Raw genomic sequence first — 536,642 nt, forward strand, 5'->3', positions numbered from 1 at the left:
AACCAATAAAATATTCCAAAAGGAGTCCATCAGCATGACGAAGGTACTTGTTCTCCCCTGTGCCAGTGCTACAGGGCCACCCCAAGGTTTCCACCATACTAAAAGAAGAGGCTCTCGGTTGTTACTAAATCCTGAAGCAGGTAAGAGGTGCAGAAGCTTGAGTATCTCAGGTGGGCCTCTTGCCAACAGGCACAAGTCAGTGGCAGAGCCCAAAGGTAAAGTGTTAGTGATTGCTTCCAGCATTATCTAGGACAGAGTGGGATCATCATTCCTGAAAGGGCCTGAATAAAACCTCTAGGAAATTATATCCCAACAGCAACCAGAATTTGAAGACCATGTCATTAAAACTATCCAACGAACTCCTTAACTCTAGCTTTGTGCCCACCAACCATTTGTCTGGTTTCAAATTCGTTTCCTATATCATGTGCAACAGGGAGACAGGGTGTTGACAGAAAAGAGGCCAAGTGACTATTTCCCTTGGCAGGCATGTTTTTTTGTTAATATACCAACCTTCCTTTTCTCTCTCTCTGTCTCTCTGTCTCTCTGTCTCTCTCTCTCTCACACACACAGAGAGAGAGAGAGAGAGAGAGAGAGAGAGAGAGAGAGAGACATATTCAGAATGCTTCTCACTGTATTCACTGTGGAGGGAGTGAAGGGGATTATTAATTGTCTTTTGGGTGTGGATTAAACCAAACACCAGGGGATGTCTCTATGATTCCAGTCCCCAAGGTAAATGTTGCTGGCCCACAACAACCTCATCTCCTTTCTCTTCTGTTCCCACTCTGCTCCACCCCTCTTGGTACATCAGAGCTCAACAGTATCAGGTGAAAGCTGCAAGGATCCAAGAGTCCATTGAAAACAATGACTCCTGCTCTGATGTTCACAGAAGTAGCACTGGGTTCTGTGAATTCTTGGCAAAAATTCAGAAAACCTAAGGGAATCCACACATTAGCTGATAATGAGGCCACACAGACTAACTAAAGCATCAGCCACCTCATTAAACTGGGAAGCTTAATACTGTTTTTATTGCACAATCACTTCTAAATGTCTTTTATTAATAAAATTTGGGGAATGAATTTGTTATTCCTTAATAAGTGCAGTGTGTTTAGTTGACAAAATCATTACAAAAATAGGGATCAATGAGTGTTGAGAAGACTAAAAGTTACTCTTGTTTTACAGGGTTGGAAACAACCAGGCCACCACCCCCCTACCAATCATTTTACAAATGAAGAAGCCAGGGGGTGAAAAAACTCATATTTTTACTCAAGCTTCAATTTGTCTTAAACTGTTAGAGTATTCTGTAACCCCATATAGCCAATAGCAGCTTTAGTAATTAGAGTTAATGTCTCTAGAATCTGTTTGCTTTATTCTTTTAATTCACTCAAACCTCAGCAAACAATTGGCCCTTGAAGTCAACTTTACAAATAAGTATAAAATTGTCATCAATTTACCTGCTACTCTTGGTAAGGAGGGAAAGGAGAAGGTTCAATATCTGTTAAAAGTGTGGGAGAGGGGGTGTAAAAAAACACCTCACACTTATTACACCAATAGTTTGTCCACATTATTTAATCTCCACAACAATCTCACAATGCAAGTATAATTTTCCCATTTTACAGATAATAAAATTACCACTGGAGAGGTTAAAATACTTTCCAAGGGAACATATGTTTAGAAGTAAAATCTAGTTCTAATATTTGAGTCCACTCTGTAAACGCCACTGGGTTCAGCACCACGGACAGAGGCAAAGTCCCTAGAGTCTTCACTGCGGAAGAAACAGGGGCCGCGTGGGTGGAGTATGGGTGCTGAATCCTGGGGGAGAGCTCTAACTACAGAAATGTCTGAACTAATAGGAAGGGGATCAGGGCCAAGGAAGGGCTCACCATCATAATCTCTTCACAATAATATCAAACTGCTCTTTTTAGAACGGATTTCTATCCTCCCACCAACTAGTTAAGCTAGGACAAGCATTTTCATCTGTAAAATGCCATTCCCAGACTGCCACCCAGAGTTTTTGTAAAGAAAAGATGAATGAATAGATGGGAAAGTTATCTGGAAATTCATAAAAATTCACTGGTAAAAAAAAACTGTAACAAATAAACCCCAAAATTCCAGTGGTTTAACACAACAGACACTTATTTCTCACTTATGTAGTACTCCCAAGCAGGGACTCCTAATTGTCATGAAGCTCATCTCCAAGAGTGATTCTGGTACCCAGAGTCCTTCCTCCTTGTGGCTCCTCCCACTTCCAACATCCAAAATGGCTTTGAAGGTCCTCATGTTTACCTGCATCAAGCTAGAAGAGTAAAAATCATGAAGAATATCTAAGAAGATTTTTTATAAGCCAAGTCTGGAAGTGGAATATATCCCTTCTGCTCACATTCTATTGGTTAGAACCCAGCTCATGGCCACACCTACCAGAAAGGGTCCAGGAAGTATAGTCTCCCTGTGGGGACAGGAAGATAAGGAAATGTTTTGATGAACACAGATCAGTCTCTTGCTCCTGTACAAAGCTGAGAAGTCACAATTACATGATTCTTAGCCCCATTTGAGAGCTTGAGAGTGGGAATAAACTAAGGACCAACCATGTAAAATGTCTTGACTACTGGGCTTTCACTGGATGCATATGTTGGTAATCTGGAATTCCCCAGCTGAGCATCTTCCATCCTTCCATGGTGCAAAATTGAGTAAGCTTATCACAAGCTAGAGATGTTAGACCATTAGATTACCCAGAAAGATCTACCTACCTACCTACCTACCTACCTACCTATCACCTCCATATTCCTGGAAATTCTAATTCAGTGGACCCAGTAATGTGTTTTTAACACAGGGAAATTAAGATCCTTTCAGTTGCAAGTGACAGAAATCCAATTCACATGGTCTTAAGCACCAAAAGAAATGTACTGGTTCATGTAACTGTGCCAGGGGTAGAACTACTTTGGGGCATAGTTAGATATAGACACAAAAAGTCTCATTGGGTCACCCCCACTCTCCATCTCTCACCTGATCTCCTCAATATAGGATCCATTTTCAGGCCATCTCCCTCATGGGTCAAGGTGGCCACCAGCAGCTCCAGGCATACTCTTTTATGAACAGCCCCATGAGAACTACTCTTTCTCTGTAAAAGTCCCATAATTTGTCCATTTGGCAGTTATTGTTCTGGCTTGGTTCCTATGCCTATCCCTGAACCAATCACTGTGACCAAAAAGATGGTACCCTCTGATTATCTATGTCTGGGTCATGAGACCATCCTGAATCAAGGGGTGAGGTCTAATCCATACCATGAATATACAGCAATGTGCATTAGAGGTGACTCCTCAAGGACAACTAAGGTGCTATTCCCAGGAGAAGGGGTACAGGGAAGGGATGTTAAGCAAGCATCAATAACAGGATTCTCATATACTAGGCTATGGGAGGCTCCAAGAGAGGTAGGAGCTCTGAGCTTGAAACTCCCCACAGGACTGGGAAGGAACATTCCTTCAGACATGCAAAGGGGTCTCTGCTCACCAAGCTGCCTGATGCCTCCCACCCCATCCCAAACCCCAGTGGAGTGCCCCTTGCATTGAACACATGAAGCTGAAGTGACTCTCAGGGCTTTCTTTGTCAGCAGGCCAGGAGTCTACTTGGCCTTTTCACCTAGACCCTCTCAGTGGCTCTACCCCCAGCACGCTTGCACCCTCATCCCCAGCCAAGGCCTAGTGCTTGGCTTCCAATAACATCAAGGACTTAAGCTGATAATGACTTAAAGGTTAGTGACTTGAGGCCCATGAGCAAAAAATGACCTATGAATCCTTAAATCTGAATTCAACATTCTGTGTGTGTACACAATACATGTGAGTGCTTCTCCTCTTCACCAAGGAAAAGAAATCCACAACTTTCATCAAATTACCTAAGGACACTTCACCTAAAAAACACTAAGAACCACAAATGTTGATTGTGGCTTCTCTGGGCACCTGTTTCAAGTATTTAGTGGTGAAATTTCATGTTCTGTAATACTCCTTCTGGAGAAGCAGGAAGCTATGTGCCAAACTGAAATGATACTCTTAGATCAGTGTTTCCTGAGATTGGCTCATTGGAAGATGAGTTGATGTGATCTCATGTCCAGTAGGAGAAACAAAAACATTTCCATGTTCAAATAAGTTGGGGAAATGTTGGGTTAAACAAACTTCTTTTCTTCAGGACTTGTCATAATGTTCTTTAATATTCTAACATGTGGAGTGACTCTCCAGGAGGAGTTGTGGTAGGTAGGTGGAGTTTCCCAAAGTTATTTAACACAAGCACTGTCTTGTATGGGGGTTTGCTTTGTTTTCAGCATCGTGTTCAACATTTTCCTGAACACAGATTCATGGGATTAGCAATTTGGGAACCCCCTTGTCCTCAAGGGATGTATGTTTGTGGTGGCAACTTTGTGTTTACAAGCATGAAAAAGCTTCAAAAGGGGCGGTATTTAAGAGAAATAATTCCCCATTCTTTGCTTGAATTAGAACAAATGAGGTGTCTGTATGTTTGCGAGGCTCCAGGGCATCCCTGGGTGTCTGTGAGCTGTGGCATGTCAGGTAGAAAGAGCAAGGGACCGGGATCAGCATGCCTTGGGGCAGACTCGTGGCTCTGCCACTAACTGGCTATGTAATTAAGGCATGGACTTGACCCCTTTGAGTGTCAGCCAGTTACCTGTAAAGGGGTTTGATGTGAGGATTAAATAAGATTGTGAACTAAATGCACAGTGTCTGGCACTCAGAAATGCTCCTCCATAGCAGCTGAAGCAGAAGACTGTCTTGGTTTGGGGTCTGCAGAGCTTCACCCCTTGTTCTGGCAGCCCCAGGAAATTCTCCTATTGTCCTTACCTGCCTTATCTTCTGGCCTCAACCTTCTCCCACCTGCTCTTGACAGCTCCCCATTCTCTCCTCCTCAAGCTGCTTTGCTGGTGCTCCAAACATGTCCAAACACTGCTGACCCTCTTCCCTGCCCTCTGAGCGGGGAGATGGGTGTTGGCAATAGGACCACAACCTCCAAGGCTGGCTCCCTCCCACCTGCCTCAGCAACTACCCTGGCACCACCTTGGGCCAACAAACCACAAGGGAATGGATGCAAAGGCCTCACTATCTGCTGACGCTGGCAGACTGTCCTTCAGGTCACCCTTTATGGTATGTCACCAAAAGCGAACAAATCTATGCCGCGTCTCTTCTATCAGAGCTTGTTTCTATCTGCATCTGTCATCGCTGATTGCATTTCAATGGGTTTAGTCTCTATTTTAAATAAAAGATTTATGCCTTAGCTGTCAGAGCCTGCTTTTATTTGAAAATTTAATCTTGTTTCTGGGAGTCTAGATTAACTTATTAGATTTAGGCGTCCCTCGTGTGTCTCTGAGAGAAAAGGAGTAGATTCTCCCCTCTCTGCATATGGCCCTGCACATACCACACAGCAGAAGCCAAGAGCTGGATGGACTTCACTGTGAGTAAACCAAGACAGGACAGAGGAACAGAAGCTACCTCTTGGACACCTTTCTTCGGTTACCACATGTCCAGAGAGTGTTTCTCCTGTCTCTAGGCCAGTTTCCAGGCCATTCCCCGGGAGGCCTGTGTTCCCTGCAAGGGCCCTCCACCAAACTTGCCCATTCTCAGGGATTTTGTGGAGGCTCCAGAAAAGGCCCCCATTTGTCAAGCTCAGCTATGCCAAGGAGTTCCCAAGTTTCCTTCATACCTGTACTGTATCTTCTACCCCTCTCAGGTCGCTCACTTGAATGATTAAACCATGGGGTCAGAAGACGGGTTTGAGTCTCAGCAATGACCTCAGCCAAGCCACTTAACTTCCCTGACCCTTGGTCTCTTCATTTGAAAGATGAAGATAATGGTAATGCCCATCTAATAAGGTTGCTGAGTGAGGAAATGGGGGGGTGGGGAAGCTCTTGACAGTCCCCTTTCTGTGAATTTGTTGCTGCTTCAGTGTGTATGGGGGTGTGGGGTATACCACTACCCCCTTTGGAGGTGAAGATGTGGCAGTCCAAAGGGAAGAGTGGCTTGCTCAAGGTCCAATAAGGTGAATGGCAAATCTGGCTCAGAACCAGGAATCTCCACCCAGTGCTACAGGCTCTTCCCTTCTCCCCTCACCCCACCCCACCCCTTGCCTCTCTGTCTCTCCCTTCCTCCTTCCCTCTCTCTCCCCCTTTTCTCCTCTCTCTCTCTCTCTCTCTGCACTGGGCTGAAATGTTTCCCCCTAAAATTCGTATTTTGAAGCCCTAACCTCCAATGTAACTGCATTTGATTTCTGGAGAGAGGGTCTTTAGGAAGTAATTAAGGTTAAATAAGGTCATAAAGATGGGGCCCTAATCCAGGAGGACTGGTGGCTTTACAGGAAGATAAGATCTGTCTGTATGTCTCTCCTCTCTCCTCCTCCCCCTCACCTACATGCTCTGAGGAAAGGTCATGTGAGCACATGGTGAGAAAGCAGCCACCTACAAGCCAAGAGAAGACACCCAAAGTGAAGCCTACCTTGCTGGCACCTTGACCTTGGACTTCCTCCCCTCCAGAATTGTGAGAAAGAAATATGTTGTTGAAGACAGCCAGTCAATGGTATTTTGTTATAAAAGCCCAGTGCTTTTGTATCTGTTTGTCTGTCTCTGTTCCTTTCCCCCTCCGCCCCCAGCGATTCTTGACTTTCCCGTAGCACGCCTGCCATCTGGTGGTCAGTCTAAGGATAGCAGGCAAGTGCAGGCCTCAGAGAGGCGCGGCCTCCTCCAGGGCACCCCCTCCCTGCCTCATCTATGCCTGGGCTCTGCGTGAGCAGCACACGTACACTCAGCAACCAAGGAGGAGAGCTGGGAGAGCTGAGATGGCTTCTCGCTCCCCTTCGTTTGCCCACTCTCCTACACAATAACTTGGTAGTCCTCAACTCTTATGAACACTTCTTTTTAGTTATAAGTTCCTTAGAGTCAGGGCCACAACTGACCCATCTCATTCCCACCTACTAACTGGCTGGCACACAGTAGGTGCTCACTAAATGTTCCCTGAATGACTAAAGGAAGCCACTGTCATTTGGGGATTTCATTGGTTCTCATCTTTGAGGGGCTGGGTCTCAGGAACCTCTCTTGCTCCTGGTGGGGCGCCACTGCACCCAGGCTCGCCTGTGCTGCACCCAAACTCAGGCTCCTGCACACAGCGACAGGTGCCCACCTGGCTGGGCCAACAGGTCACAGATCAAGAGCATCATCTCCTATCTCATTAGAAAGGCTTCAAACCCAGCTCTGTGGGCCAACCCTTAGTGGGGACATGTGTCTCCTGGTTTGTCACTTGGCAAAACAACTCCAAGGGGAGGAAGACAGTGATTGTCTTCATAAGTCAGCTACCTCGGCCTCCAAAAGAACTGTTATCTGAAGGGGCTAATTAAGATGAATCTGTCCAAGGGGACAGGAAGCCCCAGCTCCAGCTCGAGCTTTCCAACCTAGAGGCTCCTCTATCACTCCAGTTCCTAAATCAGCCCAGGGCAACAGGGGGAGAGGAGGCTCCCCAGGGCCCAGTATGCTCAGCCAGGCCCCAGTCACCCTCATCAGGGCTAGGACCCCATGAGGAAGCGAGGCGCTCACCTGCAGTGCACGATTTAAAGGAGCAGCTTGTGCCAGGTAAGAAATGTACCCCCTCTCTTTGGCCTCGGAGTCTCATGTGGCTCAGCACAGTGCTGGTCCCGAGCTTGTCTTTCCTTAACATTTGGGAAGTTTATTCATCATGGACTTTCTTGCATGAGATTTAGTTGCTATAAAATATTGCTCTAGTGAAAGTGAGGGCTTAAACAGTATCTGTGCACCCATGTCCATAATAGCATTATTCACCATAGCCAAAAGGTAGAAAGCAACCACCCCATGTGTCCGTCGATGGATGAGTGGATAAGCAAAATGTGGTATCTCCACAATGGAATATGAGTCAGCCTTAAAAAGGAAGGAAATTCTGGGGCACCTGGGTGGCTCAGTCGGTTAAGCGGCCGACTTCGGCTCAGGTCATGATCTCGTGGTCCGTGAGTTCGAGCCCCGCGTCGGGCTCTGTGCTGACAGCTCAGAGCCTGGAGCCTGCTTCCGATTCTGTGTCTCCCTCTCTCTCTGCCCCTCCCCTACTCATGCTCTGTCTCTCTCTGTCTCAGAAATAAATAAACATTAAAAAAATTTTTTAAAAAAAAGGAAGGAAATTCTGACACCTGCTACATATGCATGAACCTGGAGAACATCACGCTAAATGAAATAAATCAGATGCAAAAAGAGAAATACTGTATGATTCCCTTTATACAAAGTACTTAGAAGAGTCAGAGTCATAGAGATAGAAAGTAGAATGGAGGTTGCCAGGGGCTGGGTGGTGGGAGCAAGGAGTATGGTGTCAACGTTTAATGGGGACAGGGTTTCAGTTGGGGAAGATGAAAAAGTTCTAAAGGTGGAGGGTGGGGATGGTGGCACAACAGGGCCAATGTATTTAACACAACTGAACTGAACACTTAAGAATGGTTAAAATGGTAACTTTTATGGTATGTTTCACCACAACAAAAAATCTGCATGAAAATAGTATTGATCTTAATTGCTGAGTTTTTTGGTGTCCTCTCAAATTTTGTGCCTGGGTCGAGTGTGTCTTACCTCACCCTTGCCTGACCTTGAATTCTTTACATTGTCCCTATCCTACTGACCATGGGACCCAGCCTGGGGGATGTTAGAAGTTAACAGGCCTGCTCAAGGTCACCTAGGAGATTATTGGTGAGCCGGAAAGTCAAAAGCCGAGGCCCTGGCTCCCAGCTGAGGACTTCGTTCCATGCAGCTCTTCCTGCCTACTCATTCCCAAGGTGCTTCCGGGCAGATCTGTGAACACCACTATCCTTTTGGAGGCAGCTGTTCCTCAGTGGACCCAGCCCTAGCCCACCTCTCCTATTATGGGGACCCCCCCCTACAGCTACAACTCTCTGCTCCCCTTTCAGAGAAATTTCTAGGCAGGGGCAGGATCATGGGGCCAATAGGGTAGGCAAAGGGGCCAAATCCATTTTCACACTCCCTAGCTATGACCATGGCTGCTATCTTTCCCCCAACATCCATCCCCCCTCCTGCCCAGGAACAGAACCCAATCTTAGCTGGGCACAGGCTGACTAGAATAAAGCTTGCATTTCCTAGCTTCCCTTGCTAGCTGGGTGTGCCCACAGACTTTAGATGTGGACACACTAAACCCTACACCTGGAAGCCAAAGCCAGTCTATGGTATTTTTGTTATAGCGGCCAGAGCTAAGACAAGGTACTTATTTGTATTATCTGGTGAGTGGCCAATCTGTTAAAACCAAGAGTTCCCCCGAAATCAATGATCATCTCCAAGCTCCAGATATTTATTTCTTTTCCAGCAATTCTGGCTGAGATATTGGGTTCCTCGGACTTTGCTATAGGGAATGTGACCTGAATGTTGTCTATTCAGAGCACAGCTGTGGGAACCAGTCACAGTGGATGAAAACCTGCCCCCATCTTCCCCAACTCTCCCCACGTCACCTCCCCAGGCTCTCTCCCAGTCCCCACCCTGGGGCTTCCTCGCCCAGTCATATACTTCTGCTGACTGCACAGCACATCTCTCCAGGCTGGGGAGAAGGGACCAGGCACTGGGAAAGGCTCTCAAAGTGGCCCCTTTGGCAAGAACACAGACACATGTCTCAGCCCCAAGGGTGGAGGCCGGGAGAAAGCAGAGGAGGAGGCTGGAGGGAGTGCTGATGGTTAGAAGGCCGACAGGCAACTTCCTCCTAAGTCACGACCAGAGATAAAAGTGGTCGTGAATAGCTTCTCCAAGCACTTCCCAGTCTCTAAAGCACTTTTCCTTCCATTATGCTCTTTATTCCCAGTGGGGAAACAGAGGTTCAGAGAAGGCAGAGAGCTTGCCCATGGTCACACAACAGTCAGAGATACTGCGTTGACCCACCTTAAACATTCTCAGAATTTGGAGAACATTCCAGACACTTGGGCCCTTAGCAGTGGGCTTGGGGGCACATGAAGGGACATTCACCTGCTGACTGTTTCTGAGCCTTGGCCTGGCCTTTAGGGAAGGACCTACAGATGTGGGGGTGGAGGGAAGGCATCTTCCTGGGGGTCCGACCTGGCCTCCCCTCACAGGTGTGAACAACAACATGCCTTTCTTAGAAACCTTGGGTTTATTCACTCAGTGCCCCCTCTCCTCTCCTTTTTTTTTTTTTAATTTTTATTTTTGAGAGAGAGAGAGGGAGTGGGACAGGAGCAGAGAGAGAGGGAGTCAGAGAATGTGAAGCAGGCTCCACGCTATCAGCACAGAGCCCAACGTGGGGCTTGAACCCAGGAACCATGGCCTGATTTTGGCCTGAACCAAAATCAGATGCTCAACCAGCTGAGCCACCCAGGAGCCCTCCTCCCCTCTTCTGATACTAGCACCCCAATAGTGCTTTGGAGAGCCATCCCTCCTCACAGGATACACTCTGAGTCCTTAGTCAAGGGTCCCACCCGGCTTCTTGACAGAGGGGTGACTGTATAATGGTGGCCCAGACAGCCAACTCTGTTTCCCCTGGAATCTCAGACACACAGATGGCAAGGCCCCAGCAGGCAGACAGCATGGGGGTCTGCCTCCATCTCGGGCTCCCCAAGACTTAATTTTCCACCTTTTCCTCCTACACCGAGAGCTACTCCGGATCCTTCCACTATATGCCTGCCTCATTCAGGTTAGCCAGAGGCACTTGTTGGGGCTCCCAACTGAGATGCCTGCCTGATTACCCAGCCGGGCCCAGCAAAGGGAGACTCCCAGGGGTCTCTGTCCAGCAGGAACTGCCCCCCTACCTCAGGGCAAGTCTCTCCCTGTGCAGACCACTCCCCAGCCCCTATTGTGTTTTCTGCAATTTCCGATTGATTACTTTCATAGAGTCCTGGATGCAGGTCTATTTCTGGGAACCCGGCCTCCCCTTCACAGGCCTTATGATGTCCGGCCAGGTGGCAGCACAGCAGGCCTGAGGCAGGTGAGGTCTCCCACCTTGCACCAGGGAGAAATGACACCACCTATGAGCCCTCGCTGCCCTGCTGCTGGGCATGTTACTCATGTCAGCTCACTCCAGCCTCCTCCACTTTGTGCCTGCTGCACAGGCTCCCCCAGCCCCTTCCCATCATAGGACCCTTCCCAGAGCCACACAAGACTCGCTGCTCTTGTCCACCCTTTGGGTGTGAGTTCCAGCAACGCCTTCTCAGTGAGGGCCTCCAGGACCCCGGAGAGATGGAACTGTACCGAGCCACCCTTGGGGCTGCTTGAAAACCACCACCAGAGACAGATGCAGGTGGAAGGTGTCACCCTGCAGGCTGTACTCTGGAATCAGAGGGGAAGGAGGAGGACAGTAGAGAAAGCAGCTGTGGGGACCTTGGGCAGCATGGACGTAAGGAGAGAGAAGCTGGAACAGACTGCGGGGGACATGAAAGCCAGGTGAGGATGTGGGAGATGCTCCTGTGGGGTAACTGGGCACCCAGAGACAACATTAAAGAGGGCGAAGTCCCCGGTACTTGCAGTCCCATAGGGTCACCCTAATGGGCAGGGTCAGAATCAAGAGCCAGGGCTGGACCCAGGAGCACGACAGAGAGAGTAAAGTGGCAGCTCCTGGGGTGCCAGCTCAGGGCTCTTCAGGGAGACGCATGGAGCTGTTCTTCAGAGCTCCACTTACACAGAGTGCAATTTCAGTGCAGTTTCGCCTGTCTTTCCATGCCTCCCCCAGCCTCCCACCCCAAGGCCTCCCCAAGCTTCTTCTAGGGGCAGTGGGGGAGAGGGAGTTCCTGCCACAGTGGAGCCAGACTCACTTCTCAGGGTATCGGCCCTTGTATCTTTCCCAGAGGAAACAGCCCTCTTCTTTGTAAGTTAATAATTTAGTATTAATAGTGTTAATATTTTTCATGTGCTAATTGTCTTAGGGAAACTTCACATGGATGAATCCTGGCTGGTAGGAGTGGGGGGGGGGGGGGCGGGTAGGTACGGTTATTAATCCCAGATTTTACAGGGAAGGACACTGGGGCAGAGAGATTGAAATTCATGTCCATGGTCACATGGGCCTTAAAGTGGCAGAGCCATGACTTAACAGCAGTCAGGCTCTACCGTGCACCTAACCAGGCACCACGCTGCCCTGAAATGAAGGGGGCTTGCATCCTGCCCCCTGCCACTGAGGTATCCCAAGCCCCTGCCCAGTCCCTGTGTCTGGCCCCCTCCCTGCCTTCCCAAGGTCCCATCAACCCCCCCACCAAGTGGCTCCCACTCCTGACAGCCTCCCCTCCCTTCCTTCCAGCCCCACCCGACACCCAGGCCCCCCATCCCCCGCCCCACAGTGGTTTCCCCATCTTCACCCTCCCACCCGCGTCCCCTTTCAACTGTTTCTCCTAGAAGCTTCAAGCAGGAGAGACAGCTGGGGATCTGCTCTGCAACCTGCTTGGAATGGCCACACTGGGGCCACCCAGGCTTCCTGCTGCCACCGCCGCCCAAAGGCAGACATTCGGAGCTTCTCAGCTGACTCCAGCAGAGAATTCGCCGCACCATCACCGACTGCCATCATGCTGTGATTAGTTAATCACTAAGTGCATGGGGCTTTTAATTAACTGCCAGCCCTGCGCGGGCGGGCAGCTGTTCCACGAACCACATCAGCTCACGGCTCCCCCAGTCCAAGCTGATGGAGCACTTCAATCATGCACTTGATGCTTGGATATTTGGATGCTGCGGAGATGCGGCTGCTCCTTCTGCAACCAGAGGGGGACAGAGCTGCCAGCCACAGGAAGGAGAAAAGAAGGTGACCGTCAGTTGGGGGTGGGGGTGACCTCAGGTGTGTAAGTGTGAAAGGGGAAGTCTGCACAAGATCTGTGAGTATGCAGATGTAGCTGTGGTGTTTATGTCAAAAGTAACTCAACTCAAATAAGTACAGGGAGCAAAAAACAAAAACCTATAGGTGCCACATAACCAGAGAGTATGAGACTTCAGGGATGGCTGGATCCAGGAGTACGAATGAAGTTGCCAGGGCAGACGGAGCCTGAACTATCAGTACAGGAGCACTTGCATCCCGGGTGAGTCAACTGAATACAGGGAGCTTATGTGAGGCATGAACAAGATAGCAAGGTTGTTGCTCCAAACAGGGATGTCCCCTGCTCCTCTCTGATTCAGTTATTCCCTCTCACCTCTGGGCCTCCAACTAATTCTGGCCCCATTTCGATTACAGCCTTATTACATTTAATTGTAACCATTTGTTCACATGGCTGTGTTGCCCAGTAGACCAAGATTCCCCAACGTTAGCACTAGTGACCGTTGGGGTTGGATAATCCTTCGGGGGCTGTCTTGTGCACTGTAGGACGTTTGGCTGTGCACGTGACAGAGGGTGAGCAGTGTGGATGTGTCCCCATCTCAAGGGGAAAGATGCTTACCTTGTCATACCACATCCTTCATTTATTAAACAGATCAGAAATCTGAATTTTTTTATGACATGGCCTGACTTCTAAAACACTTAGCAGGCTGAATAAAATACATCTGTGGGCCAAATATCACTGGCACTACTTTGCAACCCTTCATTGAGTCCTATTCACTGTAAGACGAAAGAGGTCAAACAGCAAACCCAAGGTCACAGAGCCAAAAGAAGGAGAGCTGCATGGGCCTCGTACCTGGGCCTCTGGCTTCCTGACCAGCCAAGTCTTCCTAGCTCCATGCTGCTCCGTGTTTTACCTCACCCTCAGAGCCATCCAGCCCTGAGGCCTGGCCCCTGGAAGGCCCTGGCAGCCTCCTTGGGGCCCTGCTGAGCAAAGGAAGGACACTCTCAGGACGAAGGAGACTGCAGGGCCGTGAATATGTAAATCACAGCCCACTCCACAGTACATCCATCCTGCAGCCTAATTGAGACATTTGCTTGGAGTGTCCTGGAAAATTAGGGCAGATGTGGTGTTCTGAGAATCAGAGCCACCCTCCTCGGACACCCTGCTGAGACTGGGGACCTATGGCTGTGCTCTGGAACTTGGTTGGGCCAGCCACAGTAAAGCAGTTCTTGCTAATAAGATTATATATATATTTAAAATGGCCCTTGAGTATTGCAATGATACTGGGTATTAAAATGCCAGAAAGGAGGGCAAAGTAAAAAAGGCAGCCCATCACTACATTAACCGTGCAGCACCAGGTGGAAAAATCCACTGATTTCATCCTCATATATCCCACCCCCAGCCTAAGCCAGAGAGGTTGGAGGTATGTTCACACTTTTCTTGACACTGGAGGCTTCCTCAATTTGCAATTCATTTCAATAGGTACCGCTTGGTGGTGGTGGGGAAAACACTGTCCGCAAGGCTTTATTTCTTTCTAGCAATGCAATTCCAGGCCCTACTCTGGACTTGGGATCCCAGCTTGTCAGCAGCCGTGGTCTATTCGATGCTGCCTGTACATATGCATGGTGTCTTCCTGGGTCTCTCTGGCTCAGCGTGCCCACTCTCTACTCCCCACTCGCCCCCATTTCTGCTCACATCACTCAGAGGTACCTGGCTGGTTGGAAGCATTCAAGAGCTGCTTGTTGAATGAATGAATGAATGAACTTTCTAAAGCAGCAAAACATTTCACTGCCTTCATTCTCTGGCTCTGTTCCCTGTCCCCGTGCCTCCCCTCTTTAGACACAGATTATTTCCTCCTCCCTGTACACCTTCATACCTTGGTAGGTGCCGTTACCTCCAAAGAGAATGTAATTCTCCTATTGTCGAAGCCTCTGATTCCTTCAAGACCCAGCTTGACTTCTTTCTCGGTGGAGTCTTCTCTGATGGCCTCCCCACCCACCCCCCCACGGCCAGGAGACGTCACCATGCCTTCCAACACTATTACATGTTACCATCTCCCCTGTATTAGCTATTTGTATCACCTGAAAGATTTTTATTGCAAGTAAGAGGAAACACAACTCCAGCTCATTAAAAGTCTGAAAAGTTCAGGGGCGCCTGAGTGCCTCAGTTGGTTAAGCATCAGACTCTTGATATCGGCTCAGGTCATGAGATTGAGCCCCGAGTTGGGCTCTGCACTGAGTGTGGAGCCTGCTTGGGATTCTCTCTCCCTCTCTGCCCCTCCCCCCCCCCACACTCAATAAATAAATAAATAAATAAATAAATAAATAACTTTTTTAAGTCTGGGGGTGCCCAGGTGGCTCAGTCAGTTAAGTTTCCAACTTCAGCTCAGGTCATGATCTCATGGTGCGTGAGTTCAAGCCCCGCATCAGGCTCTGTGCTGACAGCTCAGAGCCTGGAGCCTGCTGTCTCCTCTCTCTGCCCCTTGCCCATTTGCACTCTGTCTCTTTCTCTCTCAAAAATAAATAAACATAAAAAATAATTTAAGTCTGAAAATCTCAGACACTGGCTCAGTTGTTCAGTGAGACTCTTGACTCTTTGAATGGTGTTTTATCTTCACTGTAGCTTCCCTCCCTCACCAGACCAAAATGACCACCACCATTCCAGGCTTCACATCCATACACCCCACCATTCACAGAGGAGTCTTCTTCACATTCCTAATGAAGCTCCCAATTCTATGCTGATTGGGCCCTTCTTGCATCAATCACTCTAGCCTGGGGAACTCAGGGTATTGATTGGCTTACACCAACCTGATCCCGTCCCTCAAATTGGAGTGGTGTTTGTTCACCCAAACTACAAGGGGGAGCAGTGGAGGGGGCAGTGGGAGACAAAACCATGCTCACAAGGCTTTGCAGCTGTCTCCCCTAGGAAACAATAAGCTCCATGAGAGCAGGAACTGACTATACTTAATTTTTTTTAATGTATATTTATTTTTGAGAGAGAAAGAGCATGAGCAGGGAAGGGACAGAGAGAGAGTGGGACAGAGAATCTGAAGCAGACTCTGCATGGACAGTGGCAAGCCTGATGTGGGGCTCAAACTCACAAACTATGAGATCATGACCTGAGCTGAAGTCAGATGCTCAACTGACTGAGCCACCCAGGTGCCCCAGATTTCTACACCTCCCCCCCTCACTGCCCAGGACAGTGCTTGGCACGAGAGACACATCCATAAATGCTCCTTGATTTGAATTATCTCCTGTCCCATGAGATGATCCTCTGGGTCCTGGGTCTCCTAACCTCTGGTCTCTTTTAAGATGGCTGTAGCCGAAAGAGAATGCTAATACTCATGTTCACAAACATAGAGTTCTGGCAACCCAAATTCACCCCAGAACAGGTCTTCTAGAAACATGTGGACACTGATTTCTACTGCAGATTTGGGGATGAGAAACCTGGGGTGAAGAGGCCCACATGTGTTGTCCTGTCCATTCACTCTCTCACTCATTCACGTACCTACTCACTGTATCAATGCCTATTAATCATTGCCTCCCACCCCACACACACAGCCCCTGCTCAATGGGGACTGTACACGGCCTCCACCCAACTACCCTTGATTGATTACAATCGATTTTTTCATTATTTCATTAGAGAGGTTGCAACATTCCCTGAGAGGCATTTGAAAAACTTGGAGGATTTCCTTCTATTTTACTTATGACCAAGTATTAAAATATTGAGATGTGGCACACCTGGGTGGCTTAGTTGGTTGAGCATCTGACTCCTGGTTTCAGCTCAGGTCACGATCTCACAGTTTGTGAGTTCAAGCCCCGTTTTGGGCTCTGAGCTGATAGCACAGCCATCTCTTTCTGCCCCTCTTCTGCTCCCACTCTCTGTCTCTCAAAATAAATAAATAAACTTTAAAAAATAAAATAAAATATTGACATAGACCCAAAGGGAGACTATACATTTTTAAAAATTTCTCCCTTATATTAGTTTGGAGGACTAGTATGTGTATGCAAATAGGCTAAATTATATATGAGTTTCATGTTAACACAGTAAAGGGGGTCTTACAAAATGTATTATATAAAAGGTGTATTGGCAGGGGACTTCCACCTACGGCTGAGGAGGGACATAGCAAATCCTCTCCCCTAAAAGCAATTACAAAGCTGGACAAAATTGATCAAAACAACCACGTAGCACTCCGGACATCATACCACAATTGGAGCAGTATTTGTGCTTGCAAACCAGAAAGTTGGGCAATAACCGTGAACATCTGTGGCATTCCTGCCCAAAGCTGCTCCCGGCCCCTCCTCCCAGCTACAAGCACAGAGGTCCCACCAGTGTGGGGCAGTTTCTCTGCTTTGGCTAAAAGGGAATCACTGGATTGGGGGCAGTAAGCGGCACCCACCCTTGGCAGCCTTGTAGGCTTCAGGGAAAATCTCCAAGGCAGAAAAGCACAAGAGCCACCAGCTCCACCAGACCGAGGCTGCCGGTTGTGCTTGGGGCAAACATACTCCTGGCTAAAGCTGCGTGCACGCAGTGTGCAAACCACAGAAGGCCCAAGCCAGCCACACACTCCTGGCTAGCCCCTAGGTTGTGCATGTGTGCAAAGATGAGAAAGAGTCCAGCAGAAAGTAAACGACAGAAAACACATGAAAATGGCCTGAGTTTTGAGTGGGTTCCTGTTATCAGCTGCTTCTAAAATGGCTCCCTGTGATCCTCACCTCCTCGGATTAGTACCCTATGTAATCCTCCCTTTGGGTGAGGCCAGCACATAGTGACCTGCTTCTAATAAACAGAACTCAGCAGAAGTGATGGGTGTCACTTCCAAGGCTAGGTTTTAAAAAAATGACTTCTGCCTTGCTCTCATTCTCTCTCTGGTTCTTCTCCCTTGCTGCCCTGATGAAGTGAGCTGCCATGTTGTGAGCTTCCCTATGGAGAGTCACATGTCACAAGAGACTGAAGGAGGCCTTCTGCCAATGGCCAGCAAAGGAAGAACTCAGGTCAATGAGCTGCAAGGAACCCAGTCCTGCCAAGAACCAGATCAGGAACTTGGAGGTAGAGCCTCCCCCAGTTAGTCCTTCAGATGGTCCACCATAACCTGGCTCACACCTGATTTTAGCCTGAGTCAGAGGACCCAACCAAGGTACACCCAGAATCCTGACCCACAGGAGCTCTTCAATAATAAACTGTGCAAAAATAAATAATAATGCAGTCCTAAGAGAGCTGACACAGCCCCCCTGTCCACACACAGATTCCTCAACAGAGGACAGATTGCTTACTGGCTGGAGGTATTTGAACACAATCTCTGTCCAGTCAGATATGCAGACATGCAGACACAGAAGCAATCAGGAAGCTAGGCTTAAATATAAAAACAAAAACACAAAAACTTTAATCAGAAACTTCAGGGACTTCACACCATCAGGAAGACAGGATTCCCAGATTCCCAGACAGGGATTTAGCTAAGTTATTAAACACAGAGCCTAGCTAAGTTATTAAACAGAGCCTAGCTAAGTTATTAAACAGATAAATAAATGGGAAAAAAAGCAACAATAAACTTGGCAGGAATCAGAATCCAAAGTTGCTACAATTTTTCTTAATGTCCAGTTTTCAGTAAAAAATTACAAGATATACAAAGAAACAGGAAAGTGTGACACATACCCAGGAAAACATCTGTCAATAAACACTGTCTCTGAGTGTTTGCAGGTGTTGAATTTAGCAAAGACCTCAAATAGCTACTACAAATACGGCAAAGAATTAAAACAAATCATGTTTAAAATTTTAAATGAAAGTATGACAACAATGAATCAACATAAATTCTAAATAAGGAGACAGAGATTATTTTTTAAAAGATAAGTGAAATTTAATAGAAGAATTTTGCAACAAAGGAATATTATATCAAGAAACTCTTAGAATTTTTAAATGACCCAACTGAAGACAGCTAAGTACATTTCTTATTTTTTATTTTATTTTTTCTAACAAAATAACAGTTACTTTAACTTTGTAGAAATGCTAATTTTATCTGTGCAATTTATACAAGTGTGTTGTTTTGTTTATTTTTTTGTTTTCAACATTTACTTATTTACTTTTTTAATATAATTTATTGTCAAATTGGTTAACATACAGTGTGTAAAGTGTGCTCTTGGTTTTTGGGTTGGTTTTTTGGGGGAGAGGGGAAAATGGGTGATGGGCATTGAGGAGGGCATTGTTGGGATGAGCACTGGGTGTTGTATGTAAGCGATGAACCATGGGAATCTACCCCAAAAGTTATTTATTTAAAAAGGAAAATTCTGGGGTTGAAAGTACAATTGAAATGAAAATATACTATAAAGACTCAACGAAAGATTATATATGGCCAAGGAAAGAATTAGCAAACTTGGAGATAGATTGATAGAAATTATCCAATCTAAGGATCAGGGGGAAAAAATGATGGAAGAAAAATGAACAAAACTTTGGAGCGCAGTGGTACAACATTAAGCATGTCAGCAGATGCGTGATGAGACTCCCAGACATAGAAAGAGAAAGGAACAGAAAAACATTATGGAAAAACTGGCCAAGATATTCCAGAATCTGATGAAAAACATTAAATACATTATCCCAAAAGTTCAAGAAGCTTCAAGGAGGATAAATACAAAGAGATCCACACCCAGACACATCATAGCAAACATTTAAAAGACAAAAACAGGGGCTCCTGGGTGGCTCAGTTGGTTAACGTGTTGGACTTCAGCTCAGGTCATGATCTCACAATTCATGAGTTTGAGCCCCACATTGAGCCCTGTGTAGGGCTCTGTGCTGACAGCTCAGAGCCTGGACCCTGCTTCAGATACTGTGTTTCCCCCTCTCTCTGCCCCTCCCCTGTTCACACTGTCTGTTTCTCTTTCAAAAGTACAGAAACATTAAAAAAAATTTTAAAGACAAAAACAGAGAGAAAAAAATCATCAAAATAATAATAATAATAATAAAAAGACTCATATGTGCAGGGGAGCAATGATGTGATTACCAGATGATTTCCCATATAAAACAGTGGAAAGCAAAAGGCAGTGAAATGGCATATACAAAATCCTGGGGGGAAAACTGTTAACCAAGAATTCTATTATCCAGCAAATGATTCTCCGAAAATGAAAGTAAAATAAAGACATTTCCACATACACAAAGACTAATAGAATTCATTGCTAAAATCCTGCAAATATATTTGTAAAATGAATGAAGCCAGATATGAAAAACTGTATGTAATATGATTCCATTGATATAAAACTCTAACAGACAAAACAAACCTATGAAATTAGAAGTTAGAATAGTGTTTACCCTCAGAGGGAGACCCTGACCAGCAGGAGCTGTAAGGAGGAATTCTGGGGAAATTGTTATACAGATGTCCTCATTTGTGGTTCTGGCACATTTCTTTTCTTTCTTTCTTTCTTTCTTTCTTTCTTTCTTTCTTTCTTTCTTTCTCTTTTAATTAGATTTCTTTTTTTAATGTTCGTTTTTAAGTTTATTTATTTATTTTGAGAGAGAGAGAGAGTAAGCGAGGGAGGGAGGGGGCAGAGAGACAGGGGAAGAGAGAGAATCCCAAGCAAGCTCCACACTGTCAGTGCAGAGCCTGATGCGGGGCTCAAACTTACAAACCGTGAGATCATGACCTGAGCTGAACTCAGAATCAGATGCTTAACCGACTGAGCCACCCGGATGCCCCTGGCACATTTCTTTATACACAGCTTCCTTCAACAAAAGTTTAGTAACACAAAAAAGGAAGCTTGATTGTGTCAGTCCCTCCCCTCTTTTTGAATCACTTGTTTTCCTCTTCCTTGCGAGTCTGAGCAAACCTGTGACTTCTAAGGTCCTGTCTGCTCTGGCCTTAGCCCACCTCTCCAGCATCATTTCTCACTACCTGGTACTCTAGCCTTTGTGCTTCTGTTATACTTCAAGTCTGCTGTGCTTCCATCCTGCCACAGGGCCTTTGTACATGCTCATCCCTCTGGTCCAGAGCCCCATTGAGACCTATTTACCCTTTAGCTCCATGCTTGAGTGAGTCGCGACCCTCCCACGACCCATCCAAATCTAGTTCTTTCACAGCATTGTATTTCTTTCCTTCAGAGCCCTCATTTTTATTCACCCTTATGGACTCATAGAACAATTATTTGCTGCTTTGTCTTTCCCACTGGCCCATATGTTTTAGGAGGTCTGGCTATGTCATTTTGTACTGTATCCCCAGCACCGTGCCTGGCACCTAGTAGGCATCTGATAGCTATCTGTTCAATGAACATAAAAGTAACTGAGGCTATAAAAAATCTTCATTCTAATTAGAGTACATTGTGGAAAGCCTGGATACCAAACTAAGGAATATAGATTTTTTTTGTAGGCTACAGGGAGCCATTGAAGTTTTGTGAGAAAGGGAGGTATGTGAACTGACCTTTGTTTAAGATCTTCATGGCAGTGGAGGAGGAGAGGCTGTGGCAGAGTCCAGATAAGGGACAGTGCCTGTGGAAAGGCAATGGCCGTGTGTGAAAGCCAGTGCTGCACCCCACCCTGACCCCCCAGGCCAGCCTAACAGTGACCTCACAATCACCCCCTAGACCTCCCACTTTTGAAGGCCAATATCCCAGCTGCTGGCCTATGTTCACATCCGAAAGGCCACGCCTTTCCACCTGAAAGGCCTTTCCACTACCAGGCCAGAACCCCACTGGAGACAGGGGGGTTCAACTAAGTGACAGTGCCATCTGCCCACCCCAGGCACAACCAAGACCTCAGAATGACAGAGCCATCTGAGTACTTAAAGGATTCAATGCCCACAGAGAGGAAGTCCGTGTGGAGGACCTCGGAGGAGAGGCGGATGTCCGACCTCACGCGGGTGCTGGAGTGGCTGCAACGCAGGCAGGGGAAGAAAAAGCAAACTTTCCAGGTGTGTACTTGGCAGAAAGACTCTCCGGGGAGCCGGACTCAACACTATTACGATAGGGAGACATGGAACTGATCCTCCCAGGAAACAAAAGGCGGGAGGAGATTTAAGCACTGGGCGAACTAATAGAGAAGCACTCGGGGCAGAGGGGAGGTTGTCCAGGTGGTTAGGCCAGCTGTGCCAACTGTCACGCAGGTAGTTAGCCCCCTACCCTCCCACAGAGACCCGGAGGAGGGGGTGCTATCTTTCCAGATGATTTCATTTCAAAGGGATGGCTTCCAGGTCCTTGAGAAAAATATTCCTGGATTCTGAAACTGGCAAGAGGCTGGGAGAAGAAGATTTACATCTCAAAGGGGCAGGAAAAGAATTTACAAGTGCTGGTTTTCTGAAGGAAAAGGAAAGAGAGGTCCTGGGCCCTGAGCCAGGAAGGAACTTCTCTAGTTTCATCGGGGTGAGGAGGGCGTTAAGGTTGTCATGGTCAGTGTTCTAGAAGAGCTTAGGGACAATAGCTTCTAAGATCTCTAGGGTGGCAGAATGGGCCCTCCCCACTGTCCCCAGAAGCTTGTGTCTTTATGATGGCTCCAGGATCAAAGGGCATTCAGTCTCCACTGTTATCCCACTGGGACTCCTGCTAACATACCTCCTCCTTTCTACCCGGTATCCCAATGAGTTCTAATCTACCCATCTTGGTCCTCTTCAGCTGCTGTGACAGAATACCATAGACTCGACTTATAAACAACAGAAATTAACGTCTCCCAGTTTGACAGTCTGGGACGTCCAAGATCAAGGTGCCTGCAGATTCAGTGTCTGATGAGGGCCCGCTTTCTGCTTCATAGATGGCCACCTTCTCGCTGTGTCCTCACAGGAAGGAAGAGATGGGAGAGCTCTCTGGGGTCTCTTTTACAAGGGCACTAATCCCACTTGTGGAGGCTGCACCCTCATGACCCAATCACCTCCCAAAAGCCTCACCTCCTAACACCCCCATCACACCGGGAGTCAGAATTTCAACATATGAATTGGGGGAGGGGAGGGGAGACACCATTCAGCCTGTAGCACCGCTAGCACCACACTCCCTCTCTCTCCAGCAACTATGGCAACCAGTTTTGCCTCAGTTTCCCCCCAGGCCCACCATCTATGGAAAATCAAGCCATGTCCTTAGAAAGTGGTCTCCTCTGTAGAGGACACCCCCTGATCTTGAATTCTCTGGCCCCCAGAGAAAAACGGGTGGAAAATGGCATTACGTAGGATGATGCTAATGCTTATTAAGCATTTACTGTGTGCCAAGTCCTGTGCTTAGCCTTGCGCATGAGTTATCTTGTCAACTGCCCCCAGCAGGGCCACACGGTGGGCACCATTCTTACCCCTCAGCGGAAGTGACGTAATAAGGAAGCTGAGTGAGGTGCAGGGAAGCAATTTGCTTGAGCTCACAGAATTAACGAAGGGTCAAGCCAGGGCTCAAACTCAGATTAATCCAGTTCTCACGCTCAGGGGCTTTGTCAGGTCAACTCCCCATAACCACCTCCACTTCTCTGCTTCAGCCTCTCTAGCGGCCCCTGCCTTTCCAAAAAGTTCTCGTCCGTGTATGTGCTTGTTCCTCATTCATATGCAGAAAGATCCGGAGTGCCAGTCCCACCAGACATACTAAAACACGTCTGAGAAACATATTTTACGTTAAGGTGCTAATGATTTATGGATGGTCTACCCTCTTGGCCCCCGTTTTTGACTGCTGAGCCGCTCAGAACTCAGTATCAATCACAGAGATTTATATTCGCTTCTGTGATCAACAGAAGAAGTCCCTTCTCATGAAGAGTATATTCCAGTGTTTTCACAGCTTTACCTTTTATGTGGCTTTTTACTGGAAATACTTTTGGACTCAGGGAGGGAACAAATTTAAATTGAAAATACACTGAAATCTTCAAGCATTCTTATCCTTCCCAGAGGCATGCGGATTTTGAAGAAGCTCCTGAGAAAGCGATGCTTCCGTGGCAGGTCCCAGACAGCACAGATTGAGGGTCGGGGGCGGGGAGGCTTTAGTAAAGGCGGTTGGAGGGGGGCTGTCTGTGGCCTCCTCTCCCTTCCCCTGGCACCACACAGTCATTCATTAAGTTCTCAAAATAACCCTAGGAGATAAATCCTACTACTGCCTCCATCTTCAGATGAGGAAACCAAGCTGCCGAGAGAGCAGTCGCTTGCCCCAGATTGCTCAGCCCCCAGCAATAGAGCAGGATTCCCAATGGCGTCTGACCTGGAAGCCAGCCCCAGCTGCCGTGTCCCCACAACCACAAGCAGCACACTGCAGGTGCAGACCCAGCCAATTCAGCTTTCCCTGAGGGGCTCCAGCACCCCTACTCCTTGTAGGCTGGCCTGGATGCCCCTCTGTGGGGCCCTCCCCACTGGACCCCAGAGCTCCCTGTTGTGTCCTCCCCAGTGCCCCAGTGGGGGTAGGAGCCTAGGCATGTGCACAAGGAAGTCCACAGCCACCAAGAGGAGCGCCCAGGGAAGGAGAAAGGCGGGGTGAAGTCATATGACGGAATGGGGAGGGGTTGGGACAGAAGGGAGATCTGCGGACAGAGGGCATGTTCTGGCTGGACTCCAAGACAAGAAGGCCTTCCTGTGGCTTCAGACTGGAGGCCATGGCAGGAAAGTCACAGCTACACAGGTCATTTGAGGGCCCGGAGGAATTCCTACTAGGCTGGAGAGAGGGGCCGTTGTGTAGAGGGTAAGAGGGAGCTAGTGATGGGTTCTGAGGTGGGGGGGACAGCCAGACCTGGTCATTCTCTAGAAGCAGAGTGTCGTGGACAGCAGGGCGTGTCTGGAGGCAGAAGGACAATTGTGGGAGGATCCGGGGGGGGGGGGGGGGCACAGAAGTGCCAGAGTGGGAGCCAGCCAAATCTAGAAGTGGGGAGGGTGCAGCCCGCTCTCCACAGAGCCACCCCTCTGTGGGGGCAGCCACAGTGCAATCCTGTCTTTTCCAAAACAGAAACCCAACTGGGCGGTACCCCCTAAAACAACTGGGAAGGAAGAAAAGAAAGGCCGAAGCATCCCCAAAAAGCAGAAAGGGAACCACCAGGCAGCCTTCTCTGAGAAGGTAACACGGGTTCCCCGGGTTGAGAAGGGGTACGTGCTCCACCCCTGCACAGCACTTGGCTACATTTTTTTTCAGTTTAAGGCTCTAAAATCCACCCCTGCTCCACACTAACACACAAATGAATCCCCTCCCCCTCCCCCCCTCCAGACCCCACCAGCCCCATGGATGCTGGCACTCCTGTGGTAGAGGGTCATTCTTGCCAGGTGCCTTCCTCTCACTGCCGTCCCCAGACCATTCAGGAATGCCATTTGAGAGGCTGAGAGATGAGAACAGCCAGGCTTAAGTGCCCCCCGTCCCCGACGGCTGTGGCTTCTGTGACCCCTCATGGACTCCCTCCGAGGTAGCAGGGACCAAAAGTCACGTGTGGGTGAGCAGGTGCCAACTTACCACCCCAGCCCCTTCACCTGCCTCAGGCCCAGAGCAGTCTCTCCTTTGGCCCCTTTGCCTGCCTTTCTGTGAACCCCTGAAATCACTCATTTTGAGGGTGGAGGAGGCCACGCCAAGCCCTGTTCCTTGTGGAGTGACTTGTCTCCCGCTCCCCTCCAAGACCCCCGAGCAAGGCACCAAGAAGGACAAGGACCATGTCATGTACCAAAAGCTAAAGGGAAAACGCCTCAGCCTGGTTCCTGGCAGCTACTCCAGGGACAACCCCAAGAAATCTGGTAAGGGGAGCATCCTACCCTAAGACAGGAAGATGGGATGCCAGAGTCGTCCCTCATAATTGCCCACCTCTCAGAGTTACAGGAAGCCCACACTGTTGTCAAAGCAGCAGGTTCCATGCCAGCCCAGCAGCCCTGGACCGTTGTGGAGCTCCACGTGGCTCTTTAGGGATCACACCACAAAAGGTGCGACCTGGATGGCAAGCGAGTGGATGTCCAGGCTCTGCCCACACCTGGGGGTTCTCTTCTCAGGGTGCCAGCAAAGTGTACCCCAGGTTCCTAAAAACCAGTTTGATGATGGTAACCTCGTGAGCTCCAGATTATCTCACTGGTTTAGGTACTGTGACAATGTCAGTGTGACATACGAGGCACCACTCCTGCTGGCCCAAAACCCGCCAGGTGTCGCTGACACCCAGGAAGAAGTCGGCTTAGGTAATGCCAGATCTTCAGTTCCCAAGGCTGCCTGGGTTCGAACAGCTCTGTAGTGAACTTGGAGTTGTATAATCCGGGGTGAGTCTCTCCATCTGCAGGGGCCAGTTTTCACATCTAGAATGTGCAACAATAACACGACTTGCCTCACAATAGAGTTTTAGTGAGATGAGGCATATAAAGCATGTAGCCTGATACATAGTAGGTGGTCAATAAATGGTGGCGGCGGCTGTTTCTAAGGGGGAAAAAAATGCTAAAATTCTCAGGTGGGCTGTACCACGGTGTTGGAAAAACAGTTGCATTTATTGTGCCTGGCTTCTTGGAGAGGAGGTGTCTGGCAAAAGAAGTGGGAGGAGTGGCCGAAAGCTTTTGAGTAGGGGCTGGCAGGCCTCCCGTCCAAAATTATTCCCATCGTGCCCAGCAAAATGCCCTCTTTTCCTTTTCATTGAATACACCAAAGCCATCGTAACCCAACTGCGCTCACTTGCCTGTCAGGTTTCAATATGATTGGCTCTAGATGCCGTGCAGAATCCTGGACTGAATTCTAGAACAACACTTTGGTGGAAAAACTGGTGAAATCCAAAGAAGCTGTTATGTGCCAAGGTTAACTTGTTAATTATCTTTTGACAAATATTCCCTGCTGGTGTGAGATGTTAACATGAGGAGAAACTGAGCAAGAGTGTACAGGAACTCTGTGTGCCATCTTTGCAACTAGATTGGCATAGGCCCTAGAGTTTTCTGTGACTCCCAGAGTCAAGTCTGGCTCCCGCTGAGCCCCTGAGCATCTGCAGATCTCCATTCCAGTGGTTGTTCCCTTTTCCCTGCCCCTTGCCAGAGCAGACACAGCCCCGTGTCCTTCATTTCCCCCAAAACCTCTCACAGGAAGCCTTTGTGTGTAAACAGACTTTGCTGAAGTTTAGGGCAACAAAGGAAAAGAATTTCATGGCAGAATTCTACAGAAAACAAAACAGAAGTTGATTACAAAACCCTCTTAAGGGTTCGTCCAAGTCCTTTGTCCCCAGCCACCAGGAGATGTCCCCTGGCTACCTTTCCCTACTTTTCCCAGCTGTTCCACTCACCCCAGGACTGGAGCTAAAGTGAGCCCAAGTCTGGCCCCCAGATACAAGATTTAAGGAGGCACTCACTCTCTGGTATTGACTCTGCACTTGTGGGAGCCTGAGACTGAACACCTCCTTGAATTGCACCCTTGCCCCGGGCACTTTGCTGTCCTCACTCTACTCCTGGGCCTTCCTAGCTCCCCTCTCTTCCTCTGTTTTTCCTCTCCCTCTCCTCCATCCTCTGCTTTCCTCACCCCACAATTCCCATTGGCTTTTTACCTGGAAGGATCACTTAATTTTCTTTGTTTTACTGTCTTACTCCACACTCAAAAGGAGTCTATCAAGATAATTTCCTAAACAAAGGCAGTTTCTTCCTTAAGATAAAACCACTACCAGCTAATAAAACAATCCGTTTCATAACACTGCACAAAAATGCAAGCGGTTTTTTGGTTCTTTGCAGTACCCCCGCCCCAGCAAGACAAAATCCACCCAGTTCAACAGGGGACGTTTTTCTCCCACCTGATGCAATACAACAAGTGGCCACTGGGGGGCAGCAGGTGCTCAGTTGCAGCAGGTGCTCAGAGGCACCCAGGAACCACCTTGGCATCCAGATGTGGCACCCAGGCACTGAATCAGGACTGAGCCTGAGCACAGCAAGGGGAGCTTCCAGAGAAGGCTAGCAAGAGGCCTGAAATGAATGGGCAGGATCTGCTTTTGGAGTCAAGTTCAAGACAAAGCAGCCCCTAGGAAAGACGTGGAGCCAGTTATGGGCTATGGCAGGAGTCCAAGTGGAGAAAAACATGGATGAAGTAAGGACCAGAACTCCTGGTCCTGGCCTCCCCTGGCCCCATGCAGCACCTGGATCATTGGTGTCCTTGTCAAGAGCCAGATCCCCCGGGTGTCCCGGGTTCCCTATCTGCAGAGTGAGGCCTTTGTACTCTCGTTGCCATGTTTCTGTGTGATCTGCTGAGCAAGAGTCTGTGAAGAATGGCCATCAGATGATCCCCACCACCTCCAGAACTAGAATGTGACCACTCTATCTGTACAGATACAACAACTCCCACTCATCCACGTTGTTAGTGTATGGTGGCCACAAAATCAAAATCTGTGACACACAGTGTGTTCTTTATTTATTTTTTTTTTACGTTTATTTATTTTTGAGACAGAGAGAGACAGAGCATGAACGGGGGAGGGGCAGAGAGAGAGGGAGACACAGAATGCAAAGCAGTCTCCAGGCTCTGAGCTGTCAGCACAGAGCCCGATGCGGGGCTTGAACTCACGGACTGCGAGATCATGACCTGAGCCGAAGTCGGATGCCCAACCGACTGAGCTACCCAGGCTCCCCAACACACCATGTGTTCTGAATGAGTGACACAGACCTGCCTCCAGCTCCAGAACCCCACAGACAATAGAAAACATCAGTGATGACCCCCACGGGGAGCACTGTGCTTTTCAACACAGACCACTTCATCTTTGTCCGCCACAATTTCACAAAAGCTCCCATTCACTCCTCCTAACAGCTGAAATGCCACCTCCATCCTGCCAATGACCACCATGCTGTCGCACCCAGGAGGCACTGGCCTGCTGCCACGCTGCTGCTGTGGGCCACGGGCCACTCCCTTCTCCCCACACTTGAACTCCCTGAAAACACTCTCTTCTGTTTCCCCTTTCTCACCAACCCCTTGGCCCGCGTGGAGGGCCACTAAGTTGGTTTTGAATTTGTAAAAGGTCATTCTGGCTATGGTCCCATAAAAGACCCTGGGAAAGAAATTGGAGCCCATTTCCAAAGTAAATCTTGGCAAAGTCTGAGCCGGCTAACCTAAAAAGGGGAATTCACTAGGTTTTCTCTCCCTGGGGCCCAGGGCATTCCGTAGATGCCAGAGCAGGAGGGCATCATCCCTCATGCCGAGGTCTGGAGGGCAATGATACCCTCTGTCTCCATGAGCACAGAGTCAGCCCCTGGAGCCCCAACTACAGCCCAGTAGAAATCTAACTTATCTGTTCAGCCACAGACTCAGGAATGTGGGTCATTTATGCCCAGGTGGTAGCCAGGTCAGATGCCCAGAAAAAGGGACCAACAACCTGTGTTCACATTTTCCTAGATCCATCACTAATTAGCTATGGCGTCTTGGGCACGTGACTTAATCTCTCTGATCCTCAACTTTCTCATTTGTTAAATGGACACGACATGGCAGTGCAACTGTAGTGCCCCCCCCTCTAGAAAGCTCCTTGAACACTGCCTGGCACAGAAGTCACTCAATAAATGCTAGTTCAGATGTTTAATTATCATTACCATTTATATTACTACTCTTCCCTCCTACATGAGACTTACCTTGACCTCGATGATACTCAGATATCTCAGAAAAAGCTCTGCTTCTCTCTCCAAGAGATTTCCCATTTGCGTTGGTGAGGATAAGCAGCTCATGATTCTTCTGGAACATAGTACCAATTTGCACTACGCATGAACAGGGCTGCTAAGGCCACCTGGCCAGGGACCGGCTGTCAGTGCAGAGCACCATACTGGGCATACAGACTCCCAGTTCGGCCACTAACTCATACGAGACCTTGGGTGAATCACAGTGTGCCTCTTTCCAGGCTGCTGTCCCTGAATTTATATACCTATTGGAGGTCTAGACTCATTCCCCCTAGACATAGCCCGGTAAAATTCCCAAACTTTCTTGATGAAATCTTGCAAGCTTACAAGGAAAACAATCTACTTACAAAGGAAAAAAGAAAATGCCCTAAGTGAGCGCAAAGACCCCAAACTAGCAAATAACTGGTTTACAGATCAGAATCTAGATACACTTAAAATTGGGTTTAATATGGAAAGACAACAAAAGAATAGGCCAAGAGATAACAAGAAAGACAAACAAATGAGGTGGAATTAAGGCTAAAAAGAAACATGTCAGGTAAAAGAGGGATATTTTTAAATGTTAAAGAGAATAAGTAATAAACCTAAGCCTACACACACCAAAAAATATAGTAGCTGAATACATAGTTATTGAGAACCGCAAAGAGAATCTAACAAAAATACAAGTATAGTGGGAGATTCTAATATGCCTCTTTGATTTCTTTATATGCCTCTTTTTGAATCAAACAGATCAAACAGACTTAACTTTATATTTGAACAGAGAATGCGTTTTTATGTGGCTAAAAAATATCTACAAAACTCATCTCATTTTCACCTCAAAGAAAACGTTGACATTCACAAAGTAAAGAAAGATCCTAGGGCCATGGCATTATCCTAAAGCAATAATTAGAAATAACATCTAAAAAAGGGGCGCCTGGGTGGCGCAGTCGGTTAAGCGTCCGACTTCAGCCAGGTCACGATCTCGCTGTCCGTGAGTTCGAGCCCCGCGTCGGGCTCTGGGCTGATGGCTCAGAGCCTGGAGCCTGTTTCCGATTCTGTGTCTCCCTCTCTCTCTGCCCCTCCCCCGTTCATGCTGTGTCTCTCTCTGTCCCAAAAATAAATAAACGTTGAAAAAAAAAATTTAAATTAAAAGATACTCCCAACTCAGCAGTCATAAATGAACAAATACACTCCTAAAATACCCTGTATCAGAGGGGGGGAAAAAAACTCATGAAAATAAGCCCGTTTCTAACGAAAACCTATGGGAACAAAGGCGGAATCTAGCCTCAGAAGAAAATTTATTGTAAAAACTAAAACTAATAATTCTTACCTTTATAACACAAAAAAAGTAAGAAAAAAACTAATACTTGTAGCAATCCATTATTTGCAAGAAGATAGAAGAAATAATTTATGTGAAAAAGAGAGCTTTAATACATTAAATAAATACCAGCTGAGATTAATGAAACCCAAGCTAAAAAATAGTTAAAAGCCAATAGTTAAAATCCAAAGCTAGTTTTTTTTTTAAAAATTTTTTTATAATGTTTATTCATTTTGAGGGGGTGGCAAAGGAGGGGCAGAGAGAGTGGGAGACACAGAATCTGAAGCAGGCTCCAAGTTCCGCACTGTCAGCACAAAGCCGGATGCGGGGCTCGAACCCAGGATCCTTGAGATCATGGCCCAAGCTGACGTCGGATGCTTAACTGACTGAGCCACCTAGGCGCCCCCACCAAAGCTAATTTTTTGAAAAAGCAAATGAGAGTAGTATGAACTTTTTGTGACCATCGTTAAAAAGAGTAGGGGTGCCTGGGTGGCTCAGTCAGGTAAGCGTCCAACTACTCTTGGTTTCTGTTCACGTCATGATCTCGCAATCGGTAAGATCGAGCTCCCCATCAGGCTTTGCACTGAGCACGGAGTCTGCTTGGGACTCTCTCTCTCTCCCTCGCTCTGGCCCTTCCCCGCTTGTATGCACACACCTCTCTCTCTTCAAATAAATAAATAAACTTAAAAAAAAAGAGCAAAAATGTCGAAGATTTTGTATGGAGAGAATGTATAAGCAAAGATGAGAAATGCATGAACTGAGCTGTAATAGAACACTATATACACCTCTCTCTGATACATTTGAAAACCTAGAAGAAATAGATCATTTCCTCTCGTACTTTAAATTATTAAAATTGATATCACAGGCGCCTGGGTGGCTCAGTCAGCTGAGTGTCTGACTTCGGCTCAGGTCATGATCTCATGGTCTGTGAGTTCGAGCCCCGCATCAGGCTCTGTGCTGACAGCTCAGAGCCTGGAGCCTGCTTTGGATTCTGTGTCTCCGTTTCTCTCTGCCCCTCCCCAACTCATGTTCTCTCTCTCTCTCTCTCTCTCAAAAATAAATAATAAGCATTAAAAATTTTTTTAATTGATATAATAAAGAAACATTGAGGAGAGCAATTTCTGAAGTAAAAATTGAAAGGTGGTTGACACTTTCCCACTGAAAAAGTCACCAGGACGAAAGGCTTCACATTTGGTTCTATCTAACCTTTTCAAGAACAAATGATCTCGATATCACCTCAACTATTCTGGACCATATAACATACAGATATTCCTGCATTAATCCCACAAGTCACCATAACCACAATATTAAAATATTTGCAAAGAAGTAATATAGATGCAAAAAATTTAAAAATGTTAGCAAAGATGCCAACTGTATGAAAATAGATCAACTGTTTCGATGTGTGAAATTAATAACACACCATGACCAAGTGGAATTTCTTGTAGTGGTTAGGAAAGGTTAGATTATCAATATCAGAATATCGAAGAACATAATTTATTCCATTAGTAAAATAAAGGAAAAACCATGTGAGCACGTCAGTAAGTGACAGAAAAGCAGTAATTAGAGTCAAGCAATGATTACTAATAAAAACTCTATGTAACCTAAGAGTTATTAAGCTGATAAATATTATAAAGCATATCAAAACTAGTGGCAAGTATCATTCTAAATGACAAAGTGCTGATTATTTTAATTAAAAGCAGGAACAAAATGAGGCATGACTGCTCTCATCATTATTGACATTGTGTTAGAACATCTGTCAAATGCAATATGTCGAGAACAGTATATACATTTTCTAAATGTTACAAGGAAGCTATTTTCATTGTTCCCCTGGTATGATTACGTATCTCTAAAACTCAAGAAATTCTTGTAAAGAAAGAATAGAATGTAGTTTTGTTGTTACTGGAGTAGAAAAAAATACATTGTGAAGCAATAGTCGTTTCTCTATACTAGTCATACCAGTCAGAAATGGAAATGGGGAGAATATATTCCCTTCTCGTTAGTAAAAAAAAAAAAAAAAAAAAAAAAAAAAAAAGCTACAAAATACCGAGTGATAAATTTAGCAAGAAGAAAAAAAATTAAATTCTCCAAACACTCGCCCCCACAGTATTTAAATTCAGTCCAAACCACATATTTGGGTAACATCTGACACTCACCATTTAATTTCATACATTTGTGTCTTTGTGCATGCTGTTCCTCCTTCCCATTTCCATTTCATACCTGCACATGCTGTTCCTCCTGCCACACATGTTGTTCCTCCTGCTGCACATGCTGTTCCTCCTGCTGCACATGCTGTTCCTCCTGCTGCACATGCTGTTCCTCCTGCCTGCACATGCTGTTCCTCCTGCTCGCACATGCTGTTTCTCATACCTGCACATGCTGTTCCTTCTGTTGCACATGCTGTTCCTCCTGCTGTACATGCTGTTCCTCCTGCTCGCACATGCTGTTCCTCCTGATGCACATGCTGTTCCTTCTGCCTGCACATGCCGTTTCTCATACCTGCACATGCTGTTCCTTGTGCTCGCACATGCTGTTCCTCCTGCTGCACATGCTGTGCCTCCTGCCTGCAATACTTTTCTCCCCTTTTCATCTAATAATCTGTTTTTCCTTTAAAACCATGTCCGAGTTGATTTCAGATAGCTTCCCCTACCTCCTCTAGGCTAAGTTTCCCTGTAGGTGAGGAGGGAAAGAAGAGAAGGTCTAGAGGGGGACTAAAGACAAGAGGGAAGGGGAGGGAGCTGGGGGAGGCAGGGAGAAAGGAAGGAGGAAAAGACAAGTGCGAATTCAGCCAATGCCAAGAAGAGACTGCAAACCTTGAAGTGACCTCGTATCTCACAACAGGCAATCGTTTGAAGCCCGGGCAGACTCGCCAGCCTCACCCCTTCCTGTCCGCCCTGCCTCTCACCTCTACCAGGCTCTAACTCCCTGCTGTGCCGTCTGTCCAATTTCAGAACTAGACATCAAGGATGCCATCGTCCTGGAGTCCACTCAACGGTCCGTGCCATACCATCGACAAAGCATCATCGACCCCATGCTCCAGGACCCTCTCTTTAGCACTCGGAGGTCGACGCTCTTGAGAGACTGGGTGGTAGGCAGGATGCCCGAGGTCTCCTACGAGCGCAAGCTGAAGAGCCTCATGGAGAAGGGCGCCGAACCCAAGGTGGAGACGGTGAGAATGCTGAAGCCGGAGGAGGTGCTGAGCTGCCGGTGAGTCTCCACAGTCTGGTTCAGACACCGGGGCTAAACCCGGGGGAGGGGGGGGGCGGCGGTGGCAGGACAGGGCTCCGTCTTTGTGACCTGAAGGGCTGACCCAGGGCCGAAGCCTCTGGGTTTCCAGCAGCCCCAGCTGCTGGGGTACCAGCTCTTGGATGAGGCGCAACATTTAGGTGCTGCCATTTTGATGCCACGCCTCTGGACACCTTCACCACCCCTGCAGTATTTCTGTACGTTTCACAGTACAAAGCATGAATTATCCACAATGAAAGAATGAGTTGTCTGTGGCCTGGTTTTAACAGGAAATCCCTCTGAGGGCCTTCACACGGCAGTGTCAAGTTGCTGGTGATAGGAGCCACCCTCCCTCCTCAGTTGGCTACCTACTGTATGTTTGGGGTTTTAGACTCCAGAAGGTACTATGAATAGAGTGTGAGCCATTTGCTGTTTACTGTTCTCACTAAAGGTCTTCTTTCTCACTTGTTCTTTGTCGCATTTATCAGGACCTGCGGGTTTCCGCCCCCAGATTCAAGCACCCCTCCCAAGCCCTTTCCTGTAAAGATGTAACTGATAAGATTCAGAAACTTCAGTAGGGGAAACGGACAACAGAATAATGTGGATGTCCTGTAGACTGAACAGCAGTGAACTCATCTGTAGAGTTAAGATTGGCCTCAGATGCCTGGCACGCAGTGACCCCATTCCAAAGTCCTGCTCTGCTCACTGACTGGCTGAGAGATGGATGGGTAGAATGGCAGCCTCCCCCACTGAAGGGGGCTTCTAGCTTGACCTCTCCACGGATGGGTGACTTTGGCTATGGCTTTCAGTCTGACAGGGTGATTCTAGTGGACTCTGGCCAACAGACAGCCTACCTGGGCTCAATAGTGGGCAGAAAAGAGATTTGGACAGGGCCCCTACCCTCCAAGGAGGGAGAGAGAATATTTGGAGAGATGGCATCCAACAAGCCATCCAAGAAAAAGATGAAATTGTCCATAACGGGATAGTGAGTGCTCACACGTACATTTGTGTGAGATCTTCCAGAGCTGTGCTGGTCACAGACGGAAGGGGCAGACCCTGACTGGTGCTGTCATGGAAAAGTAGTCCCGACATGGGGCTGGAGAGTGGGATCTAAGATGGCTATAAGACCAGGTAAGCTCTGGGCAGATCTTGAAGGAGAGGGAGACCATTCCCAATGGTTATATCAATATCCAGCTCTTCCCCCATCAACTGTAGCAAAGAAACCAGCAGGTGGCCTGAGTAGGGGGACTACCTCCTTTACTAAAGCTGGGAACAACGTCAAGATTGCTGGTAGAATACAGAGCTCTCAGGATATGACGATAGAGATACTCTCTAGACCACACAGCATAGATGGGACCAATTCCACTCTCCAGTGTAAGTTAGAATTGTGGAGCTTTAGCTAAGATTTTAAATCAATGGCCAGACTTTTAAATTGTTCGAATGATATTATAAGAAAATACTCCCCTTTCCCACAATTTACTCAGCTTTTATTGCCACCGTTCTGTATTTGGCCCAGGCTTTGGCATCACTGAGGTTATGCACACCTGGCAGTGATGGAACCCCTGACAATTGGATCTCTCCCCACGTGGCATAATGTATCGTGACCACCATATTGCACCTGCTTTCCTAATGGCATGTTAGCTTTGGCAGAAGAGTCCTTGAAATGGATATTCTGTTATTTGCTTAACCATTCCTCTGCTGATGGAATTTCTTCTTTTCCTGTTGTTGTTAACCCCAGAGTAAACACTTTGATTTATATAGCTTTTTATCCCCTTGGCTTCTCTTCTTCGGATTCGTTGAAGGCCTGAGTGGAGTTCCTGAGTCAAAGATCATGAACTGTTGGCAGGGAGGGACTTGGGGGGACAGGGGCGGAGCTTGGCATCTATGTTGCCAAATCACTTTCCAAGAGTTATACGAATAAAAACTCCCATCAGTTCTGTGGGGTGTCCCACTCTCTCATAAGACCTCTGTCAGCTCCAGAATGTCCACAGAGCCCCTTCCCTTTAGAGATCCCACGCTGCCTAAGTCTAAGCTCTTGTCAATAAAGTTTGAAGCTAGAGTGACTCCACCCTCAACTGACCTCTTTGGCCCTTATCTCGCACAGATACCTGAGGTTGTCCAAGAACAACATTCGAACCTTGCTCAAGCTGTGCAAGGATGCAGGCATGAACGTGGACATCCACCCCCACATGGTCGAAGGGGAGATAGACGCTAAAAAGGTGTTCGCGCAAATCCCCAGCGTGGCCCTTTAGTCAGCTCCTCCCTCAGGCCACTGCAAGCTCCCTCTGCTGTTGGATCCCTGCCCCCCCCCCCAAGGTGACATCTTCTGGTACCCCATGCCATCAGACCTGGTGCATCTCTTTTAGACAGTAGTGATCAGAAAACAAGGCCAGACTGCATGAATCATTGTACTGATGTAGCGTTTGTCCTTGACCCAAATCAAAACTGATTTGGGAGAGACTGGATTTTCTCCCCACCAAAAGAAGACTCTTTAGAAAGGGCTTCTTAGAAAAGGAGTCTTGGAAAAAGTGAGAACTGGAGACCCAGAGTCCCCAGAGGGACATCAGGAGGGACAAAGGGCTGAGGGGCTGGTTGGGGACACACACACATCACAGGTCTTATACACCACCCCCCCAACCCCTGCCCTTGTGGGACTTCATTCTGTGGGGAGCTGAATGCTACATCTTCAAGGGACTGCTTGGTGCTCCCAGACCCTCAAGACAGGGGCTACCCTGGGACCCTCACCTCTCAGACCCCAGGTGCTCCAACAGAGTCAGGTTGCAAGCTTCCCCCTGGGGTTCAGCAGGGACTGGAAAAGAGAGGGGTAAATGAATGCAGAGGAGAGACCTCGCCCCACCCCACAGCTGCTACGGCCACCTGGGTGCTCTTCTGGGGTCCACAGGGCTTTTCTCTGGGAGCTCCACAGTCACAGGGAGTCTCCAGTTCAGCTTCTTGACATTCTAACCAAATGAGCTACAGTGAGCCCCAAGATTCACAGACAACATTGAGAAAAGAACATTTATCAGCAACCCCAAGCCAGGGTCCGTTGGCAGAGAGTGCCATCTGTAGCACAGTGTCTTTTATAAACTGAAGTGGCCTCGCCATTACCTTTTCTAACAGTTATCACCAGATACAGAAACACACACACACCAGCAACAGAGTCACACAGGTACAGCCCCCTGGTTTATGGCAAAGGTGACACTGTGGTGCAGTGGCGAAAAGACAATCTTTTCAATAAATCAGGCTGGTCAATTAAATGTCCATATGGAAAAAAATATCAACCCTCCGCCTCTCACCAAATGCAAAAATAGGTTCCAGATGGATGCAGATTGTGAAAGCTTTTAGAAGAAACATAGAAGACAATTTCCATGACCTTGGGATAGGCAAAAAAAAAAAAAAAAAAAAAAAAAAATTTAAACACAAAAAGCCTCAGTAAGAAAATAAAATATTAATAAATTATATCATATTGAAAGTAGAACTTCCACTCATCAAAAGACATCAGTGAGAGAGTGAGAAGGCAGGTGACCCATGTGGGAAAATACAGATCTGACAGAGGGCTCACACTCAGATGAGCCCGTATTTTAACTCTGATAAGTCAATGTGAAGAAGGCAGGCAACTCGATCAAAAAATGGGCAAAAGTCTTATGTAGGCACCTTGCAAAAGTGTTAGCTGAGTGACCGATAAACATAAGAAATTGTATTAGTTTTCAGAAATGCAAATGAAAAATACAAGGCAATACCACTAACACCACCAGAATGGATGATCCCAATTATAGTGGAAAGTGTAGAGCAAAGAGAACGCCATTGGGATGGGTACAATCGCTTTGGAAAACTGGCAACATCTACAAAATTTGTTTACACACTGATGCTGTGGTCCAGTATTCATTCCTAGATAGCACTTCACAGGATTGTACAGCTATGTGCACCAAAAGACTGTCCTAGAACGTTCACAGTGGCTTTATTCAATGCAGACAAATACTGGATTCAACCCAAACATCCATCAGCAGTAGAAAGATTAACTAGCAGTGTGTTCATACAATGGAATACTGCATAGAAACGAGAATGAGCAAATACGGATGAACGAAGCACGCAATATCACGCAAAAGTAGCAAAACACAGAAAGGAGGACAGCTGTATGATTCCCCGTATACAACAGCACCCCCCACCCCCACCCCACGCCAGGCAAGACGAATCTACCGTGGTAGAAGCCAGGATAGCGGCGGCCCCTGGAGGAGGGTGGGTAGTGCCTGGAGCGGCATCTGCCGTGCTGGTCACACAGGGGTTCTCTTGTGGCATTCATTCACTGTACACTTAGGAGTGCTGCCTTTTAGGCAGGTATATGTACTTTAATTAAAGTACATTTTCAAAAGTATACGAACAAGAGTTCTGGTTTTGTTTGCTAAAAACAACAACAGCCTCAAAAGCGAAGCAGTTTGGGTCCCCTCCACCTGAGAGGCTAAGGTGACCAGGGGATAGAGGCTTCCGGTCCTGGGGATGTAGTGTACATCTTGGTGACCTTGGTTAATAATGGAGTGCTGTATATTTGGGGGTTGCTGTATGTTTGGATCTTGAAAATTCTCACAAGAAAAGCACCAGAAACTAATATGTGATATGTTAATCATGTCTCGATACAAAAATAAAATTAGAAAAATCACTTTTAAAAAACAACAGGAGCCTCAAAACTGAGGTGGTTCAGAGTCCCCCGCGTCCCCCTCGCCCTCCCCCTCCCATCCATAGCGGTAGTTCCCTCTCGGCGCCACCAGGTGGAGCTCCACCACAGCAGAAGACCTGCACCCACAGAGTGGGGCGTCTGCGGGGAGAGCCGTCAAGCCCAGGTGAGGGGCAGCAGAACCCCAGGTGACTGCAGCCTGAGCTCAGAGAGGGTGGGCAAAGCCCAGCATGCATACACCAGCTGAGGACCCCTGGGCACGTCACTTCTCTGAAGCGTCCATTCTTCCCCCAAAATGGGGACAAGAAACGCAATTTAAAACAACAATGAGGTATCACTTTATACCTAATTAGACTGGAAAATATTAGTAAGCTGGGGAATGCCAGTGTTGGCCCAGATACAGAAATAAAGGAGTTTCAAACCTCGCCGGTAGATACTGCAGGCTGTTGTGGCTTTCTTGGTGAAGTCACGCAGACATCAGAGACTGGCAATTCCACTCCTGGGTATATACTCCAAAGAAGTTCCATCACAGGAGATATATTGGAGGGTGTCCCCCCCCCACACACACCATGTTGACAGGTGGTTGGGTGCTGGAGGCCGTCCCATGTGTGGGAAGGTGGACGGCAAAATGTGGTGGATGGAAACGATGGGAAACGGGATGAAATGTTACACGCTAACCTTCATACAAAATAAAAATACATGCATGTAAATAATACATTGCTTGTAAGAACATGTGTAAATGTATTAGGACAGCTGAAATGGGAGAAGGACAGAAGGAAAGGAAGGAGGGAAAGACAGAAGGAGGGAGGGAGGAAAGGGGGGAGGGAGGAAGGGAGGGAGGGAGGAAGGAAGGAAGGGAGGGAGGGAGGGAGGGAGGAAGGAAGGAAGGAAGGAAGGAAAGGAAGGAAAAGAAAATGTGGACAAGAATACCAAGTTTCTAGAGTGGTTGTGAAAGAAGAATCTAAGGGAAGTTTCTATAGCATCTGTAGCATTTTCTGAGCACCCAATTATTTTCTACTTGTGCCTTTATACGTTAATATTTCTTCAATGCCTATTGTGTGTTAGACAATGTACTAGGCTCTGTAATACAACAATAAAACAGACCAAAAAAAAATTCCTGCCACTGAGAGCTCTGAGCCTTATTCCACAAACCTGGGTATAGAGAAATGGCACACCTTCCTAAATCAAATTACTGCCAGTCCGATTTTGTGCCCCAACCATGCTGCACTGGTGAGGAATCCAATTTCAGTCATGGGTGGGGCTCCCTCTGTCAGAGCCCCAGGCTCTGGGATATAGGAGCAGTATGACCAGGGTGTGTAGGATTCCCAGTCCCTCGTGTCAGTCTACACCGGTCACTGCTGAATCACTGTGGGTCACAGCCCACAAGAGCCCAAAGTTCTGGTTCCATTTGGTGAGGCACCAAGCTGGCTCAAGGATTTCTGCAGGGAGGCCCCAAGGCTGTGATCCTGCCTTCTGAGAAGGGCCACATAGCCATGGCTCCCAGGACGGACTGTCATCTCCAGGACGCTGCCAGCATCGGAGATACATCTCCATCACAGCTGTGCTGGCTCCGTTTTCCATGGATTATGCTTCCTCTCCCCGCAGGACCTAGGCTACCAGACCAAGGCAGCTGGTTTGTCCACAGACACCTTCTGCCCCTGGCCTGGCAACAGAAATGTCCTAGGGGTGGTGAGAGAGCTGCTTGCTCTGCGAAGGGAGGGGAGGGAGGGAGAAATTCGGAGAACCAAGCATAAAGAATTCTCAAGCTTTTAAATTCTTCTCCCAGAGTGCAAACAAAACACAAATTTAAATCACAATAAAGAGCCCCGACATCGTTCCTATTTCTGGGTTCTTATGTATTCAACACAGTGGTTGAGTGCTTACTGAATGCTGTGTGTTCTAAGCACTTGGGGGGCCTTCAGTGACTGGTGTGATGGTTGATAGTACAGTGTGGATGGCGATAGGGAAGAGGCTGTCCCAATTCAGTTTATTTGGTTGCCAGAAATAGTCAATAGGCAAAAAAAGAAAACGCATGCCTGTGTGTGTACATGTGTATATAATACCTGTATGTATGTATATGTATATACACATATGTATGTATTTGTTCACACATGCATGCATATTGTGTGTATACATGCATGTGTACAATGTGTGTGTGCACCTGTATAGAATGCATGCACGTGTGCATATGTTTGTGTGTGTGTGCATATGTGTGTACGTATATGTGTGTACGTATATGTGTGTAAATAATGCATGGTGTGTGTGTGTGTGTGTGTGTGTAATATCAAGTAGTTTCCAGAATTAGCCTAACCACTTCCTGGACCGTATCTGTTGGAGACACAAATTGCAGGGAGAGGGTCTGATTGCCGCCTCCGGGTCAGGGCCCCATCCCTTGGCCCAGGGAGGACAGAGTGCCATGAGAGGCAGTTCCACCAAAGCCACACAACGGGAAGCAGGGTAGCCCCCCAAAGGAAACTGAGGTACCTGTTGGTTACCCACCGCCAGGTAAGAATGCTCCCCCATTAACAAGAAACCCTGACCATCTCCCACCGTGTCTGTCGGCCGGGGGTGGAGGGGCAGCTTGGCAGGAGGTTCTGGCTTGGGAGGGCTCATGAGGTGACAGTCACGCTGCCCGTCATCTGCAGGCGTGGCCGGGCCCAGAGGACACACTGGTTCATCACAGGGGCGGCTAGTTGGCTCTGGCTGTCTGGCTTTGGAGAGGCGGCCTCAGTGCCCCACAGACATGGGCCTGTCCTGATGACATGGCTGCTTCCCCTGAGCAGGCCCTCCCAAATTCAGCAAGGCGACACTTCAGGGCCCTCCACGCTCCTGTCTCGAAAGTCCAAGACAAGGTCCCGCCGGTTACACAGCTCAGCCTCATTCAGCGTGACAGGGAATAATGGCACAAAGATCAGGAGTTGACTGTCACTGGGAGCCATCGTGCGGACTGGCCACCACCTGCGCTGGTGGAAAGCGGGTAGGAACCTAAAGATGTAGTGAGCAACCTTGGCTGAAAGAGTCAGGGGAGGCCCCTCTGAGGAGGTGGCATTTGAGTCAGACCTGAGGGGAAGTAGAAGTTCACCAACAGAGATGGGAGGAAGAGCACTCGGGGCAGCTCAGGGGTCAGTTCCGCTGCAAAGACTGGAAGCCCGGGCAGAGAAGGCCTCTGAAGCACCTGAGCACTGCCTGCCTGTGCGGGGCCTGCTCCCAGGCCTGCCCTTGCTTCCTGCCCCCGGACTCCAGTGTCTGGCTGCTAAGGGGGAATGGGCTTGCTGTCTCTGTGGGAAGCACCCACTCCCCCAGCTCACTGGCCTCCTAGGAGGGTGAGTCATGAAGCCTGCCCTTCTAGGAGAAAGGCTGAACTCCTGGAAGACCCTGCCCTGCACCCCCACTGAGGGCCAGGAGGCAGGGTGGAGGGGTGGTGAGCAGGGGCTATCGCTATGGCTTTCCATGTCACTGGGCCCAGGCCAACTTCACCACGCCTTGCCCCTTTCTGGGGTTGGGGACAGCCGGTCAGAGACTGACAGATCCATTTGATCATCCCTGAGGCCCCCACACCCCGGACACACACAAATTCCCACTGGCTCTGGGCCAGCAGGCTAGGAGCTTCAGCAGGGCCAGGGGAGCCGCCTTGCCTAAGGCATCCGCATCCCCTAGGACGCATTAGGCAGGCTTCACTGGCCAGAGCAGGACAAGTCTGCAGAGAAACAGGCTCATGGGGGCTCAGATCCCCAGAGGGGTGGGGGCCGTGTGGCCCCAGCCGTAGAAGCAACAAAGGGTGCACACAGTGCCCTTCTCCCTCCTCTCCCGTGGTGGAAGACGGTGAAGGAGGAGGGGAATAAGATACGGGCAGCAAAGCCACTGCCGCATCCTAAGTAGTCAAGGCCAGAGACAAGTCCACAGCTCCAGCCACAGAACCCAGTGCCACGGAGCCAATGTCCCTGCCCCACGGGCTCCGGGGAGCTACAGAGTCTGTTGCCCAGGACCCAGCTGGGAGGGAGAGTCCTGCAGCTCTGCCCACCATGAGGCCACCAGCTCCAAAGTAAACCACACCTCTCAAGTCCAAAATAAAACTCCCGGTGGCCACCAAGCTCAGAGGTACGGGCTTTGTCCCAGACCTGCTGGGACCTCTGACGTAGGAAGGGAAAAGCCCCACTTAAACAGCTCTGGGCACTGGTGTGAAAAACAGGAGGGGCTTGCCCAGCACACCCAGGTGGAAAAGTGCAGAGCCTGGACTCAACCCAGGTATGTCAACAAGGAGACCTAGGTTCTCTCTTTAACTCATTGACTAAAGCGTTAAGTCCATTTGCAGCAAATATTTACTGAGCTCTTCCTGTGTGACCAAGGCTGCTCAGCCCCAGAGATTCTGTGATGAGCAAAAACAGACATGATCCCACTGCATGGAACTTACAGATTAGTTGGGGAAACAGCTTTTGAAGAAGTCTTTAAAAATACAGAATTACTAAGTATGTCAAGCACTATCAAGAAAAGAATGGATTTAGTCATAGAAAACCTCCTTTAGAGGGTGGCCAGGGAAGATGCTTCTTAAAAGCAAAGGTGCTTTGAAACCCTGCCCAAGCACAGCAGAAATGAGTGCAGGGATTGATTAATAATGTCTGCCATGGCCACTGGATTAGCAAGCAAGTGGTCGTGCTATGCATGCCAGATACTTGCTTCAACTGGTTTATGCACTCATCTAGGATCCTTGCTACCCAAAGAAAAACTACATATGATCCTTTTCTTTAAATTTTTTTAATTGTTATTTATTTTTAGGGAGGGAGAGACAGAGCATGATCAGGGGAGGGGCAGAGAGACAGGGAGACACAGAATCTGAAGCAGGTTCCAGGCTCTGAGCTGTCAGCACAGAGCCTGATGGGGGGGATTGAACCCCGGGACCACGAGATCATGACCTGAGCCAAAGTTGGACACTTAATGACTGAGCCACCCAGGCACCCCGATCTAGATGTGTTTCTAATTCTCCTGGAATTCATCGTGGGATCATGTGGATGAACATTTGCAGAAGCAGCCATGATACATGACAGCTCACTAGCTTTAATTAGTAGAAAAGCCAAGGAAGTGAAATAGAACCTGTAAGGGAATGATTGGTAGCCACTAGGGTGATGTTAGTGAGGTCTTGAAGGACATGGGACTTGGGAGCCTGTTGAAAAGAAGGCCCTCGTTTTAAAGAGCAGAAGGCACTTAGCATCAGAGAACGTTAGACCTTCTCTGGCTATGGCTTCAATGGAGGGACAGCTGATTCCTGCTCTGGTCCCATCCATATTCTTAACAAGTGCATATACAATCCCTGCCTGAAGATACTTCTCACCTATGCTCAGAGAACCAGTCTCACCACAGACCTTCAGTGAGAGCTGACCTTCTATAGGACCTCCTACCCTCAGCTTTCCATCAGGTGGTCCATCCAAGCATCTCAGGGCTCCCCACACCCACTGCAGTGGGGCAGCCTGTTCAGACCCCACCAAATGGGAAACAAATCCTTGAGAGGCAGTGCTTGCATCTCTCCAAATGCTTTTAGAGCAGCCTACACCTACCCTTCACTGCGTTGATCACAACTGCAATCAATCCTGTTCATACTTCTTGATTCGTTGTAAGCCTCAAGAGAATGGGGACAATGTCTGGCATATTCACCACCAAATCCCCCATGCCTGGCACATCACGGGTGCTCAGCGACCATTTAATGATTGACTGAGCTGTTATAGAATAGAAAGATTTGGAACAGCATTGAGAAGCTGAGAAGTTTTGGCCTTTTCCAGGGACCAGTGGTCCTCCAGGTTTTAGAATGGTTCGCAGAGGGCAATGGCAACATGGCGGCCATTCCTTGTAAGTCCTGCTCCCCAGCTTCAGGGAGGCAAGATCCCCAGAAGAAGGTAGTGAATCCATATCATTCTGTCTCTCTGGTCCACAGCCTGGCTACTTCTCATGGTTTGGAAGAGGCCAATGCCTCGTTCACCCTGGGTCATGTGCCAACACCTACAAGACAGGTGCCCTGGGAAGCTGACAGACCTTCGGGGAGAGTAGGCTAGGCTGTCAGTCAGTGAGGTGGGTCAAATGCACATAGAACCAGTGTGTGAGAACCCACAACAGGAGTTCAGTGAGGATGGGCTAGTCTCAGAGGCACCCAGGAGCCAGGTCTGTCAGGACAAGTAGACCTTTGACAAGATGAGGAAAGACTACAGGAGAAGGTGACTTTCAGAGGAGAGGAGAAGAAGAGTACAGCGGAATGAGGAAGGAGATGGCTGTGTTGGAAATAGGTGTGGGGACTTAAGTAGGCCAAGTGGAGCCAACCCATGGTAGACCTCGCTTGATAGCCTAAGAGTTTGGAGTCATAGTCTCAGCCTATGGACAATGGGAAGCCACCACGACTCTTCCAGACAAAGAGCCCAGGGCTGGCTGTCTGGGGCTTCAGAAGTAATGGGCAGAAGACACATCCATGCCCCCTTGGAGGCCAGATTTTGTAGACAAGGGGAGGAAGGCCTCGGGGAGCCAGCAATGGATGACTCCTCCAGAGCTTGGTTTTCAGAACGTGCCTCATCAAAGGGGCCGGTTGCCTTATTAGTTCTCCAAACAGCACGTCTTCCCCAGATCAAGAGTCCAGTGGAAACACAATGGCCACAAAAGTGGTTTTTGTGCCTTGGTTTTCTGGGTCTCCCCTTCCCCCCCCTCCCGCCAATATCTATTCCCCATTATTGGCCAGACAAAGCCCATCCCAAGATGCCCACGACTCTGTTGTCGTGAACATCCGTCTTTCTCACCTGCGCATTTACCCATGTGCGTCTCCACAAAATCTTTCATCGCATCCACACTGTAAGGATTCAAAGTAAGGAGGTTCATGTCGTCAAAGAAGCCTTGAACTGAATGCCTTCCCCCCACTTTCTCCTTAAATGAGTTGTTAGCAGGAACCCAAGTGTCTGTTGAACCTAAAATACTTTTTTTTTTTTTAAATATAACATTTCAAGGTAACTTACGGCGCGCACTTTAAGAAGCGAGGGCTCAGCGTGTCCCCGCAGATTCCTCCTTGAAGCTCTGGTCTTCAGGGCTGTGGGAGGCATCCAATCAGACAGGCCGCCGCTGAGGGCCAGGGGAGGAGGGCTGTGGTGGTTTTATTTCAGATTTGAGCTAAGACCATGAAATGGAAGGCAGGAGGAAACGTGAGCGAGCGAGCAAATGTGTGTGCGTGTGTGTGTGTGTCTGTGTGCGCACGGCCAGAATAATGAGTCGCACTAATTCATAGAATTCCATTTTGGCCATCACACACGGCTCCCTTTTCTCTTGAAGGCCACTTTGAAAAATCCCGTTTTCATAAGTCATTTACTTCCCCTAGGAGGGCAGGCCTTCTAAAAATATTCCCCATTTCTTACACCTCAGAAGCAAATTATTTATGTTAAAGCAGCTTCGTTATCCTGGCCCCACTGGGCCAAGCTTGGAAATGGAGGTGACTTTAAGAAGGCACCATTGTCAACAGCAAAGTCCTAGGAGGGGGCCTTTCCAGCCAGGCGAGGCTTTCTGTGGGGCCGAAAGAGCATTTGTGGGTCAAGAAGAAGTTGTGTCCTATTTTTCCACAAATATTTACGCACCAGACACCGCACTAGGCACTGGGGAGACCTCAGTGGACACACAGGTCTGCTCGTGGGAGCTTGTGTTTCAGCGAGGGGAGACCGACACTTGATAAGTACACCAAGAAATGAAACTGAGACAGTGCCCGCTGAAGGGTGTACTTGGCCTTCTAGAGGGTGGGTCCTCAGGGTCATGGGAAGCAACATCCCGGTGACAGGAAGGAGTGAGTCACGCAAACATCTGGGAGTTGGGGTTTACAGGGAAGGGGAATGGGCAAGAGGGAAGTCCGAGGTGGGGGTGGCTGGGTGTTAGGAGGAGGGCGAGGGGGTGAGCAGGGAGGTGAGTTTGACTGGGAGGCAAGAGAGACCAGCACAGTGAATTTTTGTGCTGCTGTTTACGCTTCACTCTGACCTCACGTGCAAATTTACCAAGAATGCAAACCCTGCAAGATGTACGTGCCCCATTGAGAATGGGGTGCCGGGAAAGTGGCTGAGACAGGTTCCTGGTGCTGAGAAAGTCCCTGGCCCCAGGTGCCTCTTCCTGATTCTCTCCACCCCAGAAAACACAATTAGAAATCACCTCTGAGAAGTCAGCCAGAAGAAGAGTGGAACCAGGGAGGGTGCGAGCTCTCAGTGTTTGTGGAACCTGTCACGGCCCCCAAGAGGGCGCCCGCCTCCCCCTTTTATCACTCACAAGCTCTGTCATTATCCAATGGGGGAGAGAGAGAGGCAAGGAAACCACTCCCTGGAGGCGCCCCTCCATTCTTTCGGTGTCCATAAGGCAATTAAGTCTTAACGTTTCTAAACCTGAAGGCTTTCAGGGGCTGAGCCAATTGGTGTCTCCGTAATGAGGGGAGGTTTCTGCTCAGAGAGACGCATTTCCTTTCTCCAGAGTTTGTCCCAACCCCAGCCTCATAGAGAGGCAGAGGGGCAGTGAGGCCCAAGCAGCCCGGGGGCCCCCAGCACTTACATGGCACAGAACGTGCACAGCCCAGACGCCAGAGGAGGCCAGAAGCAGGGTGGGCCTGGCCAGGATGCAGGTGAGGAGCCAGGCCCCCCATTAGCAAAAGTGGGGACTCTGTCACACAGCTGCCAAGGTAGGGGCTCTGGAGCAGTGGGGCCGGTATAAAGGCCTTCTGTGAACAGTCTCATTACCAATGAGCCTTAGTTTAAGACTCTATTATGGGCCTAATTGGAGAGTTAATTATTAGGTGCCATTGTGTGCTGCTAAGGAGCCAGGATGTTTCACCCAGACACTGGGGCCAGGTTCTACCCTAAAAGCAAGGGATACTGTACCCACCACTCTTGTGAGACCTATAATTTCAGGAGCTGGGAGGATACAGGGGATAAATAACCCCAGGTAACAAAAGATAACACACCAGAGAGGGAATACCTCTGGGCCATGCTGAGGGCAGTGATAAAGACCCCTGCTTCACACTGGGAGCAGGGACAGCCAGGGAAGGATTTGTAGGAAGAGATGTTGAGATAGAAAGGAGACACGGTGATGGGAAAGGTGCTCCAGGTGGAGGGAACAGCATGTGCAAAGGCCCTGGTGCAAAGGACGTGGAAAACGAGGCTGGAAGGGCTACTGTGCTGGGCGTGAGGGTAAGACCCAGAGACTGGTGGGGAGCAGATTCTGCAGGCCTTGAAGACACGGCAGGGATTTTGAAACTCAAATCCATCCCTGCCACCTGCCCCAAGTCCCTTCCAAGGGCCAAGAGAGCCAGACACACTAGCAAGGACAGAGGACCCACGTTCTCTAAAACCCACCTCCACTTGGCTACTTAGGGCTGGCAAAGAGAGAGGCAGAGAGCCTCTATGGAGAGGACAGACCTTAACTTCCACTGTCAGGGACCTACCTGGAGGAGGTGACAATCAACAGGAGAGAGGCACGATAAGATTTTCCTGGAGCCACCCGAAGACCAACCCCCAGCACCCCAAATTTTCAGTATTCACAGGGACTGAACTTTCAGTGGGGCTCAAACCCGTGTGTTCCAAGGCAAGGCTGAGTGACCCCAGGAGTCAGCATTGTCTGGGGGTGTTGAGGGACCCTGAAGATCCCAAGGACGCTCCCAGTCCTGGAGTCTGGAACCGCCCTGAGTCCACGGGTTGAAAGTTCTGAGTGGGAGGCAGGCTTGGGACAGCCACTCCCACGACCGGGGAAGCAGCTCTGTGATTGCTTCCCCTTCACAACAGTGGGGACAGCCCTTGGCAGGGAAGGAGCCAGCTTCCAAGCACCAGCTCACACAGCCTGGCGCCCTGAGCTTTCCTGTGACCATTTCTGTGGCAAAATTGGCCATGTTGTTCTTCTGGGACTCCTGGGGTGGAAGCCTGCTCTTCATTAGTAAGGACATTAGTGGCTAACACAGAGAGGCCAGACGTGCTACTGTTCTCTTCACGGGCATCCTCAACCCCATTTTACAGATGAGAACCAGGAAGGGGAAAGGGGCATGAGCTGACAACAGCTACAGAGTGATGAAGCCATCTGATGCCAAATGCTAAGCTCTTAGCCTCCTCATTATGCCACCGCAGAGAGATGGCATTCAGTATTTGGTGGCACGTGTGGAAAAGTCAGAGGTGTCCTTGACTGGCACACCCCTGAAGCCAGCAAGGAGTGGGGCCCCCCCTCAGGTGGTCTTCGCCTGAGAAGCCCCAGGCCTGGCCTCTCTGCAAATCCCCCCACTACGGACCCGGGCTCTCATCTCTCATCACACCCACCAAACACCCCTAGCAGGCAGAGGGCGGGTCCGGGCTGGTCTGGGCCTCATGTCTCTAACAAGTTCATCGCAATGGTGGAAATGTGTCTCCCCCACTCCCGCCCGGCCCCCCATAAAGCAATCCCATAATGACATGGGACTGTGAAAGGACATTTGCAGGTGGCTAAATGAGGTTTCTTGCCTTTGCAAGGCAGCGGGGAGGGGAAGGGCTGTTTTGTTTAAGGAAAGCTGCGGAAGCTCATTCTCTCACAGAGCAGATGCTTGTGAGGGGAACCAGTGCCAGAATGGGTAGACGCTCCATGGCAGATGGAGGCAACAGGCAGAGAGACAAGGCGGCAGAGCCAAGTCAGGGTGAGTGTGGGCCAGGTTGCTCTCTTGTCTTCCTCGACGTTGTCTGGAGCGAGGTTCGGTGCTTGTCACTCCTCAGCTCCAAAACCTACTGTGGCTCCCCATGGCCCCCCAGATGGGTTTTCAAACTTCCAAGGAGCAGATATGTTAGAGCAGTTAGGAATCCTTTGGTTGCAAGTGACAAAAACCATAACCCAAAGTGGCTAAACTAAAAGGGCACTATGTTAACCTTTCTTAATGGACAAGTCCATGGCCAGTTTGCCTTCAGATACAGCTTGATCCAGGATCTTAATGGTGTCATCAAGACCCAAGTGATCTCTTCCCACCCCTCAGCTCTCGTTCCTTGGTGGGCTTCGTTCTCTGGAGGATTCTTCTCTCAGGATGGCAAAGTGGCTATAGCTGCTCCAAATTAATCCTCCTGGCTTCTTCCTGGCAGGAGGAAGACCGAATGCCACTTCCTGGTCACTCAGGCAAACACTTGTTGATGGGCTCTAACAGGTGTGGCTTGGATGGCACGGACCCTCCAAAGCAATAACGTTGGCCAGGTCAGTGGGGGCTCCTAAGGGCTTCGGAAGCTTCAGAACTGGGAGCTGAGCTTGGAGCTAATAGCTAGCTCTCTCGTGGGAACGTCCTAAGCCACGGCCAGGCCACAAGTGAGACTGCTCTTAGTAGGGCGCCAGGAGGAGACGTCACCTGATGCTAATTGCAAGCCAGTGGATGCTTGCGGCCGGAGCCACTGCACCTGAGGATACCGTGATTTTCCACTGGGTGAGGAGGGGTTCTTTCATGTGTCTTGACTGGTCCTCCTTCCAGCCTCCCAGTGGCGTGGCTCCGGATCTGCAGCAGGCCGGCTTTCATGCTTTTCACCTCTCCAAGCTCCTGGGGGACTGACCCCCACAGGCAGAGTGGCCCCTGCAACTTAGCCCAGAAGAGAGAGGACCAGCAGTCGATGGTTCAGACTCCAGGGTCAAGTCTTGGTTGTAGCAGGAAAAGTCATCTCACCTCCAGAAGCCTCAGTTTCCCCGTTTCTAAACTGAGGGTAATCAAAATATCTATTTTACATCATGGTCAGGAGAACTGAGTAGACTCACCCACAGAAAGTGCTTCGCCCGGCGCTCGCCTGGGTTAAGTTCTCGAAAGCAGTGCCACCGTGGAATACCCTGCCGTGCCTCTCAGCAAAGAGGAGCGGCCGCGGGTCGTGGTAGGGGTGGGCTGGCCAGACAGGGCTGGACGTGGGCTCTCCATGGGACAGTGGGCCACAGGCCAAACAAATGGGAGTGTTTGGCAGATAAGTGTGAAGTCCCCACCCCAAACCAACAGTAATAAGGAACTACTGTCTACCAGGCTCCTGGCATGGGCCAGGCACTGAGCTTGGCATGACGCACACGTTCCCTCACATCTCCCCACCACACCTGCTCAAGTGGGTGTATCACAAATCCCACCTTCCAGGTGAGGAAACAGGTTCAGGGAAGCGGCTTGCCCGAGTCACAGAGCCAACGCGTGGCAGAGCGGCATCCCCACCCAGAGCTGTTGGGCTCGTAACCATCAGTGCTTCACTGCCAAACAGGACATCCACACAGAGGTGGCCCTGAGCCGTGTGTGCTGTGCGACAGCCACCTCGCCCTCTGCCCACCCCCAGGACCATCGTTTCCCCCCCCCCCATGACCCCAGATCACAAATCCTGCCCCTGTGGTTCTGACCTGCAGGGAATTCCAGGTGGCTGGGCCCAGTCCTATTTCACAGGCTTCCTTGGCCCACTGGGGCTCCCTCTGCCCATCTGACCACAGACAAACCTGACGTGCTGGCCTCCCCAGGGTGCCTGGCTCCAGGGCTTGGGATTGCACCAAGCTCCCAGACCTCCTCCACTCAGTGCTGCATGGGCCTCTGCATGCTGCCTCTGGAGCCACCCCTGCCTCCCCTGCCCAGGGCCGGGGCCGTTCCGTGCCCCCCACCCCCAAGCCACCCATAACCGCTGTGCCACGAGTGAGTCCATGTGGCATGGGCTGCTGGACAGGCATTCTAAAAGTTCCCTCGGTTTTCTGCCCTCAAAGCCTGCCTGCTCAGCCCTGCCCGGGGCTCAACCTGGCACCAACAGCGGGGCCAGCACATTCCAAGACCTGTGGAGGGTGATCTGGCCACAGGCACCTGATGCGGTTCCCCTGCCCTGCCCAGGCCCCGGTGTGGAAGGTGGCCAGCAGAGGGCTGCTACCCAAAGGCATCATCACATCTGTAATTCCCCCTCCAAGTTCAGTGTGCTCCCTCATCCAGTTTTATTGATAATTTTCTGAGCTAATAGTACATGTGTACTATGTGCTAGGCTCTGGGCTGAGTGCGTTTTATACACTAGCCGTTCACTCGCCGATGGGGTCAATAAACATGTCTAACCCTTTGTTACAGAAATGTTCAAACCCACCCAAAAAAAAGAGGATAATATGATTACCCCAAATGCAATCATTTTCTGATTTTAACAGTTATCAACGTTTGGCCACTCTTGCTTTATCAACTCCCACTTTTTTCTTAAACTGGAATATTCTTAAATTTTTTTTAATGTTTATTTTTTTGAGAGAGAGAGACAGTGAGTGAGCAGGGGAGGAGCAGAGAGAGAGGGAGACACAGAATCTGAAGCAGGCTCCAGGCTCTGAGCTGTCAGCACAGAGCCCGACACGGGGCTCGAACTCACAAGCCATGAGATTATGACCCGAGCTGAAACCAAGACGCTCAACTGACCGAGCCACCCAGGCACCCCTTAAACTGGAATATTCTAAAGAAAATCCCAGGCGTGCCACTTGATCCACAAATACTTCAGCTCGTGTCTGGTAGTTAAGGCCTCTTGCTTTTCCCCCTAACCTTGGTGCCATTGTCACACTCAACTGAATTAACAGCGGTTCTTCATGTGGTCTAATCCCCAGTTCTCATTCAATTCTTCTTAATTCTTGCCAAAATGCCTTTCACGGTCAAGAAACATTTTCAGGCACCAACACATTATTTACACTAGTGAATAAATAAATACTGTAATTTCAGATAGCAATAAGGACATGGAAGAAAAATAAACAACAGGCAAGGCATGGGACACACAGGGATGTTCCAGGCAAGGGCTACAGCAGCTGCAAAGGTCCTGAGCAGGCAAAGGCTCTGTGAACTCCAGGAAAATGTGGCTGGAGGGACTGTGAAATGGAGCCAGGGAACATGGTAAGTGCGGACAGAGGAACTTGCAAGCTGCTGTGGGGTGCTAAGTGGGACACGAATCACAGAAAGTTCTGGAACAGAGAAGGGATTTGCCTGGGATGGAAGCAGGATGGGGATATTAAGAGTTTCATTTGGGACAGATTACGTTTTTAATGTCCATTAGTCATGGAGGATGAGGCATCAAGTATTTTTCTAATTCACACAGTGGTGTTTGAGGAATATGCATCATGAGCCCATTTCATGGATGAGGAAACAAAGGCTCTGAGTAGTGAAAACCATGGTCGTACAGCAGGTATGCGTTAGAGCCACCCTAACCGTGCTCTGTAAGCTCCCAATAATCTACGAGGCAGGTGGCAGGGTGCCGATGGAACCCTTCTACAGATGGAAAGACAGAAGCTCAGAGGGCTTAGGTGATCACTCAAGCTTACATAGCAAGACAACAGCAGAGACCAGACCAGAACCCGTGCCTGCCGCCTCCTCATCAGCACCTTTGGGAATGGCTGGGATGGCCCACTGCGTGCGTCTACACCAAGAGGTGCTCACAGGTTGGGGCACCGCTTGCTTCCTGGAAAGCCTGATCTGGTCATAGGCGGGCGTGGATGGGCACCTGGGTTTGTTTCTGTCAATTCTTAAATTCCAGGAAGCTGCCCCTCACTCCAGATGGATTTACAAGAGGCATGAAGCATTATCATGAGGACTGGCGAACGTTCTTTTAGGTCCCTGCATGGCTGCGGCGGTGGGTGTCGGTGGCAATGCCCGCCCGTGGTCCAGCAGTGAGCATGGGGACTCAGAGAGCCCCAGTGGGGATGGCCAACCCAGAGAGACCGGGTTCAGAAGGGAGGCAAGGAATCAGACTCGTCTGGGTTATCCCTGATCAGCACTCTTAAGCTGCATCCACCTTTGCATTTTGCACAGATTATGTCAGATCGTCGAGGTGAGACGTTGCATCGGGTTCGTTCTCTAATCTCATAACATCCCTTGAGGTCGGTATCACGACCAGGACCTCAATATCAGGAAACTGAGGATTCGTTTCCTGGAATCTGTGAACGTGGATAGAAAAACAAACGTCTTTATTTTTGCTCACCTCTACCTAAACTCTACCATCCCTTAAATTATAAGTGTGGGCAACAAACCACAGTAGTGTGAGCAGTTCCCGTGGCTGTGTCGCCATGAGGAAGCACGGGTATTCTTCCGGTCACGGATGCCCTGTGGCAGATGCCCCGTGACAGGATGTGTCACTACTGTGGAAGATTTAGTCATTCCACCCACTGTGAGCATTGTGCAGTGTGCTAACAGACAAGCGTGCCACTGAATCACAAATGTAAAGAGAAATTTTAATAATTGCACTTCAACATAACTGGCTTCCTTTGCAATGCTGTATTGTGTATTTTGTGCAATTTTAAAGCGCTATTCTCAGAGTGCCAAGAGGTCCATGGCACCATAGAGGTTAAGACCCCTGCCCCCACCAGGTGGGCACAGGGCCTGATGCCAAATTGGAGAGTTCCAGAAGGAAGGGGGAGGAGGGGGGAGGACATTGGGGTCGGGCAGGCAAAGGCATCTACCCTTCAGTGAAGAGACCAGCGGAGCATCCATGAAGCTGGCACTTGCCAGTCCTTTCGCTCATACATCCCGTAATGTTCATAGTCCTCTGACTAAGCATGTGCAGGCCCCCCTTTCCTCCCCTTCACTCTGGGCTTTCCCTTCTATTTCTGTTCTGTTAAAATTACCCGACACTTCCTGTGCTATTAGTTGACCCATATCCTTTTAGGAAAGTGATGGAATCTTTTTTTTTTTTTTTTTAACCAAACTTGTAAAAGGGAAAGGCATTTTTAACCTGATTTTACTCAGAAAGGAACTGACAGGACGTACGAAGTGACTTGGTGAAGACCTCACATCAAGTACGGGCCCCTGCATCTCAGCGCACCTGCTGCTGCGCCCGCCTGGGAGACAGAGGGTCCCTCTGGAAGCGGAACTCCTGGCCAGGGTCTAACTCAAAATAGCATGCTCCATGTGTTCACCAAGGTTGAGGTCCCCAAGCATCTGGGGTGTGAAGAGCCAGCCACCATTCCCACTGCTAGCACCAAATTCATCCTCCTGGCTAAAGGATCACATATTTCTAAATCATTTTCCACTTCTCACTTGTAAAAGTCATTGAGGAGATCTGACGTTAAATGCCCTACGGTTCTGGGAGTTATTGTACCTTTTGCCGTACTTTCGCCTGGACTGTGAGGGCAGGTGGGGACACAATGTGAGGATCGGGCATTGGACTAGATTAGGCCGACTAGGACACCCCGAATCGCAAGGGGGCAGAGTATCTGCTTACGAGGGGAGGCATCATCTTCACGAGCATGGCCTCCTAAAAGCTTTGACAATCCCCTCTGTCTGAGCTCACATTGGGGAAGTCTTCTATATTACCAAGATAATACTGTATTAAGAGAGATTTTGTATTTGGTGTATTTAATGAGCAAGCAACTCCCAGAAGACCTTTCAATAAAGCCAGTAAATTTAACAGGAGAAATGCGTCAATTGGCTTTGCTGCTCTGGTTAAGAGGGCCGCCACTTTCTGCTTTTACAGACCCTGGCATGTATTATGCAAAGAAAGCCCTGGAATCAATCTTCGAGAAGAGGGCTAAAAGGTGGGTGCAATTAAGCAGCTAACATTCAGCCCCAGCTGCCCCAGCTGAAATGATTATTTTAATGTAAAAGCAATGAACTTGATGAGAAGTCACCCAAGTTAGGAAACGGCCTGCTCCCCATCAGAACGTCCCTGCTCTGAAGGGTCTCAGAGTGAGGCTGCTCATAAAGGCAGGCCAGAAACCAAATAAAGGACTAAGTACATAAAGGCATGCCGCACTCCGAACACACTGCCCAAAGGACATTGACTAATGGAAAGCAATATTGTGGATTTTGACAAGAAGGGAGAGAATATAAAATATTCATATCCAACATCTCTTCAACATGATGGCGTGCCACCTTGGTCCCCCTGCAGAGAGGACTGGACAGACGTTACATGTGGGGATAGAGATGAGGGCTGATAGGGAAGACCCGGGTCTGGTCCGGTCTTTACCCATAAAGAATATGGGAGCTCAGCCAGTCGCATACCCCCACCTGGCCCCCAAAACTCAGCTGGAAGTTCTGGTGGAGCGTGGGTGTATGTGTGTGTGTTGTGTGTGTGTGTGTTGTGTGTGCATATGTGTGTTGTGTGTGTATGTGTGTGTGTGTGCTTGTGTGTGTGTTGTGTGTGTAGGTGTGTGTTGTGTGTATGTCCAATTAATAAACATTTTAAGAGAAGGTTTAGGTTCCCAGCAGAATTGAGCAGAAAATATAGAGACTTTCCAGATACCCCCTGCCCCTACATATGCACAACCTGCCCAACTGTCCATATCTCACACCAAAGTGGTACATTGTTACAATCAATAAACTTACATTGACACAACATTATCACCCAAAGCCCACAGTCTGGTGGTATGTTTGTAAACAATGAATTCACTCCATCTTTCAACACTTACTAAGCACCTACTCCATGCCAAGCCCCAGTTTAGGGGTTAAAGAAACAGAAAGAAATAGTACTTAGTTCCTACCCAAGAGTAGTTATGATCACAGACATCCCAAGAGGAAAATCTCATGAACTCAGGCCTCCAGTACAGACCTGCAGGTAATCTGCTCATTGCTATAAATCTCGTTATATACAGTGTATCACTTAGCTTTTTTTTTTCCCATAACAAACCACCCCAAAACTTAGTGGCTTAAAAAACCATTCATTTAGTTCATGATTCCATAAGTTGGCATTCTGGGCTGGACTCAGCACGGCAGGTCTTCTGATCTTGGCTGGGCTCCCTCGTGCATCTGTGGTCAGCTGCCGATCGGCAGGGTGGTTCTGCTCCTGGAGGTTGTCTGGCCATTGACCGGGGTGATGGGGAAAGAAGGGGGCAGCTGGCTCTTTCATCACCCAGCAGGCCAGCCCAGGCTCGCACACAGGCTGTCCCAGGGTTCCAAGAGCAGGGAAAAGGCCAGTCCTTTTCCGGTTCCTGCGTCAGGTTTGCCCCTATTTCACGGATGAACAAAGTCCAGGGCCAGCCTGATTGGAGAGACAGAGAAAGAGTCTCTGTCTTGTGGAAAGAGCTGCATTTTGGAAGGATGTGGATACAAAACCAGGAAGAATCTATGGCCCCTTTTGTAATCTGCCACACGTATGCGTCCAGTTTAAGAGAAAACACAGAATGGGCAAAATCAGTGAAACTCCTCTCCTTTGTTCCCCATTTCTTTCTGGCTGCCACCCTTCTCCACATTGCAGATTTCTCACAAACACTTGGCACTTGCTGCCTTTGTCCTGGCTGCTTGCCTGTCCCCGCCATGGGGAGGACACTAACCACCAGATCTGGATGGTGCTCTTCGGACCTTATCATCCTGGTTCTCTCATGTTGGTCTCTCCTTTCTTCTGGAATCTCTATAATCTGTGGTCAAGAGCATAATTGTTCAGTATATCTGTGCCTTCTTTCTGGGGAGGATTTTACTGCCCAGCTTGTTGACCTCAGGCTTGTCCTGGGGCAGACTTTGGCCAAGGAAATGTGAGGAGTGGTATCTATCACTGGAGTGAAAGTTTCAAGAGGCGGTGCCTGGTTGCAATGTCCCCTTTTACCTCTGCTATGAGACTGGTAAGGTGGGAGGGACAGGCTTCCCCATCAGCTGGGGTCCTGGCAGAGGGCAGTAGCTGACCGAGATGGTTATGTCGTCTATGCTATAAATCTCTGTTGTGGAAGGCACTGAGACTTGGGGGTTGTTTGTTACTGGAGCATAACATAGCATATCCTGACTGATACACGCTTTCCCTGGCTTCCATAGCACCACACTCTTCTTGCTTCCCACCCACCACTCTTATGCTCCTCCCCCTTAGGCTCCTCCTCCCTTTTCCTCTGCCCCATGGTTCTGCCTTTAGCCAACTGTCTCGCTCACTGTGCCCCTGGTTTCTCTATCTTTGCAAAGACTCCCAGGTCCATATGATCAGCCCAGGTCTGTTACTCAAGCTGCAGTCTCATAAGCTCAGTCACCCACTGGGTATATGCCACTGGATGGTCCACTGGGACCCATAACCTACTCCTTCCCTGCACCCTAGGTGTCCACTGGTGGCTTCTTTGTCCATTAAATCCCCAGGTTGTCCTTAACTTCACACTTTCCCATGATACATCCAACAATTGAGCACCTTAGTCAGTACCTTTCATGTCCCCAGTCGATTCCCTCCTCCCTTCTAGTGATTCTGCTGGCACTTCCTTGGTTTCAGCCACCAACCACTGTTCCCTGGATGGTGGCCACAGCCTCTGATAACCTTAACTGTTCCCTCCAGTCTCATTTCCCCACTCTCACCCGCTGTCACCCAGCCCAGACCATAGCTCATTTTAGCATTTGCGAGCTATCAAAATATACATCTGGCCAGGTGGGTCTGCTCATAGCTGCCAAGGCTTCCCATTGTCCACAACACAGTCCAAACCCCTCACTGAGATTTACAAAGTCCCCTGGTGGGGCCCCTACCAACCCTCAGTCCCCCTCACTTGTGCCACTGCACAGACGTGCACATGCAGGGACCCTTGTCCATTGTCCATGGCCTCAGAGATTCCACTGAGGCTGGGCCCTCTATTTGGTTTTTTGCCAATACCCTTCCTCCTGTGCCCCAGGCAAGTCCTACTTGCTCTTTAGCACTCAGCCTAGATGTCCTCTCCTCCAGGAAGCCCTACCTTGCCTTACACACACACACACACACACACACACACACACACACACACACTGGATTGGACACCCATCCTCCCCAGAGAAATCTCCATATTGCACCCACTCCACTGAAGGCTACTTAGATGCTAAATGCCTTTCTCTCCTTTGAAATGATGAGCTTCCCCTGAGCTCCTGTGGACTTATGATGTGTCTGTCACGTGGTAACTACCATGTAAAGCTTGTTACATGTATGTCTGAGGGAGTGAATAAAACGATAACCATTTGCTACAATGTCTTGTTTTTGGCCAATCTGTGGACCCGTTTCTGTTTCTACTTACCACTCTTTCCATACTTCAGGCTGTTGTTCCTGCGGGGTGGCAATGCTATGCCAGCATCCCCAAATCCTGTCGGAACCACTCTAATCAATACTTCCAAGCATCCTCACCCACATGGCCGCCAGGACCTGTGACCACACGCACAAATGGCTAGAGAGGGCTCAGCACATGTGTGAGTCCTCCTTCCCACGCAAGTGCTGTCCTCTGCAGGCTGCTGCATCCCGCATGCACATCTGGTGCCTGGTCAGAGCCTCATGCATGGAGAGCTTTCTATGGGCAGCATTGTGTGGCTTGTTTCATTGAATCCCAACAATGATCCATTGCACAGGTCCTTTTTACAGGTTAGGAAACTAAAGCACAGGGAAGCTAGTTAAATTTCCCCTGGTCACACAGCTTCTAAATGGTTGAGCCGGGGGGCACCTGAGTGGCTCAGTTGGTTGAGCAACCGACTTTGGCTCAGGTCATGATCTCACAGCTCGTGAGTTCGAGTCCCACGTTGGGCTCTGTGCTGACAGCTTGGAGCCTGGAGCCTGCTTCGGATTCTGTGTCTCCCTCTCTCTCTGTCCCTAAGCAGCTCGCATTCTGTTTCTGTCTCTCTCAAAAATAAATAAACATTAAAAAAATTAAAAAAAAAATAAATAAATGGTTGAGCTGGGATTCCAACCCATGTGGTCAGCCCCCAAAGAATTTGCTCCCCACCACGTCAACGTGCACATGTATAAATGCAGAAAACATCTGAGGACTCAAGTCAGGGACAGATTGATTGGTTATTTAGACTTGTCCCATCATTGTAGCCTAATATCTAAGCAGATCATTCTTCTAAACTTTTGGCCCCCACGACATGGGTTGTGATGGAAGGACCTGGAACTTGGAGTCAGAAGAGGCAACTCAAGGCTCCACTGGACCAAAGGACCTCTCTGATCCTGGGCTCCTGACCTGTAAGGTGGGCTGTTGCTAGAGATACCATAGGGAGAATTTCCAGAAAGATGTCAGGTGCCCTGTCAGGCACCATGCAGCACAACCCCGGTTCTCTTGGGAGAGCCACTCTCCATTTCCACTGAAGAAAAGGTGGTGGCATAATGCACTCACCGCACCTGTGCTGTGTGTGACACCCACAGCTGGAAGGCAGCTGAGGAGAACAGTTGACCCGTTGTTCAAGTCGACAGAGCACTGCCGACAGACTTGGCCATTCTGTTTTCTTCCTAGGCTGAAGTGATTGACTATTTTGGCACCATGAGGACAACCCAGACTGGATGCCAAAATATCTCATCAGTTCCTTCAAACCAGGTGTCAGACTGCCAGCCACCAGCATTCAGATTGTCCCTTTCGTCACGACTGGGTCAGGATATGGTTGAACTGGTTGATCTCAGTAACCAGACACTCAATGGGAATCAGCTCTTTGGTTGTTGTTTTTCATTCATCTTTGCAAGATATTTTATCATCCCACCTCTGTGCCTTGCACTAAGGATTCAATGTCAAAATCAGTTTCTTTCCCCAAGATGCTCACTGTTCAGGGGGAAATTCAGGCAAATAGAAACGTGGCTGATGTGCAGACAATGGAAAGCATGTGGCCCAGCCTTTCCCAGCTCCAGCCTCCTGCTCTGATCAGCCCGGCATTGACGCTGAGCCCGGACACAGACACATAACCCACGACTCTGCTTTCTGCCCACCTGACACTCTCTTCCCACTGCACTCAAAGCCTCCTTCTCCTTCCAAGCCTGCCCTGAGCCCACCCCCAACCCAAACATTCCTGGGCCCCTGCCACCCACCTAAGTTGCCGTTCTCTTGAACCCTTGGTTCACAGCACCCTGGGTTTGGCCAGTCTTTTAGGAGGAGACACACACCGCCCTGGACTGCAGGCTGTGCTGTATTAAAGCAAACAAAACTTGGGGCACCTGGGTGGCTCAGTCAATTATATGTCTGACTCTTGATTTTGGCTCAGGTCATGATCTCACAGTTGGTGAATTCGAGCCCCATCTAGGGCTCTGTGCTGACACTGCAGAGCCTGCTTGGGTTTCTCTCTCTCTCCCTCTCTCTGTCCCTCCCCTACACACTCTCTCTCTCTCTCTCTCTCAAAAAAAAAAAAATTAAAAATATTTAAAAATTTTTTTAAATCTTTTTAATATAACATAAATAATGCATGTTTACATTATAGTATGTAGGTAAGCAAAAAAAAAAAAAAAAAAAGTCACCTGTCACTGTGAACATCTCAGTGTCTATCCCTCCAGTTCATTTTCTTGAAGACACATTGGCCAGTGTGGATATTGTCTTTGTCCTGTTGTTTTGTAACTGCTTCTTGAGGGCAGGAATCCTGCCTTCCCATCTTTACTCTGCACAGGACCTCACCTTGAGCAGGTGTCACAGCCTGCTGGGTGGTTGTTTGCAATGACAAGAGCTCACAAGGCCAAGGACTACCAGATCCCAGGTTCGCTGCCCATTTTGGACTCCAGAACCCTCGTGAAGGAGCTCATTTTAAGTGGGTGGCACAGGTTACTCCAGTGAGGGGCCTGCTGAAGGCCACTGAGAACCAGTGTCCCAGAAGGTCTCCTCCTGGAGAGACCTCTCCAGGTAGCCGGTCAGTGGGACCCTCAGCTCAGACATCCACTCTGCGCCTGAGCCCATACGGTTGGACTAAATGAGTTGTAGCCCTTGATCACCGTCTCTCGTGAGACTCACATCTTACAGGTGATGAGAGAAGCTCAAAGGGGGATGCCAAGTGAAAGAGAGAGACCCTCTGGTTTCCACCCATGAGAGAATGATAGTAAAAATCTACCTGCAGATGCGTCCTGCCTGAGGTCAAGCCCGCTCCCACCTTGCTATCTGACATGGCCTCTTTAGAATCAGATCTTGCTCATTCATTTGTTCTCACTCTACAAATATTCTTGGAAGACCTACTGTGTGCCAGGCATTTTTCTAGGCTCCAGGCATGCAGCAGTGAGCAGCACAGATAGGAGCCTGCCTTCATGGTGCTTATAGTCTCATGGGAGAGAAACAGGCAATGAACAAGTAAATAAGGAAGGAAGTAAATAAACCAAGTTCCAGAGAATAGTATAAACAATAAATGGGGAGACAGGATAGAGGGAGGTTTGGTGGGAATGGGGTAGAGGCTACTCTATTTAGGATGGTCAGAGAAGTGAGATGTGAGCTGAGACCTAAGTAATAAGGAGCATCCAAGCAAAGACCTGGGGCAGAAGGAACAGCAAGTGTAAAGGCCCTGAGGCAGGAACCAGCTTTGTATATTTGAAGAAAAGAAAGCAGACTCCTTTGGCTGGAGTGGCATGGGTGGGGGGCTATAAGAGGGTACCTGGCATATTAAAAGGTGCCCAACATCACTTACCATCAGGGAAATGCAAATCAAAACCACGATGGGCTATCACCTCACACCTCTCAGAATGGCCAAAATCAACAGCACAAGAAACATCAGGTGTTGGCAAGGATGTACAGAAAGGGGATCCCGCAAGCACCATTGGGAATGCAAACTGGTGCAGCCACTGTGGAAAACAGTATGGAGGTGCCTCAAAAAGTTAAAAATAGAACTGTCCTACAATCCAGCGATCGAACTACTAGGTATTTACCCAAAGAACACGAAAATACTCATTCAAAGGGACACATGCACCCCAATGTTTATGGCAGCATTATCTATAATAACCAAATTATGGAAACAGCCCAAGTGTCCATCGATAGATGAATACATAAAGAAGATGTGGCATATATTTACAATGGAATATTATTCTGCCATAAAAAGAATGAAATCTTGCCATTTGCAACAACATGGATGGAGCTAGAGAGTATATTGCTAAGTGAAATAAGTCAGAGAAAGATACCATATGATTTCACTTATATGTGGAATTTAAGAAACAAGACAAATGAGCAAAGGGGGAAAAGAGAGAGAGAGAGAGACAGCAACCGAGGAACAGACTCTTAACTACAGAGAACAAACTGATGGTTACCAGATGGGAGGTGGGAGGGAAAGGGGAAACAGGTGATGGGGATTAAGGAGGGCCCTTGTGATGAGCACCTCGTATTGTATGGAAGTTTTGAATCACTAAATTGTACACCTGGAACTAATATTACACTGTGTGTTAGCTAACTGGAATTTAAATAAAAACTTTAGGGGCGCCTGGGTGGCGCAGTCGGTTAAGCGTCCGACTTCAGCCAGGTCACGATCTCACGGTCCGTGAGTTCGAGCCCCGCGTCGGGCTCTGGGCTGATGGCTCAGAGCCTGGAGCCTGTTTCCGATTCTGTGTCTCCCTCTCTCTCTGCCCCTTCCCTGTTCATGCTCTGTCTCTCTCTGTCCCAAAAATAAATAAACGTTGAAAAAAAAATTTATAAAAAATAAATAAAAACTTTAAAAAAAGAGGGTGTCAGTGGGGTCAGGGACAGTTCTCAGAGGGTTCACAGGCACAGTGAGAACCTGGATTTTACCCTAGGAGACAGAGGACAGGATTGAAGGGTGTCTTTCACCAGGGTCTTTATGAAGCAGAACATCCTAGAGCTGGGCCAGGGTTGAGTGTGGGCCCGGGACAAGACCGAGCTAAGACAGAAGCGGAGACTGAACAGCTACAATTAGTTCACCAAATACCTTTATTTCCTTCCTTAAAAAATGATACCACAACTAGAAATCTGCAACAGCGTCTTTCCAGAACTGTGCTCGCTGTCCCCCGGAGCGTTCTAACACATGGCTCCCCATTTCTTCCTCTCCCCCACCTCTATGCCACCCACCTCCACTCCACAGGTCTGGACAGAGGGACTGTAGCTCATCAAGCCAGTGAGTCCTTACTGAGCATCCACAATGGCCAGACCCTGTACAGGGGTTCCACGGTGAGGACACACCGTGGCCCCTGACCTCACGGGGTCATGCTTTGGCAAGACAGCCAAATACTGAACAAATGATCACACACATATCACTTCACACTCATTAGAGTGTAAAGGGAAAGATCAGGATGATGGGGGAGCTTTTTATGGGGCGTCATGTACATCGGGCCTCAGGAAAGGCAATGAACTTGTTGAGACAAGAGGAGTGGAGGGGGTAGATTCCTACGGAGGACAGGCTGCACCAAGCCCAGAGCCAAAAATGTGTTGAACAAGATACACATTTCCTGCCTTCATGGAGCCCGCATCCTACCAGGAAGAGGAAATGAGCTGAAGTTCGGTCCAAACGCAGCCCGCATACCACCACTGTGGAGACCCACAGCTGGCCATGATTCAGTCAAGATTCTTAAAAATATATTCCTCAAAACAAAACAAAACAAAACACCAACACGGGTTTTTGTTGGGCAGAGAGCTGCTGCAGCACCGAGAAAAACGTCTCCCAGAGGTTTGACACAGAAGTTTCTTTTCAGGCTCAGGCTTTTCCTCCCACTCAGAGGGTAGCCCTTTCTGGGCCTCAGTCTCCCCGTCTTTCAAATGGATTACCCTGACCTCCTCCACAGGCATTTCATGGGGATCAAATAAAGTAATAGCCACGAACACACTTTGAAAAAGCACACTGTTCACAAACAGCCTGCAGCTGGAACCAGGCACACATGAGATTGTGGCTCCCAGATCTTCCTGCCCATATCCACTGAGGAAAGAAACTCCCAATGGAAACAAAAGTCAGAGGTGCCTGGATGGCTCAGTTGGTTAAGCATCTGTCTCTTGATTTCAGCTCAGGTCATGATCTCACATTTGGTGAGTTCAAGCCCCAAGTCAGGCTCTGCACTGACAGCGTGGAGCCTGCTTGGGATTCTCTCTCTCTCTCTCTCTCTCTCTCTCTGCCCCTCCCCTGCTTGTGCTTTCTCTGTCTCAAAAATAAAAATAAACGTAAAAAAAAAAGAAACAAAAATCATTTCAACACAGACCGTTTAGAAGTATAGGTTTTAGAATCAGAGCAAGGTGACTTTGGGCAAATGACCCCACCTTTCTGAACCTCAGCTTCTGCATCTGTAAAATGGGAATAGTAACAGTACCGATCTCATGAGGTCCTAGAGTAAATAAGATGATACACGAGGAGCCCTGTGCATTCAGTGAGGACTCATTCATACTGGCCATCACTATTGTGATCTGATTTCCCCCAGATCTGACATTTCTGAGCCTTGCACAGGGGTCAGCCTGGAGCTAGCAAAGTGCTCGCCACCACCTCCCCCAACACTAACCCCCCTGCATCCCAGTGCCACAGGTGAGGTCATCAGGGGTCAGGGTGGGGGTGAGTAAGGGGTTGCAGAAGGGCCCAGGCAACCCAACCTCAAGAAAGCCAGAGGAAAGAGCACATTCCAAGGTTTGAGCTTATAAAGAGCCTTCATGCACTTCATCTGGCCGAGCCTCATTGTTATACCCCAGGTTCTGGGCTCCCATGGAACCAGCCTCAGGCTAAATCTGCCGCAATAATTCCAGGAGCTGGAACACGGAGAGAAATGGTGGCGGCTGTGGCAGCGGAGCTGGCCCCACGGGCCTGCCTGCGGAGGACCGCCCCAGCCACCCAGTCGCATGCAAACCCAGCCAAGGCCACACAGCAGGGGCAGACAGAAAGACTCCAGGACCCAAGTTCCTGTGTTTGCTGAAATCAAACTAAGAAATGCAAAACTGCATTAAAGAGACTGCACGTGCTCTCCAGACTCTCAGCACATCGGTTTCAAATGCAAATAGCACAAAGGAGGACATGAAGGGAGGGAGGTGAACCTGGGTGTGGGGGACAGGAATGTGACTCAGTGAAGTTGGGGTGCCATGTATATGTGCAAGCACGCTGGCTGGGAGAGCACTAGGTGTGCCCCAGAAGCAGACTGCACTCTTTATTTTATTTCCCCCTTGGCCTCCTCTCCTCAGGTATGTCTCTGTCTAGTTCTTTCCCCAGTCTGTCCCTTTCTGTGTCTCTAGGTCTTATATTCTCAGTTTGTTTCTGTTGGTCTGTCTCTACCTTCCTCTGTCTGCCTCTCTCTTTGTGTCTCCCAGTCTCTGCCCCATCTCTGTCTCTCCATCTGTGTGTGTCCCTGTGTCTCCTGGTTCATCTCTGTCTCTTGTGGACTCTGCTGTCTCTCCCTCCAGGGGCCTCATCTCATCTCTCCCCCTGACGATGAAGTATCTTCCTCCATCCCCATCGGCTGCCTCCTCCCCCTCTATGCTGGGAGAGGAGCTGTTTCCAAAAGAGCAGAGCCCTTGGGAGACGCGGGGTTTCCAGCTCTGAATGCTTCATTTCACATTCAGGATCCACAAGGGCAAAGCTTGCAGCCACGTTGCATTCTGGCTTATCGCACACGCCCCACCAGCCCTGGTTCAGCTGCTCTCCCTTCCTCCCCAAGTAGGGGCTCCGCAGTCCCCTGAGGAAGAGACACATTTCAGTTGTTCTGACCCCCCCACCCCCCTCCCACAAGGGACACTTGGGGCAGGAAGTCAGGAAATTCCAGAGAAGACCTGTACCCTCTCACCATCCAGACAGTGAGTGAGCCTGGGGCTCGGGAAGGGGAGTCAGCTCAGCTTTTCTGAGACTCACATCCTTGCTATATATTCTATTCTATTCTATTCTATTCTATTCTATTCTATTCTATTCTATTCTATTTCATTCCATTCTATTCCATTCCATTCCATTCCATTCCATTCCATTCCATGAACTAGTGCTTACTGGCTTCCAACTGTATTTTGTTCTGTTAAAATTTGAAAAAATGAAAACCTGCATGAAATAGGCAGAAGTTCCTTGACCCTTCAGGTGAATGAATGCACACGTATAAATCCAAACTGGCTTACTCCTTATAATATATCCCCATCTTACAGATGAGGAAAAAGACATGGAGAAGTTAGATGACTTGCCAAAGTCACAGCGTGCCTTCAGGGACACAGGTGCCCCCTGGGCAGAGCCTCCCACCTCAGTATGACACAGAAACACCCCCTGTCGGCTCTTACGTAACAACCTTGCCCTTTCCCTTCCCTGGGAATGTGGACCTGGGCTACATTTCCCTCATGTGTCTGCAGGACTGCTCCTCTCTGATCCTTTTGGTCTCAGCCCAAACCTCATTCTCAGGCATTCCCTGAGCCCCCTCCGTGCAGGAGCCCCCAAGTACTCCAGGACATCACACTATTTTTTTCTTCCAAAGTTTATCGCTTTGGCTATTTCATTGTTGTTTTTTTTTTTTTAATCTGCATGCTTAGTTACTGTCTCTCTTCCTTCCCCAGCTTAATCCCAATATCCAGAACAGAGTCAGAGCTCCAGAAAGATTTCATAAACAAGTAAATGCAAAAAGAGCAAGATTTGGGCTTGTCCAGATACGATGAGCAAGGTGGTCAGGAGTGTTTCGGGAGGAGAGGACAGGTGAGCAAAGGCACAGAGGTATAAAAACATGGTGTACCAAGGCACACAGACGTTCTGCACCCTGTGCTTCTGGGTGGTGTTGGCAGGAAGGACTGGGCTGGCTGGCTGGGCTGGAATTAAGCGCCTTGAATGCCAGGTAAGGAGTTTGAACTTTACCAGCAGGCGATGGGGAGCTAGTAAATGAGCCAAAGAAGTGTCAGGACACCCGCTCTGGTTTTGGGAGATTCACCTGGCCAGATGGGGCTGGGGGAGACAGGGAGAGGCGAGGACAGGAGGCCCCCATAGGGCCTATCTGAGGGCTCATCCTGTCAGGGGAGATCCAGGGACTCTCTCTAAGAGGTAGGGGCAAAGGAGGCCCAGTCTTGATCATTAGCTGGCAGTACATGAGTGCAGGGAAAATGCCAGCTGCTCACGGTGACAGAAGCAAGACTGAGAGAGAAAGAGCCCCCCATGATCTGAAGGAGCCCCCCATGATCTAAAGGAGTAACACATGATCTGAAGGAGACCCCCATAATCTGAAGGACCCCCCACCCCCACCCCATGATCTGAAATGGCTCAGATGCATTTTCTACAAACCAGAGCAGCTCAGGATCTTTGTTTTCTATTTTTCCCTTGCCCACTTCAGGGCAATGCGGAGCAGATTGTGTTTCCAAACACATCACAAGAATCTGCAGTGGAAGTTGGAAGAATAACCCCAGGCTTCTTGGTCTAATTCTCAAGGTCAACTGATATCATTAGAATAACATGAACTCAATTTGAGTTACAGCAGGGAAATCATGTTAGGAAATATGGGTCACTCATCACTGAGTAATGAAGCTGCTACCTCGCGCGATCGCAAACGCGCTCAGAAACCTGTCAACCGTCCTCGTCCCATGGTCGGGCTGCCTCCTGACAATGGAGTCGCCCACGAAAACCAAAGCCCATCTGGAAAGGGAGGGGGACGTGTGAGTGAGCAGGGACCGACTTCCTTACCTGCAGCCTTGGAGCCAGCCAGAAGGGCGGAGATGTCTGGGAACAAAGGGCAGACTTGTTCCACGTTGGTTTGCATGGAGAATCTTTCTCTGTGATTTTTGAGATTTTCCTTAAAAGCCACAGTGGGACACTGGCAGAGGGAAAGGCCCCCAGATCACTGAACAGGCAAAACCCAGGGGTCCATCTGCTAGAGAGGACTGGGTAAGGGGAGAAACAGCCAGCGCTTGCCCAGAAGTTGGCTCCAGCAGTAGCTTGTGTAGAGAGTGAGAATCTTGACACGGACATGTAACCGAGGGTCGTGGGCCACGTGTATAGCCCGGGAGTGGCAAGACCGTCCGCTCTGTGATGGGGACCCCAGCTGCCCGGCGCCAGCCCCGAGCTGCCCAGCAGGAATGTGACCCACCATTGCACGATATCCCAATGTTTTACTGAAAACTAGAGCTTCAGAGCTTTGTATGAAATCTGCGTGTTGCAGAATGGGGACAACTAATCCAAACAGTTTAGTGCCCTAGCGTCTACACAAAACGTGTCCTGGTGTTGCCAGTTTGTGAGTTATGGGGCTGAGAAAAAGCTAACTCACACTCTGCCGGGGGGTTAAGGCCTGGGGTTAGACCCAGGGCTCCATGGACTCCCCATGTCACAATGAGGGAGGCACTGTGGCTCGGCTCTGGAGCCATTCTGGACAAGCGCTCAGGCCCTCTGTGGTGGGTGCCTTGGTGCCCCCTCTAGAGCTGAAGCACTTGGCAGACAGCAGCTAGGAGAGTCGGGCCTCTGCTCTCCATGGAACTGCTACCAATGCTCACCTTCAGCCCAAAGAGACACTTCACACACAGACACCCCCTCCCTGGAGCAGCCCACACCTAATGGTTGACGTTGGGGGTCGGTGGTACAGTGGCCTGGATTCCTCACCCCAGTTGGGAACATCCCTAATAAACTGCACTGGCCCCGGGGTTCCAGGACGATCAACGGAGGCCTTTGTTGTGACTGCATTGTGGCTCAGCTTCTCCCCACCCCCAGTCCTGCTTCTCTCCCTCCCTACAAGTGCCCCTGAATGCTACCTCACAGAAAACCCAACTCGGATGCCCTCTGAAACCCCAGTTTCCTCATCTGTCCCACGGAGAGCATCACTTGCCTTACTGTGTCTTATGAAGATATGCCAGGATGCTGCTGGTGGAGGTGGAGAGGGGGGCCGGCACTGCTCACGCAGCACCATGCGTGAAATTCCATGAGTATGTGCTACCTATCGCAGACTAAGCACTTCGGGAAAGGGGGCCACGTGGAGTTCATGTCCCTGAACCAGGGTTTCTCAACCTCCACACTTGATATTCTGGGCCCGGTGGCTCTCTGTCGTGGAGTAGAAGGGCCTTGTTCCGTGTATTGTAGGATGTTTAACAGCCTCTACCCACTAGATGCCAGTAGCAACCCCCAGTTGTGACAACCAAAAACGGTTTCCAGACATTGCCAAATGTCCCCCGAGAGGCAAAGTTGCTCCCATGTGAGAACCATTGCCCTAAACCATTAAAAGTCCCTTGAGCCACAGCTGGGGGGAGACCCCAGTCTGGATCCAAAAGTTGACTGCATCTGGGCCTCGGTGTCCTCATATGAAAAATACAGATGTCAATTCTGTTCCTACCAACCTCCCAGGGGGGCTGTGAAAACATTTGGATTTGTGGGTGTGAGAGTACTTTGACAAAAGTGTCGTGCAGAAGTACAAGAGAATTGATTCATACTTCAGCTAGCTCTTACCCACATTCAGCTAAGTGAGCTCAGCCAGAAAGAAGGACAGAAAAGCAGGCAGACAGACAGAGGGGCCTTTATTCACACTGTCACGCTTGCTGTGCTCCCCCCCCCCACCCCCGCCACCACCACCCCAGGGAATGGGAAGCCATAGCTAAAGTGCCCGAGAAACAACATGAAATTCTCAGGACCTACTAGATTCTAATAATTGACAGGATTTTCAAGGTGGTAAAATTTACAGGCGATGTTGCCTTATATGGCAACTTTCCTAACCTTGAGTCGAATGTGACGAGGCTTTTTAAAATTTTTTTACTCCAAAAAAGTGAAGAAAAAGCATATCAAAGAAAGTTATGCTAATGTGACAAACGCATTCCACCAGCAGTGGGCAGCAGAAACGGGAGAAGAAAAGTTTGCCTTGGAAACACCTGGTGAAAGCCGACACACTGGCTCCGCCTTCCTCCGCTGCCTGCCCTCCATCCTTCCCTCCCCGGAACAGACGGGAAGCAGCAAGATCCTGAAATAGCCTTACTCCCAGCGGTGAGGCAGGAAGCCACCAGCCCCACGAATGAAAGCCATCATGCAATTGACACAGAGAGCTCGCCACTGCCCGTGTCATTTACCTTCGGGGGACTGGCAGCCTCCCACACGGCCAGGGAGGGGAGGCTGGCAGGGCTCTGCCAGGGGCGTGTTTCCCAGGGGCATCCCAAAGAAGGCAGGACGAAGCGGGATGATCAGTTGTTCGGGGGCAGCTGGCTTCCTCGTACCCACCCTGAAACGCCTCACTCTGGTCCTTTCATCCCAGACCCATGGGCTCAGCTTGGTTTACCCTGTGGTAAGCAGAGGAATCTACAGATTTTTCAGGGGCCATTAAACAATTTTGAGACCCAAAACAAAAAACAAAAGCCCAGGACATTGGACCAAAACATGAAAAGAGAATTATAGAATCAAAATCACCAATAATCTAATCATTTCAAAGATAGATTCTTAAACCCTTCTAACATTGTTAAAGCAAAATAATTCCACAGAATCATTTCATTCAATGTAGGCTGAGTACATTTTAATATATTGATATAATATGGAGGAGGGCATAAAGTGAACCTCAAAACATGCTCCTATCACCTCCTGGGGGAAAAAACTCTCTTACTTTGCTGTATCTAAATGGGACATGAAGGCAGAAAATCTCTGAGTCCATACGGCACCCTTCTTGAATCTGCAAGATAGCCCCAGAGACCACAGGGCACACAGTGAAGCCAGTGTTCTGAAGCTACGGAGGGTGTTAGCACAGATCTGAGTTCCTGGGAGCATCTGCGATCGTGCCCCAACCTCAACTCATCAGGGCCTGTGTAATCACCCGCTTTCACCTCTGCAAATTTGGTGGAAGGTTCTAGGCTAGGAGTTAGGAGCAGGGTTCCAGCCCAAGCCTCACCCTCTGACTTATAGGCAAAAGAAATGCAATACTTTCTGCCTCCGTGTCACTACAAAAATAGAGAAAAACAGGATAGACTGACAGGGCTGTTTTTATTAAGAAAAAAAAAAAAATGGGAAAGGCGCATTTCCTTGTGAAAGAGGCCCAGTTCTTTGTAAAAGAGAAAACTCTTCTCACTGATCCCAGGTGCAAGTAAAGTGTGCCTGAGTCTCCATCCTGACCTCCTGTTTCACTCAGTCCCCTTGCCCTCAGTCCCCAGAGGCACCTGACTCTGCCCTAACCTGGGTGCTTCCCACCTCTGACGCTATGCTTCTCCGTTGTCCCGAGGTCCTCCAGGAAATCACACGTGACCAACGGAGGGCAAATACCGCCAGAACTGAAGGCAGCCCCTGCCACTGCCTGCTGGTTACCCTGGTTGGCAGAAATCTCCTTCCACAGTCGGTGGGCAGGGTTGTGTTTATTTTGCAATTAACAAAGAACAAAGGAAGTGGCAGGGGGGCTTGGGGGGTGGTGCTTGCGACCTGCTTTTGGGGACCAGAATCCCTGTCCTGCCCCTGGTTCTGTTGACTGGAGGTCTGGGGGTGGGAGGAATGTCAATGCCCTCAATCATCTCACAGCCAGCTGCATCTCTTCTGGCCAGGTCACCAGCTGTGGCAGATGGGCATGCTCTCCAAAAGATGCAAGGGACAGGGCACTGCTCAGACAGGCCTCCGGGCCTGCTCAGGTGTGGGGTGACAAGTATAGGTGCCCCTTTACCCGTGGCGGTGCCTTTGGGAGACCAACAGACCGGCCTCCGGTTCGGCAAGTCTCAAAGGTCAGCTGGTTCTTTGTCAAGCAGTCTTCAAAGTGGGCCCGGGTCCCTGTGCCCTACATGAGGATGTGGCAGACCCCTGCTTAACGAAAGCAGGGAGATGTGGGGGGTACGGGCGGTGCTGGTACAGAAGATAGGGCTCCAAATTACCCACAGTAAACAAAGCAAATTATATTTACTTCCACGGGAGCCTGAGATTTTGACAGCAAAGAGAGACTTATGCTGGAGTTGTTGCTGCATTTATATTTAATAAATTTAAGAGAGAGATGAAATAGACTTTAGCAAGGCTAGTGAAATATTTATAAAAGCACACCGAAGCCATGTAAGGGAGAGAGAGGGAAATAAAACAGCTCACATGTGGGATCAAATCGAGCAAGCCAGCTTTTAACCTGACAGCTCCCTAGCACTGCGGGCAAGAAAGCTGCCAACGGGCCACAGATGCACCACACCTGAGCTAGCCGGGAAGCAGAGGGAGGTTCGGGGAGGGGAGGTGGGATGGGACGGTGGTGTGTGCACAAGGCATAGCCAGCTCCATGCGGTCCAGGGCATCTGTCACACCTGCCCGGCTGCTCAGGTGCGCCTGGCACCTTGCGATGCCAGCCCGAGCAGGTTCTCCCGCCTCTGGCCTGTGTCCAGTCAAGCCTATGGCCCGGTAGGAGCATGCAAGGCCCCCGGGAAGCCCTGGACAGATGGAGGCTGGACATCCTGTGGGCTTGCAACTCTCAGGGAGAGCTGGTCTGTCCTCCACCTACTGTCCCAGGAAGGCCTGGTCTTTTCTTAGGGTAAAGGGAAACGGGGTAGGTTTGTTAGTTTGCAGATTCATAACATTTTTGAAATGCACAAGTAATATACACGCGTGGTGGACAAATCACTAGAAAACACATTAACAAGCTTGCAAACCCTAACACCCATAATCTCAACCACTGTTGGCCTTTCCAAACTGGCCGCATACCATTTATCAAGCGGTGGTTTTAATATTATTCAGGACCCTTTGGAAGTGAGTTCTACCAAACACTGACATGATACAGACATCCTGGCCGTTGTCCGTCTCATCCCTTACCTACAGCTCGGGGCCTTTCCCTCTGCCTGGAATATCCTTCTTTCCTGTCCTTATCCAAATCTAAATTCATCTGGTAGGCCCATTTCAATCCTCTTTCCCCAAAAAGACATTCACAGAGACCTTCTCCCTCTGGCCCAGTTTTCCCTCTGCTAACCCCCCATATCATCTTTTATGTTGCTCCACTGTGGTTCATTCTTAGACCATCTTGTTTGCTGACCATATTGAATATTGACTTTTCTTGTCTTCTCAGCCCCATGCAAGATCCTGCCTTGTCCTTTTGCCCCCTCTCTCTGCCTTCATCGGGTACCCCCAGCACAGCCTAGGCCCACAGTGGGCTCCAGATGACACCCCACTCCCAACCCTGTCCAGGGGATCACATGCTTGTCAGCTCCTCCCAGGGGCAGCAGGCTGATTTGCAAAAATCAGGTTGGGGAAGATCAGCCCAGTGAATGATCAACTAACTTAGCTACCGAGGGATGTTCTGGAAGTTTTAATTCTCCTATTCTACTCTTTGCCCTGCTTCAGCCCTTCTCATGCAAATGCATGGCTATCTCAAACTCTGCTTGCTGAGTGCCTCTGCGTCCCCACTCAGCCTTTGCACTTGACAGAGCAGCAGAGAACTCTGCTAGATCCACTAAGATGTGTGTCCGACAATTCATTCAGCAAACCAGACCTGGTTCTGCAAATTCTCTGCACATTGGCTTTTGCAAATTGATGAAGACAGATCCCCATGGGGCTGGGAAGGAGTCTCTGAAGCAACTCTGGAACGTGGTCAGGGGTCCATTTCCCTAACCCCCCCAACTAACCCCCTCCAGCCTCTGAATTCATGATGCTGGGCACCTTCCCCCTTCCCCTTCCAGCTGACAGCCTTCTTCCCTCAAGCCCTGCCTAACCATTCCAAACCCCGACCTTCAGGAACGGGCTCACTTGAACATCTCCATGGAATGGCTGAATGTCATGGGAGCCTGGAAGAAGCAGAAAAAACAGGATCACAGTGGGGCAGGCCTGGGCACTGTCCAAAACTTCCCAGAGACCCTGAAGGAGACACAAAACAAATTATAAGCAGATCACAAGGGACCAATAACCAGCTTCATGTCTCCCCACTCTCAACTTCCTGCCATGTTCTCCAGCCATGCAGAACCTTCTCGCTTCTTAGAACCCCTCCTGTCCTCATCTCTGGGCCTCTGCACAGACTGTTACCTCTGCCTGGAGCATGTTTCTGTCCCTTCTGCCTCACTACCTTCTTTAAAAACACACACACACAACTGCTTTATTGAGGTGTAATTTAGACACAGTAAATCACATACATTTGAAGAGCATATTGTGCTAAGTTTTGACCCACATACACACCTCTGAAACCATCACCACAGTCAAGGTCGTGAGCCCATCCATTGCTCCCAGAAGTTTCCTCCTGACTCTGTACTTCCTCCTACTCACCCCTTGCCCCTGTACCCAGGCAACCACTGATCTGCTTTCTGGCTCCACAGATCAGTTTACAGTTTCTAGAGTTTTGTATACATTGACTCACATGGGTCTTATCACTCACCTTCTCTTTTTATGTCTGGCTTCTTTCACTCAGCATAATTATTCTGAGACTCATCCATATTGCCATGTGTATCAGTAGCTCATTCCTTTCTACTGCTAAGTAATTATCCTGTCCTATGGATATACCACTATGTGTATCCACTCACCCCTCCATGGACATTTGCGTTGTGGTAGGTTGGTTGCTATTCAACATAAAGCTGCTACGAACATGCGAGTACAGGTTTTTTGGATGGACATATGCTTTCATTTCCCTAGGAGTAGAATGGCTGGTTTATACAACAGGTGCATGTTTAAATTTTTAAGAAACCGCTAAACTATTTTTCAAATCAGCAGTGTAACAAGAGTTCTGGTTTTACAACATCCTCACCGACACTTGGTATGGTCAGTCTTGTTCGTTTCGACTATTCTAATGGGTGATTAGTGCTAGCTCGCTGTGGCATTAAGTCCCATTTCCCTAATGACTAATGATGCTGAGCATTTTTTCATGCCCTTATTTGCCATCTGTGTATCTCTTTTGGTGAAATGTCTCTTCAAATTACCTGCATTTTCTATTGGTTGATTTGTGTTTTTATTATTAAAATTTGAAACCTCTATATTCTAGAAACAAAGACTTTATCAGATATGTGATTGAGAGTGCTCTATCATACCCTGTAGTTTGTCTTTTTATTGTTCTAATGGTGTCTCTCAAAGAACAGAAGACTTTAATGCTGATGAAGTCCAATCTATGGGTTGTTTTTGTTTTTTGTTTTTTGTTTTTTTACTTCTAGGGTTTTGATGTCATTTCTAGAATGACATTTTTTATTGCTCTAATGGTGTCTCTCAGAGAACAGAGGTTTTTAATGTTGATGAAGTCCAATTTATGGATTTTTTTGCTTCTAGGGTTTTGATATCATTTCTAGAAATCTTTGCCCAAACCAAGTTCACAACTTCCGCCCCTGTGTTTTCTTTCATGTTTTCTTCAGGAATTTGTATGGCTTCATATTTTGCATTCAAGCATGTGATCCATTCTAGGTTACATTTTGTATATGATGAGGGGGATAAATCAGAGTTTTGGTGTTTTTTGTTTTTTGTTTTTGCTTATGGATATCTGATTAGCAACCCTATTTGTTAAAACAATTTATCTTTCCTCCACCTTTGCCTTTTGCCAAAAGTCAGCTGTCCACATATACGGAGAGAGCCCCATTTTGGGGTTCTCTACTCTGTTTCATTCATCCTTGATCTTTACGCCAGTACCACACTCTCTTCATGACTGTGGCTTTAAGTCTTGAAATCAGGTCATCTTAATCCCTAAATCTGCCTTTTGCGAAGTTGTTTTGGCTGTTCTATTTCCCCCTTTGCACTTCTGAATGAATTTTAGAATGAGTCTGTCAATTTCAACAAAAAAAATCCCGCAGGGATTTTGATTGGGATTGCTTTGGATCTGTAGATAAATTTGGGAAGAGCTAACATCTTAAAAATACTGAGTCTTCTGACCCATGAACAAGGCATAGCTCTCTATTTATTTAGGTCTTCTTTAATTTCTCTCAGCAACATCTTGTAGTTTTCAGCTTTTGTGTGTCTTTGTCAGATTTACCCCTAAGTATTTCACGTTTTCTTGATATTAGTATAAGTGGTATTTTTTAATTTTAGTTTCTTATTGTTCCTTGCCAGTGTATAAAAATATAATTAATTTCTGTATATTGATCTTGTATCCTGCAACCCTGCCAAACAGTCTTATTAAGTCTATTGTGGCTGTTTTATAGATTCCATCAGACTTTCTACATAGACAACCATGTCATCTGCAAATAAAGATATTTTTGCTTCTTTCCCAATATAGATGCCCTTTCTTTTTTCTTTCTTTCTTTCTCTTTCTTTCTTCCTTCCTTCCCTCCTCCTCCCTCCTCCCTTCTCCCTCTTCTTTCCCCTCTCCCTCCTCCTCCTCTGTTCCTTCCAATCTTCTTCTCCCTCTCCTCCTCCTCCTCCTTCTTCTTCCTCTCCTCCTCTCTCTCCTCCTCCTCCTTTTCTTCCATTCTCCTGTTTCTTCTCTCTTCTTTCTCTCTTCTCTCTCTCTCTCTCTCTTTCTCTTTTCCTCCCTCCCTCCTTCTCTCTCTCTCCTTTCCCCACTCTCTTCCCTATTTCACTGGCTGGAACCTCCAGTACAGAATTAAATAGAAGCAGTGAGAATGGACATCCTTGTCTTCTTCTTTATCTTAGGAGGAATGCATTTAGTCTTTCATCATTAAATGTGATATTAGCTGTAGGTTTTTCAAGTTAAAGAAGTCCCCGTCTATGCCTAATTCGTTGAGGATTATTTTTTTTAATCAGGAAATGATATTGAATTTTATTAAGTGCTTTTTCTGTGTCTGTTAAAGTGATCATATAGAGTTTTGTGCCTAGTTCTTGAATATGGTCAATTGCATTGATTAATTTTCAAATGCTAAACCATCTTAATCATGATGTATTATCCTTTGTAAGTGTTATTGGATTCAATTTCCTAAAATTTTGCTTAAAATTTTTACATCTAAACTTGAAGGATATTAGTCAATAGCTTTTGCATGTCTGAAAAAGTCTATTTTGCCTTCATTTTTTAATGTGGTAAAATACATATAATTCATGAAGGAATTGGTCGGTAGCCTCCTTTTATTGCAGTGCTTCTCTCTGGTTTTGATATCAGGGTAATGCTAACCTCATAGGATGAGGTGGTAATGATATTCCCTCCTCTTCAATTTTCTAGAAGAGTTGTGTAGAATTGGTGTTATTTCTTTTTTTAATGTTTGATAGAATTCACTAGTGAAGCACCAGGGCCTGCAGTTTTCTTTGTGGGAATGTTTTTAATTACAAATTCAATTATTTTAAAAGATATGGAGAAATTCAGGTTACCTACTTCTTGGATGAGATTTTGTAGCTTGTGACTTTCAAAGATTTTGTTCATTTCATCTGAAATATTGAATGTAATGACAGAGTTGTTCATAAGACTCTTATTGTCTTTTTAACATCTCCAAAGTCTGTAGTGACATTAACACTCTCATTACTGATATTGGCAATTACTGTCCCCCCCCTCTTTATTTTTATCAGTCTAATTAGAGGTTTACTATTCTTACTGATCTCTTAAAAGAACTAGCTTTTGGCTTCATTCATTTCCTCTATTTCTAGTTCATTGATTTCCACTCTGATGTTTATATTTGCTTTATTCTGCTCACTTTCAGCTTAATTTGCTCTTCTGTTTCTAGTTTTTTAAGGCAAACGAGGAGATCATTGGTTTGGGAAAGCTCTTCCTTTCTGACGGAGGCATCTAGTGCTATCAACGTCCCTGTAACTACAGCTTTGGAGCATCCCACAAGCGGTGATGTAGCATTTCATCATTTTCATTCAAAAAAACACCTTAGTGATTTTTCCCTTTTTGATTTCTTCTGAGGGTTACTTCTAAGTAAGTCATTTTGTTTCCAAATATTTGTGGTCTTTCCAGAGATCTTTCTGTTACTCATTCCTAATTTAATTCCATTGTGAGCTGAAAACATGTAGTATGACTTAAATCCTTTTAAGTTTATCCAGACTCAACCTATGGCTCAGAAGATAGATTAGCATGGTCAGTATTCCATGTGCACTTGCCCTTGAAAAGCATGTGCATTCTGCCCTTGTTGGGTGGAGTCTTCTGTAAATCTCAATGAGGTCAAGTTGGTTAGCAGTGCTGCTCAAGCCTTCTACACTCTCACTAATGTGTATGCCTTTCATTAAGTGCTAACAGAAAGGTATCAGAACCTCTGGCTATAATTGTAGATTTTTCTATTTCTCCTTGTAGTTCTATTAGTTTTTGCTTCATATAATTTGAATCTCAGTTAATAGGTATATAAAAATTTATGATTGTTATGTCCTCTTGATGTATTGAACCCTTTCTTATTATAAAAGAACCTTCTTTATAGTTGTGCTCATTTTGGTGTTTAACCTACTTGTGTCTTTGTATTGAAAATGGAGTCCTTAGGTTTTTGTATGTCTAAAAAAAAGTCTATTTTTGCCTCCATTTTTTTTTATTGTGGTAAAATACCCATAACATGAAATTTACCATCTTAACCATTTTGAGTGTACAGTTCAGTGATATTGAATACATTCATGGGTTGCATAACTGTTTCCACCATCCATCTCCAGAATTCTTCCACCTTGGGAAACTGAAAGTCTACACCATTAAACAATAACCTCCCATCCCCTTCTCCCCGAGGACCTGACAACCCCATTCTACTTTCTGTCTCTGTGATTTTCATTACTCTAAGTACCTCGTATAAGTGGAATCATAGAGTCTTTGTCTTTTTGTGACTGGCTTATTCTACTTAGAATAATGCCCTCAAGGTTCATCCATGTTGTTGTTTATATCAGAATTTCCTTCCTTTTTAAAGCTGAATACTATTCCACTTTATGTATATACCACATTTTGCTTATCTGCTCATCCATTGATAGACCCTTGGATTGCCTCCCTGTTTCAGAGACTGTGAATAACCCTGCACTGAACATGCGTGTGCAGATGTCTCTTTGAGATCTTGCTTTCAATTCTTTTGAATATATACCCAGAAATAGAATTGCTGGATCATATGTAATTATATTCTTAGTTTTTTGAGGAATAACCATACTGTTTTCCACAGTAGCTGAAACACTTTGCATTCCTACCAATATGCCCAAGGGTTACAATTTCTCCACATCCTCACCAACACTAGGTGTTCACTTTCTTTTTTTTACTGTAGCCATCCCAATGGGTGTGAGGTGTATCTCATTGTACTTTCGATTTGCATCCCTCTGATGATTAGTGATGTTGAAACATCTTTTTATGTGCTTATTGGCTATTTGAATACCTTCTTTGGAGAAATAATTATTTAAGCCCTTTGCCCATTTTTTAATTGGGTTCTTTGATTTGGGAGGCTGAGTTCTCTGTTCTGAATATTAATCCCTATCAGACATATGTTTTGAAAATATTTTCTCCCATTCTGTGGGTTGCCTTTTTACACTGTTGACGTTGTCTTTGTGTGTGTGTGTGTGCGTGTGTGTGTGGAATCAACTTCCAAAGAAAAGCATCATTTTATTTATATTGAGTTTTTTTATTTTAAGTTATTTTAATGCCAGTTATGTAACATATAGTGTTCTATTAGTTTCAGGTGTACGATATAGTGATTCAACACTTCCGTATATCATCCAGTGCTCACCATGACAAGCGCACTCCTTAATCCCCTGTTGACTGTGTCTTTCAACGCACAAAAACTTTTTAATTTTCATAAAGTCTAAAAGTATCTATTTTTTCTTGTGTTACTTGTGCCTTTGGTGTTATATCCAAGAAATCATTGCCAAATACAAGGTTGTGAAGATTTTGTTCTGTTTTCTTCTAAGAGTTTTATTGCTTTAGGTCTTACATGTAGGTCCTTCATCCATTTTGAGTTACTTTTTTTTAATATGGTGTTAGGTAGATGTCCAACTTCATTTTTTATGTGTGAATATCCAGTTTTTCGAGCACCATCTGTTGAAAAGACTGTTTTTCCCTATTGAATAGACTTGGCTCCCTTGTCAAAATTTATTTGAGTATACACGTGAAGGTTTATTTCTGAGCTTTTTATTCTATTCCACTGACTATATGCATTTTTATGCCAACATCACACTGTTTTCATTACCATAGCTTTGTAGTAAGTTTTGAAATAAGGAATTGTGAGTCTTCCAGTTTTTTCTTCTTTTTCAAGATTGTTTTGGCTACTCAAGGTCCCTTAAGATTCTATATAAATTTTATGATGAGATTTCTTTTTGTTAAAAATGTCATTTGATGGAGATTGCATTGAATCTGTGGATCATTTTAGTTAGCACTGACATTTTAAGAATATTAAGTCTTCCAACCATGATACAAGATGTTTTTTCAATTTATTTATTCTTTAATTTCTTTCAGCAATGTTTTGTAGTTTTCAGCTATGTTCCTAGCAGTGTTTTGTACCTCTAAGTATTTTATTCTTTTTGATGCTACTATAAATAGAATGATTTTTTTTCATTTCCTTTTTAGATTATAAATAGCTCGTGCATAGAAAAGCAAGTGATTTTTGTGTGTTGACTTTGTATACTGCTACTTTGCTAAATTCATTTCTTAGTTTTAACATTTTTTTGTGGAATCTTTAGAGTTTTCTACATATAAGATTGTATCATCTGTGAACAAAGATCATTTTACTTTTCCCTTTCCAGTTTGAGTGTCTTTTAATTTTTTTTCTTGTCTAATTGCTCTGGTAACTTCCAGTACTATGTAAAATAGAAGTGGCAAAAGTGGACGTATTTGGCTTCTTCCTGATCTTAGAGGAAAAGCTTTCAGTCTTTCACCATGAATTAAGATGTCCACTATGGATTTTTTATATAAGGCTTTGTACTATGTTGAGATAGTCCCCTTCTGTTCCTAGTACAGTATGTTGAATGCTTTTATCCAGAAGCAATGTTGAATTTTGTTAAAGATTTTTTCAGCATCAGTTGAGATGATCACGCAGCTTTTCCTCTTCATTCCGTTAATGTGGTCTATCACATTGCTTAATTGTCCTATGTTGGATCATCCTTGCAATTCCGAAAATAAATTCCATTTGGTCATAGGGTATAATCCTTCTTATTTGTTGTTAGTATTGATTTGCAAGTATTTTGCTGAAGATTTTTGCATCAATGTTCATGAGAGATATTGGCCTATAGTTTTCTTTTCTTGTAGTGTGTGTCTTGTTCTGGTATCAGAGAAGTATTGGTCTCACAGGATAAGTTACGGAAGTGTTCCTCACTTCTTTAATTTTTTGGAACAGTTTGAGAACATTGGTTTTTTTTAAGTATTTGGTGGACTTCACCAGTGAAACCATCAGGTTCAAGCCTCTTATTTGTCAAGAGATTTTTGATTACTGATTCAATGTCCTTACTTGTTATAAGTGTATTCAAAATTTCTTTCTTCATGTTTTAGTCTCGGTAGGTTTGTGTTTCTAAGAGTTTGTCCATTCCACCAAGAGCCAAAAATAAATGAGAATTGAAAAGAAAAAAAGTTTGTCCATTCCATCTAGATTATCCAGTTTGTTAGTATACAATTATTCATAGTTCTCTTATAATCCTTTTTATTTCTGTAAAGTCAATAGTGATGTCCCCATTTTCATTTCTGATTTTAGTAATTTGAGTCTTCTCTCTTTTTTTTCAGTCTATCAGACTAAACTTTTATCAATTTGTTGATCTTTTCCAAGAACTAACTTTTGGTTTAATTTATTTTCTATATTGTTTTTCTGTTTTCTTCTCTATTTATCTCTGCTGTAATCTTTATTGTTTCCTTCTTTCCTAGATTTGGATTCAATTTCTGTTTGTTTGTTTTTTCTAGTTGCTTAAGGTGTAAAGCTAGGTTGTTGATTTGAGATCTTTCTTGGTTTTTAATGTAAACATTTATAGCTACAAATTCCCCCCTTAATGCTGTTTTCCCTGTGTTCCATAAGTTTTGATTTTTGAGTTTTTATTTTCATTCACCTCTGTTTTCTAATTTCACCTGTGATTTCTTTGTTTTTATGTTTATTTATTGTTGAGAGAGAGAGAGAGAGAGAGAAAGAGAGCACAAGCAGGAGAAGAGCAGAAAGAGAAAGAGGGGGACAGAAGATCTGAAGCAGTCTCTGCACTGACAGCAGAAATCCCGATGTGGGGCTTGAATTTATGAACCACAAGATCATGACCTGAGCCAAAGTCAGACACTCAACCGACTGAGACACCCAGGTGCCTCTCCCCTGTAGTTACTTCCTTGGCCCATTGGTTGTTTAAGAGTATGTTGTTTAATTTCCACAAGTTTGTGAATTTTCCAGTTTTACTTCTGTTGTTGATTTATAATTTCATCTTGTTGTGGTCAGAGAAGATGATTCATATAACATCCATCTTTTTAAAATCTACTGGATTCAATTTGTGGCCTAACATATGGTCTATCTTAGAAAATTTCCCATGTACACTTGAGAAGAATGTGTATACTATAGTTATTGGGTAAAGTTATTGGGTAAACATGTCTGTTATACCTCATTGGTTTACTGTGTTTGTTAAGCTCTAAATTTCCTTACTTATCTTTAGTCTGGTTGTTCTGTCCACTATTGAGAGTGGAGTATTGATATCTCCATCTATTATTGTAAAACTATTTTTCCCTTCAATTCTGTCAGTTTTTACTTTGATATTTTGATGGTCTGTTATTAGTTGAACATGTGTTTATAATTGCTTATCTTCCTGATGTATTGAACATTTTATTAATGTATAATATCCTTCTTCCTCCCTGGATCTTTTTTGTTTTGAAGTCTATTTTTTCTGATATTAGTATAGCCACGACTGCTCTCTTTTGCTTACTATTTGCAAGGAATATCTATTTCCAACCTTTTACTTCTATCTATTTCCATCTTTGGATCTAAAGTGTGTCCCTTGTAGAGCATACATCATGTTTTTATCCATTCTCCCAATTTCTGTCTTTGGATTAGAGAGTTTAATCTATTTACATTTATTTTTTTTAATTTTATTTATTTTATTTATTTTTTTTAACATTTATTTATTTTTGAGACAGAGAGAAACACAGCATGAACGGGGGAGGGGCAGAGAGAGAGGGAGACACAGAATCGGAAGTAGGCTCCAGGCTCTGAGCCATCAGCCCAGAGCCCGATGCGGGGCTTGAACTCGCGAACCGCGAGATCGTGACCTGAGCTGAAGTCGGATGCCCAACCGACTGAGCCACCCAGGCGCCCCTACCTTTAAAGCAATTACTGATAAGAACGAACTTCTCTTGGTTTGCTATTTGTTTCCTATATTACTTAAAGTTTGTCTCTCATTTCCTGCCCTACTATCTTCTTTTGTGTTTAGTTGTGTCTTCTTTTTTTGTTTTTTGGGGTTTTTTTGTAGTGAAATGTTTAAGTTCCTTTCCCATTTCCCGGTGTTTATATTCTATAGTTCTTTTCTTTGTGGTTATCATAGGGATTATTTTTAATATCCTCAAGTTCTAACACTCTAATTTTAATTTATACCAGCTTAACTTCAATCATACAAAAACTGCCATTTTGCAACTCTGTCCCCATCCCTTTTCAGTTGTTGATTTCACAAAATTATATCTTTAAATAACATAAATTAATTATTCTTTTAACTACACTAGTGTCTCAAGTTATGTAGAATACAAAATGTGAAGTTACAAACTAAAGTTAAAATAACACTTTTAGACTCTTAGTTGTTTTTAATGTACTGATCTTTTAAATCATGTACCAAACAAACAGCTGAGTTAAAAACCATTGATACAGTAATACTAGCTTTTATAATTTCCCATATATTAACCTTCATTGAGATCTTTATTTCTTCATATGGCTTCAAGTTACTATCTCGGGTCCTTTCATTTCACCTGAGCATTTTTTAGAGGGCAGGTCCCATGGTCACGAACTCACTCAGTTTTTGTTCATCTGAGAATTTCTCCCTCACATTGGAAGAACACTCTTGCCAGATATCAGGTTCTTTGTTGACAGTTTTTCTTTTAGCACTTTGAATATACTGGCCCATTGCCTACTGGCCTCCAAAGCTTCTGATAAGACATATGCTAATATTCTTCTTGAAGATCCCTTGTATCTGATGATTCACTACTTTCTCGCTGCTTTCAAGATTTTCTATTTGTCTTTGGGTTTTTGTAAGTTTGAATACAATATGTCTCTGTGTGGGTTTCTTTGAATTCATTTTACTTGGAGTTTGTTGAGCTTCTTGGTCATTTATATTCATGTATTTCATTAAATTTGGGAAGTTTTCAGCCATTATTTCTTCACCTTTTCTCTCTGCCCCCTTCTCTCTCTCTCTTTCTGGGATTCCCACCCACAATAATTATGCTTCCACTTGATGGTGCTCCACAGGTCCCATAAGCTCTGTTCACTTTCTTGATTCTTTCATCTTTCAGTTCCTCAGATTCAATAATTTCCACTGTCCCATCTTCAAGTTTGTTAATTCTTTCTCCTGCCTGCTCAAATATGCCTTTGAATCCATCCAGTGAATTTTTCATTTCAATTATTGTACTTTTCAGCTCCAGAATTTCTTTTTGGTTTTCTTTTTAGGTTTGTTTTGTTTTGTTTTGTTTTGTTTTAAATATGTGAGATGATGGATGTGTTAATTAACTAGATGAGGGTTGTCCTCATTTCTTTGTGTTTATTTACCTATTTTTGAAAAAAAGAGAGAGAGCATGAGCAGGGAGGGGCAGAGAGAGAGGGAGAGAAAGAGAATCCCAAGCAGGTTTCACATTGCCAGCACAGAGCCTGATGTGGGGCTCAAACTCATGAACTGAGGGACTCAAACTCATGACCTGAGCCAAAACCAAGAGTCAGACACTTAACTGACTGTGCCACCCAGGCACCCCTCTTTTTAGGTTTTCTATCTTTGATATTCCCACTTTCTTCATACATCATTTCCTTGACTTTCTCCACATCTTCTTTTAGTTCTTTGAGCACCTTTATGACAGTTGCTTTAAATTCTTTATTTAGTAAATCTGCCTTTATTCCCTTTTAAGGACAGTTTCTGTTTATTTATTTAATTTTCCCTTTGAATGGACCATACATTCCTGTGGTAATTTTTTTTTTGTATGCTTTGTGATGTTTTTGTTGAAAACTTGGCATTCAAATCTAATAATGTGGTAATACTAAAAACTAGATTCTCTCTCTTCCTTATGGTTTGCTGTTTGTTGCCATTGTTTCTGGTTTTGCTTTTTTATTATTGTAGACTGTCTTTGTACTAAGCATTAGCCTGAAGTGAAAATTTGATGTCTTTCCAGGTTTTCTTCCAAGCTTATGTCTTTCCCTAGGCAAGTGTTGTCATTTTGTAACTTTCCCTGTATATCCAGTTGTTGCTTATGGATGTCCTAGACTCTAATGACTGGCTTCCAAAAGGGGGAAAAGAGAAAAATGAAAAGGTGGGGAAAGTGTGTAAGCTTTTAAATCTCCTGGAAGTAACTTCAGCTAATGGAGGAGGTACTTTTCACAATGAGGAGAGGTGCAACAAAAAATGTTGCCCACTTCTTGTTTGTACCTCTGTGAATAAAAGCTGCAATTAGCAATCAGAGCACAGATTCCAATATTTGGAGGACAGGGTCCTGTCTGCCCACCCTGGCTCCCATAAGCTGAGTTCAAGCTGCATTGAAAAACATGGGTATGACTGCCTGCCACAGGGCTGAGAGTGAGAGATGGATAGCTGCTACCATGCCACAAGCTAAAATTGGCCAAAGTTAACTACAATTTACCATCTGAGCCTTCCCTCGGAAGTGGTAAGGCTTCAATAGACTTCAGAGTTCCAAAATAGTTGTATCAGAAAGATTCTGCCAGTGTAATTATCATCTAGGTGGGGAGACAGATTCCTTGTGCTTCCTACTTCACTGTATTTTCAGGATTCATTCTCTCTTGCCTTCATTTTTGAAGAATATTTTCACTAGGTATAGAATTCTGAGTTGACAGTGCTTTCAGTTTTCTTTCAATATTGGCATACCTTGTTGTATTGCATTTCACTTTACTGCACTATGCAGATGTTGTGTTGTTTTGGTTTGTTTTACAAATTGAAGGTCTGTGACAGCCCTGCATTGAGCACCATTTTTCCAACTGCATTTGCTCACTTTGTGTGTCTGTGTCACATGTCACCATATCTCACACCTTTTCATTGTTATTATATTTGTTATGGCGATCCATGATCAGTGATTATGGCTTGCTTAAATTTCAGATGGTAGTTAACAATTTTTAGCAATAAAGTACTTTTAAACTGAGGTATGTGCATAACGCTATTGCACACTTAATTGACTAAACATAACGCTATTGCACACTTAATAATGCTATTGCACACTTAACAGACTACAGAACAGTACAAACAAACTTCCATACACCCTGGGAAACCACAACCTTCCTTTGACTCACTTTATTGTGATATTCCCTTTATTGTAGTGATCTGTACCTGAACCCACAATATCTCTGACTTGTGCCCATTGTTTTGAAAGATGCTGCTCCACTGTCTTCTCATTTGCATTGATTCTTGTGAGAAATCTGCTGTAATCCTTTGTTTCTCTGTACATAATGTCTTTTTTTTTCTTCTCCTTCTTTAAAACTCTTCTCTTTATGACTGGTTTCGAGCAATTGGGTTATGGTGGTTTTGGAGGTAGTTTTCTTTATGTTTCCTGTGCTTAGAGTTCATTGAGCTTCTTGGATCCATGGGTTTATACCTCTCATAAAGTTTGGGAAAATTTGAGCCATTATTATTTCAAATATGTTCACAGCACACACCCTCTTCTTAAGGCACTCTCATTACAGCTGCATTAGGCCACTGAAGATTGTCCCACAATTCGCTTATGCTATTTACTGTCTTGCTTTCTTTGTATTATTTTTTCCCTCTTTGTTTCATTTTGGATAGTTCCTGCTGCTTTGTCTTCAAGTCCACTGGTCTTTCATCCCACAATGTGTAATGTCCTGTTAACCCCATCCACCATGCTTGTCAGTCTCCATCGCTGGAGCCTTCATTTCTACTAGTTTGATCTGGGTCTTCTTCACGTCTTCAGTGTCTTTAACTTTTTTAACATATGGAATTGGATCGTAAGAACTGGTTTAATGTCCTTGTCTGCTAATTCTAACATCTGCATCAGTTCTAGGTCAGTTCTGACTGAGCCATTTTCCTTCATCCTGGGTCATACTTTTCTGCTTCTTTACACACCTGGTAATTTGTAAATGGATGCCACACATAATGTATTTTACCTCTCTGGGAGCCGATATTTTTCTGTCTCTCTCTCTCTTTTTTTTTTTTTTTTTTTTTTTTGAGAGAGAGAGAGAGAGAATCCCAAGCAGGCTCTGCACCATCAGCACAGAGCCCGATGCAGGGCTCAAACTCACGAAGTGTGAGATCATGACCTGAGCCAAAACCAAAAGTTGGACACTTAACCAATTAAGCCACCCAGGGGCCCCTGGATATTTTTCTACTCCTGTAAATATTCTTGTGATTTATTCTGGATGCAGTTACTCTTCACTCTGACCCTTCAGGTGGTTCATTCCTGGGTGTCACTTATTTTCCCCACACATGTGGGCTGGCTGATATTCTCTGAATACTTGAGAAGGGTATCCCTTTGCATATCTCCAGAGTTTTCTCGGTGTTGAACTTTCTCCTGTCAGATCCCCTCCCCTGCAAACTCTAGCCACCTAGGTCTCCAGCTTCTCAGCTCTGTCACCTCAACACAGGGGGTCTGCCAGTCTCCCCCTACATTCTCCTCCCCATGCTGTGGCCTGGAAACTCACTTAAAGCAGTGAGCTGGAGCAGTCATAAGGCTCATTCCATCAGATTTCCATTTCTCAGGGAACACTGCCATTCATGTCTTGATGTCCAATGTCTCCCAAACAATTGTTTCATATTTTTTTATTGTTTTGGGCAAGAAGGTAGGTCTGGTCCATGCAACTGCATCTTGGTTGGAAGTAAAATCCCCCTCCTTAGCAGCTAATGACTCTTCCCAACTCAACTCCAGCGTCCCCTCCTCGGGTAGGTTTCTTTGATGGTCCATAGACCAGGTTAAACAGCCCCCACAGCCACCAGGCTTCCTCTGCCATAGTTCTTCTCAGTCTGAATGGTTTTTGCTTATTTTCTCGCCTTCCCATCTAGACTTCAGGTTCCTAAACGCAGGGATCTAGGTCTCGCTTACTAGACTTTATCTGGCACATAATAGGTGCTTGATTAATGTTGACAATTATGAACATGTTTCAGTTCCAGGAGATGTTGTCAGGGATGTTCCTCTGTGTCCAGTCAGATAGTGGGAACGAGGAAGTTTCATCTGGAAAGGTGTGGGTGTAAGATGCACCTGTTAGCATAGGATGCTAACTTACCTGTACTTATCTCTAGGACCGCAGAAATCACAGTTGGTAGCAAGGAGGACAGGCAGAACCAGCCAGGAGGTTGAACAGAGACCATGCTTCCCTAGGAAGCAGGGAACCTGTCTCAGAATGAAACACCTGTGCAGATGCAGCCATGTGGTCCCTCCAAAAGCCCCAGCTCCCCCAGCCTCCAAGGTGCTAGAGAGGACTCCCAACCCTGGGGAAGTTAGGGAGTGAAGCAAGTTTGCAAATAGAAGAGATTTCACATGACATTCAAGTCTGCACTTAGTGAGTGGAAAAAAAAAAAAAACTCACTCTTTTCAAAGAATGAAAAGGCTTCCCCCACCCTCCTCTTCCTTTCTCTTCAATGATGGCATTTCCATAAGAGAAACTGCTTGATAAGCCTGTTCCCTTTAAATTATTTTCTAACGATCCAGGCAGTCACACACGCCGGCTGCCTCTCCTTGCCTCACCTTTCCTTTCAATTACTTTCCTTCTTCAGCCGAACAATGGGAGCGTCACAGCCTCTCCTTGCTGGGACCGCTGCAGCCGGGTGCCTCTGCGGCCAGGTGCCCGGGCTGGGCTCCGGCTTTGTTCCCCTGGCCAGACGGCCGTTGTTTCATCTTCCCGTCTCCCCTTTCTGTGCCATTTAAACTTTAACCTGGTAGTAACTTTGCCCGCCTTGATTCCCGATTCAAAGGCTGGCAGATGAAAAGCCCTCCCCTTGGATGTGGCTTGAAACCTTCATCCCCAGTCTCTCTCTTCTTTGAACTGCCTTGGAGCCTTTTGCCCAGACTCTTTTATTCTCCCTGGTCCTCTAGCTTTCAGGCCTGGGGGCTTGGGAAAGGCAACAATGGAGGCTTCTCAGTTGGGGCCGGAGAGGACCCCAAGTGCCCAGGGTGGGCAACTCTCATGCTCCCCGACATCGGGGAGACTGTCTCTGGCCCTCGGGGCCAGTCTGCTGCCTTCCCCCAGCCCTCCCCCATCCCAGCTTTCCTTCACAAGCCCCAGACCCACAGCACTTCAAGGCTTCTGGCTCCAGGTGCGTCCTCCAGAAACTTTTTCCTTTTCAATGCCAGGCAGGCCACTTGCTGTTTCGGATGTCGGCAAGGCACAATGAGAGAATTCTGTGATCGCAGAAAAATTCAGGTAATCAAGACCAAATGGGACAGTGGGGAAATGAAGCAGATAGAGGTTAGAAGTAAACCCAAAAGCAGACCCCACTTTTCCTCCTCCTCCAGGCAGGTCCTGCACAGCCGGTCATGCAGCCTCCTCACCCGCCAAAGCCTCATAGGGACCCCGTTTTGTTAGATGCTCAGTGTCTTGCCTGTTTACCAAGATGAGTTCCCCCACCACCCTCATCTCTGCTGACAGGAGTAAAAAATATTAAAGTGGGTTGAATGTGTCCCTCAAAAAGGTATGTCCACATCCCAACCCCTGGAATCTGTTAATCCACCTTATTTAGAAAAGGGCCATTTATACACATAACTATGTTAAGGAGCTTGAGATGAGATCATCCTGAATTAAATGCAATGACTAGTGTCCTTACCAGAGACACAGAGGAGAGGTGGAGGCCATGTGACCACATGGGCAGAGTGGAGGGATGTGGCCACAAGCCAAGGAACACTTGGAGCCACTAGAAGCTGGAGGAAGCCAAACTAGATTGTCCCTCAGAGCCTTTGGTGGAAGTATGGTCCTGCTGACACCTTGATTCCGGATTTCTGGCCTCCAGAACTGTGCAAGAACACATTTCTGTTGTTGTAAGTCATAAAGTTGGCAGTAATTTGTGACAGCAGCCTCAGGAAACTCATACTAGTATGCGGAGGTGTGGGGGTGTGTGGAATTTTCGGGGGTATTCACCCTGGTGCTGGGGGGCAGCTCAGTCCATCCTCCGCCTCAGAGGATGGGTCACCATAGGTGTCAGCTGATCGCGATTGTCCCATGACTCTCACCAGTGACTTAAAGGCGGGCATGTGACCTTATACTGGCCAGTGAGGTGGGAGGGGAAGTCATGCCACACCATTCATCAGCAGCATTAATTCAGGTTGAAGCTCCTCCCTTTAACCACCCTGTGTAACCACTTGGTGGTTCTCAACCTTGGTGCATATCGGCGTCACCTGGAGGCCTGTAAAAGATGCCCGTGCATGGGCCCCACCCAGATCAGTGACGTTGGGATCACTGGACAGGGCCCAGGCTCACCTTTGTTCAAGGCTGCCCAGGAGAGGCTCATGTGCAGCTGGGGTTGAGAACCACACTCCATCCAGGTACTCTGTGCCCACCCAGCCAGGAAGCAGGACAGAACCCTGACCTTCTCCCAAACCAGGAAGCCTCCGCTTCCCCAGCTCTAATGTGCGAGGTTGGACTCAGCGGCTTCCCAGGACGTTCTCAGCTCAGCTTTACTGTGGAGCAAAGGGCTGCAGAGCATGAGGTGCGCCCCCACCCCCAGCTGAGCTAGAGAGAGAGGAAGAAGGCCAGGGAGGCAGGGGAAGGCAGGGGGAGGCAGGGGGAGGAAGGGACTGCAAAAGCCCTTCCTCCCAGGCCCTATGGCAGTCACTCCCCATGTCTTCTGAAGCGAAGGTTGAACCTCCGTCAGTGTCCCGGCCCTGGGTGGGTGTGGGGAAAAAACATCCCCACCAGGAGGAAGAGTCACCCTGGAGCACGCCTGTGCACCAGCCCAGGAACGGCTAATGGATTTGCACAGTCGTTAGGCAGAGGACAGACCTAGTGGTGCCATCTAAACCCCATTTAACTCATCATTTAAATTTACTAACAGATGTAAACTACCCTCAATGAGAGAGGGATGGGCCATAAGCACCCTTCCTCTGACCCACTCTAAGGAGGCTAGGTTTTCATTTCAGGGTGGATGGCCTTCTGGAAAGCTCTGGGCTCTGTAACAGCCATTGGTAAGTGATAATGACAGGCAAAATGGAGGGCAGGTGGCCCCATGCTCTCCTCGTGGGAGGCATCCACCATCCAAAGGCTCCCTTGTCCCCTACACAGGTCCCAGTGCCCTTCACCACCCCATGTTCGTGCCTCCTCATGAATCACAGCAACCCCAGGTTCAACAGCTCAGAAAGTTCTTTGGTCCCAAGGCAGAGAGGGTGGCATTCAGCCCTCTGGAGCAGACGCTGAACCATACCTGATGGGAGAAGTGAAGGCTCAAGGGAGGCCCAGGGAGGCGGCCTATCAGCTGTGTCCTCAAGAGGCCTGCTCACTCAGAGACTTGGCCTGTAGCCCCAGGGCCTGATCAGGCAGAACTTTAAGAAGAAGCTCTTTGCAAGCTGCTGAGATGCTTCTCTGTCAAGGTGGAGCCACTAGCCATCTTACAGCCTTCCCTGTTCACAAAAGGGCTTTTTAAGAGGCTTCCTTGAGTGGGCAAATAATCAGCAAGCGGGCACCCATGGCTAGGGAAAGAATATGGCCACACTTCTGGGGACCTGACCAAGTCTGCCTCTCCACAGCCCTCACCCTCACCCCCCTACCTCCCATGCTGTGGACACATTTGTCCTGAAGCCCCGGAACCTCATGGGAGGAAAATTCACACTTGTCCCCTTGCTTACTAAAGCACAGCACTTTGTGAATTGGTAGAGTCTTGACCACAAGTCCTGGGTGGAAGGGACCCTGAAGGCCCCAAGTGGGCTCACCCTAAGGAAAGGGGAAATCTGGACTGGGGAAGAGACTTCCTTGTCTGGATGGTCAGGAGGGGAGTTGGCTCTGACACAGCCTGGGCCCACTTCTGGCCCAGCCACGTGGCTTAGGGGGAGGCCTTTGGGAAGCACGACTGGCCTTGTGCTGGAACCAGAAGAGGCCAAACATAGGCAAAGGGTAAGTACGAACCCTTCTTTGAAGAGCCCTGTCCACCTGCTGGAGCTGAGAACATTTCTACAGCACTCAAGTGGCACAGAAGCCCAGGGAACCTGTTCCCACCAGATTTATTTGTCCTTCTTGCTGGTCCTTTCCCTCCATGGGGGTCCTGTAAAAACAGGTACCTGGTCCTGTTTGCCAACACCTAGCACATAACTGATAATTCATAACTGTGGATTAAGGAAATGAATAAATAATACATCTAAACCCCATTTCATGTGTGGACACACCTTGTTACCCATGTGCTTCCCCACTCTATGCATTTTCCACAGCAAACACCTCCTCCTGGCTCCTAGCCCTCTTCAGAGCCATCCCACCCTCACTTTCTGTGAGCTCAAGGATTACGAACTAATCCTAATATATTTGCCTGAGCAAAACCTAATTAGGAAGGTAAATCTGAAAAAAATAAAAGGTAATACAATATAAAAACCCAAGGAGTGTGCCCCCTACCCCTCAGAGCAGAAGAAAAGGTGGTTTGTACTCCCTCATTCTGCAGTGTCTCTCCCTCAGCTTACAGAGAAGACAGGTCTCCTCTCTCCACAAGGCAAGGTCAAAGGAGGATAATTTGTTTAAAAAGGCAGCTGGGTCTGGGATCCCGCTGTGGAAGGGGCCTTGGGTGGGGGAGGGGGGAGCACTTGACCTGTCTTCCTGCTTCCAGGGCTGGGAATTTCGGATCCACGGGAGGCTCTAACGAATGGTTAGATATTTTTATTGCAAGAGGTGAAAATCCAATTCCAAGTGACTTTTAAAAAAAGAAAGGTAGGGGTGTGTGTGTGTGTGTGTGTGTGTGTGCATGCGCGCGCGTGCACGCACGCACATGCACACACACGCAGCATTCATTGGCTCATGTCACTGAAAGTCCAGAAGTAAGTAGGACTGGCAGAATACAGTGACTTAAAGATCTCTCCATTACCCCTCTGTCCTTCTTACTGCAAACAGGCTGTCCCCAAACAGTGACGCCACCCCCTGACACCCAGTTTCTAATCTCCTCTCTCTGGAGCCAATAGCGGGCAGCGGCTCTTTTCTAGTCTATGGAGTGGCAGTTATTGGACCTGATTGGCCTCTCTTTGGCCACATGGACATTCATGAGCCAATCACATGGTCAGAAGGGTTTGATACTCTGATTGGTCAGCTGTGAGTCACATGTTCCATGGCTTCAGGGGTATCTTCCGTGCCACTTAACGTCCAAGACCTAACCTGAGGGAAGATGTTGTTCCCCAGAGAAAGGTGAGCAGAGTGTGCTTGATCCCATTAAGGAGAATGGAGGCTGCACAAGCAATGGGAGACGTCCACTATTAATTTGAATAATGAAGAGGAGAGGGAGGGTTTTAAGTTCTCTGGGCAGGGCGGATAAGGACTGGAGAGTGAAAGAAGCAACTTGTGCTGGAATGGAACCTAGGAGCTGGGTTGAGTACAGAAAGGACTTTCCAAATGCAGACCCATCGGTATCAGGGGTTAGGCTCCATGGACACATGCTCAGGTGCTCCTGGAGGCCCCAGATGGTGTTGAAGGGCCTGAGCTGGCTGTTGAAAGAAGCACCTGAAAATCCTCACTTTGGGGACACCAAAGTGATGTATTATTAGCCTTATGTTCCGCTTTGTAGGGGGAATAACATTATGCAAAAGGGGAAAAGAGAAGAGGAAGCAGCAGACAGACCATCTGATGGCCAGGAGCTGAGAAGTTGTTACTGTGCATCCCCCCAAAACCCAAACCAACTTTGGGTCTCCTGGGGCAGCTGAGCTTATTTTAAAAAAGCATCATGGTAGAGCAGAGAGCTGCCCTAGGCCTCCAGGAACTGGGATTGGCTAAGTTGAGCAGTAGCCCAACCTGGGGCAGCTTTCAAGGGTTGGTCTTCTAAGGATCACTTTTAATTCAGTTCAGGGCGTTCACCAGGCATCTAGTGTGTGCAGGACATGGGCTGTGTCTTGCAGAATCAATGGACAAGAAAAACTTCGAATGGCCTCTGAACCTCCGGTCTGGCCAGTTGCTGCCACGGCATCATCACTCTGTCTCCCGATCCGTCTCCACAGCGAGAGCCCCTGCAAGAGCAGAGATCTCACCCATTCCTCTGGAGGCCTCGTGCCTGACCCAGGGTCCTGCATATAGGACCACTCCATTCATTGTAATGGATGAGCAAATGAATGTTTCTCGATAATAATGGACATAATAAAGAGGATTGCCATCTATCGAGCACATTTATATGCCAAGTAGTTAAGAATCCTATCAACCCAGGGGCACCTGGGTGGCTCAGTTGGTTAAGCGTCTGACTCTTGGTTTCAGCTCAGATTATGGTCTCAGGGTTGTGAGGTCGAGCTCCACACTCAGCGTGGAGCTTGTTTGAGATTCTCTCTCTTCCTTTCTCTCTGCCCCTCCCCCACTTGCGTAAGCCTTTGCTCTCTCCTTAAAAATAAATAAGTAAATAAATAAATAAATCTCCATTCTAAAAAACTTTTTTAAAAAAGAATCCTTATCAACCCAGTGGTCACCCTTCCTACTAACTTATTTGTTGAGCACCTACTGTGTTCTTCCGCTGGAAATACAGCAGAATGTAAGAAACAGACATCCACTCTCTCATGGAGCTCACACTATGGAGGACCTAGCCATCCGCATCTACAGATGAGGAAACTGAGGCTCCCAGGGATTGAGGAGTATGGTCATGGCAGCACAGACAGGAAATGGAAACCCTAACTTCCCCTGCTTCTAAAGCCAGACCAAAGTCAGCACTTGCTACATCGCTAAATAAAATAAAAAACCAAATTCAATCATACTCGCACGGAAGAAGGTGTGACTAATTTTTATTGGGTTGAGGGAAGTGAAGAAAGATGTCCCAAAGTAGGTGGCAGTGAGCTGACCCTTGAAGGATGCAGGAGACTTTCAGCCTGAGGAGGAGGCTGAAAGAGGGAACAGGGTCAAGAAAGATTCAGAATTGGGAAGGTGCAGGGTGAGTCTTACCAGCGGGCAGGTGCTTTGTGGACAGCAGGTGTTTCAAGTAGCTGATGAAGCTGCCTGAGAGATAAGTGCCACCTCTCGGATGTCAGGGAGACCAAGCGTTTGCCCTCTTATAATAGGTGCCATTTGTGAGTCCTTCACTCTGTGCCCGGCACTGAGCTAGGCACTTTTCATGTACCGTCTTACAGTATTACTTATACTATCTCTTTGTAAGTACTTATTGCTAATATCTTAGAATACAAGCAGTGTTCCCAATGTACAGATGGGGCAGCTGAGGCCCAGAGAGTGCAAGTGCCTGCCCAAGGCTGGAACACAGGCAGCCTGCCTCCCACCTCAAGGTCTCCTGCTGTGTGGAGAATGGGGAGTCCTAGGGAGGCAGGCGGCTGGGGCCAGGGCCCTGGTCTTCCTTCATCCGTGGTGGCCCAGCCAGAGGGGGGCTGAAAAGGCCGCTGCTCCAAGGCCCCAACCCATTCCAAGCCCACGAGCAGAGCAAGGAGCAGATGGGAAGTCGCCCACCCAGGGACCGGCTCCAAACCTTCCAGAAACCTGCAAACATGAAACAATCACAGATGAGAGGAGGCTTGAAAGCCACCGTTTTTAAAATAAAAGGAAATCGCATTGTAAAAGCCCTGGCAAAGATGACAAAAAAAAAAAAAAAAAAAGAAAAAGAAAAAACTTGTTAAGATCAAAACTGCAGCCGAGCCTCAAAAAAGAGGCTTGGGATAAAGGAAGGGAGCGGGGGTTTACCTGGGGGCTTCCAAGGGGCTTCTGAAGCGGGTGAGGGCGGGGCTGTCCCCAGCCTGAGCTGGGGCAGGGCTGCCCCTCCGCCTCCCCTCCGAGGGCCCCTTTCATGTACCCCCCGACCAGGCCTTCGAGGCTGGACAGCAGCGCTGACACATCGGACACCCATCAACTTTTCCAACTTGAAACTCATTTCTTTCCCTTTAAACTGAGGAGACTTGGAGTCCTTTCAAGACACAGAGAATGGCAGGGATTCCAGTATGCCTGAGTCCCAGCCTTCCCACCACACCTCCCCTGATGGGGGTGGAGGGGCTCTTCGGGCCCCCCTGGGAGAAAGTTAACTCTTCACCCAGGTGACAAAGGGCAGGCCTGGTGGGACGGTCTATGGCCGGGGTCAGTTATCTGCCCCTCAGAACGTTCCTTCTTGTCCTCAGGCCCCTGAGGAACAGATGATCAGACAAGCCCCCAGCACAACTGTGACTTAGAGCAGGTAGTCTATGGGGATTTATGGAAAAACATTTCTCAAAACTAATTTTGTCCTGCCACACAGCAAAAGGGGAGCAGGGAAGGAAGAAAGCAGGCAGCAGCCTCAAGGCTCCCCAAGACTCGGCTCAGCCTTTCAGTGTCCTCTCAGCCCTGCCTGAGAGCCAGAGGGGTGGGCAGGGGTCCCTGTGGCCTCTGGCTTTGATGGCGGACAGGCTCGCTAAGTCTTGCGTGTCTGTCAGCGCGGAGAGGAGCTTCTGCAACACCCACTCTGGGCCAGGCCCCATGGAGCTATCTGGAGGGGTCCCAGAGGACACAGGCAGAGTGGGGTTGGAGCCTCCGCTGTGTGTCTGGCTGTAGGAAAGCTGGGGTTCAGTGGCATAGGAGGGGCTAGGAAGGTGTGGCAGGATCCCCCACCTCAGGGCACACTTGGCCACAAAAACAGGGACCTAGGCACCCACACTCACACAGACCACACGGGCTGGGGTCCTTCCCAGGCTCCTCCTCCTGCCAGCTGGTGACAGCCTGCACGTTAAGGCACACCTCTGGGCCTCAGACTTCCCAGCTGGGACGGGGACCAGGCCCTGGTCCTGCCTGCTGCACACAAGGCTGTGAGGGTCACACAGGGCCAAGTCTGCCAAAGCGTGCTGGGCTTCCTGACCACAGACGATACGTACTCTGACAGGGCTGGAGGGACAGAGATGGATTAGAAAAGGAGAAACAGAACTGAAAGAACCTCAGAGAAAGAAAAGGAGGGGGGCAGACAAAGAGAGACAGGGTTAGTGAGAAATAGTAAAACAGGCACACCCTGAAGCAGAGAGAGAGAGAGGAGCTGAGACCAATGTAGAAGACAAAGGGAGGGTGGGAGAGAGAGAGAGAGAGAGAGAGAGAACTCCAGCAAGAAGTAAGGACAGAGACACACAGTAAAACAAGAGACAGAGAGAGAAACCGAGGTAAAGGCAGAGAAAGGGAGAGATACAGTCAGAGGGAGGCCCACAAAGACAGAAAGACAGAGAGAGAGAGGCAGAGCTAGACAGAGATTAAAAAATGAGAGACAGCTGAGAGAGAAGGAAATCTAAAGAGACAAAGGAAAACAGAGACAAAAAGACATGGACAGAATGAGCTAGAAATAAAAAAAAAAATGGAGAGAGAAAAAGGGATGAGACAGCTAGCCCCAGAGACCCAGAGAGAGAGACAGACAGACCAACTGGCAGGAGCAGAGAGAAGGATCCAGACGGCAGGCCTCCCACCCCCAGACACACACTCATGGAGACAAAGGCCCAGGAACACACAACACAGGCATGTGCTCAGTGCCCGTCCGTCCAACCATCCGCATCCCTGGTCAGGGCGTCCTGGCACAACCTCGCGCCTTCAGGAAGACAGTACTGGTCTGACAGGCCTTTGCTCAGTGAGGTTAGATGCAGAAGCAGCTGCAGGTAAGAGCCCAGGCCCTGGGGTCGGAATGCCCTCGTGGAAAACTAGCTGTGAGCCTTGGTTTCCTCACCTGTGAAATGGGAATTATAATACAACCCACTTCATGGGGTCACCATGAGCTTCCAGGTGACACTGAAAACCCCTCAACACTGGCCAGTCCCCTATGAACACAGCCTCCTTCCTCAGTGGCCTTTGGCTTCTGTCCCTCCCCATCAAGGCTTCCCTTTCTCCATCTCTTCTCTTCACTAGGTTGCCTTCCAGCTCTGGGACCCCTCTGCCTACTCAAGGGGCACGTTAACACCCAGATTAGCAGCAGTTTCACGGGGACCTGGGCCCTCCCAGCGAGGGACCTTAGGACCTTATTCCCAGGAGAGATACTGGCCCAGGCCGTGACATGCTCCACAGTTCCAGCCTGTCAAAGTCCAAGGAAATAAATGCCAAGATTCATATTTCTTCCCTTTAAAAAAATTCCTACATTAACCGCCAGGAAGTGGGGGGTGAAGTGGGGCGGGGGACGTGTGGAGCAGGTGGGTCTCACTAAAGCTGACAAGCTGCTTTTGCACAGGGATTTCGATGCTCCAGTTACTGGACAGTTGTCAACCTCAGGACTAAAACCTCCCTGGACCCGCGGCCAAGGAAAGGGCCAAGAGGTCAGCCTGGCACAAGAGCACAGATTCAAAAAGGTAAGGTCAGTAGCGAGGGCCCTGCAGGAGGTCGCAGCTTAAATGTCACCCCCGCAGAGAGGCCATCCCTGTCCACTCTCCCCGAGGAGGCACCATTCCCATCCTTCTCAGAATCGCACTGTTGGAAGTGCATACATTTAGTTACCTACTTGGTAAGTGGACAAGACCCTGACCAGACCGTGGCTGGGACCGCTCTCTACTGTGTTCAGGCTTGATGCTCTGTGCCTGGCACGGCACAGGTACTCTTGTGATACTCTTTGTAAGAAAATGTGAGTTACTTCCAGTTAACAAAGGAGCTCAGCTGGCAGCAGAGGTGGAGATGGGGTTCTGGGAAGGGAGAAGAATTTGGAAGCTGGGAAGGTAGGTTACTCCCCCCCCCTACCAAAAAAAAAGGGCTGGGGTCGCAGCCCTCTGTCACTGCCCATGCAGCCTGGGAAGGTCCCCTCCCTACCTTGTGCCTGTGTCTCCCCACCTGTAGAATAGGGGGGTGACACATAAGTAGCCGTGAGTCACTGGTCACGTTCTGGAAGCTCTGGGGTTGGAGGGACTGTCACAGGTACTATATAATTAAAAAGTAACATTGCATTGACCCAACTAAAATGGACTTTCTTGTAGATCAGAAATGGCCGAAAATTGGCAATTTCATATGGTTTGGCCTAAAAATAGTAAGAACCACAATAATAATAATAATAATAATAATCAAGTTGTACAGGGACCATGATAACAGAGTGGATCTGAGGTCCATGTAGGACAAAGAAATCAGGGGTTGGGGGAAAGGATCCTCGAGTTCCCTGCTAGCCCGCCTGGTCCATTTCGAACCAGGCGTGTGTGACATTAAACAACTCCTCTCCCTCTAGGAGATGGTCTGCACACCCATCTTGGTCCAATGGGCTGTTCCCTGGTGACAAAGGGAGAAGCGCCTAGAAATTAGAAGAGGGGTCCAAATGTAAGGCAAAGCCACCTTTGTTAAAGGTGAACGCCACTAACTCCACCTCAGGGGCAAGCAAAAATTTGGGGGTGCAGCTTAAAGAATTGAGAAACGTGTATCGTACAGGAGAAGAAAGTGAAGGCTCCACCAGCTACCCCAGGCCAGTGCTACCAAACTCCAACTGTGCTTGCCAAACAGCACCAATTATTACGAAACACACACACACACACACACACCACTAATAAATGAATAAAGAAAAAAAGGACGAATGTGAACAGACTTTTAATGGAAAGAGCACTGGTGTGACTTCGGGGAACTTATTAACCTCTCTGACCCCCGGTTCCCTTACCTGTGAAATAAGAATGAGACCATCCCTTTGGCAGGATTGCACAATGCCTTCCAGCCAAAGACCACCAAGAACACACCTGTAGTCCAACAAAGCTGGATTTACTGACAGGTTGCAGTGGTGGAGAATACACACCCATGGGCTATATGTTAGGACAAGGACATTAGAAACATAATTCTCAGAATTTGACTTGTGTTAAGTGATTCTTCAGGCTTTTTCTCTGGGTCGGATGCTGTCCAGAAGCAGGAGTAATTCTATGAGTGGACACCTTGATGATTCTTATCTAGAAGGCAGGGAGAACAAAGCAAAACTACAACTACAGTTGGTGAAGAAACAAGTTAGCCAGGATGCAGGATGTTTGGGCAGTTTGTGATTTGGACAAAGTTCACATTCTGTCTGTGTTCAGACACAATTGTGGAGTGGCCTTATCTTTGGGTGCTTTGTGGTGTTGCATGATGTTGGTGTTCTGTGGAACTGTTTATGGCCAACGGACCCAGCTGACCATCAGGCGGCTCTTTTCTTAGGCTAACGTGCCTTGCCCATACTCAGGAAACCTGAGGCGTGGTTTCAGCTCCACTGGAGCAGTAATGATCCGGAGGTTGATGCATTATGCGGCGCAGACTGCCTATAGCACAGAGGCTCAAAGGAGGAGGACGCAGGTGTTCACTGGGACACTTCGAGCCACAGTTAGGGCTTGAGCTAGGTTTTTAAGGGTGGGTAGAAGATGCAGGGGGGAGGAGGGATGACTCCAAAAGTCAGAGAGCAAGGGCTGGATTAGTCCAGTGTGGTGCCCAGAGATAGGAGCACCCCTCCCCCATAGTCATCTCCCCTGTAGCCATCTGGGATCAACCCCTCCCCTGCCTCAGACCACCAAATCTGCTACACCTGGCTCTGGGAGGAGCACATGACCTGTACTGGCCAATCAGCACATCATATCTGGTGGCCACATGACTGTTTGAGGCAGGCCTTGTGAAGGAGCTGGTCCAATCAGAGAGCATCTCAGAGCTTTGCTGGGGATATGGAGCCAGCCCTCTGTCCTTTTCTGTTTGGGAGCCAGAGCTGCTGGTGGTTATTCGGTGAACTTGAGGGGAACACTTGCAAAAACCAGGCTCCAGCCCAGGGCAGAGGTCTGAAAAGAGCCAAGGAAGAGAAAGAAGCAGAGCCTTTGTGGCCATCTGACTCCTGTGTTGAGCTGCTTCTGAAGTGACTGGCTGAGAGTCAGGAAGAGTAACGGTTCCCTTTCCCCTGGGCCATTCATCCCCCTTCAGCCCTATCCCAGCACCCTCTACGGCATTAACCTTCCAGTGGCTGGTACCTAATCCTGTAGGAGGCCTTTGGTGGCTACTTCCCCCGCCTTCAGCCCCACTGGACCGACCCAGTAGGACTTTAGGTGCCGAATGGATGGGGCAGGAACCCAAGGCAAGGCAGCTGGTACTCTGGGGACTGACCATGCAGGCGCTGCACCCCACGAGCCTCCCTCTGCCTGCCCAGGACCCACTGGAATGCAAGTGCCAGGAGGGTGGGGCTTCTTGACCGTTTGGCTCATAGACCCATCCCAGCACTTGGGGCAGGGTCTGACAAAGAGCAGATGCTCCATATAGATGTGCTGCATGAATGAAGGAATGACCCTCCCCTCTGGTGGGAAGAGGGCTGTTTAGTAAGATCAAGAGACAGAAATGTTGTTAGCATAGCTAGCTGCACACCAGAGTTTTCCCGTGAGAGGCCATCACAAGGTTTGTTTTGCATGTAGAAGACTCTGTGAAGAACTTGAAGTTGCTAAAGCAAAGAGCTCCAAAGCAAATGCCTTCCAGGTAGTGGAAGGGGGCGGGGGTGGGGGGCAGGTGTTCACCGAGAGGGATGGGTGGGGACTATGAGCAAACACAAAAGGGCTATCACACTTACGGGCATTCAGACCACAAAAGCTCACCACCACTTATGCACACCAGAGAGAGGCCACCTGAAGGCCACATACAGCTCAGGGCCTCCAGTGTGTGGTTCTTGAATCCTGTCTACATCGAAGCCTACAGGGAGGCCTTCTGGGATGATAGTGCCTTTCAAGTGCAAGCCAACCTTTCCAATGACATCGTGCTCTGTCCATATTCCCTAAAACCCCCTCCACCTTCCTTTTTTATGTTTATTTTTTTTTAATTTTTTTAAAGTTTGTTTATTTATTTTGGGAGAGAGAGCAAGCAGGGTAGGGGCAGACAGAGAGAATCCCAAGCAGGGATCCCCAGTGCAGGGCTCAAACCCACAAACTGTGAGATCATGACCTGAGCCGAAATCAAGAGTCAGATGTTTAACTGACTGAGCCACCCAGGCACCCCCATGTTTATTTGTTTTTGAGAGAGTGTAAGTGGGGAAGGAACAGAGAAAGGGAGACAGAGGATCCAAAGCGGGCTCTGCACTGACAGCAGTGAGCCCGATGTGGGGCTTGAACTCATGAACTGTGAGATCATGACATAGGCCGAACTCGGACGCTCAACACACTGAGCCACCCAGGTGCCCCCAAACCCTCCATCTTCTGACAAAGGACAGTCCCCTCTTTACTCCTCTTGGTGCCTTCCGCGCCTCAGCTGGGTCCTTGGGGCATCTGGTAACATTGTGTCCATGAGACCTGCTTCCAGGTCCACACAAGTGCACTAACTCTTGGGACCGACTGTGCACCTACATGTACAGGTATGAGTATCCAGGCACCTGCCCCTAAACACATGCAAAGGGACTCCTGGGCACCTGCTACTCTATTCAGAGATCCCCTACTCCAGGAAGTCCTTCCTGACTGACCACTGCCCGTCATCCTGCAGGCCAAGTCTGCCCTCCCTTCTCCAGACCAGCATCCCACCTGCTCTGACTTGTGGCATCCCCTCCTCTTACGGCAGTTACCCTGGAGGGAGGAATTACATACGACAACATAAGCACAGGCCCTGGGTTCAAATTGCAGCACTGCTACGGCCCGGCTGCGTGACCTGACTTGAGCACGTTTGCAAACCTCTGTGTCCTCAGTTTCCCCATGTGTGAACTGGAGGTGATCATCATGTCTGTGTTGCCAGTCTGGTGAAAATAACCTGCAGGGGAGCTTCTACAGCGTGTTCGGAACTTGGTGGTATGTATGAGTGTTTGCCATTCTTGCTGTACCGGCTCCAGCTGGCCAAGGTAAGACTGAGTAAAGACATGGAATTCTCCTTGTGTTCTTTTCGGAGAGATGCTCCAGCTGTGGGGCAAGACAGCCACCTCCCAAGTGTGCTGGCCCGGCCGGCCAGGCTCCTCCAGACTCAGTATTGACCCGCCTGTCCTGGGGCATGTGACCTCTTCTCTGATCAGCGCGTGTGGTGGGGATGGGCAGGCCCCACAGGCCGGATTGATTTTGAAAACTTGTCTCTTACACAGGAAAAGGTCATGTTTGCAGGTGGGCATCCCAAGGCCTCTTTCCAGCGGGTTGCCCTGGCCGAGCAACAGGACTTCCATTAGCATTAACGGGGGGCTTTCGGCAGAGGACTCTGAAGGCTGGACCAAGTGTATGTCAATGTGGAATCACTCCAGAGGAAGTTGCCCAGAGAGCCGGTCTCCAGGACAGGCCGGACCATGGGGGCAGTCCCAGCCTGTCGTGCCTGAGCTTGCCAAGAGAAAGTGGGGCTCTGATGGGGGAGGGGGGGTCTCAGGCAGCAGCAGGGGCCACAAAAGAGCTGGAGCAAAAGGCCCTCCATCGTCACATTCTCAGGAAGGGCTGCATCTGGCTGACTGGTGGACCCTGTCAGATGCCAGAAAAAGAGGTCCCCCCCTCCTTGGAGCGAAACGTAGTTCCTGCCCCTCTCCGCCAGCCTCTCTCCCACCCTGGGCAGGCCTGGGAGAGGAGTCCCTGAAGACAGGTATTTGGACTGGCTCTCCATGCCCCTTAGGCTCTTGCATCAGAACCAGAGGACCCCCTGGCCCTGCCCAGACCCTCACCCCTGAGCACCTCAGGGCCCCTTCCGGCTGTCCACTGGGGCTGGGATCCATGATTCAAACTCATGCCCAGTTGAAACCCCACAGATAACTGAATCCAAAGCTGCCAACCAGTTGCTCACAGGCTGGATCTGGCCTGTTTTGTTTGGTGTGAGCAGGGCTTTAAAAAATATTTTCACATCAGCTTCCAACACTTCAAAGTTGGAAGATTTCACATTTTAAAAGACCAAGATTTTAGCTTTGCTCGAAACACTAGACGCTCTGGCTGCTCCAGGTCTGCCTTGCCATGTCACTGGCTGGCTGCCTGCTGTAGACCTGCCTTATCTTCCACAGACCTCACCACTCCCTGTGACTTCAGTGACACCGACCTAGTGTCACTTGCATTTGCCATCACACTTGTGCCTGGCTCACCTCTCCTGTGATCATTGCCTGGAGCCGCGGGCCGCAGGCACTGAAAGTCATGAGCCCTGTTTGTTTCAGTGACTGAGATCTAGAAAGGCCAACCCATTCCTGTCTCAGAGGCTTTGCATGTGCTGTTCCTTCCATCTAGAATGTTCTTCTCCAGGATGGCCACACAGTCACACTCATTTTCATTCAGATCTCTGCTCCAATGTCAGAGAAGCCATTGCTGTCCACTCCCATCTCTCCCTGTGCCATGCCTGGCTTTGCCCTTCTTCATAGCTCTGCTCCTTCCACACATATAACACATCCACCTGTACATTTGCCCTTTGTTTCCACTCAATCCACCAATAGAGGGTCAGTTCCATGAGAACAGTAGCTTTGTATTTTATTCATTATCTTGTCCTCAGCCCCTGGATAGGACTTGGCATCTGATAGGAGCTCAATAAATATTTTTAAATGAATGAAAAGCAAAAAATGGTAGAGTGCAAGACAAGACTGCAAAAAGCTTTGCATGGAGGACTGAGGAGTAGGAAGGGAGGCCCTCTGGGGGCTGCAGGCAACAAAGTAACGGGGTTGGGTTTGCATTCCTGAAGATCTTCTCTGGGAACTGCTCTCTGGGAGTGTTTATGTGACCTTTGAGGGAACCACATTTGCATACTAGCCACGTGATGGATATAACAAGAGCCACTATGTGGCCGCCATCTTAGGAAGACAAAGGGTATGGCCCCTGCCTTCTGGGGGGGGGGGTGCTTCATGAAATTGGGAAACAAAGTACTGCAAAGTACACAAAAACAAGGGTGGGAGGGAGCACGAGGGAGAGAATTACCACGAGATTGTAATATCTGTGAGGACAGGTTCCCCTAAGTCACTTAACAAAGATTTATGGAGCACCTACTACATGCCAGGACCCCACCCTAGAGGAGCTCAGTCTGGCAATGGACATAGGCATTTGTCCAACAACCATACAAAGGCTGATGAGGGCTTTGAAGGAAAGCAAAGAGGCTTTGAGGGCCTCTGTCTTCCTCCTCACTGTTTGGCACATAGTAGGTGCTCACATCTATCTTCCAAATGAATGCAGGACTCTCCTGTGGACCCCTTCAGAGGGGGGAGACAGACCTTGGAGAGCTGCAGGAAGGGTGCCTGAAGGGAGCAGAGGAAAGAGGTGGAGGAGCAGAGAGGGTGGCCCTCCCACAATCAGGTTTTGCTGTTACTTGCATCAGGCACCATGCTGGGTACTGGGTGCCGGTCGCTGGGCAGGACACTTCTTCTCCTTTTTCGGGAATGTGCACTGCCCCTTCCCCCACCCCGGGTGGGCCAGGCGCCACTTGGTCTGCCATTTTGATGCTCTCGGCGGGACCAGGATGCTGTAAACACCCATACGCGACTCTCCTGCAGGGTCTCCGGGTTGCCAACAATCACGGCCATCTGCTCGCATGGCATCGGGCCCAAGCCCAGCGCCCGGGGAACCGTGCCAGGCAGCGATTGGTTCTGAGGCGTGCCCCTTAAACCGGGCGGGGGGCCTCCTCTTCTGAGGGGCCCCTGGGGGAGCAGGAGAACAAAAGACAGATTTCTCTTTCCTTTAAAAAAAAAAAAAAAAAAGATCAATTTCACTTAAGACTCAGCACAAAACGAGGAGCAGGAGAAGAAACAGAGAACAGAGTCTATGGGGTCCTGAATATTCACGAGCTGGCTTTGCACAGCTCAGAGTCCTGGGTGATGAGGGAGGAACGAGGGCACGCTCCATATTTAAAACATCCTTCAAAAGTCACCCCCTTCTCCTGCAGGCACCCCCTTCTCTAGCCTGAGGGTTAGGGCAGCAGGGGGAGGGAGGCCAGGAGGCCTCCTGGAGAAAAGCCATAGCTCTGGCCTGGGAGTCAGGGCTGAGATCCCCACCCACTGGGGCTATTCAGGAGCTATGTGGCTTTCGGCAGTCCAGTTGGCTTCTCTGAGACCTCATAAAACAGAGGCAAAGGATAGCTGTGCATATTAGATAGCATGGGGGGCACAGGAGCAGGTGTCTCCGGAGCAAGAAAATGTCCCAGCAGTGGGTGGTCACTAGGTGCTGTGTGTCTCTTGCACATATGCACACAGTTGTGTGAGTCTAGTGAGCTCAGATCTCTCTGTGTCTCTGGGCATGCGTGCGGTTGACCGTGTCCTCATGTGGGGCCATCTGGGTTTGCACATGAGACTCCACGAAATTATGTGGGCTAGTCTTGGCTCTTGTGTCAGGCGCATTTGTGCCTGTGGGTACAAGGTTTGAGTGGGCACCGGTGTGTGTGTGTGTGTGTGTGTGTGTGCGTGCGCAGACAGAGTCAGCCCTGCCCTGGCCTCACCACCTCTGGGAGCCAGGCTCCCAGTGAAGATCGGACTGAGAGCTCTTTTCCAGCCACTCTCCCCTCCGCACCTCCTTGGTGGCTTATCCTCAGCCCACCCCGCCCACTGTCCAGCTGGCCCACACCAGGGGCTGGCACTCACTTCAGCGTCCACACCGGAAAGGGTCTGTGCATGGTGAAGTCATTCTGGACACCCCAGCACCAACTAAGCCTAGGTCAAGGGCTCTGGGATTCTCTACGCCAGGTCCTCCCTCCTGCTTTGAGCCGAGTGGCAGCCCCATCCCTGTGCTCCCTGGAGCTTTGGAAAGGAGGGGGCTATGGCTCAGGATCCCAAAGGGAGGTCTCAGTAAGATGAGTGGGGAAGGGGCCGAGCTGCCCTTGTGCACAGCACCCAGCACTTTGTCACATTCTTTCCCGTGCAGGAGCCCATTCCATTCCCGCCCCCCTGCCAGGCCAGAGTGACTGGCAGCCCCATTCTACAGATGAAAGAATTTGGGGTCAGAGGAGGGTACTGAGATTGCAGTGCGATGTCACCGGCGCTGGATCCACAACTTCACCTTCAGCACGTGTGTAGACATGGCCCGGGTCACCTTTGTGGGACAGAACCTCACATGCAAGGGGTGGTTAAGTGCTGGCCAGGTAGCTAATGTTTTTGAGCAGGTACTGTTTTAAGGGCCTATTTAATCCCCATAACAGTCCCATGAGACGAGGACACCTATGAGCCCTGGTTCACCCGCAAGGACACTGACACACAGAGGTCACTGACACACTCTGGGTCCCGTAGCTAGCAAGTAGGACCCATGTGGGTGGTCTATAGTCACCATACCAGGCTGCCTTCCACAGAGGCCAGAGGAAGTCACAGACCCATTTAAAGGAACAGAGAAAGGGCAAAGTGGAAGCACTTCTTGCCTCCCTTGCCCAGAAGAGGTGAGTACTGTGGCCATTCTGTTGGACAGAAGGCCTCTCCAGCACCCAGAGGCCCTCCTCAGCACCTGAGGCCTCCCAGATGGGAATTTCATCCCCACAGGAGCGGGGGATACATGACTCCTAAGCCACAGGACAGCACAGGGGTCTCCCCAGACCACCTTCCAACCCCCATCCTCCCTCAAGGTCTGACCAAGGGACTCTGTGGCCAAGGGTTCCTCTGCTCCGGAGCCCTAGGCAAGGGGGTGGCTGGAGAATGGCGGGCAGGGAGGGTGCAGGACTAAGAAAGACATCCAGGGCCCTCTTCCCCCAGCCCACCACAGCCACCACTGAGCCAGCGCTGGATTATTCAATGTAACATTTAATTACACTGAGAGTCTAACGAACACAAGGAAAGTCAGATGTGGAACTCGCACCCCCCACTGAGCCTCCTGGAAACCATGGGGGAAGGCAGGGTTGCTCCATATGCTGCTGTGTGGGTGTGCGTGGTTCATGCACGTGTGTGCATGTGTGTCTTGGCGGGGATGGGAGTGGGGGTGGGGCTGGCTCCATGTGTGCACGTGCATCCGAACGGGCAGTCTCTGTGTAGCTGCCTGGTGCGTGCCTCTGTGTGTGTGCTTGTGTGCGTGCATGCACATCTGGCTGCGTCTGGGCTGTGCGTCTCTGTATGCCTGCCTGTCTTTGTCGTGGCTGCTAAAAGCAGTTTGCTTCCAATAATAAGTAATGTTTTCAGGCCCCCAGTAAGAGTGGGCTGGTCAGATATCCTTCTCCAACATCGACCACCCCCCTTGGAACTGCCAGGATCCCGAGTAATTCCTTCCAGCCCCAACTTTCTGTGTCAGCCTCTGCAGGTGACAGGCATGTGCACGTGCTTCCCCTCGTCCCCTCTTCATCACTGCCCTTCCTTCAGGGCTTCCCTGAGACTTAGGTGGCCCACTTTCTGGTCATTTTCCCCTATATGTACTCATTCCAGAATGTTACTTTGGACCTGAACTCCTCCACTGACTTCAGGCTTCAGAGCCAGACGCCCAGTGACCGAGCTCTGTGTCTGTCCCTCCCTGGTGTGTGACCTTAGATGAGTCACTTCACCTTGCTGAGCCTGCCTTCCCACATGGTGGAGAGTGCCAAAGCAGATGTGTATTAAGTGTGCTGTGTGCAGCATGGTGCAGTTGGGAGCTCCATCACAATGGGAAGGAAGCACCATGAAGGAAGATACTCTTCAGCCCTTCCCAGAGCCATCCCTCTGTGGGCAAGAAGGGGAGAAGGTGGCAGAGTCCCCAGAACTGACCTCAGGGAAAGATGGCAGTCAGAGGGTGGTGCCTCCTGGACAGCAGGACCAGGCTGGGCCAGGGTCAGCTAAGAGTTTTTCTGAGACCTGGGCAACACCTCTGATATAAACTGGGGCGGTGCTCTCTCTGGTCACCCTACCCCACTCCCCCCTCCCCACTCACCGACCATTTATTTCCCCACCCAAATCTTCCACCCTGAGAGCCAACTTTCCAGTGAAATCCAATCTGCTCAGTCATCAAATTCCAGAATTGTTATATACTCCTAGATAGGCACAAAGACCTGTGTATAAAAGTGTTCACAGTAGACCTGTTTATAACACAAAGGCTCTAAACAGCATAAATGCCCGACAACAAAAGGGGGTCAGTTCATTCAATTATCAGTCATTTTTCTAGTGGAATCCTTTGTGGTCATGATAAAAGCAATAGAACTGGGGGACCTCCAGCAAGATGAAGACATATTTTCTCTATTTCTCCTAAGTACTACAACACCACCATCCACAAAAACCCAGATATTGTATATTTTTAAAATAGGAAGACTCAGAAAGGTGACCAAGGCAGAGTGGCTAGGGACCTTAGGACCCAGTTCACTGGGTTTTCTTTCTGCTTCATATATCCCAGACTTGGAGCTGAAAAAAGCCACTAACAGGAAACACTAATGGGCAGGAAACACTAATGGGCACAGACCAAAAGAAATAAATAAATAAAAGTCCCCCAATAGCCAAAGAATCAGTAAAGGGGCAGCTTGTTAAGGCAGAAAGCTTTTAGACAAATCGCCACTCTACTGCAGCCAAACACCATGGAAAAAACTGTGGCCTCACCCCCACAGTTTAAGGTCCCTAAACTTCCACTCTCCCCAGTCGATGATGACATTCCCTGGTGCTCCTGACAAGGATAAGGAGCTGGAGAAGGCTGCATAGGAAGACAGATTTTCATCCTTACTGTTCAGTACAAGGCCTCCTCCACAGTGCTGGGGGAGCTTGGACTTCCATTGGCCAGCCAGCATTACCGAGGCACTCCACTACCTCCCTTCCCACTGGGGTGGTATCAGAGGAGGCCTAGTGGGGAGGCAGGACTTGTGCCCCTGCCCAATGGTAACGAAGCCACCCACTCTTCTGTGTTATCAGTGGACACTGTACCGGAAGCAGTAACTAGGCATTCCTACCCTTTCCACTCAAGGTATCATTGTACACCTAGTGGGAAGCCAGAACTCCCACCCTCACCCACTGTAATAATCCCCTCAAGCATCAATAAAGGGGAAGTGGGGAACTTGGCATTCCAATCCCACCTGGCATTAATGAGGCAGTGACATGCACTTCCACTTTCCCCTCCAGGGGCAGTATCAAAGGAAGGTAGCTAAGAGAGAAGGCTTAAATGAGATCCAGAGTTTCATTCCTTAATATGCAAAACGTAGAAGTTTCAATAAAGAATCAGTTGTCATACCAAGAACTAGGAAGATATCAAACAGAATGAAAAAAGTCAATCAATAGATGGAAAGTTAAAATGTCAGAGATATTAGAATTATCTGCCTTAATGAGCACTTACAACCTGCTTAAAATAAATGAAAAAAGTAGAATGTCTCAGCAAAGAAATCAAAGCTATAAAGAACCAAGTGGAAATTTTAGAACCAAGAAATACAATAAGTGAAATAAAACATACAATCAATGGGTTCAATAGCAGAATGGAAATGACAGGGGGAAAAATTAGTGAAGTGGAAGTCCAACAATAAAAATTACTGAATCTGAACAAAAAAAAATTGGAAAAAAAAAAAAGAAAAGAACAGAACCATAGAGACCTGTGAGACCATAACAATAGATCTAACACTGGTGTCATCAGAATCCTGGAAAAAGAGGAGAGAGTAGAGTCAAAAAATACTTGGCTGAAAAAAATCTGAAATTTAGCAAAATATATGAATGTACAGATTCAAGAGGCTGAGCAAATCTAAAATAGGATACACCCAAGGAAATCCATACCAAGAGACATTATAGTCAAATTTTTAAAAATTAAGGGCAAAGGAAAATTCTTGAATGCAGTAAGAGAGGAACAACATCTTACCTATGGGGAGAAGGGGGAGAATTTGAATAAAACTGAACTTCTCGTCAGAAATCATAGAGGTCAGAAGGAAGTGGCACAACATTTTTCAAGTACTGAAAGAAAACTGTCACCCCAGAATCCTATATCTAGTGAAAATATTCTCCAAGGATGAAGAGGAGATCCAGATATTCTTAGATAAAGAAAATCTAAAAGAATTTGTAGCCAGCCAACCTACCCTGAAAAATGGCCAAAGGAAACTCTCTAAACAGATAAGAAGTGACTTAAAAAAAAAAAAAAAAAAGGAGTCCTGGAAAATGAGGAAAGAAGTGCAACACATAAGCAAAAATATAAATAAAAATATGTTTTCCTTATCATCTTGAATGATAAGGAAATCATCTGGTTGAAGCAAATTTTAACACTGTCTGATGTGGTACTAAATGTATGTAAAAAGATTTAAGACCATTATAAACAGGAGAGGACAAAGGGGCATAAAGAGAAGTAAGTTTTTTATGCTTCACTAGAACTGGTAAAATGATGACACCAGTTGATTTAACAAACTTTGTATTAATGTTATTTCCAGAGTCACCACTTTAAAAAGTATGTAAGGAGATATACATAAAATTACCATATATAAACCAGAATGAAATTCTAAAAAAAAATGTTCAAGGTAGGAAGACAAAGAAAAGAAATCAGAGAAATGAAAAACAGAGCAAATATGAAAACAAAAAAACCCAAAATGGCCAACACAAACCCTAACACATCAATATTTACATTAAATGTAAATGATATAATACTCCAATTAAAAGGGAAACATTGGCAGAGAGGATGATTCAACATATGTTGTCTACAAGAAATTCATTTCAAGTATGACATAAACCAATTGAAAGTAAAAATGGAAAAAGATATATGATGCAAATATTAATCAAAAGAAAACGGAAGTGGCTCTATTAGTATTAGATTAGTATTAGATAAAGTGGACTTCAGAACAAAGAAAATTACCAGAAATAGAGAAAGAGTTTGCATAATAATTTGAGGATCAATCCATTCCATTGTTAAGACACAGAATCCTAAATGTGTGTATGTGCCAAACAACAGAGCTGCAAATTATGTGAAGCAGAAACTAAAAGAAATAGACACATCCACACTTATGTTTGGATACTTCAACAGCATTTTCTCAATAATTGATAGAACAACTAGACTGAAAGTCAGCATAAAAAGAACTCAACAACACCATCAATCAACAGGCATTTATAAAACACTCCATAAAACGATAGTAGAATACACATTATTTTCAAATCCCACAGAACAAGATACTGGGATAAGCCATATTATGGGCCATAAAACACATTTTAACAAATTAAAAATAAATTTAAATTACAGAGTGTGTTCTCCAACCACAATGAATCCAAACCAGAAATCAATCACAGAAAGATAACAGGGAAATCACCAAACACTTGGAATGTAAACAACATCTCTAAATAATCCTTGGTTAAAAAGGAAGTCTCAAGAGAAATTTTAAATATACATTGAACTGAAAGAAAATGAAAAAACTAAAAATTTGGGAACATAGCCAAAGCAGTAGTGAGAAGGAAATGTATAGCCCTGAGGGTATATATCAGAAAAGAGGAAAAGTCTCAAATCAGTACTCTAAGCTTCCATCTCAATAACCACGAAAAACAAGAGCAAAACAAATCTAAAGCAAGCAGAAGGGTGGAAATAATAAAGAGCAGAAATTAATGAAAGTGAAAACAAAAAACAACAAAGAAAAATAATGAAATAAAGACTTGGTTCTTTGAAATGATCAAAAAAATTGATGAACCTGTAACCAGACTGACAAAGTTGGGGGGGAGGGGGGAAAGAGAGAAGACCCAAAGGACTAATATCAGGAATAAAATATCTCTACAGATCCTACAGCCATCAAAAGTATAATAAAGAAATACAGTGAAAAACTCTGCACACACAAATTTTACAAATTAGATGAAATGAACAAATTCCTTGAAAAGCACAGATTACCACAACTCACCCAATATAAAATAGACCATTTGAATAATCTTATATGTAATTTATAACTAGGAAATTGAACTTGTAATTGAAAAATTCTTCCCCCAAAAGAATGAGAACTGTGTATGTTAACACAAAGAGAAAGGATTAGTATATTAGTAAAGGAATGAAAAATATGTCAGAAGACAATGTACCCAATTAACATATTTTTGTGAAAGAAAAATAGGGGTATATACAAATGTGTAATTTCATGTGTACAAACCATCTGTAGAAGGAATGAGGCTGGTATACAAAAATAAATTCAAAATGGATGAAAGACTTCAACGTAAGACAGAAAATCATCAAAATCCTGGAGGAGAAAATAGGCAACAACCTCTTTGACCTTGGCCACAGCAACTTCTTACCAGACACGTCTCCTGAGGCAAGGGAAATATAAGCAAAAAATGAACTATTGGGACTACATCAAGATAAAAAGCTCTGCACAGTGAAGGAAAGAATCAACAAAGCTAAAAGGCAACCAACGGAATGGGAGCAGATATTTGCAAATGACATATCCGGTAAAGGGTTAGTATCCAAATGTATAAAGAACTTATCAAACTGAACACCCAAAAAACAAATAATCCAGTGAAGAAATGGGCAGAAGATATGAATAGGCACTTTTCCAAAGAAGACATCCAGATGGCTAACAGACACATGAAAAGATGCTCAACATCACTCATCATCAGGGAAATACAAATCAAAACCACAATGAGATACCACCTCACACTTGTCAGAATGGCTAAAATTAACAACTCAGGCAACAACAGATGTTGAGGATGTGGAGAAAAAGAAATGATCTTGCACTGTTGGTAGGAATGCAAACTGGTGCAGCCACTGAAAAAACAGTATGGAGGTTCCTCAAAAAGTTAAAAATAGAACTTACCTTATGATCCAGTAATCACATTATTGGGCACTTACCCAAAGGATATAAAACTACAGATTTGAAGGGGTACATGCACCCTGATATTTATAGCAGCACTATCAACAATAGCAAAACTATGGAGAGGGATCAAGTGTCCATGGACTGATGAATGGATAAAGACGTGATATATATAAAATGGAATATAACTTGGCAATCAAAAAGAATGAAGTCTTGCCATTTGCAACAACGTGGATGGAGGTAGAGTGTATTATGCTAAGTGAAATAAGGCAGCCAGAGAAAGACAAATATCATATGACTTCAGGCATATGTAGAATTTAAGAAACAAAACAGAAGAACATAGGGGAAGGGAAGGAAAAATAAGATAAAGACAGGGAGGCAAACCATAAGAGACTCTTAAATACAGGTAACAAACTGAGGGTTGATGGAGGGGAGGTGGGTGGGGGATGGGCTAAATGGGTGATGGGGGCACCTGGGTGGCTTAGTTAAGCGGTGGAGTCTTGATCTCAGCTCAGGTCATGGTCTCACGGTTCATGGGATGGAGCCTTGTGTCAGGCTCTGTGCTGGCAGTGCGGAGCCTGCTTGGGATTCTCTTTCTCTCGCTCTCTGCCCCTCCCCCTCTCAAAATAAATAAATAAAATATACTTAAAAAAATAAACAAATAAATAAACCAATGGGTGGTGGGCATTAAGGAGGGCACTTGTTGGGATGAGCACCAGTTGTTATATGTAAGTGATGAATCACTAAATTCTAGTCCTGAAACCAACACTACGCTATATATTAACTACCTTGAATTTAAATAAAATTAAAAAAAAAATAGCAGGAATGAGGCTGGAAAATATGAGTATATGTAGGAAGAATAGTTTATATTTTTTAGTGATGTTCATTTCCTACCCTTTTGAATACTTTAAACTTTTTTCTATTATTATTTAATCACTACGTTTTAAAAAAATCATTTTATTTTAAACATCCACATGGTTTGTCTGGCTGGAGCCGAGCCTTACAGACAGATCACCTGGCTTCGTGTCTTGACTTCACCACCCACCAGCTGATACAGCCGAGCCCCAGCTTCCCTCGCTGTAAAACGAGAATGAAGAAAATGAGAAATAACCATCAGGACTGTGAATTCAGCAAGCAGCCCCCGTGTGCCTTCCACTGTGCTAGATGTTGTGGGGATTGAGGAGCGAGGGCAAATCCAGGCTGGTGCCTGAGGAGTGTCAGTGGTGGCATTTGAGCTAAGCTCCAAAGAAGCCTGTAGGCTCTGTTTGGGCCCAGGAGAAGGAAGAATGAGATTCCGGAGATGCCAGGAGGGAGCACAAACCCACGATTCCTAAGGTACAGGGTGCAGGGCAGAGCCAGGAGCCCAGCCAGGAGCCCCCGGGGTGCCAAGGAAGAGGTTCTCCTGGGGCGCCTGAGTGGCTCAGTTGGTTAAGCGTCCGACTCTTGGTTTCGGCTCAGGTCAGGATTTCACACTTAGTGAGTTTGAGCCCTGCATTTGGCTTTACGCTGACAGCACGGCTCTGTGCTGTCCTTTGGTGCAGAGTACCGCCAAGTGCAGCATGTCCCCAGATCCTCTCTTTGGCCTCGGGTAGACTTGTTTTTGTCCCCATTTATGGCTTCAGAAGCCATCCTTGAGCTCTGCTCCAGGCCCCAGCCTTCCCAAGGAAGTTCATAAGCACAGAGGGCTCTAAAAGCAAGATGAACTCATAGAGCTTCTGATTCAACAGATGGGAATGTCACAGATGGGAAAACTGAGACCCAGAGTAGGCAAGGAATGGACCCAAAGTCACACACAGAGATGGTGACAGGAGCTCGTGGACTCGAAGCCCAGTGCTTGCTGCCCTGCACGAGAAGCACACAGCAAGGCCTCAATCCATGTGTGCTGTTATGATGCAGGCAGTATCATCCCAGAGCTCTGAAACTCCCTCTATTTCTGGGGTTGTCTGTTCCACATCTGTAGCCCGGTCACCGCTCAGAAATTCAGGGACAAACACTCATTTCCACATGGCCCCTCTCTTTCTATGAGAGTCCTTTTGGTGCCTCTGGAGCCCTCAGCCTGCCTGTAGGGATGAGGTTACCATCCCTTTTTATGCTCACCTTGCACACAACCAGCCAGGAACTGTGCTAAGTGCCTACTGGGTCACCCCATCAAATTCTCACAGCTCCAGAAGAGTTTCTTTATCCCTGTTCTACAGATGAGGAAACTGAGGCGGAGAGAGGCCCTAGAATCCAGCTCTGACTGCCTAGGCCCTGACGTGGGAAAGGAAAATAGACAAATCATCTGAGGACGAGAGAAGCAGGGTGTGTTCTCCGAGTTCCACCTCTCGCCCACGACCCAGGACAGGGGCTAAATCCCCCAGCCTTCGAACCAAGTGCTTAGTTCCTCTCCAGCCGATCCGTCTCTCTGTGACCTAAGATGGAGTTGATCATACGTTCCCCTCTCTCTTATTTGGTGCCCAAAGATTCAGCCCCTGTGGCATTGTCTCAGTGCTCTCATGAGGCCTCAAACTTGTGGCCCCATGACCAAATGTATCCCCCGGAAGTGTTTTCCTTGGCACACATGGATTTTGTGGGGATTTTTGTGTGTGTTTCTATTTTTATTTTGAAAATTTTTAATGTTTATTTTTCAGAAAGAGGGACACAGAGTGCAAGTGGGGGAGAGGCAGAGAGAGAAAGAGAGACAAAGAATCTGAAGCAGGCTCCAGGCTCCGAGCTGTCAGCAGAGAGCCCAATGCAGGGTTTGAACTCACGAACCGTGAGATCATGACATGAGCCAAAGTCAAATGCTTAACAGACTGAGCCACCCAGGTGCCCCATTTTGTGTGTGTTTTTAAATTTCACTCTGAGGTAATTACCAACAGGAATAAATTGAGATGTTTTCACAATAAAAGCTGGATTTCTTCCTCCTGAAAAATCAGAAAATCTAGCAACTTGTATCTGCATTCTTGGCCACAAGCAGCTGGACCTCCTTGAGAAGGACATTTACCGCCCTGCCGTCCTACTGGCCCCTCTGCCCCATTCCGCTCATTCACCTGGCCTGCTTGGTCCTTTTGGCCCTGCTGCAGGCCGCAGCCAGTCACTCGATAAATATGCATTGAGCACTTACAAGATGCAAGATAGTGATTTTAAAGGGAGTGGGGGGAGGGGAATTCTCTCCAACTGATCTATCAGAATCTTCTGGGTGTGAGGATAGCTAACGGGCAAATGCAGTTTGAAAAACAATTTTCTTTATTCTGACCGAATTTTACGTTTGGGAAATTAAAAAAAAAAAAAAATCCTACTGCAATACCACTACTAGTAATAATAATGAAACAATGAAAGTTGCGTCCCCCCCATGCACAGTTCTGATTTCTGTGGTTTTAGTCACCTGAAGTCAGCCAGTCAACTGCGTCTGGAAGCAAAGGGTCCTCCTTCTAAGTACTGTCAGGTCAGGTAGCCTAACGCTGGGTCCCGATGCCTGTCATTCACCTTACCTCATATTTTTCCTCACACAGGCATTTTATCGCCTCATATCATCACAAGAAGAAGCGTGAGTACATGGGTACAATAAGATATTTTGAGAGTGCGCGAGAGAAACTATATTCACATACCTTTTATTACCATTATATTATTACAATCATTCTATTTTTATTATTGTTGTTCATCTCTTACTGTGCTTAATTTATAAATTAAACTTTATCATAGGTATGTATGTATAGGGAAAAACCTAGAATATATCTGGTTCATGGGATCTGTGGTTTCAGGCATCCCCCCTGCCCAGCGGATAAGGTGGGCCTGCTGCTGTACTGCATTCAGCACTTTTAATCCATTCATTAAATCAATAAATATGTATTGCGCATCAGCTATGTTCAGGCACTGTTCTAGGTGCTGGGGCTACAGCAGAGGCGGACAAAACACTGCTCTCTCCGGGGCAGACCCCCAGGATCCACATCCACATTCCATCTTCACAGCTGCTTGGGGGGGGGGGGGGGGGCAAGAGGAACACAATCTCCACCTTCAGACGAGGGCACCCAAGTCCAGAGAGTCTGAATGGCCTGCCAAAACTCACACTGCCACTAAAGGCGGGCAGGGATACAGACCAAGGGCCCCTGTTCCCGCCTCTAAGCCCCATACTCCAGGCAGACCACGTGGGACCACCCCCCGCGCAAGCGCATTAGAGGTCTGGGGTGTAGGGCAGGGAATTGGACTACAACACTGGCTCAGCTGAATGTTCTGGAGCCTGCCTTGCTGGGAATCCCTCCAGAGTGAAGTGGGTGGTAGAGAGCGATAAGCAGGCACCGGCAGGTCAGGTGCCTCAGAAGGGAGCCTGAAGGCTGGGCGAAAATGTTATCTGCTGGAGACCCTTCCTAGGTCTCCCAAGAATTCCCAGGCCCTCCCACTAGGGAGCTGTCCCTCTCCTTCCAGTGACCTTGACCGTGGCTGGGCAGGCCCCTCAGGAACTACCTTGCCCGCTACCCTCAGGGCCGTTTCCCAAGGTCGTGGAAAGGCTGGGCTGAGGAGAAGACATGGGCAGACAAGGCCTTTGCAAGGATCTGTTTTCCTTCTTTCTGGGCCTGGGGCTGGGTAGGGCCCGTGACTGGGCTTGGCGTTAAACTAGGAGCGGCCAGGGCAGGTGTAAATTATGCATAGCTATTTCTGGAAACTTCTCAGATTTCTCAAGAGAGAGAAATTAATTTGCCTGTTTGGGCAAATAACACCAATTTTTTTTTCCCCTGCTTAAGGTCATTTTGTTAAGATAAAATTGATTAACGTTCTCTTTAAAGTTTAAGTAGAAACTGCTCAAACATATTTTTATGCACAGAAGCACGGTTTGCGCCCTTCAGTAATTAATAACTCTACAAATAAGTTCACAGCGCGCGGCTCGCGCTCAGCCCGCTGCCCGAGGCGGAAGCCGGGTGGGCGGGGCCGGCACCCAGTCTGGCCAATCAGGGATCAGGGAAGGGAGGGGCGGGCCGAGCCGCCTTGTCTCAACCTCGGGTCCTAGAGCTGGCTCTTGCAGAACCCACGCGCGCGGACCTGCCGGGTCCCGACTCCGCCTGACCCGACCCACACCTAGAATCAGCTCCAGGAACGAGAGTTTTAGGTGCCACCATTCCTGTGCGCTCTGCCGAAGTGCATCTGGGGCTGAAAACAGGGCTCTGGAGCCTGACTGCCTGGATTAGAATCGGAGCTAGCAAGTTAACTAACGCTCTCTCAGTACGGAGGGGATCACAGTACCCACGTGATAATGTTGTGTGGACTGAAAGAATTAATACCTGTGCGGGCTGCTTAGAATGCTGTCAGGCACATAATGAATGCTCAAGTGATAGTATTTAATGTCATGGTCATTCTTATCTCATTTCAACTTCACATTAATTTGCGAGGTAAGACTATTTGTTCTCTGTCCCATTTTGTCAATGAAAACACCGAGTCTCAAAGAAGTTAAGTGCCTTGCTTGGGATCACACAGCGAATAAGTAGTAAAGCTGAGGGTTGATCCAGGTGACTTACTCTGCAGCTTTAGGCTGTACTATGTCTTCATATGCATGCTTATTTTCCTCTAGGCCCTTTAAAGTGTCATTTATCCACTTTCACAATTTCTGCATACGTTCAGTGAATACTTGTCTGCTGAAGATCCTGTGCAGGCTGCTGGATATACCCAGATGTACTAAGAGTAAGCCTCTCCCCTCAGAGAGGTTGTATAGTAAAGGATAGGTGGAGAGGAAGACAGTCTGTGGTAGTCATTAGTGTAATTTGCCAAACGTTGCCTGTTCTTAGTTCTGGGCACGTGGCAGGGTTGCACTTCCTGGTTCCTTGTGATGGGGTAGGACCATATGACAACTACTGGCCAGTGAGTTGTGAGTTGAAGGGCTCTGTGTGTGTGTGTGTGTGTGTGTGTGTGTCTGTGTGTGGTGTGTGTGCACATGTGTGTGACTCCCAGGGCAGAGTATTGAATTGGCACTGTGAGACCCTTCCAAGTTCTCTTTCTCTGGCTTGGTTACAACCACATTTATGGTGGTGGCTGCTCCCAGAGCAGCACTTACTGAGTGATGAGGATAAAGAAAACTCCTGCAAGATCCAAGATGGCCATGTAATATGAGTGAGAAACAAATCTTTGTTGTGTTCAACCATTATAATTTGGGTCCTTTTTGTTACTGTGTCATAACCTCACTTATACTGACTGATACACAGTCCAGAGACAGTGGCAAAAGTGTGTAGGTGCCCAGTGATAGGCCTATGCATTGGGTATTATCAAGATTCTTATATCAGAATATTTTACCTGATTGTGGGGGTCAGACTAGGTTGCCTGGAGGATGGATACATATCCAGACCAGGGTACAATGAGTGAAGCAGTTTCCTTGGGCACAAAACTGCAATGAATGCCAAATAACTCAGAATAATCCTTCAATGCAATGTTTTTCAAAAAATCAAAATCAATGCAAAAAGAAGTCCACAAGGAACAAACTAGCAACATTTTAAAGACAGGATCTAATGCTGCATTTGCATGACCCTACCTCAGTGGCTTCACCCTAACCTAGCCCTGGTTCCTATAAATCTTTTTCAAAAACAGGCAGCTAGCCTGCAGGTCACAGTTTGACAATTTGATTTTTAAAATATTGCATTAACATATTGTTTATCTTGATTACTGAGCTTTTTGGTTCTCCCTGAAATTTTGCACTCAAGGTGGATGCTTCCCTCACCTCACCTCACCTCACCCAGGTCAGCCCTGGGAATTAGACACCTAAATTTAATGAGCTTAATGAGTTCAATGAGCTGAGTTTAAAACTTGGGAGCTAACCAGGCAAAACAGAAGGGAGGGGCATTCTAGGAAGAGGTGGCAGCATGGGGAAAAGCATGGAGGAAGGGAACAGCTGGGATGTACGTGGCAAACCATAAGCCATTTGATGCTTCTGGAAGGAGATTGCACAAGACTGTGTTGCAAATGTTCAGCTTCTGTTAAGTGTGAGTTTTCTCTCATTCCCTGAAATTGAGAGTGCTGTGCAGAGTGTATAATCCTTGGTCAGTCTACTAGGAAGCCTCGGTGAACCAAATTCAGCCATAAATCATAACAATAGTGGTCCTGTGAACTTGCCTTGATGGATAACAAGCTTTGGGAGACAAATCTTTTTAGGGTGCCTCTCTTCTCCAAAAACAAGGTCCAACAAATCAAGGCTAAGCTGGACAACCTCAATTTGCCCACTTCCAAAACTGTGGTCACAGATGGTACCTATTAATTACCAGGTTTCACTTTGGTAATTAATAGGAAGAGAAGGGGGCCCTTCAACTCCGTGGTAGATTAGCTATATTAATGACCCTAATTCTCCATCCTTCCCCGAGTCCAGCCCCTTTGTTCTGAGATTTTACAGCTCCTCCCATCAGAAGGTGAAGTGTATTTCCCTGCCCTTGAGTATAAGTTTCACCATGTGATATCCTTTGGTCAATGGCACATGAACAAGCATGATACACAAGCAGAAGCTGGAAAACCACTCCTTATTCTGCTCTTGCCCTTGGCCAATGCCATGAGAAGAAGTGCTTGGCTACCCTGTGAGAGGATAATGAAGAGCAAAGTTGCCCCAGTCATCCCAGCCAAGGCCATCCTACATTAACCAATAGCCAACAACCCAGTGCAGATCAGCCAAGTTAAGCCTCCAGCCCAGATCAGCCCAACCCAATGTATTTATTGGCCAAATTGATTATAGTATATCATTGAGGTATATCTCTTAACCTTTAGACATTTTTAACCATCTCATGTCCTTAAATCTTCTAAATTTGCTCTTGCTTGGAAGCTATATGTGTATATATTTTAATTTGTAGTAGTTAAGAATTGATTCAACTGCAATAGAAAAACACACATAATAATGGCTTAAGCAAGAAAGAAGTTTATTTCTCTCTCAAGTTCAAGAAACCTATTGGGAAGCAGGACAGAGTTAGTAGGCATTTGGCACAGTTGGAGCCCAGGCTCCTTCTATATTGTTGCTCAACCCGTGTATGTCTTCCATTTCCAGGTTACCTCATGGTTCAAAATGGCTTCTGGAACTCCAGCTGTTACATCTACATTCCAGCCATCAGGAAGAGAAAGGGATGAGCTCATTTCATTTAGAATGTACATATACCACCTTCATTTACATCCCATCATCGAAGCGGTATAGCTTTCAATAGTAATATGGCTATGCCTAACTTCTAGGAAGGATAGGATGTATAATCTGACCCTCTCCAAAGTAACATTTGCTCAGATAAAAATCACAGTTAATTTATTAAGGAAAAGGAGGAGAGCTAGCAGTCTCTCCTACACAATATGCCATTTTATTCATAATAATAATAGTTATTCAATTTGCCCTTCAACAAATAAAAGGTGGCCACAGAAGGAAATCAGACACCAAGGCTAGAAGGCAGGACACCCAAATTAGAGTCTCAATTCTATCCTGAACCATGTGGCCTTGGACAAGACTGACATCCTCTGGGCTTGTTTCAAACCATCTGAAGTTGAAACCCAATATAACTAGAGACCCCTGAGGATAACTTCTGGTTTCCCAATTGAGGCTTCTCATTGCCTGGGTCCCTTCCTTCTTCAGGTGTCATCTGACTTCACTTCCTCAGCACAGCCTTCCTCCCTGCATCCCTGCCTCTGACGTCGTCCCCACTCATCTCACACAGTTCCAGTCCTTGTCCATCACAGCACTTGTGACTGTGTGTGGCTAGGTATTTACTGACAGGCTTGCTTGCTAGGTGGCTGTCACGTGACTGTGAGCTCTGTGAGGGCAGGGGCCACATTGCCTGTCCATCTCTGTACCCCCAGCAATCCCCAGTAAATACCTGCTGGCTGGATGGCTGATGGCTTAAAGTTTGGTTTTACCTACTAAATGCTTGTAGGTGCAGAACACACCCCCACGAATGCACGTTTTAGCAGGGAATTAAAAAAAAACAGGTGAAAAACTAAATATTAAACATGCTGTGAGTTTAGGAGAGCATCGTCTGTGGCTGGGGGAACTTCAGAAGTTTTTTTCCTACAGCAGCTTCTCCACTGAGACAAAAACCCTTATCCACCTGCTTCCAGAAGCTCTAGGCAGGTACCCAATGACAGGAATCTGTGGCCCAGGTGTCCTAGTCCATTTCTTAGCCTGGGCAGAATTCCTGCACCTACAGAGCCCCGAGAAACCGGTAATTTGTACATGCAAATGCAGCAACAATGAACCTTAGGTTTCCAGTCACCTTGCCCACTCAAGCATCCAAACTGCCAGTGACTGATTCCATCACACCCTCCAGGCTGAAAGGGGGCCCCTCCTGTGTGAGAGGCCTGGCTTCATCATTTTCCTAACAACCACCATTCCACTTCCGAGTCTTCAGCCCTTCAACAGGCATCATGGCATTTAAGCCTCCCAGTGACCCCGCAAGGTCCGCCAGAACTGAGAGGTAAACTGGCTTGTCCCAGCTTCAAATCCTTTGGAGAGAGGTGGGGGCTGGTCTCCAAAGCACAGGCTTATAGCCCTGCACAACCCCCACCCCAGTAGTGTCTGATGGTGATGAATACCAATCCCAGTAAAGGCCCCCGTGTCCCCCTTTGAGCCCCCTCCCCTCAAGAAGTCACGAGGGGCTCTCAGCAGAAGGGCGGGGGCAGAGCCAGCCAGAGAACAATGGGCCCAGGCGAGGGGGGAGTCGGTGGGGTTCCCTGGCTGCCTTGTCATCGCCATAAACCTCATTACCTCCCGGTCCCCTAGGCCGCCTCTCTCCTTACCCAAGGCATCCGCCAGCTTCGCTGCTGATTCCCACATGGCGTGAAAAGCTCTTAAACCCCCCGCTGTATTTTTAATGGGGGCAGTGACTAATTTAGCCCTACGCCACCAACCGTCAAATCAAATCTTCTGTTGGTACTTACTGAGGACTCACCTGGGCTCCATGGGGTTCAGGATAAATCTGGAGCTGGAGAGGGCCCAGAGACGGTGATCTGGCAAGCCCTGGGACATGCTGGTCCTGCCCACAGCCTTTGGTGCTGTCTCCAAGGCAGGCCTGGCTGTGGATGCAGGGCAGACTGTGGCTGGCCACACTTTGGGGAACACTGATACCTATCCTGAGGTCTCCCCACTAAAATGGCCGTCTCTAGGGTACTGAAAATTGAAGTTTGCTGCCTTGGACTTCCAGGAGGCAAGGACCCCGAATTCTAGGGGCGACTGCTCCATTTTGCCCAGCACTGGCGGGAGTCTGTGTGTCCGTGCAGGTGTGATGTGCATTTTGTAAAACTAAACGTCCCACCCCCTTACATGGGGATGCTTTTTAAAGGGGAACTCTTACAGGTCACCAGAAGCCCCTCGATATGGGAGTCAGAAGATGCTGGGTATAATTGCTACAAATTCCATGCCCGGACTTAGTATTACGTTGTAATTAGGTGCAATCTGTCTGCCTGTTTCATTTCCGCTCTGCAGAGGGTAATAACCAATTTTCTTGCCCCTTGTGAAAAGTTAACAAGGAAGGGCTTCCCCGCGCAGGTTCTGAAGCCCTGGCCTCTGATTGGCAAGTCAGCCAGGAACCAGCATGACGGAGGTGTGGGAGCCTGAGGTTGCTGGGTGGGCCCTGGGGTGCCAGCAGGGCCGGGGGAGGTGAGGAAAGCAAAGCAACCAGGGTGTAGAGTGTCAGGAAACACCCCTTCTTGGGGTTTGCAAGTGCAGGGGGGGGGCCCTGAGATTTTGTGCTGTAGGCACCTCGCTTGCCTCACTAGAGTCCTGGCCCCGGCCACGGGTCTCAGCACTTCCACGTCTCACTGATGTCTGTGATTGGGAACCTGCTGCTCCCACCCAGCTCCACTCTGCAGCCCCCAGCCCTGTTATCTCATGGGGTTGGGGAGTCACCCCTAGATCCTGTCACATCCTCATGCCGTGGCCACAACTAGAATCCAAGTCCTGCCTGAAGTCCTGGGGAGGTAAGGGTTAACCGTTTGACCACCTGCATCCAGCATGTGGGAGAGCCATCCCCAGGGGGAGAAACAAGGGCCCATCATGGATAAGCCCACTTACGCCTGAGCTTCTCCCATCCACAAATGGAAAGATCAGAGTATTTCATCTTTAAGGATCCCTTCTGTTCTGACTTCTATGACCACTGCCACCTGATCCAGACCGCATGTGTCAGGTTACTATGTGTCCTTCTTCCTGAGGGAAGCTGGGTCTATTGTGCGCAGGTCCCCACAGGCACGTGTGATCCCAAGGGGACTCTCGTAGGGACACACCCTATGGGTGACGACAGCCCCCCCTCCCCCCCAGAGCCCCAAGCTGGGGAGGAGAGAACCAGGCAGCAGATGCTAATCGCATGGATTCCCTTTATTGAACTGTACTAGTTACTGCAGTCAGATTAAGTCACATTTAAAAGCAGACCATCCAGTTGCACTGAAACCGATTATATTCATTACATAGTTTTAATCACTGTCCGGTGAACTGGCAAATCCAATCAAAGCATTAGTCTTTAATTAAAAAATTAAAAGGAAATATTCAGACAATAGCCAAGCAATCACATCACGATGCACAATTACCTAGAATTGCAATTAAAAAGTAGTTAACCGAAGGGGGGGGGGGGGGGGAGGAGGAAAGAAAAACAAGAAAGAAAAAAAAGAAGCAAAGGAAAAAAAAATCACACTAATCCTTTTTTAAAAACTATCAATATAATACATGAAGGAACAAAGGACAATAGCCTCAAAAAGCGGGTTTCTCTAACTCTAGAAATGTAGTCTTCGGCGGAAACTCTAAAAGCACACTAGCTGTAGCAGGACAATAAAAAATACTGAGCATGGAATACTTTTAATCTCTGCCATTAATATTCATTTCCAGCTGCTTATAATAGCAGCGCCTCATGGCCAAATCATTAGAGTTTTACATCTGGGTTGCAAATGACACTTTGATTGGATGTAATGTTCAAATGGCCCTCCCCACGGCGTCTCCGGCAAGCCTTCTGCGGAGAGGCGTCCTGTCGAGCGGTCCCTCACTGTGCGTGCTGGCTCATCGTGTGGTTCTGCAAAGGCGAAGAAAGGAGACACGCATGAGGGCAGAAGAATGGAGAGCAGGCCCGTCCCCTCCCACTCAGTGCATTTACGCCGGGAGCCACAGAAAAGCGTCTCGATTATTACAAAACAAAATGCAACAAGGAAAAAGTGCTCGGGGGACACAGCTGCCAAGACGCCACGTTGCTCTGGGGCTCGGGGATGAGTTCCTGTTGCTGCCAACCTGGGCTCTCTATAAATTGTTTTTTTAAAGACCGTTCAGGCCTTAACCACGGGGGCTGGCTATAGGGAGGGCGAGGGGACATGCCAGGAGGAGACTGGCAGGAATTAAAACCTTCCTTGCTCACCTCTCTCCGTCTCCCTTTTGCTCTGATGAGGAGGAGCACACTCTTATCTGATTGCCTGCAGGCTTTCCCCAGAACCCCCTGTCGGTCCTCCCTGGGAGCTGCTCCGAGCCTCGCGGAGGGAGACAGCAGATGTGCCGTGCGGCTCTCCGGCCAAGAAACACCCGAGTGGCACAGACGTGCTGAGGCAGTGGGCGGCAGTGGTGCCTGCGGCGGAGGACGGGTCACCCAGCGGGAGGGCGCCGGAGGAGGCAGCCTGCCAGTCGGGTCACGTGACAGCGCTGCGGCCAGAAGAGTGTGCGGTTTGCCCGGATTGCCCGAATTGCCCGAAACCGCCTGGGCGTCCAGGGTCCAGGTGGGACCCTCTGGCCAAACGCTTCCCTCTCACCATAGCCCGTGGCATTTCTTCCCTGATGCCAGACGGAGCAGGCCAGCGGCGCTGATCTGTTTTCAGAGGAGCCATTGGCCTGGGGCCGGGGGTGGCATTTGGCCTCCAAGTGTGATTTTCTTTTCAATGGTCCCTGTTCTAAATCCAGACCCATCTTATCAAAGCCTCAAGTAGTGTCCAACCTCATGCCACCTGGAGAAAGGAAGCAATATCCACCAGAGGCAGAGGAGCCCCTGCTTGGGGGCAGCACTGGACCTCCAGTCATGAGGAGCAAGGTCTCAGGGGTGCCCCTGCCTCCCCAACAGCTGGGCGTCCCAGCCCGCTCAGGGACTCCTCTGGGGCTGGGAGCCGCCGGCCTGCAGCTCTGCAGATGACCACCAGAGGTCAGACGCGGCGCTGCGTCTCTCTCCCGGGCTCCAGGTCTGAGCTGTGAGGGCCACCAGAGAATGTCGGACGCCCACAGCTTTGCCGGGGGGCCTGGAGCCACCTCCGCTCCCTGGCCCAGGGCCCCCGTGGCAGCCCCCTTCCCACAGTCGGCACTGCTGCTGCCTTGGTGGTGATGTCACCAACCCCTGCGGCAAGCTCACCGCCAGGGAGGGGCAGTGCCCTGTCCGCTCGCAGCAGATGCCTGCTGATGCCCGCAGCACAGAGCGCCAACCACTGCTGTCCTCTTTCCTTGGGCTCCTGGGTACAGGCCACATGGCTGGTGCTTGGCAAGCACACGTGCTCTGTGCTGTTAGAGGTACATTTCTTTCAATCCCCACAATAGCCTTACAAGGTAGGACGTGGTTAAGATGAGGATATGAGGCTCAGAGAGTCTCAGTTACCGGTTCAAGGTCATCCAGCTAGGAATCAGGCAGGGTTGATCCAGGCAACTGGAATCCAAGAAAGCAAGGGCCTTGGGTGGGAAGGCAGGCTTCCCAGCACCCCACAACTCACGGGCATCCCAGTCCACAGATCATCCACACTCCACACCAGGCATGAGGACAGACTCTGCCAGCGAGGCCTGGCACCTCGGTGGGGGTGCCACGGACCCAGAGGCACAAGGCAGGTTGTCTGAGGCCACAGATGGGATGCGGCAGTTTCCATGGGAACGCCCACCCTCCAGCCCAGGCACCTCTCCCTGCACTTGTGCACGGACAGGCAGCCAGTCCTGCAGGGAGCCAAACCCACCCTACAGCAAAACATCCTCCTGGCTTCCAAGCCTTTGCTGATTCACTTCTCACTTCCTCTCTCTTTCCTCCCAACCAGACCATGCTTGAGGTCCTCCGGGCACCTAGTCACTTGTCATCCCTCCCTGCAGCGCCCCCAGGCCTTCCGACCCACCTCCCACACATCTATGTGCTTCCCAAGCGCAAGACTAGCCTCCTCTGTTGAACTGCCTCACCTCCTCTCCTAGCCCCACAGTGCTTGGCCCAGGGCTGGGCATGCAGTGCCCAGTGGTGACATGACAGGCACAGCTGCCCAGGAACGATCGGGGGTCTCACTCTGCCACCCTGCCAACAGCCAATTAACAGTGCCACGTGGCCAGGGTACCTGGGTGTGGTCAGTCCTTTATTTGTGGGGGGATGGGGAGGAGAGAGGGGAGGAGGGAGGTTAGGAGGATAAACATATACAGTTCTTTTTCTGTCCTCAAATTATGGTTCCTGGCACCAAGTAGACACTAAGTAAATATTTTTGAATGAATCAATGGAAGGATAAATAAACGGCTAAGTGTACGGGTAGGATGTTGAAACATGGAAAGGGGAGAGGGCGCTCCGAGTGGAAGACACAGCACAACACAACACAAAGGTGTGGAGGCTGGAATAAGCCTGGCAAATGCAGGCACCAGAGGGATGATCCCAGCACAGAGGAACATGGAGGACCGGGAGGGATTTAGGCCCTGAATGTCCCTGAATGTAGACTCTGTTCCATAAGCAACAGAAAACCAGACATGATATTTGATCTCTACAAAATCCTCAAGGACCACCCACCACTACCAATGGGGGAAAGGGGGGTGTCCAGGGATCTCTGGATAATGAAACAGCCTCTTGTCAGGAGGCAAGCACAGGGCCAAGAACAGGGCCAGTATAACACACGTGGTCCACACTGGCTCATCCACAGGCTGCTGGCACAGAAATCCAGGAGGCAGGAGCCTATGCTTAGGACCACTGGTCAGGAAAATAAGAGAATAAATGCCACCTGTCAGACGAAAACCACAGTGGGCCTTTTCTCTTAAGGAGCAGTAGCAGGCAGTTCTTGAGTGAGACTCAAGAAAGAACTTCCTCAGAGAGAGTTCTGAGACCGAAGGGTAAAACTTCCTTCCTTAAAGTTCTACAAGAACAAAAGCCCAGGATGTCATAGCAGATGGAAATGTCGAAACTTGATGCCCCAAGGGGACCGGGCACCAGAATTCATGAGGCACTGCGTTATTAAGTACCTGCTGGATACTCTGCTCTGGGTCAGGCACAGAGCAGGGTAGGGGAAAACTCCAGCTGGGCCCACCTCTCTCAAGGGGCTTGCTGGGGGGGTGGGGATGCTCAAGAACACAGACACCCAAACGTTTGTGCGGGATGAATGGTGCAGATGGTGGCTCAGCGAGGGAGAACAGTCCATGCCACCCAACAAGGGTGTGTGTGCTGGGGGGGGGGGTGCTGAGGAGGCCAGGTGTTTGGCTGGGGAGGGCATGGGCTCCTCCACAGCCTGAGGGCACAGTCTCTGGAAGGGCAGAGGGGGTGGCGGGGACCCGTCACCAGGACTCACCAATCACCCAACACACCTGTGCGCTGAGCGGCTCCTGGCAGAGCCACGGCCGATCGGCACAGGTGAATACCGAAAAGCCTCGGCTCCTTCCCCGCGGCTAGCTGCTGTGGTTCGAGGGGCGGGGGCTTCATCAAGCCGTCTTAAAGAGCCCCTTCCACCCGGCATGGCTCTCACAAGGGCATTTGGCTTAATGTCTATTTCTCTATTTATGCCTGTGCTATATTTAGCCCCTTCAGAGAAGGAAGAAAATAGTTTTTTAAAGATACTACCAACCCTGCAGATAAACACTTCCCAGCACCATAAAGGCCGGGGGTGGGGTGGGGGTGGGAGCCAGGAAGGACTGGAAGGCACCCAGAGGGGAGGCCTGGCATCCACAAGGGCCTTTCTGCCTGCCAGGGAGACGCAGGTGTGGGCTGAGAAGCAGGTGAAAAAAATAAAATGGGGTGGGGGAAGGGAGGGAGGGGATAGGGGCACTGGTTTGCAGCTGAGATGCATTCACTCTGCAGACGCATGCAGCTCTCAAGGAGAGAGGTTTCTGCTAGGACCTGTTTTGGGTGCCTATGCCTGGAGCACTGGGTCACCTGCCCCGGGCACATAAGTTCCTGATGGGTGAGGGTGTGGCAGGCCGGTGGGTGCTATAGGTGTCGTGTCTGGGGTCCTGCTGAGACCTCTATCTGCGCAAGTTGTCAACAGAGCGCTTGGGGCCAAGGAACCTTTTGTTACACCCTTGCCTTCATTTGTATGGCCATTCATTCATTCATTCGTTCAACAAGCCTTCATTGAATCTGCTGGGTGATAGTCACCTTGCTTGTTGCTGGGATTCAGCAGCCAAATGATCCCAACCTAGAGCCCAAGCCAGGGTGTGTGCGGAGCACAGAGGACAGTGCTAGGAGCACAGAGCCTGTTGCTGGACCTTCCTCCCTAAAGCACTGACACACACCTAAGTGGTCCAGTCAGAGGTTCTGTCATGGGCCCCTTCTGGTCTCCCCAAAACCAGGAGGCATCCCTGGCCCAACACACACTGTGCACCTCAACAATCACACACACACACGGACACAGTGTGCCCCTCCCTAATCTGCAACAGGGGTTCCTTCTCAAGGTCTTGGCTCTGCTTTCTGTCCCTTTCTCTGGGACCCTTATTGGTCTCCTTATGGCACCCACCCCCAACAGTGTCAAGTGGGGGAGACCACAGGCACTGGCTACCTGCTGGCCTGGACAGTAGTGTCTGTGAAGTAACAAGGGACTTCTCCGCACACCCCAAGATGCACAGGCACAGGCTGGAGAGGAGTTCTCTGCACTGCATGTCCCTCTTGGACTGCATTATTAGCTGCAATTCCTGTGCTCCAGCTACTTTGAGGACAAAACCTAAAGTCCTAGCACCTCACCTGGCCCTTAGCAAGTGCCCTGTTCTCAGTCACCACTGCCCGGGGGATCGCAAGTAGCCTTAGTGGGCTGAGACAGGCTGAGTCCTGGCTTTGAATTCTGACTCTGCCACTTGATAGCCATGTGGCCTTGAGCAAGGTCCTTGACCTCTGGACTAGGGGGAGGGGCAGTAATAACAAAACCCTGTTCCCAAGCGGCCCTGAGGACTCCGGAAATTAATGTGCACGCACAGCTCCCAGGCTTGGCCAAGAGAAAGTGCTCCATAAATGGTGTCCAGGAGAGTCTTCCTGAGCAGACAAGGATCTCTGTGAGAGAAGGGCTGTTTGTTCCCTCCTTGGATCCTTGGACCCCCTTGGCACCAAGGGGTTCAGGGCTTGCAGTGTGGGTCACACGGAGTCTGATGATCCGAACAACGATGCCTCTCCCAGCTCCTCCTCCAAGGGCTGGCAGGATCTGAGGAGTGCTCCAGAGATGTCAGAGTGTTGGAGGCTCCCGTCTCTGGAGCAGCAGAAGGAGCAGCAGAAGTCGGCTAAAGGTACTGTCTCCTCCCCATAATCCCCTGGGTATAGACTCAGTCCCACAATTCACTGCTCTCCCTCCCGCCCCCCTCCCCCTGGGGGCAGAGTGAGGTATCTGGTGAGGAGGGGAGGCTCAGGGAGACTCTGTGGGGGAGAGAGGTATGCACTCATCCATTCATTCAGCCACTCATTTACTCATTTCTTCCACAGCTGTTCACGGACTCCCTGTGTGTCAGGCCCCCAGCCAGGCACTGGCACACGGAGTTGAAGGCTGGGCCCTCTCTCTTGAGGAGCTCACAGTTCCGTGGGGGCGGGGGAGCCAGACTCACACACCCTCACTCTTAAGGGCCACCAGAGAAGGACTGGTCCCAGGGCTTTGGCCCTCACATCCCTGTGGCAAATTAAGGGTGCAGGAACACTTATCCCCCTAACACCTAGAACGTCTTACCTGCCCTCACCTGCAGAACCCACCTGGCTTCACCTTGACCCCACATCACCTCTCTCTGGCTCTAGGTTGGGAAAGAGGCTGTGGTGGATGGCCTTTCTCCCCACTGCCCACCGCTAGGCTACTCCCTGGCAGGCTGCAGCCACGGTGGCTCTCACAGGCCTGGTCCAAAAATCTGCCTTAACCATGGGAAGATGTTCCCTCTGCTTCCAGGGGAAAAGGTAGACACTTCAGGTTAACATTGAAGCCATGTTTCAGCTAAGTGAGATTCTGATGTTTGTTCACTGAACAAACATCGAGCCTGGCCCTGTGCAGTGCAGTAGGCATAAGACAGAGAGAGAATAAGGTACATCTTAGCCATTTACAAGCTCACGGCCAAAGGAGGGGACGAGATTTTGCAAAAAGGGACTAGGGAAAGAGGACTTCTGAGAGGCAGGTGCTTAAGGAAGAAGGCAGCCTTCCAGCTGCCCACTTGAGGATGGCCTGGTTAGGGTTTGCACTGTGTGTGTGTGTACGTGTGTGGGTGCATGAGCACAGTTTTCCAAGGAGAATGATCCCCCCGGAGAATGGTACAGAGGTGCCAATAAAACTGATAATGATCACAGCTAACATTTATCATGTGCTCACTGTGTGCCAGGCACTATTCTCAACCCTTGATTATACTAACTCATTTAAACCTCACAACCCTGGGAGTTAAATATGATTGTTATCCCTATTTTACAGATGAGAAAACTGAGGCACGAACACAGAGAGCATGGAGATCCTGCAGCTGGTGACAGCCAAGCCAGATCCGCACCCATGCAGTCTGTGTGCAGAGCACACTCTTACCCACGGCGCCGTTCTGCTTGTGAAATGTGGAAAGCACAGCATATGCTGAGGGAACAATGAATAATTCAGCTTGGCAGAAGCACAGGGTATGTGCCACGGAGACAAGCCTGGAAAGGAAGGTGGGGGCCTTATTGATGAGGCTCCGTGATGCGAGACGAGGCAGTTCGCCCTTAAATCTGGGCCATGGGGAGCCATCGAAGGTATTTGAGCTGTGGAGTTACATGAAAGGGACGGAACAGGGAAAAGCTCACACCTCCAGCCAAAAAGGGGTACCAGCAGGGCCTTCATGCCCCCCACCTCCCTCTGCTCCCTTCCTGGGTTCCACCTCCCCCCCTACCCCCAACACTCAAGTTATACTTCTCCCTTTGGTGAGGGTACAGACACAGACAGCCCTGCTTCCCTCTCTGCTGTGTATCACCTGGGCAGCCCCTCTCTGCTAGTGAGCACTTATTTTTAGAAGCGTTTGACAATCGTCCAAAGGTCTAAGACGAACAGATGGCCTGTCTTAAAGGCTCGTATGTTCGCTAGTTTGCACTTCTGACAAACGGTAAGCGCACTCGAGAGCACGCCATAAACAGCACTGAATGAATACTCAGAACACAATTTAGCTAATGCACGTCATTAAAATTAGGAGTGAGTGATGGCCAAGGTTCCCTCTAAATGCCTGCCCGGTGATGCAGCCGCTTCCCCGGGGGGCCCAGGCTGTGACGTGCATGCACCCCGCGTCCCCCCGTGGCCCCCACCCAGCGAGCCACCATTTACACAGACAGCAGATCAATGTTTGCCGTATGAAGTGATACCCCTCCTTGGCATCAGGGTCTGGGGTGAGGCTAGGGACCCACTGGCCTGGGACAAAGCCCTGGAACATCCTCTGAGGCAAAAGCAAGCCCCCCCCCCCCCACCCCGGCCCCATGCTCGGGATGTGTGCAAGGCTTTCCCAGTCCCGTCTCCCAGACAGCGAGACAGGCTGTCGTCTGCCACTCTAGAGCAGCAGGAAGTGAGCGTCGCACCCGCTTAGCCGGGGAAGTCTGTCTCTCGGGTGAGAGCCTCAATCCATCCGGAACTCCTGGCCTGCAGGGAGATTCCAGCTTCCAAGGAGCAGCACGGTTGGCTTTGGCAGGGGGATTTGCCACTTTCTTTCAGAGCCAAGAGCAGGAGCAGATTCAGGGCCCTAAGTGTCACCTGAAAGCTTTTGTTGGAGGTGTGACTGTTGGGTTTCCGGAGCCCAGGCGGGGAGGCAAGGGGCCCTCTCTAATGCCCCTCTCGCCAGTGCCCTGCAGCACCCAGAACACAAAAGAGCCCAGCGGGTGGCCTGGCCAACCGCCGGTTCCATGAGGTGGGAAAACATCTTTCTTTGAGTGAAAATGGAGAGAAAAGATTGTTGTAGGGGGAAAAAAAAAAAAAAAAGCCCAACGAACTCCCAAAGGGGCAGGTTCTGTACTGCTGTGCTTTGGAAATAAAACCCACCAGAGAATAGATTATAAGGAGGGAAACTGCAGCCTTCTATTAGGAGTCTGGGCCGTAAACAGGCTCCCATTTGGAGGCACCCAACAAAACAGGGAAACTAATAATACCCGTCTGGAGGGACAGTAGAGTCAGGGGAAGCACACTTCAGAATGCAGTGCTTTCTGCCTGCAGGGTGTCACAGGCCAGCAACCAGGTGACTTCAGGTAGTGGCTGCGTGAAAGGCAGCGGGAGTTCTGTGGTTGGCTGCTTAGAGATTTGCCCCACCTTAGCAACAGAGGTCACCCTGACCCCGAGTCCTGCAATAATTGGGCTGAGGCCAATGTTGCTATTTCTCCAAAGGGAGGAGGGGTCCCCCGTGGTTGGGCCCCTTTGGGTTGGGGTTCCTAGCAGACTCGGGACTAAGGAGTGAGAATCAAGGGTTCTGGCAGTGGTGCACCAAGTGACCATAAATCCATCTATGGACCTTGGCTCCCTCCTGGTGAGGACAGTGAACTGGCCGGTGTCACCTGCAAGTCCATTCCAACGGCATCAGCCAAGAACCTGCTTGGAACCAGGCCCCTGGGCTATATAGGTCATCTCAAATAGGGATTAAAACACACCCTCAGGGGCGCCTGGGTGGCTCAGTCAGTTAAGTGTCTGACTCTTGATCTCGGCTCAGGTCATGATCTCACGGTCCGAGAGACGGAGCCCCGCATCAGTCTGTGCTGACAGCCTGGAGCCTGTTTGCGATTCTCTCTCTCCCCCTCTCTCTGCCCCTTCCCTACTCGTGCTCTCAAAATAAAAAAATAAAAAATGAATAAAACATGCCCTCAAAGAGCCTGAGTGTTTGAGACTCAAAGAACCAGACCCCTAAAAGATAGGATTGCAGCCTGATGGGCTCAGGGCAGGGCAGGGCAGGAATCCAAGCACGCACCTCAGAGCCTGGGGAGAGATCAGCCAGACCCCCTGAAACTCCGGTAGAATGGCACTGGGTGGATAGGTTCCCAAGGCCAGAGAGGGGTTTTTCTCCCCACCTCAAAGTGCATCTGTGGTTCAAAGAGCACACACAGAATACTCTGGGGAGACTGAGGCATCCTATCAGTGTGGGCACCAAACTCACAGTAAATGTAGATGTACTGGACAAGAACAGCTGAGATCCAGTAGACCCAACTGTGGTGAGCAGGGCTCCTCTGACTGGGAGCAGCAGGGCCTGGACAGGGGCCTCCAGCTCCGGGACCCAGTGCTGTTGAGTCCACCCTGCAAGAGAGTGTAGCCCAGGCCAAGTGCGAGGCAGTCAGGTGTGGTGGGGACTGTGTCATCCCAAGAACCCAAGCCTTGTTGGAAAGGGGTAGTCCTCCTCAGATCCAGGCTAGTTTTTATTTATTTATTTCGAGAGACAGAGAGAGCACGAGTGAGGGAGGGGCAGAGAGAGGGGGAGAGAGAGAATCCCAAGCAGGCTCCAAGCTGTCAGCGCAGAGCCTGATGTGAGGCTCGAACTCACAAGCTGTGAGATCGTGACCTGAGCGGAAACCAAGAGTTGGATGCTTAACCTACTGGGCAACCCAGGCGCCCTCAACCTAGTTTTATAATGAAAACTGAAACGTACATTTAAAAAAAATATATATATATATAATGTCTTGATGTTTAAAGCACCATGCAGGCCAATCAAACAATGTTTGCCAGAGCCACACAGGAGCTCCAAAATGGCCATGTCAGACAGAAGGGCCAGCGAGCCCTCCCTCAACCACTTGGAGAGGCCAGACCACGTGTGTCCTATCCATCCTCTGAAGGGTCTAGATAATCATCCCTTCATACCTTCTTTCTCCCAAAGAACTTAGGAACCCTCCTACCCATCACCCACTGACTGTGTCTCAGGCATTGTGGGGTGGCTGCACCTCGGGGTGCTTGTGAGTGCAACATGGTACACAGAGCTCCTCCTACTTCCCACACCCACCTCCGAACACAGACACACACACACACACACTTCACAGAACCCCCGGTCACACTCACGCACACTCACGCTCACTCACAGATACCCCACAATCCCATGCACACATATACACACACACTCATGGATAACTCCCAGTTACATACGCACACTCATAGCTATCCCATGCGCACGCTCACAGATCCCCCACAATGACTTATACACACATGTACATGCACTCATGGAAAATTCACAATTACACACACACACATCCATGAATATCCCATGTACAGACTCACTCATGGATGCCCCATAATCACATGCACACACACATATACACACTCACGGATACTCTACAATTGCACACACATACACAGAGTCACATATATTCTATATGCATGCATATACGCACACATGCACATACACTCACAGATATCCCACAATCCTTAGCACACACATGTACATACACACTCATAGGCACACACACACACACACATAGACATTACACTGACAACGTGCCACAGAGTGATTGAGGGGTTGTCACATTTGGCATTTCGTCTTCCCTCAGTGTGCAACTAACCTGTCCACACTCACACCACCACTAGGACCCTCTGGAAGCCCCCATCTGCCGATGACCCAGGTTCCCTCCAGGGCTCCCTCTTCCTGGCAATGGAAGCTGAGAAAATAAAGTGCCCATGAGAGGCACAGCCTGCATTCTGTCCTAGAGGGGCAGGGATCGGCAAACTCTCTGATTAATCTCCCAGCGGGTTCCAAACACACCTAGAAATCCAGCCCCCTGGACACTGTCCTGACAGGCCTGCCAGGGCGCCCCAGACCTCCTTTCAGCTCCCCAAATGGGCCAGGCGCTTTCTCAGCCTTTTGTGGCTATTCCCGCCGCCCAGCCTGCTCCCCCAGTTTCTCAGGCCCCCTTCTTATCCGATCTGAGTCCCCTCAGAAAGGCCTTCCCGCCCACTCAACGAGGGGCCGCCCATCCGGCACAATGATGCATCTGCACAGCTGTCCTTCTGGCACTTTCCTCAGGCTGCAGACCTGCCTGTCTCCCTGTCATGGCAATACCTTCACCAGGCCGAGCGCGGCAGGCACGGCCCCATCTCTCAGTTCGCTGCCGTTCCCCCCACGTCGGCTCAGAGCCTGCACTTGCTACAAACTCGGCGAGCATTTCTGAAATGACAGCCAGCAAGCAACGGTGGCGGAGCAAAGCCTCCACTGACAGGGTCAGGGAGACAAGAGGAAGCAGAGCTGCCCTGCTCCTCCGCGTCCCTTGCCCCGCCCTGCCCAGGGCATGTTACGCTTTTTTCTTAAAAGCGGACGGATCCTTTGAAGACATTATGCTAAGTGCACCCAGGCAGTCACAGAAGCACTAATACTGTGTAATTCCACTTCTGTGAGGTTCCTGGAGTAGTCAAATCCAGAGAGACAGAAAGGAGACTGCTGGTTTCCAGGAGCTGAGGCGGGGGGGGGGGGGGGGGGGGGGGGGCAGTGTTCAGTGGGGACCGACTTTCCGCGCTGCAGAAAAGTTTCCTGGATGGTGGAGATGGTTGCACAACAAAGCAAATGGACTTAATGCCCCTGAAGTGTTCACTCTGAAATGGTTAAGATCGTAAATTGTACGTTACGTGTATTTTGCCACAATTAGAGAAAACAACAACTGCTTTTACCACCTACAGGCTAGGTGGGCAGGTGGGAAGGAGCGAGGTCCCATTCCACACACACAGCCAAGGTGTCCAGAGCCGTTCCTGAGCTGTTGCCCTCGCACCTCTGGCTTGAGGGTTGGAAGCTGGAGTTTGCACAGGCTGTGGTAGTGAGACACAGCCTGTGGAGGCCTCGGCTGGATGGTGGGGCGGGGAGAGGACGGGGTGGTGAGTTGCAGCACCATCCAGGGAGCACGTCACCTGCCAAGCACTGGCTGGCATTGGACGCCAGACCTTCTGTGCCTCCGTGCTGTAGGAGGCTTCCCCTGCCGTGACTGAGTCTAGGCTATCGTCAATGGCCTGGTTTCCAGGGCCAGGCCACGGAAGAACACAGGACCTCAGGGGGCTATATAAGCGGGGGCTCTTTACCCCGAGCAGAAGGGGATGAGGCCTGCTGCGGAAAGGCCTCCCCAGAAATCTTGTCAAGAGGATTGGGGCTCTGACAGCTTTCAAACCTTGCTGGATGGAAATGACCATGCTCCCCTGGCTGGGGAGGTGGGAGGGTCAGCGTGAGGCACACTTATGGGCATTAAATATTTTGCCACGTTGGGAAAAAAAAAAGTAGGAGAGAATCGTTCCCTTTAATTTTTCCAAAATCTTTCCAGGCCTTTACAACTTAAATTTTTATTCATTAAAATTTGATGAGAGGGGCGCCTGGGTGGCTCAGTGGGTTAACCCTCCAACTCCGGCTCAGGGCTTGGGTTCACCATTCATGAGTTCGAGCCCGGCATCAGGCTCTGTGCTGACAGCTCAGAGCCTGGAGCCTGCTCTGGATTCTGTGTCTCCCTCTCTCTCTCAAAAATAAATAAATGTTAAAAAAATTTAAATTTGATGAGAAAACCCAGCTCTAGATATAGTCACATTTCACAAGCCAAAAATCAGGACAAATAGCCAATGACTGGGATGGAATACTTGAAATCCAAGCTGTCCTGGAAAATCTAGGTCACACGGTCACTAATTATACAGAACACATATGTCCAGGTCCCTAAACTAAGCCAGTGCTTGTAGGTTTTATAAATAATATTTTAAGACTTTGATCATGTCCATTTCTACTTTCCTCCAAATTTTTGCTAAATAGGAAACTTTCCTGTGTCATTGAAATTTCTAGAAAATTAACTCCTGTGGATGGAGAGCTGTTCTGGCAGATACTCTGAGAAATATGGCCTATCACCCTGCAAAATGACTTCCGGAGCCCACAGAGCCCAGCTCCCCTCACTGACAGACCCCCCAGGCTGCAGGGCCAGCAATTCTGAAGGTGGACCTAATTTGCTGTGATGAATTGTAGGCATGCCCCAGCAATCAAAACTGCAGCTGAGACCGATTATATTTAATGATTGCGATGGTTCTTGTGGAAACACGTGGGTGTATACCTTTGCCCATTTGAAAAAGTCCAGCCTGGCACAAAGGAAAGGGCAAATGTGATCCCTGCTACCCGGAATGTCAGGGGCTGCCCACTACTCAGGAGCCGCTCCCCCTGATGGGGCTGACGAACGTGGTGGCCCAGCCTGCAATACCTTGTCTGCCCTTCTTGTCTATACTCAGCTTCCAACTAAACTGTGGGCACATCATCACTGCCCACACACCTGCCCCACCATGATCAAGTAGGTCCGCGTTATACTTTCGCTCCCACTACCAGGCAGAACTAACTCGCTGGTTTCCATGAGGCAAACCAAGAATCATCTGTATCCCCAATCTGTGTGTGTGTGTGTGTGTGTGTGTGTGTGTGTAAGTAAGTCCATTTGCAATTTTAGGGCAGAGGGAGAGGTGGGTAGCAGGTAAATATGGAATTCAGAGCATATCAGGAAGGTGTCATGAAAGCAGTGTAGTTCCTGGCACTTTCTTAGCACTCGATACTAATGGATGTATAGCTAGCTGGTTCGCTGGCTGGTTGAATGAATGGATGGATGGATGGATGGATGGTTGGTTAGATGATGGATGGATGGATGGATGGACAGTTAGAAGATGGATGGCTGACTGGTGGATGGATAGATGGATGGATGAATAGGTAGATGGATGGATGATTGGTTGGTTGGTTGGTTGGCTGGATGATGGCTGGAAGATGGATGGATGGATGGATGGATAGATGAGGAATGGATGGATGGATGAAAAGATGGATGGATGGGTGGATTAGGAATGGATGGACAGATGGATGGATGGTGAATGGATGGACAAATGAATGTATAGATAAGTAGAAGGGTGGCAGATGGATGACTAGTAGGAGAAAGAAGAGAGCATGAATACAGAAGTAGGTAGTTGGGTGGATGGGTTGGTGGAAAGACAATGGGCTTTCAAGTCCAAATCCCACTTTAGTCACTTACTACATATATGACAAGTCACTTCACTTCTCTAAGTTCCTATTTCCTTGCCTAAAAAGTGGGATAAATGATACCTACCTCATAGACTTGGTATGAGCTCCAAATTAGATAACACATGTAAAAGGTTTTACAGCATGTAAAATGATATACAGATGTTCAATATTATCATAATGAATACTAACCATGAAGTTCTGCCATCACTGTCAACTCGAAAGCATGGATGACCCTACATTTTTGATGTGGCACCTTCAGCAGGAAGGATGGGGGAGACTAAGGTAGTGCCCCAGGTCAGGGATGCAGCTGTTGGACTGTGCATCTAGGTCTGGCTTAGGTGGGGACTGGTCCCTGAGCCACATGTGCCTCCCCTGCTCAAACACACAAACCATATAGGTGGAACACACTTCCCATTTCCCCCTGGGCTCCACTTCTTCCTGAGTATTATCCTTTCCCAGCCTCAGCTATCAGGTCTGTAAAATGGCGAGAGTAAAGGGCGCTTCTAGTGGTCCCAAGTTGTTGAGGCACCAGTGGAATACCATTTGCAAAGTGTGATGTGTTGCAGCAGAGGACTCAAACTCGGAGCTCAGAGGGTGAACCAGGTGGGGCAGGCCAGGTGTGGTTGTGTGAGCCAGGGAGCACATCCTTGTGTCTAAAGGGGGTAGCTGATTGCTGTCACCAGAACTATGGTCCAGGGGTTACTGGGTCTGGTTTGTAGAAAAATCAAGAACTCTAGTGTAGTGGTAAAGAGGACAGAACCTGGGGCCGGTAGCCTGGCTCCAGCATTGACCAGCTCTGTGGTCTGGGGAGTTTGTTAGACTCTTTGTGCCTCAGTTTCTTTATTTTAATAATAGAGGCATTATGAGAATTGAATATTTAATGCTTAAAAGTGCTAAGAACACTGTCTGACACTTAATAAGCACTGCCTATATTTAGCCACTATAATTATAGGAAATCTCCATTTTGAAACATAGACCACCATTTAAAGACCCCGATGTCCCTGGCCATGGGCTGTAAGTTTTCACCCTTCACACTATAAAAATGGTCAATGTTACTACGTAATAACTTTTACTTGTGTGTATCTCCTCCCCTTCACATGACAGGAGACTGGTGGGGTCCTTCTCCATCATTCTGGAGCACCCGATGGGAAGGAAGGAGATGGTATACTCCTGTATCCCACTGGGAAGCCCAAACCCTACCCCAAACAGTTTCAGCATCTGGGGGCCTCCTTACCTTCTACCATACCTCCGGTCAATGCTATATTTTATCCGAGACCCACAGAATACAAGATGCTCCAGTATTTGATGTATCACAGCAAACAAACAAATTAAAAAAAGACCAATTAAAGCGTAACACACGTGAACTATTCCAATTTAAGAGATGTTATCATGAGAAGTTGTGTATCTAAAACATGTCAGTGAAATACGGTAATACCTAACAATATATTGAGCTCCTACTGTGTGCCCAAACTGGGCCGGCTCTTCTTCATACATACACTACCTTTACATCTCTGATTGTCCCCCATCTTACTGATGAAGAAACGGAGGTTCAGCAAGGAGAAGCAGCTTGCTACCTCATGCAATGGGTAAGAAGTGGTGCTTGGATTGGTGCCCAAATGGTCCAGTCTTCAGGCGGCTTCCTCCCCTCTTGCTGTCCCCGGCCCACCCCTCTGCCTCCTGGTGCCACCGAAAGGAGACACCAAACCAAAGCTGTCACCTGCCTCCATGCAGAACCTAGTACACAGGGGATCTCACCGCAGCCCTGGACCGGCCCCAGCCAGTCCATGTTTGATTTTGTCTAAACTCCAGAAGCAAAGCGAGTGGGGCCATGTTCATTATTGACACAGCAAAATTAATTTCTGCCATCTCCTCCCTCTCCCCTCCGCGCCCGCCCCCCTCCATCCCTGCCTCTCCTGTGAGTGCGGACGCGCGGCTGCTGCCTGGCGCTCCTGAAATGCCAACTTGCATTTCTCATCATTAATTTCTTTCTAAATGTCATTAGTAATTGTTCCTGCTCGACCAAAGAGTGCAATCCAGGCTCCCGCCAAGAGCACCCGGTTCTTGTCTCTCAGCTGGTGGGGGCCAAGCCTCCCCAGCCATGCCTGGCCCCGGTACCTTTGCAGGAGGCAGCCGGCCTGGCTCCCAACGAGTTGGGAAGACAGACTGCTGCATCAAAGGACAAAGCAGGCCTCGTTTTTAACATGGGCGGACTCAACAACAGGAAAAAGCCTGCCCGTGGTATTCAGTGGAGTGGTTCAGTGCTCAGCCTCTGCAGCCAGGCTGTCTGGGTTCAAGCCCCATCTCTGCCATTGCCTAGCTGTGCCTCAGTCTCTTTATCTGCAAAATGGGGAGAACAGCATTGGTTTCATGTAACTGTCCTGAGAACTAAATAGGATAATCGATGCAGAGGGCTCCCCACAGTACCTGGGGGCTGTTTCTGTCACTGCTGTTCCATACCAGGGTTAGGTCAGCTCTTACTAGACGTGTGACATGACATGATATTGTGTCTCTGTCTGTCAAGGTGGGACAACACCACATCAGTTCTATGTCAACACCATCCCCTCCGTTAGGCCCCCCTTGGCTGGGCACTATGTGCCTTGTTTCATAAACACTATGCTGCACCCCCATAACGAGCCTCCAGGAGAGACAGCACTAGCCCAATGTCCATGGGAGGATGGTGAGTCTCAGGAGAGTCACATGCCCAGGGTCTCAGTTACAGCAAGAAGCAACTCTGAGATTCACACCCTCCAGACCCCAAGGCCCGTGTCTTTCCTGTAAGTCGGGCTGCCTCTTTGTCTAAGTCAGTGGGAGGTGGGGAGGCAGGGCTTTGTAAGGGGTCAACCTCTGGGAGCCCTGGACCAACCCGACACCCCATTATGAGTATTACTATTGTTTCTAAGAAACTGAAGGCATTTGGTCCGGGCTGGGACAGCTCTGGCAAGGGGCTGGGCTCCCGGCACACACAATGGCCGCTGGCTGGAGGCTCCTGGCAGCTCCCCCGTGCCCATCTGTCATGATGGCACGGTGCCCCTCTTAAGTTGGTTGGCCCCCCGCCCTAGGGCATGAATGACAGGCTCTGATGGGCAGACAGGCAGCCTGAGGCCGATTCCAAGCGCCATCTCTGCCCGGAGCTGGGCCTCGGGGGGAGCCCCCCCAGTCCCCACCTGGGCCTCCACACACTTCATTGCCCAAGCAGGCAGAGCCCCGGGTCTCACGAGGGCATCTTCGCGTATCCCGGCACAGGCTCCTCCCAGGGCCTGTTTCTCTTTTGCCCCTTGTACGATGACCACGGTAGCCACTGCTCACCCACCCTGCCCAGAGAGGGACAGTCACTTGCCCTGGACCCACACCACCTATAAGTCATGTTCTAGAACTCTTACTCTCCTGGGAAGGAAGACTTGCCTGCCTCCAGCACCTGGCCCCTGGCACCCAGCTCCTAGAGGCCTGTGCTTGGCTCCTAAGGGGTGGATAGTCACCTTCAAGCCCACTGCCTCAGCCTTGGAGCTAAGAACACAGATATTAGTGTCAGCCTGCCTCGTTCACAGCTCTGCAACTCTAGCAGCTGTGTGACCCTGGGAAGCCTCAGTTTACCCATCTGTGACATGGAGATCATAGGATCCCACACTTGGGGGTCACTGCGAGGTCTCAAAAGACTACATGTCTGAAGGGAGGGATTCAGGCTCCAGTAAGCACTCACGAAACGTTGTCTCATTTTTACTATGTTGGGGTGAGGGGCTCAGGCCTGCGCTCCAGGCTCGGGAGGACAAGGAGCCATCTGTGACCACTCCTCAGTCTTCTCCAGATGCAGACCCTGAACTGCCACACACAGTCCCTCAGGAGGCTCAGCCGCCCCAAGTGGTAGCAGTGGTAAGAGATGATGATGATGCGGATACACTTTACTGTGAGCAGGGAAGGCTGTGCCCCCAGAAGGGTAAATAGATCAAGAGACCCAGTGTCTGGAGGCACAGTGAGAAAGGGGGAGATCCCGGGCCCCCACACCTCCTGTGACATCACAGGGACCCAGTTGGCACAGCAGTCCTGTTAGGTTATGTTTAGCTTACGATAAGATTGAACGACACACGACATGTTACACTATCTTATGCCGCAAACATATAACAGACATTCTTTCTGTTTGTCCTCATCAGTTCTCTGTTCCTCTCCCCACAACAGGTGAGGGACTTAGACCTCTGTGTGTCTTCGACACCTGCACATACCTGGCACATAGAAGGGGCTCAGTAAACACTCATGGGCTACACTGAGCACATCCATGCACGACGCACTGAACGAACGAGCGAATGAAGGGGTGAACCAAAAGCCCACGTAGTGCTGATGCTTTTACCAAACCTCAAGCTGGTTCTGGAGGCTTTTCAGGCACCACTGCCTGCGCTCTCCCTAACACCCATGGGAAGGGGCTGTCATTACCCCCCATTTACTGAGGCCCAAAAAGGATTAGTGACTCGCTCAAGATCACACAGCTGCTCCCAGGCTGCCTGTCCACAGGTGTGGGCTGCATAGAATTCACATTGAATAGAACTCAAGCTGCGGAGGGCTCTGGTGTCCTGCCCTCGTGGGGAAGGCAGGACACACAAAGTGATCATACCCTGTGGTTCCTGCAGGAAGCCTTATATTCTAAACGCTTTTCACACATGAGGTCCCATCTTCACACCCACCCGAGGCAGTGGGTCTTACCCCACTTTACAGATGAGGAAACTGAGGCTGGAGAGGTACAAATGTCGGCAATGGAAAATAATGGAACCAACTGGGGGCTACTCCAAGGCAAGCAACAGGTTCTCACTCCCCAGAACTACTGTCACCAGGCACCTCCCTCTCGCTCCCCCAGGCCGAGCCCAGCTCAGCCCTGCTCTCCCAGCAGCAGTGGGTGGCAGGGACTGGGCTGTCTTTAAAGTGGGACAGAGGTAGATGCTGCTACTCACAGAAAATTCAGCCAAAGAGTCAAATGCTAAGTATGTGCCTAGAGCACTTTTAATTTTTAATTATTATTAGTTATAATTATCTGGCTGGATCTGACGGCACGAGCACGCAGGCAAGGAAACTGGCTCGTCGGTTACCCATCTTATAAGGACCAGGAATTTAAGAACTCAGCTCCTAGACTCTGCAACCCAAATTGCAACCCTCCTGCTTTTTCTTCCTTCCTTGTTTGTGTTCTCTTTATTTTCCTACTTCCCAGGGGCTCAAAAAATATGGTAAAACATGTGGGGATGGATGGATGGATGGATGGATGGTTGGATGGTTGGACGGATGGCAAGCAGAGGGAGTTTTCACGTGCCTGAAACTCACATTTGGGTGGGGATTCAGGTGTAGAGCTAGTTATTATAATCTGCATTGGCAAAGGGATCAAGGGGTTAAACCCAGGGCCAGAGAAGACAAATGAGGGGGAATCAGGGAGGGCTTCTCAGAGAAGGGACCACTTAAGTTGGACCCTGAAGCCCAAGAAGAGGAGAAGGGAGTCGAGATTCTTCTTGAACAGAAGGATCAGCAGGCACAGCACAGCCAGGAAACATCCAACTCACTGAACAGGCTGGATAGGAACAGTCCAGAGAATGAAGCAAGAAGGTGTTCCCCCACCTCCAGCCCCACTGTCCTTTTCTCTGCTCCTTGGACACCCCAAATCTGTCCATGCTTCTGAGTCCTTACACTGGCTGTTTACACCACCTTTCCTGGAAGGTCCCCAGCCCTTCCCCGCACTGGCTCCTTCTCAACCTTCAGGACTCAGGTGAAATGCCAGCCTTCCTTGGCCACCCAGTCCAATTTCTCATCCTCAGCATTTTCTCACCCTTGCCCGGACACACACACGTGTGAGCACATGCGCGCGTGCACACACACACACACACACACTCATTTTCCACCACCATACAGTGCTTTACTGTTCTCAAAATTCTACAGTCTAAAATGACCTAGTTCATGTGTTTATTGACTTATCATTGTTGTCTCCCATAGACTGTCAGTTGGGGGAGAACAGGGACCACGTCTAGGTGTTCACAGTCGCACCCTGGGCCCTGGCGGTGGTGCCTACCTATGGTTGGTACTCCATAAATATTCTTAAATGAAAATGGAATGAGGGTGGGGCACCTGGGTGGCTCAGTCGGCTAAGTGTCTGACCTCAGCTCAGGTTATGATCTCACAATTCGCAGGTATGAGCCCCGCATCAGACTCTGTGCTGACAGCTCAGAGCCCGGAACCTGCTTCAGATTCTGTGTCTCCCTCTCTCTCTCTTCCCCTCCCCACTTGTGCTCTGTCTCTCTCTCTCTTTTTCTGAAAACTAAATACACATTAAAAAAAGAAAAAGAAAATGGAATGAGGGGAAGGGTCAACTCAAATGTTCTCAAGAGCGAAGGAGGAAGGGTTGCAACGGAGCTCAGACCATACCCCTGGCTCACAGACACCTCCCCCTGGCCGGGTACCAGGATTCAGCCTGGCAGGGCCCAGCTCACCCCCATTGGAAGGGCTCCAGGTTGCTTGTTAGAATACCTAGCTCTGCTTTTAATCAATTGTAATCATTTAGCTGGAAGCGGCATGATTAGGCACACACAAGCAAACAGCGTGAACTAATCCTTTAAATGCACCCGCTCGACACAGGCCTGGCCGCTTTGCCGCTGCAGGCCCCGGCTCAGGAAGCGCTTCCTGCGGCCCCTCGCTTTGTCAGTAAGGGAGTCTAGATTCCAGGGCGCAGGGCAGGCCCTCCGCTCCCCCGCAGCCCAGCCCAGCCCAGCCCCGTCACAGAGGCCTGAGGAATGCCAGACCTTCCTTCACTGAACAGACCCTTTCTCTGGTGCGAGGCTCCCCGTGACAGCACCCGTCAAGGCTGCCGTAAGGGGAGAAAGTGGTGACACCAGGAGGCTTGAGGTCTCCTGAGGTCCCTGTCTCCACAACCAGATCTCGTCCTGCCTGTCCCCAAGCCTAGCCTGAGCTGAACGCACCTCCTTGCTTGTCCCAAGGTCGGCAGGCCCCTGGCCCCAAGCTCCAACCTCGAGAACACCGCGTAGAACAGGCCCGGCCCCACGGCACCACACGGGCCCACCTGTGAGCAGGTTCCCTTGAATCCCCTGTTACTGCTACTTGTGCTACCTGCTTGGCCCAACTACTAAAATAGTTTCTGGGTCCCCTGACATGAAGGCTTTTTATAGTTCAGCACTGCAGGCCTCATTTAAATCTATTAGCTCATATAAATGGCAATTCATTTAAACTTTGGAGGGTTTCTGTTTGCCTTGGTGGCAAAGACAATTTGGCTTTGCATGTGTCTCTGCCGTTTGCTAGTGACCTTGGACAAACCACTTAAGCTCTTGGAGTCTCGGTTTCCACATCTGTAAACGAGCAGAAGAGTACCTATGTCATGGGGTTGTGTTGAGACAAGCCATGCAGAATACTTAGGTCATAGAGTGGCCCACAGGAGGGAGCCACCCAGGGGAGGGGGCTGTTAAAACTATTTCCTGGGCAGTCTCATGGGGAGCTTGCCCTCCATGTCCAAGGCCAGTCCTACACAGCTAGTCATTCATACATTCCCTCATGCATTCTCTCGGTGACAGTGAAGAACAGGACGCGGTGAGCCTCAGGAAGGACACGAGGAGGTGCATCCCTGCCCGGTGTCTGTGGGCACAGAGGTGTCCACAGGGATTCAGAGACAGCTGGGCTGGGCAGCTGAGCCTGCCCCCTCCACTCGGGTCCACTAACACTGGCAAGGGGCCCACAGGGCCCCAGGCCCTCATCTGCTGAGGCCTGAGGCTGGAAATGCCAGGCCAGCAGGTCTGACAGTTTTGGGGTCTGTGGCTTACAGAGCTGTCTCACAGCCCCCCCACCAAATGTTCACATTGCCCTCATGGGGCTAAGGGCAAGGCTGAGGGGAAACCATCCAGAGGAAAGGCCTGGAAAGGCAGTGAAAGGCGGGAAGGGGACTTGAAGCCCTGGCCTCTGTGGCCTTTCCACCTTGCCTCACTGCTCTGCATACCCAGCGCCTCCCGGTGCCCCAGTGTGGGTGTCCTGTGCCCGTGGCCTTCGCACTTGGCTGGCCACCACAGATGGAGGGACCCAGCATCTCACTATGTTCAGACTCAGGCCAGAAATCATGAAATCACAGCAAATCCCTAGTGGAGGAGACCCTGAAAAGTCATCTGACCCTTAAATGCCTAATAATATGCCAATAATAATGCTAAAAATAATGGTAACTGCTAATAATAACAACAGGTAGCACAGACTAAGCTTTTCCTATGTGCCAGTCACGGTGCCCAGGGCCTTTCACAATACAACTATGAGGTACAAACTATTAATACTCCCATTTTACAGACAAGAAAGCTGAGGTCTACAGCTGGTAAACGACAAGGCTTCAAATACAGAGCTGCTTCACAAAGACTGTGCTCCCTGCCTCCTGCTCTGCAGCGTTTCAGACCCCTCTACTGACAGGGACCTCACTACCTTTCCTTTTTTTCCATCTGGACAGCGTTTTCCCACATAGTGGACATATGCAGTGCCTACCAGCCTATGCTCCCTTCCCCACCACAGTTCAGTGGAGCAGGGTGGGGCAGCTGACCATCAACCATCAGAGCTCAACCATCAGATTCCCTCTCCAGGGATCTAGAACCTGTTGCCTGCATGCCCTCTGTTTTCTGCAGTCACTATTTCTGGGTTGGCTGGGTGTTCCATCTGGCTACTTGTGTAACCAAATCCCCACACTAAATCCCCTCTGTTGAAATACCCAGTTGTGTCTGTCTCAGCAGAAATGATAGAAGCCACGACAACACTGGCCACCTTTTTCCTTGTATGGACAAGCCCAGATAGTCAGGCTTCAGAAAGAAAAAGAACACAGTATGAACCAGGAAGAGGCAGAAGGCACAATGTCACCGCCTTGAGACAGGAGTACTTGATTCATAAGAACAGGGCCACTGAAAACCCAACAACACTGCCTGCTCTTGGTAACCAAAAGCAACTCCTGTGTCCTTACAACTTAATTCCCCACCCTGCGTGAGCTAACCCCAGAGAGCGATGCCTGAGCCATGGTTCTCAGAGAGCAACATGCCTGTCCCGAGTTTCTGCCCACTTCCAGAAGTCTTGGGTCCACTGGAATCATGAGAGCAGAGCTTAAAATGCTTGAAGACAACTGTCCCCTCTTTCCACATCTTCTCCTGGCAAATGGTCCCCTGAAAGCTACTTGGAGTCAGGCTGGATCCCCACAGCCTAGCATGCTGCCTGAGCTCCCTGGGTACGTGTGTGTGTGTGTACACAAACCTTATATTGTCTCCCCCGTCTCTTCCCCCACCTCCAGCCCCTGGCAACCATTGGTGTTTTCCGTTCCAATAGTCTTGCCTTTTTCTGGGACGCCAGGTAATAGAGCCATGTTGTATGGAGCCTTTTTTGAATCTGGCTTCTTTCACTTGGCATTTGTGATTCATCCAAGTTGCTGTGTGAATCAGCGGCTGCTTTTTATTGCCAAGTAGTGTACCACTGCATGAATGTACCACATCTGTCCACCCGCTCCCAGGTAAGGGACAATTAAGGGGTTTCCAGTGGGGGGCCACCATCCACAGACGTTTTTGTGGAAGCATGCTTTTAGTGCTCTGGGGTAAACATGGCAACATGTGGGGGTTTCAGCCGCCCCTCCACACCCTGGCCAGCACTCACATTGCTGGCTTTTTGCTTCTGTTTCAATCATCCTGATAGGTGTGCGGTGGCATTGCATTGTGGTTTACGTTTGTGCTTCCCTGGCTATAACCGTGTTGAGCACCCCCACATCTTCGGTGAAGCGTTGATATGTTGTGCTTGTTTTATAGTGGATTTCCCCTCGTTGTTAAGTTCTGAAGGGGTTTTTTTTTTTTTTTTTTACATGCCCTGGATACAAGTTATTCATCAGATATGTGATTTGTACATATTTTCTCCCAGTCTGTGACTTCTTGTTTTAACAGTCTTTTTTTAATTTTGATTTTTTTTAACGTTTATTCATTTTTGAGAGACAGAGAGAGACAAAGTGCAAGCAGGGAAGGGGCAGAGAGAGAGGGAGACACGGAATCTGAAGCAGGCTCCAGCACAGAGCCCAACACGGGGCTCGAACTCACAAACTGCAAGATAATGACCTGAGCTGAAGTCGGTTGCTTAACCGACTGAGCCACCCAGGCGCCCTTTAATAGTGTCTTTCAAAGACCAGATTTCTTAAATTTTGATTGAGGGTGGAAATCAGATAATACCTCTTCCCTGCTTGGATTCCCATCACAATGGGGATAAAATCCAAACTCCTCTGCTGCCCTACAAACCCTGCCATGACCTGGCCTCCACCTGCCGGCCCTCTCCACACCACCCCTCCCCACTCACTGTGCTTTAGCCACCTTCCACTCCCAGCAACACACCCGGGTCAAACAGCCACAGGGCCTTTGCACTCATGGCTCTCTTCCACATACTCTCTCCTTCTCACCAGGCAGGTCTCAGCTCAAATGCCACCTCCTCAGGAAGGCCCTCCCTGACCACACTCACCAAGGATTATCCAACCTCACCCCCATCACACCCCCACCTACTACCTGGTTTTATTTTCTTTGTGGTGACCACTACAGGACACTGTCTATCGATCCCTTCTGAATGCAGGCCCTGTGGGTGTTTCTCTGTCTCACTGACCACAGTCTTGTCAGTTCCTGGGTCTCGTGCCTGGCACACAGTGGGACCTCCATACACATACTCTGAACAAATGGATAACAAAGCTGAGTTCCCTCTTCTGCTCCTAATCACTCTGTTATGAATGTGTTCCCGTCTGTCTGAAGTTCTTAAAATTAATGTCGGTCTTGGCAAAGCCACTTGAACTCAGAACTAAACAGGACTTGCACCTCATCCTGGCAACAGTGCTCCTGTCAATGCACCCTAAAAGAACATTCTCTTTGGAGGTAGACACGTCACTGTGACACAGACCAAGCCTGCCAGGGCCAGACCCCATCTCTGTCACCTCTGGCATTCCGGTCCTACAATGAAAACAATCCTAGGTCTTCTATCTTAAGCCCTCTCTGCCCAGTCACTTGTCCCTACAAACAGTAGTTTCCCTGAGCCTTCCCAGCAGGACCCAAATGACAAATGGCCAGCAGAGCCAGTCAAGGCTCCAAAAATGACCCTGTCTCCTGCTGTAGACACGAACCCCCACATGTCACCCCTGAGAAACAACATACCTGCCCACTGGCCCCAGATTCTGTGTAATGACCATGAAAACTTCGATGCCTGAAAAACCCTCCTCTTAAAAAAACCCAGATAATTGCTCTTCAAGTTACTTAAGGAGAGCCATTATTTGCATACATTTGGTGTTGCTACAACACTTCCACATTTAAATGGGCTGTAATTAAAATCGTTAATTGCAGAAAATAGTCACTGGTTAAGGCTATAATGTAGCGAGGTTCTCAGCATTTGAGGATCTGCCTTAAAGGTTGACGGGATGACCCAGCTCATGTGAACCATTCTTGATGCCCGGGACAGTCTGCAGCCCTGGGTGAGTGTAGCCAAAGCGAGATCCAGCTTGAAGCCACAGCTCCCTGTGCCTCTGTGTCACGAGGTGGGCCTGTGGCACAGTGACACCGATGAAGTTCAAAAAAGGCAGGACTGGGCAACTTCTCTGGGGAAACCTTCAGGCCAATAAGGGAGGAGAGCATCCGTTTCTTGGCACCCAGGACAATGTGGGAGGACCAGAGGGCCAAGCACGTCCCAAGTTCAAGTAAATCAGAGTGTACAGGAGCTAGTGGGTTTAAAAGAAGCCTGCCGTGTTGAGCCATAAAAAGCTTCAGTTGTCTGGGGACTCGGGGTCTATTTTGGTAGCTGTGCCAGGCAGGTAAGGCAGGTGGGAGGTAGAGTATGGCGACACACAGGCTGCACACGGAAGGACGCGTGGCCAGCGGACGGGCAAGGGTACTTCCTGGACAGCCCATTGGTCAGGTGCTGGCACTAATGTCCCTCGGTCAGCGGGGAGAGGGGCAGCCAGCCGTCCTTAGCACAGAGGCTCATGCTCAGTTTGTGGGTCAAGGTGGGGACATCGGTGGGCCCTGGGCAGGGTCATCACCTTGCTGGTGGCCCTCGGAAGTGGAAACCCCTCTCGGGTCCTTAACTTTGCCCCACACCGTGACAGGGTGAAGTCAGCTCTGCCCACCTTGGCACGGGGCCAGCCCACAGGAAGGGACCCTGACTGCCTGATGATGAGTCCTTACTATGTCCTCCATGGCCCCTTTTTAATTTCCTCTGGATGACGGTTGTCACCACCTGTGCAGACAGGATGGGCCCAGGCCCGGCTGTGTGGATGGGCTGCAGCACAGTGAGAGGCGGTCTGCCCTGCAAAGGCTATCGCTGTGTTCCTTCAACCCAGAAAAGGGGGACCCCAGTGCTGCCCCGTGACTTTATGACTCAGCCCTGTTGCAGTGGCTTCAGCCTCATCCCCAAGGAAGGGTGTGACTACTGAGGGCAGGGTCCACCTTTGCATGGCTGTGCAGGCAACGCGTGTTTCCAGTGGGCAGATGCACCCTGTGGGTCATGGTGTGCACAGTGCTTGAGGGTGTGGCAAACACCAGCTCTCTTTTCCTTCTGGGCACAGGGCAGATTACCTTCCTTTGTCCCCTTTGAAACTGGGCACGGCCACATGACTGTATCTGGCCAAGACAACATGAGAGGAGATGTGTGTCACTGCCCAGTGGAAGCTTCAAGAGCTGGTGTGTGAGTTCCTCATGCTGTTTATTGAAAATGGTGCTGTTTCAATATATGGTGTCTCAGCATGTCTGCGTGTACTACGTGTGGTGTTTCTGGGGATGTCCGTGTGGTACTTTTTCTGGGGTGTGGTATTGTGTGTGTGTGTGTGTGTGTGCATGGTATTTCTGGGTGGACATGTGACCAATCTAGTGTAACAAAAGCCAGCTGGCAAGAAGGCGGCTTCACCTGGACACACAGATCTGTGTCCTCAGAAACCAGTAACAGGTGGGACAAGAGGAGTGGCTGCAGGGGCCTACGGAGGACAGCCGCCCCTCATGAGGTCCCTCTCAGCCACTGCAGGCCCCGGATGGGGATTTGAGGAAGCTGGTCAAGGCCACCATACAGCACCTGAGGGCTACATCAGCCTCGGGGCCCGTGGGGGGTATCCCATCCTCTGAGTTGGGGCCCAGCCCGACTGCTGTCACTTTTCTGGCTTTCCTAGGCAGAGCTGGAAGCTCCAAGACCCCAGACCCAGTTTCTGGTCGCATACAGCCCCAGGATTCAGCCCTGCGAGCCACAGGGGCCACCAGCCTCAGATCCAAAGCTCAGTCGAACGCCATCGTGTAAGATAGGTGGAGAAACAGAATCCCCAAGAGGCAAAGGAGCTTGCACAGAAACACCGCAAGTGAGAGCCTTCTGACTCCTCTCTGGGCTCAGCTGCTACAGCCCGGCTCATCTGAGAATGCTATCAATGGAGGCCAGGAGACCACCCCCACTCCAGCCTGCAGGAGGGCCGCCACCGGCCCCTGTTGCTTTTTTGGTTGGGGTGATGCTAAGTATAAGACCCCACCATCGTGGCTTCACCCCAAGACCCTTGGTGCTGATGGAGGCCCCGAAGAGCAGCAGGAGTGGGGGGTGTGGCGGACAAGCACTCACCTGCAGCTCGGTCTGGAAGAAGAACTTCTGTGGGCACTGTGAGCAGTCATAGATCTTGTCTTCCTGCCCATGCACAGCAAAGATGTGCTGCTGCAACTTGTTGGCCTGGACAAAGACTGGACACAGACACGGCTGTCAGGGGCCAGACTCCGGGGACACCAGCCCAGCTGCCCGGAGCAGCCACCCCCACACCATTCAAAAGCAGGGATCACCCAACCATGGACACAGCCAGCCCAAAGCAGGCTGTTGGGAGCATCGCCGGGAGCTCCTAGAGGGGGCTCAAGCCAGTGGAGCTGAGCTCTGCCACTTACGGACTGTGCAACATTGGACAAATCACTTAACCTCTCTGGGCTTTATTTTCTCCTCTGAAAAACGAGGGTCATTAAAGTCTGTAGCTTACTGGATGGCGGGGAGGATCACATGGACTAATACTTGCAAAATGCTTAAAAGATAGCCTGGCACATAATTAGTCCAGGGAATGTCATTGCCACCACCGCCACCACCACCACCGTCATCATCATCATCAATCATCATTACTTGCCAGATATCGTCTGTGGGCTCCTGACTCTAGCACAGGCCTGTAAGGCAGGACAACTGTTACCCCCGTTTTACAGAAGAGAAAACTGAGGCACCGGAAATGTTAAATGACTTGTCCTAAGTCCCACTGCTAGCAAGTGGCAGAGCTCAGATTTGAATTAAATAAACTCAACACATTGTCTGGTACAAGAAGGTGCTCAATAAACACAAATTGCTATTCTTGTTGGGGTTGTTAGCAGCATCCTCACATCTCCACACAGGGGTCCCCGTGTCCTGGATCAGCAGACCTGGCAGCTGAGGCCCCTCGATGCCAGCCTCCACCCAGACTGCAGAGTGTGATGGTAACAGACGGGTGGGGGCTCCCAAGACTGAGGGGGAAGAGGCACCAGGGTGTTCTAAGACTTTCATGCACCCCAGAGAGGTGTGAGTGTGCGGGGACTTTCCCCATAGCAGAGCCCCTTCCTTAGGCCTGTCATGGAGCAGGTCACAGCTCCCGGTGACAACGGTCCGAGGCAGCCCTGACCCTGGGCACACACAGGAGGTGGTCCTGAGGCAGCTGTGTGTCTGGGAGGTGAGCACTTCAGAAATCCCCTCCCGCCAGGCACCCTCCCCGGGGTGGGCTTCCTGCTGTGGCAGACAACAGATGTCGGGGGAGACAGGGGAAGGCCAGGGCTCCCCCACGCACACCGGCTGCCATCTGGGCAACAGGAGGGGGGATGGCCAAGCCCTTGAGACTTGCCTCAGGCTGGGACAGCCGCTCGCCCGGGCGGGTAGCCAGGCTGGGGGCTGGGGGCCAGGGGCTGGGGACTTGGCCAGCAGAGCTGCCCTTGACCCCTCTAGCCTGGAACACGAATGGAGCATGGACTGGGGCAGACCCAGGAGGAGGGGAAGCCAGGAGGTGTGTACAGAGAGAGCCCACTGTTCTGGACACGGGAGCCCACCGAGGGCAACACAGGGGTGAGGCTGAGCTGGAAAAAGCAGTTGTGCACAGAGGTGAGGGGTAGGCTAGGAAAGGGGGCCACTCAACCTGCCTAAGAGGAGGGGCCAGAGAGTAAAGCCTAGGAGGAGTGCCAGGGGGTGGGGTCAGCTCTGCATGGGGCAGGCAGGGTGATGGGCTGTGGGTCCCTTGGGGACTAAGTCCATGTCAAGGCAGGAGGATACGCTGAGGTCCAGCAATTAAAGGGCTACGCCCCTGGATCCCTCCCCCTCCCCCACTGGGCACACTTACCTGTGAAGCACACGGGACATTTAAAGGTGCCGCCCATGCCCTCGAAGCTGTGCTCAATGAGGTGACAGAGGAGCTTGGCTGGGGAGTCGAACATCTGGTTGCACAGCTTACACTCATGGTTGATGCCTTCCTCTGCAAGGAAAACCATGGCCAGTCAGTGACCCTACAAACCACATCCTCTGGGCAGGAGCCCAAGGGCATCCACTAGACCACAGGCCAGCCTCTCCCTGGTCCCCAGAACCAGGGCTGGTGTGGGGGCCATAGATTCCGAGACCCATCCCAGCTCCAGATGGTTCAACCCGGGAGGCTTATAGACCCCAGGGGCCAGCACCAAATATCTGGCTCTGGAAGGTATCGTGTGCTGTGATTTCTCTTGCTGGTCAGGCAAGAATGTGCACAGGCCACGACCCACAGCTCCAATCTCTCACCATGTCACAGTGGAGAGGTGCCTAGGATGAGGTCTGCACAGAGAAGGGAGTCCAACCAGAATTTTTAAAAATCCAATAGAATATTTACTGAGCATGTACCTCATGCCAGGCACTTTGAGCTGGGGCTTCTGTGGGGAGCTGAACAGATAACACACTTGCCCCCATTCCAATGGTGGGGGAGACAGATAACAAAGACGGCCAACACATAACAGCGTCAGGAGGTGACACGAGAACATGGGGAGCTTCCTAGGTGACAGCCAAGGGCAAAGGCCCTGAGGAGGGCCTGTGCTGGGCTGGCTTGCCAGCAGCAAGGAAGCCGTGGGCCTGAAGCCCAGAGGCCAGGACCAGGGTAGGGTGAAGTCAGAGGGGATACAGGGGTGCACATCGCCCAGGGCCTTGCTGGCCACTGGGGGACTCTGGATTTTACTGTGAGGGTTGAGCAGCCACTAGAAGTTATCGCTAAAACAACAACAAAATGCTCTTTTTTTAAAAGTTTGGAACAGGTGGCCTATGGACAGTGGCTGAGGGACAAAAGGCAGACCCCCTGTCCTTCTTCCAGATCAGAACATGGCTTCATCTCCCCACCTGGGAGCCTCTATGACTCAAACGCTCACTCAAAGGTGCCCGGGGAAGAGAGTGTGTCCGGAGCACCAGCTTCTCACCAGTTTCAAGGGGTGCAGAGTGGAGCTCTGGCACCTCGGCCCAGAGTCAGCAGAGCAGAATTCAAATCCTGGCTGCTTCTCCACACTCTGCGGCCTGGGCATCAGTCCACTCAGAGTAAACGAGGGCACCCTGAGCCCCTGTCCCATGAGGCTGAGTGAGGATGGAAGGGGCCAGCATCTGCCACCAGGGTGACCCACAGGTCAGCAGGGGGTGTGGTGGGGAGCCACCCTGGCTTGAGGGTCACATCATCCAGGGTTGACCAAGCTCTGCACTCACTGCATGATCTTGGGCAAGTTACATAACCTCTGTGTGCCTCAGTTTCCTCTTTTCTAAAAGACCTGGTCACTGCCTTCCTCACCACTACACACCCATGAGAACGGCCCAAATCCAGAACACCGATGACACCAAGTCCTGACAAAGATGTGGAGGGACAGGAATTCTCACCCATTGCTGCTTGGGAACGCAAAATGGTACAGCCACTTTGGAGGACAGTTTGGCAGTTTGTCGCAAAACTAAACACACTCTTACTATATGATCCGGTAATCTTGCTCCTTGGTATTTAAAACCTGCACACAGATGTTTACAGCAACTTTATCCATAATTTTCAAACCTTAGAAGCAACCAAGATATCCTTCAGTTGGTGAATGGACACATAACCTGTGCTACATCCGGATGATGGGTTATTATTCAGCACTAAAATGAAACGAAGATACGGAGGAATCGTCAATGCATACGACTAAGTGAAAGAAGCCAATCTGAGAAGGCTAGATACACTGTACGATTCCAACTATTCTGGAAAAGGCAAAACAATGAGGACAAGAAAATGATCAGTGGTCGCCTACGGTGGGGGCCAAGATGTACAGGCAGAGAACAGAGGATTTCTGGGCAGGGGAAGCACTCTGCGATATTACAGTAATGGAAACATGTCATTGTACGTTTGTCCAAACCCATAGAATGTGCCACCCCATGAGTGAACGGTCACAGAAACTCTGGACTTTAGGTGATTACGATGTTTCACTGAAGGTTCACCTTGGCAAAAAACACACAGACCTGATCATTCTGGTGAGTGACACTGATAGTGGGAGGACGGGCAGGAAATATAAGGGAAATCTGTATCTTCCTTAAATTTATTTTTTAAAAGTGTATTTATTTGTTTTGAGAAAGAGAGAGGGTACAATTGGGGGAAGGGCAGAGAAAGAGAATCCCCAGCAGGCTCGGCATTATCGGTGCACAGCCCAACGCAGGGCCCGAACTCACAAACCGTGAGAGCATGACCTGAGCCCAAATCAAGAGTGGGACGCTCAACGAACTGAGCCACCCGGGCGCCCCCTCTCAATTTTATTCTAAACTTAAAACTGCTCTAAAAAGTAAAAGTCTTCCAAAAAATGTCAACTCTCGCCCCGCCAAAATAGTCTTCTTCTTATGGTTAATGTGTCAATTAAATAAGTTAATACGTGAAGCGGGATTTTTGACCAGCCCCTGGCACACAGCAAGTGCTCAATAAGTGTTTGTTGTCAGGTACGCCAGCATCAGTGAGTATTATCTGGGACAGCCGAGGACACAGGCTCCCTCTCGGGCTCCCCCAGGGAACCAGCCTCACCAAAGGTGCCAGGTGCTCTGATTTGCCCTCAAAGGCAAGAATTAGGTAGCAGAGGGGCTCTGCCAGTGGCAAGGCAGGAACACAGATGGGCTGAGGCTCCCAGCGAGTCCCTGGGTCCCCAGGCCCTGGCAGGGGCTGGCAGGGACAGCATGCATCCCCCTGGCCCCCGGGGCACCCCCCGCAGAGGCACACAGACACACGTGCGTGTGCAGGTGGGCCTGCCCCACATAGCCCACTGGCTGGAATCTACCGGGTGTTTGTCGTGCCCCTGGAGCCCCAGCAACTAGGCCACATGCACCCGACAGAGATTCAGGCAGATCTTCCATTTATACTGGCAGAAAAGGAATTCATTGACAAGTTTGGGGACACGGGGCAGGCTCAGCACGCTTGCCACATAGGCCCCACTCACGTCTTCCACTTCCCTTGGGGAGACTCTCATCATAATTAGAGATGGCCTCCTGTGTGGGGGCTGCCTCAGAAGGCCCCCAACATCCCCCCACCCCAACATCCCCCCCCACCCCAGCACTGAGGAGCACAAACAATGCTTCTCAGTGCCCGGCACAAAGTAAGGAATGAATGAAGGAATGAGAGATACCACCCTTGTAGATGGCCTCCCTGTTAGAATGTGGACACCTTTTGGACATTAATAAGGCAGACAGTATGTGAAATAACAATTGTACAGAGATTTCTGTTACAATTTATAATACAACTTAAGTATAAACTTGTAACATAAATTAACCCTGCTTGGAGGTAAAACCACATTTTCTAGGGAAGGGAATTAGACCACTTGCTAAGGTAACAGAGCCAACTGGGAATGGTTCTCTGAACAGGATACAAAGCCCTCCCTATCCGTATGGATCCCACCTGCACACCACCTCCAGGCAGCCTCCCCTGACTATGCCAGCATGCACAGCTGCACCAGCCTGGGCACGGTGACCCTGGATTCATCTAACCACATCCTATGAGTCTTTCTGATCCTGGCAAGTAAGAGATGGGCACAGATCATGGCTTCTCCTCCTCCAGCCCCCAAAACATCAGGCCCTGCCTGGGTCCACAGAAGGGGCTTGGGAAATGCACACAGAGGAGAGATGCCCCTGGCTGAGCCCTCTTCCCCCCGTCCAGCCAGAGCCAGCTCCCCAGGCTGGGATGGCAAAAGAGGATTTACTGCTCTCTGCCGAGCGGGCCTTTATCCACTTGGCTGTGAATGGAGACGTGCCGTCTGATGCACAAACACCAAGAGGACAAAGAAGGCTCCCGCAACTTATAAATCAGAGAAATCATGTCTGACAGTCACTTTCCGTTCTCCGAGTGCCGGGCAATTCATCAGCCGGTCCCCTCTGATTCATAGACGCAGCTACACCCCGCACCCACGTTCATAAATATGTGCACAGTCAGGCAGGCCTGGAGCCGCAAACCGGTTCCGGGCCCTAAACAGCTGCCATTTAAGCAAATCACACCCCCAAACCAGTGTCGATGTGAGGTTGTGGGCTAATTAGATCAAGTGCCCGATAGACACAACTGTGTGCCACTGCTCCCTTTCCTCGCTCCCCCCTCCCACCCCTATGTTAAAAAGAGTCAGACCTGGGGAGACGGGGTGGGGGAGGGAAAATGAAACAAGCAGAAAGTAAAAGCAGAGTGAAAAATAAGGAAGCCGGAGGGGTTCCCACAGACCTGAGAATCTCCGCCACTCGGGTCGGGCCTTCTGGTTTGCAAACCTTCTTTCTGAACGACGAGGCCCTCTCCCCACCAGAGGGGGTTGGAGATGCTCCCTGGGGTGTCCATAATGTGTACCTCTGCCTAAAAAGCCATCCAGGAAAATGGGGGGCGGGGAGCTGCCCTAGTTAGTGTGCAAACACTCCTCTGCGTGCCGTGACCCAATACGAGCCAGCCCACGGATATTGACAGGATCGGCTGCCACCACGGCTCTTACCGCACCAACGCTGACAACCTCTCGCTCTGTCCCAAGTCATGGGGTCCGCAGAGAGCGGCACCCACCGAGAATAACTTTCCTGAATTATATTAGATCACAGAGCCTCAGCAGACACCTTGGAGCAGGATGACAAAGCTGTCTGGGAGCCTGCAGGCCCCTCCGCCCCGGCGCGGGGGCTGGAGGATTTTGTGAGTTAAGACGCAAAATCACTTCCTCTCTTTTCTGTTCTTTTTTTTTTTATAGCACATGACAGGCATCCATAAGAGAGACCCACACAACTCCAGTGAATTATGCAGCCCCGCTCATTTGTAAAGTGAAATGCAGATTTTGCCTGCTCACTGTGCCAGATCTTTCCTCCTAGTCCCCGTAAGTCGTGGCTGGCACGGGGAATCTATTGATTTATTATGATTTTTAAAAAAAAATAAATAAATAAAAACCCCAAGCTGCCAAAGAAACAATCCAGCAAGCACGAAAATCCCAGAGTTCCCCCCACCCAATGCTCTTTTTATTTTTTTTCCCTCTGCTCAGGAATAATAAGTGTTAATTTTACACTTCATTTCTCAAAAAAATAATAGGATGTGCTTTTGCTTAAAACCAAGTCAGCCTGCTGGAACCTTTCAGGCTGAAACTGTGTCAGCCCAAAAGAGGAGCAGAGGGCTTTGTGGAAGGGCATCGTGCCGAGATGATAGCTCCCTGTAATGTCCTCGGTACCGACTTTTGTCTCCAAAAGCATTTGATCCTGGCAGACACATACTTATTTCCATACAGGTCTTGGGGGAAGCCAGGAGGAGAGAGAGCTGATTATCAGAATCCTGAAGGTGAAACTCAGGTGGGCCCCACTGATGTCAAAGGCAGGCCTGGGCACACATTCGGAGGCCATAATTTGCTGCCTGGGAGGGAGGGGCAGCAGGCTGCGGCGGGGAGTGGACAGGGCATTGTTCTCGGGCTCTAGTGCGCTGAGCGCGACCCGCTCCCGCCATATCGCTGGGTCTTGCCTGGCCCTTCTCTGAGCGGGGACCGCACTCGGGAAAGCTGACCCAGGAGTGGTATCATTACGCATAGACCCCTCTGAGAGGACAGGACCAGCGACGGCCACCTGTGTTGACAGGGGGCATAATTAGCCACCTCCATTCAGGAAGCAGCAATTAAGGACACAAAAGTGAGCACCAGAAACACTTGACTTTGAGTCGCAGTTCCAGTCATTCGCTGTGTGTACTTGGGTAAGTTACCTAACCTCTCTGAGCTTCAGCTGCTTCTGCTAGAAAATGGGAAGCATCATCACAGGGTTTTCGGAAGGCTGCCAAACAGGCTTCTTCTGCCACAGGATGTCTGCCCTCGGACAAAACTCTCTTCCCCCAGACCACCTTCTTGTCCTCCTTCCCTCACTGCATTCAGGAGTCTGCTTAAATGCTACCTCCTCCCAGAGGCTGTTCTGGATGCCCCCGGCTAAAGCAGCATACACCCACATCCTTTCCAGCACCTCTCACACCTTTAACCTCCTTCACAGTGCTTACCACCACTGAACATAAACATATTATAGAGTTGATTGTTGTGTTTTTTTTAACTACCTTACTCTCTCTCTCCGCCCCCCCCCCCCCGGCACATCTTATGAGCGTGCACATATACACAGAGTAATCGAAGTTCCGAGAGGGATATTTTGCTCATTGCTATGTTATCAGTGCCTAGAACAGGGCCTGGCACACAGTAGGTGCTCAACAAATAGCAAGTGAACGATTTGTGTAAAGCACTTAATACAGTGCTTGGAACACGGGTAAGGTTGCTGGTGAATGCTACTTACCACACAGCAATGGGCCCCCAACTCATAGGACTGGTGGCTTATAAAATCTGTGCTTGCCTTCAGAAACCTGCAGTTCAGATCCCCACAAAATGGCCTGCTCTGGGACTGCAAGCATGGAGGGTCTCCTTCAAAGAACAGAAAAGGGGCAGTGCCCCTACCAGCCAAGTGACAAAGCTGGGGGTGGAGTCATGTGGTCACCCCAAGCAGCCCTCTATTCCTTTAGAAAATACCAAATTGGGCCTGGGATTTGAGACCTGGGACCCAGCAAGCCACCTTCTGCTCGTTGATCATCCAGAATTTTTGACTGAGAAGGAGGAGAGACAGACGTAGCCTCCCAGTCTCCATGTTTGGGCCTGGTAGCCCCTTGTCGGCAGCAGCTCCAGGTGGCAGGATGTCTGGAACTTACCCCAGGTAAGCAGGGGAGGCAGCGCCCACGGTGACAGCATGGGCCAGTCCAAGGTGGCAGCACTGCCCCTGCAACAGCATTTCTGGGAGTGGAAGGAAGGCAGGGGACTGCCTCAGGGAGCTGAAATCCTCTATTCCCAGCTCTGGTAATAAATTCACCAGCCTTCAATTCTATCCCAAGGATCAAGTGAAGTAAAGACCCCTGAGAACCAGGGGCCCGATCAGACACACACGGGGCACACGGAGATAAGGAAGGGAAGAACAAGGAGCCCAGCATTCATCCAGGTAAATGAGCAGCTAGAGGGGGACCCCGGGAGAGGACCCCTCTGATGCTGCCCTAATAAATAACCAACGCCAAAGAGGAAAGAGAAACATAGGCCAATGGGGGACACAGTTCTTTGTTCTCTGTAAGGAACAAAGAGCTTTGGGTAGAATAGAAGAGGGCATAGACTAATATCTGGGCAGCCAGATCAGGCTGTTTACCTATTGATTTGTTATTAAATGCCACACGGAAATGAACCAAGGCAGACTGTAAGGGAAAGGAGAGGGGGGATATCTGACCTGGGAGTTGACAAGGGGCAAAGAGGGAACAGGGTCTGAGGATAAGCCAGAGGCGGGGCAGAAATCAGAGAGCATGGAAGTGAGGGCAAGGGCTGATCGTGGGACCCTCAACACCTTAGGCCCCGGCTGCCCTGAGTATCTACAACCCTGATAGGAGGGTGTAGTCCCCCAGACCTGCAGCTGTGGCACCCCCTGGGAGCTGGTTAGAAATGCAGGACTCAGGCTCCACCCCAGACCTGCAGAATGAGAATCTGCCTTTTAAAAGTGCTCTGGCAATTAGGGCACACATTCAAGTTTGAGGAGCACTGAGCTCTATCCAAGGGCTTCTGGGGATGCCTATCTCGTTGGAACCCTGATGTCATGAAGCTGTGTGTTCCTAGCGATCGCTTTTCCCAAGATTGTATGCTTCAGTCTCTAAAAAGGAGGAAAGTTTTCTCTAGTCACTTGTTGTCCACATTTTACAGAAGACAGAGAAATACATCCACAGTGGGAAACCCTCCCTCTCCTATTATCACAGCCAAAATGAGAATGGTGTGGGGTATCTTTGGAGGGGCTGTTGGAGACACTGGGGGTGGTGTCTGACATTCCACTGAGCACTCTGGTGGCCCCGCTGCCCCACACCCCAAATGCTGGGCTGCTTAGGGCCCCCCATCACTGAAGAGCACTCAGCTATTGTTGGAAGGTAAGCCCCACCACGGCTGCCCCCACGCTGGGCCCCCATTTTCCTAATTAATCCTGCAGGATGGGTTGTGCCCTTCCTACTCCCCTCGGGGGCACCTTCCCAGGCCTCGATGGCCAGGAGGGACCCATCTCGTGGTCCCCTGTGTTTCAGAGAGGCTTATAAATGAGCTCTGGCAGCCTGAACCAGGGCCCCACGGGGGACCCAGAGCCTCTTCAAAACAGAGCCCTGACAATTAGGCAGTCTGAGTTTTGAAAGGCTTGGGATTGATGGCGTGGACAGTAAAAATATCACCTGGGGAGCTGGGTGTAGTCCTCTGAGGGTTGCCTGAGGTCAGTTGCCATGGCAACGGAGAATGAGCTCAACCTTGTAACTGACCCTTATCTTTTTTTGATCTGTGGGCCACTTGGGGCCAAGGCTTGAAATCAACTGGAAAATAATCCGGTCACATATCAGAGAGAAAACTATTTATACTTATTTACCCAGGTATCCACCAACATCCCCGTTCGGTGATGATGAGGACGCCACAATAAACCGATATCGCACGTCCAAACGGAGGCTACCGGACCGCAGGAGAGAGGGGGAGACTGAATCCCCCACCTCAGCAGGATGCAGCTCCATCCACATGCGGGCAGGCGCTCACCGTGGGAAGGCTTCTCGTCCCCCGGCCCCTCACATCATTCCTGCCGGAAGCTCTGGGCCCTCTTGTAGGCCAGCATCCGGTGGACATCCACCAGAGGAGTCAGACTCTGATTTCTTCCCTCATCTGCTGTTCAGGCGTGTCGGTCCAGCCTGGCTTGATCACTAGGCTGCTTGGCTTTATTTCAGGGTCGGATGAGACTCTCCTCTGCCAGAGGCACCTTCCCAGCCGAGAGGCTGCAAAGAGATGCCAGCCAGGCAGGTGTGTATGGGGGAGGTGTGCACGTAGGGTTTAGGGGAGGCGGGCTGACAGGAGGGACAACTTCAGGCCCTCCCTCCTGGTCCCACACCCCGGGAAGGCCTGGCTGGCTCAGACACCCCCACACTCACCCTGGGGTTCCCATGGTAAGACAGCCATCTGGCCAAGGCCTGTCTCTAGAACACTGCTATCCTAAGTTACAAGTACTCGCACACTCTCTTCTCCTCTGAAACTCAAGTCAGTAGATTCCAGACGGTTCCCTGACCGACTGCTCCCAAGAGCCACGTCACATTAATGTTAGCGAGGGGTCAGTTAAGCTTGAGGATGATTCTGGGTAAACTCCCCTTGAGCTTTGCCATCACTGCAAACAGAACATCTCAACGGACTGCCCCCCGCTCACCCCTGTTCCATCAAGACGAGCTTCTTTGGAATGGAGGGGAAAACATGGCTGAGAACCAGGCAGCTTGTAGGCTATTCCTGGCTCCGCCTCAGACTCCATAGGGTGAGTGGGCTAAGCATGTTCCCTGCGCCCCTCAGTCTTCTCGCCTGTGAAATGGGGAGAAAGTCATCTCCTCACAGGGCTGTTATGAAGAGGGAGTGAGAACAAGATGAAGAATACTGATCATAGCACTACTGGCACAACTGTGGTTACTTTGGACAGGATTCTGCCCTGAGACTCTACGCCCAAAGCCTGTCCTGCAGCGTGCACTGTGGGGGTCGCCAGCATAGTGGAGCCCACCCCTGGAAAATGTTTAAAGAGCCCAGACATGGCATCTGGCTTGTTGCGGGTCCTCAATCCATGTCACGTCCACCTGACAATGCCTCTGTGTCAATTCTCCTTGTCTCCATCCTCCTCCACCTCTTCCCCACTCCCCATACTTGTGATGGCAAAAGTTGTATCCATTTCCCCACCCTTTGTTCAACTGTGGCTCTCTGCAGCTTCCTACTTCCGGCCACAGGAGTGGACTCCCCTCCCCACCTCCACCCCCACCATGCTCCTGCAACCACCGTTTCCTACTTCTTCACGGTTCCTCTCCTTGTTCCTTTCCCTTAAAACTCAGTGGGATTTCCACGGAGGTCCCAACCAAGGCTGGGGACGAGGGTGTGACAGGTTCATGTGTCCCCTGCCTCGGCCTTGGCCTGTGCAGGGGGGCTCCACATGGGCACCGCACCCGTGCTCCAAGAATCTTGAATAGAGATCTGTGATGGAGGGAGTCTCCTTCCAACTTCATGACTTGCTTCCACACTGCCAAGGAAGCCTGCCCCGAGATGCCAGCGGTCCCCGGCGGTTCATGAGAAAACGCACCACCTTTGCCAACGGCTCTGCTTGCAACTTGGGTGATGACAAAGCCATGGGTCCCTCAGCAGTCTGAGCCACCTGGAATCTTTAGGACACGGTGACTAGTTGTCTTTGGTGAAAACAAACTCACCAACCAGGCCCTGGACAGGTCACACCAAGAGACACCTGTCTCAGCTGCGTAATGGAAAGAGAGTGAATGATCAAATCAACCACAGTGAATGATCAGTGGGTCTCACGGGGGACTAAGGTTCCACAGATTCTAAACTTCTAGAACTCAACACTTTAGGGGCTCGAAACATCCTGCTGATGAAGACATTCCACTGCCGTCCTCACACAGCGCCCCCCCCCACCTGAAAAACACAAAAGCCCTAAGAAAATGAAGGACCTGCTGCATCCCCTAGGGGCCCACTAAGTGAAAACAAGGAACCAAACACCTACTGATGTGTATCCCTGATCTTCAGATTCACGTTTTCCACAACAAGGTGACTGCTTAAAAGTCCCTCATGTTAATAATCCTCAGATTAACGGCCTCTAATAACATGCAATTAACGTGACAGGCAGGCTGCAAAACCCTTACTGTCACCGACCCAGCCAGGGACACGTGGATTACCCCTGCTTTTACTACAAGGGTTTTCTCTGCTGCTGACATCATTTCCCCCTACCCACATCATGTTTCTAAAGTCAGCAACAGGGGCGCCTGGGTTGCTCAGTTGGTTTAGCGTCTGACTTCAGCTCAGGTCACGATCTCGCGGTCCGTGAGTTTGAGCCCCGCGTCAGGTTCTGGGCTGATGGCTCAGAGCCTGGAGCCTGCTTCCGATTCTGTGTCTCCCTCTCTCTCTGCTCCTCCCCCGTTCATGCTCTGTCTCTCTCTGTCTCAAAAATAAATTAACATTTAAAAAAAATTTAAAAAAAAAATAAAGTCAGCAACAGCAATGTGTCAAAAAAAAAACCCAAAAAGCAAAAAAACAAGCAGCTATCCACGGCGCATCCATGTAGAATGCAGGCAGCACCATTTCTTTAAAAGTTTTCCAACCAGGGAGACACAGATCTGTCCCTGCAGCTCCTAACAAGTTAAAGCTCAGACCAGAAACAGTAATTCACCACTACTTCCTCCCCTCTGACTGCACTAATTGGACACGGGGCATCCCTACTCCTCAGCAACATTCTGAGCAACGATAAATGACAAGACTAGACTGGCTTCTAGGGCAAAGTTATAAAACGTATGCACCTGCTAGATCTGCACAGTCCGATACGGTCATTGCTAGCCAAGTGTGGCTACTTAAATCTCAATTAATTAAACTTAAATAAGTTAAAAATTCAGTTCCACATTTCAGGTGCTCAACAGCAATGTGGCTAGTGGCTACTGATTTGGACAGCACGGAATGTTTCCATCACGGCAGAAAGTTCTACCGGACAGTGCTGTGCTAGAATGCATTCAGCTTAAGGGCAAGGGCTCTCCTGGTGTTGTTCAGCGCTGTAGTCCCGAGCCTACCACAGCGCGTGGCACACAGCAGGTGCTTAAGAAATGTTTATGGAATTGTGGTATACGTGTTTCGAAACGTTTTAAAGATGCTTCATTCCTTTTACTGGTTAGCACTTGCTGGGATTGCTCTTCGTGGAAAACTGCCCAGATGTGAGCCTCTCTGACCTTTGACTTAAACCTCCAACCCAATAATTATGGGGCAACTCTGCCCGGGACAGATAAGAATATGGTGAATGCAGGGAACATTCAAGAGTAATGAAATTTCTCTGAAGGGGCATAATCCAAATAATTGGGTAACTTTGGACCAATAGGTTCTAACCCTAAGGTAGATCAGTAACAATTGGGTCACTAGCTAGTCTAGAAGCCCACTGGCTACACGAATGGGCCACCTCTCACTGAGCTCCCTGAGAGGTTTCGGGGATGTCAGCAAACAGGACACCTGCTAGACGTCAAGGCCAAGAAGAGAGATCAACAGGTCAGGATTTCCCACCTTTAAACTGGCTTAGCCCTGTTGCTTGTGAAGGAAGTAAATGCTTGCATTTGTAATGCTTAGCTAAGTGGTTTGTGTGGTTTCTTATTCTGCTTCTGCTGGCTACGTCTCAAAGAACCACGGGTTTGCCATGACCCAAGTAAAATGAAAATTGAACTAAAATTGAAAAGTCAAATGCAACATGGAATAAATGAATACATTCAAATAAATGATACATCTTTCAAGTTGTCACCTGATCCCAACCATAACACCAGCACTGAGCCTACTCTGAGGGAGAATTTCTTCCTTCAGTTTGGCTCAAAAGCCAGGAGGCAGAGCAAAACTTAGAGCCACACGCCTGGCCCTCCAAGGCAGTTTCTGGGGTCACGCTTTCTTGTGTCCACTCTAGTCTCCAGTCCCTCTCCCTAACCAGCAATCAAAATAGCACCTTCTTGAGGGCAGAGGGCTGCCATCTTGCTTTCTTCCTTCAACACACCCAGGACTGAGACTAAACAAGTCCTACTAGATGCCTCAAGCCCATAGTCAACATGAACTTGCTGATTTATTCAGCTCCCAGAGCTGAGTTCTCCCAGATGGTTGTCTAGGATGGCTTGGGCCTGGCACCCAGAGACCAGATGAGGGGGGTCTGCCAACTCGGGGTAGCTTAGACTCCACAGCCAGCTGTGTCCGTCATCTGGCTGTGCCTCTGCCCAGCCACCACCAGGCCTCTGAAATCTGGGGCCCACTCACATCCCACTTACCATTCCTAGCCCAAGGAGGCAGTTCATGGACAGCCATGGACAGGCCCCCACCCTGCACCCACAGAAGACCAGGAGACAAGCAGCCTAAGCCTAGAGGAGGGGGCAGGCTGCCTGGGGGGAGGCTGGAATGGGTGGAGCAGCCCCCATGCAGCCCTCCACTCTGCATGCTGGCTCAGCGAGCAGAATGGCTCCCATTAGCTGGGACGCAATGCAAGCAGTCAAGACCCACGCGCTGTGACAGGAGAAGGCCCCTCCCTACAACTCTGGGGTTGGCTGGCACTTGCCTTTTGCCTTCTTGGGAAAGGGCAGCTTCATATACCTTCATGAAAAAGTACATCTAATACCTGGCAATTCACCCTTTGCTGCCTACCTCCTGGCCCCACCTCTCTATGCCTGCTCTCATCTCCCAATCTTCCTCCAGCACACACTGACCGGAGAATACCCTCCAGGCTCTGTGGTCATCATTTCACTCTCTTCCTCGAGAGCCTGCAGTGGCTCCCATTCTCCCACAGTAAAGCTACATCCTTCTGCCACACCTAACCAGCACCCTTGCTTTCAGCCACACCTACTCCCTCCTGCCCCACTGGCTTCCTCAGTCCCAGGACCTTGCTCATTCCTGGCTCTGCACCTTTATTCAAACAAGTCTCGGTGCTTTGCCTCTATCCTTCCAACCACTATCTGAGAGACAGTCCTATGCTGGCATTCAAGGCTCTGGTTCCAGATGTACCTAACGCTATCCAGAGTTACATGAAATAAAAGGCATCTTTCAAAAATTCTCTCTGTTTAAGGGAACTGGACTTTCTGTCATTTGCAACCTAAATGGTCCTACCTAATAAATTCTCTGTGGAAAAAAAAGCAGTTGTTTTACTCATCTGCTGTTACTAATAGGCCCAGACAAACATGAGGTGCTCAATAAGTGCTAACGGTTCGATTGGTTAATAGATTCACACCCCCAACCCCACGGCTCAGGACCCCATCCTGGGCATTCAGGCGGGGGTTCCAGTGCTCAATGCTGTCCCAGACACAGGAGCTCAGACACGTGGCCCTGGGGCCACAGTCCCCCTAATGTGTTGGATGGTGACAAATAGGACTGAGTCAGCCCTGTGATTCCCCACCCCAAGCAAAATGCTATTCTCAGGGCTGGACCCGGGCCCTTGCTTGGGTACTCACGGCCTTCAGTGCATAGAGAGAAGCACAGCCTCAGGGTCAGGGTTCAAATCCCCCTTCCCAGCCCGACCAGCTGTGGCATCTTGGGTCACTGGCTGTCCCCCAAGATGTAAAATGAGAACTGTCACAGTGCCTACCTCATCGGACTGCTGTGGGGTAAGCGGGTCTCAAAGCCTCAGTGCCGTTGTCACCACTGTCACTGTTACTGACTCTGCGCCAGGCACCGAGTGAGGCACTGGGTTGACAGGTCAGTGAGATGCTGTCTGTGGCCCCCAAGTTGCCCAGAGGTGAGAAACCTGGGAGGCCAGGTAAAGGGATATGCTGGGTGTGACAATGTGTGTGACAGCACTGTCACCCAGAAGCTCTCAAAATACCCCAAACTAGACCCTTAAGGACACCCAGGGTGGGCGCAGCAGAGCTCTAGGGAGGATAGATGGTGGGAGGCCCCTGTGGATGAAGGAACCAGCAGGCACCGGGTGCCCAGCAGCCCAGCTGGGCCTATACCAGAGCCCTCGGTCCTCTGGGCACCACAGCCTTGCTGACCCAGGGCCCAAGACACAGGAGCCACTCCACTGGAGGGCAGGCAGAAGGGCCAAGGCCCGGTGCGAGGACTCAGGGTCCCTGCTGTCATTGTGAGGGTTGGCCTGGCAGGCTGACACCTCTGACCCCATGGGGCATGACCAGGAGATTGACACACACACACATACACTCCTCTAGAACCCATTTTGAGGTCCTGCAAATTAAAAGAGTTTCTCAGTACAGAATCCCTCAGTGGCCCCAATCCCATCCACAATATCAACCTTAGATTCTGGGTAGGGAGGCACCCAAGATGATTTCTCTGCCTCTACTTCATGCTTTAATCACGCCCTGAATGCACAAGGGCCTGAACTTAATGGACATTTAGAAACCAGAAGCCAGATTCTAGTGAATTACCTTGAATTCCAGTTCCAAAATCGAGAGTATGTCTTGGCTTCCCCAGCCAAGGACAGTGCCTGGCCCTATCCTAGCCTCCCTCTGGACGACTCCCTTCTCCTTTTCCAGAGTTGAGAAAAGCAGAAATCCCAAGTACCTGCAGAGGGCTGTGTATGTGTTGCTGGGGCTGGGATCCAGCCTGAAAATGGGGGTCCAGGTGGCCTTCTGTCCAGTTCACAACAAAGGATACCTTATGCCTCCCCACAGGCTGAGCCCTCCCCAGAAATGCCCACTGTGCTTTCCTGCCAACAGAGAGATGCCTTTAGAGTACCACTCATGCTCCCACCTCAACAGAAACATGTCTTGCCCTCCTGCCCTCATCTCCAGCCCGATAGGGAACCTCTACTCTTCTGCACCCCAAAACCATCCTTCCTGCCCTTGGCATACTCACACCTACTCAGCACCTCTCTCTCACACAGCCAAGGCACTAGGCAGTGCCCAGCAAGGTGGCCAGCACAGGGCGGGAACTCTATGGAGTTCCACAGAACTCCATGGAAGGGAGCTCTCTAGAGATAAACAATGTTTAGTCCCTGCCCACAGGACCAGGTACTGGGGACAAACACCAAGAGGACATGTATAGCTTTATCCCATCAGTCTCCCACCTCACACACAACTAAAGTGGAAATAAAACCAGGTACTCGACTCAATCCTGTTTGGGTGTTTCTTAAAAAGAGGGACTGTGTGTAACTCCAAGTGTGTGTGCCTTTTGGAAGAATTGGTGGCAGCCTACACAGGAAGGCAGTAGAGGGTCCTCTCCGGCCAGCAGGGCAGGCTGCTCTCTGTAGCTCGGTAGGACCAGACAGGGCGGCCTGCAAAGCACTGATTTGCAAGCAACCATCAGCCACTACTACAATAATATCATCATTATTCTTCAGTCACACTCATTCTGGCTTGGCTGGATTTTCTAGTTTTCCTGCAATGAGCATGGGCAGCTTTTGAAATCATTACAAGAACAGCTTTCGTTAAAAAAAAAAAAAAAAAAAAAAAAATTTAAGCTACTGATTCACGATGAAGACAATGGCAGCAATGACAGCGCGCCCTCTCTGGTGTCCCTGTGGAGAAGGCGAGGTGTGGACCGGAGATCTCCATGGCCCCACTCCCTTGCTCTGGGGTTCTTCCCATCAGAGGCTCTGGGCAGCAGCAGCATATGCCACACTCGGCTTCTCGCTGCCTGCCAGTCCCTGCCGGGTCCCCACCTCTGTCCCTGTCACTTGGGCTCAGTTCTGGCATCTGTCAAGTGGGATGGACAGACCACTTTGCAGGTCTGGGCTCTGCCACTGTGTGTCCTGGAAGGTCACCTCTTGTGTGCCCCGTCTCCCCTTCTGTCAAATGGGGATGCAGTTATGATCCATGGGCATGTATCACCTCCCAGGCCCTCACGGGCACCAGCTACAAAGCGTGGTTGGGAAGGTGTTCTGGGAAGGTGTGAGTGACCGTCCATTCCCACACCGGGTGTCCGGCGCGTGTGGGCTGGCGGGATTTGTTGCAGGCTCTCGGCTCAGAGGCAAGTGGAACATGCCTGACAGGACCCATGACCGCAAGAGCAGAGGCCAGGAGCTGCGGGGAGATGGAAAGTGAGGTTCCGAGTAGGGGAGAGAGGTCAGGGAGGCCATGACCCCCCATGAGGAGGTTGGCGTGTGGCAGCCCCACCACCAGCCCAGACGTTCTCAGCCAGCACTGCCTCCGACCGGGTCCAGGCCGGGCCCGGCCCACGGGGGAGGCAGCAGCTCCAACGGCTTGACAGGCCAGATGCAGTGTGCCCGGATGCGCACCCTCCTCGAGATTGGAGATGACAGGCTCCAGAGGCCGGGAGGAGCTGGGTCACAGGAAACTTGGCAACGAGAAGGGCGGGAGGAGCATCTGGGCTCACAGGACCTGGAGGCCCCCCACCCTCTGGAGGGCCCAGCGAGGGGCTCTCCCCTCAACCCCTCAACCCCTCAAGCCTTGAAGTGAGACCTAAGTGCTCCTGGGCCGAGGCCGGGGTCCCACTGACGCCCCTTCCCGTGTCACCGGCTTCCAAAGAGACGGCAGAAGGTGGTCCAAAGACCCAATATTTGTATTTCGCATGCTAATTTGACATAGAAGAGTGGGCATGGGGGAGTGTTTATAATCAGCACTCCAATAAGCCCGCAAATGACGCCAGTATTTTATAAGCTTGTTAGAAACAAATCACCCCTCAGCTGATATTTACTTACTGATGAATCATAAAAGGGCTCAGTACACAAAGGGTACATCCAAAAAGAATGTCTTTCTCCAGTCCCGTCTTCGGCAAGAATGCCGGGAGCCTGAGCCCGCTGTCCCCCGGCACCTGTCCCCAGCACCCCCCACTCCTGCTAGCTTCCCTGGGGTGGCAAATCATTGGCACTTGCCCCCATTCCATGCCCCTCCCCTGCCCCCACCCATCAACTGGCCTAATCGGAGGCTCGATCGGGCGCTCCGGAGGCAGCTCTGTCCTTCTGCCGCCCCCGGAGTCCTCTGCGGGAGCAGATCCAATCCAGCTAATTTGCATAATGATGAAGCCCTCCAGTGCGGGCTGGGTCTTAGGAGGGTTGGGAAGAAATATGCCCTGTCCTTTGGAGAGGCACACAGAAGGCTCGGTGCAGCCCGGGAGGAATGGGGCGCCTGGCGGGTGGGCGGGCGCGGTGAGGAACCGGCAGCTGGCCCGCCAAGGACAGCTCAGCTCTGTCGCCCGCTGAGCCTGTGTCCAGCTGGCCCAGCGAAGGAAGCAGTGCCCAGGGCTGTAAACCAGCAGGAAGGAGGTTCAGAGTGCCAGCTCCAGACTCAGGCCGGACAGACCCAGGTCACAGCGACCGCCACTCATGGGCTGGCTGACCTTGGGCAAGCCACTGACCTCTCTCTCTGAGTCTGAGTCTCAGAGTCTGAGTCTCTCTGAGCAGCCCACGGATTCCAAAGCGCTGCTAGAATGCAGTAACCATCAGCCATTATTTTAGTAACATCATCATCCCTCCATTTGTTTATTGAGCAAATGCCAGGTATCGTGCTAGGAAACCCGGGAGACACAGGGACACATATCCTGCCTTTAAATCACCTCTGGTGACAAAACCATTCTGCAAGTCCAAAGGTGAGGGAGTGTGGAAAGGGGGCATGTGGGAGTTACTGGAGGACCATCAGGTTCTGCTTCTTAGTCTGGAGGCGTCCAGTTCCTGAAAACTCATCAAGCTGAACGTCTATGATTTGTGTATTTTTCTGGACATACATCATACTTCAGTAAAGTTTTTAAAAAACCTCATCTATTTGAAGAGATCAGACAGGTATGTACTTAACACCAGGTGGGAAAGATCAGCTCTTTTAAGAGGGATGGATAAAATATTAGGGGTGGGAATTGGGCAACACCAACAGGGAAGAAATTCCTTCTATGCGAGGTGAGGTTCACTTTGGCACACGTCTGGCGTGTAGTGGGTGCTCAACTGATACTTGCTGAAAGAACGAGTGAGTGACAAATGACTTCCTGGAGGAGGCGGTCTTGGAGGAACAGGTTCAGATAAAGAAGCAGGGAGGGCATTCGGCAGGGCACTGTCTCCAGAGGCAATGGCTCTGGAGCAGCTTTGCTCCAGTGACAAATGTTCACTGGGCGAGGTGCCACCTGCCCCAGCGATCCCGGGCATGGGGCGTCTGCCTTTGCCGGGCTCACAGTCTGAGAGGAGCCAGACATCCAAGAAGCAGTTCTAGGGGGATCAGATCCTTCTCCCGTTTTGCAAGTACTGACTGAGAGTCCAAGTGCAGAGTATAGTGCTGGGCACCGGTGATACGCAGGTGAAAAGGATGTCAGGGCCCCTGACCTCACAGTGCTTACTGCCTCTTGCAAGAAAGTGGTTTTTTTAAAAGTCCAGTGTGAATAACATATCAAATCTAAAGCTGAGCAGCTTTACACAGAGTTAGTCACTAATCATCACAGCCATGCTATGAGGCTGGTGCTATTTTCATTCCCATCTTACAGATGATGAAATTGACAATGAAGTTAAGCAACTCATCCAAGGTCACAGCGCTTACCGATGAGACTGGCACAGGGCTGAAACATGGCGCTTACCCTCAGCACCGTCTCTGGGTGCTAGTCAAGGAACCAAAGATGACCTTCCCCCTTGGCCTCTACAGAACATTTTATGCCCATGTCGCTTTCACAGCCCTGGAAGTAAGCTGAATGGAGGCACCATTCTTAGACCCATTTTACAGATGGGAACACTGGTTTTTCGAAGTACTGGGCCACAAAAGGTGGTGACAACGGAAGTAAACCCCAGGGCTTCAATTCCTTGTCCGTGCACTTTCCCCTATCCGATGCTGTTGGGCGGGTCAATGAGGTTGTCCAGAAGAGAGGGGCCGGGCCGCCTTGGCAGGGGCCAGCCCAGCATGCTCGGATGCCCTGTGTGCAAGCCGGGGCCCTGGACCCCGCAGGACCACCCCATCTCGTCGACCCTGCTCAGAGCCTGCAAGCTATGTGGGCATCATTCCCAGCCCTGCCCACCATGCACCAGCCAGGGGGACCCCCACTCCACCCACTCACTGCCTGTAGCCCCAGTGAGAAAAGCAATCACAGCTGGAGCAACGGCTCATGCTGTAACAATTCTCCAAAGCTGCCTGTGAGCAGACATTGCTGCTTTAAATGGCGATTTTGCAGTTTGGGGTGCAAAATTATTTTCCATGGCACACGGGGAGTGGGCAGAATGGATTTGCCTGTGCGGAGCTGAGGTCCTGCATCCCAAGCAAGCCTGCACAGACGCTGGCCATGACTGTGCTCACCGAGCCTCAGCTGCTACAGCTCTGAGCTAGGACAGGAGGACTAATAATTATTACCATTTACTAAGCGCTGACTATGTGCCAGGCATTATGCTAAACACTTTCCATCTGGGATGAGCTCATAAAATCTCTAAGAGGAGATAACAGTAAGTGATGGAGCCCAGGCATTCCAGCCACAGAGCTGTGTTCTTAACCCCTGGGCTGCACTAACTTCCTTACCATTATTAATTATTACCATTGGTAACAGAGGGATAAAGGCAATTAAATTCAATACTTAATTTCGGTTATGTGCAAAAGCATAGAGCCGGGTGTTAGGAATATAAGCACGACTAAGAACTAAACTATCTACGGGAAGTTTCAAATTATTACACCCACCAATACAGCAGTCTTCTCACTGAGATTGTCCTTTTAAGTTTGTTTGTTTTTTTTTTTAGTGTTTACTTAATTATTTTGAGGGGGTGGGCAGAGAGAGAGGAAATCAGAATTCCAAGCAGGCTCCATGCTGAGCATGGAACCTGACGTGGGGCTCGATCCCACAACCACGAGATCATGGCCTGAGCCAAAATCCAGAGTCAGACACTTAACCAATTGAGCTACCCAGGCGCCCCTTCACTGAGATGATTATTTTTTTTAATATAATTTATTGTCAGTTTGGTTTCCACACAACACCCAGTGCTCATCCCAACAGGTGCCCTCCTCCGTGCCCATCACCCACTTTCCCCTCTCCTCCACTCCCCCATCAACCCTCAGTTTGTTCTCAGTATCCAAGAGTCTCTTATGGTTTGCCTCCCTCCCTCTCTAACTTTTTTTTTCCCTTCCCTTCCCCCATGGTCTTCTGTTAAGTTTCTCAGGATCCACATATGAGTGAAAACATATGGTATCTGTCTTTCTCTGCCTGACTTATTTCACTTAGCATAACACTCTCCAGTTCCATCCACATTGCTGCAAATGGCAAGCCTTCATTCTTTTTCATTGCCAAGTAGTATTCCATCATATATATAAACCACATCTTCTTTACCCATTCGTCAGTTGATGGGACATTTAGGCTCTTTCCATAATCTGGCTATTGTTGAAAGCGCTGCTATAAACATTGGGGTACAAGTGCCCCTGTGCATCAGCACTCCTGTATCCCTGGGGTAAACTCCTAGCAGTGTTATTGCTGGGTCATAGGGTAGATCTATTTTCAATTTTTTGAGGACCCTCCACACTGGTGCTGCTGCTCAGGAAAACAGTGTGGAGGTCACTGAGATTGTTTTTAATGATCAAGCCCTTGACCAGCCCATAGTGAGTCCACAGCATGTCTCTTTTGACTAAGTTAAAAAAAAAAAAAAAGTTAGGATTTTTTTTCAGCTCATATTTTCCTTCCCTACTGGCTATCTTCCATTCCATTTCAAACCATGCCCTCTAACTAATAAGCACACACCCACTCAAACAGTTACTTCCCCACTTTAAACGGTGACCCTTTAACGAAGAAACCACTGGCAGAGTGACCTGGGGTAAATTGCTCTCCTTCTCTGAGTGCAGAGCCCTCATTTGTGAATGAGGTCCCTCGGGGTCTAGAATATTAGGGCTAAGGGCAAGTCCCCACTCTAATTGTGAAAGCCTTTATCAGATAGTTGGAGGATATAAAGGATATATATAAGCCTGTGAGAATTTCATTCAAAATTTCAAGATTCAAACCCAAGGGCCAGAAAGAAACACTCATAACGAACACACAGTAGCAGCTCGAGAAATGTTTCTTTGGAAGCTCAGGATGTCGGGAGTACACAGAAGTAAATGCCAAAGCTGATAGGCTGTGGGAAAATGCTAAATGTTAATGCTTCTGGAATATTCCCTGCAGTTCCTACCACTCCCTACTGTTTATATCCATAACCCCACCCTTATCTGCCTGATCTTCAAAGGCAACTGCGTTTGTGACTTCTGTTCAAGAAAATTCATGCTTCAAAGGCAAGAGGGAGGAAAGAGCATATTTGTAACTGCGAGGCACGAATGCCTGATGCCTATAAAGCTGTGTGACTTTAGGAAAATCACCTAACTTCTCTGAGACTCCGTTTCCTTACTACCAATAGGTGGGCACACATCTGTATCTACTTGATGTTCTTTCCAAGAAAAAAATCAACCAGCTTCCCGGCACTCCCAGCACCCTTAAGAAAATTATGAAGGTTGGGGGAACCAACAGAGACCTGTATCAGTCAGGGTAGGAAGGGAAACATGTGGTAACAAGAAACTCCAAAGCGCAAGGGCTGCAAACAACAAAGGTTTATTTCCCATTCACCCTTTACGTCCATGGCAGGGGGCTCTGCTCATGGAAATCACGCAGGCCCCTAAGGTAGGGGAGCCCCTTTATCTCTGATGTTGACATCTGCTGGGCCTAAGGAAAAGACAGGACTCTGAAATGTGTCACCCTGGCAATTCAGTTCAGTGCTCCTGCCTGGAACTGACACAGACTTCCTCCACTCACGGCTCTCTGGGCAGAATTGGCCACCAGGCCCCACTAAGGACAAAGGGGCCAGGCTGCGGAATCCTACCACAAGGCAGAGAAGACTCTACCCCCTGCCTCGTTCACAAGAGCGACGAGGCTCACAAGGGAACTCCAAGAATCTCCAGACAGGAGTCAGGAGTATAAGAAATAAAATGCAACCTGAAAACCCTCCATGGTGACCGAGCCTCTCAGAGAAAACGTTCCAGCTCGCCAAGGCCCAGGATTTGGAGGGGCGAGAAGCCCACACCACGCTCTCTGTCTCCCCGGGTCTGCTCCAGCGTGGCGAGTGGGCCCCGACAGAGAGTCTCCAGTCCCCACGCCCTCTCCTGAAGGCAGAGGTGATGCGCTCCTTCCGGCCACCCGGCTCTCCACAGAGCACACCAGGTAAATGCCATGTGCTGTCCTGGGGCTTTCCGCAAAAGTCGCTCTTGACGATAATGGCTTTAGGAGGCTATGCAGCCGCACGCCTGGCATCTAAAACGTCGTCAGAGGCCAGGTGTTGCATCTCTAATTAGGATGGGGATTTTTTTCACCCCACACAGAATTTACATAATTGGGAAGGAGGTTACAAGGAGGACCCTCCCCGCCAATTGTGCGTTTTCCAGGCCCTCCTTCCACTTCCCCTCGCACACTTCAAATTTAAGGGAGAAATGAATCGATTTGAATTTTTTGAAATTAATTATCATCATCGCCATGGAAAATATATCCGCTGCCTTCCTCCGGGAGTTGGGGGTGGGGGGTGATCTCCTGTGGAGAGGAGCCCTGGGAGGTGATACGCGGGGCCCCCCCAGTCGTACTCTTAAAGAAAACCCTTGCCTCACCCTGCCTCACTCGGCCGGTTCTCAGAGCACCTCCCAATTTGGTCTGAGCATTCTTCAGAATTTTTTTAGCAACCAAAATTAATGCTTTAAAATGTCACTTGCTACAGTAAAATTTATCAACATTATTATATACCATAGAAACTGCCATCCCAGACAAATGCACGACATTAAAATTTGGTCTAGAGCTCCCCAGAGGAAACGTTTGCTGCAATTTGTATAACAGTTTATATATTTATGCTATTTAATGGTACAAAGCAATAATTATGACTTCATTCACTGATAAGCAACGGCATTCCATAAATCTGATGCGGATTTAGAACATGCCGGCTCTGACACCAGCACACTAGTTGTAAATTATGTTGCCGTTAAAAAAAAAAAATCCAAGCAAATATGAAGGAGCAGCGGGAAACTAATAATGCATCTCCAGCTGTTCCAGTTAACCTGCAAATGTGGCCATCTGCACCTCGGGAGAAAGAGAAGGGGAAGGAGACGGCAAGGCGGAGCAGAGAAAAGGGAGAGGGGGAAGTAGGCGCCTTCTGGAAGCACAAAGCGTTCCCCGGACATCCAACCAATGACCTTGCTCCTCGCGACGTGGCAAACTGCGCCCAGATCGGGAAAAGTTCCCCAAGAGTGGAGGGTCCCCTCTCCGCTGCTCCTCTGACACTCACACCCGGCCCCACACGCTTGTCCCCTCCACAAAAATACGTCTCTGGGGTCATCTTTCCTTTCCCTGCCCTTGCAGGAGGCCGGGCTTCCACCTCTGAGTTCCTGTAGCACCAGCCTGACCAGGCAGCTTCCTGGACAACTTTTTTCATTTCATTTCTTCTTCTTTTTTTTTTTTAACACTTCTTCATGAACCCATCTTGCGTTGTTAAGAAAAGGCGGGGAGGGGGGAGGGCGGCAGGAGAAGAAGTCATTATTGGCATAGATGTGTGCCCGCTTCACGTGGTTCACCCTGGAGTCACAGGCACAAAGGTTCACACTAGCAAAAAAGATTTAAAAAAGCCTGCAGGTGACAGGTCTGGTGCCCAGTGACCACCGGCCGGGCTTCCGAGGGCTGGGGCATCGTCAGTGGCTCTCAGCCTGCCCAGAGAATGGCAGGCAGCAGAAGCGGCTCTTCGAGCCATGGAAGGTTGACCCACCCATGCCCTGCCCCGGCCGGGCCCACTCCAAGCTCCCCCCATAGAGGTTGGCTGAGGGAGACCCAACCAACTAGCATCTCACCCTCTTCTCCACGTCTAAGCATGTGCCAGCTGGCAAGGAACATGCACTGCGCACTTGTGGGCTGAACCCTTCACAGGATTCCCTCATCAAATGCCCCTAACAGCCCTTTGCACTGGACACTGAATCATCCCCATTTTACAGATAAGAACATTGAGTCATGCAGAGAATATTATAACTTGCCCAAGATCACCCCAGATAGTGAACTATGCTGAAGAACCATAAGGTTTAGGGACGCCCGGGTGACTCAGTCAGCTAAGCGTCTGATTCTGGATTTCGGTCCAGGTCGTGATCTCGAGGTTCGTGGGATCCAGCCCCACGTTGGACTCTGCACTGGCGGCACAGAGCCTGCCTGGGATTCTCTCTCTCCCTCTCTCTCTGCCCCCCCACCAACTCTCTCTCTCAAAATAAATAAATAAAACATTAGAACAAACAAACAAAAAAACCCATAAGGTTTAGAAGAAAGGTTGTCAGCCAACTAACCCGTGCTTTTCAAATTTTTAAGCTGCAACTGACAGCAAGAAATGTCTATGCCATGACGTAGTCACATATTAACACACACGCAACACACATGTGAACCCACCCCCCAAATTAAGGTAACTACACACTTAAGCTTACTAACCGTGATGTGTTCTGGCATTTTGTTTCCTTTTGCATTTTCCTCTCCCTTCCCTTCCCTCTAATCCGTTGCATTCCATTCCGTCCATCCCATGCTCTGCTCTGCCTTACTAATTCCTTTTTCATTTTGTTGGCTGTGACCGTCCCAAGTTGATCTTGGGATTTGCTAGTGGGTTACAGCCTATAATTTGAAAATCGCTCGCTGCTTCAACTCCCTCATTTTGCAGAAGGGAAGCTGAGACTCAGAGCGGGCAGTCTGTTTTGCGAAGATCACACAGGTTTGTAGGCTAGTCAGAACCCAAACCCAGGCCTCCAGCCCTCTCTCCACCAAACCTTGCAGTCTCCGTCATCCCTCAGCCCTTCCTGGGCTTCCCAGTGCTCACTGCTGACTACACTGGGGACAAGTAGGTCCCTGGCCCCTTCGGGTGTCTGCCTGTAGTTGGGCACAGAAGAGGGCACTGTGTGCAGATGAGGTGAGGCATAGGGGACAACAAGGACACGGGAGGAGGACAGAGTCCTCAGATGGGGCTCCCAATTCATTCAGCCAACAATTCTGGAATGGGGCTGACCCAACCGGTCTACCCCTGAGGGCTACAACCGAACTGCCCCACAGCTGGCAGGGAAGAGTCCATGTGAGAGTCCGCAGACAGGGCTGGGCACGCGGCCTGGCACGGCAGGGTCCTCCTCTGTGGTCGGCGCTTCTTCTGGCTCCTGCGGGGAGCCCCTCAGGTCTGGGGATGTGGGGGGCAGGCTGTACCGTCACAGACACAGAGGGAGGACAGAGCGGGGTGCTTCCCGCAGCACCATGAGCAGTATCAGCACAACCTCCCTGAGGCTGGGGCTCTCCCTTGACATCATCACGTTCCCAAGAGAATGGCAATCCCTGTCCAACTGTCAGGTGGGTCCCTAAAAGGAAGGCCCTTCTGTCGGGACTATGGGTGAGAGACATGGTTCCCACCACCCTCCTTCCTGCTCACAGCCTCCCATCTGTGACTAAACAATTTTGTAACTAAGAAAACAGTGTTTCTTGGCTGCTCCAATTTTCACAGACCTTCGACAACCTGAGTTCAAACATCCAACCATCAGCTGCCCCCCCTCCCCCCAAGAGCCCTTCCCTTCAACTCCGGCGCCATCCGTCACTTTGGCAAGCTATGGGGCACCGGTTCCTATCAGGACCTCAAAACACAACTCCTTCCATCCCCCTGCACATCAGCTTATTCACAAGACAACTCTAAGTATCGAGGACACGGTCTTTTTATTTTTATGGTCTAAGCAGCATCAATTCCAAGAACTAGAAAAACAATCCCTCAGTGGGAACCTATTCAGTGACTCGCCCGGAAGGTCCTGGAGGCCAAGCTAGTAGCTCTGTCTTCTTAACAGCACGGGGACAAAGGACAGCCAGGCCTGAGGGGTGGGGTCAGGCCTGTACACACTTCAAAACGCACAGGGTGCATTTAGGCCGGAATCCAGAGAGCCCGATTGGTTAGGAAAAGCCGGCACTTTCTCCACTGGAAGAGCAAGGAGACCCCTTGAGCAGAGGAAGGGGCTTGAAAACCAGGAACTGGGAGGGAAGAGGGGGGTGGGCCCCTGATCCTGGAACAGTGAGGTGTTCACACGGGCAGATCAACCGAGTGGCCTCCCACTCTGGCTGGGACACAATGCATGGCCAGTACCGCCCTGTGATCTTTTGGGGATCACATTATGTGGGTGGTTTTTTTTTTTTTGTAATTAGTTGCCAACATTTAAAACAACAAGAAATTTTATATTAAAATCTGGATTTCAGGCTTCCGTTGAAAACTCGGAACATCTGGACTCTCCAAGATGTAATCCCCCCAGGAGAACAGTGGATGGACATGGGTTCTCTGCTAGGACACAGTACCCCCGCTGTCCCCATACAGCCTGATTCACTTGCTTTCATTAGTGCCCAGCCCTTTGTAGACACAGAGTCGGTGGCGCCTGAACAACCAGGTAAGAGAAAGGCAAAGGAGGCCCAGGTTCCGGCTCCAACTCACTGTGTGACCTCGGCCAAGCCCCTGTCCCTTTCTGGGCCTCAGTGAAAGCTGTGTAATGAAGGGGGTAGGAATCCACCCCTCGTGCACTGGGTGCCCCCATGGCCCAACTTTAGGCTCCTTTAAACGGTGAGAAGGCTGGAGGGAGAGGCAGGTGCTGGTGTGCCCTCGCAGCCAGCCCTGCCGCCGTCCCCAAGGCTGTGCTGACGCCACTCCTCGGCAGCTTGATATGAATATTGTGTCAGAGACTGGAGATATTAAGAATGACAATGCATTATTACTGCAGCGGGAAAATCTCCTGAGTCCTAGAGATAGGATTTCGAAATCCTCAGCCAAAAATCAATAGTAATGCCCAAGAATTTATAAAAGAAGCACGTCAGTCTGCATTTGAGAAGACACACTTTCGGCTTCTGGCTAAACCAAAGGGACAAGTGCGAGTGAGCCGTTCTGGAAGGGCAAGAAGAAAAAGAGAAAACCACATATGCGCGATCCCAGGTGATGGAAGGCAGCTGGCAGACTCTCATTCGGAAGCCAGGCCAAGATCCTTCAAGGCAAAAGAGAAACCAGGAGTACCCCCAGCCAAGGGCTCCCTCTGACACCTCGAGGATGGGACAGGGATGCAGGAGAACCCACTCCCTTGGCCACTCCCGGACCCACTGTATCCTGGAGAAAACGTTTACAGAGTGTGCAAGGACAGTGTGGGGACCTGAGACCCGTTAGCTCCTTTCCCAGCTATAAAATGGGTAGAAAACAGTGGCTCTCCCTTTCTCTGGGGATTGGCGTGAGGATCAAAGCTCATTTCACAAAACCAAAGGTACTTAAGGAAGCATTAAGATCAAACACAAAAGGGCATTGGCTCTGAAGGCAGAGGCGCTAGGTTCAAAGCCCATCTCCACCACTGGAAATGGACAAAATTACTTTGTAGGGACATTATAAGGGTTAGAAATGGTATCTGCCTGGTGCCTGGCACAATATTGAGTCTCAATAATTGACCGCGGTTTCAATGTTACAGTCATTATTAACAGTATAAACAAATACAAGGTATTCTGGCATTACAGTCTGATACCTATTTCTTAATAACAATCACTCTTTGCAGATCACCCGATGGTTTTAAGTCTTCATGAAATCTTGTTTCCCACTGGTACAAAGCTCCTCAGTTTCTAAAATGCTTCCTTAACTTTTTTCTTGAGTGACACTCACAAGATGAAGCAAGGGAAAGATTCCCCATTTGACAGAAAACTGAAGCCCCCAAAGGTGATGGGAATGGACCAAAGTCATGTACCAAACAGCAACAGCAAAGGGTGATGCCTCATCCTGGCACAGTCCCACGCTGGAGGCAGGAGAACCCCCCAACCTATCCCCGGTGCCCATTCCATTTCTGGGCTTCCTGGTCCCCCCCAAAACAATCCTATCTGGCTCCCAAACCTAAGGCCACAAGTGGGTAGTAGATACATCACCATGATCACCGACTCCAAATTCCCAGCAAGTGACAAAACGTTGCATGGCTTGGCTACTTGCTTCCTCTCTTCTCTACTCTTAGACTCCCGCAGGTGATGCAGCCCAGCCCAGCACCCTCCCTCAGCTGGGTAAGCAACTTCTTGTATGCGTATCAGAAGGGCAGGACCCATGCCATACATACCAGAAAGGCGGGACCCATGCCACCTCTGACCCCCACAGTCTGCCTCGGTGGCCATGCTCACTCCACATCTCTGAACAGGTGACTGAGGACAGAGCTCCCCAAATCCCAGTTATTTCCCAAACAGGTTGGCTGAACTTCCTCCCCCATGAGCAATTTAATTGACTTTGGATGGGACCCTCCGAGTGCCAAGCATCAAGTAGGCAAAGGCTGGTGTGTGCCCGGGTGTCCCTGAGGGCCAGACATTCAGAAGATACTGACTCAGTGTGGTCCATCTATTTTCAGAGAGTGCAGTTCCATTAGTACGATCCTACGGTATCACTTTGGCTGGCGTAAATGGTGGTTTTTCTTCTTGGCTGTAAGCTCTGTGAGGGCAGGGACTCTGACTTCGCTAGATTGTGTTTAGTTGGATCTTCTGATGATATGAAAGCATTGTGTGGTTATTACAGAAAACTCGCAAAGTACAAAAACAGATAAAGATCATCCTCGAATCATTCCTCATGGAAAGCCATTGTCAAGATCTTGGTCTATTCCCCTCTGGAGATAGAAATTTTATGTGAAGTTACACGAGATCTTCAAGACAAAAACCACCTAGCACGGGGCCTGGTATACAGCTGGTTCTCAACACGTGCAGGTTGAAGAAATATGCCAGAGAACAAAGGATGAACAAATTAGAATGAAAGTGGTATTGAGTCTATGTAGTCCAAATGGCATCTTCAAAGTAAGGGCTTTGTCAAGATGGCAGTTGGGATCTTAGACACTTCACCAAGGAGTTTCGTTTTCTTTAGTATTTTGTATATTAATTTCATAATTAATTGCTAAAAAAAATTTAAGAGATCTCATGGATATGGGGCAAACATGTCTATATTAAAAACAAGGTAGGGACAGATATAGGAGATGGGAATTTCCCTCAAAACAGCAATAAAAGCAAAACACACCGGCCATTCCTTAATAGTCCTTAATGTCCATTCCCTAGGCCCCTCCTGCTCAAATGCCAGCCCTTGCTATGAGACAAAAGCCCCTCGTTCCCAGGAGGAACATCTCCAACCTATGCCTGGGGCACTAAGGAGTTCAGTGCACACAGGTGTCACTCAGCAAACAAAACCAACATTTACAGAGGTCTTACCACGTGCCAGACCCTGTGCTAAGCACTTTGCGTGTAGTATCTCATTTAATTTCTGACACACTTTTGCTATCCTCCATTATTTTCCCCCATTCTGCAGACGGAAAGGGTTAACTCACAGGTTAAGGAGCTTGCCCAAGGACATAAAGCCAGTAAGTGATGGGAGCTTGGATTTGAATTCAAGAAACCTAACTGTACAATCTCTGCTTTTAATTCCTACACTAATGTCTCACAGATTACAGATGGATAGATGGTGGATGAACAGTTAACATGGATGGTAGACAGACAGACAGACATATGGTGGATGGTAGATGCATGGCTAAATGAGTAGATAGATGGATAAGTGTATAGGTAACTAGACGGGTTGGTGGGTGGAGGAATGGATGGATGAGAATAAATGAATGGTTAAATGAATGGATGGGGGGGCGGGTAGATGAATACTTTACTTTATGGGCTGATGTCAGATGGATCATGGTCATGGCCCCTTCCCTTAACCCAATGCCTCAGAACTGGAGCATAAACCAGGAGATGACCCAAAAGACTGCTCCCACAAAACTACAATAACATGACAGCCACAGACTGACTCCTCTCTCACCCTCAACTACGAATTATCTTCACCCGACCCACCCCAGGGCTGGGTCTTCAAACCCACCAGGCCATGAACATCTCCCTGCCCCTTGGAGCTTTCCAGTTGTGGGGTGTGAGGGGCCTCAGGGGCATCAGGAAGACAGCAAGCCATGCACAGCAGCCGATTCAGTTTGTTCAGAATATTTGCTTGCCCGCTGAAGACGGACTTGGGTTTTGTTCATTTCCAAATATTCCCTTCGGCTGTTCCCACCCTTCAAGACCGAGTGTAGCATCACCTCTTCTCCAAAGCCCTTCCCTTCCCCTAGACAGAGTGGGACCCCTCCCCTCTTTAGTGCTCCCATACACATCGATTTGCTGGTTGTCCTCTCCTACGGGACTATAAACGTTGAGAGGGCTCTGAGGCCCCCATAGCCCTCAGCTCCCTACGCTGCACATAGAGGGGCTCAATAAATACATGCGCAATTGATTCCAATGCCCCAAAACACAGATTTCCAAGGACTCCTCCCCTCCCTTCCTGGCCTGAAGTAAACAAAAGTCCGGCCACCACCGGGCTGCAGAAACTGGCCGCATGCAGTTACTTCTTTATCCACAAGAGAGCACAGTGTCTTGGAGCTCAACACAAATTCTTTTGTAAATGCCTGGTGTACTTACAGAACACTGTATAACTCAAAAATTATAATTAAAATGTCTTAGCTCCTGTATTTATAGTAACATTTAAACTACTGTGCTTTCTTGAAGTCAGTCATTTACTTGAGAACAGCACACTTTATGGTGAACAGATCTTTGAAACAGTACCGCGGGGATCTAGCCCAGGCACATGTAACTCAATATATGTCAACAGCTGTAAAAATATTGGTGGGAGAAGCCAGGAAAAAAAGCCATGAGCCCAGATCAAGTGCCCTGTCTCTCACATCTGACTGTTTTCAGCTGCTCCCTCCTACTCCAAATAATTGGGCCATTTTGGTGCCCGCTGTCATACAAGGCGGGCCCTCTTTGAGGCCGGATGATCAAAAAGGTTATAAATGAAAATGATTTCGATGTCGGCGGCCTGGAGAGTGACCAGGGCGTGTGCAGCGGCAGAAGGGCCTGTTCTAATCTTACCAACTGCACGCCGCCTTCGGAGAGCATTCCTAGGGCGCGAGCAGCTCCCCAGGGTGAGGCCACGGTAAATTCCGCCTAATCCCTTCTGCATACAAATGAGCGCCTGGCAGGGGGAACGGGGCCAGACACTGCAGCCCAGAGCCCGCTCCTCCTCCCCGGGTTGGCTGTCTCCGCTGAACAAACAATCAGTGACAGAGGAGAGGGCTGCAGGCTGGGTGGAATGAGGCGGAGGAACGGGGCGCTGGGGCGGGTGGGGTCGGGGTGGTGCACTGGCCCTCTGACCCCATAGCCTGGCAGGGGGTACACAGCAGCTTGGGTGGCCAAGGGTGGCATGGCCAGAGGCTGGGCCTGATGAAGGAACAAGATACTCCCCAACCTATGGGCAGTGGCAGGCACATCCGTTCCAGGGCTAGGGGAGCTGGACAGTGGTGGGGCAGTTGCTGGGCACCCAGTCCTTCCATATGCCCCACACTGGACTCCCCTCATCCCCCAGGAAGAGCACACAGCTCCAGAAGGGCTCCTCCTCACCCAGCAGGATGCACGGAGACCGCAAGCAGGGAAGGTCAGGAGGGAAGAGGTTCTACCCTGAAGCCTCCCAGCCCCAGCTTTTCATTACCACTCAGACAGTTCAAGTAAATAAGTCAAGTGCTGGAAGCTAGGTTTGAGGAAAGGGCCTGAGGTTGGGAACCTGGGAGCCCCAAAGCAGGAGAGAGATGGGGAATCAGCCCAAGGAGGGAAGGGATGTGCATCTGGTCACAGAAAAAAACAGAGCAGCTGGGACCACGGTCACGGTGACACTCCACAGCACACGGGTCTCTGAAGTCAGTTTGGCCTCCATAAAGTAGAAGCAAGGACTGTTTTTGGAATCAATTCCGAGCCCCACGGTCAACTTTCTAAGGCAGGTGTTCATAACCTGGGCTTATGGATAGATCCCGAGGGACCTGGACCCCTGAAATAGTGGGCACAGCTCACAGCTGCACTGCATTTGAGGCTTACAACCTCTGAGTAGTGCTAAGGAGTGATTTAAATGAGCTAATATATATACATATATATTGAGCTAATTTATATACATATATATATATATATATATATGTATATATATATAAAGCACTTAAACTATTCTAAGCACATAGGCCCTCGAGAAGTATTAACTGATGCTGTGATGTTCACTCCGGTGGGGGAGAAATTCCCATGGCATGAGAAATGGTTCACGGTCATTGTTCGGGCTGGTCTGGCAAAGGCTCTCGGTCACTTCCCAGTTTCGGTGATCCAGGATAATAGAAGTAGGCCCAGAAGAGGCTGAGGGCCACTGAAGTGGCCCCATATGGAGGGGACATCATGCCCTTTGCTCAAAAGGGTACCTATCAACAGATCAGGCACGTGTTCACATCTACACATCTTCAAAAGTTACCATTTGCCCAATTTTCCCAATGATTCTCTCTCTCTCTCTCTCTCTCTCTCTCACACACACACACAAACACACACACACCTTCCATGAAAATCAGCAGGAAATGCACATTTTGAGGACCCAATTAGGCTCAGTGTGTATTTGACAACCTTTCAACCTCCAGAAGACATTTATTTTTACAATGCTCTCCAGCTGAGAAATTACTAGGTTTCTGATGTTCCCTGAATCGTCTTGGCATCGGGAAGCACCAAGGTGTATCTGGGAGTGAGGAAGGGGGACCCACTTGGCCAGGCCCAGCAGTGCCTGTCATGACCACTTGGAAAGTGGGTCTCGGAGGTGAGGACTGTTCAAAGTGGGGCTGAGGAGCCTCAGGAACCCCCTCCCAGCCCAGGCTGCCCCCGGGGTGGATAATTCTGGAGATCCAATAACATCTCCCACTTTTCATCCTCCCCTGTGCCCCTCAGCTCCAAAGGGCCACTTGGAGAGGCAGGTGTGTGTGGGTGGGGGTGCTTCCTGTCTCACACACAGGGCAACCGAGACCCACATATAGAGAAACTGAGATCTACTAACCTCACCTGTAACGTCACTACACAAAATAGCCAAACACAGGGCTGCACCTCTGGGTATTCCTACGTCCTGCTTCATTCCTCCCCACTTGGCCACACTCTGTGTCTGGTCACCTGAGAAAACTAGGCCCGATGAGGTCAGGGGACCAAGCAGAGCAAGGGAAATAAAAAGAAAAATAGAAAAGAAAAGGAAGGCTTCTTTGGTAAATAAGGTTAAGTGGGTGCAAGCATCAGCCTGGGGTCACAGGGCAAGAGCTTTCCCCCCAAGTCTTACCCGGAGGCCAAGAGAACTTCCTCATAGGCTCCATCTATCTGCAGAAAGTATTCCAACCCAATCCTATCTCAACATCACTGTCTTATCTCTCTACCAAGAGTGTGAGTCTCCCCCCACTTAAAAGACTAAGACTTAGCACTTCACACCCTTGTTGAGAAAACAGAGGTGGACAATGATGTTTTTCCCACGGACAGCAGACCATGACTCCTGGCTCCGTTGACCTTTGTCAAGCCCGGCCATTTGTGCATCTGAACCAAGGTCTCACAATCTGCATCGACATCATCACGACGTCCTGGGCAACGACACCAAAGATCCTTGAATTGCATGGGTACGTCCTATCATGGTCCCTCATTCGCGAACATCTTTAAACAAAGATAGTGAAATCCAGGCACTATCCCAGCGGAGTGAACTGGTGGACATCCTCCCAACAGAGACAGTGCCGCTGCTTGTGGGTTTACCAAGCATACGGCCATGATTTCAATGTCAGCGTCTCTTTGACCTTTGGGCCCCTAAATGACAGGATGACTTAGCAGGGGGGTGAGAGATGTGCCCAGAACAACACCTCCCTGTCACAGCAGGCTGGGGTACCCAGGGAGCGTCTGCTCTGTGTGGCTTTGCTTGCATATCTGACTTTGCTATCTCACAAGCAGCAGGTTGGCGATTAGCAAAATAGCAATAGCATTGAAGCCGGGCGACAACTGCCATGGTCGTGACAGTGACAATAGCTGTCACCCTGAGCCGTCAAGCCTGTTTCTCCGCCCCCCATGAGAGTCCCCACGTAGGCGGGAGCTCTGAGCATTTTAGGCAACCTTGGCCAATCATTTCTGTGAATCTTTACTGCCTGGACAGATTAAACCCAGGCCCCGAGTGGCTCTCCCAGTTGACAATTTTTCTTTCAAAAAGGCAGAAGTTGCTGTGAGCCAAGTTCTTGCAGCCGAATTCCTGGACACAGTTTCCAACTATTCCAATCAGCCAGCTCTGCGGTTGGGCTGGGATTTCAAGCTTGCCACAGTATGAAGTCCAGTTTGGGCTATATTCCCTTCCCTCTCGCAGCGTGATGAAGGTTTCCCCGCAAAATCAAAAGGCTTACTGTCAAGTTTTCGATTGGTCTGGGCTCCGCGCTATCATGTGTGTGGTGATGGGAAGGAATATGAATGTGGTCCCGGCTCTACCATGGGGCCTTGAGGCCTCGTCCGAGCCGTCCAGGGACCTTATGAAAGTGGAGCGGAACTCTTTTCATGTATATTCCAACTGCTGAAATTCCCCAGACACGCCACAGTGTGCAAACGCGGTGCAAAAAAGAACAATGGCTGGATAAAAACCGAGGCAAGTCCACCGAGCGCCCTGAAGACGAACCAGAGCTGCTAATATGAGGGGAAGCGGAGCCCGGAATCTGCCCCTCCTTCTTCACCGTCGCTTTTCCACTTCTTCCCCTTTTTCCTCTGGAACTTAATGGAAATCAAGTCACCACGTTTCCAGGGGAGGGGACCTGCTCTTCACTTGCATAAAATATGTGTGCAAATTCACCAAAGCAGGTTGACACTTGGCAAAAACACACACACGACACTCAGGGCTCAAACTGATGGAGGTAATTTACATCTCCTTCCTCTTTTTCCTTAACCACAATATACGATGTCTACGTAGGTGTACAAAATCATGGTGGTGCAGCCAGCTGGGACTGGCGAGTAGACCGTGGGCCTCTCTTCCCAGCCTCATTCTCAATGAAGTCATATTGGGAGCTCAAAAATCAGCCACAGTGGGAAGCATTTACACCACAGAAATTGGCAAATGCTACAAATAGAATTCTTTTTTTTTTTTTTCAGATAGCTAGTTGTTAAATATTTACCAGCACATCGCATCACTCTGCATGTGTGTGTGTATGTGTGTGTGTGTGTGTGTGTGTGTGTCTATATAGATGTAGGGAGAAATATACAGGTAAAAATACAAATCTCACAGATACACATATATGTGTGTATACATATATACAGAGAGACGTTACATACACACATTATTCACATTTGTATGTTCCCCCTGATTCATGCCTTCTCATTAAATATTTCTTTGAAAGCAAGACTAGAACCAGGGATCCAAGTGAATCTGTATGCTTTGATAATAAGAAAGAAAAAACCAACCTGCTCTCCCCAAATATAATAGCAATAGCTAAATTGATTTCTTTTTGCCAAGCATTAACTTTCTCCTATTATGGCAAATTTGCTGCACTTGTATTTTCTTCCAACCCCAGAATTAAACACACTTCTAATTTCTCACTTCAGGTGCATTAAGTGCAGTATAGGGCACAAATGAATAATTTTATTGATAATAAATTTTATAATCCATGCAGCACTTGCTGAAAATGGATGTGTTCTGGATGCATTCATTATTTCTCCTAATTTGAAGACCACAGGATTGCAGCAGCCCTGCTCGCTGAGCCTCTGGTAATTGCTGGCTGTTTTCTACTGGTTTGAGACCCGACCGACAAATTCAGGCACATGCTCTGCTTTATGTGGATAAATGACAATAACCAGTTTATCAGATTATTACTTTTATTAATTTAAGAGACTATACAACATTGGTGAGTGGTTTCTGTCTCCTGCAGACAGAAGTTATCTGACCAGCTTAATGGTGCTGTGAGACCCTGGATATACGTAACACCTTGCTAAAGGAAACAGCCATACATACTCTCCCCAAATCATGCAACTAAAACATCGATGAGAAGAGACCATGGTGGGAAAGTCGGCTCGCTGGGGTTGAGAGGGAAGAGGCAGGGAAAAAAGATCAAAGGATTGTTTATTGGTTTTGAGCTTGCTTAGAAAGGATAATGGGTAAGAACAAGGGCTTTGACATCAGACAGACCCAACCTCAGCCCCAGCCAGCCCACCTAGATCCATGTGACCCTTAAACAAGTTGACTCTCTGACCCTCTGTTTCCTCTTAGGACTTGGGAAGATGAACGAGATAATGTACGGACAGCGCTTGGCACAGCGTCTCGCCCCTAGTAAGCACCCAATGGGTTGCAGCTATCGACTCTTCTTGGGCCATTAGGGTTCTACATCTCTTGTCAAGCCATTCTAGCTTGAGGAGGAATTTGACCAAACTGCTCACATTCGTCGGGTACTTAAAATGCCCAAATAAAGTTGTAAGCATTTTACACGTCACCTCTTTTCAGCTTCGCGACAGCTCTATGAGACAGCTGCTATCATTATCCTCATTTCATAGAGGAGGAAACAGGGGCACAGGGAGGTTAAACGGCCTGCCCAAGGTCATGCAGGCAACTAGAGACAGAGCCCGGACTCCACCTTGGGTCTACAACCTGCCTCCCAGAGCTGCGTCCTTGGCCACTGCACCTGTCTGAACTGCTCTCACCTCCATCTGTGGCCCACACCAGCGGCACCTGCCAGCACGCCTGCCTCACCGCCGCCTGCCACTAGCACCCACCCAATCCCACCAGCTGGGCCAGCTCAGGAATCCAAGCAAACACCTAAAACACCTAAAATCTGATTGTGCCCAACTCCATTGCAGCCATCATCTCCACGTTTGCTCAGGAACCTCAAATCATGCCGCCAACAAGCCAACCTCATTTCCCGCCATCCCATGGGCAGAGGGCATGCATGGCAGCTTTAGAAACCATGCCTCTTCCCAAGAGCGTCCCAGTGGATGTGTGACACCAGTGGCATTTATCAGCAGGCTCACTGCCTGCGTTTGTGCCTCCTGAAAAATCAAGTGCACCTGATACGCAAGCTCCCACACACGCTGCTGACGGCCAGCCTGAGTGAGAGCACAATAAATGTCTGTGAAATGAATTCACTGTGATATTTACGTATATACACAATTGAAATTGAATCACAGGCACATGCTGTACTATTTATAATTATAACAACAGTAACAATTTAGTTGGATTTAGTCTCCCCCCTCCCCACCCCCGCCCCCGCCAAGGAAAGACTCACCTGGCCCTTCCAGGGGGAAGCATTTTGCTTCTTCGCAAAAATAAGGACATAACCAAAAACAAAAACAAAAACAAAAGAAACAAAAAAACCATACCCAGACTTCTGCCTTGGCATTGTGATTTTTCTAAGAATGGGGTGGTCTAGATGGGCACTCAGGTGGCATCTTTGACAACGGTAAGTGCCCACCCCCCCAATCCCCAAGTCAGACTCATGGGCCAAAGCCAGACCCCCTGCCAAGAGCCTTTCTCATCATAAAAAGAGAAGACATCCCTTAAAATACTCAAAATTGAAGTCGAAAAGCCTGGGCCTCTGTGTTGCAGCTAGGGGGAAATTAAGGTCAGCTGGTGGCAGGTGACTGACAGCTCATTTTTCCTGGGCACAGGTAGACCTGTGCAGTCCCCCAAATCCAAGAGCCACCCTGTTATTTCAGCCAGGGAACCCTGAGCACTTGGGGCCCTGTGGGCAGAATGTGGAAACACCTAGATGTCTTTCTTAGTCCCCCAACTCCCAAGCCAGCTGTCTGGAGTGAAGCACAGGGAGAGGCCGGACGCTGCGGCCGTCTCTTTGCTCCTGGTCCCAGGAGCCCCAGTTGGGTACAAGGTTCTCGGTCCAGGTGAGACACCCCCAGCCACCCCCTCCCCCTCATCTTCTAAATCTCCAGCATTCCGCCGGTCCCGCTCCCCCGCCTCCTGATTAACAGCCGGCCACCTCATTTAGAAAGCGAACTTTTCTCAGAGTTCCATCCTGTTCTTGAGGCTTCAGTTGGAAACTTGGCCTAGATGACAGCTGTGTGGGCCTCTCCCCAGCTCGACCCAGCAGGAGTTCTAATACACTTCATTCTGGGGCTGGTTGCTGCTTTTAATCTATCAGCACGGTGCCACAGCTGCTGTAAGCTAGCTGAAAATTGTCTGCATACGGGGCAAACTGTTTGTAACCCTTTTCAGTGCAAACGTGCCTTTCTGCCCCTGCCTAGGAAATGTGCCGCCCCAGAGCAGCCGAGGCCTTCCCCTGTCCCGGGAGGCCCCCCACCCTGTAAACCTGGAAACGGTCAGAGGCCTAAACAGGTTACTGGCTTGCAAATTCTACCCTCCTGACTCAACTGCTTCACAAGCTTTGGCCACAACACTGTGGGCCCCCGTAACTAGGGCTTGGCCCCAGGACCCCTCTAACTGGCTCTTTGCTTTGATTCTTGAGAGAGGAGGGACTTTTCTCCCCAAGGCTCAGGTCCGCAGAGGACCTACCAAGGGCTGTCATCCCCAGACCCAAGGAGGGCCTGACCCAAGGCAACACCACCTGACTCGCACATCAGCTGGTGCCATCAACTGTAAGGGGCCTCCAGTGGATCCACTCGACGGCATCAGACCCAACGGGGCTCCGCCAACATGGTAGGGAGGGGGGAGTTCAAATTCTTCCCAAATATGAACATTTCCAATTCTTACGAAATAACCAGTACCCTTCAGGCATTAAACACAAGTTTAGATGTCAACGGGGAAGGAGAGAAAATGGGAGAAAAATAGCACAAAAAAAGAAAGTCAAAGGATGGAAGGAGAGCAGGAAGGGAAAGGAAGGGGGTAGGGAAGGGGAGGGGAGGAGAGACAAGAACCGGAAAGCACCATCCGCACATCCCTCCCTAATCTGTCCTTGCAAACCCCTTGGTGGTCAGTGGGAGGAGGCCCAGACCTCTCTCCATCTTCAGTGGGCTCTTGCCCCCAGACACCCATCACTAAGGGGGAACAGACGCCCTGGCCTTCCACCTGCCACGGCAGCTCAGACAGCATCCCCAGCCTCCTGTGCCCCCTAGAGCAGGCCCAGAGAGGGGCCCTAGACTCCTCCCTCCCTGCCCGTCGGCCATTAGATTTCTGTCTGCGGCACAGCACCGCCAGAGTTGGGGTCACCAGCCAGGGCAGGCCCCCAGCTCTGCTCCCGCACCACATGGATGCAGGCTGCCCGGCCTCTGCACTGCTTAGGGCACATGGGGCTCTGTGGCCTGGAGAAAAGAAGGGCAGCGGTGGGGAGACCCACCTCCCCAAAACAGTCCAACTCCAGACCCAGTCTTCCCTCAGCATTGATCCGGCAGCAGCTGTATCTCTTTCATTTGAGTAATTATCATATAATTAAGTGCATGAATTACAAGAGAGCCAAGGCATTAAATTAAAATATTTAATGCTTGTAAATCTGAAAATGATTACTGTGCTGATGTGCAGCCAGTGAGAAGTGAGGCTAATGGCTCAGCGGCCAGCACGGGGAGGTGGCGGCGGGGACCAGCGTCACCTCAGAAGGCTGGGAGGGTGAGGGGAGGGCTGGGGATGGGGTGTAGGGGGGCACTGAGGGGGCAGCAACCTGGAAAGGGAGCAGCCAGTCCACAGATCTCAGAGCAGATCTCCCAGCGGAGAGGTGCGAGGTCCTAAAATGAAGGCCACGTGTTCTAAGCGCCTGCCCCCCACCCCCAACAAGGGGACAAAAGGGGTTAAGACCGAGTCAGCTCCCTGGGAAACTTCACACGGAGTCTGAAGTCTCTGGGGGCAGAACAGAATAGGGCCAAAGTTGGTGACATCACTCTTGCGTACACTTTGACCCTTTGGAAAGTATTCACATTCCCGTGTGACAAATGAGGAAACCAAGGCACAGAAAGGAAGGGAAACTTGCTGAGATCATGCAGCAAGTTGAAGCAGTACTGGGCCGGGGGCCAACCTGAACTTCCCACACCTGGGCAGCTGTGACGAGCCAGCTGACTGGGCTTTGGCTGGCTTTGATGTGACCCAGAATGGTATCAGCTGATTCTTTCATTTCCCAAACCAACCTGTCTCCCTCTCGGGACAAAACGGAGGTACAAAGCTCCCAGAGCGATCCCCCACGATGCCGACAAATGGCTCCACAAAGCGGGAACGGGGGCGAGCTTTGGGTTTCTGCCCAGAAAACACCACACACTACCCAGACAGAGGCCGGCCAGACAGATGCCGGGAGGGTTCAAAGGGAAAAGCGAGACCTGCCATCTCAATCACCATTTGTGGTGGCCAAACGGGAATCAGACCACAGGTGGCCTGAAGCAAAAGGCCCCATTCCCGTCCTGGAACGTTCTCAACAGGGACAGCAAAGCGCGAGTGTCCAGTCCAGGTGCACGGAAACCAAGCACATGAGATGCTGGGAAACTGGACAGGATGAGGGGGCCCCTTTGCCCATCCCAGCCTCCACCAGCATTCACATTCCCTTGGCCTAGAAGACCCTTTCCCATATGCCCACCTCTCTGTGGGGAGCCAGCCTCTGTCATGCAGGAGAAAGCTGTTCCCTTCTGCTGGGGTGGACTTTGGTTTTACACCTGCTGGCAACAACCAGCCAGGTATCCTTTGCAGAACTTCCACCAGAGGTTGACACCCCTCCTCTCCTTGCCCTAGGTGAGCATGTGACCCAGGTCTGGCCGATCAGAGCCAATCTTCAGACATCTTCAGATGATGGGCTAAAAGACGCTTGCCCCTGGAGTTGTTGAGCTAATAGGATGGGAGCCTGGAAGGGCTGCTGGCCATTTTTCCTTAGGGGAGCCCAGGTCCTAACGGCTTGCCCACCTGGGCCTTGAGAACTTCCCATTTCTGGCCCAGTGAACCCGTTCCCTTGGTTCCCTAAGCCAGTTGGAGACAGGGTCCGAGCCCTTGCAACTCAAAAAGTCCCAATAACCGAGCCCCTCCTAAATCTTCGATTTGTCCTTTACTGCCCCTCTGTCTCTCCCTCTTTCCCTCCCTCTGCTCTCCTGCCCTATCGTATTGAGTACAGTGATGGTCTAAACAAATGCACAAATGGATGACAAATGTTTCCTGCTCAGGACAGTCCTTTGGGTCCGGTGTGGGTTCCCAATCATTCCCACCCCCACTCCTATTTCCGGCAGCCTCTCCTGAGCACCAGAATTTCCAGCCCACCCAACTCTGTGCAATAGCTGGAGTTAGATGTCACTCTGCCTGAGCCACTATGGGCCACAGTCCCAAAACACACACTCCTTGAAGTCAGGGACCTCATCACAGGCTCCTCCTGTAGTCCCCATAGCTGGTCACAGGGCTCCCCACCACCAAACCTTTGCTCTCCATGTCCCCTCTGTCAGAAATGACCCAGGCTTTCCTAGGGACTCAAACCAAGCCCCAGCAGCCCCCACAAGGAAGTCTTCCCAGAATCCTATTCCTTCAAGGACACTGCCCCCTCCTCCAGCACCTACCGTGTGCATCACTGGTGATTAATCATGAGTTCTCCAGAATTTGCCCACTGCTTTCCACCCACACTCCCAGCGCCCCCCTTCAGGCCACCATCTTTTCTTGTCTACATGTCAACAGCCTCCTAACCAGTGTCCCGTCTTCCAGGGAGTGTGAGCCTGTCCAGACTGAGCCTTTTCTGGACTCCCAGGGAAAGGGAATCGCTAAGGATCAGACTACTCCACTGGGGGTCACCACAGAAACCCTCCCAGACCTGCAGATAATCCAGTGAGAGTGCAGATAGGAAAGCGGCCCACACAGAGCAGAAGACCCACGAGGGTCAGGTTCACAAGGCGCGTCTGCCTGAGTGGTGGCCTGGCAAGTACCAAGATTGCTGCTTTAGATTCCCACAGGCTTGGACACAAATCCCAGCCCTACAACTTTCTAGCTGCCCATATGGCTTCTGCTGGGGGACTTTAAGAGCCTCAGTGCCTTCACCTAAAGTTGAAATTAACAGCAAGCTTGTTGACAAGTCATAAAAATCGGATGCTAAGCGCCTCTTCTGGGTCTTCTATGACACACAGTAGGCACCTGATAAGTGGCACCTGCTGTCACTGTGCTGGTGGCTGGGAACATCCCCAGCCTGATGAGTCAAGTGCCCACAGAAAAGAACTGGCAGCTCAAATGGGCCATTTCTGAGCTGAAACTGTAAATAAATGAAAAACAAAAATCAACATGTTTTGGGAGCCTACTATGTGTCAGCATTGTTGAGCGGCTTGCCAAGACTCACTTCATACTAGGAGCTCAGTAGCAATTCTTATGATCCCCATTTTACGGAACAGAAAACCTATGAAGCAAGAGCTCCAGCAACTTCCCAAGGGACCCAGAGCTGCTGAGGGGCAGGCCAGGATCTGAAGCCAGAGTCTGTGCACACTGCCCCCCTCTCCTGCCCTGAGCTGTGGATTATGGATAAGAATGCGAAATCAAGTAGGCGGCTCCTCGCCCCTGCTCCTGGGACCTTACAAATATGCGAGGAAGAAAGAATACTCTGAGATCCTTTTCAGGCCCTACCTTGGTGGAAAAAGGACTTCTGATCTGGCCCCGACCAACGGAACATAAATCTTCGAGCCTCAATGTACCTTCATGCCCTGTAGACCCTTTCATGAAGGGCCACTGTGTACTGGGAGCTGTGTGTTTTCATTCACCATCTCACTTAACCTTCACAGTGGCCTTGTGAGATGGGTGTTATTATCCCCATTTTACAGAACAGGCAGCTGAGGCTCAGAGAGGTTAAGTGATTTCACTGTGGTCACTTAGCACGAGAGAGCTGGAAATTGAAGTCCGTAATGGTGGCAGTAATCATGCTATCTGAGCAGAAGGCATTTAGCTCCTTCCTTCCTTCCTTCTGTCCTTCCTCCCTTCCTTCTTCCCTTCTATCCTTCCTTCTGTCCTTCCATCCTTCCTTCTGTCCTTCTTTCCTTCCTTTCTCCTTCTCTCTCAGCTCATGGAGAGTCAAGAGAGGTGCCTATTAATGAAGAATGAAATAGTTTGCTACAATTTGCCCCAAAACAGTATGTTTAATTACCACAAACCCTTCCCCAACCAAATCACTTAATTGGATTCAGATAGCATGTCTGATGTTATATATAATATTTTGCAACTTGGCCCTCTTTGGGGAGCGTATTGATTGAGGAGGAAAACAGATGTTCTGGAAGATGTTTTCAGATCAGGGCTGGACCGGATGGCTGCAGAGTTGAAAGAATTATACAGGTGCACAGACAGTTGTGACACCAGGGGCCAGAGGCCAGGGCAGGCTCCATCCTGCTTCCCACCAGAAGACCACCCCAACCCCATGACCACCCCTGACCCCGGCACAACTGTCTGTGTCGAGCAGCGGCTTCCAGGGCCACTGTCTCCATCCATCCTCGCACAGCGTCCGGTTGGTGACAGGCAGGCACTGGGGAGAGACGTCTGGCAGAGCAGGGTCTCCTGGAGTTGATGGGTGAGCACAGGAGGGCTGAGGGAATGGATGGACAGACAGTCTCCCCAGTCTGAAGGGGGCCTAACTGGCCAGAGCTTTCCCAAGAAAGCCCTGAACTCATTTGTTTGTTGATTCAACAAAGATTTGCTAGGCATCTACTACGTGCCATTCACGTACTCATTCAATAAAATTCACTAGGTGCCTACCATATATCTTTTTTATTTATGCATCATTCAAAAAGCAAGTATCACCGACCTGCCATGTGCAGAGCCCCAGGACTTGGTGGTGCCTGCCCCCCTTGGGGCTCACAGTCCAGCAGGGGAGGAAGATAGTCACCACTGGACACAGCCTGAGGGGTGGAGGCACATGAGGGCAGAGAAAAGGCATCACGCTCATATAGTCAGGATAGTTAAGGCAAAACGTCCAAGGGGGGACAGGTGCCCAGAATGGAGGAAACAGCACGTGCCTGGGAGAGGAGAGAGGGCAGTGTGGCTGGAGCATGGAGGGTGAAGGGCAAGTGCTGGAGACACAGCTGGTGGGGGGAGGGGAGCACTGACCTTGCAGGGCCTCTGGGTCTCTGAAGGTCTCTACCTCAGGGTGATGGGGAGCCACTGAGGGCTCTGAACGTGGAAGACAGACTCAGAAACCACTTCGAGTCCAATACAGACAACAGACTGGGGGTGCGGGGAGCAGAGTAGGTTCCAGAAAAGCAGGAAGGATGCCAGGTTCTGTACTCAGCACTGGGGGTTCAGGAATGTGTAAGACACAGCCCCTGCCCATTAGAACCCACAGGCCACTCCAAAACCATGGACAAGTGAGCAGGCAGCTGCAATCCTACATGACCAGCACCTCATGGGGCAAGTTGATTTTTGAATTTTTAATGTTACTCCTGCTTTATTTGGTCAATATTTATTTGGAAACTATAAATGACATTAAAGGGGAGGGTGAATGTTTTGTTTATTCTTTCATCCAAAAAATATTTGTTAAGCACCTACTATGTGCCAGGTCCTGTGTGTGCTGTGGAGGAAAAACAATGTTTAAGGCTGGACCCTGATAGACCTTTCTAGGCCGCTCCTTTGTGGCACGTGTGCTAGACACATGTAACTAAGCCCCAAACTTGCCCACCTCAGAAGCAGCACCTACTGTGTGTCGGGCGCTGTGCTGGAACTGGACAGACCTGCGGCTGTCTGCAGTGCGGGTGTGAGCCTTGCAAACGAGAGCCAGGTGCATGATAATGTGGGACCAGAGACATCACACGGTTCTGCAGAGGGACATCCCATCCCAGTAGGGACAAGAGCCAAGCTCATTTGTAAGGTTGGGGGAGGGGTTGCACAGAGGAGCAGGTCTATGGAGCAGGCCTTCAACAAGAAGAGTGGGGAGTGTGGGGTGAAGGCATTTTAGACAAGAGGACCACAGGAGCAAAGAATGCACAATAACATCTGGGGACGGCAAATCACCTGCTTAGGCTGAAGCATAGGCTGGGAACCACAGGGTCATAAGGTTGATAAATAGGCTGAGAACAAGCCCGGACTGCATCAGATAGCAGAACAAAATTCCAGGCTTTGTCCTGTAGGCAATGAGGAGCCAGTGGAGTCTAAGCAGTGAAATGGCACCATCAAGCCCTACACGCTTCCAGAATGTGAATTACAGCACCCGAGTTGGGGAAGGTGGGTTGAGGGGTGACCAGGTGATAGGCCACTACTATAGCTCAGAGGAATGGGGATGAAAATGTGGATGCAGGCACACTGAGGAAGGAGCCTGGTGCTGGGGTGGGGGTTGGGGGCACAGACAGAAGGGCTTAGGCAGAGCTGTGGGTGGACCAGAGTACAGTCATGGTCGTAGCTCAACAGTGTCTTATAGAACATGACTAGTTCACATGACCTGGGTAGCTTAAGCTCCTATCAGTTGAGAAGGACATAAAAGTGCCTAATACTTAGTAGGCTCTTTGTAGGGGTGGGAGGGAGAGGGGGGGAAGGTTTGGTTAACAAGTGGATGGGTAAATGAGTGAAAAAATAGATGATAACGGGTTTAGTGGGGGGGCAGATGGTGAGTAATGCCCACTTGAATATTTGGATGGATGCACGATGATGTGAGCATAAGGGGGAGTGAGGGTAAGTGGACCGATGGAAGGTGGGATTGAGCAATAGAATGATACAGGGCTGGAGAGCAATAGAATGATACAGGGATGGATGGATGGATGGATGGATGGATGGATGGATGGATGGATGGATAGGTGGGTGGTTAGATGGATGGCTAGATGGCTGGATGGCTAGATGAATGCGTAAGTGGGTAGTTCGGTAGGTGGGAAGGTGGGTGGATAGGTGGATAGCTGGATGGCTGGATAGGTGGGTGGATAGATGGATGGATGGGTGGGTAGATGGATGAGCGGGTGGGTGGATGGGTAAATGAATGGGTGGGTAGATACATGGGTGGGTGGATGAGTGGGTGGATGGATGTGTGTGTTGGCAATAACTCCCAGAAGAACATGACTAGAGAATGCTGGCCGACTCCAGGCAGGTAAATATATTCTGGGTTGAACCCTTGGCCCTCTCTTTGGCTTACCTCATCACTTCCAACTGAAACCTCTTCTCTCCCAGCCCTGCCCTTAGCATTCAGAAAGATTAGCTAATAGAAAGATCTGCAATCAAGAAAGCTGGCCGATTTACTAATTGCAGTTTTGCTCTAATTTGCTGTGTGGCCTTAGATAAGCCACTTCCCCATTCTGGGCTTCTCTTTGCCACCCAGCACAATGAAGGAATAGAATTAGATCAGGGATGCCTATGTGCTGTTCATCCCCACATCTTCACCCACACCTTATTAACCAAGCTCTACCCATAAGCTAAGGGTTCATTTGCAAGCTGAGCCCCATTTGCCAGGTGACCTGTTAAGATGGTGGTTCTAGAACTAAGCAAGCATCAGCATCAGCTAGAGGATCCATTAGAACACAGACTGCTTACTGGTACTCACCCCCAGAGTTTCTGTTTCAGTAGGTTAGGTGGGGCTAAGAATTTGCCATCTCTAACAAGTTCCCAGGTGATGAAAACGCTGCTGGTCCTGGGACCCCACTTTGAGAACCACTGACACAGGCCTCCCCGTCAGCTACTTCTCTGACAGTTTGTGCCCACAGCTGGTCAGTTTCTTTGTATGTGTTGGGGGGGTGTGGGGGGTGCAACTCACCCAGCCCCAGACAGGGGGCCTCCTGGAGCCTGTGTGACCAGAGGGCACAGGGAAACCCCAGACCTGGTTAGAGGGGACATGGGCACCCCTTCGACCGGCCCCGCCCCACCGCCCTGTGTCCACCCTCCCTGCACCACGTGCTTCCCCGCCTGCTTTCTTTCTCTTGCAGCCTGTGAGAGCACCGTGCCTTCTGCTGCCTGCGCGCCGCCTGCCCCTGCCGCCCTCGGAACAGCTGTGGGCTTAATTATCAAAATAACATTTTAATAGTCTCATAACTGAACTCCCTTCAAAACATGCCAGCGGAGGAGGCGGGAAGGATTCTTTTTAGCACCTCTTCCCGCCCGACTTGCTAATCGGAGGCATTTAAGCTGCCAGGAGGCCCAGATGCCCGGCCCTGCCCACGGAGCGCCTCCTCCCGCCCACAGTGGCCATGGCCTACCCACGAGGAGCAGCCGGACCCACGCCAGAGCCAGGAGCCACCGTGGGGGCCTCGCTGCCCCCTCCCCACAAAAGGAGAAGCCATTCACCCCTGCAAACCCAGTCATCGCTTCCGAAAGTGGATCTGCTAAGAGAACTTAGGCAATTCATTTGCGATCACCAGGGGTTTTAGTTGCCTTTAACACGTTTTTTTTTCTAATTTAAAAAAAAATTGCTATCACAAGCAGTAACTCTGGCTCCCCCTTTCCCTACTACTCCATGTAATAATTCTACAGGGAGTCCTAGCTGGTATTTAGCTCCTGAGTTAAGCTCCACTAAACAAGCCCCGTGCAAAACTAGCTGCACAAATCACAGTGTTTTTCCCTCCCACTCACTGAAGCCCCCTTCGCTCTCCCGTTCTTCAAGCTAGCTAACATCACATTTATCCGGGGCTCGCTCTGCCTGGGCCGTGCGCTAAGTACGGAACATATGTTCTGTGTTATTACATCTAATCCTCATTCGGCAGCCCAAGGAGAAAGGCCCGACTGTTTCTACGATCCCGCTTCACCCAGGAGGAAACGGAAGCCAGACAGGCTACAACCCCAAGTGTTACCTATGGGGGGAGCTCAGATGGGAAGCCAGGAGGGTGTGTTTTCAGCAAGGGCACCAGCCTACCTTCCTTGGTGCTTGCCTCGGGGAACCCGTCTTTCAGGCTACTGATTCTCAAACTTCAACAAGTATGTGAATCCCCTGGGGCTTCTGGTTCGGCAGGACTGAGGTCTGGTAGTCCATATTTCTAGCACACTCCCAGGTGATGGGGATGTTGTCAGTCCCTGGGCCACAACGTTGAGGAGCTAGGCTGTAGGAGGCAGGGCCTGGACAAGGCCTAGAATGCTGCCACCCACCACCCCCCCACCCCCAGCATAATTAGATCAGAGGGACCATGAGCACCTCCTGCAGCCCAGTCTTGGGCCAGCGGCCCTGGTTCTCCTCTGGCCTGCTCACCACCAGCCCAGGTGGAGGGATGGGAAGAAGTATTATTTCAGAGGCCTACATTCTCAGCCTACCTGTTCATTTGGTTTCTGAAACTCCATACCTAACCACGGAACAACAAGTGGACTTTGCTCTCTGGAGGAAATTGCTAGAACCAGGCAAACTCCTTTGGCCCTCATCATATTTCCTGCTGCCTCCATTGAATACCTCCTGTGTACTAAGACAGGCATTGTGGGAATATACAACGAGACATGGTGGGCGTGACAAGCAGACGTGAGGTCTACCCTCTGAGGCAGCTCATGGTTCCATGCAGGCCCACAGTGGGATTGAGGAGACACACACAGGCCAGAGCAGAAGCTACACTGGCTGGGCTCTCTAGTGTCCCCGAACCCTGAGGAATTCAAGTCTATTTTAGTATTAGCCCACATGCAACTAAATTTACTACCAATAAAAAAGCAGGTCTTCATGTCATCCCCGCACACTGGTGGGGGGGCAGGCACTCTGGCACGGACTTGGGGACTCAGTAATCCGTCACGCTTTTGCAGAAAGGGGCTTGGGCATGGCACCCCACGGTCAGCCCGTAAGTGAATTGGCCACTGCCCGTCAGAAAACCAGTCCTGTTTGAGAATGCTCAGAGACCACACATCTCACTGGCTGCAGTTCTGCTCTAGTGGGGGTCAAGAGTTCTGTATTCAAGTCCTGCCTCTGCCCTTCTAGCTGTGTGAACTTGAACAAGTCCATCCTCCTCTGTGAGCCTGATATTGGCATCAGCAGCAGGAACATAACAACAACACATGACTTGATTCACAGGGTCAAACAAAGCAGACACTGTATATGTACATATCTTATTATCTACTTCGTTTATTGAAGGAAAAGGCCTTAACCTTATTTTTTAATGTAGTTTCATATCATTCAATTAAGTGAGGCATTTTGTAAATCCAGACCTGGGGTGGGACTTGGTGGATGGACAAGGTCCCGTTCAGAATTTCACTGAGAAAATGTGCCAAATGCAGATGATGTCGTTAAAGACAGAGGACAGACAATAAGGTAGTAAGTGACTAGGGGTGTCAGACTCCCCAGGGAAGACAGTGAGAGACCCAGGGAGGCAGGGGTGGGGGCAGGCCAGCTGGGAAGGCTCTCTGCAGAAGGGGTGCTTTGGAAGATGTATAGAACAACAATAACCACGGCAATAATATTATCAAACCTTTACCTGCTCACTACTCCTCTGTGCCAACAGGGTTCTAAGCTCATGTAATTCCCACGACCACCTGAAGGGGAAGGTACCACCCTCACCACTGTTTTCCTGAGGAGGAAACAGATGCAGAGGATCCACGACTTGTTCACAGTCGCCCAGGTCATAGAGGGTGATGCAAGCCCAGAGTCCGTGTTCTCAACCACTTTGCTCTACTGAGGCCAGGACCCCGGGAGGCCAGGCAGGGACCAGCATCTCCCCGCACACAGAGGGAGGGAGGGCTGGTACCTCACATGGCACATCACGTGCCACGAGCAAGGGCAGTGGGGGCAATACCGGAACTATTGGAGAGGTACTGGCAGGCCAGTCTGGTCGCTGCAGAACTGGCCGCAAGTCAGTGCAGGGAGCCAAGACCCCAAAATGACTGGGGGCCCACCAGAAAACCTTGTCAGCAGCCTCCTGGCAGCCCCTGACCCTCTCTGCTTGCAGGGGCAGGCTCTCCCTGCACCCTGCTGGGCCCCCGCCCCTGTATTTCCCATCTACCATGCAGGCACAAGAGGCCCCTCTGAGGTACAACAAATCCTCTGGTTTCTAGAGACCCAGTTCCAAGCTGCCCTGGACCGGGGCTGGTTCTGAAACCCGGTGCTCACATGGCAGCAAAGATCTGTCCCTGCTTGGCCTGGGAACAGGCCGAGCACACACACACCCTGGGGGGTAAGGGGGGAGAGCAGGAGGGGATGGGTGGCCAGTGCCTGCATTCCAAGGAAAGGCCACAGCAGGAACTACAGAGACAGAATAACAGAGTTCCCAAACTCTAGCCTCTCTAGGCAGGGAGCCGACCATGCCATTGTCCATGGCCTCTGAAGCCACCCAAGTGGCGCTAGTCCCAGTAAACACCCCCAGAGGCAGGACAGGAACCAGAATCTTTATCTGCAAGTGGCCACCGCCCGGGACCCCTTCTAGCAATAAGCTCCTCTAGCCCAGAGGCGGCCTCTCTCCAGCTTCACCATCCAGCTCGACCGACCGAGGCTCTCTTGTTTCCGGCTGGGGAAGGGCCCCCTTCCATTTGTTAAGGATCTTCATTTCCTCCACTTCTTACAACTGCACTTTTCAGAACAGGATATTAAGGGCAGAGAAACCGAGGGCTTTCGGGGTTTTTAGTCTCCGCTCCAGGGAAAAACAGACACTCATCCCTGTCTGAAATTGCTTCACTCTGCAAGCCTGTGGGCCGCAGGAGCCCTCCCGCCACAGACGAGCAGAAAATAGAGTTTGTTTCTCTATCTCCCAGCCCCCCTGCCCCAGCCTCTCACCAGCTCTCCCTCCTCCCACCCTCCCTCCTCCCGCCTTCTCCCTCCTTTCTGCCTGGCGCGCGGCTGGAGGCTGGGGCCTCGTGGCCCCGCGCGGCTGCTGGGCACCAGGGAGCAGGGCATGTGCTCCCATAGCACCCGGCCCTAGAAAGGGAGGAGAAGCAGCAGAAACCCTTCCAGCTGCCTCCCTTGCCCCCTGGACCGCTCGGCCTTCAAATAACCCTGGACTGAGGCCCTTCTAGGGAAAGCAGACCCAAGGACCTTTTGTTCCCTGAAATATTCAGGTTTCCAGGTCATCCTCTGGCCTTGCCCGAAATGCAGTGTGCTCCTGACTTGAACAAAACACTCTGGTGTTAAAATATTCATCTGGTTTTGGTTGGGACTGAGGTAGGGGTGTGTGTGTGTGTGTGTGTTGTGTTTCAGAGAAACAAACACATTGTTTTCCCCTCTTCCTCTGCTCCCTGGCACTTGCCAGGTTCCACCTTGATTTTCACAACAATGTTTTAGATTTCTTGATGGTTCCCCAGAATGCGGAAAGCTAGGGAGAAACACAGATGGGTGGATTCAACTAGTTGTTGCCCTTCCAAAGGAAAGAGGAGAGATAGTAGATGTTTTCTTGAAAGCTAGTTCAACCCAAAGCTGGGCACCAGGGATATTCCATGCATGCAATTAATCCCTGCCTCCCTCCTACCCACTGCCCACCGCCACATCATCAGAAAGGCTGCCTACCTTCTAGCCCGCCAGGTGCACACACGCCCTCTGACCAGGCCCCACTGGGGAGGCCCCCTCTTGGGCCAACTGGACCAGACTGGGGCCCTCAGGATGCTTTAATTATCCATCGCTCCACCTCCTTTCCCTTTGCTCCCCTGTCCCCATCACAGAAACCTGTCAAGCGTCCACCCTGAGGACTGGGAAAATCAGCTACCTACTGGCCCTGGTCTTTAACTAAAGGCTCAAGCTCAATTATGCCACAGACCTTGGGGATCTCTGGAGTGGTGGCTGGAGGAAGGGCTGTCAGTGGGTGTGGGAGGAGGGGAGCAAGGGTCAGACATGCTGAACACACTTCTATCCCCTTTCCAGCAGGATCTGGGGAAACTGAGGCTGGAGAAATGAGTAACATAATGCATGGGGGCAGGGGAGGCAGGACATCCTGCCAGCCCTGCCCCATCCTTCCTCAGGGGACTGCCACAAAGTGTTCCAAACATTCTGAGGGGAGAGAAGACAGACACCAGAGGGGGCAGTCCTGGGAAGCCACAGGACACAGGTAGAGGCTGACCAACTAACTGTAGGAAGCAGTGGCACAGACACATTCACGCCCAACACCTCTTCCTGCCTGGCACATACTTGACCAGAGGGGTAGGTACATCCATCTCCTTTCCAAATGTATCTTGAATCAGCCCCTCACCCACTGCCACCACCATGGACCATCCTCTGTAGCCTGGATAACAGCGGCTGTCCACGGACTCTGACCTTCCACTCTTATGCCCTGATGGTGTCCGATCCCCCCAGCGGGCAAAGCAATCTTTTGACAAGCTTAAAATGGGAAGATGTCATTGGCCACCTAAAGCTCCGCACTGGCTTCTTAACTGCAGAGAATAAAATCCCAGCTCTTGACCACACCCTGCGAGGCCAGACACTGCCAGGCCTCTCTCACTTCACTGGAGCCACGGTCCTGGTCCCGTGTCACACCCCAGGCCCCCAGAAGATGCTACAGCATTTCTAGCCTCTTCACCGGCTTGGCTCCTTCTCAGCCTTTAAAGCTCGGCTTAACTGACATCCTCCCGATCATCCTCTCTGTCCCCACACTAGTCACCCATCGCCCCATCTGTAATTACACACTGGCTTGTTTGCCTGTTCAGTCTTGGCTTCCTCATCTGGAAAACTAGCTACGTGAATGCGGGGCAAACACATTCATTCAGGTATTCCCTCACCCGAGCCCAGCACAGTGCCTGGAGCAGAGCAGTCTGTCTGGTTGTTTGTTGAGTGAATTTAAGCACACACGGCTGTCAGTTAGCTCAAAGCAGAACTTCCCTATAGTCAGAGATGAAGAAAGGAGGGCTCTAAATACTCCAGACCAGTAGAAGCAAATACTCTTCCAACCCACAATGAATATCAAGCTTCCCTGCTCCATCTGAATTCCTGATCACATTTGGATTCAGATATCGAAGAAGCCATAGAAGTCAATGTTATACAATGCCCCGAGAAAGCCCCTGAGGTTCTGTGTTCCAGGGTAGAAAAGTTTCGCTTTCATGAAGTGTAATAAAATCTTGCTTCTACCGAGCAGGCAGTAGAGAACACACCCAGAGAGCCTACGGGCGCCCTGGATCCTGAGAGCGCCCAAACTTAGCCTGTGACCAGAATACAAGAGTCCAAGGCACCTGCCAGGAGGAGGGCTCCATGCCTGGCCGTCCCGACACGTGCCCCGAGAAAGGGCAGATTTACACCGCGGCTGGGATATTTATAACAACAAATGACTCCCCCGACTGCCACAGCCCATAGCAGCCCTCCTTAAGATCCGTGGACAAAAAGCAAACGCAAACACACCAAAAAAACAAAAAACAACAACAACACAAACAAACAAAAAACCCAAACCAAAACAAAAAGGGGGAGAGCGGCGGTCTGTTCCTCCAGCCCCACTGATGCGGGCTTACCCATTACTCTAATGTAATCAGAAGAACATTAAACATTTCTAAAGTCTCCTCTCTTTTCCATGGCTGATTAAGCAGTTGGGAGCAGAGAGTTTACCGTGAAAAAAGCAAACAATTATGTGCTATCCGAGGTAAACATTACCTTAGGAATGGAAGCTGGGATGTACGGCTCCATTGTCAGTAGGGATTATCATTATAATACTTAAAATAACATTTATAACACTTACTGAAATTACACGAATGAAGTCTGCGGAGACAGGGAAATGAAATCAGCTCAATGTGTTTTTATAAGAATACTGAAATCTCTGTCCCTTGGAGGGAAGTTATAGGCATTAGCAGTTTTTGCTGGGCCTCCATTAGCTGGTAAAATTTGAATACTGTTTCTTAGGTGAGCTCTAATCTTCTTTGAATCCTCCCAATACATTTTATCTGTAAAAAATTGTAGTTAAAAATTTAGTTTGATGGAATGATATTTAAGTGCTTTTCTTCATCTAACTCCCTGAAAGGACCCCAGAGAGTCTCCCTGTAATTTGTTCAAACGAAATAATATTTTCGTTTCCCCGTTTCTCTTTGTTGTCTTGTGTGATGAAAAGTAACATTTCTTTTCTTTCAATCCTATTAAGCGAGGCTCGAGGAATGCCAGCCACTCAATCCAAATGCGATCTGGCAGACAGGCACTCAGCTTAAAAAACGGGGCCTGCCAACCCAGGTTTCCGTCAGGAGTTGACATGTCACCAGGCGTGGGTTCCCAGCAACATTTCCTGAGCAACGACTGGGAAGCAGGCTGAGTGGGTTAGCTCCCCTTCTCGCACTTTTTTTTCCCCCAGCTGACACACCGGGGTCTTGGCTGGAATATTTGGCCATTTGCATACACCCTGTCTTCCCTCCTGCCGCTCCCCCCTGCTCGCGTGACCCCCTGAGCCTGCCTGACACCTATACTCACCTGCAGACTCAGGAAATCGGCCAATTTTCCATCTGCAGGACTCCCTGCCTTGAGCAAGCCCCTCCAAACAAGAAGGGGCATGGCAAGATCCTGGTCTTTTGCCTTCCTGAATCCACTGAGGCTCCCTTTCTCCTCTCATCCTGCACGACTTCCCTCCATAGTGCAGCCATCAACAAAAGCAGCTTTGCAGTACACAAACTCCAACTCACTCTCCAAAACTTATTTTCCGAAGCCTTCCCCAGCATCCCAAGGTACCTGTACTCCAGTCTGGGAAACTGGGGAGGAGCCAAGAGGAAGGGAGAATGTATACTTAAAGTCTACGTAATTTGAATCTTTTCTCCATGCCAGGGATTAATTTTGATTTAATAAAATAGTAAAAACATGTTGGTGAAAAAGACTTAGTAGTGCCATCTTGAATTTCTGTATTAACTCACTGCAATGAATCCATCATAAGGACCAACTGCCACCACTAATTATCAGTCTTATCAAACAACTTTCTCAACAACTTTCTCACTCCCTATCTAGATCCATCCTGAATGTCTTGCCAACATTCAGCTATTAATTTACTGTATATTGAGAAATCTTATGAAGACAAAATTATTAGTGTCCTGCTCAAAACAAAGCTCTTACTTCCTCTTTCTTTCCTTAGCTAACTGAAAAACAGAAAGAAAGGCTAGCCAAGAGGAATTACAATGTGACTTCAGAGGCCATCCCTGGACTACAATCTCAGGCAACAGCAAAGGAGCAGCACCCTTAGGGCCTTACTGGCCTGATGGCAACAAACGGTCTTGTGTTTGGGACATTTGACTTACTCCAGATGATAGGCTTTCTCATTTCCTGTATGTTCCCATCTTTGGAGGAAAGATTAGCTAGAACAAAATGGCCAGGTCTACTGACAGCACACTCACATTGTGTTTTGCATAGAGCTAGTTGATATTGGAAAAACATATTGTGGGACACCGGGTAGCTCAGTTGGTTAAGCAGCCGACTCTTGATTTCAGCTCAGGACATGATCTCACAGTTTATGAGATGGAGCCCCGCATTAGACTCTATGCTAACAGTGCAGAGCCTGCCTGGGATTCTCTCTCCCTCTCTCTCTCTCTGCCCCTCCCTGGTTTGTTCTCTCTCTCTCTCTCTCTCAAATAAATAAACATTAAAGAAATTAAAAGACAAAGAAAAACATAGTGTGATTAGCCAGTCATGGGGAAGGGAAAAGAAGTCACAATGGCCACACACCATTTCCGTTCTGTATGAAATGTCAATGGATTCAAAATTATTTGAAAACAAATACATTCAGGCACAGAAACATTTAAATCTCTCAGACTTATGGGGCGGCTGGGTGGCTCAGTCGGTTAAGCGTCCGACTTCAGCTCAGGTCACGATCTCGCGGTCCATGAGTTCGAGCCCCGCGTCGGGCTCTGGGCTGATGGCTCAGAACCTGGAACCTGCTTCCGATTCTGTGTCTCCCTCTCTCTCTGCCCCTCCCCCGTTCATGCTCTGTTTCTGTCTCAAAAATAAATAAAAATGTTAAAAAAAATTTAAAAAAACCATCTCAAACTTATTCTAATGACATTACCTGTCTTTACAAATACGTTAGCTGCCAAAAAAAAAAAAAAAAAAAAATTAGCCACCTATAAAAGTGCTCACACACTGTATATACATTTCACACACACCCACATCATCATCATCATCATCCTCCTCCTCCTCCTCCTCCTCAGGCTCAACTGCCCAGACAGGACGGCACTCAAGAGTGAAGAATGCACCAAGTCTACACCCAAGGCGCCAAGCTGCCTAGCATACTGTGACACAGCACCAGCGAATAATCAGTAACATATATTGATCGCGTTTAGGCCATTTGCCCCATAACTACGTACAGCAACACTGGAAACAGCAACAATTTGCCCAGAAGTTGACAATCCAAATGATTTCTGCTACTTTGTTTTCTAAGCCAAAAGAAAATTGAATTCCCTTACGTTATACACTGGAGGAACGGGCGGGAAGAAGGTAGAGCCTGAGGTGCTAAGGAATGTGTCCGTCACAGACCTGGCTTGTTCACTGAGCAGATATAAGGCCTAGAAGTATGTTGGAATGAACTCAGATGCCCACAGGCATTGTCTTCCAGGCTTAAAAAAGTCTCTTTCTTTGATGCTGGTTTGCAGGTACCAACACTCACAGGCTCGGTGGAGGCAGACATAGGAATGCAAACCTCTCCCATGCCTGCCGTGGAGACGGGGGCTATGGAGGTCCGGCGCCAGAGGGTAAGAGGCCTCTGTGCAGCCCACTTCAAAGAACAAACGAGACGCTTCCCCCAGTGACTCCTGCGTCCCTTAGTAACTAACCGTGGGCGTAGGGAACAAGGTCTGTTAACACCATTTTAGGACCCAGGTCTCCCCTATGGAATGAACTCTGAGTGGCCATTATCTACTGCATAAACCTGGGGCATCCTTTTCTTGGTCCTAAAACTCTATTTGTCAAGCTTGACAGAGGGCTGCTCACCTTTGGTTTTCTGGGACTTTTCTAACAAGACTGTACCACCCACTTCCCACCTCATTCTGACAGAACGAGCCGGCATTCTCTGTATTAGCTTGCTCGGGGCCGCCGTGACAAAATACCACAGAAGGAGTGGTTTCCATGACAGGAATCTAGCTTGTTCTAGAAGCTAGAATTTTAAGATCAAGGTGTCCACAGCGTTGGTTTCTTCTGAGGCTTCCCTCCTCAACATGCAGATAGCGTGCTTCTCACCATGTCCTCACGTGGCCTTCCCTCTGTGTGCACATGCCTACTGTGTCTAAATTTCCACTTCCTTAAGGACATGGTGAATAAGGGCCCACCCGAATGGCTTCATTTTCATATATGTGCCTCTTTAAAGGCCCTATCCCCAAATACAGTCACGTTCTCAGGTAGTGGGGGTAGGGGCTTCAACAGACAAATTTGGGGGAGATGCCTTCAGGTCTCTGGCATTCCAGAAGGAAGGAGCGCATCTGTCTCATCCGTGTCAGCCCCTACACAACCCGCCATTATGACTTCATTAACGGTGTGCCCCTTCCCCAGGCCTCTCCGGGCACCGGTCATGCCTTGCTCAAGGTGGGGGGATCAGAAACGGTCATGGGATTCCAGGGAGGGATGACACAGTAGCTAGCCACCGCCTCGACCACCCATTTCCAAATTACCTTCCGGCTGTGACGAAAGAGACTCCAAGATAACCTCACCCAGTCCAACCCGAAGAACCCCTCAGGGTGACAAGGCCCAAATGGAAGACTTAATGCAGAAATAATCTACTTATGATCAAAAGGCCAGAACCACGAGTGCCCCCCAGACCACAGGCAAGAGGGTGGGTGGCAGGTCACTCAGGACATAGGCAGGAGCTCAGCCTCTCTCTCAGCTCCTCAGAGAAGCAACCAGAACCTTCCCACCCACCCCCAGGTTTTCCCCACATCTCACATCCTTCAGATTCACGCACCCACTACCAACCTGTCGCCCAAACGGCCAGCCATTGCTGCCTAGTCCTGGGGGTGGAGGGAGGAATTTGTTGTTGTTGTTTTTTAGTTGAATGCGTTCTTAAAAATCTATTCACGTGTGAAGTGCAGCCTGCCTCTGCCACAGAGGGCATGCTTTGCAATCTGAATCGGCAAATTTGTTAACTGACTGTTGAGCCTAATGTTATACCACTATTCTGCCTCTCGTTAGCAACACAAATTACGGGCAATTAGCCGGCTGACTGTTCAAAGGCAGTTCAATTTCATGTATAAAGAGAACTATATAATGCTTAATGTATCTATCAAATGTAATAGCCCAAACAAAATTAATGATATGAATACAATGAGTGCTTATATGGGATAATTACAAGGTGTCCATCACGAGGAGTGTGCCACAGAGTCAGACACACAATTCAGGCAAACAGTCACCAAAGTTGTCGAGGCTGGCCCAGGCTATTTGGAGAGAAAAGTCACCGTGAGGCAGAAGGCGGCTCAGCCGCTTCCAGTGACAGGGCAGGAAAGGCAGGCCGCTGGGGTGGCTGAACAACACAAGTTGTGGCTTCAAGCCCTGAGTGCAGTGAGACGGTAGACAAGTCCCCGAGACTCCATTTCCTCATCTGTAAAATGGGAACAACGGCATCTACCTCTCAGAGCACTCACATAGCACAACACAAGCAAGTGACAGACAAAGAGCTTGGCGAACTCCGCGGGCCTCGCCTGGAGGAAGGCGGTGATGCTGTTGATGTTACTATGATTACATAAGAATTTCCGAGGTGAGGCCCAGCAGACCTCTTCCCGCCCGCGTCGCTGACTGGAGTCGCGTGGCAGGATACAAACGACACTCCGATTTAATTACCACCTTTTTTTTTCTTTTTTTTTTTTCTTCCGGTAACTAAACATTCTCCTCTGCTCAGTATCCCTGGAATGGCAGGGCCATTCCCAGCGTATTACTTGCATATCTATAATTAAATAATTAAGAATTGTTCAAGCCCTTCCAAACACAACAAAAGGCGATGATTATTTCAAACCCACTTTAGGAAAAGTCAAGCCCCTATCAGCTCCATTTTTTGCTAATAGTTATGCAAGGCTGCACCGGCACCATTCCCTCTTGCATGCCAGCACACCAATAAATTAAGATATTCCTGGCCGCATCTGCACGAGGGAAATTAGAGCATTACCTGGTCCCCGCCAGTGTGCCAGCTCCGAGCGGCAGGCGCAGCCCACGCTGGGCGACCAGCTGTCTGTGAATGTGGTGTGTGGATCACAGCTCAGAGCCAGGGGATCTCTTAGGAGGCCTGCTCTAATATCACAACTGCCTCACTGCAGGACTGTTCCCTTCACAGCACAGTATTCAAACACTTCTTCCGCCTCTTTCTTTCCAGCTCCGGACCAGGGAGAACCAGGACCTGGGGCCTCCGAGCTGCTCCCCGATGCCGATACGTGCTTGGCTGAGTTTTCCTCCTCGCCCTGAGTCCTCACTGGTGGGGAGAGCAGTGAGGCACTTTGTTTGCTGTAAACCCCAGCCCCGGCTGCCCAGGAGGAGGGGTGACCTCATTCCTGGTGGGCGTAACATCGCCAGGCACAGCGTCTTTGGCTTTGATGGGGACAAGTGGCCAACGCTGAGGTTCAAACGCCAAAATGATTCCAAAACCATTTACACGGGCACGAGATGACTGTCCCCAAAGGAGGCAAAGACCTGCTTCAAGGCTTCGGATCCAAGTGTGTGGGCGTCTCGGGAGACGATATTCAGTGTCCGACACGTTCCTTTAAGTCTGAATCCCCCTCCCCCTTCCGAGACCCTGACCACGACAGACAGGCCCTGGAAGCGGTCCCTGGCTTTAGACAAACAAAAGCAAAGAATGGAGTGCCTCGGGCCTTCAGTTTGGCAACTGCATGAGCCATCCAGGATGCAGCCTCTGTGGCAAACAGAGCCTGAGGCGCCGCAGGCCCGGACCAGAGCTGGAGCCTGGCTGGCCAAAAGCTACGGGGGTCCAACAACTGGGTATGGGTTGTGGGGATGGACAGAGGAGGTACTTTGGGAGCTGCCCTGAGGCAGAGGACTGAGATGTGAGTCTCTGACACCGGGGTGTGGGAGAAGGTGAAGACATGTTCAGGGCATGTGGAGTTGGATGGCCAGTAGGCAACTGGCTGTGAGGGTGAATGTAAGAGAGAAGGAAGCCAGGCCTGGAGACCGCCAATTTGGGGGTGCTTAGATATGCATGCGGACAAGTGTTCAGAGAGTGCTCAGTGGGGTCCAGTGGCCTAGGAGGACCACGAAAGCCACCGGCTTCCACAGTCAGGAGTCACTAGTGACACTGGCAAGAAGCGTTTCAAGGAGCATCATGCTCTCTTTAATGCCTCCGAGTTCCCGTTGTGCTCACCACCTGGAGGATCTCTCTTCCCTCTCACGAACTCCTACTCATCCTTCAGAGGCCCAGCTCAAATGCCCTTCTACTTTCAGACTTCTGTTGACCAGTCTTTAGCCTCACCTACCTACCCTCCCCACACATAACCAGGACAGGAAATCACTCCCTGACCCATTTGTACTACACTTAGGAACTTGTACATCCACATGTCCACCCCTCCCATCAGACTGGATGTTCCTTTAGAGCGGGGGCTTGGTTTTCCCTGGTTAAGGATCCCCTACACTCAACGCAAATCCTGGGACAGAGTTGGCAGGCAAAGACAGCAGGTGTGAGGGGGAGTCTATTCCAAGTCTGGGGCAGAGTCTGAGATCCGTGGATCTTCCCTGTGGCCATGAAGCTGATCCAGAGGTTGTATCTGGGGTCTCCTCTCCACACCAAAGGGGCCAGTTACCAGAAGGCCATGGGAGTCCTGCATTATGTACTCGGGGCACTGGGATGAACTCTTCCTACCCTGGGCATACCTGAGGCCTCTGCACAGGTGGGTGGCAGCCAGCTCCGATCTTACACACACGGAGGCTAAGCCCCACCCCCAAAGGACAGAGCTCCCTTAGGGTTCCATGAGAGCCACACAGAGCGAAAACTGGATTCTTCCCCCCTTCTCTCCATCTGGGGACCAGCTGTAAATTGTGCTACACCCTTCTTGGGTTCATGAGCAGGTTAAACTCCACCCAAGCTGCCTTCATCAGTGCTCAAATGTGCTATATTCTTCTGGATATCTTTTCGGATTACCCCATTCCCTGCATTCTCTGTCCTGACCAAAAAGTATACTCTAACATTAAGCACAAATCGCTTATAACATGAGAGAGGTTTTTTGTAGCTATGTTTTGCTCCCAAATAAACAGAAAGCTTCTAGCAGGCAGAAACAAGTCCTACACCTTTCCAATATCTTCCTTGATCTGGAGCCAAGTAGAGGAGCTCAGTAAGCCTATCTGACAGACTAGTGCACTTAAAGCACCAGTTCACCACCCGTGGCAGACATTGCTAATTAAGCACCTATCTGCTCTCTCTGTGATGGATGATTCACTCCTAGAACCTGATTGCTCCTGCCCGTCTTATATGGTGGCTGTTCCCCATCAGCAATGAAGAAGCTGGGAAACGTGAGACTTCCAGGAGGCCCCAAGAAGGGGCTGCTCAGGGTGGCAATGTGCTTGGATGGGGCCCCTTTCTGAGGCTCTCCCAGCCTCCATCTGTGGAAAGCTGACGAGGTCGCAGAAAATCAAGAGAAACAAAGAGGAGAACCACCATCCCCAGTTCTCAGTGTTTCTTCCAAGAGTCATGGCAACCACTCTTCCCCACTCACCACTCCAGCCACCAGCCACTCAAAGTCCGGAGCAAAGGGAGAAACCCACTGCCCTACCTACGACATGCCCTTCTCTAGGCTTCCGGCTGCCCACCCAGCCGAAACCAGACAAAGGGATAAGACGAAAAGGTGGGCAACTCGGATGCAGCTCATTGGCTGCTTTTAATATTCCTTTATAAACATTCTTTCTTCCTCCTTTGCTACTTACTCTTCTCGGGGCTAAGAAACGTAGCTCAAGACCTGATCGGGGTATCACTTTTCAAATGCCCAAATCCCTGTAAAGGTTTAGTGTCTGGCTGTGTGCATTTTGCTCAGTATTAACATGTTCAATGGAGTACTTTGATTTTTTTTTTATCTAGACGCCAGAAGCTGGTGAATATATGCTTCATAGCTTCAGATAAACCTTTTGTTCTTCTGGGGCTGATCAGCTGGTAGAGCAGCGAGAGGGAGAAGGGGAGGGGAATTCACAGGGGCTCAGCGGTTTCAAAAAGTCAAATTACCTCTGAGCCATAGCAAGGCTGATAATTTAAATGAAAAAATATATATACAGGCTGCAGCACACAACACCGTCTCTGGTAGGACTTTTAATGAAGCCCCAGTTGTGATGACACTGAAGCCGGAACGCTACAGTGGGATAATTACTTGGCTCCCACACAGCTGAGTTCCATAGATGCATTATTAACGGCACATTCCTCGCCATAACGAGAGCTGAACAGAGGTAAGCTCCGCAGACCTGGGCGTCCGCCATTAGCGGCCTGGTGCAAACACAAATGAGTGTTTTCACAAAAGCATGCAAAGGTTGTGAAATTCCAATGAATCCAGGGCTTGGAGGTGGGCATGGGGTGGGGGTGAAAGGGAAGGGAGGAAAGGGTACAATATAAATATAAACATGTGTGTGTGTGTGTGTGTGTGTGTGTGTGTGTATATTTGGTCCACGCAGACGTGGCCAGAGATGTCACCTTTCCCTGCACAATGTACTTGGAGTAAGGCAACCTGGGAAATTATGGAGTCAGAACACATTGATTTTCCCGCAACAGATCCAGGCGGCAGCCCTGATGAAGAATTACGGAGGAAATGCGATAACCTAATTCTCCTCCAACCTGGCCCTGCCGCTCCTGCAGCCCGGAGCTTACCTGGCTGGGGCCACGGGGCGGCGCCTCCTGACCTGGGCACGCTGCACAGCCGGGCTCCCGTTTGGCATTTCCAGGCTGCCTCCTCCCCCTCCGTTCCCAGCCCCGGTTCCCCTCCCGAGCCCCGGCGCTGGCTCGGGCCACATTTTCAGGACATGCAGGGATCACCAGCTGCCTCAGAGTCCAAGGGCCTTCCGGAAAGGGGTAAGCCACAGATACGGGTATTCTTGCTCCCAGCTCACCCCAATTAAAGCCAGGGACAAAGACACACGTAGCATTGTTATGCGGGGCCAGAGGGATCCTATGCACGTCCCGTACAGAGGCTCCAGAGCACTGGGGTGACTTAGAGGAGACGGTGGGAAGCCGGTGCCCGGGCCCTGTGCTTCCCCGTGGTCCTCTCCTCGGTTTCGCTTCCCCTGGAAGCGTCTGTTTCAAGGTGACCCTGTTTCGCGAGTTAGCCCCAGCGTCCCCCGCCTGCTCACAGAACCAGGGGCCTCCCAGTAATTAACACCCGTACTTGATGAGGTCCAGCTGGCAAACTGAAGCGATGCCAGCATCCTCCACTCAACAACCTGGGCTCCTCCAGCCGGGCCCCAGTGAGGGCCCCTCCCTCCATGTCCATTCTGGCCACCCTGTCCCTGGAGGACAAGGCAAAAGTCACCCATCTAGCATGGGTGTGCAGTAAGAAGTGGTTTATAACAGTGAAAAGCTAAACACTCCAACGGGTAATTTAAACTGTAGCAGTTCTGAGAACGAAATCAGCAAGCAGCCACAGAAAATGATGGTGTAGACGTGTGTGTGCTGACATGGGAAGCTGTCACCATATACTGCTGGAGGGGAAAGGTTACAAAACAGTATGGATATTATAACTCCATTTAAAACTAAACACTGTGTGTAAAAGCGTGCACAGTGGTTCCATTTGTACGAAGGAACACAACAGGCGCCAGTATCTTTGCTGTCTGAAGTCAAGATCATGGTTACTCCGGGGGTGGGACTAGAAGGGGGTAGGACGTGGTCCCCTGGGGTGCAGTGCTATCTGCACTGATGGGTTCGGTGTGGGAAAGCTCAGCGAGCTTACGCTTATGACTTTGGAGCTTTTCTGTATGTAAGTTATGCATCAATAACAAGTCATTACATATTTATTGATATGTGTGCTTTTCTGTATAAATATCAAACTTCAATAAAATGTTTTTTAAAACTGTGTTTACACGTGTATGAACACACAGAGTCAGGAAAGGTAAACAACAAATTGTTAACAGCAGTTTCCCCCAGGAGACAAGATTAAGGGTGATTTCTATCTTTCTATTCATCAGCATTTTTTTGGTGGGGGGGAAGGAAAATACATTAAGTTGTGTGTGTGTGTGTGTGTGTGTGTGTGTGTGTGTGTGTGTGCGTGCGCGTGCACGCGTGTGTATGTTTTTAAGATTTTTTAAACAGGGAGGGGCAACTTGCCTGAAATTATAAGGAACACGGTCAATTAGCAAGATGAATAATAACACCCACCACCACATCATCATCTATTCAACAAATAAAAGCACTCAAATGCAATTTAGGACCTGTTCCGCCTGAGCCTTCTGGATGCGGGCTCTGCTAGAAAAACCGAGGCAGAATTCTTCTGCAGGAGTCCCTGGCCCATGAGCAGTGTGAGCCAAAACATAAACAAACAGCTCTGTGTGGCAGTTCTTCTCTGCAAAGCTTAAGAGCAGTCACCCACACCGCCAGGAACGGGCCACGTGCACCCAGAGAATAGTTAGACAAAAGAAAAGCACGCGGGAAGTTCCGACCCACTCGGAAAAGGTGTGTGATCCCCTCCCAACCTCAGCCACAGCCCACCCACCCACACTGTTCCCCTCCCCTCCCCTCCCCCACACCCTCCTTGCTCATTTCCGATCACTTTCTGACACATCCATCTTAACCCCGCTATTCCCCATATGCGCAAATTCCCACTGATGCTCAAAACACAGGTGAGAAGAAATAGAAGGTAAGCAAGATGTCAGAGTGGGAAGAGCTCGTGGGGAAGAAGTTGGTCATCCAGGCGGATTAATCATCTGCCCCCAACCCAGACCGATATCCTTTAAATACCTAATCTAGATTTATTTAGAGGAGACGGGAAGGTTGTCGGGGGTAGCCAGTAGAAGGGGGGACCCCTGGTGGCGGCTGCAGGCTGTCGGATTCTGTCCCCAGCAATCCAGCTCTGACCCCAGACTCCTCCTGCTGCAGCAGAACAAAAGCTCCGCAGGTTTATAGACCCCACCCCTTAGAGGGTGTGCCTCATGTTTGGACCCTGCCCCTGCCGGGCCTCCTTGGAACTGGCCCTCCAAGAAGTCCCGCCTGGAGATACTTCCATGGGGTTGTAGCACCTCCCAAAGGTTTGCTACCAAACTCAACCAAGTCACTGTCCCTCCATGCTTCAGCTTTTTTGAAAAGTGGAAAATCGAAATCTGAGCCCTAGCCTCTTCACAGGGAGCGGGGATGCCCTGGACCCGAGAACCCGTGAGACTGCTGGTGTGGCACCTAGAAGCAGGCCACTTCCTTCTGAAAGGGGACAGAGATTATTTAGCAAAGCACAAGGCAAAAAAACTATTTCCTACCAGAGGGAGGACCAAGAACTTTGCTAGGGGCTTAGGGGCAGCAATTTCTATCTGTGATGCTCTCCTAGGTCCCTGTTGGAGGAGCAGTGAGCTCAGGGCCAGACCAGCAGAGGAAGGAAGGCCTCCCACAGTCACCGAGCGGCCCCAAGACACAACTCCCTACACCCCTGCAGGAGACCTGGTATGAAATGTCCTAGATTACTGGGGATGGGCCAAGCCAGCAGAATAGACCCCGAAAACAAAACCAAAAGCAGAGCAAAGCAAGTTCTTGAAAACTCCCTCCCCTCAAACTGCCCGCCCCTCAGCTGAGGGGTGGGGGCCTCCAGGCAGAGGCCCTGGCACTGGCCTCCCCCAGCCATGAAAAAGGGATGTTTTCTGGATTGAGAAGCAAACTTCCTCTTACAGATTGCTCTGGGTGTTCTGAGACCAGGGTCCAGTTGTCTCTCTCTTTATTAAAAAATACCATACTTTCCTTCCCTTTGGAACCTCTTTCCTCTTTCCTCCTCTTTCATCAGAAAGTTTGGTGGGAAGAAATGGCCATGCACACCTGCACTACCATGGCCAGCAATCTCTGTGCTGGAGAGCCCCCAGGTCTCTCCCAATGAAGAGGTCAGCTGTTCTACAGAGAGGATGCTCCTCTGTCCCTCTCTCCAACTCTCTCTCTCTCCTCTCTCTCTCACACACAGATCCAGAAACACACAGGCACACAGAAGAAGGGGCTGCCTGTCATGCACACTCAGACACACACACACCACACACACACACACACACACACACACACACACACACACACACATCAGAGACATACACAAAAATGCACAAAACAGAGAAATAACCCGATAGATCCAAATACATAGAATCAAACAAATATACAAGGCCACAAACACTCCCAAACCCAAGCCCAAAACACAGACACAAACCCACAAACATCAAATCTAGTGACCCAAAAAAACCCACACACACACAAACACATAAATAGAAGACTCAGCAACAAGCCCACAGGCATGCAAATGTAGAGACGCAAATAAATACAAATTACACACAAACTCCCTGCTACAACAACAACAAATCAAATAGGCAGAAACCCACAGCCAGGCTCAGGGACAAACCCCCAGATAAGGTTGTCAACTCAGATATCTCGGGAGAGCAAGGAGGGCAGAAACAGGCTGGTTATTGCAAAACTGGACCAAGCATGCAGGCGAGGCCAGAACAGGCTCTTCCAGAACTCCCTGGCAGCCTCTTTCTGGTTGGGGTCCTTAAACTCCTCCCCCTCCCTCCCAACCCTGGCCACTTCCTGAGACCCCAACAGGACCCTCCACAACACAGCTGCGGGCTGGAGGGCAGGGAGTGATTCAGGGGTTGGGGGTGGCGGCTCTGTCTCCTGTCTCCTAGAGCTCCTTTTCCTCCCAAATTAGGGCCGTACAAAAAAGGGGCTCAAGAAGTTAGGGTATCCTTGCACCCAGGATTCAGATGGGATCTCACAGGGGCAAACCAAGAACAGGACACGCCTCACTGGCTGCAGACAGAAGCTGAGCACAGAGGTCAAATCTTTATAAACCCCAGGACTAAACTGCCCTCCCCACAGCCCCTGGTCCTGCTGGTTTCTCCATTCTGCAAGGTGCTCAATAGCATCTTCCTGCCACAGACCCCTTCGGCCTGCCTGACTTACACCCAGAGTAGCAACTCTGATATTTAGGATTCACAGCTAAGAATTCCATTTTAAAAATATCGCTATCTACCGATATCCCTACCCAACAATAGGCTAACAAAATATTAATTTTTGCAGCTGACCAGTTCTCAACCAGTAAATTGGGGAGAATAATCTCTAAAACCGAACCCAGCTTCACTAATCTTGAAACGTCCACCAAAATTAGCACCAAACTTTCATACCACACTCGCTTCCTGGAAAATAAACATATCAATTGTCTTTTCAAACCTCTATAGTATTTTGTCAATATTTTTTTATTACAGCAGAGAATGTATAAATATTTTATTATAAACCAAAGGCCTAAAATAAACAGTTTAGTAAATAGTTATTACATTACAAGGAAAAACATCTGTGGAAACTGCTTTCCATGTAATTATTCTTGCTATTTTACATTAGCGCTCAACGTGAATTTCTTTGGCACTAATGTTTCACTTGTTCTAAATCTTCCTCCTTGTTGCTATTATTAAAATCTTAAAAAGGTGCCAAATCTTAAATGAAGAAAAAAAAATGATTCACTAGAAATTATTCATATCACAGTGAGTCGCTACTAAACCTGGCAGGGGTGCAGTATTTTCGGTGAAATTAACATAAAATATACAACTGCAAATTATCCAGGAAATAGCTATGTTCTTTACGGCATGCTTTTACATTCGGAAAAAAATGTTCTCCTTCTCCATCTCACACAAAGCCACAGACAGCCCCACTCCGGCAAGTTTTAAAGGGAAAGTAATAGATTTGTCAAAGGAGCACGGGCTTTGAGAAACAGACTAACAAATAGCTCATGGGTGGATCAGCCTTAGGTAATTACCAGAGACAACGTCAGAAACGTAGGGAAGGCAAGAAAAACAGCCGGCAGCTTTCTTCCCCCTCGATTCCAGAGAATGTATTTCCTCTCACAGGCCTCAGCTCTGTCTCCTAAACACAAGAAAAACTGTAACACCATGTAAAATGCAAATCTCGCTGTAAATATTTTATAAAATTGTTGCATACATCCCAAAAGCTATAGGTCTTAATTGAGAGCAGGCGATTTTTCTAGTCAATATATGGAAATGGAAAATGCTAATTTGTGTTTTTCTACTTATGAAACACCCTGGAGAACAGCAAGCCACAAATGCACTCACTTTAATATTATAAATATAATTTGGCTCCCTCTTTACCATCCCCACAGCCCTGGCTTTTATCTCCCTGTGGCTGCAGGAGGAGAGATGGAGAATCGCTTTCACAGCATCAGCCCGGGAAGGCGGCCTCGGATGTTGGCAGGGGGGACATGAGGCACAGAGCTGTGTGCCCCCTCCCCTACCGTCTTCACCCCCTGGGGAGTGGCAGGCAAGGGCCACAGGCCAGGAGGCACTGCCCGGCCCGGAATCAAGAATGAAGGTGGGAGCTGTGGCCACGTGGCTCCTCCCTCCTCCTCTGTTGGGCCTGTTTGGGGTCTGTGCTCCATCTGACTGCCTCAGAGCTCCCTCTGGGCAAAGGAGACTTCTCTAAGGGCCACCCCTAGAGCAGCCAGGATGAACAGGGGTGACTAGTGACTAGCAAGATGGTCGACCAATGCAAGTTGGAAATGCCTATTTCCAAACTCCCAAGAGAGATTAAGGCCTCTGCCAAGGATCCTGAGAGCCTACCCCTCCCAGCAAGGGGAGCCCTGCTTCCTCAAGGGCCCACAGGCCGCCCACCCCCACCCCCCTGCACCCCCATCTCACAGTACACTTCCCATCAGGAACACAGGGGCTTTCCCACCTAGAGCTGCACAACCCTAATCACACGCGGCTACGGAACGCTTGAAATGCGGCTGTTCCACACGCAGCGCAAAATACACATCGGATTCTGCAACCTTAGTATGAGAAAACAAATATAAAAAATTTTCATTAATTACTTTTTAAGTTGACTGTACAGTGCAATCATAATAGTTTGGATATATTGGGTTAAATAAAAATAGTTCATCTGTTTCCTTCTACTTTTTTTCAGTGCAGCTAGTAACACATTTAAAATTACACATGTGGCTCAAAGCTTATGCCCCTTGGACAGCGTGCTCTAGAGTACGCTCTGGTTTGCTGCGCAAAGCCTGCGTCGTGTGAGTGTGTGTGAGCACGGTTCTCTTAGACAGCGTGCAAATAGGAGGTCCCCAACATTATGATCCCAGAGCTTTACAGGTCTCAGAGTCTGGGATCCTATGATTCTGTAAATCCGTACATCTACAGTTCAAAGAAAGCACTACATGGTAAAGAGATTCTATTACTATTGCTTCCCAGCATTTAACAAAGGTTTTACAATGATAATCATGAAGAAGGCAGGCCCTCTGGCCCTGGTCTTGCCTACTCCTCAATCAAAAAGAGCTCAAATACTTGGTGATCACAGTCCGCTTCTCCCCGCCTCCAACCCCCCTCCCCGGCCGCCTGCTGGCTCATGAGCTCAAAACAGCTCAGCCCTTCTGACTCCACCACCACCAGGAGGCTCCCCAGTGACTCCTGCCCATGCTGACTCTACCCCAGCTCAGAATGCAGAAGGGGCCTGTTGAGAGAGCTTGTCAATCATGCACAGCCTTTCTCTGAGTGTTATCCTCTTTCTAGAAACTGTTCTTCAACTTCTCCTCAAATTTGAGTAGCAAGGAAGCAGAGGGACTGGTGAGAAGGACACAGTTAAAGTCAGGTAGCCTGGATGTAACTCCAGGCTGCGCCTCTTCCCAGCTGTCAGAGCTTAAGTAGGTTCCTGAGCCTCTCCTTGCCTCAACTTCCTAATCTGTCAAATGGTAACGACAACACCGACTTTATAAAATTTAGGGGGAGAGTTGAAATAATGCATGTAAGGTACACACTCCATAAATAGCAGCTCTTGGTATTTTTACTATTATTGTCATTTTTTTTGTCATTCCAGAGCCGTCCCATGACTCAAAGCCAAGTCCTTGGGTGTCTGGACCAGCATTCCTGGAGGGGAGAAAGGGCAGGGCCTAGAGGACTTTCCAGCCCCTTACTAATGCTAGATAAGGCAGCACCTGGGATTGGGTGCCGGGCCAAGCATTCCACTGCACAGGAAGTCCAGGGGGTGGGGCCCATCCCCTCCAGAGGTCCAGGCCTTGCACCGCTGCATGTGCAGACACTCTCTGCAAGTCCAAGGTGAGGGCTGTTTGCTGAACAACCTCCCTGCTTTACCTCCAGGCACTTTTGGTCATGCAAAAAAATATCAGGGGGTGGGTGGACACTGTGAGAACTGGATGGACATTATTTATAATTAACGTAGGAACTGTTTACTATAAATGATTGCTTCTCAAGGCCCGAAAATCTTAGGCTGAACCATATGAAACTGCCATTTCTGTAAGCTGAAAACTGGATGCTCAACCTAGTAGCTTTAACACCTCAAAGCAGGGTGGCCCCTCTCTGGAGTGCAAGGCTACACTGTGGTTAAGGGAGCCCCAGCTACTGGGGTGCCTGGGTGGCAAATAAACATCTGACTTGGTTTCAGCTCAGGTCATGATCTCATGGTTCATGAGACCGAGCCTCACATTGGGCTCTGCGCTGTCAGCACAGAGCCTATTTGGGACTCTCTCTCTCTCTCTCTCTCTCTCTCTCTCTGCCCCTCTCCCCCTTCAAAATAAATAAATATATAAATTTTAAAAATAATAATAAAAAGGAAGCCCCAGCTTCTGAATTCCACCCTGGGCACCTGGGGCTGAGAAGAAACCTCTCCCCAAACATGCACATGGTGTGTGAACACACAGGCATGCACACATACATGCTTCTTTGCCTTTGAATTTGCTTACAAATCAGAAAGAGGAGGTGGGAGGGATGGGAGGAAGGAAAGAAAAGAGGCGACAACAGACCCATCCGACCCTGTAAACTTCAATGATCCAAAGAAAAAGACAAATCAAGGGAGCGCTTTCCCATTGCAATCAGTGCACGAAAGTGCCTGTTGGGGAGAAACCGCCTCAACAAGGCTGAACACTTGATCTTAGACACTTTAACCACACACCCGTTCCCCCCCCACCGCCCCTTTCACAGATATGTAAATCAAGACTGAGAGAGAGTGAGGAACCACTCACAACAAATGAGTGGCAGAGTCAGATCTGAAGCCAGACTCTGAGACTCCAGAGCCAAGACTCAAAAACAACATGCCAGACAGAATGCGGGGGTCATGCTTGGAGTCAGGGGTCCCGGTCTGGGCTCAACTCTCGTTCAGGCCTCACTGCCTTCATCTGTTAGATGAAGACAGTGATCCTGACCTCATTTTCCTGGCAGGGATGCGGCTAAGATGGATACATGGACATTTGGGCTTGCAAAGCTCCGGTCCGTTCATTCTTCTCATCCCCGAAACCCACTAAGTGCCTGGCTCCGGTCGAGGCACCAGGTGTGCTGGCCAGGACGGGAGAGACAAGGTCCCTGGTCCACTCTGGTGGGAAAGGCAAACACGACACAAAACAAGTAAGGAGATGGCAGCAGAGGCCGAGAAGCCCTATGAAGGCAATAAAACAGAAAGAGGAAAGAGTGCCGAGGTCGGGGTGGGGGTCGTCAGCCCAGCGAGGGGTGACACACGAATGGAAAAAGGCAACTGAGTGAGAGCTGGAAAAAGAATGTTCCACACACAGAAGGCATGGCTGGGCAAACACCTCAGGATGTTCAACAAGAAACAGATCACGTGGCTAGAGCAGGGCATGCAGGAGGAGTGGGACATGAGGCCGTGAGGTGGCAGGGCACCGCAGGCAGGTCAGTACAACCACCCGGAAGAACTGTCTGGCTGAACAAATCCCTACTCGCTGAGCCAACAATTCCTCTCCGGATGATCAAGCAAAGGCATGGGCACACACGACCACAGAAGACCCCCCAACGAGGGTGAGACCACCCCTCCCCCCACCATGGGTGACATGTCGGTCACGGGTGAGACCCCCCCCCCCTCCGCGGGTGAGACCCCTCCTCTCTGAGAGTGAGGACCTCCCCCCTCGCCGTGGGTCACGGGTGAGACCCCTGTGCAGGTGAGACCCCTCCTCCCCCCCACCGTGGGTGACATGCCCTTTGCAGGTGAGACCCCCCCCCCCCGCTGCCGTGGGTCACGAGTGAGACCCCTCCCCACCTCGGCATGGGTGACATGCCCTTGGCGGGTGAGACCCCTCCTATCCGAGAGTGAGGACCCCCCCCCCTCACCATGGGTCACGGGTGAGACCCCTCTGCAGGTGAGACCCCTCCCCCCCCCCACCGTGGGTGACATGCCCTTCGCGGGTGAGACCCCCCCCCCGCCGTGGGTCACGGGTGAGACCCCTCCCCACCCCCCTCGGCATGGGTGACATGCCCTTGGCGGGTGAGACCCCTCCTCTCCGAGAGTGAGGACCCCCCCCCCTCACCGTGGGTCACGGGTGAGACCCCTCTGCAGGTGAGACCCCTCCCCCCCCCCTCGGCATGGGTGACATGCCCTTGGCGGGTGAGACCCCTCCTCTCCGAGAGTGAGGACCCCCCCCCCTCACCGTGGGTCACGGGTGAGACCCCTCTGCAGGTGAGACCCCTCCCCCCCCCCACCGTGGGTGACATGCCCTTGGCGGGTGAGACCCCTCCTCTCCGAGAATGAGACCCCCCCTCCCCCCCCCCCCCCCCCCCGCCGTGGGTCACTGGTGAGACCCTTCCGCGGATGAGATCCCCCCCCACCCTCCGGGGGTGACATGCCCTTCGTGGGTGAGACCCCGCCGCGGGTAAGACCGCCCAACACTCCGCGGGGGAGACACTCCCCCTCCTCGGGGGAGACCCCTCCGCAGATGCCCTTCAAAGCGCCATTCACAACAGCCCCAAGCCAGGAACGACGGAACATCCGTCAGTGGAAGGACACACAGCAAAGTGGACGGTGCCCATGCAGGAGCATACAACTCGGTGATAAAAAGTAACAAACCACTAGTCCACAGAGGAGATGTACCTCGTGAACATTAACACTGAGCTAGAGAAGCCAGACACAAAGGCGACAGACTGGAACATTTTGTTATTCGACACTCAGAAGCAGGGCAGACTAATCTGGCGGTAGAGGTCAGAGTGTGGCTGCCCTTTGCCGGGTGCTGGCTGGAAGGGAGCATGAGGCAGCTGCAGGGGGCAGGGAAATGGGCTGTTTGTGGATGCTGGTGCTTGTTAGGTGGGTACACATGCATGAAAGTGCCGATCACATACATACGTACTTACACAGACCTACTTCTGTGCCCTTATGGAATCCAAGTTCAGCCTCCGTCTACTGGGGGCAAGGCGGACCGATCATCCCCAGTTGTGGAGGCAGCAAAGACCCCTCACCTGGGGCGGCTCTTGCCCTGCCCCTGTGTCATGCAAGTCCCCTCCATGGGGACATGCTGAGTTCATGAAACCCTACAAGAAGACACCCAAAAGCCAAGCCAGCAGAACCCACAGCCCCTAAACCAACCTCAGGCTTCTAAAATCTGGGTCAGATGGAGGAAATTCTGGGCAACAACTTAGCCCCAGTTCTCCCGATGGCGGGGAAGTGGTGAGAAGCCCCAGGGCAGTGGAGACAAGGCCAGGCTGGTCAGAGGCCCAGCAGGCAGTCACGAGCCGCCCACCCACCCCCCCCTCACGGGGAGCAGGAAGGGAGCCGGCCGACGTTTATTACCCGCCAGCAGCGAGATTGACTGCAGGCCTCCTTTGCCCACACTGAGCCATTAGCTCGTAATGGCCCCGAAGGCTCCCTCGGCCACAGACCCAGGCCCGAGCGCTCCGGCTCCGACACCAAAGATACTAATGACTACCACATTGCCGAAATAAATCATCATCGCTCAGAAGGGGCTCCGGCCGGCCGGCGGCTTCCAAACTTCATTTCACGAATTTCCCCCTTAATACTCAGCTGCCTTGGCGAGGGGGTTCTTGGGTGGACACGTCACCAGCCAATTTCTCTGCTATGGTGTTTATAAAGAAAAGAAGAAAGAAGAAAATGGGGGGATATTAATCTATGCAATGCGATAGGATCTTACATTGGTGGGAATCTGGAGATTGGAGTAAAATCCCGTTTGAGACTCCCTCAAGAGTTTAATGGTCCAGACCTGGCAGCCAAAAACACCCATGAAAGTCAGGTGGAAAGTGTGTTCCAGGGAACACTGCACCCTCTGGAGAGATGCTTCATGAATACGGGGGCTCCATAACCACGTGGGGGCAAGTTGGTGTGGAGGTTGAGTGCATGGGGCCCAGAGCCAGACTGCGCAGGCTCTACCCCTGGCTCTGACTCCTGCTGGCTATGTGACTTTGGGCAGACTGCTCTGCCTCTGTGTTCCTCAATTTCCCCATCCATAAAATGGGAGAATAGGGGAGTTGGTGTGAGAATTAAGTAGGATAGTCAATGCGAAGCGCTTGGACCAAGGCCTGGCACGCAGGTAAGTACCCTGTGATCCCCACAGGAATCGTCAACGGGTCCAATCTCGGTAAAGACGTATAGGAGGAAACCTGGTTAACATGGTGATACGCCCACTTGCTCCCATCCAGCCATGTTATAGTTGGAGTGAGTGCTGGAAGGTGAAATGATTTGCTCAAGGTTGACAAGCACATGGGGAAGGACAGGCTGGAATCCAGGCTTTCTGTTTCCCAGGCTGTATCCTTTCCCCATAAAGACCCTAACCCACAGCCTCAAAAGGCAACACTATCTACAAACATCAGCAATACAGGAGCCTGTCCAGGGCAGCTGTGAGCGGGCTTCTGAGTCCCTAGCTAGGAATGCTCCAGGCTTGTGTCTGGACCTGCTGCCTGTGGGTCCACCCTCAGGCTTTGGACCTAAAGATGACCAGGATCACAGAAGCAGCTGGAGAACATCCTCCCAGCCTGCCTGCCTTCTTGGAGGAGGCAGGAGCCAGAGTCTTGCTCCTTGAGGCTCCTGGGAGCTCCTCTAGGCCCTAGCCTGCTCTCCTCTCCCTCCTTGGCATCCCCTCCCCTGACACTCAACCTACCTCTCTGGCTAATCTAAAGTTCTCATTCCACAAACTTCAGCTCTGGCCATGAAGTCTTGTGCTCGCTCTCAATCAGCTCTGTTCCTGGTAGTGGGTCTTACACACAGTTGGTGTTTAATTATTGTTTGGCTGGGATGAAATTTCCAGCCAAAATTTTATCTCTGCATAGGTTTTCCCAGCTTTCTGTCCTGGAATAGAAGTGCTGTGTTTTCAATCTGACTCCCTAGAGGCTCCAAAAATAACAGAGGGAAGGGCTAGAGTCCAGTTCGTCACTGCCTCTGCCAGGAAGCCCTCCCTGACTTCTCCAGAATGCCTGTTTCAGTACCCCTTGATCACTGTTCCCTCTGACCACCAATCCCGCTGCCTGCACATCAGCCAACCACCCTCACCCCCAGTCCCACTGGGAGGGTCTGATGAGGACCTGCTCATCTTTTTCCCTCCCCTCCGGCATGGGGTATGGAGCTGCGCACTGGGCTGGTCACAAGGCTAGATGCCCAGAAGCACAGCAGCCCACGGTTGGATGGGAGATGGAGGTCAGGAGCACTTGTGCAGGACCAGCCAGGTCAGCTGGCAGGCCAGGACCCAGGTCCCCAGACCGTGGCAAACCCAGCAAGGCTCAGGTGGGTGCCAGTTTCAGCTGGACCTTCCCTTTCACCTAACATGGAAGCAGAGGCAAAACCCAGCAGCCCCACCCCAGTGCCACCTGCGCAGGAAAACCAGGCCCCAAGCAGAAGGCTCCTCAGGCTGGGTTTGGACCAAATTCCTTCTCAGCGGCCGTACATTTCCAGCATACAGGAATTGCTCCTGCCGATTCAAAACCAGGTCAGAGAAAACCGTCTCTCGTTTCCGGCAGGGGTGAGCGTTCCTCCCGGGGAAGGGCTCCGCAAAAGTCTCCAAACCGAGCACGAGAGACAAGTGGGAACCAAGCCTCATTCCCTCGGTGGCCCCGCGGCTGCCAAAATTACTGACAAACTGACCTACAAAGAGAGTTTCTATTTTATGAGCAAACCCCAAAGGTTAACAGCGGAGCCGCCGGCAGGCGATGAGCACCGAGGAGCGGAAGCTTCCCCAGCAGCGCCCGCACGGAGCCCGGGCACCTCAGCTTCGCAGAGAAACGTGTCCCTGAAATGCCAAGGAGAAAGGGAGGATGGAAGGGGGAGGTTCCAGAACCCTGGCCAGAGGGAGGAATGGGGACATGAGGACACTGCCCATTGCCAAGTGGCCTCTCTGTCTCAAAGTTCTGGATGACTGCCACTGCCAGGGGCTGGCTGTAGTGACCTCTCTGGCAAGGCTGCCCTGTAGACCACAATGTTCATGGTGTCCCCTACAATTGTGCAGTCTACAACCTGCACAGCCATACCCTGTAAGCCTGAGTCCTATGGGGTTCCTGCCACATAAAGCATCTTGCCCCTCCAGTGCTGGTTTCATGAGCATATGACCAGTGTGGTAGCACGAGGGCCTGAATTTAGAAGGGCCCACGCTTGGTTTGTATCCTGCTATTGCTGTCTTGAAATTCTTTTTTTTTTTTTTTTAATGTTTATTTTTATTTTTGAGAGAGAGAGCATGAGCAGGGAGGAGCAGAGAGAGAGCGAGACAGAGAAATCCAAGCAGGCTCCCAGCTATCAGCACAGAGCCCGATGCGGGGCTTGAACTCATGAACCATGAGATCATGACCGGAGCTGAAATCAAGAGTCAGACGCTTAACCGACTGAGCCACCCAGGTGCCCCACCATCTTGAAATTCTTAATTTTCTAACAAGGGGCCCTGCATTTTCGTTTTGCACAAATTACATAGCTGGTCTTCCCTCCCTGTTTGAGAGCACCAGGCCAGGTGGACATAGAAAGAAAGGATGTGCAATTATCCAGAGGAATCATCACTGAATAATTTATACAAAAAAGTAAGAAAATTTCCAGCCTCCATCCTTCCTCATCTTCCAAGTCATCCCAATGTGGACCTACTTCTAAGGCCTTCCAGGAACAGGGGGAGGGCTAGAGGGGCCCCAGTGATGGGCAAGGGCATGGGGGTGCCAGAAATCTCCAAGGCTTGCACCCTAATGCAGGAAGCAGCTTTTGATAGCAAGAAACCCACTTGAGACTAAAGGCCCTTGGGTTTTCTCATACTGATGTCGGAGCTGCAAGAAAATCTCCTGAATTTTGGCAGAGGGTAAGTAACAAAAAGCAGGTCAGAGAATACACACAGGCAGGCAGGAAATAGGGCCGCCGTTGGCAACCCAATGACTGGGTCCTCAGGCCCCTCACCACTGACCCTTAACCCAGACCCGAAACACTGATTCGTCGCCAGTGACATCTCATCAGATCTGCCAGCGACCTGGGACAGAGCATCCGCTCCATCTAGAAGATGAGCCCAAGATTCACAGAGGTCTAGAGACTGCCCAGAACCTCCCACCAGGCCAGGCCTGACCTACAGTTCTAACCCTAACAACAGGGCAAAGTGTGAGGACAGAGGGGACCGGGGCGGCGTCTTCTGCCTTTCCCAGTGAAGTCTCACACAAACACCAACTTACACAGTAGAACACAACAGGGCTGTTCTCAGTCCCCATGTCCCACCTTCTGGGCCTCCCCCCACCATCCAGGTAGCCTAGGGGAACCTGCATGGGATGCCAGGGTGCTCAGATTGCACTCAGAACCAGTGATCTACTGGCCTCTTTTCTAGCTTCCATCCATAGTGAATGCCCGTGACACCTCAGGAGGGCTCCCAAGGCTCACTCCATCTCTGCATCCATGCAAGGAGCATCCTGGATTTCTGCAGGGGTTCAGCTGCTTTGAAGGACACATGCTCTTAGTCAGCAGCCCTCTGACCCTGCAATTTGACTTTATCCCGCCATCCTCAAGCCTCAGAACACTGTGTAGCCACTCCCCTATGTCTGACCACCACCACCGGTGAACACAGGGCATCCACCTGATTCCTAGGTGCCCATGACCACTGCACTAAGTGGTCTGAGTAAAGCAGGAGCCTCTCCCCACCACTATCCACCAGCTTCCCTGCTTGTCCTTGTCACCAGTTCCTGGGATGATAAAATCAGAGTAGGAAAGAACAATGACAGGTAAAGCAAAACAAAACCACACGAATGAAAGCAGGGAGAAAGTATTATTAAATGTTTCTGAAAAATTATTATGTTTACCCTGGATGTTGCCTGGCTTGATTTATGCCCGCCCCCCTCCAGTCCCTCAACAGCCCCCTTTTCTCCCTGTGCCAGCAGACTGGAAGGTTCCAGACACAGCCCTGGCCCCAGGGCCACAGGCCACAGAGGCCCAGCTCCAAGGTTCCTGCCAGGCTCCTGGACCCACCACCAGTAGAGGCAGTATAGACCAGAATTCCTCCAACTTCTCTGGCGATACAAATCCTAGGGGATGCTCTTCATCGACTACAGACTTCCAGGTCCCTCCCTTGGAAAGTCTCACTCCAGGGGCCAGCTGGGGGGGCTTCATGTGTTAAATGAGTGAGAAGAGTAATGAGGGGAGATGGAACTTGAATGGACACCAGTCTGGTTTGCATTCACCCCAGCTCTTGGCCATCTGTGTGATGTTGGGCAAGTAGACGTCTGCCCCTCTCTGAGCCTCAGCTTCCTGATGAGCTAAATGCATCAGGTGGTCCAGAAGCTTCCAGCTCTGACCCCTTCTCAGCTTCTGCAGAGTAACAGCAAGATCCCCCTAGACACCATTCCTAACAAAGAGGGAATTCCGTTCGCCCTCCTAAAACAGAACTGAGCCTGCCCCCACTCCTTCCTGGTCCCAGAGCAGACCCTCATGGACCAGGAAAGAACAGACCCACTGGCTCACCCCAGGAAGGTGGTGGGACCACCAAAGGGAAGGGACCACAGACCCTCCCTCGGGACAAGGATGAGACTTTTAAATAAATGAAGCCCTCTGCTCAGCACCAAGCCTGGAAGCCAGGAGCTGGGGCCAAGTGCCTTCCTGCAGACACACACTCGTTAATAAATTGCCATATATCATATCCTGCAAAATAGGGTTCCTGTAGGGCCAGGGTGGCCTCTGGGGGGAGGGGCCGCTGATAGGCTGCAGAAACCAAACTCAGAATTGACCGACAAGTGTCAGTTTTTAGCTCACTGCTTCACACAAGCCCACCTGGCTGTGAAGCAAAGCAGAGATGCGCTAATAACAAAACCTCCAAAACTGCCTCACGCCAAAACCACGAGGAGCGGATTCTCCCGAAAGGTGTTTCCTCAGCCTCCACCCGGTGATGGAATAGATCAGAGAAAACACCGGCAGAATGTGGAGCTGGTGTCATTACCGACCGTGAGGAACGTTAGCAAGGGCCGAATGGGGTCTGAGCGGGGGAGGGGAGGGCTGCCGTCACAGCCAGGGGTTGGGTGCCAGGACACTGGCATGATTGTCACAGCAGCTATGAAAATGGTGGGGGAAACCAAGCAGCTTTTACCCAAGTTGTAAACAGAATGAAAATTACAAATAGTTAAATGTGAGTAAAACTTCCTAGAGAAAGTCTCTTCATTTGGGGGGCAGAATAGAGCAACAGAAGGCCCTCTTTGAGAGCATGGGTAACACTCAACACCACCATGTCAAGGGGGGTCATGGTGGGGGGACAGGCACAGAAGGAGCCTGGGTCCGTGGGGTAATCAGGAAGAAATGAGACCGGACCGAGAGAAGCTGGCTGAGGGGGAAGGGGTGGCATCACGTCAAGCACATGGCTAGAATCCCGTAACTGCTTGCTGTGGGCCGGAGGGAAAGAGAAGGGGTAAAATATATAGTCGCAAGCAGAGCCGATGTGCAAAATGTATTGACAGCTGGTGCACAGGGGCCCCACCAAACTGTGTCATTCCTGGCGTCACCTGGTGGCCCCTGATGGACCAGGAGTTATCTTCTTGTGCACTGGATCCAGAGGAGGGGTCCAGACACAGGGAGAGGATCCGTGGGCAGGGGATTCATGGCAGAAACTCTTGCCAGATGGTTAGGAACATTTTAGTATTTTAACAAACCGCCCGGTGCTATCGGCACATGGCCGCTAAATATCGACTTGCTACCGAGGGCCACCCCCGGTGCCCTCAACAGCCCCCTCTTCTCTCCCCGTGCCAGCAGACTGCAGGGTTTCAGACAGAGCCCTGGCCCTGGGGCCACAGGCCACAGGCTCCCAAAGGCCCAGCTCCAAGATTCCTGCCAGGCTCCTGAGCCCACCACCAGCAGAGGCAGTGTAGACCAGAACTCCCCAGACTTCTCTGAGGATACAAATCCCCGGGGGGGTTGGAGAGATGCTCCTTGTCGACTACAGACTTCCAGGCCCCTCCCCTAGAAATTCTCACTCATGTGTTGAGTGAGTGGAGTAATGAGGGGAGATGGAACTTGAGTGTACACTGGTCTGGTTTGCATTCACCCCAGCTTTTGGCCATCTGTGTGACACTGGGCAAGTGTCTGCCCCTCTCTGAGCCTCAGCTTCCTGATGAGTTAAATGTGCCGGGTGGTCCGGAGGCTTCCAGGTGAGAAAAGGGTGAGGAATATGCTCTAACTACCTTTTTATTCATCTGTTCATCTATTTAGAGGAGCAATGTTCCCGCCGTCCCAGAGGCAAGATTCCCCAAGCCCCTAAGCAGACAAGCAGAGATTGCGCAAATTCTGCTAGCACCGTTCGAACCCGAGCAGGGCCCAGGCAGCGGGGGCCTGCAGTGGGTGCAGGCTGCCAACAGGTGACCGGGAGACAGAGCTGAACTGCCCCAGGAGCAGAGACAGAGGCAGGCATCTGAAACTGGATGTGGATCCTGATTCTGCAGATAAAAGTCCCAAAATGTTTTACACTGAGATGCTAATTTTTTTTTTTTTTTTTTTTAAACAAATCTTCAAGGCACATGCTGAGATAGTTGAAGCTCTTCGTGTAGGCTACAGCTGAGGGGGGTGTGTGTGCATATCTGTGTGTGGATTTTTAAGGAGGATACCCCTTATTAGAAATCTTTCATGAAAAGCTCACCGGGTGAAGTGCTTCTGAGGCTCTCATACATGTGAAGGGTGCCTTTCGTGGCTCACTGCAGCCCTACGTGTAGTGAACAGGCCACAGAACTCCGAGTCTGTGGACATAGCAAGATAAACTGGGCCTGACGTGGACCTTGACCTCAACCTCAGAATCACTGACAGACTCATGTTACCAATGGAAACATTTTTCCCCCTAAAACTACAGGTCTTTTACAGTATGTGTTAGCATTTGGTAGGAACCCAACCCTAACCGAGACTGTGGGTACAGATTATCAAAACCGAAGTGGCTGCAGGGAAACCAGGTTTGTACTATGGTTTCTTGCATTTCCACCAGCCCCTAAAACTTTAAAAGAGCAGCCCATGAAATCTGCTTCCCAGAGAGGAAGGCTTGGGCAGCAGGGCTATTTCAGTCACTGAAAGAAAGAATAATTCTGCATCCTAAGAGGTCCGTAATTAATTCACACATTTAGCTGTTAGGTCCAGAAACATGTTTGTGTTGACAATTTGCATTTGATGCTTTGAAAACAATCTGTCATGTTTTTATTTACCTCCTCATCCCAGAGACACCACCACTTTCCAATATCCATCCAAGTGTTACGATTCCACTACAGTTTCCTGAGACCCTGCCCGTGGCAATGAGGGAGGGGACCCAGAATTCCCACGTGGGAAAAGTGGGGTTTGTGCAAGAGCTGTCCTCCTCTGAAGGGATGAGACAACCTGATGGCCAGTCAGATCTTGGTCTGCCCCCTCCCAATTCCCATGCCAGCTTCTGGCCTTCAGTACACTGATTTGACATCATTCTTCCAGCCGACCTCTCCAGCACCAGACCACTATGTCCCTCCTTCACACTGAAGAATCACAGTACCCCTAGCTGATATGTCAGGTAGGGCCCCACCCTGGCTTGTTGACATCATCAGCTCCTATGAGGATAAATCCAGAGTGAGAAGGATCACTGGAGGGGAGAAAACAAAAAGCAAGGCTAGAAGCAGGGACAAGGCATCGTTAGTATCACCTTTTACATTGCCAGGCTTGGTTGATGTCACTAACGGGTGAGTCAGGGTCTCACAGAGCCACTGTTCTCTCCCCTTGCAAAGAAGAGGAGGAGAGGGAAGGAGGAGGGTCCTCAGAATGGTCCTGACCCAGTTCTGGACTACAAGTCTAAGCTCCAATTTCCCCACAAGCCCTTGGACCCAAATAGTATAGAAGTTGCTGGGGAATAAAGCAACTCCAAGTCCCTGAGACCCCTTAGACACCCATTCAGCTTACAGATTTCTCCCCTGGGCATAATGTTCCCTATTCCTCTAGCTAAGTACAACTAAAAACCATGGACATTATAGATTAAAGAAACATAAGAAGATTCTGAAAAGTGGAGAGAAAACGGCGGAATGGCCAGGGACCTTGGGACTCAAGAAATGACATGGCAGTACAAACCTTGGGTTTTCCTTTTGCCTCAAACAGCTCAGATTGGAGCTGAAGATGCTGGAAACGAGGAAAGGCCAACAGGTGAGATTTTAAAGGAAAAGAGATTTAAAGGAAAGCCTGCTCTCTTCAGCCAAAGGACAAGAAAAGGGACAGCCTGACAAGACAGAAGACTTTGAGACAATAGCAGCTTTGCTCAAGCCAAACCCCAGAGAAAATGCCGTGCCCCCTCGTTCCAGCAGAGGCTGAATGGGGCACCCAGACTTCCATGTTCCCAAGGCTATAACAAGGCACCCAATACCTGCTCCCCACTCCATATGGAAATGGTGTCAGAGAAAGCCCAGTAGGGAGTGAGGACCTTCAACTTAACTGGGCAATAACATAGCTCTCCCCAAGGTGTCAGGAGAGACCATCTGGGGAGGTGGCCTCCCACCCACACCCAGCAGTAGCAAGGCGTCCCTACTCATCCGCCCAGTGTCAGTGGAGGCCATGTGGGGAACAGGAACAAGACACTCCTCTTACCAGTCAGAGAGATATCAGTGGCAACGTGGTAGGAAGACAAAACTAGAACTCTTTCCACTTCAATCAAAAATCATCCATCCCACCAAGAACCAGAAAGATCTCAAATTGAATGCAAAAAGACAATCCATTCATGCCAAGCCCAAGATGACAGAGATGTCAGAATTATCTGTCAAGGACTCTAAAGGAGCCATCATAAAATACTTCAACCATTATGGGCACATGTGAAACAAGTGGAAAAAGAGAAAACCTCAGCAAAGAAATAAAAGATATAAAAAAGCTCTAAATGGAACTTCTAGAAATAAAAAAGTAAACAAAATTTTAAAACTAAGCAATGATGGGCTCAACAGCAGAAAGGAAAAGATGGTGGAAAGAATCAGTGTACTGGAAGATACAACAATAAAAATGACTTAATCTGAACAAAAGAGAAAAAACAGGTTAAGAAGAACAGTGCCTCCGGGGTTGGTGAGACTTTAACATTCATGTGATCAGAGTCCTGGAAAGACAGGAGAAAAAGGACAGGCTAGAAAAGTTCTAAAAAATAAAAGGCAAGAGAAAAATTTTGAGAGCAGTGGGAGAAAAATGGCACCTTACCATAGTGAAAAACTAATTCAAATGGCAGTGGGTTTCCCCTCAGAAACCAAGGAGACCAGAAGAAAGTGGCACAAGAAGTATGAAAGAAAAGAAATGGCAACCTAGAACCTATATCCAGTGAAAATATCCCTCAGGAATGAAGGGAAAATCAACATCCTTGGATGAAAAAGACAAAGAGAATTTGTCACCAGAAGACCTACCCTAAAAGAAAGATCAAAGGAACGTCTCTAAACAGAAAGAAAATGATAAAAGAAGGAATCTTAGAAGATTAAGAAGAAAAAAAGAAAATACGGTAAATACAATCGTTTTTCTACCCCTCTGCGTTTTCTAAATTATGTTTGATGGTTGATACAAAAATTTGACACTGATATGGTTCTAAATATGTATAAAAGTTGGGGCACCTAAGGTGGCTCACTTAGTTAAGCTACTGACTCTTGATTTCAGCTCAGGTCATGATCTCACAGTTGTGGATTCAGGCCCACACTGGGCTCCATGCTAACTGTAGAGCCTGCATGGAATTCTCTCTCTCCCTCTCTCTCTCCCTCTCTCTCTCTCTCTCTCTCTCTCTCTGTCCCTTCCACAATTGTGCATTCTCCCTCCCTTCCTCCCCCCCCCAAAATAAGTAAACTTTATATATATGACATATTTAAAACAATTAGATTATAAATGAGGGAGAATAAAGGAAGGTAAGGTTGCTACACTTCACTCAAACTAGCAAAATGATGACACCGGAAGATTTTGAAATGTTTATTTAATGTAATATCTAAATAATCACTTTAAAAGCTGTACAAAGAGAAACAATACAGATAAACCAAAATGAAATTCTTAGAAATGTTCGAGTAACCCACAGAAAGTTAGGGAAAAGAAAACAGAAATAAAAAAAAAAAAAACAGAACCAACAGAAAACAAAATATAGAATGGCAGACTTAAGCCCTAACATATCATTAGTTACATTCAATATAAATGGTCTAAATACAAATTAAAAGACAGAGATTGGCAGAATGGAGTGGTGAAGGCAAGGGAGAATGATCCACCTATATTCTCTCTATAAGAAATTCACTTAAAATGTAACCACATTGGCATATTAAAAGTAAAAGTATAAAATAAGATATATCTTGCAAACATTAATCAAAAGAAAGCAGAAGGTGTAATATTAGATAAAGCAGGCTTTAGAGAAAAAAATTATGAAATAGACAAGGAAGAAGTTGATCAACCAAGAAGACATAGCAATCTTAAATGTGTAGGCACCAAACAATAGAGCTGCGAAATATATGAAGCAAAAGCTAATAGAACTGAAAGAAGAAACAGACACATCCACAATTATAGTAGAACATTTTAACACCTTTCTCTCAATGATTGATAAATCAATTAGAGAGAAAATCAGCAGGGACATAGAAGAATTCAACAACACCATCAACCAACAAAGTCTACTTGACGTTGATTGAACATATCACCCCAAAAGAGCAGAATATACATTCTTTTCAAATGCCTGGAGAACATATACCAATATGGGCCATATCATGTGTCATAAAACAAATCTCAGCAAATTTAAAAGAATTGACATTTGAAGTCATACACGGTGCTTCTTCCAATCACAATGGAATCAAACTAGTTATTAACAAAAAAGAAAAGAGAAAAACCTCCAAACACTTGAAAACTAAACAAAGCAGTTCTAAACAATGAGTCAAAGATGAAGCACAAAGGAAGTATTTTATAAAATATAATGAACTAAATGAAAATAAAACTACAGCATATCAAAACTTGTGGAACACAGCTAAATCAATGCTAAGAGAAAAATTTATAACACTAACTATATACATTAGAAAAAAGTTTCAAGGGGTGCCTGGGTGGCTCAGTCAGTTAAGCATCCAACTTCAACTCAGGTCACGATCTCAGTTTGTGAGTTCAAACCCCGCATCGGGCTCTGTGCTGACAGCTCAGAGCCTGGAACCTGTTTCAGATTCTGTGGCTCCCTCTCTCTCTGCCCCTCCCCCACTCACGCTCTCTCTCTCTCTCTCTCTCTCTCTCTCTCTCTCTCTCTCAAAGATAAACATTATAAAAATTTTTTTAAAAAAGAAAAAAGTGGGGCGCCTGGGTGGCGCAGTCGGTTAAGCGTCCGACTTCAGCCAGGTCACGATCTCGCGGTCCGTGAGTTCGAGCCCCGCGTCAGGCTCTGGGCTGATGGCTCAGAGCCTGGAGCCTGTTTCTGATTCTGTGTCTCCCTCTCTCTCTGCCCCTCCCCCGTTCATGCTCTGTCTTTCTCTGTCCCAACAATAAATAAACGTTGAGAAAAAAAAAAATTAAAAAAAAAAAAGAAAAAAAGAAAAAAAAAAGAAAAAAAGAAAAAAGTTTCAAATCAGTCATTAAGCTTCCACCTCAAAGACTTAGAAAAACAACAGCAAGATAAACCCAAAGCAAGCAGAGAGGAGGAAAAAAATAAAGATAAGAGCAGATCATTAAATTGAAAACAGAAAACCAATACTGAAAATCCATTTTTAAAAGTTGGTTCTTTGAGGGGGCTTGGGTGGCTCATTAAGTTAAGCATTCAACTCTTGATTTCAGCTCAGGTCATGATCTTGCAATCGTGGGATCGAGCCCTGCATCAGGCTCTGTGCTGAGTGTGGAGACTGTTTGATCTCTCTCCCTCTCTCTCTCTGCCCCTTCCCCTCTTACTGTCTCTCCATAAATAAACAAACAAACAAATAAATAAATAAATAAACATAACAAAAAATTTTTAAGTTGGTTCTTCGAAGAGATCAATAAAATGGACAAATCTCCAATAAGACTGACAGAGAAAAAAAGTGGGAAGGCATAAGTTCCCAGTATCAGAAACGAACCTGAGGATATCACTATAGACCCTACAGACATCAAAAGAATAAAAAGAGAATATTGCTGTGAAAACTATGCACACATAAATTTGACAAATTACATGAAACAAACCAATTCCTTGCCAAACACAGCCTCTTACAACTCAACCAACATGAAATACACAATTTGAACAGTCCTAAAACTATCAAGGAAATCAAATTCATAATTAAAAACTCCCTAAAAGGAATTCTCCAAACCCAGGTTATTTTACTGGAGTATTCTAACAAATGTTTCAATAAGAATAAACACCAATTATACATAATTTCTTTCAAACTATAGAAGAACCACTTCTCAAACTTATTTTATCAAGTTAATATTGCCCAATATGAAAATCAGTCAGATAGGTCAAAACAAAACTGCAGGCCAATGACCCTTACAAATACAGGCAAAAATATATACATTTAATGAAATATTAGCAAAGAGAATTGAGCAATATTTAAAAAGAATTGTACACTATGGCCAATTGGGGTGTATATCAAGGATGCATGACTATCTCAATATTCAAAAATCAATATAATCCACTATATTAACAGAAGAAGAAAAATCACATTATCATATAAATAGATTCAGTTTTTTAAAAAAACATGGATTTACTTGATAAAAGCCAAAACCCATCCATGATAAAACCTCTTAAAAAAAAAAAAAGAAAAGAAAGAAATAGAGGGGTAGTTCCTCAACTTGACAGAGTTATCTACAAAAAACCTGCATCTACTATTACACCTAATGATAAAAGACTGAATGTTTTCTCCCTAAATTCAGAAACAAGACAAGGATATCCACTGTCACCACTCTTATTCTGCACAATTCGGGAAGTTCTAACCAGAGCAAAAACAAGAAAAGGAAATAAAAGGAACATAGACAGAAATAAAACTGCCTTTATTTGCAGATGACTGGATTGTCTATATAGAAAATTCCATGGAATCTACAAAAATAAAAATAAAAACTTCTACAACTGAGTTGAGCAAAGTCCAACAGTACAAAAATCAACATTCAAAGGCCAACTATATTTCTATACACTAGGACACCAATATTAAAAATGAAATCCCATTTATAATCACTAAAAAAAAGAAATATTTAGATGTAAATCTATCAAAATATGAACAGGACTAGCATGTTATAAGCTACAAAAGAGCAATAAAAGAAACTAAAGAAGATCTAAGTACATTGAGAGATATACCATGTTCATGGATTGAAACCCTCAACATAGTAGATGTCAATTCTCCCCAAATCAATATGCAGGTTTACACAATTCTTTTTAAAATTATAGCAAGAGTTTTTGCATGTGTAGATAAGATTATTCTAAAATTTATATGGAAAGACAAAGGACCTAGGATACCTAAACAATTTTGAAAAAGGATGATAAAATAGAAGGACTCAGTCTATCTGAGTTTAAAACTTATATAGCTACAGTAATCAAGACTATGTCATATGACAGAGGGATAGACACATAGATCAATGGAACCCAGAAATAGATCCCACACAATATGCCTTTTCAACAAATGATGCAAGAGCAGTTGGACATTTGGAGGGTGGGGGGTAGGAAGAGGAGGAGGAGGAGAAGAAGCTCAACCCAAGACTCACAGCTTATGTAAACACGAACTCAAAACGGATCTTAGACTTAAATGTGAAATGTAAAATTATAAAAGTTTTTTGGAAAAAAATAGGCAAAATATCTTTGGGATCTAGGGTTAGGCAAAGAGTTCTTAAACTGGGCACCAAAGGCATGAGCCATATAAGGAAAAAATGATAACTAGACTTTACCAAATTTTAATCTTTTACCCTGCAAAATACTCTGTTAAGAAGTCTGTCAAGAAGATGAAAAGACAAGCCTCAGACTGAGAGGAAGTATTTGCAAACCATGTAACCAACAAAGGACTAGTATCTAGAATATATAACGTACTCTCAAAACTTAACAGTAAAAAAGCAAACAGTCCAATTAGAAAATAGGCAAAATATATGAAGAAGCATTTCATCAAAAAGGATAAACAAATGGCAAATAAGCCCATGAAAAGATGTTCAACATCATTAGCCATTAGGGAGATGTAAATTAAAACCACAATAAGATACCACTACAAATCTATCAGATTGGCTAAAATATAAAGTAATGCTGAACCAAATGCTGGCAAGGATGAAGAGAAACTGGATGTCTCGTAGGTTGCTGACAGGAATGTAAAATAGCACAGCCACCCTAGGTAACAGTTTGGCAGTTTCTTTAAAAGTCAAACATGCAAGGCATCTGGGTGGCTCAGTCAGTTGAGCATCTGACTCTTGACTTCAGCTCAAGTCATGATCTCAGGGTCATGAGATCAAGCCCTGCATTGGGTTCTGTGCTGAGCATGGAGCCTGCTTAAGATTCTCTCTCTCTCTCTCTCTCTCTCTCTCTCTCTCCCTCCCTCCCTCTCTCTCTCTGCCCCCCCCCACCCCCCACTGCACAGGCTCTCTCGCTTTCTCAAAAAAAAAATTTTTTTTAAGGGGCGCCTAGGTGGCTCAGTCGGTTAAGCGGCCGACTTCGGCTCAGGTCACGATCTTGCGGTCCGTGAGTTCGAGCCCCACGTCGGGCTCTGGGCTGACGCCTGGAGCCTGGAGCCTGCTTCCGATTCTGTGTCTTCCTCTCTCTCTGCCCCTCCCCCGTTCATGCTCTGTCTCTCTCTGTCTCAAAAATAAATAAACATTAAAAAAAATAAAAAAAAAATTTTTTTTAATAAAAAATTTAAATTTAATTAATTAATTAATTAGTTAAAATGAAATACTTTTAAAAAGTCAAACATGCAAGTGCTATAGACCAGCACCTGCATGCCTGGACATTTATCCCAAAGGTAATGAAAACTTATGTACAATTCCATTCCTGTAACAGTCTTGCAATGACAAAACTACAGAAACGGGGAACAGATTAGTGGTTTCCAGGGGCTGAGGAAGGGGCTGGGGCAGAACAGAAGTGGCTATGGCCATAAAAAGGCAGCATGAAGGTGTCGGTGGTGATGGGAACCCTCTGTGGCCTGAATGCATCTATCTCAATATCCTGGTTGTGATACAGACTCTCCTTTTGCGAACTATTACCCTTGGGGGAAACTGGGTAGAAGGTACAGGGGATCTCTCTGTGAATCTCCACATCAATCTACAATTAACTCAAAAGGAAAAGTTTAACTTTTTAAGTTAAAAACTCTTTAAAGGATGAAGAAAGAACCATGAAGAGCTTTAAAAGAAGAGAAGGTGGGTGGGAGCACCATGTTCCCCAAGCTAACGTGCTTGAAGCAGGGGAGTGTGGGGAAGGAATAGGGTTGCCACGTAAAATGAGGTATGGCCAGTCACATTTAAATCTCAAATAAACAACAAATAATTTTTTAGTATAAGTATGCCCCATGCAATACTGGAGCCACACTTGGACTAAAAAATTACATGTTCTCTATTTGGAATTCAAATTTAACAAGCCATTCTGTGTTTTTATTTGCAAAATCTGGAAACCCAGTGAGGGAGGGATAGGACACAGGCATCTGGCAGGGTGGGCACAGGGAGTTGTAAAAGAAAGACTGTAGGAGAGAGGTCAGGGGGCAAGCAAAGGGATGCCAGGGACCACAGACACCACAGGCCGGGCAATGCCTTAGGAGCAGGGGAGGCAGAAGTTAGCTCGGAAGGGCCCCCAGCCGCTGGGTTTATGGGCTCCTGCTGGCAAAGTGACCCTCTGTGTGTGGCCCACACAAAATCCAGAAAGAGGCCAAAAGAAAGAACGTTTGAGTCTCCAGGTGCTGTTCCAGGCTGGAGGGAGTCTGATGGCGTATCCAAGAAGGGGCCTCTAAGAGGCACTGGGGGCTCCTCTCACCATGACGTGGTCCTAACCCCTTAAAATCTCCCTTTCCTCTAGGGGACAGACAGGCAGACCAGCGGGCCCCAGCGTGTAGGCCAACGGACCATCACACCTCTGACAGGAGCCAACGCTCTCTAAGCACTCAGCTCGCAGCTCAGAAGTCACCTCCTAGCCAGGCTACCGCCAACCGGGTGTTTTTACCCGGCTCCCACGCACACCACGACTCTCCCTATGTTCCTCATGGAACCTATTACAACTCGAAATAGCCAGGATTTCTTATCTGTTTGCTTCTTTAACACCCATCTGCTCCCCACTAGCTCCAGGCCCACAGGACTTTGTTTTGCTTGCTGTGACATCCATGCTTAGTGCATAGCATGTAGATGGAGCTCAGGCAAGAAAAAAAGGGCTGAATGAATGAAGGAGTAAATGAATAAATCATTCCGACTGGAGCTACTCCTTTGGGATCTATCCTGCAGGCACAGCCCCTTAGAGCTTGACAAAGGCAGAGAACCAGTCTTCCTCTTCCAGGAAGCCCTCAGCAGCATCCTCTGAGCTGCCATGGGCCAGCACCTAGGATGTAGGCTTAGCATGGCCACAGAGTGGCTGTTTATCCTTTCTAAACAAGGGCTCTAGTATGATCTTCATTATCTTGAGCATTATCTTTAATGAGTCCCTGCCACAGGGACTACTAATAATATCAATAATATTAATGTTAATTGTTACCACTTAACTGAGAACCTACATGTGCCAGGGAGTGTGCCAGGCACTTTTCATATATTTTAACTCATTTAATCCTCCAAACAGCCCCCCAAAAGTAGGGGTTGTGACCCTTTCTTTTTGTGCCGCCCCCTTCTTGTAGAAATAGATACCTCCTTTCTTTTCAAGAATACCCTCCCTGCTCCCATTCTTGGGGCTCAGGGGGCTGACACTGACCCACCCCAGTGCCCAGGAAGGGCAGGTGGGGCTAGCCTGAATGATCAACTACCCCCTCTCCCTGGCTACAGCAATTAGTTCATGGGCAGCTTCATGACCCTCAGGAGGCAGTCAGCCTTGGTCCTGCCTGAGACCTTTTCTGCTGATGAGGAAGCACATGCCCCTCTCTGCTGGGACTGCTGGACCAGGAGCTGCTGGCTGTCATCATGCACCAGGGGATGAAGGCAACAAAGAGGAAGCAGAGCTGAGAGACAGGTGATGACTTTATTGGAACCGCTGGATCCAGCCATGCCTGAAGGCTCTCACCCAAGGTATCCTGGGACTTGTCAGTTACATGAGCCAAAAATTTTCTTTTTTATGTGTCAGTCAGTATGAGCTGGGTCTGACTTGCCACTGAATGAGTCCTGCCTAAACTACCGCATACCATTAGGATGTAGTTATTTTATAGACAAGGAGCTGAAGCATACAGAGGCAGATAACCGTTAGCTATGAGATGGGAGTGCTCTTAACCACTGATTGACCGTAGAATTCTATATTCTGAGTGTGTGTGCATGCTCCCACCTGCGTACTCTGTCTCTCATTATTATTCACAGCTACAGCAGATTGAGCAAACAGTTGGTGCTTAATACAGATTGACTGGATAAACTAAAATCAAACTTCCAAAAGGAGTTTTTGTTTAGCAAATGCTGCCATCAGTGACTTCGGGTTCTCACTCCGAGTCAGGCTCACAGTACACTGTGTACCTTCGTGGAACCACTTCCCATCTCCCCACACCCCTTCCCCAGGCAGATGAGCTGGAAACCAGAACAGGCTGATCAGCCAGCGAGGGCCACCCTGACTCCCTCAGGAGAGGGGTCTACAGTCAGAAGAGGAGGTCTCCCACTCCCTCCCTACTGGGCCCCAGAGACACATGAGGAAGGGGGTCCAGTGTGAGGCTCTAGCACCTACTGGGAGCTCAGGGAAGAGGAGGCCAAGCCCTGGGGCCACACTGGCCACGGGGACACTTGTTTTCTGCCATCACTTCAGTGAGGCTCAGCCAAAATCAGATGGAAGGGAAATCGCTCATGTATCAGCTGCTCCCACGCAGCCAAATGACCATAAAGGGCATTCAGTAAAGTCCACCCAACAGTACAGGCCACCAAGCCCATGGCAACGGAGAGCAAGAAGAGAAGGCCGTGCTTGCGGGCTGGTCCACACAAGATGGTGCCCGCACCCTGGTCCCTGGCCTGGCTGCATTGGTATCTCCTCTTCATCCTTCCTCCTCCTCTCCCTGGTGGTGCTCTCCCCTTAGCCTAGAAACGTACTCTGGTCTCTCCCTCCTAAAAATGAATGCAAAAGCTTCCTGTGATCCTTGGATCCCTCTAGCTCCTGCTTCTCACCCTCCCTTCCGAGCCTGGAGCCTGGCAAGTCGAGGCTACACTGCTGGTCTCCCCCTGTCCCCGTAACTCATTCCTCCATCTGATTCCATTGACCCTGCTCTTGCCCAGGACGGTCCAGCAGACCCTCTTCAGCCTCTCTCCCATCAGCCTCTCTGTGGCTTTTTGCACTGCTGCCCAGAAGCACTGTGCCATCTTGGCGTCGATGACCCCACGCTCCTCCCAGCTGCCTTCAGCAGATATGCTGATGCTTCCAGATCCCTTCTCCAGCCCAGGCCTCTTTCCTGAGCCCTCGGCCCACGTGGCCAACTGCCGGCCAGACGCCAGCCCACAGATCACCTGTGAGCCTCTCCTGCAAGGTCACATAACGCATGAACTTGAGCCCACCAAGTGTGATGAACATTCAGGTATAGGAGTTCAGAGGATTCCAGGCCCTGGAATCACACTGCCTGTGTTCAAATCCCCCCTCTGCAACTTACTGACAACAGACAAGTCCCCTGAATCCCCCATGTAAAAAAGGGGAGAGACAACAGTGCCCCCTCATCAGCTGTAGGGGTGAGTGTGATAGCAGGTGTAGATATTGTTAGCTGGGCCTGGTACTCAGTAAGCCTCACCTCTACGATCGTCATTGGGGCCATCTTCTTTGCCAGTCCCACAGCAGCTAGCTATTCCCCAGGCACAGTCTCATCTTCTACCTGCCACCCAAAACCTGATCCCTTGAGAACTTAAAGTCAGTCCGAACTTCTCCCCTTCCCATAGCCATTCAAATTTGCCCGATCCTGCTAGTTTTGCCTCTTAAATGTTTCTCGAACCACACCCTCCTAACCAACGCCTTCATCTTCTCTCACCGACTTCACTGCACTATCTTTTCTATGATCCGCCCACCTCCTACCTCATGATTTTTCCTGAAGCAACACTGCATTGTCTATAATTTCCCAACATACTACATGGATCTCTTCTCTGTGGATTGGCTTATGCTGTTTTCTGTCTGGAATGCCCCTTTCCCCTTACTTCCCAACTTCTTAGGTGTCACCTCCTCCAGGAAGTTTTGCTGGATACCCAGATTGAGCAACACACACATGTCCTTTGCGTTTCCGTATCTCACACTTGTGACATTACATAGAACTTTTCCTTTTGGGTTATTAACTCCCCAACTGGATGAGAGGAGAGGTTCCTCACCAAACCCCCCAAGGATCTCAATCATGTTTACTGAACTGAGGTTATTATCAGAGGAAGCCCCACCTAAAGAGCCTTTCCCTGTCTTTAAAAAAAAAAAAAAAAAAAAACAACAACAACAAAAAAAAAACGAAACATTTCAGCTATTTTAAAATTCAGAACTGATGGGTCCTTCGTAAACCAAAGTGCTTGATCAACAGCTTCCTTAAACCAACCACTGAGGTTCAAAGTGAGGGAAACTGAGTCCTCTCACCCTTAGGGGCTGCTAAGGGGATTGTGCGAAGCTAAAAATTAAAAAGGATGGGATGATAAGCTGTCCATATAGGCTTGCTATTCTGACAGAACAGTTCCAGAACTTGAAATGTAATCTCCTGTGGGGAAAGGAAGACATTTTTAACACGTATTAAGGTTAGACAGGTGTTTTAAGTCTGGCATTACCAGATCAAAAGCACCATGGAAGAGCCTAACACAGCCCCGTTCAGCAACATGTGTTCACGGTACACAGTGAACAGGAACCCCTTCTCCTCGTCCTTTTCATATGTTTTTCTCTTCAGTTATATTTGAGGGGTTTTGTATTTCCCTGGTGTGAGGGTGACACACTGATTTCCACCCCAGACCTTCCTTCCCCTCCTAAACACAGGTCTTCACATGGGTCCTGGGCATGCAAGCAGCCACAGAAAGAGGAAGTACCTGGTCTGCAAGGTGGCTTTTTCAATATGTCTTCAAGGATGTGCTTCTTAAAGACTTAGAAGACAGAAGTCCCCCCGCCCCCCCCTCCCCACACACACACTCCAGATGGACCAGGGCTCATCCTGCCACAGCAAGGGGACAGGGCTAGGGAGGGGATGATAGACAAGGACCCCAGCCCAGCATGTTGGGGGGTATGTTAAAGGCTTAAGCAGGAGGTGGGAGAGGCTGATCTTCTAGATGTACCCCCGTCCCATTTCTTCACCCCCCGATAGCAAAGCTCAGCCCCTCAGAGGTACCCAGGGAACAGGGCTGACGTGACCAGGAAAACAACATCCCCAGAATGCCTAATGCCCCACTCGGCCCCAGGCTCTGGCCTGGCTGCCTGCCAGAGGGTCCACAACCACTTTCCAAGGACATAGAGGGTGAATGTTCCTGTCAAGTTTCCCTGAGGACTGTCCCTTCCCAGCGCTGACCCTCCCCAGGGCTCCCCACAGGGACCCATGATGCCCCGGATAAGGACACCAGGGCCTAGAGGCTGAGTCACTCTGTTAGGGCCGACCTGGGTCAGAGCAAGTTCGTTATTTCAAGGACAAGTTCTCAGACCCCTTATCCAGCCACACCCAGCAGGAACCGAGAGGAGAGACACCCACAGGCAGTTGAGAAGAGGGCAGGCCTGCCCTGGCAAATCAGCTTCCTTGGTGTCTGAGGCCTCAGGTGCCCCAGGAGGGCTACACACACTTTGTGCACACATGTTCAACTGACAGAGGAAGACACTCCTCCCTTCCCAGCCACTGGAAAGGGCCCCTGTCTTTGGGCCAGGCCACAGGAAGCCCAAGGCGGGGGCCTCTGCAGAGCCATTTTCAGGGAGGGGGGTCACCCTTCCAGATGTGGGGGCAGTGGATGGTGGGCAAGGGCAGCAGGGCTGGGCCAGGTCGTCTCTACAGGAGGCCGCAGAACAGGGCTGTGGCCTGCTCCAAGTTTTTGTTGTGCCTGCTGGGGGAGGGGGCGTCTAAAACCATTTCAAAACCTGGGGGAAGTCCAGTGAAGGGGGCCTCATTCCCTGTGGGGAGGGGGGGGATTTCAAAGGGGACCCTGCTGCTGAAAAGGTTTCAAAAAACCCTTGCCTTTCTATCAGCTCCAAATCACTCCCTCGCCAGCAGCAGCCGGGAGAGGGTGCCGGGAAAATGTTTCCAAGGAGACGTGTCCCTGAGTCATCATAACTGCCAGGGTCTGGAGGCTGCAAAGCCACGAAGAGGCCCCCCGCTATAAAAAGGCCGTTTAGCATCCCCCCAGGGGGAGGTCTCCAATAGTCAGGGTCCCCAGGGAGGCCGGCCTCAGAGCCCCCCCCCCCCCAGTGCCCCGAGTTTATGAGAAGGCCGCCAAGCTGAACAGTGCGACTTCTACCCGCCAAGTCCCCTTGGTGCCACGAAGCGGGGCTTTTATCCCCACCAGCTCCAGGCATCCACTCTGGCCTTGGGATATTTAGCAGGGGAAGCTGTCCACAGGGACTCTGGGCCCCAACAGTTTTGACTGGGACTTCGGAGCCAGCCCCAGCTGGGGCTCTGGTGCCTACCACTCTTCCACTCATATTTCCCACGGTTGCCCTCTGGCACCTTCCCCAAGTCACCAAGGCCAACTAGGCCCACAGCACAAACCAAATCGAAGTTCTTTCACCTCCTTCCTCTTTTTTCTCCCAGCCTCATCCCCTCACCTCTGGACCAGACCAGGCAGGTCTCTCTTCTCTTCCATCTTCTTCCTCCTCAACACTGCAGCTAGATTAATCTCCCTAAAGCACTCAGCGACACCCAGGCCATTCTCTGCCCTAAAACCTTCAATGGCTCCCTAGTGCCTAAGCCCAATGTTGCACATTCAGGTGCCCACAGGGATGAGGCTGGGGACACAAATGAACAAAGCACCCTAAAATATAATAAAGATGGCTGGGACCATGGTGCCTGGAAACACAGAAACCCAGCTGCTGCCGAGCTCGTCAGCTGTGCCACATGGGAATTCAGGGCCCTGGCTGCCACCTCTTCTGGTTTTCCAAGAGAAGCCCAATAAAACATCAGCCAACGGACCCCCAGACTTGGACCCTGGCCCTCAGGGTCAAGTCTAAACCCAAATCCCTTAACTTGGCATTCAAGGCCCTCTCTGGCTTGGCCCCAAGCTACCTCCCTACCCTCACTGCTCACAATGCTATCACATGCGATGCCTCCATCCCAGCCAGGTCGAGCTCCTCCAACCCTCAAACTCCCTCCTCTGCTTCTGCCTCTGAGCCTTGTTCACCCCACAGTCCTCCCACAGACACTGCTCTCCACCTTCTGGGTCCAACTGCTCATCCTTCAAGGACCTCCTTTTGCTGAGCCCTCCAAGGCCCTTGTCCTCTGGTGACTGTCCTTCCTTGTCAAGGCTGTTCCCTCTGCCAGGGACGGGCCTGCCATGGAGAAAACTCCTCTTCATCCTGTGACACCCAGGCCATTCTTACAGGCCTCTTTGGATCCAGCAGTCCTTGGTCTCTGTTCCCGGTTCTCATCAACCTCCCTGCACCTGCATGCCTTCAGCTTTCCCTGCGGGTAGGGGACCCAAGGGCAGTGCTGGGTCTCTCCCACCACAGACCCTGGCAGGGAGCCACACACAGCAGAGAGAGCCCAGCTGTATTCAGACCCTGGTTCTGCTGCTTCCTCTCTGGAAGAATGCGGATAAGTCATTAAGGCTCCTCTATGAGATGAAGGATGAATACCTACACAGAGTGCCTGCCACGCGGTGTGGCTCAGTGCATGGTGGCTGCTCTAGTGCTCTCGCCCAGTGAGACCCCCCTTCGCTGCGTGATGCGTGTGCTGCGGGGTCTCCCACGGGGTGCCATAAGGCCTCTGCGGATGGGGACCCTGTCCCCTGCTCCCTCTACCACCTGAGGGACCGCCCCAGCGCTCGACATGCAGCAGGTGCTCAGGAGTCAGTGTTCTCTGATAGATGGGGGTGATGAGGCCAGGGGAGGGCAAGCCGGTGGGGAGGGCAGGTTAGAGCAAGAGGAGGTGCCACCCCGCCAGAGGCAGGTCTCGCATCGGGGTCCCCAGCCCATGTGGTCCTGCACGATGATACTGTTCGTTGCGTGAACGTCTCACTGGGGACCCCCAGGCTCGGAGACCAACAGCTCCTTGCTGCTTGCTCCCCACATGTCCTGGGAACCAGGCCAGCTCGCAGCGCTGCAGAGTCAGGCTCGGGTGAGGGGCCCTGTCCAGCCACCGAATGGGACTGCCTCTCTCCGGAGCCTGGCCCTCCGCTCACACAAAGGCCCAGATTCCCCTCAAACCCCCCCCCCTTTCCACTGCCCACCTTCTAGTTAGAAGCAGCCCCCCTCACCTTCCACCTGAGGACACACAGCTTCCGGGCTCAGCACAGAAGGAAAGGTGGAGGGTGGGGGGAGCACCTTTGAAATCACTGTGGTCCAATTAGCCAGGCTCTCGCCCTTCGTGCTTACAAACAGGCACACACATTAACACCTGCTACAAAGGCAAACATTTTTAGATATCTTCATCTTTACCTCCTTGACACTCCCATGAAAGCGCTCCCAGCAGCCAGTGACTGACAGGCTAGTTTCCTTCTTCTACTTCGGCAGGGGGCTTTCAAACATCAGAAATTAAAAAGCCACCAATCTCCCTGTCAGGCTGAACTCCCAGGGCCTCATCAGCTGCCCCTCATCAGCTCCTGGTGTCCCCTCACCACTGCGAGAGCCCCACCACGCACACAGTCAGGACCAATGCCTTCAAGGGAACCACCCTGAATCACTGGGACACTGGATCCTCAAACCCACAGAGCTCACCAAGGCTGCAGCTAGGATGGCTGCAGCATCCTCTCCCTGAGCACAGCTTCACTAAAGAAGCATCTCAACAATGGTTCTTGTTGCAGAGAACGTGGATGGTGGCACGGCTGTGGAGAATTCTCACACTGCCCGCGGGAGCATAATTTCATACAACTACCTGTATCTACTGAAGGTGAACCTACTCGTATTCCGTGACCCACCAATTCCACTACCAACATTCCCATTAAAATCATATGCACGTGTTCACCAAAACCTATAGAACGATAATGCCCATAGCAGCACATTATCTGAAACAACTCCAAAATGAAAATGACCAAGATGCCCATCAAAAACAGAATAGACAAGGGGTGCCTGGGTGGCTCGGTCGGTTAAGCGTCCAACTCTTGATTTTGGCTTAGGTCACGATCTCACAGTTGTAGGATCGAGCCGTGCGTGGGGCTCCATTCTGGGCGTGGAACCTGCGTGGGATTCTCTGTCTCCCTCTCCCTCTGTCCCTCCCCTGTTCGTGCTCATGCATGCATGCTCTTGTTTGATCCCAAAAAGAAAAGAAAGAAGAAAAAAAAGAGTAGAACAGACAAGATAAATGGTGATGTGTTCACACAACAGAATATCATACACCGGTGAGAAGGGGCGATGTCTGACCACAGGCACTAACGTGAATGAAGGAAAGGCACACAACACAAAAGAGCAGAGACTGTATGCTCTCATTTATAGAAAGTGCAAAATGGGCAAAAAAAGCCTTATGCCAGCGACATCAGGATGGTGACATTTCATTGCTGGGGGGAGGGGCTGGAGGGGCCAGGAGGGGACTTCTGGGATGCGGAAATGGTCGGCTTCCTCAGCTAGGTGTTGGTTACACAGATGCACTCGGTTCCTGGGAATTCACTGAGTAGCACAGTTAATGGGTGTTTTTGAGTGCATGCAATTAAGAGTTTTGTAAAACAGTACTCGGTCCGCAAGACTATAATTAAAAAATGTTAGAGGAAGTGAAGGGTCAGGATGCCCAACACACGCTTGAAGCCTCACTGCTCAGACTGCAAGGGTCTTGGAGAAGGTGATCATACTTCCACCAAAGACCCAGGGCACAAGCATTCCAGAAGCTCCCGAAGCCCTCACTGCCAAATCCTCCACCCACCCTGGGCCAGCTCCACGCTCACCAGAAATCCAGCCGTGCTCCCTCTGACACGTAGGGCATCCCCGGCTGCCGGCAAGACAACACCCATCCAACGGAAGGCACGTAAGACTTCACAATCACAACTTCCCCTCCCCACCTCGGACCAAGAGGGAACAACACAAAGGCACTTTGAAAGTTCCCCTTCCAGAAAGGCTGAATTTTCCAAAGTCCAAAACCACTTGAAGAAGAATAGGGAAAGTAGTGAAATACCTTTGTAAGCATTCTGTTTTGACAACGTGCCTGAGGAATTCACCACGTTTAGTGGGGAAATGTGAGCAGTTAAATCTATTCAATGTCATGACATATAAAATTGAAGCATAATTGCCCCTGAGTGCTTGACAACTGGAAAGCACTTCGTTTCAGAAATGGAGGGAAATTTATGCTGGGAAATGGAAGAGATTGTCAAAAGTTTGATTGTAATGTGAGTAGAGCTCCAGCTCTTACATTTTACTCCCATTTGAAATGTCTCGGAAACGGCAGCAGTGACTCCATCTTTTGCCCTAAAAGCAGCGAAATGATGATTGGAACCACAAACTTCAAAGCCCGATGAGTGGCCCCAGCATGGGTGGGAGGAAACGCTCTCTTACCAATCATGTGGTTGGCAACATGGATTTGGATCTCTCTCTCGTTCTCAAAGGTCATCTGGCACTTGATGCACTGGTATGTCTTTTTCTGTTTGGAAGCCAAAAAGAAAGGAATTAGATAGTCAGAAGTGGAAAAGAGCAGAAAGCAAAAGTGCCTGGAGGTCTTCATTCAAGACTTGCCAGGATGGCTCTGGTCCCCTCCCAGGTCTCTTCTGGTCATTCTCTCCCCAGCTGCCTCCAAATCCAGCTCTCCAGCCTGGGGCAGGGGACTAGGCTGCATTCCAAAGGAGGTGCTCCTCTGTTACATCTGGGGAAATTGCCATGATGGGAGTCACCATCCCAAGGTGAGAACACACAGTATAACCATGGAAAAGAAGTTGAAGGAGGCTGCCCTTCTAGGAGCATGCTCAAATCCATCCATCCATCCATCCATCCACCCATCATCCATCCATCTACCTGCTCACTGTCTACACACACACACACACACACACACACACACACCCATCCGTCTACCCATCAATCCATCTAGCTATCTTATCAGCCATCTAGGTAACACACCTACCCATCCACCTACTCATTCATCCACCCTCCATTTATCCATCCTCTGTCTACTCATCCTTCTGTCTTCTCCTACATCCATCTACCAATCCAACCATACATCTATCTTTCCACCCATCCAACTACTCTATCTCTTTACATAAGAGATAAGGGCCATGTGGCCGAGCAGGGGCTACTGTTCCTGCCAGTCCTGGTGCTTACAAGTAACTGAAGAATTCCTCACTAGGCACACAAGGTTGCTGGTGATCCTACAGCTGGCTTCCACACACAGGAAGCTAATACCAGCTGCCTTTAGGAGGTAGAAGGAGGAAAATGGAGATCATCAGAAGCTTCAGAGCTTCTTGAAGACCCATTCCAAAGAATCTTCTCAACAACTAAGCCTAGGGGGATGATTGTGAAAACAGCCCCCTCTGGACAGGGGTGGTATTGCCTGTGTGGGGGAAAGTCTGTGGCTGTGAGTTTTTATGAAGGGGGCAGGGTCGTATTGGGATCCAAAATATCCAAGCTTTTTGAAGACCACTGCAGTTCAGGGATGAAGGGACCTCCCCTGACCACTGGAAAAGGGGGCAGGGCTTTGGATTTCTTGGTGGAACACTTGGGCCAGACCCTCAAACATGCAGCCAGGATAAACCACCAGGGGGCTCAACTGCCTCAGTTCCCAGGGTGACCCTGACCACATCTGCAGTTTCCCTCAAGGGCCTGGTCCCACCTCCAGGCCTTTGCCCACGCTGTCTCCTCCACTCGGAGTACCCTTTCCATCCTGAGGACTCTGTTCAAATGTCACCTCTGCTGAGAGGCCTCCTCTTCCCACCCCAGGATGAGTTCAGGGGCTCCCCAGGCCCCCGAGCTTATGCTTAAAGCATCTAGTTAATCAGCACATGGATTCGTCGTGGCTAATTGACTTGTTTGCTCCCCCACCACATCGTGAGCACCCAGAGGGCCAGGATGCACTTTGTCCACCTGTGAGGTCCCACGGCCAGCAGAGACTAAGTACATGGAAAGCATTTGTTGAACAAATGAGGCAAGTTGCAAATATTATGTTGCAAAGCACTTTACTAGGGCAGGAGGAGCAAAGAGAACCAAAGATGCCTTCTGTATCTTGGATCCTCACCACCCAGCACAGGACCTGGCCCAGAAGGAGTGCCTAATAATGACTTAACTTTTATTACAATTGTTATTGCTGCTGAGCAAATGCTTGTTGAACGAATCAATGAGGAAACAGCTGTCCTAGCTGGTGCTGGGAGCTTTGGTTCCAGAGGCAGGGTCCCCCCTCAGGTTCCAGAACCCACTCTGATAAGACCAGGGCCCTTTCCCCCAGTGTTTCAGAAAACCTAGGGGTTCAGAACAGTGGCCCAGAGGCAGGCATTCCGCAGGGAAATGCCCAAGAAGTAGGGCGTGAGGCGGGGAGTTGGACAGAGCTGGGGTTTCTGGACTCACAACAGACAAAGGAGAAATTCAGACCAGAAGAGACTGTGGGGGCTGAGGCCTTCTGGGGGTACACAGTCCCAAAGCCCCCATCTCAGCTCAACTCCACATCCGTGCTCATGGAGAGCAATGATCTTGGGTCTTCCATTGTCAGAATCATTCATTCCTTCCCACATGTGTCCCCTGCCCTCTTGCCATCACATAGGAAGGGAAAGAAGAAGGAAGAAGTCAATACAAGAACAAAGCACACCCCAGGAAGCTCCATACCAAGGACACTCGGGGCAGTCCTGCTGGATGGAAGGCTGTGGAGGCCACAGCCATGGCCAGTCCAGACCAGTGCAGAGGACTATCCATGATCAAAGTGATTTTGATTGTTCCTCTTAGGAGCAGGTGAATGAAGTGGGTTGCTGTGCTTGGAAAATAAATCACCAGGGGCTAGGCAGGATGAGAAGTTACCTCCAATACTCCTCCACCACATGGCCACCCCTCAGTGGCAGGAAAAAGACTGCCCAATAATAGGGCCCCTCCTGATGGGGAAAATGCTCCAGGGGATTCCCAAGGGAGGTGACATTGCTGACCACAAGAGCCTGGGTGTGCACGCGCGCGCGCACACACACACACACACACACACACACACACACACATACACAGACTGCATGCACAGGCATGGACACGCCCATGAGGACACACACAGACATGCAAACAGACACACGTACACTCCCTTGTCGCAACTCACTGTCAACACACAAGACCCCCAACCCCCACCACACACACGGCAATCTGCTCCCTCTAACACAGACACACGGGTGCAACACCCTCAGAGCAGTGGAGGCATCCTCATGGACCACACGTTCACACAGGTTGACGTATCCAAATTCATCCCGGGACATGAAGGCTTTCAGCTCTCACTGGATCCATCATGCCCGAATGTGCCCACAGCTGCACAAGTAGCTGTGACACAAGCACACGCACAGACCCCACCCCCGATACACACCCTTGTGGACACAAGTGTAGACCCCCAACTGCCCATATGTGCATCCACGCCTTGCCACACACATAGGTTCACCAGCACCAACATTCATTAAGCATGTGTATTATACCCAGAGCCCCCTCCTCCAAAAGACGGCCCTCCCGGCCTTGCGTGCAAGGCCATGGGTGCCCAAGGCCCAGGGCAGCAGGCACCCGGCCAGCGCCATCTGGTCCTCCATGTTGGTGGAACATGAGTTCAGGCACAAGCAGGTGAGGGCTCTCTTACTCTGCCTCCCTCCCGCTACAACCTTGGCCAGACCTCGTCCTCACCCCAACACCTCCTCTTGGGCTGTCTCCCCTTCTCTATCCCCCAGAGACCCCCTCCTCCTCTGGAGCTTCAGCCCCCACCAGGAGACATAATTACAGAAAGACAGAACTTGGCATTCAAAGCACCTGCTCTGCCATAAGCCCCTTCCCCAGGGTCCCTCCCATGGTTCTCCTGGGCCTGTGGCCAGGGCTGCCTGCCCCTGTGTGGCCCCCAGCAACCTCAGAGAGGAGCCCGGGGCAGAGACAGAACATGCTTGAGACCAGCAGAGACAGGAGATGAGAAGTGAGGGAGAGACAGGAAAGACAGCCCATAGCTACTGAATTTCCACGATCATGACAGCAGCTCACATTTACTGAGCACCTACTATGTGCAGGCTCTGTTTATTCTGAAGACTCACAATCACTCTGTGAACCCCACTTTAAGGGCGGAGAAAGTGGAGTTTGAAGAGGCCAAGCCACTTGGCCAGAGCCCCGAACTACTGGGCAAGGGGACTGGGGTTTGATGCCAGGAGGGCTGCCTCTGGAGCCCGTCTGAGCAGCCTTTCTCAGCCCCGTGTCCCAGAACACATTCGACAGTCCTGGGCCAGGGGACAGAGAGCTGGTGCGGCCTGGCCAAGGCCTCTAACCAGTGTGAGAGCACCCAGTCTGCCCCATCTGACACTGTGAGAACCTGGGGAGTCAATGGAGGGCTGGTGTCTGCCCACAGTGGCCCAGAGTTGGGGTGATGTTGTTATTACCCATAAGCAAAGCATGGGCGGGGGGCGGGGGGAGGGAACCTCAATGCTTCACGCTCCAGCCAACAGCAGCCTCAGCCCCACAGGAACCCAGTCCTCCGAGAACTGGTTGCTATGGATACACTCCCGAGGGTCCCAGCCTGCCAGCCCCCAAGCCCTTGCATAGCCCCCAGAGTCTGCTCTTACATGCGTGAGTCCTGGGGGAGGGAGGGTGGGTGAACAGACAGCTGGGCCCCTGCCCCCAGGCGTGCCCAGGCAGGGGGCAAGGCCCCAGAGGCTGGGCCTTCACTGGGGAGGTTCCGGGCTTTGTCTAGCTCCTTTCTGCAAACGGCCCATCTGCCCAGGTCTCTAGATGTGATTGCTCCTGTCTTCTCTCACAAGGCCTGGGATGGGGAGAGGAAGGTCTGTCGGGCTCCCAGAAAACAAGGCCCCTCGGGTGTGAATCCCTGAGCTGCCATGCACAGCTGTGCATCCCTGAGTATACAGTTCCACCTTTCTGAGCCTGGATACCGCCTTTGCCAAAACAGAGGTCACAGCAAGGCTCCCAGGTTGTTGCCGTGGCCCACACAGTTGGGGCTTTATGAAGTGGTACTGACGCAGAATCCAGAGCAGAGACTGTGGAGGAGGAGGAGACTCTAGAAGCAGCCCTGTGGCTGCCAGGAGTCCCAGCGCCATGGTGGGCAGCGTGGGAAGGCAGGGATGGGGCTGGGAGCACGTGGAAGGAGGGTGTACAGGGCCCCAGTCCCGCCACACTGTCCCGTGGTCTGAACGAGAGGGGTGACCACCCTGGAGCCCACCCCAGCCTGCAACCAGGATGGGCTGCAGAGGCGATAGGCAGAATGTGGGTCAAGAGGTCGGCTGTGGCACCACACTACCTGGGTTCAAATCCCTTCTCTGCCTCTTGAAAGCCGGGGCCTGAGGGCAAACTGTTCTGTATCTCCATTTCTTCATCTGTAAAGGCAGTATCATAGTATAGACATAAAGTGCTCAGCACATCCTTATCCCCCCGTAAGTGTGAGCTGTGGTTATAAACGGGATAAATACCAAGTGATGTTCACTGTGTGCCCAGGACTTCTGCTCACTTAGGCCTCAGGGCAAAACACGGAGGTCCGCACAGAAAATAGTCACGATGTTTAACAACGGGAGAGGGGCAGGTACTGAACAATCAGAGCAGATGCTCCTTAAAAACCCAGAATGGGGGGCGCCTGAGTGGCTCAGTGAGTCTTGGTTTCGGCTCAGGTCGTGATCTCACGGTTCGTGAGTTTGAGCCTTGCATCGGGCTCTGTGCTGACAGCATGAGCCTGCTTGGGATTCTCTCTCACTCACTCTCCGCCCTCCCCTGCTCGCTTTCTCTCTCAAAATAAATCAACGACAACAACAACAAAACCCAGAATGGCCCCCCAGTGCCTCCCAGGTGATGTCAGCTCTGGAGATAGATACTGTTGCTGCTGCTATTACTACTCTCTGGCTTTACAGGAGAGGGCAGAGGCCTGGAGAGATCAAATCCCTGGGGGTTCCTGGAAGAAGGAGATTTTAACCCAGCCCGTCTGATTCCAGGGCCCAAAGGCTTCCCGGCCCACCCACACTGGCCGGCCAGCAAGCCGAGGCTGAGCAGAGCCGAGCAGTGGGGACCAGGGCCAGTGCACAGAACCTCTCAGGGGTGACCTATGGGACCCTTCTCCAGACACCTGGTTCGGTCAAAAGGCCTTGAGAGGGTGAGGTGTTATGGGCCCAAAAGGGAGCTCTCTGCTCCAGACAGGCCTTTGAGAACAGGCCTCAGACCCCCAGCAGAACGCTCTGCTCTGCCCTCATTCAGGTGTTTCTCCAGCCAGGGGGAACGTGGACGGGCCGTTGGCCTGTTGGACCTCAGTGGGGAGTGGGACAGTGGGTCTCAAATGTGTCCCTTCCACTGCAGATTCTCCTTCTACCCTCCTCCAGCCCCCCTTCCCTCTCCTCACCCTCAAAATCCCAGAGTCCCAGGAGCCAGTTCTGATCCCAGCTCTGATCCCACAGTGGACCACCCTCAGCTACACCCCTGTCTTCCAGCAAGCACACGCAGCAGGTGGTCCTTCCCCAAATTCCGCCTTCCGCCCATGGCGCCAGCAGCCGGCCCTCGAGGGAAAGACACTCCCGAGATCTGCTTGGCACCTCCTCAGTCTGGAAACAGACAACAGACTCAGTGGGAACCCCGGGCCCAACTGTCAGACACCCAAGAGCCAGGCAGGCCCCGGGCCCACCATCAGGTGGCCCTTGGCCATGGCACCCAGACCCACCCTGGACCCTCCCAGAGCCTGAACTTCCCCTGCCTCCCTGAAACCTACTAGTTATGGGCCTGTGGCCTCCCCTAGTCGGGAAGCCCCCAAGGTAGGGTCCGTTTCTGACTCTCCTTGACTGCCAGGCACATAATGGGTGCTCAGGGCAAATCTGATGAACAAATGAATGGAGGAATCAATCCATCAATCAGTCATTAATGAGAACAGCAACTGAATCCATTCCTAAGGCTCTTCCATGCACCAGCACCTGCACTAACTATAAAGATGTGCTGTTGATGATAACCTATCAGCCGGTGATTACAGGCTGCATGATCAGGCCCTAACTAAGTGCAGGTCCTGAGCCCTGTATGCGGATATTATCTCTACGGATTACCGAAAAGAATCCTGAACCTGAAGCCCAGAGAGCAAAGGGACTTGCCCAAGGAGACTCAACAAACAAGTGAATGCGTCCACCTCAGATCTGTATGAAAGACGACAGCCACCATTTATGGAGCGTTCGCTGTGTGTCAGCCGGTGCGTCGGGCCCTTTACCCATATGACACCACGGGTCCCTGAAAGCGATCCCATGAAGTCCAGGCAATTGTCATTCCCCTTTTACAGATGAGCACTTGACAAACGAGGCCCGGAGACATAAACAACGTCTGCCACGTCACACAGCTGGAAGGGAAATGGCAACCCTGGGGATCACCCCGGAGTCTCCCGCAGAGCGGACGTGCCCGGCGGCTGCACGAGAGCGCTGCTTGTCTGGGCTGCTAAAGGGAATGCCACCGGGAGGTACAGAGCTCAGGGGGAGCCCCCAGGAGCAGGGACAGCCTCTTACCCGGGGCACTGGCGACGTCTGGGCGCCTTTCCGGGGCCCACTGGTCTCTGGCGTGAGGTCACGGTGGTCCACCTGCATGTGGCTCTCCAGGTCCTCGGCACTCTCGAACTTGACGCTGCACTCGGGACAGCGGAGGCCGGCGCAGGGCCGGTCGGCGGGCTCGGGCGGGGCCAGGCCGCCCACTTGTCCGTTGGCGCTACGGGCCATGCAGCCGGCACAGAGGCCGTAGGGGAGCCCGTTGACGTCAAGCTTCACCAGGTCCTGCTTGCTGCGGAACTCCTTGAGGCACAGGGCACACTTGTAGAGCTTCTGCAGCCCCTGGCCGTTGGGGGAGGACGCAGCCGAGCTGCCCGCCAGCTTCTGCATGTGGAAGGTGCCGTGGATCTTGAGCTCCAGCGTGGAGGTGACCGTCTGCATGCACACCACGCAGCGGAAGCCCGTGAGCGAGTTGCGCAGGTCGGGGTGCATCTGACAGTGCTCGATAAACTCCTCCTCGCTCTGCAGCGGCATCTTGCAGATGCGACAGGTGCCCGTGTCCAGGCTCTTGCTGTGGGTCACCTTGTGCTCGGTGAGCGTCAGCAGGGAGGGGAAGCGCTCACCGCAGATGGGGCACATGTAGTGCTTGGCGGGGCCCCGGTGCGTCTGCAGGTGCTCCCGGAGCCCGTTCTCCGAGAAGAAAGTCCGCGAGCACACGTTGCACTTGTGGCTGCCCTTGATGAACTCGGCCTTCTTGCGCGAGCCGTCGTCCTCCCCGGGCCGGATGTTGTGGTCCCGCAGCCGGTGGTTCTGCAGCAGCACCTCCATGGTGTAGGCCGCCCCGCAGATGTCGCAGCCGTACATGGGCTCCGACGCATCCACGTCGTCCTCGCTGGCCTCGTGACTGTTGGGCGCCTCGGGGTTCTTCAGCAGCATGCCCTGCAGGTCGGCCGGCTCGGCCTTCTTGCCGGCAGCGGGGGGCACCCCGTTGGCCGTGCCGTTTTCGGTGGCGGCGTCGAACACACAGTGCTTCTCCCGCAGGTGCTTCTCCAGCAGGATGATGGCGTGGAAGGCCTTGCTGCAGAACTTGCAGTTGTATTTCTTGCTGTGCGTGGTGATGTGGCACTGCAGCTCCACCTCGGTGCTGAAGGTCTCCCCGCAGAAGATGCACTTGTGCGCCTTGGCCGGGTTGCCCAGGTGGCTGTGTTTGACGTGCACCTGCAGGTCGGCCTCCTTGCGGAAGTCCCAGTTGCAGGCCGTGCAGCGGTACATCTTCTTCTCGTTGCTGTGCTTCACCGCCAGGTGCACCTGGATGGACACCTTGGAGTCGAAGACCTCCTGGCACAGGGTGCAGTGGTACAGCACGAACGTGTGCATGTCCAGCAGGTGTTTCTGCAGGTCGTCCACAGAGGAGAACTGCTTGTCGCAGCTCTCGCACACGTAGTGGGTCGACGTGGTCATGTAGTGCACCGTCAGGTGCTGCAGGAGGGACTCCTGGGAGTCGAAGTCCTCTTTGCACTGTGGGCACGCCTGCTTCCGCAGCAACAGCTCCAGGTGCAGCTTCAGGTGGGTCTGGAAGCTCTCGAAGTTGGAGAACTTGAGGTCGCACTGATTGCAGGGATACTCGCCGTTGGAGATGGAGTTGGCGCTGGCCGAGAGCCGCTGCCGCTTCGGGGAAGACACCTCCACGTCAGACGAGACCGGGCTCTGCTCCGCCTTGGACTTCTTGCTGTGGGCGAGCGGGATGTTCTTGTGGTTCTCCTTGATGTGCTTGGTGAGCTTCAGGATAGAGCCGAAGATGGGCGAGTTCGTGCAGTAGGGACAGGAGTAGACCTCCATGAAGGACTGCGCGGGCTGCACGACCGGGGACTCCAGCTTGGTGCTGCCGACACCGCAGTGGGCCTGCTGGATGTGCTCCGTGAGGGAGGACTCGGTAAGGAAGCCCATGGAGCACTGGTTGCAGAAGAAGGCGTTATTGCCATCAGGCGGGTTGACGTTGGGGCCGCAGTGGGAGACGCGGATGTGCTCCTGCAGGCTGTTGATGTCGGCGAACATCTCGGGGCAATAGTTGCAGTGGAAGGCGGAGATGTTGCCAAACTGCATCACGGGGTAGGCGTGGTTCTTGTGCAGCTTGCGGACGTGCTCGTTGAGGTTGTACAGGGTGGGCATGGAGTCCAGGCAGATCTGGCACGTGTGGCTCTGCTGGGGCTTGTCCGCGTGGATGGTCTTCAGGTGGATCTCCAGCACGGCCAGGCTGTTAAAGTCCCGCTTGGAGCAGTAGGGGCAGCTGTAGACCACCTTGGACCAGCCCTGCCCATCATCCCGCATCTTCTTCTGGCCCCTCAGTGGCTTCAGGGTGGAGTCCGGGGTGGAGCCGCGCTCCACGGAGGCGCTGGAGTCTGGCGTGGCGCTGCTCATGGAGGCCACACTGCCCAGCACGGGGTCGGGGCTGACGCTGTGGTTGCTGGAGTCGGGCTGCCGGTGGCTGTCCAGGTGGCAGTAGACGCCCTCCACCGAGGAGAACTGCTCGGGGCACATGGGGCACTTGTGTTTCTGGTTGGCGTGGGCTTGGTGGATGTGGGCGAGCAGCGCGTTCTCGTCGACGAAGACCTCAGGGCAGTGGATGCACTGCAGGTCGGCCTTCTCGGAGAGCTGGGGGTGGCGGGTGAGCACGTGCTTCTCCAGCTCCTCGGTCTGGCTGAAGGTGTCCTCGCAGTAGTCGCACATGAAGTCGTCCTTCTTGGCCTCCTTCTCCGACTTGGCCAGGTGCTCCTTGTTCTTCTTGTGCGCCTGCATGTGGCTCTGCAGCGAGCTGGTGGAGGAGAAGCCGCGCTTGCACACGGTGCACTTGAAGGGCTTGCTGGAGCTGTGGGTCTTCAGGTGGATCTTGAGGTGGTCGCTGCGGGAGAAGGCCGCCTCGCACTCGTGACAGTGGTACTTCTTGTCGCCCGTGTGCAGCTTGATGTGCCGGTCGCGGCTCCTCTTGTGCTTGAAGAGGCGGCTGCAGTAGGTGCACTTGAACGGCAGCTTGTCGCTGTGGATCTGCTCGTGCCTCTTCAAGTAGCTCAGGCGGATGAAGGACTTGTCGCAGAACTGGCAAGGGTACGGCAGGCCTGTGCCCCCTTCCTCCTCGCCCAAGCCAAGGTCACACCCATCTCCGATCATCTGCGTGGGTGACGCAACATCCTTGCTGGAGGGAGACGAGGCCACCCAGGAGAGTTGTGGGTCGTCGTCACCATCTGCAGGGGGAAGGCGGAAAGGAGATTAGAGGCAATTCCCAGGGCCGCCGAGAAACAAGGACAGAGCCAGCTTCTCGACAGCTCGCGGGCTGAGGCTGTGCAGCTGGCCAACGGCTGCAGGAGAGTCAGGGGAGGGAGTCCGGGGGGCCGGAAGCAAGTGGACGCGAGGGCCGTCGGTCTGCAGGGGAGTGGCAGGGTGGGGGCGGCAGGATACGGAGCGGACATGCCTTTCTCCTCAGCAACACCTGCCTGGGCCTCGTTGGACGCCATACCCCCCCACGGGAGGTGAGGTCCCAGGCACTTCCCTGATGGGCCACGGGGATGCAGCCTGGAGGAAGTCACCAGAAATGACCTCACAATCCATTGGTCCCGTAGGCCAAAAGGAGGCAAGTCCTCACCTGATCAAGACGTGGGGATTGACTCCCCCTCCAGCCCCTAGTCCTGGTGGGAAATTCCACTTATCCTTAGGGGCACAGGCAAAACCTTGCAAGAAAATAAAATGCACCTTATTGAATGCTGCTTCACCACATTTGGGGAGGGAGCTGGGTCTGCCGCTTCAGGGAGCAGACAGACTATGAGGCCCAAGTCACGGGCACGTGGCATCAGACCCAGCGGCACAAGCAGGAGTAAGCAAAGGGTACTTGAGAAGGATCTGCGGGGTTCCCAGCACAAACCATCCCAAGGTGGGGGTGCGTGCTCTGTTCCCAGGGCCCTGGGAGATGGCCTGATGTGGGGTGATTAGGGGATGGGCCAGGGCCCAGATGGCCCCAGAGCTCAGAGTCCAGTGGGCCCTTCAACCCACCTTGGCAGGTATGGGAGGCCATCCTTGCACAGATGACCCACCCTCCCCGGCCTCCACTGGCCCTGTCCAGCCTCAAAGGAAAACTAAAGAAACTAGGGGATGGCTGTTTCTGGAAAAACAAAGGCACACAGGACACCGTAAACAGAGCCAGTGAAGTTCCCTGAGCCTCAAGACTCGGTGGGGGTTGGACCGAGCCAGCCCAAGCAGGGAGTGAGTTCCGAGGCTCAAGTTTCGCATCAGGTGGATTTAAAACTTAATAATGAATGAAACGGACCGCAGGCTGCTACGGGCAGGGGAGAGACAAACAAAAGCTCAGATTCGGCTGCACTGACCTTGCTCTTGTAACCCTGAGGAAATAAACCACTGCCCCCGCCAGCACAGCTTAGTCTCCAGAAAAAGCCTCACAGACGTAACCCAGAAAGTCTGGGCCGGAGGCAGCCCAGATCCTCCGGAAGGGGAGAGCAGGGGGCCCACGCTCCCAGGCACAGGCACACATAAACACACTCACACACACAGTCACCCACAGGCACCACGCTCCGCACACACACATCCGTTCACACACCATGTTCCCCCCCATGGCTCGCACACACGCACACATGCACACATACTCACTCACCTGCAGACACCTACGCTCACACATGGTCACACTCACCGCAGCCACAGGCATGGCCCTGGCCCCAAGGGTCCCGGACCCCCAGGTACTCACAGATGTCTCTGCTGTCCCAGGCCAACCCCAAGACTTTAAGAGACCGTAAGCCCAGCGGCAGGGTCTTGAGAGGTCCCTCAGGGCTAGCTCTGAGTCTGTTCCTAGACCCCACCCATCGCCCTGATGTCCACCCTGGCCCCTGGCCCTGACCGTGTGAAGATCTGCCTGACCCCAGCTGGCCGCGTCGGCAAAGCTCTGCCAGGGAGGGTGAGGCTCTCTCCAAAGCTCATGGCCCCGAGTCCCATACCTCCTGGCAGCCTCTCCACCCCTGAAGCCCAGCCGCCCAGCCCGGCACAGGGAGCCTCCCAGAACGTCCTCCTGGGGTGAGGGCGCCTGCTCCCCTGGGCGCCTCCCATTTACAGGGCCCTTCGGACGGGAAAGATGCAGCCGCTGCCACGGCTCCTCCGATTAGACGCGGTGGGAGATGCCCCAGCCCCTGCCTGGTGATTCCCAGCTCTTGCCAGCTGGGCTCCGCGGGGCGCAGACAAAGGGACCCAAGGGAGGAGACGGCTGGGGCTGGGGCAGCTGGGGGACCTGCTGGGCCCCCGCCCCCTGGCCAGGCTCAACCGGCTTTTTATTATTTTGATGTCTTAGCTCAGACACACTCAAGCTGCCACGGGGCCCTTCCTGTGTGCCTGGTGCTCTGTTAAGTGCTTTTCTCACAACCACCGCTGAGGCAGGAGCCAGGGCCCCTCCCACTGTACCGGCGAGGAAACTAAGGCACAGCCACAGAGACTTTCCCCAGGAAAAGACAGCACCAGGACCGCTCACAGGCGGCCCCTTGCCCAGGACATGGATGTGGATGGATCTCCTGAGGTCAGTTAGAGAAGACTGCCTCTGCATAGGGGAGAAAGTCACAGGCTGGATCTCCGTTGAGCCCTTCCGGACAGCATGACCACAACCAGCCCGCTCTCTGCATTCAGGGAGGGGCCCCCAGAGACCAAAGAGGTGCAGGCGCTCACAGGGCTGATGAGTGGAGGACACAGGCTTGAACCGAGGTCAGCTCAAGGGTGAGTGAGACAGGAAGATGCTTTGCCCAAAAGACCTAGCCAGGACATGTCTTTCTGCCAGCGTTCATTTGCTCCCGAGCCCTGTCCCCCAACCCCCAAAACAGAAAGAAAGCAGAGTCCTGCATTCAAAGCCCCTCTCCTCCATTTATTCATCAGCCCAGGAGAATTCCTCTTAACCTCTCAGACTCAGTTTCTACATGTGAAAAAAAAGAATCATTGTGAGAAGCAGATGAGAAAAATTAATGTGAAAAAGCACTATTTGGGGCGCCTGGATGGCTCAGTCAGTTAAGCGTCTGACTCTTCATTTTGGCTCAAGTCATGATCTCACAGTTCGTGAGAGGGAGCCCTGCATCGGGTTCTGTGCTGACACCTCGGAGCCTGGAGCCTGCTTCGGATTCCGTGTCTCCCTCTCTCTCTCAGCCCCTCCCCTGCTGGTATGCACTCTCTCTCTCAAACAAATAAACAAACTTTTAAAAATATTTTTAAAAATAAAAAATAAAACTTAACTGTTTAAAAAAAAAAAAAAAGGAAAAGAAAAAGAAAAAGCACTTACATGAAATGTCCAGAAAAGGCACATCTGGAGAGACAGAAAGCAGATTAGTGGTTGCCTGAGGCTGGAGCAGGCAGCAAGGATGACTGCAAATGGGCAAGAGGCATCCTTGTAAGATCACGGAAATGCCCTCAAACCAGACCGTGGCGAGCGCTGCACAGCTCTACGAAGTTGCTAATTGCTCGCCTAAAATAAGTTAAGTTTATGGTATGCAAATTACACTTCAACGAAGCCATGACACAAAAACACTATTTGGCCAATAATAATAATAATTAGCACTAATTAGTACCACGAGCGCTAATGACATCAGTAGCTACGCTTCTTGCGCATGCCTCGAGTGCCAACACCACGTTAAGGGCTTCTATTGCCTCGGTTAATTTCGTTCCATCCTCACGAACATCGGTGATCACCCATTTTTGAGATGAGGAAGCTGAGGCTCAGAGAGGTGCGTGCCTTGCCCTCGGTCACGTGACCCGATGCCCCAGTTGTGTCTGGCCAGAGCGCCACGTCTCCCGGCAGCACGGGATCTATTCCCCCAGTGGTAGAGCAACCCGCCCGGTGCCACAGTCCCCAAGGCCCATTGCCGGGCTGCCTGGTGGGCTTTCTTTTTCTGCAAACGAGTTTCAGAATTAAGGCAAAGCATGTTATTCTGGGAGCAACAAACTGCACAACTGCTGAGATTATAATCACCTGACGGGAAATGACAATAAGGCCCCTTGCGCTGAAAAGGCCCAATCAGGGGAAGTGTGTATGTTGACATATAAAGTCCCAAATTCAGACCACACTGTTTAAAGCCTTCTGTTCTAAAAACATTTAACCTTGGCTGCTGCCGGCCCACCCCTTCCAGTACACTCTGCTTTGGGGACGCACAGCTTCGTGCTCTAGGAGCAGGCCAGAGCGATGTGCCGGCACCGGAGCGCCCAGGGTGCCGGCAGGGACGCCGGCAGAGGATGAGGGCTCCCTCCCTCACAGCAGTAACGCTCCCCTCGCAGGTGTACACATACCACACACATGCGGCCGGTACAGATGTGCAGAAAGGGAAGGGGTGCAGAAGTGGGGCACAGGCGATCTCAAGAGCCCCTTCGGCTCGAATGGTTCAAAACTCAGGGAGAAGGCAGGTGCAACAAAAGTCCAGTTCAACCTGCTACCTTTTGATTTCCAAGTAAACGCTTGTCCAGACTTTACTATTGCTAGGCATTCTTCTGAGAGCTTTGCATGCGTTAACACATTCGATTCTCTCAACAGCCCAATGAGACGGGCGCTATTATTATCCCCATTCACAGGTGAGAAAACGGAGGCCCAGAGAGGCTGAGTAACTGGCCAGTGGCAGTAACAGCTGGCAGGCAGGGGAGCCAGGGTCCAGTTAGCCTGGTTCTGAGTCGGTGCCTTCACCCTCAATTTCCCACTGCTTCTCTCCTTCGGGAGGGATGCTGTCACACGAGAAGATCAAGTGAGAAGGGCAATGACTAATGCAGGCCCTCGGCTTCCCCTCCCCCTAGAATGAGTACAAAGTAGTATGACAAAATGAGTCGAAAAATCACTTACAAAATGGAGATTAAAGTCATTTAAAAATGACTGATCCTGCAAAAAGGCCTGGTAGGAAATGGGTTATATGAGGCTTTTGCTGTCTGCTGCAGGAAGAGAACCAAAACAAGCGTAAAAGAGGGGAGAAATTTCGATAAAAATTCAATTAAGTAGCAGAAGGAACATTAACTCGGCTTCAGGACACATCAGTGGCAGAAAGCGCAGGGTGGACCCCAAGCTCACGTGGCCACGCTGGGTGCCGGACTCTGTGGCCGGCAGAGCAGAGTGACTGCCACCGGAGGTGGCTGGGAGCCTCGGCCCCAGGGCTCCTCCGGTCACAGAGAATCAAGGTCGCAGCTGCTGAGGAAGTGCCTGGGCAGAAGAGGGACCGTGGCCGGCCCACAGGCCACACGACTGAGCAGAAAGGGGGACCTTCTACTGTGGCGGGGAGGAAGGAAGAAGCGAGCCCCTGCTACCAAAGTCTGCAAGAGGCATAAATGGTTCTGAAAAGAGCCCTGGGAGGTGCCCTGCATCATATGGGAAGGGGAAAAGAATGGATATCCAGCAGCTCCAGGTTTCTAGGACATTCCTGGGCTAGACAGAGCCATGCAAGTGGATGAAAATGACCAGATATTCCAGACCACGAAAGAAGGCACCAGCAAGCAAGGTGCCCGGGGGAGAATGTGCTGGGGGCAGAGGAAAGGGAGCAGGAGAGAGAAAATTCTAGGCCTTGGCTCCCTGTGCTATAATATGGGAAGCTGGAATTTTGGTCTCCAAGGTCCCTTCAGGATGAATATAAAGGTCATTCGGACAAGATTCCAACCACCCAGATTCTCTCCATGAGAGCCACAAAAAGGCCCGACCATTCTTTTTGAAGCCCCAGAAGGTCTCCTCGCCACTGCCCCATTTCCTTAGGAAAATGAAAATTGCCAAGGAGACAAGTTCCCCACCGGACAAGGCTCTACGGTGCTCCATGGACAGCCTCCCCTGTGCTTCCATCGGGAGCTATAGGAATGAGAACCGTCGTGACCCTTCTGCAGCTCAGAGAAATGGGAACGCAGACTCGGGAACCATTTATGCCAATCCTGCAGGATACCGAAGGACCAGAGAGAAAAGGGAACTTCCAGGGACGATCAATTGGAAGCGGTTGCCAAGGGTACTGTGTTCAGAAGGATTATAAGGCCGTATCTGGGCTCAGAAGAAATAAGTGCTGAAATCAATTGGTGATGTCTGTCATGAGCACAGGTCTGTCCAAGGGCATGCTCAAAGGGCACTGAGCAATTGGAGGAAGGAGTCTCCAGACTCCCAGTGCTACAGAAGAGTCATCTAGGTTTCCTCCTCCAGGAAAGGAGCTGCCCATCCTCTCCAAAAAGGGAGACCTTGGGGCAGGGTCCCAAAAATCCTGTCATTCAAGCAGAGACCACAGGGCTTGCAAGATACTATGGTGCTGTGTTGTGATCTGAAGGCGGTCTCTCGCCAGAGAGAAGGGTCAGCTCCACCCCTGGCTGATGAGGAGGCCTGGCCACAGAGGGCACAGAGCAGCCCTGGTGTCCTAGGATTGCAGATCGATGCTCCCAGAGCCCGAGGTGGTAAGAGCGGCAAGACATCTGAGCAGACTTCAGTGCACACCACAGACTGCACTCCCCACGGGGCAGCCCGAACCCAAACAGGTGTCTTTCTAGGCCTGCAAGGATACAAAGTCAGCCAAGGGGGCATCTGGCCATATTCCTAATCTCTTCTTGGGAAACTTCAAACCTACCCATCTGTGTCTCTGCACCACCTGGAAGCCCGGTGCAGCACACAGGTGCACCGGGCAAACCCTGAGGCCCTCTCCTCGGGCTGCTTCCAGCAAACTGTGATGTGAGCTTCCCCCTCAGCTAGCCCCAGGCCCACGGGGGCCTGGATATCAGAGTGTGAAGGAGACAGAGGCCGTCAGGCCAGAGCTCCCAGGCTGGGTGGGGCATCCTCACCATCTCAGTGCCTACCAGGGACTTGGCCCCCAGAGACACAATTGACCTCAAACCAGGCCTGAGGGAGCAGGGGTCACAGACAACAAGGGGACCAAGCGCCTGCCCTGTTCCTTACCTCCAACCAGGTGCCAGAGCTGGTCATCCATCCCAGAATATTCCTCAACTCAACGACATCCACGCATGTAGAGTCAGCACCAGTGCAAGGGGAAGGGGAGGGAAGCGAGAGGAAGTTAAGAGACCATCACTCACCTTATTTCATAGATGGGGAAACTGAGGCCACACAGCAAAGAGCAGACAGATGCAGGACCAAACTCATAACAACCACAGTACTTACTGTTTATGGAACATTCTCTGCAAGGCATTTTCTCTGCCAGCATTTTCTCATTTGATTCTTGCACATACTAGGAGGTAGATACTGTTACTGTCCCCTTCTTTATAACTGCAGACTGAGGCCCCAAGAAGGGAAGCAAGCCCTGGGCACACACAGCTAGCGAGTGGCAGATGTCCCTCCACCCCCATTCCCATTCACTCACTAGCCACTAGACTATCCTGCCTCTCCTGCCCTGAATGCTGGTTCAGGCCTGACCCACTGCAGAAGCCGCTCCCTCGTTCGAGGCCCACCATGCGTCAGCGCCAGGATCTATGGCTCAAGGAGAGCCTGCAGGAGCCACACGCTGCAGTCCCACCTGCCACAAAGGCCAAGTCCTGTCCTGAAGTGGAACAGCAGGCCAGGCTGGCTCTGAGGCCAAGCACCAATGAGTGTAGCTGGCCTCTTTCCTCCCTTGAAGGCAGATAATGCAGGCTAGCAGAATTGTGCAGAGCTGAACCAGGAGGTTGTGGTAAGCAGAAAAACTCCATGTCCTCACCCCCCAAAACCTCTGAATATGTTACATTACAAGGCAAAAGGGAATTAAGGTTATAGGTGGAATTAAAGTGGCTCATTGATCTTAAAATGAAGAGATTATCCTGGATTATCTGGGTCGGCCAGATGTAATCGCAACCGGTCCTTAAAATGTGGAACAAAGTGACAAAAGAGGAGGTCGAGATGACGCGATGCCACAAGCCAAGTAATGTGGGCAGCTTCTAAAAACTAGAAAGGCATGGAATCAGACTCTCCCCTACAGCCTCCAGAAAGGAACACAGCCCCGCCAACGCCGTGAGATCCACGTCAGCCTTCGGACCTACAGAACTGTAAGAAATTAATTTTTGTTGTCTTAAACTACTAAGTGCATGGTAATTTGTTACAGCAGCAATCGGCAACTAATACAGATTTTGCCTCCAAGACAGCTGCTGCTATAACAAATACCTAAGTGTGGAAGTGGCTTTGGAATCGGACACAGAGCAGCAACCAGAATTTCCAGGAGCATGGTAGCAAAAGCCTACACTGCCTTAAAAAGATTGTTCATAGACATAGGGATGTTAATGACTCTGCTAGTGACGACGTAGAATGAAGGAGTACGATGAAGAAAACCTAAATCGCCATAGAAAATACCTGAATCATCGTGACCAGACTGTTAAGAGAAATGTGTACATTAAGGGCACGGATGGTGAGGACTTGGAAGAAAATGAGGAACAGGATACTGGAAACTGGAAGGAAGAGATCCCTATTATATAGCGGCAGAAAGCTCGGTGGAATTGTGTCTCACAATTATGCGGAAAGCAAAACTTGTAATGGATAAAAATGGATATTTAGCCGAGGAGATTTCCATGCAAAATGTTGAAGGCATGGCCTGGTTTCGTCTCACGGCTTATAGTAGAAAAGAAAGAGCTAAATCAACAGAGCTGTTAAATAGAAAGGAAGCCAAGAATTGATAATTTTGGAAATTCTCAGCCTACCCAGATTGCAAAAGACATTATAATTAAGAGATTCTCTAACAGGAAAGCGCACTCCAGAGAGAAGGCTGAGGGGACGACTGTACATTGTGCTAACATCTCAGAAAAATCAAAAGCTCAGAGTATTCAGTCACATGAAAGGTTCTTTGAAAAGATTAAGTGTGTGACTCACAGATGCCCTACATCAAACCAGAGAGCATCTAGGAAATTTGGGGGGGGGAGGATTTCTCTGGAACCATCTCAGTAGAAGCCAAAAGTAGAGATAGGAGTATCTAGAAAATATCTGCAGAAGAGCCTGATATCTAAGAGTAGATCCCCATGACATACACAGGAGACCCACAAGGTTCTTGAGAACTTTGTATCTGCAGAAACACAGCCAGCTTGGACCAAAAAAGAGATGAAAGAAGGCTGTCAGACTCCCAAAATTCCACAGCAGAACACAGGCTAATAAAACTACTCGGCTGCAAACATGTGCTACCTTTCACTTAAAAAAAAAAGAAAAGAAAAGAAAAGATGACTCAGAGGGCGGAACCTCATGTCCAGAAGGCAAAGCCTCAGCCAGAGGGTAAAATTTTGAGGCCAGAGGGTGGGGCTGTGAGCCCAGAGCGTGAAGCCTTGAGCCACTGAGAATGAGATCATACGGGACTAGGTTCAGATGCTAGCACTGTATAACCACAGGCAAGCACATCCCCTCTTTGTGTTTTCATTTCCCCAACTCTTGAGAGAAGGAATCAGATAAATGGGTCTCTGAGAGCCTTTGTAGCTCTACGAGTCTGTGATCCATTAGTGATGTCTGCCCTGGGCACAGGAATGAGGAATGGCAGAGAGTAAGCATCCCAGTTTGCTGCTAGTTTAGGCATTTTTTTCACTGAGCACATGTTTGTCAAGACTGCTGCATATGCTTGGTCCTCTGAGGGGTACAGAAAGCACTCAGCATTCTTAGGTGGTGATGCTCTTGTCTGCCCAACTTGTCAATGAGTCACTTGTCTAAAGTTGCAGCTCTAAACCACGACTTTGCCACTTTGAAGCACTTAGAAAAAGAAAAAACGAAAAACCCCTTTGGTCATAGCAATAGTCAGTCCTGCATGCAGATATTTGGTTTTCCTAAAGGGACAGATGGGGGTACAGTGGAAGGGATCGAGGCCCAACCCCTGGGAAATCAAGAGTCCACCCCGGGAAGGAAGGGGACCAGGAAGCTGGAGGGTCTTTCCTCAGAGGTAGGGCAAGGAGCCCCACAGAGGCTACCAGAAGCTGACGTGGCTCCACCTGAAATCTTAAATTAGAACTGTGCTATTAGCAAAGATAATAGCAGCTCATATTCACCCTCCCCTCCTCCAGGGAGCTCAGAGTGCCTTTGTGGATAGGATCTCAGCATCCCCAGTGAGGCCGCATCAAGGGGAAGGGGGATCGTTCTTTCAGTTTGGGGATAAAAACTAAGTGGGTTGGGGCATCAGGGGGTCAGCGGGCAGCAGAGGGGCGGGGACTGGCATGCAAAGGTCACGGCCCAACACTGAGAAAAGGGGGAAGGTATTTTTGCCCTCGGGGCTGCTTCTCCAGCTGGGGGGCGAGGAGTGGGCCCCTGTTCTCTGCCCTGCCTCAAAGGGGCACTTAGCACACATCCTTTGAGGGGCTGCAGACTGAAAGCCATTGACCACGTATGCCTTTTCCAGCCGGCTCTGGGGTGTGCTAAAATACCACCTGACAGCAAACAGTGGCCATCAAAGCCCTTAGTGAAACTTCCGAGAGCCCAGACCATCAGCATGATCGTAAAGAGACTCAGTCCGTTGCAGGGAGACATCACCAACAGAGCAACAGCAGAGCCATGGGGAAGAGCATGGGCTCGCTCAGACTGAGCTGCCTGCCGCTCCTTGAGTGCGTGACTGCGGACAGTTTACTGCACCTCTCTGAGCCCCCATTTGCTCATCCACTGGATGGTGATCACAAGAGCAGCGACCTTACAAAATGGGTAATGTGTACGTGCTAAGTACCCAGTGAATGTTGGCTAAAGAAAATAAGGCAATTGCCGGTATAACTTTAGCATGAATTGTAAATGACCTCAAGTGTGTGGCATTTAAAGTTTTGCACGGAAGCTTCACACCCATGATCCCATTCGACACTGAGTAGCTCTGTAAGGTTGTAGAGGTGGTGGTTATTCCCCTACGACAAGCAGGCAGGGTGGCAAACACCCAGGTATCCGGAGCGAAGCCCAGCATCCCACCCACTCTCTCACCCTCCGAGTAGCCGGGTTTACACGCTAAGCTGCGTGGTCACCCCACGGATGAGGAAACAGAACAGAGACGTGAGGTCACATCCCGATGTCAGAAAGCAGACAGTAATTAGAAAAGCTGGGGCTGGACACCCAGCCCAGGGCTCTCAGCCAGCTGGACTGATGAGCCACGCAGCGGGACACAGATCATCATGGCTGTCCTCCCCCCGGGGGGGCCTGGGGGCCACCCAGCTATCAGTTATTTCGTAAAAATGTCAACATTTCTAACTCAACTCAAGAACACCCAAAGTTTTTTAAAACATCTACTTTCACTTCTGGTTTTTCTTTTTTGCTTTTTAGCACTTTTTTTTTTTTAAGTTTGTTTAGAGAGAGAGAGCATGAGCAAGGGAGGGGCAGAGAGAGAGGAAGAGAGAGAGAATCCCAAGCAGGCCCCACACATCAGTGAGGAGCCTGATGTGAGGCTCAAACGCATGAACCGCAAGATCATGACCTGAGCCAAAACCAAGAGTTGAATGCTTAATGGACTGAGCCACCCAGGTGCCCCCATTTCTGGCTTTTCTTGTAGGCTCTACCTCTGGCACATCCATGACGGAGCTGAGCCACAGCTCCCGGCCTGGACCCAGTGTGCTCATTCTCCTGTTTGCCCAGACCGGAAGGGCTCCCTTCCTCACTACAAAGTGTCCTAGGCCAGCAGCTGGCGTTAGATGTTCAGTCAGCCCCCTCGGTTTTACAGATGGAGAAACCTACCTCAGTTTCTCCATCTATAAAATGGGAATAATAGTCCCAACTACTGAGATGCTATGCAGACAAAATAAGTGAATATCAGTAACATGTTACATATGGGAAATCCTCCATAATGTATGAAATAACAATAGTCACTGGCTACTGGCTCCCAGCTCAACATAAGATCACAGGACAGAGAGAGAGAGAGAGAGAGAGAGGAGAGGAGGCAACAGCCATGTTGGTTTGAATGGATACAAGACATTGAGTGGTCCCATGTTCTTGAGTCCTGGTAAACTACCAGGAGGGTCTAAGTTAAGGGCCAGCAATTAACCCTACAGAAGATGGTTTTCAAAGCAAAGGACGTTTGACCTGCAGAAAGGCTCACAGGGCCCTACCATTTACAATCCCAGGACATGAGAGAGAAAGGAGCTTTCCAGAGCAGCCAGCCCACCCTTCTCAAACAGATGGAGAAACTAAGGCACCAGCAGCCTTGCTGGGGCACGGACCTGGGCCTCCAGGCTCATAGAGGGGGTGGGGTATGAGGTCTGACTCCCCTGCACCCACAGGTGCTGCCATCCCAAAGGGCCACCGGACACACAGGACAGGAAGGAGGCATCCACCTTTCCCCTTGAAGCCTATGACCTCACAGAACGCACAGCCGGTCTGGCCGCTCTATCCCTGAGACAAATTTACTCGGCACAGATATTGAAAATCCAACTGAGTTTGAGTTTTATTGCAGAAATTAAACAGACCAGAAAAAAAAGGAAAAAAAAATAAAGAAAAGAAAAAGCCAGCCTTCATCAGCTCACCCGAGAGTGAACTGTGATCAAACTAACTAGTGTGGAATGGCACGATCAGGTCCTGCCAGGGAAGAAGAGCCCCCCAGTGTGCCCCAGCGAGAGACTCCCCGGAGCCGGGCACTTGTAGCTAGCAGAGGGGCTGTGGAAGCCTCCTCCATCAGCCGCCTGGCCCGCGGCCGCCCGGGCGCCCTGACTCAGCCCTGCCCTCCTCCCAACGCCCCCGGTGGGGAGGACGCGGCGTGTGAAGTCACCTCCGTGAGCGTTCACGAAACAGCACCGCCAAGGGCCAGAGCAAGGGCTCACTGCTCGACTCGAGAGAAGGCAAAATGCTTTCGGGGTTGAATCACTGTTTTTCTTTACTCCCTTTGGAGATCGGCAGAGCCCACATTCGGCCGTGTTCGTGGACCTGGGACTGGAAACAGCTGCGCTCTAATTACATGTAAAGTGTACCAAAACATCCCTTTTATCACAGACTGGAAATCTGTTAGCATCTGTCTCTCCTTTGTTTCTTCCACAAGATACAAGCTTGTTTCTACATTTTTTCTCACCTGTAGCGGTGATTAAAATTCATTATAAATGAAAGGAGTGAACAGAGAAACAAGTTCCTCTGTGTACCGTTCTAAACTCAAATTAGAAACAGCTGTTTGCTAATTCATGCAGCGATGTTTTGCCGTGCTCTGTGAATCAATAATAACTCACCCTATTGCTGCGGAAATTTTGGGATAATCCATATATTTAACTCGGCGTTGGATTCTCCAGGCAGGACTGCCGCGGCGGAACCTCGACCTGCCTTCAGGCTGGCAGGAGGGGACTTGGGTTCGGCACTCTGGAGACAGCCACAGCTGCCACGACAGAGAACCCCCAACTCAGAGGCGCCCGAAACACGGGCCCTGGCAGGACCAGAAGGAAACCCCGAAACAGTATCCTCGTCTCCTCCCCTCCCCGGAACCACCACTTAAAAAAAAAAAAAAAAAAATCAGCTCTGATTAAACGCAAACCACACACATCCTCCAGCCGCCGGAGGGAACAGCAAAATTAAAAGTCTAATTGGTACCCGGAACAATTTAAAACTATTAAGTATAGGTGAAGCTTTTCTGTAAGAAAATAATCCTTTGATTGGGATTAAGCTTGTTTGGATAGCATTCTTCCCTTCCCTACGTTTTAGCTGCAGAAGTCCGAGCTACAGACTGGAAGTCCTCGATGCTTCTTAGAAGTGTTCAGCCATCTCCTCCACCAACTTCAGAGAAAAGGGCATCCAGAGCTGTGTCTGCATCTGAGGCTTTGAAAGGGAATGGGTGTTCTTTCTCTTTTGTGGGGAGGGAGGCAAGCAACACCTTTGTATGTGAGCAACGCATACTGTTTCATCAAACCTGCTCTGTCCTGGCTAATGGGCACTGGCCCCTCAAGACACTGCCTCCAGGGAGCCCTCCCTGATTCCCTCTGCCACCATCAGTACCTCTCCCTGACCTCGGGACACTGCTGTGGGGCCACTTGTCACCTTGAACTGTGGCTCTCGGTATCATTACCTATTTCTGAGTCCTTGGGGCACCCCCATGTCCCTGACATCCTTTCCAGCCTGGGATATGGTCTCATTGAGCCATTCTTGAACTTCACACTGGTATTACCTCCCACCACCCACGTCTCAGACCCACCATTCAACCACCAACTGCAGGGCCCTCTGTGCATGCCTGGCATGATGCCTGGCTCTTTGTAAGCTTTAAATCCTCACCTCTATCCTATGTGGTGAGCACCACAATTTCTCCCATTTTACAGGTCAGATACCTGAGAATCAGAGAGTGTAAGTTCCCCAAGTTTCACAGCACTTTAGTGGAGGGAGTCTGGAGTTATCCTAGGTTTCTCCAGAAAGCCACCAGAGCCACTGCTGCTATCAGAGAGCGTGCCTTGCCCGGCCCAGCCTCTGAGGCGTTCTTCAGGCAACTGTGTTCATCAAGCCTGTCTTCCCCTGGTCACAGCTCACCCAAGCCGAACCTGTTACTCAGGACCCAACTCTGCCCACCTCCCAGGCACCTAGCAGGGCTCTCCTGCGAGGCTAACAGTCAGGCAGGCCCTCATTTTCTGATGTCCATGGGGGCCCAAGAAGATGGCAGTCCAGTGCATCCTGCGGTCTGTAGGGTGTAGGGGAGGACACACAGCTCATGCTCATCTGTACGGTAGGAGGGAGCTTTCCCTCTGGAAAGCCCGGATGGCTCAGTCCTGGGCAGGATCAAGAAAGAGTGCGCACGGTAGAGGTGCCTGGTTGGGAGGCAGGGGGCACTCAAACTGAGCTTCGTGGAAGGAGTCAGATCTTCACTGACCGGTGATACCCCAAACACAGGAAACACACCCTTGCTGGAACCCAGGATGCTTTTAGGGGGCACCCAAGTTGGCCTCAAATAACATTGACCCACAAAGCAAAAGCGTCAGTGCCCCTGCAAGCCCCTTGCAACCTTGGCACCAGGCCGAGGAGAAAGATTGCATTTGGTGCTGTCTTTAACTTCCAACGTTCCAGCAAGGAGAGAGCAGACCCCAGTCTCAGCGTTTTCAGGGTTCCACAGCTTCTGGCTAGAACAGCATGAGTCGGGGGGCTTTCTCCTTACATTCGTTTTTTAATTTACTTTTAAGGGTTACTGTCTATTTACAGCAAAGGATACTGATTTTCCATTTGCAGAATTAAATTAATTAAGTATGAAAACAGACCTGACTCAACAGAAAACACTAGGTAAATCACAGCACCAGGAACACACTCAAATCTCACAAAACTCATGGCAGAGGCTGACGCAGGACCGCAGACCAGCACCCGCCCTCCCAGCGCTGATGTGAGCGTGAAAGCCTTCATGGTGAGGTCACTGCGGGGCTTCACCTGGACCCGCGCCCATGTCTCTCTTCCCTCTTCCCTCTCAGAGTTCGTGCAGCTGGAGCCCGGAAAGCCAAGAGGGTGAACGAGGTAGCCTCAGGGGGGTTTCCGTTCATCTGACCCAGGGCAAGTCTCCAGGCCTCCAAGTGCCCCGCTGCACTCCCCACTACCGCCACCCCCAGTTAGCTGGGGCCCTAAACAAAGTCTTCCGACGTGGAACCCCACAGCCATATCCACAGCAAACCCTTCTGACAGGAGACCAAGTAGAACCTGGTCAGACGAAGTGCGGGTAATCAAACCTCCACCCCATTCTCTCCTCCCCACGATGCCCACATCTGGGGAGTTTTCTGAGCTCTGAATGGGCACAAAGAGCCGGGGCTGGGCCCCTGGTCCTGATATAGAGTGCACCAGTCCAGGTGTGCCAGGCCCCCCACCCCATGACACCCCATGCCCACACCTAGGGAGCCAGGTCCCCAGGGCCCTGGGAGAGGTCGCAGTGAACTCAGCCTCAGCTCCTCGGAGAGCAGATGTGAGAGAAAGTACCTGAGAGCTGCGGCGGGGGAAACATCTGTCCTAGGAGCCCGACTGTGACACCAGGCCCCGCCTTGGCCGCCCTCCACCCCTCAGCCCTTGCCCCCAGTCCCCAGAGACCATCACTCAACTCCCCAAGCTCATAGCAACCAGGGCAGGTGCAAGGGTCACAGTCAGGGCATCTGGGCGGGACCTGAGCCAGGTTCAGAAGTTTTCTGCAATTCAGTGCTCCCTTAGGAAGGCCCCTTAGAGAATCAGAACTCAGAGCCCAGAGGCTGCCACCCTCCCCTCCCGGTCTGGCTGGCCACAGGCAGAATGCAGCAAAGCCCAAGAGACTGGCTCAGGGCCTCTCGCGGTGGGCAGGACCAGTACTGGACCAGCACCTTGGTTCCGGGGCCGGTTCCAGCCCCCAGCAGCTGTGTGACCTCGGGAAAACTCCTGGCCATGGGCTCCCCTTGCTTCATCTACAGAATGCAGCTGGTGTATGTGACTTTCTTTCTGGAGGTGCGGACACAGGAAGTGCACAATGAAGATAAAGAACGAGCAAGCAAATGAACAGATGACCAGATTTTCACCAAACCCAGTATCAGAGAAAACCACACGGTCCTTCTAACCTAGAACTCTGAGCTTAGAGAAGGCACTGAAAAATGATTAATACACATGCTATATCTTACATTATACATGTACAGTATATGCTACATGTGCATATAAACTATGGATAATAAGTGACATATATTATGTGCTAAACATTTCTTGAGGATTTGCTCCATGCCACACATGTGGTCTCAATATTCACAATAGCCTGACAAATCATTACTGCCAACCCCATTTCACAGATGAGATAATCAAGGCTTACAGAGATTAACACCTCCAGAGGCTTCCGGGTCAGAAATGGCAGAGCTGGGCCTTGACTATGGGTCACCTGACCTCAGAGTCTGTGCTCTTAGCCACGCTGAGATGCTTGTGTGTGAATCATCCCGCCTATACCTGCGGGATAGAAACAGTGAGTGACACCAGCTCAGGAGCAAGATCATGTCCCCCATGGAGACGGCTTCACATAGAGCCCAGGCTGCATGCCCAGCCAAGAATCACTGGAGGAGGTCTGGACCACGTCTACATTCTCAGCCCAGACACCTCCACGGACAAGGCATGCACACAGTCCAACCTCGAAGCACAGACCTACTGCTGAGGCTCAGTCCAATCCATCTTAGGCCCCCCTCAAAGGGTCAGCCCCCCCAGCACTGGAGAGCCAACCGGCCTCCCGGCATCTGGAAGGACCGAGGCATCCCTCGCCAAAGCACTCGCTCTCTTTGCACTGACCTGTGCCAGGTACCCTCTCAGCCACTCTGTGAGATAGTTACGAGCTTGGTTCCATTTTACAGAGGAGGACACTGAGGGTTGGAGAAACCACAGGGCTTGCTGTAACAGGCATTTCTGTTGCGCACAGCACAGCTCAGCCCTGGCACCTGGTTCAGCCACAGCTACAGTGGATGACTGGAGTCCCGAGCCTGAAGGTTCACCTCAAGCTTCCACCCCAGGTCTCCACCTCCAGGTCTCACTCCTGCTCAGCCTAGAGTCAGGGAGCCAATGCCCCCTGGAATGGCCCTCAACTGAAGGGGGACCAGAGCCAGTGGCACCCTGCACATGCATGGAGATCCCGGCAGAATCGAGGCTGGGGTCTGCAGCACTGACCTAGACACCCCTCCCCAGTATGGACCTGTCCCCCTTCTGGCCTCAGTCTCTCTGTCTCCTGTACCTGCTTCCTGGGAGCACCTCCCCATCATATAACCTGGACCCAAATCCTGGCCTCAGGCTCTGCATTCTGTCATGCTTACCTGAGGGGTGGCACCACATTCGGAAGCCAAGTCCATTCAGCCCCTCAGCCCACCTTGTATCCTTGCCAGGGCTTGCCACGCTCAGGTCACTGAGAGGTCCCCTTCAAGACCTGTGCCCGACACTATTACTTCGTCTCGCACTTGCCTTGAACTTGACAACCCTACCTACCCGAGGGTAATCCTGGATAACTGTCTTGACGAAATCATGGGTACGATGTTTTTGTGACACCCGTTAAAATAAGCATAATTACTCAGAAAAAAAAAAGAAAAGAAAAGAAGTTCATGAACCACCTAAAGTTGGGCTGTGTATCCCTAAAAGTGGTTCAGGTCCTCACTGTGGAGCCCCTGCCGTAACCTAAGCTTCGCACAGGCCTGCAGCTCTCGGTGTGTCCTTCTCCCACCCCAGGCTGCGAGCCTCAGGGGCATGGCAAGCCTTCCCGGCTGCGTGTGCCCAGCACAGCACCTGGCCAGAGGCAGGCTCAGGACAAGAAGTGGACTGAGCCCCGCGGGGAGGGTAGAGCCCTAGGATCCTCGCTGATGTGCTGGTGCCAGAGACGCAGCCACTCTGCGAGTCCCACTCACCCTTTATACTCATCCAAATGTACAACTCAGCAGAGAAAATTTCAATTTTCCCTGGATTTTCATGTTTCAGCCTCCAGAAAAATTGCCATCATGGGCTTTGTTACCGAGCTGTTGAGCCTCAATGACTGAAGGCTGCCCCAGCCCCGCCTGTGGTGGGAAGCAGATTAAAACAACCTGTCAGGACTGGGGAAGGCTCCAGAGGGGCAGCAGCGGGGAGGTGGCCACCTGGCCCAGGACCACAGTAAGAAAGAGGAGCCCCATGCAGCTGGCCTGGCACGTCAGGTTCATGCCCCCTAGTGGTGGGTATGTGGCCTGGGGGATTCCCCTGGAGGGGGGGGGCAGGGGTAGGGCGCTCAAGTCCTGGATGTCAGGATGGGGGTGCGTCCCCTGTTCCCTTCTTGGCATCATTGACCCTTCCCTAGGTGCCCCTACACTGCCGCCTGCCCCCTGCTCCTGCTTTCTCAGACTGAATGGGCCTTCATCTGGCCCCATGCCGTGCCTACTCTAATGCATAGACTTGAAAATCATAAACTAGATTCACTGAGCATTTACTATCCGCCATGCTAATTTTTATGTTAATTATTTAGCTACTTAAAGTGTTGGTCATAAATGTTTTGCTTGTATTGATGCATTTTTTTTTTAATTTTTTTTTTTTTTAACGTTTATTTATTTTTGAGACAGAGAGAGACAAAGCATGAACGGGGGAGGGTCAGAGAGAGGGAGACACAGAATCTGAAACAGGCTCCAGGCTCTGAGCTGTCAGCCCAGAGCCTGACGCGGGGCTCAAACTCACGGACCGCGAGATCATGACCTGAGCCGAAGTCGGCCGCTTAACCGACTGAGCCACCCAGGCACCCCATATTGACGCATTTTTTAATGTTTATTTATTTTTGAGACAAAGAGAGAGCAAGTGGGGTAGAGGCAGAGAGAGGGAGACAGAGACTCTGAAGCAGGCTCCTTGCTGTTAGCGCAAAGCCCGACATGGGGCTCGAACTCACGAACCGTGAGATCACGACCTGAGACAAAGTCGGATGCTCAACTGACTGAGCCACCCAGGCGCCCCTGTATTGATGCATTTAAACCACAAATAATCTTTTCACCAGACACACTTTACAGATGAGGAACCGGAGGCTCAGACTGCTGAAACAGACCTCAGGACTGACCAGCTAGCCACTCACTGTGCATGTGGGGACAGTGAGGCCCTTGACATCTGAGAAGGGACTTTTGCCCCAAGACGAAATCCTGGAGAGCCAGCAGGATCACCCTGAGAGCCACGACATCCTCCTCCCAGGGTGACATCTGGAAAGGGGGCGGGGGGCTACACTGCCCCCAACCCAGCTCAGGTGAATGGCATCCTTGAGGGTAGTGTTAGGCCCACTGCCTGCCCAGGGCCACCGTCCCCAGCAGGGCTGGGTACCAGCTCATCTCAGTGCTGGACACAGAGTAGGCCCCATGAAGGAATGAATCAATGACAAGAGGTTCCACACTACATCTGAATAGCACTTCCCACATCATTGTTCATCTTCCACAAATGTTATTGGGGTTTCCCCACAGGTGCACTTGGCTTAGAGCTGCCTGGAGACAACTCCAAAAAGACTCACGTTTCTGGATCCCTGGGAGCTTCCACAAGGTGCCCGGTGATAACTATCTGCTTGATAATTGAATGAATGAATGAATGAATGAATGTCGGATGGATAGATGGATGGGTGGGTGGATGCACAAAATATTGAAGCCCCAGGACTTGGGCTAAAGAGGGCACTTTCGGGGCGCCTGGGTGGCGCAGTCGGTTAAGCGTCCGACTTCAGCCAGGTCACGATCTCGCGGTCCGTGAGTTCGAGCCCCGCGTCGGGCTCTGGGCTGATGGCTCAGAGCCTGGAGCCTGTTTCCGATTCTGTGTCTCCCTCTCTCTCTGCCCCTCCCCCGTTCATGCTCTGTCTCTCTCTGTCCCAAAAATAAATAAACGTTGGAAAAAAAAAAAATTAAAAAAAAAAAAAAAAAAAGAGGGCACTTTCTGGGGCACCTGAGTGGCTCAGGTCATGATCCCATGGTCATGGGATCGAGCCCCACATCAGGCACCACACTGAGCATGGAGCCTGCTTGAGATTCTCTCTTTCCCTCTGCCCCTCTCCCCTGCTCATGTGTGCTTTCTCTCTAAAAAACAAATAAATGAAATAAAATAAAATAAAGAGGTCATTTCCTAACTGTGGTACAAATGAATACCTGAATAAGAGAATGAATGAATGAATGAATGAATGAACGAATGACAAAGCTAATCACGGAGAAGGTGCAAGGAGCCACTCGAGGAGGCTCCTGTCAGGTGGAAGCCAGGGGTGGTGGGGTAGAGGCTCCAGCTGGAAGCCAAGGAGTTAATGAGCTTGACCACCAGCTTGACCACCTGGGCCCAGAGGGGCTGCCCCCTGCAGAGCCTGTCCAGTGTTACTGAGGTCCCTGGGGTGTCCGCACATTGTGGCAGAATGCAATTATTCCAGTCTCTAGTGCGGCAGGCATTTGTCATTCTTTTATTTGAAAGAACCTCTTGGAACCAGGGGGAGAGCAAGGGTGCGGGAGGGGCCGGGGGGGGGGGTGCAAGGGTGGAGGCAGAGCTCAGCTACCCTGCCTCAGCCTGCATCCCTGGAGGACTGGCATTACAACAAAGGAGATGCCGGGAGTAGAGGGGAGGGAAGAATTGGGGTGGGGGTGGGGGGCCTCCTATTTATTTAGGCCAGAGCAGAACACATGGTTAGACTTAATAAGATAATAGGCTGAGATTTCACGTTCTTGAAGGTACAGGCTCAGTAATGTGATCTGGGGTGGGGGGGATGCATTTTTGTCTGGTAAAACCCCTCCAATGGTCGCCTCTTTCCACACAACACAATGGAGGCTGGGGCTGAGGGAGAGGGTGCGTGTGTGGGCACGCGTGCACACACACCCACCACATGCCCACACATGTATGAATGTGCGCACATGTCTTCCCCACCAAGGACCTCCAAGACCTTCCCACTAACTACCAAACACCCGCAAACCAGTGTGCCCTCCCATTAGGAACACACAGTCAAGCAGTCTCCCTCACAAGTTTTTCTGGGAGGAGGTCACGCCAGCCAAGCACATGTAGGTGTCACCCCTTCCCAGACACCATTGCCCTGGATTTCCCCTTCCCTGCTGCCCAAAGGGGCCAACAATTAAAAGTGATCACTTCCTACTCATTTTAGGAAACTCCTTGCATTCATTGTTTCATTCATTCATTCTCCAAATATTTACTGAGCACCTACTCTGTGCCAGGCTGTCTAAACATGCTGGGGCAGCCAACACACCCAGTGAAACCCCACTCCATGAAGCCTGCATTCCAGGAGCATCAGGCCCCCACCCAGGAATGCTCCGGAACCAAAACAGCCTGGGTTCACATCTCAGCTCCACCACTGACCAGCTGTGTTCCTGAACTTCTCTCGGCCTCCTCTGGTTGTGGTGGGGATGACATCAGATAATCCAGGTTAAGCACTTTGGCCCAGGGCCGGGCACACAGGAAATACTCCATGAACATATCACTGCGTATCGTTTCCAGACCTGGGGCAGCAGGAGTGGAGGCTGCCAGGAAGCCCCTGGCTCACTGCACGGCTTCCTCGGTGAGCCCTACTGCCCACTCCCAGTTTGTTCATCCCAAGAGCATCCTTAATTTCCTAGGTGCTCACACACCCCTGGGTCTGGGACAAACATGTGACAGAGAGAGCCGAACCCACATCTTACCACTGAGCCCATCACAAAACCCCAAAATAGAAAAGCCTCCAAGGGGACACAATCCACGCTGAAACCAGTACTTAAATCCCTCTGCAACAAGGTCTGTCCCCTTGGTGGGGAACTCATTCCCTCCTCAGCTTCCTTAGCAAGAAGAAAGAATGTCAACGTAAGTCCTAAGGGAGGACCTGCTGACCACCTCTTAGGGACAGGAATAACAGGATTCTCCAATACCCACTGTCCTCCAAGAGGAGAGAGAAATAGTCATCTGTTACATGGTGGCCATTTTTTTAAATGACATTGCAATTTACATTTGTTTAATTCCTTCAATAAATACTACCAAGTGCCCATTCTAACCAGCCCTGTTCCAGGCTGGAAGCATGACAAAGTCCTTGCCCTCAGAGAGCCTGTGGTGTGATGAGAGAAGACTGGTAATAAAGCAATAAATCATCTATAATAAGTCAAGTGGCACAATGAAGAAATGTGGAGCAGGATGGGTGAGGTGCCACTCTAGACAGGCGACAAGGTGATACTTGAGCAGAGACCTGGAGCAAGCAAGGAAGCAAGCCAGGGTGAAATCTGGAGGAAAAGCATTGCAGGCAAGGGGACTAGCAGGTGCAAAAGCCCAGAAGCTGGAGGAGGCTAACTTGGGTACATTCCAAATCTCCATTCTCTGAGATGCCAACACGAGGCTGAGACTGCAGGCACTTGTCCTGCCCTCAGAGATCACAGGCTGAGCTACTCATTCCCACAGGGACCTAAAGTCCAACCCCACATTGACTCACTGTGTGACCTGATGCCGGTCTCTCAACCTCTCTGATCCTGGTTTCTTTCGGCAACGGCTACTTGGGGCTGAGCATCCTCCAAGAAGGCACTGCCCCTGGGGTCCTCCCCAGTCTGCCGCTCTGTGCAAAACACACCAACCACTCTCCTCTACCCCATGGCGCCATCCTCACACCCGCGCCAGCAACGCCACGCAGGATTGGTACTCCTGCCAAAATAGCTATTAACCCAGTAGCCAATAATAACACGTTATCCTATCAATTTGCTTCTGAAACGCTGTGTAATTGCAGAACCCAAGTTTGCCACCTCGGTAGCTTGGTTACGACATAAACAGAAAGAAACTCACCAGTTCCTTCCCCAGGAGAACAAGTGGTTGGCCACGACAAACACCCACTTACCACCCAGTCCCCCCACCCCACGGGCCCCCACGGAATCCATCAGGAATCCTGGTCTGCTGATCAATAGTCCAGAGACTTGTCTCCCTGTGCTCTTGGCATGTTATCTCTGTGTTGGAGAGGAGACCAGAGCCTGGGAGGTGATGGCTCAGGGCCATGCTGGCTTTGTGGGTGGCAAGGTCGGGCCCAGAAGCCAGCACTCCGGCAGCCTCCCGGCTCCTGGCTAGAAACCACATGGCAGGAGAAGAGGGGCAGACGTGGGTGGAGGGGGGAGGGAAGGCCAGGAGAGCCTAGGCACCTAGGGGCCAGCAGGCGTTCAGGGTTACACCAGCCCAAGGGACACACCGACCATCATCAGAGACAGACCCAAGCCAGGCCTCCACACAGGAGACAGAGAGGCCAGGAGGCCACCGGGTGGGGCAGAGAGAGAAGGGCAGGGGAACGAAAAGAAAGCCGCGCCAGACCCAGAACTCAGGGTGCTCCCCGAGGAGCCCCCGGCCCCTGACGATGCAGGGCCCGACTCGGATCTGACACACCACCACCGATGCCTCCTAGGCCCTCACTTGTTCGTCGTCCACTACAGGAAAAGTTCCCTTCCTTCTGGATTAGATTCCACTCTGAGCGAACATTCCGCTTCCCAGCGAGCTGGAGCCTCTAATGGGACTCTTGGCGGTCAGTACAGACACCAACTGGCCTGTTTTATTCATTCTTCCCCTCCAACCCCACCCCTCCGCTTACCTCTCCCCCTGCTCACCAGGGCACCCCAGGACAAGTTGGTGGATGCCCTTGTTCCCGGCACCCAGCGGCAGGGCAGCTGAGGCTAGAGAGGCGCTTCCCGCTGCCCCACTGGTGACCTCAGCCCCAGGACACATCCCCACCCTCGGCCTCAGCCGGGAAAGGATGGGTCGAAAGTGTGCTGCTCCAGCCGCGGTGCTTGGCGGAGCCTCCAGCAAGTGGGGAGAGGAAGGGCCTCGGGGAGGGTGGGGAGGAGGAGGCAGAGGAGGCCAAAGGCTCGGCCACTCAGCCAGATGTTGACCCAGTTGAGGGCCCCAGGCCCCAGGGGCGCCGGGAAGCTCTGGCTCCCCACCTCCCACCCCCCGCCGCCAGCTCCAGGATTCTTGCAGAGAGGGGGGCCCGGGACAGCACCGCTCCCATGCCTGTCCCTGAGGTCGGGGTTAAAGAAGGAACACAGAGAGACGCTCAGGGGTTGCCAGGACAGGGTGGGGGACAGCCCCTCAGGGGCCCCTGGGTGGGGTGGGTGGGGTGCCGTCTGCGGGAAGGAGCTCTCAGCAAATGGAAACCAGGCCTCGGAAACTGGCCGGACCACAGCCACTGCACAGCTCCAGGGGAAACCCCGCTGCTCGCTCAAAGGTGCCCCAACCCAGCAAAAGATGGTGTTAAAAATGAAAGGGCAGGGAGGGGGTCAGGCAGCTTAGGAAAGATTAGGGGGTGACAGCTGGAGGCACCCACACAGGCCCTCCTGTCCTGTGCTCTGAACACCCTTCATTGTTGGCACACTGGCCCCCAAGGCCTGCTTGCCTGTGAGTGTTGTAAAAAGTCAACTGCCGGAGCAATTACCCCGCTCTGCTTCCCTCCGTGGGGCCTTCACTCAGGTTTCCAGCAGCGTTGAGCTGAGCTGTGTCCTGGGCCTGGGGCTCAGGCTCACAATGGGCCAGGCAAGCATGAGTCCCCAGCTCCCACGACATTCATTTTGGGGATCCAGCCCTCAACGCTGAATCCTCACTGCACATGAGTGAGGAAGAGAGATCGGGGGGGTGAGGAGGTGGCCCGGGGCCCCACGGCTACGGCTGACCGTCAGGGATCAGTGGGACCCCTGGGCCCTGACATCAAGAGCTTGGGGTCTAGCAGACTTCAGTGATTGTAAATGCCATCTACCCATTCACTCACTCATTCAGTCATTCTTTCGATCGCTGATTAGGTTATTTGACGGACGTTGGTGATGAGCTTCTGACCCACCAGGCACTTCAGAGCTTGGGATGCAAGGTGAACAGGCAGGCACAGCTCTTGCCCCACAGGCTTCGTGCAGGAGGCAGAGGTCCTACAATCTGTGATCCTTGCTATGACTAGAGAAGTCCCGTGAGGGAACGGGGCTTCCTAGAACAAGGAAGCTGGAGAATCAGCCAAGGGAAGGAAGCAGGGATGCAAAGAGAGGCTCAAGTAGCAGCACAGCATGTGCAAAGGCCCGAGGTGGGACTGAAGTCTGTGGTCGCTTCCATCAAACCTCTGCCCCTCAGCCAGCTCCTCACTCTCAGCAAAGGTGGGCAGCCTGAGCCCCGCCCCAGCTCACAGACTCGGGGAGCCCCCCAATGGCACCTCTAGCCACTACGCCCATACTGGAGCATGGCTTTCCCAGCCAAAGTTCTTGTTAAAAATGTTTCATATGTTTATTTTTAAAAGGGGGGGGGGGATGGAAAGAGAAAAGGGAGTCCTGAAGGTCTTTTTCTTTCCAGAAAAAAAAAAAAAAATTAATAAATAAATAAAACCTCAGGAAAAGGGCATGGAAAGGCCTCTGCATCTGTAACCGCTGAACAAATGAAAATTAGCTCATTTAATCAGCTCCTCATGGCCTGGCTGTCCCGAGTGGGCCCCGGAACACAGCGAACTTCACAGCAGAAACTCGCCAGCCAATGTCAGTTTATCCTACAACAAAGGGATTTTCTAAATAGCGCGATCAAAACGCAGTGAAGGCCGCAGAGAGCTGGGGACCCAGAACTCGACCCCCCAGATCCTGGTGGGCCCCCACCTCCCAGCTTCATCCCTTTGAATGGAATTGTTCTTTTGGCTTTTGTTCTAATTATCTAAACATGTGTGTAACTCTGTTCTACAAAGACTGTTTTAACCGGCAAAGAGGGTAACGCCAGCATCCCCTCCCCATCCACTGCTGCGGCCCCTGCCCCAAGCCCCACACCATCGACCCCTCCCCTTCGCCCACCACCACCAGCCTCCAACCCACACATAAACACACACGCACAGACGCCCGCACACACCGTGCTTATACCACACACGGAATTACACACACACGCAGTTCTGCACACGGTCACACGCAGTTACATACGCATAGTTACACACGCACAGTTGCACGCACGCAGAGTCACATACAGGCACAGTTACCTCCACCACACGCAGGCATACAATACACACAGCTCTGCAGTTCCTGCCTAACAGCTGGAGGTGGGGGAGGCGCAGCTCGCCAGACCCCCAGGGAGGGCTGCTGTGCACACACCTGAGGCCCAGGCTGGTAGCAAGGACTCTTATTTCCCTGGAGTACTTTTTCCACGCAACTTGCCACCTGGGCTAAGTCATTAGGGCAACTGAGGAGGGGGGAGCAAAAGGCCACGGAAGGGGAGCAGGGGGCCAAGGGGAAAAAAGGCACGGGGGTACACGAGGCCACGGTGAGCACGAGCCAGTGGCCGCTCCCGGGTTCCACTACCAGTGCTGGGTTCACCTTCCCTTCCCAGTCAGCCCACCTGCAGTGTGTCCAAGCCCTAGGTGCCCAGTCCCACGGGGAAACAAGGCAGGCCGGATTCAAGTCTTGGCTCTAGCCCTCACCAGCTCGGAGACCTCGCCTCCCCTTCTGTAAAATGGGAAACGACGGCAGCCTCGCAGAACGGTCGCGTTGATTAGAGATGCAGGCTGCGTAAAAGTTTGTGCTGGTTCCGTTTGTACGTGTGGACACAGAGGCCCAGAAGGACGGTCACACACACACAGGATCGGTGACACAACCAGATGACAGCTAGTTGTTCGGTAGCTTTTGATTTCATACCCAATCCTAATCCCCAGTGTGAAGAAGGGGAACTGAAAAAAGAAAGAAAGAAAGAGAGAGAGAGAGAGAGAGAGAGAGAGAAAGAAAGAAAGAAAGAAAGAAAGAAAGAAAGAAAGAAAGAAAGAAAGAAAGAAAGAAAGAAAGAAAGAAAGAAAGAAAGAAAACAGGGTGTGAGGAGCAACCGACCAGGATGATGGGAACATCCAGAAGGTTTCTGACCCAGTCTGACGACATTTTCCAAACGCCTTCTCTATCTGATTTTCACAGTAACACCCTGGCTGAGTGCAGTTATTATTCCCAGGCCACAGACATGGAGACTGAGGCTGAGAGGGCTGAGAAGCCGAGGCTGGTGTCGCGGCGGGGGGTGGGTGGGATGGGGGGTAGGGGGTAAGTGGGCGAGCAGGCTGGCAACGGAGACTGCTGGGCATGAAGCTGCACACTTGTGCCCTGGCCAACTGCGTTGCCCAGCCTGCTCTGCAAACTGCAAGCTTTCCTCTGGCAGGACTCCTGCTCGGGGCTGGGGCTGGGGAGCAGGAGGAAATGCCACCCAAGGAACTCTTACGGTGCACAGGGGCCAGCAGCTTCCCTCTGGCTCCCAGGGGTACAAGAGCCACAGACCACCCAACCCAGACCCAGGAGGAGACCCAGACCCTTTCCCACACAGTGGCTCTCAAAGGCCTTAATACCCCACACCTCAGTGCTGGGGAGGCGGTAGGCAGGGACTCATTTCCATTTCAGACTTGGAAACCGAGGTCCACAAGTGGTAGGTGTGGATGGCTCCAGGGGCCACAGCCTTCGGGCCAGCTCTCAATGGGAACAGAGTCTGCGATTTCTGAGTCCTCCCAGGCTGGCAGGCCAGCCAAGACTGAGTCAAGTGGCGGGAGACTCAGAGTCACCTGAAGTAGCCTTGGTATGGGCAGGGGGACCTGGGGAAACGGCTCCTTTGCTAGCTCATCAATGTCTGCAGATCCCACATCCTGCAGGCTCCCCCAGCCGTGCCCCCAACAAGCACTAGGCCACAGGAGGAAAGAAGCATAGGCAGTGGAGGTTAAGTGCATGGACTTGGATTGAATCTCGACCCTGTCACCTACGTGCTGTGTGACCTAGGGAAAGTAACCTCCCCTTTCTGAGCCACAAACCTCAACTGTAAAATGAAGACAGTAACAATGGATGCCTCCCTCCCGGACTTGAGGGATGAAGGGGATGATGCCTGGGAAGTATTTAGCTCACTGCCTGCCCCAGCTCCCCAAATGGGAGCCCTCAGTAAGCACGGGGAATAGGGCAGGAAGAGTGAAGAACGCTCTCAAATCTACCTCATCTCCCCCATAGGCTTCCCTAGAGGCCCAGGCCATCACACCCAGTGGGCAGAATTCCTTCTTCTCTCAGACTCAGGAGGATGGTTGCCCCGATAGACTCCTTGTAGGCTCACACTCCACTCAGCTGTCCCTGAACCAGCCCAGCAGGCAGCTGATGGGGCAGCTCAGAGCATGTGGAGTGGCCAGGCAGACCTAAGAGGGTGCAGAACCTTCCTTACAGTGTCTGGGCCCAGGAGGCAGGAGCTGGACCCGGAAACCCCTCAGAGAGCCCCAAACTTCACTCTTACTAGAAGGATTCAGAAGAGAATCACAGAAGGAATCGGTGGTGTTGTCACCCCCCACCCTGGCCATGTCACCCCAAACACAGAAGCCTGGCTGGTCTTGCTGGCCTGCTCCTAGGCCACGTGGCCCTATCCAGCCTCGCTCCTGTTCTGAGCCTCAGTTTCCACTCACTGGGGCAGCAGTGAGGGTCAGGGGAGGGCATGGCTGTGAAATGCTCTGTAAATGCAAGGTGCCCTGGCCACAGGCAGGCTGACTGGGCACAACTGGGTAGGAAGGGGAGGAGATACCAAGGGCAAGCTCGACCCGCCTTCTCCCCTAAATCTGGGCAGTGGCCACAAGAAGAAAAGAGGCTCACCCTGGAGCTGGGTGAGCCCCCACCCGCCACGGCGGGAACCCCAGAATGCAGGCAGTGGCTGCTGCCACTGGGCAGCGACCTCCTTTCTCTCCAGCACAGAGAGGAGTGGCCACCCGACATGGCACACGGCGCATAGTAGGTGTCATCGACTGGCTGACATCTTGCTTTTACAAAACACTAGTGCAGACGCTCACAGATCACAGCCAGGGAGAAAATGACTGCTCGAAAAGAAAGTGGACTGTGTCTGTGCTTGTCAAGCTCCAGCAGTCGGCCCCGCGAGGCATCAGACCCCTCAGTGCCATGGCCCAGGAAGGGTGAGAGGGGGGATCTGCCCATTTCACAGGCCACCAGGGGCTGTCCCCACCTGTCCGAGTGCCCGCAGACAGGCTCCTTCCGAGGCCTGTGGGAGGCACAGGGACACAGAGTCAGGCGCCCTGATTTCCAGTCCCGGCTCACTTCTGCCCCTACGCCGTCCCCAACAAGGGACTTCCTCTGTCCAGGACCCAGTTTCCCCAAGTGCTCCAACTCCCTCTGCCCCAAATGCTGGGAAACAGAGTGAAATGGCACACTGCCTCACTCTGAGCCAACAGAGGCTACAATTAATCTGAGGCAGGGATTTTCCTAATTGCGGAGTTTTACAACCCAAACAGAAAAGATGAAGTACAGCTAGCTGAAATGCTGGCTTGAGGCAAGACATTTAAAGCATCTTTTTAAAAAGTCGGTGCGGTGTGAACAAAATTGCTCCTAGAGGACATGAACAGAGTCTTTGCCCAGAAGAGAGTGTCCAGCTCCCTTAGGGGTCAGGCCAGAAACACTGGGAGGCAAACATCTCAAAAGAGATGTCTTATTGGGGGGCAGGGGGTCAAAAATAAATATATAAATAAAGGGAGGCTCACCTCCGATTTTCCTAATTGCCTTCCTTTGCAGGCAGATGTGGCTCTACACCCCACAGCCCCTCTGGAAGTTGGTGTCGGAGCCAACAGGATTCCCATGACCAGGAAAGCCAAGCATCCCTCACTAGCTGGACCCAGCCACCCAAGGGGAGCGGAGAAATGGTGTCAGCATGCACTGGGTGGTGCCCCTCCAACACAAGGATGCCTGCCCCCTGGAAAGGCAGGACAGGCTTGGCAGCAACCATGTCTGAAGCAGACAAAAACCACGGGCATCGAATTCCAAGGTCAACCCCCAGGGCCCGGCCAGGCGTTGGCCCTTCCTCCATGTCCCAAGTACAAATCAACCTGCTATGAGGCACCCCACGTCCTGCCCAGGAGGAATGAGACCGTGGATACGCACACATGCACGCGCTTCCCGGGACAGCTTAGAAGCAAATGAAGGGCCCCACCCTGCACAGCCGAGAGACAGGAAGGAAGGAAAAGGCAGCTCGGTGGGGTCAGAGGGCATCTCCACCTAATGTCTACCGCGCATGACCGTGTGAGTCTCCCCAGATGCCTTGCGTTTGCCAGTCCACGACCCCTGCCCTAAAACCTCAAAGCCAGATGTGTTCCAGAATTCAGACTCTTTCAGCTTCTAGGAAGGTAATACAGTGGATTTCCTGAGTCTCTGGGAGCACCTCAGAAGCAATGAAGCATACTGATGTCAGCAGCAAACACAGATATTTACCAACGTAACTTAAATAAAGGCTATAAATAGCGTCACATCAGCCAGGTCACATTTTGCTGCCAAATGAGCTACCAAAAAGAAAACAAATTTCAGATTTCAGGCTTTCTGTCATTGAGGACTGTCAATAAGGGATATATGGAACTACACTGTCTCTTTAATCTTCCCAGTGACCGCACAGGGGAGGAAGTTAAGAAGTACTTTCCCTGCAGTCACACAGCACGACTATGGGGGCCCCATGGCCTGAGGGACTGTGCGCTCACCCAAGAGTGTCCTGTAGTTGCCCAAAGTACTGAACCACAGTTTAAGAGCTTCCTGAAGAAACACTCAAGCATCTGTGTCTGACCCCACAGCGTCCACAGCCCACACCGCCACATGTGTGGTGTTCAGGCCAATCCCCGCCAGGAGGCGCCTTTCAGACCCACACAGACCCAGGTGGCGTCCCCACACCTGCCTGGGCCCTTTCAGGAGCCCAGAAGCCCAGGGGTGGATTTCCACCAGCAGGTGAGGCTCCCTGCTCCGCCCTGATGCCCAGGTAATTACTCCCCACCTGACACGGTCTGCACAGATTATTTTACCTACAACAAATACGCTCGGCACATCCCCAGTCTGGGAGAACAGGCACAGGTAATCCCATCTGACGGAGGCTAGGGGTTTCCAGCAGGACTCCCAGAGGGCTGGGACCCCATCCTGTCCAAAAGATGTGGGAACCCCACAACTCCTCGGACGTACTCCTGGTCATCCCTAACGTCCCTTCCTCAGCAGGTTCTCTTAACTGCAGGGAAAGACTGTGGCATGGGCAAAATCCTGATGCTTCACTACCAAACAATCATACCAATAACTTCATAGGCATTAAGACACTCCCACCAGCCAGAGCAGCAGCGTCCAGCCCTACTAGACATCACCCTGGACCATGACCTTGTTAAGGAGAAGTCCAGCATTGAGAAAAACATCCAGCTGCAGTGCTGGCCCATGCTGTCACTGCTCTGATTTCTAATCAGAACTTGAAGCAGGCGCCTTTCTTCAGAAACCCAATAAGACAGAAGCATCAGGTCGACGGCTCCAAACGTGGGTACGCATGTGTGCACACATACATGCCCACGCACACCATGCACGCATGCACACGCTCTGCTTCCTACCTTTGCTGCAAATCCCACACTAACACCGGTGAGGACTCACCAAGTTCTGGGCACTGTGTGTGGCCAAGGAGGAACCCAGAACTCTACATCCAGGGTTTATTCTCTGGAGGAGAATAAGAAAAATGCACAAACCCAGGCAGACTATGGTGGGACCACAAAAGGGTCCTCATCAGGTCCAGAATGCCCAGTTGTGGGTGGCCTATGTGGGACACCAAGAGGCAGATACATCTTGTGTTAGGTCTTCATTTACGGTAAAAAATTAAAGGTCAAGGAGAGGGTAGAGAGAGCATTCTGGGCAGAGGAAATAGCAAGAGCAAAGGCAAGAAAAGGCAGCTAACATGTTAATGGAAATTTTTCCAGTTGATAGATAATAGGTAAATGTGGATACAATGGGAGTTCCATTATGTGCACTTTTAACTTATGCGAATTTAGCTATTCGTTCAGCAGAAGATGGAGAAATGGCTGTTTAAATAATGTCTGTGATTCCCTGGTATTTCCCTCCATGAGCAGGTGTCCGGGAGGAGTATGAAATGAGGAAAGAACTTTGCTTTTCCTTCCACCATTTATGTTCCATTGGCCTCTCCCACTGCAAGGGTCTCGGCATGCCTAGGGACTTCTAGTGTGTGTGTACACGATGCATAGAGTGTTCTTGGGTGACTCGTAGCCCAGTTTATGCCTCCACGAGAGTCTGTGATTCTGGCCATGTGTAAATGACAAACTGCAGCTGACACGTACACGTACATTGTCCACTTTATGAGTAAGATGAATGAGGCTCCCAGACGTGACATCACTCTGCTGGAATCATGAAACCAGTAAGGGACCCAGACTACACCTGACCCCACGCAGTGCGGCCCCAGAGCCCACCCCCTGAATCACTAGGAGAGAGATGTGAACACAGCTGTATTTCAGCAAAATAACCAGGCAGGAGCCTTTCAGTGAAATGGGACAAAAAGAAAGCAAAGGCCAGAGGCCCAGTGAGGAACCCACTGCAGCAACCCCCCTCCGAAGGAGCTAAGGGGTGGGCTGTAGCAATGGGTGGCACTCCCAGCCTTGGAACAGACTGGAGGGCCTGGCAGGGGTGCTCCGGAGAGGAAGTCCAGCACTTGAGAGGTTTTCTGTAATAACTCCAACCTGTGAGCTCCTGGCGGCCAAGGGGTCTTGGGAAGGGACAGCCCCAACCCTTCCCATCCTTCATCACCTCCTTCTCCCCACCCCTCTCTACCACCCCAAGAGGCCCTGGCAAGACCATCTTTCCCACCACCCAATGGGACAGGATGGTGGGTAGACAACTGGAAAAGCACTGAAAGTGGAGGGTGAGGCCCAACACCTGTGGTGTGTATTCGTCTGCTCCCAAAATGATGCAATGCATTTCTTCACGCCAGCATCACAGGGTTGTGGAGAGAGTACCAGAACAAAATCAAAACTTCCAACTAGTCTACCAGCATGCTGTGAGACTCTGGAGACATCACGTAACCTCTCTGAGCCTTGGTCTCCTCTATCATCTGTTGATTCATCCATGCAACAAACATATACAGAGGCCCCATTATATGCCAGGTGCTGGGGTAGAATAGAGGTCAGTCAGCCAAGCTTGAGTGGTTCAGGGGTCCAAAGCCTGCATGGATGCATGTTAGGAGTTGCACGCTCCCACCCATGTGCTGGAACCATTACCCTGGCCACCTTTGACTAGAAGAGGAAGAGTGTTGGGAATTCTAGAGAGTTGAGCCACTCCCAGGATGCCCTGCCTGCCGGGTCTGCCGCCCCACCACTCCACGGTACCATCAGCCCAGACCGGGCCCATGGAAACTCAGGAGCCTGGCTGCCATGGCCTCCGCCACCACGGCTGCCACCGCCCCGCCCCCCTCCAGCTGCCTTTGAGCCTGCTGCCGCCGCTGCTCATTTCCAGGCAAATGTTCTAGTTAATTAAAACACACCCAAGTGCTCACACTCACATGAAGCCAAGCTACAAAATCGGCTCTACCAACAGCAGCTTCTCTCCTCCTGCCCAGGATCCACACAGGGAAGGGAGGTTTCCAAAGCTGTTGCTCCTGGCACCAAGGCTATGCTCGGGTGATCCTACAGTGCACACTTGTGTTCATGCACACATACACATACACGAGTGTTCCACACAAATCTGTGTGCAGGTGTGTGACACATATGCCCATGGACACGTGCATGCACACACTCACACACACCACAGTGCGCCCTCCTCCAGGCAGTCTTCTCCAGCTACTTTGGCCCTCCAGCTCTGAACATCAGCCAAGATTAGTAAATAAACACTTGCAGCACAAGGGAATTAATGACTTAACAAATGAATCAATTGATTATTGATGCAGTCAGCAAACGGGAACAGCACAGCTCTGGCCCCAGGCCCTATGTCGTATGCTCACTGGATCCACAGAACAGACTGAATTCCCCAGGGAACAGGAAATGCAGGTGCACTGGGAACGGGGTTGACCTCTTGTCCTTCCACCTATGCTGTGGAGCTCCGCCAGGCACTAAGAGGGACACATACACGTGCAGGTGCGTGTGCAACTGTGATGTGCACTGGTGCATGTAACCAGAAAACTCCCCTTCCCAGATCTGGACATCTTTAACCACCAGTAGCTGGCAGGAGAGGGCCCTGGGCATCGTGGCCAGGAGATGGAAAGCAATCCCTTCAATGGGATCCAGCTCCCAGAAGGGAAGCAGAGCATGTCTGATGGTCCACTGGACCTCCTGGCCTTCTTGGCCTAAGACAGAGATACATAGCCATCGCAAGGCACAAGGCAGGTGACTCTAGGTGATAAAATAGCCAAGAGAAAACAGCTAGCCATCCTGCCCCAGCAAGCATTTCTCACACACTCCACGTCCACCAAGACCAGCAAGACGGTAGGAGCCATGAGCAATCATATTCTTGACAAGCATTTGACACCCATGCAAGAATCCAGCCACTCACAGCCCCAGATAAGGCACGGCAAGGATTTCCATTTATGGAGATGGGGGGGAGCTGTGCTGGGCACCTCAAGCTATATCACACAGACAACTGACCTCTAACTCATGCTGTGGGGCTGGTAAAGTTTTCTGCAGAGAGCGAAAGACTCGGGAATGGATATTTAGAAAGCAGTAGTCAGTGGACTCGGAGACATCCCTGTCACCCACTCAAAAGGCAGTCTGGCACCAGCAGCTCAGCACTGCCTTCGAGTCTGAAAGAAATGCAGAATTTCAGGCCCCACCTGGACCTGCTGACACAGAATCTGCATTTTAACACATTCCGTTAGTAACTGTGATTATTCAAGAATGAAATGAAAATTTTTTTTCTTCGAATTTATGTCTTTTACTTTTCAAAAGCCACTAAGCTGTTTGGACATACTGTCCAGTTATTTGGGCCTGATGACTGTAACTTAGGTATTTCTTTTGGCTTAGGCGTGCCCAGAAAAAATCACCAAGGTGTCACGAACCAAGAAAGTTGGGAGCCTCTGGACTCTGTATGAGGCATGGTCTAGGTGACGTGGACACAGCTGAGAATAAGACAAAGTCTGTGTCCTCATGGAACTGACAGTCTGGTGAGGGAGCTGGATAGTAACCAATTAATCAAATGATTACATAAGATGTTAGGTAATTAGAAATGAATGATAAAAATAAAACAGGGTGAGGTAGTTACCGGCCATCCATTGTGTGTGAGCCCTGCACTCCTACTCTGTCTTCTCCATGTAACCCTGTCCCCATGCCAGACACGTTTCCTCCCTTCCACTCCCATATTCGGCTAGTCACCACGTCTTGTCCACCCTGCCATCAGCCAGGTCTCAAGTCTGTCCACCAGACTCCCTTCCTTCACTGCCATCACCTGAGTTCAAGTCACTGTGGTTGTTTGGCTGGTTGACTGACTGGCTGGTTGGTTGGGTGGGTGGGTTTGGACCGCTGCTGTGGTCTCCTAACACGTTTCCCCACTCTAGTCTAATCCAGACATAGTAGCCCAAGGGCTCCTTGCAGAACACAGGACTACTCACCTCACTGCCCTGCTTAAAATCTCTTTAAGGCCTTCCCACTGCTCCAAGGTAAAGCCCCTAATCCACCCTATAGGTCTGAAGTCATCTTTCCCTTGGGCAACAGGAGACTTCTCCAACCTTGGAATTAGATTAGATCCAGAAGCCTCATTTCTTTTTCCATATTGACTTGCATGTAGTACTTGCTTTTTATCCATAGCAAGCACCAAAACCTCAGTTTTGCAAAGCTATGATGTCATCAAAAGGAATATAGACCAATCTGACGTTGAAATGGTGGACAGTCCCGGACTAGCAGTTCACCTCATGTCCAACAGATGCTAAGTATTGCTATGTTTCCCTTGAAAATTTAAAATATATCACAGAGCTCCTGTGGGTTAGCTGTGGCGCCCTGAGGTACCTTGACACACAGTTTGGGGGCCAATCTCAATTATATATTGAATGAATGAATGGATGGATGGATGAATGAATAAATAAATGAGAAGCATCATGAGAATCTGACGTGAGACATGAAAATCAATCCTCACTCCACACACATGTCCAGACACCTGGTGAATGCTGCTGGCTCAAGAATACCAGCCCTGAATGCTTCAGAGCCCATTAGGTCCTCTCTTGGGTCTTAGTCTTCCCACAGTATTCAGGTCAGGAGCCATCAGGTACACAGGTCAGGAGCCATCAGTATATAGGCCAGAAACTATTGGTAAGCAGGTCTTGAGCCATCTGCCACTTGTAAAAGCACAATCTTTAAGCCAGACAAGCACCTGGTTCATGAAGGCCAGTGCAGAGAGACAGGGAGGGAGAATTTTCTAAGGAATGTTCATATCCCACTGCACATCAGTCAGCTCCATGGAACCCCAGAATTGGAACAGCAGAGCCTAGTCCAGTGAGGGGACCAAAAGGCTTCCCCAAATTTGAGGGTCAGAGGCTCAGGTCTCAGGTGAGCAACGCAGAACAACCACATGGGGAACCTGGTAGGAGTCCCAGTAGGAGGGGAGGTGAGAAATGAAAAGTGCATTTGGAGGTAATGGCCGAACACCAAAGGCTTCCTTTGTCCTGAGCAGTAGGAGAGGCTGCACCAGTTTGTGGAAAATGAAACCCACCAGCATCCAGACTAAACCACTTCCAAGTTTAAGTGCAAAATAAAACATGGGTTCTCTTTGGGCAGCTTTCTTCCCCCAGGCAGCAGACGAGCGCTTCTAGGGGTGAGGAAAGGGGAGGAAAAACTCTTGTGTATGAACACTGTCAAGTTTACGTTGACAAGAGATTTCAGAAAGCAAGCAGGGTAGATTCACAAACCTTGGCATTGGAAGTTTGGACGGGGAGATTAAATGGCAGGGTGTGTGCGGCAAAGCAGAGGCTAAGGAGACCTCAGACCAGATCGTTTTTGCCACAAATGTCAGGGACTTCAAAGTAACAGTCCGCCAGTGAGGGGAGCCCGCGGGCACGCCCAGCCCCACAGCCTCCACCACCGCCTCCAAGTGTCTGCCTGCTCAGGGTTCCTGGAGGCCCCTTCCACACGTAATCAGCTTCCAACATTGGGATTTCTTCTGTACCTGACACGGGCCCTGTGCCCGCCTCCCATCTCCTCACTGGTCTGCCTCCCCTCCCTTCCTGCTCCTGTTTCTACTAATTCCCACCCCTTCTCCCCCCTTCTCTTCCCTCACCCCCTTCCCCCCTTCCCCCCCCTTCTCTTCCCTCACCCCCTTCCCCCCCTTCTCTTCCCTCACCCCCTTCCCCCCCTTCTCTTCCCTCACCCCCTTCCCCCCCTTCTCTTCCCTCCCCCCTTTCCCCCCCTTCTCTTCCCTCACCCCCTTCCCCCCTTCCCCCCCTTCTCTTCCCTCACCCCCTTCCCAAGTCTGCTTGCTCTTCTCTCCATTTCCTTTTCTCTTTACCCTCAGGGGGTCAATCCACCTCCCTGTCCACCCCCACCCTCACTCCCCAATCCTGCCTCTGTTTCTCTCAATCGCCCTGTCCTGCCCCGCTCCTCAGGCCCCTTGCTCAAATACAAGAAAAAGGAGCCAGGAAATGGCCAAGTTGCTGGGCTTGTTGTGACCCACAGGGGCTGACCGAGCAAATCCCATCCCACCCGCACAGGAAAGGAGGGTGGGCCAGGGGCTCCTCCTGTGCACAGAAGGCCCAGCCACAGGGAAGAGCCTAGGGCTGCCAGACCCTCCCAGGCCGCGCATGCAAAGCCAGGGTCTGGAGCAACGGGGAGACCTGGGAATTCCCTTCACCTCCCTCTGTAGCAACTGCCCCGGCCTGGGGTCCCAGGAGGGGCATTGCATCTGGCCAGAACAGAACCTCTGACAGATGGGATGTCGCTGAGCATGGCAGGAGGGCCCGAGAGATAGGAGGAGAGGGGAGAGAGCAGGCTTGTGGGGGTGCTGAGCTGACAGAAGCAGTGGAGGTCGGGTCACGGAGAGTGTGAACTCCGAAGGCACGCCACCAGCTACAATATCTCCATCACTTCCTGGCTGTGTGACCGTGAGCAAATTATAACTTCTCTGAGCCCCAGTTTCCTTGTCTGTAAAATGGGAATGATGGTCACTGTACCCACCACACAGGGCTGTTGTGATGAAATGGGGTGCTGCCTGTTGTAAGCACTCTACAGCTATTACCGCTGTGCCCTGTGTGGTGGCTGAGTGGGTATCAGGGCTCCAACAGAGTGCCACCTGTGTGGCCCACCTTAGGGTGCCCACCCCTCTGGGAGCACCCCCTCCCACTTGGACACCTATGTCAGGCAAGGGACCTCAGGGCTGAGGGAGCACCCAGCAGCTTGTCTCCAGCTTCTGACCCTGATAAAGAAGGGACCGTTCTCCAGGCCACAGAGCGGCTGTGCCCAGAGGACTGAGGACTTGCCCCCACCACCTTCTGTGCTCCTCACCAATTAGAATCTGTGGACGGGAACAGAGGGAAGCCTGGCACCTCCACTAACTGTGCTCTCTGACCTTTCACTCAACAACACTTAACTGAGCTCTTCTGTGTGCCAGCCAGCAGCAGCTGTGGCTGAGGCCGGGGTGACCCTCATGGACCTGACCATGGCATATAGAACGCAGACAATGATCAGACACACACCAAATACATGTAACATCACCACTGGGGTAAGAGCTACAAAGAAGAACTTTTTTTTTTTTAATATGATTTTAATGTTTGTTTATTTTTGAGAGAGAGACAGAGACAGAGTGCAAGCAAGACAGAGACAGAGACAGAAGGGTCAGAGAGAGAGACAGACACAGATCTGAAACAGGCTCCAGGCTCTGAGCCGTCAGCCCAGAGCCCGACACGGGGCTCAAACTCACAGACTCTGAGATCACGACCAGAGCCGAAGTCAGACGCTTAACCGACTGAGCCACCCAGGCATCCCCAAAGAAGAACTTAACAGAAGTGTATTCTTGTAAATCATATTCACACTTGATATAAGTAGATTCCTTCTTTTGAATCCCAAGTCTTGGAATGTCAGAGGTGGATGAGATCTACCCTCATCTTCAGATGGGGAAACTGACACCCAGAGGAACAAAGGGCCAAGTTCACTCACAACAGGTCGGTGGCAACCCAGCACTAGGACTCAGTTCTCCCGACCCCAAATTCAGAGCTCCTTCCTCTCTACCACAAGGCACATTGAGAACGGTCCCCCGGGGAGGCCCAGGGTCCGAAGGAAACTTGGAGGAAGAAAAGCCTGGGAAATCCCAGTGTGCTGGGAGTGATGCCGAGTACTTTAGCCACATAAAGTGGATCTTCATGCAGACGTTAAGAGCAGCTATAGGGACCACAGACTCTAAAGGCGAGTCAGACCATGACCTCACTGGACAAGAGAGCAGAGAATAGCAGATTCCCTCTGGTTATAATCCTGTAAACCCACAAGTGTGAGGGCAAGGACTAAGAGAAAGGATAAAAACAGGAAAATAGGGTGTTTGGATAATGAGGAATCTTTTTTCTCAAAATTCAACTAACTGTTGCCTTTCATTCACCTACTGAATTCTCAGGTTATAAAACTATAATAACATGGCTAGATATATCAGGTATATTTATTTATTTATTTATTTATTTATTTATTTATTTGAGAGAGAGAGAGAAAGAGTGCACGCATGAGTGGGGCGGGGGGCGGGGAGGAGAGAGAGACAGAGACAGAGAGAGAATCCCAAGCAAGCTCCACACACTTGGAGAAGCCTGACATAGGGCCTGATTCCACGACCCTGGGATCATGACCTGAGCTGAAACCAAGAGTCAGATGCTCAATGAACTGAGCCACCAAGGAGCCCCATATTATAGATATTCAAATTCTCCAATTGCTCTAGGGTGAATCAAAGGGATTTTTATAAACTATCATGAGGAAGTTCATGCCATTAATCAGCCCAAAGGTTGGGTGGTGAGAGAAATGGGGCAGAGATGAAAAGACCCCAGGCCGCAAGCAAGAAAATCATCCGTATACATGGTACACTGGCCTCCCCATGGTCTGCCCAGACCTGGTCATGCTTCTCTTGGAAACTCTACTTTGGGGATGATGATGAAAAAGAGAAGTTGGGCCTCTCAAGGTGCTGGTCAGGATATGAGTGATCCCTTGACATCAGCCTCCTGGACTCCATGGAGCAAATCTAGGGGAGCCACCTTGAACTGACAGCAGAAATTCAGCTTGTGAAGAATTGAAACCCATCTGGGAGCCCCGTCTTCCCAGAGGATCCCACTACCCAGAAATCCTTCCGCAACAGGAACCCCTTCTAGGCCCCGCCCACCAGGCTAAGCAGGATCCCCTCCCACTCCACCCCAACTGCAAGAGGGAGCTGCGGAGAGCAGTGGGTCATAAATGGAGGTGTCCTGTCAGGTGGTGGAGAGTCAAGGGTCGGCCGCCAGGCTCTGTACACACCAGGCAAAGCAGATTTGTGTGCAGCTTGGACGGCAGGTGGAAACATACAGCTCTGCTGCATCAGCCCAGAAAGGCACCATCAACCCGGCGGCCGGCTCTCCCCAGCCTCAGAGGCCCGGCCTGGCCCGCCAAGAGGATTTACAAGGGAGCAAGGAAATCTGGACAGGCCGCTCCCATCCAAACACCATGCAGCCCAGCCAGCCAGGTACACAAGCTCAAGGGCCAGCAGTGGGCCTCCCTCCAGAAGGCGGGGAAGGAGGCAGCCCAGGGCGAAGTCTTCGAGGGTCAAGTAGCACCTGGTCCCAACATGTCTGAAGTGCTCTGTGGCCTCCTGGTGCAGGCTCCCCAACACACACTAACTGGGCTCAACTGGGGACAGAGCAGGGGCAGTCCCGGCCCTCAGGCAGGGTGGGGTCTTGCGGGGCAGCCAGCTCTGGCTCCTTGGACTGGCACCACGCTGTCCTCACCAGCTTCGCCTCCAGGACCCTGGCCTGGTCCAGTGCTGCCAGAACAGGGGACAGACCCCTCCACCACAATCCTGCTCCTCCTCCAGGCCTCCCCACTTCAGGGAAGACCTCTCCGTTCACCCTGCCCAAGCCAGAACCCCAAGAGTCTCCCTAGCACCCCACCCTCCCTTGCCCCCAGCTTCTAGTCCATCCCCAACTCCTGTCGATTTTGCCATCTAAAAAGCTCTCAAATGTGCCCTTTGTTCTGTCTCCACTTCCACCACCTGCACCATCTCCTCGGCTTCCCCGCCCGGCCCACACCCATCTTCCTCACCCCCCAGCACCCCTACCTTGGCCCACAAGGCCGTTCAGGGGTCAGCCCCCACCCCTCTCCATAGAGCACCCCATTGCTCACCACGCTCCCCAGTACTGCCTGCCGACGGTCCTCCAACTTCCACACGCCCGCCTGCGTTGGGGTCTTTGCAGCTCCTCTCTGGACTGCCATCCCCGTTATTTCTGTGCACTCTCCCACCTCACTTCAACGTCACTTCTTCAGAGAAGCCTCTGCTTCTCTCTCGTGTCTCACACTCTTCCTTCCAGACACCCACACGCCTCTAATGCCATATGTAGCGATGTGACAATTTGTCCATTGTCCTCCCTTGTGCACTAGGCCTGACTTGCTGACCATTGTATGGTCACAGTAGGTGCTCAATAAATATCTACGGAAACATCACTGTCTGAAGATCCTAGGACTTGAGCCTGGGATAGGTAGGCAGGAAGGCCAGCCTCGGACCCTCGGAGGAAATGCACCATGAGCACTGTCCAAAGAACAAGGCAATTCTTACGAGGGTCTGTTCCATGGTAGCAGGATGTGTCCACACCCTCACGAGCACCAAACACTCGGTGGCAGTGACATGCGGCCTCAGACACCGTGTGTAGAACCTGCCCAGCCCAGCGGAGCTCACTGCCAGGAAGGCCTCCTGCAGCCACTCTCAGGCCACCAGCCCCCCAGTCTGTCCCACGAAGAGGCTGTGGAACGATGGTCAAGGCCCTCCCCGCCCTTCCGCCTAGCTCTCCGTGTGCTCCTACAGCCCGGTGCCCTGGGCACCCCCTCCCTACCTCCCCACCCAAGGCTGTCCCACCTCCCAGGCTTCGCCTTCACTGATCTCCGACCAAGAAATTTTCCCATCTCATCTCAACCCGAATTTCAACCCTTGACAACCTGAATTCCTGGCTTCTCTTGGAAATATGGAAGGAAGCTTGGGCAATAGCGGGCCCAGCCCCCAGCCCAGCAGTGAGCGCCAGGAGCTGAGGCCCAGCTGTACCCCCAGCGGGCACGCAATCTCCATTGCCCCGTCCCGCCCTGCCCAGCCCCCACCACCACCCCAGCTTGCAATCCCCAATTTAGCCACACGCCAGGCCGGGGCACAGACTTCTCCCAGTCAGGGCCATCTCTGCCCTGTTCTCATCTCTGCCCAGCCCACAGGGCCTACTCTGGGAGGTTCTCTGCATCTGCTCAGTGGGAGCTGAGGAGCTGGGATGGGGGTACAGACATTTGAGATGGTGACACCCGCCCCCCCCCCCGCCCCCCGCCGCCCACCTCCCCCCGTCTGCCCAGCATCTCCATTTCATCCCGGTTCATATACCTTACTGGTTCATATACCTCCTCCTGCGGCTTGTCCCTTATAGTTTATTAACATCCACTAATAAACAGTGTGTGGGCCTCCCACGGTGTTGCCGAGAGAAGCCCAGCTACGCAGGCTAAGCCTTCCCTGTCCTGCTCGCTCTCAGCACATCTCCGGCCATAAGGGAACAATTAGGAAAAACTCCCTCCAGGTTATATTTAGAAAGGGGTGGAGGGGAAAACGCTTCCTCTAGTAATTTTCATTCAGTTGCACAGGACTGCCTGTCCCCACCTACCCCCGGGCCAGCACCGCAGGGCAGGCGACCGCCTCTCCCTGAACACGGGGTAAAATCAAGCCCAGCCTCGGCCCAGCCCTGATTATGCCCGTGTTTAAAAATAAGATGTGAAAGATGCATTATGTAAGACCTGTAACACTCTCCTGCCCACCTCCGACTCTGGAATCAAAGATCATCATTTCTGCCATCAAAAAAGAATGAAAGAAAAGCAGGAACAATGAAAATAGCCGCCCAACATGAGCCAGATCAAAGCCATGGGCACAGAAAATGAGGAGCCAGGGGGGCCTTTAATTACTGCCTGCCTCCTCCGAGTCGTGTGGCGAGAGGGGAGAAGAAAAGTTTTGAAGGCCACCAGGTTCCGTCCTGCTGCGGCTCCTGTTTCCACCACCAGCACCAGTTCCCGACAAACTCACGCCTTTCATTTCCCTCCCTTTTTTCCCTCCTTTTGCTCGGCCCCCCACATGCCAGACAGGACTCCCGGACTCCCCAGGGCTCGCTGTCCACCAGCAGAGAGAGCTCAAAGGGGCTCCTCGGGGACCCCAAGGAAGGGGCACTGGCCCTCTCCGGAGGCCGGAGGCCACAGGGACTCCGGGAGGGACCCAGGGACCCACTGTGGGAGCAGATGCCGTGAACCATGGTGACATTTTTTTTTTTTTTTTTTTTGCAAGTCTCCCTGGTTGAGAGGGGGGAAAAAAAAAAAAAAACTCTTCAAATTCACATTGGGCAGGGCTCCGTGGGGCAGCAGATCAAACCTGAGGACCGGCTGTTTGAGCTCAGCGGCAGAAAAAAGGATTGCCCAGGGACTGAGCTTAAGTAGAAGCTGGATTAGACTTCAAACGCAGACTCCCCCTTTTTCTACACAGCAGACAGTCATGGCTAATATTGCAATATGGACTCTAAAAATGCATTACAAATAACTTACTCTGGACCCAGACTTGGGCCTTTTGTATCGAGGGGAGGAGCTAGGGAGATAATTTCGACAGAAAAGGCACATGGGAACCCGCCCTCTTTCTCAAAAGCGGAGGGAAGTCCATCGAGTCTTGGGCCCAGGAGACCACCTACAGGCCCCATGCGGGAGCCCATTCAGAAGAGGCCTTGCTGGCGGCCCGGGAGGCTCTCTCGGAGGCTGAGGGAGGCTCGGGTCTTCCCCAGTTAGGAGAATCCAGGTGTGTGTCATAAATGAAATGCCAGGACAGGGTGACAAAACAGCGGCACATTGATTATTTTTTTTTTTCAACGTTTATTTATTTTTGGGACAGAGAGAGACAGAGCATGAACGGGGGAGGGGCAGAGAGAGAGGGAGACACAGAATCGGAAACAGGCTCCAGGCTCTGAGCCATCAGCCCAGAGCCTGACGCGGGGCTCGAACTCACGGACCGTGAGATCGTGACCTAGCTGAAGTCGGACGCTTAACCGACTGCGCCACCCAGGCGCCCCAGAACAGCGGCACATTTAAAACATCTAATGATTTAAATAAATCACTGACATTCTTAAAACACATACACAAACCATGGGGTGTAACTGTGTTATTCACGTGATAAATGAGTGACTCATTGAAAAAAAAAAAACTTGCAAATTCACAGATGGTGGGCATGGGAACAGGAGACAAGTTCGAGGTGGTAGGATTTTCTACTTGCAAAGCCTTCAGGATAATCCTGTGGCTCCTGGGGGTCCAGAGGCCTGGGCTGCTGGCAACGGTGCTCCAGATACCAGGATGAGCCTGGGCTGGGCTGGGACGGGCCAGCCCTAACAGGGCTCCCAGGGCCAGCACGGCAGGGACCAAGAGAGATCCTGGCCATGCACACAGGCACAGAGGTAAGGATCTGGAGGCTTGGGTGCAGGATAAGGGGCATACGTTCCTGTTTGTGTACGATGGCGGGGAACACGGGTCCAAGATGGTGAGGTATGACAAAGAATTGGGGCATGGATATGCTGCTTTCCTAGAGAATTCTCCTGGAGTGTTTCCAGAAACACCCAAAGCCCACCTCCCTAAGATGACACCTCCCTGTGACCGTCAGGGGTTTAGCAATGCCTACTACGTCTGTGACATGGACAACGGGCCTGGGTCCCCTCCCTTCCCTCTAGAATGCCCAGGAAGAGGTCAGTATTCCCTCAAGTGCACATCCACCATGAGGCACTCATGGGGGTCCCAGAGGCATGTGGCGCCATCGCTGGAATGTCCAGCGTAACTTTACAAAGGGCAGCAATAGGCTGGGTGTTGCCAGGAGGCGGTCTGGCTGGAGATGGGTCTGTGAGGAGCAGCTGGGAGGGCTGTCCTTCCCCAGACAGCTGGGAGGGATCCTCCCTTACAATGGCCACATCTCTGGACCCTACCAGTCCCCAAGGGACTCAGCTGTGTCACACAAGATAACTCGGCAGTCACAGCACTGTGGGCAGCTCCTCTCCCGTGGCCTGGATGGCTCCATGCTGCTTCACCTACCATCCACTGGTGAAGGTTCTCTCTTCCCACCCTACTGTACCCCCCATCTCATCCCTTTGGGGTGTCCTGTTCCATGCCAAAGGAAACAGAGCCACAATTCACCGACTGCAGCCCCAGTGTGCCAGGCAGGGTGCTGGCCCTTCACACTCACCCCTCTGAATCTCCCATCACCATGCAAGAGAAGCTTCGGCGGCCCCATTTCACAGAGGGATAAACTAAGGCTCACAAATAGGTTAACTGCCAAAGATCACGGACATAGGGCAGAGAAAGAATTTGAACACAGAAGCGTCAAGATCTGAATCATCTGCTCTTGTTTCCATGGTGTGACATCATCTCCCAAAGACTCTCTAGAGCTCCTACTTTATCAATAATAATCATTATTATTATCAGGGCGCCTGGGTGGTTTAGTCGCTTAAGCATCCGACTTCAGCTCAGGCCAAGATCTCATAGCTCGTGAGTTTGAGCCCTGAGTTGGGCTTTGTGCTGACAGCTCAGAGCCTGGAGCCTGCTTCAGATTCTCTGTCTCCCTCTCTCTCTCTGCCCCTCCCCGGCTCGTGCTCTGTCTCACTGTATGATTATTATTATTATTATTATTATTATTATTATTATTATCTTTGATAAAAAGGTACAAAAAGGTTCCAGAGGAGGCACCAATAATGTACTGATGGTTAAGCAAACAAGTTATTCATGCCCCAAAAAGAACTCAAGGCCATGCCTATTAGAAGCCTCAATGCAAACGGGGGTCGGGTCGAAGAGGGTGAGAGGGAGAGGGAGACTGTCAAACAAGGAGATCGAAAGATTGTGCCACTTTTCCTCCTTTTCAGAGGACAGGACACACACATCAGCCACCAGCTTTCAAAGGTGAAAAATAGAAAATCTAGGGGAACTTCCTCCCTACGCTCCCCACGGCCCAAGACTGAATTATGTGGCCGGGTCCAGGCCCAGAGAAGGCCCAGCAGAACTGCAACCAGCTTGGAGGGTGGGGGACAGGCAGCCCCAGGGGTCTGGCCGTGGCAGCACCAGGAGGCTGGAGGTGGCAGGCTGGGGGGTGGAGCCAGCGGGCAAGGGGAGGAGGCTCCAGAGAGGGGCCAGGAGGTCTGCGGGCAAACTTAATGAATTCCTGTGAGCCGATTCCTGTCTGGCTGGACACAGACCCTGGGGACTGTGTGGAGACGGGGTGGGGGGGGGGGGGGGGCGACCTTCCAAAGAAGCCATCGGCTCCAGCCTGAGGCACAGGCATCTGATCAGGGTCATTGATTACTTCCTTCTCGGAAACAGGCCCGAGGCTGTTGACTTTGGGCCTCCAGTCACCATGAGGGGGTCTGCAGGGGCCAGTCCTTAGTGGGGAAGGATTTGGCCAGACCAAAACAAGGGGGGGGTCCTTTAGAAAGGATGAATACAGCTCACAAAGATATACTCAGGGTCGATACATATGTATATAAAGAGTATGTACAAAGATATACTCCAGTCTACCAAGGTTCTTATCTCTTGGCAATTCTGGTCTCTGAAATTTCTAACTTGTGGAAAGAAAATGCCACCTTCTGGGCCTCTCCCAGCTGCAAAGATGCCAGAGTCCGTGCACATCTCACTCTGCGCAACTGAGGGACCACGACCTTGGGTTTCTGCTGTGTCCTGGCTGCGCCTCGGTTTCTGGATAGGCAAGAGGATCCCCAAAGCATATATCTAAGACAGACATTGAGGGCATTAAAGGACGAGGTATCTGAGAAAGAGTCAGCAGGGTGGCTGGCACAAGGTGAGTACCAGTAAGTGGCCTTGTAATGATGATTAGCCTGCAGCAGACACAGAACAATTGCTTAGCTTTCTCTTGATGTAAGGAATAGGCACCTGCTGCCCCACTGCCCCATTTCTCATACAGAGTACGTCACCTGTAAGTATACGCACCCATGGGCCAGAGGGAGACAATAAGGAGGTATTCTCCCTCCGTGTCCGGTCCTCCTGCAGAACGCTGGCATGCATCCTTGGTGCACAGAGCTGCCAAGCCCAAGACCCCCCAAGAAAGCAAGCCTCAGTGAAGCCAGGGAATAGGAGCCACTGGACCCAGTGGCTCCCACCAAGGACCACCAACACCTGGACCCAAGCATGACCTCCCTCCCCCTCCTGCAGCCAGGGCATAGAAGTCCTGAAGCCACCTCTCCATCTTGCTGGCAAGCAAGTACAGACCAGCCACACAAGGGAGAAGGCTCTAGAAAGGGACACAAGGAGGGGGCTGGGCAAAGCTTAACCCCTGGGGTAGACAAGCCCCGACAAGCAAACAGATGCCCACCCACTGGCAATATGCCGGATTAATATGCAGTCTCTCTGTGGAAGATCTTATTATCCCTGCTGTTTAGACGAGAAGCTAAGACTTAGGAAAGGGATCTGATCTTTATGTCCTGAGCACAGCCCAGGACTGTGTCTGGCATATAGTAAGTGCTTGATAAATAGTTCTTGAATAAATGAGTAAAAAATAATCGTAGACTCCCTCTGTGAGTTCCCTAAGGGCAGAGACCACGACTTACTTACTCACTTCTTGTCTGAGGGTGAGCACTCAACGGACAAGTGAATGAATTAATGAAAATAGTAACAGCTAACATTTACACAAGTGCTTCTCATGTGCCCAGCATCACTCTGAGCGCCTTACACGGGATCCCTCCCTCGATTCTCACAACAAACTAAGTGGTGTGGACTACTGGCCGTGTCATTTTGCAGATGAGGAAAGTGAGGCGCGAAGAGTTAAGTGGCCTGCCCAACATCACACAGTAAGTGTGAAGCGGAACTGAAATTAGAAGCCAGGCAGTCAGGCTCCCAAGCCCGTAGGACACACGAACAAAGTTCAAAGGATGCTTCCCGATGCTGGAGGTGGAATACACCATGCTTTTCAGCCTGTGCACCATCCGTCCCACCTTCCATAAACGCAGTCCTGTCTTCTTCGACTGAACACTCCTCTCTGTGTGATTCAGATACTCCCAGGTCTGGCCAAATGGCATCCCCAGCCACCAGTCTGGCCTGAGGTGGGCACGTGACAGGTCTGGGCCAACCAGAGTGAATCCAGAGGCTTTCCTAGTAGTAGTCAGAAAAGACAAGCTCTATCTCAGCAAGGAAGATGTGAGGTTGGAGCCACCATGGGGAGGGAGATTAACTGCTCCTCTTAGGAAGAGCCTGGCTCAGAGCGAAGCCAACGAAGAGGACAGTGAAGACAAGAGAACATGGGACGTGAACTCTCAAGGATCCATCCACCAAGGTTTGCTCTTGGGCCAGTTTGAAATGTACTTTTGTGCCTCAAACTACTTCGCAAAGCACTTTTTTGCCCACGGGTAAAAGCATCCAATCTCTGCCCCTCTGCAAGCATGCCCCTTGGCATGCCTTTTCTTCCCATCTCCTTACACCCGTCGGATTTCCAAGGGTTCACTGACCTACGCCTTCCTCTCCTGCAAAGGCCACTCCGCACACAAGACCCTAGCTGGCCTCCGAGCCAAGGGAGTGGAGGCCCTGCCCTCGTTCCTTCCAGGAAGGTCGCTGATGCCTTCTCTCCAGGACAGGCACTGCCACCCCCTCCAGGCCACGGTGGCGGTGAAGGGAACCAGGTGGCCAGTTTGGGGTGACCCCAACAGCCTCTTGGGGCAGTGCTGAAAGGGCCTCTGGAAATCCTCATGAACATTTCCAAAATACAAGATATGGTCCAATATCACGTGAAGAAACGAGTCTCCGCAGTTAAGCAAAAGCTGGCAAACGCCGCCCACCATGTACGCGCATCCCACACCTGCTGAAGACAGAAGGATACGGCCCTCTGAGGCATGTCTGGCTCCCGGCCGGGCATCCCACACACCCACACCTGTGGCTCAGACCATCCCTTCCCCTCTCTGGGCCTCTTCCCCACTCTACACCAAGCAGGTCGGACCAGTCATCCCTCAGCCACCTTACAGAGTTTTCTTTTGTTTGGGGTAGAAGCAAAAAGAGCACTGGCTTTGGACCTGAGAAGTCCTGGCCCAGACTCCAGACCCGCCGACTTCAGCAAGAACAGCCACTGCTTTATGGGGTGCTTACTGTGCACACTCCAAGCCCTTGACATGGTGTTTCACTGCATTCCCCCCCCCCCAGCACTCCCATGAGGTAGGTACTGTCATCAGCCCCGTTTTACAGATGAGGAAACTGAGGCACAAGGATGTTCAGGAACTCCAGAGGAGTCACAGAGTTGGCGAGTGACAAAACCATGTGGTCTCGGAAGGGCTTGCTTGGTGTCTCAGTGGAGTCACCTGTGAAATGGGGACTGACTGATGCCCAGCTCTCAGTGTTACGGGGAGAAGGCATGGGTCTGCAGGAGAAAAGAGCCAAGCTCTGAGACCCCAGGACTGGTCTTCCCCTTCCTTCCTCCCACCTATTCATACCTGCTCACCCTCCCACCTCATCAAGCAGATAGAAAAGTCACTCAGGAGTGATGAGGTCCTCATACACAGGATGCCATTTTTGTTGTTGCTGTTATTGATTTGAAAGGCTCTGATTTAAGTAATTGGGCCATATTGAGCTCTGGCTCCAAACAAAGAAAGTGAAACAAGACTGCCAGAGAAAGACCCCATATGAAGGGCTCCCCACAGCGCCAGATTCCTAAAACCTGACTCCATGACTATGTTCTCAAGGTGTTTTTCCACCTCCAGTGGCAGCGTTGGGAGCAGGAGGCCCAGGCCCGCCTGGCGGGGCTGGCCTCTCCCCTTTGCCCCTTTGAAGTGCCCAGCATGGGGTGGGCTGGAAGGAAACCCTGGGCCGCAGAGGCCGGCTGTGGCGGCACCTACCCGCCCCCACCCGGCCACCTCCCCCCTCATTGTGCAGCCTGACTGGGCCTTTGTTGCAGGAGCCCAGGCAGGGGACAGCCAGGGACCTGGCCTCATTATGTGCCTGACCTCAGGCAAGCCCCCTCCCCCCAGGGTGGAAGGTTAACGTGGCTGCCCGCCATGCAGGCCTGGGCCTCCGGGAGGCCTCCTTCCAGGGACAAAGAACCAGCCCCCTTCCTCCTCTCCAGGCCCCAAAACAGCTGCCGGCCTGCAGAGCCCATTCAGGAGGGGAGCTGAGGGGCCTGGAGGCGTGCTGTCCCAGGCTTTGATGGCTCAGAAGTCACCAGGGGGCCTCCTTTCCAAGCCTCCTTCCTCCGACCCTATAGGGGAGACAAAGCTCTGGGGGAGCTGCCGAGGGCTGATGCAGGAATGCAGCCAGTCTTGGGGGAGGAGGCTGGCTCGGGAAAGCCGGCCCACACCTCTCTCTTGGGCCACACTCAGGGCCCTGCTTCCATGGAAGGCTAACGTCAGCCCCTCACCCAGGCAGGGCAGGATGGACCTGACAGGTCAGAATAAAAGCAGAAGCCTCTCAGTCCTGCCCCACTGGGTCCCTCTGTCACCTGGCTTCTGTCACCTAGCCCGAGACGGGCTGGGAGCAGGGCAGCTCCCAGAGAGACCGAAGGCGAGAAAATGTGTGGGAGTTCCTTTCCTCCCTAACACCTACCAAGTAGGACCCCGGTGTATATACCAAACACAAGGTAGACTGCTCCGAATTGCTTCCCTTATAGGATCTCCAGTTGTTCGGAAGCTTGCACCCACACGCCGGACTGACACGCCGTTTTACTGCACACTGATTTTAATTTCAAAAGACTCCAGGGAAATTTTTTGGAGTGTTTTATTTGCTTACACGATCCTGGAGTCGACAAGGGCGTGCCCTGGGGCACAGCCGAACCCAGGCCGGAACCAGCAAGCCGGGACCGAGCAGCAGAGTGGGTGGGAGCACCAGAGTTGTGCGTTCACGCGTGTCTGCAAGCAGGTGTGTCCCAGCGTGTGCACAACAAAAGGCTGGCCGATGGCCTTACCTACGGAGCAGGCGGGCAGCGTGAGCCCGCGGAAACAGCCTGGCCGGCCTATTGTTGAGAAGGGCTGCCTTTCAAGGGACAAAAGGTAGAGGGGGGCAGGCTGACACGCGCAGGAGAGGCAGGCACATCTGTATGCAGCATAAGCATATAAACTGCTGTCCCATTATCGGCCCAGTCTCCCCGTCAGCACCATGTGGGAGGCGCGTGCGTGCGTGTGCACATGCGTGCGCGTGTGCAGGGACTGGCCCCACTCGCATTGTCCTGCCCAGCCAGGAGACCGGGCGCCCCGCGCTCTTACAAAGACATCGATTTTCCTCCTTGCCTTCCAGAGTAAGATCAGATGAGCTCCCGGAGTGACACATCCCTAACTTTTCAGTGGGGCTTTCTTTTCCGACTTGTTTGTACCATATTTTTTTAAAACCTAGTCTCTCTAATTGTGTCTGTGCCCGGCCGCATCTTCCCGGCTCCCATCCGCCAAAGAGAGGAGGGCATGCTGATTATCTGAGCACACAGGCTGCTCACGGGGCATCCTGGGCTCCGAGAATGCCAGGGGGTTAGGAACAGGGGAGGGGGGAAATTAATTGCCAAGAAAACACAAGGCTGTGTTGTGACTTTGATTCCATCAATTACCATTATCTTTCTCCGCAGGTCCGCCAACCATCCCCCGGAACCGGCCGCGTTTAACTTTCTTTGCCAGTCCTGATACCCCGTCAGATTTCTGGCGGTGCCACACCGCCCGCCTGGGCTCCTTCTGGGCCCTTATCAGCCGCTCCCAGTCAGCCTGGCCCGGCACAGCTGTTCCAGGCCCTCAGCCCCTCACTTTATCTGCTCGCGCAGACCTCGGCCTGGCAAGCGGCGGGCCCGGCGCCTGCTCCACATTCCCCAGGAAGCCGGCTGGGAACACAGCCGCCCTGCTCCCAGAATCCTCTGGGAGTTCATTACCAGCCAGGGTACCCCAGCCCGGCAGCCAAGGTGCGGGCCGCGCCGCCCAGCCTCGCCGCCGGCATCATTAAAACTCCAACCTTCTGAAGAGAAGAAAGAACAAAACCACAAATTTAGATTAATAAAGCATTTGTTGATTCTACAGCAATTTAGCAGGCCCCTAAGAAACCCACCAGAGACCCGCGGAGCTCCAGTAATTTTCTGTTATATTATCTTTCTTGTAAAATACTTCCCCAGACAGAGTCCCCAAAGGGGCTCAAATATCACTGTGACTAACCAAAATCAATGTGCACTCACCTATTGACATTTTTACATAGTTTTTGGATTTAGTATCCAGCCGAAAACACAATCAACTCCTCTGCCAAGGAACCGACAGGCACTTAGCTAGTCAGCTATTAGTGTTACAAAGGAAAAAATGCAGGCACCCAGGGGAGCAGGGCGAGGAGGCACTGACGTCAGGGGGTAATTGGGTGTCTGAGAGAAATTGCCAGCGGCTGGCCGGCTCCCCCGGGGCCGCACAAAGCTGAGCTGTAACTCTAATAAAGGAGAGGAAATTCTAGAAAAGGGGGCTTTGCTACAAAGGAGCCCGGGCAGACGCCAAAAATAGCCCTTTGGAAATAAATAAATAAATGTGGCCAAAGCATATAGATCTAAAAAATAAAATAAATCACTGCACAGAGGAGACTTTCTGGCCTCCTCTCCCTGGACATCTGTTCAGGGGCTCAAGGACTCCGCTTCCCCCCAACCCTGCCTTTCTGGAACCACACGGATTTTAGTGCTGGAAGGAGGTTGGCCGTCTATTTTGGCAAATAGGGTGGGTTTTCTAGAGAACCTAAGTTTGCCATCCCCTCTTTCCCAAAGGCAGTGTCTTCGCTGTTCACTTTGAGGCACACAAGGAGAAGGAATTTCTATCGTTCGGTTTTGGTTGTCTTCATGGTTCGGGTTTGGGTTTGTTCTTTTCCGCACCACCCCCACCCCACCCAGGGACAGGAGGGTGAGGCGGTAGCTCGTATAATGCCACCTCATGCAATGAAAACTGTAGGGGTTCTTGCCACATAGCTTGGGCCTCCCCTGGAAAAAGTCTGTTTTCTTGGAAGTGGGTTGAATTCTCCTCCTCTACTGCTCTCCCACCCATCACCGTGGCTCTGAACCCTGAGGTCGGAGGCTATGAGTGCATCTGAGCGGACTGCACTGCCTCCCCCAAATGAGGCCAAAGTCTCCGAGAGGAAGGAGGACGGGAAAATGGCGGCTTCCACCCCGCAGCTCGGGAACCAGGCCCCAGGCTGGGATACGGCCTCCCATGGGAGTCTGCAGCCCTCAGAAGACCCGAGGAGGGGGCAGGGAGAGGACCGTCTGAGACCCAGAGGCCGCTGGGAAAGTTAGACCTTCTTGGTCAGGCGGGAGAGGGTGGCTTGGGGAAAGAGATGGCAAGAATGGGATCCCCGGGGTCAGACTATTTCATCGCTTTGAGAGAAAAATGAAAAATAGGCCCAGGATTTAAAAAAAGAAGAAGAAGAAGAAGAAGAAGAAAGGAAGGAAGGAAGGAAGAAAAAGAAAAAAGCAGAATGCATTCCAACCCAAAGCTACTTGGAAATTGGTCTGAACAAAGGTCTTCAGCTAAAAATGTCAAATCAGCGCCACGGGGCTCCTTGCCCTCAGTCTCCGGGCCCCTGCTGAAGCCCATGGGGCCTGCTGGGAGGAGAAAAGTCCCCTCCTGGGGTCTGCCCAGGGCTGTGAGCCCGCAGCCCCACCCATCAAGACACCACAGAAGCCACGAGAGCTTCCTGGCTGGGGGCTGGGGGGTGGCTGACACACAGGGGCCCCAATTCCTCTCCTCACCAAGTGCCCAGTGCGGGCGCAAGGAGGAAATTCCGGCCGGAAAAAAAAAGAAAGGGATCCTACAACTGACAGCCCAGGGGAGGGAAGCAGAGCTCAGGAATGCGCCAGCCAGCGCCCTGGCACCAAATCACAAACCTTGAATCAATGATGCAATTGCTTAATTAATCAGCCCGCTCAGGGTGGGTGCAGAGGATCTCTGTGAGTGTCTGACCCAACCAGCTCCTGATGGGCAAACCCCCCTCCTCGGGCCCTCTCTGCTGGACCCACGGGACCACAGATGGTTGAGCACCGTCTGGGAGTCTCACCGAGGGGGGAAAATGTGAGTTCCCGAGTCCCCTGTGTGATCCAGTCACTCTGGCAGAAAGGAGGAGGGAGGAGGGAGAGAGAAGGAGGGAGGAGGAGGGGGGGAGGAGGGGGAAGAGGGAGGAGGGCGGGTCTTATCAGCAACTTAGAATTTCTTGGCCTTGGCTGCTGCAAGTTAGCTCTCTCAGTGTTATTTTCTTGTCCCAGTCAATGAGACTGTAATAGAAATAGAGAGAGCGAGAGACCTCTTTTCAGCAAGCCGGTGAGTGCCAGATTTAGAAAGGAAAAAAGAAGCTTAAATTAACCCTAAGGCTTAACATGTTGAAGTCTTGTAACTTTTAAAAAAACAATACCGAAGGTGAGCGTACAGACAAGAGAGGCTGGAACCAGTGACACGCAGAAGCTGGTGTGTGTATGTGTGTGTGTGTGTGTGTGTGTGTGTGTGTGTGTGTGTGTGTGTTGAGGGACAGGAGAACATCCCTTCTGTCTTTTTCTGACTTCGGCAACAAAATGCTTGCAAAAAAGTAGCAGGCAACCTCGCTATTTCCTATTCTGCTGGCCCCGACTGGGAGAGAGGGTTTGAAACCAGTTCGCACAGAGGGTTGGACCATCTCCAAGGTTGATTTTCTCATCTTTAATGCACAGAAGGGAGGGGAAGGGATGGGAAGGGACGGGAGGGGAGGGGAGGGGAGGGGAGGACAGCAAGCGGGCCAATATCTCACACCGACCCCAAACGGTTAATGATAATGAGCCGGCGCGCGCCCCAGGAGTTTAACAGGCTCTGAGGAAGAGGGGAGACCTGGGAGAGGGGCATGGCAGAGGTGTTTTCAATTACCAAAAAGAAAAATAATTTATTTTTAAACAATACCCCCTCGACACTGGGTGTTTAAAGAGAATATGCTCTGGCCCCTAAAATATCAAAGTGAGATTTAAAAATAGAAAAGTCATTTCCCCCCTTCCCCGTTGCAGATTTTACTGTAGCGTTCTAGAAGGCAGATTAAATGAAGGAAGCTCAAACACACTCAATTTTGTCCTTTAGCAAATTCTTCTCTTTCACTCTTGCATGAAGAAAAAAAATCTCCCCACAGAGTTTTTCTCTTCTTCCTGGTGTGGATCTGGGCCCCTGCAGTGCCCTGTGTAATTTCCAGTTCCTCAGAATTCAGGTATTAATAAAGACCCCATGGGGACTTCCAACAATATAACCCTACATTTTGAGGCATTATGAAAGGAAACCCCCAGGGGTCTGTGGCTCAAATTTCTGAAATGTAGGCATTGTAAAAGGCACCCCAGGGGATGCCCGCAATAGAAATCTGCTGAATTCAAAGCATTTTGGAAGTCCTGGTGGGAGTCATTACTCCCACTGGAAGCTTTTTACAAAACATGTGTTGCTGACATGTTGACAGATTGCTCAGTGAAGTGTTTAGGTGCCTGCACAAGGCGGGCCTTTGGAGACGCTCAGCGCTGCCAGCGAGTCTCCCAACGCTGGAACCGGTACCATCCATATTTCATAACAGGGGAGGCCGAGGCAGCCGGGGACGGGAGGAGTGTTCTCCGAACCAGCAGCGAGCCTCGCACCCCTCCGCCACCGAGCCACTTCAAGTGGGCCGGCCCAGTCCTTGCCTTTGGAAGCCGGTCTGTGCAGCACAGCTGTGACGGCCCTTGTATCCCTGCCAAGGGCTTTACTGAAGGAATCTTGAGGCGACCTCACTGATCACTGCAAGGCGTCGTCGGGCAGACCGAACCGAGGAGGGGGCCGGGCAGGGGTGGGGGTGGGGGGCTGGCAGGACCCTCACCTCCACCCCCAGCCCTCCAGGAGAGGCTGCGAGGCAGCCCTCCAGGAGAGGTTGGATCTGGGGCGCACTGGTCTTGACAGCGTTAAGCTCGCGAAAGTGATCTGTGACTTTAATAAGGCAGAGGGGCTCAGAGGAATTAGCTGCCTAGGTGATGGGGGCCGGAGATGGATGGAAATGTATTCATGGCCTGGTGGGCCAAGGGCCAGGCAGGGGCCCTGGGGAGGTCGGCTCACCCACAGCCCCACAGCCCCACGCGCTCCAAGGCTCTCCTCTCCAAAAGACTTTCTCAGCCACTCGAGGAGCGAGGGCCAGGCAGGGCCCTATGCCTGTACACACACACGTATATATACATGCATGCATGCGAGCGAACACACACACACACACACACACACACACACACACTCATAGTCCGTGGCAGGATAATGCACCATATGCCCGTGTTCATAAAATTTTAAAGGTAAAAGCAGATGTAATTTGATGAATGTATACATGTGTTGATAGGAACACACACACCAGTCCATAGGCATGCACATTCCAATGCCGGGTCTTTTTCTTCCTCTGCGGCTCTGCTTTTGCCTTCAGGACCTCCCCACACGTGCACCAGAACGAGAGAGGTGACCTGGCTCCACCACGCCGTGGCCACTGGAACACACAAAGAAACCTTCCCTAGAAATGTTGTCGCTTCTTTCAAAATTCTCTTTGTACCATGCTATTACGTTGCCAGCTTAGGGGTTTTCCTTCACTGATTTTTTTTTTAAAGCATGCTAAAAGGTAAGAATCAGTTCTGCTTGGCACAACAGCATTTAGAATCCGGGGTGGGGGGTCATGGGGAATGGCAACCACATGTCTAGCTCAGCCCTACATGTTCCCAGAACTTCACCTTCCATGCGAGAAACTGACTTTGGAGTTGGCTTGTAGGAAACACACTCTCACCCTGGTAAGCAAACTGCATTTCAACAGACAAATGGCTTTTCCAAGAGAAGGGCCTTTCTCCTTTCTCCCAAGCCCCCTCACAGTCTTCTGGGGACAAAGGCTCCAGAGATGTACTGGCAAGGTGGCCTGCACCCTGGGTGTCAGCTCTGGGGAAGGCCCGCTAGGGACGGATATGGCTCTACTGACTTAATGCAGCCCTTCGAACCAGCAACCCCGGTTGGAACCGGCTGGCTTGGAGACTACCCCAGGCACTGAGGTGGCGGGGATTTTATATCTACCAGCTCCTATGTGTCTAGCCCTGGGATCAGTGCATCGCAAAGGCATGTAATAGATGATCAGTAATAACCATGTGTTGAGTGAAGAAGTGAATGAAGAAATGGACGAATGATAAGTAAGCCCAAGTCATGGATGAGGCTGTCTCAAGAGTCAAGCCCAGTAGGTAATGTAACCCCATAAACATAAACTCTCAAGTAATCTCCCAGTCCCAAAGGAGAGAATGGGAGCTCTCTTCTTCAAAGAAAAAACCTTGGTCCTGGAGGCTGAGGAGGCAACTGAACCCAGGCCCCCAGGCATGCCATTTCCAGAGAGCTGCTTTGCCAACACCTGGCTATGCTGTGCCCAAGGAGGACCACCTGGGTAGGGTGAGTGGCACAAGGAACGGAGAAGGGAAGAATCTTTGGTAGAAACTACTTCTAGGGATGGCACAGATCCATGTAAAGCTCCTACTAAGCATTCCAGGCCTGGAACATGAGATCCCTCCTTAAGTCCATCCCCCTCCCCCTCCCTCCATCCCCTTAACTCCCCCAGTCCTGCTCGCAGGGTTCTGTCCACTTCTTGGACAACATCTGACTAGGGTGACCAATTTGCCCCCATCTGTCTGGGACTTTCCCAATTTTAGCACTGAAAATCCAGTGTCCCAGGAAGCCCCTCAGTCTAGGGCAACCTGGGACAGTCGGACACCCTATACCCTTACCCCTAAATTGTGAGCTCCTTGAGGGGAGGGACCAGCATAGAGCCTGCTACATAAGAGGTATGCAATAATCATTTGTTTAATCCATGCATGAACAAATTCAGGCTTTTGATCCTAGGTTCCATTAGGCCTGAGGGGGGTACAAAGGTTTGCATCACATCACACAGCAGAGCCCCACTCCCAGGTAATCTCAGAGCACGTGCACCAGTTACCCAAGGCCAGCATGCCTTGCTGCACTGGAGGCCTTCAAACATGGCTGCTGGAACTTGGAGGTCGCAGGAACCTCCACACCCCACTGGAGTTCCTCTGCTCACAACCAGCAGCAGCCCCTGGGCCACCTAGAACCTCCCAGCTCCCTCCAGGCCTGGACGTCACGTCTGAGCAGGTAGCATCGCTGCTGACCTCCAGGCACTCACGCCAAGCCCAACCCTTCCAGCCTCTTAGGTGTCCAAACCTTTGGGCTTGACTTTTAAAGGTTCAACAACAGCAGGCTGGGTCGTAGAGTATCCTCTCCAGGAGAAGGTGGGTAGATACTTGAAATGGGGAGAGAAAAAGGCCCAAAGTACAGGCTTCCCTAGTTCTGGCCATGTCAGGAGAAAGAAGAGAAGGCAGGACCATTCATTCGTCTGGTGAACACATCCCATGAACCTCCAATGAAATGCCGGCCCCTGGGTGAACAAAGGTGAAAATCTAAGATCCTGCCCTTCACAAGACCCGTGGGTGGGATGCTGGCGTGAGGACTATTATACACACCTGAACACAGTGGGGCACTATGAGGCTGGTTAAAGGAAGCTTCAGGACAATATTTAACAGTATGACAAGCTGTTCACAGTCTATAGATAAGTGGGGAGAAAGCAGAATCTGGAAGGAAAAATGCCAAAGGACTACCTTGGCTCTCTGGACTATGGCTAGGTTTTATTTTCTTCCTTTGGCTTGTCTTGATTTAATAGATCTTCTACAACGAATTCATCTAATAAGCATGAAGCAAGAAAAATGTATTTGGAAAATAAGGGCACGGACCAAGTGCTCCTGGGAGTCCCAGAGAAGGAGCCCGGCCTGCTGTCTGCTCAGAGGTCAGGGATGGCTTCCCGGGAAGGATGGAAGGCCGGGTCTGGCTTTGCCAGAGAAGCAAACTGGGGAGTGGCGTTCCAGGCAGAGAGAATGGCACGGGCCAGCACACGACAGACTTCAAGGACAAAGGCAAGGTGGAGAGCAGTGATTCAGGCTGGAAGAAATGGACAGACTCAACCACAAATGGCCACTAGAGTAAAGAGCTGAATTTTGGTCTCAAGGGCATCAGAGGCTGGCGTCCCTCAGAGCTCTGGCCCATGACACCACACATCAAATGTGAGGCCACATTTGCCTTTCGAGAACTGGCTTCCATCAAACAGTTAGTTAGCAAGATGGGTGGGGCTGCAGTCCCAACTGAGGTGGAAGCTTCCAGTTCTCACCTCCAAGCCAGCCATTGCTACAGCGTCTGGCCACGCAGACGCTCTGGAACCAGTCCCATCCTGTCCAACAGCCATTGAAACTCTGGCCCCACGTTCTAAGGAGGCTGGCTGTCTTATGAGGGCTGGGGCCGCTGTCTCAGCTGCTCTGTTCCCAGCAGAGCCCGGTGTGAACGGGCCCAGGGCCCCACCGCCTAGAGGTGGACTTCCAGCCGCTAGAGGGACAGCTGCCACTGAATGCAGAGTCCAGGTGTCGGGAGGAAATTAAAACAAACGACCCTGCCGCATTTTTTATTATCCATTCATAAAAAATACAAGAGCAAGATGGGAGAAAAATAGGTCACTTCAGTGAGATTTACAGTGACTTAGAAATCTAAACATCACCCAAAGGTCTTTGGACTCCATCTGGCTTCTGAAGTCCAGGCCTGCCTGACCCAGAAAGGGAAGAGAGAGTCCAGAAGTGCAGCGCAGAGTGGGGTTATGATCTGGGCACCAATGACGCAATGGCACCTTCATCCTCACAGCACGAGTGGCTGCAGGCCACATGACTGCTGGCCCCAAGGGAAAAACCCATCAGCAACCCTCCAGAATGACCCACAGATGAACGCACTCTCCACATGGCAGTCACAGTGACCTTTTAAAAACACACACCCAATCATGTCACTCCTTGGCTTAGCCCTTCCAACAGCATCCAAGGCCCTGAAATTACCTGGCCCCAAAACACTCTCAGCCTGATCCCACACCCTCACGTCACTGTCCACTGAGTACCTACCATCCTGGCTTCTTTGCTGGTCTTCCAACATTCTGTATCACCTCTGCTTCCCCAGGGCCTTTGCATACACTCTGCTTTCTGTCTGCAGCACTCTCCTCTGGAGACTTCTCCCACTTATCTCTTACTCATTCCAGATCCAGAGCCAAGACTTTTAGAGGCCCTGCATCTAGAAAAGAGTATGCTCTCCGCTGGCATGATTCAAAATAGAAAAAAACCACTAAACTCTAAAATAAGAGTAATGAAGTCTCAACAAAATTTTTTTATTGATTCATCTCTACAACCTCTAATGCTTTGTAAAAAATACTTTAAATCAAATTCTTGCAAAAGAATCTCTCTCTCTCAGGTGGGAGTGACCCTGCCTTACTGGTACCCTGAACACTAAGCTGGATGCAATACAGTTGCAGATCTAAGTTGGTTCAGCCCTCAGCCCCAGTTTCACCACCTCTAGAAAGCCCTCCGTGACATCGTATTGCTGCCAGCCCCACCACAAAGACCAGATGTTATTTTCACAGCATCACGTACCTTCCTCCAGGAGCCCTTACCGCAACTGTGGCTTTCCCGTTGTCTGTCTGATTCCCCAAGCACACCATCAGTTCCACCTTGCTCACCATCACGGCCTGCCTCAGCACAGTGCCTGGCACACAGCACGTGTTCAAGCAACAAATCAACAGACTAATAACTGCACGAACGACTCGGAAGGGGGGGGGGGGCAGCTCCCATTACAAACACTCTCTCCTCAGAGAACCACGAGGAGCCGTCCCTGAGCTCCTGAGATGGGCCGGTTCCCCCAGTGAATTCAAACCGTTCTTCCAGCAAACATTGACAAGACGTCTACAACGTGCTGGGCCTCAAGGACACAAGGATGAAGAAGACAGGCCTTAGCCTCCAGCCTCTCTGCCCAGAAAAGGCAGATACATCAAAAACCCGCGAGGAAAGGGAGCCTCAAGGAGGCAGAGATGAACTTCGGAGTGCTCCCTCACTTCCGCGTCTTGTCTCCCCATGCTATCCCTCCGGTCAGGATGCTGCTGTCCTCAGCTGATGCCACCCTGCCGGGTACAGCAGAGGCACACAAAGTGGCTTTTCCTTGAAGTACAGGATTATTAGAACTTGCATCCTCCTTAGTGCCCAGCATGCTATGTTCTTTAATGCAACACACATTGATCAAGCTCCTGCTCCATGCCAGGCATGATGCCAGCTTCCAGGGACATGGAGACCAGGCCACGGTCCCTGCCCTCAACAAGGGCCTTGTCCGGCTCGATGGCCATCAACCAGGCATGGCACCGGCTCTTCAGGGGCATTTTTTCACATGCTACAATATCAGGGAGGTTGCTACTGGCATCTAGTGGGCAAGACCAAAGGTGCTGAATGTCCTGTAAAGTAAGGGACGGTCCCTCAGAATGAAGAATTATCCCTACTCAAATGCCACCCAAGGTTGGAAATTCTAGCACAAGTCTATCAGCTGTAAACAAGCCAACAAACTCTGCCTTGACTTGGATATAACAGCTGGACACTGGTGTGCCGAGTGCAGAATTAAAGAACGTATAATCCCCCAAGGTGAGACCTGCCACATGTCCAGCTTTGGTGCCAAGCAAACCCCAGCACCCACCAAAACGCTCCTTCCCCTATCCCGAGGTCCTTCTTGCCTCCACATTTGCTTAGTGATCCCAAAGTCATTGCTACTCAAAGTGCAGTCCAGGAACCAGCAGTATCTGCATCCCAAGAGCTTGTAGCAAATGCAGAATCTTGCCCCTCCCCCCAGACCTGCCAAATTAGAATCTGCATTTTCACAAGATCCCAAGTGATGCAGACTCACTCACGTAAAGTTTGAGAAGCACTGCCCAAGGCTGTCCCAGGACACCCCAGGGACACTTTCTGCTCACAAAGCTCAGGTAGCAGAGTTAGAGACGGAGGTTCCAACCACCTCTGTCACCTCCATCCCCCTGCCCCATGCTTCCCACATCCTCAGTGAGAGCTGGCAGAGAACCTTCATGGAGAACAGACCAGGTGTCACAGGACAGGTGGACAGCTCTTTTCTCCCTACTCAGCTCAAAGGAGGGAAAACAAGAGAAAGACTTTGTCCCCAGAACAACCCAAACACACATCAGCCTTAAGAACACAACTGGGGAAGATTCGTACTCATGCCCCAGATAAGTCAAGGGGTAACATGTCAGTGCAAGGGCATTCTTTTCGTTGTTCCCAAGGTGACTGCTGGCCTGAGAGGACCCAGACCGAGTATAAAATGAGGGCTGAAATGCCTTCCTCAGAACCACACCAACACCTGTGCTACTATACCCAGGCTGAACTTGGGGATGCTCTGGAATTTTGATCCAAGACTCATCTTATGCTTACTCTCCCAGCTAGACAGGATCTGACTCCCTTTTGTAGACACCTCAAACCGCAAAACTGATCCAAGTACAGTCTCTGATACCAAATAAATACTGGGGTTATGGGTGAAGGACAGGGTGGATGGTATGGGATGGCATGGGATGGAATGAGAGGAAATTGTATGGGATGGTGCAGGATGGGATGGGATGGGGTGGGACAGGGTAGGACAGAATGGCATGGGATGGCATGGGACAGGGTGGGATGGGATGGGATGACTCGGGATGGGATGGTGCGGGAAGGGATGGTGCGGGATGGGATGGGATGGAATGGGATGAGATGAGATGAGATGGTATGGCATGGGATGGGGTGGGATGGGATGGGATGACTCGGGATGGGATGGTGCGGGAAGGGATGGTGCGGGAAGGGATGGTGCGGAAAGGGATGGGATGGAATGGGATGAGATGAGATGAGATGAGATGAGATGAGATGAGATGAGATGGTATGGGAGGGGATGGGAGGGGATGGGATAGGGTGGGGTAGGACAGTTTGGCATGGGATGGGACGGTGTGGGATCGGATGGGATAGTGTGGGGTGGGATGGGATGGTGTGGGGTAGAGTGGGATGAGATGAGATGGGGTGGGGTGGGGTGGGGTGGGGTGGGATGGGGTGGGGTAGGATGGAATGGGATAGAATGGGATGGGATGGGATGGGATGGGATGACTTGGGATGGGATGGTGCAGGAAGGGATGGTGCGGATGGGATGGGATGGAATGGGATGAGATGAGATGAGATGAGATGAGATGAGATGAGATGAGATGAGATGGTATGGGAGGGGATGGGAGGGGATGGCATAGGGTGGGGTAGGACAGTTTGGCATGGGATGGGACGGTGTGGGATGGGATGGGATAGTGTGGGGTAGAGTGGGATGAGATGGGGTGGGGTGGGGTGGGGTGGGGTGGGGTGGGGTGGGGTAGGATGGAATGGGATAGAATGGGATGGGATGGGATGGGATGGGATGGGATGGGATGGGATGGGATGGGATGGGATGGTGTGGAATGGGGTGGAACGGGGTGGAATGAGGTGGAATGGGGTGGAATGGGATGGGATGGGATGGGATGGGATGGGATGGGATGGGATGGGGTGGGATGGGTTGGATAGGATGAGACAGAACACACGGAATGAAATAGAATGGAATGCAGGAAAGGATGGGCCCAGCAATGCCTCCTTCTCACTATCAGCCATGGAGAAGGCGCTCATATAGGGAGACATGTACAAGAATGTTTACTGCAGCAAACACCTGGAAACAACCTAAATGCCCATCACCACGGGACCAGCTGCACAAACCATGGTATATCCATGCTACACAGTGCCACGCAGCAGTTAATAAAGAATGAGGGAGGTCTATATACCAACATGCAAAACTCTCCAAGGCATAGTATTATGTGGGGGGGGTGTGGGGGAGAAAACAAGTTGCAGAATGATAGATCCAATATGTTATCATTTATTTTTTAATAAAAAATCAATATGACATCGTTTCTATGGATACACATACACCATAGTTCATCAAATCTAAGACAGGATGGTTTGTAAAATGCACCATTATTTTACATACCACACACACAAAACTATCAATTAAACCACGAGCAGCCATTCACTGTAGGATTCATCTCAATTACAGAGATGTTACGGTGTGTCTTAGCATCTATGAAATGTGGCATTAGGTAACTTTGTAGTAGAAGGTCTTGAAATATGCAAGCCAAAACAGTGACAGCAAATCAACCGGGGGTGGGTGGTGGTGGTGGGCAGGATTGAGATGTTAGCCTTACCTGCATCTGAGATTTTTACAAATAGATACATTTATGCGTTAGTGACATTTAATAATCTCTAAAAATGTATTTTACATAAAGAGTAACTGAAAGGCTCATCTGCCCCTCACCAAAAGGTAAAGCAATGCTAACAGTATTGGACCAGTCAGTGAGTCATAGGAGAAACGGGGACTTTCCGCGGTGATAAGTCAGGGTGGGGCTCGGGTGGGTGGGCGAGTGGGATGCCCAAAGCTTTGTAACGAGGAGAAGGAAGCGCTTCGGAATGTCCAGTGGGGAAGTGTCATGGAAAAAAGAAACGACAGGAAGAGAACTGGACGGGGGAAAACAATTCACAGTCTACTCACAGACTAACATCAAGGCTACTTGGGGCCTGGGGGTGTCCCCCAAAACGGCTCCTTCGTCTACCCTTGCTGCTCTCCACAGAAGCAGTCTGGAAAGTCATAACGCCATCCTGAATGCATCACTCACAAGGGATCTCCTTGGACTCAAGCTTCTAATTCCGCCTTAATATCCAATTCTGTGTGTCAGGGAGAGCTGCACCTCGGCCTGCAGCAGCCGCGTCACCTTGCCCTGCGCACAAATAAAAATAGCTTTGGTGCTCAGGGCACAGGTTTCCTTGCCTTATCCTCTGGGGGTCCCGGGAGCGGTGCAGCCGGCGAATGGAAACCACGTGCCATATAAATACATAATGAACAAAGAGGCTCCTCAGAAGCATCCTTGACCTTCCTGCTTTCCTTGACTTCTCCCCTGCCATTGTCCCCAGCGAAGCCATAAATGGAATGACACCGTTGAGGGGGACGACGGCCACAGAGTGCCTTCCTTGCCAATTTCTCCAGTAGTTAAGCAGTAAATGGTGTTAATCGTAACGACAACCTATTCCGTTCTCCATTTATGCAAATGACAAAGTTTTGGCAGCTCGGGCCGTGATCTGAACAGCTATACCTGCCAGGAGTCAGGCGTCATGTCTGACAAATCTGCTCCTCTGTTCCCCTAATCTGTGGCATTACAGCGGAAGACCAAATCACAGACCAGCACCGCGGCCCGGGGAAAAGAGAAAACCAAACACCGAACCCCCCACCCCCACCCCCACCCCCACCCCGCGGCCCGGAGACAAACATGTGGCTCCAAGACCCCCCAGACAGATTTACACAGGAAACTCCCCCTTTTATACACTGGGGTTAATCTCCAAAATTTGAATTCTTCAGCAACACCCAAGCCGGCCCCAGGGGCAGGGGTGATAATCATCCGCCTTTCCAGATCCTCCCTCCTCCACCCTGCTCTGCGCCCTGGGGAGCTGACCGAGAGGCTCCAGCGCTTTGGGGCTCCTGTTGGGTTTAGCCAGTGGCTCCGGCAGAGACTGGAGGTGAGGAGGGGACAGTCGGGGTATTTGTGCTCCTGGCACTCCCTGGGTTACAGCCACAGCTTGCCTCTCACCAGGGCGGTCTCCTGCAGGGCTCCCAGCAAAAACTCCTCCTCCAACGCTGCCAGGATGTCCCCAAAATGCTCCCCCATCCCCACTGGCTTTCCTCCACCCTACCCACCTCTGCCCTACCCACCTCTGCCCTACCCACCTCTGCCCTACCCACCTCCATAAAGGGCCCTTTATTAAAAGCTCTTCAATTACCTCATTTGAATGTACCATCTGTTTTCTGTTGGGACCCTCACTAAGGGGGTATCTTTTAAACAATTTTTAAGTAAATGTGTCGACACAAGGTGTTTGTTAAGATGGTGATAAAAAGACTTTAGAGGATGCAGTGGCATCAGAGGCAGTGATGAGAGATTAAAAGGAACAAAAACAAAATCAGTGATGAGGCAAGCGGCCTGCAGCAAAGGTGGTCAGAGGGCAAAGCCTCTTTGGTTACTCACTCCCCTTCCTCCCCAGGCCCCCCAGGCCCTTCCCTCTGTGACTGGACCCCCCCACACACACACACACACCGCCCTTCCTTCTGTGACCGGACACCCCCCTTCCGGAGGGCCTTTCCCTCTGTGACCTGGCTGCACAGCTCTCAGCGACTTGCACTTCTCCCTACAACTCTGCCACTCCTTCCGCAGGGAAAACAAACCACCCTGGCGGACCCCGTGAGATGCAGACACTTCAGAACCCACCTCTAGGTCTCTCCTTTGCCGCTCCACTGGTGTTCCTCAAATCCCACCCCAGGGACCTTAGGGTCTTCCCATGCTCCACAGGCAGGGGGCCCCTGGGGGCAGCCATTCTCACATGCACCCCAGGCGTCTGTCTGTCTACCTCTTTATCATCTCTCCTGCCAGAACAAAAGTTTCTGGACAGCAGGGACCTGCTATATCCCTGACACCTCCTAGCCAGGGCTTGGCACAAAGTGGGGACTTCATAAAAAACTAAAGGTCCAGAACCCAAAACATCCCTATCCCCTGGAAGAGCAAAATACACCCTCTGGTTTGTTTTATGGTCCCAGGAAGCAGGTGGGAAACACAGTTTGAGGCAAGAAGGGAGGTGTGGCTCAGTGGCCTTTGAGGAAAGAGGCTCCTCTCCAGGCCTCAGAAGACTGTCCACAAGAATTCCTCGTCCTTAGCCACCCACAGGAGTGACAAACAGAACAACCTGGCAGCACCTGGGTCACTGCCAACAAACCATTCAGTGATGATTTCCTGAGGACCTACTATGTGCTAGGCCCTGTGCTCGGCCAGAGACAGATGCAGGCATGAGAAAGATAGAGCAGGACATTGTTTTCAAGAGGTCACCTTCTGGTTGCAAAGACAATAACCAAAAAGCAAATCAAAAAGAAAATCTGAAATGACAAGATCTGCCAGGAAGGAAATCAAATGGGATGATTTGATAGACAACAAAGAAGACCAGCTTTAGCTGGGGAGAGGGAGCGTCCAAGTGGGCCACTCCGTGTAAGTGACATCGGAGTTAAGATCCAAAAGGAGACGAAGGAGCTGTCTTTGTGAAAACCTGAAAAAACATCCAGGTGGAGAGGAAAGGTGGAGCAAAGGCCCTGCGGCAGGAATAAGCACAGCCCATCCAAGACTCAAGAGGAAGAACCGAGTGGGAGTAAGAGAGGCCAGGAGAGGCAGGACCGGGTCAATGCACCCGGACAGGGGCACAGCCAGGCGGAAGCTGCCCTGGGAACAGAGGTTAGGCTGGAGCCGGAAAGCCACAGGCAGACGCCAACCATCTCTCCTCCCCAGCCCCCCTACCACCTGCCCTCAGCCACCTTTTTGCCACCTCCTCACCACTCAGCCCCTACCAGCCCTCGGAGGGGTCAGACCCGCTCCAGTGCATCTGACCTTGTCACCCTCCGACATTCAGCAATGCTGACACCCACAGCCAACCACGTGGCAAGGCCAAGGCCTTGGTGGCGGGCCTCCAAGGTGGTGGGGTTGGGGAGGGGCTGGCTGTGTGTGTGCTCCCCCTACCCCAAGCCAGTGGCCATCCCCCCCACCTGCACAGCTGCCTCCCAGCCTCAGTCTTCCCAGATGCACCCCCCCTCCCCAGAGCAATGATGTCATTTCCAAAGGCAGCCAAATTCTAGCCAGTCAACTCCAAAATAAAACTGTTTAACACAAAATGAAGCATTTTACAATCCCCTGTACGTTTTTTCCCTGAGCTGGCACACACAGGGTTTAAAAACACTGCCAAAACACTCAACCAATAGTTTAGCTTTATTTTAGACCAGTGCCAGAGTTAAATTTCAGATTTCCTTGCTCTTTTCCCCCCGGTTCTGAAACCCCCTCCCCCAGCCCTATCCCACCCCACCTCCTCCCCCACCCCCACTCCATCCCTTCCCCTACCCGCACCCCAAGCCTTTGCCACAGCACCACAAGCAGTTGCTAACTCCCTCTCTAAGGCTGGGCCCGTGGATCCCCTGCTGGCTGCACTCCTTGAACCACACGCCCCAGACAGCAGGAGATACATTTGGTTGATTTCTCATTTTGTTTGGGGACGTTCTTCATTTTTCCATGCTTAGGGTGTCATTTTCAGGATGCCAGTCACGGGATCTCGCGGTTCAGAGGAACCTAAAAACTCACTCGGTGCCAGCCCCACCCCCACATGCCACTGCCCTCCCCTCTTGCCATTTAATGTGTCATCTCCAGCCTTTTAAAGTCTCTTGCCACCAGGAAGTTGGTCCTTATATGTGGGCCAGAATGGGTGTCCCGGGGGCCTCTAGAACCGGTCTTGGCTCTGTCCCTTGGAGTATCAAGACTAATGAAGGGATGGCTTGGGGCGCTTCCTCCTTGCTCCCCCACGGCTTTGGGGCACAGCTTTGACCAGACCTTCTGCTACTCAACCGTTCCCCTTCCATTAATACATTTTATCCAAAGGTGACAGTAAAAACATCAACCTCGGGATCACCAGCCTAGGAACGCACGCCGGCTGTGTGGGCAGGCCTGGCCAGGCTCAAACCTATCCGAGGTCAGGTCACCTACTCGGGACTCTGGTTAAACAGCATAAACTCATTCCCTCTTTGGGCCGAAGCTGCCTAACAGCATCCATTCCCCCTTTCTTCGGCAGGCAGCACCCTGCTTTCCTCTGGGAAACGGCTCTGGCTCTGCCATTCAGAGCACTTCATTTGGCCCAAGCCTAAAGCCAACACAGCATTCATCAGCGCCAGGAGATGTAGGAAAACCGGGGGCTCCAAGGCCTTCGCCAGGGTGCCTGGAGTTAGCCGCACCTGAAGCTAGTGCCGACTACTGGAATTTCTATTGACCTGAGCCACTAAACTCCCCCACTTGACTGAAACAAATTAGGGTTAATTTTCTGAGAGCAGCCACCGAGAATCCTGCAAGTAGGGCTTTGAGGCCTCCCCTCTCCATCTTCCCCTGAACCCCTCTCCAGCCCTGGTCTCTCCAGCAACACGTACAACAGAGCGAGCACCTCCCTCATCCTGCTTCTGCTGACACAGACTCTGAGCACACTACCGTTTTGGCAGGAAAGCCGCTACGCATTCTCCCCACTTGTACTGCTCACATGGGCCTTGGCCAGCACTCAGCTACACCACAGAAGGAACCAAGCGGTTCTTTAGAACAAAATCACTACATACAGGTCAGTTTAAGAATCTCGTGACCAAAGCCAGCGAGGGGCGTGATGCCATAAAAGGTAAGCTCCAGAAGGGCAGGAACTATTGTCTGTTTCACTCACTACTCTCTGTTCCACGTCTAAAATAGCTCTGGGCTCATAGTAGGTGCTTTAAAAAGTCATTCTATGAGTGAATGAGTGAGTGAATGAATGAGTGAATGAATGAATGAATGAATGAATGAATGAATGAATGAATACCAGGGGATGCTGTGGTTCTAAGGAACACGTTTTCTTTTGACCAGTTGTTGGCTTTGTTCTTCTGGGTGCTGGCAACTGTAGCCTAAGTAAGGGACACAGGAATAGACCATCAATAGCTTTCAGCTGTAATAAAGGACTCTTGGAGAACAATACTTTCTAGTTGCCCCTTTGACCCCAGAACCAGGTCAGGATCCAGCTGGAGGCTATTCCGAACTTCACCTACAGGCATTTCTCAAAGCTTTTCAAACCTCAAATTGGAGGAAACCAAGATTGATGACTCAGGAAACACAATTTTCAGGTCTTTATGGCCACCAGAATGAGGAATGCACAGGCTCACCTCCAGGAGAAAAACAACAGGGCCTCTCTGAGGGCCTCTGGTCCCTGTGCATCCTGACCATCAGTGACAGACACAGCAGGCAGGGACAGGGATGGCTGGACTAATGGAACTAGAACCTTGAAGGGAAGGGATTGACCAAAGCACCACATAACCGACCCTGCGTTTTCTCGGTAACACTGAGATTTTGGAGCTATACATGTATACATTGGGGGAAAACACTTATTACAGAAATACCTATAGACGAAAGAAAAACAAAAATCTTGTTTTTGTGATTTTGGAATACTTTATCCACGCCCCCTCCTTCCCCGTGAAGCTGATGTGGTAGATGGTGTGACTGTGGTCACCCTGGGTTTCGCAGGAGCTGGCACAGCACACTGATTTCACAGATGCTTCTCCACACCATCTGGGCACCTCAGCCACTCAGGCCTCAGGGCCAGACCAACCCGATGGTCGCCCAGCCTCGCTCCAGCCTGGGCCCAAGGCCTGGACACGTCATCCTGAAGGCCCAGCAGCTGGGGGATGCCCCCAGGGCATGACTTTCCTCTCCCAGAACTCTGCCCCCAAACCAGGGGGCAGAGGATGGGGGAAGGGTGGGCCAGCCTCTGTGGACCCCCTTAAGGTAGGAGCACAACTGCCATGAAGTTTATAATTCAAGAGTCAGAGTCACTCCTCCCCAAGAAGCAAAGAAAAAGTCCAGTCCAAATGACATGAGGTTTGTAGGCCCGGCACCAGAGCTCTGTCCATCCTGGTTGCCACACTGCCTCCCCGGTATTACCAGCTACCTCTTCGGGAAGGGGGGACAACACCCACTAAGGCACCACCTCCCAGTGTGACTTTGGACTAGTCCCACCTCACTGAAAACCCTGGCCCAGTCCCGGCTTTCAGACTGCCTGAGGGGCTCCTGAGCAGCTGCTCTGAGGGGCTGAGGGGGTGGGAGGAGAGATGTAGACAGAGTTCAAAATCTGCCAAACCCCTTAACAGAGCGCACTACATGTATTGGCCTTACACACGAGTTATGTTGAGAATAAGGTTAAAAGGTGCTGCACGAGGTGTTCTTGGAGGAACCTGCTTCCCTAAAATTCTGAAATGAGATGGCTGTATCCTATCAAGAGCCAAGTGAATGGACTTGACCATGGATACCCAGCAATCTGGCATTTGATTCAATATTGTACTCCTGCACATTTGTTTTAATGCTTGCTTATTTTTGTGAGAGAGAGCAGGGGAGAGGCGGGGGGGGGGGGGGGGGGGGGGACAGAAGATCCAAAGCAGACTCTGTGCTGACAGCAGAGAGCCCATTGCGGGGCTCGAACCCACGAACCACGACATCATGACCTGAGCTGAAGTCGGACGCTTAGCTTAACCCAGTGAGCCACCCAGATGCCCCTGTACTCCTCCATATTTGCCTGTATGTCACTCCTTCCTCCTGCAGAAGGCATCCGTGATTCCTGGTACCGTCTGGGAGCCCCTCCCTCCCCAATTCTCAGTCCCAGTGGTCTGTATGGAGGTGCCCCTGATTCCCATCATCCTGAGCCTAGCTACTATGTACGTCTGTCTCCACACCGCCCCCTCGCCCCCCACCCCAGTGGTGCCTGCGGGAATGAGCCTTGGTCACCTCTGCTCTTTCTCTGCCTCAGGAGGGTAGAAGCCCGGAGGTGGACCTCTGCAGCTGAACACTTGGGGATGGGGTTTTAAAGACAGCCTTAGAGCATGTCCTCGAAGGGCCATGCTGGCAGCCAGCCTCACTTCTCAGTTCCTTGAGCCGATGACTCTGCTTTTGTTCTGCTTGTCAGCTGGAGTCGAGTATGCAGACAGCACGTTCACTGAGGACCTACTATGTGCCAGGCAATCCAGAGGCTCATGGTGACTTCACTTTCCAGGTAGATTATACATTCCTTGTTAATAGAAACTCTCTCTCTCTCAATCTCTCTCTCTCTCTCTCTCTCTCTCTCTCTCTCTCATACACACACACACACACAGCCCCAAGCTTAAAGTAGGTATGGTATTACATCTCGCTGGTGTAACATGTGCCTTCCGGAAACTGCCAAGCAGTAATGGATAACAGCAGGCTGGACCCAGAAATACACACTCAACCAACCTGAAGGCCAGCTTGGGGTTTGTGTTTTCCTTCCAGGACCCTGAGGTCCCGCTGGGTGTACATCCTGGTCCTAACAACAGGAAGCCAGCAGAAGGTTTGGCTGCTGCCGGAAAAGGAGTAGAAACCAGGACTCAGACTGCCCCAGTCCCAGGCCAGTCCCCTTCACTCTCAGCCCCAAAGGCTCTCCAGGGTCTCCTCACTAAGGCTCCTCCCAGGAGGTGTTTGTAGCAGACACATTCCTGGTGTCAGACACCACACCTGAATTCCATTCTGGCCCACGCCTAGACACAAAAGAACCCACCGTTGGGCAAGTGATTCAGAAAACCATCAAGGTAGTCAGGCTAGCTGGGGGGGGGAGGAGGGGGGGAGAAGGAAAAGATCCTCTCCACTTTGGGGAGAGCCAGAATCCTCAGAACACACACATGGACACACCTTTTCCCGTGAAAACCAAGGGAGACGTTGATTCTTCCCACCGCGATCCCTGCCTTCCATCCTGTTAGATTTGGTGTCCAATTTCTGGAGACCTGCAGGCCCCGCAATGTGATGGCAGCGTTCGCGCCACATAATCAAGCCAAGAGGGACACATTCTATGGACCCGCAGGCCTCATAGGAGGTGGATAATAACACCAGCATCTGAAAGACAACTCCCCTCCATATGACCACCAGGAGCCAGGGCTCAGCTGCCCGAGCCCAGAGAGAATCACGGTCCCACACAGCCCACTGGTGTCCCAGGCACCTTCTAATGGGGAACTCGGAGGACAGGGAGCAGGCAGCTTAAGGGAGGGCTCTGATCTCACCACGGGCCAGGCAGACCCAGATGGACAGTTACTCGTCCAGCCCATCCACTTCCCTCCCAAATGGCAGCACACTAACAGGACATTAGCATCTTCCAGAGATGCTGTGGGGCATGATGTCTCTGTGCATGGAAGCATCTCTGTATTTTTTTTAGTGTTTATTTATTTTTTCGAGAGAGAGAGAGAACAAGCTGGGGAGGGGCAGAGAGAGAGGGAAACACAGAATCTGAAACAGGCTCCAGGCTCCCAGCTGTCAGCACAGAGCCCGACTCAGGGCTCAAACTCATGAACCGTGAGATCATGACCTGAGCCGAAGTTGGACGTTTAACCAACTGAGCCACCCAGTCGCCCCCCTGGAAGCATCTTTTTAAAGGCAGTGGGGAAGCCAGCTATTTAAAGGCCACCTACGGCATTATTGCCTCACAAGTTACAGAATGCTTCTGTGAAGTGAACACCTTCTCCACTGAGTTACCTTTTATTTAAATCAACAGGTCCCACAACCCCAGCACCCAGAAGGGCCCTTACACAAAACACATGCTCAATAAATAGTTATTCAATGAATAAACCATCTCTTCTGTAACTCCCCCTTCTGATTATTCATTAATTGAAGACCTACTGTGTCCAGACACAGCATGTGCAGCCTTTATTTTTGCTATCTCACAGCTCTTACCTCACAGGGGCTGTGGCCTCCTTGGGGACAAAATAAGCAAACTTTTCTTGAGCACCTACTACATGTTCTAGGCATAGGCCAAGGCCACCCCAAGGACAGAGAGGAGAAGACCCCAAGCCTTGGCATCAAGGATATATATCCTCACGAACACGATGGGGTGGTAAACATTTTGGTCTTTGCCAGTCTGGTCGGTTAAAACTGGTAAGTATTTTCCCGTGATTTAAATTTACAGTTCTCCTACTCTAAAGAAGTTTCTTACCCTTCCCTAAATGTGTAAGATCCCGCTAGCATATCTTTTTCTGGTTCCATTTCTGTCCTTTGCACATGGGAGGTATTCCAAATATTTAAAAACCGGTGTGGCACAACCAATCTGAGCAGGTGCTGGCCTCAGGCAGCCCAGACTTTGCCCTGCTTCCCTGTTGATTTATTGGTTATTTTCTTAGTGTTGGTAGGAGCTCCTTACACATTAAGGAAAAATAGCTTTTGCCTGTGATATGTGTCTTTGGTTTGATTTATTGTGGTTTTGGCAATGCAGAAATGTTTTATTTTTATGTGGTTGAATATTTGTCTTTTGTTTTATGGCTTCTGGGTTTAGGGTTATATTTAGAAAAGGTTTCCCCACTCTGATACTATTATATTTTTTAAAAACTCACTTATGTTTTCTTTTAGTATTTTTAAGTTTTCTTTTTCTGTTTAGATTTCTGATCCATTTGGGATTTGTTCTGACGTTAGGAGGAGAGAGATCCAATTTCCTTTCTTTGAGACAGATACCGCGTCATCCCAGCCCCGGTTACTGAGTGATCCATCTATGTTCCACTGACACACAATGACACCTTTCTCATACACTAAATTTCCAGTTCTATTGAGGTCCCATTTCTGTGCCCCTCATCTGTTCCACACCACTTAGATTCCTACAGCTTCAGAATGTGCTTTAAAATCTGATCTGGGGGGCGCCTGGGTGGCGCAGTCGGTTAAGCGTCCGACTTCAGCCAGGTCACGATCTCGCGGTCCGTGAGTTCGAGCCCCGCGTCGGGCTCTGGGCTGATGGCTCAGAGCCTGGAGCCTGTTTCCGATTCTGTGTCTCCCTCTCTCTCTGCCCCTCCGCCGTTCATGCTCTGTCTCTCTGTCCCAAAAATAAATAAACGTTGAAAAAAAAATAAATAAAAAAATAAAATCTGATCTGGGGGGTACCTGGGTGGCTCAGTCGGTTAAGCGTCCAACTCTTGACCTCAGCTCAGGTCTTGATCTCAGGGTCGTGAGTTCAAGCCCCGTGCTGGACTCCGTGTTGGGCGTGAAGCCTACTGTAAAAGTGAATGACTGAATAAATAAAAATAAAAATAAAAAAATGAAATCTGATCTGGTTACCATCATTCCTCTTGTTCAGAATTTTCTTCCCTTTCCCTGCATGCCTATTTTTCCTTATGAATGTTAGAAATCAGCTTGTCTATTTCTAACCAAATCCCATTGTTACTTTCACAGGCTAACGTAAAGTTAACAGTTAATTTAGGGGAAATTGACATATGTGCGATATTTAATCTTTCCATCCAAGAATAAGGCCCGCCTTTTCATTTATTGAAATCTCTTATGTGTCCCTCCATAGTTGATTTGGCTTGTTTGCGTGTCCTCTCCAAACATCCGAATGTTGCTTCCTGGGCTTGCTCCCTGGTCTTTATGCATTCTGTGACTACCGTGAGTGGGATCCTTCCTTCCTCCGTGTTTTCTACTGGATGCTATTTGCATGCAGGAAAGCTCTTGATGTGGGGGTATTAATTGTGCTCAAGCCCCCAAGCCTTTTGCACTGCGAGACGACGGCTGACACCAAGGCGCAGTGCACACTCCCCACGGGCAGAAGGAACTCGCGCCCTGCACCTGTGCACTTGGCAATGCAATGCCCAGCGGCTGGCCCGTGCCGACTCCTTTTTGCCCAAATGGAACCAGTACGAGGGGTGCCCCGAGCAATAAGGCAGGGAGGGCCCCCACCCATGCTGTCGGAGCGAGAAAGGGCCTGAGCCTGCACACAAAGGCAAGATCCCGCCAGCCGGCGGACAGGAACAAGGCTGGCAAAGGTGCCAGCCTTCACGCAGCCCCAGCCCTGTAATTAGGGCCCACAGGTCACTCTGGCCACAGCTGAACAAACCAGGGTGTAATTAACTTTCCACCCGGCTTTTTACACAGCAGCATTTCACCTTCGCCAGAAAAGGCGGGTCTGCCTTTCTGAAGGGGCTAGGGAAACACTCCTCAGTCCCAGTCCTCAGGAAGTGGGGGGCAGCCAAAGGGGGAGCAGCAAAATGAACCCACAGGGAGCACATTTTTTTGCTGTTGTTATTTGAACAAACCCCTCCCCATCTTTTTTTTTTTTTTTTTTTTCAGTTGAGCATTCAAAAAAGCTATTTCTGTCTGGAATTTAGGTGGAAATTGCTCACTGTCCCTAGTTTATGTTCTCTCCATGAGCTGTTTGGACCTCGAGTCTTAAATCAAGCTCTATAACCTTCAGCAAGAACCTGTAACCCTCTGAGCCTCAGCTGCCCAATGTGTAAAATGGGGATGAATGGTTAAAAAAAAAAAAAAAAAAAGGATCTCCATGCTGGGACTGTTATGAGGACTACATGGAATCATTCCTTGATCCAACAAGCACATATTAAGCACTACTGTGTGCCAGGCACTGGGCTAGGACATGACTCTTGTCCTTAGGAAGCTGAACAGTAGTGCGGGAGACCAGCAATAAACACATTAAAAACTATGACAGAGGGGCACCTTGGTGGTTCAGTCGGTTTAGCCTCTGGCTCTTGAGTTTGGCTCAGGTCATGATCTCCCACGTCGGGCTCTGCACAGAGTCAGCTCGGGATTCCCTCTCTCCCTCTCTCTCTGACCCTCCCCCCCCTCAAAAATAAATTAATTGATTAAAAAAAAAAAAACTACTTCAGAATAACTCCTGAATCTGACCAGTGTTGTTCACTGTCAGGGGTGGGGCTTCAGGGAGAGCAATCAGGGAGGCTGCAGCCCAGACTTGGAGCCCTGGGGGGCAGCAGGGACCCCATGTGCTTCAAGAATGCCTCTCTGTGCTCAGTGAAGAGCATGGTCTGAGTCACAGACCAGGAAATGGCACCTGTAGCCAAGAAACCAATGCTCAGCTCCAACCTGGTCCTACAGGCAATTTCTATAATGGATCAAGTGCCCAGACAGGCCCAGAATTGGAAGCCTTAGTCCTTCTAAAGAGACTCCATCTGCCTCCTCTCCCTACCTACGATGAAAACCCAAACCCCACCGGTGATGCCTATAGCAAAGAGGGTAGGGATCTCCCGAAGCCGTCAGGTGCTCTGGCCCCGGGGACCTGCCACATTCCAGGACTGGCACAGTGCACACCCCTGCTGACAGCCCAGTCCTGTCACAAGGAAGAGCATCCCTATGAAAGTCGGATCTAAAACATTACAACAGCACAGATCCAGCACCCAAATGTCCTCGGGCAGTCAGCCTCATTAATTTGGGCCAAAGCAGCAGTCAGTCTAAATCATAGAGTATCCTTAAAAGGTAGTATTTGTACCAGAAATCCGTAAAACATTCCACCTGAATCCAGACTGAAGGTCCACAGCTGACCTGCTTCAATGAGCACATAAAAAATTGGAATCAGCCCCTGGGTAAATCAAACCTCTCGTACCTGCTTCCATGGTGCCCCAGGAAGTTCCCAGAGATACTTTCTAAAGCAATTGAAGTCCTCTGGGCTTCTAGAAGATGATGAAAAACACCTGCCTGCAACCGTTTATAGGGTCCAAACGTGCTTGGCCAACACTTCACAAACTGGGTCAACGTAAACTTCGGCTCACTCCCTGTTCTGACATCATTCAAGTTAGTAGGGCCTGAAGTAATGGAGACTTTCTATCATCAGTGCAGACAGCCACCAAACGCTCTGCACATTTCCTCATCTGTTGCCTACAAATGATGCTCCGTGAGGAACAGGCAAGCCCATCACAGGCATCAAGTCAGCCTTTGTGAACTCTGTTGTAAAATCCTAGTCTCCTGGCAGACTGGTCTAAATCTAATATTTTTGTAGTATATAGACACAGTACCAGGAACCCAAGTTTTATCTGCCTGAATGCTGCTATGTTAAAAAAAGAGGGATTCCCCTACCCCTCACCCCCAAAAAAGGGATAATGGAGAAGATCATGTCCCAGCATGGAAATCCATTCAGAAAATGTTCGGTAACAAATGCAGAATACAAAATGGCAAGTGCCCCCGACGCCAAGCCCATGAACATAAGTCACCCTGTGGGCAGGGTCTGGGGGGGAGCAAGCAGGAATCAGTACTTGGGGTGTAAGCATCAGCAGAGAGGATGGCTCTTTGCTGATCTCACTTCGTGTCATAAGGATGCAGTGTTTGATGCCTTGTGGGTTTAAGGCTGGTTTCTCCTTGGACACAAATGAGAGACAATGAGGCAGAAAGATGGAGAGAAAGAGGGAGACAGAAACAGATCTAGGTTCTTTTTTTTTTCAATTTTTTTTATTAAGTTTATTTATTTATTTTGAGAGAGAGAAAGAGAGAGTGAGGGGGGAAGGGGCGGAGAGAGAATCCCAAGCAGGCTCCACACTGTCAGCACAGAGCCCGATGGGGGCTCAACTGATGAACCGTGAGATCACGACCTGAGCTGAAACTGAGTCAGACGTTTAACCAACTGAACCACCCAGGCACCCTGAGGTCTGGGTTCTTGAAGTTCATGCTTCAACAGCCTCTCCTGGTCCCAGCAGAGCCTCTCCTGCTAAGGGACAATGGAGAGGGTGCCTTCTCAAGTTCCAGGATCTCTGCAAGTGAGGGTTCTTCGGTGCAGAATTCCAGGGGCCTGCTCTCCCTATGAATGCCACCAATGGCATCCTGGCAAGAGGCCCTCCCACCTTCCATGGTGCATTCACAGCCCCCTCAGAAAATCTCCAAACCTCAGCTACTCTCCCAGATTCTGATGGAACAAGTCACTGCCCCACCCCCACCCCAACATCCACAGAAAGACACAGAAAGAGCCAAGAGGCCACCCTGCTAAAGCAGTGTTCAAGAAGAACCACACTCAAGACGCTCCCCCCAAATCCCCCCACCCACTCCACAACGCCAGACGGACCTGCTTGGCGAGGGGTGTGCAGCCTCCAGGTTCCAGCAGTAACAGCCCTCTTGCAGAACATGAGTGGGGATGAGTGTTGTTCACACCCAAGGCCTAATTCCAGTTCCAGGAGGGGAGGACAGCGGGATTGACAGGTGGCGCTGCCCTTAGGCCCCAAATTCACAAAAGCAGAGAGTGCCCCACCTTCCCTCCAAACAAGACTTGTTTGCTCCCTCAGAAACATCTGCCCAGCACCCAGAGCCCGCCCAGCTTCAGCAGAGCGTGGCCATCTCTGAAATGGTCTTTGTTGTCTGTTGAGGGTCCACCTTTCCCTCCAGGATGACAGAGTGGCCACGCTGCCTACCTGCGTCGTTGTCCCTAGTACAGTGACTAAAAGACCAATGATGAGCATCCAGCAGACCCGTGAGTCTAGCCTGGGAGGACCTGCTACCACATTTTGGGCCAGTTCAAGCTTTTAAAGCAGAAGCCAATTTTCACACATCTTCTGCTAAAGCCCAATGTGTAAAAGACTTTTTAACGTGGACAGCTCTGGCTGGAGTGGGTGTCAGAGCCCCCCTCGGTCAGACAGGCCCCAATACCCACCCCAGGAGCTCCAGAAACCTCTCTGGGGATACAGTGGGAAACCACTGCAGCTCAGAGACTGTGCAGGTGGCCTAGAGAGGGACTCGCTTTGAAAAATATGCCCACAATTCCCAGTGATTGATCCTGTCACTGGGTAATCCTCAGAACCTAAGACCTGGGGGAAAATCGTTCCTCACATATTTCTTCCACATCGGGGAGACTCTCCCAGACTGGGTCACACCTTTACTGGGCGGTAATGAATTTCTCAGGGATGCTATTAGGCAAGGTCGTTTCCCATACTCTTTTAAGGAATTTCTGACTCCCTTCCAATGCTCCGGGGCTTGGGGATATTCCTGGCTCCCGCGTCCCCATGGAGGTCGTTAGCGGGGTCCTGTTCGGAAGCAGGCAGGAGTATCGGTGGCCATCTGCAGCATCAGTAAAGATGGCTGAAGACCCTGTAGACAGAGCTACTGTGATGTCAGCCCATGTGAGGCTACGGAGAGAAGAGACAGCCATCGGGAAAAGAATCCTGCCCAGGACCGAAGCACAATTAGCTACTATTTCTAGCACAGACCCCCGATACACAGCCTCGAAGCCTCACATTCGTCCTCTTCCTCCTAGAAACACCACCATTCTCAGAGGTGTGGAGAGAGACAAGAGTACCTCCTTGGTTCTGAAGAATGGAGTAGTGCCCGGGATGGGGCCTCAGTCCACGAACCACAGAGGCTCCACGAAGCAGCACTCTGCAGGGGTCCGCAGGGGGCCTCAGGGACCCCACATCAATGCTAATTGAGACCCACGTGTTCTTTTACACTTAGCAAATAAAGACAATCACTTTTAATTAGAAGATCAATTAATTGATTGTTTTCAAAGTCAGTGACAATATTTCATCCTTGTATAGTTAACATCCCACCTCAGTTCTTGGCTAAATCAAGAAATACACAGGCATCTGTTGTTTTCTCAAGGATGAGAGTACACAGCCCAGGGTCCCGGAGAGGTCCTGGCTCAGCCACCAACTCACTAGCTGACCTCCATCAGTCACCTTTCCCTCTCAGTGCCTCAGTATTCTCCCTCAGGAAATGAGGGCACTGAAAAGCCAACCCCGTACATCCCTTCCAATTCTGATTCTGAGCTTCTAAGTTGGCCATCGCCTCTGCCTATGGTTGAAATACCACAAGTTCCAAATGACTGGCATTTGGTTTGCTTAGCCCCAAAAAGTCCAAAATTGTAAGAGTCCTCTTGGGTCCACTGTTTTTGGGATCTGTTCCCTCCAGAGGTTGAGAACGAGGGACTTGGTCTAATCAAGGCTGTGCAGGTACAGGCGTCACTAGAGGGAAAGTCATAGCTCCCCAAACACTTGGCTTTCAAACTTCTACAAAGGCATGAAAAGTAGAGGAAGCAAGAATTTTGAGTCCCAACGTACTTCCTACCAACCAATTTCCCCCAAAAAACAGGTGACAGGCCCCCTTTGGAATACTGTCTGTGATTTTTAGTTCCCTTCCCCCCACAAACCAGCATCCAAAGTGTTTCATCAGCATGCATGGTGGAGAGAGATGCCAGGGATAGCTATGTAAGGAACACAGATGCTCTGGAATCCTTGCTCAGGGTCTGGAAATATGTCAACCCCCTACTCCTGGAGCATGGCTGCCACACCCCCATGCAATCCACATGCCCCCATTGTCCCACTCCATCCACCCACATGACTCAGACACACAGACACACATGACGCATGAGGTCTTAAAAAGCTCCTGCAAAACTGTGGCCTTGGCCACCTTCTCTGAGGCTGCCACAACACAGGAACCAGGGCCACGGTCTTGGCTGACTACAAGTTTGACAGGACAGATCCCAGCCACCCCCGTCCTCCTCAGAGAAGCAGGAGGCCAAGCAAAGAGGTGGAACCAGATGCCTTTCTGCCTGTGCAGACATTCTGCCCATTGGCCTTTGAAATTCTCCCTGTCCCATACAAGCCCTGCCTCAGAGCACACTCCTTCACGCAGCTTTCCACACTTAAGCTACTTAACTTTGCACTAACAACCTCTTAATTGCTGGGTTTCTAAAATCCAGAAATCCAGGGTGCAGGCCGCACCCACTCACGGCCCATATTCTATAGACTGCAGTTTGGGGAAGCAGAGACAGGGTGTCTCCACCAAATTCCTGCCTGCCAGAAAGCTGTTGCTTTTATTTTTAATTTTATTTAAAAGACGGATACAGGGTACCCAAGGCACCACAATAAAATGACATTAACTGTAAAATTACATTATTAATTCTTTAATCTCACTCGAGGCTTCAAGCTGTTGCTATGTCCAATTATCCGTATAACCACCTGTCAGAATCCCAGTGTTATTTAGCATTACCTCCAGGACAGCGGTGGGCCCGGTGGTCCGTCAGGTCCGCCAGACACTCAAAGTCCTGCTGACAGTGATCGCAGGTGTAAATTGACTCCTCCTCCACGTCTTCATCGTCCTCATTTCTCTCCTCTTGACTTGTCACGCTGTTCCTGTCTTCCAGCGCACGGCTGGTTTTCCGATCACACTCCGGCTCTCCTTCCAGGCCTCCTGCCAACAGGAAGAATACAGTCCACGTCAGCTGACGGGGCCTTGGGAAGGGGTCTTAAAAGGATCGCCCAGCATTTATTAAGATACATTTAATTACTCTACCTCCCAGGGTCCATTATTCTTGACACCTCTCAGTATATTAATATATGGGGGGTTTTTGTAGCATGTGGTGCCATAATTCTCAACTAGATTTCTTTAATTCTTGGTGCAAATCTTCTAGGGGGACGTCCTGTCATCTTCCTCTGTGCACGGATGCTGGGGGTCATGACCTGTCGCAGAGGTGAAGATGCCTTAGCGTTTTGTCTCCTGAAAACCCAATTCTCTTATACACTCCTCCAGAGCCTTCATCAGCTGCTCCTAACGCGCCTGAGCTTTTAGTCTCTCCCAAAGCCTTGCAATTTAAAGCAAGAGAGATCCCTTAGCCAAGTTCACCTTCCACACAGCATGCCTCCCAACGCGGGGATAGTGGCTCGGTTCTTTGCAAAGAGGTCCTGATTCTGGAATCAAGGAAGCACATGTGTTTGTGAGACCACAGACAGTCAAATCACAAGCTAAAATGTATCTGAGCCCTCACCCGTGCCCCAGGATAGGCCTAGACAGTGAGAACCAGCTTTGGAATCACCAACCAATGTCTTTACTTATTTATTTTTTTATGTTTATATTTTGAGAGAGACAGAGAACATTTTCACACACAAGCAGGGGAGGGGCAGAGAGGGGGCAGGGAACAGAGGATCCAAAGCAGGGTCCTCACTGACAGCAGACAGCCCGATGAGGGGCTCAAACCTGGGAATAGCGAGATCGTCACCTGAGCCGAAGTCGAACGCTCAGCTGACTGAGCCACCTAGGTGCCCCCCCCCCCCCCGCAGGCCAATTTCTTTAAAATAAACTGCCTAGGGGCGCCTGGGTGGCTCAGTCAGTTAAGCGGCCGACTTCGGCTCAGGTCATGATCTCATGGTCTGTGAGTTCGAGCCCCGCGTCAGGCTCTGTGCTGATGGCCCAGAGCCTGGATGGAGCCTGTTTCAGATTCTGTGTCTCCCTCTCTCTGACCCTCCCCTGTTCATGCTCTGTCTCTCCCTGTCTCAAAAATAAATAAAAAACATTTAAAATAAATAAATAAATAAAATAAACTGCCTATTCTGCACTTAGCACTGTGCAAATGGCTAAACTGTACAGAAAAGTGAGTTAATGATCATGATAATGTGATGCATTTCATTTCCTGTAGTGCCACACTTTTTCAAAGCCCTAACTCCATATGCATAGCCCCATTTCACAGTCTCTCCCATCCTACAGCTAAAAGGGGGCTCAGGCAATCATGTGGTCCTGCCCACAGACAGGGACAGGCTTTTTATCCCCACGTCATAGGTATGGCACCTGGCCTCCAGCCAGGGGGGCGCAAAATCCCCAGCACCCTACAGATGTTTAACTCCTAGACATCCTAACTCCTGTCTAGTGCACTTCCCCGCACAGCCGGGGAAAATGGAGCACGGCCTCAATCTGAGAGATTAATAGGGCACATCAAGAACTTGTAAATCAAAGCGCAAAAAAAGCATGGTAAATATAACACACAGAATGTATCAGTAATCTCAGTAAGTGTCAGTGGATTAAACTTCCTCATTCAAGTACAAAGACTCGAACTGGAAAATCAAAGCGTGTGTTATCCCTTCCACGGTCTGTCCTGGAAAACAAGCTACCCATCCAGAAACTAGCACCGATTTGAATTAAAGAGAGAAATCTCTGTTATGTGTAAAGACATTGATGCAAACACATACGCAGATGCAAAGATGTGCGTGTGCCCGCATGGGTGCACACGTGCATGTAGCACATAACACTGCAGTTACAGAGAAAGCCTTCAGCACACAACCTTTAAACCCCCGAGGACTAGTCGCCAAAGCCAGAAAGAGAAACGAAGCAAAGAATGCATTCGATTCGAGGTGGAAGCCACAGTCCTATAAATATTTCAATTTAGAACCAGATAATGTTATAAGGGCTCTATTTCTCCCATCTGCACAAAATGCGCACTTCCAAAAGCACCCGACATCAAGAACCTGTGAACACAAATCAGCTCATTGGAGAGCCAGCTGCCGCCTTCCGTGGCGGGGAACGTGGCCTGACACGCTGCTCGCAACTGCTCGGAGGCAGTAAAAATCAATGTTTCCATTTGTGGCCCATCAAAACATCTCTCTTCTTACCAATTAAGGGATGTACAATTTTTAGGTTCTTTTATTATCAGAACATGCCAACTCCCGGCAATACAGAAATCCCATTAAAAGCCAGGCAGCATATTTATCTCAGGAAATCTGATCGGCCGCTGCGGTGGCAACAAGAAATAGAAAGCAAAGAAATGAAAAATATCATTTGGAGCCTTCAATATTATAAGTCATCACACAACCACAGTTACACAGTCAAGCGCCCGTCTCTGAAATTCCTAGTTTACAGTCTCTTTCCTTAAAAAAAAAAAAAATGTTCTGAAGGGGGGGAAAAAGAGAACTATCACTCGAGCTTTATCTATCACACCAACTCTCCAGATAGTTAAGTTACATTCGGCACCACACTTGTGCTACTTTATTTAACACACAATTTAATAGACATATTTAATTTTTTTTGCCATATTTACTTGGCAGCACTTTCCATAATAGCTCATCTAATCCACAACTGGAGCCACAAACATTACAATGCATTTGATCTCTTTAAATCTGGTACATCCTGTTGACTCAGTAGTAGATAAATCAGAATGTCAACTCTTAGGTTTTTATAAGGCAAAAACCCATAAAGTCATCCAAGAGTATAAATCTGTTTTAAGGAACTGTCACCTCCCCTGCCACTGTCTACTAATGGAAAGGCAAGGTGGCCGCTCACAAAGGGGCAGAGGAGGGGAGGCGGGAAGAGGTGGGGGGGGCCCCATCCCCTGACGTCCCACGGGGTCACAAGGGCCAGCCAGCCTGCCCCTCAGGAAGCCAGGGAGGAAAGATGATGGCCTGAAGAAGTTGGGGAGCAGGACCCCCCCTGAAGACCCAGTCCTGAAGGGGCCCTCTGCTGTGTCAGCAGATTCAGGACCTCAAAACAGGAAGCCCTCCATCCGGCTTGGGCTTTACTCCCTGTAAGACACTTTCATTGCCCGCAGTCTCTGAACCTCACACTAGGGGAAAAGAGTAAATGATGCTATTTTTCCACGTGCAGATGAGGAAACAGAGGCTCTGAGGGGTCATCCAAAGCCACGCAGGGGATTGAACCTACAAGTTCTCGTGTTAAGCAGCACGCCCTTCCCCCAGACGCAGGGCCTGTCAGAGCCCTAAGCTCTCTAAGGCCCAGGAGGGGAAGAGAACAGAGAGCTCTGAGGGGGGCCCGGCCTCTCTGGAGCACTCTTGGGGTCTCCTCATTCCCGGGCACTCTCAGTGCAGCTACTCAGGAAGCCCTGGGGATCGAATGAATGGGCCTTCCCTCCTCCACTGACCCAGCTCTAGCTGGTCAGGGGTGGCCCTGCCTGTCCTGTGTCCTGTCTCCATCCAGTCCCGGAGGCCCCGTGAGTCCTTGCCTGAGCGAGCAAGGAGAAGGCAGAGCTCAGAGGCCACCACTAGCCCTGGGTCCCCAACCCAAGCGCTGCCTTAAGTTTCTGACACTGTGATCTCAGTGTCTGCACCTGAACTACAGGTGACCCACTGGTCACTCCAACCAGCCCGGCTGGAGGAAGCAAAGTCAGCAGGCCGAGGAGTGCATTCTTCTCCAGGGAGCCCTCGGGGGCTGGGAAGGACTTCCAGGAAACGGGCCCTGGAGCCTATCCTCCTGGGGGCCACCTGGAGCAATCAGAAGCCATGCTGGGAAGGCCCTCGCTGAGCTGAGCAGTTGTGAATAGGGCCCTCTCCCTGAGGGTCACTGAGCTCCGGACTCTCCTCCTGTTGACAAAGCTCCCCACCTCCCCAGCCTCACACACCCCTCTGGACAATTCATAGCCTACTTGTTTTCAGATGTGCGCACCTGCCTTTTGGCCAGAAGTCCAAGAGCAGCTAGCGTTTACAGAGCACTTGCTGCGTGCCAGGAACCTTCTGGAAGGACACTGGTGCAAAGCAAGGCCACCAGCGGTAGGTTTCAAATACAGTTGGTTCTGACTCTCTAACAGCTCTGCTACACGGTCTCCCCACAGTAGACACTCCATGAAAACAATGTTGAGGAATCTGTAAACCCTTCAAAATCCCATGTGGGGTCCTTGCCCCAGCCCCGAAGGTCCAGGAAAAGTTCTTCTGGCCTCGCCGACTTATCACTTATGTCACGGCCACACAGACCTTCCTTCAAGCCCTCGAACTGCAAGTTTGTTCTGCCAAGGGTTTCACGCTCCCGTTCCCACGTGACTCTTCCCCTGCCTAACAGGGCTCCCTGCGACCCCGAGCACCAATGTCACATGGGTGACACTCCTTCCCCATAGGGCCCTTCCCTTTGCCACCAGTGTGCTTGGCACAATGTTCACTCATGCTTTTGTAGGTTAATTTTTTTTTTTTTAATTTTAATGCGTATTTATGTTTGAGAAAGAAAGAGAGAGAGAGAGACAGGGCACAAGCAGGGAAAGGGCAGAGAGAGAGAGGAAGACACAGAATCAGAATCCAAAGCAGGCTCCAGGCTCTGAGCTATCAGCACAAAGCCCGACACGGGGCTCGAACTCACGAACCGTGAGATCATGACCTGAGCCAAAGTTGGACACTTAACTGACTGAGCCACCCAGCGCCCCTGTAGGTTAACTTTTTTCCTCCCTGCGGCTCCCCGCATTTTCACACAGACATCAGCAACACCTTGCATCCCATGTGCTCTTCTGTATTGAGACCCCACGCTCACCCATCAAGAAGAGGGGTCTAGGGGCACCTGAGTGGCTCAGTTGGTTTAAGAGTCCTATGGTCTCACAGTTCGTGAGTTCAAGCCCTGCATCGGGCTCTGTGCTGACAGCTCAGAGCCTTGAGCCTGCTTTGGATTCTGTGTCTCATGCTTTGGATTCTGTGTCTCCTTCTCTCTCTGTCTCTCCCCCACTGGTGCGCTCTTACTCGCTCTCTCTCTCTCTCTCTCAAAAATAAATAAACATTATAAAAATTAAAAAAAAAAAAAAGAGGGGTCTAATTCCTGTCCACAATGGCCCTGTTGGGCTGGCTGGCTGCAGTAATTCCCTTGATATTAGAATGTAACGGAAGGAGCTCCTGAGTGGCTCAGTCGGCTGAGCATTGGACTCTTGATTTCAGCTCAGGTCATGATTCCAGAGTCATGGGATCGAGCCCCACATCAGGCTCTGTGCTGATTGTGGAATCTGCTTAAGGGTCTCTCATTCTCCCTCTATCCCTTCTCCCCAACTCATATGCTCGCTCTCGCTCTCTCTCTCTCTCTCTCTCTCTGAGATAGGAAATAAAGATAATGCAATGGAAGAATGTTCTGGGATATCTGAGGCTAGTTCAGAAGGACTGCACTTCCACAGGGTCTCCTGATCTCTTGGGACACTACCAGGTAGAACCCAGCTGCCATACCATGGGAACCCCATGCCAGAGAGAGAATGCAGGTGCTCCAGTGGACAGCCCCAGTGGAGCTCCCAGCTGCCAGCCATGGAGAGCACCAGCTCGGACATCCAACCCCGATGAGCCTTCAGAAGCCAGCAGACTCAACTCACTTGGCAACTACACAAGAAATGCCAAGTGAGACCACCAACCGACTCCACTCAGCCCACAGAGCTGTGTGAAATAGGAATGGTTGCTTTAGGCCACTGAGTTTGGGGGTGGTTTGTCACAGAGCAATAGACAGCTGGAATGCTCCCCTACCAGACCACAAGCTCCATGAGGGCAGGAGCTCAGTCGGTGCTCAGTACTGTCTCCCCAGCCCCTGGTACAGACAGACACATGGCAGGGGGCTCAGTGAACGGTCAATGAATGAACAAATTGGTTTCAAAGAAACATGTCTCTGAACATCAATATGGCGATGATAAGTATTATTAGGTTGAACCACATGAAGTTGCCATCTTCCTAGGTCAAAGAAGTCGACTATTGTCCACCTCAAATGGTTTCACCTAAAATACGATGGGGCCACTCTGTCCTGCCAGCTTCTTCCTCACCTAGACTGGTGGACCCTGCGAGACCACATCTGTATACCTCATAGTCCCTGAGCCCAAGATATGGGTTTGGGGAGCTTTCTATGAGCAAAGAGAGGCAGTAACAAAACCCTGTGGATTCACTACTGTTCATTAGAAAGCAAAAATAAAACCTTTTTTAAAAAAAGGGGGGGGGGGGGAGGGGGGGCCCTGGCTGGCTCAGTTGGTAAAACGTGTGACTCTTGATCTCGGAATTATGGGTTTGAGCCCCACACTGGGTGTGGAGATTACTCTAAAAACTAAACTAAAAGCTTTAAAAAAAAGAAAGAAAGGGAAGAAAGTGGTGAATTGTCCCACCCCAGGCCTAAGCAGCCTCACTGAGCCATTGCCCATGAGAAAGGACTTTCAAGGTGATTACACATGAGGGACAGCGGGCCCTGCAGAAAGGGTGTGCAGCGAGAGACGCTTGGCAAGAAAAGTGGCCTCACATCCTCTTGAGGGAAGAGGTGGCTGAAACCTAGCCAGGGATGCAGGGAGGTGACCCCGCCCACCCCCGCGCCCGCCCCCACACCCTGACTGATACCACAGTGGGAGCACTTGCTGGCACTGTTCTGTTCACAGCCCGTGCCCTCCTCGCGGTCACCCTGTGCAAAAGGTACAGTTGATGTCCCCACTCTGCGGATGGGGAGGCCAAGGCTCGGGACTACACACGAGCTGTAACACTGGGAAGCGCAGAGGCTGAACTCAAACCCAGGTCTCCTGACTACAGATCTCGACTCTTAACCACTGCACGGGAAGGCAAAAGGGGAATGTCTGTGAAAGAAAGGGCTGAGCAAGGGACAGCTGGCTGAGCCCAGCGCCAGGAAAAAAGGAGAGGGGATCAGCCCCGGGGTGGGGGAGGCTGCCCCACAGGCTGCCAGGTCTGGGAACTGAGCATTTCCTACCTTCTCAGCGAGGCTTCTGGAGCTCATGAGTCAGGGCTGGCGGGGCCTCACCACTCCCAAGGGCCAGCTGAGACAGGCTTAGTCTGAGAACACCAGTGAGGGTCTCCTCCCTCTGGCCCCGGCCCCCAGCCAGCAGGAGAGCCAGCAGGGACCTCAATGAGAAGGCTGTCCCTTCTCTTCCTGGGAGGGACCATGGGGATCAGCCAGCAGGGAGCCCTGGGCACCCCTGAGAACCGACCAAGGACCACCGGGGGTCCCACTTCTGGGGCCCCAGTGCTGAGGACCTGCCCAGGGGAGGCAGGAAGCCAGGAGACGCCCCATAAGCCCAGGACAGACAGAACAAGGGCAGAGCTTGAAAGGCGAGAGATACACCAGGGCCAACGATCACACACATTGATTCATTCTTCATTCCTCCAACAAATACGTACTGAGGATCTACTTAGTGCCAGGCGTAACATACACTGATTTGCTAAAACATACAGGGCGCTCCGTGGTCTCATTCACCTTGAGAGCCTCAAAGCCCCTACAAGGCCCATACAGAAGAATGCTCAACAAATTCGGGGCTGGTGAATGAGTGAGTAGATGAGGCAATGAATGTCAAAAGGGAGGTGTAAGTGGCAGGTGGCGGCAGCCTCAGCCAGCGCCGCCGGTTAGGGACCCAGGTCCCAATCTTAGCTCCAGTACACCCACCACGCCCCCTGAGTGACCTTGAGCAAGTCCCTTCCCCTGTCTGACACTGATTCCTCATTGTCTGTAAAGAGCCTCATCGTGACAGCCGTGACAGGTGGGGGCGAGGCTCCCCCCGAATGGACGGCCATGGATGTAAGGACTGTGCACCCGGCTAGATACGAGATCCACATGAGGCCAGGAGCCCTGCGGGTGGAGGCCAGAGGCAGCTGCGGCCGCGCAGGCAGGAAGAGGCAAGGGTGCAGGGGAGCAGAGAGCAAAGTGAAAGCCAGGAACTGTGCCGGGGGACAGTGGGGATGCAGCCAAGCCAGCCCCTGGAGGGCCGGGGTCTGGGGACCGCCTCCCCCACTCCTCATGTCCTCTCCCAAGCAGACTTGGATGGGAGGCGGCCACATCCACCTCCGCAGAAATCAGAAGCACCAGACAGTGAACTCTAGGCGCGTCCAGGGCTGGACTGGAGAGCCCGGCTGTACGGGAAGCTCGGGGAACGGCAGTGCACAGGAGTCCAGAGGGGCTGACGGAGCCAAGTTGCTGCAATAAAGGCGGTCATCAAGCAACGACACGCACCAGCAGCAGACAGCTGGAGTCACGTTCCAGGGACTGTCAGGATGACAGACAAAGAACGGAAAAGAGTCTCAGACTGTGGAGCCATCCTGTCTGGGTTCAAATCCGCATGCCACCACTTAACAGCTGGGGGACCTTGGACGAGTCACTTACCCTCTCTGAGAAAAATTGTAGAAAGTTAAAGTATTTTAATGAGGTAATAATAAGCCCGATACCTAGGCTGCAGGCCTTTTGGAGAAAAGCGTAACCACAATGACTATCTTATTTCTGCTGTTATCACTCATTCCAACCAATGCGTGCAGCATCGTGACTTCCGCAAGAGTTGGAGATACTGTTCCACAAAGGAAGCTCTAGCGGACCCTCACAGGCTCCTGAGGATGGAGAATGTCCATGCACTATGCCTACCTGAACGCACGAAAATGTCCATACAGACAAGAAAATCCCCTGCACCAGGAGAAGAAAGTCCTGGGCTCAAGTCCAGGCTCCCCCCTTCCACGCCCTGTGACCCTGACTAAGTGACAAGCCCACCTCCTCCAGGAAACAACGTGACCTCTGCCGGGGGTCTGTCTCGGCCAAGCCCCCGGGCAGAAGGTGTAGACATGCTTACTTTATAGCTCACAAGCCAGTTTTCCTGCGCTCTCCCCCTGAATGTAGTCGGGGGGCTCCCCATAGAATTCATAGCCAGGAAGGTGTCTACCATTTCCAAAGCGTTTTTCCTAGAGCAGCATTTTTCTTTAATAGAGAACGCATACTCCGTCCTAACAGCCTGCCTATTTCCTAAAAAAAGGGTTTTACTAGCAGCATGTTCCCGAGGGCCAGAGTGGGAGGGAGCACTTCCAGAACCTGGGCGCTAGGTCAAACCCCTGGCTTAACCTCAGCTCGGCGTCTGGGCTCTGCCTATAGAGAAGGACACGGCTCTGTGAGCACTTTCGCATGCACGCCTGGGCTGGTGGTATGGAGGACGGGAGGGGCCGGGCCGGGGCTGGGCAAGGAGCCTGCCAACCCCAATTAGACACTCTGCTTGTGCATCCATTGCTGGCCCCAAATTCCACGAGGCAGCCACTATTTATCTTCAGATTTAAAATATCTGCAGTGCAGGCAGCAGGGTAACATTTAACACTCAGCCTAAAGGGTCCCCTTGGCAGCAGACCTGTAGGCAAATATTTTAACACATAATTTGCTGTCCAAGTTCCGTTTCTTAAATAAGGAAACAACTTCCGGATGGCTGGGGGGAGGGGGGCGGGGGTGCCTGTTGCTCCCCTGTCAGCGCTGACGGCTCTGTGAATGGAATCGCAAAGCCATGGTCAGTCAGCCGCTGAACTTGACCTGGGCTGCATCACACAAGCCTCACTAGGATGCTCCGCCCTGGCTGATGATCCAGGACGGGGTACAGGGTCTCCCTCTCCACAGGCCCACGGCTGACCGCAGAAATGACTGAATCTTCCAGAGGATGTCTCTTTAGTTGTCAGGAATTCTAGAACTGAGCCCAAAATGATAAGCAGCATAGAGGATGGCAATCCCTTCCGTCAGACCAGACCTTCTAATTCATTTGTACCCCTTACCCATGGCCCCACAGGGGAGATGTTACCATTACACCTATTTTACAGAGGTCAAAACTGAGGCTCAAACAGGTGACACAGCTTACCCACTCTCCCCATCACTCAGCCCATGAATGGACCAAAGCTCACAACTCCAGTGCCCTCTACTGTCCTACAAATGAGTAGGTCAGGTGAGGCTGGGACAGACAGACACCCACCCAAGGGGGTGGCCCCTGCTCAAATCCTCTACATGGTCACCGTATGGAAAAGTGAGGCCTGGTACAGATACATCAGCTGACTTCTTTTTTTTTTTTTAAGTTTATTTATTTATTTATTTTGTTAAAAAAAATTTCTTTTAATGTTTATTTATTTTTGAAAGGGACAGAGTGCAAGCTGGGTAAGGCAGAGAGAGAGGGCAACACAGAATCCGGAGCAGGCTCCAGGCTCTGAGCTGTCAGCACAGAGCCAGACGCAGGGCTTGAACCCACGAACTGTGAGATCATGACCTGAGCTGAAGTTAGACGCTTAACCAACTTAGCCACCAGGCGCCCCATTGTTTATTTATTTATTTTGAGAGAGAGACAGACAGACAGAAAGAGAATATGCACACACACACACACACACACACACACACACAAGAAGGGCAGAAAGAAAGAATCCCAAACAGGCTCTGCACGGTCAGCTCAGAGCCCAACTCAGGGCTCAAACTTGCAAACCCTGAGATCATGACCTGAGCTGAAATCAAGAGTCAGATGCCCAACCGACTGAACCACTCAGGTGCCCCAACTTTCTTTTTCAAAGAACAAAATCCAGGGGCACTGGGTGGCTCAGTCAGTTAAATGTCCGACTCTTGACTTCAGCTCAGGTCATGATCTCACAGTTCTTGGGTTCAAGCCCCACATCGGGCTCTGTGCTGACCATGTGGAGCCTGCTTGGGATTCTCTCTCCCTCTCTCTGTGTCCCTCCCCTGCTCACACACACACTCTCTCTCTCTCTCTCTCTCAAAATAAATTAAAGAAGGAAATCCATATTTTTATGTGAAATCTCTGGATTTTTTTTTTTCAACGTTTATTTATTTTGGGGACAGAGAGAGACAGAGCATGAACGGGGGAGGGGGCAGAGAGAGAGGGAGACACAGAATCGGAAACAGGCTCCAGGCTCTGAGCCGTCAGCCCAGAGCCTGACGCGGGGCTCGAACTCACGGACCGCGAGATCGTGACCTGGCTGAAGTCGGACGCTTAACTGACTGCACCACCCAGGGGCCCCTCTCTGGATTTTTAAATGCTGACTTCAAGTTTTAAGAAGTACAACAGAGACAAAACAGTAGACTTTGGAGGACTGGATGCGGGGGCAGGGGCCAGGGTGGGGGAGGGGGGTCCTTGCCATGAAGCACGCCCAGCAGGAACCATAGACACACGGAGCCCAGGGCAATCTGCTCGTTCCTCACCAGACAGAAAGGTTAGCTGGGCAGTGATAGAAGTATGAAAGTGTCCCTTCTTTGGAAACTCAGAACCTGCGTTCAAGTCCACTCCTGTGTGACCTCGACTGCTTACATTTCTGGGCCTCTCTTACCTCACCTAGAAAATGAGGATGATATCACCTCCCTCTGCTCAGGCCGCCCCAGGTCCCTGCCACCTGGGCCCCAAGAGCTGGAACACAAATGCTCCACACATCAAGTCAGTCAACAAACATTTCCTGAGTACCTACTACGTGTCAGCGGCTATTCTAGGTGCTACACACACATCAAAGAACAAAAGCAGAGCTGTTTAACAGGGTGAGGCTGACATTCCATCACAAGCACCTTGCCCTTTACGGGGAAATGCCTACAGAACGGATGCACGACTACCCTCCTGGAGGGTGTTCAACTGCTGAGCCCAACCCCAGAGGCAGAGAGAGAGGCCGCGGATGCCCCCCAGCCCCAACCCCCAACTACAATGGGTAAGGAAGGGGCAGAAAGAAAAGATGGTAGGGAAGGAGGGAACGAGAGAGGGGTGGGGCAGGAAGGGGAGAAAAAGCAATCACAAACACCCTCACCGAAAGGGGGAAAAATTATATTTTTGCAGCGAGTCGTTAACGGTGTCACTCCTCTGAGTCTCACCATCTTAATAAAATGGATCTCGCCACATGCAGTAATGAAGAGCAGTCGGACAAAGCCACCCTGGAACCATGAAAATTGTGTGCTGCTACCTCCTCGTGACCTCCTGAGGCTGTGACCACTCTGCCCTCTCCTTGCTGTCACATTTTGTCTCTGACGGCCGTTGGGAGGGAGGGGATGGAGAAGTGGGGCCAGAGGTAGGCAGGGGAGGGAGGGCGGCAGGGCAGCGTGGGGAGCTCGGTAAATCCAGCTAATTTGTGGCCAGCACTGTGGCCTGGCGTTCCTAATTGCTCCCGAGCCTGGAGCGGGACTCAAGGCAAGGATGCTGGGGCACAAATCACCCCCTGGGGGCCGCAGCAGAAAGAGGAGCCCCTTGTGGGGGAGGGGGGGGCAGGGAAAGGCTGTGTACCCCAAAGCCAAGACCAGCGGCCAGGCTGAGCAAGTGATTCAGGGTCAAAAGCAAAAACACAAGCGGTACAGACAGAGCCCAGAGCCCTGGGGCCACACCAAGGTCACTAGGGGATCCCAGCAAGTCGCACCCTCCCTGGACCAAAGCTGCTCTCATCTGTAAACTAAGGCATGGACCGTGGAGCAGTCATTTTCAAAACAGCGCACCTTAGTGACTCATCACTGTGCCAGGGGCAGACCCGAGGGCAGAACTCTGACGCAATCAAAGAAGCCCGCTCTTTCCACATTGGACCCAGGGACCCCACAGAACGGTATTCTCTGGGAGGAGTCCCACTGTAAAACCAGAACATGTGCAAAAAGTTCACCCAGTGATTCCTCCTCACTGTCCACGTCCCAACTCAGTGAACCTTCACCCCCATGCGATCAGCCACCCATAAGCTCGGGGCGCTCCCTGGGCACCTCCCCTTCCTGCTCTGATCACAACAGCCATGGCCCTTTCTTTGCAGGCCATCTGACCGTCTCCTGTGCCAGTGAGCAGACCCCAAGCGGGCAGGGCCAACACCAGTCTTGCTCATCTTGCTCCCCCTTCCCCCACCCAGCACCCAGCACAGGGGCCAGCACATGGCAGGCGTTCAATACATATTTGTGGAGTGGACCAGTGAACAGCACCACCTGGAAAGGCCCTTCCTAATCTAACCCTCAGAGATCCAGCCACAGGTCTGTGCATCTCTGGGGAGGGTTGAAAACGGGCACAAAGCCAGGAACAGGCCCCTGATCCTACCCACCGGCCCAGAATGCAGGGGGCAGCAAGGATTCCCTGCCCTTGGTCTTCAGGAGCTGCCCTCCCAGGCTCCCAGGCTCCCAGGCTCCCAGGCTCCCAGGCTGCTATTGTAACCCAGAAGCTGCTGCTCCCCTCCCCAGTGACCCTCCCACTCCAAGCCTCCCATCCGGCCCCGGGAGGCCAGGAGCCACAGTGGAAAGGCTGTGGAAAGCCTTTAAAAATTAACAAGTTTCTGGGCATGGAGACAGCCCGGTGTGCAGCGCGTTCCAGGGAATACCGAAGTGGCGCCTGGAGAACAGGGAGCGTGTCTGATGGAGTGGTTCTCACCATGTTGTTGCTACTGAGGGAGAAGCCAAATGGTGGCAATGCTCGGCTGGCAAGCAGCAGGTTCCCACTGAACCCGCCGTTCAGGCCCCCCACTCCTCCAGGGGCCCATGCGAGCAGCGGGCTTCTTCAGGAGACCAGTGGGTCCCTCCCCGCTTAACCTCATCCACTTGCTAAGGCCTGCCAGCTTTCCACGGATCTCCCTCGGGCCCACAAAAGGGTGTCGAGTGCCACAAGTGGGCTGCAAGACATTCCAGAAGTCTCCAGGAAAACCGGATCCTAAGACAGCTGATAGGACAAAGCCAATGGCCCACACAACACGTTTGAGGGGCCTCAGCATGAATATAGCTAACCCTCAGGCAGGGAGTCCCCCCGACTCAGGAGACGGACTTAAGCGGGCAGTGCACTGGGCCCACACCCGCCAAGGAGCGCAAGGCCTGCCTGGTGCCTGGGACTCGCAGAGAAACCTTCCCACACAATGAGGAACGGAGACCTGGAGAGAATTAACCACAGAGCAAAGGTCAAATGGGCAGCACAAAGGAAACTTCCAGACCCACCCCAGGGGCCCGGCTGGCTCCTCCGCCATGGCCAATATCCGCGTGATCTATATGCACACGCACACCCGCACCCCATCACCACCCCCCGCTCCTCCTCAAACTGTCACTTAACTCGGATTTCAAACTGCTTGCGATGTTCTTTAGTCAACATGAAGCAGAAACCTTTTATTAAATGCTGCTAATTTTTTATTGATCACACTGTGAATCATTTCATTTTCCATTACCGCAAATGTCTCCTATCAGGGCTCCATGATTACACCGCTTTATTCCGTCTCCAGCAACTTGTCACTTTTTATCAGTTTTCAGTTTCAGTATTGCTCGAAAATTAGCAAGCGGGCTCTCTGTATCATTACTGCTTTTGTTTAAAAAAAAAAATTTTTCCATACAGGAAAGGTTATTATACTTGGAATAAATATACATGAATCAAATTCCAATGAAATTCCTCCCTGACTCTAACCAATTTTAGCATTAGCTTTTATAATTTTTTTAGGTTTATTTCCACGGGAAGACTGTTCATAATTATTGCTCGTGCTCTCCCAAAACACTTATGTTACTAAAGTGTGAAATGTCTTCTAACACAAAGACAGATCTCTGGGAAGTAATTACAGAAATGCATTCAGGGGCAATAATTCTATATTAGCCGTCAGCAGCAGACATCCTCTGAAAGGCACTTGTTATGAAGGAATTATTTGTGTTACCACTGAAGGCATGGCAGGCAAGCCCAAACTGAAAGGCTGCGTCGGACCAGAAACATGGGCTTCCTCATCAAGGGTCAAATTAAGTTTAAATCATTACCTTGAAGCCAAGCAAACGCGTACCTGACTGTCTATTGTGGAGACGTTTTTGAGACGCACTCAAGCACAACGTGGTCTTCCCGTTCCCAGCGTGGTGCAATTACCCTGAGTCTCAAAAGGATTCTGCCAGGAGCTTGTCACAATAGGGAGAGAGGAGGTGGCAGGGCGTCTATTAAATGCTAACTCATGTCACCAAACAGAATTTTCAAGAATTATAAATTGCTGAGATGCCTCGCAGCTGACCCCCTCGCGTTAAGAAGAGCCCAGAATATTATCAGGAAAGCGCAAGAATTTGCATCAAAGGCAGGAAAGGACTTTCTGTGGGGAGCCCAAGGGGCTGTAGCTGAGGGGACAGGGACCCAGTGGACGATCCCTCGCCCCGTGGAAGGTACAAGTAGGGGTCTGGGCAGCAATACCGGCTCCATCTGGGGCAGAGAAACAGCCTACGATAAGGACAGGTGGAAGCAGCAGTGGAGGGGACTAAGGAGATGCCTCCATTGTTGTCTGAGTTTTGTCCCTAAATCTCGGCATGACCTTGGGCCAGTCCAGTCACCTCCCCTCACTGAGCCTCAGTTTCCCCACCTGTAACAACATCCTGCATCGACATTGTGTGGGGGGTATTAGATGAACAATTGGAAACAAAGAAGGTGCAGCATGGGGAGCCTGGGTGGCTCAGTGGGTTAAGCTCAGGTCATGATCTCGTGGTTCCTGAGTTCGAGCCCTGCATCAGGTTCAGCACTGACAGTACTGGAGCCTGCTTGGGATTTTCTCTCTCCCTCTCTCTCTCTGCCCCTCCCCTGTTCTCTCTCTCTCTCTCTCTCTCTCTCTCTCTCTCTCTCAAAATAAATAAATGAACTTTAAAAATTTTCTGATTAAAAAAACAAAGAAGGTGCAGCCTTAGCCCCTCCTGTTCCAGGCGAGATGCTCCCACCTGTAAAATGGCAGGGTTGATTCTAGGAGCCATTGAAGGAACCACCTGGCCTCTGAGAGCTGGGAGAAAGCTTCAGGAGAAGAGCAGAGTATCTCCCCAGGTTCAGTGGGCCCCAGGGACACATCAGGGGATGTACGGAGACCCTTACAAGCCTCAGTTTCCCACCTCTAAAAAGTTCATGCAGATCACTGCCCTGGGTGGTACTCATAGATCAAACAGTCGGACAGAGACATGGGGCTCTTTAATCTGCTCACGTACTGTTGTTTCCAGAGACTGGTACTTTCTAAGGCAGCTCAGGGCAAAAGGCCACTTGCTTTCATGGCACAGGGCCAGGCTACGCTGGGCAGTGCCAGCAGTTAGCCATCCCACCCCAGACCACGCACACTTACCTTCCCAGGGGCAGCCTTCCCATCACCCTTTGGGGCTCACTGGGGGCTGGCCCCACCCCCAAGCTCCAGGATCAGGCCCATGGACCCAGACCTGGCCAATCAAGGATGGACACGTGACCCAAGAGGGGCTACTGAGACAACACAACGTGACAGAATCTTCTAGAACCACAGGGAAAGAAGTTACCCAAAGTGACAGCAGAGAGAGCAGAGCTGATAGATGGACGGGAAGGGGACAAAAGGTGTGTGAGCCATGCCCTTTGACCCACTCATTCATTCCACAACAAGGTTTCTATGCTAGAAACTTCTGTATCTAAGTTCACTGTGAGGATAGCCACCTCAGAATGATTTATAGCAGCTGAAAGAATTAGACAGCATCTACATTTCCATGGAGGAGATGGAAAAAGTGTAGAACATTCATGGAGTGGACTCCATGCCACAATTGAAACTGTGAAGAGATGTGTTTCCCTCTCTCTTTATCCCTCTCTTACTCGCACTCTGTTTCTCTCTCTCAAAGATAAATTAACATTAAAAAAATTTTTTTAGACCTGTGAAGAGGGCCACGTGTATCAACAAGGATTAATCTTCCAAACATGATGTCAAGAGAAAGAAAAAAACGAGATGCTAAAGATAAACTATGGTAATACCGTAAAATACAGCAATGTTCATAGAAAGTTTAAAATGTGAGCCAACAGCATCTATGCATCATTTACCTGTATTTCAAGAAGAAAAACATGCAGGGAAGTGGTAAATGGCCAAGCCCTGGATGGAGGGAGAAGACTAATGGGGAGCCCCATTGGGGACTGGTGTCTGTCCCCCAAACAGAAGGGTACATTCCAGGTGGTCGTTATTATCTTTTACATACCCGTAATTAAAAAAAACTATTGCTGGGGCACCTGAGTGTCTCAGTTGGTTAAGCGTCTGACTCTGGATTTTGGTTCAGGTCATGATCCCAGGGCCATTGGATTGAGTCCTGCATCGGGCTCCGCACTGACCGTATGGAACATGCTTGGGACTCTCTCTCTCCCCCTCTTTCTGCTCCTCGCCCGCTTGCAAGCACACACTCGCTCTCTCTCTCTTTCTCAAAATAAATAAATAAACTTAAAAAAAAAAAAAAAAACTATTGCTGAACCACTAAAAACTTCTAAGTGATAAAAAAATTTTTAAAGGACAGATATGGTGAATTTTAGGCAGAGAAGCCTCCTGAGAAAGGAGTCGATGCCATCCACAGTTTTTGCAGAATCTAACATCCAAGGGATTGTTTCCAGGTCACGTGGCGAGTCAGTGCCAGAGCTGCGGCTGGTCCTCAGGTCTGTTGGTCTGTTGGTCCTACCTCAGCCCTCTGCTCCTTCCCTACACTCAGTGTGATGAGGGGGTGGAGGGAGTTTCCAGCTTGAGCAAATAAATGGCATGTAAGGACTTGGTTGTACCGGGGCAGGAATTTCTGTCTTGCTCCCTGTGGAATCCCAGCACCTAGACCAGTGCCTGGCACACAGGAGGTGCTCAACAACTATTTGCCAAGTGAATGAATGAATGAATGAATGAGACTGGGATGAATGAAAGTCATGCACAACCATTCCTTAAAGTAGACCCTCTTGGACAAGACCCCTTTACGGGGCAACAACAAGTTAGTCATTTTTAAACAAATAAAGATTTTCCACCTTCATGTCAAAAAAAAAAAAAAATCAATGCTCCAACTCTGACTTCTCACCAATTTTCTGACCCTCCTATGGGTAGGCTGAGATTGTGAGTCACGGCTGAGTCTGGAAAACCACCTTTGGGGAGATGAGAATGGAAAACAGTCTAATTTAAGGAGGAGGCAGGTACTGCCTAAAATGCATCCCTGGCCCCCTTCCATGAGCACACATCGAATGGAAAAAATTACTCGAAGTCTCTCTATAGGAGAGCGTCTGATGGCTGGGCCGACCAAAAGGAGCGGGTTGCTAAGAAATCACACCAGGCAATGTCAGATGATCACTGCCACAGTCAAGATATGATCAGGGTCAGAGTTCAAAACAGTTTCTGGAAATCTTTCCAGCGAAGCCCCTTTTCTGTGCAGGAAGAAGAGAAAAAGAAGCCATCTTGTCGGGCATCCACTGTGACCTCTACCCTATGAGGCAGGTACTATTACCAGCCTCAGTTACAGATGGGAAAACTGAGGCCCAGAGAGGGGAAGGTCACACAGCTAGAGGGGGGCAGAGCAGGGATTCCGATTTCCAAGAGTCAGGTGCTCCATCTGAGCATGGACAGTCTTTCCTGGGATACTGGCTTCTGAGCTCCTCTGGGTTCAGCGCTCTAGTGCTCTTTGCACTAGAACAGTGCAAGTCTATGCCACGGCTTGAGCACAGCCTGCAGCCTTTCCACACGGACGATGCCGAATTTCCATAGGGTCCAGGTGCTGCTGTCCAAGTTCCATGGCTTCAAATTAAGAGATGAGGGGGCACCTGGGTGACCCAGTCGGTTAAGCGTCCAACTTCGGCTCAGGGCATGATCTCACGGTTCGTGAGTTCGAGCCCTGCATCGGGCTCTGTCAGCACAGAGCCCACTTGCTTTGGGCCCTCTGTCTCCCTCTCTCTGCCCCTTCCCCACTTCTTCTCTCTCTCTCTCTCTTCTCTCTCTCTCTCTCTCTCTCTCTCTCTCACACACACACACACACACACACAAAATTTAATTAGAAAAAAATTAAGAGACAAGGCAGGTGGATTGCCACCTCCTTTTTAAGCCAAGGCACAGCCCAGCAGGGTGACCTGCAGCAGTTAGATCCACCAAAGGCATGGGCCCCAGGGAGTGGGGTCCCACAGAGACCCCAAGGTGGAGGAAGGAAAGACCAGGGCAGCCCAGAGATGCCTAAGCCAGGACTCTGCCCAGACTTCGAACAGGAACCCATACTTCCTGACCTTGGGGCTAATGCCAGGCAGGTAAGCAGCCCAGCCAGTGTTCCCACCTGCTTTCTCCCCAGAACTGTGTCTGTATTTCCAAGCATCTTTCCTTCCCATAAAAATGAAGCTTTGCTCTTATTTCTGATTACAAAACCAACTGCAACTGATGTGAAAGATACAAGTCATACAGACAAGCATTAAAAAGACAGTAAAAATCACCTGAAATCTCACCACCCGAGGTCCGAGCCGTGACCACTCTGATGAACAGGGTGTGCCATTCACAGACAGACACAGCGATCACCTTGTAAGAATGGGATGCCGAGCCGCACGCCGATGTGTAACCTTGTACACTGTGCCCCACTGACCCCTGGGCTGCGGCCTTCTCTTCCAGGAATCGTCTTCAGAGTCTGCCTCTCCAGCTTCATCTAGAGGGAACTACTCAGGTTCCCAGCCTCGTTAAATACCAAGTTCCAGTAAATGAACTGGGGAGAAGCGGGGAGTTTGCTTAGAAAAGACTTCCTTGCTCTGCAAATGGGTTCATCCTACCAGTCCGCGTTAAAGGATTCTTACGAGTGTGCAAAGATTCCTGGATGTGCATGTCAAAGGGCCACCTGGGTTGGCATCACCTGGAAGGAGGGCCTGTTAAAATGCAGATGGCACTGTCTGGGTGGCTCAGTCAGTTAAGCGTCCGACTTTGGCTCAGGTCATGGTCTCCCAGTTCGTGAGTTCGAGCCTCACATCAAGCTCTGCCTGAGCTGAGCACGGACCCTGCTTTGGATCCTCTGTCTCCCTGTCTCTCTGCCCTGTCTCGCTTGCAATCTCTCTCTCTTTCTCTCTCTCTCTCTCTCTCAAAAATAAAATTAAATTTTTTTAAAGTAAAAAAAATGCAGATGACATATACCAGCAGCCACTCTCTGAATATGGGGCTCAGAAATCTGTATTTCAAGAGCCTCAGTATGTCTGTCGCTAAGTACCATCCAAGTATATTTAAAATAGAATCGAAATAATAATGATTCTCCAACATAATTTCTCTATCACCACGCTAGACCAGAAGGCTGACAGTGACTCCCAACGAAAAGAACTTGCTTTATGCATCAGCCACGGAGTCAGGTCTGCAGGACGCCATGTTCCCCAGCACTGGGCCTTCTCTCCGAAACCTTCCAGGCCCAGCACTTCCCACCGCACCTGTGCAGGGGAACAGGGGCGTGTGGTGGGCAGTGTGGCCAGCCAAGCTTGAAGGGAAGGATGCCCTCAGCCCGTGACCCTGCAGAGGGGCCCGAGAGCCCCAGCCGGCTGTCACTCGCACGTATGCACACGCACGCACACACACGCATGCTCTATGGCTCAGGGGGAGTCCGGCAGCCGGACCTTCTTCCTCACACCCACTGATCCCAGGGAAAGACTAGGAAATTCCTACTCCGGGAATTCTCAGTTGGCGGCTTCCTCTCTCCTCTCCTCCACCAACCAGCAAAGGTTTCCCCTCTCCTAGGCATGAAACCGGGATGCCTCCTGGCTTTCATCACTACCAGCCACGCACGGGACCCAAGTTATTCCCACCCTCCAGGGGCCAAGCCAGGGGGTTTCCAGGAAGCCCCTCATTGTCCTGTCCTTGGGGGAGCACAGGTGGGGGAAGTGAGCTGGATGTTTCTGGGAAGCGGGCTCCTCTGGGATTCGCCTTTCCCTCTCTGCCAGCTGCCGGCTCTGAATCACTGAGGAACAGCACGGACACCCGCAGCCACAGGAAGGAGGCCGCGGACCCCAGGGCCAGCCTCATGCTCCTCTCCAGCAGAGACACGTAGGAGCATTTGAGACACATCCATTTATTCACAAAACATTTCCCGAGACCTATGATGTGCCAGAGACTGTCCTCAAACACAGCAGGGAAAGAGGAAGGCATACCCTCTATCGGGAGAAGGACTGCAAATACATACGGAAACAATCAGTTCTCCGAGTGATCAGCACTTTGAAGGAAACGAAGAGGTGGGGCAGGACGGGGAGAGGCCAGCTCTAGCGGGGTGTAGGGCCTCTCTGAGGGTTGCAAGAGCAGAACAGCCAAGGATGAAAAGGAACCAGCCGATAACCGTTGGAGAAGAACATTCTGAGGCAAGAGAAGTCAGAGTGTGATAGAGAATCGGGTCCATTCCCAGAAGCAAAAGGAGGCCCGTGTATCAGCAGGGCAGAGTAAGGGGGGGGGGGGGGGGCAGCCTCAGGCCTGGGGAAGGCCCAGGACACGCCATCAAGTCCTGACTCAGACAGTGACCAGGAAAGAACCCAGAACCAGCGCTAATCCCTTGATTCAGGACAAACATGAAGAAGAATGAAGATAGACTGAAGGTGCATGTGGGCAAATGGAAAATCGAGACCCTCCATACTATGATTCGACTTGGTTCTATCTCATCGGCAAACATTTCAAACACCACAATGCCATGTTAGCCGGACACACTCTGGGCAGGCTGTGTGCAAAGTGCCTCGGCCTGGCCGCAGGCTGTGAGGTCAGGCCTCAGTTCGAAACCCACAGCCAGGCGAGTCTTCTGGCTCATCAAAAACAGGATTATATTGAAAGCCATGCTGGTATTCCAAGGGTCAGGAGAGAAAGTAACAGCACCCCACATGTATGGCCTCTGCTTAGCAAAATAATGACGGGATCAGCCATAACAGTCCAGACTATGGGGTGGGGGGTGCCTATCCAGGCAGGCATTGGAGTCACAATCTTGAAACTCTTAAGCCACTGACTTTGGCCTTGGAAAGATAAAAGTGCCACCCTAGTGGGACAGTGAAGAGGCTTCTGCAGCCCCCCAAGGGCAAGGATCTTAGCCAAGACCCCAGAGCAAGGAGGTAGCAAATTAAGAGCAGCAGGCTCATCTCAGGACCCCCTAGCCCTGCCCACCCAGGTTCTCAGAGCCGTGTCAGGGTGCTTACCTCCAAATCGAGCTCCTGAAGAAAAAAGCTGCCCATGACGCATTAGCCTGGGAATCCAAGAACTTGGACAGCCGTGGCAGTGACATAGCCCAGGAAGGCATTTGAAACAGGTGGCCTGGTGCATCATCCGGCTTCTGCGGACCCCAGGCCAACAACAGTACACCAGGGGGGACCACATCAGTGGCCGTTCCCCACCCCACTCAGCCGAGATCAGGCCTGGTGGGCATTCGGCAGCCCTGCACGGCGGCACTGCAATGTTCTCTCCTGCCCGCACAGCTCGCCCTGGCCTTCCCAGCCCCAACACCAGCTGTCTGGCAGATTCAGGGGCCCGGGGGTTCCCACCCCTGACAATGGCAACACCATCAGAGAATTCTAGTCCTGGACAGCTCTCTGAGCAGCCTGTCCTTTAAAAAAGGGAGCAGGGAGGAGGGCAGGAAAACGGTGCATAGACACTGAGGCTCTGAGCAAACAGGCTCGTTCTGGAGAATGACAGGCACAGAACCAGATCCTGTGCGGCCAACTGGGTGGAGAAAAAACCTGCATGGACTCATCACAAGGTCAGAGCATATGGGTTTGACCATAGATGAGCTGGCGATGCAGCTCTGTGTCACAGCTCACAGGTTATATAACCTCTTGGAACCTCAGTTTCTTCCTCTGTAAGATGGGAGGACAATAGTGCGGGCGTTGTGAGGACAATATGAGGTAATAGAGAGAGCCGTGGGCCTCACGCATCCTCATACGCTCCACGGTTCATGACTCTGGGCCTACTGTGTGCCAGGCAGTGTCCTCGGGCTTGGGACATAGCAGTCAACAGGACCGATAAAAGCCATTGGTAACAAGGGAGAAAATCTCAGGTGGTGATAAATGCAAAGTGGAGAATTAAAACAGGGTCAGTGGGGTAGGAAGAGATGACAGGCAGAGAGGCAACTTCACCAAGGGCATCACAAAGGTCCCTCTGGGGATGGGTGTTTGAGTAAATGCTTACATGGCAGGAACAAGCCAGGCATGAAAAGGTGGAGGGAGGCCACCGCAAGTGCCAAGGCCCTGGGGCTAGCAAGCTGAGAGGCTCAAGGAACAGAAAGGTCAGCATGAACAGGTGAGGGCCAGGTCAGGTAGGGTCTTATAAAGACAAGACCAGAAGTCTGGGTGTAATACCTCCTCCTTATCTGAACAAGACAGTGACACTGCACACACCCCCCCCCCTTCCCCTAACTACTTGTAGTTTCCATAACACTCACGACCTTACTGTGTTTATTGTTCATTGTCTCCTGAAACCCAATCCAATATAAGCTCCAGGAAGGCAGCAATCTTCACCTTGAGTCACTGAGCAATCCCTACTGCCTGGCCTAGAGGACGGTCTCAACAATATTAGTTTAATTAATTACTGGCACTCAGTAAGTACTCAATAAACGTGATGATTCGGGCTGCCACTAGGGCCCCGGCTGCTTTGCAAGGAGATGAGCCTCTCAACCTTGGGGGCATTCAAGCAGAGCCTGGAAGAACACATGGTGAGGACCCTTGACACCAGGAGGGGCTTGGATAGTCAGGGCTCCAGGTTCTCTCCCCCTCCAACAGCTGCTGCCAGATCTGCCTTCTGCCCATTACCCGGGGACAGACATCGTCCGAGTGGCTGGGACACATGTGACAGAGCTTGGGCAGCACCTTGATTTCTGGACCACTCATGGTTTACTAGCAACACCAAGTGCAGCCCCTTATGCTGCTTAATAGGAGACTGTCATCATTATGGGGGCTGCAGTGGGGGCAGGGGTGAGAAGGAAAGAAAGACTTTTTTCTGCTAACATTGTACACTGAGTACCAGGGGGAATGGACTTAAATTCTCCCTCAAAGGCTAACCCCCCCACCCCACCCCCACCCCGGGGCAGGGCACTTCCTGCAGACAATTGGAACTTGTCCTGTAGGGTTTGACTTCCTTTGTGTCAACTAATTTCTGACTCGGGGTTTTCAGCTATTTATTTCTAGAACAATACGCTCACTGCAACAGCCATCCAGAGAGGCAGTCTTCCTGGCGGTGACAGCGTGGTCTCCCCCTGCTTTTCTCCTCGGCAGGAGGACGAGGGAGGTGTGAAAAGCCTTCTAAAGAGGTGGGTGGAAGTGGTCAAGCCTGCCCCCACCCCACCAGGGGCAAGTCTCATTTTCGGAACCAGCCAGCCGGAATAAAGTGAGGACCCCAGGGGGGGTCCTGGAGACCCAAGATTTTGGGGCAGGCAAGTGGCGACATTGAGGGGGGGGAAGGTGTGGCCCCCACGAGGAACTCTTCCTCCACACAGTAATTAACCGAGGCTCCCAGCACCCTTCCTCGCCTCGGCAGCCTGCCCGTCCCCTTTCCGTAATCTTTTTCTAATTTGTGTTGCCGCTTCCTGCTTCCTCCAAGCCACCTTAATTGGAAACTCTATAGTTCACACGGAAAGTTCCTCTCTGCTCTCTGAGGACACCTATCGAGGGTGGAACCAGGCTCTTCACAATAATTCTTACCAGACACGGCTAATAATGACCCTCTTTCGCTAATGAAAAAAACACACACATGCACACATTGTGGCTGCTGTAATTAAGCTTGTGACGAGTTGAGTTGGAGGGAAATTAGATTTATTTACATGCTGTTCTGTTGCTGATGAAGCACTAGCTATCGGGAAGACTTCTAATTAACCCTCGTTTAGAGGGTGTGCTCTTTTGTGCCTCCTTCCCTCCCTTTGTAAATTGCAGTTGGTTAAAAAATAATAATAATAATAATTAGCCATTCTTCGAGTTGAGTTCTCTCCTGCAACTCAGTTTAATCCTCAAGCTGCGTTGCCCGGATGCTGATGGCAATAGAATGCCTGAAAGCTTCCAGTTCTGGGCTGTAGTCACCAGCCGGCAAGTGTGGCCGCAGTGGCAGCCACTGGCCAGGCGCTGTCTTCAACACTGAGCCGGTCAAAAGCGGAGCCAGAGATAGTCCGGCCTCCGAAGAGATTAGGAGGAGCAGAAAGGCATTGGGTGAATGGCCAGTCGGGGCACCAGGCACCAGGCTGGAAGCAGGCTGCATTCAGGTTTGTGGTGGACGAACTGGGGGTGCAGGGGTGCATAAGGGTTGGTAAGGGAGGGAAGAAAAGCAAATGCAAGATTTCAGCAAGATTGGGGCAGAGCCCACAGAGGCGAGTGGAAGGTCTCGACGTCCAGGGTTTTCAGAACAGATTTGCCGTCCATGGCTGACTGCCTCCTCCGTCTGTCTGTGCGCAGCTGTGTATGGAAAGGAAGCAGACCCAGGATGCCACGGCCACGAGCACACAGGTCCTGGGTAGATATTCTCACCCTGGGAGTCCTCGATTCTTCAAACCTGGTGCCCGGGAGGCAGCGGCATCGGACAAGGGCGCCCATCCCCAGTTACTGCACCCCCTCAGATCTAAGAGGCTGCAAATGCACGACATCCACCAACTTAATGCTTGCTTGTCCCAAGGGGAAGGGGGAGTCATTTCATTAGACAGATGCATAGACCAAAAGGCTGCTCAACTTCAGAAATGTTGGATTCTGACAAAATGCACATCTTAGAATCAAAGCAACACGAGACAAAGAGAGCTAGCCTTGCAAGGCCAGACCCTGCATGAGATATAACAGAACCAGGCAAGCCCCCCGCATCCCATAGGTGGCCAAAGTCAGGAGCATCTGAGCCGTCACAGCCAATTCTATGGTGCTGCCGTCTCTCGGGGTCACCTCCCTCACCAGCTGTATGGTTCAGGTGGTCACAGCTTTTCCCTCAAGGCACCCAGGGAAGCCTCCAGCTGGAAGGGACCTCAGAGAGCACCTCATCCAGCCCGTCTCTTACCTGGTAAAGTCCCAGGGCACTGCCAGGCCAGGGAATTCCATGATGTGGGAAAGGGAGCACGGACAGGATGGGCTCATGGGGACAACCCCCATCTGGAGTTTGGATACTTGTGAACACCTCTGATAACGAGGGTGGACACGAACATGAACGGGCTTCAGAAGCCACGTCCAAGTAGCTGTGTGGTTACTTGAGTTTTCCTCTAAAGCACATGGGACTTTTTAAAAGCCTAAGTCCTGCTAAAAGAGAGCACAGCTCCAGACTCAAGGGGAAGGTCCATGAGACTTCTCATCCCAAGTCACCACACACAATAAAATACTCACCTCATGGGTGGGTGTTTCATCTTTCTTCTAAATCTCTCTCTCCACTAAACAAAGAGAGTTATTTCTTTCCCGTTAGATTGTGCAACACCGGGCAAGGCACACACAGCCCCTTGAGACGTGGGACCGAATCCAGCATCTATTACCCTCCATGCCAAAGACACAACAGACTTCCCATCAATGTGTGTGTACATGAGGCCAAAAATGTCCAATGTCATAAATCGTGATTCCAGGGGTCTCTAATGCTTGCCACTCACTCAACGGAATAACTGGCTATATTAACATCTCCCATATTCTCCTTCTATTTTCCCTCACTTGGAAATTAATGAACTTGTAGCTAAGGGAATCCTTTAACATGCTCACATCATCACTGCCACCTCCCCTGACCCAGGGAAGGGGCTTCATAAATGCCTGGCAGGTGAACAAGGAGACCAGCCCCATCAGCTTCTGCTAAGAGGATGGCTTTGTCATCCACCTGCTTGAAGCAAGTTTCCAGGACACCAGGAGCCCCTGTGTGCTAAGGACTGCATGGCCCCTGCTGAAGGTTAACACTGCTTAATTACCCAGCATTTTAAAATCACCATGTCCCAATCCCATAGAACTCAACTGCCCATAACTTCCAGAATTCAACACATTTCTGCAGGTTGTTGGGGCCCCTGGGAATTTGAACCAAGCCAGACGTGTGGCCACCTGCCTGTGAATCCCCCCTTGGGTGGAGTGATGAGGAGCCTGACTCAGCAGGAAACACTCCCCTTGCCATCAGTTCTGAAGAACAGCCTGGAAGACGCACACCCATGCCCTAGACGGTCCCAACAGCAACCTCTGGTTTACCTGCCACAGCAGGTGCGAGGAGATTAATTTCCCAGAATGCTCTGAAGGGGAAATATGTGACAAACGACAAGTCAAAGAAAGGCTCCTTACTCAGAAGCACCCATGAGCTGCTCCCTTCCATGCCCTCGGGTCCCTTCCGGCCGCCACCACCCTGGTTCAGGACTGCCACCTCTTCTCCTGATGACCGTACAGCCTCACTGGCTTGTCCAGCCACCTGTCAAACCTTGAGTGGATGCCTGCCATGTGGTAACACTAGAATGTCTTCCTTGCCCACCTTCACCTTCCAGCAGTGGAAAGCAGTTTATCCAAGAACCTCCACATCATAAATATCCACTCCAGGGATTTGTTTTAAAGCATTTTTAAAATAATCATCCTTTCAAAAAGGATTTTTTTACTCCCTGATACTTCTTAAAGAACGACACGCCAGGGGCTCCTGGGTGGCTCAGTCGGTTAAGCGTCCAACTCGATTTCAGCTCCTGTCATGATCCCAAGATGGTGGGATCGAGCCCTGCATCAGGCTCCACACTGAGTATGGAGCCTGCTTGGGATTCTCTCTCTCTCTCTCTCTCTCTCTCTCTCAAAGTAAATAAATAAACAAAACAAAACAAAACAAAACAAAACAAAACAAAACAAAAAAAAGAATGATACTCCAAGACTGAAGTATAGTGGCAAGGAATACACACTGGGTGATAGAAATTTAAAGAAATGCAGGGGCGCCTGAGTGGCTCAGTTGGTTAAGTGTCCAGCTTCAATTCAGGTCATGATCTCACAGTTCATGGGTTCGAGCCCCGCATCAGGCTCTGTGCTGACAGCTCAGAGCCTGGAGCCTGCTTTGGATTCTGTGTCTCCCTCACTCTCTTCCCCTTCCCCACTCATGCTCTGTCTCTCTCTGTCTCTCAAAAATAAATGAAACATTAAAAAAAAATTTTAAAGAAATGCAAAGAAGGATTGCTCTAAAAGTCGGGCAAGTGGTTGTTTCCGGAAGGAGGAAGGGGGCTGTGACTGGGGTGGGGCTTCTGGAGCGGCTGGCAAAGTTCCATCTCTAGACCCAAGTTATAAGAATTCACTCAGTCCTAAATCTGGTTTGTGGGGCGTCTGTATCTGTTTTTTATTTTACAGTAAAACAGTCCGCCCCTTAGCCCTGTTCTCTTTCATTGTGCTGAGCCTGTAAAGAGAGATTTCTGGTCACAGACTCCCCTACTGGGCTGTAAGCTCTACGAGGGCCAAGATCACTTCTGGCTTGTTTACACTACAAACCGAATGCCTGATGCTGCTGAATGAAGGAGCAAATGAATGAATGGCCCTTCACAAGAGCTCTCCTCTCCAGAGGTCACTCCAGGGATCAGGAACCACATGTGCCCTACTAACCATGGCACCAGAGCCTAAGCACATCTAAGACCATCAATATATTTTTATAAAATAAATGTGTGAAAAAAACCAACCGTGCTAAGCACAGAGGACACAAAAGTTACTAAGCATGGTCTTTCCATCAAGGACCTCCTCATCTAGCAAGAAGAGGCACACACCAGACCATGTGATGAAGGCGAAGACGGAAAATGTGCAGGGGGTGACGTGAGCACTGTGACAGGGAATCGGGATGAAAGGACACAGAGCTGGTTCTTGAAAGAAAAACCAGAAAGTCCCTCCACTGGGAGGCAGGACAGCACCTCCTGGGAGGAAGTTGGGAGCTGCCCAACCCCACGGACTTGTCCCCAAATCATCTGCCATATCTGCTGCTGTGGCCAAGAGTCATCTCCCGAAATCCCCCAAGTCGTGCCGTTACCACCACCTCCCTTCTGGTGCACCTGCACACGCGCAGGCACACACCCACACTCTGAGAAAGTGCCTCCCACATACAGTGGGACCTGGCCATGTTACATTACTTGTGTACACTCCCCAACCACCCTGTGAGGCGTCTCTGAATCCAGACCAGAGGACAGAGGCTCATCGAGGTCAAGAGATTCACCAGAGACCAGGCCGAGAAGACGTGGAAAAGAGGGGCATAAGAAGGGCTGTACCTCACTTTCAAAGCATGGGGGAGTGAGGGGCTCACAGCACCCCCACACACACACCACTGTCACTGAGAACGTCAAGATGACACTTGGGGTTCCCCCGATATTCTCCACCCTCAGGAACTGCGTGCATGGACCCTTGTTTCTTGTCTTCGCCATCAGTCTGGAACACTGGCAGAGCCCGGCCCAAGACTGCCCTTGGAATACATTACTCTGATAATTTTGGAGGAAACGCGCCATGAGCCAAGATCCCCGCACCTCGGAAGTGGAACCTTTGCTTCCCGTGCTTCTTTTCATGTCCCTTTTCTGAGTTTTCACTTTTTTTGTTTTTTGTGTTTTTAGATTTTTAAGTAATCTCTACACCCAATGTGGGGCTCGAACTTGCAACCGCAAGATCAAAAATCTCGTGCCCTTCTGACTGAGCCAGCCAGGAAACCCTTTAAAGGGCTCGAATCTTAAGTGACGTGGGTGGCGAGTTTCTCCAGAAGACATTCCCAGCACCCACGTGCCCCTTCCCAACCATGCCCTAGGTCAACTCAACACTAGGTCTGTGAGATCCATCCAATCCTTGGGGGTGGCAGCAGGCAGTTCCTCTTCATCGCTGTGTTCGCGCTTTTCTTTTAATTTTTGCTTTCTTCAAGGTCAGGTCCAACGCAACCCTTTCTTCCCCCCTCGATGTCACTGACTAGGGGCAGATATATTAGATCACAGGGCCAGTGTGTCCCATATTTCTGTTCCACCATCTGTGCAGTTGCTGGTTTCAGGTTGAAAGCATCTCTACTCCCATGGTCGGCAACCAAACTTCACTTGAGCACACAGCTCCCTCTTCTCCTCCAGGAGCCACTGGGGCTGGAGGAAGGCAGGGAGGGAGCTGTGTCTGCAAGTCCCAGGGCCAAACTGTGGCGGGAAGGAGACTAAGGGCTCTTGTCTTAGCCAGAGCCTCACCACACCCCCGGCCCATGCCCAGCTTCAGAGAACCTGAAAGATACACCTGACAGGCCTCAGCCTCTGGCCACAAGTGTCCCTCATCCGGGTCGAGACAGGAAAAGATCACGCTCTCTCCATGTTCCTACTCGCTCCACCAGCAAACAAAGCTCATACGAAGGGTTGTAAAACGGTGCAGTCACTATGGGAAACAGCATGGAGGGTCCTCAAAACATGAAGCAACCCAGGGGTCCCTCATCGGGTGAGCAGATAACAAAATGTGACCTGTCCATCCAAGAGAATATTATTCAGTCTTCAAAAGGAAGGACTTTCTGACACTTGGTACATCATGGATGAATCATGAGGACAAGACGCTAAGTGAAATGAACCAGCCACAAGAGGACCACTACTATAAGATTCCACCTCTGTCAGATACCCAGAGTAGTCAGATTTGGAGAGAAAGCAGAATGGAGGCTGACAGAGGCTGGGGGACAGGGAAATGGGGAGTTAGTATTTAATGGGAGCGGAGTTTCAGATGGGGAAAACAAAAAGGTTCCAGAGATGGCTGGTGGTGTTGGTTTGCACAACAATGTGAATGTACTTAGCGCCAATGAACTGTATGCCTGAAAATGGTTAAGATGTACATTTTATGTTATATGTATCTTACCCTCATTTCTTTTAAAGCTTTAATGGAGAAAAAAATGTAAAATGCCGAGACAGGGAATAGCAGCCAGAAGCAAGAAAAACCAAAACAGAAGTCATGATGTTAATATAAGACAAAAATGCAATTCAAGGCAAACATCGTCAAATACGACCATGAGAATGGCTCAAATTTTTTTATTTTTTTTAATGTTTTTTTATTTTTGAGAGGGAGAGAGACACAGTGTGAGCAGGGGAGGGGCGGAAAGAGAGAGAGACACAGAATCCGAAACAGGCTCCAGGTTCTGAGCTGTCAGCACAGAGCTCCACACGGGGCTCGAACCCACGAACCGTGAGATCATGCCCTGAGCCGAAGTCAGACACTTAAGCTACTGAGCCACCCAGGTGCCCCAGATTTTTTTAAAAAGTGAGGTTTGCAGCCACAGTAAGTCCAAAGAGGGAGCAAGATGCAGAAGAGTGCAGAATCTCCAGCCAGAGAGAAAAAAGGCCACCACAAGCCTCCTGTCCTCTCTCGCTTGCTCCCTGCACCCCAGCCAGAGAAAGCAAGATCGGAGGCGGGCAAGAAAACACGCCAGCTTCTGTCAGACATAGCAAGACCTGACGTGAAGTTGGTGAGACACCCTCTTTGGACATGGTCATCCACACTTTTCTCAAGCAAGACCCAAGCTCTGAATGACTCCCCTCTCTTTGGCTTCTTTCAAATGAGGTTTTATACCAGGAGGGCCCGGGAAACTCAAAACGCTTTCAGGTCTGAGCCTGAACCAGGAGGAGGCTGCCAGCCTCCTACCAACGACCTGTCTGGAACAGACACACAGATTCCTCCGCTTCTTCGCAACAAAAGCAACAGCCCCCCGCACCGCATCCTAAGTCCACCACCTCGGAGCCCAGGCTCATTACAGCATCATCCCCGTGCTTCACAGCAGCGCTAGGAGGCAGGGACCACTGGCTCCATTTTACAGAAGAGAAAACCAAGGCTTAGAGAAATCTAGTGACTAAGCTCAGATCCCAAGCAGGAGGCAGAGTGGGATTCGGTGTACGACTGGACACACCCTAAAGCCCAATTCTTCGCGGGTCAGGCTATTGTGTCCTTCCGAGACATTCAAACAACCTGGGGGATTTCACAGGCTGGAAGCCAGAACTCAGAGCGGGCCAAGGCTGCATCGGGTACATCACGACCAAACCATCCCTTGGCAATAATCTCATTGATTCCCACAGATAGTTTTGAGTTTGCAAATCATATCTAAGAATCCATTTGATCCCACAGACTAGGGAGGAGACAGAAGTTTTATCCTCATCCACAACCGATAAGAAACCATCTGAGGAAGGACCAGAGAGGGGCCTGAACAGTCAAAAGTCACACAGCAAGTTCCCATGGAGGTAGGCCTAGCATCCAACCAGGCCTCATGCAGAGACAGTCACCCCACTGGGCCCCCCAGGAAGACGCCCCCAGACACAGCATTCCTGTGGGCACCAGGACACAGATGGAATTCTCTGGAACCTGCGCAGCCTTTCTGCCAGGCCACCGCACGCTGCCTGCCTGCCAGTCTGACGCTCTGCCCTCCGTTTTTCATTGCTAATTAATTTGGATGGAGATGTCTTTAAACCGAGACTTACGTCGGGTCCTCCCCACTGTCTGTGAACCAATTTCATTACAACAGAAACCATGTTGCCAAAATGAGAAATCCCCTCCTTTTCAGGCCTGTGCCCTTGAAGGCATCTTATTAGAAAAGACCATTTCTTAATTAACATTTTTGATCTTTAATCCATTACACATCCCTCTAATCCTGTACGGAGGTGCGGCTGGCCCACTTCCGCGGGCTGGCTCTGGGCTGCGCGAGGCTGGCAATTTCAGCGCTGAGGGCTCGCTCACAGCTGGACTCCACCGCGGACAGTCGGCGGCTCCCAGACACCACCTCTGGTCCAGCCGCGGGTGCCTCTCCCGAGCAGGAGCCGGGGAGGGGGGCCTGGCGCAGACACCCCCGGATGGGCCAGTCTGCAGACGAGAGTTCATTTCATTAACCCCTGAACCCCATCTCTTCTCTCCCCAGAACGGTTTCTAGCAAAGGCTGTTTTCGCAGATCTGGCTCGCGCCAAGCGTGAGGGCCGTCAGGCTGGTCTTCCTTCCCATTTGCACAAACCTCAGGCAACCTGACCACATCTACACAAAGAGCCGGTCCCGTCAAGGTCAGAAGGCTCCACACTGGAAAGCCTCGGACCTGCCCGGTGACTCCCTCCTTCCTGAAAGACTTTCTTCCCTGGCTTTGAGGGATCCCGTCTTCTCCCGGGTTTCCTCCCACCTCCCTGACCACCCTCGACCTCTCCTCCTCATCCCAGCCTTCAATGCTGATGCCTCTCCAGACAAAGCCCTCAACTTTATTCTGTCTAAGCTCACTCCTAGCTTTGAGCGCCAGCTACACACTGGAGACCCAAATACATCCCCAGGCCCATCCTTCCCCCATCACCAGATCCTACATTCAAGTGACCACTCAGCCTCCAAGAGGCATCCCAAACTTTGGGCCAAAACCAAGCTTGAGCACCACCACTGCCCCCAATCATACCAGAACGACTGCTCCCAGGACGTCATGGCACCCAGCTGCTCGCCTCCAGCCACCCAGCTGGCCTTTGGAGCCTTGGAATCACGCTTCCTTCCTCTCCTTTCCTCACCCCGACATCCACCCAGGGACACATTCTGTGGGACCTACCTCCAAAAGAAATCCTAATCCAGGCGCGCCTGGGTGCCTCAGGTGGCTAAGCGTCTGACTCCTGATTTCTGCTCAGGTCATGATCTTGTGAGTTCAAGGCCCACGTGGGGCTCTGTGCTGACAGTGCGGAGCCTGCTTGAGATTCTCTCTCTGCCCCTCTCTCTCTGACCCTCCCCAATGCACGTGCACCCTCTCTCTTTCAAAATACATAAATAAACATTAAAAAAAATAAAAAGCAATTCCTAATCTGACGTCTTTTTCACCTCCTGGCCTGGGTCCCAGCCCCCATCACCTCCCACCTGGGTGAGGACATCTGTCCCCTTCTCTCTTGCCCATACACAGCTAGAGAGATCCCTCCTCCCGTCTGCCCCCAGCCTCCCTTCAACTCAGAGTAAAATCCAGGGTCCACCATGATTCAAGGACCTACATGAGCTGCTGCTGCTTGCCTCCCTCCCTCACTGCCCTGACCTCCCCTCCCCTCCCCACCTCTCTGGTCCCACCTCTCCCCACTTCCCCCACCTCCCTCACCTCTCTGGCCTCACCTCTTTCCCCCTCCTGCCCTGGCTCACTCTACTCGGGCCACAGGGACATCCCTTCTGTCCATCAACAGGCCTAGATCACCCCCACAGCCAGGAACATCTGGAATGCCCTCTGCATGGCTCACACCCTCTCTTGCTCAAATGCCCCTCCTGGGCACAGAGGTCTCTCTGACGCCCCCTCCTCCCCGCCACCCCATCACTCTCTAAGTGGCCACCCTGCTGGTCATGTCCCAGTGAAACATATTATATATTTGTTCATAGACTTTGCCAGCACCGTGCACACCAGGGACTCTGGTGGCCCCCTTCGCCAACTAGGACAGCGCCCAGCACTTCACAGGCACACAGTAACACCTGTGACTGAAAGAATACAAGCTGTCAGGATCTTGCCAGCGGTGATGCAGGCTCCCAGCCATCACTGGTGTCAAGGGGCGGTCCTGCAATGCCAGCACTGGCGCTCATCCAGCAGCAACCGAGCAGGGGGTCAGACGTGCAGTAGAACTTCCTGGTGGTGTACGTTCTGTGAAACTGCCCATCAGCAAATAAAGCAGAGCTTAAGCCTCATGTTGGATTACTAGGGGAGGGAGGGAGAAAAAAATGGACCATAGTGGCAAGGGAGGTGGACCCTATGAACAGTTAAGGGGCAGGGACAGGCTGGCACTTGGTCCTTCACAGACTCTGAAGGACAGGACAGGGGTTCGTGGAAACGGGAGACACGTGTGCAAAGGCTGCGCAGAGGGCAGGGATGGGGACACTCTAGAGCAGGGTGGGGACATTCTGGGAGGAGGACACAGCCCCAGACAAGGCACGGGTTAGAATGAGGACAGGGAACACAGGAGGAAACTCCAGGAAGAGGCCATGTGGGGACTTGTAGAGTCCCAAGACCGCACCTCAACTCTTGAGCTACATGTACCAATGAGACCCTCCACGGGGACCACCCTGCCTCAGGGCACCATGACTTCCCAAGGCTGCTGGTGGCCCCTGAGTCTGGCCAGCCTCAGAGCTGGGCCCGGAGCATGGGGCTCCGGATTCCCCGTCTAGTGCTCCTATCGTCCCTACTCCCCAGGCTCAGTCTTTGTCTGCTGCCCCAGCCGCTACCAACCCAGACCTTGACTTGAGCCCTAAAGGCCATCATGCTGCAAAGCCTGAGGTCAAGGGCCCTTTGCTGCCAGCAGCAGGAGGTTAAAGCACCCAAGTCCCTGCCTCCACACACACCCCCAGGCCGGGGGTGGGGGGCGCTGCCTGGTTGGGGGAGTTATGGGGCTGGATGTGGAAGAGCAGACAGGCCACTCTCCCCAACACCAGACAGGCTCCTTTTAGGGAAACCCGCCTCGGCCAGAATAGGCATCCCCCAATGGGTCCACCCCAGGATCCGGGCTGGGGGTGCTGCCAGGGGGAGCCCGAAGGAGAACATCGGGATGGAGACCATTTAGCACCCTTCACACACCGCTGCCCTTGCACCTGGACCCGCACACCACCCTTCACGCTTGCGGTCCCTTGACGGGTCCGTGCGTCAGACATAGGCCCTTCCCTGGTGCTCCAGGTGGGGTCCCCGGTTGGGGGTGGGGTAGGAGGGGGGGGTGTGTGGCAGGTTCTAGAGTCAGCCTATGAGGCAAATATGTCACCTGCCCCGAGATACAGCTGCCATGGCTTGGGATACACACGTGAGGATAATGGCCACAAGGTGCTTGGCTCCTGTGTCAGGTGTGAGGGAGGAAGACACCCATCCTAAAACCCCAGAGTCACAGCCACCCGAGGGGCCACACACACCCCCACCTGCGGGAGCAGCAGATTCTCCCCCACATCTCAGGCTCACGCAGGCAGGCCCAGTGACTGTAATTGCCAACTCTCCTTAAATTGTTGTTGCCTTCTTTATTTGGGCAAATGTGTATCCTGATTGGGAGAAGTTAAATGAACTAGTAATGACCTATATGTATGCACATACTGCTGTCAACAAGGTAGGGAGGTGGGATCAGGTGCGCTGTGCTACAGTTCGGCTCTACCACAAACTTGCTGTGTGACACTGGGCAAGGCCCCTAACCTCTCTGATGCTCAATGCCCGTATATGGGAAATAGGTATGCTAATACCACCTGCAGTCAAAGTGCTGCTTCAAGGATTCAAAGACATAATGCCTGTGGAAATGCGGCTTGAGGGAGGTGAGAGGGCACAGTGACCAGCACACAGGCCCTGGGGACAGAGAGAGCCAAATTCAGATCCCAGCCAGGCACTTTTACCAACTGGCTGACCCCAGTCTCTGCGGGAGAATGCACACAAACTCAAGGCCAGTGCCACAGGGGCACATGGCAGCCAGCCACCCAAACGACACCACGGCGTCTAGCTGTGGCCTTCCCTGAGGGGTGGGTCCTCAGCAGTCCCACCCCAGACCCCTCGGGGTCCGCAGGCAATGCGGCTTTGTAGGAATCAGGGGTTCTGGCTGGAATCCCAGGCTGGTCGTCTCTTTTCTTTCTCTCTCCACATTTGGGGAAGGCATTTCCTCTTTCTCGTGGCCTGCGGGTCAGGTTTCCACCCAGATGGAAAGTCCCACCCAGGGGCCCCCAAAGGAGGGCTCACCATGGAAACTCCATGGGGTGCCTGCCAGACCCAGGAGCAAGTGACCACTGGCAGGCCTTCCTGGGGCCAACCACACAGTCCTGCCAACCGGAAGGGGGAAGGGACAGGAGGGAGCTCCAGCTGGACTTTATAGCTCAGGCACAGAACAGTGTTCATATATACAAAGAGTGGGTTATGTGTGAATGCGTTTGGGTATGCATGTGCGCATTTAGGCATGTGTGTCTACAGAGAGACCCCAAATTAGCCCCAGCCCTCGGTCCTCCTAACTCTCCTGAGCCTGTTTTCCGGACTGTGTCCCTCCCGGAGGCCAGATTCTACTCAGATAAGATGAGTAAAGACAATAATCCTATAGTAAGGGAACAAAGGGTGGATCCTGCTGGATGAAGCCCTGAGCAGCCACTATACAAACCATGACCAGATTACAGTCTGGGCGGAGGGGACACGGTAGGTGACGCCGTCTCCCGAGCTGGTGAGCTCCAAACATAAGGATATGAACAGGGCTTCCCAAACTGTGTTCCAAGACTTCATGAGTTGGGGACAGGTGGTCCTCAAAAATAGGTAAGGGGTAGTTTCTGACGTCAAAAGTTCGAGGAGCCCTCCCAAAGGCTCACAGCAACCATGGGCGCGTCAAGGGCTATTCAAGGTCCTGCTTTGAAGAACCCTCATTGAATTGCATTTAACCAGGCACTCAGGAAAGTGACCTGAGCAGCTGCCCCAGGATGCAATTTGGCTTTGCCCAGCTCCCTCCAGGCTGTGCAGCACGTAAGTCCACGGCTGTGCTGTGTACTTAGGCCCTGAGCGTTCTTCCGGGGTCAATTTAAGAAAGAACTCTAGGAAAGTTGTTTCTGTATTGTGTGCCAAATTGTTACTGAGACAGTGGCTGTTATTTGTTCAATGATTAATGAGGATCCGCACAGTAAATTCCTCAGCATTTAGTGCCAGGGAAAAACATTCATCCGTCCCCAGTACATAAAATCAGAAAGCATGGCCGCCCCTCGTCCTATTTCTCTTTTGGCCTAACCTGCCAGGAAGCTCACCTGCATAGTGACCCTCACCTTGGGCTTCTGACATAATTCGTTCTTTCATCTATTATTGTAGCTGCTCAGTGATGTAAGGGCCCCCTCATCTCGTCTCCTTAATTATACCCAGAGCCAGCATTTATGGGTGCTTGCTGAAGGCTGGCCACTGTGCTGAACACATCACGTCTCCGTTCTCATTTACCCTCGTAACGATGCCACAGGGTGGGGCTTCGGTATCCCCACCTTACAGATCAGGAAGCCGAGTCCTGAGAAGGTGAACAACTTAGTCAAGTCCACCCTCACAGCTAATTGGTGAATAGCGCTGCTTGTTTTCTCCTCACTCTAGAATGTGAGTCCTGGAGAGCTGGAGGCCAGCGCATCCTTGGGGCCCTAGTATGGCACAGACACCTGCTAATCAGGTACTGAACAAACCGGTGGGGAATCCAGCACTGAAACAAAGGTCTGTTTGCTTCAAAACCCATGCTCTGACTCCTGGTTTTTTGTTTTTTGTTTTTTGTTTTTAGTCTTTAGGGCTTGGCAAACCTAACTCTGACCTTAGCCTTAAACATAACCCTACTCCTGGGGCGCCTGGGTGGCTCAGTCAGTTGAGCGCCGGACTTCGGCTCAGGTCGTGATCTCACACTCCGTGAGTTCGAGCCCCGCATCGGGCTCTGTGCTAACAGCTCAGAGCCTGGAGCCTGCTTAGGATTCTGTCTCCTTCTTCTCCCCCACTCGCACTCTGTCTCTCTGTCTCTCTGAAAATATAAACAAACATTGGGAAAAAAATAAAATAAAATAAAATAAATATGTAAACATAACCCTACTCCTAACCCTCATCCTGACCCTAGGCTTAAAGGTAACCCTAACCGCAGCACCATCCCAGATGACTTAATTAACAACCGATACAATGCTCCCTGCCCGGCCTCGTCCCCCATTCTGTGGGGCGAGCACACCGGCCACAAAGCCTAGGGGTGGCAGAAACTCGGCTTCCAGCGCAGATGGTGGGAGCATGTGGGCTCTGCAGCAGGGAGAGGTCGGCAGAGCCGGGGGTCAGGTCTCCCCCCCTGGGAAGCCCGGGCAGACCTGAGCAGGGCAGACCTAGCCTCGCAGGCCTGGAGCAGCAGACGGTGCAGCAGGCACGTCGCGCTGGCCCCCTGCTCACAGAAGCGGCTACTCTGGCCTGTGAGGGCCAGCCCAGCGGGTGGGGAGGAGATGCCCTGCCCCGCTTCCTGCCCATTTGCGGCTGGCGAGGAGCCCCGCAGCCAGCACAGGAAATAACAGGGGCCCCCAGAGGCCGCCCATGCGGGCCCAGCTCCGAGGCCGCCCAGGGAGGGAAGGAGGCCATTGTCGGTCTTTGTTTCAGTTTCCCCAGCATTGCCTGGGCTCCCAGAGGCCCCTGGGAGCTAACAAAGCTTCTCCCCCAGCCCGCAGCTGTCCAGCCTCCCTCAGCCCGACCCTGGGGACAGGCCCACCAGGCCCCTGGACTCTTAAAGTGGCAGGTGCAGGGTGGAAATGAAGTCATGTCCAAGTTGGGGATGCGGGGGGTGGGGGCACATGTGGGCCAGAGCAGGCCAGGCAGGCGAACAGACAGATGGGCACTGGGGTCTGTGTCTGCACCGGGGTCAGCCCAGCACCGGGTCCAACAGCAGGGGTTCGAATCTTTGGACAGAAAGTATGTCTAAGGCACTGAGGGTACAACAAAGAAACCAAAGAAAGAAAACAGCACGAACACCGCCTGAAAGGGGCACTGTCGCCATCCCTGAAGAGAGACACCCCAGACGCAGGACGTTTCTGTTCATTTGCAGGCCCAGGGGTGCGGTGCCTGTGTGTACATGTCTCTCTTTGTGCACATGTTTTAAGTGCATGCATCTGTGCGCTGTGTACGTGTGGGCATGTGTTAGTGCACTCATACGTTCATGTGTGTGGGCACACCTGTGTTTGTGTGCACGTATGGGCATATGTGAGGTATGGAGGGCCACATATATGAATGTGTGTGTGCACCACATCCGGGGGGGGGGGGGGGGAGTAACGTGCATGTGTGTGCATGTGCACCGATGTGTGTATACATGTGTGCTGCGGGCACAGGTGTGTGTGCAAGCATGTGTCTGTGAGGTGTGTGCACATGGGCTTATGTCTGCAAATAAGTGAACATGTGTGCTCTGCGGGCACACACCTGCACCACAATGGCTGGTGAGCGAACGCATCACTGTTGAGCAATCTCGGCCTTGTGCTCATCAGCAGTCACTCCTCCGCACGCTGGCCCTGGCACCCCCTCACTAGTGATATGTGACATACGGACCTCATTAGGGCTCTTAGCACATCCTCTTGTGTGTCTCCACAGCCCACACAGCAAACCTCCAGAGTCCTGGCCACTGAATTAGCGACAACAGAAGAGGGCCCTAGACTCAGATGAAACCAAAGCAGGATCAAATCCCTGCTCTAGCCCCACCAGCTCTGAAACCCTGCACCCGTGTCTCAACCTCTCTGGGCCTCAACTGCTCATCTGCGAGATGGGAACGGTAGCACTTCCTACGACTTGTGGCTCAGGAGGGCTAAATGAGCTAATGCATGCTGGCGCCCAGCCTTGTGCCTGGCTCTAGTGAAGGCCCACCAGATGGTTACATGTTTTATTGTTAATGTTACTACAGTTGCTGATGGTAATAGTGAGTTGCCGAAGATACAACAGGGAGCAAAAACAGGCACTGCCCTGCCTCCCCCAGCTTGCAGGTTTTGCAAAGTATTTGTGCCCTGTTTACTGTCCTATTTACTGGATTCGGTATCAGTCTAATGGGCTAACTACTACCAAGTGTGGCCAGCAGCCATCAATTAAAGCAATCAACCACAACGAAGGAAAAAAGAATTATCGGCGTGGGCAAAATCATGTTTTTTTGAACCAGCCAGGTTAGGCTAGTACACACATGGAGGGGTGTGTACGTGTGGTGCACATGCAAACACACACACCAACACCTGCCTGCACGCTCAAGGACTTTAAGAGAATGGCAGCTGAGAGGACAGCAGTCTAACCCCCGTGGGCCGTCGCAGCCGACAGCAGGACGCTGGCTGATGCAGCACTGACCATACCCAAGCCGGGAGCCGGGCCCTGCCGAGTGTCCACCCAGGAAGCCAGGAACAGCCAGGCAGCATGACTGGGCCGACCTTGGCCATTTCCTACTGGGCACTGACCCATGGCTGCACAGTTGGTGCTTCAAGCCCTGCCCAGGGAAGGAAGCTGATCATAGGACATCCTCATGGCCTCTGCCTTTCAGAGTAGACCCTGACCACCAAACCCCTGCCAGCACCCAACCCCACCAGAGCCTTCTCCACTTGGGAAACGAGCAATGCCCCACCAACCAGGGTCAGCATGAGTGACAACACAGCCCTGCCCACTGTGGTGATGCCTAGAGACTACCAGTTAAGACACTGGGGTGGCGGGGGGGGGGGGGGCAGGGACAGGGAGAAGGGGGCATCTGGGCCTCCTCTACCACCCTCACAGATCCCAGCTCAGAGCTAAGCTCGAGTCCGAGCTCCCATCAATGTGTTACCAAATCTCAAGAATAAAAGTACAGAGACCAGGTGCCACCCTAGAAGGCTAAGGCTAATCCATCCTAGGAAGCTAAGGCTAACCCATATGCATTCCCTCACACAGTCCTCACAATGGCCTAGGAAGACGATCATCCCCATATTAGATGAGTAAATGGAAGCACAGAGAAGGCAACTAACTTACTCAAGGCCTCACAGAGCCAGAGTATCTGGACCTCAAACCCAATGCCTGCCCTTAACAACGTGAGCAAATATCAGGCCCTGGACAGCCAAGGGCAAACACAAAGAGGCAGAGGTGAAGTTGTCCACCTCGGCAAACGTTCGCCAGGTACCTGCCAGTAACCAAGCCAGGGCTGGGCCCTGAGAGCACACAGAATGAGACACGGTCACTGCCTGAAGGAGCAAGCACAGAAGGAAGGTCACGACCAAGCAAAAGGCAGTGAAGGCCAGGATCAGGGCAGCCCCCAAGGCCGAAGGGCACAAAGGAAGGTGCAATAATTACGGCAGAGCCATCATGGCATACTTCCGGGAGGAGGTGTCAGTTAGGCTGAGCTTTGAAGGATGAGCTCCATATGCAGAGGGCCCAGCTAGACTAAAAGTCAAAGGGAGCAGGCAAGAGGACTTAATTCATCAAACGCTCTAAATCTTCGTTGCTCAGACCGGTATGTGGTCCAGCAGCATCAGCAGCACCTTGGGGCTGCTTAGAAATGCAGAATCTCAGGCCCCACCCAGACCTACTGAGTCAGAATTCACATTTTTACGAGATCACCAGATTGCATGCAGAATTATGTCTCAGAAGAGCTGGGGTTCACCACACCGGGGCAACACAGGGAGACCTCCCCAAAGTCACGAGGCCCAATGTCATCATCAGGCCTACCTGTCCACACCCACTTACACACCTGCCTGTGACTCTGGTTTATAGCCAGGCTTCAAGTCACCGAAGAGCCACTGGCTTCCACTGTCTACCAGCGGGGTCCTGGGGACTTAGAGTGTGGCTAACATCACAGAGACTCATCCCGGAGTGCACCCGGACCTCAGGGCGCACCCAAGCGTGGAAAGTAGGGCCGGCCCCTCCCTCATTAAAATCCTCATGACCGATGCCACCTGAAGAGCCCAACACCCCAGGAGAGGCGAATGGGACCCGGGGCTCGCTGGGCTGGACAGCCCCAGACCAGCAGGGCTGGCAGCAGCGACCACATGGCAAGGAGCAGGGGGGACGATGGCAGAGCCACCGCTGTGGGCCAGGCTGCAGGTATGAGACAAATTACACAACAGTCCCTGCCTCTGAGAAAGCCCAGGTCCACCCCAAGAGGTGAAAACCAGCAAGACAAGCCCCACTCCATGGCTTCACTCCAGCAAAACCATCAGCCAGGCTGGAGGGGAGAAGAGGAGTCCAGAGAGACGCCACACACACTCCCTCGCACACACACCCCAGGCACGGGCACATGCACACGCGTGCACGGGCTCCACAGACGCGTGTTCAGAGGAAGTCGTTACAGTACAGCCCAGCAGGGGCCCCTGGCTGGCCCAGAGGAAAGGGTGGGCAGGAAACGCCACATCCTCCTCAGCCCCAGGGATCCAAGATGCCGCATGGAGGGGTGCAAAGGCCCCAGGGTCCCCAGGGGTCTGAGTCAGGGCTGCGGCACCTGGGCCCACCCACACACACACACACACACACACACACACACACACGTAACACGAGTACATGCCTCCACGTGCACGCGGCGAACAGATGCCCCACACCTCATGGACTGCTCACCATGGTAACAGAGTGGCCACCTCTCAGCTCCAGTCACCCCCCGAAGGTTTCTAGGCCTCCTGTGCTGGGGGACGCAGCTCTAACAAAGGCTCAGGCCCGCTGGCCTGGCCGGGGGTCCAAGGAGCACAGCAGCCGGAGCATGCCTGCCACACTCCCCTGGTGAGCTCGGGGCCACGGCGTCTTCCTGCCCAGCCTGCCTGGTTCCACTTAGCTCAACTCCCCACAGACGCCCCGGCCGAGCTAATGAGAAACTCCCCAGCTGGCCCCACATAAAGCCGCATTTCACAAGTCTTTAAAATGCTGGGAAATTATACATCTACTTAGACCTTTCCTGCTCCTTTAAAATGTCCCCTGGTCCACATCGAGAAGATGACTAGGTCGGGGGCTCAAGCTCCAGAGGTGGACAGCACCAGCCAATAGAGCTAGAGCCAACGAAAGCCTGGGCCTTTGGTCATGGGCCACAGTATCACCGCCAGGGGGGCCGGGACAGGCTCACTGTCGAGCCCAGGCAGAGGGTCACTCAGGACATAATTCAAGGGAGGGATCCTGGAGAGGGGTGGGGAGAAAGAGCAGGACAGTTGCTCAGGCCTTGATCTGAAGAGCAAAAGAAAAAGTTAAAAGGTGCTGGGAGCCCCTAAGAAAAACTGCAAAGGAGAAAAAGAGCCCCTTCACAAAGATCCTAGTCGTAGTACTACTTGTAAGAGCCAAAAAGGAAAAGTAGTCCAAGTGTCCAACAGGGGAAGGGCAGTTAAGAAAATGTATGCCCACTCACCCGAGGACCCCGACGCAGCTTCTCAGACAGAAGGTTATGGGGGCCTGGGGGATGCGTGAAGCTCAGGCCTAATGAGCGGGGGGACGGGAGCGACCTGGAATCCACGGCGTTTCATGCTGGATCTCATGTAGGTAAGTCTGTTTACACACGACGGAGGTGGAAAAGGGGCCGAGAGAAGTACAAACAGCAGGAGTGTGGAAGCACAGGGTTGTAGGTGGGGTTTCTATGAAGTAGTTGAAATAATAAATACGCACTCTAAGAAAACACAAGTGGGGTGGGGAGGCAGCTCTGAGAAGGCTCAGAAGTCCAGGCTGGGCTGCCTGGACGGGCCTCGACTCCCTGCGTGCAAGGCCCAGTCTTCCAGACATTTCCGTCCGCTTCACTGCAGAGGGGCGAGGAGGCCGCTACCTTTGTCAGGAGTGGGAACCCTGACCACTCTCCCAGACCCACTGCTCACCCAGTGCCAGTCTGAAGGAAAACAAAGGGCTTCAGCACCCCTCTCTAAGGGGCCCCCAGATACCAACCACCCAGATGCTACTCTAATTTCCCACCTGAGCAGGTCCCAAAGCCTGCAGCCCTAGTGCCAGCCTCCCCTGCAAACTGTACCCATGCCCAACACCCAGGTATAGGTGCAGGGGGCGGGGGGGAGGGCAGAGAGGCGGACTGCGGCCAGATGGGTGGGAGTCTGCACAGAGAGGCTGGCCCGCAGCGTTTGCCTGGCCTTCGAGACAGCAGATGCGTCCAAGGCCTCCAAAACATGTACCTTCTCTCCTTCCAGGCAGCAAGCCAGGAAGCCTGGCCCTAGCTACACCCTTCCACCTGACCCAGGAGGGACCCGGGCACAGAGCTGAGCCCCTCACAAAGCTTCTGGATCCCCTCTAAAAATGAAGAGCCTGGACGACGTCCTCACAGCCAGCTCTGCCACGTACAGCCTTGGTGCTACGTTCACGCCTGCACTGCCAGGGTTCCAATCCCGGCTCTGCCACTTCCTGGTCGTGTGACTTTAAAACGAGTCACTAGCATCTCTGTGCCTCAGTTTCTGTATGTCCAAAGCACTACCAAGGAGACCCGGTTCCTAGAAGTAGCTCATAAATGAGATGGATGGTTCCATTAACCAGGACAACGGGACCTATCACGTGGCAGAAGGGCCTCCAACTCCAATCACACTGATAGAGTCTCGGGTCATCACAACCAACTAATTATATCAAGTGTTTCTCTCCTGACACAGGCGTGTCTGTCACCAGAAATAAACCTGGTGAACCTGCCCAGACACTGACAATGAGCATGTGTCAACAGAGTAACTGTTTCCCACTCCAGACCACCCCCCAGACCCTCCTCCCACTGCACCCCCAGCTTGTTCCACAGCAGCCATGTTGGAAGGAAGCCCAGCCTGTCCAGAAACCCAGCCTGGAGAGGTGGGAGGTTCCAGTGAGACTGTGATCAGACAGTTATACAGAGATGAGTCCCTTCAGCCCCCGATCAAACTCGGTGACCAGACAGAGCAAGGGTGGCAAAGCTCCATTCGTTTGGGTTGGTTCACTGAAAGCCCACAATGGTCACGATTATCCTGGCGCCTGCCACTTAGAGACCATGTGCAGAAGGGCTTGAGGGAAGACAGAAAAAGCACTGAAGGGAAGGCAGGCATCCTCACTGTGCTTGCTGGACTATTCAACAAGAGGGGAAGTCGGCAGGAGAACAGGGCAGGGGACAGAGAGGCCCCCTGGTAAAGCCTCTCCTACTTGGTGACCAAGCTGAAACCATCCAGCAGAAGGCCTTTCTGTGGCCTGGACACTTTTTTCTTAATATAGGTTGTCCAAAATAAGATACCAGTTGACATTTAGGAAGGCTAGAATAAAAAATAAAAAATTTAAAAAAAGGGAAAACAACAAGTGTTGGTGAGGATGTGGAGAAGATGGAACTCACACATTACTGGCAAGAGCGTGAAATGGTGCCACTGTTGTGGAAAACAGTCTGGCCGTTCCTCACAAAGTTAAACATAGAATTACCACATGACCCAGCTATTCTGTTCCCAGGAATACGCCCCCCAAAACTGGAAACAAGTATTCAATCAAACACTGACACACAGAAGTTCACAGCAGCACTATTCACAAAAGCCAAAAGGAGGAAACAACCCAAACGTTCATTAACAGATGAACAAATACACAAAAGATGGTATATCCATACAGTGGAATATTATTCAGCCATAAAAAAGAAGGAAGGGCTGATACAGGCTACAATTCAGATAAACCTTGAAAATATCAAGATGAAAGAAGCTGGTCAGTAAAGACTACATATTATATGATTCCCTTCTACAGAGAAAGTAGTTCAGTGGGTGCTTAAGGGCTGGGGGTGATGGAAGGATAGAGGTGACACCCAAGGGGCACAGAGCTTTTCTTTGAGGTCATGAAAATGCCGTAAGTTGACTATGGTGGTGATGATACATATCTCTGGATATATGCAAATCCACTGAATTATGTACTTTCAGTGAATGCATTATATGATTTATAAATTGTATCTCAATAAAGCTGCCTTCAAACAATAGGAGTTGCAGGGGCACTTGGGTGGCTCAGTGAGTTGGGCGTCCAACTTCGCCTCAGGTCATGATCTCACGGTTCATGGGTTCGAGCCCCGCAGAACCCATGAACCCCACAGAACTGAAGCCTGCTTCAGATTCTGTGTCCTCCTCTCTCTCTGCCCCCCACCCCCCACTTGCACTCTGTCTCTCTCTCAAAAATAAATATTAAAAAAATATATTTTTTAAACGATAGGAGTTGCTACATTTTTTTAAGCTAATGATTTCATGTGAAAATTCAGCTCTCTGTCCTGTTTTTTAAAAACTCAGATGAGGGGCACCTGGGTGGCGCAGTCGGTTAAGCGTCCGACTTCAGCCAGGTCACAATCTCGCGGTCTGTAAGTTCGAGCCCCGCGTCGGGCTCTGGGCTGATGGCTCAGAGCCTGGAGCCTGTTTCCGATTCTGTGTCTCCCTCTCTCTCTGCCCCTCCCCCGTTCATGCTCTGTCTCTCTCTGTCCCAAAAATAAATAGACGTTGAAAAAAAAAAAATTTAAAAACTCAGATGAGGGGTGCCTAGGTGGCTCAGTTACTCAAGCTGTCGACCTGATTTTGGCTCAGGTCATAATCTCACAATTCGTGAGTTCGAGCCCCACATCAGGCTTCAGGCTGACAGCTCAGAGCCTGCTTGTAATTCTTTCTTTCTCCCCCTCTCTCTGCTCCTTCCCTGCTCATGCTTTCTCTCTCTCTCAAAATAAAAGAACTTTTAAAAAATAAATAAATAAAAATAAACAAATAGGGGTGCCTGAGTGGCTCAGCCAGTTAAGCATCCAACATCACTCAGGTCATGATCTCACGGTTTGTGAGTTCGAGTCCTGCATCAGGCTCTGTGCTGATAGCTCAGAGCCTGGAGCCTGCTTCAGATTCTGTGTCTCCCTCTCTCTCTCTCCCCCTCCCCCACTCGTGCTCTGTCTCTATCTCTGTCTCTCAATAATAAATAAACATTAAAGAAAATTTTTTTAGGGGCGCCTGGGTGACTCAGTCGGTTGGGTGTCCGACTTCAGCTCAAGTCATGATCTCACTGTTTGTGAGTTCAAGCCCCACATTGGGCTCTGTGCTGACAGCTCAGAGCCTGGAGCCTGCTTGGGATTCTGTGTCCCTCTCTTGTTCTGCCCCTCCCCTGCTCATGCTGTCTCTCTCTCTCTCTCTCTCTCTCTCTCTCTCAAGAATAAATTTTAAAAAAACATTAGACTTTTTTTAAATAAAAAACATTTTTTAATAAACAAATAAATAAAAACTCAGATGACCGGGCAATTCTGGCCCCAGTGCCCTGGCACAGTCAGGGGGCACTAAGGGACTGCTGTCCCTGTAGAGGATCTGTGTCACAGTTTACCACAGACCCTCCCCCAGCCTCCCCCTCTCACCTGTGCCACAGGCCAGCCTCAGGACAGGTAGGACCCCTATGGGACTTTCACAAAGGACCCTCCCATCCCTAAGATATTCAAACCCATGGCCTGGCAAGGTAGGGGAAGCTGAGGTTAGGGTAACCCATGAACTCCCCTGAAATCACATGTAACATGTGCCCACTGGATGCTGAAAGGCATCTGTGGCTCAAAACAGGTTAAGAATTTCTCTTGCTTTAATTATCTCATTATAAGGTATCATCTCCCTCATTCCCCATTTTATGGGTGAGAAAAATCAGAACACAGCGGGGAATGATTTAAAACCCCACCCCTACTATGCACCCCATACCCAGGCTCTGAATGCAGGGCTCCATCCCGGGGGCCGTGCTGTCAGGAGCCCCGTATTTGCCCGCCAAGAGGCTGGCCCTCCCCCTCCCATGAAGCCCCGGCCAGGCCAGAGAAGAGTGCTGTGAGCCCATCTCCCCGCCAGGCCGGGCCAGGCTCTCCATCACTGTCAGGGCCCCGACACGAGGGCACAGACAGAGCAGGCCAGGTTGTTCCCTGGGTGGTGACCACAGGGTCCCCACGGGCAACGAGGGCCCGAGGAGGCCAGAGGTGAGCAAAGAGCACACTATGCATTCTGCTTCTTTATTGGAGCTCTCCATCACGCTCCCACAGCCAGGGCAAAGCGGGCAGGGGGCAGGCTTGCAGCCCAGCCGCCGAGGCCCCCCACAGAAGAGGAACTACCCTGTGCCCTGCAGCCCTGCGCTCCTCCTGGTAAAACGCTCTCTGCTCACCCTGCTCACCTCACCCTGGGTTCCTCCGGTCTGATGAGCCAAAGACCCTCTGTGGCCTGTACCGCCGGGGACTTTCCTAAAGCCCCCACGATGCCTTCGGGTTCTGCTTCGCTGCCCATCTCTATGCCAGGCTGCGCAGAGGTGAAGCCACACGCTCCGGCCGAGGGAGAGCTTGGGTTCGAGCTCCTTCTCCACAGCTCTGAGCCTCCTTCCCCCGGCCGCCGAATGAAGATGGCAATTCCCAGCAGCAGTGCCAAGGGTGGCTCGCGGAGGCTCTGCTCCCCCATAATCTTCTCTGGCACCTGACCCCCGTTCACTGATGCGGCCAAGTGACATTTTCTCAGCTTACTGAAAAGCGTTACACCAAAAGAGCTTTAAGCAGGCCTCTGGCCCTGTCCCCCACCAGATGGCTGTCCCTAAACTGGCCTACAGAGAAACTCTGGAGCTGCTGCTGGAAACAGCACCTGCCTCATGGGGTCGTCATGATAGTGCATTGAGATAGTGCAGGTAAAGCTTGTTCTGGGCCTGGCGGGTACCAAGTGACGGCTTGATAAATGACACCACCCATGTCCAGGGCTGCCTCCCAAACGGAGTTGGTCCTGTCACCCAGGAGCCACGACACCTCATAAGCCCCATGCTCAGGGAACACAAGCTGACTTTAACAGCCCAAGCCCAACAGAATTGGGAAGGAAAATTTATCACATGCACACGCTGTAAAAAATCATCAGAAATGGGCCAAAGAAAACAAAACAAGGCAGTGTTTGGCTGTGACTTATCCAATGCCCGGGATGCTTTGCCTTCCCTCTCCCCGTCTCTGAGCAGACAATCCAAAGCTGACAGGCTCAACGGTCCCTGAGGGCTGGAGGGGACTCCCAAAGAGCCATGTACCTCTCCCTGCACACGCATGCAGGGCCTGCTCAGCTCTTGGCTGGAAACTGACAAATCTCACAACCTCCTCTCTGCCCAAGTGCCCCAGGGAGGCCGTAAGGCTGGCCCTTCCACTACGGCATCAGAGAACTGCAGACCGGCAGGGCCCCCACACAGCCCCCTTGGCACCCCAGACTGGGCGACATCTCACCCACCGCCTCAGGGATGCAGTCTGAGCACCTGATGCCCTCTACAGGGCTGTCCAACCACCACGACCAGAGCCAGTGCCCTCCTAGCACCCCACTGCTATTCTTGTCTGTCCTCATTGCCTCCGGCCCCGCTGGGAAAGCAGCAAAGAGGCAGGACCTTATATGGACACTGAGCTGGGTGCTTTCCTGGTCCGGGAGCTTGGAGCACCGTGAGGGTCCTCTTCAGTATTGGCAGAAGCCTGAGCTCATGCACCCCCACATGGGTCAGGATCCCTGGATGAGACACAGAGCTTTATAATCTCACTGTGTTTTTTCCAACCATGAGGAATGCATCTCCCCTGTACAGAACGACACAGGACAGGGGCTATGCAGTCCCTTCCTCCAACCTAACCAGTGTGGACCCCAACATCTGTCCTAACCCTGGACTCTTCTCCTAAGAATGTGAGCACCACCGCCTTCATTCTGGCTTCAGACAACACCTCTCCCATGGAGGGAGCCCCTGTCACCAAGGGCCAGGCACCTGCAGACACAACAGTGCCCAAACCTGAGTCAGCCAGGATCCAACCAGGACCTTTGGAACTCTCCAAGCGGCGTCCCGATTGTGCTAGAAAGAGCACTGGACAAGGAGTGTCCAGTGCTGGCCCTCCACTCCCTTCTGTCCAACCTGTACCAACATTTCCCAGATTTCATTATTTGCAAACCATCTTCATGATTTCCGCTGAACCCAAGCATTATGTACTGTTACTTAAAACTGTCAACACAATGTTCTCACTTAAATGATCAGCACCATCTTAAGTCACAAGGAGCCATAAAATCACAAATCCAATGTATAACCATTCAAGTGTTAAATATGCATATGCTTGATGCCTGATACCGCATTTTGGGAACTACTGACCCAGAGCAAAGCTCTCTCTGTACCTCAGTTTCCACATCTAGAAGACAAGGAGGTTGAACAAGATGACTCCCTCAGAGTCTCTTCAGGCCCAACTTTCTACGAGATTAGCCTGGCTCCAGCTCCCCCATGAATCCAGACCCAGATGGTCAGGATCCTGGGACGGGGACAAAGCAGGAGAGGCTCTATCTGCAGGACTGGGAGCCACGGCCACTGCCGAGAGGTGCCGGCTGGACTCAGAGCCAACAGGAGCGAACAGCACCCCCCCCAGGGGATCCCAAGGACCCCAAAGCCAGGTCTAACCCCAAGCCCCACAGACAGCTCCAAATGACAAGACTTTACAGTTAGAAAACTTTATCCATCCACCTCTTTTTATAGCTGGGGAAACTGAGGCACAGAGAAGGAGCTTACACAAGGGCAGAAGTCAGCCGAAAACCCAAGTCCCCTAACTGCCAAGCCACCCCGATGGCGGCCACACATTACAGAAGTCTGAACTTCCCCCATTACCTCCCCCTGGAGGCACGGGCTCAGGTTGCTGGCCTGGGGATGCAGAGCAGCCCCCTCTGGGAGGGGGAATATGGGAACTGAGATTCCGATCGGAGTTTAAACGTCCTATTAAAGAGGGTTTTATGCAATTAGACCGGAATGAATGTACAATGGCACCCATGGCAGGGAGCTTCAAAGCCTGTGTAGGGGGGGTATCGTGGCCCATCTGAATGCGCCCACAAGAAGGAAACGTGGTCCCCCAGGAGAATAGGGCAGATTAGTCTCCGTATGTAATAGATTTTATTGACCATATGGAACTGATATAAAAATCGTGTTGCACAGGGTAGTCTGGCCTGGAGACAGGAATGTGACATGAAGAATAGGATTTCTATAACCAGCTGGGTGGCTTTCTGAGTTCCTGAGCCCACCCCACCCCACCCCCACCCCCCAAGACCCCCAGCAACTCCCCCAGCAGCCCCTGGGCATTTACCTGATGCTGTCACGGAGGAATCCCAGGCCAGCGAGAAATCCGAGGCCTCCCCCTCTTCAACTGAAAGAGAGAACAGAGATGGGCCCGTGAGTTTTGAAGTCGTACAAACAGGCCATCAGGGTGGGGAACAGGGCAAGGAAGAAGGATCACTTGTGAGTCCTTATAATACCCATGATCAGGAGCAAGGGGGTAAAGCCTACAATGAGGCCTTTGTGGGTTTCACAGAGATGTTAAATAATTGGAATAAAACCTGAATAGCAAACAAGTGCAGTATCAGTATGGTTTCCCCATCCCTGTGTCCCTAGCAGACATCACGAATCAATCACAGCACCACCTGGAACCAGATGCAGCATCAGAACCTCTACACACTTCTGCAGCTCACTACTGTCTATAGTCGGAGTTTCTGCTTGAGATGAAGCCATTTGCGACACCCAGGAAGACGGCAAAGGTTCAGACCTCTCCCCGATCCCACAGATACCATATCCTCCTACCAAGAGCTCCTTACACCACCACTGAAATGCGAAAGCTTGCTTTTGCAACAAACAAAGTCACTCTCAGAGGTTGGAGAAGCATGGGGTGCTATTCCACACACTGAGACGTAACCGACAGACAGACCCTGGGATATGCTGAGGTCCAGTGGTCAACAGTCACGGGATGGTAACATCAGAAAGCAACTCACCTCTCCATCCTGCCCCTGGGCCCACTGAACAAGGCTGGGTAGGGATGGGGCACCTCCAGCATCCCGTACCCCTGCATGTAAGACCAGGCTGGTGGAGACGGAGGCCATGGACTTAGGAGAACACAGGAGAAACTCTATACAGCATAATAAATCTCTTGTCCTGGAATTAATCCCAGTCTGGGGCATGTAATAATATTAAAGCTGGGTTATGGACTCTGTAAAATGGAACTTTGTTTAAGTCAAAAATGTGCATACACAGTATTTTTCAGATTTAACGGGCCCTGAAGTTCTACACATGCGCAGGCTGAAGCTACCAGGTCCCACCCAGTTCCCTTTTCACTGTCGCCGTCCTACATGGGCACACACTGTCAGCCAGGCATAATGCTGAGTGCTTTTCAGGCATTACTGAATTTAATCCTCATCAACAGATTCCCAGAGAGGCCAAGTGACGTGCCTGAGGTCTTACACAGCTATAAGCGTGCAGAGTTTGGGCTGAAACCCACAACTGCGTGTGGAAGGCAGACCGATGCATACCGAAACCACTGTATACAGAAGCACAGAGGATGCTGTCCAGACTCCTAGCAAGTCGGGACTGGTAATCCCCCCCCACCCCACCCCACAGAAGGCAGATACACAGTGTGCTGGGCAGCGGAGCAGTGAGAGGAGCAAGCAGGCTAGGCTACAGTCAAGATTCTGGGTTCAAATCCCGATTCTGCCTCTAGCTGTACGATCTTGAGCAAATTATTTAACCTCTAGGCTTCGGTTTTAACATTTCAGAAATAGATAATAATGGTACCCAAGCCATACGGTGGCAGGGAGGATTCAATGGGGCGATGGAGTCATCTGCCAGAGCAGTGGCCCAAGCACTCGGGGGGTTTGGTGGCCAGGGCTGGACCAGCTCTGGGAATTAACAAGTCCGGCTCTGCATGGCGTGGCCCCGCTTTATCATGTATCTGTCCCCAGTCTCGCTCCCCCACCAGAGCCTCCCAGACCGTACCCGAGAAGGGACAATCGCGACAAGAAGCAACAGGCCAAGGAATGCTAAGAGTGTTTGCTCTTTCCCAAGTTTGCGTCCTGAGAGTACAAACTCAGAATCCAAATGAAATGCAGAGGCGATCTGGGGTGGGGCCGAGGCTATTGTTCTACTTAGCTAGTTAGAGCCAGGGAGGGTTTTCAAACATGCAGCTTTGTAAATATGAATCAAGACCTCGCATCAGACAAAACTGATTATTACTCACTAAGCTGATTCTAAGCAGACAGCCCCTGAAACACCGGTGGATAATGCTTACGGCGATCAGAAGCCAGCCATGCATGAAAGCAGCAGTTGTTAACAGCTTTCATTGCCACACCTGAAAATCCGCTTCCTTCACATTTCGCCGTTTACTTACTTTAAGATCTACGTGTTTCGCTTCTACTAAGAAGTCACTCCCAGTCTGTAAGGTCACCATGCGGCCCTTCTGCTGGACAACTTCAAAAAGGTCGACCTCGTTGACCGTGGCTACCATGACATTAATGCACGACCCAGTTCTCCCTTTGTCCACGGTGTACTCCAAATACCAGGACAAAGGGCCCCACTCTGGGCCCACCCAATGTTCTCCAGGTGAGAAGGGCGACCTTCCAGATCACTGAACTGAAGAATGTCCCCAGAATGGGACCAAATCCTTCCCTCCCTGAGATCTGGCTTCAGCCATCATGGGAAGGAGATCAGGAAAACATCTGCCATTTTGGAGCTCTTAGGACAATTCAAGGTCTCTTCCCCAAGTCCGACAAGCTTATAAAGGTGGGAAGAGGGCAGTGGCCTGATGCCAGCTGGCTGGGGAAGTTCAAAGTGGCAGACGTCACCACAGGCAAGTGGCCACATCACACACCAGCATCTCCAGAACCACATCTCTCCCAGTGAGGAAGGAGCCCGCGGGCCAACCCACCTAGTGCCCACCTAGGGCATGAACGCATTTTCCTACAACTGCTGGCATCCACCCGGCTAACATCCCATTCCCCACGTTTTGTTTATTGAAGGCATAAGCACACCATCCTTTATACATTCCTGATGAGAAAAAGTCACGCCCAGTGTTCCCAGCATCAGCACGAGGCTCCGTGAACGTGCAGGGGCTCTCCTCTCCTCCAGTCTCACTCTTACTCTTCTGTCCGGACTTGTCTCTTCAACAGCTAGATAACTAGCAGGGGCAGCAGGCACAGAGGAAGGAAGGCCTTCCCGACAGCCAGAGCCAGCCACTTGCTGGGGGTGCTGAGTCTACACTGGCAGCAGGGGCCGTCTGGGAGCCTGAGCCATCCCCAAGTGGACTTCTGCTGGAGGCGCAATGGACACCAAGGGTTGGACATCTCAGAGAAAACTCAATCGGCACAGTGGTCAATATGGGTAACACCTACAGGGGCTGCCCAGCCAGCCGGAGGAGTTGGGTGCTTTCTGGAGGCTTCCCCAGATTCTACCTCTAACTTTTCATATAAAGATGTTTGGCACCACTGAAGCCAAGGCAAACCCTCACCCTGCCCAATCTCAAGGGGAACACAGAGTCGTCTGCTCCTCTGAACGATGGCCATTTGTATGTGCGGGGTGGGTGCACAAGGCCAGTGTGCACACAAAGGAAGGGAGTGTGGGGGGGCGAGTGTGTAAGCACGGGGAGAAGGCACAGTGAGTCTGAACACACAGGGTCAGGGCACAGCAGCATGTCTGTATACCCGGACAGGGGAGGCATGGCCACGTATAATATGAGGGGAGGGGGTGCAGGACCCGTGTTCACACTGGAGAGTGCACAGTGTACTAACCATGGTTCTTAGGGTGTGTTATGAAGGATTCTGAAGCTCTGTCGGGCTCCAGGCAGAACTCTGGGTTCTCTCCCTGCTCTGGGATCACAAGCTGTGGGTGGCTGATTCCCATGGGAGTATAGAGCTCGTGAGCCTCACCAGACACTGTCTCCCAGCTCAGCAGCGGGCTTGTAAGTGATGACAACTCCCCTACTCTGAAAGTGCGCACAGCTTGCCCCCTGTGCACTGGGACGGCCTTGCCATCAACGACATGCCAGTAAGACCCAAAGCCTGTGTGCTGGGCCTCTGGACATTGGGAACCCAGCAGCACGGGGCTAGTGGTGCTAGGTGGGCAGCTGTGTAACCCACCTCCCCAGTGCCCCTTGCTCTGGGGGTTTGGCCAAAGTCAGGCAGGACCTGGGCTGGCAGACAAGGTGCAGGCCAGAGGTAGAAAAGCTCAGGGGACAAGTTCTAAGACAGCGTCAGGACGTGAATGAGACAGGTAGACATAGGCAAGCACTGACCCAAGGGCCAGAGGAAGCCTCCAGCAGGGTCAACAGGGCCCAGAAACCACCTTCCCTACTCCAAAATTCATACCAGGGCCAGCTGCTGTGCCTGGCTTCAAGGATCAGAGAAGGCTCTGCCCCTGGCTGTAAGCCTCCAGACGTGTGTACACACAGGCATTTTTCTGGGGAAAGGATATGTGGTTTTCATCAAAAAGATCTAGAACACCACCACTACCTCCTGCCTGCCTGCCAAAAAAAGGTTTAAGAACCACTAAATTAATGGCTTTTATTTTGAGAGCATTTTCATCTGGCCCCACCTCTGGCTGGTGTTCACAATGTCTTAGGGGACTTTTCCATGCTTTACTGGCCTTGGCCCCAGGGATCATCTCATCCTTAGGGAAGGATTGGGCTCACACTGGCCTGACAGAGGCTCCCCCTAAAGGCATCCCTGTCCCAATGGAGGTAGTGAGACAAGCCAGGGGCACATGACTGCCTCTCCTGGGCTCATCCTTAAAGAAATCCTCTCACTTATACCAGGCCAAGGCCAAGGAAGGTATAGGATACACCTAGAGTCCAGAGTCTCATTGTCAGGCATGAAATGAAGTGTCATCATTCGGTACTAAGCAATTTCAAAGAGTGAAAAAGTGTAAAGCAAGGAAGACTGCTGTGTATGGCTGTGCAGGTTGTGCACTGCCCAAGAGGCCCAGCAGAAGTAGTGAGAAAGGGTTGAAATTTAGCCCACACTCTGTCCACTAAACAGTGTGTCCTGATACAGGGCTATCCCAGACCAAGATGTACTCATCCTTTTGCACATAGGCATGGCCAGCCTTTTTTCTAACTCACACAGATGTGCCATAACGTGTAGCCCATGACCATCTCTGCCATCAGGCTTCAGGGCAAAATGACCAGGGTCAATTGCAAACAAACCCAATCACTAAGCCGACACCCTCCAGGGTCCTCTCAGTGGGGATGGGTTCCAGGTGGTGGGTTTGGTCTGGGGGAGTGACAGCATGGAAAAGCAAAGGCTCTCTCCGCAACCAAAGCTAAAACTACCCAAGATCCGCACCTCCCCCCGCCCCCAACGCAGCCACTCAGCACCAAACCCAGCCCCTCAGAGGATCTCTTGACAGGGTCATATCACTGACCCCTGTATTTTACTCTCATGATTCTCTGACCACTTGCCAAAAAGAGAATAAACTAACAATTGAAATGGCTCCGTTAAGACCGCCTGCCATTTTCCCCAGTGAGCACAGCCCTACGGCAGGGGCAAGAACTCTTCACCCCTCCCATTGGTCTGTCTGCACCTCACCACCTGGAGGGTGGGTCTAGGATTTAAAGAAATCTATTTTTGGGGAGCCCGGGTGGCTCAGTCAGTTAAGCATTGGACTTGGGCTCAGGTCACGATCTCACGGTTTGGGAGTTCAAGCCCCATGTCAGGGTCTGTGCTGACAGCTCAGAGCCTGGATGCTGCTTCAGATTCCGTGTCTCCCTCTCTCTCTGCTCCTGCTCTGTCTCTTTCTGTCTCTCAAAAATAAATACATGTTAAAAGAATTTTTTTTAATAATAAAGAAATCTATTTTTTTTAATATTTACTTTTATTTATTTTTTTTTCAACGTTTATTTATTTTTGGGACAGAGAGAGACAGAGCATGAACGGGGGAGGGGCAGAGAGAGAGGGAGACACAGAATCGGAAACAGGCTCCAGGCTCTGAGCCATCAGCCCAGAGCCTGACGCGGGGCTCGAACTCACGGACCGCGAGATCGTGACCTGGCTGAAGTCGGACGCTTAACCAACTGCGCCACCCAGGCGCCCCTTAATATTTACTTTTAGAGACAGAGAACGTGAGCGCGAGCACACACACACACACACACACACACACACACACGCATGAGTGGGGGGTGGGGAGAGACAGAGGGAGAGAGAGAATCCCAGGCAGGCTCCATGCTGTCAGTGCAGAGCCTGACGTGGGACTTGAACCCGGGAACCCTGAGATCATGACCTGAGCCAAAATCAAGAGTTGGATGCTCAACCAACTGAGTCACCCAGGCACCCCTAAAGAAACTATTTTTGGACACCGTGGCTCCTAACCAGAAGCTTTCTTCCACCTGATACACTGCTAAAAAAAAAAAAAAAAAAAAAAAGGCAGTATGTTCCAATGTGGGAGGCAACAGCTGATGCATTAGACCCATCAAGAGAGTGTGGGTGGGTCGCCAAGTCGGCAGCTTCGCAGTAAGTGCTTACAGCAATTTTGGCAATGCCCGACTTTCCCCTTAAACACTGGCTTTGGAACAAGCACCTAGGAAAAGATGCAACTTTTCTGAGAATTTTTTATATATTGTTCCCCTGGTCTACCCTGGGCAGATGGGTCAGAAGCCTGGATCTTGCTCGGCCACTGTCTTCCCTTTCACTCCCTGCCTTGCTTACCTATAAAACACTCAGAACAGAGAGACATCCAGTAAGAGTCCAACAACTCCAGAAGAGAAGTTGGTCGATCCTTACCGGGAAGATCAACCTTCCAGAAGTCACCCGACAGAGCTCACTCTAGCAGGACAGATGAGGGCACCAGAGAGAAGCTATAAAATGGAGGGGTTCGGGTAGGGGGTCCTAAATAGGGCTCCCCAGGACCATCCCCCAGCTTTGCCAGTTTCAGGCCATTAGATCTGGGGCAAGATGCTTGATCCACCGTGATCTTCCGTGTCCTCCGTGAAAGGAGGACACTACTGACAGGAGTGTCCAGAGGCCTCGATGAGCCGGGATTCCTAACGCACACTGCCCCAGGTAAACGGGCAATCAACGTGAGCATTCCTGGGGTTACCCAAGCTGCCCGTCCTCCCTCAGGTTCCTGGTGGACCGCTAAGGTCTCACCGTGCTTGTGAGGACAGGAGGGTTCCAGCAGTGAGATCAGGTTTCCCGAGAGACTCGCCCCACCCCACCCCCAGGAAGGGCCCAGGGACAGCCCTGGGTCCTTCGGCATCACAGCCTCCCAGTCCCTGTCACAGTGCAGGGATGGTGTCCCCAAATGTGCAACCATCTAGTATTCACAACCAAGGGGTTCAGCTTCCATGCCAGCTCATGTCCCTCCACGAGCACCCCATCCTCACCCCACACACCCCAAGAGAGGAGGGCTGGGAGATATCTGCAGAAGGAACAGAAGCACCAATCCCAGGAGAGTCTAGATCTGGGGCAACCTTGCAGAAACGGGGGTCCTCTCCTCCACGCTTCCCTAAAAAGTGACAACGATGATGAGGATGATGTGAAAACTGGGTGATGAATGTGACGCACTTCAAGTATGCTTTAAGTATGAGAGGAATGGCTTTTTCACTAGACCAGAGACAGAACGAGTGTCAAACCTGGCCCAGCTCCCCTGTCCCGCACCTGTGGCACACATTGCTAATGGATCAGGGCTCTCCTTCTTGCTGGGCACGGGTGCAGCTTCAAAAGGCTCAACAAGGTGGATTAAAATCTATTGGCGCTCTGGGGCGCCCAGGTGGCTCCGTCGGTTAAGTGTGCGACTTCCACTCGGGTCAGGATCTCACAGTCTTTGGGTTCGAGCCCCGCGTCGGGCTCTGTGCTGACAGCTCGGAGCCCGGAGCCTGCTTCGGAGTCTGTGTCTCCCTCTGTCTCTGCCCCTCCCCCATTTGTTGTGCGAGCTCTCTCTCTCTCACTCTCTCGCTCTCAAAAAGAAAAACATCTATTGGCCATCTCCATCCTGGTCCGTAGAGCCTCCCCACCCCCCTCAAGCACCGACACATGGCGCGTGCATAAGGCACACATGCGCGCTTGCACTCACATGTGGGTGTTGTGTCCAACTGGAGCAGATCTGGGCCAGGGTGAGGACTACTCCCCCGCCAGGAAAGCAAACCTCCACCGGGCCGCTGTAGCACCAGGCACCGGGCCGGGCGTCCCACCCACTGGCTCTCACGTAATCCTCCCAGCCTCCCTCTGAGAAAGTCTTCAAAGTCCCCACTTTTCTGATGAGGCAATGGAACCTGCGAAGCCAGAGCACTGGTCCAGAACCCAGCCCATAAGCTCACAAGGCCAGCGGGGGTGTTTCCGAGTGCGGCTTTAGCTCAAAGCTGGGAACACCCAGCTACTCACCCCTCACTCTGTCTGCTCCACCCCAGCCACGGGGCAGGAAAAGAAGAGGAAACTGAGTACCACAGAGACACATGATGTGTCCACTGTAGTGGACAACAGAGTCGGGAACTGAGAAGCAAAGACAGTACCACAAAAGCCAGACATCCAAGTGAATTCAAATGGAAGAGTACAGGGGCGCCTGGGTGGCGCAGTCGGTTAAGCGTCCGACTTCAGCCAGGTCACGATCTCGCGGTCCGTGAGTTCGAGCCCCGAGTCAGGCTCTGGGCTGATGGCTCAGAGCCTGGAGCCTGTTTCCGATTCTGTGTCTCCCTCTCTCTCTGCCCCTCCCCCGTTCATGCTCTGTCTCTCTCTGTCCCAAAAATAAATAAACGTTGAAAAAAAATAAAAATAAAAAAATAAATAAAAATAAAACGGGAAGAGTACATCAAAGCTCTGTCGGAAGAGGAGGAAGGACCGGGCAAGTCAGCAGTGCCCCGGGACCGGTGCCATGGCCTGCCCTCCCGTGCCTGTCCCTAGTGGGTGAGGAGACAGATGTCAGCATGGTGGCCCAGGGTCCCCCAAGGCGTCCCTGCCACTCTTACCAGAATCACCTGGCATCAGAGGGCTTTTGCAGACGCTTCCTCAGCTGCTACCTGAAAGTCAAGCTTTTACTGACCCATTTCACAGAAGGAGAAATAAAGTCCCAGAGAAGACAAACAGCTCACCCATGGGGCAGCAGAGGTGACCAAAGCAGACCTGGAACCCAAGCACCCTAGCTTCCAGACCCCAGAGTCCAGATACACAAAGCCCCCTATATGATGTGATCCTTAGCCCTCACCAAGCACGAACCTCTGTAACTTCTCTGACTGGAGTCCCCAGACCAGCAACGGCCGTGTCACCTGGCAGCTTGTCAGTGATGCATAAATTTTATTTTATTTTATTTTGTTCCATTCTATTCTATTCTAATGTTTATTTATTTTTGAGGGGAGCAGGAGCAGAGAGAGAGGGAGACAGAGGATCCAAAGCACGCTCCGCTCTGACAGCAGAAAACCCTACATAGGCTCGAACTCACGAACCGTGAGATCATGACCTGAGCTGAAGTCGGACGCTCAACTGACTGAGCCACCCAGGAGCCCCAGAAATGCAGAATTTTAAATAGCAGAATCTCTGGGGGTGGGGCCCAGCAGGTGATTCTCATGCATGCTAGAGCTTGAGAACCACTGGCCTGCACAATCCTATAAGAACATGTATTAACCCCATTTTACAGATGAGAAAATAAAGACCAAGCAATTTGCCCAAGGTCCCCGAACTAGGTCGGAGTGAAGCTGGGGCGGGATTCTTAACCCCTTTTTTCACTTCCACCTTCAACAAACAGAAGCTGTGGCTCCAGACTGAGTGGGGTCAGCCAACAAAAGGAAGACGGATTCTCTCTCTCCCCGATGATTCAAATTTACAGAAGATTCCCCCAGTTCCTTCCTGTGCCAGCACCAGGGGGACCTAAGAAGAGAATTCATCCTCTGGGGTCTCCCCAGGCAGCCGGGTTCCTTGGGACGTCAAGGGGAAACCACGTGAGGTGGTGCTGTGTGGGCAAAGGTTTAACAGGTGGTTCGGGGAGAAAGGGCCCTGGTTTGTGGCATTTGCCGCTAAATACTCCCACCAATTGGCCAGTGTCAAGGCACCAAACAGGACACTTGCTGACATGGATCTGGGAAGAGATGCATCCAGTTAACACAGCACTGGATACAGGAACCTGCCCCGGGAGGCGCAGGGAGGGACGGAGCAGCAGCCGGGGGATGCAGCCAGCCCTGGAAGCCACCTTGAAGCCACCACACATCACTGCACCTCCCGGCTCTCCCCACCATCCCACTTGCCCTGCTCAGGCTCTGCCCCATGTCCCATGTACGTAGGAAACCCAGAACTCACTCGGAGTTGCCCTTTTCTTATTGTTTCCTACACGAAGCATCTTTCTCTTTTTTCATAAAAGTCTTCCACACAAGTAATCCATGTACAACGTAGAAAACGAGCAAATACACGTGAGTTCAAATTGAGAAACACAAAGTACAATTTTCTGGGTGCAAATACGTTGTCACAGCCTTCCAGAAAGTTGTAACAATATGTACAACTCAACAATACAAACCGTTCCAGAACCTGCTTTTCCAACTCAGCCATTTACCAAGAACAACACCTTTTCGCATAAAAATCGTGGACGGCCACTGTCATCGCAGATGCCGGTCCTGTAGGAGGCTCCAGGAGTAATTAAACCAGTGCCCTGGTGCTGGCCACCCAGGCTACTTCCAGTTGTCGTCCACTGTAAGGGAGGTCGTGGTGCAAAACACATCCACACACTTTGCCCACGGCCACAAGCCTGGTCAGTGATTTTTCTCAGAATGAGTTCCCCAAAGCAGGATCGCTAGGACAAAGAGTTCGCTGATTTTTAGGCATCAAAGACATAGGTCCCATGTGTATTTGGTCTTTTTCCCCTTTACTAAGCGCTCAGTACCTCGAGTAGGTACTGAGGACTCTGAGCTAGGTACTAGGAGAAAGATTTTTTGATCTTCAGCCATTAGACTGTGCTCTCTATGTCAGTAAGTGTTACCATGGCTGTGCCCCTTGGGGGCTGGCACCTAAAAGCTGAGTGACTGAATGACTGAATGAATGAATGAACTAGGAATGATGGAGAAGTTAAATGAACCCCACTCTCGGAGTGAGGCAGAAACAAGCGGAAACATGAGAACCCAGAGTGTAGATGTAAAGAAGAGGGTAGGAGCTAGGGAAAGTGACAAGCAGACCCCTGGACAGTGGGGACCACCCACCACCTACAGCTCAGAGGCCAAGCCTGTCTGCCCAGGCAGGGCCCCAGAGAAGGCTCAGGGCTGGGGGACCAGCCTGGAGTCGGGATGAATTTCTACCTTAACCACAGATAAAATTCTGATTTCCTTTTAGACTAATGTGCAAATCCCATTTTAGGAAGAATGATAAAAATCACAGACAAAAACCTAACAGGTCTGTGGGTTTCTTGTTTAATGTAAATAAAAAGTTTCTTGCTCATTGGGACGCCTGGGTGGCTCAGTCGGTTAAGCCTCTGACTCTTGGTTTTGGCTCAGGTCATGATCTCACCGTTCACGAGTTCGAGCCCCACACATCGGACTCTGTGCTGTCTCTCCCTCTCTCTCTACCCCTCCCCCACTCACACTGTCTCTGTCTCTCTCAAAGTAAATAAATAAACTTAAAAAAATTTTTTTTTTAATTAAAAAACGTTTCTGCTCATAGATGAAGCTCAGGAAAATCAAATCAAATTGCATTTGCCTGAGCAAGGAGATATAAACGAGGGGAAATCTGAGGCAGCCCAGGCCGGCCCCGCCCCGCCCTCCCTTCCGTTCTGACTGTGGGAGGACCTGGACACAAGACCAGGGCTGCGGGCTTCTTGTCCAAGCCCCCGGGGCTGATCACCGGCTACAGAGACACCCCTCTCCCTGGTCAGAAACATTGTGAAGGGCCCAGGCCCACCTCCTCCGGAAATCTCTCCCTGGCCCCCGGGCCCTGGACTTAGGTTAGTCCTCATGGGCAGCAAGGTGTGGCCAAAACAAGATGCCTTAGGCTCAACTCCTACCCGCCATGGTTGGCTATGGCCTGGGGGAGTTAGGTAACCTCTCTGGGCACAGCCATCCTGCAAGGTAGCTCTGAGTGAGGGTAAAGGGAGAAGCTGTTATAACGTATCCGGTCCAGAGCCCCCTCCACACCCAGGTGCCAGGCAAAGGGAAGCTATGATCCCACAGCATAACATGTTGCCCCCACCTGTACTCTCAGCCCCTGTAGGGAGACCCTCTGCATCTCTTTATCACACCCTCCAGTTCACTTGACTGACACAAGACTCCACACGTCAGTGACACTGGGGACAGCACTCACAGGCCTCACACGCATTATAACGTTTATGTGTAATCCTCCCAATGGCCCTGTGAAGGGACTGAATGATGGTGCCCATTTTACAGACGGGGAAACCAGGACCTAAATGAATTTTCTTAAGTAGGTTGAATTAGATGAGCGACGGGAGGCACGGCTGAGAGTTGAAGCCAAGTCTACACGGCCCCAGAGTGCACGCACCTCCTGCCCACGCAACCCGCCTCTCTCCCCTTATGCTGAACAAACGGTACTTGATGGCCTGAGCTCTCCCAGCCCTCCTGAACTGTCTCAGAAAAGCCACAGCTGGATGGGGAAGCGTGGGGTTGAAGTGACCCCTCTTTGTGGAAGGCCCCAGAGCTGGGTCTAGGAGATCAGTGTTGGGTGTCCCAGGCTAGTTGGATCACAAGCTCTCCCTTGACTCCACCTTCTAGTCTCAGTTCCTCATCTCTAAGGTGGGAGTGGGGACACCCGGCTGGCTCGGTCGGAACAGTGTGCGACTCTTGACCCCGCCGGGGTTCTGAGTTCGAGCCCCACACTGGGTGTGGAGATTATAATAAACAAACAAACAAACAAACAAATAAAGCCATTTTAAGAATACATGAAGTGGGGATAATAAAATCCCCATTTGTTTTGAAGACCAAGTGAAGTAACACATGTGAAGAGCTTAGTCCAGTGCCTGGCACATAGTCATCAACATGAAATAGGATTATTGCGTCTGTGCTCCCAGTAAATCTGTTCAGGGTTCAGGGGTTTCCTGCAAATTCCCTTTCTGGGGAACCGCCTGCCTGGGTCTTAACACTTGGAGGGCCTCAGGCCTCCCAGGCTGTCCTTATGTTTAATCCCGTCTCCCTGAGGTTAATCTCCTCGTTCATATATATATTTCATTTCATACAGTCACCCCTGCACGGTCTCGTTAACCAGCAACGTGCAGCATATAAATGTGGATTTACAACAGGGTCTGGCTCCCACTTCCTGTTTCGGTGGCAACATCGGGTACTCAGCCACCAGCCGTCCAACTCTGACGGAAGGTGACAGAACCAAGGGCACACTCTGCCATGCGTGGAGGGGCCATAACAACCCCTCACAAAGGGATGGGCAGAAGCAGCCCCTGGGTGCTAGCAAACTGAAGGTGGGGGCCGGGACCACAGGAGTCAGGCAACATGGCCTGGGCTCCTGGCCCCTCGCTGAGGGGAGAAACGGACAGCACCCACCCAGATCTGTCCACTGTTTGAGGTGGAAAGGAAGGAGGGGGTGAGACCAGAGTCCCACTCTCTTGCCTTGTTTCCAATTTCATTTGCAGAAAAGCACCATAGAGTAGAAACTAATATTTTTTATGACTCCTGAACCACTTATCCTCTGTGCTAACATCCTGTAAATAAATGTCACTACCTTATTATACGTGTGGTTTATCTTATACAAGAGCAAAGTGGAAACTGAGTCTCTTATTAAAAACTGATGTGTGTGTATGTGTGCCTGTGTGTGCACATGTGTGTGTCTAAGTATTTTCATCTGGTTTGGGGCACAAGGACCAGCCTTCCATATCATTCTTCATATCAAAAGCCCCGAGCCTTCCACAGGAATGAACTGTAAGGACCATTTCCAAACATCAACTCCACATGGATGTCCCAGGGGTAGGGGCAATCACGATAAATACTTTACAGTTTCTGGAGTCAATACTTTTAATAAGTCTGATTTGGGAGGGGGGATTTTCAATGGCACAGATGCGTCCCCCAGCTCAGCTCCATCGCCCACCCAGGGTGGTTAGAATGCATGTGGGGGCCTTTAGGGGCCCTTGTGTCTCCACCTGGCAGCTGGCCCCACCAGGGCAGGACTGACATCACCCGACTCGCCCAGTGTTCGTGAGATGACGACTGTTGAGGCAGGTGTGAGGAGTCCTCCTCGGCATTCACCCCGAGCAGTGACAGGGCATCTCCGCCGACCAGTCTCCAGGGCTGGCAGGGCCTCCCCAGGCCTCCCAGGAGCTTGGCCAGGAGCACGGACAGAGAATGAGGGGCGCCTGGGTGGCTCAGTCAATCAAGCGTCTGACTCTAGATTTCAGCTCAGGTCATGATCTCACGATTCGTGAGTTGGAGCCCCACATTCAGCTCTGTGCTGACAGCACAGAGCCTGCTTGGGACTCTCTCTCCTCTCTGCCCCTCCCCCACTTGCACTTTCTCTCTCTCTCTCTCTCTCTCAAAATAAATAAATAAACTTTAAAAAAAAAAAAAAAAAAAAGGTACAGAGGAGCACCTGGTTGGCTCAGTTGGCTAAGCGTCCAACTTCAGCTCAGGTCATGATCTCATGGTTTGTGGGCTTGAGCCCTGACTTGGGCTCTGTGCTGCCAGCTTGGAGCCTGGAGCCTGCTTCAAATTCTGTGTCTCCCTCTCTCTCTGCCCCTCCCCTGTTCACACTCTGTCTCTTTTCTCTCTCTCTCAAAAATAAATAAACATTAAAAAAAAGTTACAGTTGGGCGCCTGGGTGGCTCAGTCGGTTGAACGTCCGACTTCAGCTCAGGTCATGATCTCATGGTTCGTGAGTTCGAGCCACATGTTGGGCTCTGTGCTGTCAGCTCGGAGCCTGGAACCTGCTTCAGATTCTATGTCTCCCTCTCATTCCACCCCTCCCTCGCTCTCATTCTCTCTCTCTCTGTCTCTCTCTCAAAAATAAACATTAAAAAATAAAAATAAAAATAAAAAAAAGTTACAGAATGCTTTTCTTTACCTCAGCTTCCCTCCTTTGCATAAATACCTTTTCTTCTCGCCTCCCAAGGGCACTCTACGTGAAATCACACATCTGGTGTGCTACTAACACTTTTTCTAATAGATATTAGAATAAACATATCGAGCAACATTTGCCTAATAGTAAAATAAACAGAGAAGTATGGGGGAAAAGCCCTCATTTTGCCTATCGACCACCTGAACCACTGCAGGATTCAGGAACATGGAATGTGGAATGTCACGCTTGGGGGAATGCAGGCACTCTGCACTCTGAGAACTAGGTGATAACTCTTCACTTCCTCCCAGCCCCAAGTTCATACAGGTCGCCCTCTGAAGCCATCCAGCCCATTTAAGTTCAGTGAGGGCTGCATGTCAGGTGACAAGAACTGAGGAAGATGGCAGGGGACATGCCAGCTACAGACTCTCCCCCAGCATGTGGCTCATCGGCCCACCATGGCCTTGAGCCAGGATGGAAAGTCCTGACAAGTAGGGCTGCTTCCCAAGTGCGCCCGGTCACCTCCCCACACTGGGGCCCGGGCACGGGGGCCTCACCAGCATGGGCCCATTTCACAGGCTGCACATCCGTTGCGAGCACCAGGATGAGCCTGGGAGAACTAGCCTCAGAAAGCCTAAGGGGGAGGTCCCACTGAAGGCAAAGCCCCAAAGGGCCTGTCGGCAGCACCACCGCGGGCCCTGAGAAGGCATACAGGCGTGGAAGGAGGAGGCACGTCCCTGGTGTCGGAGCAGGGGCGGCGGGGGGGGTGGGGGGTGGATCACGAAGGCCTTCCTACCATCAATCACATCTGTCTCATCCCACAGCCCAGAGACGCCCAACACTGGCCAGATGTGGGCTGCCCGTGGGGACGGAGTTCATTTTCCTCGAGTCCTGTGATAATACTTGGCTGTGTTTATTTAACTTTCTGCTTTGGATGGGCCAGGAAAATCAGTTTGGCTCCCTTCGATCAAAACAGAGCAGCCCACACATCATGCGAGGACACCCACACAGAAGACGCTCCCCCTACACCATCCGAAAAAATACATCTGGCTCACTGCTGGCAGGGGCCGGCCTCGGGGCCCCTGGGACGCTGCTTGGGTGCAGCACGGGACAGGCCGGGGTTCCTGCACATGCTGCACATACCCTGCCCAGGGCCAGGCTCCTCCTGGGCCGTACCTCAGTCCCTCTACCGGGCCGAGGGGCCTCGGGGAGGGTGCAGGTGGCACAGGTGTGGTTCAGGGGGAGTAGAAACAAAGTTCACACCCTGATCCCCTGCCCCCAGAACTTAGGGAAGGTGACAGAAGGATGAAAAGAGATAAGGAGGATCCATGAGAAAGGATCCGAGGCCCAGGGTCTCCCTCCAGCACCTGCAAAAGCAGATGCGGCTGCCTTCTTCCTGCCAGCTCCCACATCCTGGCTCCCAGGGGAAAAGGTGGGGGCCCCCGGGTGGGTTTACACAGCTGGGAAAAACCACTCATGCTCCCTGTTCTTATGGACTATTTCCAGTACCTCTGTTTAGCCCCATGGCACCTGAAACATGCTCCTAAGGTTGGTGACAAGGACCCCAGGGCTCTGGGGCTGGAGTGCCCATCCGGGACCACGCGGCAGGGCAAACACGGGAGCTCACCCCGCCATCAGGCAGCCACCACCTTGCACCCTTCTTTCCCACCCTCAGCTCCTTCCCTCGCCGAGAGGGCACCCGCATGTCCAAGCTCTGCCCACGCCCTCCTCCCCACAGACAGTTCTCCCGGGGAACGTACAAGGAGAAGCTCTGTCCACCCTTGGGAAACAAACATGGGAAGAGGCCCACAGAGACCCAGGGTGGTCTAGGGCCACGCAGGCAGGGGGTTCCTGGGGGCCTGGAGGCTAGCCCAGAAGTGGGGGCACACCCTGGCCCCTTGCTCACAGGCTCCTCAACCTCAGCCATCCAGCGGCCTCTAAAGCACAGAGCTCCGGTCCTGCCCTGCCACGTCCAGCTCTCAGGCCTGGCATGCCTCAGTTTCCACTCTTCTTCATGCTTCCGCAGGGAGGCTCATCAGTGTATTTGGCCTGTAAGATCTCCCAGTCGGGGAGCTCCAACAGCTGAGAGCACAAGGTCTGTAATCTGGCAGACCCAGGCTTCAAGCCCTGGCTTACCCAGCTGTGTGACACGGGGCACGTGGTCTCTCTGTGTGACTCAGTTTTCTCGTAGGTCCAATGGGGCGATGCAAATATCGACCCCTCAGAGGTGCTGTGTGGAGGCAATGAGATGATGGGGTAGGAGACAGAGCTCAGCGTCAAGTGCGCCGTGAGAGCCCAACAGATGGTACGCGGCGGAGGGCGGCCACGGCGGTGGTCCTGGCTCAAAGAGCCAGCCAAGGTCCCTCCACCAACAAAGCCGCTGGCATCTGTATGCATCTTTACTGCATTCAACACACTTTCACACCCTGTGGGAATCACATTTTCTGACGGGGGGGTGGGGGGGGCTGGGGTCAGGACAGGCGACACCGTGTCATGTGTCACAGAGGAGAAGGCTGAGGCCCAAGAAGTGAAGCGCCTACTGCACATGGTGGTCCAGCCCGGCCCGGACTCCAGGGGCCAGGCCCTTTCCCAGTCCTACCAGATCTCCCTGGTTGTCGCTGCTGATCACACACCCCACAGGGCACAGGCAGGTCCCCGAGTCAACCGGGCACTTCCTTTACGGAAACAGACAGTTCGCAGCAGCAATGCCCCTCTGCAGACTGAGGACCCCTGAAACACAGAAATCCCCCTAGAGCCCAGCCTGGCCCTGCCAGAGAGATAGATGTGCCACAGCCACTCGGACCAGAGGGCCAGGCCAGCACGGAGGCCTCAGTCCCTCCTCCAGCTATTCCAGCCCAGGTGCCCCCCGCCACACACAGGGGATAAGGGCCTGACTCCCCCTCACCTGACCAAGCTGGATGCTAGAGCCCCTGACGGGAGGCACCCATTCCCCACCTGGGCCCGGCAGCCACCAACAGAATCCCCCAGCCCTGCAGCCTTCCTCATCAGGCTAAAAAGTATTCTCTGGAAACCTTGAAAGACATCTGCGCCAGGCACAACCACCCCCCCCACCCCCCCACCCCCGGGCAGGCCTCCCACCCCCTTTCACACCTTCTAAGAGGCAGGCAGTGGAGTGGAAAGAGCCCAGGCATGGAGCCCAGCAGGCCCAGACAGAAGTTCTGCACCTCTGACTCAGTGTAGGCATCTGTACAGTGGGAGAACTAACAGCGCGTGCTCGCCATCGGGCACTGGATAAGGTCTGCATAAGCTTACAGCACCCACCAGCACATAAAGGCTTGAGAACAGGAAGTGACCTGCCCAAGGTGACACAGCCACAGATTGGAAAAGCCAGAATAACCCAGCTCTGCCTCCAGAGACAGCACACTGATGCAATTACAGTTATCGTCACTCCTGCTGTTGGGCTCGTCACCTTCAGAAGAGCCTTCGGACTCCTCTATCCGGCCCCAAGCTCTCTGTCCCCGAGGACCCTTCCCGGGTTCAGACACCTGCTGTTCCAGCTCATGCATCTGTACCCCGGCCTTCCAGGCAAACACTTTCCTGCCTCAGTACTTTTGCTACAGGTGCCTCCATCACCTAAGACGCCACACCTGACCTCTGGTATCCAAAAGTCCTGTCCATCCCTGGAGAGACAGACCCCTCCCCCTTCTCTGCTTCCCATAATCCTCTCTCAGTGTGAGGCTCAGCTGGGCACATGAGGCAGTAAGCTCTCCAACGCAGGGCCCCATCCTGTCCCTCCTCTCCTCATTCCCAGCCAGGGCTTTGCCCCAGCAGGCACCACTATCAGCTGGTTCAAGTGAATTCATCCCAAGCCCTTTGCTTTTTCACCTTTTTTTTAAATCCCCTAGGGAGAACACCTGGGTGGCGCAGTCGGTTAAGCGTCCGACTTCAGCCAGGTCACGATCTCGCGGTCCGTGAGTTCGAGCCCCGCGTCAGGCTCTGGGCTGATGGCTCAGAGCCTGGAGCCTGTTTCCGATTCTGTGTCTCCCTCTCTCTCTGCCCCTCCCCCATTCATGCTCTGTCTCTCTCTGTCCCAAAAATAAATAAACGTTGAAAAAAAAAAAACGTTTTCTCCCTAGGGAGAAAAAAATTTAAATACAGGCAGGCACACAGAGAAAAATAAAACTGACCCATAAGGTCCCACTTGGAAATGCTGTAGGTATTTTGAGGTGTTTGGCCTTCTGGAACACTTTCCATTCGCTGCATTTCCCTTTTTTAACAGAACTGGGCCCCAGGCGTGTCCTCATGGCCCCCAGGGTGTGCAGGGCACTGCTGGAAAGTCCAGCTGCGAGAGGTTCAGGGCCACACTGGAGGGTGGCCAAGGAGGGGCACCAAGATAATGGGGCATCTTGAAACCACATCTTAGGAGGGAAAGCAAAGGAACAGACACTGTTGAGCCCAGCGGGGCAGACTCAGGGCTGTCTTCAGGAATCTGAAGGGCTGTCATGGGGAAGAGGGACTGAGCTTGCTGTGTGGCCCCAAGGGGTCAAGCCGAGACAAACCAGTGGAAGTCACTACAGGGAGATTTCAAGAAGGAACAGATAGGATTCTACCAGCAGAGCCTCCATGGAAAGGTACACTCAGGAGGTAGTGAGGCTGCTGGCATGCGAGGGGGTCAAGTAGAGCTAGAGAGACCCTCCAGGGAATTCAAGGCTCAGCTAGGAGAGGAGATTACAGTTGACCTTGACAGGCTTCTTTAGGCCAGGATCTCAAATGACCACCAGAGATATTGGAAAGAGGGGGAGACAGTTGGGTTGTGAATGACCCACCCCCCCCGCCCCCCCCTCAGTCAAAGCTGCCGCCCGCCCGGAAGGGTCAGATCCTCTGGATTTTCCCGGAAGGCCAGAGATCTGAATGTTTATATAAATCACTGCAATTTTTAAACAGGTCCAATAAACTTCTCACAGGCCAGATACAGTCCGTGCACTGCATGCTGGAGACCCCCGGTCTAACAGGGAATTCACAGGGCAAATGAGGCAATCGAAAGAAAAGAGGAACCATGTCAGGCCCTGGAAGAGCAACCATCCCTGCAGGAACAGAATGGGTTAAGTGATGATTTGGCTGTCTGCTCCACTCCAAGGCTGCAGCTGGCCTCCTAGGCCCCTGGGGGGCTCTGTCAGCTGCCCAGGCCCCCGCCCAACCTGCCTGCCTCAGCCACCCAGCCTGGAACCCTGGATCTGGGAACAGGACAGCTGCCCTGGGGCTGGCCGGCCACAGCCAGCCAGGGAGAGATTCCGTTCCCCATGCCCCGCTGAGAGCATTTGCTCATTTGGGATGGATGCCACAGGGGCAGGCAGAGAAGCAGACCTCTGTGCCTGCTCTCCTTTCCCACTTCCCCTGCAGCTCCAGGCCTAGGGACAGGGAGAAGACCTCCAAGTAGCACAATAATTGAAACTGTGACAAGAATGACCATTCACTGAGCATGTACACCGAGCACTGGGCTGGGTGTTCAACACACAGTGGGCTCATATAATCCGCACAGGAACCCTGCAAAGGAGCATTTAACCATCCTCACTTTATAAGTGAGGAAACCTATGCCCAGACAGGCTAAGCCACTCACCCACAGTCATGCAGCCAACAAGTGCCAGAACTGGGATTCAAACCTAGGCCCATCCTGCCCTAAACAACCCCACACACCAAACCTTTGGGTCAGAGGGTCCCAGCTCCCAGGTCATCTAAAGTACCACCTGGTGCCTGACCAGACTATGAGAGGAGAGAGGGGCAGAGAGAAGGCAGGGCCAACGTTACTGGCGTAGGCTGAGCCATACTAGGCTAGCAAATATGGACGCATTTCCCTAGGTTTCCCCTCTTGTCCTACAGGGGTGTCCACTCCAGATGAGCAATGCCTTGTAGGAAATGGAGGAGCCTGGGCTTGAGGGCCACAGCAGGAGGAGACAAGGCCCCCATGGCCCCAGGGGTCACCTGAGGCTTATCCCACTGTCATAATACAAAAGAGCGCCCGAGGCAATTCTGTGTCTCCCCAGATTAAGAGCCTCACACCTAGGACTACCTAGGACTATGCTTTTCATCCTAAGCAATAATATCTGGGGAATCTCACGTTGGATGTGCTGACTGTAACTTTTTCAAAAACACAATAACATAAACCCAAAGTGTGTGTGGGAGGATGGGTGGGAGGACGGGTGTTACCCTTGTGGGGGGAGGGGAGGGCAAGGGCATGCCAGGCTCCGGGGGAGGCCGGACCTGATGTTGGTTACACCTACGTGTTCCTGTCGTCAGACTGCATCAGGCTGCACACGTAAGGCTGGCTGGCACGTGACACCCCAAGAATACCGAGCTAACATACATGGCACAGAAGCAGCCTGAATCACCTGGTTTGGAATCGCGTCTAACAGATTGGAGAGTAAGAAAATGGGAGGGATTGTAGGCGTGCTTCCATGTCTACGGGGGAGGGAGAGAAAATATAGACATTTGTCACACGTGTGCACTTACACCGAACTGCTCTGGAACAAGAAACCAATGACGCCAGTGGTCTCCAAGGAGGGGCAGTGGATGGCTGGCGGTGTTCTGAATTTGGGGCCTGGTGTATCCATTAGCAATTAATTTTAAGTTCATATGTGTTCTCATTAAAATCCCCTGCCACACCACCAGGGGTACCCATGCTGCACTTTGGGAAACACGGCTGTGTCCTCCTCTCCTTGCTGGTCCCCCACCCTGGACTGGCCCTTAGGCTGCAGGACTTTGGGGAAGCTCCTGTCACTCCTGCCCTCAGGCTGCTGGCATCTTCCAAGATGGACAACCTAGCAGGGCACCATGGCAGGCAGATGCGTTGGCCACCAGGTGCCCACTGGCCAGCTTCTGATATCAGCACCCTGCTTGTGCCCAAGGGAACCACTTCTCACCCACTTGGACCTCGAAGGACTGTCAGTCAAATTCCTCACCCTCCCCTGGCACCCAACCTGGCTAGATGCTCAGATCTTCCGGGACATTAGTCCTTGAGCACGGCAACACAGGAGAGAGAGGAGGGGGGCGCTCTTTGACGGGGGCGGGGGCAGGTCCCTGAAGACAAGAGCCACTTCCTCGTGCTCCACTAATCTCTGCAGGTGCCCTGGGTCCTGCTTCACCTTCTAGTCATTCCATCAGCTCCCCCTTCCCCTCACACTAAACTCCCTTTTGGCCTGAGTTGTCCAGATTTCCTTTCTATGGTGAGCAACCACTGAGCCCCAATGGACAGGAAAAGCAGCACAATAGCTGAGCCCACAGGATGGTCCCACGGTCATCCCCCACGCAGGAGCTCACCTCAGGCCAGGGCCGAGGGTCCACACCCCTCTTACCCACATCAACGCCTTAGAAAGTCAGGAGGAGGCCTCACTCAGGCTTCCCCAGAAGAAGCTGAAGGAAGAAAACAAACACCTCCTTACTCAAGGAAATTAGCAGGATTAGCTGAACCACCACCTCTCTTTCCTGGAAACCCCAGACAACTCAGGAAGCAACAATGCAAGGAAAGCATGGGGCTGTGCCCAGGGTCCAGCAAAGGGCTCCCAGGGGCTGAGAGCTGGCTTGGAGAAGGCCCTGGGTCACAGTCGCAGACCGGCCCTCAGCAACTGTGGGACCCCAGACCAGACCTGTAACACCACCTTTCCAAGCACCACCTATAAACTGGGTGTGATTAATCTACCTTCTCACGGGGCTGCCCACGGGGTAAATGACGTGCCCAGCACGTTGGTGTTGTTGAGCGATGGGAAGTTATACTCAGCCTTGGCAACAATGGGGCAGGGTCTGGAGGACAAACAAGGACAGAGGTGGGATTCCCTCTCTCAGGGGGGCAACGTGAGGCTTAGATAGGAAACGTGCCCATCATGAGAACTACCCAAATTACTCCCAAATCTCCAAGTTCCTCCGAAATAACCAGATTAACTGGATTGGCTATACCATCTGATACAGAGAGGTTATTTACATACACATATATTTAATACACACACACACACACACACGTATTTTTTTAAAAAACCATGGCTGGCTCAGTTGGTAGAGCATGTGACTCTAGATCTCAGAGTTGTGAGTTCAAGCCCCATATTGGGCACAGAGCCTACTTTAAAACACACACACACACACACACACACACACACACACACACACACAAAGAACGCGCAGCTTAATGGAGCAGAGCACTGGCCTCCCCTCTGCAGCCAGCTCTCCCCACACATGTACATGAGAATGGCCCCCTCTCAAGCCACCCCAGGAGCAGCAGCATGCTGTCAGGGGCTCAGGGTCGGGAATGAAACAAACCCAGGCCCATAGCTATGTGACCCTTGGCACTCATCAGCTGTGTGACCCTTGGCAAGTTATTCAACCTCTCTGAACCTCAGCTTCCTCGCATACAAATTGGGGAAGAGAACATCTGCCTTAGTGGGAGAACAATGCTGTTCAGTAAATGTAGCCATTATCATCATCATCATCATCACCATCCCTTCCCTGCCCTGACTCCCTCAATCACTCGTCTGGGGGGGTTGGGGGGCAGAACTCCCCCAAGAACCGCCCCCCCCCCACCGGGCAGCAGCAGGACAGACAGATCTTGATATGGGCCAGAGAAGGAAGTGATCTTGCAGTTTCCCGGACTTTGCTAAGCACTTCCCTTACCTTTCCAGAAGTCCAATGCAGAACCTTAATTCATAAAGGCAATAAGACACGGGGCCCAGCACCCCACCTCACAGCCTCTCCTGGCTAGTTCATCCAAGCACAGTGGAAAGCCGCTGATCCTGTCCAATGTCCCACTGGACAGATGGGGAAACTGAGGCACAGAGAGGTGGTATAACTGGAGCAAAGTCACACAGCAAGCCGGAAGCAGGGCTGGAGCAGGAACTGTCACTGACACATCTCATTTATCCCTTGAGTACTGGCAATGCTTGAGAGCTCTGGGGCCAGGAAGCTAACACAAAACGGAGAGCAAGACCTAATACGGCAGGGACAAGCAGAACCGTGGCAAGCGAGAGCGTGCACGCCCTGGTGTAAACGGCCAGCCGCGGCCAATCCCTGCTTGTGCAGCTAGCGTCAGGACAGTCAGATCTTCTGATTCCTTTGAAAAGAAGCTAGAAATCTGGATTTTGCATGTGTGCAATGTTTTCTGAATTTGACGTGTGACATTCCAATTCCAAACAAATTTTAATCCCAAGTGGCCCACAAAACAAAATATTCTGGCATTGGATGTGGATCCTCAGATAACCAGTTTGCAATCTCTGTTGCCGTATTTCAGTGGAGGTCCTGAGTGTGTTTGTTGGCATTGAGTCAAAATGACATGAGCGCTGCTAGGAAGGTCTCTTCCCTTACAAGTCAGTGTCTTACCCAGGTGGCTAAAATTCTACCATTAGCTATTCATTTCTTTGAGTCAAACAGTACTTTCCTACTGTTTCCTCCTTTTTAAAGAAGATTTTAAAGAAGATTTAAAAAGAAGATTCCAAAGAGATCATCATAAGTGCCTTTATCTAGAGAGACACCAAGGCAACATTTCAGTCCTGGAAAAACAGAAATTAATAACAAAAATAGCGACAATAGCAAAAACCGAGCAATGACTACACTCGAGGCGCTCTCCCAAGTACTGAGGACACAGTTGACAGCAAAAGTTTCTGAGAAGGAAGAGAAGCACATGTCTATTTTAGATAAGAAGCTGCTAATATCCCCCCCCCTCCAAATGCCACCCCCCAGCTGAGACCAGACACTTGGTGTTTTTCCAGCAGAGAAGCATCCACCACATTTGCGATCTCAAAATAAAGTCTGGCGTCTTCCAGGGACAACCTTTCAGCTGCCAAATAGCTGGGGCTCGGCCGAGGATCTGGCCACCTGACGTTCTGGGGGCAGGGGGGCGCACAGAGTCCTGGCAGTGCAGAGGGAGGGCAGAAGGGAGGCAGGGGAGAGTTTATCTCGACACTTTTCCCTAAAATGCTGATCTTAGGTCTAGACACCAGAAAAGATGCTGCTAAAATTACTAGGAAGCCTTTCCCCAAAAGGCAGTTGGTTACATCTGATTTTAAAAGGCACTTGTAGGAGCTCACCCTCTTGGCCCAACCGGGAGTTCCGGATGAAGTCTCTGGAAGAGGCCTGCAAGATTACAGACTCAGTAAAAGAGAAATGGAGGCCCCAAGAGGATTTCCCAGGAGGCAGGGCAGGAACTGGAACATGGGTCCCTGACACCAATCCAGGGTCTGGGTCTGAGAGCCACAGGGACAGCCGTGTGCCTCAGCCTGAATAAGGCCCGGGTGTCAGCACAGAGGCTGCTTCAGATCCTCTGTCCCTCTCTCTCTCTGCCCCTTCCATGCTCATGCTCTCTCGCTCTCTCTCTCTCGCTCTCTCTCAAAAATAAACATTAAAAAAATTAAAGCATGGGGCACCTGGGGGCTCGTCGGTTAGGCATCAGACTTCGGCTCAGGTCATGATCTCACAGTTCGTGGGTTCGAGCCCCATGTCGGGCTCTGGGCTGACGGCTCAGAGCCTGGAGCCTGCTTTGGACTCTGTGTCTCCCTCTCTCTCTGCCCCTCCCCCACTCACACTCTGTCTCTCGCTCTCAAAAAATAAATAAAACATTTGAAAAAAAATTTTTTAATAAAAGAGAAAAAGAAAAGAAATTAAAACCCACCCCCCCCCCATGGTTGTTTTCTGCACATGTATGCTCGGTACACACACTTCATTCCATCTGTCCTCTGGAACCTATTAGATAAGTGAGGAGCAAAGTATGGCATCTCCAGTCTATCAAAGGCCCAGAGAGGTTAAGGCACTAGTCCAGAATCACACAGCTGGAATCCCCCAGTCTTCCATCTGCCAACCTCTGTAACCTCAGGTCACAAACCCCTTTCTCTGTGCTCCAACAGTGGCCCTTCCCGAGTTCATCAAGTGTGCCAAGCCTTCTGGGCATGGTGAGCCGTATGCCACCATCAACACCACTAGTGCCCTCCCCCCGCGCCCCGGCCAGGCCCACAATCTTCCCCAAGTTACTCACAGTTCAGTCTCAGTCCTATCATCCCCTTTTCTGGGAAGCTTTCTATTCATTTGAAATCCAATTCCCCTACTCCTTGACATCTCCACCCCCCAACTGAGTTGCAATATAGCATCACAACCAGGCCTACCTTCCCTCTACAGCAGGACTGCACAAAATCACCGGGAGGCATTGTGAAAGCCCAGATTCCTGAGCTCCACTCACAGACTGGACGGCACAGATATAGAACATTCTCTTCATCAACAAGAGGTCTGTTGGAACGTGCTGGTCTAGACCCCAAAGAGCACATGTCACTGTTGGTAATCACAGGCTCATCTGTGTGAGGAGTTGATGACAATCATCTCTTTCACAAGATTGTATACTCCACAAGGATGGGGCCTAATATTGTGCCCAGCTCAGAGTAAGCCCTCAATGAATATTTGTTAGATGGATCATGGACAGACGGATGGATGGATGGATGGACGGACGGACAGATGGACAGATGAATGGTGAGGACTCTGGAAGAGGGAGGGATCCCAGTGGCCTCACCCCACTCTAGGGGAGTACACCCCCATCAGCTGGTGAAAAGGCAAAGCTTTACACTTCACCTCCCCGGACTGTCCTGCCAGAGCATGAGCCCTCCACTGGATCCCATAGCCCCTGTCCCCAAATAGGAGCAGAAGACTGTCCCCCAGGTGCCCAGTAACCACACCCTGGCTGAGAGCAAGCTGCATTGGAAAAGAAAGTCAATTCTCAAATGCCTTTACTATTTTGAGTTCTTGGACACCTAGCAAACAAGAGCTGACAATCTGCCTTAATGGCTCCAGTTCTCAGTGTCTTAAAGAAATTTCTTTCCAACTAAGTAACCCAAATAAATTTAGCGACTTTTTTTTTATAAGGAGAAATAATTAAAGAACAGATGGTGTTGCTTACTTTGAAATTTCTGCTCTAAAATAGATTTTGTGTGCACCCTGGTTGGGGTTCAACTCCCGTGCCCCCCCCCCATCCATGTGTCAGAAAAGGAGATCAGCTCACTAATTACCTGGCTGTCTTTTCCCTACAAGATCCCAATTTAAGAATCTTGTTTCATTCTAAGAAAATTAATTCAAAATGCCAAATAATTTAAAAATGTATTAAGATTCCCCTTAGACTAGAAAGCAAAAAGGAGCTTTCATTTGCTAAAAAATCACCTTGGGTAGTCAGATTAAAGTTTAGCGCTTAAGACTTGATCCCCAGAACTGAGCTTTTGGCAAAGCTATTGGTTCCATATGTCCACACAATGTTTCATTTAAAATATATGTGCTTTTAAATTGGTCTCCAACCATTTCTATGCCACGGTCTCTAACCGCCCCATGCATTTTCCCAACCCTTGGAGCCTTGTTCTCCTCGGAAGCTAGACTGTTTTATTTGCATTGGAGGTAACCTATTTCCAGCCTGCCAAAACCTGTTCACTTTCAAAGCCACTTTTGGAGATTTTATAGCCTGAAATGGAATAAAATTTAAATTTAATAAAATTTGAAACCCGAACCAAAAAAAAAAAAAAAAAAAAAAATGAACTGGTTTAAAAGCCAGCTACCCAGACGTTGAGGAAAATATTCTGAGAAAGCCCCACAGGGAGGAGGGGGAGAAAACCAGACCATCGTTAGCCTGCCAAATGTCATTTGGGGCTGGTTTCAGAGGAGAACCAGAGCTGGGGATGCAATGCAATTATTTAAATCCAGAAAGAAAAATGTTTGCTCCCAAATTTGGCAGCAGCTGATTGCCTCCGATCCTTCTCATTTCAAACTCATTCCATGCATGGGTGGGGGAACCTTCCAGGCCCAGAAGAGTGTATCAGATAAGGGGTGTTATCACACCCGGCCTCGAAAGTTGAAAGGTCCTGGGTGGCTGTTTTTTTTTTTTTTTTTTTTTGGATGAACTGAGAGTTTCACTCTAAAGCATTGTGAGGTGGCAAACCACATTTTTCTTTAAACCACAGGTTGTATCAGGAGGGGATTTTCTCTTTTCCTTTGTTTCTCTCTGTCTCTGCCTTTGTCCCTGTCTGGCAGCCCCCCTCTGCCCCTGCCGTGCTCGCGCTCTCTCTCTCTCTCTCTCTCTCTCCCTCCCTCCCCCTGGCACCCGGTGTGTGAAGGCCCCGTCTGGCTGTCACTCAGGCCCCTTTCTGGGCTCCACAGGCCTCAGGGTATTACAACCCCCCACTGCCCCGGGTCCTCTGCAGCCTGGGAAGCTGTGCTCAAAGGCCGGCCGCGGGAGTCTGGTTTGACACCCACAAAAGGGCTCTGGAGGATGCACCAAATGCCCTCTGATGGTTTTCTCCCTCCTCCAGAGATGGTTCCTAAAGAAAACCACATCGCCTGTCCTGTGAGGGGGAGCCAGGAAGGTGAAAGAAGGGGCCCTCCAGCGGTCCCTGGTCAGGCTCACTGATACATCGGTTCCAACAAGAGCGTGGGCAGCAACCCCGGGGTGTGGGGGACAGCCCCCAATACCCAAAACCGTGAGTGCGTGTGGGCTGGAAGGTCACTCGTTTGCCTAAGTCACCCCTGCAGGTCATTCAGCCAAAAGGACACTGCTCCCTCACCCTCCCTCCTGTGAATACATGTCCCACTGCAAGGCACCCAGCTGCGTCAGAAGGGATGAGACACACACTGGTCTTCTAGCAACTTCCATCTCCTGCTTCCCCTGCCCCCACCCCTCAGCCCAACGCCTCCCCTGCTCTCCCTTCCTCCAGCAGGAAAGATAACAGCACCGCTCACCGCAGCCAGTGAACCACACCTCACCGCAGCCAGTGAACCACACGGCATCCTCAAAGCAAACTTGAGAGGTGAGATACTACTGCTACCCCCCTTCAGCAGGTATGAACACTGAGGCTCAGATTGCTTAAGTGCTTTGCCCAGCTAATCAGTGGCAGAACCAGGATTTAACTGCTTTTAACAGATCTGTGAGTGGATCCTCAGTCTCTGCAGGACTATGGCCCTGGACCCTCTGCCAGCAAGGCCTTGCCCTGGGGTGTGGCCCAGAAGTCGGGATGGGTGGTGCTGAGTCACCCCCACTCTCCCATCAGGCCACCCTGGTGACTAATGACTCTGGGCAAAGCAGAGAGGCCCGTGTGGGGGACAAGGCCTGTGACCGACCTTGAACTTAAGAGGCTCCAAGCTCTGACCAGCGTCGCTAATGGGCCCGGAGTAACCTGAGCCAGGCCTTGGATGGAGGCTTAAGGCATTAAGGCTGGCTGGCCTGCCGGCCGGCTGGCACCACTACCTGGATAACAGCCGGACTTCTCCATTTCACGGGGCCTCTGTTCAGGGCAACCTTTTCTCATACGGCAACAAAGCAGTCCCATTTATCAGGCGCTGACTAAGCGCCAGCACTCTCCCAAGAACTCTACACACATTATCTTGTTTAATCTTCACCACTGCACAGAAAAATGGCATCGATGCTGCATTCGAGGCAGCTGAGGCTCAGAGAGGGCAAGGCGGTCGCCCAAGGGCACACAGCCAGGAAGCTCTTCGAACAGGCCTGCATTCTTAACCACAGTCCTGAGCTGTCTTTGGAAGGAGATTCTCACTTGAGATTATTGGTAGCTTCTTTTCATTTTAGTACATTTTCAAATGCTCTGCAACATTCCAAGGGGGAAAAAGAAGTTGTAACTGGATAGGGGAAAAAAGGGAGGGAGGAAACACAGAAGGTCGGGGAAGAGTATTAAGGTCATTACGTTTGATGGGAAAACTTCACACACACACACACCTTAATCTGCTGTTTATTTGGAATTTTGTGATCACCAAAAATAAAAAATCCCAAAGGCTCATTTTTCTTGTGTAGGGCTTAGATCTTTAGTTTCAAACTGGGCAGAATGCTCCAGACACAAATTCTTCCCTTCCAAGCTACCCAACAGGCTTCTGAGCCCAAGACAAGGCACCAGAGCCCCCAGCCCAAGCCCAGGCAGCTCCTTCACGTGTTTCCCGAGTCCTCACGGCAGCTGGGGAGGGAGAGACTGGTGACCCTTTCCCAATGAGGATCCTGAGTTCACACATGGCACACCAGGTTTCCAACATGGGTCAGCCTTCCAAAGCACTTCCACCCTGCTTCCAACATCCTGTCCCCCCAGCCCTACGAGAGGTTTGCCACTGGATGCTCTGGGGCCCAGGGAGCACCTGCAGAGACGCCCACACAGCGCTCGAATGATGGCACAGCTTCACGGAAGCCCTGGGCCCCGGTGGGATGGCAGGCAGGCAGCAATAGTGGGCTGGAAGCTGTAGGAGACTCGCTTCCCCTCTCTAAGCTTTTCCAGTCATCACATCCTATGTTTTCCTGCAGAACAGGAGCTTTTCCGGGTCCCTGGAGCAGAAGGAAACCTGCCCCCTTGCTGCCTCTCTCTGGCCCCCACGTCTCCAGCAGACACCGAGCCGCCTAGAAAAGGCCACTGCTGAAGGGTTGCCCCGTAGCACAGGCCTGAGAATCTGCCAGGCTGGCACCCTCACCCACTAGCAGCTGCCCTTCTCCCAGAAGGGAAAGAAACTCGTGGGCGGGTTTTTAAGGCTCGAAATAAAGTTTAAATATTACGTGGAAATTACTAAACAAATCAAATCACTGTTAAGTGGATGTCACGGGCTTCCTCTAGACAATACGTTTAATGAAGATTATTGTCCTCCTGGTTATAGTTTGAGATTTGCATTTTATTATCAGAGAACCACTTATGCATTACTCCAGGATTTTCATTAGGTAAATAAATTTTTATGTGGATTTCATTATATTCCCTTGGCTGAGATCCTGATCACTTAACAGCAAGAATGCCGCTCCGACATCCTCTGTGTCAATCAGGATGTAACAGTTTCCTCTGGTTGTTGAAAAGTACTCTTTAAAAACTCTGGAGTTGATGGCCAAAGGAAGAGGGACAGGGTCAGAACTCAGGGTAGAGTCTGTGTCCAGTGCTTTCCCTGAAACAGACACACAGAACCTAAAACGAAATTTCCTATTTAAAAAGGTCCATGTCGTTACGTATATATATGTGTGGTCTGTATAAAACTGAGATTCAGATGCTTTATGTATAAAATTTATATGTCAGGTATAAATTTTTTTCCTGGTGTTTTCTCCACCCTGCTTTGGCCACTGCAACACAAACTGATGTAATCGCCTGGGGAATAACAGGGCTGAGGTGTGGGCCAGTCCCGGAGAAAAAAAGTTGAAAGAAACAGGAAGAAGCAGGAAGGAAGACGGTGGGGGTAGACATTCCTGGAACCACAACCATCAGCCGGAAAAAAAAAAAAAAAATCTTTTCTAAGAAGTATAATATGAAGCAATTAAGCTAATTGGAATCTAGATTATACCGGGCGCCTCCGGAAACTTGAGACCAGGGGAATCTCCTTGCTGGAAAAATCACACCTCGGTATGAATGAGTGAGGGAATGAATGAATGAATAAATGAAGCCGCTAAAAGCAGACCCTAACATCCAGATCTAAGCCACGCGGCCCTGTAAGACCTAGGTGGTTCCAGGTGTCCCTTTTCTAGGGCCTGAGAAGGTTTCAGAAGAGTTTGCTATAATAAAACCTCCTGGTTGTTGAAAAGGGTTGCCACACGCCAGGGACTGGGCCCCGTTTGATGCGGATATGGCATCCACCTCCAGGCCACGCAGCCCAAAGGACCAACAGAGAACCTCTCCAGATGTCTTGCCTGAGAGTTCATCATCAGAGAGACAAACACCTCGAAGAGCACAGGAAAGAACAGCAGCAAGGGTTATGCGACGAGCGGCAAGCCATTGAAGGAGGGGGCACACGAGTCAGGCTCATCGTCATAGCTCACCAAATGCCCTCACATGCATTTCCATGAGGATGGCCTCCAGCATCTAGCACCTCACGTGCTGTAAAACAATGAGTCCCGTCACCAGCTCTGTCCCGGATTATCTTCGTGATTTGGAGAAAACCAATCACCGCCCTGATTTATCATCAGTGATAATAACGGTAAGGTGCTTCCTTGAGTTGTGTGAGATTAAAAGAAAATTGTCACAGAGCAGGAGAAGATATTTGCAAATCATAAATCCAGAATACATCGAGAACCCCTATTTCACAACAGGGCGCCTGGGTCACTCAGTCAGTTAAGCATCCGGCTCCTGGTTTTGGCTCAGGTCATGATCTCACGGCTTCGTGGTTTCAAGCCCCACATCGGGCTCTGCACTGGCAGCTTGGAGCCTGCTTGGGATTCTCTCTCTCCCTCTGTCTCTCCACCCCTCCCCCACCCAGACTGTCTCAGTCTCTCTCAAAAAACAAACTAGAAAACAACCGCAAAAACACCACCAAAAACAACCCCATTTAAAAATTGGCAATGGACTTGAACAGACATTTCTTCAAAGACATGCAAATGGCCGCCATACATGCAAAGAGGCCCTACATCACCGTGGGGAAACGCGAACCAAAACCACAGCGAGATACCACCTCACACCCACAAGAATGGCTACTATCAAAGAAAAACAGAAAATAACAAGTGTTGATGAGGATGTGGAAAAACTGGAACCCTCGTGCACTGTTGGTGGAAATATAAAACGGTGCAGCCACTACAGAAAATGGTTTGGCAGCCGCTTAAAAACTTAAAAGTAGAATTGCCATTCTATCCAGCAATTCCACTTCTGGGTATAAATCAAAAGAATTGAAAGCAGGATCCTAAAGAGAGATTTGTACACCTGTGTTCATAGCAACATTCTTCTCAAAACAGCCAAGAGATAGAAACAACCCAAGTGTGTACCACGTACCCACAGACGAATGGACAAACAAAATGTGATGTATACATATAACGGCACATTATTCAGCCTTGAAAAGTAAGGAAACCGGGAAGCCTGGGTGGCTGAGCCGGTTAAGCATCCGACTTTGGCTCAGGTCATGATCATGCAGTTCGAGAGTTCGAGTCCTGCACTGGGCTCTGTGCTGACAGCTCGGAGCCTGGAGCCTGCTTCAGATTCTGTGTCTCCCTCTCTCTCTGCCCCTCCCCTGCCTGCACACATGCTCGCTCGCTTTCTCTCTCTCTCAAAAATAAATAAAAACATGTTTTTAAGGTTCTTTTATTTTTGTGAGAGACAGACAGAGCATGAGCAGGGGAGGAGCAGAGAGAGAGGGAGACACAGAATCTGAAGCAGGCTCCGAGCTGTCAGCACAGAGCCTGAGGCGGGGCTTGAACTCACGAACTACGAGATCATGACCTGAGCCGAAGTCAGACACTTAACTGACTGAGCCACCCAGTTGTTGCCCCAGTAAAAAAACATTTTTTTAAAAAAAGAAGGAAATCCTGACACCTGCCGCAACATGGATCAACCCTGCAGACGTTATGCTAAGTGATACCACAAAAAAACAAATACTCTACGATTCCACTTACATGAGGTACTTCGGGTGTCAAAGCCACACAGATGGAAAGTAGAATGGCAGCCACCAGGGGCTGGGAAGAAGGGGGAATGAGGAGTCGGTGTGTAATGGGGACAGAGTCTCAGTTTTATAAGAGCAACAGAGTTCTGGAGATGCATGGTGGTAATGGCTGCATGAGAGGTGAATGTGCTTAATACCACGACACTGCACACTTACAAGTGGTCAAGACAGTGCATTTTATGCTGTATGTATCTTATGACAATAAAAAAAAAAAATGAGAGGTGGGGCACCTGGGTGGCTCAGTCGGTGGAGCATCTGACTCTTGGTTTTGGCTCAGGTCATGATCTTATGGGTTCAGAGGCTCAAGCCCCGCGTCGGGCTCTGCGCTGACACTGGGGAGCCCACTTGGGATTCTCTCTCTCTCTCCCTCTCTCTCTCTCTCTGCCCCTCTTCCGCTCATGCATGCACTCTCCCTCTCTCAAAATAAATGAAAGAAACATTTTTTAAAAATGTGAAGAAAACATTTTTCTAAACACGGGGAAGGAAGAGATGTGGATGCAGACAACTCTCGTCCAGCGCCCAGGACGGAGTAGGGACTCAACAAATGCTCACTGGGACCACGGAGTGTGGTCCGCACAAAACCCTCAGCCCTCCAGTGGCTCCCGTTCCAACAGTTTTTGTCAGCCATCGACAAATTTCCCAAACTACCAGCTCTTCAAGTTCAACTTTTCGAAGGGCACAACAAACACCTCCTTCATTTCAATCCCCAAACAACTCACCTGTGCTACCCACGTAGGGACCTACCTGGGAGTTTCCCTGTGCCCTCTGCATGGGCCAGGAAGGAGGGACATGATAAATGAAGGTCCCCGAAGGGAGGGTTCCCCAAATGCAGCAGCGGTCCTGCTCAGGTGTGTGTGGGCGGGGGGAGGGGAGGAGCGGGGGGGGGGGGGGGGGGACATTGGGAGGTTTTTTTATTTTCTTCTCTATATTTTTATGCATTATTCTCATCTTCAATAGAGCAAGTGTCGCAAAATGTTCAAGACGTTTTCATTCTTTTTTTTTCAATATATGAAATTTATTGTCAAATTGGTTTCCATACAACACCCAGTGCTCATCCCAAAAGGTGCCCTCCTCAATACCCATCACCCACCCTCCCCTCCCTCCCAGCCCCCATCAACCCTCAGTTTGTTCTCAGTTTTCAAGACGTTTTCATTCTGATAATAAGGGCAATAAAACAGAGAACTGCCAAGCAGCTCAGGAGCATCTTCTTGCATAAAGTAAAAGGGTTGTTTACACTGCCCTGCCCTCCAATCAGCTCCCTGGTGTCATCACTCACCTCCCACCCATCACCTCTCAGCCCCAGGCACAGGGGCCTCCTGGCCTCCCTCAGACACGCACTCACTCTGCTGCTCTGGGCCTTTGCACGTGCTGTTCTGCCTGGAGAGTCACATCACCCCCCTTCACATCTGCACTCCAAGTCACTTCCTCGGTGAGGCCTCCTCCTCCGACCCAATCTGAACGTACACCTTCCCAGCCCAGCCCAGCCCCCCACACTTCTCTTTCATTGTCCCCGTCAGCCCTGACCGCTAACACCACACACAGGTGTACAGATTGAAGGAAGGAAGGCTGGTTTTAAATCATTCTTGCCCACTCAGCAGAGCAGCCCCAAGCCTGTCCTTTGTCCACGCTTTCTAGTAACCCCAGTACAAACTGCTGAAAGGACTTGACAGAAACACGTGGACTCTTTTCTAATTCAGACCTTTCACTAATTCCGAGTGGCCTCCTGCCCACGGACATTAACAAGAGCACCATGAGATGGCCCATCTCCAGGGTCCTGACCCCGCATTCCAAGTCTGGGGCATTTTTCTCCAAGAGCATTTATCACTCAATCAAACCACCCACCCCGCCAGTGCTCTCGTGAGCGCCACTTACAAGAGGCTCAGCCATCGCTGCTTCAAATCTCACTTGTCCTCGGTATCTCCTGTTTATCTTGGGAACCGTCGACATGAATAGTCCGTTTGTTGGAAGAACATAATATTTTCCTTGGCTTTTAGGCAACAGTCTGGCAAGTGAGCTTTCCCCATGTAACTTTCTGATGGCTTTATGCGAGCAGTTAATTAGAATTATACAGACATGTTTATAGAAGTTTAAATGAAGCATAGTTCGAGTTTGGGAAAATATATATAATTACTCACACCGACACTTCCCACTGAAAGAGAAAAGGCAACATAAGCAAGAACACTGAAAGCAGCAGCAGGAGTGAGGAAAGCCTCCACCAGCTTCAATGGCTCCACCTCGGGGGCCTTGGGGAGACCGAGCCCTGGAGGGGAACCCACAGCCCCACCACCTAATACTTTGCTCATTAGGCTCATACGGCAGCCAACGCTCTCCCAAAAGGGTCCCCGGGGCGGGCGCCAAGCACCAGGCGAGGCCCACGTGAACCCATGCACACACGCGGCAGTCCCGCCCACGCACACCGCGCAAGGCCATAATCTGCTGTGCAACCAGCTATGGAGAAGAGGTCTGGAGACCCAGGGAGGCGCTTTCTCTGCCCTGAGGGAGAGACCTCAGCCCTCGGAACTGAGCGATGTTTCTGGCAGCCTGCGGACCCATAGGCAGAGCTTTGCGGCAGCCTCGCCTAATCGGGCTCCACCCGCCTTCCAGCCCGACCCCCACTCCCTCTGTGACCCCAGTCTGCCTCAGCGCGGCCCCACCTGGCCTGGGCTGCCCCGTCCTCTCCCCTCCCCACTCCCATGCTGACAATGCGGTAGCGGCCCACAGGATGCGGGTGTGTCCCAGAATCCACTTCCCCTGACCCCTGCCAATGGCCAATCTGACTCCCCCGTTCAAGAACTCTTCGAAATGATTCTGATCCCTCGTCTTTAAACTTAAAAGAGCCACAGCCAACTCTCCCCACCTTCGTGCTGTCCAGAATGACCAGCTGGCTCCCACTCCAGACCCAGGATTTGGCATCTGCAAGGCTGAGTACTGAACTGCTTCCCCAGTTGTGAGATGGACTCAACACCCCTGATGTGGGCCGACCCCGCTGTCACGTGGGCCGAAGGAAGGAGTCTCCAGCAGCAGAAAAGAGCTGTCCTCAGGGCAAAGCGACCCCACCCGTATGGCCAAGGGTCAGGTCCAGACGTCCAGGCGGGCACCCGTGCCGCCACTGGCCTTAGCCAAAGAGATGAATCCACGGCCCCCATCCTCAGCCCACCCCCCACAGACCCTGCACAGGTGCTGACCTCCAGAAGCGGGTTCTTCCTCAAACCAGCCCTCAGTGAAGCCACTGCCAGCAGTCTGGTCGCCGTAAAGAGAAAACGGGTCCAGCCACTCAAGAGGCAAGACCTCCCCTCTTCCTCAAAAAGCAACGAACACAAAAAGGAATCTGGATCTCCAGGGAAGAGGCAGACAGAAGCACAGGAGGCAGAGGAAAGCGACAAGGAGTCCAGGAAGGGTAGCAGCAGCTTCTTCACTCAGCACAGATTTACCAAATGCGCATGCCAGGTCACATACTTTCTGAACCCCTGCCCTCCTGCCCTCCGGCCTTTCTCCTGAAGTCCAGGGACCCAGGAGCGGACGAGTCGAACCCAGTCCCTGTCCAGATAGAGCCGGGAGCCAGTGCAGAAGGCTGTAAACAAGCAAATGCTTGTTCCTACCAAGAATAACTAACAAGACACACACAAAAGAAAAGAAGAGAAGAGAAGAGAAGGGAAGGGAAGGGAAGGGAAGGGAAGAGAAAAGGAAAGGAAAGGAAAGGAAAGGAAAGGAAAGGAAAGGAAAGGAAAGGAAAGGAAAAGAAAGAAAAGAAAAGAAAAGAAAAGAAAAGAAAAGAAAAGAAAAGAAAGAAAAGAAAAGAAAAGAAAGAAAAGAAAAGAAAGAAAAGAAAAGAAAAGAAAAGAAAAGAAAAGAAAAGAAAAGAAAAGAAAAGAAAAGAAAGAAAAGAAAAGAGTAACAGCAGTAGGCCCACTTGGGGGGAAAGGCAGTCGGGAAAGGGAATGCTGAACCTGAGTCTACAAAGATGAAGGAGCCAGTGGAGGCGGGAAAGGGGGAGGGCTAATTCAGCCAGGGGTGAAGGCCTACAAAGAAACGAGGTACTCCTGGGGCGCCCACGTGGCTCAGTCAGTTAAGCGTCCGACTTCGGCTCAGGTCACGATCTCGCGGTCCGTGAGTTCGAGCCCCGCGTCGGGCTCTGTGCCAACAGCTCAGAGCCCGGAGCCTGTTTCAGATTCTGTGTCTCCCTCTCTCTCTGACCCTCTCCCGTTCATGCTCTGTCTCTCTCTGTCTCAAAAATAAATAAACGTTAAAAAAAAAATTTAGAAACGAGGTACTCCTGGAACACGAGGTGAGGAAAACAGGGACCAGAAAGATCAAGATGTGGGAAGTGACCATAGGAAATGAGGGACATGTTCCAGAACCTTGCCTAGAAAGAGAGACAGGGCCTCGAGAGCTGCCTGTCCCCACACAGCGCTGGATAACTTCCAAGCAGCCTTTCCACCCATGCTTTCTTGCTGACCCACCTCAAATTGTGTTCAGATATCCCCAGAAGCCACTAAATGCAAGGAAAGCTGGGGTTCTCTAAAGCCCCAGGAGTGGTGTTCCCTACCTGGCCCGTGATTGGTCTAGGATGTGCAGGGGATGCCACTCTCACCAATGACACACAAGGGAGGGACTGCAGAGGCATGTAGGGAAGCTGTACTTCCCCTAACAGCAGGCCGGGCCTGTGTAAGGGAGCTTCTCTCTCCTGGTCTTTGGACAAAGACATGGCTGGGAGTGGGGCGTGATGTCTGGCACCACAACAGCCATTTCTTCACCATGAGGAGACAAATCCAAGGCCAAGAGCCAATGTGGTTGAGCAGGACAGAGCATAAAAATGAAAGGCACCTGGGTCCCTGCTGACAGTGCTGACTGCTCCACTAAAATACTCTGTACGTGCACCCTCCATGATACCTCCCCCTGTGCTGGAGCTGTTTCCAACCTGGACTGCATGTCATGGTGTCGCGCAGCCCAAAGCATCCCAACTCACACAATCCCTTGTCAGCCAGCCAGTTCCATCAAAACTGAATGTCTGGCCTGGCTGCTTGCTCTTCCTCTTTCCAGAAGAAGCTTAAGGTTTCTCTGTGCCATCCCTGCCAAGAGAGGCCCTGATCAGTGATAGATGCAATCCTCTCCCCAGGGGGATTTCACAACCTCAGGATCCTGGGGGAAATCCAGTCCTAAGCAGTCAAATGGTCAAAATACAGACCATAAAGATTAGAGGAGGGAGGGAGGAGGAGAAAAAGTTATTTTTAATGACCCCATCCAGTCATAAAGTGCTAAAGAAACCTCAAAGTGCCTGAGTCCACATTCCTGCTCTAATAGGCAGAGGTCCAAGGTCACAATGAACTCTTTCTTTGCTCATTTCATCTTTGTAATGCCCCTCAGAGGTGGGGACGTTTCCCCTATTGTATAGTTGGAGAAACTAAAAGCAAATAAAGTCACCGTTACGAAGACAGGCACTGGAGCCAAGAGGCCTGAGTTCAAATTCCAACTCCTCCATTCACCTGCTATGTGATCTGGAGCCTCAGGGCTTCAGTTTCCTCATCTATTCGATGGAGGATAATGTTGTGAGGATAACATGAGACCGCGGTACGAAGGAAGGACACCAAGCCCTGCGTGTGGTTTCCAACCAGGGCTGTCCATGACGAAGTCCTGGGGTCCGCAGGAGCTCCTTTCCTAAGGGACGCCCAGGCTCCAGGGTGGTTTGACTTTTCCTCCTACAAAGTGGAGGTTCTGGAAGAGCAATCAGATACCTACAGCTGAGGGCTCTCTGGCCGCCAATGTCAGGTTGACTAGGATGTGGGGCGGGTACCATTCCTTAGCTCAAAATTCAAATCCAGCCGGGATCTTTTGTCCAACCATTCCCTTACTAAACGGTATCAATCCGGGCCCACTCAACACGAGAAGTTTTTAAATGTGTCAGAATCAGCTACAAAGTCATTCCGGCCAAGCCTGCTGACCAAGCCGGGCGACGCCACTTGGATCTAAAAAACAGTCTGAGATCATGAAACGCCTGTCTTCTGGGGGCAGTAGGCTCTAAAGGGAGCCGCTAAGGAGGAGGCCAGGAATGCTCTGAGCAAAGCCAAGCTCCTGGGAATAAGGGTGTGACCTCCCAAAGTGACTCCTTTTCCAGATCTCTGCCCTTGGCCAATATGGACATCAGGAGACCCGGAACCGGCAGCCCCTGGGGCAGAGCCATTGGGCCCAGGGGAAGCCCCTCAAATAGGCAGGGCCAGAGCATACATCTCGAAATAGATCAGAGCAGGGCACCCAGAGAGCTTCCCAGCAAATCACCCAGCCTCAAGCCTGCAGCACACTGGATGGGACCCACTGCAACCAGGATCCCCAGTCCCCTGGGGGCCAGGCAAGCACATACATGAGTGACCTTTGCACAGGGGACCGTGATGAATACACCCCACCCGCTGGAGCAGCCTCCACCCCCACCACCGGAATTGCTGCCAGGCAAGGCAGTGGGCCCAGCAGTCCCAGACCTGCCCACTTGCAAAGAGTGCTAAGCAAGAAATCGGAATGAATTTTTTCCGTGAAATCTCCAGATTTTCCAATGTTGGTTTATTTCTTTTAAACACAGCACAACCCAATCAAAACGTATCTGTCGGCAACACTGGGCCTCAGGCCACCAGTCTGCAACCTTAATCGAAAAGGCTGGAACAGCGATGTAAAGGGGTAGATGCTCAGGTCTGCAGCTTTCCTCCCACTCGCCGTGGCCGCCCCCCACCTCCATCCCCTTCCTCTTGACCCCTTTGCCAGCCCCTGATTGATTGGAATGGGGTTCACATGCGTAGGAGCGGTTTACCTGCCTCCACAAGCTCACCCATCAGGCAATACCCACAGCCCAGGACTCGGGAAACACCTCTCCACCGAGAGAATACCCTCTGCACTTGGCTCTTCTGGAGGCTGAGGTTTCCTCCCCGAACAGGATGGATTTCCATGCCAGAGTAAAGGTCTGCGCATGCTCCCCGCTCCAGACCACGGTATTTATACAGTTTCAAAACGACAAGCGATTATTTTGTTTCATAAGAACAATCACTATGCAAATGAAACCTCCAGCTAATACAAACAGGGCTGTTAAATTCATTTGCCAATGTTTATGAAAAGAAATTCGGGGGGCCCTGACCAAGCAGCTAAGAAAATGTTTAATCACAAGATACATTTGAGGGAGGAAATTAGGCAAATAAGAAAAGATGCCCAGACTTGGCTCCCTGAGCCCCCCTACCACCACCACCTCCCAGCCCTCCTTTATTCAGCAAGACAATCATAGTGAAATGAAGAGGTTCCCACAGGACAGGCGGATGTCAAGACTCGAGGAGGAAAAGCCAGAGAATGCAGATGCGAGACAAGAACCCCAAGTTCCCAAATTTGGACCGTCCCCTCTGAGTCTACCCACCCCATTTTTTTTCATTTGGTTTTTGTTTTGTTTTGTTTTGTTTTGTTTTGTTTTGTTTTGTTTTGTTTTTGGCGGGGTTGTGGGAAGGGAGGAGGGAAAGAATGTGCAGGGGCTTTAGCCAGGCTGGCCGGGCAGGTGTGCACAAGGTGCTTGCTGATCTGTGGCTCCTACCTTTGTCAGCACTAGAAGCCAGAACACATCCTGTAGGGGCTCACACGCGTGGCCAGGCCCTGAACCACAGGACTCGAGGTCAGCATGGGGCCACAGCCTGTGACAGGGCAGGGGGCAGGCTAGGGGACCCAGGCAACACCAGAGCAGGACAGAGTGACTGGGACTCAGGCAGGATGTGTCAGAGGGGAGCATCTCAATTCCTGGGAGGGCCATGTTGTAGCCCCAGAAGAGTAAAGAGCCCCTGTGTCAGGAGGGATTCTAGAATGTTAGAGCAAAGAGAAAATCATCTCATCAGGCTTGCTTGGGCTCAAACCCCCATGTGGAGCCTGTGTGACCTCAAGTTACTGTCCCTTCCTGTGCCTCAGTCGCCTCCTCTTTAAAATAGGGATTAGGAGGGGCGCCTGGGTGGCTCAGTCAGTTGAGCGTCCGACTTTGGCTCAGGTCATGATCTCACAGTTCGTGGGTTTGAGCCCCGCATCGGGCTCTGTGCTGACAGCTCAGGGCCTGGAGCCTGCTTTGGATTCTGTGTCTCCCTCTCTCTCTGCCCCTCCCCAGCTCGTACTCTGTCTTTCTCTCTCTCTCTCAAAAATAAAATAAACGTTGGGGCGCCTGGGTGGCGCAGTCGGTTAAGCGTCCGACTTCAGCCAGGTCACGATCTCGCGGTCCGTGAGTTCAAGCCCCGCGTCGGGCTCTGGGCTGATGGCTCAGAGCCTGGAGCCTGTTTCCGATTCTGTGTCTCCCTCTCTCTCTCTGCCCCTCCCCCGTTCATGCTCTGTCTCTCTCTGTCCCAAAAATAAATAAACGTTGAAAAAAAATAAAATAAAATAAAATAAAATAAACGTTAAAAAAAAAAATTTTAAATAGGGATTAGGAAAGCATGCCTCACAACACGGTTGTGATAATACACGGTTGTGATAATACAATGAGATCATACATGTAAAATGCTTAGTTGTGTCCCTTGGAACTTAGTAAATGCTCAATAAAGGGTAACTGTCAGGCCCAAATCCCTCACTGCCCAAAGAGGGCTGTTGTTATTTCCCTCAGTCACACAGATTAACCCCAGCTCCAGTGCGTCCAGCAGATTTAAGGGAAGAATGGGTGGAGGCTAGGGCCTGGCCGTGCAGAGGCCCCTCTGGGAAGTACACTCGGCAAGGAGGCAGGAGGCGGTGGTGGTAGGAGGGACCTCTGCAGCCAAAGCTCCCTGGGGCTGGGGGAAACCGGAGCCTGGCCCTGGCAGGGCCTCCCAGGGGCCCGGGCAGGGGCAGCTGTCCAGAACTGTCTGTCCATGGAGGGGGCAGGGAGGCCGCCACTCGGAGCACGCCGTGTGCCAGTCCCTGGGGCCGGGCCGGCTCAGCCTGCTGGCTCCATCCAGAGCCCGCCCCAAGGGATGCTGGGGGAGGCAGCCAGGATCAGAGCCGCTGGCTGCGCACTCCCCTCCCCCAGCAACAGGGGACTAAAGTGGGTCAAGGAGGAAGGAGGGGGCCCAGGAGGGCTGGGGGAGGGGCCCGAGGAGCTCAAAAGGCACCCAGAGGGAGGGGACCAGGGGAGGATGCATGGAAAAGCAAAACCATGTGTGCAGTGGGCCTTGGGGGGCCAGGGCAGAGCAGAGCAGAGGCTGCCGAGGACTTAAGGGTTCTCAAAATCACCTCAGGATTAACTGCAGGGGGACCTTAGCCCTGGCTCCTGCCCCTAGAGCGTTGGTCCTTCTCTTTCTCCCACCCCCTGGCTTTGGGGGCTCCATTTCCCCCAACCCCTCAACCTCTTCCGGAGCCCCACACCCAATAGCCCCCAGCCAAAGGGTCTGTGAAGAGCTCTCAGTCAGTCAGCCTTGGCCCCCTGGCTCAGACCAGCCAGGAGGTGTGGTCTGAGGAGGGTGGGGAGAAGCAATGTAGCTGATCCCACCCTGGGTCCAAGCTCAGCAGGATGGTGGCAATGCCAGGCCAAGTCAGGCCCCAGTCACCAGGGAGAAGAGAGTGAGCCCCATGTCACCCCAGGGGTATCCTTGGGGGACCTGGTGCGAAATAAAAGGAAAAGATGCATGAAATGCCAAACAGGGCTGCTGTTCCTCTGCCAGAAGGGGAAGCCAGGCCCCGGACCCCTCAGGGGCAGGAGCTGGGGGACCACAGTTCAGCCCAGGGAGACGAGGACTGGCGGTCAGCCTCCACCCCTGGCTGGCCCTGGCCCAATTATCGGCTTCTCTCCCAGCTCCCCCACCCTGCATGGCCCAAAAAAAAAAAAAAAAAAAAAAGGAAACAACCACCCAGGCAACTCGATATGGTCCAGAAACCTCCAGGGTCCTTAGGTTCCAGGAAGCGAGCACAGGAGGGGGTGGAAGGCAGGGAATGCAGAGGGTCGGTGCCCAGGGAGAGGGATCTGAGGAGGGAGGAGAGAAGGAAGGCCTGCTTCCAGGCCTCTCAGCTAGGACGAGTACCTGCTGAGGGGCAGCCTGGAAACCTGGCCAGGAGGGGCATGTACCCTTGGGTTCAAACTCGAGCTCAGGGGAAGATGTTGAGGGGGAAGAAGCTGCAGGCAGAGAGGCCAGGCCTTGGGCCCACAGGGCAGTCTGAGTAGAAACAGAGACCCAGAGAACTTTAAATCTCAGAGTCCCTCCGTAACGCCACCCACCCCCACCTAGCACGTCGAAGATTCCTGGGCTGAGCCAGCCGGTTTCTTGGGGCCTGGTCAGGGGGTAGGGACACAGGAGAAGGAAAGACTCCCCACCTAAATGCAGCAAGCAAGCGACTCCCCTTCCCACCTAGCAGAAAAGAGGAGCAGGCCTGGCGGGGTGTGCAGTTCCCAAGAAACAGGGAAGCAGGTCCAGTCCTGTGTACTGCCCACCCCACATGTCCCAAGCACCTGGCCTCACCCTCCCAGCCCCCACCTGTCCAAGCTGCTTCTCAGCCCAAGTTAACTTGAGGAGCAGGCCCAGGCAGACAGGAAGGGGGGAGGGTAAAGGGGTGTGAACTTGGCCACCAGAAAGGTCCTCAGGGGGAACGTGGCGTTACCAGCCTCAGAGTTCATAACTGTTTATGGGTCTGTCTCCCAGCCCAACGTGGGTTCCTGGGGGAGGGGAGGCCTGCTCCTTCACCAGGCTGGGAGAAGGTGGCCCTGGGGGTGACTCAGGCAGGCACCATGGTGTCAGGCAGCCTGGCTGTGACATGTGACTTGGGGTCTCAGGCTGACCCTCAAAGTTTCCTCACCTGCAGGATAGCAAACATAATGGTACCAACCTCAGAGGGCTGTTGAGGGGATCCATGAGAAAATGTGTAGAAAGCATTTAGCGTGCACTGGGCACACAGTCAGCCCAATAAAAATGATCAGTAAAAAGCCTTACCCCTTCCCACTGCCTCTGCGGCCCAAGCCACAGAGAGCCACCTCTCTCTGTGGAGGTGGAGACAGGCCACCTGTCTCCAAAAGAGAAGAGCAAACTCTCCCAACAAAACTAAGGCAAGACATGATGCACAGAGACATCTGTGGACAGGCCCAGCCTCACCCCATGTGTCTGCGTGGGGGCCTGCACTCAAACTCAGAACCCATGACAGGCCTCGCAGGGCCCTGGAGAGTCCAGGCAATGGGTAGTTTGAGGCAATGAAAAGAGGAAATTCAGAAAAAAGCCCATTCAGGCACCCAATCCAGAATGAACTGTGGATATAGCAGGCACACAGGGACAGCTGTTTTCTCAGTGCCCTGGCTGGAGGTGGTGAGAATGGGGGCAAGGGCTTGGGGTTGGGACCCCTGTCCGTAAGACATGGGGCCTTGGAGACGCGCAGCCTGGTTGATGACTGGACACCGGCTGTGCTACGCATGGGCTGTGTGGGTCCGGACCTCCCTTTCTCATCTGGCTAATGAGGGGGACCCTGTCCAACCTACTCCCTGGTACTTGGAGGTGCCTGTGAGAAGCTGTGTGACCACGTGATGCTCAGAGGTTGTGCAAATTTGGGGAATATTCATGCTCGAGGCATGGGGGCCAGTCCTGGGACGAGCAGGCCACCCCAAACCCAACAACCTCTGTCACTCCCCTCCTTTGCCTCCTTCTTCACCTGTGTTCCGGCCCTTCCAGGAAAGCCCACCGCACATGTCCCTGCCCCTGAAGGCACACATATTCTAAATTCCCCCAGATTCAGTCCCCTCAGGTCCTCATGGACTTTCCTTCTCCCTCCTCCCTGCACAGGGCTGAGCCCAAGGCAGGGGGCAGGCGCCCTGGGAATGAGTTCAGAGCCCAAGGGCACCAGCCACCCACCTCTGCAGTTCCTTCCCCCGTCATCCTCCCAGGCCAGCTGACACTTCCCCTCTTTTGAAATGCCCTCCCAGGACAATGCTGTCCAAGGCTGACAAGCCAGAGCAGTCTCTCCAGAAAAATATTTGACACTTAACTGGTGTCCCTCTTTCCCACTTTGTCATCCTCATTACCTGTCCCCAACTAAACTGTAAGCTCCCTGAAGGCAAGGACCTAGCCCTTTTCACTCATCTCTGTGCACCCAGCTATAGCATAAAACCTAGCACAGACTCAGAAGTATGCATCCAGGGAGCACCTGGGTGGTTCAGTCAGTGGGATGAGCCTCGGCTCTTGACTTCAGTTCAGGTCATGATCCCAGGGTCGTGGGATCAGAAACCACATCGGGCTCCGCGCAGAGCCTGCTTGGGATTCTCTCTCCTTCTGCCCTTCTCCCCCACTCACACTCTCTCTCTAAAGTTTTAAAAAAAAAAAAAAAAAAAAAAGCATGCACCCAGGGAATGAATGAAGTCAAGAAGTATCCATCCAGTCAGTGAATGAGTGAATGTTAAGTGGCAAACACAAGAACCATTATTCACATCTGTTTGCCAATCTTCCGTCTATAATGTCTTGAACATAAATGCACTCAAAATTGCACTCCGGGGCCATATGTAGCCACAGTACCTGTTCAAATCCTGTCTAGCCCTAGCTGTGGGACCCTGGGCAATTTAATTCGCCACGCTGTGCCTCAGTTTCCTCCTCTGTAAAACGGGATAATCAGCGTGCCTACCTCAGAGGGTTGCTGAGGCCCGCAAATGAATTAACGAGGGTAAAGTGCTCCGAAGCAAATCAGTGACACTTACTTCTTACTATTATACAATCATGGCCGGCCCAAGCCGCGATCAGCTGCCCTCCCCGAGTCCCGCCCCAGAGCTAAGGGCCAATCAGTGCTCCAGTCCCCAGAGGGCCCCCCAGGGGCACATCTGGCCAGCGGAGCCCCGCAGCCCACCCACGGGCTGGCCGCCAGCTGTGGGCTAGGCGCCGCCGCCTCCCGCCCGCCCCCGCCCCAGCCCCGGGCCTGGGGCTCAGGAGTCCTGGGGGCGCCGGCTGGGCCCCACCAGCCCCAGACTCGGAGGGGCGGGCGGCGGGGGCGGCCCGCGGTGCAGAACAAGCCCCGGCCCCCCTCGGGGCAGCGCGAGCGAGCGCCGCAGACCGCGCCTTCCCAGCCGCTCCCCCGCCGCGGCCGCTTTGTGCCCAAACCTGGGCCTGAGTTATTGCGCCGCAGCCATGGAGCCCTCCCGGGCGGGGGCCGGCCCGCCGCGTTCCCAGGACGGCCGCCTCAAAGGGGGCCGGGGGCGCCCCCGCGGGAGGGGCCGCTTTCCCAAGCGCCCGGCCGGCCCCGCAGGCCCCGCCCTGAGGCCCCGCCCCCGGTCCCCTCCCCTTGTCCTCCCCCTCCACCCACCCGGGCCCGGACCTCCTCTCCCTCCGCCATCGCTTCTCCGTGCCCGTCTTCAGGCCGGCTACCCCGGACCCACATCACCCCGGGCGGCTCCGTAGACTGACCCCAGGTGGGCCCCAGGGACCCCCAGATCCCACCTCTGCTCCGGGAAATCTGGGCTCTACCCATCCCACCAGCCTCGGGTCAGAGCCCTGGCTTAGAAAAGGGTTGGATTCTGGGCTGGGCCTCTGAGGGAATGGGTTGTGGGAGCCTCCTGGCCTCATTTTCCCATCTGTCAGATGGGGGGGTGGGAATGTAGGTCCAGTGCCAGGCACTGGGGACATGGCAGTGACCGACACAGGCAGGGGCTCTGCCGTGTGGTGCTCAGAGCCGGCTGCCCAGGGAGGAACCATCCCTAAGCCCTCCACTAACTTGCCCAAGCTAACACAGAGATAGGACTGCGTGGTTTGGGGAGCAGGAAAGAGCCAGTGAGGCTCCTAGGGCAAGATTGGGATCCAGAAACCTCCCTTGCCCCATCAAATGGACTCCTCACCCAGAGAAGCCTGTCTCTGGGGCCTGGACTGTGCCATAGAAACCAAACACTGGGCCAGCGGTGGATCCTCCCATCGTGGGAGCTAGAGATCCAGAAAGGACCCCCATCTTCCGCAACCCCCCACCCCTTCAAAGCACCAAACAAAAGGCTTCCAGCCCCCAGCTCCCCTCATGCCCCCTCCCCATCACCCTGGGCTCAAGTGTCACTTCCCAGATGGCCCTGTCTGGACAGCTTCCCCCATCCCTCCCTGCCTATCCCAGGATCTGCTTTGTTTCCCAGAAATTGTGTTACTGACTTGTGTACTTGTAGATGGCAGCTCACTGCCACTGCAATAAACTCTCGCCTGTCTACTGTTGTGGCCTCAGCGCCTTGAACAGTGCCTGGCACATAGTAGGTGGTCAATAAACATGTCTGAGATGAACAAGAGAACAAATGAATGAATGAACAAAGAGATAAAGAGAGTAGGTCTTAAAAGCCTAGAAACCCACACTGTACCCAGATAAGAGGATACCATGACTGGTGACCAAATAAGTGTGGAAATCAGAAACTGTTAACATCTCTGAGAGTCCCACATTAGCATTTTAAAGGCTCTGAAAAGCCCTGAAAGTTTTTAAAACGTTTAATTCTGTTTAATGCAGTGTTGCCAAATGTGTTTGGCCACAGAAAAGGTTTTTTTTTTTTTATTCTTTTGGTAAAACTCAACCAAATCCTGGAATACATTTTGGGAAACATCAATATAAACTCACTTCCCACCCTCACAACCATGACTTTACAGATGGTAAACTGAATCTTAGAAAAAAGACTTGCCTCTTTCGTTCTGTGAGGTCAAGTCTAGCGTAGTGCTCGGCACGTAGTAGGTGCTCCAAAAATATCCAAATGAATGGCTATAAAGTAAATTCATGAGTAAAGTTTACCACCCACGTGTATCTTCTTGGCCCCTGTACCAATAGTCTGAATCATGCAAGCAATGACAAGAGTCTCTTCCCCTGGGAAGCTGGCACTCACACACCTACGTGTACACACACATGTACATACATGTACCCACACAGACGACTCGAGCCAGTACACACATGCACACAGACACACACATGCACACATACAAACAGGCACACACAGTCATATACATATACAGACACATACACACAGGTACACCCATGCTGGGGCATATGCCTTCCACACAGTCCCCTTTCCTGGGCCTGGCCAGTGTGCCCCTTAAGGAAGGCAACTGTCCTTGGTGGGGAGGAGGGGACATAGGGCTGGAGAACTTCATTCACAACCTGGCACTTCCCAGAGGGTAGAGTTACTCCAGCAGGTGACAGATTAAAACCTAGGTTTTTTTCCCACCCATTTTCTCTGGCACAAATGTACAGGCGAGAGAGAGACAGAGAGAGACAGAGAATGACAGAGTCAGGCTGCCCTGAGTATGACTCCCACTCCAACCCTCCAGATGGCCATTTCGGTTTGACAAAGCCCCTCCTCACTGCTCCTAAGATTTCACCCACACACCTCTCCTGGGAGTGGAGCCCCCATTTCACAGAAAATGAAGCTGAAGTTTATCATTAACATGGTGAGGATGTGGTGGGATAAGGGTGGGAGCCCAGGTACACTTGTTAAGAAACCCCCAACACCCAGAAGCTTGAGGGTCCCAGGTTGTTCCTTAGGTAGGCTCTGCTCTGGAACAGTGGCAGCAGCAAGATTGACCTCCAGCTTTGCCCTGCCCTCAGGCATAATTCTGCTACAGAGTCATTGTATGACCTTGGACTCTGACTTGCCCTTTCTGGGAAAATCTGATCATTCACATGAGACAGGAGCTCAGCTAGGATTCTCTAAGATCCATTATTGCTCATGAAAAAGAAAGCCTGAGGCTCCCACATGAGTAGTCAGAAGTGAGTGTCCAGATTAAATGAGATACTGCCAGTAAAGTACATTGCCCAGTGACCACATACAAGGAGTGTTCATTAAATGTTAGCTGCTCTTGGTGTTGTCTTTCCATCCTTCTGGGTCCAAATCAAACACTACCCCTCTTCCAAACCTTGCCTGATTCCCTCCATCAAAAAGAATCCCTTCAGGGGTGCATGGCTGGCTCAATCAGTAGAGCATGTGACTCTTGATCTCAGGGTCATGAGTTCGAGCCCTGGGTATAGAGAATGCTTAAAAAAAAAAGGGGGGGGGGAGTCCCTCCAACCTCTCTTAGCCCTCAACATGCACCGCTATCTTGGGCTGCTCTATCTAGTCCTGTGGTTAGAGTCTTATGTCCTCTCCAGACTGGGAACCTGGTCTACCTGATGGCATGGCCTCCATTTAGTTCATCTCTGCATCCTCCCTGGAACAGAGTCTATGAGTCTCACCTGGATAAAATACTCAGGATTTAGATGGAACAGCAGGGAAGGAAAGGATGGATGACAGATGAATGAATGGATTATTGGGTGGATGATGAATGGATGACGGGTAGATGATGAATAAAATAGATGGATGAATGGATGGATGGATGGATGGATGAATGGATGGATGGATAGATGGATGGATAGATGATGGATGGATTGATGGATGGATGGGTGGATGGATGGATGGATGATACATGGGTGATGGATGGATGATGGATGGATTGATGGATGGATGGGTGGATGGATGGATGGATGATACATGGGTGATGGATGGATAGATGATGGATGGATGGATGGATGGATGGATGGATGGATGATGGTTGGAAGGAAGAAGAGACATGAATAAAGGACTTAGGGAAAGAAATGCCCAAACCTCCAGCTGCCCCTTCTGAAGAATAAATAAAAACAGTCTATAAACATAAGGAAAATGGCCAACCCTGGTAGTAATTAAGGAAATACAAATTAAAAGATAAGCTGTTTCTTGTCTATCAGACTGGCAAAAAGAGAAAGGGGGAAAGAAGAAGAAGAAGACAAAGGAGAAGGAGAAGGAGGAGGAAGAAGAGGAGGAGAAAAAAAAAAGAACACATCAGTATGTGGGCAAGGATTAAGAGAAACCTACATTCGCACACTTATTGAAGGATAAACTGGTACACCCTTTGCGGAGGGCAATGTACAAATATCTATCATATTCTTCGAGTGACTACCCTTTGACCTAACAACTCCTTTTCTAGGAATCTAGCCTAAGAAGCACACAGATTTATAAATGAGAAGTCTCCCTGCATCGTTTTTCACAGTGAAAAACTGGAAAACAAATAAATGTCCATCAATGGAGAACTGTAGATAGACTGTGGTGCATCCGTTCTATAGAATGATGGCTGCTGAAGTGGAGTAGATCTACAACGCGAACATGATGGTCTTTCCTAGACGAACAGTTCTTCAGCCTGGCTGCACGCTCATATTCCCCCAGGAAGCTTTAAAAAAGAAAGCGGGGCGCCTGGGTGGCTCAGTCGGTTAAGCGTCCGACTTGTGATCTCAGCTCAGGTCATGAATTCAGGAACCGTGAGATGGAGCCCTGTGCTGATGGCACAGAGCCTGCTCAGGATTCTCTCTCTCCCTCTCTCTGCCCTTTCTAAACACTGTGTGCGCATGTGCAGGCTTTCTTTCTCTCTCTCTCTCTCTCTCTCTCTCTCTCTCTCTCTCTCTCTCTCAAAATGAGTAATTAAACATTTTAAAAAATACAATAGGGGCACCTGGGTGGCTCAGCCAGTTAAGCATCCAACTTGTTAACAGGCAATGTTATTCCTTGAAGTGCCTAAAATGATATTGAAGTACCACCAAGACTGGAAACTCACTGCTACTTGAAAACAGCACATAACAAAAAGTAGATCCAAGCAGTACACGATACTATCTAGGGTTAAAATTATGTATATATGGATACATATGCATATGTTTTTATGTAAATGCACCACCAAAAAAGGTCTGGGAGAAAAGATAGCTGTGGAGAACAGTGCTTACCTCTGGGGAAGAAAGGCATTAAATTATTTTTTAAGATGTGTAAACTTTTTTTCAAGATGTGACTATAGGGGCGCCTGGATGGCTCAGTCAGTAAAGCGTCCAACTTCAGCTCAGGTCATGATCTCACAGTTCATGAGTTTGAGACCCGCATCAGGCTCTGTGCTGACAGCTCGGAGCCTGGGGCCTGCTTCGGATTCTGTGTCTCCGTCTCTCTCTGCCCCTCCCCCACTCATGCTGTCTCTTTCTCCATCTCTCAAAAATGAATAAGTGTTAAAAGATTAAAAAATTAAAAATTTTAAAAATAAAAAAAACAAATAAAAATTTTAAAAGATGTGACTATAGATCCCCAAAGGGCAGGTTACACAGGCGGGTGGCGAGCAGAACACAGCTCCTGTGCCTTCACTCCCGGCCCCCTCCCCTAGCCCAGAGTCCAGGGACCTCTCCAGCCCCGGAAGAAAGCATGAGCTTCTCTGCTGCCTTTTCTGGCCCATTGGGCAGTTATAAATAAAGGTAATGGTCATTGACAGGTTTGCTACCTCCAGCCGTGTGACTCTGGGCAAGGTAGTTCTGTGCCTGTCTGTACCTCTGCGAAACTGAGCCGAGAGCTGATGTGAGAACTAGAGGGACAGGCGGGATGAGCTGGAGGCAGGGTCTGGTACAAGTAAGTCCCTCCGTGTGTCCTCCGCAGGGATCAAGGTTGGCCAAGCTGCTTGCTTTGAATGGGCACACCTGGGACCCGGTCATCCTCTACCCACGGAGTCCCTGGGTCAGAGAAAGACCAGGGAACCTGCTCCAGTGATGTCTGGCAAAGGCCCTGGAGCCAAAAGAGCCAAGGACACGGCCAGCTGAACTCTCCGACACCTGAAAAGACACCAACATCACAGTCAAGCCCTTGACGCTTCTCTTACCTGATTTTTCCCTCAGTGTTCAAAAGGGCCACAGGAGCAAGGGAGCAAGAGCCCGACCGCCCTGCACAGGACTCCCTAGAGCTGCCTCTTCCGACTTCTCACTCTGCGGATTGGTCACTTTACAGAGTAACTTGAAAAGACCTAACAATGTCTTTCTAGCCCGTATTATTATTTTTCCATACTGTTTGTTTGTTTGTTTGTTTGTTTGTTTGTTTGTTTGTTTTTAGTAAACTCTACCCCCAAGGTGGGGCTCAAACTCACAACCTGGAGATCAAGACTTGCATGCTCTACTCACTGTGCCAGCCAGGAGCCCCGAGCCTGTATTTTTTTTTTTTTTTTTAAGTTTATTTATTTATTTTGAGAGAGACAGAGTGTGTGAGCAGAGGAGGGGCAGAGAGACGGGTAGAGAGAGGATCCCAAGCAGACTCCACAGTCAGCACAGAGCACGATACGGGGCTTGAACCCATGAACCGTGAGATCATGACCAAGCCCAAATCAAGAGCCAGATGCTTAGCGGACTGAGCCACCCAGGTGCTCCCAGCCTGTATTATTTTAAAACCAAAGCTTCTTGTGTTTTCCCCTTCTTATGTTCCAGGAATTAAAATCCTAAACTACTGAAGGCAGGTAGCTGATCCAATCAGTTCCATCCCATTTCATAGACAGGGAAACTGAGGCCCATAGAGGGAACTGTCCTGCCCAAGATCACAGAGCATGCTTCCTCCAGCCCACAACCCCCACATCCCCGGAGAAAAATAAATCAAACTTGACTCAGGCCTTCAGCCAGAAGGGAATCTTTCTTTTTCATCTGAGTTGTTGGTTTTTTTTAATAGATTTTTTTAATGTTTATTTATTTCTGAGACAGAGCATGAGTGGGGAAGGGGCAGACAGAGATGGAGACACAGAATCAGAAGCAGGCTCCAGGTCCTGAGCCATCAGCACAGAGCCTGATGCGGGGCTCAAACTCACAAACTGTGAGATCATGACCTAAGCCGAAGTCGGTCGCTCAACCGACTGAGCCACCCAGGCACCCCTCATTCTGAGTTTTATTTAACTGCCAGGTTCTCTTACAAACACACCTCATCTTCTCCTTCCTGCAAACTTCCCCCAACTCCATCCCTCACTCCTAGTGCTGTTCAGGGGCAACGGATCCCTGAAAGATGAGGAAGGTCCAGAAGGCCACTTAATAAAAGCTGGGCTGCACAGGCCTGGCCAGCCCTGAGCCAGCTCAAAAACGTCCAGTCCGAAGCTCCCTGGGGCAGGAAGGGACAGGAGGAGCGAGCGATGGGGAGTTTATTCAGTGAAAAGCTTGTTTTATTTAGAATTAGCATTCGAGTTTGCTTAGCATTTTTACTGAGGATTTAGTATGAAAGTCTCCTGTTGCTTTTATCATTCAAAAATGATGTTTTACAATCTAGCATAATGTTTGGCACCAAGCCTTGAGTCACCAGTAGCTCCAATCTCACCGCAGAGAGCTGCACCCCCAGTGTGGGTGAGGATAGAGGGAGAGGAGGCACAAGCCATCCCCCACCACAAGGGGCAGGAGGGCTCCAAGACCTCAGGGATGGGGTATCTCTCACTTCTTGATGCAGAACAGGGGCTGGGGGGAGCTGGAGGGGGCAGGAGAGCCCGTCAAAGATGGCGGGGGGAGCCCCAGTCAGATCCCCCACTCTCCTTCATCTAGGGGTGCATCCGCTCAGTCATTTGCTCACTACTCCCTCATTCACTTGCCCACATGTTCACTTATTCCCCTAAAGTCTGCACATCCACTCGCTTAAGAAATCCTAGATAAACACAAGGACCCAGAAGCTCAGGTCAACACCATCAACCAGTGAGTGTGGGGTCCTGGAAGCCCACCAGGTTGACCACATCTCATACATGATTTCCTGCCCCCGAGTGAGGGGGGCAGGGAAACCTTTGCCAATTCTCAGTAGGGTTGTTCTGGGAACTGGAGATCTGAGTTACTCCCTAAGGCCCTGGGACACAGATCCAGGACCAACGTACCTACATTGTGGAGGCAGATTGCACTTTAATGGAAAGAAAACATCTGAACCTCAAGCTAAAAATACATATAGGTAGTGAGCTCCCGGAGAGTGGAAGTGTGCAAGTCCAGACTGGATGAAACTAAGGATGCCACAAACACACCCAAAGAGATCTGAATGAAGTGACCTCCAACCTGGGACTGGCAGGATTCTGAGAAGTCCAAAGGCAAAAAGAGCGCAAGTCGAATCTTCCCAACGTTCGTGCCAGGCCCTTGGCTGGCCACTCTCTCCCTGAGGGGCACAGGCATCTGCAGAGCTGTCCTGGACACTGCTCACTGCTCACTGCTCCCCAGAGAACCCAGTATTCTGCAGCCTCCGCCCCAGGTGACAGGAGCCTGCCCCCTCTTCCCATCTCCCCTCCTCTGGGAGCCCACTCTCCTCCCTCACCCTCTCCCTGGGGACTCCCTAGACCTGGTGATTGTGTCTCCTCTCCCCAGGTTCAGACTCCAAGCCCCAGGGGGCTAAGGACCAAGCCATACCCCTGGCTCAGGGACCAGAAATTTGCTATGTGTTGCTGGTGGCTTCAGGGTCCTGCAGCCCCCCAGAAAAGGGAGTCACACCCAGCCACTACCACCCAGCCTCCTTCTCCGGCCATGCCCTGATCCCTAACAAAGCCCAGATGGCCATCACTCTGCCTTCAGGCAGGTAAAATTCAGTGCAACAGGAGTTAGGTGAACAGTATGTTTTATTTAATTAGGATCAACAGAAGAGATAAACCTCACAGCAGGACAGGGAATGACAACGTTGCAAAAAAATAATTCATGCCCAGGTAATGAAAGGGCGAATTTCAATTACAGAGAAAACCGGGGGAGAGACAAAGGTGCCTGGCACCTCCAAGGAGGAGGAGAATAGTATAAGCGTCAGCAATGCCCAGACCTTCGGGCAGGGGTGGCTGGCACTCTAGGACTGGAAAGGAAGGCAACCAGGTGGCCCTTCTGGAACAGCTGTCCCTCCCTTTCCTCATCACAAACAAACTGGCCTGCAGGGGGCAGGGCTGGGGGAGCTGTCTGGGTTCTGGCCGGCAGGCGTGGGGGCCATGGGGATCTGCCCCGCCAGGGTCACCGGGCAAGCCCACAGCCAACCAGGCCCAAATGAAAGGTGTCCCCAAGGGGAGAGAACAAACGTTCTAATCCTGACACTGGTCACCAGGTCACTCAGCTGCTAGCCCCCCCAACCCCTGCCCTGCCGCCTGCCACCGGCCATGATAAGGTCACTCATCCAGTGCCCTGCCCTACCTTTGGACACGCCTATCTCGCTTCTCAGGCTAGAGCAAGGAAACACACCGCCAGCTCTCCAGAGTCCCTCCACCTTCTGAGCCTGCTTCTCACGTCTACCCTGGAAAATGGAGGCCTTGAACTGGGAGACTTCCTCCAAGGGTTGTGGGCTGAGACCCCCAACCCACCACCACCTAGGTGCCGCCTGAAATTGAAAAGTTCATGATGAGGACGGCTGCATAACAACGTGAACGTACGAATGCCACGGAACCGTACCCTGACAAACGGTTAAGATGGTAGGTTTTTAGGTTATGTGTATCTTACCTCAATTTTTTAAAAGGGGAAAAAAAAATGAAGAGTTCTGGGCCCCTCCCTAGACCAGCTGGGTGCGCATCTCTCACACCTGAACTGGGGACATGCAATTCTTTTTCATTAATTTATTTAAGTCATCTCTACACCCCACGTGGGGCTCGAACTCACAAACCGGAGATCACGAGTCACATGCTCTTCAGACTGAGCCAGGCAGGAGCCCGGGGGAGGTGACGAGCACACAGCTCTGCAGGAATCCATGCTCTCCCCACATCAAGGTTCCCCTCACCTTTTCCAGCATAATGCCATGAATTACCTCAATAAATACTTCTTGTGTAAAGGAGTATTCGAAACAATGAAGCATCCAAGTTTCACAGCCCAAGGAAAAATCTTTACCGACCTATTCTCCCTCCAAAATGAGCACACCCACCATGCTGTCCTTCCCTTGGCTTGGCCCCCCTGCACCTCAGACAGCAGAATTTGCACAAGTGGGCTCGGCACGTTCTCCCTCTCTCTCCCCCTCATGCCCTCACCCTGTCCTTCAGGTGACGGCAGCCCCAGCACCCCCATTAGCCGTGAGGAAAATTGCTGTTAAATTAGCGAGCCCATCTACAGAGCCCCATTTTATATCCCAGTTCAGGAGATGGCATGAACATCTGCTTTCACTTCAAGACATTAATTTTCAATTATTGGAGAAAAACAAAATTAGTCCTGACAAATTGCTGGCGAGCACAAGCTCTTGTCTGGTGGTTCATAATAATAACTTCAGGGGCCCACAATTAGTGTCCTCGGACGGAGTTTCCTGATGGGTCCCTGTCATCTGAAGCCCGCAACAGCAGTCTCCTAGTGCCGGACCATTCTCGGCCATTCTCAGGGAATGGCCTCTTCGGGACAGGCTCAAAGATCTAAGGAAGTTAGAGGTTCTTCTCTTTCTGGAGAAGGCAGGGCTGGGGTGGAGGGGAAGGGAGAGGTTGAATAAGAAACACCCACCCTGACCATTTCCAGCTCCAGATGGTTCAAGCCTTGCTTCCCTTCCACGCACTTATATGGGAATGCAAATCACTCCTGAGTCCAGGGGCACCCAGCAATGACACACACATAGACCACTTTATAATTCCAGTCTGCCATCTTCAATGGGGGAGGGACGGGTGACATGATTCTCTTACGAGACCCCTTCCACCCCTGCCGTAATGTCATCCAGGATTCTCAGTCCAAAACTCAACAGCTCCAGCCTCTGAGATCGGAATACTTATGAATCTTCTATAACAACAACAAAAAAAACCTGTTTGCCGGGGTCCCATCAACCCAGGAACCTGGTTCAGCCCGGGCCAGAGTCTACAGGAAAAAAAAAAAAAAAAAAAGAAAGAAAGAAAGAAAACTCTGACTTTGCCAATCTCAAGAACCCCAAATCCAGAGAACAACCCACTTGATAAGATATTATCAACATTGTAATCTCATTTGATGGGTTTTTTTATGTATCTTGGCTGCTGTAATCACTATATCAATAAGAAGCCACTGAAATGTGAATGAGCAGAAGAATTTGGAGATAATGACGTGGCAATCTTTGAATGTGACTTGTCACAACTGAAAACTAGAGTGTGTTTGCCTAGCGAACAGTCCAGACTCCTGCGGGGGGGGGGGGGGGGGTACTGGAGGGATAGTAACCAGAGGGAGGCAGGTCAAAAAAAAAAAAAAAAAAAGAAAGAAAACAAAACAAAATAAAAACAACAAAGGAAAATTATATCTTTAAGAAGAGAATGAAAGCCGCTGCTACTTCCAAAGTCAACTGGGTAACTGAGCTCCAACATTGTGTAATTGACTTTGCAAGTAGAACAACAGCAACGTAACAAAGAAAATGTCAGTGTTTTCACAGCACTAATCTATAACGCTGGGAGGCCCTCCCGCTGTCAGCCAGGGCTGACAATACAATAGCTTTCAAAGGGATATTACCATCATGCTTTTATTCCTGACATCAATCAAGACAAAGAGAATCCTTTTCACAAGACATTAAAAATCAAACCTTTGTACAAGAAGATAGGTAAAACAGCATTCTCCTTAAAGACAGCCACACAGCGCAATCAGCTAATTGGCGCTCCTTAAAAGAGGTGAAGTATTTGTATTTACTGAGTGTACAACCCCAATCGTTGGCTGCCACCGATCCTGTCAGGTAAGCTATGAATCAAAACTTTCCATCAGCATTGCCCCCACTCCACTGCACCCTCCCTCCCACCGTAGGCAGAGGGAGCTGACAGCGCTGTAAACTTCAAACGGGATATAACTGATCCAGGCTTAATTAGTCCATTTTGGGTGCAAAACTACTCTGATTCCTGACTAACGGGGCACAAAATGCCCTTGCAAGCTGAGAGGAACCTGCAGAAATTGTCAATTTCACCAATCCAGGTTTTCCCTGGCTACCCACAGCAATGGGGTGCCCACTAACAGCTTTCAAGGTATTATTCTTTTGCAATTACCCTAGACCCACAGATAGAAGCCCTGATATCTATGGGAAACGTTTTCAAGACGTTACGATAATATTCTTTGCAAACACCAGCGTACCATAGACAAGGTCCAGGAAAGGTAAATCCATCTCAACCTCGACCAAAGGGTTAACTGAATCTACACATTGTTTAGTTAAAAAAAAAAAAAAAAAAGACACGGTGGGGGCTGGTTGGAGTTGGGGAGGCATTCAGGAAAGCTAAGTCATCTTCTGCTAGCTTACCAACAAGAGTTTTTGATGACTGCGTGTCAAAAGTTGGTGCCACTTACAGAACCCTGCAGGTCCAGGAGCGGGGAGTTGTAAGAGGTGCCCGTGTTTGTGAGAGGTCATTATCTGCACACTCCAACACACCCACCGGAGTGCACGGGGTCCAAGATGCCACCTCCCCATACCTCTTCGGGGCTTGATGGATCCACTGGTCCCAGGCCCCAAACTATTGCTAAGGAGGAGGGGGTAGAGAACTCACTCAATTTCCAGCAGGGGGTCCCTTTGGGACCCAGAGCCACGGTGTTGTGTGACTTTTTCCTCCCGTACCCAACAGACCACCTGCCAAAAATACGGGAGTCCAGCCACTCGAAGACAGAGATGCTACTCTATAAGCATCTGCAGCAGGAAAGAGGTTTTCCTTTTCAAACATAACAGAAAGAGCTTTCAGTTTATTCTTTAATTGTTTATTTTTAAACAGTATCTGAACAACAGGTGCTGTTTGTTCACTTTACAAGCAGAAATGTTAAGGGAAGAGGGACCTGGCCTCAAAACCGCGCTGAACAATCCTGTGCTGCTACCACCACCTACATCAGCCTTTTTCCAAGAGCCAGGCAGCAAGCACGCCTGTACAATCAGCCTCAGTGGCGGGTTCCTTTCGTTTACACATCCAAATGAACAGTTAAGAGAAATCAATGCATCTAATTGCCAGACTATTAAATCCTACATCAGGGGAAGAATTCCACAGCCACCAGCTTAAGAGTTGGCTACCGATATAGCAATTATTGCAACTTTCTATTAGATTGAACCAGATCCCCCTTTGGTCTCCAGCTAGCAACACTGTGCTCAAAGATGCTGCACTTCTGTTTCTTCTCTCGTTTCTCCCTCCTCCTCCTCTGCTAACACACTGTAGCATGCTACAACAGTGCCAGGGCTGGCTGGTTCTACTAAGTTACTTTATGACTGTAAAGTCACCAGCATTTTGCACCTTTCTGTTATTAATGCACTGCTGGGCACCTTATGGTTAAACGTTTAGCGCGGTCCTCCTGCCAGAGGCACATAGTTATCTTATTTTATTGCTTATTAAGTTTTTGCAAGGAAACAGGTGTAAGAATCTAAACAGCAATTACTAGACATGAGGGATGTTTTCTAGAGTAAGACAGGCTCTTCCAGTCACTGAGAGGTCGGGGACTTAATGGGGGGGGGGGGGACTAAATATTAGGATTAAATGTCACTGCCCAATCCACACAGAAAGCTAAAGAACCTATAAAGGATTTGTTTTGCCCTTCCTACAAGATCATGTACATTTAGCCAAACAAATCTCGGCAATTTACACTTGTATGTGGTCTCAGCTGAATCAAGAAACCTGTAACCTCAGAACGCCTCTATTTATTACATCTCAATTATTTCCATGGAAACACAAGCAGTGGCGAACACTGTTCCCAAGTCCCTAGACCACCAAATTTCTAAGATAGACTTTTGAGGAGCTAAGAGCTGGCAGGAGAGGAAGACAGAGAAAAGGAGGGGAGTGCAGAGAACTCACTGGGGGTGGTTTTGGATGTTGGGGGCGGGGGGGGGGGGCGGTACATGGACACAGCCTGAGTGCTAATTAATATTAAGAACTGTAATTAACAAGCAGTTGTTAGATGGAGAAAAGCAACTATTAAGATTATTGAAAAGTTTTAAAATGAGGCTGGGAAAAAAGATGTATTAATTCTCCATATACATAAATAAATAGGCTTTTCGTGGATCTGAGGAGGCAGTGTGGGTGAAGGGAGACAGGTTACCAAGTCACCTGATATCATCAGCCAAAATAACATCAGTGAGATGTGATGAGAACAGCCCTGGAGAATGAGGCCAAAATTATCAAAGGAAACAAATCATCTCACAACTGCCACACCACACCACCAGGAGACAGAAAGGGAGAGGGAATGGTGTACAGAGGGAAAATCGGTCAGAAAACATGACTTTTGTAACATTCGTGGGGTTTTGGTGTGTTTTGTTTGTTTGTTTGTTTGTTTTTAATCAGAAGGTTTTGAAAACCAATGAGGCTATTTCCACCCCCCACCCCCATCCCACCCCACCCCCCACCCCCGTCCTAGTGCCCTGGCCCCCTTCCCTATTTGCTGGGTGTCCTCCCTGGGAGATGGGTTTTCCAAAGAAGGACAAACAGCCACAGGGACAAGTGACCCCGCTCCAGAAGGAAGAATGTATCCATGAGTGGGAAGTGAGAACCCCTCCACACACACACCCCAGGCCTGTTTGATTTTCAGAGCAGCAAAGCCGGGGCTTTCAAATCACACTTTCTGAGCATCCATTAGAAATTGTTATATTTCTGTCTTTCCTTCCTGCTATGGGCTTTCACATTTCCGAGATCAATTACGAATTACAGTCAAGCGACTTTCACAGCAGAATGCGCGGGCTGGGGAAGTCCACAATGCCTCCACGTTAGCCCTGACACACAGCAGTGGAGACAAAATAAAACAAAATCTAAAAGGCACCACTGTTCCTTAAGAAGCACCTTCAAGCATCTTTAAAGGTGAGGACCTTGTCATTTTAAACACTTGGTGTGGAGCTGTCCACACTCAAGCACACACTTTGAATATTGCCTGAGAAAGGGTGAGGGGGGGGGGGGGGGAGGCAGTTCTTGAAAAGCCATAAATCCATCACCTGCTGAAACTCTTATCTATTCAAATTATCATCTCTCTTAATTCCTCCCTTGATAAGTGGCCACATCTCCACCCTATCCACCCCAGTAAACTGAATAAAAGGCAAAGTGGTGAGAGACCAGGGTTGTAGCTGCTTTTGGAAAATGCAAAGAACCACAGGGAGAAACAGAGGGTCTCAGGCTCCAAGGGCAGAAAGGCGCTGCGTGGTTGATATTTACAGTACTTCTCCAAATGCCTACACTGGTCTCGTTCCCACTTTGCTGTCCTTCCCCTACCAATTAGCTGCAATTGTCGACTATACATACACACATATAGATTTGGACAGACATTCATTAAAAATCATTTCAAGTCTCATTTCATGAAAGACTGAGACCAATTCTTGAGTCTTTCTCAGAGATACACAGAGTGGCTTTAGAATCAGGTTCGAGCAACTCTGAAACACCCACCCATCTGTTTCCTGCAAATTGCTCTACCTTTGCTTTCTGTGTCTCGCCTTCTAAAATAGGGAGGTTTGGAGGCAGAGACTGAGGTTAGAGGTAGGTAAGCTTTGCATCTTCCTTTATGAAAAACCTGCTCCTAGCCATAGATTTAACTCAAAATCAACTATGGGAGTTAAATAAAACTGTTTTACCAACCACAGATTCCGAGTCAACATTTTCTTTTGGGCCATCTTAACATGGCTCTTGAAGGAGTAAGGACTGAGCAGTGAGCCACGGAAAGAGAAAAGGAATCAAGTATTATTTCAAGCCATAGAGCCCTTCTATTCAGCAAAAGGATGAACATCTACATTTGCCTGTCGCCTTCTTGGGTTCTCTTCTGATTTCCTTGCACCTGGATCAGAACACCCTCTGGATCCCCAATTCTGGGCAGCAGGCCACGTGATCCCAGGTTGGGATGCCCACCCTGGTGAGGGGAACAAGACCAGCTTCTCTCAAGGAAACAGAGGAAAGGGTGCAGCTGCCTTGCCTAGAGTTTGGACTGAGTTGGTCTGCTTCTAAGATGACAGGGACAGTCTCTGCTCAGCCAGGCGCCCTGGAATCTGCTGGGACTCTAGAAGGACAGCAATGGCGGGTGTCTCACGACCTTCCTTGCCAGATTCAGTCCCAGCCTTTCCAGCCCGGAGCAAGGCTGGCAGGAAGGGAGCGGGGGCCCCAGAGCCTTCCCGCGCAGGCCTCCAGGAAATGAACTTTTCAGAGCAGAACTGGGCTCGGGCCAGAGGTCATCAGGGGAGTTGGGAAAGGACAAGGGCCTCGGGACTTTTGGCTCCAGAGACGTAGCAGCTTTCATCCTGTCCCTCCTCTGTCATCTCTCAGCGCGACGGGCCGGCCGGGCACCCACCCGAGGCGCTGGAATCGGCACAAAGCAGCAGGCAGGCCTGGAGAGGCCAGCTGTGGGGGGAGAGAAGGGCAGGGGAGGGGCTCCGTCGCCTGCGCGCGGCCTCTCCCTAGGGCCTTTGCTCTCCAGGGGCCCACCAGAGCCAGGGGCCCTTGATGGAAATAGAAAGCAAAGCAAAGAAGACGAAGGAAGGGGGTGGTGTTTGTGTGTGTACGTGTGTGTTGTGTATCCTTACTAACGTGCGCACTCCAGGGACCCGACACAGGAAGCTGGCCTAGGTGTCGAGGATGTGAAGCGCCCAATGCCCGTGGTTGGGTCCCGGGCGCCCTCCACGAAGGGGCGCGCGCGGCGGCCGCTGCGCTCCCCTGGGGACCCGCGTCCTGCCGGCGCTGCGCAGACAATGAACTCCTGGCGGAGGCTCCCGGCCCGGTTGGCCTCGGTGGAGGAGGCAGGAAGTGCGGGGGCCCGGGCCGGGAGCGCGGCTCGGGCAAGGGACAGGGAGGGGGCGCCTGGTGGCCGGGGCGGGGACGCGGCGCCCAGGGCGCGCGCAAGCTCTGCCCGCCGCCCTCCAAGTCCCGGGGCGACAAGGCGCGGGCCGAGGAAAGGCGGCAAGGCCCGGGGCCGGGCGAGAGCGGCCTCGGGGTTGCCGGCCTCCCGGGCGCCCGTGCTCACCGCCTCTTCCTTCCTCCCGCCGCCCGCCCGCTAGCCGCCGCCGCCGCCGCCACCGAGATTCGCAATCCCCGCCAAGTCAGGCCCGCACCCCTTGATTGGCCACGCGGGCCCGGGGCCCGCACAGAGGGAGCGGCGAGAGCCCCTCAGCGGCACCCCCGGGCCCGGGTCCCCCGCGGGCGGCTGCGCGGAGCCGGGAGAGGGTCTGGGCGGGCAGGGTGTCCGCAGCGTGCCCCCTCCGCCGCCTCCGCCTCCCGCTCGCGGCTTCCTCCTCCCCCTCCTCTTCCTCCTCCTCCGCCTCCGCCTCCTCCTCCGCCGCCGCCTCCTCCTCCTCTCGGCTCGCTCGCGCGGGTCCCCGGCCGCCCGCCCGCTCGCCGGTCCCTCCTCCCTCGCTCCCTCCCTCCCCGCTCGCTCGCGCCTCCGCCGGGCCTCGCTCGCTCACCTTTCACCGAGCGCGGCTTCGCCTGCTTCCGCCTGGACATGTCCGGGGCTCCCGGCGCTCCGTCGCCCTCCGCGGCCGGCTCCCCCCGCCGCCCCCCGCCGCTCCGGGCTGCCCTTCTCCCCCTTCTCCTCCGCCTGCCTCTCGGAAACTTTTTTTTTTGCAGCCGGGTCGGCGGCTGCGGGGAGCGGATCGCAGGTCCCGGGCGGCCTCCCTGGGGGGGACGGCCCGGGCCGGCCGAGGCCGCTCGGGGGCGGGGGGAGGCCCGGGGGCCGCGCCGGGGCCCTGCCTGTTGCAATGCGGCAGCCGGGGGCTCTCGGTCCCAGCGGCGGTCCCAGCGGCGCGGGGAGTCCGGAGGCCACTCGGCCGAGCCGAGTTATGCAAAAAAAAAAAAAAAAAAAAAAAAAAAAAAAAAAAAGCCGCCCCCCTCCTCCTCCCCACCCCCCGCCGGCCCCCGGCCCCTGCGGCCCCCTCCCTCCCTCCCCCACCCTACCGCCACCCTCACCCTCCTCCTCCTTCTGCTCCTCCGCCCCTTGCCGGATTTTTGTGCAAAGTTTGCAGGCGTCCGGCCACGCAGCCCGGTGCGGAGCTCACAATGAACCCATCTGAGGAGGGGGGGGACGGGGCTGGAGTCGAGGGGGTCTCAGGGGGGGTGGAGACCGGGAGGCGGTCGGGAGCGCGGAAGCTCAGCACCCCCCGGAAAAAAAAAAAAAAAAAAGCCTTCAAATTAGCCCCTGCCGCACACAAAAAAATAATAAATATTAATGGATAAAAAAATGTCCAAACGCCTGGTTTGGAGATTATGATGGATGGGGAGGGGGGTTCCCTCAACTCAGCCTACTTGGGAGCGGGGGGGGGAGGGGGGGCTCGAAACGGCCGCAGTGGCTCGGAAGCCGCAGCTCGGGGCCCCTGGCTCACGCCCCCTTCTCTGGCTCTCGGCTCGGTCCGGCGCCGGCCCCCCGGAGGAGGAAGGGGCGCGCGGGGGCGCTCAGGCGGCGGCGGGCAGGCGCGCCCGTGCCCCGGGCATCGCTCAGCCCGTGCGCCGGGCCGCCGCTGCCTGCCCTCGGGCTGCGGTGCTCAGCGCGCGGCGCGCAGCCGATCCCCAGGCCGGTGCCAAGTCGCCGGCCCCGCTAGCTGCCTCCATGGGCCAAGGGCTCGGAGAGGGGGGAGGCGGCGGTCGCGGCGGCGGAGGAGGACGAGCAGGCGGCGGCCGGGCTCCCGTCCTCCCGGGCAGCGGCGGCGGCGGCGGCTGCGCCCCGGCTCCTCCGCGCTCCAGCCGGCGCCGGCCCGCCCGCCAGCCTCCCTTGCGCTCCTGTCTTCTTTGTGGTCGCTGGCTCTCCTCCTCCCGATCCGGCTGCTGGGGCTGCACTGCAGAGACACATAATAAAGCCAGGCTTGGCTGGAAATGTAGCCGGGTCCCAGCAGGAGGATGTGAGGAGCGGAGTCCCGGCGGGGGAGCGCTCTGATCCCGTGGGGCGCCCCGCACTGCTCCGGCTCGGATCAGACGGAGAGAGGGCCAACAGCACCGAGCGATGGACAGCGCTGGAAATACAGCTCCGGCCGCCCGCAAAACCCGGACCGCGGCGGCGGCGGCGGCGGCAGGCACGGCGCGGGCGCGGGCACCGTACCGGCACGCGGGGCCCCGACTTGGGCGCCCGCGGCACCCGGGGAGGGAGGAGGAAACAGACACAGGGCCCACGCGCGCTGTCAAGCTAGCCCAGATGCATTAGCGTCACAAACTGCAAAGGGGGGAGAGGGGGCCAACTGGGGTGAATTGCCCTAGCACTGCCTCTTCTGCAAATTATGCCCCTCGCACATGAATTATCCCCGAACTTGGCTTTTCCCTCTTGAAGTCTGCCCACTGGTCGGTGTTTGAAGACCATCTCTACCCCACATCGGCAAACTCTTCCACCACTGAGCCAACTCTGGCGCCCCACACCTGCGTTTGTAGGGTTCCTGCCTCTGGTTGCGCACTTCTTAGTTAAGACAATAAAAGGAACATCTCCGCCCCGGCACATTGCAGTTGCGCTGCCTTCCCCGGCGGTCGAGAAAAGAAACCGGCTCCTACTTTCCACCAAGTTCTGCCCCAGCCACTAGGGGGCGCCTCGCGTCCCTGCCACTCTCGAGACGGTGGAGGTTTGGGCTCCGAGACTGCCGGGGAAGCGCGCGGACTTGGGAAAAGTCTTCCGCAGGCGACTCCCCTAAACTATTCCTTTGAAGCCTCCCCCTCCCCCTCCAGCTGCAGGCGGCTGGGTCCAGGGTGGGGGAGAGGCCCCGACATCTCCCCCCTCCCGGGCGAGTGGCGCCACCTTGGGCCGGCTCGCCCGGGAGCTGGGAGAGAGAAGCGGGTGCGCGGCGCGGCGCTGGGGGTTATCAATCTCGCGGATCGATAAGTTGCCACTTGGAGAGGGGAGGGCTGTGTCCCCTCGGAGACGAGTTACCCAGGGCAACCTTTCAGGGAAAAACCCGCTGCCCGCCGAGAGCCGCGCCGGGGCCGGCCGGGCAGAGGCGCCCGCCCCAAGCAGGGCGCCTGCGCCCCGCCGTTCCCCAGCCCTCCCGCCAGCCCGGCCCGCGCCCCCCTTGGCTCGCTGCGCGGTCCCACCCGGCCCTGCTCGCCTCTCAGGGCCTGCGGGCTCCCACCCCATGCTGGGCTGAAAGCGGAGGTAGATGCCGCCCCCGCACCCCTGCGGCTAGGGAGCCCAGGCCGACGGGTGCGGGGAAAGGCCTGAGGCGGGGTGGGGGGCGGGTAGGATGGGGGGAGGCCAAGCTCTCGAGCTCAAGGCCGTCTCCGAGGAGCAGTCGGGTGACCGGCGAAACGCGACGGAGAGGCGGACACCTTGACTCGGGGAGACAGAGAGGATCCCCAGAGGAGCCAGGAGCGGGACAGAGATGTCCCCTGAGATCCAGCCCTGAGAGCCCCCGACCCAAGTTAGAGCTGCCACCACCACTACCCCCACACCCCCACCCCCAGGTCGCCTCCCTCCCCAGCTCTTGTGTCACGGAGTGTGCAACGTCTTGGCCTTCCCGGAGGAGGGTGGGAGCCGCCTCTCGAAGATCGCGGACGGCCTGGGTAGCTGAGAGGGGGTGCCTGGGCCAGAGCGAGGGCAGAGGCCGCGAGGCGCCTGGGAAGGAGCCAGGAAGGAGGGGCCGAATCAGCAGCTCCCCCACCCCCGCCGGCGCCTGGGATCGAGGCCCGCGGAGAGAGGCTGACAGGCGGCAGATGGCACACGCTGGGGGAGGGGGCGGTTGGCCTCAGCTCCGGGGTGCCCCCGCCGCGGGCTCCCTCTCCTAGGGGGAGGGGGTGGAGAACAGCCCCCGGCTCGCCCGCCCTGGCTCTCTGGGGGGGCTGAAGACTCGCGGATCTCGCCCAGCCGGGAGCCGGAGAGAAGGGGCCAGACAAAAGGAGCGCCGTGGGGTAGGGGTGTGCTGGAGGAAAGGAGGGGTCAGCGGGCGGTGTTTGGAGACCCGCGGTGCTGCCTTTTTTCCACCCTCCGGGAACTGCGGAAGGACCCAGAGGCCAAAGGTGGGGATAACCGACTGGCGGGTGGGCGACTGCGTATTCCGAACTGATCCACAAGGGCTGGGGGTCCTGGAGAAGAGCACAAAGTTTTCTGGAGTCCTTCCATGCAAGTCGCAGCCACACACGTTCGCGTCCCGACGCTCATCCCTCCCCTGCGAGACCTGTCTGCTGTCTCCCAGCTCGGTGGCAGTCAGGGTGCAGAAGGAGCTCGACCTCGTCCCCGCCTCAGCCCGGCCCCGATTTCTCTGAAGCTTGTTTCATTTTTAACTCCTTCCAGAAAAAAAAAAAAAAAGCTGTTTTAAGGAAAATTCCAGAGCAGCAAAAAGCCAGTAGCTCCTACCAAAAGGGTCTCAGGGGGCACCGGGTGAGGGAAGGCTAGCCTTGTTTCTCACCAGCCTGGTGACCAGGGACCAGAAAAAGGTCATTTTCGGGTGGTGTTTCACATCCCACCTGCCTGCTTCCGTCAGCGTATCCAGGGCTCTGGGCGCCTCCCCTGTGAGAAAGTCCCCCTGTGGCCTCTTCTTCCTCACCGGCAAATTACAGTCGCTCCTGCCCAAAGAAGTGGCTGCAGAAATCCTTTGTAAACTGAAAGAAGTCACCATCATAAATGCAAGAGAAATTACAAATTGATGTTTTTGAAAACAAATGAGACCTTGTTCACATAAATGGTCATCTTCCTTCCAAGTCAATAACTTGGCTGTAGGAGGGACACCTCCCACCCAAGGGGCTGCCTCCCCACCATTTTCTGTACGCTCCTAATCATGCGTCCCCAGACACACAACAAGAGAGGCTTCTTTTTTTGAGCTTCAAAAAGAGGCAAGGTGTCATCTGGTGAATTCAGCAGTGGCGCTGTGGTTGACAACAACAAGGTAGGACAACGAAGTAAAATAAGATAGGGTTCCTTTTGTGGCCTCTAAACTAGTATCCCTTGAAGGGTCAAGAGGTGCGTCGCAGTAAATCACCGCCCGCGCAAACGCACACACACTTACTTTAAGTAAACAGCAGTCACTGGAATATGGAATTCATGATTTTTGTTCACCTTTTTATTCCCAGAAAGTCACCCTCTCTACTGGGAAAACTTGCATCAGCCTATAAAGAACCGCCATTTGGGGGCGCTGTGTGGCTCGGTAGGTTGGGCCTCCAGCTTCTGCTCAGGTCATGATCTCGTGGTTAGTGAATTCCAGCCCCGTGTCAGGCTCTGTGCTGACGGCTCAGAGCCTGGAGCCTGTTTCAGATTCTGTGTCTCCCTCTCTCTCTGCCCCTCCCCCACTCATACTCTGTCTCTCTCTCTCTCTCTCTCAAAAATAAATAAAACATTAAAAAAATATTGATAAGGGACAGCCATTTTGGGGAAAGAAGGTTAACCCCCCAGTCTTCCCCCAGAAAATAAGTTCATTCCTTTGTTTACCTGTTTATTTAACACGTATTTATTGACTGTGTGCCTACTGTGTGCCAAAAGTGAGCGGGAAGCAAGGAGCAAGGACCACAGGCCCTCCCTGCTGAGGCTTGTTCTCTGGTGGGGAGGCTGACTTTTAATAAATGGCCATATAAATAATTATTTAATTACAGTTTTGAACAATCCTAAGAAGGAAAAATATAGTGTAAAGGAGGCCAAAAAACAGAGGGTCACAGTGGTGGTCTGGCTGAGAGCCTGGAGGGGGAGGAAGGAGTCAGGAAAAAGGAGAGAGAACAGAGTTCCTGGCAGAGTGAACAGTGTGTGTAAAGGGCCTGAGGTGGGAACGGGCTGGTGGTTCTGAGGACAGGCTGTCACAGCCAGGCTTAGAAGCCAGTCTGATCCATCTTCCAACCCAGCCTTCCTCATTGCCCCACTGGAGAACCTCAGGCAAGGGACTTGATGTACCTCCATTTTCTCATCTGCGAAAGGGGGATACAGGTCACATGGATCTCGTGGGGCTGCCCTGAGGATTTCATACTCATAAGCACGACCTGTCGGGCCCAGAGCAGAGCCACCAGGTCTGACAGCTATTATCAGGCCTCCACTTTCCTCCCTTCCGGTCTCTCACCTTTACCACCCACCAAGGTCAACCATGTCTCTAAAGGGAGATGCCCGTCACGCAACTGCACATTCCCTCCTCATACTGACAAGTCCCTTCCTCCCCTGGTTGTTCCCTTGAGATAGGATAGACATGCCCCTGCTTTCTAGAAGCTTTCTAGCAGCTTTAGGTCTATGGAGAGGGAATCTGTGTTTGAGTGGATTTTTCCTTTTTCTCTTTTGCATTTTTGTTTGCTTATCATGATCCATCTATTCATGGAATCCAGGCTTCCCCGGGCACTCCTGTCCGGGAAGTACTAAGGTTGAACCACCAGGAGATGGCCTGGCACCCAGATGACTAGCCGGCAGCGGCCTACCATCCAGGTCCTCCCTGCCTCCACACGGGTATTTACGACATTGAGGCCTGGTCTTGAAGCTTCTGAGGCTTCAGAACCCAGTAAGACAAGAGAGTTCCTTCCTCTGCTCTCAGTTCTCAGCCTGGCTTTTTTTGGGGAGGGAATTCCCTGCAGATGCTCCTGAAGTTCTCCAAAGGTCCCCAATCCCCCCCGCCCTGCCCCTTGACCACGACTCAAAGAGACCAGCAGCGGGCCCAGACATCTGCCTCCCAGGGGCTTTGGGAGTACAGTGCCAAAAACAATACATCGGGTGTGGGAACCTCCTTGTCTTCAGTTTCTGTTCAGCTGGGAAAGCCATTTCTATTTTATCATCATTATTATAATTATTTAATTCTTCAAGTGTCAGCAGGCTTAGTAAGGAACACCCACAAGGCAGGAAAGAAACCAACTTGGCGGGACGGTCCCAGTGGACTCACACCCTCAGAAAGCTTGAAACTCTTGGCCTTGGCCCTGAGAGTCTCCACCCAGACCACCTCTAACTGCCCCGGTGTGTGGCACACACACGCCTGAGGTCACTTGACTCTGGGCCACTTGTTGCTTTGTTCTCTCGAAATACTTCTCTTACAGTGCCTGTGGTTCTTTAAAAGGAAGAACAATTCAGTCTGCAATGAATGTGATAAGTGCCTAGTTTTCTAAGTTTTAACTAGGAGCGATTGTATCAGGCAGGGCACTCTCCAGACCTTCGGCCATTGGTAGGTCAATCAGCCACCAATGTTTTGCTAATGAGCAAACGAGATATCTATCACAAAAATGTGATAGATTTAGACATGAGCTCTCTGTTGGTGAAATTAAAGGTATTCAAATTGTGGTTTAGAAAAATGGTCTGGAGACACTTCCACCTTGCCTAACAAGGAATACACATCCAGTAAGACTGGAGTGACCTGTCCCCTTAAGACCTCCCGCTTGATTCCTCAAGGGTCTGGGGTCCAGCCAGAACTTCTGCCTGCATGGTGCCCAGCAGAGGACACAGCATCCTGCCCACGAGTGTGACGGGAGCTCACCTAGAGTGTGCCTTTCACGCAGGAAGTGGTTAGATAACCCAAAAGGACAGAATGCTGGGACTTTGTTGACCTGGCTGTAGGACCTGTTTTGTCCCTGAGGTAATAGTGCTTTAATAACTACCCATGCATGTGGCAGGATCTGCCTTCACTCTCACTTGGTAGAGTGGTTACGTGGGAGTAGCAAACCCTCTCCCATCTCTTTTGCGGTCACAATTAATTACCAAAAAGAACCTAAGAGTGTGCAGGACCAAACTGGCTAGATCATTTTGCCAAAAAATCTGATACTGTGCATGTACCCTTTTCTCCTTCTACCCCCTCTCACCACCCACCCTACCCTAAAAAGAAGCTATGAGGTGCTCAGGTCCGAGAGAAATGCCATGGAGATTTCAGAAAGTACATGTATGTACCTGTGCCCCGCACATGTAGTTGGGGACCCGATGTCCATGGGCAGGAAGGAGAGAAGCGGGATCACCAGAGCTGTCTACTCCGGTCCCTGCTGCATCCCTAGTGTCATGCGGATGCTCAGGACTTAGTGATGGCCTTGGGAGAAAGACCATCAGTCTGCTGTTCCATGCACAGAGGAACTGTCTAACATCTCTTTGCAAACAACCGTCTTCATGCAAAGGGTTTCTGGTGGACAGCACTCACCAATTGGTACAATTCTTTGCCCACCCAGCTACGTTGGAAGCTATTTCAAGGCAGACCCCTGGAATTTGATATGTACCCCCCAAATCTCCATGGTGTTCCCTTCATGCCCAGTGAATGGCTGTGGCTGGAGAAGGAAGCTGAGCAGAGAAGCCAGAGTCAGGCTCTAGGCAGATGGGGCACAGTACCACAGAAAGGACTTGCCCTCTCCAGCCAAAAGGGCCTGGCTTGAGACCCCAGGACAAAGCAACTTCATTGATAAAATGAGGAGAATAATGCAGTGGCATAGGATGGTAGTGAGAAGTCAGAGAATATCACCACTGACCTGCTCGACAATGTGTGAAGGGCCTGGAGCTGGCACACAGCCTTTGGCATGTAGTGGGTGATTGATAAATGTCACGTTTTGATTGTGGTCCTTCTTCTAGTGATGGATATGGTGTGACCCTGCTGAAGGGTGGACTGACAAGGAGGAGGGCTCATTTGCAAGGAATGAGTGGAGGCCCAAGGAGATTGCTGGTAAGACAGCTTCCCTCAGAGGAACCTCAGGACACAATCATCTTTCTATCTGCCAGGTCCTTGGATTCTTAACCGGCTCCTTCTATACTATATATAAGGGCTTAATAATATTAGCTGTTGTTAGTATTTATAGGCAAAGCACACACAACAGCCATTCAAGTTTAGGTTCCCTGGGTGGCCCCAGGCAAACCCTCTCTCTGCCTCAGTTTCCCCATTTGTGAAATCCCCCTGGTTCTCTGACTACGGGAAGAAGCAGATCTGGGTTTATTCCCATCCTCTGGCCCACCTAGCATCAGGCCAGCATCGAAAGCCAGAGGGAGCAGAGGAAATTCAGGTGAAAGACCACCAAAGAGGGATGGTAGGGTGTGGGCTGGGAGCAGAGGGGGGCCGGGCTGGGGCCCCAGCGGACCCAGCCTGCTGCAGTATTTCCCAGGGCCTGCTGCTGCCTCCCAAGTTCCCTGGGCCCCATCCTGGCCATGCACATTGGGACATGCCAGGGCCTGGCTTCCCAGGGGCCAGAGGGAGCTCCCGCAGGGGACTTCAAAAGCCCAAATGCCTTTCAGAAAGGAACTAAAACTTTCTGCCTAACCAAAGCCTCCACAGGAGAAGAACAGCCTAGCCCTTTTCTTTTTAAGTCTCTTTATTTTCCAGCCGGCTGGCCTGGTCATTCTCTTTTTTTCCTATTATAAACGGTCCCAGCTGCAACACACAGGGAAAAAAAACCATCTCCCAGGCCTGGGCAAGGGCCGACTGCAGCCGCAGCCGCCTGGCTGGCCTCCTGCGGCAGACAAAGGCGGCTCTAGCCTCCGGCACCCACTGGGAGAGGCCCTGGAGCCCCCACCCAGAGCCAAGGCCACAGCAGGAGCTAGGGAAAAATTCAGGAAGTTTCTGCCAGCACTCCGAACCTTCCTCGGCCCCTGGGAGCAGAGCCACCATCAGGCTGAGCCAAGGACTCCTAAAGAGACTGCCAAGGGCAGAAAATGAAAAATCAGCAACCCTCCCCTTATAAAGGCCACACGATTCCAGGCTTTAGAGATGATCTCGTCCAACCATGTATCTCCAAAGATGGGAATACCTTTCTGATATCTAGTGGGGAACAGACTTGCCCAAGGTCACAATGCCAACTAATGGCAGAGCAGACTCTTGAAGCCAAGTCTCCCAATTCCAACACCAGGTAGCAGAGAAATGTTGGGGGAGCAGGGGAGGGGCCTTAACTTCCTGAGGCTGCTGGATGGAGCCGGGATGTCATTTCTTTTAGTAATAGGGAAGACTGACATGGGACATCCCGAAAGCAGACAGCCAGCTTTGTATTCCCAGCTCCCCTGCATTCCAGCAAATTATTTCACTTCTCTGTGCCTCTGTTTCCCCATCTGCGAAAACAGAGATAAGCTTGTACCTACCTTAGGGAGCTGTTGCGAGGATTGAATGAGCCAGTATGTAAAGCACTTAGGACGATGCCCAAAAATGTTACCTCTTACTACTATAAATGTAAGAATTTGTTTTCTTCACCCAACAAATGTTTATTTGCAACCTCTGGGGTCTACTCCATGAAAGGCACTGGGCCAGCTGCTGGGGATCCAGCTGAGCAAGGCAGAAATGTCCCTGGCCTGCTGAAACTTCCAGTCAAGGGGGATAAGGGGAACTGAGGGATGTGGGTTTTCTAGCCCCGTGCCTGACTTGGGCACCCCAGTTCCTCAGATCTGGTAGGAATCTAGCAGGGCTCACAAACTCAGTTATCTCCAAAGCAAAGCTGACCAGGCAGATGATGCCAGGACACTAGAGAGGCTCCAAGGAGAACACCCTTGCAAAGAGGTGGGAAGCTAGTGTGCAGCTCTGTGTGCCTTTGTATTTTAAATCCTGGCAACCAGCTTAAGTATTTTTAATTATGTTTTTAAGTGGGACTGGGTTTGCGACCTCCCCCGCCTGGTGGGTCTGGTTCATGCTCTGAAGAGCCCAGGTCCCCTGGCCGCCTGCCCATGGTACGAGGGAGGCTGGCGGTTGGTGGGGGGGGGGGGGGGGGGGGGGGGTGCCAGCAAGAGGGAGTCGGTCTTGTGCGCCTCATGGCCCTGCATCCACCCCTCCCAGGTCAGCTTCCCGACTGGCCAGGGCTGCTACCTCTGAGCACTGGGGGCAGGAGTAGCCGGGGGTGTGGCCCGTGAGCTCTGGGTGGAGGGCTTAGTGCCAGGGGAGGGATGGCCCTCCCAGCGCCAAGCCAACCAGGCCCAGCGGCCAGCGCTGAGCCTGACCCCCACCTTGGCCCGTGAGGACACTGTCAACCATGGAGCTCAATCCACCTTCAAAAAGCCAACACACCCGGAAACAAAATCCCCTCCTCAGCCTTCGGAATCCCCACCGACTTCCCAGGAACTTTGCTTCAGTTGGAAGGAATGGGGGGGCGGGGGCGGCAAAGCCACTCTCCCCTTAGCAGTCCTGGCCAAGGGACAAGTGCCCTCCTTTCCACATCTCTTTCCCTAGCACACTACCCACAAGGCCCAGCCTCAGATCCTGCACAGATCTCCTACTGCGTCGACTAAGTTTTTGCCCACAAGCTGTTATTATTTCCATTTTACAGATGAGCATTGAAGGCTCAGAGGGACTGTGTTACTCACTGGCCCAAGGTCACACAGCTCTTAAGGGCTGGAGCCAGGATTGAAATCAAAGCCAACTTCCCCCTAAAACTGAAGATTTTCCCCTTGCACAATTTCCGGTTCTACACCTTGCCTGAAGCATAACCTTGATGTATTGATTTTAGGTGGATAAATGTTTAGATACACAGGGATAGACAGATGGATCAAGATGGTGTCTGGGAACCAGAAGGCACTGGGCCTTCGTATTACCTGTCGATGGCACAGACAATCGTATTACCTGTCAAGTTGGTGGGGAGGAATGTCCTCATCCCGAATCTCCATCAAGTCCTGGATTCTTTTGCTTTAATTTTTTTTTTAAGTTTATTTTATTTTATTTTGGTGAACTCTGCAACCAATGTGGGGCTTGAACTCACAGACCCTGAGATGAAGACCTGAACTCAGATCGAGTCGGATGCTCAATTGACTGAACCACCCAGGCACCCCTCACCACCTTTTGTTTTAATTTTTAATTTTCAATTACAGAAGATTTCAAACAAGCACAAAATAATAGCAGATACCTGTCTGCCCCACCCCCATACACATAAAATTGTACCACATTGAGGAGGGGTGTTTTCTTCCATACTGACAGTGGATGTTTTCTCAATGTTACTCAAATGTAGCAGCTTCAAGTCAAATCTCCTAGGTACCCTTTCCTCTCTCCAATGAGACCCAAGCCTGTCTTATTTTAAAATGCTGCCTTAGGGGTGCCTGGGTGGCTCAGTCGGTTGAGCGGCCGACTTCAGCTCAGGTCATGATCTCACCGTTCGTGGGTTTGAGCCCCGCCTTGGGCTCTGTGTTGGCAGCTCGGAGCCTGGAACCTGCTTCGGATTCTGTGTCTCCCTCTCTCTCTACCCCTCCCCTGCTCACGCTCTGTGTCTCTCTGTCTCTCAATAATAAATAAATGTTAAAGAACAAAAAATTTTAAAAAAATAAAAAATAAAAAAAATAATAAAAAATAAAATGCTGCCATAGGATCGGGGTACCTGGATGGCTCAGTTGGTTAAGTATCTGACTTTGGCTCAGGTCATGATCTCTAGGTCTGTGAGTTCGAGCCTGCTTCAGATTCTGTGTCTCCCTCTCTCTCCGACCCTCCCCAGCTTGTACTCTCTCTCTCTCTCTCTCTCTCTCTCTCTCTCAGAAATAAACATTAAAAAAAAAAAAATGCTGCCATAGGATCAAGGGGGCTGCCCTGAGTAACCAGCAGGCCTAGACAAGCCTCCAGGATTTAAGTATTCACACATCAGGAGGGAAGCTACGGGAGCCTTAACTGAAATATGGGGTTTTGAACTGTACTCACTTGTCATTTGACCCTGGGGGAAGGACCCTGTGAACAGGCAGGGGAGGTAGCAAGGGGTCAATTTTACAGGGGTGCAGTCTGAAGCTCAAGAAGCGATCCTCTCAAAACTGAGAATCTCTTCTCTTCCCTGGCCCTTGCTTCCCTATTTTCCTGCTGTTCTCCTTGGAGCAGTGGGTGCAGAAAGGAAGGGGTGCCTTCAGCGGGAGGGGCTGAGAAATCAAATCTCTGGGCAAGAGGAGAGTGGCCAGGCTGTGCCCAACCTCCAGGGGAGGTTGTCCTACCTGCTCCACAGGGGCCTCACGGTGCTTGGTGGGTCCTTGCAGAGGGTGAGCAGAGACATCCAGCAGGGCATCTGCGGGCTGACGAGGTGTGTCCACAGGCACCCTCAGGAATGACAGGTAGCATGTCAGGCAGGCTTGTATCTCTAGGCATGCGGAAGAGTCCACCTGCCATGAGGGACCCTCCACCTGGTCACATGCTAGACTGTGGCTCTCATGCTTAAATGTCTTTCAACATCCAGGAACACACAAAGAAAGACACACACCTTTTTGGGGCCTTCCTCATGCAAATGTATCTGTCACACTAATCCCAGGGTTTGGGAACACTAAAGCCAGAAGTGCTGCATCGTCTCTCGGGCAGACCCTTGGCCTCACGTGGGCTTTCAGCAAAGTCACAGAGTAGAAACAGTGAAATGATAATGGTAATAATAATATAATTAATTATAATTAATAATAATAATACCTTAAGAATTTTTCTATTGCAAGTGATTTTTTTTTTAATCTAGCTTTAACAAAAAGGATGTGGTTCCAGCTTCAGGCATGAGAAGATCCAGATGTTCAAAGAATATCTCCATCACTCTGCACAGTGGTTTCTTTAGACTCCATACAGTGACAATATCGCTGCCAGCAGCTCTGGCTACCCAGCCAGTTTCAAGATCAGTGCAAAAGAGACAGCCTGTTCCCCCAAGTCCTTACCTTGACCACCATGACTGGACCAGCCAAGGTCAGGTACCTACCATTTCCTGTGTGCCAATCACCATATGGTACCATCTACATCATCTCATTTTATCTTCAAGCACATGCCATACACTTGATTTCATATTTATTTGTTCTTTCTTTAAGTTTATTTATTTATTTTGAGAGAGAGAGAGACAAGAGAGCGAGCACAAGTGGAGGAGGGGCAGAGAGAGAAGGAAAGAGAGAATCCCAAGCAGGCTCTGAGCTGACAGGGCGGAGTTGGATGTGGGGCTCAAACTCATAAACCGTGAGCTCATGACCTGAGCCAAAATCAAAAGTCAGATGCTCAACCGAGTCACCCAGGGGCCCCCGTATTTATTTGTTCTTGTTTAATAACTATCTTTCCCATTAGACTATAAGCTCCATGGAGACAGGGACCTTGTGTCTCTTATTCACCACTGTGTCCTCAGTGCCCAGAACAAACTAGAAAAGCCTAGGCACTAAAATAATTACTTATTGGAAAGAGTGCACTTTTACCATTCCAGAAGTAGGGAGTGGGTATGGGGGGGGGGGGGTAGACAATTATTCTCACCCTCTGACCAACTTATTTTTTTCTCTCTCTGTTTTTTTAAACACTATATAAGTGGGGCGCCTAGGTGGCTCAGTCGGTTAAGCAGCCGACTTCGGCTCAGGTCATGATCTTGCGGTCCGTGAGTTCGAGCCCCACGTCGGGCTCTGTGCTGACAGCTCAGAGCCTGGAGCCTGTTTCAGATTCTGTGTCTCCCTCTCCCTGACCCTCCCCTGTTCATGCTCTGTCTCTCCCTGTCTCAAAAATAAATTAAAAAACGTTAAAAGTTAAAAAAATAAAAATAAAAAAATAAACACTATATAAGAAACACTGTAATGGAAACTACAGAAATCCAGAAGAAAAATTGTCCACAGACCCACCCAAGATTAAAGCAATGTTTTCCTTTGTCCACATCACTAGTTTCTCTCTTTCCGTGTGTCAATCTGTTTTCACAGATAAACAATAGTATCCCCATAAAACATTAGGTCGCATACTTTCAATACATACTTTCCCAGTTTTGTCGGAGACGAAGCTAGCTTCCCCCTTACTTATCTACTTCCTTCCCAGGTCCCACTTGCAAGGCTGGCAGTTTAGTGTGTAGCCTTCCAGAAGGATTCTCCCTGCTCACAGGTCATATACAAACAAAAAGTACGTGTATGGGAAGGAGCGGGCTGGTATTAGTGTTAAAAGATGCATCATATTATAGACACTAGATGTTTGTCCTCCTCCAAACATATCATGGAACCACATATCATGGAACCCCTCCAGGGCACTTGGAGTAATGCCAACTCATTCTTTTTCATAGCCACATAATATTTTGTGTATAGCTATAGCATCACAATTTAACCTATCATCCTGGAGATAAATATTTCCAGGTTTGTAACACTTCAAAAAACATTTTAATACATATCTTGTCCTTAAGTCCCAGGATGGAATCTCAGGAGCATGGCTGCGAGACAGAAGCTATGTTTTTTGTTTTGTTCTGTTTGTATTTTAATATATATTGCCAAATTTCTTTTCCCGCAAGGCCATAACAATTCATATTTCCACCAACTATGTGTGAGATTGCCTTTCCCCCACCCCTTATCAGCCAGAACCATACGACATCACCCTTTTTTTTTTTTTTTGCTAATCTGATGGGCACGAAGAGGCTTTTCATGTGGCTCTACTTCACATTTGTTGGGACCAGGAATCATATTGAGTATCTTTTCATGTGTTTTTGACTGTTTGGGTGTCCTCTCCTATGAAACGTCTGGCTGTATCCTCAGCCCATTTGGGGGGCCCTTTGACTACATACTTGTCTCAGTGCATCATAATTATTTATGGTCCCAAGTGCCGTGGGTTCCACCTGGGAAAGAAGAGCTAGATCTTATCCTTGACAAGAGCACCAGCACCTAGCACACAGCAGGACTTCAGGAAACAGTGAATCAGTGCTGCTCACCCTGGGAGTCTCTGTTCCACACCCCTCAGGCCCAGTCACCCAACAGGAGGACCCAAGCTCCCCACTCTGGGGTTATGTGTTTATTTTTCCCAGCCAACTGTCACAGGAACCTCTCACCAGCATCTCTGAAGAGCCCCCTGGCAAAGCTGAGTGGCATCTCACCATAAAAGCTGAGTGGAATCTTACCATAAATGTTCCCAGCGTGCATTGGGGCTTCCCTACCTTGTTTCTCCCCAGGAGGCAAATATCTACCCACAATCCCTTTGGCATGGAGCCCCTGGCCCAGGAAGGTCAAGTTCTTCTCCCCAGGAAGCTGTTCTCACAGTCCTTCCTGCTGTGAATGGGTCAGAGTGGGAGGCAAGGGATGGGGACCTCCCAACGATGACCCCCAAATTGAATTGCCCATGTTGTTTGGCTGAATAGAAAAGAGTAGACTTTAACAATGGGGATGTCTTACCTAAGGGAAGGCTTAAGTGGGAAGCAGTTGTTTCCGTCTGAGAGGGTGGGGGTGGACAGATTTCTCCTTCTAATCTCCAAAGAAACATCTACTTAAATCACTATGGACTCCCATTCCAAGCTCGAGAACATCGGGCCCCAGCCCCATCATTACCTCCGGCTGATCTCATTCATGCAACTTAGTGAGCATCTGATATGTTCCAGGCACTGGAGATACACTGATGATCAAACAGGCAAAAATCCTCACACTTGTGGAGCACGCATTGTCACCACTACTTACCTCTGCCCTTGAAGTGTGAAAACAACCACAGACAGCATGTAAGTGATGCCTGGGCTGTGTACCAATAAAACTTTATTTGTGGATACTGAAACTTGAATTCCACATAATTTTCATGCATCCTGAAATATTAGATTTCTTTTGCTTCCCACCCCCAGCCATTTTTAAAAATGTATAAACCATTCTTAGCTGGAGGGAGGGCCCTATAAAAACAGGTGGTGCCAACCTGTGTTCTAGACAATAAACAGTGAAAATTGCACAGCGCATATATGTGCCAGGAGCTGTTCATGTAAATCTAGCATTCACGTAAATTACTTCATTTCATCCTCATAATACCCCTAGGAGGCACACCACCATCACCACCAGCACTGAGGGTTCCGTTCCCAAGAAGGAAAGAGGCACACAGAAAGGAGTAAGTTCTGCAGTGGTTGAGGTCAGGATTTGAATCCAGAATCTAAAGTGTATGCCCTTTGGCACCATCTCCGGCAAAAAACAAACAAACAAACAAACGCAGACTAATAAGTCGTCTTTTAGTACCTACTATGTGCTAGTCTTTGTTTAGTGCCTACTATGTGCTAGACAGGCCTAGCCACAAAACGTACAATAAAGGAATTAAACTCCAAAACAACCTTAGCCGACAGGTGTTACCACCCCCAGTTGGGTGGGGGTGTCCCTCACCTTGAGGGACTCCCCTTTGCTCCTTTAGCCCTCAGCTGCTCTGCCTTGCCCACCCTCCCCTCCAGATGCCCTCCAACCACACTGCTGCTCAGCGGACCCCACGTGCTGGCCACATTTCAATTGAAATTCCACAGCCGGATAGATGTCGGCATCATGTTAACACTCCCAGATATTCGAGGGGGTAAGATTCAGAGTTAAACGGCCCCAGGAGAGAAACAGACTGGGGAGCTCGTGAGGCAGGAGAAAGCCTTGAGGGGCGAGGGACGAGGAGGGGTGGGGGGACGTGGCCCGAGGAAAGAACCTTTTCCTCACTGCAGGGAAGCCGCCCCCCACCAAAGCCTCTGCCTCCAGGTCTTTAAGCGAGGAGGAGGGAAGCAGGTGAGTGTTCTATGACTCCCAGAGCGTGGGGGAAATGCTTCTGGCATTAAACAAAGCCTTTTTATATTTAAACTGCCAGCCCAGGATTTTCAGAAAAGTTTCCCCAAGCGTCACTGAGTGTGTGTGCACAAAAAATTATACACCGGTGTATAAACACAGTTGGATGCAGAAACACACACGTGTGCATGTTAAAACACCCCAGATAGGTCTAGGCGCGGCACGACCGCCCGAGAGTCCCATTCATTTAGACGCACCCTGCACCCTGTCCTACAAACACAGGCCCGCAAGCTGCGCGATTTTTGCACACCCCAATGTAGGATGCAGGGCCGGCGGGGTGTAGACTCCATCAGGAATTCCAGAGCCACAGCAGGAGGGAGGGGGAGGAAGCCGACGCAGTGGGGGTGGGGGCAGGAGGGGGAAAGAGGAGGGGAGCCCCCGAGCTAGGACAGAGGGCCAGCGGGGCGCGGGGCCAGGGGGGCCAGGGCTGGATAGAGGTCGCGGTGGGGAGGGGCGGCAGATCGAGGCCCCGGACCCCTACTGAGAAGCCGCCCAGCAGGCGGTGGGGGAGGACCAGGCGGCGGGAGGTCGGGCCAGATCTGAAGGTAGAAGGGCCAGCAAAGGGGGACTTGGGGGGGGGGGGCAGGAAGGGAGCTGGGCGGAGGAGGGGAGAGGTCAGGGTGCGGCCTTGCCTGCCAGGGACGGAGAAATCTGCCCAGGGTCGTTACGACCGGGAGCCGGGAGCCGAGAGAGATGTTCTCGGTTCTCAGGGCGCAGGCTGGGGACGCGGGGAGCAGGTTACTGCGCTGGATCCGGGGCCCTGGCCGGGACTCCGCAGGCCCCTGCGTTGGGAGACAGGAGAACATGCAGGGTAGGTTCAGCAGGGGTTACAAGGGCTCGAAAACTAGGGGCCCGCGGGCCCTCATTGGGCAGCCGACTTGTGTACAATTTTATTTTATTTTATTTTATTCTATTTTATTTTATTTTATTTTATTTTATTTTAAATGTGAGTTCCTTTGGCTGAAGTCTGAGCCCTTCAGACGAACACAGAAGGCCAAAAGTTACGGCCTGGTTGAAAAAGAGCCCAGAAGAGCCTGGTTAGGGTTTGGTGAAGGAGTCTTTGTTCTCTCCCCTTGGCTGCAAACCTACCCTTGCCTCTTTGCTGGCCTACCAGCCCAGCCCCTAATCTTGGGAGTCAGAGATGCCTGTGTCCTGGGTTCCAAAACTAGTTGTGCTCCTCCTAGCCTGTTTCCCTGAAGGAGTCACAATACTTGACCCTCAGTTTTTTCATCAGTCAAATGGGCCAATTATACTTACCCTCTAAGGCTGCCTGAAGATTCTGTTGGTCAGTGTCCATGCTGGGTACATGTGGAAGCTGTTAATTGAGTCCGTCTATGTCCCATCCCTAAATAGGTTTGGGGTGAATTTTTGGCATTCTCAATGAAAAAAAAAAAAGCCTTGGCCAGTACATTGTTCAAGAAAATAGGTGATACTGAGCTCAGGAAACTTCTTCTCAAGCTCCACAGTGGGCCAAAAGTAGACCTGAGCCTCATGTCTCTCAACCCCCAACCCTGAGCACCTTGACATTTACTCAGTCTCTTATTTGTTTTGTTTTATTTTATTTTTATTTTATTTTATTTTATTTTATTTTATTTTATTTTATTTTTTAAATAGAGAGTAAGGAAAAGTGAGTGGAGGAGAGGGGCAGAGAGAATCTCAAGCAGGCTCCACACTCAGTGGAACCTGACGCAGGGCTCGATCCCACAACCCTGGGATCATGACCTGAGCTGAAATCAAGCTCAACCAACTGAGCCACTCAGTCCCCTCCATTTACTCAGTCTTAGAAGCAAAGGGGTTTATTTTCCAATGCAGGATTCAAGCCCCCAAGTCAAAAGCAGCTACCAGTTCCTTTTTTGCCCTTAATTCACTGAACACCATTTATGTGCCAGTTCCTTTATGTGAACGAATTCTCCCTGCACTGCCTACAAACTCCACAGGTCCACTCTCAAAGACAACACCCAGTGATGTGACAGAACTGACCAAGTCACCTAGCGGGTCCATGGCACAGCCAGGATTCAGCCTCACCCCGTGGTGTCTCATGTTCACTAAGATGCCTCACTCTCAGGCCTTAAGTCTGGGAGGTCAGCTTTTTCTAATCCCCAAGTGATTCTGGTGTGTAGCCGGGATGAGAGCCATAGCACTAAATGTCAGACAGAGATTTTTCCAGTCCAAAGTTAGCAAGCAGGGGGCCCTGGGCCCAGTCTGGCACACTGGCATGTTTTCTTTGGCCCCCACAGTGTTTGTTTTATATAGTTTTGAATTCATTGCTACGAGGTAAAAATCAGGAAATTTCACACCAAAACCCAGATTTCTGACATCTTCTTCAATAGTTGGAGAATTAGACGATGTAGGGTGGATTTACACGAGGCAGCCAGTGACAGTTGGCTGGAGCGCGGAGGGACAGCATGGAGCTGCTTAGGCCTGGCGCGAGCCACCCGTGCAGGGCCCCCCCCCTTCACTCCACCACTCTGGCTGATGCTCCCTTTCTGCCCTCGCTCATTACACAGATGAGGAACCTGATGTCAGAGGGGGCAGAGCTTTGTCCAGACACCCACAGCTCAGGTTCAAGGCACAGAACCGAAACTGGGAAGAAAGCAGATCTCCCAGCTGTCATTTCTTGCTCCAGAATTTTACAGGATGGTGTGGCCCAGACTGCTGGGAGGCTCCAGCAGATGAGTCAGCATCGGCAGAGATAGTTTAAATATCCCAGTGATTACAGGTGGGTACATTATGAACTGGATTTAGCTACCTGTTGAGAGCTGTTAAGGGTTACAGTGGAAACCCATAGGTAGAAGGTAATGAGCTGGGGCGGAGCTGGGGCAGACCCCGAGGAGACAGATGCCCCAAGTGAAGACAGTCCGATTCACACTCGCAGCCCCTTAGAATGAGGGAGTGGGCAGGGGTCTGCTCTCTCATCCTGCAGAAGGGCAAACTGAGGCTGGAACCGTCTTCGCAAGCAGAAGGTGGAAGCTGGGAGAAACCTTGGGACTTGAACTTGTTCTGGGGCGGCAGATGGGTTTCATCTCATGTGCCATCTGTGATCAAGTGGTCCTGCTGCCTGGGGCCTGGGGTCTCCAGGTGGGCCCAGCAGGAAAGAGGGCCAAGATCTGTCGGTATGTCTGCCACGGGCTGGGTATGGGGAACAGGGCGGGGAGATGGGAAGGTCTCTCAAATGGAGAAGGTGTGCCAAGGCCTGCAGGGCCCATAGAGAGTCAGATACACACAGATTTTACAGGGGAAGGACCAAGTCAGGACAGAGAGCTCACACAGGCTGCAGAGAAGGGACAAGCCTGGGGAGGAGGCTGTCCCAGATGCCTAGGCCAAAGAAGATGGTTCTGGCACGTGGTGGGGGGGGGCAAGGAGATTCAGACACATGCCCCCACCCCACCCCGTGCTCAGTACAGGCCATATTAAGGAGGCCTATGGGTGGTCAGCTGGGAGTGGTAGCATCTATCTTTGCAAGTAAGCCTGGGAGCTGCTAACCCTTTACAGGTCCCCAGCTCTCTTTCAAGGTAAAAAAAAAAAAAAAAAAAAAAAAAGACACAGCAGCTCAGGATACCTGAGGGCAATGTGGGTATGAAGAGTCAAAGGACGCCTCAGGAACACCCCAGACCCATTTCAGTCTGTCTTCTAGGGACCCACGTCCCCACCTTGCCCACCTTGAGGGTTTTAGGGGGTAGCGTGCTGACAGTGTGGCTCCTACGCCCGGCCAGATGTGCTGAGTCTTTCCACCTCTGAGGCAGGCTGAGAGAGCAGGTTATGACTAGAGGCTGCAGAGGCTGCCGGAAACGTGGGCTGCACCACCGCTTACCAGGTGAAGACACAGGTCAAGGATTCCTGTTGAGTTTCTGGATACGCGTCTCTCCAGCGAGGGCCACAGAACCCCAAGAAGTTCCTCCCCATCACGCAGGCTTCTGCGCTCAGGAGATAGTTTGCAGGTACACCTGGCTGTTAGCATGGAAGAGGCAGTGCTGTGGCAGCATCTGCGGGGGCTGATACAGGCCTATTCCCACCAGACCACTGAGGGTCCAAGGCTCTGGTCCCCCCCCCCGCCCCCCACCACCAAGACCCCAGGCACAATCTGGTCTCCCTCTGGGGCTGCCCGGCATGGGGAGCCAGAGGACGGGACCTGGGCTGTAGGAAGAGTAGGTGCCTCCTTGCCGCTCTTCTGCTGCTTACCAGCTGTGTCTCCTTGGACAAGTTGCTCACCCCTGTGAACCCTGCTTGTCCGCTGCCCAGGGCTGCAGGGAGGGCCAGAGGAGGACACAGACCAGTAGGAAGAGCCCATGGACAACCTTAGGCTAAATGCAGCTTGAACCCGGTTCCCAAACAAATATCCACGGAGACCCGTGTTCCAGCACACGAGCCAAGGCCAGCCCCAAAGACAGGCTCAGTGTGGCAAGGGGGCAATCCCAAACAGGCCACTTCGGTAGTGTGGCACGCTTATTTCTGGCAGCATGGCAGCTAAGTGGCAGAGGTGGCCATGTGTGCTCTGGGCAGCAGAGGGGTAGGAAGGGAGGAAGTGGCACAGAGGAGTTTGCTTGGAATCAGCTTTGCCTGGATTTGAATCCTGGCCCTACCACTTGCTGTGTGACCTTGGGCAAGTTACCGAACCTCTCAGAACCCCCATTTTTGTATCTGTAAAATGAGAAGACTAGTAATAGGCAACATTTGGTGAACACCAATTATGTTCCAGGAAATGGCCTACACCCTTCATACATTTTGAGTCATTCCTTAAAACCACCCTAAGATGCAGGTACTATTCTAGTGCCAGCAGACAGATGAGGGAAGTAAGGCCCAGAGAGGCAGAGCACTTTGCCTGAGATCACACAGACGGTAGGGAGCCAGGTTGACGCGACAAGGTCCCTGATCTCCACCTCCTGGGGTTAGTGAGGAGAACAGTGACACACGGGTCGGACCTGGCACCGAGCCTGGCATACAGGAAGCTCTCAGCACATGTTGGCTGCTACCCGATGGTAAGTGTGCAAGGGCTAGGGCCGCCACAGGCTGCATGGCTGAAACATCCAAAATGTATTTTCTCCAGGCGCCTGGGTGACTCACTCCATCAAGCGTCTGACTTCTGCTCAAGTCACGATCTCGCGGTTGGTGAGTTCGAGCCCTACATCGGGCTCGCTGCTGTCAGCACAGATCCTCGTCCTGTCTTTCTCTGCCCCGCTGGTTCTCTCTCTCTCTCAAAATAAATACATAAACTTTTTTTAAAAAGCAAAGAAGTGTATTTTCTCACAAATCTGCAGGCTGGAATCTGAGACCAGGTGGCAGCAAGGCTAGCTTCTTCTGAGGTCCTCTGACCTTGGATCCCACATCGCGTCTTCTCCCCGGAAGTTCACCTCGTCTTTCCTTGGTATGTGTCTGTGTCCAGATTTCCTCTTCCTGCAAGGAAATCAGACACACTGGATTAGGGCCTAATGATCTCGCCTTACCTTAATTGTCCCTTTAAGATCCTGTCTCCAAATGCAATCGCATTCTGAGTTACCAGGGGTTAGGACCTCAAATACCGAAGTTAGAGGGGACACAATTCAGCCCATAACAGTGGGAGATGTGGTTGCCGGTAACTATGGCAGAGGCAGAGAAGGACCAGGCTGGAGGAGAGATGGTGCTACCCAGATGCCCCTGGCCCTGTGCGCCTGGCTGTCAGCCCCCTGGAGTCCTGGCCAGTGGTAAGAGGACCAGCGCAGATTGGGCCCTGGACACCATGTCAGGGTTACTTTCTGCAGGTGGTGCCAACGGGGTAGGGTCCCCTCCCCCAGGCTTCACACACTCAACCCTCTACATGGGAGTCAGTACCCCAGTACTGCGGGGCCAGTCCTCCCAAACCCTGCTTGCATGAAGACCTTGTCCCCAGGGCCAGAAAGGGCACGTGGGCCCCACTTGTCACCTGGACAGTTTGCTTCCATCCCTCTTGCCCAGCTGGATCGTGGACTAGGAACACACTCACGGGGCCAGGAAGCCTCCCCGAGTACTTGCTTTTCCAGGAAGACTTTGTCAAACTTCCTCGAGAATTCTGCATGCCAAGAGACATGACAATAAAAGGATCCCTTAAATTCACTCAGGGATTCAGGGCTTCTCAGCATTTGTTTTCTGGCCTTGCACTTGGCTGGGTTTAGCCAGGCCTGGAATGTGTGCTGACCGCAGCCCCAGATGTGGCCTTAATGCCTTCAGGAGTCAAATCCTGGAGCCACCATCACAGCTGGGTCTGGGCTCATCCGGGGGCTAGGGGGCTTCCCGCTGGTGTCAGCCGCCCCCTCTTCTCCCTAAGATGCCCCCTCCTCTCCAGCTCACTGCCACCACCATTGCTGTCACCTGAACAACTACAATTTGCCTCCTGGGTGGTCTCCTGTCTTGTTCCCCACAAAACAGCCACAGGGACCTTCCCATACATCATTGGGTCATATCAGTACCCAACTTAAAGACTGTTAAGAAAGCCCAGACCTAGGGCGCCTGGGTGGCTCAGTCGGTTAAGCGTCCGACTTCGACTCGGGTCATGATCTCATGGTGCGTGGGCCAGAGCCCCGGGTTGGAGCCTTCTTCGTTTTCTGTGTCCAGAAACTCAACAGGAATCCTTGATCTGTGTCTTTACCTGGTAAGCGGTGGTGCAGCCCACATTTCCAGCAGCCTCTGCAGCCTCTAGTCATAACCTGCTCTCTCAGCCTGCCTCAGAGGTGGAAAGACTCAGCACATCTGGCCGGGCGTAGGAGCCACACTGTCAGCACGCTACCCCCTAAAACCCTCAAGGTGGGCAAGGTGGGGACGTGGGTCCCTAGAAGACAGACTGAAGTGGAGCTGGGGTGTTCCTGGTGCGTCCTTTGACTCTTCATACCCACATTGCCCTCAGGTATCCTGAGCTGCTGTGTCTTTTTTTTTTTTTTTTTTTTACCTTGAAAGAGAGCTGGGGACCTGTAAAGGGTTAGCAGCTCCCAGGTTTACTTGCAAAGATAGATGCTACCACTCCCAGCTGACCACCCACAGGCCTCCGTGGGATGTGTTTGTGTGGCTTGGGCTTCCTCACATCATGGCAGCCTCAGGGTGGCTGGACCAGAAGCTCAGGATTCCAAAAATGACTATTCAGGTGGAAAAGATAGAAGCTGCACTGCTTTCTATCACTTGGCCTCAGAAGTCACGAAGCATCATTCCTACAGTATTCAAGCGGTTGAAGCGGCCTTAAGCCCACCCAGATTCAAGGGGAGGGGCCAAGGACCCTGGCTCTTGTGGAAGGTCACGTTGGAGAGCTGCTCCATGTGTTCAGGGAATAATCACAGAAGGAAGGTGGGTGAAGCACCTTACAGAGGCATCGAGTGCTTATGATACTTTACTCCAAAGACCATTCTAAACTCTCTTCATATATTAATTCAGAGTTCCCACCCACCCAAGCCATATCACTGCCCTTATTTTCCAGCTGATGAAACCTGAACAAAGTCAGAGAGCAGGCCTGTAGAAGAGCTGAGATTTGAAGCCAGGCAGCCTGGCTCCAAGGCCCAGGAACTAACCACTACACGGCCCTGCCTCCCATCAGCAGAAACCAGTGTGGCTGGATCCTGGGATGCCCATGGGGAGGGGCTGGAGCTAGAAGGCCTTCGTCAGACACATGGAAGAGTCTGGGGTTCATCCCAAGAACAAAGGGGAGCCAGTGAGGAGTCTTAAGCAGGAAAATAACATGCCCTGATCTGTGTCACAGAACAATCCCACCACGGACTGGTAGAGAATGGATTGGAGGAGGTAAAGCCCAGATGGGGACATTAATCAGCAAGCTGGTGCAAGAGCTATAATGAGGGCCATGATGGGGAGAAGAGGGACAGGCTCAGGGGAAGTCAGTAAGTGCCAGTCCTTGGAATGTTCCACAGCCATTAAATACCATGATTTTGAAGACTATTTGGCCACTTGGGAACATTCTTGCAATATATAATTTTAAGTTTAGTTTAAAATAAAAAGAATGCAAAATCACATGAAAATAATTCAAATTTGGGACACCTAGGAGGCTCAGTGGGTTAAGCATCCCACTCGATCTTTGCTCAGGTCATGATCTCATGGTTCCTGAGTTCAAACCCCATGTTGGGCTCTGCGCCGACAGTGTGGAGCCTACTTGGGATTCTCTTTGTCCCTCCCCCACTTGCACTCTCTCTCTACCTCAAAATAAATTTTTTAAAGAAGCCCCAATTTGTAAACAGCAATTATTTAGGTGGTAAGATTAGAGATGTTTATCCCTACTTTCTACTTTTCTATGCTTTCTAAATTGTGTGCGATGGACCTGTATAACTTTTATAATTTTTTTTTTTTGAGAGAGGGTGTAAGTGAGTGAGGGTCGGGGGGAGGGGGGGGAGAGAGAGAGAGAGGGAGAGAGGCGGGCCTCCCCTGAAGGGGGACTCAAATTCAAGAGCCATGAGATCATGACCTGAGCTGAAGTCAGGTGCTTAACTGACTGAGCCACCCTGGTGCCCCACTTTTGTAATTTTTCAAAAAAGACTTGTTAACCATTTAATGTTTTTTTTTTTAATTTTTTTTTTCAACGTTTATTTATTTTTGGGACAGAGAGAGACAGAGCATGAACGGGGGAGGGGCAGAGAGAGAGGGAGACACAGAATCGGAAACAGGCTCCAGGCTCTGAGCCATCAGCCCAGAGCCCGACGCGGGGCTCGAACTCACGGACCGCGAGATCGTGACCTGGCTGAAGTTGGACGCTTAACCGACTGCGCCACCCAGGCGCCCCTAGCCATTTAATGTTTGAAGCTAGATTTGAAGCTGGTCAGATGTAGAAAAAGACAGAAGTGGCAGGAAGCATCTGTGACGGTTTTAAAATACGTCGGTTAAACCCTTCGACACCCCTCCCTCCAAATGGTGAAGCTAATTCCCTCCCCTTAAGTGTGGGCTGTCCTTAGTGACTTGCTTCTAATGAATCAAATATGCTAAAAATGATGATACATGTCTAGATCATAAAAGGCCTCACAGCTTTCCAGTTGCTTGCTCTCTCTCGGATGACTGGCTCTCGGAAAAGCCAGTTGCCATGTCATGAGGACACTCAAGCAGGCTTCTGGAAAAGATCCTCATAATGAGGAACAAAGTCTTCCTGCCAACAGTCGTGTGAGTGAGCCAACTTGGAAGAACTTCCTCCAGCCCATCAAATCTTCAGGTGACTGCAATCCTGTCCAACATCTTGACAGCAACCTCGTGCAAGATCCTGATCCGGAACCAACCAGTTCAGCGACTCCCAGATTCCTGACCCTCAGAATATGTGGGAGACGACAAATGTTTACGTGTTAACGCTGCTAAGTTTGAAAGGTGATTTGTTGCTCGGCAGTAGGTAACTAATACAGCATCAGGATGGTTCCCTGGATCCCAGCTTGGATATTAGGATTGATGAGACACAAGGTAGGGGAGGTGACATGGGGGAAGAGGGTAGTTTCCACTGGGGGATGTTGAACTGGGGGGTTCTGGTGGAGGAGGCCCATGTGCACTGGGCATAAAGTTTTGGGTGAAGAATCTCAGTAGAGGAGGGAGATCTGGAATCATCAGTAGAGGAGGAGGTGAAAGAAGCTTCAAGAATGGAAAAGGTCAGAGCTCCTGGGTGGCTCAGTCGGTTGAGTGTCCAACTTCAGCTTGGGTCATGATCTCTGGTTTGTGGGTTCAAGCCCCACGTCAGGCTCTGTGCTGACAGCTCAGAGCCTGGAGCCTGCTTCAGATTCTGTGTCTCCTTCTCTCTCTGCCCCTCCCCAACTTGTGCTCTGTCTCTCTATGTCTCTCAAAAAATAAATAAATGTTAAGAAAAAAAAAAAAAATGGAGAAGGTCAGGGGCGCCTGGGTGGCTCAGTTGTTAAGGTTAAGTATCCAACTCTTGGTTGTAGCTCAGGTCATGATCTCACCATTCATGGGATCGAGCCCCATGTCAGTCTCAGCACTGCACATCTCTCTCTCTCCCCCCTCCTCTCAAATAAATAAACTTAGAAAAAAAAAAAGAATGCAAAGGTCACCAAGAAAGAGTGTGCAGTGTAGAAAGACTAGAGGGCTAGGTTGAAGCCAAGGGAAGGACTGTCACTGGAGGGGGCTGCCGAGAAGAAGCCATAGGATGGGGAGGCAGAGACCAAGGGAGAAAGCAATATTTGGAAGGCCGAGAAAGAGAGCTTTTCAAGGCCATGAGAAATGGGACAAGGACTATGATGAAGTCCCCAGGCCTGGCCAGAGTGTCCTGGGTAACCTTGCTGTGAGAGAGCAGTTTTCTGGCTGAGGCTCTCCATGTGACATCCTTACAAGGGTCAGGGAAAACACAACCCCATCCTGGACAAGCCTTGTTCATCAGGTCCCCAGAGCTTGGGACACAAGTCACTCCAAGCTTGTGGGAAAGAGGACCCTCATGTTTGTGGCTCCAGCTACCAAAGCTTACTCTGCTGAGAGTGCTTGTTTTTGTGTGTGTGTGTGTTTTTTTTTCTGTTCCTTTCAAGAGCTTTCTTAATTTCCCCTTCCTTCTCCACGCTCCTGTCGGGGACTGAAGTGTAGAGAAACCCACCTCTAAACATATACTCGACAGAAACACAACACTCACAAGTCTATACGTTCAGACTGAGGAGGTTCCTCTTAAGATCCTGTGTCTTCTCGAGTAATTTCAGAGGCAGCAGCTTCTAGGGGAGGAAAAGGCTCCTTGAACACCCTACACAGCGTCCATGTGGGACTAACTCCGCCTCCCTGGGTTCTCAAAACCCAATTTAATCCAAGCTTATTAACACATAACATTTTAATTTGCCTTTTCAATATGCTCTGCGCTGTATAAGCGGAACAAATTTAATAACATCAGAAGTAAGGATTTCATATGTTAATTACAATGTTTCCATTTCTTTGAGAAGCTCTATCCAGTTGGGGTAACCCCTGCGGAAAACAGACCGCTGAAAGCTAGACTGTTTCTGACCCTCCCCCAGCCCCACCCCAACTGCTGTAATTGCAAGCAGTCAGTAAGAAAAGAGTGTGTTTCTTAGGCGTGGAAACTTCGCTGCCCTGTAACGTCTTCCAGCGTGCTAGCTGATGCTCCCCCGGATGCCCAGGCTGAGACCAGGGTTCCGGTGTAAGTTGTTTACTTGGGAGGTGGTCTCGGGAAGTCCCTGTGGGAGAGAGGGGATGAACAGGGAGGAGACAGTAGCCACTAAAGGGCGTGTTATCAAGTGTGTTACCACCCAGGGCAGCTGGGGCTCAGTCCTTGCTGGGCAGCCAGGGTGGAGCACACCCCACTAAAGAGCCATCCCACCAAGGCCCGAGAGAGGGTGTTACCTACAACTCCGTCAGGCATTGGGTAAGGGCTATTTGCAGGGACCGTTTATTCTCTGGCACTTCCAGTCTGCTGTATGGCTGGCAGAATGGGCTCCAGTGCCCAGAGAAAGACTGCAGGCAAAGGAACTCTGGGGCTGGCAGCTGGAGGTCAGACTGGGGTGCTCCAAAGCGTTAGGGCAAGGGAACATGGCCGGGTGGGGCAGTGGTGATGCACCCGGCACGCAGATCCCCAAGCCCCAGCACAAGCTGGTGGGGATGGGAGTTCCTGGACTGTGCTGGGTGGTTGAAGACACACAGCTCTGGATTTTTCGGGCCAAATGAGACTCTGAACCTCAGGCTGAAGCAATCAGCAAACAATTTGAGCATCTACAAGGCACCAGGCTCTGGATGGAGGAGGAGGCTTGCTTTTGTCCTGTAAATTCAACAGTGTTGCCCAGAGGGGCACGTGAACCCCTGGTGGCCAGCAGGATCACACTTTTATTCTCTTGCTTTGTCAGCTATAGATTTAATTTCATGGGCATTCAAAACAAAGTTTACCATCCAACTCTTGTTTTCATGGATATTACTGGTTAGGACATAGCTGAGTTTAAAAAGTAAGCCAAACCTAATATGAATTGACAAATATAGTATATACATACAGTAGAATATTAATCAGTCATTTAAAAGTTAAATTCTGGGGCCATGTGGGTGGCTCAGTCGGTTAAGCTGCTGACTCTTGATTTTGGCTTAGGTCATGATCACATAGGTTGTGAGTTCAAGCCCCTCATGGGGGTGCTGCGCTCACAGCCAGGTGCCTGCTTCGGATCCTGTGTCTCTGTCCCTCTGCCCCTCCCCCACTCATCCACACACACCCGCGTGCTCTTTCTCTCTCTCAAAAATAAATAAATATAAAAAAATTTTTAAGTTACATTCTGACACATGCTACAACATGAATTGTACCTTGAGAACATTACACTAAGTGAAGTAAGTCAGACACAGAAGAACAAATATTGTATGATGCCACTTCCATAAGAAATTCAGAGACACAAAGCAGAATAGAGGTTGCCAGGGGCTGCGGGGAGGGATATAGGGGGAGTTATTGGTTAATGGGATAGTTTCAGCTTGGGAGATGGATGGTTATACGCTTAAAAATTATATGCTTAAAAATAGTCTAAATGGGGGGATGCCTGGGTGGCTCAGTCCGTTAAGTGTCCGACTTTAGCTCAGGTCATGATCTCACCATTCGTGAGTTCGAGCCCCAACGTCAGGCTCTATGCTGATAGCTGAGAGCCTGGAGCCTGCTTCAAAATCCGTGTGTCCCCCTCTCTCTCTCTCCTCTCTCTCTCTCTCTCTCTCTCTCTCTGTGCTTTCCCCGTTCGTGCTCTCTCTCTCAAAGATAAATAAACATTTAAAAAATTTTTAATAAAAAAATGGTCTCAGTGGTAAATTTTATGTTATGGATAGTTTACCGCAATAAAAAAAAACGGAGTCAATGAAAACATTGATTTATTTTTTTTAATTTTTTTGTTTATTTATTTATTTTTGATGGGGGGGGTGGGACAGAGAGAGAGAGAGAGAGGGAGAGAGAGAGAAAATCCCAAGCCTGACGCGGGGCTGGAACCGATGAACCATGAGATCAAGACCTGAGCCCAAATCAAGAGTTGGACACTTAACTGACTGAGCCACCCAGGTGCCCCGAAAATGTTGATTTAAATAAAAATATCAAGTGAGCAACGGTACATCCATTTGTGCCCGAAGGCGATGAGAAACCATCAGGTAAGTGCAGGGGAAATGTGACAGGCCGCGAGGTTTCTAGAAGCAAGCAGATCCATGAAGTTTGCCAAGGGCAGGAGGGGGAAAGACATTCCAGGTAGAGGGCACAGCATGGGTAGAGGTATGAAGAGCATCACTGAGCATAACTTGACTTTTTGGGGGCCCCATCTGGGTCTCATGTGGCTGATGAAGGGGAGGCATGAGAACAAATGAACGGAGGGGACAAAGTCAAGTCAGTGCCCCCAGAACTCCTGGTTCTGTTGTTTTAGTTTGGGTGCCTGGACCCCAAGGAAATCCCAAGATAAGGATCCCAGGGCAAGTACATTATTTAGGAGGCAATGCCAGGAAGCACACCAGGGGAGGAATAGAGAAGTTAGATGGAAAGGGGGGGCAGCCCTTAGAGGGTATGTCATGGTGCAGGTGACTGTGGTGGTGGGGGCACCTCCTGGGGACTGCAAGGAGCAGCGAGAATGCCAGGGTTATCCCACGGAGGCATGAGCTGCTCCCAGGGACAGCTGACTCCTCACCACCTTGGCCTGCCTGGTCCACAGCCCAAGTGGGCTCCAGGAGCCAGAGAAAAGTCAGGGGCTGGCAGCTGGAGGCCCTGAAAATGCAGACCCACGATGGTGGGTGTTGAGGGACCGCAGGCTGGTGTCCACAATGTCAGCTGCAACACCAACCCCTCTCATTTCATGTATGAGACCGGCTCTTGGTGAAGGAGGCAGAGGAGGAAAGAGAGGGACGTCATCTTGGCAGAGAGGCTGATCTGCCCACCACTGTCTCCAGGGGTAAGTGTAAGTGGGACTCAGGCCTTCATTTTTCTCTCACAAGATCAACTTGTCCCTGCACTGGGAGTAATCTAGGGTTTCAAGATTCATATTTCTCTTACCATATGATCCCTAGACAAACTGAAAATATCACTCAGTCCAAAACACTGGCCATGTTGGGGACAGGAGGGCAAGATGGCAGCAGGGGAGGCCCTTGGGCTCGCCCCATCCCATGAATACGAGATAATGATCAAATAACCCTAAATACCCTGCAAAACTGGCCATGTTGAATCCCTGGGAGACACTGGATCGGGTGTGGGGTCTCCAACATGGCACCTTCCTAAGGTTTAATGGAGGGCTTATTTAGTGCTCCCATGCCGATCCCCCTTGCCCTACAATGGCCCTGTCACACCTGTCCTTCTTTGGCATTCCTTGTCACTGCCTTCCTGGTGAGGTTCTGAGCTCCACGGTCGGGGATCCAGGAGCCAATCAGCGGGGTTCACATTGTATCCCTACCTGCTGGCCCAGAGCCTGGCAAATACCCGTCACCTCAAGTAATGGAGCACCCAAAACCAGAGCACGTGCATTCCCTTTACAGCATTCCCTCATTAACCCACACCACAACCCTAGGACACAGGGCTTTGTACTGATTCTGTAGAAACAGCGTTGTGTTGCTTTTATTCCAGTTTTACAGGTGAGGCCACGGAGGCTCGGCTGAGTGATTTTGTAGCAGGCTCAAAGGGTGCGTAACCACCCCGTACCACTTCAGTGCCCGAAGGCCTGACTTCCAACAGCCAGCAGCTCCTTCTCTTTGGGATCTTCTTCTGGTCACCCAGGAGGACTGTGCCCACGCCCACAGCATGCCTGGCTGCTGATCAGCCGTCCATCAATGGTGGTGAGGGTTGGTGTGCAAATATCCCAGCTTCCCCGTCCCCGAGTCCACACTGGGCACTGATTCCCGAGTTCCCCAGAGGGGTGAGCTCCACCTGCTCAGAACCCCAGTCTTGATGGCCTTCCCCCCACTTCCCCGCCTCATTCCACGCTCCCCTTCTCGCGTTCCCCGCGATCACCTCTAAATAAACACCTGCACTGGGGTCCTTGTCTCAGAGTGTGCTTCTGACCTAGCAGGTCCTCAGACCCAAACATTGGGGTGGGTGCCTTCCTTAGCACCCACACTCTTCATCTTGATGCTGCTCCAAGACCATTAGGGACCCTTGGATCTCTCCCGGAAGGCTTCAGGACCCCCAACGCCTGCATCCCTTGGAGTTCCCACCTTGGCAGCCCGCCCCCCGCCCCCAGCCTCACGAATGGGGAAACCCAGCGTTGGGATCGGAAGCAAATGTAAAGGACTCTTTCTGCACCTTTGCTACTTTATCCCGATGTTTCCAGAGCTTCTGGAAAAGGGAAGCCTTGGTCTACCACACCACTGTTGTCAGCCTTCTCCCCCGCCAGCTCTACCTTTCACCAGACCAACCTGAGATTTTTCTCTCTAGAATTTGCAACTGGGTATTTCTTGCCCACTGGCAGCGAGAGGCTGCATCATTCTGGTGACCGGTCCTGAGACAAGCGGGGACGAGCTGTTGCCCTGAGTGCATCCTGCAGAGGGGGATTATTTCCAGCAGAATAATGGTCACAGCAGCCAGTTTCCACCTCACTGCACTAGCTCCAGGTAAGCGCCCTCTTTTCATTCCGAGGAGCTGTGGGAAAACCATCCTCCTGGGCTTGGCCCCCGGGGGTGAGGTCAGCCATGATGCCTACTGACCAGTGGCCAGGCATTGGTCTGGACTTCCCTGGCCGGGGGTGAAGTCCCACCCCTTCTTGCGCCTCACATTCTGAACAGTAGAACTATTTTTTAATGATTGCCTTGCCCCCCCACCTTCTAACCCCACAGCAGCCACAAAGGTGAATTAAAAAGCAAGGTAAATCTCAGCTACAGGTGCCTCTGAGCGTCGCCCTTTTGTTACCTTGAAGCCTGAAGTGGAAACCCACCCAAGCCTTGCCCCAAGCACCTAAAGGACCTCTTCAGGGAGCCCCCCCCCTCCATCCTTCATCCTAACAGGTGTCCCCCACCTGCTCCTCCAACCTGTTCCCCCACGTAACCTCCGGAACAACGTTCTCCAAATGCCGGGATGGTGACGTCAATCCTCGGCTAAAACTTTCCAGTGGCTTCTCTGACAATGAGAATAACAGTCCTCCTGCGCCCACGGCCAGCCTGGCCCTGCTCGATGCAGGCTCCGCGCACCTCGCCCGTCTGACACCCCCTGACCACGCCATCTCCCTGCCCCTGGAACTTCTCCAGCACTTCCTGCCTCAGGGCCTCAGTCCACCCATCAGGCCTGTGGAAACGCCCCTCGTCAGAGATGGTCCCGACAGCCCTGTTTCCTACTCCTCCCTCCCCGCTTTCTGCCCGGCTACCCTGACCACCGTCCCTGCAGCTCCTACTGCTTGTGGAGGACGTTTTGTTTGTCTGTCGCTGGCTGGCTGGAGGGTCCCTGAGATCAGGGGCTTTGCTCCCCTTGCTCAGCGCTGTGTCCCCCAGCACGCGGCGCGTGCCTGGCACAGAGCTGGTGCTTGGAATAGACGTGCTGAAGAAATGAACCCCAAGTGATGTGACAACCAAGATGAGGTGGGTGAGGTGGACGAAGTTGTTTCTTCCTTGCACGGCGTCCCTCAAGGAGGGCAGGCTGCCTTCTTCTGCTTGGAAATCCAAAGGACCAAACGTGCTTAGGAGGCGCCTGCAAGATCCTTCCTGCCAGCTTGAACCGCATGCATGTGTCATCTTCCACCCAGGCCGCTCGTGGCCCCGGGGGGAGGCCCCACCCTCCAGGAGCCCGGGGAGCTCAGCTCCAGTCGTGGTGTGGGGGGGCCTGGCAACCACGCCCTGGGAGCCCCAGACCTCGGGGCGTTCTCCAAGCTCCTCTTGGTCCCCAGGGTCTTTGGTGGCCTCTGCTCAGCAACCTGGGTCCCGGCCCGGGAGGGGACAAGTCCCTAAGAGAAAGGACTGGAAAGTGAGGCTCCGGGGTCAGGAGTCCTCCTGGGAAGGAGCCCTAAGGGACGCCTAGTTTGCTTGGAAGTTGCCAGGCTCCAGTCACCCACAGCCCCCTCCCCAGGGCCCTGCACCCACGGGAGACAGAGCCCAGAGAAGCAGCAGGCCGTGTCCTCAGAGGAAGCCGAGGCCGGGAAAGTTGCTTGGAAAAGTTTGTCAATGTTCTCTGTCTCCCCACAGGTAGCCTCTGGGTCTCCTGGGCTCCTGCTGCACTGGGGAGCAGAGAGACGTGGGTCCCAGGAGGCCTAATGCAGGCTGGCCTCACTCTTTCCGAGGTGGGTCTTAACAGCCAGGAGCTCAGGGAGAGTCAGAATCTGGGCCCAAGAGACCACACACCTCACTGGATGCAGGCTCTGCTTTCCGCTCAACCACATCGAACCTCCCCAGAACAGTATTGTGTCATATATGGTCAGGAAGTGCTCTCTTAGGTCTGACTGAAGTCTCTCCTGCTTTCATGTAAGCATATATTGAGAATCCAAAGGTCAGATCATATCTATATCTTGGATGATAAGGAAATCCAGTTTGAAGAGTAGACATTGGAGAGCGCGGCATATGGAGGTAAAGAAGGGTTGGGAGACTGGGGAGAAGCCGTCTTCTCTTCTCTCAACTTCCTGCTTGAGCAAGACTGAGCAGGGAAAGTGAGGGCCAAGAGTTTGGGCTCTGGAGGTGGGCAGACGTGGGTGCAGCCCCAGCTCTGTGCCCGCCCTGCCCTCGTGGCCCCTGCAGGTGAACACCTCTAACAGGGTGCAATCCAGGTACCAGCCTGGAGGGGAGGATTGCCCTGGAGGACGCGTGAGCAGGAGCCCGCTAATGACGTTGTAGGTAGCACATCCCGTGTGGGGTGTGCTGGGACACTGCTCTTCTGCCTCTCCCACCGGGATATTCACGCAGCCGGGGGCAAGAATGTGCATCCGCCCTTGTTCCACCTCCCACACTCAGTGAGTGCTTATTCATTCAACAAACACCACCACAGGCAGCCCGTGTCCCAGGCGCCTACGCTGGGAGAAAGTCACCCGGTAGGAAATGCTGAGAGGGGAGTACTGAGTGGGGGGCGAGCGGGAGCCTAGTGAGGTGGGGTCAGGGAGGAGGAGGCAATGGAGCCAAGTGCAGGCGTCCAACAGAACGTCAGTAGATGAGGAAGACGCGGAGGCTACGAGCAGAGACACCACCTCCTGTCCCAAGGCCCACTTACTTATTTCACATATATTATCTCCCTTTATTTTTTAAGTGTTTATTCATTTTGAGAGAGAGAGAGAGAGAGAATCCCAAGCAACTTCTGTGCTGTCAGCACAGAGCCCAACACAGGGCTCGATGTCACAAACCAAGAGATCATGACCTGAGTCAAAATCAAGAGTGGCTCAACCAACTGAGCCACTCACGTGCCCCAACCCTTTATTTTTTATTTTTTTATTATTTTTTTTAACGCTTATTTTTTTTTATTTTTTTTTTTATGTTTATTTTTGAGACAGAGAGAGACAGAGCATGAATGGGGGAGGGGCAGAGAGAGAGGGGGACACAGAATCGGAAGCAGGCTTCAGGCTCTGAGCCATCAGCCCAGAGCCTGACGCGGGGCTTGAACTCACGAACCGTGAGATTGTGACCTGAGCCGAAGTCAGGAGCTCAACCGACTGAGCCACCCAGGCGCCCCTAACGCTTATTTATTTTTGACAGAGAGAGAGGCAGAGCCTGAGCGGGGAAGGGGCAGAGAGAGAGGGAGACACAGAATCTGAAGCAGGCTCCAGGCTCCGAGCTGTCGGCACACAGCCTGACGCGGGGCTCAAACTCACGGACCGTGAGATCACGACCTGAGCCGAAGTCAGACTCTCAACCGACTGAGCCACCCAGGCGCCCCAACCCTTTATTTTTTAAACTGGTGTGGCTTACACACAGTCAAGTGATCCCTTTTTGATGTACAGGTCAGTGAAATTGTACCCATGTGTATACCCACGCGGCTACCTCGCAGGTGTAGACATAGGACACCAGCCCCAGCAGCCCCACGCACGTGCTTGCTCCTGGTCTATACCTCCTGCCCCAGACCCCGGTTCTGACTCTGTCACCACCCATGATAGGAGGCCTCCTTTCATATCACATATTTTATAACACCCCTTTCACCATCCTAAAACGAAATCCATAAATCCCACCTAAATTAAGAAGGGAAATCCAAGAAAGCATAGCATATGCCTATGTGTGTATAATACAACAGCAAATACGGTGGGGCAGGATGTGAACGTTGCCATGAGAATACCCCAGACATAGACCTTCCTCGGGGAGCACTTGCACCCCATCGAGAACCAGCCCCTGGATCATCAGAGCTGCGAGGACTTCGGAAACACTCAGCCAATACCCCTTGGAGTGAGAAGGGCAGGTTCCTGGCACTTGACCAAGGTCACAGACTCAGCTGCTGGCTGAGCAGAGCCAGAACCCCGGTCTGAGGGACAGTGTCACACAGTGTTCAAGAGCATGAGCGGTGGAGACAGACATCCTGGTTTGAATCCTCAGAACTGCAGTTTACTTGTCTCCGTAACGGTGATGGAAAAAGAGTCTTGTCAATATCAAATGAGATAATACACAGAGTGCTCAAGATGTCACAGATAAGCACATTTGTTCCCTTGACAGATATCTGTTCCAGGCCCTGGGCTGGATGTGGGAGGCGGAGAAAGATGGATAAAGCTTCAGGAAGCTTGCACTCTGGTCAGGGAGACACAATACACAGGCGACCAGTACTTGAACAAGAAAGTTGCTGATGGTGAAATATGACAAGCAAATATTAAAAGAAATACTCAGTAAGAAGTAATTTAGGGTTTTTTTTTAAGATTGAGGGACTAAAAGAGGAGGCACCTGTACTGAAACATGAATGATGAGACATTGCCTGCATACAAATGGGAGGAAACAGCCTTCTAGGTAGAGGGGCAGCCAGTGCAAAGGCCCTGAGGCAGGAACAGACTTGCTTCTAGGAAAGGAAAGAAAACAGATGTTAGGAGTGTTAAGACATGAGGTTGGCCAGGGAGATAGGGGCAGATCACACAAGGCTTTGCAGAATTGCTTTTTGGTTGCAAGGGAAGCCTGTCGAAGGTTTCAACCAGAGAGACGGTATAGTCCTGATGTACTTTGTTGTTGTTGTTTTAAGTAGGCTCCCCGCCCAGTGTGGTGCTTGAACTCACAACTTGGAGATCCAGAGTCACATGCTCAACTGACTGAGCCAGCCAAGCACCCCTGATGTACTTTTAAAAGCTCCCTCTGGCTGCTGTGTGGGGAAAGGATGGAGAGGGGAAAAGGAAGGAAGGAGAGTAGTGAGCCGGCTACTGTGGGTGTCCAAGTGAGAGGCAACGGAGGCCTGGGTCCAGGAGGTGGTGGGTGGACAGAACTGGACGGATGTGTGCTGCTCATAACTCAATCAACGTTGGGGTGTTTCCATCCAGCGCTCTTGTGCATTCAACAAACTTTATCCTAGTGCATCCCAGTACTGCCTTGTTTATTCAGTGCGATCTTTATTCAGGACCTACTGTGTGCAAGGTACAGCACCAGGATGAGCTGAAAGGGGGTGGTAGAAGGAAGCAGAGATCCCCTCCACCCCACCCTGCTATCAGAGACCAAAGAAGAGGAGCCCTGCGTCCAGGGTGTCTGCGAGTCCTAGCTCACTAATGAGAGCACCTTATTGATTGCACACTCAGTCCATGCCAGACCTTACATTTAACCTCACACTCCGGGAGGCTGAGCCCTCCTGCCTCCAGAGGAGAAAGTAAAGGCCTGGGGTTCACTCGATCATCTGTCACTAGACCTGAGCTTACACTGCCCCCAGGCAGACACCCAGCCCTCCTCTGGCCTCAACGCCACCGAGCATCCCCGCCCAGCCCCTGACTCTCCGGAGCCCATCTCCCTTTCCACACCCCTCTCCACCCCAGCTCCACGGGCAGAGCCTGTGCCCAGTACTTGTTCCACACACATCTATGAAGCAGCACCCCGTGGTGCAGCCACAGACCCAGCTTTGCAAAACAGGTGCACCCAGAATTCCACCTCTCACCACTCTGGCCCCCAGCTGGGATGCCATCACCTCCCGCCTGGATGTGGCTGTGGCCTCCTGTTTCCCAGATTCAGCCCTTGGCCTGTACTCCCCAAAACAGTGCCGTCCAAGAGAAATACAGTAAGAGCCACGTGTGGAATCTTCAAGTTCTAATGCCCCCATTTAAAAAGGGAAAAGAGAATGGATACAATTAATTTTAATAATTTATACTTTACCCAAACGTATCCAAAATATCATTTCAACGTGTAATCAATGTTTTAAGACAGTTGATGAAGTAGTTTGCCTTCCTTCTTTCGGGGGAAGTCTTTGGCACCCATATGGCACATCTCAATTTGGACTGGCCACATTTTAAGCCCTCCACGGCCACACATGGCCAGCCAGTGGCTTCAGTGATGGACAGAGCAGCTCTGTTGTCGACACAGCAGCCAGGTAGTCCTTTTTAAATTTTTTTTAATGTTTATTTATTTTTGAGAGACAGAGAGAGACAGAATGTGAGAGGGGGAGGGGCAGAGAGAAGAGGGAGACACATAATCCCAAGCAGGCTCCAGGCTCTGAGCTGTCAGCAAAGAGCCCGATGTGGGGCTCAAACCCACGAACCAGGAGATCATGACCTGAGCTGATGTCGGACGCTTAACTGACTGAGTCACCCAGGCGCCCCAGGTAGTCCTTTTTTTCTTTTTTTTTTTTTTTTATTGTTTATTTTTGAGACAGAGAGAAAAAGAGCATGAGCGGGGGAGGGGCAGAGAAGAGAGCAAGACACAGAATCCCAAGCAGGCTCCAGGCTCTGAGCTGTCAGCACAGAGCCCAACACGGGGCTCGAACTCACAGACTGTGAGATCATGACCTGGGCTGAAGTCGGACACTTAACCGACTGAGCCACCTAGGCACCCCTCATTTTTTTTTTATGGCTGAGTCATATTCCATCATGTAAAAATACCATTTTATCCATTCATCAGTCAATGGACACGTGGGCTGCTTCCATATCTATTCCATCTATTGTAGATAATGCTGCTATAAACATAGGGGTGCATGTATCCCTCTAAATTAGCGTTCTTGTATTGTTTGGGCAAATAGCAGTGCAATTGCTGAATCATAGGGCTATTTTTAACTTTTTGAGGAAACTCCACACTGTTTTCCAAGTGGCTGCACCAGTTTGCATTCCCACCAACAGTGCACAAAGGTTCCTTTTTCTCCACATCTTCGCCAACACCTATTGTTTCTTGTGTTATTGGTTTAAGCCATTCTTTTTTTAATATATTTTTTAATTTTTTTTTAACATTTATTTATTTTTGAGACAGAGAGAGACAAAGCATGAACGGGGGAGGGTCAGGGAGAGGGAGACACAGAATCTGAAACAGGCTCCAGGCTCTGAGCTGTCAGCACAGAGCCCGACGCGGGGCTCAAACTCACGGACCACGAGATCATGACCTGAGCCAAAGTTGACCGCTTAACCGACTGAGCCACCCAGGCGCCCCGTTTTTAGCTATTCTGACAGGTGTGAGGTGATATCTCATTGTGGTTTTGATTTGCATTTCCTTAATGATGACTGATGTTAAGCATCTTTTCGTGTGTCATTTGGCCATCTGGATGTCTTCTTTGGAGAAATGTCTGTTCATGTCTTCTGCCCATTTTTTATTGGATTGTTTTTTGGGGTGTTGAGTTTTATAAGTTCTGTATATATATATATATTTGAATATTAACCCTTTATTGGATATGTCACTTGCAAATACTTTCTCCCATTCAGTAGGTTGCCTTTTGTTTAAAGGTTTTATCTTTAAGTAATCTTTACATCCAATGCGGGGCTCACACTCATAATCCTGAGATCGAGATTAAGAGTCACATTCTCCTATCCTGGGTGGGTCAGTTGGTTAAGCATCTGACTTCGGCTCAGGTCATGATCTCTCAGTCCGTGAGTTCGAGCCCTGCGTCGGGGTCCCTGCTAACAGCTCAAAGGCTGGAGCCTGCTTCAGATTCTGTGTCTCCCTCTCTCTCTGCCCCTACCCTGCTTGCGCCTCTGTCTCTGTCTTTGTCTTTCTCTCTCTCTCAAAAGTAAATAAACATTTAAAAATTAAAAAAAAAAAAAAAGAAAGAAAGAAAGAGTTGCATGCTCCTCTGACGGAGCCAGCCAGGTGCTCTCCCCCCAGAGGTTGCATTTTAGTTAGGTTGAGGGGCACCTGGGTGGCTCAGTCAGTTAAGCGACTGACTTTAGCTCAGATCATGATCTCACAGTTTGTGAGTTCGAGCCGTGCATCAGGCTCTGTGCTGACAGCTCAGAGCCTGGAGCCTGCTACAGGTTCTGTCTCCCTCCCTCTGTGCCTCTCCCCCGTTCACATTCTGTCTCTCTCTCTCTCTCTCAAAATAAATAAATAAATATTAAAAATATTTAGTTTCATTGATCAGTAGTCCTTTTAAAAAGCAAGCCAGGAGCACCTGGGTGGCTCAGTTTGTTACGTGTCCAACTCCTGATTTTGGCTCATGTCATGATCTCATGGTTCATGAGTTCAAGCCCCACATTGGGCTCTGTGCTGACAGCAAGAATCCTGCTTGGGATTCTCTCTCTCTGTCTCTCTGCCCCTCCCCTGCGTTCTCTCTCTCTCTCTCTCTCTCTCTCAAAATAAATAAATAAAAATTAAAAAACAAAAACAAAAACAAGCAGGCCAGCACATAGCCCTCCTCTGTTCAGAGACTTGCAGTGGTTCCTTGCTCCTCTCAGGGTCAATTCAAAGTCTTTGCAGGATGACCAGACCTGTCCAGCTGCTCCTTCCTCCTTGGCCTCCCTCAGGGCCTTTGCACTCTCTCTTTCCTTATACCTGTAACACCTCCACCTGAGACAACCCCATGGCTTGCTTCCCAGCTTCCTCCAGATTTTTGCTCAAATGTCATATTCTCAAGGAGGCCTGTTGCCACCATCCCTGTTAACTTGCAGTCCTGCCCCCACCCTCTCCTTCCTACTTCACCCCCCTCCTAATTAGCTTTTCTCCAAAGTACTTATTACCTTCTAAGATACTGTATAATGTTTTTATTTATTGTGTTTGCTCTCTTTGTCTCCCTTGTGAAAACATCAGCTCCAGGAAGGGAGGGATTTTTGTCTGTGGATTTTTATTTATGGCTGTGGGCATACCCATAGCTTGGCACATAGTAGGTACTCAACAAATATTATCTGATTGGTTGGATGGATAGATGGACATGTAGATGGATGGATGAATGGATGGTTGGATGGATGGATGGATGGGTGGACAGATGGACGGATGGATGGACAGATGGATCGATGGACAGATGGACAGATACAGACCTGCCTTGTGCCAGGCAGGCAGAGCGGGTGGAAAGCAAGCCATTAGTCACACACACACAAGCAGCAAAACTTGGAACCCTCCAGTGTGGCCCCCCTTCCTGGAGAATCCCAGATGTAGCAAGGGCAACTATGGGGGTGGGTTTCTGTCTTGGCCACCCTCTGGAAGTTTATTTCCTCAGGCCCGTTTCTTGTGGTCTGGGAGGTTTTAAAATAGTCTGTGACTTAAAAACAGAAAATCTCCCAGTCTGCTCAATTAATGTTCACAGTTCATTGTTTAGAATTGCACATAAAATTTTATAACGGGAAATTACGAGAATTCTCTTTGAAGACGTCCCCCCAAGGAACGGATTTAGGAAGAAAAATCCCATTTCTGCTTTCAAGGGATAGGTCCTCTTAGCAGAGTCTGAAACCTTCCCAAGAGATGAGCTTATGGGGGCAGAGGGGTGTGCCCTCTTTCTAGAGCAGGCGCCTTGGGGTTGGATCCCAGCTCTGTGGATGAACCAAACAGCTGGCATTTAATCAGTGCTAAGCACTTTGCATAGTCATTTTCAACTCAGCCCAGCAGTGCGCAAAAGGAATGTGCCCATTTATTAGATCTGATCTGAAAACTGAGGTTCAGAAGGATTCTGACCTAGGTCCATCTCAGGAAAGCCACGTGGCTTTGGCCTCCCACCCGTGAAAGGCCACGACTTTAGGCTCTATAGACTGTCCCAGGGGCTACACGTAGAGTCATGGAGACCTAGACCACGCCTGTCCTATAAGAGTATCCATTCACTCCCAGACCTCCCTGCCACACATAGGAATTGATCGCTGCTTCGAAACACCGATTATCTTCTCAAGAGCACAGTTGCTTTGCCTGGAATCTTTTGAACGTACTACTGTGTTAGTTCGCTCAGGGCAAAAATTTTAAATGCCCCACAATTTTCAAAATCCCTTTTGGGCATTTCTCTGCTTGTTTTCATTTATCTTGGAGACTCAAAAACAACAGTGCCTGCATTTCTCTGGACTCGCGAATGAGCTGGACGCAGACTGACCCTAAGTGACTTCTGTGTTCACAGAGGCTTGCTGTGACCTGGGCCAAGCGTCCCCCACTCTGAGCCTCAGTTGCCCCCACAGTCCTGACATTCTAAGATGCTCAGGTTCTCGCTGCTGCCATGAGAACGCCCCGGGAGTGATGGAAGAGAACACCCCAAGCCTGGCCTTGAGCCCACACAGCCAATGACACCGCACAGGGTCTTTGCAGAGTTGTCCCTGCACTGGTGGGCTTGCAAATCCTTCCATATGTGCACACTTTGGGCCACCCTTGAGTTCTAAAGTCAGAGTATACCCAGCAGGCACCCCGGTAGCCAGCCTCACCCCCATCTGACACCTCACAGGGCAGCCATGACAGTCCCCTCCACTTTGCCATTCCTCAAGCTCAGAGAACTTCCTTCCCAGCCAGCAGCCTCCTCTCCAAAGGCTGCTCTGGGTCAGACACCTGGACGTGCCACTTTTCACTCATTCTTTAAATCATTATCGGGGGGGCACCTGGGTGGCTCAGTCGGTTGAGCGTTCGACTCTGGCTCAGGTCATGATCTCACGGTTCATGGCTTCGGGCCCCGCATTGGGCTCTGTGTTGACGGCTCAGAGCCTGAGGCCTGCTTTGCATTCCGTGTCTCTCCTGTCCCTCCTCCATTCACGCTCTGTCTCCCTCTGAAAATATTAATAAAACAAAATAAAATAAAATACAACACTCAAACAAAAAGTAAAAGCAAAGTAAAACTGTGGCTGCTTGAGGGAAACAAAAACAAGTAAGTAAGTAAGTAAATACATAAATAAGTCATTATCAAGCACCTACTGTGTGCAGACGGTTCAGCAGCTAACAGATTAGTCTCTGACCTCACGGCGCTTAATTCCTGGGGGTAAGAGAGAAGCAGTCCACACAAAAGCAAATAAGATGACTTTAGAGGAACCAGGGTGCTACGAAGACAGTCATGAGTGACCAGGGAGGTCACTTGGAGCAGGAAACTAAGGCCTCGAAGGTAAGAAGGACGCAGAACTATAAAGACCGAGGAGAAGAAAAAAGCAACGCGAAAGCCCAGGGGCAGGATCACTGAGCTTCTGGGAGGCCATGCAGGGTCTGAACTTGTAGCTCCTGCTTTTGATGTGGTCGAGGGACAGAACGGAGTGTCCTATAGAAGGGGAGAGGGTACGGGTCATTTGGCGCCGCATACGTAGCTGTTGCCCATCTGAGGTTCTAAGTTGTGGGGGGTTGTGTTTATTTTATTTATTTTTTTATTAAGTAAGCTCTACACCCAACGTGGAGCTTGAACTCCCAACCCCTAGATCAAGAGCTGCGTGTGTGCTCTACCGACTGAGTCAGCCAGGTGCCTGAGGTTTAAATTGCCCTGCCAAAAAACCCTTCATCCCGGCAGCCAGAGGGAGGGCAGTCACAGAGGGCCAGAGGGCACTTCCAGTCTCTCCCGCCAAACCAGCTTTGCTGCAAGTTACCAAACTCTGTGCCTCAGTTCCCTCCTCCATAAAGCAGGAGTTCAGGCTCTTTCTGAAAATATGCCTCACAGGCAGGGGTTGAGTGGCCTCCAGAGATTGGCTTGGGCTGCTTCTGCTCCTTCAAGCTTCCCACTCTGTGTCCGCAAGGTTCCAGAACAGAGAACCCAGATGGTGAGACAAAGCAGGGGGACTCTTACAACACAGCCCCGCAGGGCTTGCCAGGGAACTCAGGTTGCAGCCTGGTGCACCCCTTCCCTCTTTCCACATTTACCGCGGGGGTCATTCGTCACTCCTTCCAAAATAAAACTCTGTCTTCTTCCTGTTGACACTTGCTCGCTCTGTCCCTCTGACTTGCCCATTTTGTCAGAATCAGAAGAAGAGATATTTCACTTTCCCACTAACCCCGCTATGAGCAAAACGACAGTGCAAAGCCGATAATAAAGGGCCTGTGACATTCAGACAGGCCATAGGGAGAGGTAGGGTCTGCGGCAAATCAGAGTACACAGCCTCTATCTTGAGGGGCTAGGGGGCTACGTCTTGTTTCCAGCCAATTTGCAGTGAAAACGTCAGCCTGTGTAACCAGAGGTTCTGATGTTCCAATAAAAGCCAGACTTCCCAAAGTGCCTGGGAAATCTCCTAATTTCTTAATATGAGCAACCAGTCGAGACATTGGACAGTCATCGCCCAGGCCAGAGAAAACGGTTGCGAAAGCAGGACTGGTTTCAGAGTGCAGAAGGAAGGGTGAGTTCCCTGGGACCTAACAGGGAAGATTGAGGCTGGAAACCAAAGGTCGAGGGAGAGGCTCTGGCTGGTAAGATGGCGTGTTGGGAGATGGGGACCAACCGAGCACAGGCCTGGTGGCCAGACCACATCTGCCGTGGCCAGGGCTGGCCAGCTGGCCATCAGTGTGGCTATGACACCGAGAGCGTGCCCGGAGGAACTGGCCCCAAAGACAGGCCCAGGAATCCAGAATTTGCTCTGCCTGGCTTTTGCCTTCCCTGGGAGGGTTTCTAAATGTTTAGGTTTGAAGGAAAAAAAGCCTAGTGGACTTTTGCTAAACCCTTAGCCATGCCCCTCCTTTCTCCACCAGAAATCCAGGCACCCCTTCCCTCTGGTAATCTCCATAGCTCACTCATAAATTATGAGCACGTTCATTTGCATGTCAGAAGCTCCGCCAAGAAATTAGATAAAATTGATCCGCCACAATTTATTCTATTTTTCCAAGAAATGGCCTCCCTCCCATGTTTTATTCATGGAGACACCCAGCTCTCTCTTTTATCTCCAACTCTCAGTAACATTTTCAATTTACTCAATTTATAGCTTGCAAGACACCCTTGGGCTGGGCGGGAGGGGAGGCCACCCAGAATGGGCGTTAGCGTTCCTGCTCCGGCAGCTCACTGCTCCGGGGTTGCGTCAGCCGGTGCGCTCTGAAGCGAGACGGAAGGGGGTTCCAGCAAGATCTCGCCAGCCCTGGGCTTGGAGGAAGATTTCGGGGGTGGGGGGAGCAGCCTGTACAGACGGCTCTGAGCACTAATGAGGAGGACCTCTGCTCCGAGGTGAGCCGAGCAGGGAGCCTGGGTCCCTGCTGACTTCGGAGGAGTTTCCAGCAGCTGCTGGGGCCTCAGGGAGGTAGGCCCACCTTTGGCCTGACACAGGGGTCATCTGCTGGGGAGAGAGAAACGCCTGCCTCTGACAGCCTTCCCTGTCTCCACAGGCCGCTGACGCCTTCACAAAGAAAGAAGTTGAAAAAGGATATATTCATATCTTCAGCGCCTCCTTTAGAGAAGAGCAGATTTCCGGATGGCCTATGGGTTTGCTTTACTATCCCCCTTCCCGAGGAGCACAAGGACAAGCGAGTTTACAACTATGAGTGGTTTCAGCAGTGTCAGCTTGCTGTCCACACAGAGTCCTCTGACACCTGTCCAGCAACACTCCCCACCCCTTCCCTGGCCAAGCAGCAGGTTCCCTTCTTCTTTTTTTTTTTATTTTTTATTTTTTTAATGTTTATTTATTTTTGAGACAATGCGAGAGACAGAGTGCAAGCAGCGGAGGGGCAGACAGAGGCAGACACAGAATCGGAAGCGGGCTCCAGGCTCCGAGCTGTCAGCCCAGAGCCAGACACGGGGCTCAAACTCACGAACCGTGAGATCATGACCTGAGCTGAAGTCGGATGCTTAACCGACTGAGCCACCCAGGTGCCCCCCCTTCTTTTTTTTTTTTAATTTTTGCTTAAGTTTATTTATTTTGAGAGAGACAGAGACAGCACAAGTGGGGGAGGGGCAGAAAGAGAAGGAGAGAGAGAGGATCCCAAGGAGGCTCCGCACTGCCAGCACAGAGTCCAACGTGGGTCTCGAACCCACAAAGCCACAAGATTTTGGCCTGAGCCAAAACCAAGAGTCGGATGCTCAACTGACTGAGCCACCCATGCACCCCCAGCAGGTCCCCATCTGTAAGCAGAGGCTGCAAACCCAAATCCCCACCGTGGCCGTGCAGGAATGCATGGGGTGAGGCGACAGAGCCTGGTAGGGACTGTGGCGAACAGGAGAGGGGCCTTTCGAGAAGGACAGCCCCTTCTCCAGCCAACTGCTGCCAGGAGGAAATAATGCAGGCCCGGTGTTGCCAGAGCGTTGTTTCAAGAGACTCCAAAAGTCCAGATCATATGTGAATTTACCCAGGTTTCGAGGATGGCGATTTTTTTCTTGCTAAACATTCTGTTGCCAAAACAACTCTTAGCTCCAACTGCCATTTCTGCTGTGGTCCACCATCCACACTAGGATAGACCATGTCCGGGGGCACCTGGGTGGCTCAGTCTGTTAAGCGTCCGACTTCAGCTGAGGTTGTGATCTCATGGTTTGTGAGTTTGAGCCCCTCATCGGGTTCTGCCCTGTCAGCACGGAGCCTGCTTGGATTCTCTCTCTCTCTCTCTCTCTCTCTCTCTCTCTCTATCTCTGCCCCTCCACCCCCTCAAAAATAAATAAACATGTTTTCAAAATGCCATGCCTTATTTATCTCTGTGTGGCACAGCCTCGCTATGTGCCTGGTATACAACAGGTGTCCCCCTAAAAATAGTGTCAATGGAGGTTGAACTCCTTGTGGCAGAAGTTGCTCTTTACTTTCCCCAACATGGGTTCTTCCTTTAATCTTTGAAGTTATCAAAGCTTCATTTTTAGCTGGTCATAAAAATCGTGACCTAAAGGACACATTTCACAGCTTCTCAACCAGCGACTATGTTCCAACCAGTGAGAAGGCAGCATAACTGTTGAGTGGGGTTTCTGGGAAGGATATTTAAAAGGAACTGAGTGGCTCAGTTCTTTGAGCTCCCAACTCTTGATCTTGGCTTGGTCTTGATCTCAAGGTCATGAGTTCAGGCCCCACTTTGGGGTCCATATTGGGCATGAAGCCTACTTAATTAAAAACAAAAAGGGAACTGATAGAGTTGGGAGGAACGCCTTTTTGCTCTTCTGCGTTTTCATCTTCCTATGAACCTGGCCACGATGACTGGAGCTCTGGCAGCCATGCTGGACCATGCAGTGACAGGACGATGCAGACCCATGCCGAGGTTGGCAACGCAGAGGAGGAGAAGGAGTGTGGGTCACTCACTGATGGTAGAGCTGTTCTGCCACCATGGGCCGTTCACATTTGGACTTGTTTTACAAGAGAGACATCACCTTAATCGGCTTTAAGCCGCTATCATTTTGAGGTTTTCTATTATATGCAGTTAAGCCTAATCCTAGCTAATGTACTTGCTTCCCAGGTCTGACTGACTGCTGGGTACCACATCTGCAACCCCCACCTGGGGAAAGCAAGGGGGAATATAATCCTTTAGATTTACCCTTTGCAAGCAAATCCCACGGGATGGGCTGAAGACAAGGAGACTAAAGATAGTCTGTCGACCCTCTGGGATCCTTCTGGGTTCTCTGTTCGCAGGAGGCACGGAGAAAGCACCATCTTTGGTGGGAACGCTATGGTGACCTTAATTGCCTTAGGGATCTGCCCGGGGTGGTATGTGCCTACGTGCAGGCAGGGGGATGGACCAAATGGCTCTGGGCAGTCCAGGTTTGATGAGAATGGAGACAATTGTTGGGGAAGACTGCCTTCATCTGTGGCATCCCCCTATGCTTAGGACAGAGCCATTGCATGGGCCCTCTTCCCCAGGGGGGTAATCAGAGGAAACTGGCCCAGCTTTCTGAGGCCCGAGCCTTCCCCCCGCAACGCACAGGGCTGTGGGTAGTGCTTCAGAAGAGCTGCTCAAGGATACAGCCCAGGGCCTATGTCTCTCTCCATTCTGGCTGGGCCCTGTGCATGGCTACGCTCCGTATGGCCTGGGACCGGAGAGCAGGAGGCTGATAGCCCATGCTCTGAACCAGCAAAGGCCCACAGCACAAAGACACTGCAAGACGCTCAGACCCAGAGTCTGGGGTCCGGTCCCTGTCTCTGCTCCACCACTTTCTAGCTGGGGGATCTTGGGCATGTTAGTGATTTTGGCTGCAAGTAACAGAAGATCCAACTCAAAATGGCTTCCACGGTGAGAGCTTTGTTTCTTGAATAACTGTAAAGCTCCGAGGTAGAACGCTCCAGGCTTGGCTAATTCAGCAACTCAACCACACCATCAGGGAGCACATTCCTTTTACCTTGCTGCTCTGCTTTCTGTGGTAGACGGGGGCAATGGCCCCATTCTCAGCCCCTTGTCCATGGCCTCTGCCCCGTGACCTGGCGGCGGCCATGTTCCCCAAGGAGTCACTGGCTCTGCCCCCTTTGACGCTGGGCTCAGCCAGGTGGCTTGCTCTGATAATAGCACATGGATGCAGGCACAGGCTTGAAATGGGCATGCACATTGGGGCCTGTCCTTTGCAACTTTGCTGTGCCCCGAGAGCCTGCTGGAGGATGAGAGGTGAGGGGTAGATCTGATCCAGCGTAGATCAGCCCACTCCGGTCACACGAGCAATAAACGCTTCTTGCTGAATGCCTCTGAGGCTTTGAGGTTGTTTGTTATGCAGCATTATTTTGGCCATAGATTACTGATACACATTCTCAACGCATCTACTTGCACCTTATGCTGACTCTCTTCATGGCTCTAATGGCTACCATAGTTTCAGAAATTACATGTAGCCAACACAACCAGAGGCGAAAGATAAAAGGGAGTAACCCTAGCTTGGAGATTTTTTTAAACAGATTTTTTTAAAAGTTTTTTTTTTTTAACGTTTATTGATTTGAGAGAGAGAGAGGGAGAGAGAGAGAGGGAGACACAGAATCTGAAGCAGGCTCCAGGCTCCGAGCTGTCAGCACAGAGCCTGACACAGAGCTTGAACTCAAAAACCACAAGATTGTGACCTGAGCCTAAGTCGGATGGTCAACCAACTGAGCCACCCAGGAGCCCCTTAACCAATTTTTTTAAATGTTTTATTTATTTTTGAGAGAGCGCAAGTGGAGGAGGGGCTGAGAGAGGAAGACAGAGGTTCTGAAGTGGGCTCTGCCCTGCCAGCCTCAAGCCCAACGTGGGGCTTGAAGTCACAAACTGTGAGATCGTGATCTGAGCTGAAGTCAGACACTCAACCGACAGAGCCACCTAGGGCACCCCTTGGGTCTTTTTATCAAAGTAAGCAAAACCTCTTCACCAGCCCCCACCAGGCTTCTCTGCCAGCCTGCATCTCATGCCCGTGCTGAATGCCGGGAAAGAGGAGGAGATCGACATGCCTTGGTCAGTCAGAAATCACTCCCCTGGCTGTGGAGTGACCCACTTCCCTCGGGAGGAAGGACAAGCAAAACGGGGGTGAGGAAGGGTATGTGTTGGTATGAGGGGTGGGGATGGCTGTGGGACAGGCAAGCAACAGCATCTCCCACACACAGTGTGTTGGAGACTCGGTTTTCCCATCTGTGAAATGGAAATAATACCTGCTCTACTACCTTGAGTGACATGTGAAAACAGCATAGCAGATACTATGATTGTGTGACTACAATAGAGATAACCTATAAGTCCATCAAATATTAATCTTATCCCTTGAAAGAGTTCCTAATGGGGACTAGAACCATTTCCCCAGCCTTCCCCCCACCCTAGTGAAGACTCTCATTTGGTGACAGTCTGGTTGTGTTGCCGTGTGTCCAACGGGACATGTGGGGGTGGGGGGAGGGGCAGGGGGTGAGGCCACACCCCCACTGGTGAGGCCCTTCTCCTTTGGGGACGACAGCTCACTGCGGATCATCTGCAGAAGAGGCGAGGGCGCCCAGGGAGGAACCAAGAGCAGGTTGGCCTTGGCTGGTAGGGACTGGTCTGCAGACTGAGACCAGAAGAGGGCTCTTCTCCAGAAGAGGGCTCTCGTGGGGCAGAGCCCCGGAGGGAGCCCTTAGGAACTAGGCCCCTCCGGCATCCGTCCACAGTTTCCAAAGGAGAGGGAATCCCAGGCACGAGGGGTTCTCTAGGCTCCAGCAACCCCAACCCACTGTCCCACCGGTGTGGATCCTTGGGAATCCAGAAGTCTTTTCACTAGGGTGATGGCAAGGGCTGAATGTCTGCAAAATCCATTTTCTTTTTTTTTTTTTTTTTTATGGTTTTTTTTTTTTTTTTTAACGTTTATTTATTTTTGGGACAGAGAGAGACAGAGCATGAACGGGGGAGGGGCAGAGAGAGAGAGAGAGGGAGACACAGAATCGGAAACAGGCTCCAGGTTCTAAGCCATCAGCCAAGAGCCTGATGCGGGGCTCGAACTCCCGGACCGCGAGATCGTGACCTGGCTGAAGTCGGACGCTTAACCGACTGCGCCACCCAGGCGCCCCTGCAAAATCCATTTTCATAGGTGCTTCAGGTTACACCACAGACGGTGCAAAATAAGGTTAGGGCTGAGGAAGATGATTCGTGGATATATTCAGCAAAGCCGAGCCCTGAAACCATTGCTACAGGCCCCAGTCATTGCCCTACCCCCACCCCCCTCCGCCACCTTCGTTATGGCTCAGTCAGGGACAAAGGCATAGACTTTTCAGGCTGCGAGGGTTGTTTCTGCAGGTCCCTGAAGTAATACGTGAGTTTATGTGGTGCTTTCCACCCTGTGAGCAAGTGCACACACGAACACTTTGGGGGCACTTGGATGTCGGTCGGTAGGGGAGTGGCTCACAGAGCACAGACCATCAGCACAATGGATTTTTTTGTTAAAAGATAAAAGCTGCTGTCATCGTTATTATTCACAGTATAGTGTGTAAGGCTCCCTATTCTCTCGTCCCAGCTCTGAAGGATCTACCTCTAGCGAGATAAACAGAGAGAAGCCCTTCTTTTTCTTCCTCTCCTATCCACCTTGCCCTTTCCTTCCCCTCGCGTGAGGCCTGCGTTCCTTAGCCCCGCCCCTCCTTCTGGCCCCGCCTCTGGCCCCTCCCCTTCCCTTTGCTGCTCCCACGAGCCCTGTGGTGGCACAATCCTCCCTCTAGGTGGAGCTCTGTGGGTTGGTGGTGAAGCCCACGTGTTTGGGGGTAGGCACCGAAAAAGAAGAGGCCATGCTCTAGGAATGGACATGTTAGAACTCCAAGGTGTAGACCTAACGGGGCAAAAAAAGAAGAAAAAAAAAAAGTCCAGAACAGTGCGTGTGCGGATGCGTGTGCGCGCCAGGAACATCTCTGGAAGGATACACGTAAGAAGTTGCTAGGAGTGGCTGCCTCTGGGGAGAGCAAAGAAGGAGCAGGGGTCCAAGGGCAGGAAGGAAACTTACTCTGTATCTTAGAGCCTGTTTTAGAAAAGGAATTATTTGAAAAATGTCATGTGAGGATTTTCCGTGTTTAAAATAAATAGATTCACTTTCGAAGTGTTTTCACCACCCCGATCTCATCAGACCCTCCCTGTGGGTAGGTATGGTTATCCTTGTTTAAAAGAAAAGAAGGCTGAGTGCCCCAGGGCCGAAGTGACTGGCCCATGATCCCCAGGAAGACTCCAGTCAGTCCTGGACCAGCACCAGCCGCCTCCCTCTCCTTCCGGAAGGGTTTCCAGTGAGAGCATGGCAGTTACCTCGGGCACAAGACCCTCTCTGGCCGGCTTCCCCAGCTGCCAGCAGCCTGGCTTGCAGGCGCCCTCCAGTCTGGGCATCAAGGGGCTGGGATGCCGAGCCAGGGACCATTGAGCCCCTAAGAGGGTCCACATCAGACCATACTGACCCAGCACAGTGGCAAGGCCTCAACTAGCCCGCCAACCCTGCTCCCATCACAGTGCATTGCTTATAAAATACATTCTTAAAACGCCTGTCACATTTTATCTGATGTTTAAAATTGATTTTCTTTTTGGATGACACACAATATGAACTGGCTGCTCAGTGATCTCTTTATCAGCCATAGACTCCAGCATGATGCTCATCATCCATGTCTGGACGCTGGGAACAGGACTGGAACTGGCCCAGACATGGGGTTCCGGGAAGCCTTTGAACCTGGGGTAAGTGTGGGGCTCAGGAACTGCCCAGAGGGCTTTCCGATGACAAACAAGGCTCCCATCTGCTTGCTGAGGCTGCTGGAACATTCTTACTGTAACACTAGCACAAGATAGGCAGCTCAGAGCCCTAATAGAGAACAAATTCAAATGTGTATTGAGCAGCTACTCAGAACCGGGGTCTGTGCTTGGCCCAGTCACCTGTCACTTTCTTTACTCTGCATGACAGCCAGTAAGCCAGTAAACTTCTTTCGATTGCTAGAATGAGTCTCCCGGAAGCTAGCACAGTCAACTGGCAGTGGGGGGGTTTTGGGAGGGACATCCAGGAGTGACAAGGAAGATAGACTGTCATGGGAACTCCCTGGTTCCTTCAACAAATATGTGGTGAAGGTCTGTGATGTGTCAGGCACCAATCTGGGTGCTGTGGATACATCAGAGAACAAAGTAAAAACGAAAAAAAAATCTGCCCTGGAGTGGTGGGTACTTTGCTTTTTAAAATTTATTTATTTTTTGGGGCGCCTGGGCAGCTCAGTCGGTTGAGCGGCCGACTTTGGCTCAGGTCATGATCTCGCGGTCCATGAGTTCGAGCCCCGCGTGGGGCTCTGTGCTGACAGCTCAGAGCCTGGAGCCTGTTTCAGATTCTGTGTCTCCCTCTCGCTGACCCTCCCCTGTTCATGCTCTGTCTCTCTTTGTCTCAAAAAAATAAACGTTAAAAAAATTTTTTTTTAATTATTTTTTTTAAATATCACAGCTGAATTTTACTTTTTTAATTGAAGTATAATTAACATACGGTGTGATGTTAGTTTCAGGTGTACAATTTAGTGATTCAACAATTCTATACATCACTCAGTGCTCATCGTGATAAGTGTACTCTTGCTTCCCCTTCATCCAGTTCACCAGTCCCCTCCCCCCGCTTTTCTCGTTGTATTTAAGACTTTTGGTTTTCTGTTTGTCTCTTTTTTTCTTTGTTCATTTGTTCTGTTTCTTAAATTCCACATATGAATGAAATCATATGGTTTTTTTCTTTCTCTGTCTGACTTATTTCCCTCAGCATTATACCCTCAAGGTCCATCCATGTTGTCACAGATGACAAAATTTCATTTCTTTTTGCGGCTGAGTAATATTCCATTGTGTGTGTGTGTGTGTGTGTCTGTGTGTGTGTATCACATCTTCTGTATCCATTCATCTACCAATGGACATGCGGGTTACTTCTATATCTGGGCTATTGTAAATAATGCTGCAATAAACACCGGGGTGCGTCTCTTTTCGAGTTAGTGTTTTCATTTTCTTTGCATAAATACCCAGTAGTGGAATTACTGGATCTTATGGTAACTGTATTTTTAATCTTTTGAGGAACCTCCACATGTTTTCAACGGTGGCTGCACCAGCTTGCATTTCCACCAACACAGCAGGAGAGGGTTCCTCCTTCTCCGCATCCTCACCAACACTTGTTATTTCTTGTGTTTTGATTTTGGCCATTCTGATATCTCACTGTGGCTTTGATTTGCATTTCAAGTGGCGGGCGCTTTAAACAGGCTGATCACAGAAGGAGGCAGTGTCAGATCTGAAGGACAGCAGGGGCCGGGCTGAGAAGACCTGGAGCTTCAGCAGTGGAGATGGCAGGGCCAAGGCAGTATTGTCCCCAAGTCACAGCATAAATTGTTGCCGGCCTGTGACTGGCTGCCCTTCATCAGGAGTCCATCTCCGATCCAATCAGCAATGGCCTGGGGGCGTGTCCCCCATTGGGAGGGGCTATGGTGCCCCCCTCCCCCCAAGTCAGGAAAAACCACCTTCCTTTACAAGTGGACCCTCCGAGGGCTTAACTCAGAGATGGCCCCATCAAATGTGGCCCACGGAAACATTTTCCTTGCCTTTCTTGTGTGTTACTTGAACCAACACTTAAAATGGGAATGTCGGTGGTTACGCGTTGGACTTTGGATTTCGGCTCAGGCCGTGATCTCACAGTTCGTGAGATGAAGCCTCGAGTCTGGCTCCGTTCTCACAGCAAGGAGCCTACTTGGAATTCTTTCTCTCCCCCTCTCTTTCTGCCCGAGACAGCCCGTTTTCTGTCTCAAATAATTTTTTTTTTTTTTAATGAGAAATCTCATCTAACAATTCAGATTTAAAAAAAACTGTCCTGAAAATAGGAGCGCCTGGGTAGCCCAGTCGGTTGAGCACCTGACTCTTGATTTCTGCTCGGGTCATGATGTCACAGTTGGTGAGTTCGAGCCCCATGTCTGGTTCTACACCGGCAGTGCAGAGCCTGCTTGGGATTCTCTCTCCCTTCCTCTCTGTGCCTCCCCTGCTTGCATTCTTGCTCTCTCACAATAAATACATAAACTTAAAAAATATTCCCCTAAAAATAATCACCAGATGTGACAATTCTGGCAGCTTGTTTTCCTGCCAGATACCAGGAGGCTGAAGAAGCCAACCCTTCAGGTGGGGCTTCAGGTGGGGCTCTCTCCGTGCTACACAAGGGACTCGTTTATGCTGCCTTCTGCCCCCTGTGGCCATTTGATCTGCAACGTTGACCCAACGGTTTGTCCAGGGTAACCGAGGGGCTGCCGGGAGCCAGGACAGGGCCTCTGATCTCCTGGGGCCATGTTTGGCTTCTACATCCTGCCGTTGCTCCCTGTCAGCTCTGGCCGCCAATCCAGGGTGCCCTGACTTGGTCCGGCCACCAGAGGATGCCCTCAATAGACAGCAAAAAGACAGGCTCCCTTTGGGCTCCCCACCCGCTTCTGCCGGTGACATATTCTTGCTGGCTTGGAGTTGTCTTGAGTCCTCGAATCCCTTCTGAGCCACTAAAAAACTTCTTCAGAAGTTTTTCTGAGCAGAAGGCCTACAAACTCTTGGGATAAGCTTGGGATTTGAAGAGCAGGGCTATGTTTATTCCTCCTCTTGGTATCCCCCAAGTCTGAGCACCGTGCGTGGCTCAAAGGACCAGTCTGAATGGTGACCGGGTAATGGGCCATTGTGACATGCCAAGTGCAGAGACCTCACCGCGGGCCCCAGGCCTTGTCCAGAAGGGACATCCTTCCCTGGAGCAAATGGCTTCCAGCAAAAGGCTAGAGGTGGAGTTCAGGGGAATGGTGGGCTTGGGGCTGGGGGTTGGCGAAGGGGGTGTGGGTGAGGTCAGAGAAGCAAAGCCTGCCTCTGTCAGGCGCGCTCCTGACTATGACCCTGGCAGCTCCCTGCCCGGGAATTTGCAGGCAGCCGAACAGCTCAGTTCCTGCGGGAGGCCCTGGATCTGTGGTAAATGAGCAAGGTGACTTTCCAGGGAAGAAAGGAGCAAGTCATGGGCAGGTGGCGTGGCCTCAGCTGCCGCTCGGATGCCCGCCTGTGCACCCTTGGGTTTAGAGCCGAGCCTCGCACTCAGCAAGCCTCTCCTCGAAGGAGCAGACGCCTCAGGGCCCATATGTGCCCCTCATTTCTTCCTGCTTGCCCTCAGGTATCATTTGTTAAAGCACCTATTAGGGATTTGGCCCTGAGCTGGGCTAGGGGACTCAGAATTGCCCGTGACCAGTGGTGACACCAACAGCAATGAGATTTAGAACAGAATAGAGCTGGGGACACGACCGAGTGTCCTGGTGGTCAGGGAAGGCCTCACGGAAGTCGCATGGAAGCTGACGCATGGAAGCTGACACGAAGGATGAAGAGGGGTTGGCTGCAGAGTAGAGGAGGGTCAGGTCAGGCAGAGGCACAGCAACACACAATGGTCCAAAGGCAAGGCAAGGGTTCAGGAGACCTGGAAGCAGTCCAGGCAGCTGGCAGCGCAGGGGAGGGGGGAGGGGGAAGCAGCTGACCACAGGCCAGGGAGGGGGGCGGGGCCTCACAGAGGTAAAGGCCCAGACTCTGTCCCAAGACAGCAGGAGTCGTGGGAAGCCTTCTTGCAGGGGGGCTAGCCTGGTGGGACTGGAAAAAGGCCCCGGCACTGCAGGTGGAGGACGGGCTGGAGGAGGCCAGCGTGGGGTCAGGATCCTCAACACAGAAACCACTCGGGGACTCCACCATTTGTGCCACCACCTGGGGCAGCATGTGCAGTGAGGATGTGAGAAATAATCAGGTGTCCCTGCAGCCCCAGGGGACACAGTGAGCCCTGTCCCAGCGGATGAGTCAGGGTTGGTGGGGCTTTTCCTAATTCTGTTGTGAAAATCCATCATCACCCCAGGAAATCAAGGGCCCTTCAAAGGCCCAGGCTGGAGCTCGCCTTAATCTGGGCAGACACCCTCTTGTGGCTGCGTGTCCAGCTCGTGTCACTTTAAAATTCTCTTTGTTTGAGCCATCTGAGAGCCTGGGCTGCTGGGCTCGGGGAATTCACAACGGACTCAATGCAGGCAGGCACTGAGGTCTGGGACGCTGGCTGCTGGGCCCAGAGAGAACCTGCTTCTGAAGGGCCGGTCCACAAGGAACACCTAGCACGTCCCCGGCCCTCAGTGGCCTGCTGACCACCAGCACTGGTGGTGGTGGCTGTGGAGCAGGGGGTGGTCATTTTGGGGAGGGGAGGGAGGCACTACATCTCCCAGCACTGCCTGTCTGGAACCACGAGGCACAAGGACATTTCAGAGATTTGCCTCTGGTCCTTCCACATAGGGTGGTATGGTGGCTCTGGAGGTTTCTAAGGTCTGAGGGGTTTCCCTGAGCAGCGGCGAGGCTTAGGGATGGCTTGAGGGAACTTTAACTCCCTCAAAAATCTCCAGCAGCCCCTCCAACCACCTCGACTAAATACACAATCCAGGTAAAGATAGTGTCCGCATTCTCCAGCTTCAAGACAAGCCCCCAGCCCCCACTCAGTCACATGGCCAACCCCAAGCCTGTCCTGGCTGATTTTTGCTGGATGATCTGACCCAAGACATGGGGTTGGGTGGGCTCCTCTGAGCCAGACCACACCTGAAGTTTTTATGGAGTCAGGCCCAGCCTTCGGGTTCCTGGCTTGTCCTGAGGTGGTCACAGTCATGGTGGCAGCCTGGCACCTCCGTCCCCCCCGGCCAATGTCCTCATACACCCATTGTGTCCTGGCTTCAGAAATCACAGTCTGCCCCCTTCTGGTGGCTGGGAATTCCCAGGAAGCTGCCGGCGGGCAGGGGCTCCAACACAGGTGATGCTGGTGAAGGTGTTGGGCTGAACCCACCTTCACATTGCCTCCTGGGTGCCCCTGCGACGCTCTGACTGAGGGGAAGGGGGCTTGGGGCCATGACGAGGGTCTCGAAAGTGTGCCTTTGACCTTCCCTCCAGATGCTGTTATGCATGGGTCACAGGAACGGGATGGAAAGGAGTGGCATTCTCCATCTTGAAACTTGTGTCCCATTAAGAGGCCAGGCTGTCTTCAATGACCTATAAATTAATTTTCAAAAAGAAATATGCTAATTACCCTGGCACAGTTAGATTGCACAGTCATGTGTGTGTGTTAGGAGCATTCATTTGTTAAATCTATCCATATTAAGCAGACTACGGTGGCAGAGATTTGTTTCCAGGCTTTTCCACTTTGTAACATACGGAAGCCACAACCCGGTACAACCAGGTAGTACATTGCGTGGGACCAAATACCAACTGAGCCGTCTGGATGAGGACTTGTATCTCAGGAAGGTCTGGAGCCCGGGGCAGGGTCCCATTTGTCTCAGAGACATCAGTGCTCTGAGGTCCACAGATCTGGGCTCAAGTGAAATCTTCCTGCTGACCAGCTGTTTGGCTTTCGCACTGTGCCTCAGTTTCCTCACCTGTAAATGGGGCTAATAAAGCAGACTTATCGATGCAGTAGCAGAGCAGATTAGATGAAACTGCCCACATAAAGCAGCATGAGGCGACTGTCCAGCGAACAGGGCCCACGTTGGCTCCATGTGCTAACCCGACCAGTGCTTTCACTGAGGGCCAGGCTTCTGATCTTGCCACAGGCGAGGCAGCTGGAGCTCAAAGAGGCCCAAGCAAATTGCTGGATAATTGCAGTGCCACAGCGCCTTCCTTTATTTCTGGACTCCAAGCCCAGTACTCTCTCCCTGTCCCAAGCCTTCCCATGTCCAGATCTCCAGGTGATCCTGTTGCCTTTTTCCATTCAGCTCAGTGAGCACCTGGCGAGTGGTAGGCAGGCCCCAGCTCCCCCAGGACCCGCATTCTCCTGAAGGAGACTGACGGACAGACAGACGCCCAAGCAGCTACACACCCGGTGGGTGCTGCTCTGTGGTAGGAGGCAGAGCTACGGGCAGGGAATGGGGCTCAGAGGGCTTTAAGGCAGCCCCAGGTATGAATGTTGGGAGTTAGGAGGGAGTAAGGGGAAAGGCTCAGGTTTTAGGAAAGAAAAAGAAAGGCACAGACCCAGCTTGTCTCCTGAGAGTGTAGAGTCCGTCTTTCCAGAACCAGGTCTGCTGCATACAGCCCCCTGCTCTGCACAGTTCTTAGAGGATGACAGTTCGGGCTCTTTCATTTTTTTTTTTTTTTTAATTTTTAAAAATTTATTTGAGAGAGAGAGAGAGCAAGCAGGGAAGAGGTGCAGAGGGAGGGTGGAAGGGAGGGAGGGAGAGAGAGAGAGAGAGAGAGAGAGAGAGAGAGAAAGAATCCCAAGCAGACTGTATGCTCAGCATGGAGCCCAACGCCAGCTCAATCCCAAGACCCTGGCATCATGACCTAAGCAGAAACCAAGAGTCAGAGGCCCAACCGACTGAGCCATTCAGGTGCCCCATGGGCTCTTTCACTTTTAAGTGACACACTCAAACTGAATTAAGTATAAAAGGGGATTTATGGGCTCATGTAACTGAAGATGCCAGGGCATGGTTGCCTTCCAGCCCGGTACCACCCAGGCCCTCAGACAATCACATCAGACCCCACTTTCTCTGCCACCTCTTGCCTGTGGCTTCTGTGGTGGCTTCCTTCTCAAGCAGGCTCCCCATGTCCTCCTTCCAGTGCCTACTTCCCAATCCCAGCTCCAGGATGACATTCTACCTTGGGCAACTCCACCAGAAAGGCCACTCCATCCTGGTTCCCGATAAGAGCTCGTGAGGTCCTGGGAAGGACTCCCGTTGGACAAGCTGGAATCTCAGGCCTGCCCTTGAACCAATCACAGAGACCAGGCCAATGGGATATGCTGATTGGTCAGGCCCAGGTCCACATGCCCCTCACCTGTGGTGCCCTATGCTTGGGAAGTCAGCCCCTTGGGCTGGGAGTTGGGAAGGGGTTAACCTCAAAGGGTTTTCAAGGCACTGTAAGCAGATCTCCCAGGTCAAGGTAACAGATGTCTCCTACAAAGGTGATGCTTTTGTTATCCCAGGGCTTTGTTTTTTTGTTTTTGTTTTTGTTTTCTCTATCTCTCTCTTTTCATGCCTGAAAGCTGCTATTGTATGCCAAAAAGAGAAAAGGTACCAGTCCCAGTTTGGAAACCTGGTGGACTGAGGCTATCCATGGCCCTTGTGTTGGCTGCTAGGAAGAGGCCCCAGAGTGGAGAGGAGCTGCCACTGCTGAATCTGCAGTCCTAGATCACCAGGGTTTTATCTCACACAGATCTGAGGCAGCCATGATACCCCCAGCTCCCCAGACAGTGGAGGTCTTAGCTCCCAGTACCCACCCTTGGCAACCTGAGACCAAGCCCCAACATGGATATATCTTCCACTCCAAGAAGCAATTCAGGGCACACCACGCTTCTAGGAAAAAGAATGATCTAAGATGCATGTCTTCTCACAAGACACATTAAGTATATTAAGTTAGGATATGTTTTACATCATCATGTACCTTTCATAGGGTGATGGTTCCTTCCCTCCTCAGACCCTCCTCTCTCCTAATCTCTCACAAGGTAGATGAGTAAAGTAGGGTATAATTTTTTTTAAGTGTTTGTTCTGGTTGTCTATGTGGAAAATCTAAAAGAATCACCAACACAAAAAACCTCCTGGAACTAATAAACAATTATAGCAAGGTTGTAGGATACGAGGTTAACATACAGGTCAATTGTTGTCTTCTGTATCAGCAATAAACAAGTAGAATGTGAAATTAAAAACACAATAACAATTTGTTAGCAATCCCCAAATGTGAAATATTTTAATATTTTTTAAAAGTTTCTATTTATTTTGAGAGAGAGAGACAGAGCGAGTGAGTAGGGGAGGGGCAGAGAGAGAGGGAGTGAGAGAGAATCCCAAGCAGGCTCCACGCTGTTGGCACAGAGCCCAACATGGGGCTTGAACTCACAAATCAGATCATGACCTGAGCAGAAATCAAGTGGGATGCTTAGCCAACTGAGCCACCCAGGTGCCCCCAAAAGTGAAACATTTTAATATAAATCTAACAAAATATGTACAAGATCTATATGAGGAAAACTACAAAACTCTGATGAAAGAAATCAAAAAGGTCTAAATAAATGGAAAGACAGTCCATGTTCATGACCAGAAAGACCCAATATTTTCCAGATATCAATTCTTCCCAACTTGATCTATTTAATTCAATCCAATACCAAAAAGCATTTCTCTGGATATCAACAAACTGATCCTACAGTTTAAATGGAGAGGCAAAAGATCCAGATCTTTTGATCTGTTTCTCTTGAAACAGATGTTTTGATCTTTTGATCTGTATCTTTTGATATTGAAGGAAGAACAAAATTGGAGGACACTGCTCAATTTCAAGATGTACCACGAAGCAGCAGTAATCCAGCCAGTGTGGGATTGGTGACAGAACAAACAGATCAATGGAACAGAATAGACCAGACCCACATAAATATAGCGAACTGATCTTTGGCAAAGGAATAATACAATGAAGAAAAGATAGTCTTTTCAACAAACGCTTCTGGAATAACTACATATCTATGTGCAGAGAAATGCAACACAGACCTTAACCATTCACAAAAATTAACTCAAAATGGATCACCAATTTAAATGTAAAATGCAGGGGCTTCTGGGTGGCTCAGTCAGTTAAGTGTCCAACTCTTGATTTCCGCTCAGGTCATGATTTAACATTTCGTGAGTTTGAGCCCCACATCTGGCTCCGTGTTGACCGTGCAGAGCCTGTTTGGGATTCTCTCTCTCTCAAAAATAAACTTAAAAAAAAAAGTCATTAAAAAATGAGGGAGGGGCAGAGAGAGAGGATCCAAAGCAGGCTGCGCATTGTCAGTGCAGAGCCTGAGGCGGGGCTCAAACTCACAACCATGAGATCATGACCTGAGCCAAATTCAGACACTTAACAACTGAACCACCCAGGTGCCCCAAGCATCTGACTCTTAATCTTGGCTCAGGTCATGATCTCACAATTTGTGAGTTCGAGCCCCATGTCAGGCTCTACACTAACAATGCAGAGTCTGCTTGGAATTCTCTCTCACTCTCTCTCTGCCCCTACCCCATTCGTGCTCACTCTAATAATAATAAAAATAAATAATTAAAATAGTTAAAAATAAATAAATAAGGTACAATCCATGAGAGAAATAATTTATAAGCTAGATTTCATTAAAATTAAAAATTTCTGCTCTGTGAAGGACAATGTCAAGAGAATGAGAAAACCAGGCAAAGACTGGGAGAAAATCTTTGTAAAAGACACATCTGATAAAGACTGCTATGAAAAATGTGCAAAGAACCTTTAAAAGTCAACAAGGAAACGTACAACCCAATTAAGTTGGCCGGAGACCTTATCAGACCTCTCGCCAAAGAAGCAAATGGGAAATAAACACATGAAAAGATGCTCTATCACAGTTCCTGATTTTGGACTATATCACAAAGCTGTAGTCATCAAAACAATATGGTACTGTCATAACTACTGACACACAGACCAATGGAACAGGATAAAGAGCCCCCCAATAGACACATATGTACATGGTCAACTAATATTTGACAAAGGGGCCAAGAATATTGAATAAGGAAAGGATAGTCTCTTCAATAAATGGTGTTGGGAAAACTGGATATTCACATGCAAAAGAATGAAATTGGACTACTCACAAAAAGTAACTCAAGATGCATGAAAGACTTAAAAGTAAGACCTGAAGCCATCAAACCCCTAGAAGAAAACATAAGGGAAAAACTCCTTGACGGTGGTCTTAGAAACAAGTTTTTTGGACATGACATCAAAAGCACAGGCAACAAAAGCAAAAATAAACAAGTGAGACTACATCACATTGAAAAGCTTCTGCACAGCAAAAGAAACAATCAACAGAATGAAATGACCATCTACAGAAGGAGAGGAAACATTTGCAAACCACATATTTGATGAGAAGATAATATTCAAAATATATAAGGAATTCATATAACTCAAACTCAAACACAAAAACAAAAATCCAATTCAAAAATGGGCAAAGAACTGGAATAGGCATTTTTCCAAAAGACACACAAATGGCCAATAGGTACATGAAAGGTGCTCAACATGACTCATCATCAGGGAAGTACAAATCAAAACCACAACGAAGGGCACCTGAGTGGCTCAGTTGGTTAAGCAGTTAAACATCTGACTCTTGATTTCAGCTCAGGTCATGATCTCATGGTTTGTGAGTTTGAGCCCCTCATCAGGCTCTGTGCTGACTGCATGGAGCCTGCTTGGGATTCTTGGTCTCCCTCTCTCTCTCTGCCCCTCCCCCATTTGCATGCACTCTCTCTCTCTCTCTCTCTCAAAAGTAAATAACTATTTAAATTTTTTTTTTCCAACGTTTATTTATTTTTGGGACAGAGAGAGACAGAGCATGAACGGGGGAGGGGCAGAGAGAGAGGGAGACACAGAATCGGAAGCAGGCTCCAGGCTCTGAGCCATCAGCCCAGAGCCCGACACGGGGCTCGAACTCACGGACCGCGAGATCGTGACCTGGCTGAAGTCGGACGCTTAACCGACTGCGCCACCCAGGTGCCCAGTAAATAACTATTTAAAAACCACAATGAGATATTGCCTCGCACCTGTTAGAATGGCTATTTTTATCAAAAAAGTAGGAAATAACAAATGTTGACAGGATGTGGAGAAAAGAGATCCCTTGTGCCCCGCTGGGGGGGAATGTAAATTGGTGCAACCGCTATGGAAAACAGTATGGAGGTTCCTTAAAACATTAAAAATAGAACAGCCATGGGATCCAGCAATCCCTCTTTGGGTATTTATCTGAAGGAAATGAAATCACTCGTCTCCAAGAAGCATCTGCACCCCCATTTTCATTGCACTGTTATTCACACTAGCCAGTAGCCAAGACATGAAAACAACTCATGTCCCTGGCGAATGACCAGATAAAGAAAATGTGATATATATTATATATAATGTAATATTCCATATTCTATATATATTGGAATATTCCACATAGATAATGGATACTACTCAGCCATAAAAAAGAAGGGAAAACCTGCAATTTGCAACAATATGGATGAAACTTGAGGGTGTTATGCTAAATGAAATCAATCAGACAAAGACTATACAATCTCACTTATAATATGAACTGTAAAAATGCCAGATTCAGGACGAGAGAGGAGATTGGTGGTTGTCAGGGTCTGACAGTTGAAGGAAATGGAAGATCTCAGTCAAAGGGTACAAACTTCTACGTATAAGATGAGTAAGTTTTGGATATACGATGTATAGCATGCTGACTATAATTAACAATACTGTATCGAAAGTTGCTAAGAGAATGGATCTTAAATGTTCTCACCACACAACACACACACACACACACACACACACATAGGTAACTGTGGGAGATGATGGATGTGCCAAATAATCTTATTATGGTAAATATTTCACAATATAATACATGTATCAAATCATCATGTTATACATCTTAAATTTACACAGTGTTATATGTCAATTATATCTCAGTAAAGCTGGGAGAAAAGAACAGATGTCCTACATCATAAGTCATTAGGGGAATGCAAATTAAAACAATGAGATACCACTACACATTTATAAGAATGATGGAGCACAGTGGAGGAAGAGAACTCTCTTTCATTACTTGTGGGAATGCAAAATGGCACAGCCACTTTGGAAGGTGGTTTGGCAGTTTCTTACCAAACCAAACATACGCTCACCATAAAATCCAGCAGTCACGCCCCTTAGTATTACCCAAAGGAGATGAAAACTCTTGTCCATACAAAACACACACTGATGTTCACAGCAACTTTATTCAGAATTACTAAAACTTAGAAGCAACCAAGATGTCCTTTAGAAGGTGAATGGATAAATCAACATCCAGACAATGGAGTACTATTGAGCACTACAAAGAAATGAGCTATCAAGCCGTGAAAAGACAAGGAGGAAACTTAATGGAGGAAACTTACCAAATGAAAGAAGGTGAAAGAAGGAAACTTACCAAGTGAAAGAAGCCAGTCTGAAAGGCTACATAGTGTATGAATCCAACTACATGAAATTCTGGAAAATGGCAAAACTAGGGAGATAGTAAAAGGACCAGTGGTGGTCAGGGGTTGGGAGGATGGAGGGAGGGATGAATGGGCAGAGCACAGGTGATTTTTAGGGCAGTGAAACTACTCTGTATGATACTATAATGACAGATACACGCCATTATATATTTGTCCCAACTCACATAATGTACAACGTCAAGAGTGAGCCCTCGGGGCGACTGGGTGGCTCAGTCGGTTGAGCATCCGACTTCAACTCAGGTCATGATCTCATGGTTCGTGGGTTAAAGCCCCTGCATAGGGGGCTCACTGCTGTCAGCACAGAGCCCACTTCAGATCCTCTGTCCCCCTCTGTCTGCCCCTCCCCCACTCTCACTCTCTCTCTGTCTCAAAAATAAACATTTAAAAAAAGTGAGCCCTAATTGTAAACTATGGATTTTGGGTGATAATTATGTGCCAGTATAGGTTCATCAGTGTTATTCACCCTGTACTATAACAAATGTACCACTCTGGTCAGGATTTTGATAGTGGGGGAGGCTGAATATATGTGGGGGCAGGAGGTATATGAGAAATATATCTTCTGCTCAGTTTTGCTATGAGCCTAACATTGCTCTAAAAACTGAAGTCTATTTAAAACAACAACAACAGGCATTTGTGTTACTTAGTCCTGGGCTCAGCCAGGCAGTTCTCAGGATCTCATGAGTGGTTGCAGTCAGATGGCAATGGACTGGAGTCATCTCTGGGGCTTCCTCATGCTTGACACCTTAGGTTAGCCGGAGCTCAGCAGGGGCTGGCAGGCCACACAGCCACATGTGGCCTCTCCATCGATCCTGGGCTTCCTTGAAGTATGGTGGCCCAGTTTCAAGAGTATCCCTAGACAGGGAGGGAGGGAGGAAGAGGGACCAGAGGGGAGTTGGCAGAAGCTTCCTGACCTACCTCCGGAAGGCATGCAGAGTGACAAGGTCATATTACAAGAGCACACAGGATGGGAGACTGTCATGGCTCTCTTTAGAAAATAAAACCTGCCACACTGACCTACCTTCTGGTCTGACTCCAAGGGCAGCTGGGAATTGGTCACATGCACGCTTCCTGCCTGCCTCCTGAGAAATGTGCATGTACTGTCTACCTGCCTCCAGCCCAGGCACGTCAGTTCACCAGCACTGATCTCATGGCACTCCCTAAGGAGGACCCCTTCTTTTCCAGATGAGGACACTGGAGCTGGCCCAGACCAGGGCTCAGGCGTGTCTGCTGCCTTACTAGGAAAGCTGGCTCCTGAGCAGGAGGCCACTCTCCTCTAACCGCTGGGCTGCTCTCTGCCTCACCTGCTCTGAACAGGGGTCAGCCACCTCCCCGAGCTGCCCACCTCCCTGGGTCTCTGTGCCCCCTTCAGCTTTGTCTGGGCTCCGCCCCCACCCCACCCTGGCCACCGGCCAGGTGCTCATTTCCGTCTAGGGCCTGGTAACCACAGCCCCTCACTCAGAGCCAGGGGGGGCGGCGCTCAGGCTTATTGCCCGGCACGTTCTCCCATGCCATGCCAGGCGTGATCCCAGCCCGCGCTCGGCTCACGTGCAGAGGCCCCACCGTCCCTCCCTCTGCAGGAGCTGCTGTGTCCTCACCACGTGCTGGCTTCCTCTCAAAAACTCTTCTGCCAATGACTACGTATCAGCCAGGCCCACAATACATGGTAAGGCAGCGGTATGCCATCTGCGTGTGTGCGTGTCCTCATGCAGGACTGCGAGCTTCAGGGGGTCAGGGACATGCTGTGTTGCCTGCCGCATCTCCTGGCACGTGCAGGCACTCACCTACTGAATTAACGGGCAGTGGATGAATGAGCAAACGAACGGACAAAGGTCTTAAGAGTTGAGCCTCCTCAGTCTGCCCGGTAAGGCAACTAAGGGTTACCTCCAACCCCAAGCACACCTCCCACAGGTCCTTTCCAACTGGGCCAAAACCTGCGTGCAGCTTCCTTTAAGGTTTAAAACTGTGGAGTTGGCAGAGCTGCCTCCCTCCTCGCCACCCCCACCCCCGTCTCCACGTCCCCCCCATTGTCATCCCCACCTGGCTACAGCACAGCCACGCGGTGGTCAAGCGGGTCATCTTGCAACTAGGATTTTAAAAGTTAATGTTTGCTTCTTAGGTATGCATATAATGGGCACTTTAAAATTAAAAAAGAGAGCAAGAGAAAGGAGAGAAAAAAGAAAATATACAGAATGAAATTCACCCATATCGCCATGACATAATTACTATGAACATTTCTGTAGTTTTCTTTCAGCGTTTTTCAAAGCATAAATATTTTACAGTGTAAAGCGTACTACATATGTACGTTGTAACCTATTTTATTTTAAAACATTCTAGCACAAATACGCTTATTAAATTGTCGCCATAAACTTAATTCTAACATATGTTTTAATGGCTGCCTAATATTCCATCTTATGAATAAGCCACAATTTAAGCCATTCTTCCAGAGCGGGTCATTTGTTTGACAGCTCACTCTTTCATATGACGCTGTGAGCAAGTCGTAAGCTTTGCAGTCTGCCGCCCAACATCCACCCAAAGCCAAAACAAAACCCAAATCCCCGGGAGCCCCTCCTGCCTCCCAGCGCAGCACAGCGGTGGGACGGCGTCGGCCCCTGCTCCGGGAGAGGACATGTGACTGAGGTCTGACCAATCAGCGTCTTCATCCCTCTGGGCCATAGCGACTGGGTCCACAGTGAGCCTGTGACCCAATCAGAGCACCTGAGACTCAGGCCTGGACAGCGTGGATTCTTGCGGAGAGGCTTCCTCTTTCGCTGGTGTTTCTGATAGGTTAAGGTGAAAGTCAGGGAGCAACCGGCGCGCATCTTGCCACGAAGAGAAGCGCAAAATGCAGCACATGGGCCCCTGGATCCAGCTGTGCCTAATGCTGGTACTCCTTTTTTTTCTTTCTTTCCTTTTTTTAATCACAGGAGCTAGCTAATAAATTCCTATTCAGTCCATTTGAGTTGGGTTTCTAACCTTAAGTCCTATTGCAGATTTGTCAGCTTTTTTTTTGGGGGGGGGGGGGGTGTCCAACGGTGTCAAGCCTTCATTTTCCTTTCTTTTCTTTTTTTTTAATGTTTATTCTTGAGAGAGAAAGAGCATGGGGAGGGGCAGACACACACCCACACCCACACCCACATCCACACACACCATCCAAAGTAGGCTCCAGGCAACGAGCTGTCAGCACAGAGTCCAATGCGGGGCTGGAACTCACGAACCACCAGATCGTGACCTGAGCTGAAGTTGGACGCTTAACCGACTGAGCCACCCAGGGGCCCCAGTCCTTCATTTTCTTAAGAGATGGACCCAAAGGTGGAAATTGTGGATCAAAGCACAGTGTTTTTATTTTTTTGTAATGATTTTTTTAATGTTTACTTATTTTGAGAGAGAGAGCGGGGAGGGGCAGAGAAATAGGGAGATAGAATCCCAAGCAGGCCCCATGGGGTCAGTGCAGAGCCTGACGCAGGGCTCAATCTCACCATCCCTGAGATCATGACTGAAGCGGAAATCAAGAGTCTGATAACTGACAGAGCCACCCAGGCGCCCCTGAATATGCAGTATTTTTAAAGCTCCTAATGTGCATTGAAGATTATTTTCCAAGCAACCTGATGATTGATCCTCCCTTCCCGAGTAGGAAGACATGCCCACTCAGCTCCCAGCGTGCCCTCCGCATGTTTGGAAACAACCACGTTGGAATGCCAGTTGCCAAGGGGCCTGGGCAAGACACTCAGCATCCAACCGTCCAGCATGTAGGTGATGCACTGTGGACACATGGGGCTGGGTATGGAGGGACCCCGCAGCCCTGGAGGTTGTTTCCAGGTGGACCTTAAAGCAATGCCTGGGTCACAGTATAATAAGAGAGACAAAAGGCAGGCAAGCAGGGTCTGTACCATAAGGTGACATCTCCCAGAAGCCATTCACCAAGTCATCCTGGGCTAGCACTCCCAAATTGTGTCCCCTCCCCGCCCCAATATGGTTATTTCTCTTTTTCTACTAACCCCTCTCGCTTGAGTGTTTGGAGTGGCCCAGAATCCTTTTCTCCCTAGAATGGAGAGCCTAAGATGAATTCTCCATGAGCAAGGACATTTATTTCTAGGGAATTTCTAGATGCAGTAGTCATTCCACCAAATGTATCATGAAGGCAAGGATCCCAAGAAACGCTGAATGTGATTCAGAAACATCAGAACTACCCACATGAGTCAGAGGACTGAGCCGGATCGCTTCTCTGCCTGTTTTGAAAAGAAAAACCTGGGATATGGGTGCCTGCTGCTCCCTCGGTCCTGGGGCGGGCAGCAGGGGGAGTTCTTACTGCTCTATCACCACTCAGCAGGTGCCCATCATTGTAACTGTACCCCTCCCTTACAGGACAGGCCCTGAGTCCAGCAAAATCCCTGAGTTGGTTATCCTCTGCTTGGCTCCTACACACGCCAGCCTGCTCTGAGCCCTGGGAAGTGAACACTGCGTCCCTCCCCCAGATGTTCAAGTGCCCAGCCGCCATTCCTAGCTGTACGGTGCAGAGAAGACACGCAGAGCTGGGTGGGAGGGCCAGGGGCCGCTTCTGGGTTCTGATAGCAGCTGGCCTCTCTCTTGAGGGCCACAGCCCCCAGCCATTTCTCTCCCACTGCTCCATCTTTGGCTGAGCTCCATTAACTCCACTGCCTCTCCTGGACCCTCCAGGCTGTGTGGCAGTAATGGCTTTGTGTGTTCCTAGTCCCTGAGCCCTCACTATGCTTTACTGGATCCCCACACCTCGGTAACTAGTCCCTTCATTAGATGCCCTTCAGTTAAAACCCTTTCAATATGCCCCAGATGTGTCTCCTGACATCCAAATAGCTCAAACACCCCAGAATTCTAACATGCAGGGCTCTGAAAGTCTTAGAGATGATATCTTCCCTCCCTGTTCAAACAGGAAAACTGCAGACCAGAGAAGGGACCAGCCCCTGGTCAGGCGGTATAATTTATAGGTAAAGCCAAAGTGAGAAGTGAATCTAGCCCCTCACAAAAGCTCCTTTCCCATGGCACAGGAGTGACACAGTGGGTTCGGTGTGTGACCTTGCCCAAGTGACCTAACCTCTCTGATAACATGTACCCACTTTAGAAAGTAATTGTGGGGATTCAGTGAAATGATACGTGTAAGCACTTGACATCATTTATACACATAAGTAGTAGCTGTCCTTGCCTCTCGAGTTTGGTAATGAGGTCTGACAGTTGCAGGGTGACAATGACCAGGCACCTCCTCTGGCATTAGAATGGGCCACGCAACAAACAATGAAGATAACATAAACTAGCCAGCCTGCTGCTGTGGAAGAACAGAATGGACTCTGAGGAGGCCTCCCTTCCTGGATCTGTCAGTGACCATGTACTCCATGAAGTTAGGGGCTACTATCGTGGCAGAGTCCAGGTGAAGGACTTGTGGAAGGACTCTGCATCTGGTGGAGATGACAGAGAGAACAGAGGGGTGCTGGAGCTGGAAGGGAGCAGGTATTCACCAGTCTTCTGTGTTCTGGGGCCTTCTAGAAGGGGGATACAGTGGGGAACAAGACGAGGTGTTGACCTTGAAAGGCATGCCTGAGATCCTATAATTCTGCATTTTATTTTTTTTATTTTTATTTTTTTTTAACATTTATTTATTTTTGAGACAGAGAGAGACAGAGCATGAACAGGGGAGGGTCAGAGAGAGGGAGACACAGAATCTGAAACAGGCTCCAGGCTCTGAGCTGTCAACACAGAGCCCGACATGGGGCTCGAACTCACAGCCCTCACGGACCGTGAGATCATGACCTGAGCTGAAGTCAGCCGCTTAACCGACTGAGCCACCCAGGCGCCCCTATAATTCTGCATTTTAAAAAAGAGGAAACTGGGGCCCAGAACAGAGACTGCCTCCCTTCAGTGACCCATAGCCAGTCAGCCAAGCCACCAAAATCTATCTTAAAATGTCACGTCCACCACATTCTGTTCCGGGTTGGGTGTGCATTCAGTGATGGGTACGACACAGAGGTAATGGTTTCATTTAACATTTGTAGAACTTTGTTAGGATTGGCAGCTGGCTGGAAAATAACTGCCCCCTAAACGTTAGGAGAATCATATAGCTCAATCATATAGTCACCTGCTCTTTCACCACTGATGTATAAATGCCAAATATCCGTCAGAAGGTGGAAAAAATGAAAACCTTTTGTGCTGTTATGTGAAAAAAGCAAAGCACAGAACAGTGCTATAGGACACACTGATTCCTAGAAAAGCAGTAAAGACACAGCTATATGTTTGCACAGCCATAGACTATTTCTAGAAGAACACATACACAAAAAAACTGGTAACACTGGGTGACTCCGGGAGGAAGACTAGGGTCTGGGGGAGGAGGGAGATGTATTTTTCATTCTGAACCATTTTTTACCAGGTGCAGAATTCTTCCGTGAATTATATTTCCTGTTTAAACATAGCAGGGTGGGCCTGGGTGGCTCAGTCAGTTAAGTGTCTAACTCTTGGTTTCAGCTCAGTTTGTGATCTCACACTTCATGAGTTCAAGCCCCGCATTGAGCTCCATGCTGACAGTGTGGATCCTGCTTGGGATTCTCTCTCTCTCTCTCTCTCTCTCTCTCTCTCTCTGCCCCTGCTCATGCATGCTCTCTCTCAAAAATAAATAAACTTAAAAAAAAATTTTAATAAAAATAAAATATAAAACAGGGAAAATTAGGACAGAAACAAGCAAAAGCAATAAACAGAGCAACCCCTTTGAATTTGACTATAAGAGAGGCCAAGGTGGTGACAGGGACAAGGCTGTTTTGGAATTCCTGGTGATTGACAATGCATTTTGGCCTCTAATGGAGGCAGCTTTTCATGACAGCTGTGCGGTCTCACGTTCAAGTGTAACAATAAAGTCCACGGTCTCCATTGTTCTCCCAATTGTGTTTATGTCCAGGTGACAAGATGGAGCGGCACAGCAAAGCATGACACTCTTTTAGACCCAGTCCCAGTAAACACAGCCTTCACTGCTGGGCATGCTGGCTCCTCTTTCCGAAGATACAATTTGGAAATATATATACATATATCTAAAAGCCTTTAAAAATGAGGCCCCACAGGGGCACCTGGGTGGCTCAGTCAGTTAAGCCTCTGACTCTAGCTCAGGGCATGATCTCATGGTTCGTGAGTTCAAGCCCCACGTTAGGCTGTGCTGACCGCACAGAGCCTGGAGCCTGCTTTGGATTCTGTCTTCATCTCTCTCTCTGCCCCTCCCCCACTCATGCTCTGTCTCTGTCTCTCAAAAATAAATTAAAAATGTTAAAAAAAAAGAGCCCGCATTAACTCCGGCTCTATGAATTTATCACAAGGAGATAATTAGTGGTGAGCTTGGCCAAGTTGGTGGAGCATGCGACTCTTTTATCTGGGGGTTGTGGGTTGGAGCCCCGTGTTGGGTATAGACATTACTTAAAAAATAAAATCTCGGGGCGCTTGAGTGGCGCAGTCGGTTGAGCGTCCGACTTCAGCCAGGTCACGATCTCGCGGTCCGTGAGTTCGAGCCCCGCGTCGGGCTCTGGGCTGATGGCTCAGAGCCTGGAGCCTGTTTCCGATTCTGTGTCTCCCTCTCTCTCTGCCCCTCCCCCATTCATGCTCTGTCTCTCTCTGTCCCAAAAATAAATAAACGTTGAAAAAAAAAATAAATAAAATCTCTCGGGGTGCCTGGGAGGCTCAGTCGGTTAAGCATCCCACTTCGGCTCAGGTCATGATCTCACAGTTCGGGGGTTCGAGCCCTACATCGGGCTCTGTCCTGACAGCTTGGAGCCTGGAGCCTGCTTTGGATTCTGTGTCTCCCTCTCTCTCTGCTCCTCCCCCGCTCTTGCTCTCTCTCTCCCTCTCTCAAAAATAAATAAACATTAAAAAAACAAAATGAAATCTCTCTCTAAAAAAAAAAAAAAAAAAAGGAGATAACTAGCAAGAACACAAGACTGGTTAAACATACAGGTACATTCTTACAATGGAATACTCTTATAGTCACCAAAAAGAAAAATAGGATTTTTATTCACTGATACACAGAGTGACTTGTTAAGTAAAAAACTAGATAATAAAATAATAGCAAATATTTACATGGCACTTGCTATGTGCCAGGGCTATTCTACGCACTTTACATATAGTAATTCATTTTTAAAAATTTTTTTAATGTTTATTTTTGAGAGGGAGAGAGAGACAGAGTGTGAGTCAAGGGAGGGGCAGAGAGAGAGGGAGACACAGAATCCGAAGCAGGCTCCAGACTCTGAGCTGTCGGTACAGAGCCCGACACGGGGCTCGAACTCACGGGCTGTGAGCTGAAGTCAGACACTTAACCGACTGAGCCACCCAGGTGCCCCTAATTCATTTTTTATTATGACTTTGAGATGGGTACTTTTATTGTCCCTATTTTGTAGATAAGGAAATCTTAATGACAAATCTAAAGAAAGAGCTATAGCGACTTGCCGAGGTCACATAACTGGGAAGCAGTGGGACACAGATCAGAACCCCAGCCGTGTGGCCCCGAAGTTTGTGTTCTTAACTTCCCACTCCATGCAACACCCCATCCACAGCAAAGCAGAAAGCAATTTTACGGAGAGTTGCCCAGCTATTAACATTGCTTGTGCGACTGTAGATTAATCTTTCATTTTCTATATGAACGACATTTGATAAGTCAATCTATTCTTATTACGGCATTAAAAAATGTGTATTTTTTAGAGTTCTGTTTCTCAGAATATATCCTCAGGACATGATAAAAGAAATGCCAGCTAAGACGCAGGACTAAAGATGCTTATCACAAGATAACTATAATAATAGAAAATTAGAATCAAACCAAATGTCCAACAAGGGACTGGTTAAGTAAAATGTGCTATCTACATATGGTAAAAGAATAAATATTGACATAGTGAGAGGTTTATGCTCTGTTGAGGAGCAGAAGAAACAGAAAGCTACATTTGTAAAATACAGCCATAAATGTACAGAGAAAAAGCGTGGGAGCCACCTCAGGGTGTTGAAACTGTGCCTTTTTTATTTGTGGTATTTCTGAATCTTCCAACTTTTCAGCCTAGAGTGTATATCACCCATGTAATAGTAAAAAATGTTATTTTTATAAAATGGTTGTCACTATTACCCTGCTCAAGTATCAGATCTGAGACAACAGAATCCCCAGAGGGGGTTACAGTGCCTTCACTGTAATTCTCAGGAGAGATGGTGCAGGGTTCCACCAGTGAAAAAAATACCAATAAATGAAATTAATTTCTACCTAAACAGCCAGCTTCTGCCAGAGTAACAGGAAACAGTCAAGATACAGAAGATGCTGTGGTGCCTTTTCAAGTAAGTACCTTCCACGTCTCTCCCTGCGGCAAGCCAGCCAGCAGCCCTCGCTGGTCCGACAGTGCTGGGGAGTGCAAAAGGTCGATCAAATAAGGATGCGCAATTCAAACATTTACTTTTCAAACATCTTCGGAAAGTTTATCATACACAAACAAGCGCCAGAGAGAAGAAGGGTTCAAGTTCAAGCCAATTCATTTGCCCAGCAGCCCCAGGGAACACGAGCATCATACAGTGAGTGGACCACGAAGGGCCACAGGGGTGGTTCCCCTGGCAAGTCGAAGAGCTTGGCTGGCAGAACAAACGTCAGCAGATTTGGTGGTTGGCTGTGAAAAATACTGTCGAATAAGCCTAACCAGAGTCGTCACCATCAAAAAGAGTAAGATGCCAAGTGAGCAAGAGAGTAGTCCGTACTGGGAAAATAATTCAGGGAAAACGTCAGTGTGTCCAGAATAGTCCATAAGCAGCTCATGCAGTGTGTTTCAACAAACACTCTGATGTATAGCCAAGTGAGGCAGAGTTTAAGACAAACTGCAAAATAATATGCGAGCAATCCTTCTTTGGAATCTTAATTGACAGATCCTATTTTCAATTTTTTCTTCTGCAAAACATTTGCTCAAAGGGGAAGAAAATTACCCTCAATCCATCTTGAGCAGAGAAATCACGGAATGTTAATTGAGCTTCCACTAAATGCATGGCAGGATGCTAGACAACAGCAAACATCCCAGCAGCTTAGGACACATGATCCAAGGCTAACCCGGGAAGAGAGCTAAAAGGAGATTTGGTGTGACCACAGCTCTTGGGCCTAGACAAAACCAGGTGACAGTATGTATTAAGCGCCTGTTGGGTTCTAGGCACAGGGAGGCAGAGAGCTCGGTCCTGTCTCCTGGGGGCTCATAATTCTGCTGTGGAGACAGCCAGGTGGGCCCTTGATGGCAGCAAGGAGATAAATGCCATCACCAAGGGCAGTCCTAGAACAGAAACTAGGGAGGAGAGGTCACCTCTGGGATGTCTGAGGATGGAACACAGGGTTGAGTCAGGAAGGTGGAAAGGAATTCAGCAGGTACATTAAAGACTCCGGGTGGGGGGCTAGGGAGGGAGCCATGGCACAGGATTCACATGGGCAGAGACAGTGGAGGGGAACATGAGCCTGCACACAGAGGTCCCTGTGAGCTGGATGTAGGAGAATGGCTTTAGCTCATTACCCAGTGCTTCTCGAAGTTCATACAGCTACACACACACACTCTCTCCCTCTCTCAAAAACACCACATGAACAGTTAAACCCCTATCACTTTGGATGTTCTCTTGGCACCAAAGCAAGCCAAACAGAAATGCAGGCACTTAAATCGCACAACAGGATCAGTTATAAAGTAGTGATCCAGATAATCTAGTGTAAGCTTATATTAAAAATGTCTTGAAGAATATCATTAAAACTGAAACACAAAATCAAAATATCCTCATGGAACTCACAGTCATCTTGGTACAATTTTAAAGACCCCCAGGAGGTCTGTGTCCCTAATTTGAAAAATACTCCTGTAGGCAATGAAAGGTTTTAAGTATATATTCGGGGTGGGGGAAAGCACAAGGGGGCCTGGATTAGATTTAGCCACTTCCCTAACACGGACTCAGTGTTACAGAAAACTGCACCTGACAGCAGGCAGAAGGGCCTGGACTGAGGGCACCGCTGTGGGGGCGCCTGCAGCCCCACAGGCAACGAGAATGGGGAGGAGAAACTACATTTCCTACACACCTTCTATGTTCAAGGCCAGGAGCTCCACACGTGGAGACTCTGAAGGAGAATGTGTCCCCCCGGCTCCTGGAACATGGACCCTAGTTGGAGATCTGAGACAGGAGCCTCACCAAAGAAAAGAGCTGAAAAATCATTAAAAAACAAAACACTTAGTGATGCTAAGTGAAATAAGCCATACAGAGAAAGACAGATACCATATGGTTTCACTCTTATGTAGATCCTGAGAAACTTAACGAAACCCATGGGGGAGGGGAAGGGAAAAAAAAAAAAAGAGGTTAGAGTGGGAGAGAGCCAAAGCATAAGAGACTCTTAAAAACTGAGAACAAACTGAGGGTTGATGGGGGCTGGGAGGGAGGGGAGGGTGGGGGATGGGTACTGAGGAGGGCACCTGTTGGGATGAGTACTGGGTGTTGTATGGAAACCAATTTGACAATAAATTTCATATATTGAAAAAAAAAAAAAAACACTTAAATGTCCATCCATGGACCAATGGGCAAATAAAATGTGGCATGTACATATATATTTTTTTCCTTAAAAAAGGAAAATTTTTTTTTGCTACAATAGGGATGCTACATTTTTTTTGCTACAATAGGGATGAACTTGGAAGACACTGTGCAAAGTGAAACAAGCCAGACACGGAAGAGCAAAGACTACAAGATCCCACTTGCATGACAAATCTAAAATCGTGAAACTCCTAGAAGCAGAAAGTAGAATGGTGGCAACCATGGGCCGGGGGTGGGGGCAAGGATCAGAGAGATGTTGGTCCAAGGGTACAAAGTTTCACTTAGGCAAGAAGAGAAAGTCCCGGAGACTTACTGCACAGCACAGACCGTGTAGTGAAGAACACTGTGTTGTATACTTACAAATTTTTTAAGAGGGTAGATCTTATGTTAAACTTCCATACCCAAAAGACAAAAAAAAAAAAGAGGGAAGGAGGAAACTTCTAGAGGTGCAGGGCATTGTACATGGTGACAATTTCATGAGCATATACTTATATACTTACCTTTAGACCCACTGAGATATGCACATAAATATACACAACTGTTTTGTATGTCAGTCACACCTCAGTGTAAATATATATACAAACACATACATATAAAAACACCACCAAAAAGTAAAAAGCCCATCAGAAAAAGGTAGGATTCTACTAAGGGCAGATTGTCCTTCAGACGACGAGCCCGCTCCCCATAGGAAAGACTTCAAGGCAAATGAGAACTTGATTTTTTTAAATGTTTATTTATTTTTGAGAGAGAGAGAGAGAGGAGAGACAGAGGATCTGCGCTGAGAGCACAGAGCCCAATGCCGGGCTCAAACTCACAAACGGTGAGATCATGATCTGAGCCAAAGTCGGGCATCTAATTGACGGAGCCACCCAGGTGCCC

At 50.8% G+C, this 536,642-nt stretch overlaps 2 protein-coding genes and 3 long non-coding RNA genes across 13 annotated transcripts; 3 read left to right on the forward strand and 2 right to left on the reverse strand.

Annotated features, from left to right (window-relative positions):
* Positions 1–2,111: 2,111 nt before the first annotated feature.
* Positions 2,112–3,113, reverse strand: LOC123579116. Its single transcript, XR_006702628.1, has 2 exons — positions 3,001–3,113; positions 2,112–2,293 (listed from the first exon to the last, which is right to left on the reverse strand). It is a non-coding gene; the product is annotated as an uncharacterized LOC123579116 (long non-coding RNA).
* Positions 3,114–21,255: 18,142 nt separating this feature from the next.
* CE2H16orf78 (chromosome E2 C16orf78 homolog) lies at positions 21,256–38,440 on the forward strand. Of its 6 annotated transcripts, none has more exons than XM_045442670.1 (6): positions 21,259–21,661; positions 24,639–24,746; positions 25,294–25,408; positions 33,509–33,764; positions 35,887–36,001; positions 37,487–38,440. In XM_045442670.1, exons 1-6 carry the CDS (start codon positions 21,512–21,514, stop codon positions 37,526–37,528), a joined length of 786 nt encoding a protein of 261 aa, XP_045298626.1. In that variant the 5' UTR covers positions 21,259–21,511; the 3' UTR covers positions 37,529–38,440. The 6 variants fall into 6 exon arrangements, with proteins under 6 accessions (XP_045298629.1, XP_045298626.1, XP_045298630.1 ...); XM_045442672.1 differs by lacking the exon at positions 21,259–21,661 and adding an exon at positions 24,042–24,317; XM_045442673.1 differs by lacking the exons at positions 35,887–36,001; positions 37,487–38,440 and adding an exon at positions 34,271–35,841 and having other exon boundaries at positions 21,256–21,661.
* A 54,520-nt stretch (positions 38,441–92,960) lies between these two features.
* On the forward strand, positions 92,961–93,992 carry LOC123578396. 2 transcript variants are annotated; one of them, XR_006702363.1, is made up of 2 exons: positions 92,961–93,033; positions 93,738–93,992. It is a non-coding gene; the product is annotated as an uncharacterized LOC123578396 (long non-coding RNA). The 2 variants fall into 2 exon arrangements; XR_006702362.1 differs by having other exon boundaries at positions 92,973–93,033; positions 93,683–93,992.
* Positions 93,993–124,471: 30,479 nt separating this feature from the next.
* ZNF423 (zinc finger protein 423) lies at positions 124,472–460,445 on the reverse strand. Of its 3 annotated transcripts, XM_045442676.1 has the most exons (8): positions 460,061–460,442; positions 397,134–397,193; positions 345,963–346,163; positions 261,589–264,803; positions 254,486–254,570; positions 154,554–154,685; positions 152,789–152,904; positions 124,472–125,177 (listed from the first exon to the last, which is right to left on the reverse strand). In XM_045442676.1, the coding sequence occupies exons 1-8, from the start codon at positions 460,098–460,100 to the stop codon at positions 125,148–125,150; spliced, it is 3,879 nt and encodes a 1,292-aa protein (XP_045298632.1). In that variant the 5' UTR covers positions 460,101–460,442; the 3' UTR covers positions 124,472–125,147. The 3 variants fall into 3 exon arrangements, with proteins under 3 accessions (XP_045298632.1, XP_045298634.1, XP_045298633.1); XM_045442678.1 differs by lacking the exons at positions 345,963–346,163; positions 397,134–397,193; positions 460,061–460,442 and adding an exon at positions 288,396–288,699; XM_045442677.1 differs by lacking the exons at positions 124,472–125,177; positions 152,789–152,904; positions 154,554–154,685 and adding an exon at positions 228,340–228,535 and having other exon boundaries at positions 460,061–460,445.
* LOC123579118 lies at positions 424,809–427,463 on the forward strand. The gene is made up of 2 exons (XR_006702630.1): positions 424,809–425,534; positions 427,028–427,463. It is a non-coding gene; the product is annotated as an uncharacterized LOC123579118 (long non-coding RNA).
* Positions 460,446–536,642: the final 76,197 nt, after the last annotated feature.

The sequence above is a fragment of the Leopardus geoffroyi genome, chromosome E2 (genome assembly GCF_018350155.1).
Source record: "Leopardus geoffroyi isolate Oge1 chromosome E2, O.geoffroyi_Oge1_pat1.0, whole genome shotgun sequence".
Lineage (NCBI taxonomy): Eukaryota > Metazoa > Chordata > Mammalia > Carnivora > Felidae > Leopardus > Leopardus geoffroyi.

What these genes read in the sequence shown, in the direction of transcription:
- ZNF423 (XM_045442676.1), bottom strand. Translation starts at nt 460,100, where the DNA reads ATGTCCAGGCGGAAGCAGGCGAAGCCGCGCTCGGTGAAAG. An exon ending in TTCCTCCGTGACAGCATCAG is followed by an intron (nt 346,164 to 397,133) that starts GTAAATGCCCAG and finishes TCCTGTTGGCAG; the next exon opens with GAGGCCTGGAAGGAGAGCCG. An exon ending in ATGTCCCGTGTGCTTCACAG is followed by an intron (nt 152,905 to 154,553) that starts GTAAGTGTGCCC and finishes GTCTGTGTCCAG; the next exon opens with TCTTTGTCCAGGCCAACAAG.
- CE2H16orf78 (XM_045442670.1), top strand. Translation starts at nt 21,512, where the DNA reads ATGACAGAGCCATCTGAGTACTTAAAGGATTCAATGCCCACAGAGAGG. An exon ending in AGGCAGCCTTCTCTGAGAAG is followed by an intron (nt 24,747 to 25,293) that starts GTAACACGGGTT and finishes CTCCCCTCCAAG; the next exon opens with ACCCCCGAGCAAGGCACCAA. An exon ending in GGACAACCCCAAGAAATCTG is followed by an intron (nt 25,409 to 33,508) that starts GTAAGGGGAGCA and finishes GTCCAATTTCAG; the next exon opens with AACTAGACATCAAGGATGCC.